The following is a 408,675-nucleotide window of genomic DNA, read 5'->3' as shown; positions in this document are numbered from 1 at the left end:
TTGATACTTGCTAGCTCCCAAAATAAATTCTTCGAGTTAACATCATCAGGGTGAAGCCAAGCACAAGCTTCCGCCAACTTCGCGTCTTAAAATTCAAGCAGTTGACAAACTTGTACTTAAATAAGGACCTTAAGTATGGACACACGGTTTTCTCTATCAGCTGATAGTTGCAGATAACTCCTACTTGCAAGAAATAATTGTACCTGTTGTTTCCTGCCCTTTGAGTCTTTTGAGAGCTACGTCGTCGCTTGACCTTAATATGTTCATTAGAATTATACAAATATCCTCTAAATTTCTTGGATAGAGTTGAATTAACCCCCATGCGGCTTCGATTATCGTTGTTTTGATCTGTTGTTTTGATACATTAAGTGGACTGCGTACGAAACTTTGCTACAATTATCGACTTCAGTGTGAATACCTTTCATGGTTTTTGCTCTTCCTCAAAGGGGGCTTCCAGTCATGGGACGTCAGCATCCGATATGCAGAAGTCGGAATTCCGTATCAACCAATTAGCTTGAATTGTCTAAGTTGTTTGTTTGAAAGTTAAAACCATTGGCTTGCTAGGGTTATGGTTTAAGGCAACTACTTTGACATTAATCCCCAATTTCAGGTTCATTAGTCTAATATTTTGATAAGCTTGCAGGCCCCAAATTTAGTTATCAAACCATGTGAATGGTCTAGCTAGCTTACAATTGGGGCAACAACCCATGTGAACGTATTATATATGACTATATATATATATATAATCTTTGAGATATGATTCACATATATATTATATATTGTTTTTACTTAATTGAAGACTAACTTCTGCAAAAATCGGCAGAATAAATTTGCCAGTAATAGTGTTTCTAAACCCATCATCTACAACACAAAAAGCTAATTAATTTAGCTCTTGCTAACTAAGTACAGGGAAATGACGAAGAAAATCCATGGTTTTTAACTCGAAAAAAAAAAAACAGTTCAAACTAGAAAAAATTGTTCCCAAAATGATGTATGCAAACCAAAAATGCACACGCAAGCCGTATGCTTTTCGAATAAGCATCCTCTTCTCTTCTGATCCTCTTTGTGTGGATCCTTAAGAATTTTTAAATCGTGTTCGTTAATCGTACATCGTGTAATCAATTTTTATCAAATACTATTTATATTTAATTTTAAATAAAAATATTTAAAATAATTATTTAATACATAATATACGATAAACGAACACGATTTAAAGATTCATGAGTTCTATGACGATCCTTATTCATAGTTTTCGACGACTCTATTATTCAGAAAAGTCTAGTGTACACAATAATAATAATAATTTACAGCATCGTGGCGTATGGTGTTGACTTGGACTTCTGGGTCCAAGTCTACTCGCATTTGTGCTGAATTTTCCACAATATTACGCGTATTTTACATGGATTTTTCTGCTGATGGGACATGTTGTAGTTGGACAGAAGAACGCTCCACCCAACTTCCAAATTCGATGGTGCCCCATGAATCAAGATTGTTCCTCACCAAAAAAAAATAAAAAAATCAAGATTGTAAGTCCCACTCACGCCTACAATTTGGGAGTGGGAGGAAGAACCAGCAAAAGCAAAGATTCATCAGTTCCATGAATCAAGATTGTTCCTCACCAAAAAAAAAAACAAAAAGAATCAAGATTGTAAGTCCCACCCACGCCTACAATTTGGGAGTGGGAGGAAGAACCATCAAAAGCAAAGATTCATGAGTTTAAAACTTCAAACGCAACTTTGCAAACTTTGCACTCCATTGAATCATTGACCATTGCAGCATTATTTTATAAAGGCACCGGTGGCTTATGAAATTAATTTTCACTCTTCATTTGTGGTTTCTGAAATTGGTTGTCGCATATCAAGTTGGTATTTGTGTTAGAATTCCCTGAAATTGGTTGTCGCATATCAAGTTGGTATTTGTGTTAGAATTCCCTCAGTTATGCTCACGTAGTATACATGTGGGTCTACAACTCTAATAATATGATGTGATCTAATTATAAATTTTTTTTTTAATTATTGCGACAACCAATTAATGGAATAACTAGCAATTGTAACGGAAGTGATCAAATTGATTTGCAACAACCAATTTCAGGGACCACATTAATTGATTTTGAAATTGATGGACTAAAATGAAGAGTTAGACCAATTTCAAAGACTAATTGTGATAAGATCCATTTTTATAAATACAAAATCTAAGTGAGTCACCGTAGATCGATAAATTTTTTACAATTCTTTAATGTAAAATAAAGTGTATATGTCTCACCTCAACATATGATTCTCCCCAAAAGTATACATTTAATTTACCAAAAAAAAATTATACATTATGCATGTATCACATTAGAAACAATTGTAGCTTATGGCAATATCATTTCTAGCTCATTTTATAATGGAAATGAGAACACAGTTAGATTCTTATAAAGAAGTCAAATTATAAAGCGGCCTAATCGAAAAGGAGGAGCATTTTTTTAATATTATTCTCATTGTGTCACTTGAGAATCAAATTTGGCAGCTTAAATATAAGTGTGGTGTGATCTCAGTGTTTAAAAGTTGAAACCTAATTAAGCAAATTAAAACGTTGATTGGTCGATGATCGATCACTAACAAAAAAGTAGACACACTATGAACCGCCACTATATACGGTGTCTATTACATATGCCGACTTCTGAGAGCGTGCAACACTTGATAAGTCTAGGGAATGAAAAGTTGAAATTTAGAAGTTGTTTGATGATTGTAGTAGATGAAATGAACCTGTTTCTGGTTATGGGAGAGAATTCTCTACATCCTTAATATCCCACTAAGATAATGGAAGAATAAGACGATGTTGAGTGGGATATCAAATTATTGGTCTGAATTAAAACACATGTTCGGTGCAGCAATAGTGTAGGTGAGTTCGGTGCAACAATTAAAACACATGTTATCACATTATTGATCCGAAATATTACACTGACTTATCAAAAGTATAGATTCTTCTCCTAATTCGGGGAATCTTTTAGTATGCATCATACATAGGGATTCTTAATCGTTTGATCTTATCCAATAGATTGTTCACTGCATATCCAACCATTCATTATTTTAGTGCATGAAATACATTAAGGGTGCGTTTACTAATCCGTAATCAGATTGAGGGAAAATGAATTGAGGAGGAATTGGATTGATGATGAATTGGAATGAGGTGGAATCAGAATTAGATTCCTGTTGAAGTTGTTTACCAAAATTGTCTGGAATCGGAGTAAGAATAACATTGATGTATATAAACTATTTACTAATTCACATGAATCGGAAAGGTAACTAATGTGATTACTAAAGTACCCCTACTTTAACTAATTTATTTTACATGCTAATTATTTTTAGTAAAACTTTTATTCTTTTATTTTATTTACTAGAGGTTTTAGGTTCAACTCTCGCCAAAGACCAATTTTGAACCAATTTATTAGCCCATTGTGAGGCTAAGTGACACATCGCAGTTCGGGCCCCCACCATATCCCGGGCTCGACTCCATCGTAGCACGATATTGTCCGCTTTGGGCCCCGACCACGTCCTCACGATTTTGTTTCTGGGAGCTCACGCAAGCAGAACTTCCCAATGGATCACCCATCTTGGAATGTTTTGGCCCCTTTCTCGCTTAACTTCGAAGTTCCTATGGAATCTGAAGCCAATGAGCTCCCAAAAAACCTTGTGCTAGGTAAAGATGGGAATATACATATAAGGCATAGAGGATCCACTCCCCTGAGTGATGTGAGATGTTACAATCCACCCCCCTTAGGGGCCCAGCGTCCTCGTCAGCACATTTCCGACTAGGGATTGGCTCTGATACCAATCTGACACATCTTGGCCCAGACCCCCACCACATCCCGGACTCGACTCGACCGCAACACGATATTGTCCGTTTTGGGCCCCGACGATGTGGGATGTTACAATCCACCCCCTTAGGGGCCCAACGTCCTCGTCAGCACATTTCCGGCCAGGGATTGGCTCTGATACTAATCTGACACATCCTGGCCCGGGTCCCGACCACACCCCTGGCTCGACTCCATCGTAGCACGATATTGTTCGCTTTGGGCCCCGACCACGCCCTCATGGTTTTGTTTCTATGAGCTCACGCAAACATAACTTCTCAGTGGGTCACCCATCATGGGAATGCTCTGGCCCCTTTCTCGCTTAACTTAGGAGTTCCTACGGAATCTGAAGCCAGTAAGCTTCCAAAAGGCATCGTGCTAGGTATAGATGAGAATATACATATAAGACATAGAGAATCCACTCCCCTGGGCGACGTGGGATGTTACACTAAGCCCACCCCTCCCCTTAGTGTAAATATCGATTGTTCAAAAAAAAAAAAAAAAACTCTTAATCCTAAACCCTATTAGAAATACCTACATAAAGTATACTAAAATAAAATTTTACTTCCTTCTCTCTCTTCCCTTTTTCTTTCCCCATTCTTTGTCTACAACCCCTTTATTTCCCCTTTCTTTCCCCAGTACGCATTATCCACACCCCACCATCCAATCTCAGGAGGAACCACAAAGCCACGACCCACCCCATCAAAAAAAAAAAAAAAAATCCAATTTTCAGGCTGAAAGTGATAAAAGTTCTTTCATTCTCTTCTGTTTGGGTCAGCAAATTGCAATTTCCCTCATGGTTTTGTTTCTATGAGCTCACACAAACATAACTTCTCAGTGGGTCACCCATCATGGGAATGCTCTGGCCCCTTTCTCGCTTAACTTAGGAGTTCCTACGGAATCTGAAGCCAGTAAGCTTCCAAAAGGCATCGTGCTAGGTATAAATGAGAATATACATATAAGGCATAGAGAATCCGCTCCCCTGGGCGACGTGGGATGTTACACTAAGCCCACCCCTCCCCTTAGTGTAAATATCGATTGTTCAAAAAAAAAAAAAAAAACTCTTAATCCTAAACCCTATTAGAAATACCTACATAAAGTATACTAAAATAAAATTTTACTTCCTTCTCTCTCTTCCCTTTTTCTTTCCCCATTCTTTGTCTACAACCCCTTTCTTTCCCCAGTACGCACTATCCACACCCCACTATCCAATCTCAGGAGGAACCACAAAGCCACGACCCACCCCATCAAAAAAAAAAAAAAAAAAATCCAATTTTCAGGCTGAAAGTGATAAAAGTTCTTTCATTCTCTTATGTTTGGGTCAGCAAATTGCAATTTCCTTGAGGATTTGGGCGTTCGTTGTTCCAGATCATGTTCGCTGTTGTGCCGTCGTTTCAAACCCCAGTCGATCGTTGTTCTAAATCGCAGGCGTTCGTCGTTTAGTGCTACTGCATTTTTTCAGATTGTGAAGATGGGGTGGTATGTGCTATGAGAGAAACAAATACAGAGGGGGTGATTGATGAAGATAAGAGTTGTTTTAGGAATATACATGGGTATTTTGGGTAGAAAACTTTGATTCGTGATGGAGCTCTCTACCCGGAATTCAATTACCACCTCTACAGAGGGAATCCAAATCCGGGGAAATCCGAAATTGAACTCCTGAAATTGGCTGGACCCCACATAAAATTTGATTCCCCAATTGCTAGTAAACGACAGAACGCTTGGGGAGGAATTCAATTCCGTTCTTCTCCATTCCATTCCCGATTGGTAAGCACACCATAAAGCATAGTATCATTTTCAAATTTTACGGTATTCCTTGAATTTGTTGAGAATAAATCTCACATTGATGAGAAGAGGGACTTTGCATGTGCTTATAAGTAGTTTGGCTACTTCCCATATTGCCAATTGGTTTTATGGTGGAACCTCAACTTTCTTCATGGTATCAAAGCAAGTTATCCCACTTGTGAAGTCCAAAGACCACACGTGCTCCACGTCACCCTAGTTGTCTTGTTTACATATTAGACTTGAAAATTCGCTACATGTGAGAGGGGGAGAATGAAACAGCAACACGCGCTCCAAGTCCCTCGAGCTGTGTTGTCTACATGTTGCGTGTTAGGCTTGAAAATTTTTCACACGTGAGAGAGCGTGTTGAGAATGAATCTCATATTGAAGAGAAGATGGATTTTACATGTGCTTATAAATAATTACACTATCTTTTATATTATCAATTAATTTTATAGTAAAATCTCAGTTTTCTTCATAATCTCTATTAGTGTCTCGAAGGTCATGAGTTAGAAAGAAGACACAAATATCCTCCATATCATCATCATCATGTGGCACCCGACTGGTCTCAACACTCTTAACTTTCTACTCAGGTTTCCAGATACTCCAGTGAATCTACATTTGGCACCATCCACTTCTACTCGATTTCCTATATAATGAATCGCATACTTGTTTGCATTTGACTTTATTTCTTCTCTCATAAATTATTATTTATCAAAATCACGATATGATTGGTCCAGCCTTGCATTCTCCTTACTCAATGCCGGCCCTAACAGTAGCCAGCAAATTCCCAGCACAAGCTGACATTATTATTTTTCTTAGTGGCGGGAAAGTTTAGAGGAGAGGAGGCTACCTATCTCAGAAACGGGGCATATTATAATCTTTTTGAAGATTTACAGAGGAGGTTTTAGTCCTTTTTTTTTAATTTTTAAACCAGATCACCTACCAAGAGACATTGTTGTTAGCGAGATTCGAACGCAACTCTTGGTTTAGCAAAGAGAACGATTATTACCAACTCAATCAACCCTAATTCGCTACACTGATATTATTATTCCCTAAAATATTATATAGAATTATACCCTTTTTTTATGGTAGAATACATTATATAGCACACTACATGTTGCAAGCTTGCACCCGCTATTTAGGGAGCAATCTTATATAAAATAACGTAAATTCCTCCCCACTTTTGTAATATTTTATCGCGTAGTTGATATCCTTTATATATATCCGTGGCAAAAATCATTATTAGTAGACTGTTTTTATTAATATATCAACTAGTTATATACAGATTCAATCGATGAGATTCCTAACTAAGATTGTGACTAGGTTTCCTGTGAGGTGGTACTTAACAACTTCCGTTTAGTATTTGCTAATACAGTATTTTAAACAACTCTTACAAGATAGGAAGTTGAATTTCGGCAAGAAAACAAGTACACTGCTCTAACTAGTTGAATTAGTTCGCGTTTGTGAAATACTTCTTGATTTGCGTTTTGTAAATGCACGCTATCATATTTCGGGTGATGTTGTCAGGTGTTAGAGTCTCTATGATGTAAAGTATGTAAAGACATGTTTCTCAGTAAATTTGGGTGCAAAAGACGTATGTACATTTTCTTAACCAACTGAACTAACTCGCATTTGTGAAATACTTTGCATATTAATTGCAAATGGACGTCATCATATTACAATGTGAGTCTCTGTAATGTAAAGTGTATTATGAGAGTTCAAATATTCTGCACGCAAAATCCTTTGAGGGCTCTTATGACCTGTCTTATTTGTTGAGACCTGACTATTCATTCAAACTCCATTTGAAAAGTAAAAGTAAATTAAGTAAAAAACATGTGCCACTCAAGTAGATAGGTCACATAAAATTTGAAGTTGTATAAGACCTATCACTTACAAGTGGAGAAGAATACCACTAGACCATAGTACTATAAGTGGCAATTTGAACGCGTGTTATGTGTATATAAACACATTCCTTAAATGAGTAGTGGCTTAACTATTGACTTTGTTGTAGACAAAACAAGAGTATATAATTAGACCTTGTGTTTGTGTCATTTTTGTGACATACTCGATATCTTAACAAGTCATGTCGTGAAACACCCGTTAAAGTAAACGGGTAATATAACCCGATCCGAAATTGACCCGTTAATATTATCAAGTAATATGACATGAACCGTTAAAGAATATATATTTTAAATCAATAAATAATGAAAATCTAAAAAATGAAACTCGGTGAGTAGAATAAAGCGTAAATGACAATCGACGGTTAACTTTAAATCTAAGGTTTATGGATTATGGTATCTGATTTTGGAGGGTTTTAAAAATCTAAACGACCATGTAACCATCGTCTAAGAGTAGAGGATGCAATCATGAACGTTTATATATGCTTTCATATTTTTCAAACTTATACATTAATATATCTTCAAAGGGTGGTAAATCAATAAATATTTATGAATTTTATTTATTTTGAACTCCCTTAAAAATACTATTCATGAGGGTTTGTATGGTTTTAAAAATTCAAACGACGATGTACCTATCATCAAAGGGTAATGGATGCAATCACGAGCGTTTTCATTTTTTTTTTCACATTTTTTGCACTTGTAAATTAATTATTATAATTTTTTGAATGTGTTCACTATTTTTAAGTTACTTGATATTTTTATTTATCATGTGCTTTTTGTTAATCTCACTCTTTGCCTATAGTATACCATGAAAAAAAATAAATAAATAAAACTTAAATCTTTTAATTTATATAGAATAATAATCTAATAATACATATTTAATATACAATATATAAATATACCTATGGCTATTGTATTTTATAGTAAGTTTTTTTTAGTAGTTTAACAAATTAAAATAATCAAAATAACTTTTTTTTTAACGTGTCAAAACAGGTTACCCGCGTATCATCCTTATGTAAACATGTTAATGACCCATTATTAACGGGTTATTATCCTGATAACGATACTACTAGTTATCGTGTTGATCCGAAACTCGTTATTTTCGTGTTGTGTTTACGATTTGTGCAAGAAATTGTCATATCTATATATAATCATCACTATCATGTAATGGAGGGATTAGATAAAATAAATTAACATTCCAATTTTGTGTCACGAATTTTGGTAGTGAGAGCAGCCCATGTCGCAATCTGAAATTATACATGCCAATGAAATTAATGAGACGGTCCATAATATGGAAAGGGCTAATGATTAAGCCTTGAAAGAATTAAAGATTCCATTGTGCTAAATTATAAAGAAATACTGGAAATATGATTTTAACCCCTAAAACTTAATTTTCTTCACATAAAACCCGACAAAAGTTTTTTTACTCAAATAAAACCTATTGACAAGATTCTACATCAGTAAATTCATTAATTATGTTTGACTTTACACGTTTAAAAAAAATTGATGCCTAAAATACCCCTATTTGAATATTTGAATGTTTAATGTACACAATTAATTCCATACGGGTTTGTAAATGAGAGTATTTTACAAAAATAATAAAATAATAAATTCATTGCCTAATATATAATAACAATAAAACTTGCCCAATATATGGAATAACACATGCTTAGTTTAGTCAATTAAATTATATTTTACATATAAATGTAGGTAAATTATTTCACACACATATATAACAAAAAAAAACATGCATGCTATATGTAAAAATTCAAGCAAAATAATTTACCTATAAAAAAATGTTATTTGATTCAGTGCATCTACTATTCAACTTTTAAAATGTTTTTTTTTAGTCGAAAAAGATGTTAGATTTCAAAATTTAAAATGTTAGATTGCTTAAAAAAAGCAAAATAATTTACCCAATAAATGTAAAGTACATGCAAAATAATTTACCTACAAAATAAAGTAAATCCCAAAATACATGAAAAATAATGTACCTACATACAAAATAATATTATTTTATTCAATATGAGTTTACCTATTATTTGTACATATAATAATAAAATGTGTACAATATATATGCTGATGCATATAAAATAAAATACCTACATAATGAAAAAAAATGTTATTTGATTCAAAATTAATTTACTTACAAATAATGCAATTTATTTTGATTCAGTTTACCTATTATTTGTACATATATCTTATAATAATAAAATGTGCCAAATATATGTAATAACACATGGAAAATATATTACCTACAAAATAAAAGAATGTTATTTGTTTCAATATTAATTTACCTACAAAATATGCTTTATTGCTCATCATAAATTTACATATAGGTAGATTTATTAGTTAATATGTTTGAAAATATAGTAGTACTATTATATATATATATATATATATATGTTAGGGTAATAATATGTGCAATAACTATTTGTTCATTGTAATTAAGGTGAGTAATTACATTTATTGATTTATTTTGAATATTGTGGTACAAGTTGTAAATATTTTGTAATAATAGGTTAATTACTTCTCTACTTGGCAATCATTTTCAAATTTGGGTTTTATTTTGATGTTTGTAACTAGTGGGTTTTTATTAGGAAATAAAAGTTGTAAGGGTCTATATTTAAAGAACCCAATATATTCAAATGGCCAAGCATATTTAATAACTGGAAACTAAATGGCTAAAAAAAGAAATCAATTATTTGAAGTTAATTGAAGATTTGGCGCAAAATTAAGCACAATGACGTTATAAGATTTATACACCTTTTAGTAACATAAGACTTTATAGTTGTAGTTTCGTTGATGTACGAAAAATATGCAAACGGTGTCGACAGATAGATCAAACCCTACGGGCAGTGGTGCAACTTGGCATGCTTACCGGCCGAAAGGGGCTGCACGAAACCTGCTCGATCAATATGCAAGTTGCAAGTGGGGTTACCCGATAGCAAATAATACAACAAATTAACTTGATCCACCTGCTATATATCTAGTAACCAAGCCATGACAGCTACTATCCGATTTACATAAGATTTTTGTGAAATGCAATTTTTATCCGATTTACATTAGATTTTTGTAAAACGTGCAATTTTTTGCGCAATTTAGTATTAAACGCGTTATCTATATAAGTCGAATATAAAATTTACTCTTCCGAAATGTGTCTCTATTATATTAATAAGTAGTGACTTGAAAATGCATATTCCGTTGTTTATGATAACACTTTTAAAAATCTAGGTACTCAGATGGTGATATTTATCTTAAGTCAAATCGATTTCTTTTCGGGCAGTATACTTATGAAATATATTAATTACACGCCTCCTCCAAATTTGTCCTGGAAATTCCTTTCCTTTTTTTCCCTTCTTTTTGTGTTTGAGTTGAGGTGGATCTGGATATCTCCAGGGAATTTCAGCAGACAATGGGGTTTGCTGATAAAAAAATTAAAAGGCTTTGGATTTTTCAAAGTCAAACAAAAAAACGTAGTCGTGGAATGTAAAAACAGATAGATGAGTGCTGAGTTTCTCTGCTGAGTTGGAAGGGTAATTTAGTCCAATCCTCACATGCGAATCTCTTCTTTGTATTATATAAATAGAAAGAGCACCCTCGTTAATTTCTGTGCTCCAGACTCGACTTGCATTTCCTGTCGGGTTCTCTCTCTCTCTCTCTCTCTCTCTCTCTCTCTCTCTATATATATATATATATATATCTGTGTTGCTGTCTTTGTTGTGTATCCTTGCAATCTTGTGCCGGCCATGGGAACCCAAGCTCCAACTGACGACAACTACAACCGTGCAGAGGTTAGTCTCTCTCTCTCTCTCTCTCTCTCTCTCTCTCTCTCTCTAAATCCTATGTCTCCGACACTTTCGAAAGTTCCAAAGATGTTGTAGTACCTGTGTTTGTTAACATATTTTGTTTTTCCTTTCTGGAATGCTTTAAGACTATCATCTTTTGTGAGTGTTTCTTGTCTGGGAAAAAAGTTGTGTTTGTTTCCTGAGAAAATGCAGCAACGGAAACGAAAATAGAAAACAGAAAATGCAGCAACATGATATATATCAAAGTACACAAAAATTAGACCTGTATTTCTAGCAAATTAGAGCATTATTATATAAATATTCATAGTTCAATTTCATATGTTAATGAGTTGGAAATATTAATAAAACCACACTAAATATTAAATACAAAAATCATATATCAATGTTATCTCGTATATGCACTCTTTTTTGTAGGGTTTTGAGTCTTCTGGTGTTTGCGTTCACTGTCAAATTTGGTTGAAAGATCAACGTTCCTATCCAAATTAATTTATGGCTTACGGCTTACGGCTTACGGCATCTTGTTAAATTTCTGTGTCATTAAACCTCCTCCTTTGAATTCCTGGACAACACAAGTTAATAATTCTATGGAGGTGACTACAGATACCTAAAACAATTTAGGACCACATGTATATAGATAATTGTCTTCGCGTTCTCTCTCATCAAGCACAAATTATGGAGCAAAATACGTTTGCTTCATCCGTCTTTTAGTCACATGCTACTCACGGAACGAGGTGATATATTGTCAAAAAGAAGTTTATGCAGACTATGTTAAACCGTATATTTTTGCATTATAAGCGATTTGAGAGTGAGAATTCGAAAGCAGACATCGTGTGTAACATCCATTTCTTTGTCTTGTCATAACTCTTTATTTGATGTATTTTGACTTTAGCTACATCATTTGTATTTTGTTTGAAGTTTTGTGCGCTTGTAATATGAACACACAAGGAGATATTATTTGCAAGCTAGGTTGTCCACTTAAGAGATCTTTTGGTGTGCTCAGTGCATAAGACGGAATATTACATATCATTATACAATTGTAGGAACACTGAAAAAAAAATTCTCTCTAATTGTATAATGTCATGTGATTCTTCACCCATATTTCGAGTACACTGAAAAATATGTCGTTGACTGTATTCTCTTTGGCAAAATGTGTAGTATATTCCACGTTGCATTTAATTTCATAGCTTATCCTAAATTACATGTGACTTGATTAATTGGCAAGATTAGCTTTCCAGTTGTCACTAGAATAGTCCACAGGATGGATTTCTATATCTTGAACAAATAAATTAATGAATAATTTGTAATTTTTGTTTGAAAATTAGTAATAAAATTACAAGATTTGGATTGAATAATATGTTAATGGGCCGTAACCAAGCTTGACCGCTGTATTGGTCGTCGACGTAAGCAAGTAGTGCTGGGCCCGTTATATGGTGGGCCCAATGTTGATAAGACAGGTTGACAACATTGGTAAAAAGGTCTTTTCAACTTTTGAGTTTTGATTCCTCCCATAGAATAATAAGATACCGGAATCCGGATGCCAAATACCAAAGGTTCATTGAATTTTTCTTCCCGAAACACCCCCTAATCCTCTGGAATACCAATTGCACACCATTGCCGTTTTTTAATTATTTTTCCCTCATTCGTCCTTGATTTACAGAAGATACTTAAGCTTCGTGCACGTAAAAAGTTAGTTTTCCTCACAATTAAATTCCAGTTTCGTACCGTATGTTAGAATGTGATTTGCAATTAAATTAGAATAACTTTTTTATGTAGAGTCAAGTTTCTAGCTAACCCACCTCCGATCATATTGATTTCATTCAAGCGAATAATAATAGGATAATACTTGTATTCCTCTCTCGACAACACAAATTTTATATCAGAACTTTTCAATTTCTTGATTTTCATTTGAAGATCATCATAACAAAGAATCATTTTAATCGGAGATTATTTAATTATTTCAAATTTATAGAACAAATCGATAAAAAAAATTATAATATAAATTGACGGTATAGTACTACATAATATATTCATGATAAACCGTCCATTATTTGATATGTTTAGATAATTAAATGATCTCCAGTTCAAATAATTTTTTGTAAAATTAATTTTTAAATGAAAATTAACAAGTTGAACTGTTCCGTTAATTTTATTGGCTTACGTGATATTAGTCATTTATTTGGGTGAAAATATTTGATTGTTTTGTTTAAGATGCTGATGAAACATGTTGTTGTGTATGATAGATTGATGAAAAATTAGCAAAGCAGAAGAAAATCGACGAGTGGCTTCCGATCACTGGTTCAAGGAATGCAAAATGGTGGTACTCAGCCTTCCACAATGTCACTGCCATGGTTGGAGCTGGTGTTCTCAGTCTCCCTTACGCCATGTCCAATCTTGGATGGTATGTTAATCCCAATCAGTTCAACCTTAATCCTCTGTCACCAGTAAATAATTATACAATTCTTCAGGTCACTTTGGAAAGTAATTTCCGCATACTCCTCTCTCTGTACACCCTTGTTTACTTCTGACATTGAAATAAACAAGGGTATGAATTAGAAGGAAAGAGCATGCGGAAAACATTCTTTTTACTTTTTACTGCGGTTAATTTGCCTTCGCATTGTGGTAATTCAGGGGTCCTGGTGTGGTAATTCTAGTGCTGTCATGGATCATCACACTGTATACACTGTGGCAAATGGTTGAAATGCATGAAATGGTTCCAGGCAAACGGTTTGATCGATACCACGAGCTCGGGCAGTATGCATTTGGTGAAAAGCTTGGCCTTTACATTGTTGTGCCTCAACAGCTCATCGTCGAGGTCGGTGTCGACATTGTATACATGGTTACCGGAGGAAAATCGCTGCAGAAGGTCCACAAGTCTCTGTGCTCAGACTGTAAAAATATCAAGTTAACTTACTTCATCATGATCTTTGCATCTGTTCACTTTGTCCTCTCCCACCTTCCCAACTTCAACTCCATCTCCGGTGTGTCTTTGGCTGCTGCAGTTATGTCCTTGAGGTATAGATTCCGAACTTGACTTGATTGAAAATATTTTTAGAATGACTAAGTACTCGTTTGAGATTTATTCTGGGAAAGCTTAAAGGCGCCTTCACAAGCAATAGTGCTTTTAGTGGCTTGGATTAGTTGAAAATGTTTTTGGGTTATTGATAGATAAACTTGTCATTTTTCATGCCAGTCTCATGAATTGCTTAAAAAAAAAACACATATGAACACAAGTGTTTTTTTTGAACCATTCCCAAAGGGGCCTTAATAGTGCTTTCAGACTAACAAAAATACTTATTTCATTATTTGACAAATAAAAGTTAAAAAGAGTTCATGGATTATAAAAGTAGTTCGAGTTTTATAACAAATTTAACTTGTTTTATTCTAAAAAGCAGTAAATCACTTTCACAAAAAGTTTAGAAAAACATTTTTTAACAGGTCGTTCATTTTGTTAGTTTTTGGACTAAATTAAAGTTTAATTAATATTCAATTGATTTTTTGATGGATGCAGTTACTCTACCATCGCTTGGGCAGCCTCTGTGGACAAGGGTGTGGTAGAGAATGTTTCATATGATTACCGATCTAAGACTACATCAGGCAATGTGCTCAACTTCTTCACTGCCTTGGGTGACGTGGCTTTTGCCTATGCTGGTCACAATGTTGTTCTTGAAATCCAAGCAACAATTCCATCTACACCTGAGAAGCCATCCAAGGGACCCATGTGGAGAGGAGTCATCGTCGCCTACATCGTAGTCGCCTTGTGCTACTTCCCAGTTGCTCTGGTCGGATACTACATTTTTGGCAAATCAGTCGATGATAACATCCTCCTGTCACTCGAAAAACCTAACTGGCTCATTGCAATGGCCAACATGTTTGTTGTCATCCATGTCATCGGAAGCTATCAGATTTACGCAATGCCGGTGTTTGACATGATCGAAACTGTACTGGTAAAGAAGTTGAATTTCAAACCTACTAGAACGCTTCGCTTCATTACGCGTAATATATATGTCGGTAAGTACCCTTTTCCCTTAATTCCATCAAGTTATAACACGAGCTTAAGGGAGCATGTTGTTACCTGGGGTGGATAAATGAGTGTTCTAAATTGACATTTTATTGCAGCATTCACCATGTTCGTCGGCATTACCTTCCCTTTCTTCAGTGGTCTCCTTGGATTCTTTGGAGGATTTGCTTTCGCCCCAACAACTTATTTTGTAAGCCCGCAGTTTTTCTCCACATCTGATCCAAAACATAGCGTAAGGTTACTTGTACATTTTGATTTAATCTTGTTATAACTATCTGCAGCTCCCTTGCATAATGTGGCTTGCCATCTACAAGCCAAGGAGGTTCAGCTTGTCTTGGTGGTGCAACTATGTACGTTCATTTGTACTCATACTTCATTGTTCATAAGTTTTCGTTTCCTTTTAATTATATATTAGTTAACCTAATAATTATTTTACTTAATCATTTTCAGATCTGCATCTTTCTTGGTGTTCTTTTGATGATTCTAGCACCTATCGGAGGATTGAGAACGATCATCATTCAAGCCAAGACCTACAAATTTTACAATTAAGTCCTTCGCCACCCTTTCCGAAAAAGGATACTAGGTTGCTGCAAGATGCATCTCAGAAACGCAAAAAAGAAAATGAAGCTGTTGATGATGATGATGGAGAGTTAATTTAATTAGGACTATGTGCCTCGAGGGTCCTGCAGTAATCGAAGATCTGAAATAAATTGGAAACACAGATTGGTTTCATGGGGAAGAATTGAAACCATATCACCAATTGAAGGAACTTCAAAGGATCCTTCTTTTGTTTCATTTTCTCAGTTTGTGGTTGTGGATATATGCATGTATTTATATGTATCATCTCAATTTCTTTTCTTTTGTGCTTGTTTTTCTGCATTTTTAATTGATCTCTCTAGAAAAGATTGATAAAATCCTAAAATACATGAGAACAAATCTAGTCTTTTGTGTAATCAGTACTCTTGATAGGGCTTAGGAAAAGAGTATTTGGAACAACATTTTCGCTTTATGTAGCTTGGTGTTGACAGTCTCTTTGGTGTGCAACATTTTCTCATATATTTATCAATGACGGTTTGAAATCTTTAATGGTTGTGCTATGGTGTTGTAATGTGACGTATGCCCAAAATACCGGCAACCAGGATGCTTCACTGAGTTATCGCTAAAACTCTATTTCATATTGAAAAGCACATAAATCATCATTTTAAAGGAAAAAAAAAATGTCTGAACCCGACTGTTATTACACCCGACTAAAAAACACTTCAAAATTTGAAGCCAGTTGACACAATAAGCACAGGAAAAGCGAAAGGGGGCGTATTGGCAGGTATATTTATGCACCGTACGAGATGGATATGCAGCTGGAACTAAAGAAAGGGAGAAACAGGCCAATTTCCCCTTCATATGCACACTCTAATTCCTCGTTGTCTTATCTGTGAAGAAGAAGGACTTACATTAAATGAAATGGCAATGTCAACTTACAGGCAAACAAACAGTGCATGAGTCATGACTCCCCAAAACATCTTGAGAATTTGCCTTCCGGACTCGTTGAAACTCTTATTGCCTTGTAACTTACATTTTGTGTTGTTTTATCAGTTGAGACATTATATCACCTGCTTTTTTTATAGTAACTTTTTTCTAATGTCGGAAATAGTTGCATTATATCATCCATCATCTTGGTATGTTGTCAACCTTGTCTTACCGTAATGATACTAAATAGTCAAGATAATCTTAATAATATGATATAATTTAATTGAAGTATCAATCTGCTTCCCACACTATAAGAAAAATGACTTACTTACAACCCTAAGACATCATTGTGACATTCTAAATCAATAGCATGACACTATGTATTTTAAATTTCTCACATATCATCACATGATAAAGTTGGAACCCTATCAATTAACGTACCTTTGTTCTGTCTTTTCAACTTGATACAATCGTGCTACGATGATTAGATGCCACATACAACTAAAAAAAAAGGTCGTACCCAGTGCACAAAGCTCCCGCTTTACGCAGGGTCTGGGAGAGGTGAATGTCGGCTAGCCTTACCCCCATTTATGGAGAGGCTGCTCCCAAGTCTCGAACCCGAGACCTACCGCTCATGGGCGAAGGCACTTGCCATCGCACCAAGTGAGACCTCTTAGATGCCACATACAACTAAATAAGCAAAATAAGTGTGATTATACCATACTTAGGGCCTCCGTATGTAATTATGTAATAAATGAAGGGGTAAATATGTAAAAAGGGGAGGAGCCCTTATTCTATAAAAGGGCCTCCTCACCCTCACAAACCCTAAGCCTCTCCTATCTAGAGTCAAGCTCTCACACTCTCTCTTGCACAAATACTCTCAGAGAAATACAATCAGTGTGGACATAGCCTAAACCTTGGGGGGTGAACCACGATACATCTTGTGTTATTTACATTTCATGCAAATTCACGGTCAGATTTACGTTGTTCCAAGACCTCCGGTTTTGTGCATCAACATTTGGCGCCGTCTGTGGGAAACGACACAAAAAACTATGTCGGTTCTTTTTCATTTTTTTTTATCAAACCTCACCACTGTGAATCTGCAAAATCACAAAAAACCCGGAAACAGAAAAGAAACCAAATCTCTCTCCTCCCCAATCTTGCATCTTTCTTTAAAACTGTTAGTTCACAAACCTTATGCGGCTCACCTTAGCCCTCCATATCATCCTTCATCTCTCTAATCTTCTCTACTTGCAACCTAAAACTTTACCCCCCAACTTTAAGATCACAGCAGAGCCATCATTTTTCGAGGCTTCGAGAGATCTCGTCAACAAATCCAAGATCAAATCCTTGCACTGCACAGTTCGTCGACAATCAAAAGATCCCATAAGAAAAAGGCGCATATACAGAAATCGCGCTGGTGCGCAGATGTCTCAAAGCCTTTAATGTCAGAATTAAAGATTCTGATGCTCTTCTCCATGTAAACTCCGATAGGTTTGTGGGTTCTAGAGCTCAGGCTCAGTTCCAATCCATTTCAGCAGAGAGAATATGAGATAGATTGAGAGAGAGATGGAGAAGGAAAAGGCGGTGAGATTGAACGTGAGAGCGAAGATGGAGAAGCTGAGCCCTGAGCAGTTGAAGGCCGTCAAAGAACAAACCGATTTGCAAGTCAATCTTCTCCAGGACTCCCTCAACAACATCCGCATTGCCACCGCCCGTCTCAGGATCGTTACCTCAACCCTTTAGGAAAGAAGATGCTCATTCCCCTTACGGCTGAAACAATCAGGAGTTTTTTCACTTCTTTATTTGAAATCAATAAATACCACTAGATCCACCCATGCAACCGCCGACGCCGCCACTTCGTCTTCATCTCGGCATTCAAACAACTGGAAGTACGAGGTGTTCCCCAGCTCATGCGATGATACACGCACCACCTCCGGCAAAAGCACCTCCGACAAAGAGCGCAAGGCCGGCCTCGTCCCCAATATCATCTTTGAGCAGGAAGACGGCCAGCACGGAGGCAATAAACGCCTCATTTCTGCATGGACCAACCAGAGCCGCAAGCTCGTCGATCCCTTTAGCTGCTCTTTCTTCCTCTCCAAGCTCTTTGACCTTGAGGTTCGCTCCGACTTCGACTCCGAAAACGACGTCGTTGAGAGGGTCTGCGTTTTGTCTCGCTTGATTCATCTGGACTCTCATGGTGGGTTCTTTCTAGTTTGGTCATGATTGACAGAGTTCATTTGATTGATAAGGAAAAGCTTGTCAAGTTCATTTTAGAATGCCACGACATTGAAAATGGAGGAATTTCTGACAGACTAGACGATGTTGTTGATGTCTACCACACATACTTTGGTGTAGTTGGACTTTCCCTTCTTGAATATCCCGGGGTGAAGGCCCTAGATCCAGCTTATGCTTTGCCAGTTGATGTTATGAACAAGATTATCTTGGGTAAATAAAGCAGCTCAGATCTGGCGGTGGTGGGCAAAGAGAAGAGCTTGCGGCACATGTCTTATCATTATGCGCATCGAATCCATACATCATTTCTTAAATCACCCGATTTGGGTGAAAGCGTGTCAGATGGTAAAGATGCTTGCAAGTTGGGGATTGAAATCTTTAAGCCAAAAGAAAGAAAAATAAAGATAGGGGAAAGCAAAAGCAAAAGAAAAGCAACCAGGCCATCCCTTCAGCATTAAAGCAGCCACATGCTCCACCGAGGCCACGAGAACCCCTACCACAATGTTTTCTATTTATGTCACGATTACCCCTGTTGCCCTTAATCATGTCATCAAGCAACATATCCAAAGCAGAAAGCAAAAGGAAAAACCAAAGCAGAAAATAAAAGAGAAAGCAAAAGCAAGGAATAAACACCCCACCAGAATGATTTGATTTACTTTTCTTGTTTTTGTATGATGTGATTTATTTTTCTTATCTTTCAGAGACATCTGTATAAACCTCATCAGAGGGTAAAAAAAATGACAAAGCCCAAAATAAATGGGTTGGAATGTTGTGTAGAGGGCGAAGGCCCATACGCCCAAAATAGCTCCAACCAGGCGATCAAAAGTACGCCTAGTACTCCACAATTATTCGACAACATGCCGCTATTACCACCAACCAGGTGATCAAAAGTACGCCCAATACTCCAAAATTATTCAACAACCTGCCGCTATTACCACCAACCAAGTGATCAAAAGTACGTCCAGTACTCCCAAATTATACATGAGCATTACTCATGTCAATCATACATAAACATTCATGAGCATTACTCATATCAATCATACATAAATATTCATGAGCATCACTCATGTCAACATTTATAAACATCAGTCATGTCAATCAACATAAACATTCATGAGCAGCACTCATGTCAATTAGCTTCAAAAGCTTCATTTACAAAAGCTCTAGCTTCAAAAGCTTCATTTACAGAGCTCTAGCTTCAAAAGCTTCATTTACAGAGCTTTAGCTTCAAAAGCTTCCTTTACAGAGCTCCAACTTCAAAAGCTTCATTTACAATAGTCTAGCTTCAAAAGCTTCATTTACAGAGCTCCAGCTTCAAAGCTTCACTTGCAAAGCTTTACCTACAAAGCTTCAGTGCAGGGTATACAAATACCACTTCCGAACCACCGCCACTTCGGCCCATACATGAATTCAATTTGAAGTTTCCAGCCAACAGACTCTATTGACCGAAGACTTGGGGGACTACATTATGTACCATATATTGGGCCTCATCTGGGCCTCATGAAAAATACTTGGGGGACTCTAGCCCATCATTCATGTATTAAGGAGCGAGCCCTTATTTTATAAAAGGGACTCCCTCACCACCATTAGAGAGCATCAACTCTAGCCCATTATCTATGTACGGAGGAGCGAGCCCTTATTCTATAAAATGGACTCCCTCACTTTCATTAGAGAGCACTCATGAAAATACTTAGGGGACTTAGCCTATTATCTATATACTGAGGAGCGAGCCCTTATTCTATAAAAGGGACTCTCTCACTTTCATTAGAGAGCACTCATGAAAATACTTAGGGGACTTAGCCCATTATCTATGTACTGAGGAGTGAGCCTTTATTCTATAAAAGGGACTCTCTCACTTTCATTAGAGAGCACTCATGAAAAATACTTGGGGGACTTAGCCCATCACTTATGTATTGAGAAGCGAGCCCTTATTTTATAAAAGGGACTCCCTCACTTCGTTAGAGAGTATTGCCGCCAGCTGAGCAACCGCCTCGCCACGAGCATCACTCATAACCCATTATTCATGTACTGAGGAGTAAGCCCTTATTTTATAAAAATGACTCATTCACCTTCGTTAGAGAACATCGCCGCCAGCTGAGCAACCGTCTCACCGCGAGCATCACTCATAACCCATCATTTTTGTATTGAAGAGCGAGCCCTTATTCTATAAAAGAGACTCCCTCACCATCATTAGAGAAGAGACTCCCTCACCATCATTAGAGAGCATTAACTCTAGCTCATCATTCATGTATTGATGAGTGAGCCCTTATTCTATAAAAGAGACTTCCTCACCTTCAAACGCCACAAAGCCGAGCCAACCAAGGCAACATAAGCCACGAGCCGAGCAGCCTCACAGCGTGTGCTACTTCTAGTTGAGCATCATTTCAGATTAAGCACTGCCTCATATCGAGCATCAGTTCAAGACAGCATCTAGTTACTTCGACCTACACATGGAATGAATTTCAAGTTTCCAGCCAAAAGACTCTTTTGACTAAAGACTTGGAGGACTACTGTTTATACCATACTTAAGGCCTCCGTATTTAGACCTTGTATAAATACTCGGGAGACTCAAATGTAATTATGTAATAAAGGAAGGGGCAAATATGTAAAAAGGGAATGAGCCCTTATTCTATAAAAGGGCATCCTCACCCTCACAAACCCTAAGCCTCTCCTATCTAAAGTAAAACTCTCACACACTCTCTCTCACAAATACTCTCAGAGAAATACAATCAGTGTGGACGTAGCCCAAACCTTAGGGTGAACCACGATACATCTTGTGTTATTTACATTTCATGCAGATTCACAGTCAGATTTACGTTGTTCCAAGACCTCCGATTTTGTGTATCAACAAAGTGCAAGTCATAAACTAACTTGTGCTACAACTAATGTACACTTCAAGTTGCAACAATAGAGGACTACTGTATGACCTGGCTGACGGATAATTTTTTGCTTGATTAACTTTCAGGGGTCCTGGTTGCGTGATTCTTGTACTATCTTGGGTGTTCACTCTATTCACTTTATGGAAAATGGTTGAGATGGTTCATGGAAAGAGGTTTGATATGTACCATGAGCTAAGGCAACATGCCTTTGGTGAAAATCTAGGGCTTTGGATTGTGGTGCCCCCGATAGCTCATATGTGAAGTTGATGTGGACATTGTATATATGGCCACCGGTGGAAAATTGCAGCAGAAAGTTTACAAGACAGTGAAGAAAGACAAGGATCCGATCAAACTCACCTATTTCATCATGATCTTTGCCTCCGCTCACTTTGTCCATCTCCCCAACTTCAACTTCATCTCTGGCGTCTCGTTAGCCGCAGCAGTCATGTCATGAAGGTACATTTCATCTTCTTTTTTTGTCAAATAGTATCCTTGGGCACGTGTGACGCTTTGGATTGCAAATCATTATTCTCAAACTTGTTGTTTGATTATGATTTCAGTTACTCAACTATTGCATGGACGACTTCCATCCACAAAGGTGTTCACCCGGACGTAGCATACGGTTATAAATCTGGTAGCATGCCGGGAACAGTCTTTAACTTCTTCACTGCCTTGGGGGACATAGCTTTTGCCTATGCAGGCCACAATGTGGTCTTGGAGATCCAAGCAACAATCCCTTCGACACCCGAAAAGCCATCAAAGAAGCCTATGTGGAGAGGAGTAGTGTTGGCCTACATCGTCGTGGCATTGTGCTAGTTTCCGGTGGCTCTCATCGGATATTACACTTTTGGGAACACAGTGGAGGACAACATCATCATCTCGTTGGAGAAACCTGAATGGCTCATCATTACAGCAAACTTGTTCGTTGTCGTCCATGTCATTGGCAGTTATCAGGTAAACATGTACTAGAAAGTAGAAGAAGATTTAGTCTTGCTAAATTTTCAATTGGATTTTAATAAAATCTTTTTGGTTTTGCTCTGGCCTTTCCAAATTACAATACAGCTATTTGTAATGCTAGTATTTGACAAGACAGAAACCTTGTCGGTGAAGAAACTACACTTCAGACCTACCTTAATTATTCGTTTCGTTTCCCGAAATAATCTATGTCGGTAAGTAGTTCAGCTCCTCATCCGGTAGAGTGACAGCAATCACTCGACCCTTTTCTCTCTATGCACACCATCGTTTATTGATTTATGTTCTTTAGATTGAATAAATCAATGAAAAATTAAGGGAAAAAGATATACATGACGTGCAAAAAGGGAAAATGGGTGTTTCATATATCGTTTCCCGAAGAATTAAATTAATGATTTGATCATGTGTGATTGATTTCAGCCTTCACAATGTTCATCACCATTACTTTCCCCTTCTTTGGTGGTCTTCTAGGATTCTTTGGAGGATTTGCTTTTTCCCCGACTACATATTTTGTAAGCCCTCAAATCTCTTTATGTGCAGTCAAATTTAAGTTCTACTTTTCCTTTGTCCAAGCAATATTTTAGTTTAATCTAAACTATTGATTCACTGATTCATGGTCTCCATTTGGTTTCATTCTTCAGCTCCCTTGCATTATGTGGCTTGCCATCAAGAAACCGTGCAAGTTTAGCCTATCATGGATTATTAACTGGGTACATACGTTTGTTCAAATTCTGTTGTTACTGTTTCCCGCACTTTGCTAATAACAAAGCCCTTTCCAAAACCATCGTCATTTCTAAATCGGCTTTCCTTAATTGCAGGTTTGCATTACGCTCGGCGTCATGCTGATGATTCTATCACCTATTGGAGGGTTGAGGAGTATTATACTTCAAGCCAGTACCTACAAAATTCTACAACTAATTAACAAACTTGGCACAAACATAAGTACTTTGCCCTGAACTTCAATGCAGTAGATATGGACAGATAAGCATATGTTACGAATAAGTACCATGATTGAACACTTACGGTTCTAGTGTTTATAACTATAACATCCCACATCGTCCAGGGGAGTGATCCTTAAATGTATATTTTCATCCCTACCTAGCACAAGGCCTTTTGGGAGCTCACTAGCTTCAAGTTCCGTAGGAACTCAAGTTAAGCGAGAAGGTGGCCAGAGCACTCACATGATGGGTGACCCACTGGGAAGTTGCTCGTGAGTTCCTAAAAACAAAACCATGAGGGCGTGGTCGGGGCCCAAAGCGGACAATATCGTGCTACAGTGGTGGAGCGGACTTGGGAAGTGATCCGCCTTGTCACATCCCGGCCCGGGGCAGACCACTTCCCGAGCCTGCTCCACCACAGTAACACGATATTATCCACTTTGGGCCCCGACCACACCCTCACGGCTTTGTTTCTGGGAACTCACGAGCAACTTCCTAGTGGGTCACCCATCATGGGAGTGCTCTGGCCACCTTCTCGCTGAACTTGAGTTCCTACGGAAATCGAAGCCAGTGAGCTCCCAAAAGGCCTCGTGCTAGGTAGGGATAAGAATATACATTTAAGGATGACTCATCTGGGCGATGTGGTTTAAGGATGACTCCCCTGGGTGATGTAGGATGTTACAATCCACCCCTTTAGGGGCCCGACGTCCTCGTCGGCACACTTCCGGCCATGGATTGGCTCTGATACCAAATTGTCGCATCCCGGCCAAGGCTGCCACCACATCCCAGGCTCAACTCCGTCGTAGCATGATATTGTCCGTTTTGGGCCCCGACCACGCCCTCACGGTTTTGTTTCTGGGAACTCACGAGCAACTTTCCAGTAGGTCACCCATCATGGGAGTGCTCTGGCCACCTTCTCGCTTAACTTGAATTCCTACGGAACTCGAAACCAGTGAACTCCCAAAAGGTCTCATGCTAGGTAGGGATGAGAATATACATTTAAGTATCACTCCCATTGGCGATGTGGGATGTTACAATAACGATGTGCCAACAGAGTTAACCAGAAGAAAACTTATGTAACACGCCTTCTCGGTGTGTATTTTTGCATTGTATGTTGGTATTGTTGAAATATACTAAATCGGCCTTCTCTTTAAGAAAAGAAGAGTTTAAATATTCATGTCTTACTTTAATTAACTAACACTAAAACATTTTGTAATAAAACCTCATACATTTCGGCTGTTGTAATTAATAAGTTAATAGATTTTGTTGAAAGTGGACTTTTAGCCCGTCACTCTGTACCTTAATTCATGTATATTCAGCATCAATGAAATAGAGTTCTCATTTTTGTGGATTGCTTACCGCTTTCGATATGCATGTTTAATCAATGCGTGTTGGTATTGAAGATTGAAAACAATTTTGTGTTGAAAAGAACAAGCTACATGTACAAACAGTCAAAGTCGTCGCAGGAAACTAGGTGTATATATATATAGAGTTGATTGTTTTAGATTTGGCCTTTGAACTTTACGAAACGTGGGGCATTGTTAGTTTGAATGTTTTGTGGATGTGGACTCATTGACTCGTTGATGTAGCCAAATTAATTAAAATAATAATAATAAAATACAAATACAAACATAAAGAAGTTTAATAAATAAAATTTATTTTTATTTATAATTTTGTAAGTCATATAACACTCACATCAACAAAATATGAAAACAACACGCAACGAGTTATCAAACTAACAAAAAAAATTACAGAATTAAGGAAAATGCAGACTATTTACCCAACCATAATTTATTCTGAAAAAATAATCATTATTAAAAGGAGATGAATGATTTGAAATTATTATAATAATTAAGAGAACGAGTAATTTTGAACCCGAAACACATTGGTAAAAATCCATCACTTTACCCCAGTGAAATATTAAATCCTGGCAACAAAGCAAACAGGAATATCGACATAAGCCCCAGTTTGGGGTTGAGGTGATTTTAAAAAAAGCTCATATGAAAAAAAAGCTGGGAGTGTTTTTGGTGTTTGGTAAACTTAAAAAAAATGGCTTATTTTGGAAGCTGCTGTGAGAATAAGCTGAAATCAAAGGAAAAAGCTGAAGCTGCAATTTGTAGCTTTGGAAAACTGGCTTTTTTTCAAAGCACATAGAACTACATTGCTCCTTTAATGAAAAGATCTACTATCAGACTGCTTTTTTTTCTAAAAGCACTTTTACAAAAAAGTTTACCAAACACTCTGCTGATTTATTTCACAGCCACTTATTCTCACAGCACAACCGCTTATTCTCACAGCAGTTTTTTTTCAAAGCACAGCAATACCAGGTCAAAGAAATCAACTTTGGTTGGCCGAATAACATTATTCCTGTGACCGAAAAATATCATCTTCAGGTGAGCTTAAGTTATACGGGTCATCGTTGTCGTTGACCAAAAAATACTTAAATATATTTCATCTTCCCATCCATAATTATATTAAATTCTGGATCCATTTCCTGCAAGACTCGAAGCCAAGCCTTAGCTACTCTCTGCAACTATGGTAGTTCAAGCTCCGACTGACGGAAATTCTTCCAACCCCGACAATGTAAGTCTCTCTCTCCTTTCTCTTTCCGTAGGTACACGCGCGCGCACGCACATACGCATATAGAAGACTGGTTTATACTGCCTTCAAGGACCGTGTTCATATGTTCTTGTTTTTTACTGGATTTTGATGCATTCGGGTTACATTTGGCTTGCGAATCGATTTGCTTTAAGAATTGTGTGCTGAACCGCAGGTGGACGAGAGACCGGAGAAGCGGTCGCAGATCATTGATGATGAAAAGGCAAGGAAGCAGAAGGAAATAAATGATTGGCTTCCAATTACTTCATCAAGGAATGCAAATTGGTGGTACGCAGCTTTCCACAATGTCAATTCCATGGTTGGAGCTGGTGTCCTAGGTCTTCCCTTTGCAATGTCCAATCTCGGATGGTATGTTTCAGCGAGCACACTGCCCTGACCAACTGGACTAAACCGCAGACAAGCTTTTAATTGTTTGTTTCATTCATTTCAGGGGTCCAGGATGTGTTGTAATGGTGCTCTCATGGGTGATCACTTTGTTCACGTTGTGGCAAATGGTTGAGATGCATGAAATGGTTCCCGGCAAGCGGTTCGATAGGTACCATGAGCTAGGGCAACACGCCTTCGGCGAAAAGCTTGGCCTCTGGATCGTGGTGCCTCAGCAGCTCGTATGCGAAGTTGGTGTTAACATTTTGTACATGGTCACAGGTGGACAATCCCTGCAGAAGATCCATAAGATAGTGAAGAAAGACAAGGATCCTATCAAGCTCACCTACTTCATCATGATCTTTGCCTCCGTGGAATTTGTCCTCTCCCATCTCCCCAACTTCAACTCCATCTCCGGCATCTCATTAGCCGCGGCGGTGATGTCACTAAGGTACATAAGAAACCGACGTCTTGCACAGAGAATTTCTACTTAAAACAAACTTGATTTTCATTGTGTTGGTCGCAGTTACTCCACTATAGCATGGACTACTTCAATCCACAAGGGTGTTCAGCCAGACGTAGAGTACGGGTACATAGCTCGAAGCACGTCAGGGACAGTCTTCAACTTCTTCAACGCCTTGGGGCAAGTAGCTTTTGCCTATGCAGGCCACAACGTGGTTTTGGAGATCCAAGCTACACTGCCCACTTCTCCAGAAAAGCCATCGAAGTATGCTATGTGGAGAGGGGTGGTGATCGCCTACATAGTGGTGGCCTTGTGCTATTTTCCGGTGGCTTTCATTGGATATTACACTTTTGGGAACACGGTGGAGGACAACATCCTAATCTCGTTAGAGAAACCCGGATGGCTCATTGTAACAGCAAACATGTTTGTCATCATCCATATCATTGGGGGTTATCAGGTAAATTTGCACCAGAGGTCTGCTCTTGGTAAACTTGGTCATTCGGTTCGATTTTGATCAAATCTTGTTGCAATGCAGCTATTTGCAATGCCAGTATTTGACATGATGGAAACTGTGTTGGTAAAGAAACTGAATTTTCGGCCCACAACGAAGCTTCGCTTCATTACCAGGAATATATACGTCGGTGAGTTTGAGAACGGACTTACCTCCGTTATGCGATTACTGAGTGTATTGCGTTGCTTGAATTGATGTTCTTCGTGTGTGATAATTTCAGCGTTCACAATGGTCGTCGGAATGACCTTTCCCTTCTTCGGTGGTATCATGGGATTCCTCGGAGGATTTGCTTATTCCCCAACATCATACTATGTAAGTCCCATGTCTGTCCGTCTCTTTGTTTGCAGTCAAATCTAAGTTTAAATCTCACTCACTCACTCTCCGTTTGATTTCGTTCTTCAAGCTCCCGTGCATTATATGGCTAGCCATCAAGAAACCGCGCAAGTTTAGCCTATCGTGGTTTATTAACTGGGTACGTACGTAACTTCTTTCGTTCAAAGGTGGTAAAACCAGACCTCCATTAACAATTGCTGTCCTCGATTTCAGATTTGCATCATACTCGGCGTCCTGCTGATGATCGTCTCGCCTATCGGAGGTCTCCGGAATATCATACTTCAGGCCAAGGAATACCACTTCTACAATTAACGAACTTGTCACGCACACGAACAAAACTAGTCTACTCTGTAAAATCAATGCATTATATTTAGCTGCAAGCTTATGTGACGAATAAGTACCACGAAAGACACACGAAAACGAGGTTTTCCATCTCTCTTGGTTTCGGTTAGGAACGACGAACTTCGACATCCTACCAAGCACAGCAAAGTTGAAAGTCCACCCAAAACCAAAGCATTTGGGAGGAAGAAGAACATTGCTGAACAAGGAAAGGTTCAAATTTTGGGTTTGCTTCAATTCTTCAACTAGATAATAGGGTATCAATTTATTTATTTCATTTGCCAATAATTGATACGTCTTTCAACAAAGACAACTTCAATTCAGGCAAACATATCCAGACGTGAGTTATGCCAGTTAGTTACAATATTGTGCCTGCTTGTTGTACCAAGTTCGAATCCCTTATTGTAAGTTAGAGCATAATAGAATATCGCTTTGTCAAGAGAATTCAAGCAATCCTACGCATAAACTAGCCAATTGCAACAACACAAGCAAACACGTCTCCCCGCTTTGCAAGGGTCAGGGGAACGGCTATCGTGCGTAGCTTACCCTTACTTTGCAAATAGATTGTTTCTACAACTGAACCCATGGTCTTTCGATCGTAAAAGAGTAACTTTTTCGTTGCGCCAAGACTTGCGGTCTGGCCAATTGTAACAACATTTGAATAAAAAAACTATGAAACTGTGATTAAGAATACATGTTGCAAATTGTTACATATATAACCACTAATAAAACAACCCAAATTGTTATTAAGCTTTGAGAAACAGCTCAAATTTTCAATTTCAAATCTCTAATTATCTAGTTTTCTTTTCCAATTCGCCGGTCCGGGCTCTAAACAATTCCACCCAGAGATTGGAAATCCACAAAATGCTGACAGAAATGGCGGCCACCACCACCACAATCCAAGAAACCCAAACCCACCGCGGAATCAATCCGTCGGCGGCGCCGCTGATGTAAAACGCCCCCATCTGGTACACGAAATACGGACCCACAAAGCCACGGACAATCGAATACAAAATGTAAAATGGAGGAGACAAAAGATCATACACTTTAGCTGCAAACTTCAAGTCGCTTCTCCTGGCGTTGGCGAGCGTCCAGACGTTCTGGCAGAGGCTGGTGACCTCGGCGAGGATCAGGAGGGAGAGAATGGCGAATGCGCCGTGGGAGGCGACGTAGCGGCAGGTGAGAAAGACGAAGAGCGTGGCAAGGTGGTGGCCGATGAAGAGGACGTCGCTGGGGAAGAAGACGAGGTAGTGGAGGAGATCGGTGAGGAAGTAGGCGACGCTGTAGTCGAGGACGGAGTTCTGGAAAAGGGTGTTGGGGGCGGCGAATCCGGTGGCGGGGTCGGAGAGGATGGCGTAAGTGGAGAGGAGTACGGCGGGGGTGCCGTGGGCGAGGGAGATTAGGCAGCTGGAGGCTTCGGGTCGGATCTTGGGGCTCCAAGTTCGTAAGACGATGAAGTAGGCAATGAGGTAGATGATGGAGAACATGAGGAAGAAGATGGGGAGGCATGGAAGGGGGAAGTGGATTGGGTTTTGGGTTTCCAATTCCATTTGAGCTGGAAATGAAATGAAAGGCCTTCCGCGAAGATTACGGAAAACGACGACTGGTGTGGTCGGTGACTCTCTATACGGACTGACTGCGTTTGAGTTGGAGAGAGTTCAAAATAATTTGGTGCCCTTTTGAACCGCTAACTCTATTTAGAGTAACTCCAGTGGAGGAGCCTCCGCCACTCTATTCATTATTTAATCCACTTAGAGCAACTCCACCCATAGAGCCCTCCCTCTGGCAATCCACTGTTCAATCCACCCTATTGAACAGTAACTGCCTTAAATGAATAGTAATTACAATTAATGAACAGTAATTGTCATTTACATCTCCACCCTTAGAACCCTCCCCTTGGCAATAAGCAATAAAAATAATAGTTTTTTATGTTTGTTTAAATAATAAAAAATTACAAAAGCTATCTCTCTCTCTCTGACACAAAAAAAATAAAAAATTACAAAACCCTCGGGCCACAGGCCCGTCGACTCCCCACCCCCCCTTCGCTCGACCTCCCACTCTCACTCGAGCCCTTCCCCGCTGGATTTGCTCCCACCGGCCCGAGGGCCCTTTCTCCTCGCCTGACGCCCGAGCAACCAGCAAGGCTGGAGTTGCTCTTAGTGAAGAGTAATTGCTCGTAATGAATAGTATATTTTCTGGCAATTATCTTTTGCATCTCTACCCTTGCACTGAATTGCCCTGGCAAATGGCTATAAAATATTATTAATTTTTTATTTATAAAATAATACATAATAATTTTATTTGTAATTTCGGATAAAATTTTTTATAGTTCTCGTTGCGCCACGTGTCATTATCCGAAAAGCCAATAGCAATAAATTTTTTGTATTTTTGTATTTATAAAATAATTCAAAAGAATTTTATTTGTCTACTTGTACAAAGCGATACTTTGCCGAAAATTTTATTCAGATCCATTTATTCTCTTTTTACGATTAATGTATTATTTTTAATCTTAAAATTTCAAATGTGGCCGGAACTCTCTTTCTATGTTCAAAATGTAAAAAGAACAAAAAAAATAAAAAAATTCCAGCACTAGAAAACACTGACCACCACCAACTCCTATCCCTCCCTAATCCCCCACCATCACCTCCCTTACCACCCACAATGAAATCCCGAAAAGATCTCAACAATCAATCCCTCTCTCGACCTTTCTCTGGCCACACTACAACTCTATCTTTCACGCAATCCTTCTAACATGTTTGAACTCCGCTGAAACTGTCGACCCTTCAAATCTAACGGTTGGACCATTGAGTGTACGATACAGGTGTAAAATCACAATTTTGATATTATCATGAATTTTGCCAAAAAAAAAATCACATAAATTTCTTTTGGGTTGAGGTTTGGGGAGATAGGGTGTCCAAAGATGCCTAATTTATTTATTTATTTTTGTTCTTGTTGGATGTAGGCAGAATTATTGAGCACATTTGGAATTTCATGATAATAAATAATAAGTTAGGTGTAGAAAAAGAATAAATAGATCCAAATAAAGTTTTCCTATTCTAAATCATTATGTCACAAAATTAACTCTCACACGATACTAGAAACACGGTCTGATACACCAAGTGTCGTTATACAATTGAAAGTTATAATTTCTTTTTTTTTACTTTAAGCTTAACTCAAATTTTCCTCAATAATTTGGAAACGTTATAATCATATATAACTTTGATGTTATCTGCAGTGTCATATTTATCTTTGAGTATGACGCTAATGCTCAAATGAGACTTTGCCTTTTTCTAAAGATACAAAAATTATGTTTAACTATGATTTGACGGTTTAATGCCTCTGCTTAAAAGATTAAAAGTCAAATTTAACTATGTTTGCTAAGTTGCACCACAAAATTTACAATCATATATGTGCTTTTAACTAGTAACTTTTGTCTTTTAGATTGGAGATGGTTTTAGGTGCAATAGACGAGCACTAGCCTTGTACTCGTGAACGGAGAAAGACTTGCATACACCGCGCGAACGATAAGTTTCCTCGTTGAAAGCATTAACAACAAAAGTGCGCAGACATTTCTTCTTTTTCAATCCTCTTATCAAAATATTATATTTTGTGCTCCCTTGGTTCGTCCATGAGTACAAAAGCAGCAAACGATTTAATCAATTTCTCCTTCTTCTATATCATTTACAGGACTTATAGAAGCACTTACAGGACTTGGAGGAACACTACTTACAGGATCCGCGTCTTCCTCCTCTTCATCGTCTTTCATGTACAGGCCAAGTTGTTCCAACGGGTTACTCCCCCCAAACTTAAAGCCGCCTAAGCATTCCTGCGAGTGATCAGGGCTCGTTTCGTCTACAGAGCTCGGTAGCTGCTCCGCAGGGGCAGTTCTAAGCATCTCCAGATCTTTAAGAAACCGAGAGTTCTCATTGATTTCAACAGTCTTTTCTATCTGTACACATACAATTTCCCAATTAAAATCCAGAGACACTCGAGGGGTATATTTAAGCAACATACGAGGAGGTGTCGTGATTTACCTGCATCAATGCCTGCCTTGCTGCTTCTCTCTCAAGCTCCCTCTTCCGTTTAGCCTCAGCTGCAGCTTCTGCTTCTGCTCGCCTTCGAGCATCCTCAGCAGCCTTAGCTTCCGCTTGTAACCGCGCTTTCTCTGCTCATATAGTGGCAACATAATAAGCTAATTTAAACCAACAGACATTTCAGTTCAATGAACTCGGGGATGTCGGTGAACATGGTGTGCAATCAAACGACTCGTTGCAAAATTTTATGCCACCAACCCAATACAACACATGCACACAACAAAGGAATTGATGCAAACAGAAAAGTAAACTTTAAACGTAAAGATCTGCACCTTTCTTCTGTTGCAATTCAAGTTCCTCCCTCTGCCTCCGCAATTTCTCAGGATCTTCTTTATCACCCTGATCTCAGCCAGATCAAATTGCACCGGATCACATCCAGGGTAGAAAATACTAGCAAAATGGATTCATACAAACGCGGTAAGTACACAAGTAGCGTGACTCTGTAACCCACCTGATTAAGTGTTTTCTCTCGTGCTCTTAGAATGGTATCAGCAAAACGATTCTTCAATAGAGCAGCCCTGTACTGCTTCTCGGGGGAGACTGACCTCTCTGGAGGAGCACTGTCTCCTACATTTTTTTAGAGATGAATTGAACTATGAGATGCTACCACAAAACCAACAGCATAGCTACTATTTTTTAAATCAAATACTGTTTTTTTCTTTCTTTATATTGGTTTAACTCTTTGGCTTACCATGCTGGCAACAATCTGACTCAACAGGACTTGGCTTCTGCTGGGAACTTTGTTCAACTTGATCCAACCCACTATCAGAATCTGTAAGATCCCATGGTTTAGAAAATTTAATGATCCACAAGTAATTCAAAATCCATAAATACAATCATATTTCAGAGAAGTCCAAACCACGTCATTAGTAGAGTACAACCAAGATGGTTACTAAAATGACTGACAATTCTTCATGCCCCATCATTAAGCTATATATGGTAATAAATGATCCGATGGCAGCATAAATGAGATCATGTTTATTATATAAACGAAAACATGTTTTATTATAAATAAGAGGTGATCAGATGTTCTGCATCTGGCAACAGAAAACATGATACACTCTTCCAAACACTTTAATCTCTATTTTAAGCAGGAAGGTGCTTCCTCTCTATTCATGATCCTGTTTAATTTCCTGCCCAAGACGTTGTCAAAAAGATTCCCTATTATTTTCTATAACTATGCACACTATTCTAGACCCACCCTGTGTTTCTCATGCAACACCTAGAGAATGGAAGGAGGAATGTAATTTTATTAAAAAGATACTCACGATTTCCTTCGAGTGGATTATCAATTGTTGTCTTTTCATCTAAATGAGTTCCAGAACCCACAGTTTCTGGTACCTGAAGAATAATTAAGTATAATGTCAGGTCCGTCAGTCAAACCACTACCCATACACTATTGTACCACACAAACTCAATAGCACACAGCATAATAGCTCATAAACCATCCATCATGAGAGGTACACAAATTGATTTGATGTGTTTAACATAAAAATTCAGACAGCTTATGCTCATTTACCGGACTTCCAGCCTTCACATCATCACATTCACTCTCAGAACTGCTAGAATCTGAATCTGTAAAGCATACACAAGATACAAAATCATTTAGTGTTTATGAAACTCAGGAAAAAATATCACATTTCTCTTTTACAAGCATGCGTAGCCTTTTTTTTTTGTTGGCCTCAATTTAAGTCCAAACTTGAACACTATATTTGCTCCAACAAGCCCTACTCTAATTTTTTTTTCTGCCTCCATTAAATAAAGCTAAAAGATGATACAATTTAATGCATGAAATTAGAGAAATAAAAAGTTGCTTCAACAAGCCCTACACAAGCTCAGAAACCTATGAAGACCCAAAACACGGACAAAAAGTCAAGAAACAGAACATATGAAGGATCTAAACAAAGAAACATGGGATAAACTCAATTTACCACTGGAGCTGCTTGAGCTGATGGCTTTACTACTTTTACGGCCAGTATCCATTTCTATCTCTACAGGAGGATAGCTTGAGACAGGAGGCTCATTTCCACCAATATCAACATCTTCATCAGCCGGGTCATTCCCTACAAATGCACATACGTGAGGTGGGGGGAACTAAAACTGAAGTCGGCACTTATATATGCAAGTAGATAAAGAAGCATATGACCTTTACATGGCTGCATGGATGAATTGCTCAACCCTGATTCATTGACAAGCTGCAATAATATTGACAACAAACTATGTTTTTATTATTCTATTTGATTCAGGAATAGGAAAAAGGTGACGTCGAGCTAATACCTCCATTGAACAAGGTTCAGCGCTTACATGGTTCTTTTGTTTCTCTTGCAAATACTCATTTAAAAGCCTCCGTAATGTGAACAAGGTATCATCACTTAGAACATCAATATCAATCTCGATCTCATCCTCACCAGAGTCCTTTCCATTTGAACTATGTTCCTTCAAGAAATCAATGATGCGTAAGGGCATTTCTCCAATCAAAGACTCCAACTCTCTGCTCAGATTGAGCTTCTCCTCCGTTGTCATTACTCGCTTAGGAGGCTCAGACTTGACTTCATTGTGCACTGACGTGATAGTCCTCTTTTTTGAGGGGGGTAATGGTTTAGGAGTTTCTATGCCTTCATGAGGACCAGATTTAGTTGGCGGTTGTTGGCAATCAGCCTTTGGCAGTTTTTTCTCAATGGTTTTCCACCTGACTTCAAAAAATTTGCTAAGAGTATCAGCCATGTTATAGACCTTATTTTGTGGTGGATTGTACGTCATAGCATTGGTGAAAGTCATCCTGACATCAGCAGCAAACTCCAGTGGGGTTGAGTAAGATCCTGAAGCTACCTTGCTCTTTATTGTACCCAAGTCCATTGGATGTTTAATAACAGTGAAATAATCAGGAATGTTCAACTTCACCACATCAACAGGTTCATTGAAAAGCCAACTGGATTGATGGGACATCAACCGTTTCAATAGTGCCTCACATTGTTTCATAAGAATCACACTAGCAGTCCTAGAGTCAAACCTCCCAGAAGTTTCCGGATTCCGTTTCTGTGCTTTTGAAGCCCCAGGATTCAGTCTTTTACCTGGCTCAGAAATCATTGTGGACGACTTTCTAAAATTATTGACATGCGGCCCATTCTGGCCATTGCTGATGATATCACTAGAAGAGGACACTGCAACACCATTGGCTCTATGCATTTCAAATTTCTTCCGAAGTATTCGTATCTGTTCAAGTTCCATATTCAACCTATGTTTCAAATCCTTCTTCTCTGATGACAGCATGTTTGACAGGGGAAGTATTTGTATGGGCACACCAAAACTGTCACGGTTACTAGAATTCAAACTAATAGATTTCCTCGTCGGAGCACTTGAATCCTCCGAGCCAGTAACTTCTGCGTCGATTCTTCCTGAGCTACCGGAGCATTCACCAGCCTGCCCAAAAGCACTGCCATAGTACCCTCCCCTTCCCGGGTTCTTGTTCTTCTTGGCCATGACCAAATATCTCAAAGAATCTCCTAGCACTATTCTTTATACCATAACAGTGATTTTCCAGTTAAACAAAAAGGGGTCAGCTAGGTTGCCTAGGAAGGAGCAATAAAATCAAGTTCTCCAATTTAACCGCCAAAATTATTACTTTTCGATACCAAAAAAACACATACGAAGAAGAAACTTAGCAGAGCTTAATTTTAAATTATCTTAAAAAAAAAAATTGAGAACCAACAATCCAACGAAGAAGAAACATTCATCACAAAGTTTAACAACAGTAACATTAAGTCCTGGGTAAGTTCCAGTGCTCAATTTTTATACAAGAAGTGAAAATTGGACAAAATTGAATTAAAACCCTAAATCTTGCACAGCAACTAATTCGACAAAATTGAACTACATAAATCACAAAAAATCCCAAAATTGAAAGTAATCCCCAACCCTAGAAAAATACCTGTAGTAATTTCTGGGCTGCCCACTTGAGTTCCAGAGCTCTCCTGCGATCAAATTACACGAAGTCTTCTGCGCGATGACAAATCGAGGTCGAGAACACTTCAGAGCAATGAGACGCAGAAACTGCGAAGGGTGGAGAGTGCAGAGTAAGTAAAACACCCTAGAATCCCCGACTTGAACAGTGACCGGATCGCTACCCGTACCCGCCTGAAGCGACGAAGAAGAAGATTAGCTTGAAGAATGCGAGGTTTCTTTCTTTCCCGCAGAGCAAAATCACGACTTCAAAAAAAAAAAAAAAAAACAGAAAAAAAAAATATCACTCCGACTGCCTTGACTGTCAAAGCCTTCTGATTTAAATATCGGTTAAAACAGGTGTCGACCATTGGATAGAATTTAACCGACTATTGACGAGGTTTCGAATTTCAGCCGTTGGATCTGATTTAGCGGTTATGCTGATGGAAGCGGATTAGCGGGTGATTTTTTTTCTTTTAGAAGGCTCTTTATCTAAAACTGTGCCTAAGATTGGTATATGGTTCGTTTGGACATGCTTTTAGTATAAATGAAAGCGTTTTTGGTGAAAATATTTTTAGAATCAATCTTTAGTAAATATGTAAGTAAATCCTATAAAAGTACTTAAATGCTTTCTGGAAGAAGCACATAATTGGTGCTTCTTGCATAAACACTTTAAGTACTTTTGAAATCTAAAAACATTTTTTTCTAAAAAAACACTTTCAATCATTTTAAAAACACATCCAAACGAGCTCATAACTTTTTATTTGGTCAATGAGATTTGAAATTGATAGAGCTAGTTTTTGAGTTTGTTCACCATCAATCACTTTGGTTGTTCTGTGAAAAATCTGTATTAAATAAAGACCAAAATGACAAATATACCAAAGTGATTAACACTGAATAAACTCAAGACCAGTTTCTATCAATTCAAATCCCAGGAATTAATATGATAAGTTATACAAATATTAGAATGGAATTTTAACGAAAAGTTCTCGGTACTGTTTACTTTAACGAAAAATCATATTTTTACTCTAAAAAGTAAATACTGATACTATTTACTTTACCCTTTATTTTGCTCTTATCGTTAAAACTCAAAAACTCGAAGTTTTCAAACTTTTTTCATTAGTTTTCTTATATTATAAACCATTTTATATAGAAAATTTAGCAAAATCATGTTCAAAATTACTCTTTAAAAAAAAAAAAAAAACCATTCGATATAAAAAAAAAATTAAAAAAAGTTTAAACCCTTAAGACCATCACTCTCACCCCTCTTGCCGCCACTCTCCTCGGCCTCACCCACCTCCCCCGCCGCCTCCCTTCCCCGCACTACGGATACCTCACTGGCCGGCGAAATCACGCAGGTCCCCAAGTTCCTACTTTAAATTCTTTGTCATTTCTGTGTGACATTTGTATAGACAATCTGATTACCCAGAAGAGCAAATCGTTCAAGGTAATCTTTCCTTTTTCTGGGTGATTTTTTATCTTTAGCCAAGATCAATTTTTGTTCACAGTTATCATATAAATTTTGGTGAATTATTTTCCTTTTTTATGTTAAATCTCCAGTTTGTAGGTTGTAGGTTGTAGGTTGTAAGGGACATGATCCATGCTTCTTTTCCTACTGCTTGCAAGGCTTTGTAAGAATTCGTAACTCTTAATCTTTACACATTATGAATTTACTTACTTCCGGAGATAATTTTTTGCTGTTTTCGATTTAAGGAAGAGAATTGTTGTAAATAGTATGTTTTTGGTTCATTTCAGTGACTGTTGAGTCGGGTTTCGATTTCTCAGCCTCCCATGTTGAAAAATGTTTAGTTGTATAGCCATTATTGAAAAATTTGAACTTGAGTAACCAAGAATGAACGTTGAATGGTAGGTTTCGGAAATTGGTCGAAATTGGTCGAAATTGGTTGAGGAGAGGTTGAGGGAGTTATCTAATAGAGTACATTTGCTTGTCTAGGAACTTTGGAGCCAGAGCAGTACGAAGGTCATTGGGTTTTCAATCATAATTTGCTCACAAGGTTTTAGTCGGGCAGATTCGGATGGAAGGTAAAAATCAGAACTGTAGCCTAAGAGGTGGAAAGGAGGATTCAAGAGGTGCCTTGGTTGTTCTTGAAGGCTTGGATCGGTGTGGGAAGACGACACAGTCTGCTAGACTAGTCACAAACTTGGAGAGGTTAGGATATTCAGCTGAGTTGTGGCGGTTTCCTGACAGAACTACTAGTGTTGGGAAAATAATATCTTCATATCTTTCCAACGAATCACAACTGGACGATCATACAATCCATCTACTCTTTAGTGCCAATCGTTGGGAGAAGAGGTTAGTTGTGTTGTTCTTTTTGTTGTGGGGTTTTGTATATTCACGAGAGAAAGAGAGAATGCACTTCTTCTGATTGTTGGTTTAGTTTTAACTGATGTCAGGGCAATACGTGATAGTTTTCAGCTTCTGTTGCGTTGAGAAACCAATGTAATATACTGATGGATAAAATATGTAATGAAATCTAAAGTAGATATGTAAGCAGCAAAAGCTACTTCCTTTGTATGGCTAATGGCGAGGAAATAAGTGGTTCAGTTTTTGTTTCTATAATGTCTCTGCAGATCGTTGATGGAAAGCAAATTGAAAAGTGGAACCACTCTTGTTGTTGACCGTTATTCTTATTCAGGGGTGGCTTTTTCGTCTGCCAAAGGACTTGATATCGAATGGTGTAAGGTGGGGAAGTGCTCTTTATTTTTGTTTTTACCCTATAGAGCTTTATATTCTCTATGATGATATTTTAAAAATTGCGGTGTTCTTTTGCAGGCTCCGGAGATTGGGCTATTGGCTCCAGATCTTGTAGTGTACCTTGACATACCCCCTGAAGTATGTAGCCATTCTAGTGTTTACAGTGAATTTTAGTGAAGAAAAACGCCCATATTCTGTAATTCTGGATCTTGCTGCGTTAGTTCAGTTAATTCCTACATGATTATATATCTAATTTTGAACATGGTTACGGTGATTTCTCGTTACCTATATGATCTGACATATCTTCCGAGATACACAAACAGCCCCTCATAAGAAGTTTAGCGGATAGGCGTTGATTTTGCACAGTCAATAGGTTCTCAAATAGAGGAACAATATAACATATTCCTGATATCTTAAGGTTCTTATCTATGCTGATAATGATTGTTGATAAAATGAGAGCTGTTACATTTATCCTGTTGTGAAGTTGGCACATGGTCCTCAGTTTTTAAATAATATTAGTTCTTGTAAATGATTAACCTGGACGGTGGATTCTGCAAATTAGATGGACGTTGTAACTTTTTTCCCATTTTTTGATGCGAAGTATGAATCTATATATTGTCAGAAAGCTGCGGAAAGAGGAGGCTATGGAGGTGAGAGATACGAGCAGCTTGAGTTTCAGAAGAAGGTTGGTCACAACTATCAGGTCCTCTGCAGTCCCACTTGGAAGGTAGTTTGTTGATTCATTCTTGAAGTTCAATACAGAACCTGGATATTTGCTTCCGGTTGTCGGTTGTGATGCTATCTTGAGCATGTCATCCTGAATGATTGTACACAAAGAGCATAGCTTGACTGTCATTATCTGACGATTGTTTACACATTTTAACTTGGAGCGATGCTGCAAGTTGGTAATTTTCGTATATTGTGGAGACTCATTGCAGTAGCGGTTCAAAAACAACTAAGCCTGCAACACTGCTAGATTGTTTGGTTCGCAACTGTTATTCTTGAAGTATACAATTCCTAGGTAAGTTGATTTACTCGGATATTATGCAGAGGTTAAAATTTTGTTTTGGCTTGATGCAGATCATAGATGCCTGTTCATCCATGGAGGACGTCGAGGAACAGTTGCAAGAGATGGTACTTGATTGTGTAAAAACATGCCGAGAAGGGAAACCCCTCTCATGTCTCTGGTCTGGTTAAATTTTCTCTTCTCCGGAAGGGGCGAAGCGCTGGTATCTTTGGAAGGTCGAATGCAGATTCCGGGCACAATGAGCAGTGAACAAGCTTGCCCTGCTATCTGTACGAGGATTTCATGTCGGATCATAGTACTACATTACTCGTGTTTCAAAAGTAGATTCGGTGTTTCGTACTCCTTTAACAGCGAAAGGGTCGGAAAAGTATCATCGGTTTCACGGATGCTGTCCGATTGTGGTACTGTGACTATTAACGTATCATTACTATTTGTTGACTGAAATAGACGAGATTCCGAACTTTTTTGAATGAATTTGATTGTAACCTCGGCATTTCAGCCTGACTATATGATATGCATGACAATTGACAGGATATTCTTACGGTTAGGGATCCGAGGCACACTTTTGACACACATTTTGAAACATGTTTTTTGTGGGACCATTCCATAATATAAAATAAATGATTCAACTGTGATTGTTTATGTTTTACCTTAAAGACCATGTTTACCAATAATACCCAGATATGAAACTATATAACCATTGGATTAAATTTAGCATTTACTTTACTGAACCGTAATCGTCAATTTTCTTCGCTACAAATGAACGCCTTAATGATTCTGGATTTGTTGAATTTTTTGCAATGATGATCTATGAATGATAGACTAAAATATAGATGTTTCGGACCGTTGAAATACATTACGAAATGAGCCATACAAAATGAGTGTCAAAGTGTATGTCAAAAGCGAGTGTACTAATATCCTAACATATATATATTAGGCCACAAGCTATATGAATAATCAATAGTAAAATGCTAGGGATATCAAATTTTTAGATCATTTTTTGTAAATTACATGATATGGTGATTGATAGTTAGACTTCCTTTTTAATAATTAAAAAAAAAGTCCAATCACATCAACCAGCACATTATATGATTTACAAAAAAATGATCATGATAAAGTGTAATTTATGCTTGCCTTGATTTTTCATTGGAAAGAAAAATGAAATCCTAGTTCAATTGAAGGTGTTGGTTTCTCATAAACTAAGTGTCTTATTTTTTAGGGAGTTTTAACGAAAAACCCACGGTACTGTTCACTTTAACGAAAAACCACATTTTTACACTAAAAAGTCAAACCTGGTACTATTCATTTTATACTTTATTTTGTCCTTATCATTAAAACTCAAAGTTTTCAAACTATTTTCATTAATTTTCCTTATTTTTTAAAGCTATCAAACATGAGAAAGCAAGTAATTTTCATTTTACGTGCAGTTGCTCTAAAGCCTATATGTTAGATTTCGTGAATTATGTTATTATAAGGAAAAATGTTAGGGAAATTATATTCTTGTACTATGTCGGTCTACTATTAGCAAAAATAAAAGTAGCGAAGATGATAATGTTTCATTGGATTTGTGGGGACACAAGAAATGACAAGATTAAAAACGAGGATATCCGAGATAAAGTAGGAGTAGCCGTAATTGAAGATAAGACGAGAGAAAACCAATTAAGGTGGTTTGAACATGTGAACCGAAGAGTCACAGATACTCCAGTTAGAATATGCGATTATGAGACAAAGACTTATGGCAAAAATGATAGATGGAGACTTAGGAAGACTTCGAAAGAGATTCTAAGAAAAGATCTGGAGTACTTGAAGTTAACAAAAGACTTGGCGCAAAACTGAGCGCAGTGAAGTTCTAGAATTCATACAGTGTACCCCACTTAATGGGATAAAAATTTGTTATTGTCGATATACATACTATCTAATGTATTAAATGATGTGTACATGTCATATTTTTAACATCCATGTAGTACAAAAATGTCGTTTTCCAAACATCAATCTATCACAAAATGTTTTGGAGATATCCGTCATCTAATTTATAGGTTAATTAGATTATTTTGTTATTATAAAATGTTTTGGAGGCATCTGTATAGACTTTTTAGATATATGCCAACTGCAAAGGTTGATAGGGCATCTGTATATTTTACAATTACCAGTGCTTAGGTGGCCTCACTTAATCGACTCACGTACGTCTTCAGTTTAAACCTAATCAAAGTGTACGAAATGTTAATACTACTAATTAAGAATTTGGAATTTTTGTACCAAATGCATGCCTCGTCCAATCAAAACACTGAGTCCACCTCTCGCTTTCTCATGTTTTATGTGTATTGTTAATGGTTGGAATACATCCCTCCCTCAAAGAAGAAATCAGTACTTAATTGAGCAAGTTTCACCAATCAACATTGGGTGAATACTGATTAATTAATTATTAAACATGGAAGTCAAACTTGTGAGCAACTGGACCTTCATGGATAATCCAGAAGACTTAAAAGTATATTGACGTTTATTTTGAAGGAATCAAATAGAGATTAGATATGAAAAGAATTAACTTATCGCTTCTTATCCATTTCAAAGAATTGGAATAGATAAGTTTCGTTAATGAGTAATCTATATTATCTTCAAGTTAGACACAATTTTATCTCTTTCTTCCACATACTGTGAATATAATGGATTATCTATTCCAATCCAGTCCTAAGACAAAAGAAACATTGAGCTAATTAAGTGGATACAGAGAAATAGTTGTCGATGTTTGATGAAAGAGTGACCGTCAGATAAAGAACCATGCAAAAGGAGAGTTGGAATCAGGCAATATCCTTGAATGAGAAAGAGTTTCAAGAGAACGATCGAGATACTGATTACAGTGCATGCAGCCTTGATGGTCAGTTATGGAGGATGATATGTTTGAAGGAATGAAGAAAATATTGAGAAGATGATCATCACTAAAAATATCAAGCAAGAAAGAATAAAGGAAAAGAAATGAGGAAGGAAGACGGGTTATTGCCTTTGTTACATTGAGATATTTAGCACATTTTTTTTGTAACCATTTCATTTGTAATTAGTTTTTAGTTTTTTTATCTTTATGCATCTGTTATGGGGAAAGCACATAAGAGAAGGAATGATGAATAAGAGTGGAGAAAGGACGGTTTGATAGATGTAGAAGAAATGTATAAGGTAACATACACAAATTGAAAACTAAAACCAAAATCTATTTTGAGTTGTGCTTTCGCCTTCGAGATTTTGTGTTCATCTTATTCATCCTCTCCCTCCCACCACGCTTCTTCATTCATCCATTATCTCCTATACTTTATATCTCAAGCATGAAAAGTGAAAACTAAAATTAAAAGACGAAATGGTTATCAAATTGGCACTTACATTTTAATCTCTGGATAAATAAGATTTATTTTTCATTAAACCAACTGTTGGATTGAATTTTGATTTTATTCCTTTGATTAATTACATTAGTTTGAATACACACACACACACACAGACAGCTAAGAGTAACACGATTAAACACTATGAGCATGTAATTACCTACGAGAGATTTCGTACCCATTCAAAATAAAGTACCTAATTAGGATGACTAAAATGAAAATCCAATTAACACCCAACTTTAATTAAGTATCTGATTTTCTATTAAGCAGAAGTTACGGGAATTTTATGTTTTGCTAGTTTTGTTAGGGTTTATTAGCTTGGAATGCATATTGCAATTAATTTAGACTGTAAATTCCTGTTTTATTTATCCAGCTAAGCAGATTGTATTATCCCTTCTTTTCAAGTCATTGCAGTGTATTTTATAATTTTCTTTCTTTTAATTACTGCATGCTGATGATGAAAATACGTACGTAACTATCCACCAAAAATGGAAAAAATTTAAGAAAAGAAACGAAACAATTCAGAGACAGATCGAAAAGCAATATATATAATTATTGGACATCGATTAATCTCTGATGATAACATGTGCATTACTGCATTAGAAAAGCATAAACATACCAGCAGTTTTTTACATAGCTTGCTTGCTCATACATTATATATATACGTACTCAAACCTTTAAGGATTTCATCAGCAGCTACTTTAATTTGCTGCTAAATCAAGAGTATACGTACAGTAGAAGTGGAGTACGTACTGCTTCGTATCCCTTCTTTTCAACTCAATGCGTTTCTTGGCATTGAAATAATTCAACATCTAATACGTACGTACTGCTTCGTGCTTACCAGTATGTACACTTTCAAGACGCTACTGTTCAATTATTCTTCAGATCCACAGAAGCTAGCCAGCCTCCTCGGGAAAGATCAAACCCTGTTACAATAATTCTAGCAACAAAAATTAAACATTAATTATTATATGCATAAAACAATAATTAACAAGAAATGAAAACAGGGTATATATATGCATAAAACAATAATTAATAAGAAATAAACATTAATTACTATCCTCACACTCTTTTTTATTTCTCACATATATTTCTAATTTTTAACCGTCGAATATGATGAATTGAAAAAATAAATGACAGAAATTAACAAGAATTTGTAACGCGTAAAAAAATATGTTGGATATCACACTTCAAAAGTTAAAAGAATTACACAGAAGATATGAGCTTCTTCTGTAGTCCACTCTATATATCTTAAACAATGTCCCGGGGCAGAGATCCAAAATTCCAAATATAGCACTAAGCAAGCTACAGTTTAAGCAGATATCTCTACTTTTGGAACTTTTTTAACTGTATGATAGAGATCACATCAAGGATACAGTACACGTTAAAATATAATAATATTATTATATATTCCAGCTGGTTCCACGAATCCAAACATTTCTGACTTTTCTTCTGAACCAATTAATTCGCTGAACATGTCATGCATGCAATATAAATTGAATGAAAAGACTGATGTTATCAGATAATACTACAACCAGCGGGAGAAGAGAAATTCAATGAGCTATAATGCAAGGTAGTTGTTTTCTTGGCTGTCATGATGTAGGGTGAAGGAATGTAAGTCTACATGGATAGGTGAACAAAGTAAGCTAAGTTCTTAGTTATATAATATTTTGATTTATATTTTTATTTAGCGATAATCAAACTTAAAATTTTTCATTTACAAATAAAGAATAATATTATTAAAACTTAATACTATGCGGCAATTTAAGTACTTATCAGACCAAAGGAATAGTAACTTAGTTACTTAGTTTAAGAATTACAACGCAGGTTCTTCATTTTTCATCAGCAAATGAATGAGGATTCGATCTTGAAAATCTTTTAACAATGGGGGAAATTCTATTTTTATAACACACCCCCAAGGAAAAAAGAGAAAAAAATAGTAGAATTCTACTAGGAACAATCAATATCCACACGGAGTAAATGACAATATACTAGTTATCTATCTGATACCGAGCAATTGTTCCAATCATCTCCTCTATTCTATGTAAAAAAATAACTTACAAGAAATAAGATCACTAAACTTACAAGGCATTAATTAATTATGTGACACCAAGTAAAAAAGTTAAAGCATATAAAAATGTGTAATATGTGTGGGACAATGCCACCATTTTTGTGTTATCGGCTCATGTAAGTCTCTCTCTTATTTCTCTTATTAATTATGTGCATATGTGTGTATAAATATATATGTGTGTGTGTGTGTGTCTATATATATATATATATAAGAACTATTTTTTCAAGTATTGATAAATAACATCATTCAGATAACCCATTGTTGATTGACCACTGGAATCTAATTAGGGTTCAAAAGTTCAATTTAGTAATTGACTTTCCCATGATTAGAGATGATATTTTCAGATAGATAAATATATATATATATATATACACAATTTGTTAATCGTTTCGTTTTGCCTATTAATTAGTATAAACATCATGTTTCTGGCAAAGACGTGCACCAAAAGCATGATGCCATGTAAGCCAACCAGCCAGATGGTTATATATAGAAGGATCAAATTAATTTAAGGGAAAGTTGATATAACTCCTATTTTTGTAGCCAATAGTAGGAATAATCCAGTTTATTAAAATAAGTCCAATTCGTTAAATTTAATTATTTTATAATCAATAATTATCTCTTAAAAGAAAAAACTTATTGTAAAAATCAAATTTCTTTCTAATTATCCCTTTGATTATTTCTTTTCTTGTTATTCCTCCTGCTTTAACCCATTTATAGATTTTTTTTTAATTTTTATAATCAACCTATATCACAAATTAATTGTATTTATCTACCTATATGACAGATTATTTTTCATAGTCAACCTGTCACAGATTAATGTGTCTTGCTTATAAGTATATTATGTTTTTTTTCTACCTTTTAGTTAGGTTTCATATCTCACTTATAGGTATAATATACATTCATATATTTGCTACTTGAGTTAGGGGTAAAATGTTTTGCAGATGGATTTATGTTAGTATATTATTATTTTTTTGTTTATAAGATATTAATTAAATATTTTGGAGTTGAAAAATGCATAATATTAAAAGATTTTAATTGATTTTTAATATTTTTAGAAAATATAAAAAGAGTATAAAAGAAATAAAAACATATAATTAGATAATTGGAGTCACTCCTAAAAACACTTTATGTTTTTAGACCTGAATCTAAAAGCCCCTTAATTTAAAGGGTTAGATGTAGATGAGATGACTGTGGCTAAAGTTGGCATTACTGGCAGGATAGAAAGAATAGGGCAGTCTCTCTTTATCTTACCTGGCAAGAAGATCAGAAAAAAAAGGGGATTAGTCTTGGCTCAAGCTTAATTAATACAATAAATATATAAGAGATATGGTCATAAATTAACCTGGTCTCTTTTTAAATTATCCTGGTGTTTAAACATTGGTTCTTGTTAATTTGAATAATTACTTAATTAGTTACTCGATGGCCACGACTCTACCAATGAATTAAAAAGCAAAAAACTAAAACGAAATGGTCATAACTTTGTCCCACCTACACCACAAATAAAGTTTTGCCAGATATAGCTTGCTCTACCACTTGTTTAGGAGTACTTCTTAATCCGTGTTTATCTTAATTTGCGCACTTAAATTAAGTTTAATTGGCGAAGTTAATGACCAAACCAACTCAAATGTTTATAATATATATGAATGCAAATTATATACCTGAGATCGTAGGCTTCCATTCCATAATCTACTGATAATCGTATCCATAAATACGATTACAAACGACTTCAAATCAACGGCCCAGAGTGAGAGCAGCGTTAACGTCGAGCCTCCATGCAAATCCTCCATCGTCCATTCTCCACAAATCACAAGGCACAGTTCGAGAGCACCTCTCCTTACCCACCGTGTACTGCAGCTTTACTTGGCATGTTATTAACGCTGAAGCATCCGCGTACGGCAGTTTCTCCTTCACCACCAACCACACCGCTATCTCCGCCCCGCGCTTCTGCTGGCTCACCATCCTCTTAAACGCCCCGTTCAACCACTGCACCCTGTTCTGACCGTCCGATATAAAACCCGGACACGTGTCCCCCTCCAGATCACTCTTCATCCTCTCGGCGTCCCTACTCCTAAAACTTCCAAACGTACCTTGCACATTCATGCATGTGCCTGTCACGCACTCCACAGTCACCCAAGACTCCACCGCCACCATCTGCCGCATCCCCTCCGTCGGATCTGATCCTCCTCCACCACCCATGTAATTCCTCAACCACATGGGAATTCCTAGGCCTAAGGCCTCATCTTCTTTACCAGTAGGATTACTATTTTTGTTATTTCTATGGTTATTATTGTCCGTCACCGTAGGATCTAACGGACGCCAAGATTCACCGTTCGATGAGCCGTTGTTATCGTTTTTCTCCGGCAAGAGCTGCAGAGTCGTCACCACGCGCTGAGGATCCTTATTCTTCGCCCTACATACATTATTCTTGGAAACCCTAACGTACTTTCTCTTTCTTCTTGCACTCGTCAAAATACTCGCAACCGAGTTTTCGTTATTACCAACCTCTCCGGCTCTGTTCGTCACCGGTTTCGGTGCAATCGGCCGAAATCTAAGCATGTTCGGGTTCACGATTGCAGGCTCATCCTGCCCCCCACCATCTCTTCTTAGCATCCGCCGCCGTTCTCCGCCCTCCATATCAACAACCTTTACACAATCTCTCTCTCTCTCTCTACTTTCTCTCTCTCGTCGGATTGGAAGCTAAGAATAGCGATGATTATATTAATAGGCGGCAGGCAGAAGTAGTAACAACGACACGCGAGAGGAAGCGCGTGTAAAGACTTGTACCACCAACGCCCCTTCCCCACCATGGGCTAGGGTTACAGCTCCGAAACAACGACGGGATCCAAGTGGTTAAATCCTTTTCACCCCTAGTGGGGCCCACTAGAACTCATGTCCCTCCCTCCCATCCAATGAGAGAGCAGTATGTGTCAGCCACTTTCAAAAGCAGACGTCGACGTGGGGCTGCCTCGAGCATAGCGTACTGCTGTTGCCCTTTGGGGAGGTTCGAGGTATCAAATACGTGGTCGTCTTCCATTCGCGAAGAACATCAAAATTCGGTTTGCGAAAGAGTAACATTAAAAGCTTTCACGCGAGACACACCGCGTGACGCGCAATCTCGCGTGGACGGGCTCTCACTCACGACAACAATTAGAAGGGTAGGTGAACGACGTGGAGTTTGTGCGAGTGAAAGAGATCAAATTGGTGCTTTTACGATATGGACGCGTGGTTGGTCGGATGGACAAGTGAATCTTTGGGCAAGATTTTTTAGGTTTATTTTGGTTTTAATTTCCGTTTATGGAATAGAACATTTTCTATTATTGGATACCTGTGAATTGTGATCGAGCGCTGCCACGTGATACCTGTGATCGACTGCTGCCACGTGTTCTTAAAATATCTGTTGTAAATCCTTAGCTTTCTATTTGTCAAAGTTGTAAATTCATAGCTAGATCTACTATTTGTGAGAGTATTATTTTTAAAGAAAAATTAATGAAAAATATTTTAAAATTTTATATTCTAATTAAAAGTTATCTAATAATTTTATGAGAGATTATATTCACACCTTAAATTACTTTTTTCATATTCTTTTAATTTTTTAATATTTTTTTATCAAGTATTAGTGGTGTTTAGAAAATATTAAAAAATTAAAAATATGTGGGAAAAGTTATTTGGGGTGTGAATATAATCTCTCTAATTTTATTTAATAATTAAAATAAAAAAACATAAAATATAAATATGTGTGCCCAGCATGTGTTAAATTTTATAAATAGTATAGTACCGTTAAGTTTTATAAATAATGTAGTAGCGTTAAGTTTCATAAATAATATAATAAATATCATAAATAGTGTAGTAAATTTCATAAATAATGTAGTAAATTTCATAAAATACAGTTAAATTTTATAAATAGCGTAGTAAGTTTTATAAATAGTATGTGTGAGGACCAGTAGTAGAACGTCGGGGAAACATCCACTCGAATCCTCCGACAGTGGGCATCTGGCCTGATTTAGGACCAGACTATCCACCCCACAACAGCAGCTAGCTAGGTCACCACCAAGTCCCTCATTAGAATCCAACATCCTCTTCCTCCAGTCTCTCTCACTATCATTATACTGCAAAATTCCAGCCAAACCATCATCCTCCTTTGATGGTTGAATCCATATGAAATCCTGGGAGGGGGGGAGGGAGGGTGGGTGGGAGGGAGCGAGGGAGGGAGGGAGAGAGAGTATAAAATCCTGGGAGACAGAGAGAGAGAGAGAGAGGAGACTTGGTCGGCGTCTATGAATATACGGAGTTGTCGTCGGCGAGGTGGGCTGGTCGTGGTTTTGGGTGATTCGGTGACTATCGGTAGAACTGAAGAATTTGGCGTTTACTCTAAGTTGGTATTTCTGGGTTTTTTGTTTTAATTTCCAATACAAAATAATAATGTTAACAGTGTTAACCTTTTATTAAGTTAGAAGACAAGTGTCAAGCTATTAGATAAGAGACACTAAAAAGATAAAATTTAGAGACAACGGATTTTAGGAGTGATATTCACACACTTATTTTTACATCTCACACATTTCTTGTTAATTTCTATCATTTAATATTTTTGAATTCATCTGATCTAACGAACTAAAATTAAAAATGTGTCGGAAGTAAAAAGTGATATTCTTCTATCGCTTGGATTGGTGGACATTCGTGATACAGGTGGAAACGATTTGCATCTAGGCCCCAAGTTTTCTAATTTTTTATTTTTTGAGTCGCAGGTCGGGCTACTCTCGTTCTTCCAGTAGATGACCCTGAGCAAGAGGAGGCAGAGCACGACACCACCAGCAAATTCAGTTTGAGGAGGTTGTGGGTGAAGGCGACGAGGCCCTTGCGGAGGCCATCGAGGCTGGGGATCGTAAGGATGGGCACTATGACGACATGACGACTCTGCGGCGGTGGGGCAGCCAAGGACAACTCACTCCAACGTCATCAAATATCTGTGCTGATTGTTTTTCTGGTTCTTGCTTTTATTGTTTTTTGTTTGGAAAATTTCAGAAGTATGCTTTGCTTTGTGATTAACTTCTATCGATTTTAATTTGCATTTTTGAAGGGAGAACGATGAACTTGGTTTTATTATTTTAGTTTCAATTGTAGGTCTAATTTTTTATTTCATTATTTTGAATAAATTACAAAAGTTAATCAATTATAAATGAGTGGGAGAACACATGATAGCCTAAAAAGTGTGTGATTAAGATACATTACAGTTAATGTGGACGAGCTAAAATGCTCCTATTATTTTTTAATCTAAGGTTCAGGGTAAGTTTACCACATTACTGCATATCCATTGAACGATACTATATCCTAATGCTTTATTTTTTTATTGTTTACATAGAATGACAAGTTTCCAAGGACAGAATATTGTATATATTTATCTGTAATTTATTTACTAAGTTTGGAGATGCCTATGTTTGGTATTCAGGGCGTATAGCATTACTTTATAAGCTGTTGGACCATCTAAAAGTTGGGCATATATACCTAAACCCCGGCCTTGGAGGGATGCCCTAGAGACCTCATTTTCCATTTTATTGAAACAGTTATATTGCCAGTGATGTTCAGTTAAGCAACATAATACATTATCTATATTATTGAACTCGTTCTTCGATATAGTTGAATATAAAATCCATTACTTATGTTTTTTATAATAGTTCAGATGAGTTTAATTTTGCTATACAAGAATTCGACACCTTGAATTTAATTTTCAATAACACTATTCATGATGTGAGGTTGGTAGAGGTTAGGGCTAGATTGGGGTTAGGCGTAAGAAGGTTTTGTAAAGCAGGAAAGTGTTTAGTAAACTATAATGTCGTGAGTACTTTTAACAAAAAATAAAATGATGGGGGTAGAATAGTGATTACGAAAGTTTCATTAATTGGTATTATTTACTTGCCTCCAAAAAAAAATTGCTTTTTAAAGAAGAATATGTAGTGCTGTTTTGGACCCATGATTTTGAAAAAAAAAAACATTTTTTTTTCATTTACCAAACACAATTAAGACAACTTTTTAAGAAACTGCTTTTAAAAAAATTTAGGCAACTTCAAACTAACCCAATTTTAACTATTGGGGCACCCATCTATTTTTTCCCTATTTTATAATTATTTATTCCCTTTTCTCTCTTACATGGTTTACCAATTATTTAATAGAAATCAAACTCATAATTTTAATATATTGAAGGCTAAATAGCTAAAATGGTCCATGAGATTTGCATAATTCATCACTTTGGTTTCTAACATTTCAAATCGATAAAAGTGTTTTATGAGATTGTCCACCATCCATCATTTTGGTCATTATGTTAAAAAATCCGTTAAGTGTCCCAGAGCTATTGCCCGGAAGTTTGGACAATTTTCAAAGCTTTGTAACTCAATCATTTCTTAACCAAACTCGATCCATAATGTATCAAAATAAAGATAGGAAAGTGTAGAATAAGATTATACCTATTTGGAACCCTAATGACTGTCGAAGATTTTCGGAAAATAACCTTAAAGTTAACTGGTCCGAAGGAAAACTCGCCGGAAATTGGGTAAACTTTAAATGATTATAATTTATTCAATACTCAATGAAATCAAGTGATTCAAAAACAAAAATCATACTTTTCGACGCGAATAAGAGAATGATACCTTTTTCGACGGCTAACTCACCATGGTTTGGCCAGAAAATGGCTGTCTTGATCTCGAATTAGCTACTTTCGAGGTGTTTTCCGGCCAAATTAGTGGTTTAGCAGCCTACAAAGGTACCATTCTCTTAGTCTCGTCGAGAAGTATGATTTTCATTTTTGAATCACTTGATTTCGTTAAGTATTAAAGAAATTATGAACGTTTAAAGTTTACCCAGTTTCCGGCGAGTTTTCTAGTTTTCCCCAGACCAGTCAACTTTGAGGTTATTTTTCGGCCATCTCCGGCAGCCATTGGGATTCTAAATAGGTATAATCTTATTCTATACTTTCCTATCTTCATTTTGATATATTATGGATCGAATTTGGTTAATAAACGATTGAGTTATGAAGCTTTGAAAATTGTCCAAACTTCCTGCCAAGAGCTCCGAGACACTTAACAGAGTTTTAACAAAATGATCAAAATGATGGATGATGGACAATATCAAAGACCACTTTTATCGATTTGAAATGTTAAGAATCAAAGTAATGAGTTATACAAATCTCAGAGATCATTTTGACTATTTACCCTATATTGAAACAAAAATTTGAAATATATCAACCACGCTGGACTCAAAATATTCGACGAATTATAAGAATTTGATTCTTATATAAAAAAAAATACTACTTAATTATACGTGGGGTTCTTGAAAACATCTCACAACAGGAGAACGTATGACACACAGCAGCCAACAAAAGATAATATTTCCATCAGCTCCTTTAATTATATATATCTTTATCTATATCTATATCAACATAGATGCTAGGTGTGGCTCAATGAGAGCAACCACGTGTTGCTTTGTTTGAACTTCTCTTCCTCTCCTCCTTTCCCTTTCCACGGTTTTAGATCGAAACAAAAGCTTTTACCTACTACCTGTAAGCTTTCATCACATATTCAGTATTTATTTGACGGATAATGTCTCCGAGACTACATTTTGATTGTGATACAAAATGTTAACCGCCGAGAGTCCCAAAAGAAAAGTAAACCAAAGCTTTTACCCCTGTACTTATATGTCTATAATTCTATGTTTTGGTAAGTTCGCCTAAGCTTCCGTCCTTCGTCCGACTAGCGTCTAACATATTTCAGAACCTTAATGATTTTACACTTACTAGTAAAAGTGACACATATAAAGACGTTATCATCAGAGATTGAGCTTTGTTCCCTGTGCGAGTTAGTCTATCGTTTAGTAGTTTGCTTTATTCAAAGGTTTATATTAAAAACCAGAATTAATAAACATATACCTGATTTTTATTAGCACCTTCTGCTCCCTCAAGCTTTGCTTCTCCTAGCTTAAAGACCCAAACTAAGCGCCGCCGTGATATCCAGCCTCCAAGCCAACCCACACTCCATCCTCCACACATCGCACGGCACCGTCTTCGAGCACTTCTCCTTCTGCAACGTGGAGTACTGGAGCCTCACCCGGCAACTGAACATCGGGTGAGCATACGGCAGGCTCTCCTTCGTATCCAGCCACACCACAACCTCCGCCGGCGGCAACTGCCCCTCTACATAGCTCACCATCCTCTTGTAGGCCTCGTTCACCCACTGCACTTTGTTAGAACCGTCCGATATAAACCCCGGACACGTGTCTTTGTCCAAACTCTTCATTTTGTCCATGTCCGTATACCCTAACCCTCGTACTTCCATGCACGTGTCTGTCACGCTTTCCACCGTCACCCACGACTCCACCGTCGTCACACGAGTCACCACCGCCGCACGATCTGTCCTGGACCGGCTGTCCTCGTTCCAGACGGACCTGTTCATCTTATGGTTTAGGTTCTTCCACGTAGGAATCTCCCTGTTACCCCAAGATCCACTACCTGAAAAACGTAGAGAGTCTGTTTTTTCCGGCATCAGTGGAAGAGTGACGACATCCGGCGGATTATCATCTGTGGAAGATCTACTGTTGATTAATTTTCTTGCGCTGTTATTATTCTTAGGGTCCTTCGCGACCCTAATGTACTTCCTCTTTACTCTCTTGCTTGCAGAAAGGACGGTTTTACCATCCGCCGAAGTCGGACCGGAGGAAGAGCCGCCAGCCGCCGGTTTCGGAGCGATCGGCCGGAATCTGAGCATTATCTGGTTGATTATCGTCTTATCCGGAGCACCAGTCTCACCGCCTGCCACGCGCCATCCATCTCCCGCGTCCATCCACTCTCCTCGTACGATGTTCCCCTCCTCTCTCCCTCGGATGCCTGATCTCTGTCTGTCTGTCTCTCTTTCCTTTCTCTCTCTATCTCTCTCTCTCTCTCTCGTCTCCGGAGGACAGAAGCGATAATCATAGCAGGAGCGTGGTGGCTGGGTGAGGAACCACCACGTGTCTAGGGCACCACTCCAGCAGTTGTGACTACCCATTGGCTGATTCGTTTGCCTGCAGGGCCCGCCTAACGTTTGGCGTATCTAGGAAGAATATATATATATATATATATATATTACACATGCTACTGAAATTAAATTTGGAGATTAAATTTTAAAAATTAAAAGACATATATGTTGATGATTGGTTTATAATTTAAGCATTGAAAGACGTGTTCATTTTTATTAGTGATATATCATTTAGTTTACAATTTTAATCTCTAAATTTTAGTCCCTAACCTTTAGCATTACTCATATTATTTTATGTGACATGATAAACGTTGACTGCGTAATTGGACCAATTGGCATGTCTTATGTATATAAGCTATACTAAAAACAAATACACAATGTTACCAACACATTTATTTTTATTCCCATATAACCTTTTTAATTTTTTACAGTGGGATCTAATAAATTAAAAAAAAATTAATATAAATAAAGTTGGAGTTTCACCGTGAAATTAAGTGACAAATTAAGAGTAGTCTAATTTTTTGTAAGTTCTCGCATGTTTGGTCATACGTGGAGAATTTTAAAGTTTAACATGTGGACAACATAAAAAGTGTGGCGTAAAGCACGTGTGACAGTTAGGCTTCACATATGAGCAAAATTTCTCTAATACCAAGAAGAAAATAGGGGGTTTCACTATAAAACTAATTGATAATTTGAGGAGTACCAAACTTCTCATAAGTCCTTGCATAATTTGGTTATTCATCAATGTATGACAGTATTTTGACGTAAACGTGTTTCATATAAGTTGTTCTCGTATATTAAAAGCGTAATCGAGTTCCATGTTCTGGAGTTGGACCCACATGTTGGCCAACCAGGCATCTGAGGGTGGGAAGCACTCTCACAAAAAGGAGGGACACGTGGAGTTAGGTTAGGGGGAAAGTATCATGTTTTCCAACCGAAGTGGAAATTGAAGTTTCCTACTTTGTGATTGAGAACGTTCGAGAATGTCCACACGTGTACCAAAGAGATTAGCCAAAACAAGTAATATGGCCTTTCAGCACAGTTGAGGAATGTGGGTGGCACGGTGGCCCGGAAGTGCGTGAGGTTTGCGGACCAAGGCGTTGGTTTGACAGTACGACTTGATTGGTGGGGTGGTCGGACTGGACCACCTGGCTTTTCCTGCAATTCATGAGCGTATCGACGCGTGGATGGTTTCAAGAGATGACAGTCAGACAAACGCATCACCTTTTGTAAGCCAATGACCTTATATATATATATATATATATATTTATGAACGGTTATTGATACTCTAAAAATCTTATTCTAAATATATAAAGTTTGAAGTGTAGAATGAGAATTTTGAAGTGTCAATAACAATTTTTTTTTGAACTTGGAAGTACTTAAGAAATGGGAGATCTTAAGATGTCGGCTATTATATAATTTTACGTGTTTATTATGCGACTGTAATGAGATCGGGTGTAGTCGAAATATCCAGAATTTCATATTTTTGTAAGAGTTTAATAGGTGTTTTACGAATGACGTAATTGAAGTATTCTCTACCCAAATATTTGTGGACCGTTCATGGCAGAGTTGGTTATTGGTTGCCTTGACTCTAACAACTTCAAAAACTCAGTGTATGATTGTTGGTGTATTGTATTTGACTCCTATAAACAATTAGGGCAAACTAAATTACAATCTCCTCCAACTTACTTGTTCCATTTTCTCCTATCATCTTTGTTTTCCTATTCCCTCTTCTTGTATGCGACTTTATTGTGTGCATTATTTGCTCAATTAAATACTTTAGTTGATAAGCCTTAGTAGCCTTCAACATTGCTCCACAATATCCTACAACTACCCTCAGCAAGCCTCCATAGATAATTGTAATTATCGACACATGTTGGCTTAAGTTTTCAGCATATGTAGGGCCAAATTAGCAGATGCCTACTAAATGTTTGACAAAATGATCTAATAACGGTTTTTTGATTTATATCATGACCTATTATTAAAGAATTACGACTCCACCCCGAGTGGTGTACATATTTCATCGCTCAAAAAAAATTTAGAAAGTAATTTTGGACACCGATTTTCTCCTCATGCAAAACCTTGGTATCTTTGACCTTTATGTTGAAGAAAGCAAAGAAGAACAAAGGAATAGGAACTGAATGTGTACCAAATGTAGACAGACATGTGCATAACTTAGGGACCACTATTTTACTTGTACGAATAAAACGGAGGTGTAAGCACTTGAGATTCATAATTTGTAGGGAACAAATGTTGCCACGTGGGTCTATGACAGATAAGGGTTATGAGTCAGCCTCGATTAGTAGGAGGCAGATTCTCTGTCCTTCCACTTTTCGTGTCCTCTTATGCCCTTTTATTTGTATGGTCACGGTTAAAGCATGTCAACATTTTATATTACTATTCATTTTTGTCTTATTATTTCTATAAAAAATTATATATATATATATAAAATATTAATGTGGTTTAACCGTGATCACATAAAACAGAAGGGCACGGAAAGTCCCGATCAGTAATCTCTTGCCGCTGATTCGCCACCAATCCATCTCACATCTCATCCTCATTCCTCACATCTTCTAGAATTTAATATTGGATTGGGGTTTATGGAGACTACGGGCCTGATATAGTTGGGCTACACTTTAGCTTCTTTCTAAATAGAGAGCCCATTTATGGACATTTCCGATTAGCTAACTAGAACATCAAACAAAGTGTCCGGATCTCTCTCACTCGAACAATCTGGATTTTCTGGTCCTTAGGCACCAAACAGTAAGGTTAGGATTAGGGATGGGCAAATACCCATTGGTTATGGATAACCGCGGTTACCCGTCCATTTAAATTAAACGGTTACGGTTATGGGTAACCGTTTAGATAAATAAACGGTTATGGGTATAACCGTTTACCCGCAAAATTTAAATTGGTGGTTATGGGTATTAACCACGGTTATAAACTGGTAACCGTTTACCCATTTATTTTATATATGTAAAACTAACACAAATCATGTTCTCGATCGAATAATACTTAGCACTCAATAAATTAGCAAGGAATTCATCGGTCATTCTCTCAATAATACTACTACAGGAATGATGATTCTCATCATCAATGAATTGGCCAAATTAATTTAAATTCCTTGCGGGTAACCGTGAAATTGACAGAAATGTCTTCTAAACAATTTTTGTAACCCAATAATACTTAGCAAATATTATATTTACCTTCATTGGTAACAGTTAAAAATATCATTCGTAAACTATTATTTCAATTATTGGAATGGTATAAGGACTTAAAAAATTAAAATATGGAAATGTATGATGAATGTACCTATAACGGTGTTTAATTGTCAAACAAAAAATTATGACAATTTTTTTTAAATTTTCAAGTTGTTAAAAAACATGTAGATGAGTGAAAAAAGGGTAATAGTAAAAAAAAAAAAGATAAACGGGTTAAAAAAAATAAATGGGTAAACGGGTATTAAACGGTTACGGTTAAATAGGAATGCGGTTATGGGTATGGTTAACCGTTTATAAACGGTTATGGGTATGGATATAACCGTTTAGGCAATTATCCAATGGGTAAACGGTTACGCGGGTATGAGCATAAACGGTCATAGGTAAATTAACCGCGGTTACCCGCCCGCATAACCATTGCCCATCCCTAGTTAGGATAGGATCCAATTTGGAAACGACAAATCCTTCGTCCAAATAATGCATTACCACATAGAGAAAAAACTCACACAAAACAACGGATTATTAGATCCAGACGCTATGTGACGGTGAACCAATTCTATGCAAGTCTTTCGCTCAACTTTTGGTATTATTTGTTACTTGGGCGTTGCACCAAAACAAAAAAATAAAAAAAATTGTCTTCAATCTAGAAAATGGAACAATATCTACCGGTACACATGAAGACTAACTGTAATCCAACGAGTAGAATTCGGCACTTGAAGAAAATTTAATCAAAATTCACATGCCCAAGCAAGGAAAAAAAAAAATTCCTTGTGTATGGAGTAGCTTATTCTCTCTTAAAACGACATTCCTAGGGTCACTCCATCACCAATTTCGGATTCGAGCCAATTTGACATGGAAGAAACGAAAGACTTTGATTACAATGTGAAAAAAAATTATTTCCAAAACAGGTCCTCCCAGAAGCAAAACATTGAAAGAAACCAAAGTAAGGCGGCTTAGTTGACAACGTCGAGAACCAGCTTGCGGGACTTGAGAACTGACCACTTCAAGCGCCGGTAGTATGCAGCTTGAAGTAGCGCCAGAGAGAGAACAAAGATCCATTTGAATCCCATCTGCATTTTCAAGGCTCATCGTGTCAGGATTTAAATAGTTTCAGGCTTTCAGCATTGACAATGAGGGAAATTGCATAATGAAACTTACGAGTTTCCTCTCTTCCATTTCTGGTTCTGCGGCCCATGTCAAGAATGACACAACATCTTTCCCCATCTGCAACATAGCAATATTCGATTAGTTTGAGCAACCATTCAGAAATAAGATTCGCACGTAATATATACAGATACTTTAACCATAAACCAACCTGAGCCTCAGTTGCAGGAGTACCATCTTCGTACTCAACAGCACCATCATTAAGCATTTTAGGCATAGCAATTGCTCCCCCAGGAAAGTACGGATTATAGTGCAGGCCATCTCGGATCTACAAAGACCAGAGAACATTTTGCAGTTGATAAGAATTAGAGGACATCACCTCCATTTCAAAGAACCACAAATTCGCAAACTCCATACACAAACATAATTCTCAGTAGGGTGGAACTAAGCACCAGATTGATGTTCACCGTTCAAATCTAATCTAATCTAATTACAACACTGATTGATGCAAACACCAGACACTCACCGCCAAACAACAAATTAGCAACGACAACAGCACAACACAACAGGGACCAGGGGCCCAACAAACATACGAAATGTTATTTCCATTTTAGTCATAACTCAGAAATAGATGGGTATTAGTTGGCTTCGTAAATAGCCATATATACATTTTGCCATAGTTCTACAAAATCAGGATAGTGCAAATTCATATAAACATGTAAGCCTTCTTTCTTTTTCACGACATCGACAATTTTTTTTTCAGAATAAATTTAAGAATAGAAGTTACCTGAACACCAGCTGGAGGATCACGGTAACCGGTGAGAAGGGCAAATACATAATTCTGACCATTGTGACGAGCCTGCAAGGATATGGGTGAGATATTTCCAGGGGAAATACCAAAATACAAATCAATAAGAATTTATTAGCAGAAGACTGAGAGCACCTTTGTAATAAGACTCAAATCAGGAGGATATGCTCCACCATTAGCAAACCTAGCTGCCTGCTCATTTGCATATGGCTGCGGGAATCGATCACTAAGTTTACCAGGGCGAGTAAACAACTCACCCTCGTCGTTCGGCCCATCCGTTACCTCAATCTCAGCTGCCATAGCCTTTGTCTCCTCTTCGGTATAAGCAACACCCACCAAATCACGGTAGGATATTAAAGACATGGAATGGCAGGATGCACAGACTTGTGTGTAAACCTGATGACCACGACGAATCCTGCAAGTAGAAAAAATTGAACTTCAACCATCAACCACCCACATCATGATATAACATTTCAGATACAATAAATATGGGATTCTTGCTTGAGGGGTACCAGAGTGTAGGGTAAAATCTGAAGGCTAGAGATATAAACCAAAATGTTTGGCAAAAACCAACGGAGCTCAAAATATTATAAGACTCGACACCTTTAAGCTTCGGTTGCATCAAGTAAAAAGCAACTTCTATTCACAAGAAATAAATAATCGAAAAGAGACACACACACACACACACAGAGCATGGATTCTGTTTTAACTCACGAAGCATGATCATATGAGCTAAGGATTCCTGCATGAGGCCAGGGGTAGTTTGGGCTCTCTAATCCATGTTCAGCCTCATCTGCAGATGCAACAGTTGCAAAACTTAACAGTCCTGAAACACCTGCTCCAAGGAGCGCAAGTGCTCTGAGGGACCTTGCCCCAGCAGAGCCAGCATCATCTTTCTTATGTATTAGAGAAGCCAACAATGGAGAGGCCTGCAATTAAGTGGCATACAAAAACCATTATTATGCTAATCTAGAACTAAGATTTACGATATTTCCACGAGAAAAAAAGGTAAAGAGAGACTTTAGTTAGAGACGGAGTTACTAACATAAATGATTGATTTCCTTCTTTCAACAAATGTAAATGGAAATGGCATTTACTTTAAAAAGCATACATAACTCACAAATGAAAGTTAAACTAACATAATCCTAACAATTTCTGGATGCTACCATAAATTTCCAATTAAGTAATGTAGAGCATCACGACTGGAAACGTTGAATGCCGAAGAAAACATAAAGGACAACGATGCGGGACGAAGATCTTACAGTAGATTGAGACTGAAGCTTCCTCCTCAATAACTGGTGGATCGCTCCTCCAGCCATTTCAGTCAATATTCCTGTCAATTACCGAAATCCCAAAACATAAATAAACTTGCACAACTCGTTTGCTCAAATTAAACCTCCAATTGAACAATGGAACTGCGCATACTAACAAAATAACGATTACAAAAAAACTGCAACAAAACGAAATATAATTCTACAGCATTTCAAAGAACATATAATTTAAAATAAAAAAAAATTGGAAGAAAACAACTGTAAGATCAATCATCGAAACAGAATCGCGGATACCATTTCTCGATTGGAACAATCAAAAAGTTCAAATTTTGACCGCAGTAACAGTTAAAATTTGGATTGGAACAATCATAAAGTTCAAATTTTGACGGCAGAAATAGTTGAAATTTGGATTGGAACGATCACAGATAAACAGACACGAACCCTAAGTCGAAAGGGGAGCACAGATCTGGTGAGGCATCAGAAAGGGAGAGGGAAAGAGAGAGAGAGGGGTTGAATAGGAACTCACAGTGGGAAAGCGACGTCGTCTGAGAGAGAACGGTCAAGGAGCTGCCGGAGCTCGGAGATCGAAATGAAGGAGGAGAAGCAGCCGAGGAGGACCCTAAGAACTGTTCCTTCGTTCGCTGTATGCGAGAGAAAATGTGGGACTACGCCTTTTACCACACGCCCCTCTCTCTCTCTCTCTCTCTCTCTCTCTCTCTCGTTGTAGCCTGATAGAATCGTGGGCCAATGGTGGGCTGAATAGCCCATGTGTGGGACCCGGAGGCTTCTGTTTATGGGCCGGGCTTTTAGGTAATCCGCGGTTAAAAACCGCGCCACGGTTTCCTGTGTTTTCGGCCGTAAGCCATGGTTTCTTTTGAGGGACCGTCGTTTTCGAATTATTATTGTGCTTTCATGGTTTGTGATTGTGATGAACAAAATCATATAATTAATTTTTAAGAAAAACAAAAACTTAAGGGTTTGTTTGGTATTCTACTTTAATCTAATTTTTTAAACTTAAAAATAATTTTCAAGTTTTAGGCCTTAAAAACTGGTTGAGTATGCCTATTTTCAAAAACAAAACTCAAAATTAACTAAAAAATATAGTCTATTATCTAAAAATATAAAAGGTGAGTTTTCAGAGTTTTTAAACTTAAACTCCCTTATTTATTTTCTCTCTCTCTTTTCTTCTTTCTCTCTTCTCTTTTTTTTTACCTTTTTTGTCTCTCGTCCAATCCGCTATCTTCATTCTCTTGATTCTTTCTCTTACTCATCTTCCTCTCTATCTTATCCTATCCTCTCTCTTCTTTCTCTTTCCTTCAATGATCTCTTACTTTCTTTCATTCTCTCTTCTCTTTCTCCCTCTCCTGCGACCCCTTCTTTTTAGATTTCTATCTCTAGTTTAAGTAAGATTTAAAAAATTTAAATCGCAAACCAATTAAGTTTTTTAGTCTTAAAGAAAATTGTTTCCAATAAATGTTTTAAGAAATGATAAAAAAAAATTCAAATAGGATTACAAGCAGGTTCTAAGATTTTCAAATATTGGGCTTGAAAGTTGGACTGGACCTATGCGTATAGTTCATAGTGGGCTTATTATGGATGGGGCTGTTAGGGCCCATGGACGTTGCTGGTAAGGAGTCAAATATGGTGTCGACAAATCATGAGATGATAAAAACTTGTGTAGATGTGCTTAGATCCGTTAGTTGGGTCATACTTCATCTCTAAATGTGAGAATTGTCTTTGATAAATAAAAATAAATAAAAAATAACAGCTAATGTCTTAGAAGTTGGCAACATGGCAACATGACAATGTGACATTAAAATTTCTCCATGTCCATCCTCGGACTGCCTCATCAAAAGATGGTCGGACCACCTGATGAGATGATGTCACATGCGCAATTTACTTTTTAGCTAGGCGCCCACTAACAACATATCGACATGTAAATAGTCGAGAGGGAAACGACTTTAACTTATGGTCGTTTCAAGAGTAATGGTAGATAAACTTTTTAAATCAAAAATTTAAATTGTATTACGTTTCATCAATAAAAAAATAAGTACGTTAATAAAAAATTAAGCATTAATTCAATAATCAGTAATCATGTTATATTATTTACAAAATTATATTTAAAATTTGATATCTTTAATATTACTGTTTTAATATTAAGACAAATAAATAAACATTCAGAAAATAATAAATAAAATAATTAAAATGTTTGTTCATCATGTATCATCCTATAAAATGTTCCCAGCTGTGAGCTGCGAGAGTGAGTCCACACAACACCACCACCAACGCCAAACAGTATCTTTTCCCTCCAATCGGATTTACGCTGCCAAATTCCGCGCTCTTATCCCTCCCAATCCCCCCTCACTCCCTCTCTCTCTCTCTCTCCCCGTGAATTTTTCAAATCCCGACCCTCCGCCATGGAGCTCACTCCTCCGCCCCACCGTTGCATTTGGTCCTCGCCGATTCGTTCGTCCTGCTCCTCGCACCGCCCTCTCCTGGTTTCAATTTCGCCTCGGAAGACCAAGCTCCTTAGGTCCGTACCTTCTTTCAGATCGATTCGCCGGAGAAATTTGTGCTCCGCCTCCAGCTCCGAGACGTTGGTTGGGTCGCGGAAGGAGGACGGCGGCAAGGAGATTCAGGTGGTGAGCAAGAAAGACGAGGAGGAAGACTTGAAATCTTGGATGCACAAGAACGGCCTGCCTCCTTGCAAGGTCGTGCTCAAGGACAAACCTTCCTACGACGAGAAGCTCCGGCCCATTCATTACGTAGCTGCCAGCGAAGATCTTGAGGTGATGAGACTCTCAATTTTCCATTTCTGTAAAGTAATTCATAAAGTTCATTGGGTTTTAGTTCTTTGAGTTTCTTGGTGATGGGTTTTGATTTTTGTGTTCTTTGAATTGTTGTGATTGCTAGGTTGGTGATGTCGCATTTTCGGTGCCGGATTCTTTAGTTGTGACTCTCAAGAGAGTGTTGGGGAACGAAACAATCGGTAATGTGCAGTTTGTTGTTCAATTTCTCGACTTTTCTAATGAATGTTCATAGTCAATGGGGATATGCAGGCATACGTTAATGTGCATTATGCGTGTTTTATTCTGCAGCTGAATTATTAACTACGAACAAATTATCGGAATTGGCATGCTTGGCATTGTATCTGATGTATGAGAAGAAACAAGGAAAGAAATCATTTTGGTATCCCTATATAAGAGAGCTCGATCGTCAGCGAGGGAGGGGTCAATTAGCGGTGGAATCGCCCCTTATATGGTCAGAAGCTGAACTGGCCTATCTTACAGGCAGCCCCACAAAGGTATCTTATGCTACGATCACTGTACATCCAAGTTTAAGTAAGTTATGAAATTCTTCAGGATTTCAAAATGTTTTTACCCTACACTCTTGTGATGATGAATCAGGCTGATGTTCGTGCAAGGGCCGAAGGAATTAAAAGAGAATATAATGAGCTTGACACTGTCTGGTTTATGGCTGGTTCCCTATTTCAGGTATTACTCAAGTGTATTTGACTGGCACTAGTGTTGTAGCCAATTATATGGACTTCAATTTTCTTCATTATTTCATTTTGCAGCAATACCCATATGATATTCCCACAGAGGCCTTCCCATTTGAGATATTCAAACAAGCTTTTGTTGCAGTTCAGTCGTGTGTTGTGCATTTGCAGGTAACTTCCTCATTCTATCGGCAATATGTTTTCTTGTTACAATTAACCAACGCAAGATAAGAAAAGGGTATACATATTTTCTCAAGTGCTCCATGTCTCCTCTTTGCACCATGCATTTCTAATCAAGCCATCAGGATTTCTTACATTTTTTTTCCCTTTCCAACACAGAAAGTTAGTTTGGCTCAAAGATTTGCATTGGTTCCTCTTGGGCCCCCATTGTTAGCTTACGGAAGCAACTGTAGAGCAATGTTGACAGCTGTTGATGGTACTGTTCAACTAGTGGTTGATCGGCCATATAAAGCAGGGGAGTCTATTGTTGTGTGGTATGTTATTTGAATTTTTCAAGATTATGTAGCTACAGCGTGGCCTTATCATGTTACTTCCATGTATAAACCATAAAAATGTAATTTTGTAAAATATTATAGGTGTGGACCACAGCCTAATTCAAAGTTGCTTATAAACTATGGTTTTGTTGATGAAGATAATCCTTATGACCGTTTGGTGGTTGAGGTAAATACTGGACAATTTCATAAGCTTGCGGGTTCTGTTCATGTCAAATGTGTATGTGTTTGAAATATCCCATATGTCCTATGTGTTCCAGGCAGCTTTGAACACTGAGGATCCACAATATCAAGATAAAAGAATGGTTGCTCAAAGAAATGGAAAATTATCAGTACAAACTTTTCAGGTGTGTACTTAAAACTATTTCCCTTAAGAAAGTTATAACACGATGTTCTACATTAGTCTTTAATCTGCCTCATTGCTTTCAGGTATATGTGGGAAAGGAAAAGGAAACGGTCTTCGATATGCTTCCCTATCTGCGACTGGGCTATGTTTCAGATCCTTCAGAGATGCAGTCTGTTATCTCTTCTCAAGGTCCAATTTGTGCAGTAAGTTAACTTTTATGTTAAGAGCAAAGTGATTTTCATCAGTAGAATTTGATGGCACTACACCATAAGAGACTGGGATGCGATCATACCAACTCACATGCACCGGATCCCATCAGAACTCCGAAGTTAAGCGAGTTTGGGCGAGAGTAGTACTAGGATGGGTGACCTCCTGGGAAGTCCTCGTGTTGCATCCCCCCCACACCATAAGAGACTGGAACGTAGAACATTTGGGGACCTTGTTAAGGTTTAATAAACATTCTAAAGGTTGTTATCGTCAAGTTATCTGGCACGTGGTTGTTGATATATAGTATGCCTATGATTGTATGGAATTCAAAATTATTCGATTAACTGGTGAATATGTCTCGTCTTTAATGAAGCCAAAAAATTAATGGTGATAAATGACGTTGACTGCTGGATGTTATAAACTTATAGGTGAGTCCTTGTATGGAACGAGCGGTGTTGGACCAACTTGCTGATTATTTTAGGACACGGCTGGCTGGCTATCCAACTACATTGAGCGAAGATGATTCTTTGGTAATCTTGGCTCTGTCAAATTAGTAGTGGTACCAGGTTATTGCTAGCTGAATGAAAATTAATATTCTCACTCTTGTGCAGTTGGCAGATGCTAATTTGAATCCAAAGAAGCGAGTTGCTACTCGGCTTGTTAGGTTAGAAAAGAAAATGCTCCATGCATGCCTGAAGGTGGTGGTTGATTTGATAGGCCAGTTACCAGACGACACTGTATCACCATGCCCAGCTCCCTATGCCCCCTCGTTGAAATAAAAAGGTGCGCGTGTTGCTTATTGGTTCAAATGGGAGAATGTAATCCAGTTAAGCTGAAGGAATTTTATGAATCTGTTGGGATATGGGAAAGAGAGAGAGTATGTAGGAACAAATGTTACTTAGAATCTTAAAAGCAGTGGTATTTTTTAAAAGATATCTGAAAAATGAATGTCTTTGGTTAAATTATTTTGGAATGAACAATCTGAATCTGCAACCAAACCTAAAACACTAAATCTTTTGTTAGAGTTGTATCTTTCCGCTGCATAACATATGATGTCTTGTTGTCTTCAGAACCAATCATTATTTGTGTTATTTCCCTTGATCTTTAATGGTAATTTCTGATTGTTAACAGAATAGAAAAGTTTCATAGTTGAACGGATGCATCCTACTAAGTTCCTTTCCAAAACTATTTATCTTTGCAGATAGATCGAAGGAAGCGGGCAACGCATAGGGCAACCAAGGAGAACTGGAAAATGTCTCTGGCTCCATCAGGCATCAAAGAGGAGAGAATCAGGCATTCTTTTTCAGTAACATGTAAATTCCTTCCCACTTGTTTGTCAGCATACAATATAATCCGTCCCGACACTCTCCATCGTATATTCTCCCGAATTCATTTTCTTCCTCCCTCAGATGAATGGGGTGCCGGAAAAAAGAAACGAAAGGAAATGAAAATGATATGAAGGATGAATGCCTTGATGATTTTGGTAGCTAATGTAATCTTTGGTCGTTCTCTGTAAATGTGAATCGGGACGACCAGACTCTTAATCCGTTTGTGTTCAATGTACATTACTTTGTTCGGAATACGCATAACCCTTCTCGTAGAAGCTTGCTCTGCCTCCACCATTTTAGTCGAATATCTGCGTTGATTGTCGAAAAACCGATATAAATCGTAGGTTGTAACTCATACATCAAAACTTGATTGTTGAGTTCTCGCAAAATCGTTCATGGATGATCAAAAGAAAAGCTAATATAAAGCATGTTCAAAACTGGTTCTATAACTAGACAGTAGCCAGAGATATCTACTTCTCATCCGGGAGAAAATGACCGAAAATTTTCCATCTCTTTGCAAAATAAGGAGCCAAAAAAACAATTCAATGCTGCAGCATGTTTGTTCATCGCCATTCTCAACTTCAAGTCGATATGTTGGGTGAACCTGCTTAATTCATATGTTAAACTTCTGAGGAACGCCATCATAATCATCGAAGTCAAATCTCTGCCGCTCTCTTCCAGTCTGAACATATATGCAGGTATTAGTTTGATTGACGAACTAGCTAGTTCAGTATCACCACGGAAGCAATTCACTCACCTTTGATAGGAACAAAGGATCAGTTGAGATGTTTTCATCAATAGCAGTCAGCTTCCTTGACAGAGCCATTATCCTGGATGACGAGGAGGGGAACCGCATTTAAAATGGAAAAAAGCACACCACCTCTCCCGCAGACAAAAGAAAAGAACAATGCGAAATTTAATTGACATTCGGGCAATTTACCTCTGTATTGATGAGTCAATGTGTTCAATCATGTGACAGGTTTTATATTGCTCAGGATCCTCAAGAAATCTAACCATTCCATCCTTCTGGTTGATTGTTGCGAATATTTGACCATCTTCAATCTATACTTTGGTAAAAGAGAACATTAGGGTACAATATAAAAGATTTGTAATACCGATACTTTATTGCTGCTAATTTTGATTTACCATTTGTAGCACATGCATTTCTGCTTCCTTAGCGCTGTTTAGTTGAACGCTGTTGGCTATATCTTGAAGGGAAAGAGTCAAGTATGTCTGAGTCAGTCTCTGAATGTTTCGCTTATACTGGGAAGATAATACCTGCTTCACCAGTCCAAGATTGTTGTCCTAGAGAAAAACACAATTCGAAAGCCAAATTAAGAAGGTTGAAGAATTCAAGTCAGAGACTTGTAGGTTACAGAGGAATCATGTTGCATCCACTTTTTCTTTGACACCATGGATACGACATACGAATAAAGGAAAAACAACAGGATGAAAACATTATAAGAACTCACATTTTCATACTTTTCCTTGTGTCTGTCAACCATTGCCTCCAAATGTACAATTTTTCCGCTGACATAGCAGTGCGCCAATTCAATGTAGGGCTGCTCGAAAGGGAGTTAAAAAAACCAAATAAAGTCATCGGAGCTGGTAAGTTTAAATGCTAGCCTACTATGGAATGCTTGATTATATCAGGATTCAAATAAAGCAATCCATTAAAGAAAATACATGCAGCAAAGAGCAGCGCTCAACTTTGCATTACCTGACAATAGTTTTTTAGATTCCTCTGACATACTGAGGAGGTGTATTTAGGAAGACTGGTGCAGAACTATCACCACGAAAAGAACAATCATCAAATTATCCTCAAACAAATTTACAGCACAAACAGATGAACTTGTCAAGTCAAAACCGAGTCAAATTAAATGTCAAGGTAGATGGATCTATAAGAAGAAAGGCATACATTCCAATTGTGAATGAGTGAAACCAATATATGCTTTTTGTACGCTTCAACAGCTATTGCATTAAAAGAAGTCATTGGTGATGTTACAACCTGGAAAATATGATTTGCAATTAGAATGGACAAGTAAATCAAACTTCATAAAGAACATAATTTGAAGAGTATAAGAAGGTAAACTGAATATAGATCACAGACATTGTGAAGAAGCTCCAATGCTTTGCGAAAACACTTTTGTCCGATGCATATCATCCCCCTACAATGATGTCAAAAGTGAAATAGTGTCAAAAATTTCATTAGCAACACAACCCCCCCCCCCCCTAAAAAAAAAAGATTAAAGAATTAAGGAGCAAAACATGTCAAATATGTCAAACGAAGCAAGGACCCTTCCAAGAAGAAAATGAAAGTAATTTCCTCAATAATTAAAAACAGCTAACTCAAGTGAAAGCAAACTGAAACAAAGATAACACTGTTGAAAGAGCAACCGACCCGTAATAGCAATAGAGAAAAAGATCCCTTGGCTGATCAACCTCAAATATGTCATCATCTAAAACGGAATATCCAACTTTATAGGATTTTGACAACAAACAAAGCAGAAGAAACTCTGGATGCAAAGAAGTCAAATGTTCTGAGGAGGTCTGAATTTTCCGAATAGCTGTCAGCATCGGTGCCACCCCCCGCAGTGGTGCTTCAAGAAGCATAACATGATCTTTGAACCTCTTGCAAACAGATATGACTGCAAACCAAACAAATCCACAGAAAGAGGAATGAAATATGCCGTTTAACGTTTACGCAAATCAAATAAAAGAGTAAACATGAATACATTTATCAGGTTGCAAACGAATCTGCTCCGCAACACAGGAGTTGATAAATCTAGCAATGGGCAGGACCAACGCACTCGCCTGCTCTTTTGAAATCGAACCAGATGAGCATGCCTCCCTGTCACCACATTCACAAACCCATGATACTGTCAATTTCCACCAAATTTTCAAATGCTGGTGACTAGCAACCAGGCGGAATCTTAAACAAATGAACCGCACACTATACATGTTTTCGACAATCAAATTTGTGAACACAATTGCAATTTTCAAGCACTGCCAGAATTCTTAATGCAAATTATGTGATATCAAATTAAAAGATGTGTCTGAATTCTTTTACTCGATCACCATCGCTCCCACATCCCCCAACAATCAAACCCTAGCACATTGCGAACGACGCCGTCTGACCACACCCTAGGGCATCCAATACTGAAAACGAAAAATACACATAAAATTCGAAAACGAGGAGTGTCAGAGTGACGAAGAGGCTCACAGGATGTAGAGGTATCCGAGAGAGTGCGTGGCGGGGTCGAGCTGGTCGAGAACGGGAAGCAACCGAGTCGACTCGGCGTAGAGCGACTCCTGCGCTTGCTTCAGAAGGACGTGGAGGTGCGAGATGTCGCCGGAGCTCGACAGCCCTTGGATGTTCGTCACCAGAGATTGCATGGCTTCCATGGCTTCCGGTCAAGTTTCCGATTTCTGAGAATCCGGGAGCGGAAACGAGAGAGAAAGCTTCGGGAGCTAGCTCTGGTTTTTGGTTGCGTGTGTGCGTGTTATACGAGTTGATAAAAAACACGATCAACTAAGCCCATTAAAATGGGCTGTAGGCCCAGTAAAGAAAACAATGTCCATTTGTTGGGCCCATAATAAAAGTTGGCCCAAAGTGAAGGATCTCTCTCTCTCTCTCTCTCTCACTCTCACTGGATCTTTCACTCTCGCCCTCGCTTCTCTTTCTCACTCCTAAATTGGACGACGCCATTGACAACCAGAGGAATCAATTTTGAGCTTTTCTTCTCTTCTTGCTGTTTGAGGCGAATACCAGAGAGAGAGAGAAATGGCGGACTATCACTTTGTGTACAAGGATGTGGAGGGAGCATCGACCCAGTGGGACGACATACAGAGAAAGCTCGGGAACCTTCCGGCGAAGCCACCGCCGTTCAAGCCGCCGAAGTTCACACCAGCTCAGGACGAAGCCTCCCTTCCCAAAGACAAGTCCTGGATCGATGAAAAATCCGAACAGGACCTCGAAGACCTCGAGGACAATCCCGATCTCGATGACGATCGCTTCCTCGAAGAATACAGGTCCTTACAGTTCAATTTTTTTACAGAATTACTGCTTAATTTACTTGCAATTGAAACCGTAAATGTGAAGAATTGGATGTTGGACAGGAAGAAGAGGCTGGCGGAGCTGAGAGAAGCAGCCAAAGTTGCGAGGTTCGGATCGGTGGTGCCGATTTCGGGATCGGATTTCGTGCGGGAGGTGTCGCAGGCGCCGCCGGATGTGTGGGTGGTGGTGATTCTGTACAAAGAAGGAATCCCCGAGTGCGGGGTTTTGATGCAGTGTTTGGAAGATTTGGCGACCAAATATCCGGCTACGAAATTCGTCAAGATAATATCGACGGACTGCATTCCGAACTACCCTGATCGGAATGTTCCGACTGTTTTAGTGTACAACAGTGGGAATGTCAAAGCTAATTACGTCGGCTTGCAGAGCTTCGGCCGCAGATGCACACCTGAAGGTATTTCATTTATGCTTTATTTATACAAAGCGATAATTATTTAAAAGGAAACTGAGAAATGGTTTGAATTTAACGATTTGAATAAAATAAAGAGACAAGTGAATACTATCAGATTGACTTTTTAGTTTTAAAATGTGATTTTTTGTCAAAGCGAACAGTACTAGAAGGTTTTCGTTAAAGTTCCCTTATTTAAAACTAATCTAAATTGCGGGGAGGGGATTCAGACTCAATTTCATAGGGAAACACATTCGCTCGAGCTAATGTAGTTACACTCATGTCTGCAATGAAATTTTAAGCTTTTTAGTTAACATATGGTTCGTTTGGAAGTGTTTTTAAAATCTAAAAGCGGTTTTAGTGTTTTTTGAGAACGAAAATCTATTTCAACAAAAACGTTTTCAGTTATTTTAAAAGCACTTGTAAACTAGCCATAACGTGTATATAGAACACAAATTATTGTGGGAAGTGGATTCAAGTTAACATGGACCGTGAGGAAGTGGAGTTTTTCATTTTGATAAAACGACATTGTAATCTACTCTGATCTACGGGGAGGGGGATTCGAACTTGGGTGATGGTGCGGGTACACCACAAGTTGTGGCCTTCTGCTGCGATATGAGATCGTTTTGGTTTGGATCCCACAGATGATTGTATGCTGAGGTCTTAATGCGAGCCACTTAAAACTCTTTTGAATAAATCTTTCTGTGCTCTGCTGAAATATCAGGTGTGGCATTACTTCTGTGCCAATCAGATCCTGTACTTAATGATGGCCTGAGCGGAAATGATCGGTCGAGGCAAGCTGTGATCGACGGAGTTCGCAAGAGGTTTATAGAGAAGGTTGTGACAGAGCATGAAGATGTTGACGATGGATCCTCGAGCGATTAGAACCTTGGTAACTTTATTTTGGGTTTCTGTAAGAGTTTGCGTTTAGATTGGAATCAGATGACTTGTTTTTTCTTCTTTTTTGTTCTAGTACGGCGGTTCTGGTTTCTCATTGCTTGTGAAAGATAATGTAGATTTGCTCATCAACACATTATACACGCCTCCATGAATTTGAGTTTTGAGATTTGTGACGCGGGGTAGATTAAATCAAACTCATCCAACAGCAGAGCAGTCGACTTGTTTGAAAACAAAATTGTGGCAAGTGATTTATATATCCGTAGAATTCAAAAACCGCAACAATACCCAAAAAGATTATTGCTGGACGAAAACAAGAACTTAAAATTATGACCCGGCGAACACCATCAAACATTGTTATAGCAAAAGTGTTACTCCAAAGAGTTTATGACCTTTTTTTTTTTGGTCGAATATGACATGTTTACTTACCTAAAATTAACAATTACTTCGTTCCTTGTGGTTCTCTAATTCCAAATCTTAGAACGCGTTTTTACTTTTTAAATAATTAAAAGCGCTTTTAGATAAAATATTTTTAGATCCAAAAGCACATTAGGTGTTTTACTTCTTGTAGAAAACATTTTAAGTATTTTTTTTTAAATTCACTTACAATTTTACCAAAAATTGATTCCAAAAATATTTTCACCAAAATGGTTGAAATGAAAACATATTCAAGCAAGTATTTCTTCTTATTCCTTCTCCGCTCATCTTTAATATTATTTGTTGTTTTTATTTATTTATTTAATTTGATGGTAAAAAATTTAATATAAAATATGCGGGAGGCTGAAAATAGTACTTAACCAAAATATTTCTAGGATCAAGCATGGTTCGAACCGGTTCAAATTATGGCTACAACCTTTCTGACTGGGCCCGGTTTGGACCGAATTGGTAAATGGGTTTACAGAATTGGAGATTCAACAAAAATAAGCTCCATGGTGGTTGCTGAGAGTCTTTGAAACTTGAATCAACAATGGCTAAACCTTTCGAAAAAACACCGAAATGTACGAAGCATGGATACGGATACGGATATAGGGATACAATACGACACGACATGGCAAATATCCTAAATGTAGGATACGCGTATCCATCGTGTCAAATTCGTGTCCATCAACCAAGATAGGTGTCGGATGAGTATCCGTGAGTATCGGGCAACTATCGTATCCGATCAAGTATCGGATACGGGCTACAGAACCAAACAGAAGTATCCGTGCATCGTAGCGTACAACTAATAAACTTGCTGCAAAGGAGACCATACGACTACGAAAACTAGCGCCGTCTACAATTTACGCAGGACGATCCGAACGCTATGCACGCACGTACATAGTTTCTGAGGTGCCTCTGTTGACCATATCGTCATCTACCCACGTTTTGTCCCGTTTCGGACGTTTTGAGATCAGTATATCACCATAGGAAACATCTTGCTTCACATTCACATACCCTTGAGTCTTCAACACCTGCAGAAAAAGAAAAGACAATGACGTGCTGCACAAGGTTTTGCATCGGCATGTTTGAAAGTTGCAATTTCGGTTCATGAATTCTAAAACAACTAAAATGAAGCTGGCTCGTGGACGTAGTTAAACGAAGATTCTACACCATATCAGCGCAGAAAGATCGTACCAGTAGCTCGTAAAACAGCCTTGCAGTTTCTTTCTTTGTTCCTCCTTTCGAAACCTCCAACAAGTTCACTTCCTCCTTTCCTCCATTTTTACAATTTGGAAAGCGTCTATGCAAGCACCTTGCGACCAGTCTGTATGCACAAAGTTTAACATGTTGAAGAAAAAATTGTACAAAGAATGAATAACCCTGACATTTATGCCAAAAAGAGTTTCAGGGGGCCGATCCACCATACCTGGTTCTCCCAGACAATCCCTCTGCAACAAAAAAAAAAAGGTTTCGAGATTCAGTTAGTGAGAAAAATATACAAGTAGAAGCTTAGCTTAATGAAAACAATTTGAGACTCCCACCCAGTTGCGGGTTGACTCCTTCGGATGAATCAATGTCCTGGGGCAAGATAGAAATAACAAAGTTAGGAAAAATAAGGAACAACGAAAGATACAAACTGGTTCAATTCTGGAACCACATGAGAAGCAACTTAATAACGTGTAGCGGCATCAACATCCTACATGCTCATTTCAGACCTTTAGTTTGGTATGTGCGAGCTTGTTACGTGCGCTAAAGATGTTTAGTACCACAAATAGAAAGGTTTAGCGAGATGGCTAGGCGGTATGCAAACGCAATCATTATTACTATACCTCATTCAACAAATTAAAATCATGTTCCTGATCCCTGTCCAGAAATGGTACTTCTTCTGCATATCCAGATGGGGCAGGTTGCTCCCTGCTGCCCAGGGGTGGCTCCTCTTTCTCTCTCTCTCCAAATGTCTCAGGTGTTAAGATATCCATGTCAACAGCGTCAGGGCTCTTTGGAGTCCCAAATGATTTCACTGATTGTGAGCGAAGAACGGGTGTTTCTGGTGCAATTTCTACTTGCTCTGACTTAACACCACTTGGAGATTCTGGCGCATGTAACTTTTCTGGAGGGGCAACTGGTTCGGCAGGTGCTGTAATCTTTAATTTCGTTTTGCAGAAGATGGATCTAAGTTCTCGCGAAACAGCAGCTGAAAATATATGGTTAGCAACGGTTCCACGAGGACCAGGACTGATGAAACATAAAGTGAATAATGATAGAAAATTACCAGGTATCAATGGCTCCGAGAAATCATGGCAAAGATTTGCAATTCGACTGGCTTTCCAGATAGCAAGGGCAGTTTGAGGAACTTTCTTTCTTTTAGAAACCAAGTCACTTGCATCATTTATGCTTTTCCTGATTACCCTGTGAAATTTTTTGTTGCAAATTTACATTCCGCGGTCAACTTATAATCCATTAAAACATAGCCAAAGCATCCTGAACGATTTTATCATGAACGATTTTATCAATACACAAAACAGAAACACTTCAACTAACACATGTAAAGGGGAAGTAAACCGTTGCGTACTCATTAGGCAGGACTATCATATCATCCATGACACATTTTCTTTTCCTAGAAAATCGAGCAAACTCCTTAGAAGCCGGTGTATGAATAACCATAAACTTTGGTGCACCTGCATTAGGAGAAATTATTTCAGACAAACTTGTTAAGAACGCGAGAAAGCTTTAATTTCGCATATATTGCAAAGCATAAGATGGAATTTAGAAAAGTGACAGGCCACGCAAAATAACGTCCAATTGTGTATGTTAGGGTGCAAAATAAGCCCTTTACCACAGACGTATAAAACTAAGGAATTGACAATGTTGTACCTGCATCGGGGATTTTGACACCAGGAGTTCCATCACATGAAACAGAGAGAGGATCTCGATCTTCTTGCATGATAATACGTTCTTTACTATCCGGTGAAATCATCTCGGGTAATTTTTTTGGCTCTCCATCGTTATGATTTGCTTGACCAGATGAACAAACAAGTTCTTGAGGTTGCTTCGCCTCATTAAATGTATCAATGTCCATGTACTCTTCTTGAGAAACTGTACAACTCTGCAACTTTTCCATGCCAGCTTCTACGGTGATTAGATTATGGTCTTGTACTATATTTGGACATGTCTGACTTTCTGGTTGTACCAACTCTGATTCCATAACCATCTCACGATCAATTTGATGATCTTCACCGGATGATTTAACATGGTGGTAAGGTCCTCTCTCAGTTCCATCAAATGTCTCAAGGTTCAAATCTTCGTGAGACAACCTAAGGTCTTGAAGTTTTTCCTCTGGGTTTGCTTCTCCTTGAATAGCAACTTCAGAGAGTGCTACATCGGGAGCCTTTAACTGTTCTCCATTAGTTTCTTGACCTTCACCAGATGGTTTAATTTGTCTTGTAGGTTCGTACACAACTGCTGCTGACTTGGCTCCACTACTTGATGCTCTTTGCTCCATGTCAAACTCCAACCAGTGAGACGAAAGTACACTGAAATAAGACATAGTTCTCAAACATAAGATTACAGGAAAATATTGCAAAACTAATCTAGAATTTAAGCATCTGGAAAGATTGTACATACTCTTTGACTGGGGTGTCACAGGCACCAAATTCCTCGTAATCATGCTGCGCAAACACAAACCCAGTCATATATGCATGTTCGCAATACAAATGAATCAAACCTATGAAAATGCTTATGATGAAATTTGGAAATCATTAAGAACTAATTGTTACACGAAAATGAACGGCTTGAAAAAGAAACGTGAATAACATCGAAGTTTAAAGACGAAGAATGATCAAGTGACGTACCATTTCTGAATAAAATTGTCCTCTTCCATTCCCCTGCGCACTATCTGTTTCATATCATGCTGAATCATGTAAAACTGTACAAATAAGACCAAGTAAAATAGTATTCGAGACCGCAGATTAATACCTTTCATTGTGATTTCTTCATCAGCCACCATATTGCCTCTGTGAATTAATCGAAAAACACATGTTAAATACGAGTACTAAATACAGGAATATCCTCACACAGTTTTATAAGTTACACAGCTTACCCACTGACATCTTCAATTTCAAGGATCCCCAGATCGAAAGCATCAAGTTCAAACCTATCAGGTAGCGTAACAGCGTAATAAGGTGCACGCAGCTTATCTGCGTCTGCATTCTTTTTTGTACTGACTACAAATTTGTTGATTTTAACCAGCACTTCACTGCAGTCATCATACAGATATTCAACTTTCTTAGAGTATATTCGAACGACGCCAAGAAGAAGGTATGCCAGTACCCTGTATGCAACAGCATCCCACTCATCCTGCAAAATTTCATCTGCGGCAACAGAATCCGGTTTCAGGACAATCCAGGCTTAATGCTGAATAACATGCATGATTTTTCCCAACACTAAACCTGATAAACTCGAAGCGAATGTCCTCAACCCTTATGAATGTAACACTTTAAAAGGACAGAATCCCATCCGAAAACTACCACTCTAAATAAACATGATCGAGTTGAAATAATACTTTTACTTAAGATTATGTAATCTGTTAGTCTTTCAAGTTCTGTTTCAAAATCCCAGATATCATATCCACTTCTCCTTGCATTACCAAAACCCGAAACGCAAGTAAGACTGTCCAAGAAGCAATTTGCAGTTTTCTTTTCGCCAATAAGTGATTCGGTTTCTTCTAGCGAAAGACTTTGCGCAAAAGCATTCTAGAATTTATACAATCGACCCCACTTAATGGGATACGGCTTTTGTTGTTGGAAAATTTTCTGGTAACTTCTGCTTCGAAATTTTCTGTAATTTCTCCAAACAACAAAAATTACTACAGCAATAAAATTTTCCCAGATGGTTGATAACAGAGGTTAGTGGAAAACCCAGAAACCAGATAACAAAACTGATCAACGTCAATGCAAATATGCATAATTAAGCACCAAAATATGAGAAGAGAGAAAGAGAAGAGAGGAAACGAACCGATGGAGGAGGAGATGTCGGTCTGGTTGACCTGCGATCTCTTGAGCTTTTTGAACGAGTAGGCGGCAACCCAAATGCCGCCCAACGGCCCTTTTCTCGACAGCAGGCGCTGCGAGTAGAACATCGTCGCCTTTGAAAAGCTTGAAGCCTTTCACTCTCTGCGATTGGTTAGTGTGCTCGCTTCTCTTCAGAGTCGGAGATCGAAGGAGAAAGAAAAAAAAACAGAGGAATGCGGTTATGTCAGCAACCTGCTAACAAATGTAAGTGCGGGCCACGGAGGGAGGGAGGGAGTTAAAAGACAAGAAACGGTCGACTGGTGGTGTAGTGTGCCTTGCAAGTCTCAGACCGAAAAGAAAAAAAACAAATTAGCAAAATCTTTTTTATTTTCAAAATTAAACGTTAAATTAGTGACAAAAAAATATTTAATCACATTTACCCATTTTGCGCAGTCACAGTGGTTAGAATAGATGTCTTCGCTCCAAAACGCGCGAGTTTAGATTCTACTTTTTGACGTTTCCGTAATCTGAATTAATTTAAAATAGAGTAGTACTTAAACAAAAGAATAAAATTAAAATGCCAATTAGTTAGGAATGCATTTTTGCTCACCACCATTTAGTGCGGTGTATGCTCATCATCATATTTATCACCGTTAGATGAGTTTGAATATTGAGATTTGTGTTTATCCACTACACAAATCTCAAAATTCATACTCATCTAACGATGATAACTAGAGTAGTGAGCATACATCATACTAAATCATGATGATGCATCGCCTAAAAACAAAAATACATAAATGATGGGCAGCCAAATTTGCATGACATACCCTTTTATTGCAAATACATAAATGATATTCCTAAAAACAAAAATACATAAATGATAAAAGGGAAAGAAATTGGTAGGGTGTAAATTGAATTACTATATTTAAAATAAAATAAAAAAGTTTAAAGAAAAATATCTGAATTTGGAAACAAAAAGTTAAAACTTTATGCTAAAATGGGAAAAGACAGAAGAACGCCAGGACCAAGAAGATAATTTGATATTTTGCTTTAAAGTGCCTACTACGTGTCATTCCACCATCCAACTTTAACCACCCGACCAATCATTGAAAAACCAAGACCTGCATTTTTTGTGCGCTGACCTCAAATTTCGAAGAGCAAACTTACTAGCTACGACTTACAACCAATGAAGAAAATATCGGTAATATCAGAAATATCGGTATTCCGAAAACACGGAAATATCGATGGAAATATCGGGATAATATCGATATCGATAAAAATTACATGGAAACCACGGAAATTGTAAGAAAAACTTGGAAATTTTTATTGAAACTTTGCAGGATGTTTATTTAGTCAATTATCTATTAGTTTATCACAAAAAATTGGAAGGAAATGCATTGCATGATGGATTTAACTGATTTAAGTTGATTATATAGCGAGCTGGCAAACATTGTAAGTGTAGAAAATATGTAGTAATTAATGAAATAAGTTTAAACACACCATAATCATTTATATATAATGAATTAGTACAATATTTTACACTTTATACATTGTATGGTAAGATACATGAGTGACTTAGTATCACATAGAGTGAACGTGGTGAGTAGTTCAAAAGTAGATACTTGAAAAGAAATTAATCAAATTTTAGTATGATGTAATTATTTGGACTTGATTTAAAATAGAAATTTATCATATATAATATATGTTACTGAAAAAAAAAATAATCAAATTTTAATATGATGTAATTATTTGGACTTGATTTAAAATAGAAATTTATCATATAGAATATATGTAACTGAAAAAAAAATAATCAAATTTTAATATGATGTAATTATTTGGACTTGATTTAAAATAGAAATTTATCATATAGAATACATGTAACTGAAAAAAAATTAATCAAATTTTAATATGATGTAATTATTTGGACTTGATTTCTCTTTATACATATATTCTTCTTCCTATTTTCTAGTATTTCAGTTTAGTAAGTGATTTTAAATTTCGGAGACGAAATTCTTTTAAGAGGGGTAGATTGTTACACCCACCCCAATTTAAATTGTATTTTCACTAAGTTTGAGTTTATCTTGCTTTTAAAATTATTTTTAGATCTTAATAGGTGTGCCCAGGGGGCCCACCTTGCTTTTGTGTCCCCGTCTCTCTTTTCTCTCAGATCTCTCTTTTCCCTCACTCTCTCATCTCTACCGTGCTCTCTCTGCACTCTCTGCACTCTCTCCTTCTCCCCGTGAACAACCCTCATTCTCCCTCTTCGCCCTCTCTGCACTCTCTGCACTCTCTGCATCTCTGCACTCTCTCCTTCTCCCCGTGAACAACCCACACCCTCACTTCCACACCACATCAACGGCGACACCACCTCATCGCCATCTCCGTCTCTACGTCTCTGTCTCTGCCTCGGTCTCTCCGTCTCCGTCTCTGCCTCGGTCTCTCCGTCTCCATCTCTGCCTCGGTCTCTCCGTCTCCGTCTCTCCCTCGGTCTCTCCGTCTTCGTCTCTCCCTCGATCTGGATCCTTCTTCTTCGATCTGGTTTCTGGATCCTTCTTCTTCGATCTGGTTTCTGGATCCATCTTCTTCGATCTGGTTTCTGGATCCCTTTCTCACCTCCCGGCGGCGGCGACGACGACGAATATCGCGATAATATCGCTAATATCGGTAATATCGCAACATTAACGATATTATCGCGATATTTTAAAGATATTTTATTTTTACTAAAAAAAATATCGCCGGGTCAAAAAAACGATATTATCGGCGATATTTCGCCGATAATATCGATATTTAATTCCTTGCTTACTGTAACACCCGCCCCCTAATTATAAAGATTTATGTTTGTAATTACCCCTAAATGTTTTAAATATATATATTTCATCCTTTTTGTCTACCAAATCAGGATCCAAAGCATTGGATCCCTTTTCTTTCTAAATCTGCCACGTGGCAGCCCCCCAAACAACTTCTCTTTCTTCTCTCTCTGTTCCCCCGTGAACCCCCCCTTCCTTCTTCTTCTTCTTTTTCTGTCTGTCATGTCTCTCTCCCTTCTCTCGGACCTCTCTCAGCCCCCTTATCTCTCTTCTCAACCGCGAACGCACGCACGCACCCATCTCCCCTGCGCGAGGAAGACCCCTCATCGTCGCCATCTCGTCCTTCTCCCCCTCTGTCCCGTGCTGCAACCCCAGGAAACCCGGAAAGGAACTCCGGCGAGTTCCTATTTTCCCGGTGAGGTAGGCCTCGAATCTCCCTTATTTCGTCCAAAACCCAATAGGTCCTAACCCTATTTAACCTAAACTCTAATCCGGATTTCAAGCCTAAAACCCGTTTGACCTAATTTGACCGTTGACCCCCGGTCAACGTTGACTTTAGGGTTGACTTTTCGGGTTTTCGTCCGGGACCCTTTTTAGGGTAATTCGACGTTCTGAATCCGTTTCTGACGTCCGTTTTCCCAAATTCAATTTCTATTATATAGTTTTATTAATTGGACCATTTATGTGCTTAGGGGCGATTATTGGTGACGTTTTCTTGTTCGTTAGTTTGCGTGGCTCTTCGGCGGCTAAGTACTGTGAGTGGACCCCTTCTAAAAATGCATGTTTTAATAGTAGAAATGCATACATGAAAGACATGATTTAATGATTACGTTTTATGAAACGCTTTGAGATAACATGCTTACTGAGGCTACTTTGAATTATTACTATTTTTCCTATAATCCATGTTCTTATAGAATATCCGATGGATGACGATATGATATTTAGAACATGTTTCGAACACCTCTTTATAGTATAGATGATGGATGACTTTATACTATGAAGTTGTTTTTCAATATATATATGTTCAATGGTTTTGTACCTACCTAGTGGTCCTTTCCGCTACGGGACGTAGGGATAGATTCCGGTCCGTCCCGGGCGACGGTTTGGTGTTGGCATAGGGCCTGAAGTATGTTTCCTCTGGCTATTTAGCACAGGGACGGGGAGCCGGCATGGGGCCTGAAGTGTATTTTCCTCTGACTGTCTGCTCAGAGACGGGGAGCCGGCATGGGGCCTGGGGGTTATCGGACAATTCACTAGTGATTATTATATATGAGTTATGATTTGAGATACTGCACATCATGCTAGGTTTCGGAAAACCTATGTTTATCATTATATATGTGTTTTCATAAACCTGGGGGTTAGTACGTTGATAACTGTTTTATTATATATATATCAACTTGGTCCACTCATGTTTGTTTTGCGCCCCCTTCAGGGCTTAGAATCGAGGCATACAATCCCGGCATCCAGGCACTTCCGCATCGGTATCTTCGAGTCCTCTCGGTGTAGGACCCACTTCTGTGTTCATTCAATTTTTATATTAATTCTTTTAATGTTCTAGATTAGATGTGTGCTCTGAACACGTTCCTTAAATACATATTCTTTATTCTCTTATATTTATAAGTCTTATCTATCCCTTGTTGTCAGCATTTGCACTCAATAATTGGCTTTCGTCACCCTTCGGGTGTCGGCCAGCACGTGACCATCCCTTTGTCCCTAGGACATCGGGATCGGGGCGTGTCAGATTGGTTGTTAAAACACTTCTAGCGGATCTGTTTGGTGCATTCTAGAAAGGCACTACAGAACGGTCGAGGCAAGAATCGGATAATCTTTGCACTTCTCTCGAAAGGTGTGTACTCTCTTTTGTTTTTAGGTTGACCATTTGCGAGTCGTTCTTCTTTCCACCAACTTTGACCTTGGTTGACTAGAAATATGCAACTAAGCAAAAATGGAGAGGTGGATTGAGCACTACAACAGTTCCCAAGAGATATTGCGTGTCGAGGAAGATGACTTCTCATTTTCTGCTTGCTTGGTTCGAGCTTTTGAGTCTACTACTAACATGGTAGCCACTTCTCTTAAATCCCAAGGTACAGTTTTCAAATGGGTTCTTTACTGGTGAAACTCTGGAGTAGTTGGTCACATTTGGAAAAACTGAGGAGGATAAGATGCTTGGTGCTGGATAGAGTTTTACAGCAACAGTTTCTGTTTTGTTCGGTTTGGGGTATGGCACTCTTTGTGACTTGGTACGAAAATTTTCTACAGGTAACACTGGTTGGCAGAGGAGTTGTGCGAGCTTGTATTCGGAGGATCGAATTTTACGACGTGTGAAATTGAGCACTCTCAGGAAATTACTGCTTGCTTATTGAGACAACAAATGTGTGATTGATATCACGGGCGGCCGACTGTGGTATCAATAACTTATCTATTGGGTTCGTTAAGCAAATGGAAAAGAAGATTCGTCTACAGCAGCTGATGCAGATTCGGAATTGATATTCTTGGGACTCGACCCAAAGACTCATCTTTTCTCGGAGTACGTGAAGTTACGAATTTTTGGGCGAGACCCACTTCCATTTTCAGTTTTGGTTTTTAGTATAAGTATTTTAACTTCCTTTAATTTAGTTAATTGTTTTTGGTCGTTATAAATGTTTTGAGGAAAGTGTTTTCCGTTTTCAATTTTAAGTTCAGCTCAAAATTTTGACCTATATGTTAGTACATATCTATTTTAATGTTATCGCATTTTATGTACTTACTTTTGACCTTAAGCTATTATATGTTTTCGACTTTATATCTTATTAAAGTATGTTTTCTACTTTTACACTGATGGGGAAGAAAGTAAGAGCTTGGAGGCATGATAGAGGATTTTGCAACCCGCTCGCGACGGTGTGGCATATTCTCTTTGATGCACCCACTCTGACTTGATTTCTCTTTATACATATATTCTTCTTACTATTTTCGAATACTTCAGTTTAGTAAATGATTTTAAATTTCGGGGACGAAATTTTTATAAGGGGGGAAGATTGTAACACCCGCCCCCTAATTATAAAGATTTATGTTTGTAATTACCCCTAAATGTTTTAAATATATATATTTCATCCTTTTTGTCTACCAAATCAGGATCCAAAGCATTGGATCCCTTTTCTTTCTAAATCTGCCACGTGGCAGCCCCCCAAACAACTTCTCTTTCTTCTCTCTCTGTTCCCCCGTGAACCCCCCCTTCCTTCTTCTTCTTCTTTTTCTGTCTGTCATGTCTCTCTCCCTTCTCTCGGACCTCTCTCAGCCCCCTTATCTCTCTTCTCAACCGCGAACGCACGCACGCACCCATCTCCCCTGCGCGAGGAAGACCCCTCATCGTCGCCATCTCGTCCTTCTCCCCCTCTGTCCCGTGCTGCAACCCCAGGAAACCCGGAAAGGAACTCCGGCGAGTTCCTATTTTCCCGGTGAGGTAGGCCTCGAATCTCCCTTATTTCGTCCAAAACCCAATAGGTCCTAACCCTATTTAACCTAAACTCTAATCCGGATTTCAAGCCTAAAACCCGTTTGACCTAATTTGACCGTTGACCCCCGGTCAACGTTGACTTTAGGGTTGACTTTTCGGGTTTTCGTCCGGGACCCTTTTTAGGGTAATTCGACGTTCTGAATCCGTTTCTGACGTCCGTTTTCCCAAATTCAATTTCTATTATATAGTTTTATTAATTGGACCATTTATGTGCTTAGGGGCGATTATTGGTGACGTTTTCTTGTTCGTTAGTTTGCGTGGCTCTTCGGCGGCTAAGTACTGTGAGTGGACCCCTTCTAAAAATGCATGTTTTAATAGTAGAAATGCATACATGAAAGACATGATTTAATGATTACGTTTTATGAAACGCTTTGAGATAACATGCTTACTGAGGCTACTTTGAATTATTACTATTTTTCCTATAATCCATGTTCTTATAGAATATCCGATGGATGACGATATGATATTTAGAACATGTTTCGAACACCTCTTTATAGTATAGATGATGGATGACTTTATACTATGAAGTTGTTTTTCAATATATATATGTTCAATGGTTTTGTACCTACCTAGTGGTCCTTTCCGCTACGGGACGTAGGGATAGATTCCGGTCCGTCCCGGGCGACGGTTTGGTGTTGGCATAGGGCCTGAAGTATGTTTCCTCTGGCTATTTAGCACAGGGACGGGGAGCCGGCATGGGGCCTGAAGTGTATTTTCCTCTGACTGTCTGCTCAGAGACGGGGAGCCGGCATGGGGCCTGGGGGTTATCGGACAATTCACTAGTGATTATTATATATGAGTTATGATTTGAGATACTGCACATCATGCTAGGTTTCGGAAAACCTATGTTTATCATTATATATGTGTTTTCATAAACCTGGGGGTTAGTACGTTGATAACTGTTTTATTATATATATATCAACTTGGTCCACTCATGTTTGTTTTGCGCCCCCTTCAGGGCTTAGAATCGAGGCATACAATCCCGGCATCCAGGCACTTCCGCATCGGTATCTTCGAGTCCTCTCGGTGTAGGACCCACTTCTGTGTTCATTCAATTTTTATATTAATTCTTTTAATGTTCTAGATTAGATGTGTGCTCTGAACACGTTCCTTAAATACATATTCTTTATTCTCTTATATTTATAAGTCTTATCTATCCCTTGTTGTCAGCATTTGCACTCAATAATTGGCTTTCGTCACCCTTCGGGTGTCGGCCAGCACGTGACCATCCCTTTGTCCCTAGGACATCGGGATCGGGGCGTGTCACTTACAACAGTGGTTTTCGGTACTAAACGCTCCGTTTGTTTCACCTCCTCGGCTAGGATTATAAGACCATCTCTAACCAAACGTTAGCTTTATAGTCTGGTAAGAAATTATATTTTAATAAACAATACTATACTATATTTTATTTCATCTCCAACCGAGGAGACCAAAAAGTTATAGACCAAACATAGTTATTTGACAAAAAACCATCTCCAACCGAAAGGGCCAAGGGGCCATAGATCAAACATAATTTATTATTTTATTTTAATTAATATGGTTAATTAAATTAAATTGCCATATTAAAATAAGGTTTTTTTTAGTATCACTTGTCGTTAAATGAATAAGCTTCGTGATTTCTTATCTTTATATAATCTCAATAATTTTTTTGGATAAGATTTCAAGTGACACGTGGCTCTAACGTTAGTAACTCTCCATATTTCTTATCTTTATGTAATCTCAATAATTTTTCGGATAAGATTTCGAGTGGCACGTGTCGCTATAGTAAGTAACTCTCCATATTTTTTATTTTTATGTAATCTTAGTAATTTAGGATTTCGTGTGCCATGTGTTGAGATGTAATTGGTTGTGCAAATTTTAGATAGGATTCTTATTTACGTGACACTTCTTATTTTTAGCTTTCAATGTTGTAAGAATGGTGTAGGTATTTATAAGAAAAAAAATTAGATTTTTTTTTAAATTCGTCCAAATAAAAAATTTTCAAATTCCAACAGTAACCTAACGGTAGCATGACATTAGCTAGCCGTTGCTAGCTGGCGTTATGCTGACACCAGGCAATTGGCATTCAAATGGGTTGAGTTGGAGGGCTGGCAAAATGTCAAGCTTGACATTCTAGCACTGGAGGGCTGACTGGTTAGGTGGAAATGGCCAGCCCGCTGGCTTGATTTGGGGGCTTAGGCCCAGTGGGGCCCATAAGCCATTTGGTCTAGCCTTCGGTTGAAGACAATTTTCATGTCATTCCAAGTTATTTTTAGCCCAATGATTCTTTGGGCCGGGTCGGTTAGAGATGGGCTAATATGGTTGCTTGGAGGCCCAAATTTGAGGCCTCGCAGCGCGCGGCGGGGTTTATTCAAAATCTAAAACCCTAGAGAGCTCCACCCATGTCGATCTTTCTGAGACGCGCGCTGTCATACCGGAACGTCTTTCTCCTCCGTAGCTCCCCGCTGCTCAGTCGCGATCTCCGTCAATGCAACCCCGAGCCACCGCACAGGGTTCTCTCTCTTCCGGCCCTTGAATTCTTCAGAGAAAGCCGCAGAGGCTTCGCCAAAGGCCGCAATCAAAGTACCTTCTATCTCCAGCTCCCTCTCATATGTAACTTCTTCACTCTTTTGATGTGATTTTCCAATTTTTCCACATTTTCAGAAAAAGAAAAGGAAGAGGAATCGGCTGCGAGTACAGTTGAAATTTTGCCAAACATGGGGCCAACGATCAAGGCGAACGCCACCTCGCATATGGAGGCGGATATTGCAGCATTAACCGCCGAATTAAGCGAACTGCGTACCGGAAGAGCAGCTCCGGGTACACTCTCAGTTCCTCCGGTGCCAAATCACTGTTCATTTACTCAGTTTTGGTTCTTACTGTTCTAAGTTGTCTGAAATGTTTATGCAGGAATGCTTGATCACATCATTGTGGAAACCGGCGGTGTGAAGTTGCCCTTGCATCAGATAGCCGCTGTTTCGGCCATTGATTCAAAAACTTTATCAATCCACCCTTTTGATTCAACGGTAATGAAGCAAATGCATGCGCGTTTCAGTAACATTTTGTTGTATTTGTATGTTGTGGCTTGTGATTTTGGTAAATCTCAAAAGTACATTTTCCCCTCAAATGTTTATATTTGGCTCTGTAGATGAAGATGCATCGCCAACTTCGAAAGAAGATACGGAAATTTTTAGGATAACTTTACACGTTTGATGTAACTTTTCTGTTCTTCGGATTGGATTAAGCGAGACCCTAAACATACCTATTGTCTACAGTGATATATCCGAAACTCCATTCGGGGAAAAAAATTCCAATAACCTGACTATCTTATGCAGGCCATATCAAGCTTGGAGACTACCATTGTTGAATCTCCATTGGGGTTAAATCCTAAGGTGGACGGGGACCGACTGGTTGGTTGCAGCTAGTCCTCCGTAAGCAGGCATCTGATTGTCACTCATGCTGTCATGAATTTTTGGTTTTCATAATTTTTCAGCCTCTTAGTTCTTAATAATAACTCGAAAATATTCGCCAAGCTAACTTGGACTCAGCCATGTGTTTGATTACTTGACTAATTTTATCTCTTCTAATTTTTGTGATGGCCAGATTGACGAAAGAGCATGTTCGGGTGACTTACAACTGCTTTTCCCGTCGTTGTTTTTGTTGTTCTTGATAATTACCATATCTTATCAGTGAACGTATCCTACCAGGCTATCTGTAAAGTGGTTACCAAGTCCTCTGAAGATGGCAAACAGAGTATTCGAAGAGCTCGCCAAAAGGTAACAGAAGTAAATTTTGTTTTTGTAATATATTGCATATTTCATTGCACGATATCCATCTAACAGATTAACTAGACGATATTCTGCACAGTTACCATCACATGCTTCAATTGCAAGTTTATACATGTTAATAACGCAAAATACTTTGTAGTAAGACATGATCCTTCGTTGCGATGAGCAATTTACCAGTACTATTGGACAATTAGTAATATCTCTAGTTTCCTGGTCTCTTGTCTGGTGGTCTCAGGAAGAAATGTATCATTAGTAGTACTGAAGACCAAAACAGTGAGGGATGTAGAACGATCACTCGTGCTTGGTATGTGAAAACGGATTCTAAAGTTTGGCCGCTTTGCAGCACAACTAAATAGCAGGGCCGGTCCTGAGATTTTGGGGTCTTGTGCGAGACTCCCCTTAATAAGTATAGAATTTTGGTTGATATGTTTTATTTTACATTTTAATTTTTATGATTATCTATAGATTGAGTTAAAGAAAAAATTTCGTACTGTGGTTAGATATCTATTTGCTATGTAAAAGAAAAAAATTCGGTGATGTGTTTTTGGGTTCGAAACTCTTTATTTTAACATACCCAATAAAAAGCCCTTAGAGGGTCTAACATTTTGTTGCTATGTTTTCTTTTACATTTAATTATGATCACATATAATTGAGATGATGTAAGGAAAACAAAAATCTTAGTATGGCGGTTAGGTACCTATTTACATCCCCTATGTTTTTGGGTTTGAAACACCGTGCTTTAAATTAAACAAAATTAAAACAGAACTCATTCTTTTAAATACCAAAACAATTAAAATAAAACACAAAAGAAATTAAAATAAAACATTAAATAAACACCACATACCCAAAAAATTTAAAAAAAAAAAAATTAAAAAAAAGGCGTCGGGTACAGTCGAACCCAGTTTCATGGACATGGATTATGGATAAGAAGCGGAAGACAATTAGGCTATGAGAAGACTTTGGCATATCATTGCAAATTTAAAAACTTATACTATATCTACAGGTAAAATAAAATCGTAATCGGGGGCCTTTCTGAATTGGGGACCCTGTGCGGTGGCATCACTTGCACACCCTCACAGCCAGCTCTGCTAAATAGGTTGTTGGTTTCTTTTACAGGCAATGGATACGGTAAAAAAGTTGACCAAAAACTACTCCAAAGACGACTTAAAAAGATGGGAGAAAGAGGTGAGTTTAACTTAAGAACAAACTGCTCCCAAATTGATATGGGGTTTGGCTACAATACACCGGAGTATGGCATACTCCGGCACCTAGAGCCGTTATATCCAATTAGGTTCAATTCAAAATTGGATCCAACGGTTATTGCAGAAAATTTAATTGATATGATGCAAGTTTTTGTTTTGCTCATTGGTTTTTCGGAATGGCTACATTTTCCAGGTTGATGAGTTGACTAAAAAGCTTGTCAAGACAGCAGAGGAGTTATGCAAGGCAAAGGAGAAGGAGATCAGTTCAGGCTAAAAGGTGGTGTTTTCGGTGTATTTTGAATCTGTTTGGCGCTCGATCCCACTCCCTTCCGAAAGAGCTCTACCCGAGTTCGTTTCAATGGTTACAAAGATTTAGTTTCGATTCAAACCAGTTAATGGCCCGCTTGGTAATCATTTTGTTTCAGTTTTAATTTTTGGTTTTCGATGTCCCTTATGACGAGAACATACAACTGCGGGATCAAAACCTTTACAATGAAAAGAAATCGACTCTACTTCTAAATACTTCAAGACGAAGTATTCCTGGAAACCTCTCTATACACCATCCTACTTCACTGGTCACCACCGTTCACAACTCCCTCTGTTTACCGAAAAGAGCCTCCCTGGTCACGAGCTTTATACCTCTCACCCAAAGCTTGGCGGTTTCAACTCCGCCTTCAGACACAAAATGCACCTCCTTGTTCTTGGTAGTCACCACCCTAAACACTCCGGGTTCATCTGCATCACTCTGGCTCCTCCTATTCCTCCTAAAGGCTGGACTAGGCCCCACCTCCGCCTCCCGGCATTTCACATTTCTCCGGTTTGACTTCCCCCAGCACAGCACCCCTACAGCTCCCACCATCCTCACCTCTTTCCCATGAGGGCTTCCTTTCCCTCCCCTTGTATGCTTCCGGAGAAGCGCCCCTCCTAGCACCAGCTTGCGAGCTAGCTCATCTAGTATCACCCGCTCCGCATCATTTTTCAAACCGCGGCTTGTCCTCGCAAGCGAAAGCGGTGTTTCGCCTTTGGCATTTTTGACATCCAAGTTTGCTCCGTAAGAGATCAAGAGTTCACACACGAGACCATAACCTTCCCTAGCCGCTAACATGAGCGGAGTGTTACCATCTCCGTCAGGGACATTCACATCATATCCCCTACTTGTTAACAATTTGACTGCATCGACATCCCCACGGCGTGCTGCGCAATGCAGAGCGTAGAACCCTCCAGCGTAAAGATTGCCCTTTTCTAGTGCATATTCGAGCATTACCTTCTCAAACAGGTCACGGTTTTGGCTTATTTCTGACAGAGTAATTGCAGTCTCACCAGACTTGTTACACAATTTTACATCAGCCCCTGCATAAACCAGAAACCTGAATGCTTCAACGTGTCCCTTCAAAGCAGTGATCATAACGGCCGTGAAACCTTTACCGTCTTGATAATCAATGTCAAATTCTCCTGAAACAACTACGGCTTTCAAGGCCTCAATATCGCCGGCTTGAGCTGCAAACATTAGGGGAGAGAAAACAGAAAAGTTGCTGGATTTGGGCATCTTTCCGTCTCTTATTACATACATCAACGCCTGCTGAAAACCAAGGGACCACCTAGCTATCCTGGCAATCGAACTAACAGACTGACCAGCCGCGTTAACCAAGCCAAAATCAGCACCGGCTGCCGCCAATACTCTGAGACATTCTTCATGCTTGTATTTTGCGCAGATCATTAGAGCTGTGTCGCCGGAATCAGTCTTGGAGTTCATATCACATCCCGATTCAATTAAACATCGAATGACTGTTGGCAAGCCAAGGCGGGCAGCCATGTGTATCGGATTAAACATGGTACTACCAGTTGTTTGAACGGGTGATTCTACATTGGCACCGCAACTCAAGAGCACGCGGATGGCTCCTGCATTACCGCATAGAATAGCGTGGTGCAGGAGAGTTCTTCCACAATGAGGGGTATCCGGAGAACGGCCCTGGAGGAGCATGTGCAAGACAGAACTGCTTGCTTCAAAATACTCTACTGCACACCAGGTAATGGGATAAGGCTCCGCCAGCCCTGCCCCAACCCGCAACTCTTCCCCCGTAGCTGGGTCCCACGACCATGCTCCCAATCTCACATTGACATCCGTCCTTACGCCGGCCTAATTTTCCAGTTTTGGAACAAAGAACAAGCGAGGGTTGTTAGTCATGTGGAGTGAATAGAAGAAGGATACAAGGACAGTAGTAATTTAGAAGATGAAACAGTAACAGTACTATTGTCCTGTCAGAAAGATAGAATCAGAATCATTTTCTGTTTAGATCTTACTGCAATCATAGAACTGTGTACCACTCTATCCCTATTGAAAGGTACAAATCCAGCTGTCCAGGTTAATGCACCTCCTTAGAGGGGGCCTACGGTTGGAATCTCAGTTGAAAATTACTTACCTACAACAATCAAGCCTTATATCATTAAGTGGGGTTGATCCTGTCGAACCCTGGACCTGGTGGGAATGTAAGGTTCATGAAACCACCAGGACACAAAGGACGGGTCAAAAAAGCGGAATTTCATTTAGGATTCATATAAGAGGGATTCGAGGTGCCAACTACTTAACGCACTCCCCCTCCTCCTTTATCCAAGCTTAAGACCCGGCAGCTGAAGATTAACTTACACTAGCCAAGTTTGAAAATTACTTCTCTACTATTGCTAAATTATGGGTTTCGGGGTCGTATCTGATCAATCTAATGATACGTTTTTAGGCTTAAGAATGAAGGGAAACTGACAGTAAAACAACCTGGCCGGCTCACCCTTAACTTGTCCATATGTCCATCATCATTGATTTAAACTAAGCAAATTGAAAGTGATGTGGGAATCACCTGTAGCAGCAAACGTACGATGGGGACCTGCCTACTCACAACTGCAGCCACAAGTGCACTACAGTCAACATTAGTGTGAAGAGCTGGCTTAGACGATTGAAGTAGCGTCCTAACAGCCGCACTTGCATCCACACCGCACTGCAATTGAGCAAGACGGACAATGTTATTGTGCTTATAAAATCTGGTTAAGTATCGTAATAGTACTAATTCATGAGAGTGTCAGCTGTATATATGAACTCTAGAACATTATTGCGCTCGGTTCAGCGCCAAGTTTTCCGAATTTACTATATGCTATCTGCTGTGGGATTCAGAAAGTTGCTGCTGAACAGCTCTTATGGGAAAATGAATACGACGCTCTACCTTCGTGAGAGTGTCCACCACATCGGCAAACCCCCTGCAGCTGGCTGTGACGATAGCATGCACAGCAACATGGGGCCGGATCAAATCAGAGGCCATAAGCCGCTCCACGAGCCTAGCATGTCCATGACAACTTGCCTCCAACAGAGCTTCCTCACAAGCTGGTTGAGATGCTCCAGCTTTCAGTAGGATCTCTAGAATCTCAAGGTGGCCCTCTCTCACTGCTGCTGTTGTCGCGAAGCCCCTAAAGAGTTTCTGATTTACGTCAGCTCCGATGCTCTGTGATTCAAGAAAACGCCAATCCTTAGTACGTTTCAAAGCCAGAAACAGTAGCAATTCCGCAGGCAGACATAATACCATTCAATCTATCACATTCTTAGTTTTGTAAACACATGAAAAATGCTTTGCAGAGAATGTGATTAAGCGGAAAACGCTTCAATCTCCTTCAATGAAGTACTAATTCAACTTCAAAATCAGTTCAAATTCTACAATCCAAACGAAAAAAAGCTTCAAATCAAACGATATAATCGTAAAAAATGCATAAATAGTTCAAAATAATTCAAATTAAACGGAAAAAGCTTTCAAATTCGGTGAGAAATCAACAATGTGAAGAAAAAACATTCAAATCTCGACTTCAAGCACAGTGATCTGGCAACACACAGTCTACAACCAAAGCTTGAATCACACATTACCAGCAGTTTCTTCACCAAAGTGACGTTTCCAGCATGAACGGCGAGGAACAGAGCCGTGACGTCGGTTTTGAACTCCTCGTAGTCGACGCGGACTTCGCTCGCCGACTCGTCGCGCAACAGCACCTCACACTTTCTCGTTTTGAGACTCACAGCGCCGACGAAGTTGACGTCCACGAACGGATCGGCGACGCACTCCAGCGCCGATTTCAGGTCGCCGGAGAGCGAGGCTTCGAGAAGTCGCTGCGAAACCTCGGCCTCGTAGTCCACCGGGAACACCTGTTTGCCGGAGAACACCGTCATTTTCCGGCGAACACGTAGCGGAGTTTGAGCTTGGAGAGTGGCGGTCTTCTTTTCTGGTGCTGCAAACTCGAGTGCGAGATAAAGAAGAGAAAACTTCAAGTGAGCGCTAGAGGGAAGGGGGAGAGGTTGCAAATTTATCGGGAGCGTTTAATTTTAAATTTTGATTTAACCACGGTTAGGAAAGACGTGGGTTAAATTATTTAACCCAAAGGTCGTGTGGTCCAAAGGCTTCTGTGGGAGAGATTCTTCATTTTGCAGAAATCACGTCCTTGTATACTAAGTTTCATAATTCAAATGATTGATAATTTGTTTTTCAAATATCTAACAATTTGTATTATGACACTTGACGTACCAGGTTGTGTTCGTAGTACATTGAAAAAATAATCATATTGCATTAATGTGAGTTGGTCACTTTGTTTGGACTTGAATTGGAGAAGGATTTTTATGGCACGCTTATAAAGTCACATTGGTGATTTATGTCAATAAAAATAACAATGTATGTTTCCTTTTACACGGTATTTTTTTTGTTAGTTATAAGTATGAGAGCGTATCCGTGTTATATAAGTTACTCTTCTTTGAGTTTTGTCAGTATCACTAGAAAAAAAAACTTCATACGTATGCCCTAACTAAGTTATTTGTAGGCCGCATCTCACAATTGTATTAACTCCTTGTATTTTGGTTCCGTTCAACCTCATATTTATTCCACTAATAGCTTGTTTACTTACCATGATTGGAATACAATGTAGGAGTATCATTGTTATTTCTCACATATAGAAGTGAATCTCACATTAAAAATATGCATTTCATTCTCAAAATTTTCAACCATGCATTGTTATCAAAAGGGGTATATTTATGTTATACATGAGATATTGTGTGTCATTTTCATATCACTTTTCATGCATTAAAATATAAGTAACGTTCATTATATTGAGTAAGTAGCTCTAATCAAACAGCCTTATCGAAGATTTACTCATGTCACCATGCTAGTAGACTAGTGACTTGACTAACATAACTCCTGAGTTGGCTTGAATCACGGACAATTTTCATCAAACACCTTCTATTTAGTTTTTTCAAGTTGCATTAGAGCAAACTGAACTGTAACATATTCTAATCTTTACCCGTTACAACACCTTCCCGCACCATTTCTTTTCTTTAGAGATTCATACTATTCTCCTAAATTTATTAGCGAACTATATACTGTGAAGAAAACAAAATTGCTGGTGTGGTAGCATGGCCTGGTATATGAGCATCCAATGCAAAATTAAACATGTAAATATATACATGCCAAAAATATGAAATATAAAATACATGTCGGTGTCATGTAATACGGGGACAAAGGCACACACAGTCCATACTAACACCGTTATGTACGGGACACGAAGAGATACATGTATATACACAATGCAGGCACCCCATGCAATGTCTAGAAGATCTTTAACAGCACCAGTACTCGACAGTTCATGGTCTTCCGAGTAGTTGTTGACGAGCTGGTGTCGGAGGTGTTAATTTGGCCTATCTGAAGCCATGTATAAAAGAGAGTGAAAGCAAAAGGGCAGAATAAAGTTATTGCCTGCATGCATGCATGGTTCTGTATGTCTACCGTGCAGTCAATTCAATACGAGTACTGAAGAAGCCACCTCTCTCTCTGTCTCTCTCTGGAAAGTCTGGAACCTTGAACGCTTGATATTTTCAATGGAGGCATCTTTGATCTGATCCATGAGGAGGAGGGTTTCTTGGTAGTTTCTTCTACTATTATATATACACACACGTGTGAAGCAATTGCAGTGTGTGTGTGTGTGTGTGTATCTTCCATGCAATGCGTGGATGGTTCAACGCCTTGTCGCATACACAACCACTCGCGAGATTAGAGACTCAGAAAATAGAAATTAGGGATAAACTGACAGTAATGTCCATATGACAACTTTGACACACTATACTTCAATTAGAGAATTGATCAAAATCCAATAACAGACGTGGCTGTCATGCAGCTGCTCGTGGACATTTCAGGATATGCAATTACGTATTAATTATTTACTACCAACAAGGTATAATCAATGTTTAAATATTAGAATCGATCGGTAAAAATATCAATGAGTATATTGATATCGGTTATCTACTTTAAACTACAATGACAATTCTCCTAATATAACTCTTTCAGATCTTAGTAAGATCCTTCTTATATTTGTTGGCAGCTTCGTGGCGGACGCAATTACAATCAGAGGACATGCTACAAAATGATTTGCAAGTTTGGTTTTATGTTTTGCCTCATGAATCTTTGTATGCCTAGCAGTTTGACTTCTCTGGTGGGGGTTGCTGTTCTGTCTCCTCCTTGTAATTTTATTCTTTCTTATTGAAAAAATTATAACTTGTTTGGACCATCACCTAGCTTGTTTTCTCTTTCTGATTTGATCTTATTTGACTCAATGAGATTAATTAACGTAGTATTTATTAATTAGTCTCGAAATATGATAAAGAGATGCTTACACGAATGAATCCAACAATGTCCTTATATAGTTGTTAGTGATAGCTCCTTGATACTGATGACAGTTACCAAACAGTTAAAGGTTGAGCTGATCTACTACTAGCTAGGATCAACTATATAAAATTTAATCATTTTCTTTGTAATTATTCTTACTTAAAAAAGGAAGAAGAAGATAAACTAGATTAAGAACATCATTCATAAATCATACTTGCATGCATATTCAAACGGTAAACTAATTATATATAGGATAATATAAATACAGGGCTGATAACATTACTTTTTTTTACACAATTTTGGGACACGTTTTGTGGGACTCATATCGTAATATAGTTTAACGATCTAAATCGTCTATCTTTTAGAACATCATTCATAAATCATAATTGCAAAAAATTAATTAGACAAATGCAAAATCATTAAGACATTCATTTGTAGTAAAGAAAATAGACAAATACAGTTTTACAAAGAAACCTTAAATCCTTAATCCCCATAATCATACGGTTTCAAATTTGATGAACTGGTATTTAGGAGAAGATCTAAAATAGAAAAGTTCGGATCGTTGAAGTATATTACGAAGTGACCCACACAAAAACACATGTCCAAAATTGTATAAAAAAATTAAGTGTCACGCATACGCAATATATGTGAGACACATTTGACTGTGGAGAGAGTAAATATAAAATCTAAATTTTTGGGTCGTGTCTCCACATACGCAACAATTCAGCCGCATGATTCGATCTGTAGGTCATTTGAATCCTCGATGAATGGTATGAAATTAAAAAATAAAAATAAATTAAAATTCATATGCCAAAATTATGAGCAAATTTTTTCAAATTAAGCGTGAACTAATTAATGTGAAACACTAATTCTCTTATTGAGATCGACACAGATATTTGACATATGTGTGCATGCATGCTAAGATTAATGTTAGTACGAAGTTTCCTATCTATATTCAAATTTTGTATATTACATTACGAGTTCAATTTTTCATAGATCCTATGGTTCAAAACTATTTTGGTCAACTATAGTTCGGTCTTATAATCTAACGATGGAAGAGAAAGTATAACCACAAAGTTAAAATTATCACTTACTGTTGGATTAAGATCAAATGGTGAGTGATTATAATTTTCTTAAATCCTAAAAGAATGGGTATGATTACATGCATATAAGCTACGATAAAGGAGTTTTTAAATTTGCGTACAAAGCATGAAGCATATTGTTTTAGTCAACTTGTTCATAAGTCTACAATTTTTTGCCAAGTCTGCAAATAAGTATTTCTTTTTAGTTTTAGGGTAAATTATTCCAAAGCGAATTTTGAGATTTAGATGTTAAGCTTTGCTAATTTGATCATTCTAATCTAAACCCCATTAACGGGAGGAAGGAGTGTTCACTTTATACAAAGGCCCTAATTACTGAGAGATTTTCAGTGTACTAGGAACATAACTTGGTACATTAAGTGTAATAATACAATTGGTTGGAAACTTTTAAAAAAAATCAACCAATTGTAATATGACGCTTAATGTACCAGACCGTGTTCTCGACATACTAAATTCAATTTTGCACTAGTTTGCTTGGGCCCTCAAAATTGACCCTGACGAGGAACTAACTAACTGGGCCCTCAGAATCTTGGGCCGGCCGGTGTGTTGGTGGTGGAGACTGGAGATCATTCAAGTTGTTTTCCACAATTGGCACAACTAATGTGTTTGCTTCTTTACCAATTCATGATCCCTAGCTTTGTTCCTTTTTAATTATTTCTTTTTTCTTCCTAATTAAGCCTAACCACTGTCCACCTGGACAAATCAGTCTTAACCTAACATTTTCTCAGTGCGGATTTCTTAATTCAAATAATTAGTTTTCCAACTTTTGGAGACCATTTTGTGTGTAAAGTATCTCGGTTGCCAAAAGGGCACAAAACCGAAGAAGTTGAGATTCCAGTATAAAATCAATTAACAATATGGGAAGTACCTTAATTACTTATATGCATATGCATGTTCCTCCTTTCCCGAACGTGGGATTCACTCTCAACATGCCCCCTCACTGTGGCAAATTTTCAAGCCTAACACGTGGATAACACAAATCGGGTGAAGTGGACCACGTGTGGTATTCACTTTCACACACGGGACAACCTACTCTGCTACCATGAAGAAATTTGGAGCTTACTATAAACATTTTGTGGACCTTTATAAGATTTCAAATGTGAATGATCATCACATTTGTTCTATATTCTATTTAATTTTGTCCATTATTTCTATTTACTTATTTGATTCAATGACTAGAATTAAACATTGAATGCGTAAGAGGAGAAGGAAAAAAATGTGCGATAATAATTTCTCATTCAAATAACTTTCATGCTCAATTTTTTTTTTACAAACGATCTTACTATACTAAAGGAGAGAGAAATGTTTAAACTTGAAATGCAGTATATCAAAGATAAAAATTCTATCACCACGGCAAGCTACCAACTGCAGTGTCTTTTTCCTTGAGTTATAATTAACCAACTCTGCATAAGTAAGAGTTGTCTTGAAGCCACATATATTTGCTTGAAGTCTCTAATTACTAATCAACCATAAATATGTAAATTATATTATAAGTTGCTTTGCTTAGCTTTGCTTGTGGTTCAATTACCACCAAATCATTCACTAATGGAATCAACATGCATGTTTATTTTCTATGCCCCACATATCGTCGTCTGTACATAATCTTAGGAGCATTAGCAAATGCTATGCTTCAAGGAGCCGAAATCCTTAATGAATGGTCCAAAAAATGAAGAAGTGATGGGCTAAAGATTGGTTTGGTGGGAAAAATGTCTGATAAAGGAGACTGATCGTCTATTGGACAAGCAGTGCACTTTTAAACACATACAAATGTTTATTAAACTATTGCGCTATTGCGACCAAAAATTGATTGTATCATTCATGTAGTAATTGTTTCCCCTAGACCAACGTAATGATATCTTCCTTGTCTTCCAAGTTTCCTTTCAACTTGTAATGATGACATTAACAACGATGGTATGCATCCAAATTAGTCTCAAAACGTGTGTTGTTGATACACTAGAGCATTAAGTGGACAACGAAAACTAAGACCTGAAAATTTGGTATGGAATTTTGGTAAGAAAGAATCATAATGTCTTATATGAGTAGCAAAATTTTACTCTTCTTTCTTGTGATTGTATTCAGGCAGTGAACTTTTATTTTTTCTGAAAGACAAAAGTCTCATGTGTTTTTCTTGCAGCATTTAATTGTTTTTTATTGCAGATTTTGCGAGACATTCTACAGATTAATTACATATTGAAAACAACTGATATTAGAGATTTTCTAGCCACACCACCATTTAACTCTTGGCACCCAAAAAATTAGTGTAAGTTTTAATTCTAGTTATGTTTTCGTCTGAAAAGACAATAAAGGACAATTAATCTCACCCACCACTCACGCCAGAACCAAAGCCCTCAAAACTCTACTCCATATGGAACCATTATTTTCAAGATTTATGTTTGGAGAAATTTTGGTTTCGAGAAAATGTTCCGACATATCAGGATCGGAAGGTTTGATGAATTTTCGGTGGTGATAAGCCGAAACAAGCAGCCGAGTTCGGTCAAGATCATGACTAACTGAGCAGTGTGCACAAACAAAAATATGTTCTCCAAACCGAACTTCAATATAAGGTTATCTCCAACCAATCCGGTCAAAGGGTCATAGGGCTAAAAACTCGTTTTGACATGAAAATCGTCTCTAACCAAGGGCTAAACCAAATGATTCGTGGTCCCTATAGGGCAAAAAATGGGAGAACCGGCCAAAGGGCTGGCCAACAGCAGCCACCCTGCTAGCCCTATAGCCGAGCCCTCCAACGCCAGAATGTTAAACTTGACATTTTGCCAACCCTCCAACGCCAGAATGTCAAGCTTGATATTTTGCCAGCCCTCCAGCTCAGCCCATTTGAATGCCAATGGTTACCTGGTGTCAGCATGACGCTAGCTAGCAACGGCTAGCTGACATCATGCTACCATTAGGATACTGTTGGATTTTTTTTTTTGACGAATTTTTTTTCAGAAAAAATCTAAATTTTTTTCCTATAAATTCCGAAGTCATTCTTACACCATTTCTCACATAATTTTCACCATTTCATACTATCTTATCTCATTTTATTTCAATTTTTCACATTCTATTCTCTAACCTCTTCCAATAATCAATCCTTTAATTTTTTTCAATAATTTTCAAATGGCTACATCTGTAATGAAAAGAAGGGCTTGGACCTGAAAAGAAGATGAAGCTCTTTGAAGGGCTTATAAATGGGTCTCAGAAAATAGTGTCAAGGGTAGTTTTCAAACAAGTGAAAGTGTTTGGAGATGTGTGAATTCTACCTCAATATCTAGCCAATTTATTAACATTGGAAGCTGAAGATAAGAAGTGTCGCATAAATAAGAATCATATCTAAAATTTGCACAACCAATTATATATCGACACGTGACACTCGAAATCTTATTCGAAAAATTATTAAGATTACATAAAGATAATAAATCTAGAGAGTTACTCACTTTGAAATCATATCCGAAAAATTATTGAGATTGCACAAAGATAAGAAATCTGGAGAGTTATTCACGTTAGCAACACATGTCACTCGAAATCTTATCCAAAAAATTACTAAGATTATATAAAGATAAGAAATCCAGAAACTTATTCATTTGGCGACAAATGACATTCAAAATATGTTCGAAAACCTTATTTTAATATGGTAGTTTAATTTAAGTATCCATATTAATTCAATTAAAATAATAAATTATGTTTTACCTATGACTCTTTGGCCCTTTCAGTTTGAGATGATTTTTTTATCAAATGACTATATTTGGCCTATAACCTCCTCGGTTGAAAATGATATAAAATATAATCTAATATTGTTCATTAAAATATAATTTATTGCAAATCTATGGGACGAAAGGAAACCTTTTGGTCGATGGCCTAACCATTCGGTCCTGTCAACCGAACGCAGTTTTTACATTTGACAGCTGAAAAAACATACTGCGGAAAGCTGCGATATTACACCCAGCTGCCCTCGGCGGATCCCAACCGCATCTCAATCAGCCGGGCATTGAACTCGCCATCACTGACCTTCAGCATCTCCCGCAGCGGCAGTGAAAAGCCGTGCTCCACCAGCAACCGGTGCCTAGGCTTAATCTTCCCCTCCAAACTAAACGAAAAGTACTGCGGAAACCTCTTCAGTTCCGCCACGTCCCTCTTCATCTCCTCCAGAAAAAAGTCAACTTTCGGCTTATAATTGTTGTTTATGCTGAAAGTCAACAGCCCCGGCGACCTTATCACCACGTTCACCACCTCCTCGTAGCTCAGCCCCAAGCTCTGCAAATACTCGATTTTGGGCAAAAGGGTAAATTCCACGCTCGAAACCAGCAGCACTGTCGTCTGGCACGTGATGGAGCTCCGACCCGAAAACCCCAATTGGGTCAGGAACTTCAATGCGGGTCGCAATTGACTGTCCAGGTCGGAGACTAGAAGCCTCGGGCACCTGATTATCGACTTCCGGATATCCGGGAAAGGGATTCGGACCTCGGTGAGGAGGAAATCGAAGATTGGGTAGAGGGCGGAGTGCGGGTCCGCGGTGAGGAGCTGCGGGTACATGTCGAGGATGCGGCCCTGGGCAGAGCGCTCGATGCCCATGGAGGAGAGGCAGCCCTCGACGGACTTGAGGGAGGAGAGAGGGCAGGAGCGGAAATCTGGGTTTTGGTGGAGGGCTTTTTCGGAGTCGACGTTGAGGTGGGTTTCTAAGTAGAGGACCTTTTCGCGGAAGAGGAGGCCGGGGTCGGCGGAGGTGTTTGGGTGGTCGGAAAGTGAGGGGTAATTTGGAGAACTGAGGGTTGGCCTAAGGGAGTTGGAGACTGATTTGGGGATAGGGTAAGGGTTTTTGAAGGGTTTTAGAGATGGAAAGAGGGAAGCTTGGGGTAGGAAGGTTTGAGGTTGGAGATGGCGAATCATGGTGGCCGACGGGGTCTGTGTGTAGGAAAAGTGAAGGTGGTGGACAGCCCTTTATCCCATTAGCCGGCCCAGTCCGGTTCAATGTTTTCACTTCCTCTAAGAATATGCATATGATTGGTTGTATAAGAAGGTAGTGACAAATTGACAAATCATTTCTCAAAAGCCACATTAATATGATTATCACGCCAAAAATGTCCAAGAATTCTACATTTATTTGTTAACATAATAATATTTTAAATTACTTTGGTTTACGTAAAGGAAATTCAAACTCGGTTATATAGTGCATTTTCTTGACTAACCGACTTAGTTCATATACATTCTAAAGGTCTCTGTATTTTGTGTTATATTCTACGGAACTTATTCATTATCTTGATTAATCATCATCTACCTTCATTTTAACAATTTTGTTATAGAAATTTATCTTATTTGCGCACGAATTTATCTTCAAACTATGAAACTGCTCACTTAATCATAATTCTTTTTTATTTGAATAATACTTGCATCTTGGTGAAAGAATTAACATATACCACCCTTACATGTAAACACAACGTCTAAAGGAATCGTCCATTAAATAAAAGGAAAACTAATGAAAAGGGCTTGAAAACTTTGAGTTTTAATGATAATGACGAAATAAAGGGTAAAATGAATAGTACCAGGTTTGACTTTTTAGTGTAAGGCCATCTCCAACCGATGGCTGGCCAGAGGTCTCGTTTTAGCCCTCTGGCCTTCCAAGATTCTCCAAGATATTAATATTTTAATGAACAGTACATGGCCATATTTGCCTCCGTCTCCAATCGAGAGCTCGTTTTAGCCCTGTTACAAAAAACCGTCTCCAACCGAGGACCAAAGGGCCATAAGGCCAAACATAATTTATTATTTTAAAACTATAACTTTAATGTTGTATAATGGCTTAGGAAGTTATAGGAAAAAAAAAATAGAATTTTAAAAAAATATGAAACAAATTTTGTGAAATAGAAGTTATAGGAAAAAAATGGAATTTAAAAAAAAATGAAAACAAATTTTGTGAAATAGAAGTTATAGGAAAAAAATGGAATTTAAAAAAAAATGAAAACAAATTTTGTGAAATAGAAGTTATAGGAAAAAAAATGGAATTTAAAAAAAATATGAAATAAATTTTGTGAAATAATAGTTATAGGAAAAAAATGGAATTTAAAAAAAATATGAACCAAATTTTGTAAAATATAAGTTATAGAAAAAAAAGGTTTAAATTCATAAAAACAAAAAATAAAATTTGAATACAACGACTAGTGATTGGCTAGCCGTTGGAATTCAAATTAGAATTCAAATTAGTGTCGGTTTTAACCGACACTGTTCAAACTGATATTACACTAACATCGCTATTAGTGTCGGTTATAACCGACACTAATAATATAGTATATATTATTTCAGTTGGCTATAACCGACAGAAATAACAAAGCATTAAAAAAAAATGGCCAGCCCTGGGTTGGCTGGCTGGCTGCATGCAGCCAGCCCTCTCCGATTCCATGGGGCCCTCCTTGATTCCAAAGCCCTCTGACCTAACCTTCGGTTAGAGATGGTTTTCAGGCTATTTTCAACTCTCTGGCCCTCTGGACTATTCGGTTGGAGATTGCCTAAAAATGTGATTTTTACACTAAAATGAACGGTACCGTGAGTTTTTCTTTAAAACTTCATTAAATAAAACCGGTCAAATGTTCAAAATTGCCTTGTTCCAAAATATACAAATTAACATACACTTGTGGATGTGGACTCTCCAAGGTGCCTTTTTTTGGGTCCCAAACAAATGGTACATAAAGTTCATAAAGCAAAAGTTCTTTTTTATTATTTTTTTAATGAAACTATAGATGATGTATTCATAACCAAAACCATTACAAGGCTAATCATGGCCAGGGACATCCTCAATGGGGGCGTCCATGATTAAACTCGGCAGGGAATCATCCCAAGTACAATCATGATTAAGCGTAAGACCAAAACGAGCAAGTCTATGAGCAACTCCGTTAGCTTGTCGGCAAACATGGGTATAGGAAACTTCAGTGATTGTCCTCAATTATCTAACTAAGAGAGAAAAGATTGGTTGAGGAGTCCTAAAGCGCTTCCACAATCTGAAGTGAATTAGATTAAAAAATGATATGATGAAAACCCCTCGATATTGCCCACAGGACTGCTGAACGAAATGCCAAAGCCTCAGCTTGCTGGGGAGAGAAGGTATCCATAAAATGGCCAGCCATGGCTTTCACAAAAGAACCAGAATCATCTCGAATAATTAGCCCAAACCCAACCCAACCAGCATGCCTTTGCCTTCCTCTGCCTCCTTGTCTGGGCAGCGATAGCATGCAACAATTAACAATCCTCCAACTTCTACGCGCCTTCTTAGGCACTCGAGTGAGATCTCCAAAGTCGAATCCTACTTTTACTGTAATCGTATCTCAAGTCAATAACACATAATATTATGTGATTTATTTAAATAACATTAATATCTAGTAAGTAAGTTTCTCTTCTCTAATAAAAGCGGAGAGAGGCATATTAACAAGTGTGTGGGAAATGAAACCTACCACCAAGACAAGTATATCCAGACTCATATATGTGACGATATCTCAATCAATTACATACAACTCTACGTTATTAACTTAAAACATCACAGTAAATAAGTTTCTCTCCACAACCACACACCACACAATGTGGTGGCAGCACAAGAAGAGGGAGGCCTGGAGGCATATTGGCTTCTTGATGGGTAAAATTTAAGGAAAACTAATGAAAAATGGTTTGAAAATTTTAAGTTTTAACGATAAAGACAAAATAAAAAGTAAAGTGAATAGTACCAAGTTTGACTTTTTAGTATAAAAATATAATTTTTCGTTAAAATAAACAGTAACACAAACTTTTCGTTAAAACCTTTTTTTTTTAATGAATATTTCATTCACACAGAGTAATAGTATCATATACCAAAAAACAGTAGAATTTACGCTGATTTGATATACTGTCATAGTAACAGTTAAAGATTACAGTAGCAGGGCCAGTCTGGTCATATCAAACACCTATCAAATGGAACCACCAAGAGAGGGAAAAACCACGTGATGCCGTTACTGCAGTAACCACCAGCGGAATGTGATGCGGTTCACGAGAATCAACGAACAACAAAACCCAGAACACCAACAATTAAAGAACCCAAAATTTTCTTTTAATTTACAGATTTGGTGTCATATTTTCCACCGTTTCTTTCACCTTCCAATCCTTTTGCATTTCTACCTGTATCTGTCTCTCTCAGTGAAAAATCAGCCCCATTTATGTCGATGTCAGTTTCCACCCCCACAGAAAACCAGAAGTAAATGCCTCGACGTCGACGCTGTCCTGTACGGCCTTTTCCAACCAACCACCCATTATATCCCACACTGACATTCGTTCACTGACCACTAACATCACTGTGGGAGCTGCTCTCTAATGGTGTTTTTTGGTTCTTTCAACTCTCAAGGTTTGTCTCCTCTTCCTCCTACCCTATCTGCATTTTATTTCTCTCTCCTTTTTTTTTTCTTCTGGGTTGTGCTTTTTTTCTCTGTTTTTTCCAGAAAATTTCTTAAAGGTGCTTCCTTTGAATGATTAACCCTTGTTTTTCGCATGGGTTTTTAACTTTTTAACCAGCTTGTTCAAGCGTCCAACATTATCCAGGAAAAAAGGAAACTTGCTCAGTAAAACTTTCATGGAGGAATCACAGGATTTTGGGCACTGAGGGAACTTTCATGAAACTTTGAGAGTATCAGAAAGCTTAGAGGTTTTAGTTGAGCTGTAAGAATTGTTACTGCAATGAGATATTTTTACTTCTTCGTTTCAGTAATTGTGGCATGGGTTTTGTTCCTTCCAAGAACCCATGAATTGCAAGCTTCTCAAAGGCAAGTGTTGTTTCAGCTGAGAAAGCATTTAGAGTACCCTCCCTCATTAGAAATTTGGGCAAATTACAGTGGAGACCTCTGCAACCTGTCTTCCACTGCTCATGTGAGCATATCATGCCAGGGCAATTCAGTCACTGAGCTCAAAATTATGGGAGATTATAAGCTTGTTAATGTGAATGGTTTCAATGGATTTGCAATTCCCAACAAGACCTTGTCTGAGAATTTTAAGGTTGATTCTTTTTTCACCACTTTGTCAAGGTTGCCTAGCTTGAAAGTTCTTAGCTTAGTGTTTTTGGGGATTTGGGGACCACTTCCTGATAAGATTCATCGGTTATCTTCGCTTGAAGTCTTAGACTTGAGCTCGAATTTCATGTTTGGTTCTGTTCCGGCGAAGATATCTAGAATGGTGAAGCTTCAAACTCTAACTCTGGAGGGCAATTATTTCAACGAAACTGTGCCTGATTGGTTGGACTCGTTGTCGAATCTCACAGTTTTGAGCTTAAAGAACAATCGGTTGAAGGGCGAGTTTCCTTCTGCGATATGCAGAATCAAGACACTCACTGTCATTGCTTTGTCTCACAATGAGCTTTCTGGAAAGTTACCTGATATGGCTACTTTAAGCGGCCTGCATCTCTTGGACTTGAGAGAAAATCATTTACATTCCGAACTACCAAGGATGCCGAAAGGGTTGGTTACAGCTCTTCTTAGCAAGAACACATTCTCTGGAGAGATTCCTGCACAATTTGGTGTTTTGGGTCAGCTTCAGCACCTTGATCTCTCATTCAATTATCTTAGCGGAGCACCGCCCTCTGCTTTGTTCTCTTTGCCAAACATCAGTTATCTGAATTTAGCATCCAATATGCTGAGTGGAGCATTTCCGGACAAGCTAAAGTGTGGTGGAAAGCTTGGGTTTGTTGATATTTCTAATAACAAGTTAATAGGTGATCTTCCGTCTTGCCTAGGAAGTACTTCAGGTGAAAGAGTTGTTCAAGTGAACGGAAATTGTCTGTCAGTTGATTCTCAACACCAGCATCAGGTTTCATATTGCAGAGAGGTTCTTGCAAGGAACAAACACTCTAGAGGAAGAGAAACTGTCGTGCTAGTTGCTGTTGTCACTGGAGCTGTTCTTGTTTTACTACTTTTGGCATTTGGGGTTCTTTCCTTTTGTAGAAGATACCGTTCTAGAAGGACAGTTGAGCACAACGTATTTCCAGAGGTCGAGCCAGATCATTCACCAAATGGTTATTGCTCTGAACTCGTCGCAAATGCAAGTAAGTTGTAATTAATCAGGTTATTTTGTTATTATTGTTGCCCCAAACCCAAGGAATGATATTTCATAATGCATAATATCAATTTTATGCTCTGAAATATGTGAATACAGACATGTTTGAGTAGCTACGAAAGCTTAACAAGGTAACATTTGTATTATACCCCTTGTAGGATTCGTATCTCAGGCAGCGAAGTTAGACACACACGGTGCCCCAGAGAGTCGTATATTTTCACTTGAACAGTTGAAGGAAGCAACAGACAACTTTGATTCATCTATGTTTTTGGGTGAAGGCTCTATGGGAAAGGTACCCTTCTGATTTAAAAATGCTAGCTAGGAGTTTAATGTGCTCGGAATTATTTAGTGATCACTTAAGCTCTCCTGATTCTTGATTTTGACCTGCTATTTTCGTTCTTTTTTGCTTTCAGCTTTACAAAGGAAAGTTGGAAAATGGGACCTCTGTTGCAATCCGCTCGCTCACTATGTCGAAGAAATATTCAATTCAAAGCCTTAAAGTTCGACTGGATTTGCTCTCCAAGCTTCATCATCCTCACTTGGCTGGCCTCTTGGGTTACTGCATTGTCAGTGGTGGACACAATGATTCCAGTTGCTACAGAATCTTCCTTATAAATGAATTTGTCTCTGGTGGGAACTACCGAACCCATCTGTCAGGTCAGTATTTGCATATGTGTGTGACAGCGTATTTTTAAAGTTTACCATAGGTTTTCATATTGAATTCTCTCAAATTCTAACCGAGCTGTGCGCATACGTGTAGAAAACTATCCGGACAAGGTTCTCAAGTGGTCTGATAGATTGGCAATTCTAATTGGAGTTGCGAAGGCTGTGCACTTTCTTCACACCGGGGCTATTCCAGGTTGCTTCAACAACCGACTGAAAACAAACAATGTGTTGTTTGATGAGCATCGGATTGCAAAGTTGAGTGACTATGGAATGTCCATCACCACAGATGAAAGTGAAACACTCGAGGCATGTTTCTTCACCCTTTTAACTTTTCGACTTTGCAATCTTAAGTACGGTTCCAAGTGGTTATTCTGATGCCGTTCTATTTGTTCTGCAGGCAAAGGAAGAAGGCCCGAAAACAAAATCTTGGTAAGAATGTAACCTATTGTCCAGAAAATAGCTCTCCAGCAGATTACTGCTGTTTTAACTATTCAAAAGTAAGTATAAATAGTTAGTTTTGTTGTTCTTTTTGCAGGAACAAAACAAACATGGAGAGTGATGTTTACAACTTCGGATTTATACTGCTCGAATCACTAGTTGGCACTATTGTAAACGGAAAAGGGGATGCATTTCTGCTAAACGAAATGGTACGCCAAAGTAAAGTTTCGAAATATTTCATGTGGAACTGTTTTTTGATGTGTACTGTGATGGACCAAAATGCAGGCATCGTTTGGCAGCCAAGATGGTCGAAGAAGAATTGTGGATCCAATTGTGTTGACGACTTGCTCGCAAGAGTCTCTGTCGATTGTGGTATCCTTAACAAAAAAATGCATAAGTCCGGAAGTGTCAGCTCGGCCCTCTTTCGAGGATGTTCTTTGGAACTTGCAGTATGCAGCTCAAGTGCAAGCCACTGCCGATGCTGATCAGAAATCCGATTCTACGTCCCAAGACTCCCCCTGGTCAGTTGTAAGCTTACAGCCTACGAGACAGCCTGATAGCTGAGAAGTGACATCACATTAACATGTAGCGGTGTGACTGTCACATTGAGAAAACATCTCTTAGCCTCCTGCTTGTAAAGATAACACTAGGTAGTAGGCCTGCACTTGGGCCATGTAAAAGTCGGTGCAAGAAAATAAGCGGATTTGTAGCTCAGCTGGCTATAAACGCTCACGATGAAAGACGAGGTTATGTTTTTAACTTCCTGTCCCTAAACATAGCTTGTATCAAAGAAAAAGAAGTTAGCATATGTGGTATATAATATGTACGCACGCTAATCACTAAAGAATGGTGATTGTTAATTGTAAGATTAAGTTAATCAGGGTGGGGAATTAAATAAAAAAAAAACAATGGTGGCTCTCACGTTACAAGGACATAGAGGAACAATTTCTCCAGACTGCTCACGTGCTTTCCTCTCTTTCTTCCTTCAAAAGTAATCTGCAGAATTGTGTGAAGAGGGAACGTGGGATACTTAAATAATAAGAGAAATAAAAGAAGATAAAAATTCGAATTTAATTTTCATGCACACTTTTGTTTATTTTTGTCTAGCGAATGCTGCAGATTTTGAAGGTATTGTTTATTTTTGTTAGTCGATTATCTTCTATTCTATACTATATATTAAGAAAATCCTCATTGTCAACTTTTTGTCACTTTTTTTTTCCAATTTTGCCCTTACTTTTGAGACACTCTTGACAAAAAGGAGGGCAAAATAGTAATTTTATACCTTTTGTGTAACATCCCACATCGTCTAGGGGAGTGGATCCTGTAAGCCTTATATGTATATTCCCATCTCTAACTAGCACGAGGCTTTTTGGGAACTCACTGGCTTTGGGTTCTATCGAAACTTCGAAGTTAAGCGAGTTCGCGCGAGAGCATTATCAAGATGGATGACCCACTGAGAAGTTCTCGTGTGAGTTCCCAGAAACAAAACCGTGAGGGTGTGAACCACAAATAGTCGATTCTCTTCTAATCTATACTATATATTAAGAAAATCCTCCTTGTCAACTTTTTGCCATTTTTTTCTAATTTTGCCCTCACTTTTGAGACACACGCTTGACAAAAAGGAGGGCAAAATGGTAATTATGTAATATTAAGAAAAATATGCATCCCATCATCATTATCTCATACTCTTTTTAAAAATTTTAAAAACTAATCATGCTTCTTAATAAAAAACAAAAAACAAAATGAAATTGTTCACACAGAAAATGTGTGCTCATCTTCTAATTTTATTTAATTCAAAAGTTAAATATAAATAGAAGTGTGCATGAATAAAAAAACGAGAGTTGCATCTGACTCAAATCATAATCCGACCCGAAAAAAAAAAAATTTATAAAGTATGAGAATCTAACCAAAGGTTGGTTGTGTTCCCCAACCTCAATTATAAATTTTGAATGCATTTTGTTAACAACCTAAGACCAAACCCCAATATCTTAACCTTGAAGTGGACAATGTTGTTTGGTGAAAGTGGACATTTTAACCTACTACTAACTTACCTCCTCCTCCACTAGAAGCTTTATGTATGCCTTGTAAGTTGTAGCAGAACATGCTTAGATTTTAAGCTCATAGATACTTGATTCCATGGCCAGGGAGGCAGTTTGGTGACAGACTGAAAGGTGAAGGGTCCAATTCCAGCTCCAATTCTATGACACTAACGTTAATGACATTAATTCTTTGTCTTCTAAGTTTCCTTTCAACTTGTAACGATGGAGGTGACAGTACGCATCAAAATCAGTCTCAAAATGCTAGCTACCTATCCACACATTCTTGTTAATTTTTAACTATTGATTTTCTTCGATCCATTTGATTCGATTGCTGAAATAAAATACATATGTTTACAAAAAAAAAAAATGACATTGCCAAATAAGCGGTAAGCCTTCGAATTTGCATTTGACATTTTTTTTTACAACGTCCTCTAACGGAAGAAGATCCTCTCCAGATACACTTTGTGGGGATCATCGTGCAGCTAGTTTTCTTCATATACTATTTGTGTTTAATTTTAAATAAAAAAAGTTAAATGATTTCTGACCACATAATGCACGATAAATAGTTAAGATGTGAGGATCCATAAGATCCCCATAATTTGTATTCGGATGGAATCCAAATCCCGCTCTAACAGCAGCATTGTGTTTGACCCATAAAAAAAAAAAAAAAAAAAAAAAAAAAAAAAAAAATCAACGGCATTGTGTCGGCGAGTATTATCCAACCATGCAACAAAAGCGAGCGCATCACCACGCTCAAAAGCCCTCGCGTGCATTTCACGCTCGGATTCAGCCATCTTTCTGCGCGACGGTTACACACGCTCTCGGATTTTCAACTGCGAGTTGTTAACTGCAATTTATTAGGTGAGAGGAGCATTTCAGCAACGGCGTCGTAATCAGGCCAACGTCAAAACGACAACGACCATCAAACACCGAACCAAATTCCAGCCAGCACGACGTCGTTTCAGCACCCCTTTCGGACAGATAAATTTCCTCGCGCTCAACAACTAGTGATATTATATTTTATTTTTCTGGAAATTCCCGAGTCGCTACTGTCAGCTTCGCTTTGTTCAACTCTCTCTCTCACCGTCCGATAAAACGAATCGTCCCTCTCGTCTCGCTCCCTCGCATTTCTCCGATTTTTGGCCACTGATTTTTCTGGTAAATTCTCTATATTTTTCTTATTTATTCAGCTAATGTTTTCACTAATCTTTTCTTTTTCTTCTTGTAATCTGCAGTTTTTGTTGCTTTTTGTTTAATTTGATTGCATGCGTTTTGATAAATCTGTTTGCTTTGAGCGAGCTTGAGTTTCAAATATGTGGATCGGATGCTTTTGGAGCAAATTTTAGGAAATGTTTTAGTAGTTGATAACTCAGCATTGCTATTTTTGTGAATTATATTTGAAGAAATATTATTATTTATGCTCTCTTGTGTTGATGAGCTCAGGTTGTGATTTTTGAGCCTTTTTTTTTTTTTTTTTTAACTAGTTTCATTCCCATTTTTCTTTAAAATTTACTAATTTTTATCTTTTGAGTGTCGGTGACCGCATTTGATGAGTGGAGTGACGTGACGAAGCCACCGACTGGTTACTTTTAAAGAAAATATCAAGCACTACCTTTTTTGGTGATGAATGCGATATTTTCGAATCCTAAGATTGACATTATTTTTCTGGTATTGTTTGCGTCTCAAGTGTTTGAAGTGTAAAGCCTTGTGAGTGTGAATACTTGAACGCATTGGAGAAGAAGTCTGCTGTGTGTTTCTGCAACCATGGGTCTAGGAGTGAAGGCCAAGAACCACCGCGGCAGCACGGTTCGAATCGATTATCTCATCCATATTCAGGACATTAAGCCTTGGCCGCCATCACAGTCGCTCAGATCACTCCGTTCTGTGTCGATTCAGTGGGAAAATGGCGACCGCAATTCGGGGGCCACCAGCCCTGTTGTCCCCTCAATTGGGTCCGTTGTTGGTGAGGGAAAAATTGAATTCAATCAGTCTTTCAGGCTACCGGTGACTCTGCTGAGAGATATGTCGGTTAAAGGTGGTGGTGGTGGTGGTGATACATTTCAAAAGAATTTGTTAGAGTTGCATTTGTATGAGCCTCGGAGGGACAACCCTAAAGGCCAGTTGTTGGCCACTGCCATTGTGGATTTAGCTGATCATGGTATCGTCAAAGAGACCATAAGTGTTTCCGCTCCAATGAACAGTACGAGGAGCTTTAGGAACACTGATCAACCAGTTTTGTATATCAAGATTCAGCCTGTTGTGAAGGGCCGCGCTAGCTCCTCATCTAGGGGTAGCTTGTCGAGAGGGGTATCACTGGACAATGCTGGTAGTGAATCCGTTTCGGCCTTGATGAATGGGGAATATGCTGAGGAAGCGGAAGTTGCCTCTTTCACTGATGATGATGTTTCCTCGCACTCATCTCAAACAATTTCTTCCGCTTTAGAAACAAATCACACTATGTCTCCTCGAAAACAAGAGGTAATGATTCCAACTTAGTTTTCATTTTTCCTGTTTTGGATGGAAACTTGTCACTGTGACTGCTAAAATGATTATCTAATACGTCATATAACATTTTGGCATTTGGATTGCAGACGGGACAAGAGACGGGGCCTCATAGCACTGAAGGTGATAATGAGAAACGTACCTTACCCTCAAAACTAGAGCTTGAAAAATCAAATTTAATGGCTCAGAATGCACTACATGAATATATGAAGGGAAATTCGTCATGCTCATCATCAATCGACCTATCTTCTGACCCTGGAAGCCCAGTAAATGGTAATGCTTCAGTAGCCAACTCTCCCAACTCAAATTCAAGGATCCTAAAAACTGTTGGTGCGGAGACTCTGCCTTCTCCATCAGCATCTTTTAATGGAAAGGCCGAAGATTCCAACTCCAGCATGAGAAGCAATGGCCATAAACACTTAGCTCACGAGGTTAATGATAAGGCTGTTGATGGCAGGGGTTGCCTGGAGGCTGCAGTTAGCGATGACAGCTATGACAGTTCTGCCAAGGACAACGAAGGAAAACAACAAGAAGAAAACAGAAATGAAAGACAAAGTTTTGATGAGGAAAAGCATTCTAGGGAAGGTGAATCATCCATTGCGCATGAGGCTAATGGAAAGCAAGTTCCTATCGGAATGAAGGAAAATACGAAGCATGTTAAATCTGTTAGGTCACTGATTGACTCGGCTAAGAATGCATTAACTGGTGTTCAGGGTGATGCACAGAACAGTGCAGGTATCGTAAGAAAAGATGCTAAAGTGTATCCTAGGGATACAAGGAGTGTGATCTTAGAAAGCAAAATCCATCAGATGGAACACAGAATTAAGTTGCTTGAGGGAGAATTGAGAGAAGCTGCGGCTGTTGAGGCTGCTCTTTATTCAGTAGTTGCTGAGCATGGAAGTTCCATGAGTAAGGTCCATGCTCCAGCTCGGCGCCTTTCTAGGCTGTATCTTCATGCTTGCAAAGAAAGTCCCCATTCTAGAAGGGCCAGTGCAGCTAAAAGTATTGTCTCAGGAATAGTTTTGGTTGCAAAAGCGTGTGGGAATGATGTCCCAAGGTACATTGCTTATTTTCCTGTGTTTTCTTTGTCTTATTTACAGTCATGTTGCCTTTGAGATTGATCCTTTTTGAAGAGAGTTTCTTGAGCCTGTTAACGTTGTGTGAATTTTTAACAAATTGGTGGAACTCTCGTGGTGGATAATAATTATATTGTTAATTGATGTGAGAATCAGGGCACTTACTACATGAGTATCTGTAGAAGAACTGCATAAATGAAATGCATGAATGAAGTTTTCATGTTCGTTTTATGGACTCATTCATTTTCCTTTTCTCCGATTACAGGCTTACATACTGGCTGTCAAATTCTATCGTGTTGAGAACAATCATAAGCCAGGTTATTGGTGAATCAGAATCACCTATGTCGGCAGGGCCTTCTATTGACAGGAATGGTGCTGGAAAAATAAAGAATAATGTATCTTCTCCAATTAAATGGAAGGCTTCATCTTCTGGGAAGAAAGAAGGATTGAAGCTCTTGAATGGAAGTTTTGGTGACTGCGAGAACCCACAAACATTTATGTCTACACTGGAGAAGATTGAATCGTGGATCTTTTCCCGGATAGTTGAATCTGTCTGGTGGCAGGTCATAGAGTAACTCTTTCCTCTGTTTTTCCGCATTGAATTTTCTTCAAATCTAACTATTTTATCGAATGAATTTCATGAGGTCTTGCATCTGAATCTTTCAATGTTATATTTTCAGACTTTGACTCCACATATGCAGCCTGTCGTTGCAAAGTCAATCAGTGAAGGTGCTGATTCTGGGTCGAGTAAAAACTATAAAAGGACATCTAGTTCAGTTGATCAAGAGCAAAGTAACATTTCATTGGAGCTTTGGAAGAAGGCTTTCAGGGATGCTTGTGAAAGACTCTGTCCAGTACGAGCTGAGGGACATGAGTGTGGCTGCTTGCCTTTGTTGGCTAGATTGGTATATCTATATATCACAGATATTTCCACATTACATATTGACATTAATAAGTATCTTCTTTTTTTCTTCGAAGTTAGATGAATCTTGTGAATAGCAATGTCACGGGATGTTTCTGTTTCATATGTTATTGATTGATGAAAATTTCTCTCTTTTAAATTTGGCATTGCAATTGCATCACATCTGTGTCACTGTCATGTGTGTAGGTAATGGAGCAATCTGTGGCTAGACTAGATGTGGCAATGTTCAATGCTATTCTTCGTGAATCGTCTGATGAGATCCCAACTGATCCTGTGTCTGATCCCATCAGTGATTTGAAGGTTCTTCCAATTCCAGCTGGGAAATCAAGTTTTGGGGTTGGTGCACAACTGAAGAGTGCGGTAAGCCATTCAAATCCCTTATGCACCATAGTTGCGTGGCTTATTCGTGAATCTCTAGTGCACTAAATCGTTGATTCAAATGAGCAACTCTTACAAATCAGATAGTTATTTGCATTGGACTGAAAGCCATATTGGACAAAACACTTCCGAGTCCCATCAAATTCAAATCCTGTATAATCCCTGAGTCTCATTATTCTTAGTGTACCATTTTCCCAAAAAAAAATTATTATTAGTGTACCCCGTCAAATTTTGCATCTCTATTATGTTATATGCAAGGAATTCTAACTTTTTTTTCTCCATTTATGGTCATGGTTATCAGATTGGGAACTGGTCAAGATGGCTAACCGACCTATTTGGTATAGACGATGATGACTCACTTGAAGATGCGAATGACGATGATGACAATGACGAAAGACAAGATAGATCATTCAAGTCATTCCATCTCCTTAATGCGTTGAGTGATCTCATGATGCTCCCGAAGGACTTGCTCTTAAGTAAATCCATCAGAAAAGAGGTTCGGTACAATTCTCAGACCCTTCTATTAGACTCTCTGAGCATTGTCCAGTTCTTATTCACGGTGCTTGGTCTTCTTTGATTTGATTTGATTTGATTTTTTTTTGAAGGTATGCCCTGCATTTTCTGCACCACTGATCAAGAAGATTCTCGACACTTTTGTCCCGGACGAATTTTGCACTGACCCAATTCCAGGCGTGGTGCTTCAAGCCCTGGAATCTGAGGTAATCAGCCATTTCAAAATGATTTCTTTAGAAGAGCTGCATGTTTTGTGGTGAAATTGAAATAGTTATAATCCTAATAAGGCTGCAGTCTACGTTAAATCAAAACCAATTTCGGTCGCTTTTGTCTTAAAATAGGACACTCTGGAGGCTGGGGAGGAGGCTGTCACAAACGTCCCGTGCACCGGAGCTGGTACAGTGTATTTGCCACCCTCAACAGCTTCCGTTGCGAGTATTATTGGAGAGGTTGGAAGCCAATCACAGCTGAGAAGAAGTGGGTCTTCAGTGCTCAGAAAATCATACACCAGTGATGATGAGCTTGATGAACTAAATTCACCCTTGGCCTCAATCTTCATCGATTCTTCCCGGTCTTCGCCAGTTTTAACAAAGCCCTGCTGGATATCGAAGAGAATTGGCAATCAAACTTCTGTCAGGTACGAACTCCTTCGGGAGGTTTGGATGAACAGCGAGTAGCTGTAATATATAGAAATACATGTCGAATAATAACACAATAAAACCAGTTGCGAGTAGAGAAATGCTTTCATTTTATACGATGTCACGGTCTTCACAGGCCAGTTTTTCATCTCTCATTCACTACATTACAAACTCTCCAGCTCTCATGCTGCACGCCACGCGACAAAAATAACACTTGGACGACCAAAATTTCAAAACTGAAGTCGGAACATTCAACACTCATGAACTCCAACCAAACTCTGTAATTCTCACATCTTATATATATATATACGTATACTCCCGGAATGCATACCAAGAAAAAAAGACGCAGATGAAGCGTAATCACGCAGTGAGCTTCTGGGAAGAATTGACAGCATTTATATGCTGAAGATGTAAAGCAGCCAACAGCCCCTGCCAGGTTTCTCCTGGTGCGGATTTGACCTGAAAATCGATGAGTTTGTGCTGTTTTCTGTAGTAATCTTTCGGCGACTTGGTCTGCGATAAGAGAGAAACGGATTACAACCCATTTTTCGATGATTTCCTACGTCTGTCGAAATCACCAAACAGATATAAACAGAGGACAATGGCCATACCTGCTCTGCATCAGCAGGGGAAGATTAAGCAGAGAAGTTTCCGGTTCCTAGATTCTTCTTCACCAAGTGCTCATTTGTGCGTTTCAAATTCACCACTAAATCAGTATCAGCAATTCGATCAACAATCTCCTGTAACAAGCAAAACAAATAAAAACATTTAGCATCCTGTTGACCCTAGAAACTACAAAGCCTACGTGGCGCGCAGGTCGAGTAATCTAAATGCTAACTACGTCCTTCGGTGATTGCGGGGCGTGCCAACTCGTCGGCCGAGCTCGGCCGAAGAGTAAATTTTGTTGATGTTGCGTTGGGTGCGCAGCTGACTTCTGCGTCTTGCGATTGCGGCCGAGAAAGGAACACGTCTCGGCCTCTTGGGCTCTCGAACCTGAAGACAAGGTTACTATTCTTACGAAGTTCAATATCAAATTCGGCTTTCAATGTGCCGAATGTAATAACTGTAACACCTCACCTCGCCGAGAAGGCTAATGAGATGACCTCGACCAATAAGGATTTAGAAACCCTTCTCGACTGAGACTTGGATAGGTAATCAACCGCTCTCGTCGCAGTGCTGTTGATGCCAACGGAAGATACTGCGAGAACGACTAATTCTACTGTGACAGAGCTATCTATGCCGACTTAAGGTATCACCGGTTGCTTCCATAGTGTTGTTGATGCCAACGGAAGATGTGTCAGCGAAAAAGAAAAAAGGAAAAAGATCTCAAGTTGTTGAGAGTTCGCGCAGGGCAATTTTGTATTGATTTGCAGGGGTCCTTCAATAATGCGCAGTCTCTTCTATTTATAGCAACGGCCCCCCAAGGTCGAGTTAAAAACCTACTCGGACTAGGTCTTCTTCTCCTGATCAGTACCAACTCGACAAGTCCTACTTTCACTAGGATTGTGAACCTAGTCCTTAACCGAGCCGGATTCGCTTTCTGAATTACTGATCCCGTCGAGACTCCTATTGTACTAGGACTCGACTTGCGTTCTGATCAAACTAACTTAGGCTTGGAAGCCCACGAGCTGAACGATCCATGGCCCTTTTGCCGCACGGCCTCTCGGGCCGAGAATGATCCTACCCTCGGCCCAAACTATTATTTTGAGCCCAAACACATCCTAATCCCACAGAAATTACAGAACTTCTCCAAAAATATGACGGTTTAGTTTCCCTCGGATTCAATTTAATTAAAAGTTTGTAACCGGTTCTATCTGTGCAAATTGCACATAGAAGTTAAAACTCACAGCTTGGGCTCTTGCTCGAGGAATCCCATCGAGGATGAACCCGTTTTCGCCGCGATAGCATCCTTCTTCCAACCTCTTCGACAACAACGCAAATATCACTTCGTCCGGGACAAGCTTCCTTTCATTCACTGCATTCGCAAGAGGGATCCCATAGAGAGAAGAGCGAGGGTTGAGCTCCTGGCGGAAGAGGGATCCCGTAGAAATGTGCGGAACTTCCAGCAGCTTCGAGAGCCTGTCGGCGTACAAGTGCTTTTTCGCGCCTCTGTCTCCGATCAGCACCCACTGCACACCTCTTCCCGGGACCCACCCGTCCGAGTCCAGCATCCGATCCGACTCGTCTTCCTCCGTTCCTCCTCTTCGTCCTGATCGTCGTAGTAATAGTCGTCGTCGTACTCCAACTGAGCCGCCGCCGATCCGTAGTCTCGGCGCTCCAGATTCCCCAGGCCGCGACGCATGATCTGGGACGGAACTACTTGGAGGCGGCTCAGAACGGGTAGGGTGGCGGCCGGCGGTGGCTAACTCACTTTCTCTAGGGTTTTAGAGGGTGGAGATAGAGAAAGTGTGAGGTTTTTGTTAATGTCAAATGTCAGAGTCAATGGATGCCAGCAAGTGTGGGCGCGGATCAGGTGTATCAGGTGCAAAAGTTATCGTGCAATAATCTAGGTGTCAGAATCTTACAAGTTGATTGCGCTGCTAAAGGTTGTAGGAAATGCATCCCGGAGAGGGGGAGACACGTGTCAAATGGATGTGATCAAGGACTCCACAGATGGTGGAGGGTCGTTGTCGGGGTGCCACGTGGGTGATAGGCTCTGGTCAATGCTTTCCATTGGAATAGAACTGCTTTCTGTTGGCCACGAGTCTCTTCCTTCTCCCAGATTCATGGGCCATTTTGATTTACTAAAAAGTTAAGCTCCGCATTTTACATCAAACGAAAACATTCCCAATTTTCATAGTGGTCTAATAACAGATGGTCGGCTGCGTCCTAATTCAAAAGGCTATTCAATAAAAAAAAAAATACACGTATTATAATTTGAGTGAAATAGCAATACAAAGTATCGGCGTCGAAATTGATCTCAAGCTAGCCAGTACCTTGTGTGTCGTCGTAGTCCAACCAATCTTGTTAAAGACATATAATTTTTTGTGAAAAATGTGAAAGATAAATTTGCTCTCAAAACTTCACCCTTCTTCTGTACGATGCCAGAAAAGGTTGAAAAGAACTCCACCCTTTTCGTGTGGTTGAATTTTTGCTTTAGAATTCAATTACATTCTTAAAGAGTGAGAATTGTTCTATACTTCTGCAACGAAAAATTAAGTTCATTGTTAAAGACAACTTTTTGCGCAAAATGTGAAAGATATATTTGATTTCAAAACTCCACCCTTCTTTGGTACGATGATAGAAAATTAAGATTGAATCAAACTCCAACCTTTTAGTGTGATTTAATTTTTGCTTTAAAATTAAATTACATTCTTAAAGAGTGAGAATTATTAGTGTACCCCTCAAATTTCCGTCTCTATTATGTTATATGCAAGGAATTCTAACTTTTTTTCTCCATTTATGGTCATGGTTATCAGATTGGGAACAGGTCAAGATGGCTAACTGACCTATTTGGTATAGACGATGATGACTCACTTGAAGATGTGAATGACGATGATGACAATGACGAGGAGGCTGTCACAAACGTCCCATGCACCGGAGCTGGTACAGTCTATTTGCCACCCTCAACAGCTTCCGTTGCGAGTATTATTGGAGAGGTTGGAAGCCAATCACAGCTGAGAAGAAGCGGGTCTTCAGTGCTCAGAAAATCATACACCAGTGAGTGATGATGAGCTTGATGAACTAAATTCACCCTTGGCCTCAATCTTCATCGATTCTTCCCGGTCTTCGCCAGTTGCAACAAAGCCCAGCTGGGTATCGAAGAGAAATGGCAATCAAACTTCTGTCAGGTACGAACTCCTTCGGGAAGTTTGGATGAACAGCGAGTAGCTGTAATATATAGAAATACATGTCGAAGATTCAGAAGTATATATAATTTGCCTCTCTTCCCCGTTGGTATTTGTAAATCTGTTCTCCGATTTTGGTCACAACATTATATCATTGATTGTCGCGTACAAAAGGAAACGGAAAACGTCGTAGCTCAAGTGGTTAAGAGTGTTATTTGTGTGTTGGATAGTGGTCAAAATTAATGGACAACTTGCAAATGCCTTTTGATTAAATAAAAAAAAAAAAGTGGACAACATCATTGTGTCCCTTCCTTGTTTTGGAGAAAAAAAGGCACCTTGTCTAAAGTTATTTGTTTGGCCATCAACACCCGTGGGTTTTGGTTCTTAACAGGGTGATGTTGCCTTTGGAGCAATTGGAGAGAAAATGGAGAGCACCACAGAGAGAAGTGAGAGCTGCCGAGAGCAGAGAGAGATGCAGAGAGCCTAAAACAAGAAAGAGCTGCTGCTCCATTTGTTAGTAATCATCCATCAAGGTAGTTGTTGTTGTATTAACTTTGAGCTTCGTATGGAGAGGAAATTATTCACAATATTTCATTCTCTATTTGTTTCTTTAGTGTGTGAGAGCTATTGGATGTATTAGGCATTTGGGTTGTGAGCTTGCCAACACTTTGTAAACTCCTATTTGGTTGATAGTGGATTATTAGCTCCAAGAACGTACTCCAGTTAAATGATGAAAAAAAACGCTGACGGAAGGGGATATTTCTTCTCGATTTCGAATAATAACACAACAAAACCAGTTGCGAGTAGAGAAATGCTTTAATTTACACAACAAAACTAAGTAGGAACATTCAACGCTCAAGAACTCCAACCAAACTCTGCAATTCTCACATCTTATATACATATACTTGTACTCCCGGAATGCATACGAAGAAAAAAAGACGCAGATGAAGCGCAATCAAGCAGTGAGCTTCTGGGAAGATTTGACAGCATTTATACGCTGAAGATGTAAAGCAGCCAACAGTCCATGCCAGGTTTCTCCGGGCGAGGTTTTGACCTGAAAATCGATGAGTTTGTTCTGTTAATCTTCCAGCGGCTTGGTCTGAGACAAGAAGAAACGGATTACTGCCCATTTTTGATGATTTCCTTCCGTTTGTACATTCAAGATTCACCACTAAATCCATATCAGCAATTTGGTCAACAATTTCCTGTAACAAACAAAACAACCATAGACACACAGCATTCGAATCTCCATGAAAACAAAATATATTCAAATTTCCCACCGAAATTAAAAAATTCTTCTAAAATATGCAACGGTTTAGTTTCCCTCGCGTTCAATTTAATTAAAAGTTCGTAATGGGTTCTATTTGTGCACATTGCACATAGAAGTTAAAACTCACAGCTTGAGTTCTTGTTCGAGGAATGCCAACGAGGATGAGTCGGTTTTCGCCCCGAAAGTATCCTTCTTCCGACCTCTTCGACAACAACGCAAATATCACTTCGTCCGGAACAAGCTTCCTTTCATTCACTGCACTCGCAATCTAAATTACCAAAAAAAGAGAAAGCATTCAATTTTCTTCCCAACAAAATTGGAAAAGATGATATTTTTACTCCAGAAAAATCCTAATTCTTGCAAAAGAAACTCAATTGAAGTTAAAGACATAATTTTTTGGGCGAAATGTGAAACATATATTTGATTCCAAAACTCCACCCTTGTTCCGTTCGATGCCAAAAAGATTGAAACAAACTCTACCCTTTTAGTGTGGTTGAATTTTTGCTTTAGAATTAAATTATATTCTTAATGAGTGAGAATTATTCTTTGCCTCTGCAACGAAAAAATTATGTTATTATTTGTTAAAGACATATTTTTGTGGGCAAAATGTGAAAGATATAGTTGATTTCAAAACTTCAACCTTCTTTTGTATGATGCTACAAAAGATTGAAACGATCTCCACCCCTTTAGTGTGGTTGAATTTTGCTTTAAAAATTAAAGTACATTCTTAAAGAGGGAGAATTGTTCTTTGCTTCTACAACGAAAAATTAAATAGTTAAAGACATATATATTTGATTTCAACACCTCACCCTTCTTCTGTACGTTGCAGGAAAAAGATTAAACTTGACCCTTTTAGTGTGGTTGAATTTTTGCTTTAAAATTAAATTACATTCTTAAAGAGTGAGTATTGTTCCTTGCTTTTGCAAAGAACAAATTATTTTCTTTGTTAAAGACATTATTTTTTGCATGAAAAGTGAAAGATATATTTGATTTCAAAACTCCACCCTTCTTTTGTTCGATGTCAGAAAACATTGAAACAATCTTTTAGTGTTGTTGAATTTTTTGCTTTAAAATTAAATTACTTTGTTAAAGAGTGAGTACTGTTCTTTGCTACTGCAACGAAAAAAATTATGTTATTTGTTAAAGACATCATTTTTTGGTCAAAATGTGAAAGATATAATTGATTTCAAAACTACCCATTTATGTACAATGCCATAAAGGATTAAAACAAACTCCGGCTTTTTCATGCAGTTGAATATTTTGCTTTAAAATTAACTTACATTCTTAAACAGTGAGAATTGTTATTTGCTCTTGTAACGAAAAAAAAATACGTTCTTTGTTAAAGACATAATTTTTTGGGGCAAAATGTGAAAGATATAACTGATTTCAAAACTCTACTTTTCTTCTGTACAGATGCCAAAAAGATTGAAACAAACTCCACCCTTAGTGTGTTTGCATTTTTGCTTTAAAAATTAAATTACATTCTTAAAGAGGGGGGATTGTTGTTTGCATCTGCAACAAAAAAATTGTTAAAGACATAATTTTTTGGGCGAAATGTGAAAGATATATTTGATTCCAAAACTATACCCTTCTTCTGTATGATGCCATAAAAGATTGAAACAAACTCCACCCTTTTAGTGTGGTTGAATTTTTTGCTTTAAAATTAAATTACATTCTTAAAGAGCGAGTATTGTTCTTTGTTTTTGCAACGAACAAATTATGTTCTTTGTTAAAGACATAATTTGTTGCTTGAAATGTGAAAGATATATTTGATTTCAAAACTTCACGCTTCTTCTGTTTGATGTCAAAAATGATTGAAACAAACTCCACCCTTTTAGTGTGGTTGAAGTTTTGCTTTAAAATTAAATTACATTCTTAAAGAGGGAGAATTGTTCTTTGCTTCTGCAATGAAAAGAAATTATGTTCTTGTTAAAAATATTTTTTTTTTGGCAAGAAATACAAAAGATATATTTGATTCCAAAACCTCACCCTTCTTCTTTACAATGCCAGAAAAAATTGAAACAAACTCCAACCTTTTAGTGTGGTTGGATTTGTGCTTTAAAATTATAGTACATTCTTTTGTTCAAAAAAAAAACATACATTCTTAAATAGTAAGAATTGTTCTTTGCTCCTGCAACGAAAAAGAACACATGTCACTACACTTTTCCTATGCATATGACGAAAGATATACGACAACCATAATAAACATGCATGTATCGTCATACGCTTAAAGAGCGGTATTAGTTTCCGTTATTGGGTTCGTTTGGATGTACTTTTAAAATGACTGAAAGCGAGTTTAGAGAAAATTTTTTTTGGTTCCAAAAGCACCTAAAGTGCTTTTCCATAATATACTTGCATTTTTACTAAGAATTAGTTCTAAAAACATTTTAAATAAAAGTGCTTTCAGTCATTTTAAAAGCACATCCAAACGAGCTCATTATCTTCTTCGGATGATGAAATTCTCCTGAGGAGAAAGAATGTACTTGTCGGTTCTTGCTTATTATTGTATGAATTATTTTGGTTGATTGTGTTTACCGTTGATTTTTTTTAGAGCAAATTGGAATTTAAATTAAACCAAGAATTTGGAGGTTTTAAATAAAAGAAGTAGGGCTTAGTAATGATTAAAGGATTATAGTTGGATAAAAGGAGAGAAAGCTTGTTACGGTTAGCAAATTATGATTAAATTAGAAGTAGGATAAAAGAAACTTTAGAGCTTTAAAGTATCCAAGAGATTTAACATGTCGAATTATGATGGTGCTTAATTTAAGATCACATTTGTAAGGGTATTGCTAGGGAAGCCAAATTTTTAGACCAAATTTGCAAACGAAATGATGTGTCACCAATAGAAATAAGCACGTTAAAAAATCACTTTTTTGTATTCTCCTTTTTCTTTTCTTAAAATTGGTGTCCTCTCTCTCCAAAAGCTCTCTCCTTCAACAAAACCCTAGCCGGCTACCTCCATCGTCGCTGGCCTTTGGCTATGGCTGGGAGGCGGTGGCAGCTTCCCTCATAGCCTTTTCTCTCTTCCTCTTCCCCATCCCAGCCTTCTTCCCCCTCTCCATACATGACCTTCTTTCCCCCCAACATCATGCTGACTTCTCATTTCTGGCCTTCACCTACCTCATCTCCCCTCTTGTGCTTCTCTCCTACCATTTTGTGTGCAGCATTCTTCAGATTTATGCCTTGTACCCTGATTTGGGTCTTGCTTTTTCAAGATTTTTTTTTTTGATTCAGTGTGGCTTTTCTTGGTGTGGGTGGATTCGGGTTGCAGGTGGGTTGGATCCACCTTCGTTACCTCATTTACAGGGTGGTGTCCCCTTCCTCACTTGGTTCCGGTGGTTGAACTGACGTGTGCACTCAGATCTGGCGGCTCAGCTTAATCTGGTGGCTAGGCTTGTGCGGCTCGGACCTAGTGGCTCCACTGCATGTTGCAGCTAGCCCTTTTGGTGCTAGATGTGTGGATACCGGTACCTTACTCCAGCAAATTTTTATGTGGTCTTGGCTTGACTGGCTCGTCCCCCTCTGTGATCATGAGCGGACTAACGGATCATTTCTCAGAGTAGTGTAGTTTTTTTCACTCGCCTTATGTGCACCATGGTGGCGTTGTTGTTTTGGCTAGATTGGTCTTCGCCTTTATGCAATGTGTTAGGTAGTCTCATTTGTCAACGATGACTTGATGTGGTCTCGCTCTATCACGATGACTTTATGTGGCCTCGTTATTCAGCAATGACCATTGTGGCTGCCTGTATTGCTCTGTTGCGGCTATTATTTATTGTGACATTTTTGTACTAGTGGCACTTGTGCGATTGGTGATTGTGTGTTCGTGCTTGTGGTAGTCTACTAGGGGTTTACTCTTATTTGTTTGTTTGCACAAATTCACTCTAGATCAATTTATTGGTCATTGGAGCTATGTACCCAATAACACCCTTGTATTTGTTTTTGTTGATTAATGAATTACCACACTATCGTTTGTTGTAAAAAAAAAGCACGTTAATCAAGATTAAAGTAATAATCAATCATCAACCACCACGCCAATTGATTTGTAAATTGGCTTTGAAAATTTGGACTCTTTAGAATTACCCCATTTCTAAAGGTAACAGAGATTAGATTATTCAATGGTATTGATAGAGTAGATTATCCAATGATATGAAAATATAAGTGTTTTGAAGAGGGACAAAAAATTGGAAATAAATGGTTATTCATATTCCAATTTCGATGGATGTATATACTTAGAAAGTCTATTTTTAGTTGGCTTTTTAGTCAAAATGGTCCGTGAGATTGTCCTCACTCCTTACTTTGGCCTTTGAGATTTCAAATCGATAGAAGTGGTCCCTCAGATTGTCCACCGTCAATCATTTTGGTTCTTCTGTAAAAAAATCTCCATTAAACTGAAGAAAAAAAACCACCAATTCAAGTGGATAAGTTGATTTGATAAAAATACTTTCAATTTTAATGGAGAGTTTTCATTGAAGAACCAAAATGATTGACGGTAAACAATTTGATGGACCACTTCTATCGATTTTAAATCTCATGGACCAAAGTGAGGAGTTATGCATATCTTAAGAACCATTTCGGCTAAAAAAACCTTTCTAGTTTTGTGTTGTATTAGAAGGGGGTGCAAAAACATGGACAAATGTTAAGCAATCAACAATCACTTATACTCTACATGTATGTATGCTTAATTCATGGGATGTTATGGATGTCTTGAGATGCTAAAGATATGTATTAGGGTTATTTTTTATGGGCAAGAAATCTAATAATCTCACTCAGTCTCACCTATAAATGTAAAGCTTCTTCACTCTCATACACAATATTCTAGCACAAAACCTACCCCATATAGGAGTGCATATTAATGGCTTTTCAAGGTTAGTACTTTTAGTGTGCTATTATAGAAGACTTACAATTTGATCTGCTGAATCTTTATCTAATTAACGTCAACCTGCATGATTGCATTTGTTTGATTTTCAGGTACATGTTTCCCATCCAATTTTATTCCATCATTCTGCACTCATGTCAAATTGTGATATCAGGAATACAAGGCTACCTGCTTCTAAGCGAATGCGCTCAGTATTATCCTTTTTAAAAAATTCTTCAGAATTTGTTTCGTTGCAATTTGGTTCAGAATTTTTAAAAATATCTAGTCATGGAAAGTAAGAGAGAAATTAACGAAGTTGATGATAGTATTTCAGTGGTTGTAGACAATGATGGTATTGTAGATGAATTGAGAAACAGCATCGAACGAAGGCTTCTCAGTGATTCACCAATGCCAGCATTCCGCTCCATCTTCAAAGTTCCCGAGAAGATACGGAGCAAAAAAGAGCCAGCATACAAACCTGACATCGTCTCAATCGGACCCTATCACAGTGGCCCCCATGACGATTCTGGCAAAAAATTCCGACTCATGGAAAATGTGAAGCACTGGTACTTGCACCGCCTTCTCTCACGCGGTAACATAACTTTGGCAGGCTTGATCAAAGATGTCATGGATTTAGACAAGCGCGCTCGCGAATGTTACGCAGACCCATTCGATCCCAATATAAACTTCGTTGGCATGATGGTACTCGACGGATGCTTCCTAATCGAACTATTTCGAAATGGACCCGATCACAACGACATGAACGACCCTGTTTACAGTGTGTCCTGCACGCGGGATTATCTTTGCCATGACCTTATCCTGCTAGAAAATCAGCTTCCATGGTTTGTTCTCCAGCGGTTATACTATTTAACTTCCGTGAAGAATTTTACTAGCGAAGAAAATGCCTCCTCCTCCCTCATCCACCTTGTCCTCAGATTCTTCGAACGCATCATCCCGAACAAGAGTACTCCAAACCCGAAACGCCCTCACCAAATCCTGCACATACTCGATCTCGTAAGAGCCGTGATCGTTGCCCCATTTAAAGCCCCCAAAGAGCAGGAGAAGAAGAAGCAGACAATTCCAAACGTGACAACTCTGTCCAAAGCCGGCATTAAATTCCAAAAAGGTTCCAGAGATTGCATACTGAACATAAATTTCAAAAACGGGGTGTTCACTATTCCACCACTACCATTCGCCGAGACGACAGAACCACTCTTCAGGAACCTCATCGCCTTCGAGCAATGCCACTGCAAACGCACCCACAAGATAACGTCTTACGCCGTCCTGATGGAGAGTTTCATTGATTCGAGCAAGGACATCGACCTTCTTTGTGAAAGACATATACTGGGGAACTGGCTGAGCGCGCAAGACGCTGCACAGTTCTTCAACTTGCTGTACAATGACGCAACGGTCGACAAATTCTTCTACAGCGGACTCTGCGCTGATGTGAATGACTATTACAACTCTAAATGGAACAAGTGGATGGGAAACCTGTGGCGCGAGTATCTTGATACACCGTGGGCGATTATTTCTTTGATTGCGGCGTTTATTCTGCTGGTTCTCACAACGTTGCAGACAGTATACACAATGCATCAGTATTATCATCCTCCTAAGTAGTTATGTTAACTTGGATGTAAGTTAACAGAAATGTTCCGTGTGTTATTGTCTTGATTTTCTTTCGTTGCCAACGCTTAAGGCTTGGACATGTAATGGGTTTTTGTGTGAGTGTTAGAAACTTGTGAGAGCTACAAGTTTCGTCATTTGAAGTTTTTTTGGACAACCCTGTTGTGACGGCTTCATCACGTATCTTGTCCGACCACCAAATAATATGTTGTCACGTTGTTATATCTTGTATTGCTTGTTGAAGGTTTTGTTTGTTATGATTGTTATCATGATTAAAGTTAGACCTTATACCCTCTTTGACAGATTGTATTTTCCTTCTCTTTTTAATAAAACTACCTCGTTGTCACTTTCTATGATGGCAATGCTAGAATGGGATCGACTTTGTGACCGAGAATTATGTAATCGAAGTAGGGGAAGCTATATGACCTTCCAATCGGACCTTCTCGTTTTGGCTCTCTTTATCTTCCATCAATAACATGTGAGTAGTTAATAACATATCGATACGTTTGTTAGTATTAAATAATTAATAATGCATTGGTATCAATATGTTTGTAGATATTGAATAATCAGACTGACCACGAGCTTAGATACTTGTATGAAATATTTAGAGCACCACTGGATATAGAGAACAATTTTAGTCATCTGAACAGATCACCACCAAACCAAAGAGCTTGAATATAAATTCAAGGAAGAAGCTGCTTGCTACTTTCGTTTATTTTTTCTGGTGGTTGAGACGGTTTTGACCGTTGGCGACAGACAGTTGGCTCATCCAAAAAAATCTGTTGCTTCAAGAAAGTTTTAAATTAAAGGTTAATTCTCACAGCTTAAATATACACTTATACTCCCGGAATGCATACGAAGAAAACAAGACGAAAAAGATACAGATGAAGCGTAATCACGCAGTGAGCTTCTGGGAAGAATTGACAGCATTTATATGCTGAAGATGTAACGCAGCCAACAGCCCCTGCCAGGTTTCTCCGGGTGCGGCTTGGACCTGAAAATCGATGAGTTTGTTCTGTTTTCTGTAGTAATCTTCCAGCGACTTGGTCTGAGGTAAGAGAGAAACGGATTACTACCCATTTTTCAATGATTTTCTACTAACATTTTTCAATGGAAATAAACTACTACCATATAAAACGGAACAAAGTCGAAATCATCAAACAGATAGAAACCGAGGACAATGGCCATACCTGCTCTGCATCGGCAGGGGAAGACTTCAGTTCTTCCTTTGACTGCAGATTTAGTTTCGAACGGAGAATTTAAGGCCATCTCCAACCGAAGGGTCCAGAGGGCCAGAGGGTCGAAAATAACCCTAAAACCGTCTCCAACCGAAGGCTAGGCCAGAGGGCTCGGGAATCTGGGAGGGCCCCACGGGATCGGAGAGGGCTGGAGGGCTGGCTATTATTTTTTTTTAATGTTTCTCATTTCTGTCGGTTATAACCGACAGAAATAATATAATATATATTATTTCTGTCGGTTATAACCGACAGAAATAACAATTTGAATTTAAACTTCCAACGGCTAGCGCCACTAGCCGTTGTAAACCTTTTTTTTTTTTTATGAATTTAAACCTTTTTTTTTCTTTTTTTTTTCTATAACTTCCTATAACTTCTATTTTACAAAATTTGTTTCAATTTTTTTAATTCTATTTTTTTCCTATAACTTATATTTTACAAAATTTAGTTCATATTTTTTTCATATAACTTCTATTTTACAAAATTTGTTTCATATTTTTTTTAAAATTCCATTTTTTTCCTATAACTTCTATTTCACAAAATTTGTTTCATATTTTTTTTAAATTCTATTTTTTTCCTATAACTTCCTAAGCCATTATACAACATTAAATTAAATTAAGTAACATGAAACAACATTAAACAATATGAAACAACATTAAATAACATTAACCAACATAAAAATTATACAACACTAACCAACATGATTTTTAAATAAAATTAAGTTGTAGTTTTTAAATAATAAATTATGTTTGGCCCTATGGCCCTTTGGCCCTCGGTTGGAGACGGTTTTTTGTGACAGGGCTAAAACGAGCCCTCTGGCCCTCTGGTCCTCGGTTGGAGACGGAGGCAAATATGGCCATGTACTGTTCATTAAAATATTAATATCTTGGAGAATCTTGGAGGGCCAGAGGGCTAAACGAGCCCTCTGGCCAGCCATCGGTTGGAGATGGCCTAAGGCCATCTCCAACCGAAGGGTCCAGAGGGCCGAAAATAGCCCTAAAACCGTCTCCAACCGAGGGCTAGGCCAGAGGGCTCTGGAATCTGGGAGGGTCCCACAGGATCGGAGAGGGCTGGAGGGCTGGCTGGCTATTTTTTTTTAATATTTCTTATTGCTGTCGGTTAAAACCGACATCATTAAAGGGTTTTTTTTTTAATAGTTCTGCTATTAGTGTCGGTTATAACCGACACTAATAGTTTGAAATGTTTTTGAATCTAACGGCTAGCTGAGTCAGCTAGCCGTTGCAACTAGCCGTTGGTTTTTTTTTTTTTTTTTATTTATTTTAAACATTTTTTTCTTCTATAAATATGGTGAAGTTCTTTCAATTCTTCACTTCATTTGCAATATTTCCTTCTTCAATATTTTTCAATATTTCCTTCAATATATTTTCTAATATTTCCTTCATCTATAATATTTGTTTTAATTTTTCAATATTTCCTTCAATATATTTTCCAATATTTCCTTCATCTATAATATTTGTTTCAATTTTTCAATATTTCCTTCATCTATAATATTTCTTCACTTCATTTGCAATATTTCCTTCTTTTTTTTTCAAAAAAAATGGCCTCATCTGCAATGAAAGGTAGGGCTTGGACCCGAAAAGAAGATGAAGCTCTTTGCAAGGCTTATAGATAGATCTCAGAAGATAGTGTGAGGGGGATTTCTCAAACAAGTGAAGGTGTTTGGACTCGTGTGTCCAAAAAATACTTAGAGTTCTACGAAGGCACCACTCCACCGAATACCCGAAACCACGAAAGTTGTTCTTCAAGATGGAAGAAACATCTTCATCCAAGTTTGAATAAATGGCATCAAGCACTATTAGCAGCAGCACGTAGACATGAAAGCGGCACCAATTACTATGACGAAGTTAGTGTTTTTACAGTTTATTTTAAATGTTTAATTATATTACATTTAATTTCGTGAATTAATTTCCTAAAATTTTTTTAATTATATTTTCTAGGTACGCCAAGCGGAGGAATTGTATATGGAGGGCAGCTCAAAACCCTTTCAGTTTCACGGTTGTTGGGAAATTTGTAAAGGGTGGGTGTTATTTGAAGATCCACCTCAACATAGAGTGGATCCTTTGGAAGCTGCATCCCCATCTGTAGATATGAATGAAGATGGATCTCCTACCATTCAACAAACAAGGGTAGAAAATCCGACTCCGTCCGAAATTTCTTTACCTAGGGCTATGGGACGAAACAAGGCCCGAAGGTTGAGGAAAAAGGGCAAGGCAAATGCTGATTACGCCGCTCAACATGAAGTGGCGGCCTTATTTCGTCCCATAGCCCTAGGTAAAGAACTTTCGAACGGAGTCGGATTTTCTACCCTTGTTTGTTGAATGGTAGGAGATCCATCTTCATTCATATCTACAGATGGGGATGCAACTTCCAAAGGATCCACTCTATGTTGAGGTGGATCTTCAAATAACACCCACCCTTTACAAATTTCCCAACAACCGTGAAACTGAAAGGGTTTTGAGCTGCCCTCCATATACAATTCCTCCGCTTGGCATACCTAGAAAATATAATTAAAAAAATTTTAGGAAATTAATTCACGAAATTAAATGTAATATAATGACATATAATTACAAAAATTAAATGTAATATAATTAAACATTTAAAATAAACTGTAAAAACACTAACTTCTTCATAGTAATTGGCGTCGCTTTCATGTCTACTTGCTGCTGCTAATAGTGCTTGATGCCATTTATTCAAACTTGGATGAAGATGTTTCTTCCATCTTGAAGAACAACTTTCGTGGTTTCGGGTATTCGGTGGAATGGTGCATTCGTAGAACTCTAAGTATTTTTTGGACACACGAGTCCAAACACCTTCACTTGTTTGAGAAATCCCCCACACACTATCTTCTGAGATCCATCTATAAGCCTTGCAAAGAGCTTCATCTTCTTTTCGGATCCAAGCCCTACCTTTCATTGCAGATGAGGCCATTTTTTTTGAAAAAAAATGAAGGAAATATTGCAAATGAAGTGAAGAAATATTATAGATGAAGGAAATATTGAAAAATTGAAACAAATATTATAGATGAAGGAAATATTGGAAAATATATTGAAAGAAATATTGAAGGAAATATTGAGAAATATATTGAAGGAAATATTGAAAAATATTGAAGAAGGAAATATTGCGAATGAAGTGAAGAATTGAATGAACTTCACCATATTTATAGAACAAAAGAAATGTTTAAAATAAAATTAAAAAGAAAAAAAAAAAACCCAACGGCTAGCTGACTCAGCTAGCCGTTATAACCGACACTAATAGTAAAACTATTAAAAAAAAAGAATCTCTTTAATGTTGTCAGTTATAACCGACAGAAATAGGAAAATATTAAAAAAAAGTAGCCAGCCCCTCCAGCCCTCTTCGATCCCGTGGGGCCCTCCCAGATTCAAGAGCCCATCTGCCCTAGTCCTCGGTTGGAGACGATTTTAGGGCTATTTTCGGCCCTCTGACCCTCTGGACCCTTCAATTAAAGATGGCCTAACCTCCTTGTAGAGAGAAGAGCGAGGGCTGAGCTCCTGGCGGATAAGGGATCCCATAGAAATGTTCGGAACTTCCAGCAGCTTCGAGAGCCTCTCGGCGTACAAGTGCTTCTTCGCGCCTCTGTCTCCGATCGGCACCCACTGCACACCTCTTCCCGGGACCTACCCGTCCCAGTCCAGCATCCTATTCCGACTCGTCTTCCTCCGTTCCTCCTCTTCGTTCTGACCGTCGTAGTAATAGTCGTCGTCGTACTGCAGCTGAGCCGCCGCCGATCCGTAGGCTCGGCGCTCCAATTCCCGAGACCGCAACGCGTTATCTGGGACGCAACTGCTTGGAGGCGGCTCAGTACGGCCATGGTGGCGGCCGGCGGTGGCTAACTCACTTTTTCTGGGGTTTTAGTGTGGGGGGGGAGAGTGCGGGGTTTTGTTAATGTCTAAATCAATGGATGCCAGGCTGCCAGCAACTCTATTTACTCTTTGATTTCAGTGTGGGGGCGGATCACGTGTGTCATGTGCAACGGTTATCCTGCAACAATCAACGTTTCAGAATCTTACGAGTTGATTGCGCTGTTGAGGGTTGTAGGAAATGCATCCCAGAGCAGGGGAGACACGTGTCAAAAGTATGTGACCAAGGACTCCACAGATGGTGGAGGGTCATTGTCTGGGTGCCACGTGGGTGATAGGCTCTGGTTAATGTTTTCCTTGGGGACGTGGATCCTCCCTCCGGATCCAATTGTCCTAATCCTAGGATCAATGAATCCGGACTATTGAAATTTGATCAAACGGTTAAAGTTATTATAATTTTTAGAGTAGGCACCTATTTGTAACCGTTAGATCAAATTTCAATGGTTCAGATTCATTGATCCCTAGAATTAGGACAATTGGATCCAGAGAGGATCCATGTCCTTCCATTGGAATAAAACTGCTTTGTGTTGGCCACAAGTCTCTTCCTACTCTCAGATTCATGGGGCATTTTGATTTACCAATAAAGTTAGGAGCCTGTCAGCGAATTAAATTTCAGGAAATCGGAAGATAATCATTTTTCAAAATTCAGTGGTCGAAATTGACCAAATTATTACTACGTCATCGGCATTTAATCGATATAATCGTAGTACTTAATTAATATTTTGTTAATATTTAATTTTTATCTGTTAACAATTAAAATTTGAGTTCTTAAGATTTTAGTGAATTTATTTGGATCACATTATATCACAAGATAGAGACTTTGTATGATGTTATTTTTTCAAGTACTATAATATTGATTGTGTTTAGTCATATAGTCCATGCCACGGCTAGTTTCATTCTAAATTTTTCATAATTTTCATGGATCTATTCAATTGTAAGTTTAGCTTCCCAGTAGACGTACATTTGCTAGAATTTCTCCTACACTAAGCTCCATATATTACATTAAGCAAAAACAGGCCTAGTTTTGCCAACAATCTAACAAATGGTTGTCTTCGATCCTGACTCAACCGTTCTTCAATAAAAACAAATACATATGTCATAATTTAAGTGAAATAGTAAATACAAAATAACGGCTCTGAAATTTCTCTCAAGTTTGCTAGTACCTTGTCTGGTGTCATATTCCAACCAATCTTGTTGGGTCATCTCTAATGAAGAGGGTTTAAGGTTCAAAAGCCAAAAAGTGGCATGATTTGTCCAAAAATTCATATCCAACAGAAGGTTGGGCTATAATTCTAAAGAGCCCACCAGGCATTATTTGGTCAAATGGGCATTAGGCTGGCCAATGTAGCCCATTTGAAAACATCCAAATGTAATTTAATTAAATTAACTAATAAATTTAAAGGGAGACTTTGGATGTGGTCCCTAATTATGAATAATCTTTGACTGAAACTTTTTTGGTTTTCAATTTTTGATCCAAGTCCCTAAAATTAATTGATAATTTATTTCTATGTACGTTACTATATTTTTTAAATTAAAAATTAAAATTTATAGTTGTTTATGGTAATGAGATTTTAAATAAAAAACATAATTTGTGGGATTAAAAATATTAAAATATAAATATACTATTGTGTGTGTGTGTGTGTGTAAACATGGGTACATTCATAAAAAATAACCAAAAAATTATTGTATCAAAACATGGGTACATTCTTCAAAATGGGTACATTTAGCAAAAATAAAAATGGGTACATTTAGCAAAAATAAAAATGGGTACAAATAAATAAAAAAATATGGGTACAATACAAATAAAACTTTAAAAAATATGGGCACAAAAAGAAATTAATATATGGGTACAAATTAAAATTGAAAGGAAAATTGGTACAAATTAAAAAAGGGTTGCAAATTAAAAATGGGTACAAACTAAAAATAAAAATATATGATAAAAAATTTAGCCATAAATATAAATATACTAATTGTAACATTTTTAATATTAAATGAATATATTTAGAAATAAAAAATATTTTATTATTGAAATAATTAATGATATTATTAATACAAAGGACCTTGATCAAAAATTGAAAAGTAATAAGGTTTTAATCAATAGAGTAGTAAAAATAAGGATGAAAACCTAATTACTCCAAATTTAAAATATAAACTTAAAACTAATAAATTATTGAGTTGGCTATTCTTAGCCTCTTTTGGTTGGAGATGGTAATGAGTATGGGCTGGGCTGTATATTTGGCTCTCTCAGTTGCAGATGGCCTTAAGGACATGAATTTTTACTCAAAATATGAGAGATATATTTGATTTCAAAACTCCACCCTTCTTCTGTATGATGCAGAGAGAAGATTGAAACAAGCTCCACCCTTTTAGTGTGGTTGAATTTTTTTACTTTAAAGTTAAATTACATTCTTAAAAAGTGAGATTTTTCTTTGCTTCTGCAACGAAAAAGAACACATGTACGTGCTGCCTTCTTTTTGTAATGTTATTGCTACACTTTTCCTTTGCGTAAGACGAAATATGACCACCAGAATGAACATGTATCATCATACGCTTGAAGAGCGGTATTAGTTTTCATGAAATCCGTTCTTATAGACAACAAAGGTATTGTGGAAGAATTGACAAACACCATCGAAGCAAAGCTTCTCAATGATTCGCCATTGCCAGCATCTTGCTGCATCTTCAGAGTTCCCAACAAGATTCGGCGAAAAAAAAGTACAAGCATACGAACCTGACATCGTCTCAATCGGACCCTTACACAGTGGCCGCCGTGGCGATCAATTCCAACTCATGGAAAATGTGAAGCGCTGGTACTTACAGTGCCTTCTCTCACACGCAAACATAACTTTGGCAAGCTTGATCAAAGGTGTGGTGGATTTTGACAAGCGCCCTCGCAATTGTTACGCAGAGCCATTTGATCATCTCAACGAGAAAGACTTTGTTGAGATGATGGTACTCGACGGATGCTTCCTGATCGAACTATTTCGAAAAAGATTTTCAGTCGATCAACGAGACGAGAACGACCCCGTCTTCAATGTGTCCTGCATGCTGGAATATCTTTACCATGACGTTCTCCTGCTAGAAAATCAGCTACCATGGTTTGTTCTCGAGCGGTTATACAATTTAACCGCCGTGAAGAATACTACTTGCGAAGGAGATGCCCCTTCCCTCACCGACCTTGTCCTCAACTTCTGCAGACAATCCGTCACGGACGATCGTATTTACAACTCCAGTACGAATCTCCCTTCCGAAATCCTGCACGTACTCGATCTCATAAGAAGCGTGATCGTTGCCCTGTTTGAAGAATTAGGCTCCCAAAAAAAGGAAGAGGATGAGCAGAGGGTTCCAAACGTGACAACACTGTCTGAAGCCGGCATCAAATTCCGAAAAAGTTCCAAAACCCCGGTTTGCATAATGCACATGAAGTTCGAAAACGGGGTGTTCACTATTCCACCACTTGCAATCGACGAGCGGACAGGGCCGCTCTTCAGGAACCTCATCGCCTTGGAGCAATGCTACCACGGCCACCTCCACAAGATAACGTCTTATGCGAGAGGGGAATACTGGTGAACTGGTTGAGCTCGGAAGACGCCGCACAGTTCTTCAACGACCTGTACAATGATGCGACGGTCAGCGAATTCTACTACGGGAGACTCTGCTATGATGTGAATCAGTATTACAACACTGACTGGAACAAGTGGATGGAAAAGCTGAGGCGCGAGCATTTAGGTACGCCGTGGGCGATTATTTCTTTCGTTGCGGCGTTTATTCTGCTGGTTCTCACAATGTTGCAGACAGTATATACAATTCATCAGTATTATCATCCATCCTCCTGAGCAGTTATATTAAGTTGGATGTAAGTAAACAGAAATGTTCGGTTTGTTATTGTCTTGATTTTATTTCGTTGCCAACGCTTAAGGCTTGGACATATAATGGGTTTTTGTGTGAGTGTTGCAAAACTTGTGAGAGCTACAATTTTCGTCATTTGAAGGTTTTTTGGACAACCCTGTACATAGAATTTACGTGTGATGCCTTGATCATGTGTCTTGTTCGACCACTAAATAAGATGTTGTCACGTTGTTATATCTTGTATTAGTTGTTGAAGGTTTTGTTTGCTATGGTTGTTATCATGGTTAAGGTTAGGTTTTATGTCCCCTTTAACAAGTTGTATTTTCCTTCTCTTTTTAATAAAAATACCTCGTTGTCATTTTCCATGATGCATGGTAATGCATGCTGGAGTGAGATTGATTTTGTAATTTTATTGAAAAAAACAAATGTTGTCACATTGTCATTTACCTTCTACCTAAACTTTTATAGACAAATCGAGAACTATGTAATCGAAGTAGGGCAGGCTATATGACCTTCCTAATCGGACCTTCTCATTTTGGCTCTGTTTATCTTCCTTCAATGCTGCTCGATGATCGGAATGTCTATTATTCGATTCATCCTATAAAGATTAATTGTGCAAAAAAGCAACCAAATTAGAAAGTATGCAACATTGCAGTTGAGAAGAAAAGTAGAGAATGTTCAAATTAGATTTAAACATAACAAGTTGATAGCAGATCTCATCAGAGTATCGACATTGTCATTAATATAAATAACATGTGAATAGTTGATAACACATCGATATGTTTGTTGGTGTTAAATAATTAATAATGTATCGATGTCAATATGTTTGTAGGTATTAAATAACCAGACTGATCACGAGCTTAGGTTCGTAGCTGACCCAAATTTTTGTAGGTGAGCTAAAGAGAAAATGAAAACAAGTTGCTCCAATGGTATCAAATATTTGGGGCACTAGTGGATGCAGAAAAGCCCGAATATAAATTCAAGGACGAAGCTGCTTGCTACTTTCGTTTATTTCTTTCTGGTGGTTGAGACGATTTTGACGGTTGGCCCATCCAAAAAAAATCTATTGCTTCGAGAAAGCTTAAATTAAAGTAGAATAATGCGAGATTGATTAAATTTATAAATCAAATTATGGATCATCAATAGAAAATACGGAATTTTACCGAAAAGCATTTGGTACTGTTCACTTTAACGAAAAACCATATTTTTACATTAAAAAGTCAATTCTGGTACTATTCACTTTACCCTTTATTTTGTCCTTATCGTTAAAACTCAAAATTTTCAAGTCATTTTCATTAGTTTTCCTTAGAAAATAAGCATTTTTATCAATACTTAACTAATAATTAAATCATCAACTTTCATATCAATTAGTTTATAAAATTTTATCTACAAATTTAGTCTATTTAACATTACTCAAATTGAATTTATGTAGAAAAACTCAATGACTCCTTTGTTTTTTGGAGTTTGTTTTAGGGTAATGCTACGAAAACTAAATATGTAAACTAAGTTTTGTAAACTAAATGACATGAATGTTAATGGTTAAATTATTACTTAAGCATTTGTGACAAAAGGCCTCTACAGATGGTGGAGGGTTGTTGTCTGGGTGCCACTTGGGTGACATGCTCTGGTTAAAGTTTTCCATTAGATTTAAAAGTGAGAATTGTTCTTTGCTTCTACAATGAAAAAAAATATGTTCTCGTTAAAGAGATTTCAAAATTCTAAGATCGAAACAAACTCCACACTTATGTACGATACCAAAAAAGATTGAACAAACTTCACCCCTTTAAGTGTAGTTGAATTTTTGCTTTAAAATTAAAATATATTTTTAAAAAGTGAGAATTGTTCTTTGCTCTTGCAACAAAAAAATTATGTTCTTTGTTGAAAACATAATTTTTTGCTTGAAATGCGAAAAATAGATTTGATTTCAAAACTACACCTTCTTTGGTGTGATGTCAAAAAAGATTGAAACAACTCCACCCTTTTAGTGTGGTTGAGTTTTTGCTTTAAAATTAAATTACATTATAAAAGAGTGAGCATTGTTCTTTGTTCTTACAATGAAAATTTTATGTTCTTTGTTAAAGACATAATTTTTTGCGTGAGATGTGAAAGATATATTTGATTTCAAAAGTGCACCCTTCTTCTGTATATCATGCCAGAAAAGATTGAAACAAACTCCACCTTTTTAGTGTGGTTTAATTTCTGCTTTAAAGAGTGAGAATTATTCTTTGGCCCTGCAACAAAAGAATTATATTCTTTGTTAAAGACAATTTTTTTGCAAAATGTAAAAGATATATTTGATTTCAATACTCCACCCTTCTTCTGTACAATGCCAAATAAGATCGAAACAAACTCCACCATTTTAGTGTGGTTGAATGTTTGCTTTAAAGTTAAATTACATTCTTAAAGAGTGAGAAGTGTTATTTGCTCCTGCAACGAAAAAATTATGTTCTTTGTTAAAGACAATTTTTTTTTTTTTTGGAGTGAAATGTGAAAGATATATTTGATTTCAAAATTCCCTTCTTCTGTACAATGCTAGAAAAGATGAAACAAACTCTACCCTTTTAGTGCAGTTGAATTTTTGCTTTAAAATTAAATTACATTCTTAAAGAGAGAGAATTGTTCTTTGCTTCTGCAACAAAAAAAATTATGTTTTTTTTGTTAAAGACAATTTTTTGTACAAAATGTTAGAGATATATTTGGTTTCAAAACTTCACCTTTCTTTTGTATGATGCCAGAAAAAATTGAAACAAACTCCACCCTTTCAATGTGGTTGAAATTTTTTTCTTTAAATTTAAATTACATTCTTAAAGAGTGATACTTGATCTTTGCTCTTGCAACAAAAAAAATTATATTTGTTAAAGATATAATTTTTTGCGTAAAATGTGAAAGATATATTTGATTTCCGAGCTCCACCCTTTTTTCGTACTACGCCTGAAAAGTTTGAAACAAATTCCACCCTTTTAGTGTGGTTGAATTTTTTGCTTTAAAATTAAATGGGTTAATCTTAGTTTACTATCCTGAAGTTTCTTGGTTTTCAACATTTAATACATGAAGTTTTTTTCATCCAAGAGTGGTACATAAAGTCATAATTTTGGGACATTTTCATACATCCGTTAAGTTTACTGTTAAATCAGCCGTTAACTGGTGACATGGCACTCACATGGACAATGACTGGGCACCACGTGTCAAAATAGGCCCACGTGGAAGAAAAAAAAAACATCATCTCCTTCCTTTTTCCCTCACCCTCCACCCCAATCCCAGCCAACCTTCCTTCATTCTCTCCTACCTTACCCCCTCCCCTCGTGAGAATCATAGCCACACATCCCTTTAGGAAATCGATGCTGTTTAACAGCCTAGCAACGACCGCCATGGAAATGCAGCGGTGTAATTCTGGGCACTGCGCAGATCGCCGACCACCGATCTCACCGCAATCCAATTCATCTTCACCGGTCCAAGAGAGTTCTAGATCCTACACATTTTACGGAGGGAGGGTTGGCTAAGCGCAGAGGAGAGAATGGAGGGAGGGTTAGGGGAAAAGGGGGCAGTGAAGACGATGAGTTTTGGGAGAGGGAATTGAGGGTGGGTGTGCGGAAAGGGTGTGCAAAGGAAAGAAGGGAGGGAGGGGGTCAGGGGTTGAGGTAGGGGACAGCCCAAAAACTTTTTTTTTAAATTTTTTTTAAAAATATTTATGCTGGCCTCTATGACACGTGGTGTCTAGTCACTGTCCACGTGAACGCCAAGTCACTAGTTACCAGTTGATTTAACAGCAAACTTAATGGATATATAAAAGTGTCCCAAAATTATGACTTTATGTACCACTCTAAAATGAAAAAAAACTTCATATATTAAATGTTGAAAACTAAGAAATTTCAGAGTAATAAACTGAGATTAACCCAAATTAAATTACGTTCTTAAGAGTGAAATTGTTCTTTGCTTCTGCACTGAAAAAGAACACATGTAGCTACACTTTTCCTTCACATATGACGAAAGATCATACGACCACTAGGATAAACATGTATCGTCATACGCTTAAAGAGCAGTATTAGTTTCCGATATTATCTTCCTCGAATGATGAAATTCTCTTAAGGGGAAATAATGTACTTTTCAGTTCTTGATTATTGTATGAATTATTTTGGTTGATTGTGTTGACGTTTAATTTTCTTTTAGAGCAAATTGGGATTTAAATTAAACCAAGAAATTTGAAGGTTTTAAATAAAGGAAAACTAATGAAAATGACTTGAAAACTTTGAATTTTAACGATAAGGACAAAATAAAGGGTAAAATGAATAGTACATGAATTGACTTTTTAGTGTAAAAATATGGTTTTTTTGTTAAAGTGAACAATAATATGAGTTTTTTTGTTAAAGTTTCATTTAAATAAAGAAATAGGGATTAGTAATGATTAAGAGAGTATATAGTAGGGGAAAAGAAGACAGAGATTATCCAATGATATGAAAAAGTAAGTTTTGTGCTGTCTGCAAGAAAACTAATCTAAGTTTTCAAAAGCGACGAAAAATTGGAAATAATGATTATTCATATTCCCATTTCGATGGATGTTCTATTTCTAGTTCTGTGTTTGTATTAGAAGGATGTGCAATAACATGGACAAATATTAAGCAATCAACGATTATTTTTAGAGCTTATTTGGAAATACTTTTAAAATGACTGAAAGCGCTTTTAAAAAAAATATTTTTGGATTCCAAAAGCACTTTAAGTTCTTTATGCAAGAAGCTGCAGTTATGCCTATCTTAGAAGAAGCACTTCAAAATACTTTTTCAAGATTCATTTGCATTTTTATTAAGGATTGGTTTCAAAAACATTTTCACCAAAAGCACTTTTAGTCATTTTCAAAACATTTCCAACCCATCCCTTGGACCCTTACTATACTATGTATACTTAATTCACGAGATGTTATGGAGCTCTAATGCATGCAGATTAGTTAAAAAAATTCTCCATATCCAAGTCCATCAAGTATTTGTTAGAAAGAGAAAAGGTGAGGCAAGGATATACAAGTGTTGATTATATTGGCACATAACATATGCGACTATATACATATTAAATAGAGTTGTTCCTCATTTAGCTTTTCCAAAACAAGTTACCAGCAAGGGAGAATTATCAAGCTTTAAAGATATCTAATATTAGTGGGAGCTATTTCGCTTTTCAATTAAAATTTTATGGATATGCATTAAGGATTGATGTGTTTAATTTCTAAATACTTACTTCATTACAGTTAGTTAATGTTTGCCATATATCAAGATTGTCTTATTAACGTAAGGGCTTATATCTAATCATTAAGGAAGATCACTTTGTGATCGTAAATTGGACCATATATGTGTTAAATACTCACTTTAAGCTCACTTATCATATATATACTTTTGTTCATGACTTGTTGGTACTTTATGTGAATTCCGATGCTTGTATGTGATTATATATAGAGGTATGTATCCACTATATTAAATATCACGGTCTATAAGCCCTATGAGCTAATGACAATATCTGACACTACATTTGAATATATATTGTTATCAAATAATGTTCTAAAGTTGCACACTTATGTATTTGATTCTTGATTTAAAGAGAACGTCTTGAATAGATGTCACTCCCAAGTGGAAGAATGTAAGACTTTTATTGACCTCACATCTATTTAGGAGTCCTAATTGATTAAAAATAAAAAATAGGATGCAATATTTGATTATCCCGAATTGCTTGACGATGAAGTAAAGCAATAATTAATGGGAATATATATCCTATTAGGTCATGAATTCTGGAGGTGTTAAAGATACATATTAGGGCTTCCTTTATATGCAAGAAACCTAATACTCTCACCTATAAATATAAGGCTTTATACACAATATTGTAGCACAAAACCCTACCCTAAATGTCATGTAGAGAGAGAAGGATCTTTGCTTATTTAATTGCTGCCTACTGTTGAATCTTGTTCATATCAGTGGCTTCTCAAGGTTAGTATTTTTAGTGTGTGTATTATAGAAGACTTACAGTTTGATCTGCTGAATTTTCTTCTAATTAACGTCCTACGTAATTGCATTTGTTTGATTTCCAGGTGCATGGTTTCCATACCATTTATTCCATCATTCTGCATCATTCTGCATCATTCTGCATCCATGTCAATCTGTGATATCAGAACTATAACTTCTAAGCGAATTTGCCAAGTATTATCCTTTTTAAAAATACTTCATAATTTGTTTCGTTTGCAATTTGTTTCAGAATTTTAAAAAATTTCTAGTCATGGAAAATGAGACAGAAATTAACGAAGCTGACGATAGTAGTTCCATGGAATCCGTTCTTGTAGACAATGATTATGATGGTACTGTAGAAGAATTGACAAACAACGTCGCACGAAAGCTTCTCAATGATTCGCCATTGCCAGCATCCTGCTGCATCTTCAGAGTTCCCCTCCAGATTCGGCAAAAAAAAATACAAGCATACAAACCTGACATCGTCTCAATCGGACCCTTTCACCGTGGCCGCCGTAGCAATCAATTCCGACTCATGGAAAATGTGAAGCGCTGGTACTCACATTGCCTTCTCTCACACGCAAACATAACTTTGGCAACCTTGATCAAAGGTGTTGTGGATTTGGACAAGCGCACTCGCGATTGTTACGCAGAGCCATCGGATCATCTCAACAAGAATGACTTCGTTGAGATGATGGTACTCGACGGATGCTTTCTAATCGAACTATTTCGAAGAGGACCTTCCGTCGATCACCAAGACCAGAACGACCCTGTTTACAATATGTCAAGCATGCGGCTATATCTTTACCATGATCTTCTTCTGCTAGAAAATCAGCTGCCATGGTTTGTTCTCGAGCGGTTATACAATTTAACCGCCGTGAAGAATACTACTTGCAAAGAAAATGCCCCCTCCCTCACCCACCTTGTCCTCAACTTCTTCAGACATTCCGTCGGGGACAACGGCATTTTAAACACGAGTGTGAATCCCCCTCCTACAATCCTGCACATACTCGACCTCATAAGATCCGTGATCGTTGACCAGTTTGAAGAGCGGAACGAGGGGAAAGAGATGCAGAGGGTTCCAAACGTGACAACTCTGTCCGAAGCTGGCATTGAATTCGAAAAGAGTTCTCCGGTTGGCATATTGAACATAAAGTTCGATAAAGGGGTGTTCACTATGCCACCACTAGTAATCGACGAGCGCACCGGGCCACTCTTCAGGAACCTCATCGCCTTCGAGCAATGCTACCGTAGATGCGAGCACCTGATAACGTGTTACGCCGTCCTGATGGATAATCTCATAAATTCCAGCAAGGACATCGAACTTCTTTGCGAGAAGGGAATACTGGAGAACTGGTTAAGCCCGGAAGATGCTGCGCAGTTCTTCAACGAACTGTACAACGAAACAACAGTCATCGGGTCCTACTACGGGGGACTCTGCGAGAAGGTGAATCAGCATTACCACACTGACTGGAACAAGTGGATGGAAAAGCTGAGGCGCGAGCATTTTGATTCGCCGTGGGCGATTATTTCTTTGGTTGCGGCGTTTATTCTGCTGGTTCTCACAGTGTTGCAGACTGTGTATACAATCCATCAGTATTATTATCCTCCTAAGTAGTTATATTAATTTTGATGTAAGTTAACAGAAATATTTGGTTTGTTAATGTCTTGATTCTGTTTCTTGGACATGAAATGGACTTTTGTGTGCGTGTGTTAGAAACTTTGAGCCACAAGTTTCGTCATTTGAAGTTTTTCTGGACAACCATGTAGATAGAACTTTGGTGTGACGGCTTGATCACATGTCTCGTCCAACCATTAAATAAGATGTTGTTACGTTGTTATATCTTGTATTAGTTGTTAAAGGTTTTGTTTATTATGGTTGTTATCATGGTCAATGTTAGGTTTTATGTCCCCCTCGACTGATTGTATTTTCCTTCTCTTTTAATAAAACTATCTCGTTGTCACTTTCCATGATAGCAATGTTGGAGTGAGATTGACTTTGTGGATTTACCAAAAAAAAGAAAAAAGTTGTTGTCACATTTTCATTTACCTTTTACCTGGACTTTTATAGACAAATCAAGAACCATGTAATCGAAGTAGGGGAGGCTATATGACCTTCCTAATCGGACCTTCTCATTTTGGCTCTTTTTATTTTTATTTTTAATGTTGCTCGATAACCGAAACATCTATTTTTTGAATCCCTCTATAAAAATCGGAAAGAGATCATCTCTAGATCTCTTCCACCTAAGCCTGCGGATCAAGTGGTCCAGGCTTTTGAAATTTGATTCAACGGCTAAAAACAAAGGTCCTTTTTAAAAATTATAATAATTTTAGCCGTTTGATCAAATTTCAAGGGTCCGGATTACTTTATTCGCGAGCTTAGGTGGAAGAGATTCGGATATGATATTTTTCCATAAAAATCAACCAAATTAGAAATTGTGCTACATTGCAAATAAGAAGAAAAGTCGAGAATATTCAAATTAGAAGGTTGATAGTATACCTCATCAGTGTATCGATTGTATCAATAATATGAATAACATGCAAATAATTGATAACATATCGATATATTTGTTTTTTTTTTATTTCATAAAAATGGTAACGTTACACGCGGGTTGTTTATCTAAGTTTTTCTGGTTAAGCCTTTAAAGAAGGAAAAAAACAAGTAGCTATTTGTATTAAATACTTAGGGCAATAGTGGATAAAGAAAACCGTTATACGAATCTGAATTGAATCGCCACCAAACCAAAGAGCTTTGAATATAAATTCAAGGAAGAAGCTGCTAGATACTTTCGTTTAATTTTTCTGGTGGTTGAGGCGGTTTTGACGGTTGGTGCCAGACAGTTGGCCCATCCAAAAAATCTGTTACTTCGAGAAAGCTTTAAATTAAGGTAAGTCGGTCACTAAAATCCAATTTGTGTAGAAAAACCCAACGACTCTCCTGTCTCCTCTGTTTCATGAGATTCCATTTATAAACAGAAAATTGTTGGAATAATGGGATTAATTTTAGTTGAAAGAGTGGAAATGTTTTCTTGTTACCAATTTATTTCATGATAAATATTTATTAGATGAGACATGATGTGATTAAGAACGATGGTATTCGAGATAAAATAAAAGTGACCGTAATTAAATATAAGATAGAAAAAATTAATTAAGGTGGTTTGTATAGTAAACCGAAAACCTACATATGACATGACTAGAAAATGCGAATATAAGCCGGAGGCATAGGACAAAAAAGTAGAAGAAGATCTAAAAAGATTTGGATAGTTTGAAAGAGACTTTAAGAAAAGATATGAGTAATTAGAGCTAACAGAGGACATAGCCTAAAACCGAGTACAATAGCGTTGTAAGATTCATATAGTCGACCCCACTAAATAGAATAAGACTTTAAAGTTGTCGTTTGACACTACTGAGATTGAGCACTATAGTCCAACAATAATTTACTATATTTGTAAATCGAAAATATTAAATTCAACTCACATGAATGTTGAATTCGATACTTAAATATTAAAGTCGTTATATCAAATGACTAGGCTAAAATATTTTTCTTAAATAGAATATTGTCTCGCACACGTATTTAAGAAAGTACCCAACACCTAGCATCCCGTCCAGCAAGTTGGTTGGTCAACCACGACACGCGGCATTGTCTCATATATGTACCACATTAAACCCAGAACCCTACGCTTACCATACACAACAAAACACAACTTCCAGAAAGAAAAAGAAAAAGGCTTCTAAATAATGGAAAAAGTAGCACAATACGAGCGCGTTTTCAAGCAATTTGATGGCAACGGAGACGGAAAGATATCAACTATGGAGCTGCAACAATGTGTCGGAACGATAGGTGGCGAGCTCTCGCTGACAGAGGCGGAGGTGGTGGTGGAGTACCTAGACTCAGACGGCGACGGGCTGCTGGGGTTGGATGATTTTGTCAAGTTTGTCGACGGAGGATGCGACGAAGAGAAGGTGTGTGTTTTGAGGGAGGCTTTTAAGATGTACGTGATGGACGGGAGTGGGTGCATTACGCCCAAGAGTCTTAAGAGGATGCTGAGTCGACTCGGCGAGTCCAAGAGCGTCGACGAGTGCAAGAACATGATCGCGAGGTTTGATCTCAACGGTGATGGGGTGCTCAATTTTGATGAATTTAAGGTCATGATGTTTTAATGGATGGTTTATGAAGTGTGATTTTTAGTTTGTTTTTGCTACTTTTGTAAATTGTTCATTCATTGTTAGTTGGCTTTATGGCTTGAGTGCTGGTTTTCAGCCATCTAACTTGAGACAGAGATTGTTACGTTCAGTCATTTGCTTCTCTACTGCATATTTGGATTAGGCTGGTTGATTAGGACATTATTTCCGAGTACAAATCGCCTACTCCTTTTTCCCTCTTTACAAGGGTTGGTATTGTTCCATGTTCATGCAGTTTAAGTTAATCATGCATTTTATGTACTAACTAGTTTATGTTACATTTTGTCATTGGTCTGGGATACGACGATCATGACATCTCATGTTCAAGAGTCTTCCCTCTTGTTCAATGTTCTGAAATATAAAGGTCTCGTTTGTAATAAAAAATGAATTAGAATAGATAATTCTCTACCTTTCTTTTGTATGACGTAAAAAAATATTGAAACAAACTCCACCCTTTTAGTGTGGTTGACTTTTTGCTTTAAAATTAAATTACATTCTAGAAGTGTGAGCATTATTCTTTGCTCCTACAACGAAAAAATTGTGTTCTTTGTTAAAGACATAATTTTTTGCGTGAGATGTGAAAGATAAATTTGATTGCTAAAGTCCACCTTCTTCTGTACAATGCTAGAAAAGAATGAAACAAACTCCACCCTTTTAGTGTGGTTGAATTTTTGCCCTAAAATTAAATTACATTCTTAAAGAGTGAGAATTGTTCTTTGCTCCTACAATGAAAAATATGTTATTTGTTAAAGATATAATTTTCTTGGTGAAATGTGAAAGATATATTTGATTTCAAAAGTTCACGTATCTTTTGTACGATGCTAGAAATTGACACACCCTGATCCCGATGTCCGGGGGACATCGGGATGGCCACGTGCTGGCCAACACCTGAGGGTGACGCAAGCTATTTAATGAATGCATATGCCAAGAACATGTGAAACATGCATATTAATTTCGCGCGTAACTACCCAATGTAATATTCAAATACCAACCTTACCAAAATAATATACTAATATTCAAACGTCAAATAAATGATAGTGATAACGCATGACATGTTCAGAGCATACATCTAATTCATAATACAAGCGGAATGTGCTATTACAATGATGTCAAAGCAAAGAGGATGGTACGATATCACTAGTAGGGGAATGCCTCGTAGCTCGGATCGTATGCCTCGTTCCTATGTCCAGAGGGGGCGCAAAACAAACATGAGTGGACCAAGTTGATATATAAGCAGTACAAACATAGTTATTCAATAACGTACTAACCCCCAAAGTTTATGAAAACTAATAGCATAATATGTGATAGGTTTTCCGAAAACCCTAGCATGCCATAAAATCTTTCATAAAACATATATCATATATAGTGTGCTAACTAGTGGTATCATAATGGCCCAAAGGCTCTCTTCACGCGCCCGTAGGCAGAACAAACGCCATGTGCCCGTAGGCAGAACTAACGCTCGTAGGCAGGACATACGCCCGTAGGCAAAACAATCGCCCGTAGGCAGAACATACACTCATAGGCAAGACAGTGACCACTAGATACGCACAAAAACATTGAATATAATCTTTCCAACATAAGTACATATATCTCAAAACATCTTCATAGTATATAGTCATCCATCATATATACTACAAATAGTGTAAAAACATGTTCATAAATAGTATATAGTCATCCATCATATATACTACAAAGAACATAAATTCGATAAAGTATGGTATTCCAAAATATTCTCAGTAAAGCATGATAATCATAAAGTGTAAATCTAATTTACTCATAAAATGTTTCATAAAACGTAACCATTAAATAATGCTTTTATGTATGCATTTCTACTATTAAAACATGCATTTTAGAATGGGTCCACTCATAGATACTCTGTTGTCGAAGAGCCGTGCGAAATAGGAAGGACAGAATCGCCGCTAATAATCGCACCTAAGTACATAAATGGTCCAATTAATAAAACTTTATCATAATGATTGAATTTCAGAAAACGAAAGTTATAAACGAATTCAGGACGTTGAAAACATAAAGGGGGACCTTGGGTACCCTCACACGCCGCCGCAAGGTGGCGGCTCCGGCGGCCACGCACCGCCATGGGTCGTGAAAAAGTTGCCAGTGTCGCTGTGGATGGCGGCACATGTGCTCCACACGTTGGCACCAGCAACCCTTCACGCTCGCCCATGCGAGACCTGGGTTCTTGGGATCTGATTGGGTTAAGCCGGATCCGGGTCTGGGCTTGGGCTTTTTGGGTTTGGGCCTAATTGTTTTAGGCTTGTAACCCGGCCCAAGGCTTGGGTTTGGGTCTCGACCTGGTTTTGCAAGGGAGAAGATTTGGCCGGGAATTTTCCCGACTCCGTTTTGAGGTTAACCCTCAACCAAAATTCATCATTCAAATGCCAAAATGAAGATAAAATAATAGGGATCCAAGTCGTACTAAGATAGGGTAGAGTTGGCGTTAGAAATGATCAGAAAATGGTTAGCAAGCCACAGGATCTCGCAGGAAAACTGGAAATATACTCTCCAAGCTTTATCTGCGTTCAAACCACTCCAAAATTGTCTCAAACTTCACCTAAACACCTTACTTAACCCTATCAAGCAATATTAAGAGGTAAGGTCGACTTACCTTGTCGGAAAAACTCATGCACCATAACTATACATAGTGCCAAGAAAGAGAGAGTGTGAGATCGAGAAGGTGAGAGAGAGATAGAAGGGGGTCCATGAGGTGATGATGGTGATGAAGATGATGAGATTGTTGTGGTTATTGTAGGTGTGAGTGTGTGTGTGTGTGTGTGTTGGGTTCGCTGGAGAGGAAATAGCACAGAGTGAGAGATAGATCTACGAGAGGGAGAAATAGTGTGAGCTGAGAAAGAGCTCGGGGGGAAGAGAAGAAAGAATGAGATAGGAGGTGGGGTGGTGCCACGTGGCAAGCAGAGAGAGAGAGAGAGAGAGGGAGAGTTATAAAATAATAACAAAAAAAATCTATAAAGGGAAGGGGAATCCGGATAGGGTAAAGAGATAAGGGGATAAAATGGTTATTTCATAACTCTGTTTATATTACAAAATATATAATTCGGGACGAGGTTTCGCAGAAACAATTGAAACAAACTCCATACCTTTAGTGTGGTTGAATTTCTACTTTAAATTAAATTACATTCTTAAAGAGTGAGAATCGTTCTTTGCTCCTGCAACGAAAAAATTATGTTCTTTGTTAAAGACTTTTTTTATTTTTTATTTTTGTGCAAAATGTGAGATATATTAGATTTCAAAACTCCACCCTTCTTTTGTAGGGCCCTTTTAGTGTGGTTGAGTTTTTGCTCTAAAATTAAATTACATTCTTAAAGAGGGAGAATTGCTCTTTGCTCCTGAGGCGAAAAAATTATGTTCTTCATTAAAGACATAATTTTTTGGGTGAAATGTGAAAGATATATTTGATTTCAAAACTCCACCCTTCTTTTGTACGATTCTAGAAAAAATTGAAACAAACTCCACCATTTAGTGTGGTTGAATTTTTGTTTTAAAATTAAATTACATTATAAAAGAGTGAGAATTGTTCTTTGCTTCAGCAACGAAAAAATTATGTTCTTTGTAAAGACATAATTTTTTGCACAAAATGTGAAAACATATTTTTGTTTCAAAACTCCACCTTCTTTTGTACAATTCAAAAAAGATTGAAACAAGAGTTAATCTCAGTTTACTACCCTGAAGTTTTTTTATTTTCAACATTTCATACGTCAAGTTTTTTTCGTCCCAGTGTGGTACCTAAAGTCATAATTCTTGACACTTCCATACATCCATTAAGTTTTTCATCAAAACTTATGTTAATTGATGACGTGGCATCACGTGGACAGTGATTGAATGCCACATATCAATATGGGCCCATGTGGATATTAAATTTTTCATCTTCAATTCTTCATAAAACCCAGCAAATATGATTTCATAAATTTTCAATATTTCTCAATATCCAGCAAACCTAACTCCATAAATTCGACATTTTTCCATAACCCTGTGAACCTAACTCGACAAAATTGCAGATTGAAATTGGCATAAAAATTTGAACCTGGATTGAAGGGTAAGAGACGACCCTTGACCCCTGCAATTCGCATGACCTTGCCCTTCGACCCCTGCATTCCGAATCGGGAATCTGGGTCGTGCAGTTGACCGTGAACCACCCAGCATTATTCGAGATTGAGCTTTCTGTCGGCCAGCCAGCCAACTGGGTTTTTCGGATTAGGCTGCGACGACGATGGGTTGTCTTTGGATTCAAAGTTGGTGACGGTAGAGGATGCCGAATAAAAGACCCGGTGCCGCTGCTGCTACTAATACACCTGCAACTTCTTGAGAAGCAGATGGACGAGATTCTTTCTCATTCTAGTTGGATGGGAGGTAAGGGAAAAGAGTTGGCTACAAATATGAGGAAAGGAAAAAAAGGGAGTGGATTCATTCTACCGCTGCCCTCATATGCAATCGGATTTGAGAGTTATGGTTTGGTTTTTTTTTTTTTTGAATTTTTAATTTATACACGGATCCCTTAATGGCACGTGGCGCCCAATCATTATCCACATGAGCATCACGTCATCAATTAACGGGAAACTTAACAACCAAACTAACAGATGTATGAGACTGTCCCAAAATTAACATTTTATGTATGACTGTGGAACGAAAAAAACTTCATGTACTAAATGTTGAAAACCATGAAACTTGAGGGTAGTAAACTGAGATTTACCCTTGAAACAAACTTCACATGTGGTTGAATTTTTGCTTTAATATTAAATTGCTTTCTTAAAGAGTGAGAATTTTTCTTTGCTTCTGCAATGAAAAAAATTATGTTCTTTAACAAAGGACATAATTTTTGTGGCAAACTGTGAAAGATTTATTTGATTTTAAAGGTCCACCCTTCTTCTGTACAATGCCAAAAAAGATTGAAACAAACTCCACCCTTTTAGTGTGGTTGAATTTATGCTTTAAAATTAAATTACATTCTGAAAGAGAGAGAATTGTTCTTTACTCCTCCAACAACAAAAAAAATTATATTCTTTGTTAAAGACAATTTTTTTGCAAAATGTAAAGGATATATTTGATTTCAAACATCACCCTTCTTTTGTATGATGCCAGAAAAGATTGAAACAAAATCCATCATTTTAGTGTAGTTGAATTTTTGCTTTAAAGTTAAATTACAATCTTAAAGAGTGAGAAGTGGTTTTTGCTCCTGTAACGAAAAAATTATGTCCTTTGTTAAAGCCTTTTTTTTTTTGGTGAAATGTGAAAGATATATTTGAATTCAAAACTCCACCCTTCTTCTATACGATGCTAGAAAAATGAAACAAACTCCACTCTTTTAGTGTGGTTGAATTTTTGCCTTAAAATTAAATTACATTCTTAAAGAGTGAGAATTGTTCTTTGCTTGTGCAACGAAAAAATTATGTTCTTTGTTAAAAATTTTGGAGGTGTTAAAGGTGCGTATTAGGGCTTCCTTATGGGCAATATATATATGTATAAAGCTTAGATCTCCATTCTCATACATAATATTCTAGCACAAAACCCTACCCCATATAGGAGTGCATAAGGCATTTAGAGAGAGAAAGATCTTTGCTTATTTAATTGCTGCTCGTGGTTGAATCTTGTTCATATCATTGGCTTCTCAAGGTTAGTATTTTTAGTGTGTGTATTATAAAAGACTTACACTTTGATCTGCTGAATCCTCTTCTAATTAACGTCCTACATAATTGCATTTGTTAAATTTTCAAGTGCATGGTTCCTATCCCATTTTAGTTCATCGTTCCACACCCGTGTCAAACTGTGATTATCAGGAATATAAGGGTTTGTCTATTTCAAAGTGAATGCACTAAGTATTATCCTTTTCTGAAAATATGACTTTAGCCCTTGAAACTCAAGTTTCTTCACATAAAACCCGACATAGTATTTTTACTTGAATAAAACCCAATGACTAGGCTTCACATTAGCAAATTCATTAATTTTGTTTGACCTTACACATTTTGCATTTTCCAGATGCCTAAAATACCCCTAATTACAATTTTAATGTATACATTTAATTCTATGCAGATTTGAAGGGAGAGATTAATGAAAAAAAACAAAATGCATTAATGTTTAAATTCATTGCATATTAATTTATCATAACAAACTGTATGTTAATGCTTCTGGCAAAATAAATAAATAAATAAACATTATGTTATATTTTCCTTAAGATTTCGTAATTGTTTTCCAAATTTGCATAAAATTAGACAATTTTAATTTAATCTTGTTAATTTCTTACCAATAGAAACTGAAAGGGAACTATGGAGTAATTTACATAAAAATATAGGTAAATTATTTGGACATATGTGTTAGTAATAAAATAATCTCAGTACATGTAAAAATACATGCAAAATAATTTACCTACAAAATAAAAGAATGTTATTTGATTGAAAATTAATTTATCTACATTTTATATGTAATAATGCACGTAAAATAATTTAGCTACAAAATAAAGGAATGTAAGTTGATTAAAAAATAATATATCTACTACTTTTTGTTTATGAATTTTAATTTACCTTTTTTTATACAAACATAATGTACCTACAATATATAATTCCGACTAAATCTAATATAAATGTGCCCAATATATGTAATGATGCATTTAAAAAAATTTACCGACAAAATAAAGGAATGTAGTTTGATTGAAAACATAATTTATCTACCACTTTTTGTTTATGAATTTCAATTTTCCTTTTTTTCTAGAAACATAATATACCTACAATATTGTTTAATTCTTATAAATAAATAATGTACTTATAATTTACCTATTGTTTAATTCTTACAAAAAAATTAATTTACTTATATTTTACATATAAATATAGATAAATTATTTTTAACACTCATATATAATAACAAATAAAATATGGCTAATGTATGTAATAATCTGTGTTAAATAATTTACCTAAAAATAAAAGAATATTAATTGATTTTTTTTATCAAACAATATTATTTTATGCAAAATAACTAATCGTACAAAGGATTCTTTTTTTTTTCATACGAAAAATGTGCCTATAATTGTTTATGAATATGGATAAATTAATATAATATATATATATATGTTAATAATATTTATGAAACAAAAAAGGTAAAATTTCCATATGGGGTTAATTGCTAATCATAATTAGCGTGATTAAGAATATTTATTAACATAATTAGGGTTTTGTGGCATAAGTTGTAAATATGTTGTAATAATTGATTATATATTTGTCTATATGGTAGTCTATTTGAAATTTGGGTTTTATTTGAATGTTTAACATTAGGTAGGTTTTTGTTTGGAAAATAGGAGTTTCAATGGTCTTTCTTTAAAGAACCCTATTATTTTTAAAAATTACTTCAGAATTTGTTTCGTTGCAATTTGATTCAGAATTTTTAAAAATATCTACAGTCATGCAGAGTGAGAGAGAAATTAGCGAAGTTGATGATCGTACTGCCATGAAGTCCGTTCCCATAGAGTGTATTGTAGAAGAATTGACAAACAAAATCAAACCAAACCTTCTCAATGACTCGCCAGTGCCAGCATCATGCAGCATCTTCAGAGTTCCCGACCAGATTCGGCGGAAAAAAGTACAAGCATACGAACCTGACGTCATCTCAATCGGACCCTTTCACCGTGGCCAAGGTGGCCGTCGATTCCGACTCATGGAAAATGTGAAGCGCTGGTACTTACAGCGCCTTCTCTTACACGCAAGCATGACTTTGCCAGACTTGATCGAAGGTGTCGTGGATTTGGACAAGCGCGCTCGCGATTGTTACGCAGAGCCATTGGATCTCAACAAGAAAGAATTTGTTGAGATGATGGTACTCGACGGATGCTTCCTAATCGAACTATTTCGAAAAGGACCTTCCGACGAACAACATGACGAGAACGACCCCGTTTACCGTATGTCCGGCATTCGGCTATATCTTTACCATGACCTTCTCCTGCTAGAAAATCAGCTACCATGGTTTGTTCTCGAGCGAATATACAGTTTAACCGCGGTGAAGAATACTACTTGCGAAGGACATGCCTCCTCCCTCACCAACCTTGTCCTCAACTTCTTCATAGAATACCTCGGGGACAATCACATTTTAAACCGGAGTGAGGAACTCCATCCCAAATTCCTGCACATACTTGATCTCATAAGAACCGTGATCGTTGCCCCGTTTGAAAACCAGAGCAAGGGGACACAGATGCCGAGGATTCCAAACGTAACAACTCTGTCCGAAGCTGGCATTAAATTCGAAAAAAGTTCCAAACCTTCGAGTTGCATATTGGACATAAAGTTCGATAAAGGGGTTATTACTATGCCACGACTAGTAATCGACGAGCGGACAGGGCCGCTCTTCAGGAACCTCATCGCCTTCGAGCAATGCTACTACAGCTGCCCTCACATGATAACAAGTTACGCCGTCCTGATGGATAATCTCATCAATTCAAGCAAGGACATCGACCTTCTTTCCGACGAGAAAATACTTGAAAACTGGTTGAGCTCGGAAGATGCTGCGCAGTTCTTCAACGATCTGTACAACGACACGACGGTCATGGGATCCTATTACGGGAATCTCTGCCAGAAAGTGAGTGATCATTATAACCGAAGGTGGAACAAGTGGATGGAAAAGCTGAGGCGCGATCATTTTAATTCGCCGTGGGCGATTATTTCTTTGGTTGCGGCGCTTATTCTGCTGGTTCTCACAGTGTTGCAGACAGTGTATACAATTCATCAGTATTATTATCCTCCTAAGTAGTTATATTAATTTGGATGTAAGTTAACAGAAATATTCGGTTTGTTATTGTCATGATCTGTTTCGCTGCCAACGCTTAGGGCTTGGACATGATATGGGTTTTTGTGTGCGTGTGTTAGAAACTTGAGAACTCCGCCTATGTCTTACATGGCCGGTCCCAAGCCCGGATAAAGGAGGAGGGGGAGGGCGTCAGGTAGTCGACAGCCGGCACTCCATGATCACGTCGAATCCTTATGAAAATGAATCCAGAACAAAATCGCGCTAAAGCTAGGGCGTCACCCGTAAGTGGCGCGCTGTGTGGCCTGAGCACAGTGATAAGTGAGCAAGGGTCGCTGTATCTCCATCGGCACCCGGATGCAGTGTTAAATGAGCAAGGGGGCCATAGAAACTTCTTTTCGAACGACTCCACTCAAAGTTGTTTGGGAGCATATGCTCCTATCAACTTTACCCGGGACACACAAAAGAAGTACTTTGATCCTATTAGACGGGGGAGGGTGAAGAAGCTAGGACAGAAGGGTAGAGTTCAAGAGAGCAAAATGCGTTTAGGAACGTGGAATATAGGAACCTTAACGGGAAAATCTATGGAAGTAGTGGAAGTTATGGTGAGGAGAAGGATAAATATTATGTGCCTACAAGAAACTAAGTGGGTTGGTAGTAAGGCAAAGGATCTAGAAAACTCAGGGTTTAAACTTTGGTATTCGGGCACAAATAGAACGAGAAACGGTGTTGGCATCATCGTGGACAAGACCTTGGTACAAGATGTTGTAGATGTCAAGAGGGTAGGAGATAGAATCATGGCAATCAAGATTGTAATAGGACAAGAACTTATCAATGTGATTAGTGCGTACGCACCTCAAGTAGGGTTGGATACGAGTTCGAAGGAGAAATTTTGGGAAGATCTTGGAGACTTGGTGCAAGGAATTGCTCAGACGGAGAAGTTATTTATAGGAGGAGATTTAAATGGACACGTGGGCAGGGAGACAGGCAACTATGGAGGTTTTCATGGTGGCCATGGTTTTGGGGAGAGAAACGAGGATGGGGAAGCTATCTTGGATTTTGCAATGGCATATGATCTCTTCTTAGCCAACACCTTCTTTAAGAAGAGAGAAGAACATGTGATCACCTACAAGAGTGGGTCGTCAAAAACACAAATAGATTTTCTTCTAATGAGGAAAGGGGATCGTATAACTTGTAAGGATTGCAAAGTTATACCAGGAGAGAGCGTGGCTAATCAACATCGCTTGTTGGTGATGGATGTACATATCAAAAGAGTAAGACAAAAGAACAAGACTTGGAAGTGCCCAAGGACTAGATGGTGGAATCTAAAAGAAGAAAAACAAGCCATTTTCAAAGAGAAGGTAATCACCCAATGTGTGTGGGATAGAGAGGGGGAAGCTAGCCAAATGTGGGATTCCATGGCTAGTTGTATCCGAAAAGTAGCAAAAGAGGTATTAGGAGAGTCCAAGGGCTTTGCCCCACACCAAAAGGAATCTTGGTGGTGGAATGAGGAGGTACAAACAAAGGTGAAGGCTAAGAAGGAATGTTGTAAAGCCTTATACAAGGAGAGGACTGATGAAAATGGTGAAAGGTATAGAAAAGCGAAGCAAGAGGCGAAGAAAGCTGTCAGAGAAGCTAAGTTAGCGGCTTACGACGATATGTATAAACGACTAGATACCAAAGAAGGAGAGTTGGATATCTATAAACTATCTAGAGCAAGGGAAAAGAAGACAAGGGACCTAAACCAAGTGAGGTGCATCAAGGATGAGGATGGAAAGGTTCTTGCTACAGAGAACGCGGTTAAAGACAGATGGAGAGGTTATTTTCATAATCTTTTCAATGAAGGACATGAAATGAGTGCTTCTTTAGGGGAGTTGAGTAACTCAGAAGAGTGTAGAAACTACTCTTTTTATCGTCGAATCCGGAAGGAAGAAGTGGTTGTAGCTTTGAAGAAGATGAAGCATAAAAAAGCAATAGGCCCAGACGATATACCAATCGAAGTGTGGAAACTTTTGGGAGAGACAGGTATAACATGGCTCACTGACCTTTTCAATAGGATTTTGAAAACGAAGAAGATGCCAAATGAGTGGCGAATGAGCACTTTGGTGCCTATCTACAAGAATAAGGGCGACGTACAAAATTGCATGAACTATAGGGGTATTAAGCTAATGAGTCATACAATGAAGCTCTGGGAGAGAGTCATTGAGCATAGATTAAGGCAAGAGACACGGGTTTCGGACAACCAATTCGGGTTCATGCCAGGGCGCTCAACCATGGAGGCAATCTATCTCTTACGAAGATTGATGGAAAGATATAGAGATGGGAAAAAGGATTTACACATGGTCTTTATAGATTTGGAAAAAGCGTATGATAGGGTCCCAAGAGACATTCTTTGGAGGATTTTAGAGAAGAAAGGAGTACGAGTAGCATATATCCAAGCTATAAAGGATATGTATGAAGGAGCAAAGACTGCCGTAAGAACTCATGAAGGACAAACCGAAAGCTTTCCCATAACTGTAGGATTACATCAAGGCTCATCCTTAAGTCCTTACCTTTTTGCGTTGGTAATGGATGAGTTAACACGACATATTCAAGATGATATTCCTTGGTGTATGCTTTTCGCAGACGATATAGTGTTGATAGATGAAACTCAGGAAGGGGTAAATGCAAAGCTTAACCTTTGGAGAGAAGTGTTGGAATCTAAAGGTCTTCGCCTAAGCCGATCAAAGACAGAATATATGGAGTGCAAGTTCAGTGCAAATGGAGGCCAAAACGAGTTAGGGGTGAGGATCGGAGATCAAGAAATACCAAAGAGCGACCGTTTTCGTTACCTAGGATCTATCTTGCAAAAGAACGGAGAATTAGATGGAGATCTCAACCATAGAATACAAGCTGGATGGATGAAGTGGAAGAGTGCATCCGGCGTGTTGTGTGACCGCCGTATGCCACTGAAGCTCAAGGGAAAATTTTATAGGACGGCAATAAGGCCGGCGATGCTGTATGGCACAGAATGTTGGGCGGTGAAACATCAACACGTACACAAAATGGGTGTAGCGGAGATGAGGATGCTTCGTTGGATGTGTGGGCACACGAGAAAGGAAAAGATTAGGAATGAGGATATCCGGGGTAAAGTAGGAGTAGCCGAAATTGAAGGAAAGATGAGAGAAAATCGGTTACGGTGGTTTGGACATGTGCAAAGAAGGCCTACTGACGTTCCGATTAGAAGATGCGACTATGGGACAGAGGTGCAGGGCCGAAGGGGTAGAGGAAGACCTAGGAAAACTTTGGAAGAGACTCTAAGAAAAGACTTAGAGTACTTGGATCTAACGAAGGACATGACACAGGATCGAGCACAATGGCGTTCTAAGATTCATATAGCCGATCCCACTCAGTGACTTGGATTTTCCAAGTCTCCAACCGAGAAGTTTTCCTCATTCGGGAAATTAAGAGAACACTACCCCAACCTACATGCTCCACTCAGAAACCTTCAACATACAAGCTTTAACAAAAGAAAATTCAAAGAACTTAGCGAAGAAGGCTTTGGTGTATTTAACACAATACGTTGAAATGAAGGAAAGCTTATTTATTGATATCCCCGATAAGCTACAAATATGTACATATACATGAGTCAAAATAAGCACACAAGAGGGAGCCTTCACAAAGGTTGCTTAGGAGAAGTCTCAGCAGTCGGTAGAGCCCCAGAAAGAGAAGGCATCGGAGGGGGATCATTTGGAGCCTCAGTACTGGACAGAACCCTAGAAGGAGGAGGCATCAGAGGTTGATCATTTGGAGCTTCATTACGCGGTACAGCCCCAGAAGACGAAGGCAATAAATGCCTTTGGAACAAACCCACAAATCTCTGATGATCAAGTAAAACCTGACCATCAGTTTCCTTCATCTGGTCAAGCTTCCTCTTCATGTTTGTAGCATAGTCATGTGCGAGCCGGTGCAACTGTTTATTCTCATGCTTGAGCCCTCTAATCTCCTGTTTGAGACTCATCACTTCAGCCGCCAATGATTCAACTTGGCGGGTTCGAGCAAATAGGCGTTGGGCCATATTAGACACAGAACCTGCACACTGAACACTGAGAGCCAGCGAATCCTTAACAGCTAACTCATCAGACCGTTTGGAAAGTAGTCTGTTATCTTTGGGAGTGAGAAGGTTCCTGGCCACCACCGCAGCGGTCATATCATTCTTCATCACGGAATCCCCAACGGTAAGAGGACCAGTAGGGGAGACGAAGGATGGGCGCCATATGTTGTCTGGAGAAGGCGGGGCTGCCTCTTCAACAAGGTTCAAGTCAAAACGACGGTCGGAGGGGCCAGACATTTTCAAAGGTGTTGAAGAGAGAAGAGGTCGGACAAATCAAGATCTTAGAAGTGCAAGAATGAAGCTTCTACTGGTGGAGATTCAAGTGTGCTTTGGAACTTAATGCCAGCCCCTATAAAAATCTGCACTCGACGAAGCTTCAGAAATCGAAGAGGCGCCTGCTCAGAAATCGAAGAGGCGTTTGCTTTCTCAAAAGCTGGGCTGCTTAGAGATCACGAGGGTTGATCTCAGAAATCGAAGAGTCGTTTGCTTTCTCAAAAGTTGGGCTGCTCAAAGACCACGAAGGCCGATCTCAAAAATCGAAGAGGCGCTCGCTTTCTCAAAAGCTGGGCTCCCCAGAGACCACGAGGGCCGATATCAGAAATCGAAGAGGCACCTACTTTTCCAGCCTTTTCCAGCCTTGTCAGCACCTGTCACACGCACACTCAGTTTTGCGGAAATTATGGGCATTCTGTCAAAGACTTCTGGGGAAGTAGAAAACACATGAATCTTACTGTTCAATCACCCACTTCCCACACGCAACAATAGCTCATGGGTACCACAGATAACTTTGCCAAAGTTCTCTGCCAAAGTTGAGCACGTGAAGCTTGCAGCTCCCACTACATCGCTCTGACCAAGAAGGGTAAAAGAATAGCAAAGAAACAGCACTAACAAAGTTTAGACCCATAAATTTTGAAGGTCTAGCTACCATATTATTACCCACAAGGGTAAAGGAACAGTACCACTGCTGGATAATTGGAAAGTCCCTGTGTGTCAACCTCTGTGCTTCGTGGCAAGGTAGACTAGCAAACATGCCCAACCTTTACTCACATTCGAGAAAACACTCCCAATAAGATTGCTTGCTCCAAAATCGAAGAGGCACCGTCCTCCGAATCTCGAGAGCCAGACTCCCAACATGACTACTTTCTTAAAAATCGAAGAGAGGGTAAAGGAACAGTACCATTGCTGGATAATTGGAAAGTTCCTGTGTGTCAACCTCTGTGCTTCGTGGCAAGGTAGACTAGCAAACATGCCCAACCTTTACTCACATTCGAGAAAACACTCCCAACAAGATTGCTTGCTCCAAAATCGAAGAGGCACCGCCCTCCGAATCTCGAGAGCCAGACTCCCAACATGATTACTTTCTCAAAAATCGAAGAGACACTGCTCCCCGAATCTCGAGAGCCAGACCCCCAGCATGATTGCTTTCTCAAAAATCGATGAGGCATCGTTCTCCGAATCAATCGAAGAGGCGCTCGCTTTCTCAAAAGCTGGGCTGCTCAGAGACCACGAGGGCCGATCTCAGAAATCGAAGAGGCCCTACTTTTCTAGCCTTGTCAACACCTGTCACACGCACACTCAGCTTTGCAGAAATTATGGGCATTCTGTCGAAGACTTCTGGTGAAGTAGAAAGCACATGAATCTTACTGTTCAATCACCCACTTCCCACACGCAACAATAGCTCATGGGTACCACAAATAACTTTGCCAAAGTTCTCTGCCAAAGTTGAGCACGTGAAGCTTGCAGCTCCCACTACATCGCTCTGACCAAGAAAGGTAAAAGAATAGCAAAGAAACAGCACTAACAAAAGTTTAGACACATAAATTTTGAAGGTCTAGCTACCATATTATTACCCACAACTGTAAAGGAACAGTACCACTGCTGGATAATTGGAAAGTCCCTGTGTGTCAACCTCTGTGCTTCGTGGCAAGGTAGACTAGCAAACATGCCCAACCTTTACTCACATTCGAGAAAACACTCCCAATAAGATTGCTTGCTCCAAAATCGAAGAGGCACCGTCCTCCGAATCTCGAGAGCCAGACTCCCAACATGACTACTTTCTCAAAATCGAAGAGAGGGTAAAGGAACAGTACCATTGCTGGATAATTGGAAAGTCCCTGTGTGTCAACCTTTGTGCTTCGTGGCAAGGTAGACTAGCAAACATGCCCAACCTTTACTCACATTCGAGACAACACTCCCAACAAGATTGCTTGCTCCAAAATCGAAGAGGCACCACCCTCCGAATCTCGAGAGCCAGACTCCCAACATGATTACTTCCTCAAAAATCGAAGAGACACTGCTCTCCGAATCTCGAGAGTCATACCCCCAGCATGATTGCTTTCTCAAAAATCGAAGAGGCATCGTTCTCCGAATCTCGAGAGCCAGATACCACAGACCACTTTTTCAAAGTGCTCTGACAGAGTTAAAACACGTGAAACTGGCAGCTCCCACTACCGTGCTATGACCAAGCAGGGTAAAGGAATAGCATTACTACTTGTTGTTAGGGAGACTCCTATATATGTCGACCTCCATCCCCAACGGACAGGCAGACCTGCAAAAATGCTCAACCCTTCATCATATCTGAGAGGGCACTCCCAACGAAGCCTTTCGAAATATTCAGCTTTCTTTCCCCCCGATAATACCTCTGCAAACAAGCTATACTAGAGCAAGAATATCTCATATCATCAGGGTTAAAAGCAAGAGTATCCCATATCATGCTTTTTTCCTGTCTTTTCTTTTGGCCTTGTTTTTACCTGCAAGACAAGGAGAAAGAGAGCAATCAGTCAGCACTTGGAATCAAGCTTCCAGCCAGGAACTGACTGCCTGGAACCCCTTACCTGATTACTTACCTGGCATTGCTCTCGAGTACTCATCTTCAACATCTTATGTTTCCAGGGAAGATTCCGCATCTGCTTGAGGAACAGATAGGGCAAGTGCGAAGGATACAAGGAAGCATGTGGAGACAAGCGTAACAGCACACGTGCCGATACATTCATTACTCTGTCAAAAGCAAAAGTATCCCATATCAGCAGGGTGGAACGTACTCTAGATTTGATGGACTTGTTTTGACCCTCAAATTCTTCAGTCGGCCTTATACTCTGGAGGAAACCAGAAAACCCTCCAGCTCAGTTCAAGAATAAGCCTGTGGAAAGTTACTTCTTCAAAAGCAAAAGTATCTCATATCATCTCTTCTCATTTTTCTTCTCTTTATCCTTCATGCTGCTGTAAGATGGGGAGAAGGTGAACAATCAGTCGGAGCTCTGATTGCTTACATTGTCTGTCACCTCTTTCAGCAGACCCCCTAGCTCGGCGACTTGGGGGACTCCTACTACATGGTTTGTATCGCGCTTGACCAAGCCTGAAACTACAAGTAAGCTTCAAGTGAAATTGATACATTACCTTGTGCATCTCCACCAGTTAAAGATACCACCCCTGGATGGAGGAAGAGTACTTCCAGAGAAGATGCCACATCTACCTATGAGACAGATAAGGCAAGTCAAGACGACACCACACTCCGATACTTAGAAGTTTCGTGATTACGAGATCATTCTCCCACAATATTTCCTAATGTCATTTGTACTAAATCATTCACTTGTACTCACTAAATGAGAGCTTGAACCTATGTACTTGTGTAAACCCTTCACAATTAATGAGAACTCTTCTATTCCGTGGACGTAGCCAATCTGGGTGAACCACGTACATCTTGTGTTTGCTTTCCTATCTCTATCCATTTATATACTTATCCACACTAATGACCGGAGCAATCTAGCGAAGATCACAAAAAGCGATCGTTTTCGCTACCTAGGATCTATCTTGCAAGAGAACGGAGAATTAGATGGAGATCTCAACCATAGAATACGAGCTGGATGGAAAGAGTGCATCCGGCGTGTTGTGTGACCGTCGTAGGCCACTGAAGCTCAAGGGAAAATTTTATAGGACGGCAATAAGGCTAGCGATGTTGTATGGCACAGAATGTTGGGTGGTGAAGCATCAACACGTACACAAAATGGGTGTAGCGGAGATGAGGATGCTTCGTGGGATGTGTGGGCACACGAGAAAGGATAAGATTGGGAATGAGGATATCCGAGGTAAAGTAGGAGTAGCCGAAATTGTAGGAAAGATGAGAGAAAATCGGCTCCGGTGATTTTGAACATGTGCAAAGAAGGCCGACTGACGCTCCGGTTCGAAGATGTGACTACGGGACAGAGGTTCAGGGCCGAAGGGGTAGAGGAAGACCTAGGACAACTTTGGAAGAGACTCTAAGAAAAGACTTAGAGTACTTGGATCTAACGGAGGACATGACACAAAACCGAGCGCAATGGCGTTCTAGGATTCATATAGCCGACCCCACTTAGTGGGAAAAGGCTTTGTTGTTGTTGTTGTTTGTTGTTGTTTGTGTTAGAAACTTGAGCTACAAGTTTCGTCATTTGAAGATTTTTTGGACAACCATGTAGTTAGAACTTACGTGTGACGCCTTGATCAGTTGTCTCGTCCGACCACCAAATAAGATATTGTCATATTGTTATATCTTGTATTAGTTGTTGAAGGTTTTGTTTATTATGATTGTTATCATGGTCAAGGTTAAGTTTTATATATCCCTCTTGACAGATTGTATTTTCCTTCTCTTTTTAATAAAACTACCTGATTGTCACTTTTCATGATAGCAATGCTGAAGTGGGATTGACTTTGTGGCTTTACCTGAAAAAATAAAATAAAATGCTGTCACATTTTCGTTTACCTTCTACCTAGACTTTTATAGACAAATCGATAACTGTGTAATCAAAGTAGGGGAGGCTATATGACCTTCCTAATCAAACCTTCTCATTTTGGCTCTCTTTATCTTTCTTTAATGTTGCTCGATGATTGAAATGTCTAGTTTTCGATTCGGACTTGGATTCTCTGCCCTCCCAATTCGGTGCCCTCCCTGTGCCCTCCTGTTTGTGTGGTCACTGTTAAGCCACGTCAATATTTTATATTACTATTTTTTTTTTGTCTTATTATTTTTATAAAAAACAATATAAAATGTTAGCATGAATTAACCGTGACCACACAAAACAGGAGGGCACGGGGAGGGCACCGAAATGGGAGGGCAGAGAATCCAAGACCTTTCGATTCACCCTATAAAAATAAACCAAAACGCAATTGTGCTACATTGTAGAAAAGTCAAGAATAACCAAATTAGAAGGTTGATAGCATACCTTATCGGAATATCGATAATATCATAATATGAATAACATGCAGATAGTTGATAACATATCAATATATTTGTTTAATTTTTTTTATAAAAATGGAACATTGCACCCCCGTTGTTTATTTAAGTTTTTCTGGTTAAGCCTTTAAAGAAGGTAAAAAAACAAGCAGCTACTTGTATCAAATACTTAGGGCACTAGTGGATAAAGAAAACAGTTTTAGAAATCTGAATAGAATTGCTACTTTCGTTTATTTTTTGGAGGCAGATTGTTTGCCCTCCTTTTCCCATACCATTCTTATCTCATCCTATTTATGCGGTCACGGTTAAGCCATGTCAACATTTTATATTAATTTTTTAATATAAATAATAAAACAAAAAGCAATAGAAATATAAAATATTAACGTAACTTAACCGTGACCGCACAAATATGAAGGACTGTGAAGGGTATGGAAAAAAGAGGGCAAACAATCAGCCTCCTTATTTTTTCTGGTGGTTGAGGCGGTTTTGGACGTTTGGCCCATCCAAAAAATCTATTGCTTCGAGAAAGCTTTAAATTAGGGGTGTGTTATCTACACATCTCATTTTACTTTTCACACATCCTTGATAATTTTTGTTCGTTGATCTTCTTCAATTCATCCGATCCGACGGTTAAAAATTAAAAAGGTGTGTGAAAAGTAAAATAGGATGTGTGGATATCACACCCCTTAAATTAAAGTAAGTCGGTCACTAAATTCCATTTTGTGTAGAAAAACCCAACGACTCTCCTCTCTCATCTGTTTTATGAGACTCCTTTTATAAACAGAAAATTGTTGGAATAATAGGATTAATTTTAGCTGAAGAAGTGGAAATGCTTTCTTGTTATCAATTTATTTCATGATAAATATTTATTAGATGAGACCGGATGTGATTAAGAACAATGATATTTAAGATAAAATAAGAATGACCGCAATTAAAAATAAGATGAGAAAAAATTAATTAAGATGGTTTGTACATGTAAACCGAAAACCTACAGATGATGCAGGTAGAAAATGCGACTATGAGCCGAAGACACATGACAAAAGAAGTAGAAGAAGACATAAAAAGACTTGGAAAGTTGGAAAGAGACTCTAAGAAAAGACATGAGAAATTAGAGCTAATGGAGGACATAGTCTAAAACCGAGTGCAGTGGCGTTGTGAGATTTATAGAATCGACCCCACTAAGCGGAATAAGACCCCACTAAGTGGAATAAGACTTTAAAGTTGTCCTTTGACACTACTGAGATTGAGCATTTTAGTCCAATAATAATTTACTCTACTGGTAAATCGAAAATATTAGTTCAATTCACATAAATATTGAATTCGATACCTAAATACTAAAGTCGTTATATCAAATTACTTACCTAAAATATTTTTCTTAAATAGAATATTGTTGTACAAAACATAGTCTTGCACACGTATTTACGAAAGTACCCAACACCCAGCATCCCGTCCAGCAAGCCACGACACGCGGCATTGTCTCATATATCATATGTAACACATTGTCTTATTGATAGGTCAAGTTGGCTATGAAGATCGTAGGTTCCACCACTCACCAATATATCAAATATTCAAGTCCTCTCCACTGATCACATCATTTTTTTTATGAAAGCTTTAATGAAAAAGGTTTTTTCAAACTTTTTATTAACCAAAAATTATTTACTAATTTTATTTAATAAAAAGAATTTAAACTTTAATGAAAAAGGACAAAAACTAGAAAGAACAACCAAAACAAGGACGCCTCACGTGCAAAATAAGAAATTCATTTTCCATCCATGCCCCTGCCTTCCGTCAGCCCACTTTTGTTAGAATTAAACTTTCATTTATTTACAAATATGCCATTTTCTAGAGGATTCGTCAAAAATAAAAATAAAATAAAAAAACTTTTGCCAGTCGATATCAATTAACCCCCAACATAATTAATTATCTCCAATTCCTTGCCTCGCCTCCCATCAAATAAATTAAAAAAAAAATTCCACAAATCACTACAAAATAATGAACCTTAGATTGGAAAATGACATAATTTCACCGAGTGTATCACATTGCACATTCACTTGTATAATTCAAACTTCTACACAAATCACTACAAAATAATGAAGGTTAAGGGAAGATTTCTTGGATCAACTTAAAATGCAAGACTCACATCAACGTTTATGATTATGTTTTTTTATTTTTTATGGAAACTAGTTTATGATTATGTTTGGTCTGAATTATGTTTGGAAGTCTCATGCAATTGCCTTGGATCTATCTCATTATAAAATTGAACTCATGTGTGTGTGTGTGTGTGTGTGTGTGTAGTGTTCCGTTTGAGAAATAATTAGTGTTTAGTTTACGAAACAATGATAGTACTAGTGTTCTGTTTAATCAATAGTCAGTGTTTAGTTTACGAAATAGTGATAGTACTAGTGTTCTGTTTGAGAAATAATCAGTGTTTAGTTTACGAAACAGTGATAATACTAGTGTTCCATTTAATAAATAGTCAGTGTTTAGTTTACGAAACAGTGATTGTACCAGTGTTCGTTTGATAAATAGTCAATGTTTAGTTTACGAAACAGTGATAGTACTAGTGTTCCGTTTCAGAAATAGTCAGTATTTAGTTTACAAAACAGTGATGGTACTAGTGTTCTGTTTGATAAATAGTCAGTGTTTAGTTTACGAAACAGTGATAGTACTATTGTTCGTTTGATAAATAGTCAATGTTTAGTTTACGAAGTAGTGATAGTACTATTGTTCGTTTGATAAATAGTCAATGTTTAGTTTATGAAATAGTGATAGTATTAGTGTTCCGTTTAAGAAATAGTCGGTGTTTAGTTTACGAAACAGTGATAGTACTAGTGTTCCGTTTAAGAAATAGTCAGTGTTTAGTTTACGAAACAGTGTTAATACTAGTGTTTCGTTTAAGAAATAGTCAATGTTTAGTTTACGAAACAGTGATAATACTAATGTTCGTTTGATAAATAGTCAGTGTTTAGTTTACGAAACAGTGACAATATTTGTGTTCAGTTTATGAAATTAGAGGCCAATACAAACCTTGTATAATCTATTAAATTAGAGGCCAATATCAGTGTGACATGAGTGGTTATCCAATTCCGTTTTGTCCTTTTAAACAATAGAAAGCTAATGCAGCTTTTCAAATTCCCATCATGCACTATAGATTCTGTATATATGTTATATGCGTTTGTTAAGAAAGATGCGTCGGTACGGTCACATACATCTCAAGAAGCCATAATCACGAGGTACCGTTTGAGAAACAGGTCTCTCTGAAGAGAAAATTTCTTGTTCCAAAGCCGTTCGTGATATGTTGTGCACAGCCGTTTCTCATTCCGAAGCTGTTCCTGATTATGCATACTCACACAACAATAATTTCTCGTTCCGAAGCCGTTTGTCGTTGCTAAAATGCACCCCCCATATAAATCCAGAACCCAATAGCCCCAAATTCCTTCATCCTCAAAGACTCCTAATATGGTGATTCGAAAAAATGGTGAATTCGAATGGAATTGAAAATGAAAACAGAGATTAGGAAGCAATGAACAATTCAATTTGTGATACGGAAGCACTCCATACTCAAGCTGTAAAGGGCTGCAAAGAAGAGACCATCGAAACAGTGGCAATATGAAAAGAAAATTTACAAAACGAAAACATAATACTAAGAATAATTGACAAGGAACAAAAACCAAAGTTGAGATGATTTGAGCTACATGGAAAGCACTTCACCCTTGCAATTTTCCAAGATAGTTAAAAGATAAAATGTGCGCATGCATCATTGAGAGGGTTCTTGGATATACTATTCTTAAACTGAACATTATATTATTACGATTTCTTAAATTGAACCTAGAACTGAGCACGAGAACTATCACTATTTCTTAAACTGAACATGCATGAAACAAAAACACAATTACAGGGCACCTACAGATACAACAATAACACCACATAAATTTTCATGCACAAATCCATGATTTTCATTCACAAACACCAAAAAAAACGTTACGATTTTAAACCCCGTGTCCAATTACTAAGTTTCGAGTTTTGACACCCCCGGATTAAACCAGCGGTTCAAACATGGTAGGGGTTTTGTACTAATATCACTAGGAATGTGTAGGAACGTGTTGGGTTTATTATGTTAATTACTGCAAAACCCAATTCATGGAGCTCAAAAGATAATTAAAAATTAGTGAAGAGCCAAACTTCTCCAATACTATCACGAGTAAAACATCATCAAATTATCATGGAAGCAACTAAAGCAATCAAATTATACTTAAAGAAAAAAAAAAATCAGCTGTGTAACCAATGAATCAAAATCAAAAGTAAAAAATGGAACAGGTTTTTACAGAATAATTCTTAAAAAATCGAAAAAAAAAACAGAGAGGAAGAAGAATTACATAATATCAATCCTAATTTAGCAACAGTTTGAGAATTTTGAGTACCTTTTTGTTGATTGATGAGGCTTCGATCGGAATCGGACTTGGAAATGGGGATTTTAGAGAGGGAAGGAGGTGAGCGGAGAGAGAGGGAGAGAGGGGGTGGACGGGAATTAGGTTGTCGAAGTGTGAAAATAGATAGCAATTGGATCAATTTGTACGGGAGTACTTGGAGAAATTTGAAATGGAGGATCAGATGTATATCTATTAAATACTTCTTTTGAATGGGCATAGTATGGAGACGACCTCCATGGGCGCAGTCGCGCAGAGCTTAGCAACGGCATTTGTCAAACCTAACGTTGGAGCAAGACTGATGTTAGGGGGTAAAACTGGTAGTTCGATAAATTATTTTGTTTGGGCCAATTTTAATGGGCTGGTTTGACATAACCATTAAATGAAACTATTAGTTGGTTTTTGGTTAAAATTCAAAATATTAAAATCCTTTTCATTAATTTACTTTTTTTTTTATCTTACGAAATGAGAGAGAATCGAATATAAGATTTGTTTTGAATTTCAAAATGAAGAAAAAAAAAAAAGTTACCATAACCTCCAAACTATATGAATTCTCTCGATAATACTCTTTGAAGAAATTTATGTGGCTGAAAATCGGACTAGATAAAAAGTTTGACCGACTCACAAAGCAGTCAGCCTCTGTACATTTAGGTCCCACTTAGATCATGGGTAGGTACAAACCCTAATATTACAGTTCACTCGCTTGTGAGTGGGTGGTCGAACATCAAAATTTATCAAATCTTTGACATCTGTACAATGGCTTTAAGTCTAACTAAGATTCAGATTAGTAAAAACTTGGTTTTGGAAAATCCAACTATAAAGTTGGAAACTCCCATATTTCTCATAATTTCAAGCACATCCCAAGAAGAGATTTTTCAGTAACACTTAAATGGCAGTATGTTACGTGTCATTATATAAATACAAGAATGTCTTTTTTAAAATGTTCCTCCACTTATATTTGGCATGTAATGTACACCCATATTTCGAATATATTAAAAATTTTCTACATTGTAAGATCAAAGTCAAAAAAGATGAATTTCTTTTCTTTTTTTTGGTCAAGATGCGCATTTCGTTCAAAGGAAAATTTTAAGTTAAGAAATCCAAGTCCCTGAGGCCAACAGTGAAGGGCACGTGATAACACATGCTGACCACTTCCCTTTTGGTCAACAATAAAAGATTTAACAAGTACCAACTTGGGATTTTTTTTTTTTTTGGAAACAAGATATACAATATCCGGGCAAAGATGCCAACAGGTTACAAGAAAGCCTACCAAAGGTGCAAACAAACAGCAGCAAGAACTACAGAAAGTAGTACAAGAAGGTACAAGGGAACCAAAACGCCGCATCTATTGCTAAAGCGTCCATTCTCAAATTACCAAAAGACAATTAAGGAGGGCAAGGAAGACCATCATTGCATAAGACATGGGCCAGGGAAGATGGGGGTCGATTGACCCAAATGTGATCACATACTTCCCTACACTTTCGCGACGCCAAAAAGTCCGCGACCGAGTTGGCCAGTCTTGGAACCCAAGACCAGTGGCAAGCTTGAAAAGCCATTCCCAATCTATAGCACTTTCTGAGAATGGGAAAAGCATCCCAACTGCCCTTCTTTGCCAAATCCCTCAGGCAAGAAATTGCATTGAAGGAGTCCGATTCAATACATATCGAGTTCCATCCGTTTCTAACCCCCAGATTACACCCATGCATTTGAGCATGCCTAAAGTTGTAACCTAATGCCTTTGCTGAGACATAACAAGTTGGGAGTCGCGATTTTCTCCTCACTGCGCATCCACAACAAAGTTCCTTTACTGTCTAGCTGCACGTGTACTATACGACAATGCTCAGGTGAGATTAAACTTGTTAATGAAAAACATAGAACTTGATTTCCCCCTTTCTAATAGGCATCGATCTGATCTCTCACTTTTCTGTTTCATTAAATATGTAATTAAGCGTTTCATTATGTTTTTTTTATAGGTCTTCCTAATGTAATTTCTTCTCTCCCATGAAATGGATAACATAACTTTGAGAAATGCTAATGTGACTCTCCCAATCATTGGTCTAGCCTGGTTGAGAAAGTTGATCTTGACACTTTTTTTCCTTGAGGGAGGCTTGATATAGGTCCACTGTGACAATCCGTCCCTAATTTTAAGAATTTTTAAAGTTTTAATAAAGGATTTTATAAAAATGCCCGTTGAGGTACGTGCATTATTCGAGGTTAATCGTTGTGTCGTGCCATCTAAGATTTGTTTTCTTGACATATCCTCGTAATACTCGCCACTACGGAAGCGTGGGCGCAGACGGTTCGTAATTTGGAGTTATAACGAAAAAGATTTTAAAATTTGAAGTTTGGGCATTTTATAAATTTTATTATTAAAATTTGGATGGCCCAGATTAAAGGAATTTGAAATGGATGGTTGGGATGAGAGAAAGAAAGTTTTGTATGTGTGTGTGCGTGAGAGGAAAAAGAAAACAGAGAGAAAGAGAGATTGGGCAAAGCTGCCCAATCGGAGAAGAAGGAGGAGAGGCCGAATGGGGAGAGGAGAGAGGAAGCTGACTGGCCAACCAGAGGAAGGAAAGGAGGAAAGGAGAGAGGGCGAGAAGCGGGGGAGAGAAGGAACAAACGAGTTTTCCCCAACCCGTGTACCCGCGCGTCCCGCCGGTGTTCTTCACCCATTTCCGTCGACATTTCGTCATTTTTCCGGTGAGTTACATCAATCCATCACTTGGAAAACCCTCTATGATCTTCCCTCTTCCTATTACACCCCAAAAATCAAGGAGTTTGGCCTTGAAATTTGATTAAAACCGTGAGGGGTGTGCGGTAGCTTAGTGTGAAATTTCTTCAAAACTTGAAACGTTTTCTTTCAATTTCTAACACCCATAGCATCCTCTTAGGACCTGGAACAAAGCCCAAGCATTGAATTGGACGGTGGAGTTGATTTGAAGGTCGAATTGAAAACACCCAATTCTAGGGTTCTTCACGGTTTTGGTGAAATTGAAGTGCTTCCAAGCCAAATTGGTCTTGGCTTAAGGTATAAAGTTTACTCTACTCATTGAGATCTTCAATTCTGTATTTTTTGAGAATTTTTGGAAATAGTTGCATTTTCCGTCGAGCCGGGGCGGCCAACCGCCACCCACGGCGGCCCGTGCGGTGGCGCGTGGCCAATGGCCCACCAATGTCATTCTTAGCATGTTTTTAAGGTTCTAGATTCAGTTTTGATAATTGATGGACGTAAATTGAGTAATTGAACCTAAGTTCGTCTCGATTCGTGGTTAGGTGAAAATGTGAATTGACGATCTGACCGTTTGATCGTCACCAAACTTTGATACATTGTAATACGTAATATTTTAGGATTATAGGAACTTACGGATCGGGAATCCGATTTACGGATCTTTCGGAATTGGAGTTGTAAGTTCATAAAATAGAATGTTATCCGTCACTTGGTTTTGGAAATTGACGGAGATCCGACCGTTGGATGGTAATGAAATTTTAGGATGATGTCCTAGAGGTATATTGTGGACCTCTGGAAGTTATGGATTTGAAATCTGAGTTGCAGATCTTCCGAATCGAACTACGTAGTGACGTGTTTTATATAAGTTATATATTCTATCGATATGATTTATGAGGTTGAATTTGATTATTGTTCTAGGCAGCGATCGTCATGACGCCTTGATGTGTTGTTCTAGGGAGTTGTAGGGCGAACTCCAGGTGAGTGGGCAGTATTTTCTGTTTATACCTATATGCTATTGAAATTCCCATAAATTGAGTTTTAATGAAAGTATGTTTCTAAAATGCCATGCATGCATGATATGAATGATATGAGTTATATGAATTGATAATTGATGCATATATATATGTGAATTGGTGCTGTGGATGCACAGGTAAGTATCAGGTGAGTTTTATATTATTCATGTGAATCATTGATGATGTATATTATGTTGATAGCTCATAACCTGCACCCTTGGTGTTAGTGCTTATATTATTCACTGCACCGCACGCTCGCCTTGGATCCAAGTAGGTGAATGTCGTACATACCATGTGAGGGTTCCAACATGCTAGTCGTATTATCGTATAGATCGCTAGAGGTGATTCCGACTAGTGGGTGACCTTAGTTTATGCGCGCCGATGATTGATGAGAGAAGCACTAGAGTGTATTATTACACCATTCATGTCGTACAGACTACTTCAGGTAGTTCCGACTTATATGCAGTGTAGTGTCGTACAGGTCACCGAGGTGACTCCGGTTGAATTGGATGTTGAGCTATAGAATTAACTGTACAAGACCAACTGTAGGGTCTCCGGTTAATTCACCATTTCACCTGTTACATTGATGGATCATTCATTCTGTTTTTGAAATTATAACATGGCATACTTTCTGGTTTTTGAGAAAAATTGATGATTTGAGATTTATGAAAAGTATTATGCTATTATGCTATTTTCTGGGAAAGTATACAGGTTTTACAGCGAGGGGTTAGAAATGTTTTAAAAGAAAAGTTTTCGAAAAACTTTGTTTTACTGACCCACTCAATTTTGTTTTGCGCCCCTCCAGGTTCTAGTTAGCAGAGCTTTGGTGGCCACGAGGAATCCAGCGGTGTTCTGACAGAATTCACAAAAGTAGGACTCATCCTCGGGTGTTTCATCTTGGTAATTGTATTTTTTTTAAAGCTTCCGAACTGTGTAAATGGTTACGTCACACTCACGTGACGCCCAGCATGCCCTCCTTCGGGATGGGGTGTGTCATCCACCATATGTTTTGGGGTACAACAGGTACACGCCCAGTGCCCATTGCCACCACACCTATGGCAGGCTCCTTCAGGGTTTCTAGGAGTGTTGTTCATATGAGTTTTTCCTTTGTGGCGATTTACATTCTTGAAGTTCGGGCTTGAATTATGCCTTGGAATCTGGTTGTGAAACTTGATACCACAATTATTGTCTTTCCAATTCCACCAGCCTCGCTTATGGTCATGTCCTTTTTTGTAATTATTGCCATGAAAGGATGTGATATTTACTTCGAGACAGCATTCACTTCTGGAAATGGTGCTGATCTAGTAGGTCGGGACTGATGATTTTTCATCAGCAGCTCATTGTTTTGTTCAGCTATAAGGAGTATAGATATCAGCTGGTTGTATTCAGTAAAACCTCGCTCTCTATATTGCCGCTGCATGAGCACGTTAGAGGCATGAAAAGAGTTGAAAGTCTTTTCTAGCATATCTTCCTTAGTGATGGTTTCCCCACATCGCTTCATCTCGGAGCTAATTCTAAACATAGCAGAATTGTACTTAGCCATTAACTTGAAATCATGAATCCTTAGGTGTGTCCACTCATAACGAGACCTTGGAAGAATCATCGTTTTCTGGTGATTGTATCTATTTTTCAATGCCTTCCAAAGGGCTAATGGATTTTCAACCGTTAGGTACTCACTCTTTAGTCCTTGGTCAAGGTGGCGACAGATAAAGATCATGGCATTTGCCTGATCTTGAGAGGATGCACTGTTTTCCTCCTTGATGGTTACTCCAAGATTCTATGCCTCCAGATGGATCTTGGCATCTACTACCTAGGTAAGGTAGTTATTCCCAGTAATATACAGGGCAACAAAATCAAGCTTCTTCAAGTTTGCCATTTTCTTTTCTGAAAGAAAAAATAAGATGTGTAAGAACTTGCAACAATATATATTTTGGAGGAATGTAGTGTTAGAACTTCTGGTTCTTACAAATTTTTCATTTTGATCTTCATGCCAAAATGATAAGCACTCGAAACTTCAAGTTCAAGATTTACATGATTAATAAGAATGGCGACTGTACCGCACCTATTCTCATTAAAGCAATAAAGCAAAGTATGGGCAATTATACCACACCACTCAAGTAGTAGGAAAATTTAAATATGCAGAGTAAGAGTGGGTGATTATACCGCATCACCTAAAATTGCAGTAAAATTAAATCTGCAGTTCAAGATGGGTGATTGTATCACACCATCTTTGATCGCAGTAAAATTAATATAAATAAACACTGGGTTAGTAGTCAGGAGCTACACCAAACAAGAAATCAAAAATATAAGTAATTGTTATATTAAGAACTAGGAGCAGGCAATGTGCTAGCAGATCTTGACGAGGGTACATCAGGCAGGTAAGGCAGATGAGGAAGAAGATCAGTAAAATCCTTGGAGGAAGACTTTTTCGGCGAAGGGAAATGAGAATTGGTTAGGGTTAGAGAGATATGCTAATAACGTGTTATAAATAGACAACAATTAGAGGGATAACCTTTGCTAGGGGCAGAGCTATGCGGGTGCAAAATATTACACTGTTTAGTTTCGTAAATATAACACAAAAGTATTACATAGGAAGTAAGGGATACTGATATTATTGTTTTGCTTCTTTTCTTAGTTGTGTATTTTTCAATTACACATGGAGTGGTCTTTATATAGAGCCATATCCGTGACAAAATAAAATATGAAGTGATCGCTTCTTTTGAAAATTTTCACATAATAACAAATTACTACTGTAGCCTTTTTTTATAACTGCAAATAATAACAAATATATTACTATTCTAAAGTCTTCTCGTCTTTTACCAGAAGCATGTGGGCATTCACCCCACTACTTTTACAAAACAACGAAAAAAACATGATATTGAATAGTTATATATATGAAGGAGATTTTTTTGAAGATCTAAGAGTGGCCCAGCATTAATCGCACAATATTGTCTCATTCTTGTATATACCACATATTAGTATTGTATGTGGGAGACTTTGTCATAAAAGATTTATATATATATCATAGATCTTTTATGACAAAGTCTCCCACATACAATACTAATATGTGGTATATACAAGAATGGTACAATATTGTGCGATTAATGCTGGGCCACTCTTAGATCTTCAAAAAAATCTCCTTTATATATATATATATATATATATATATATATATATATATATATATATATATATATCATAAATAAATAAATATATATATATATATCAAAAATCTTTTATGACAAAGTCTCCCACATACAATACTAATATGTGGTATATGCAAGAATGAGACAATATTGTGCGATTAATGTTGGGCCATTCTTAGATCTTGAAAAAAATCTCCTTCATATATATATATATATATATCATAAATCTTTTATGACAAAGTCTCCCACATACAATACTAAGAGCAAGTCCATCGGAGTGGACATTGCCCAGCACACAGTCCAAAAAACAGCCCAGCACCCTGTCCATTACCTCCAGCCCGCGCAACAGCCTGGGGCCCAGCCCATGCTGGTCTCTGGGCCAGCTCAAAATTGACCGACCAAGAAGCTGGGCAAGTGGCCACGTGGCAACTTTCTGGCTTTTGGATTTGAATATTTTTCAAATCCAACGGTCCAGATTAATTAACTATATTAAAATTTATTAAAAATTATAAAAAAAATACAGAAAAATTATAAAAAAATACAGAAAATTTTTAAAAATGTTATTTTTTTTTTCTATAAATAATAAAGTTTGTGGTTGAAGAATAAAGTGTATTTGATGAGTTTATGTAATTTCATTTTAGTGTGTTTTTTTTATAGTTTATTTGATGAGTTTATGTAATTTTATTTTAGTGTGTTTTTTTTTAAGTTTATTTGATGAGTATGTAATTTTATTTTAGTGTGTATTTTTTTTTAAGTTTATTTGAAATTTTATCCGAAATTGATTAAAAATCTTATCCGAAATAAACTTAAAAAAAAAAACACACCAAATAAATGTGCTGGGTGCTAGCGCATTTTTTTAGGGGTGGAGATGCCTTGGCCTATTACTGTTCACTCAAGTCTATTATTGTTCACTTGAGTGGATAAATGCGCTGGGTGCTGGCGCAAAGTCCTTAGACGTGGATTTGCTCTAATATGTGGTATATACAAGAATGAGACAATATTGTGCGATTAATGCTGGGCCACTCTTAGATCTTCAAAAAAATCTCCTTCATATATATATATATCATAAATCTTTTATGACAAAGTCTCCCGCATACAATACTAATATGTGGTATATACGAGACAATATTGTGCAATTAATGCTGGGCCACTCTTAGATCTTGAAAAAAATCTCCTTCACAAGTTAATTAGGTTGTGGTCAATTTTGTAGCAGCCTTGGCGTAGGGTCAATTCCATCGTTTTCTAACTTTACCCAACTGAAGTTTTTATCCACACACGTCTCTCAAATTGTCTCTTTTGATGTGATGGTGCAAGATTAGAAAAAAAAAAAAGATTTAGATACTATCAGTGGGGAGATAATACAAACTTGGAAGGACAAGACGTCGGCTAACAAGAATATGAATTGAATTAATTAAAAAGCAAATTATAGTAGTTTTCAAGTCTGCTGTCAATCAAACTCAAACCAAATACAGAGAGGAGGGGTGTTAAGGAGATGTGAAATAGGGAACGAAAAAATTATGTTCTTTGTTAACAATTTTGGAGGTGTTAAAAGAGATGCGAATTAGGGCTTCCTTTATAGGTAAGAAACTTAATACTCTCGCCTATAGATATAAGATTTAGGTTTCCATTCTCATAAATAATATTTTGGTACAAACCCTACACCATATAAGAGTGCATAAGGCGTTTAGAGAGATAAATATCTTTGCTTATTTAATTACTGATCGTGGTTGAATCTTGTTCAACCCGTGGCTTCTCAAGGTTAGTATTTTTAGTCTGCGATTATGGAGGACTTACTCTTTGATCTGCTGAATCATCTTCTCATTAACGTCCTACATAATTGCATTTGTTTAATTTTCAGGTGCATGGAGCCCATCCCATTTTATTTTATCGTTCTGCACATGTGTCAAACTGTGATTATCATAAATATAAAGGTTGCCTGCTTCTAAGCGAATGCGCTAAGTATTATCCTTTATAAATACTTCAGAGTTTGTTTGGTTGCAATTTGGTTCAGAATTTATCTGCAGTCATGGAAAGTGAGAGAAAAATTAACGAAGCCGATGATAGTATTTCCATGGAATCCATTGTTATAGACAATGACGGTATTGTAGAAAAATTGAAAAACAACATCGCAAAAAAGCTTCTCTATGATTCGCCATTGCCAGCATCCTGCTGCATCTTCAGAGTTCCCCACCAGGTTCGGCGACAAAACGTACAAGCATACGAACCTGACATCGTCTCAATCGGACCCTATCACCATGGCCGCTGTGGCGATCAATTCCGACTCATGGAAAATGTGAAGGGCTGGTACTTACAGCGCCTTCTCTCACACGCAAACCTAACTTTGGAAACCTTGATCAAAGGTGTCATGGATTTGGACAAGCCCGCTCGCAATTGTTACGCAGAGCCATTGGATCATCTCAACAAGATAGACTTTGTTGAGATGATGGTACTCGACGGATGCTTCCTAATCGAACTATTTCGAAAAGGACTTTCCATCCTTGAACAAGACGAGAACGACCCTGACGACACTGACGACCCTGTTTTCAGTGTGTCCTGCATGCTGGGATATCTTCAGCATGACATTCTCCTGCTAGAAAATCAGCTCCCATGGTTTGTTCTCGAGCGGTTATACAATATAACCGCCGTGAAGAATACTACGAGCGAAGGAAATGCTATCTTCCTCGCCGACCTTGTGGAACACTTCTTCAGACAATTCATCGGGGGCGATGGTACTGGATTCCGAGAAATTCTGCATCCCTCTCCCAATATCCTGCACATACTTGATCTCATGAGAACCCTGATCGTTGTGCCGATTGAAAATTCTGCGATTGAAAATTCTGTCTACCAACAAAATGAAGCCCAACGGCTAATCAAGCGGCAGAGGCTTCCAAACGTGACAACTCTGTCCGAAGCCGGCATTAAATTCCAAAAAAGTTCCGAAATGGACATAAAGTTCGAAAAAGGGTTGCTCACTATTCCACCACTAGAAATCCACGAGCTGACAGGACCGCTCTTCAGGAACCTCATCGCCTTCGAGCAATGCTACGACTACGACCTGATGATGACGTCTTACGCCGTCCTGATGGATAATCTCATCGATACGAGCAAGGACATCGACCTTCTTTGCGAGAAGGGAATACTGACAAACTGGTTGAGCCCGGAAGACGCTGCGCAGTTCTTCAACCATCTGCACAGTGACACGTTGGTCATCAGATTCTACTACGGGGGACTCTGCGATGCTGTGAATCAGCATTACAACACTAACTGGAACAAGTGGATGGAAAAGCTGAGGCGCGAGTATTTTGGTACGCCGTGGGCGATTATTTCTTTGGTTGCGGCGTTTATTCTGCTAGTCCTCACAATGTTGCAGACAGTATACACAATTCATCAGTATTATCATCCTCCTGAGTAGTTATATTAATTTGGATGTAAGTTAAGAGAAGTTTTCGGTTTGTTATTGTCTGGATTTGTAAGTTTTTTATGGACAACCTTGTAGATAGAATTTAGGTGTGACGGCTTGATCACATGTGACGGCTTGATCACATGTCTTGTACGACCACCAAATAAAATGTTGTCACATTGTTATATCGGTGATTAATAATTCAAAGCAAGTATGCATCTATTTATAAGCAAATTAATAAAATCACATAATCATGCTAAGGCATGTGACCTCACCCTAGCAAAAGGACTAGTTACTCATAAACATAATAAAAACTAAAGAAAACACCATTAACTAGAAAAATGATTGAAAACACCTTATAGGTAAAAAAGTCAAATTCTCCAAAGCTTTGCTAAGTTCTCTCAATGGTGCGTAAAAAACCCTAATGACTAAAAAGCCTTATTTATACTACTGCAAATTAAAATCCTTACTAAACCCTAAAAAAGTCTTCCAAAAAGTAGGAAATATAATAGCAAAAGGATAACTTAAAAACACAATCTAAATCTGACAAGGAAATCTGTCCAGCATAGAAATAGCCACATTTCTTGACTTTCATAGCTCCAAAACAAACCCAAAACAGCTAGAATTAAAGATTAAGACCTCCTCTTCAAGTTCCAAGAAGAGCCCAAGTCCAAAGTCCATTATCTTCCAGCACAAAAGTCGCAAATAAGCTCTGTAACCTAATCTGCCAGCACCGCACGATGGGCATAAATTAATTTTCTACGATCATATACTTCAAGATAAAATTATGAAATTTTGACACAACCTTCTTAACAGACTCACGAATCCGTTCCAGTTGGAATCACTAAAAAATACCACCGTTTGATTAATTTATGCTTAGAAATGATTCACATGTCCTACATTGAAAATACATGATAAAACATCAAAATCTCACCAAAATATACCAAGAATAGGGGAAAATATATAGTTGTTGACCCTAGAAACTACCAAGCCTACGTGGCGCGTAGGTCGAGTAATCTATAAGCTAACTACATCCTTCGGTGAATGCGGGGCGTGCCAACTCGTCGGCCGAGCTCGGCCGAGGAGTAAATTTTGTTGATGTTGCGTTGGGTGCGCTGCTGACTTCTGCGTCTTGCGATTGCGATCGAGAAAAGAACACGTCTCGGCCTCTTGGGCTCTTAAACCTGAAGACAAGGTTACTATTCTTACGAAGTTCACGAGTCGTCGCTGTCAGATTCGGTCACAGTGATGTTATTTGTCAAAGTAAACTCACGCCGAATCGACACCAGAGTGTAAGGGCACAAATATTCAAAGCAAATATAAGTTTTAATGGTGAACGTGGTTCGGCCGTCCGAATGCCGAACTCTAAATCCCACTTGGGAATATCCAATCATAAAATAACTCGGTGAGCAAAGCGCCGAGCTCGATATGCCGTAACACCTCACTTCGCCGAGAAGGCTAATGAGATGACCTCAATCAATAAGGATCCGGAAATCCTCCTCGACCGAGACTTGGATAGGTAATCAACCGTTCTTGCCGCAGTGCTGTTGATGCCAACAGAAGATACTGCGAGATCGACTAATTCTACGGTGACAGAGCTATCTATGCCAACTTAAGATATCACTGGTTGCTTCCACAGTGCTGTTGATGCCAACGGAAGATGTGTCAGCGAAAAAGAAAGAAAAAATCTCTTGTTGAGTTTGCGCAGGGCAGTTTTGTATTGATTTGCAGGGGGCCTGAATGATGCGCAGCCTCTTCTATTTATAGCAACGGCTCCCCCCAAGGTCGAGTTAAAAACCTACTCGGACTAGGTCTTCTTCTCCTAATCAGCACCAACTCGACCAGTCCTATTTTCACTGGATTGTGAACCTAGTCCTTAACCGAGCCGGATTCGTTTCCGGGTCCTGCCGAGACTCCTCATTGCACTAGGACTCGGCTTCTTGCGTTATGACCTAGCCGGCCTAGGTTTGGAGGCCCACGTACTAAACGATCCATGGCATTCTTGTCGCAAGGCCTTCCAGGCTAAGAATGATTCTATACTCGGCCCAAACTATTATTTTGGGCCCAAACAATAGTATAAAATAGACTCATTACACATCCAACATGCTATTCCTTGCGGGTGTGAATCACACGATGGTGGTCCGAATAGACTAAAATTGTTCTATGAGTCTTCCCGACTTTGAAATGGTGGATTACTGTGACAAAGTCATTTGCCAGTCCTTTCAAAAAATAAAAAAAAATAAAAACCGTTGACGCTCTGCGCCTATAAAGTATTGAAGCTCTGCGCCTATAAAGTAGCTAGTGCTAGCAGTACCAAAGCCGTTTATTATTTGAATTTTGAGGAAACAAAGATATTACATGCCAAGATCCTAAGACAAAAGTAGAAACATTTGTAACAGCGCCCAGAAGAACATGTCTTCTGTTTGCATCCTCCAATGCTTTATTCACAAATTGTTTGCCGCCGCTGCTGCCTTCACCAGCGGCTTACAAGAGTTCTCACTGATCAAAATATTCTCTCCCTCCATGCTTTTCGACTCCTCCACCAATCGCGACAACATCTCGACAACTTCCCCTGCACTAGGCCTCAAACTAGGGTCTTCGTCGACGCAGGCCCTCGCATGATTCGCCAATGTGACAGCTGCATCGAACGAATAGTTATCCCCCAACGCGCTGTCCATCCACTCTCTTAGCTCCTCTGCATTGTCCGACTTCAACACGGATTTGATCTTCTTCGAGAGGTAAAAGTTTTTTTCTCCCTTGGCGCCCGGCCTGCTTATTGGATTTTGTCCACACAAGACCTCTAGCAACACCACACCGTACGCAAATATGTCAATGCTCGGAGAAATCACACCCTGTTGAACATATTCGGGTGCCATGTACCCAAGGCTCTGATCCTCGGCTTCATTTTCAGCGCACTTTGCCATGCCGAAATTCCCAATCTTCGCATTGAATTCTTCATCTAGGAAAATGTTTCGGCTCTTGACATTTCGATGGACATAAGGGAGGTTCATAATGTGGTGCATGTACTGCAATGCCATGGCCACATCAAGACATATCCTCAGCCTTTGGCTCCACGTTAAGAAACAATAGCATGACGCAATGAACTGGTTTTTGATTGCCAATCCGCCGTGGAGCCAGTCCTTCAAAGATCCATTCTTCGCGTACTCAAAAACCAGAAACGATTCTTCCCCCTCCGGCCTCAAGCAAGTTCCCAACAGCCTCATTACGTTGGGGTGATGGTGAATTGCGTCATGACAAAGGCCAAACTCTATCTTCGGAATGCTGTCCGGCTGCGTGCGCTTTACTGCCAAGTTCTTCCCGCTTAGGCGGCCGTGGTACACAGATCCCTCGATATGGTTGCTCGAACTGAAGTCCTCGGTCGCTCTCCTCAGCTCCTCAATTGTATACATCTCCACCAGCGCCTTTCGTGGTGTGGTGGTCTCGACGATCTGACTGTCAAAAGTATCTTCAGATCCTTCAAACGACACTTTCTTGTCACTTGTTGTCCTCACACTTAGGCTGAGCTGTTGCAACTCCACATCACATCCTTTTGGTGAAGTCGTTTTCTTTTTCTTCATCTTAAGTAGCAAGAATGCTGCCGCGATAGCAATGCTGGCTCCAACAGTAACTCCGCTAAGCACGACATACAACTCGATCTGGTCCATCTTCGCCTTCTTCTTGTGTGGACTAATTGCTGGGATGCTAGTTACCGGAAAGCGCAAATTGGTTTCCCGGGGTTTTGCTAGGGGACCGAGTATAGGTTTTCTTTCAAGCGGAATCAGAAGAGATGTAATAGGTGTCAAACTTTCGGGTCTAAAGCTTTCGAATGATCTGTTATTTGCAGATACGATAGCTTCTTGTGTTGTATTGAACTTAACAGCCAATTCAAAAATTGTTTCGCCTTCACTCACCGGATATGAAATCAAGTGGACAAGCACATCTCAAGGGGATCACCAACTGAAGCTTATCAGCAAGCCCACCACTGCCTCACTTACAATCAATCGGTATCAACAAAAGTTCGTCTTTAGGAAGAAACTCCGTGTTAGCTGAAAATCCGTTCGCGTCTGCTATCACCAACGGATTGAGGCCCAAGTAAGCGCTCAGATTGGAGAGAGAGGAGTAGTACGCGTTAGTGCGAAGAATCGCGAAAGTTGCACACTTGTTCTCTACAGATGATGCATTTGCAGCGTTGCAGTAGCAGCCGGAAGCGTCAGGAGACGGTAAGAAGTGAGAAGAAAAATAGGAAGGAAGAAGAAGCAGCAGCTGCAGCCATGCCGATGAACCACTAGGCTGACCACTCAGTTCCACATGAGCCTACAAAAAATAAAAACAATTAAAAAACTTACTTTGTGAAAGTGAATATTTTGGATCTATACAAAATAATTTTGAAAATTGAATGGGAGAATTTTGTCAAAGTTGTTCATGAACAAGATTCTTGGGGATGGCGAAGGAGTTGTTTAATTAGTCCTTACCTTGGGCTAATCCATCCATCCTCCATTACCAAATGCTAGCTAATGGGCAGCTACTTATCCCCAAGTTCCAAATGTCGCTTACCATAAACACTTTTTCATCGGATAGGATGTTTGTTATTTAACAAGACGGATAGTTAATATCGGATTGATAAATCGTCAATAACATTAGTAGATAATATATCAAAAGAAAAAATTATCGACGTGTTATCGATACATAATTTGTCAGTTACTAGTTTGATATTGATCATAAGCCGTTATTCTCTAGACAAGATGTTATTTAGTCATTTTAAATGGTGTCGATAAATCATGAATACTATTGATAGGTAACATATCAATAACAAAAAATAATAACATGTAATTCAAACGTTATCCTCGTAAATGAAATGAAAAATGGAAGAAAGTTTAATTGGCAAGCAGGCAACATCAGTATGGATAAAAATGATGCAGGATTTGGAGAAAATTGAGGATAAAAATGAATGGAAATACAATCGAAGAGACAGTGATGTAGTTTAAAAGCGAGGCATGAAATAAAGGACTACGTTTTATTGATAGGTCAAGTTGGTTATGAAGATCTTAGGTTGGGAAGCTCCACCACTCACCAATCAATCAAATAGTCAAGTCCCCCCCCCCCCACCCGGCTGATCACATCAATTTTTTTATCTTACGGAATGGCAGAGAATCGAACATAAAACTTGTTTTGGATTTCAAAATGAAAAATAACGGTACAATGACCTCTATATTATATAAATTCTCTCGATAATACTCTTTGAAGAAATTTATATGGCTGACAATAGAACTAGATAAAAAGTTCGACACACTCACAAAGCAGTCAACCTCTCTACATTTAGGTACCACTTAGATCATAAGTAGGTAAAAACCCTAATATTACAGTTCACTCATTTGTGAGTGGGTGGTCGAACAGTCCACCTAGTCTGACTAGTCTCGAACGCCAAAATTTATCCAATCTTTGACATCTGTACAATGGCTTAAGTCTAACTAAGATTCAGATTCTTTCCAAAAAAAAAAAAAACTAAGATTCAGATTAGTAAAAATATGGTTTTGGAAACTCCCATATTTCTCAAAATTTCAAGCACATCCCAATGAGAGATTTTTCAATACCATCTGGCCAGCGGTATGCCACGTGTCATTATATAAGTATAATAATGTTTTTTTTAAGTGTCATTTCACTTATATTTCGCATGTGATGTACACCCATGTTTCAAACACACTGAAATTATCTACATCCTAAGATTAAAGTTAAAAAAGATGAATGCACATTTCGTTCAAGGCAAATATTTAAGTTAAGAAATCCGGAACCGGATCCCCTCCGGACCCAAATGAACTAAGCCCAAAGATCAAATGATCTGGACCATTGAAATTTGATCAAACGGCTACAATTATTATAACTTTAGAGATATTTTCTATTTGTAACAGTTTGATCAAATTTCAATTACCTAGATCATTTAATCCTTAGACTCAGATTTTTTGAGTCCGGATGGGATCCGGTTCCAAGAAATCCAAGTCGCAATGGACGAACGAAAGAGGCCAACAGTGGATGGCACGTGATAACACATGCTGACCACTTCCCTTTTGGTCAACAATAATAACCAAAGTATCAACTTGGGACTTCGGAGCATGCCTAAAGATGTAACCTAATGCCTTTGCCGACATAACAAGTTGGGAGTCGCGATTTTCTCCTCTCCCGCCGGCGCATCCACAACAAAGTTACGTTACTGTCCGGCCGCACGTGTACTATACGACAATGCTCAGGTGAGATTAAACTTGTTAATAAAAAAATAGAACTTGATTTCCTCCTTCCTAATAGGTAATAGGTATCGATCCGATCTCTCACTTTTCTGTTTCATTAAATATGTAATTAAGCGTTTCATTATGTTTTTTTTATAGGTCTTCCTAAAGTAATTTCTTCTCTCCTAAAAATGGATAACATAACTTGAGAAATGCTAATGATTCTCTTAAAAGTGAAACTCTTCATAAACTCTCTGCCGCATCATGTTTTTGACGTACTGTTTTATAATATTGGCATGAGAATTGACGTTACATTGTAAGATGACGGAGTCACTTTTACGAAAGTCTCTTAGCATTCCTCCACTTTTACATCTTCCTCGAATAAAAAAAATACTTGTTTTATGTAACAATTCAATAGTGGATGCCAAATGCAAACATTGTGTTCAGATCGCATATGATGTCTGGTACATGTGCTCTATACTCCACAGATCTGGAGAACAATATAATCTCGATATAAAATAAACATGTGCTAACGTCGAATACAGGATTGTCTGGATAAAATTTGCTGAGAAACGATTTTAACCAAACATTCCCAATGTAAGCAACTGAAGATTTCCCTTGTAGGGAAGAACTTCCATGCACAAAAATGCTACCAAGTCAGTAAACCCAAACCATTCACGTATCGCCATGTGAAAAAAATAAAACGGATGACTTGATTTGAGATAATGACTCGGTGGCATCCTTGTTGCATGCAAGTCTCTCTTTACAAGGCGGCCATAGTGAGGCTAAATTCACCTTATAACCTCATTCGAAAACTGACTACTAAGATGAATGATTGAGACAAATCCCTAAAGATAATGAACATATCGTCAGTACGGTTGTATTTATACAGCCTCAAGCAATCCGATGAGCGATAACAAATAAAAAAGATCGACATAAATGTATGCAATGTATCAAGGAATTGCCAGCCGAGGGATGTCATGATATTCAAGTACGACATAAGAAATGTAAGATGTAAAAAGCATCCGCAGACTCATCACATTTTTAAAACTATGTCAATTCGATCATAGAGGTACACACTGTAAATGTATGTTGATAAAATAAAAACAAATTATGATGTCTGCTTGCCCATACCAGTATCAACTTTTCTGTTGAATTCCCTCAACGCTACTTCGCAAAAGGGATATTACTGTCGCAGGCTCAGGGTCTCCAAACACGGAACTGCCTGCAACTATGCAGTTAGCTCCGGCTGAAGCTGCCACGTCAATCGTTGAAGGTCCTAAGCCACCATCTACCTGTGACATGAGAATGAAAGGAACTTTAGCACCTGTCCCCGGAAGAAACAACCCTTAAAATGTGTGTTGAGAGGAAACATATGGGATTATTGACTTACCTCTATATCTAGCGAAGGGTACCTTTGTCTTAGTGTGCGCACCTTCTCCATCATTTCTGGCATGAATTTTTGTCCCCCGAATCCAGGTTCTACCGTCATAACAAGAACCATTTCAACATGATTTTCACCTTCTATCTGTAAATAACAAAACATCATTTGAATATCTTCCGTATTAAAATGTCTCTCCGGATTAGACAGTTACTGAATACTAAACAATGGATACGATGACAAAAGATCAGATTGTCTTTCCTAGGTCACTAAATGTCATGCAAGTAAGCCTGGTCAATCAATACATATACACCAAAACTATATGGGGTGGGGGGTTTAGATACAAAGAAAGAAGCAAGACCAGAGGATAAACTTCTTCAATTGGCGTTCCGGGCTTTAATGCCACACCTGGCGTCATGCCCTTGGACTTAATTCTTTGAACAAGTTCTTGCCAATTGTCTGCACAAACAAGGATAACGAAAGATAATGAAGGAAAAGTAGGGAGTCCCTTTTGTATCAAGAAAATACCACACGAACAGGTAAAGGAAGTAAAATAGGAACATTCCAATTCGCGACCACAACCAACCTTTAGATACTTCAACATGAAATGTAAAACCTGAAGCACCGGCTTTTCCCATAGGTTCGACATAATCAAGTGGATTTGTGACCATAAGGTGACAATCAAGATACGCCCTGTAGGCGAAAAAAGGAACGATACCATCATACCAACATCCATTATACTTGATAAAAATGAACATAAAACAATGTCAAGGTAGTTACTTTGTGTGCTTTCTCAAACTCTGAATGACCGGAGCACCGAGTGTTAAATTCGGGACAAAGTGCCTGTTGGTAAGAAAGATAAATGAATACAAGACCACCCACTATTTACATTTGTGAGAAAAAACAAACGTTGCGATTACCATAAAACATCAATTAATTACAATGTCTTCAGTAAGCACATACGAAATTTTTCAAAGAAAGCAACTTCATGGATAGATTATGCAAAGATGTCGACTTGAATACGAAAAATCACACATTAATCCAATTATTAACCAGTAGCTAACAGAATTATCATAACAATACCAACAACAACAACAAAGCCTTATCCCACTAGATCAGGTCCGTCGGGCTGTATGAATCCTAGAATACCACTGCGCTCAGTTTTGCGCCAAGTCTTAACAGAATTTTCAAAATCTATTCAATCATTAACTACTCACTGTATCAAAATTTAACCAAGTAAATAAATTTGTTTAAAAAAAAAGAATTAGCAAACCCAATTCGTTGGCAGCCACTTGAGAGTCATGAGATATTGGGAATTACTAAAACAGCAACAACAACAAAAATCAAACTTACCCATCCTGCAAAACAAACACGAGGTTTTTGTCAAAAACCAGACATGGTATTAATGAAAAAACATTGAAATTCATCGGACAATAGAAGAGATGGATTGAGGGCGTACCATGATGTCCATGTGGAGCCAATCGGCGCCGCATTTGAGCATGCGCTCGGCCTCCGATGCCAAATTGGCGAAGTCCGACGACAGCATCGACGGGGCTATTTTCGCCGCCACACCCATGTTTTCAGAAGCCGCCGGTTTAGTCAACTAACTTTTCAGTTTTTGGTGGGAGAAGACAAAGACGCCACGACAAGTCCGAGAAGACAAAAGTTAGATGCGGGCGGAGGGTCGGTGGTACGAGTAGTTAACATACAGCGCGGCTCAGCTTAGGCCCAAAAATGGATCAAGAAACCTCTGAGGCCCAATAAGTAAATGGACAAACTTACAATAACAAATCAAATGGATGGTTGACTTGTTGTCGGAGTTGTGCTCGAAAAGTCAATTTGTGTGCCTCTATTGGGGAAGACATCGGATCTCTCCCATCAAAGCCATCAAGTCCACACATTCGGACTATTGAAATTTGATTTAACGGTTACAAATAGGGGCCTCTGAAAAGCTATAATAATTTTAGTCGTTTGATCAAATTTTAATAACCTAATTGAGCGGACTTGGTAGCTTTGGTGGGAGAAATCTGGAGATGATCTCTTACCCCCTCTTTTGTACCTCAAGTTATAAACTAGAGTTTGGGAAGCCCATCTCTTGTTCCTTGTCTTGGTTTTTGGTAAAAATGAGGAGTATCTACCATATTTTTACTCTTCAAGCTCAAATCTTGCTTTCGTTTATGTTTTGTTTCAATTATCTACCCGTTTCGATGATTGCAAATTTAACCGTTCATTGTTCTAGTGCATAATCAGTTTCAAAACATAGAGCAATCCTACCCAAGATTCACCCTATGTAAGGCGGTTGCAAATGAATTGGGTTTGATAATGTATAGAAGAATCAGATGCAACATTAGCACGTGTTTAATAGGAAAACTAATTAAAATGACTTGAAAATTTTAAGTTTTAACGATAATGACAAAATAAAAGGTAAAATGAATAGTACCAAGATTGACTTTTTAGTGTAAAAATATTATTTTTCGTTAAAGTGAATAGTACCGAAAACTTTTCATTAAAGTTCTTAATTCCATGAAAAATATCAGTCAGAGAGAGACAAAATAAATAGTAAAGTGAATAGTATCAAAATTAACTTTTTAGCGTAAAAATATGATTTTTCGTTAACATAAATAGTACCGAAAACTTTTTTTAAAGTTCTTAATTGTATGAAAAATATCAATCAGAGAGAGAAAATGAACAATACTAAATTTTTTTTGTTAAAGTTCTTAATTCTATGAAAAATATCCGAGAGAGAGAGAGAGAGAGAGAGCCACATGGACGGCGCGTCTCATATGAATTTGTTCTTATATTCAATAATTTGACTGATTGATTGATAATTATTCCAAGTGAAGATATCATCAAAGTATGGTGTGGATACCGTTCAAGCCACACGATAGAGACAAGGCCAGCCCAAAACAACAATTATGCTTCAATCGCTAATCAATTTCAATCTCTTTTTTATTCGTGTTTTTGGAATTAAGCATTAACTTTATACAGAGTTTTTTGTTGCTCAAAGCTCACACTGAACGAGCAATTATTTGGTATACGAAACACAATCATGAAATGTTATTTATCAATCCGAACGTCTTTATAATGCATAAATAATAAAATTTTTAGAAATCTCATTCAATTAGATAAGATAATTTAAAAATAGGACAAAAAAATATTACAGTCGGTTCGATGATGGTCAAGTGACATGACTGATTATTATTTAAATGAGATAGATCCTTGTAAGGAAAGTGCAATAAGTTCTTATTATTCCTTGTCTACAATTATCCAAATTTTGAAGCCTAATACCTTGTAGATAGTTCGAAATGCATAGGAACAATAATCAATTTTAGCTCGAATGGTTTGTAGAGAAACTCTACCTTCTTAGATCCATTCAACATGTGCAATTTCTTTTATGTTGATGTGCTTTGCAATTTGTACTTGAATCCCTTTTGTACCTGCTTGTTCAATTAATTCAATAGCTTTTGTCATTGCTTTGCTAAAATGAAACTCTATTATTTAATTGAGGAGGAGTTGATAGAAGAGGTTCGGATCGAATCTCATGTTTCCTGAACTTATAAATTTTTCTTCATATCATACAAAGTTTTAGTGAATTCACATCTTCTAAATGTGCTATGTCGACTTAAAATTAGGGCATGGGGGCCATCGACCCCGCTCAGCTATCATATGTGCCTTAATATTATCGTATGTCATGATCATGTACGTGGCGCACTGCATGACCTGTCTGTGTGTTTTCCCCCTTAAGTAAAACTTTTTTTTTGGTCGAATCCCTTAAGTGAAACTTTATCCATCTTTATGGACAGATTAATTCTTATTTAGCAGTATTTGGAAAGCGAGGAGGAAAGACAAAATCCCCTTGTTATCTTCTTTTGAAGCTCTTAAAACTATTTTATTTCTTTAATGGGGTTTTCTCTAAACATGGTAGTAAACTAATTAAGTATCCACCAACACTCGATGAAAGATTAAAAGTAAAAGTACGTTGTACTAGAGAGAGACAACTTACTTGTAAAACGTAATTTTTTATGGTTGAATTATTATTTAAATATTAATTAATATGTTATTTTTATATTAATGACATATTACATAATTTACGAATATGATTGAAAAATTGATTTACTTAGCATTATTCTAAAACAAACAGCGATTGTGAGGAACTTAATTTCATCTACCAATCACCATTGTATGAGCAGCGATCCTTGTTAGATATTTTCATTGTCATCATTCATGTCCCGCCCCTTCTCACGCCACACTCATAGCTCACTACATTCGGCGACCTCATACAAGAACCTCTTCTCATTCAAACTTCTCCCTTGCATTCTGACTCCACTGCATTTTGGTCGAACTGCCATATGGTACCGGCATCAGTTTTTTAAAACTTTCTGAAGAATACTGAATACCTAAACTGCACTTTTCACGCTTCTCTCTATTACTTTATGAAACCTAAACCTACCTAATACCTGTGCAAAGGATTCTTGGAACACAACTGTTACCATTTTTATGATTTTTTTTCTCGTCCATGTTTGCACACATATAAATTAGAATCCAAGCGTTTTTCTTTTCTTTGAGTGATGAGGTGCGATTGATCTTGCTGGACTTGTACTACACATTCCCATGAGGAGGCAAATTCTGGAGCAAAGCAGATTAAACTTCAGGTTGAATGGAGTGTTGATTGCTTGCCCACTACAATAACTAACTATGCCTCTCGTGCATGAAAGGGACGTCGTCGACGTGAGACATAGAAAATAAAATAAAAAGGTAAATAAGCACAAAAGAAGAAGAACAATCGAGATGGAAACAATACCAAACTCTTACACAAGGCAAACTAAAAGGCATTCATCGCTTTAAAAGGAAAGTATATATGAAGGTTTTTATTTCTGTTACAAGATGAAAGCCTTGTTGATTTGTGGCAGACGATACACACACATCTATATACTTACTTTTCTTAGGTGTAGGACCCTTAATCTTTATCTTCATTTATGCTCCTGCATTAACAAATGTTTAGTGTATGGGTGGACGTTTTAACAGGTTGTATTTATAATAGTTAAGCACGTTAGTGACATATGAATCACTAATTGTCCTGGATTAACTTGGAAAAATTATGAGCATCTGTTTAAGAAAATACTTTGTAAATTCATTAAAAAGGTACATAAAGTTATAAACTTCAATTATATTCATTTCACGTTCTCATCAATTCAATAAATCTGCTTCTTAGCCACGACCTATGCATCAGCAAGAAGCTTGAACGTGTGTTTAGAAATATCATTGAAAAATGAAAAAAAAATTGCAACAAAAAAAAAAAACAACATGATACCAAATAGTTCCAGACGTAATATATATTTCATAAATCTTTTAAGATAAAATCTCATACCTACAATATTAATATTTGATATATACAATACAAGTATGAGAAAATATTGTGCGGTTAATGATGGGCCACTCTTAGATCTTGAAAAAATCTCCTTCACAAGTAAATTAGGTTATGGTCAATGTTGAAGCAGCCTTGGCGGGACAAGAATTGTCTGGCCTTCATTTCTGGTGCTCTTTCAATGCCCTCCTGTTTATATGATCACGCTTAAGCCACGTTAATATTTTATATTATTATTTATTTTTATCTTATTATATCTATAAAAAAATAACATAAAATGTTGACATGATTTAACCGTAACCACACAAAATAGAAAAGCACGAAAATGATATCGGAAGTGGAGGGCAGACAATTCTTGTCCGCCTTGGCGTAGGGTGAATTCCATCGTTTTCATCTTGGTCCTTTTTCCAACTGAAGTTCTTATCCACACACGTCTCTCAATTTGTCTCTTTTGATGTGATCATGCAAGATAAGAAAAAAATTAGATTTAGATTGATTAGTGGGGAGATAATACAAAATTGAAAGGACAAGACGTCGGCCAATAAAAATATGAATTGAATTAATTAAAAAGCAAATTATAGTAATTTTCAAGTCTTCTGTCAATCAAACTCAAACCAAATACAGAGAGGAGAGGTGTCATGCTGATCTAACTAAACTACTAGTTTCAAACTAGGGTTAACTGGCTACGTTCCATCTTGTCAAAAGTATGCCACGCTCTGCAATCTGCATGATTTTATTAGGTTGGTGATATTTACAGGTACTTTTTTACTTTTTATACATTTTTTTTAAATTTGTTGTTTAATTATTTTTAATTTATTTGATTTGATAATTAAAAATTAAAAACGGTGTGTATAATGTAAAAAAGGTATGTGATATTGAAGGAATACTGTATCATAATCATTTACCAAAAATTTATTGCTTAAAAATTAAAATACAAGGCACCCCAAAATATACTATAAAATCTCAGTATTTTTGTATTCACTCATTCAAAATTTCATATAGTCTGGTGATATTATTCTTCACTTGTAAGTGAGAGGTTTTAAGTTCGTATTTCATGGATGAAAAATTCAATAACAAATTAGGTTGTTCATTATGTAATTTAAACCGACCTCTCATTCTTCTTAATGTAAAATATATTGTTGTACTAAAAAAAAATCAAATGGTATGAGTATGCAATAATAAAAAATAGATGTGGAAAAATCACTCACCCGGCCTGTTCGTTTTGTTCAGGTTTCCAATAGTTGATGGCATGGCAATAAATACCTTCAAAGCCTTGGATCGTCAGCTAATCCTGGTCAACTTTGTTAAATAGAATTCTCTTCAGATTTTTGTGTTTGAAGTTGATAAATTTAGAGATTTGAATAACTCATTTTAAATTTTATAAATATCATATTAATTCATCTCATTAGCTCATTTCACACAAACTAAAACTCTAAATTTCTTTGTGTTGAACAGCTCAATTCTTTTGACTATCCTGGCCTTGAGATGAGTTTGGTGTGCATGTATATTTGTATGTATTGCATTGCACATAATAATTCATTTAAACGTGATTATTGTAGTAAAGACATCTAATTGTGCATTTTTTCACGGACGTAGTTGAAGTCAACTTTTGACCAGTGGCCTTCATTTTTTTAGTATGGCAATTTAAAGTCCTTTTTAATCAACAATTTTATAAGTATATTTGACTGTAATTAAAGGAAAGAAAAATTCAAGCACAATTCAAGCACTAAATAGTGATTTTATTCCCTCAAATTTTGTGTTGACGATCTTGATACAAAAACAATTTAATCACCTTAAATGTTTCATCTTCGTTTCTCATCAAAAGAATTTATACATAACAAAGATGTTTTTTTTTTGGGACACTTTGGATGCGGTCCCTATCTATCAATATTCTTTGATTGAAACCTTGTTAGTTTTTAGTTTTTGATTGAGGTCCCTGATATTAATGTAATAATGTAAGTTACTATATTTTTTTAATTAAAAATTAAAAATTGAAAATTTTAATTGTTTATATTAATGAGATTTTAAATAAAACCCATAATTTATGGGATTAAAAATAATAAAATATAAATTAGTCTCTCTATTATATTGTGTGTGTGTATATATACATATATGTATGGGTACATTAACCAAAATTAACAAAAAAAGTTTGACCAAAACATGGATACGTTCTCAAATCAACGAAAAAGAATGTACCCATATAAGTTTAAACATGGATTAAAAAATTTGAATGAATTTTATATTAAAAAAGGGTACATTTTACATATAACAAATTGATGTATTTGAGAATGGGTACATTTAAGATTAAAAAAATTGAAAAATTATATGAATGGGTACATTTAAGATTAAAAAATTGAGAATCTTTTTATATATAAAAAAAAACTAATAGGTACAAACTTAATTTAATTTAATTTTTTATTATTTTGGAAATGTTTGAATTGAAAATTAATTAGAAGTTTAATAGAGGTGTGAGTATTAAACCCTAAATTAATTACTAATTTTTATATTAAAAAAATTATATAATAAACATATAAATTCATTATCACATTAATGCTAGGGACTTGAATCAAAATTTGAGAACTAATAAGGTGTTAGTCAATGAACAATAAAAACTAGGGACCGGATACTAATTTTTCCTTTTTTTTTTTATGAAAACTCGATATTTATTGAATTCAAATGCACTACACCAAATCATGACCAAGGAGGTTCTAAATGAGATCATAAGAGTCATCTAACCATACAAATTTATTGTTCATAGAAACGGCAAACTTAGCTAACGGTATTCTGAAGAAAAAAAAATAATAACACTATTACATATTATAACAAATCACCATCTCATATTAGTAAATTAATCAAATGACGATACGTGATAAACTTTAAGTACAATTACGTTGACGTTCATGTTACAGATAAGTTTTTTCCGGAGTTTGAAAAGTTTTTTTAACCCTAGAGCCAAAAATTCAGAGACTCACCGGTCAGCTTTGACTTTGAGAGGAACAGCAGGCCCCACAAATTTCCACCAAAACAAAAAAGAGGAAAAGCTCAACGGCCCCCAGTGGGGCACCACAACCCTATAAACCCACGATTCCACACAAACAGTAGAATGCACCTCCTCATATGGCCTGAACTTACCTTTCAAGTTCCTGTCTCTTTCTCCTCGCGAGAAAGGCATTTGGGCACTCAGAAGTCCGTAAGCATAACGCCAAAATAACGCCTGCCCTTCCTCTTCCTCTTCCTCTTCCTCTTCCCTCTCTCTCCCTCTGCTTTACTCTCTCTCTGTCTAAAAGGCGTGGTGTTCGGAGTGGCGCTGAGAAAATTCTTGGGTTTCCAGAGTAATATATAGAAACAGATACATATATATATATATATATATATACAGAGGGAGAGAGACAGAGATGGGTTCATGTGTTTCGGTTCATAAGGACGCAGATTCCGTCATGAAGCTCCGACTTTCAATCGGGTCCAAAACCGATAATAAGCTCGTCATCCCACCATTCCCAGTCAAGGATGATAAACTCACCGCCAATATTGACCGTCAGATCGCCGATCTTCCTCTTAAATCTCAATGGTCGCCCCCTCTCTCAGCCGCCACCGCCACCACCACCACCACCTTCCGGGACTACGGTAAAAAAACCATCCTTTTTACAAAAAGACTCAGTTTTTGGTCTTCTCTGGTCAAACCAATTAAATGTTGCCTTTTGGTTTTTTGGATATTTTCACACAATCTTAGGTAAATTATTTTGAAAGAATAAAACATGTGCTTATGCTTGGTTTTTGATCTTTTGGATTATAAGATGTTTGAAAGGTTTATGCTTTGCGTGCGAAGTGATTTTCACATACTCTTTTACTGTATATCTACGAGAATCAAATAACGGAAATATACAGAGATGCGTGCAGAACGAGAAAAAAGATTTTTCGATAATCATTTTCCTTTTTGCTCATCATTTTCTGGTTAATTATTTTTTATTTAATTTTTTTTGGGTTTAGTCTTAGCTTAATTAGATTTCTCCTCCTTATTTGTAGAAGCTATAGAAATTGCTTCCACGTTTATGACACTATCTATCTGCTTGCCTTTTTAAGCATGATTCTATTGCCTTCAAGACAGTGAAGACAACAGCCCTCATTTCTTGTAGGTGGTTGTGGATTTAATTGGTGATGTGATATTTTTTTAAATAATTTCTAAAAATGTTCACAAAATTGAGTTGTTCTTCAAGTGTTTTGGCCTAAGGAAAGTGATATCTCTCCCTCTTAATTCACTAAATTCGAGGATCCAGATGTTGAAATTTGATTAAACGGTTACAAACAGATCCACTTTAAAAGTTATAGTAACTTTAGCCGTTAAATCAAATTTTAACGGTCAGAATCCCCAAATTTGGTGGATTAGGACGAATGGATCCGGGATCACTTTCCTTGGCCTAAAACTGGGTTGATTTTTGTCGGGAGTGAAACCTTTTAATCCGTCAGGAATTCGGATGCCAGAATAAATGAGAAAGCATTTTAATCCGTCGCGTATTTTACAAATTCGACTAGAAATACGCCTAAACATTTCGATCATGCCCCTGTTTTTTGCAGGAAAAAAAAAAAACCGAGCTTGAATTTTAATTGTGTGTCACTTGAAAATTGTGAACTTTAGTACTCTAAGTTTGCCCAGATTACAAGGAAGCGGTGAAAGTCAATGTTCTCCGATGGAGCTTTCAGTAGGTATGCGGTGGTTGCTGCAAGTAGTATTAGGTTGTCTTTCATATAACTTATTGAGATTGTGGTCCCTCTGCTTTCCCTTCATTTGAAAGTGATGAATATCAATGAGATAATTGACTAGAGCCAGTTTTGGCTTAAAGCATAGTCTCTAAGCGTTGGATGGACCACGTTTGGGAATGTGTAGAGTTTAGAGACCAACTAGCGTTTGGTATAGTGGTAAGCAAAATTATTTCCGCACACTTCTCTTTTCTTACTCCTAGTCTCCGGGCTCATGTTTGTTTGCGTCCCTTGTCCCAAACGTGTAGTGTTTAGAGACCAACTAGCGTTTGGTATAGTGGTAAGCGAAATGACTTCTGCACACTTCTCTTTTCTTACTCCAAGTCTCCACGCTCATGTTTATTTGCGTCCCTTATTCTTTTTTCATTTGTTTAATAAAAGGGATACATAAACAATGTTGTGTCGAGATGTAAAGGGGTATGCGGAAATCACTTTCCTAATGGTAGTTTACTCTACCTGGTTGGAGTATATCTCAAGTCTGACTCGCACGGAAGTGAGAAAGATGTATATTTGTGATTAGTTTGATACCTAGATGTCACTATTGAGATGGTGTAAATTTGCGTCTTTCGTACCTCATTGTGTCATCCACGGTTTCGAAACGACTCATGTTGTTACTAAAAGTGGTGTACCTAATTGCTTCTGTTCCAACCTAGTTATATCTAATTAACCTGTGTTTGATTTTCTATTCGTTTGCTGGTGTTAGTCAGATAGATGTTTAGGCAAGCAGTTGGAAGCTTTCTATTAAATTGCTACAGCATTTACCCTAATTCTGTTTCAGCCTAATTTACTTGGGACTGTTTCATGGATAGAATTTTGAAGCTCCTTTTGTTCTTGAGCAGGTAGTAAAGAGGATACCTTTTTTGATACCCGGCCGTGGTTGGACTCGGACTGTGAAGATGATTTTTACAGTGTGAATGGCGGTAAGAATCTAGTCGAATTCTTCGAGCCATTTTGTCCTGCAACATTGTGATTTTCTTTAAGTTTTTCCCTTCAGTGATCGAGATGTAAAAGTTCATGAGAAAATGGATTGTTGGTTTAGCTGTGCCACAATAAACATAAAATGCAGGATTGTTGTTCGCTTTCGTATTGAACTTTTTGTGACTTTGATGGCCTCCGGTGCAGATTTTACTCCATCTCGCGGCAACACTCCCGTCCATCACAACTTACCCGCTGGTTCCCCTCTAATCAACAAAACTCCTTTCGAGAACAGAACTCCTGTTTCCATTCCTGTTCCATCTCCAACACCAATAGAAAAGAAGAAGAAATTACTTGAACTTTTTCAGGAGAGCTCCAAAGATGATGAATATCCGAACAATGAAGTAAAGCCGCCAACTGCACATAACCTCCCTCCAAAGTCAGTCAATGGAACTAATTCCGTGGGTAGTAGCGAGAGGACAATAAATGGAGACGTTCAAACTGAGATTGAGATGGAGAAACCATTTAGGACCTCGCCGTGCTGCCTTCCAAGCTTAGTTTCTTGCCGCAGCTCGAGTCACAGGAAGAAGATGAGCCCTACCATTCCTGTAGGTGATAAAGCTTGATCATTTTTCCTGATATCGTAATACAGTGTAAATTTGAGAAGTTAAAAACTCGCTCGGGTTGCAAACTTCGACCTCAATGTCTTGTAAAGTGCTAGAGATCCTAGCTGCTGCTGTTGAAATTAAGAATTTTGGGGTGGAGAGGCAGCAGCACTGAAATCTATGGGAATCTATCAACGCAACTGAAATCTTAGTAGGGAGCTTGTTACTGCATATTTAATAAAAGAGAGAAAAATCCATGTTCAGTTTTGCCCGTTCATTTTATTTTGATTTATTCAATCTACAAGTCAAAAAATAATTATGGTTTTTGGAAATCACTTTCCTGAAGAAAATAAGCAAGAGAAGCATACATGAGGACGGTTTTTATTTTCGGGCCTTGGGGCCTTACTTGAAAATCAAGGGAGATGATTGAGAACCCATTTTGGACAACATTTTGGGTTGAAGTGTTTTCTCTTGGGGTGTGATATGCACACCCTTTTTTATTTCTCACACCCCTTTAATTTTCGACCGTTGGATCAGATGAATTAAAGAAGATCAACGAACAGAAATTAACAAAAGGTGTGTGAGAAGTAAAATGGGATGTGTGGATAGCACATCCCTTTCTCTTTTGTCCATTACAGCCGGGCACGAAATTTTGTGCCTATATTTGTTTTGGTTCATTTGACTCTCATATGAACGAGAAAAATTTGTACAGAGCAGTTTTATTACATGCAACCCTTTCGCTCATAGATGTCAAGTGGTGAGGAAATTTTGATAGACAAAGCTTTTTTAGATGCAATGAACGAGAAAAACTTACACAAAACAAAACGCCTATATTTTATGTAAGCCCTTTTCTCTCGTAAATATCACGGGATGATTGAGATCGAGAGCAAAATTACATGAATGCGTGATAGACAAGTTTTTCTCTTAGTAGAGGAGATGGGAAGGAGTCCTTTGTTAAGCCATTGTGACCGGAGGCAGATTGTCTGCCCTCCTCTTTGGGTGCCCTTCCCATCCCCTCCTATTTGTGCGGTCACGGTTAAGCCACGTCAACACTTTATATTCTTATTATTTTTTGTCTTATTATATCTATAAAAAAATTAATATAAAATGCTGATGTGGCTTAACCGTGACTGTACAAAATAAAAGGGGATGAGAATGACACCCAAAGAGGAGGGCAGACAATCTGCCTCCAAAGTTATAAACTGATTCCTTGGTAGGAGTCCTCAAGACATTTTTTTGTTGCCGCTCTGACAAATAGAAAGTGGAATCTGAAGAAAGTGGCTCAATTTCTGGCTTTGATTCTTATTCACTAAGAGCAATTCCACCCCAGTGGACATTGCCCAGCACCTAGTCCAAAAAACTGCCCAGCCCCTTGTCAATTTGCTCCAGTCCACAAAAGAGCCTGGCACACAGCCCAAGCCGAGCCACAGGCCAGCCCATTTCGGACAGACCCAGAGGCCGGCCTGTTTAGCAGGCGCGTGTATCACAAGCGCGCTTGTGCGCGAGTAGCAGACCGGGTTGCAGGGGGGGCCCGCTTGTTAGCCCACTTGTGTTCACCCGGAATAGGGCTACGTGGCCCTCCTCAGTGCCGTTGGATTTCCAAAGGCTATTTTTTGTAGACCGTTGGATTTCCAACGGTAAAAAAAATTTAAATTTGACTTTTAAAATGGACCGTCCGATCATAGATCAATGGTCCACGTTTTTTTCACAAAAAGTAAATAAATAAATAAAAAACAGCCCAACGGTCATAAATATGACCGTTGGCCACGTGGCAAGTCCCTAGCTCTTGGATTTGAATATTTTTCAAATCCAACGGTCCAGATTAATTAACTATATTAAAATTCATTAAAATTCATTAAAAATTATTAAAAAATACAGAAAATTTAAAAAAAAATACAGAAAATTTTGAAAAATGTTAATTTGTTTCCTATAAATACCTAACCCTCATCTTCTACCTTTACACCACATTTCAATATTTTCTACACTTTCTATACTATCTACATTTCAATATTTTCTACACTTTAAGAGAAAAAAATGTCTTCGTGGAAGCTTATTGAAGATGTTACGTTGTGTGAATGTTGGGTTCACACTACTCATGACCCGATTACGGGTAATGAGATGGATAAGCGAGAAATGTGGAGTAAAATTACGAAAGCGTTTTGCGATGTACATGGAGAAAACGCCAGAACTAGTCAAGGTCTTCAAGGTCGTTGGAAAAAACTCAACGCATCATTTACTTGTTGGAAAAACGCCATCTCTCATGCTTCCGGTAACCTCCGTAGTGAGACAAGTTTAGCGGATCAGGTAACAATATTTTTATTTATTTATATGCATTCCACCCACATCAATATTTTGATTTATTTAATTTCGTATGTAATTTTTATGTTATTTCTTATGTAATTTTTATATGCATTCCACCCGCATCAAAATTTTAATTTCTTATGTAATTTCTATTTAATTTCTTATGTCATTTTTATGTAATTTATATGCATTCCACCCGTATCAATATTTTGAATTTATTTATTTGTGTTACACCCGCATTTTTTAACACTATGTTATCCCACTTTTTTATAGACACTACAAGCTCAAGCATTCTACAATTCAAAGAACGGGAACAAATCATTCACTAAATGGGAATGTTGGCAAATTGTCAAAGATTGCCCTAAATACAAAATTGTGGCAACTGGTCCAGAAGTTGTCATACACGGTATGGGTCTACATAGTTCTCCAGAACCAGACATGGCAGAACAAGAAGCCGACACATTTCAAGACACGGAAGGGACGCTTGAACAAGTGCCCGAGACCCAACCGACTCGTCAGTCCCTAAGGCCTCTAGGTAAAAAGGCGTCAAAGAAAAAAGGTAGTTCTTCCAAAAATGACTACACTAAATATATGGAGGAACTTGCTCGCCAAGGTGAACTAAACTTGGCACGAGAAAAGGCTAGAGATGAGGAAAAAGTTGTTGCTATGGCAGCAATATTAGCAGGGTACTGAGGCCCGTGATGCGGCGGCTGAGAGACAAAGAGAAGTAGTTAATCGAGAGAACGAGTTGGCAAATATCACTCATGATTTTGTTGAACAAATTTCGTTGCATTCTAAAACGCCGTCTAAAAATATGATCAGGGAATATGCTATTGGGAATAAAATAATCTTCCAATAGATTTTTACCTCGTTTTTCCCTTTTTCTATCGAGGTTTGCAACACGTCTTGGTTTGGCTATCTGACCCACGGCTTCCATGACACGGCGGGAATGTGAGGCCTTCTGCCTTCTATGGTGATCATCCTCATCCTCCTCCATGAAGAAAGCCTCATCTCCACCTCCACTTCCACCTTCCTCGAGATTGGCCAATTCTGCCTGTTGTGCCAACAACCTTTGTTGTTGCTCCTGCAACTGTTTATACACCATTCTTGAAGAAGACATTGTAATAAAAACTCAAGATTTGAAAACGATGAACAAGGATTCTGAGCTAAAAAGAAGGATTGAGCTTGGTGTGAGGATGGATGTAGGGATGTAGGGTTTATATGGACAAAAAAAGAAAGGATGAGGTTCTGGACAATGTCACGTGGCACTACGTGATTGGTTGAAAATCTTATTGAAATCTTGGCTAAATTATTGTAAAACGGAAGTGACACGTGGCGTGTCAGGATTGGTTGAAAATCTTAGCGGAAATCTATTCACAAAATAGTACGTTCAGATAATGACATGTGGCGTGACGAGATTGGTTAAAAATCATATCCGAAATTAAAACTATTTTATTTTTTTATTCTTTTAGACAAAATTTAAAAATATTTTAAATGGGCTGGGTGTCAGCGCATTTTGTAGGAATGGAGATAGTTTGTGCCAGCGCATTTTTTCACTAGGTGCCAGCGCATTTTTTTAGAGGTGCCTTGGCCTATTACTGTTCATTGGAGTCTGTTACTGTTCATTTGAGTGGATAAATGCGCTGGGTGCTGTCACAAAGTCCTTAGGGGTGGAATTGCTCTAATGAAGGGAAGAACTGTGCGCCAAAAAAAGCCAAAACTCCGCAATGGAAGGCACGAGGTGGAGCAATAATTCAAGTCTTTTTTCAGATGATAAGTTTGTATGGTTGTTGGAGTTTTGTTGAGGCAATGAAGCATGGGCTCATTGGGTGACACGCCCCGATCCCGATATTTCCCCGAATACTAGGATAGGCACGTGCTGGCCGACACCCGAGGGTGACGAAAGCCATTTATTGAGTGTAATTGTTGAAAATAAAGGATAGATAAAACTTATAAATGTAAAAGAATAAGGAATATGCATTTAAGGAACGTGTTCAGAGCATACAACTAACTAGAACACTAAAGAAAATAATATGAAATTAGATGAACAAAGAAATGGGTCCTACATCGAGAGGACTCGAAGATACCGAAGCGGAAGTGCCTGGATGCCGGGATTGTACGCCTCGAATCTAAGTCCTGAAGGGGGCGCAAAACAAACATGAGTGGACCAATTTGATATATATATATAATAAAACAGTTATCAACGTACTAACCCCCAGGTTTATGAAAACACATATATAATGATAAACATAGGTTTTCCGAAACCTAGCATGATGTGCAGTATCTCAAATCATAACTCATATATAATAATCACTAGTGAATTGTCCGATAACCCCCAGACCCCATGCCGGCTCCCCGTCCCTGTGCTAAATAGCCAGAGGAAACACACTCCAGGCCCTATGCCAACACCAAACCGTCGCCCGGGACGGACCGGAATCTATCACTACGTCCCGTAGCGGAAAGGACCACTAGGTAAGTACAAAACCATTGAACATATATATATTGAAAAACAACTTCATAGTATAAAGTCATCCATCATCTATACTATAAAGAGGTGTTCGAAACATGTTCTAAATATCATATCATCATCCATCGGATATTCTATAAGAACACGGGTTATAGGAAAAATAGTAATAATTCAAAGTAGCCTCAGTAAGCATGTTATCTCAAAACGTTTCATAAAACGTAATCATTAAATCATGCCTTTCATGTATGCATTTCTACTATTAAAACATGCTTTTGAAGGGGTCCACTCACAGTACTTCGCCGTCGAAAAGTCACGCAGCTAGCGAAGACAGAAACGCCACTATAATTGCCCCTAAGCACATAAAGGGTCCAATTAATAAAACTCTATTTTAACAATTGAATTTGGGAAAACAGACGTTGGAAACGGATTCAGAACGTCGAATTACCCTAAGAAGGGTCCCGGACAAAAACCCGAAAAGTCAACCTTAAAGTCAACGTTGACCGGGGTCAACGGTCAAATTAGGTCTAACGGGTTTTAGGCTTGAAATCTGGATTAAGGTTTAGGTTTAGGTTAAATAGGATTAGGATCTATTGGGTTTTGGAATTCTAAGGTTTTGGGTTAAAAGGGTTTTGGGTGAAGAAATGTGGTTTGGGCCTAAGCCCAAACACATACACACCACAAACACACATACACATGCACGGCATGCACATGCATGCATGGCATGCATATACACACACTTAAACACACACACACAAACTCACACACTCACACAGCACACACACACTAAATATACATACACACACACACGGGTACACACTCACACACCCACACAATCTAAAACACACACACACACATGGCCCAAAGGCCTCACAACCAAAAGGGTTGGGCTCAGCAGAAAGGCCCAAAGGGCTTGGTTTTGGTGGGTCGCCGGACCCAATGGGAGAGAAAGCCGGAATTCGGCCGGAAAATGCACAATCTTTAAACGACCATAACTTTGTCAAAACTCAACGAAATCAAGCGAGACAAAAACGAAAGTTGTAGCCCTTGAAGAGACGAAGAGAATGGTACCTCACACGACGTCTAACTCGCCGTGGTTTGACCGGAAATTGCCTCGAAAGCCTCGGAGGTCGCCGGAAACTGGGTAAGATTTCAAATGAGTATAACTTCTTCAATACTCAATGAAATTGAGTGAAACAAAAAGGAAAGTTATAGTACTCGACGAGACGAAGAGATTGATATCTTGCACGCCGGCCAACTCGTCGTGGTTTGGCCGGAAATTCTCTCGAAAGTCGTCGGAGATGGGTGTGCCTACACCCGGCTTCGATTTCGTCCTATAACCTCCAAAAATCACACAATAAACTCAATTCAAACTCAACCCACAAGATTCTTGGACGAAATAAGGGAGATTTGAGGCTTACCTCACCGGGAAAATAGGAACTCGCCGGAGTTCCTTTCCGGGTTTCCTGGGGTTGCAGCACGGGACAGAGAGGGAGAAGGACGAGATGGCGACGATGAGGGGTCTTCCTCGCGCAGGGGAGATGGGTGCGTGCGTGCGTTCGCGGTTGAGAAGAGAGATGAGGGAGCTGAGAGAGGTCCGAGAGAAGGGAGAGAAAGACATGACAGACAGAAAAAGAAGAAGAAGAAGAAGGAAGGGGGGGGTTCACGGGGGGACAGAGAGAGAAGAAAGAGAAATTGTTTGAGGCGCTGCCACGTGGCAGATTTAGAAAGAAAAGGGATCTAATGCTTTGGATTCTGATTTGGTAAACAAAAAGGATGAAATTGATATATTTAAAACATTTAGGGGTAATTACAAACATAAATCTTTATAATTAGGGGGGCGGGTGTTACATTGGGAGTGGACATGACACGTCACACAAGTATGTTGTTATTAGGACTTGAATGTTACGGTGTGCTGCCGTGCTATGTAAATTACTTTTTTTAATTAAGAAGAGGATTCGAGTAAGGCTGACTCATGCGACGACTCACTTATAAAAATGTGAAATCTATGAGGCGGCTACTCATATCAAAATTTGTATTAATTTCTTGATGTGAGATTTTTATTCTTTAGCAACTACTATATCCCCGACAGTAGAAGTGAGTTCACATTAGATATAACTGTGAGTTGAACATGATAATATTTGATCACCATTATTGTGATGCAATATCAGACAATTATCATGGATTTGAAACAATAAAAAATTTCTTTCAAGAGAAGTCCATGCTCAATGGCGTAGCTAGAAATTATTCGGCTGGTGGACTAAGTTAAAATTGTTACTACGAAATCAAATTTTTAATCCTATGTTGCCTACATAAAGTTATATAATAGTAAAAACTTGAATGTAGTAATTTGAAGCAAGAATTTTGTGCTATGTTTTCTAGGTTTTTTGCCTTCAAAGCTTTCAAGTGAATAAAATAAGGAACCATTTGTGGTATAGAGGTCTTAATTTATTACTATTAAATATAATATTAGTTAAAGTGATGAGTTTATTTAACATCTATTAGCTCTTATTATTCTTAAAAACAGCCTTACAAATAAAAAAATTCATCTGTTAAGTGGAATATGACAATTAAAAATCACAAACTAACCCAAAAATTAATATTTTTAAGCTTGAAGAACCAAACTCTCCCTATGCTATAGCCTAGGGGAGCCTTGTACTTGGCTCCATCCTTGTCCATGCTAATAAGATATAGTATAGAGAATGTATAGCCAACATCGCCTAAGAAACGGGTCATGTTTGTCGTTTTTGTGTCATACTCGATTATTTTAATGGGTTATGTCGTGTCAAATCCATTATCTTAACGGGTTTTTAACAGGTGACCCGATAACGACTCAATTTGTTAATGATTCGTTGCGTTTCACGTTTGATTAATGGGTAATGCAATAAATTGGCATGCGTAATGTCTAGATTTGGCAAACGATATCCTTTTGGGTTCTTAACGGTAACCCGATAACGACTCAGCTCGTTAACGGGTTGACTCGAAACCTGTTAAATGCATGTCATTTTGTGTCGAATTAACAAATCGTGCAACAAATTGCCTGATCGAGCCTTATCCTACGGGTGTGCTGAAAACATATAAAATGTTACACAGCCTAGACAACCACAAACAGATTGGTGCTTCTGCGAATCTTCCATTTCTATGACTTATAATATCCTAATTAAGCTAAGTTGTTCGACTCCAATGTGAAATGTACTTGTTCTTGGATACTGCAGTTGATTGAATTATAAAGTTGCCCAAGCCACATGCATTCACATGAATTCCCAAGCCACATGCATTCACATGAATTCCACGACGAGAACTTTGGTTTCAGTTGCAGAACGCCAACTCAAACGTATAAATATAGCCAGTACTTTGTACTTATCATGTTTCTTGACGCACGATTTGATTGAACCTCCTTGAGATTACAGACAAATTAATCTTCCGAACTTGCATGCAGTGTCGATTTCGTCTCGGGAAAACTTTAGGAGGATGGCCTAACCACATAAGTGGTATGGCAACTCTCACAATCAAATGAGACCATTCACATTAGGCTCCATCTAGCTTTACGTTTGTCCTATACTTTTGAGAGTTATGATGTAGTTATTAGACTTCACTTGATCATAGCCAAAAGACCAAGAAAGATATATGTAGTCATTAGATTTCGCTAACATGATCAACTGATCTATAATGAAGTTGTGAATGCAACTTTATTCAGTGTTACGTTCTTTCATCTATTTGTGTTAGAGAAAATCTTCAATGGAGCAGCCTAACCATATTATTTGTATGTCAATTTTACTTGGCCCTACATTATCTCCGCACTCAAAAAAAAAATTGTGAGAACTGCCATTTAAATGTCACGTAACGAAGCTGTCATACTGAATATTTTCCTTGGTCTTAATATTTGCAGTTTTGGATGGGGTCCAATTAGGTACTCACATAATCGTGTAGTGGAGCCCACATTATTGTGTTTCCCAAAGATAAAATCGGAATTGGATCCTCTCATGAGCTCAAGGGGCTAAGCCTCCTGAGCAAAACATGTGAACTGTTGGATTTTAATTTAACGGTTATGTTGATGCACAAAATCAGTGAGGACTTTGGTACAACAGAAAGTGTTAAGTTTGTGACCTTTGCTAGATTGCTCCGGTCATTAGTGTGGATAAGTATGTAAATTGATAGAGATAAGGAAGCAAACACAAGATGTACGTGGTTTACCCAGATTGGCTACGTCCACAGATTAGAGGAATTATCATTAATTGTGAAAGGTTTACACAATTACATAGGTTCAAGCTCTCCTTTAGTGAGTACAAGTGAATGATTTAGTACAAATGATATTAGGAAATATTGTGGGAGAATGATTTCCTTTTATAGAAGAGAGTTTCTAGCTTTGTTCTGACATTGACACGTGTCGTGTTGTGATTGGCTTCAAATATTGACACGTGTCACACTATGATTGGCTTCTGATGTCGACATGTGTCGCGCTATGATTGGCCTTCTGGTTGGAGAGAAACTCTTCTGGATCCTTGACGGTATAACGTTGACCGGTACTCAGTAGTTTTGGGATTTGTCAAGTATGGTACAAACAAGTTACAAACAGAAGGCCCTTCTAAAAGTTATAATAATTATAGTTGTTGGATCAAAATCCAACGGCTCACGTGCTTTGTTCAGGAGGCTCAACCCCTAAGCTCAAGAGAGGATCCAAATCTGATAAAATCCTCCATCCTAATGTCCAGTTCAGAGGTCTTTGTCCTTGAAATAACAACTGAAATAATTCTCTTTGGATCCTTTATACCAAATTCTACAAATCAACAAATCAGCGCCCTTAAAATTTAATCAAATGGTTAAAAACAAGGACCTCTTTAAAAGTTATAATAATTTTAGCTATTTGATCAAATTTCAAGAGTCCAAATTTGTTGATTGATAGGATTTGGTAGAAGGGATCCAGAGAGGATCCCTTTCCCAATATTCCAGCTAAAAATCTTTATTTACTTGGAGGGGTGGCCAATTTCAAGGGAGGCAAATTTTCTGCCCTCCCACTTCCTCTGCCCTCCTGTTTGTGTGGTCAAGGTTAAGTTACATCAACATTTTATATTACTATTTATTTTTGTCTTATTATATCTATAAAAAAAATATAAAATGTTGATATGACTTAACCGTAAACACACAAAACAGGAGAGTACGGGAAGCGGAAGGGCATAGAATCCGCCTCCAATTTCATGTCCTATGCATTTTACATGAACAGTTTCTTGATGGTAAGAAATGGAAAGTCCAGATGGGACCTACAATGCCACATCATTGAAAAGGATGTAAACACAACCCGATAAATTCAGTGTAATAACAAAGGCAGTTGGAGATTTTTTTTTTTAAATTTAGTTAATTATATTATGATATTTAATGTACCAGTTATATGCTTCTGGTACACTAAAAATTTTCTCTGCTTCAAGCCAACATCATATCTCACTACTATTCAGTCAAGCTAGAAATTAGGAAAAAAGGAAAACTAATAAAAGGGGTTTGAAAATTTTGAATTTTAACGATAATGATAAAATAAAAAGTACAATAAATAGTATTAAGATTAATTTTTTAATATAAAAATATAATTTTTCGTTAAAATAAACAGTTTTGTGGAAGTTCCCAACAGAAAAAGGTACAACTCGTTTTCCCACTCTGTTATGCTTCCCTTTTTCTTCAGCTATATAATGCCCTGAAAGCAGGCAACTTTCCTTTTAACATTTTTGAGGCGAAGCGAAAGCGATTTTATTAGAATTAGACTCTCATTTTGTTATGGCAGCAGTCTGGGTGAGCTTCTGCCTCCTAGTATCGCTTGCAGCACTTTCACCTCATCGAGCGCACGTCTCCACTTGGGGTTCACTATACGGCAGCAAACACGGTGCTGCGGCCGCCCCGACAGTTGGTATATGCGCGTCGTCGGTGGTTGTGTACGGCTACCCATGCCAGGAGTTTGATGTAAGACTTGAACTAATTAATTAAGCCAATATTGCAGATAATATATATAGTTTAGTGGCTTAACTTTAGTTAATTAATGGTGGCTGCATTTTTGTTCAGGTGACAACCCAAGATGGTTATGTATTGAGTGTGCAAAGGATTCCGGAAGGTCGCGGCAAAGGCAGCAGTGGCGGCAGCGGCGGGGGGATTAAGAAGCCACCGGTCTTAATCCAGCATGGTGTCCTTGTGGTAAGTTTTCTCCATACATCCTCGTTAATTACACATGATTTTCTCCAGTTTACGGGAATTCTTATGTATGATTAAGGTACGATCTCTCGTTAGTATCTTTCTCATCTCGCAATTAGGACGCAAAATTTTGCTCCTGTTTACGTTTAACTATGCTCTGCGTCTTTGATGAAGAATCATTATGGCATATGTTGATTAAAGTTTGCCTTTTCGTTCCACCACCACAATTTCAAATTATGAGAAATGTACCGAAAGTTGCTTTAGGCCGATCGTTACGGGCAAAAGTCAAAAAGGTAAATTAAGGTACAATGTAAGAGTGATTAACGCGTCATGTTATATTGTTATGTATGTAGACATGAGTTAAGTCAGACAATTAGCAATTTTTGTTGGTAATTTTCACACATTTTTGATAAATTTTTTTTTGTCAAATATTATAAATAGATAAGGGAAATGTTATTAGTATTTCAAAAATTTCATTCTACACTCCTCGTAAGTATATATATATATTTTTTCTAAATATAGAAAATTTGAAGTATAAAATGAGAAATTTAAAGTGTCGGTAACCATTTTCATAGATAAAGTCCTTTAGGGTGCGTTTGGTACGTGGGACGGGACGGGACGGAACGGGACGAGGCGTTCCGTCCCGCGTTTGGTGCGCCAAAAATGGGTGGAACAGTCTGTTCCACGGGACAGATTTTGGGTGTTTTTGCGTTCCACCTCCCCCTGGAACGGGTTTGTTCCACGTCTGTGGAACACAATGTTTTACCATTTTAAGACAAATATACCCCATGTCTTTTTCAAAAATTACACCTTCGTTCCGTCCCGTTCCGTCTGCGTTAAACGCACCCTTAAAATATGAAACTTCCACGTAAGTTACAAGAGGACATGTCACGTAAACAAGTTTCAATGCTTGGCAGAACTCATCGTCATATTACAAAAAATCAAATTTAAAGTTTCAAGAAGTGGCTCTGAATCTGATTGGATTCTTATGAGGAGGCAAAAAGGACCATCAGAACAGAAGCTGTCCAAAAAATCATGCACCGCCTCACGCATAAATCCAATGGTGCATAGTTCAAGATTCCTACATTTGTTTCTCTCAATATGGACTCTGTTGAAGTTGGGGTGTAACGTTTGCAGACGTAAGTTAGACAGGTTTTAACTAATAAGTGCACTACTTGTTGTATTGTACTAAGATTTTTTTGCAATAAAACATCAATATTTTCCTAAGTAGGTGAGAAGATGCAAGTTGGGGAAACTTATCAATTTCAACATGATTAAGAATCGTCTATTTGAAGTTTTAGGACATTCGAGTTTGAATCTTTCAGCCCGTTTACAATAGAATATCGTCTTTATCAAATATATCTATATTGGTGGGTTTCTATATTGTGTATGTTAATGCAGGATGGAGTCACCTGGCTCTTGAATTCTCCGGACAGAAATCTGCCATTGATTCTGGCAGACAACGGATTTGATGTGTGGATTGCCAACACCAGAGGGACCAGGTTCAGCAGGCGACATACTTCCATGGATCCCCGCGATCCGGTCCGATCTTATATGCACTTTCTTTTTTAATTCAGGATTAAATATCTGTTTTTTTATTTTTTATTTATTTTTTTATAGCAATTAGCTTAATGAGTTGTGATTTGTGACAATGGCAGAAATTTTGGAATTGGTCTTGGGATGAACTGGTGGCTTTTGATCTACCAGCAGTGTTTGATTTCGTGTATGGCAAGGCTGGACAGAAGATCAATTATGTTGGCCATTCCCTGGTGAGAATCAATATATTTGTTCTGTAAATGCACTTTTGAGAAATATAAAAACTTTTATGGAGATTGCTGGCTTATTTAGAAGTGCTTTTAAAGTGACTAAAAGTGTTTTTAAGAGAACGTGATTTTGGATTCAAATATTACTTGAAGTGTTTTTTTTTTCAGGATTCACATTCATTTTTACTAAAGATTAGTTCTAAAAATATTTGCACCAAAAATGCTTCCAACCATTTAAAAACACTTTCAACCAAGTAAATAGTATTTTAAGTTAACCATTCATTGTCAGATATGTAGGTTAAAACTCATGATAATGCGTAGTTGATTAGTATGTTTGTCACGATGGCATCCCAATAGATTTGAATTGATTTTCGCATACACATTTTCTACCAGTGCACGCTCCTGCAGCCCTGCTTATTTTTAACATTTTTTTGAGAAGAAAAACATGTGTTGATTTATTTGCCAGGGAACTTTATTTGTATTGGCATCGTTATCAGAAGGGAAACTGGTGGACCAGATGAAATCAGCAGCCTTGCTAAGCCCCATTGCTTATTTGAGCCACATGAACACTGCACTTGGTGTGGCTGCTGCCAAAGCCTTTGTTGGTGAGGTACTTCAGTTGTCAATAATTGTGTCAATGATTCCCCATACTAATTTGTAATACAATGTTTATGTCTTAATACATGTCACTAATTTTACTGAAATGCTTGATTTCCTCAACAGATCACTACGCTTTTCGGACTTGCGGAGTTCAACCCGAAAGGGTAAGAAAGACAAATTAACCACCCGTTTGTGTGTTACATTACGGAAGTATTTATGATACTACGTAAAGTGTATGATCGCTGTTCATTTATATTATACTTGTTAACTGATTATATTACGCGACGGTGTTTGGGTACTATCGACTTGGTATAATTTGAGGTTTGTCCTAATTGCAGGGACCCAGCGGCTCAATTTCTGCAAGCTCTATGTGCTTATCCAGGGGTTTACTGCTATGACTTATTACAAGCTGTTACTGGTATAATTAGTCAGTTCTTATTATCTCTAATTATTATCGTGCATCTATCATAATTATAACACAATTATGCTAATCACCTTCCTAAATTTATCTGATTTAAGGCAAAAACTGCTGTCTCAATTCTTCCACCATTGATCTCTTCTTGGAGAATGAGCCTCAGTCAACATCCACCAAGAACATGGTGCACTTGGCTCAAAGTAAGTTCTTTTACCAAACTTAAAAGAGAGATTCTCGAACAGTAAGAAGTTGTATACAACTACGTATTAATTAGTCACATGATGAAACATTGTATTCAATTGACAATAAGACAATTTAAGTAGTTATCCATTGTGACATAAATTAACTTGCAGTTGTACGAGATGGGAAGTTGGCAAAATACAACTACGGCAGACCAGACTTAAACTTGATGCATTATGGCAGATTTAACCCTCCAGTTTACAACCTCTCCAACATTCCCCATGACCTTCCTCTGTTCCTCAGCTATGGCGGCCAAGACGCGCTCTCCGATTTTCGCGACGTGGCACGCTTACTGGATAGTCTAAAACTTCACGATGTGGGCAAGCTCACTGTTCAGTACATAGAGAATTATGCACATGCAGATTTCATCATGGGGTTGAATGCTAAGGACATTGTGTATAATCAAGTGACTGCATTTTTCAAGCAGCAACACTGATGTTACTAAGACTCAGGCCCAAAGGTTAACTAATGGACATGGGTCATGAGCTCAAGTAAAATGTACCCAGAAATTTTGAATAATTTTAATGCATATTTAGCGGAATTCCGTCAACAACTGTTAATATTAGTAGGAAATACTTCTTCAATCAAACTAAAAAGCAAATCCTTGCCAATCGATTGTTAATGCCAAAGGCAACAATAATTACAGTAATAATTATGTGCAATAACAGTCGAGTACATGAGTTTTGGTTCGTCTAAAGTGATTTTGAATATTTGCCCGATTTTGCTTCTAGAAAGGCTAAAATTGTTTTACGATAGAAGCTTTTGGTGTCATAGAAACGTTTTATAGAGAAATTACGTCATGTGCTTTTCTTGAAGCACTTCCAAATGCTTTCTCAAGAAACAACTGAGTTTCTAATAAAAATTTCCATGTATTTCTAACAAAAGTGCTTTCTTCATTTTGTAGCTGTCAGTTTCTGACATTTGCGTGTAAAACTTTTAGCTCTCACGATCAGCCTTCTAGTGAATATGATGACCAACATATCTTTGTTTAAACTCCAAGCTTCCTTCCTTTGCGGACAAACCAATTAGTTTACCAAACTCTCTGAATTCTTAACCTAATCTCACTTCACAAACTCAGCCTGTTTTCTCTGCAGAATTACACAAAAGCCTTGTCTAGGTTGCAGACTTGCAGTATACTACCTCATGCTTCTTGGGGCAATTTGGTAAATTGGTCTGCCCTTGATCAAATGTTCATCTTGTGAAACTCATCAAACATTACCAAATACAGCATATATATATAGTTGTATATGCATTGGAAAGCTCAGACCGTGAAAAGGAGCTAAGAGCAAATTTAGACTAGAAAGAATTAGAAGAGAATGGGGCGTACGAACACAGTTTTGTTGGTGTTGGTTTTTGCAGCTTTGTTCACAAAGGAAACCTTGGCGGCACAACATGTTGTTGGGGGAAGCCAAGGCTGGGAGGAATCCACAGACTTGAACTCATGGGCGTCCGGCGAGAAATTTAAGGTTGGCGATCAACTTGGTAAGTTACTTTACTTGTCACTTCGTCTCTAGACAAGACATCCGCTTTTTGGTAAATAATGGCTTCTCAATAAAATATGGTCATGTCATCGATACCATTAGTAGATTGATAATATTGTCAATAACAAAATGTATCGACGTGTTATTGATACAGAATCCGTTCTTTAACAAAACGACGAATGGGATGCACAAAAAATTTACATGTTTGCAATAGTACCTCTCCTTCTAAAACTGGTTTATTATAAATACTTTTACTCATAAAAAGCTATCAAAAGTGTTTCTCCAAATAACACTTATATTACCCAAAAGCACTTTTCTACTAAGCATACAAACACGCTTTTTTTGGTTGTTAGAAAATGCTTATTTCATCCTTCCAACATAAAATTCTAATTACGTTGTGCTTGGTGTTATATTATGATAACCAATATAATTGATCTTTCTTGGCAGTTTTTAAGTACACCTCGGGGCTGCATAGTGTGGTGGAGCTACCAAACGAGAGCGCCTACAAGAGCTGCAACACCGGCAGTGCCCTAGACTCCAAGTCTAGCGGCAATGATGTGGTGAAACTGACCAAGGCCGGCACACGATATTTTGCTTGTGGCACTTTAGGCCACTGCGGCCAAGGCATGAAGATGAAGATCACTACTGTCGCCGGAAACACACCTTCTTCACCGTCGTCGCCGTCGTCTTCTGCAGCAGCTTCTTCTTCTTCTTCTTCCCTGCGTTCTGTCACTTCATTGTTTGGGATTGCTGCATTATCTGTCCCCCTTCTGCTTTCCATGTTTTAAACTTAGTGTTTTGGAGTATTTTGGGCCTGCTTAATACTACGATGGATGTATGATTTTATCTTCGATTTTGGAGATAAATTATGGTCAGTGATGGATTTGTAATTAAGCTATATTTTTGGTTTTGTTTTGTTGTTGATTGGAATTTTAAAGAATAGCATAATAAAGTGGCTGTGATTGGTTTTGTTTTTGGTTTCAAATAACTCAGAATTATTATTTGTTTACGAGAATTGATATATATTTCTTAGTGTAAACATATCGCTCTATAAAATAAATAAAAATATTACAAATTAACGATAATAAAATTATTTTATAAAAACTTAGTAACATGTAAAATGCGAGTTAAGTGATTCAATACAATAAAAGTTGAGACTGAATATCGTTAGATCAAACAGTTATTTGATAATGGATCAATGTATATCATTTATAGTTTGTTAATTATGGATATTCAACTATTGTAGAAGTTGTATATTTGCACGGAGTTAAAAGATTCTATACTTTTCTTCGCCAGAATAGGATGAAATTTATGATCTATCCTTGTTTTGTATTTGGGCGGAGTTGCCATTTAATATTACGGTTTAGTGATATTTCTCTTCACTTGTAAGTGAGAGGTCTTAGGTTTGATTATCACCAAAAGCGAATTTGAACCACATTATTGTTGGCTCATTGTGAGGCTAAGCCCACACGTGTTACTTGAAGAAGTGAAAAGTTTCAAATGCAAAGGTTGCTTGCTACTAGTTATACTTATAAGTTTTAGACTTATAAATTTAGAATCTGACAGTTCTCTTGCCTCTGTTCACCGAAGTTTTAACACCAATGAACTTGAAAGACCAACGTCTAATAGGTCTTCACGGCTAATTTAAGAATTGCTTAGAGTGTAAGTAAGGTTAGAGTTCAGTTAATTGCTATTGCTTGGACCCTAAGTAAAACTAATATTTGGTTGCTTAGGGAACAAAGGCTCCTAATACTTTCCTCGTAGGTAAGAGATTTGGTGAATCAATATTCATACAAAGGCTCCTAATACTTTCCTTGTAGGTAAGAGATTTGGTGAATCAATATTCATGGCTGACGTACACTCTAATTATCTCATAATAGAAAGATTCACTAGGGCTAAGTCTATATAAATACAAGGCTAAAGTCACTGCTCACACCACGCAAAAAGTCAGATGAACGCCTCATTTATGTCGTCATTTACACGTAACACATGAGTACAACACATATTGGGTGATGTATGTATGCACACAAGAGCCGTAGAGCTTAACACGTAGATTAACTTTCTGATATCATTAAAAAGTTAAAAGTTTCACCGTTAAACTTTATAATCATATATAAAGTCTCTTAAACGTGAAATGAGATTCACCATCTAAAAATTTGCACTTTATACCAAAGTCAAGAGGACTTCAACTTACGTAGATTTTTCCCCCCTCTTAAAAAGGTGGACAACTAATCTCGTGACAAGCCACGGTTATTCATTCATTCTGGACCTGGAGGGACTTCAAGGAATTTGAACTCTTAAAAAGGTGGACAACTAATCTCGTGACAAGCCACGGTTATCCATTCATTCTGGACTTGGAGGGACTTCAAGGAATTTGAACTCCGTAATTCAGTTTGATGCTTATTCCATGATTTTCAACTAGTGGAGCACAAATTCAGAATGGAAAACGAATTTAATTTTAACTTTCTTTTTATTTTTATTATAAAAAATAAATAGTGAGAAATGAGAATATGATAATTAACATCTAAAAGAAAAAGACTATCGGCCAAAATACTTCCACCAAATTCACCCAATCAATCAATTTCGGTTCTTGAAATTTGATCCAACGGCTACAAATAAGGAACCCCTTTAAAAGTTATAATAACTTTAGCCGTTGGATCAAATTTCAAGGACCCGAATTAAGTGATTGGATGGATTTGGTGGAATGGAAGGAAGAGGATCTCTTTCCAAAATAAAGCTACCAGGTGCCAATCTAAGATCAGAAAAATAAAAAAAAATGATGCTAGTGAAATTATTTTCCTAAACTATATTTAGTAGAATGTATAATATAGCGGATGATAGTTGAAATTATTTTTTAACTTATTAAAAAAAAGTAGTTCAATCGTAAACGTCACAGCATTTGGATTTGGATCCTCACCGGATCCCCTCCTTGGGGATCCTAGAGACCAATGCACGTGGATCGTTGATAAAAAATTGTGCGGTCACAATTTTTTCCTTTTTTATATTTTTCAGGCAAAACGAGGCCACTTTACTTTTAAAAATATAAAAAACATTTAATTGTGGCCACACGATTTTTGATCAACGGTCCACGTGCATTGATCCCTAGTATCCCTAGGAAGGGGATCCGACGAGGATCCAAATCCACAGCATTTGACTTACAAATATAATTAAAAAATTACCGTAACATTTCCTAATAATAATTATCACAAAATCATAGAATATTTTCTTGGTTTTTTTTAATCAAAATGATCTCTGAGATTGTCATAATTCATCACTTTGATCACTGAGATTTAAATCGGAAAAAATGGATTATGAGATTGTTTAGCGTCAATCATTTTGGTTTTTTTTTTTTTCAAAAACTCTCTGTTAAATTGAAGAAGCTACCAGTTCAAGTAAAGGGAATAATTGTACAAAAATATTCCTAATTTAACATAAAATTTTCACGTAAAAACTAAAATAATTGGTAATGGACAATCAAGAATAGTGAGGAGATATAAATAATTGGCAATTGGGCAATCAAGTAAGAACCACTTGGTGTTTTTTGCTTTAATTTTGTTGTTTGCCTTCGTGTAGGCTTTCTCTGTATCTTTTTGGCATCTTTGCCCTGGTATTGAAGTATCCAGCTCACCAAAAATAAAAAAAATAAAAAAATAAAAAAAGAGAAAAGAAAGAAAGCGTGAATCTTGCGCGCCTGGACTGATGGTGACGAAACGGCAGTCTCTGTCAAGCTGAAACTCTTAACATAATTTTTCACTTAAATTGCAGCGTCGAGTCGTTCTTTACCACATTCACTCCGAAACGCAAAACCAGAGAGCGAGAGAGGGAGTGTGGAAAACCATGTCGGAGAACGCGATGGCGATTGACTACGTGATGGAGAAAGCTTCTGGCCCCCACTTCTCGGGGCTCCGGTTCGACGGCATCCTTTCCTCTCCGCCACCTTCTTCGTCTCCCGGCCCTTCTACCAACCTCGCAGCCGACCCCCACGCCGCCAAACAGCCATTCGTCATCGGTAATCTCACTCCCTCGCTCTTCGTTTTCATTTCAATTCGCATTTCGTTGGCCCGTTGCACCCGATTCGGTCTCAGCTGCAACTGCATTTCAAGTTTAATTCAATTTCGTCAATTTCAATTTCAATCTCGTTGTTGTTACGATGATTGATTAGGTGTTTCGGGAGGTACGGCTTCCGGTAAGACGACAGTGTGCGACATGATCATCCAGCAGCTTCACGATCATCGTGTCGTACTTGTCAATCAGGTTAGGGCTTTGTGCAGCTCCTTCACGTTGCTTACCTTGCCTATTTATTTCTCTGCACGTACGATTTTCCGTTGTTAGTTGCTTAAGCTATATAATTAGTATAATTCTTTGATTAGTTTCATTTGGACATTCTCTAGGATTCATTTTATCGGGGTTTGACACCCGAGGAATCGGAACGAGTGCATGAGTATAATTTTGATCATCCTGGTAATCATTTTACCAATAAAGTTCGAATTTTGTTTCGTGTTGTTGATTTTAGCTAAGGAATTAGGCTGTGTGCTGTGCTATAATGTGCATATCTGACAGTTATGTAGTGACAAATCATGTTTTGTTGGGGTTCTTTTGTATGTCCTATAGGAACATTATTCATATAGTTTACTGATTACCAATTGGTTGTGTTTTTTAGACGCTTTTGACACCGAACAACTCTTGGATTGCATTCAAAAGCTAAAGAACGGGCAATCTGTCCAAGTTCCAATTTATGATTTTAAGACACATAGACGAAAATCTGATAGTTTCCGGCAGGTACTCAAATTATTTAGGTGTTTTCCTCCTTTTTCTTCCTTACGAGTAATTAGCTGGTTTTGCATGTAATAGCTTACTGATTACGCTGTACTATTTATTGTTATTATTAATATTCTTCTTCTTATATTACTTCTATTATTGTCTTTATGTTACCTTTACTGCTCATCTCAAGGTCAATTTTGACTTGTAATTGTCGTTTCTCTTCCCTTTTTAGCATCTGGTTTACTGTTTTGTCAGGTGAATGCTTCTGATGTAATAATCTTGGAAGGAATTCTGGTGTTCCATGACCAACATGTCCGCAATCTAATGAACATAAAGATTTTTGTCGATACAGGTCTGATCTCTTTTGTGCAATTCTTGTCGTATCATCATATTTACTGTCCAGTTAGGGTCCTTTGTGGTCATCACATCTTTTAGATTTCCATAGCTTTGTTTTGCATGACATGTTAGTTTGAGCGTTACTTGCGGACTTGATGTGGAAATTTGAGCGTTGTCTTGATATGGAATTTTCCTCTTCTTGGCCAGTCTCTGTATGTGTGTGAAGAGGAGGCCTTAACCTTTTCTTTTGGTTATGCTCTTTCTCTCTCTCTGAATATTTATCTTACTTTTTAACATATGTTAATAGATGCTGATGTGAGGCTTGCTCGTAGAATAAGACGAGACACGGTTGAGAGGGGCAGGGACATTAACTCTGTTCTTGAAATGGTAAGACCCAATTTGAACTTGGCTTATTGTTCTTTTCACAGGAGATGGGTTAGCCGTTATTTTGTTTAGTAGCGTTGGGTAAGACTAGAATGGCTTTTTGTAGTTTGTTTAGTAACTCTGCTGAGATTATATCATTTCCATTCCTGAAATCACACTGAGGCATTATGTATTGTGCAGTATGCCAAGTTCGTCAAACCTGCTTTTGATGATTTTGTTCACCCATCAAAGAAGTATGCTGATGTGATCATTCCCCAGGGAGGTGAGAATCATGTTGCCATTGATTTGATTGTGCAACATATTCGCACAAAGCTTGGTCAGCATGACCTCTGCAAAATATATCCTAATGTGTACATTATTCAGTCCACATTTCAGGTATGCCATCTGTGTTCGTGTGATTTGTTGTTATATAGACATACTGTTCACCATCTGTCTTTTGCCGGAATTAGGAATCTGGTATTTGGCGTATTTGGCTTTGATTGTTGATTCCACAACTCGAGTACAAAAGATTTATTGTATGCCAAATTCAGTTATGGGTCTTGACTCTTGTTTTTAGTTTAGTTGCGTATGGGTCTTGTTTTTATAATTGAGAAACTTTCTAAACCGCATTTTCTGAGCACGTTTTGTGTTCTTCTCAAGTATTTTAATTTTCAGCTCTGAAAAGCATTACGAATCAGATTTCTTGTTTGACTGACCCAAGTAATTTAAGCATATAACTTGCAATGTGATGGACTTATGGACTTGTAACCTTAAAGCTTTTCCCAACAGTCTGCAATCAGATGACTATTTGCTCATTTTCATCTCTTTACAGGCTTTAGTGCTTGTTTGGATGTGCTTTTAAAATGACTGAAAGTGCTTTTGGTGAAAATGTTTTTGGAACCGATCCTTAGTAAAAACGCAAGTAAATTTTGGAAAAGCACTTTAAGTGCTTTTGGAACCAAAAAACATTTTCTCTGAAAGTGCTTTTAGCCATTTTAAAAGCACATCCAAACGAGCTCTTAATCTAGTTGTTCTCATTTTTCAGATAAGAGGTATGCATACACTGATTCGGGACCGAGAAATATCGAAACATGATTTTATATTTTATTCAGATCGGCTTATACGTCTGGTAATTTATATTCCTTCCCTATTTAATTTTCATAAATCTACCGGAGTTCTGCTTCCATTTTCTGATACTCTGATGTGGCCTCCAGGTTGTGGAGCACGGCCTTGGCCATTTGCCATTCACAGAGAAGCAAATAATAACTCCAACAGGTGTGCTGATTACATGTCTACAATTTCTTCTTACCTCACTCATACTCATTTCATAACTTGATTGCGACCTGTTCTGTTCGGCTTGGGGATAGTTATGAATTTTCCTTTAGATGGAGGGGGTGGGGTGTATTTTGATATATGCTATTTTGAGTAAATGGATAAATCTCGCACAAACATCGATTCATATTTAATTTGCATCATCTGAACTATAGCCTGAAAATAAGGAATATTTTGCAAGTCTTTGAAAATTTTCTTTTCTTATATACCAGGATCAGTATATACTGGGGTGGATTTCTGCAAGAAACTGTGTGGGGTTTCAATCGTTCGAAGGTGAGCGTTAAGTCAGGTATTGAATTTTAGAAGTTTTATTTGTCCGGCAGTCCTTTGTCCATGCCAACAACCTTTCCTTGTTTATTATGTCAGTGGTGAGAGCATGGAAAATGCATTACCTGCATGCTGCAAAGGAATAAAGATTGGAAAGATTCTGATTCACCGCGTTGGAGACAATGGAAAGCAGGTACCGTGGTTTTAAAGGAGAAAATTGACCAATGGCTATCTCATCCCTCTCAAACCTTATAAAAGTTGTGTATAACCGAGCTATTCCAACTTAAACAGCTTATCTACGAGAAACTTCCAAAGGATATTTCAGAACGCCATGTCCTGCTTCTAGATCCAGTCCTTGCTACAGGTAATCCCTTTAATCTCTCATAAGCTTGTTAGTTGATGGTGTTGAAGGAAAATTTTCATCGCTAGTCTTTTCTTCTTCTCATTGTTATACACATCAGTGGTAGGAAGATATCATTTATTTATGTCTTATGCCATTCCCGTTGAAAGAGCATGTCGTGAGGCATAGTGTACAGTCTGAAAGTTCAGTTGGTGTGGCACGTTAGATTTTGCTACCTTAAAACTGCAGTCCAGTTTTTGTTTTATTTTTTATTTTTTGGGCATAGGAGTCTTTGTTATGTGGTATGGCGAAGAAGTGACGATCAACCTTAACGGCTTGTAGGTAACTCTGCTAACCAGGCGATTGAACTGCTCATACAGAAAGGAGTTCCTGAAGCGCATATTATTTTCCTAAACCTTATCTCTGTGAGTTTTTTCTTGATGCTGGTTGATTACGCGTATTTTGTATGCCAATAACAACACATTGACTTAAATGCCCTACTATTTTCATCTGCCTTAGGCCCCTGAAGGAATCCATTGTGTTTCCCAACGGTTCCCGTCTTTGAAGATTGTCACTTCAGAGATCGATGTTGCGCTGAATGAAGAGTTCCGTGTCATACCAGGAATGGGTGAATTTGGTGATCGGTACTTTGGCACCGATGATTGATCAGAGATAAGTGCATAATTGTAGATTGGGATCCTGTATAATGTAGGGCTACGGCCTTGGAAACCTTCTAGTGTGTATTGGCGTTTATGTCCAAACTCTATAAATGGTTCAGCTGCTTTTTCTTAAATTGTTTCAACTTTCAACCCATGAGCTAACTGATGGTGGAATTTATAAAAATTACTGTGTGATGTTAGTTTCTTGGTCCTCATGCAATTGTAAAATTTGGAAGTGTTTTAAGAAATATAGGAGCTTTTTTGTTGCATTTGATCGCGTCTACTAGTTTCTTTGAACGAAGGGACCTATAAATGAACAATGCTTGAGTGCCTACTCAAGGACGAGGAGGGATTTCTATTCAAAACTCTTCGTGTTTGAATTACAGAGCTTTTGGGTTTATAATCAGAACCGTTCATATTATAAATCACTTTGTAATGATCATCTCTGCAAAAAATGAATTAAAAATAAGGTCGTTTTGACGACTAAACAACATTAGTTTTAATTGACTTTTCGTAGAAGCAATCTTTATAGAGTAATGTGTAATATGAACGGTTCTAATTATAAACACAAGTTCTATAAATCGAGAACGAACAATTTGAGTAGGAACTTCTACTCATCCTTTGAGTAACCAAATATTATTCCTTATTAATTGGATAATTTGGATTTTGTCTGGCTTGAGTATTTTTTTTAAGGACCATGAATGCAATTGTAATAGTATCTCAAATTAATCACACGTTAATACGTTTTTTTTAACCTTTTCCGTATGAGTGCTTGATTGGCTTCGAGTACCATCACATTCTGACATTATTCTTATAGGGTTGCAGGTTGCCTTCATCAAAAGAATTTGTTTTGTTCCCGGTTATGTACAGTAATCTCTCCTTAGTATCCTATTGACTATAATTGCGAATTTCAACTTACAAAGTCATTGTCATTGATCCCACGAAACTTGGAATTCCACAGAATACAAGACTTCCAACGGATTGATACAGTGCCGTAATCATTGACTTGGAAGGGCTGTGTCAAGATTGACCCCATTTGACCCGTTCTCAATGGATTTCCAACGTATGCGATGATCTTCAAATAGTGGTTTTGCATTCTGTTTTGTGCCGATAACACAAAGTCATGTAGACAAAAATTTACACGTGCTTTTAGATATTTGTCACAGAATGAGATAATAATAGCATACTCATGCAATGTGAAGAAAGTTGGGTTTCAGATTCATTCTCAACACGCCCTCTCATGTGTAGCGAAGTTTTGAGCCTAACACGTGGACGTGGACAACACAACTTCGGTGATGTAAAGCACATGTGGCCATTTGGCTTTACACGTGGGACAACCTGCTCTGATATCATAAAGAAAATTAGAGTTCTACCATAAAACCAATTGGCAATATAGGAAGTAGTCTAATCCCGTATAAGCTCATGCAAGATCTCTCATCCCATCAATGTAGGACTCATTCTCCACATAATGGAAGTCACGCGACACTAAGAGTCAAGACCACTGACTTGGAAGTTTAGCGACTGTGAAAGGCCACCCATACACCATGCGCCTCCCCATTTTCCTTGAAGACTTAGAAAGATCTTCTTAGAAAAATGACAATGTTTATACTTTTTCGCACTTTAAATATTGCAGATATCTTGAGACCTGCAAATAGTATCTCATTGCTTGCTCACATAAGAAGTATGGTTCACAGAAGTGCTTCCGTCCAACATTCAGGATTTCTGTTCTTTGAAACCACTAAACTTGGTTTCTGCAGTGCTGATCTTAACGTGGGATGCAAGGAAACTGAGAGGAAAGCCCTTCTCGAGCTCAAAGCGGGTCTCACAGATCCTTCAGACGGGCTTTTGTCTTGGGTGGGAGAAGATTGCTGTCAATGGAGCGGCATAGGCTGCAACAACGTAACTGGACGTGTGACTAAGCTCAATCTCCGCAATGAATTTTCAGATGGTGAGGATGGAACAGTGCACGCATTTGGCGGTGAGATCAACCCTTCTTTGCTTGTTTTGAATGATTTGATTCACTTGGATTTGAGCATGAATAACTTCGAAAGTGTTCGAATTCCAAACTTCATCGGATCACTAGAGAAATTACAATATCTCAATCTCTCTAGTGCATCTTTCGGTGGAGTCATTCCCCACAATCTCGGAAACCTTTCGAGATTGCTTTCTCTAGACCTCAGCTATTATACTTCTGAACCGGTTGTGAATGAAATCCGTTGGCTTGCTCCTCTTTCTTCCTTAAAGTACCTAAACCTCGGAGTAGTAGACCTAAGCAAGGCTAACTCATATTGGCTTCCCACTGTCAATATGCTCCCTTCACTCGTTGAATTGCATTTGCCCTCTTGTGGACTTTCCGTCCTTCCTCTCACTCTTCCTTCCATGAATTTTGCATCCCTTTCGGTTCTTGATCTCTCATACGATGATTTCAACTCCACGTTACCTCCCTGGTTGTTTAGTTTGACTAAACTAGTCACCCTGGAAATGCACTCGACCAATCTCCACGGAGCACTTCCAGGAACATTTGGCAGTTTGACATCTCTTGGGATGCTTGATTTGTCGGAAAACTCAAACATTGAAGGACAGTTTCCAAGATGCTTGGGAACGCTATGCAGTTTGCAGACGGTAAATCTTCATATCAACAAATTTACTGGCGAGATTACTGATTTCGTTGATAGTTTGTCTGCATACACAAACAGCCGCTTAGAGAGGCTGGATTTGGGATATAACAGCCTGAGAGGAAAACCGCCTGATTCTTTGGGAAATCTTAAAAGCTTAAGAATCCTCAAATTGTGGCATAACTCATTTCAGGGTTCGGTCCCAAAATCTATCGGAGACTTGAACTCTTTGGAGGAGTTGTACATTTCACACAATCAAATGAGTGGGATCATCTCCGAAAGTCTTGGGCAGCTGTCGTCGCTGACTACACTAGATATCTCGGAAAACACATGGGAAGGTTCGATTACAGAAGCTCATTTCATGAAACTTGGAAGCCTAAGAGAGGTTGAAATATATAACACTTCCCCAAACATTTCCTTAGTTTTCGACATTAGTTCTGATTGGATAGCTCCCTTTAGACTGAGATACTTGAACATTAGGTCATGCCAACTAGGTCCTAAATTTCCTACATGGCTCAGAAATCAGACTGAGCTGGTCACTCTGGTACTCAACAATGCTAGGATTTCAGATACCATACCGGAGTGGTTTTGGCAGTTGGATTTCCAATTAGATCAACTAGATGTCGCTTATAATCAGCTAAGCGGCAGGGTGCCTAACTCATTACGATTTATTGAACCGGCAATGTTGATTTGAGTTCAAACCGCTTCGAGGGCCCCCTCCCACTCTGGTCATCAAACATTACCATGTTGTATCTTAGAGATAATCTGTTTTCTGGGCCAATTCCTCGTGACATTAGTGAAGTAATGCCTTCTCTGTTGGATCTAGACATTTCTCGGAACTCTTTGAATGGAAGCATTCCCCTGTCCTTGGGTAATCTAAGCCAATTAACAACCATGGTCATCTCAAAAAACCAGTTGTCTGGTGAGGTTCCTGACTTTTGGGACAATATGCCATCATTGTACATCGTAGATGTGTCGAATAACAGTCTTCCAGGTTCAATCCCAAGATCCTTAAATTCTCTTACTTCACTCAGATTCTTGATACTCTCTAGCAACAACCTTTCCGGCGAGCTTCCTTCCATGAAAAACTTCACTTACATGAGGAGTCTTGATCTTGGTGAGAACCATTTCTCTGGATCTATTCTGGCTTCCATAGGAGAAAGCATGCCCTCTTTGTTGATTTTCCGTTTGAGGCTCAACTCGTTTAGTGGAAGCATCCCTTCGCAGTTATGTGGCCCTTCAAGTCTCCACATATTGGACCTCTCACACAACTATATTTCCGGAAATGTTCCCTGCTGCATAGGTAACTTAACTGGCTTCGGACCCGAAGTCACAGATAAAGTTACAGAAGATTATCTTTACCAGGGAAGATTGAAGGTAGTGGCGAAAGGAAGAGTGCTCGAATATGATTCCATCCTCTACCTCTTCAATAGTGTCGATCTTTCGGACAATAACTTGTCAGGAGAGATGCCATTAGGCCTAACAAGCCTTACAAGGCTGGGGACTTTGAACCTGGCCATGAATCAGTTGACAGGAAATATCCCGGAAAAGATCGGAAACTTGGAGTGGATAGAAACTCTCGACCTATCGTGCAACAAACTTACGGGATTATCATGTGGTTCACCATCATGCGCAATGAGCTTTTGTCCAGAAGGAACAGGTGTAGAAATTTGTTTGGCATCCACGAATTTTGTACGTCTGAGCAAATCCAATGCATATTTGGCCTGGTTCAAATGCATTGATTGCCAAAGTACTGAACTTCCGAATCCACACCCAAGAGGTAACTGAGAGGACCCAAGTCCTTCATCGAAAACAAAGTTCGCAACTTCTTGATCAAACGAGAAATTTGTCTAGGGTTGTTTTTCTAGTCACACCACCATTTAACTCTTGGCAGCCAGAAAATTAGTGAAAGTTTTAATTCTAATTATGTTCGCTTCTGAAAAGACAATAATTGTAAATTTTGCTTTCGAGAAAATGTTCAGACATACCAAGACCGGAAAGTTTGGTGAATTTTCGGCGACGATAAGCCGAAAACAACCGGGGATAAATTTTCATCTTCACAGCACTTAGGGATATTTGGGAGCAGCCTCTCCATAAATGGGGGTAAGGCTAGCCGACATTCACCTCTCCCAGACCCTGCGTAAAGCGGGAGCCTTGTGCACTGGGTACGACAGCACTTAGGGGATATATCTCCGTAGACACAGGACTGGCTGTCATAAAACGAGGAAAATGTAGATGTTATTGGCCTTGGTTTTCAGCAGTGAGGTCTGCATCATTGACTTGCAATTCCTTTGTTTTTGTTTTCTTATCAGAGACTTGGGAACTTTTCGTAACAACAACATTATGGTTGACGACTCCATGTCCAAATCTTTCACCTCTTAATTTTTCCACGACGGCATATAATCTTTCACCTCTTAAGCGTTTTTGTCTTTGCAGCACTGACCATAACGTGGGATGCATGTATTTTGAGAGGAAAGCCCTTCTCGATCTCAAACAAGGCCTCGTGGATCCTTCCGACCGGGTTTCATCTCTGGCAGGAGAAGATTGATGCAAATGAAGTGACTTTCGTTACAAAAGTTGACTGAATAACAGATGATCATTTTTTAAAAGGAATTTCAAAAACTCATCTACTTGTTAAAAACGCCCTTAATATATTAGAATATGACCACTTTTGTCCAAGAATAGGCATTTATGCTAGAAAACGAACAAAATTAACCAAACCCAAATTGGTTGAGTCAATGTCACTACCATCTTCATTAACACGTTAAGGACTAATTTGGGACAAAAAGAGTTAGACGACCGAAATTGAACAACTGCTATAACTCTGGGGAAATTTTGTAATTAGCAGCTTTCTCGTTTTTAACCGTTGAGATATTTCCACCTAAGTCCATCAACATCTGTTTTGTCTATTATCCATTCCCGCCAGAGAGCAACGGCCGCCGGACAACATGCCTCTCTGCTTCCTCTCCGTCCGTCCTCCTCCGCCTCCACTCATCACCTGCCACGTGTCCCCAACCGCAGTGCGTCCCCCGCCGTCTGCTTCAGCACCACCACAAGTACCAGCAGCACTACCTTCTCTCTCACTGAGCCCTAGCTCAACCCCTCCTCCGCCGCCGCTAACCTGCGCCCTCCACTGCCCGCACTTCGAATCGTAACTCTCAGCTCAAATCCCTAGTAGTTTATTTTCTCATAATTATTGTTCGTCTTGATTTAAATTTTGTTTTCTGTTCGGTGTATAATTCAGGTGCTCCGGGTGTACGCACGAGTTCAATCTCCACCGTCCGGTCATCGTCGATGAGGCAACGGAGTTCTTCAAGACAGTTGGAGTCTCAGATTTCACTTTTGACAGTTGCAAATTGGTGCTTTACTTAACTTCTTTTTCCCCTTAATTTCGTAAAGTTTAGGCCTTTTCTTAAAATTTAAATAAAATGAAATATCTTTCTGGTATTGGTTAGGGTTTTGATCTTGATACTATCTGGGTTTGGTGTTAGTGGGGATGGCGGTGTCGCGCAAAGTTAGCTGTTCGTGGCTCACCGGAAAACCCCCTGATTGGGCTTTATCAGGAGGGAACTCATAATGTAGTAGATATTCCTCAATGCAAAGGTCCCAATCCTAATGACTTTATATTTGATATTTAATCCTTGGATTAGTGTTAAATTCTATATTTTTAGTTTAATTTATGTTTTCTTTTCTGTTTTTGCAGCTCATCATCCAAGTATAAATGCTGCTGTGGAGCTGCTTAAACAAGGTCCCTTTTCGGTTATTAAAACTCAATGTTACCTGCTTTCATTTCCAGTTTTTGAGTCTTGAATCATTTATTACTTCTTTGTATAACATTCAGGTATTACTGAACTACGCATTGAGCCATATGATGAAGATGAGGGGACAGGTGATTTACGATATGTGCAGGTGACTGATGTGATTCAAAATAATGAAAATGCGCATAGAAAACATGTTAGTAAGTTGTAGTGTTTTGGAATTCAATTAATAGTGGTGCTGTGTGCAGATGGCTGTGACAACACACAATACTTCCCTTCCCGCTTCCGAAAGATATAAGAATGGTTAGCAGCTGAGGTCATCAGAGTTATTCTAGAAAGAGCTTTTATGTGATACACTGATATTGATCTGAAATCTGAGTAACATATAAATTACATCTCTTTCTAGGTAAAGTGCAGGTAGCTTTAGTATGGAATTCAAGAAACGAAAATTCGCCGAGTTCGGAGAAACTGCAAGCCTTGGCCAATGTGAGCTAGCTACTTCATTTCATTGCTGTAAATATTTTCTTTTAAAGGATCTATGATCTGTATACTTGTTTCCAGTTTATGTGGAGAAATGGTGGGCCAAGGAGCAAGGTCAATCTGATTCACTCTGTATGGGCTAACTTTCAGACATCATCTAACAATGTGAGTCCAAAGGGTTAATTTTAGGAGATTTTACTAAGTTATTTTGAATTTACGTATGTTTACTCGGTGATGCAGATAATTTTTGGAAATAGATGGAGACATCTTTTAGGGGAAAGAGACTTTTGGGAACATGTTGGAGGAATTGATATTTCCTTGGCTCCGTCCAGTTTTGGCCAAGCAAACACAAGGGTATTTTAAACATATTAGTGATTAACTTATTACCCAACTATTCAAATTTGATTCAAATGCACAATTTCATTTCCAGCAACATCAACTTCCATTCAATTTATGAACGTAGAAATTAAAGCCTTGTCAACCACTTAAAATATTCTTAAAACAAGAAAAAAGAAAAAGAAAACCCTTCTTAGAATGCAGAGATATTACAGTAAGTGTATAGTTAAATCCCAAGGGCATAATAATTTGAAGGATGTAAACAGAATGAACCTTTGGGTTTTTTATCGGACCACCTATTGAACCTGTTTTCTGAAACTTGACTATGGAAATCCCTACATTTTTAGTCTTCCGTTTCTTGAAAAAGTTTCCACTCAATATCTCGTGGCCTAATGCTACTCCATCCCAGGCTTTTGATACCTTGCTTCGGAAGCTACAAAAATATGTCCCTCAGGGAGCATCTGTTGCTGATTTGTATGCAGGAGCTGGTGTAATTGGATTATCATTAGCTGTGACAAGAAAATGCAGGCAAGAATTGGGATAATTGTAAAAGCACTGGTATAAAAACTCAAAATTTCAATCTTTATGTTTAGATATGTTCTAAAATGGAGTCATAATTGTTGTCTAGGTCTGTTCGATGCATTGAGATTAACAAAGAATCAAAAGTATCCTTTGAGAAGACAGTTGACCGCCTGCCAAACTCGGTAGAGAGCAGCATCAGCTGGCATCTTGCAGACACTTCTAAAGTTAGTAACCTTTGGAAAGTTTATGATCATATATTTCTGAAGTGTTAACCCCAGAGTCTCATGCATGTGGAGATCTCAGTTTTTTTTTATCTATATTATAAGGTGTATAAAGCAATTTCTAAAACCGTTGTTATTCCATTGTGATTGTGGTGGAATAGTTGAGCACTAACTTTATAAATTTCTCACAAATAACCTAGGAACCTCTTTCTTGGATCATGGGATCAGATGTACTTGTTGTCGATCCTCCTAGAAAGGGACTGGATGCATCTCTTGTTGATGCATTGCGGGGTATAGCTTCAGCAAAGCGTAAAGCTAAGTCGTCCTCGGAGAGGTTAGGCCATTTCTGTACTCAAAATATTGAAGTCAAGGACCTCACTGGTGGTCCCTGTGGATAATTAATTCAGCTCGTTTATATGTCAACTCAGTTCAAGCTCAAGGGGTAAGGATGAGAAGAGACCATGGATGCTGCGTGCAAAAGAAGCTTCAGTTCAGATCGGAAGCGAAATTATTTCAGAAGATAGTAAATCATGGCCTCAAACCCTTATTTATATAAGTTGTGGATGGGAAAGCTTCAAAGAGGTATAAAGTGTTGCTATGATATTTCACGAAATTAGATTATTCTCTGCTCTGATTATTCCATCCCGTCTTCATCTACTTTATTGTTACCTTTTCTTCCTCTACCTAATTAGGGATTAATGTTTCAACAGGATTGCAAGGATTTGTTGTCTAGCAAGGCATGGCACTTGGAAAAAGCTCATGGCTATAATTTTTTCCCTGGAACCCAGAGGTATCTATCAGTTTCTTCTCTTTTGGCTCCTTTCTCCTTTCCAATATATGATGCATCTCGTTACATTTCAATTGGATCGAAATTCCGGATAACTGATTTTTGTGATATATTATCAAGATTGCCAACATTTCCTTCAAACACTATTTTCTTTCTGGTTCTTATCAAGGTAGACTTCTCAGAAAATCCAAGCTGTTTGAATGACTAAATTGAATGTAGCATATATTATACTTTTAATTTGATACATATTCTCATTTCCAGATTCTTTTTTACCCAATTGTGCATGATAAATGTTCTTTTGCCATGATTGCAGCATCGAGGTTTTAGCTGTGTTCAAGAGGGGCCAAGGAAGCCCAAAGAAAAAGAGAACAGGAATAAAGCAGAAGAAACGCTTGTAAACAATTCTGAAAGTAGGATTTTGCAGTGAGTTTCAGTGATGACCGTTTGAAGATTTTCTGGGTTATTAACTTATTACAGGAAGACGAGTGGGAGTATCTAGTAGAGAGAATTTAACAAAACCAAATCTTCTATCTTGCTTTCCCTTTTGTAGAAAGGGATTTTGTTCACCATCGGCTGGAACATGTGTAAAATGAATAGTTACAAATGAATGAAATTGCACTATGTTGTATATCTACCTGTCTCCTTGTGAATTGGATGAAAAGAATAAATAATTTAGAAAATTTCAAAAGATGAAGAATGCATTTTCTTCCATCAGGAAAGCTGCTAGTTTCGTTGGCTGAGGAGAAGATGTTTTCAGTTCCCCTTCTCTCTGCCTGCAGATTTTGTGAGATGTGGAAAGGCATTCAAAATGTTGTAGGCTATTAAATCCTGCCTGGTTAAGATCCCAACAAGTGGAGGCACCTACAACAGACACACATCGAGGTTAGTGGTATTGCCATCTTTACCAACTGTGCTCAGTGGACGGAATGAATATGCTCATGGGTAAGTAAGTTTTTACTCTCATTAACAAGTGCATTGTGTTTAGTAAAACGAGAATGATTGCTATACTCACCCCGGATGCTTCATACTTTGGCACAATGAGCAAATGGCGAAGTCCCACTTGCCTGAAAAGAACCATAGCTTTTGCCACAGACATGCCTTCCATAACTGTGTAAGGTGTTCTATTGGTGAGTGGATGCAGATCTACATACATCTCCATTTCATCCCTTGTCACAGCCACCTCCTCGATCTTTGCTTCCCTCTCGGCCAACTCAACTGAGGTAAATTTCTCTCTTACTTCCCACTCCTCTGTTCTTCTTTTCTCTCTTAGGAACCATTTCTTTTTCAGCACCTGAACAAGGTGAGCTCGAAGAATTAGTCCATGTACTTCTGTTGCCCCAACAGCCAATCCCATTGGTGGCACCACTTCTTCTACAACAGGGAAACCATTGTGTGTGGTGTTTCGCAGGACCTCCACAATACGATCCACCTTTTCAATTCCACGGAGGGTGACTACTGGCGGCTTGGCATCAGCGAGCTCACCTACTGTCAGATTTCTCATCCATGGTTCTGGATGTGCCTCCAAGAAAGGCAAACCTTTTAAGTGCAGTATAATCTCATAGATGCTCGGGTTGAAACTGTCTCCAACTGTTTTGGAAATCAGGAGGACAATCATTGTTATGGGCAGCAAGAGGAGGTTGTTGGTGAGCTCAAGAAATATGACACATAGTGAAATGGTCATCCTCATTGACCCTGCCATTAGGGAAGCTGCGCCAAGAACAGCGAAAAGCCCCTGGTCAATGCTCGTATATGATTGCATGGCAATTCCAAGCAGACGGCCATAAGCTGAGCCCATAAGGATGATGGGAAGGAAAAGTCCAGACGGCACAGCAATTCCAAGGGTAAACAATCCTAAGATGCAATATAGTACGAAGAAGATTAGGAGGGATAAAGGACGATACTCAGCGGAAGTGTTTGTCGAAAAGATGTTTCGAACTGCATCATCATTGGTGGCAAGGAGAAGAGTAGCTAGGTCATTGTAGTGGCCATCTGGGCAGTTAAACTTTTTGTAGTTTCCAGATCCTTCATTGGTGGGACAGACGGACTCCGAGAGAGAGGAGTTACAGGGTGTACATTCGACAAGGAAAGGGAGACCATATAGGCATGCAGAAGTAAAGAGTGATACAGTGAGACTGAGGAGCAGCTTGTGAACTTTTCCCTTCCTGCCAGAAGAGTAAACCAAGAAGTAATTAGTATCGAATTGACATCGTGGTGTGTCAGTTTTCATATTTGGTTTAGGGTTGCTTACTGATTTATGAGACTGTATAGTCTGAGGATCTTGTCGAGAAGATAGTTGTACATGCTTCCCCAAACTCCACCAATAATGCCAATTACAGCTACGGGGATGATATCCCACGCATGGTATGTTACAGTAACAGTGCTTACGTCGAACATGATAAGCCCTCCTTTCCCGAAAAGCCCACATTCCCCAGAATTGCATATTTGGATAAAAGCTCTAAGCACCACAACCACAATGGCTGTGCTGAAGAAAGTTCTCCAGAGAAGGGCACTCCTCCACCAAGTTGCCACCTCTTCAAGGGCAAACAGTACACCACCTACAGGAGCTCGGAAAGCTGCACATACCCCAGAGGCAGCACCACAGGTAATGATATCTCGCTGGTCACAGTCATTGTTGAAGTAGCGGAGCCAACCCCATTTAATACGGTAATTGTCAGGTCCCCCTTGACCTAATAAGGAAGCAATGCAGCTTCCAATGTGCACAAGAGGTCCTTCTTTTCCAAGATCTAGGCCTGCAGAGACGGCCCCAATGCTTCCGAATATCTACAAGATGAAAGTTTTTGTGCCACTTAGCTTAATAAATTATGAAATTATATGAAACCAATGTTCAATTGAAAAATGAAAATCGACCTTGACAATCATTATTGTGGCACCAAACATATTCGGTGTGTCAACTCCGTTGAGATATGCTTTGATTTCAGGTATACCGGGTCCAGCTGCAGTCGGAGCAAAACACACACAGAGAACAGAAGCACTAGCGGTCAGTAGAAGATTGACCCCGGCTATAAAGATGAACCCCATCAGGTACCTACACGGTTACACCACACAATTCCCATATTGTTTATGCGATCATAGGCATTTCTACAGACTATAATACGATATCTGGATTGCAACAAACCTTTCTTTCTCAATGAAACTAACCGCGGCAAGAAGCTTGTAGCCGGCAATATTCTCAGTAGCGAGGTTAATGAGGGTGGCAATTATACCAGTTAGGAGTCCAACAAGGAAGGCAAGGATCCATTTCAAAAATACATACTGCAAGACTTGGACTTTGGTTCTGCTTCTCCAGTCATGCATAAACAGATCGTTCTCATTGATCCTGCATCAAACCAACTTCAATTCAATGTGAAGAAGATCAACATAATAAGGATTCAGGTTCTTCTTTTCGATAATGGAAAACTAGAAACGGGTTGTTCAAGTCGTTACTCGTAGTCCAAGCTCTCGATATGGGAGACTTTGGCTCCAACCATAGCCAGTGGAGTGGAAGAAAGTGTCCGGTTTCTCTTGAGGAGGAGTGGTTGGTGGAGAGCAATGCTCTCCGGATCTCTTTCTTCTGCACCAGTTTCTTGCATGGTTTGCGGAACTGCAGCTTCGGCGTATTGGTTCGAGTGTTCCTCCATCGGGCTCATGGAAGCTGCAGAGCGAGAGAAACAGAGAGCTCTCAAACTCTGAGTCTGAAGTGATCCAGCTACACGTATTGACTAGGATATTAGATTGCCTAGAAGCTAAGAACTGCTGGTATCACGCAATCCATATTTTCTGTATAATTAAAGAAACACGTATAGATAGACACTTGTTTGATTTTGTACATACAGGATACATGGCAACAGTGGCACTGCTCTTATATATAATTATATATGCCCATGCATATCACATGTATAATTAATTATAAAAAAGTAGACGAAGTCTTTTCGACAAAAAGGGTGATCCTAAGTGAAAAAGGCTTTCCGCTTTGCGAAAGTTCAGAAAAACGACTATCGTACACAATTACGACTCGAACTCGTGATCTTTTTATCGCAAAGAAACAAAAGAAACAAAAATGTTCTGAACCTTGTTTTTGTTAAAAAGAATATGATAATTCATTTATTAACAAAAAAAGCGTAAAATCACTTTAAACTTTAAAAGCGTAAAATATAGTTAGCCCAAATACAGTTACTGGATTGATAATCTGCACAAGGGGCTTCCCTGCAAAAATGTGCACTGTCTGTGAGTTGTGTTTGGATATTCCATATTGACAAAGAAGAATTTACATAAAATGCCTTTAACGTGTGCTCCACTTTAATAATACGATTTTATATTTGAAATTTTTATTATAGCGTGCAATGATTGGATTAAAAGACTAATATAACGTCAAATTCATTTTATACAAGTCATGAATTTTTATCATAGCGTGCAATAATTGAATTAAGAAACTAATATAACGTCAAATTCATTTTATACAAGTTACTCTCGCTGACTTTGTTGATTTTAATCAAATAATAGATACACCTGACACATGATTTGTCCCACAGGCGAAGTGTGATATAATTGTTTTCATCCGTATCATTGATTTGTGATCTGAATCTTCTCTCAAAATTCTGCCGTATCTAGAAAGATAGATTGACCAAAAATGTGACCGCCAGTTAGCCACTGGAGCAGACACACGTGTCAACATCTGATCCTAGGATCATGCAGATCAACGGTGGGCATCAAAAGTGACCTTTGGGGTGATTGAAAAGGCAACTTATCAATTTCAATCATTAGAATCTGAAATTTGGATTTTGTATATTTGTTGTCGAAACTGGAAACCCATCCCCACTAAATGAAAGGATTGTACTATTCACACATCTTTTTAAACTCTTATATATTTTTGGTTATCGAATCGAATAAATTAAAAAAGATTTATAAATAAAAATTAACAAGGATGTTTAATTATCACTACCCTAAATTGTATTAGGACCTATAATTTTGAAATTTTTGTTTTCAAGTTTAAATTCGATCAAATTTGGACCGTCTCATATAAATTATTCATATTAGTACTCCAAAAACTTAATTGTACGTACAATTTATTTGCATTTAGAAAAAAAAATACTCTTATAAAAAGTGCATAATTAAACTTTTAGAGTGCCAATTATAACTCTCAAATTTTAAAACGATTAATCTTTAATTGGTCTAGACCCTAAACGGAGATTTTGACCTTAATTTAAATAAATAAATAAAACTCAAGCCTCTTATTTTCAAAGAAAAACTAATGAAAATAATTTGAAAATTTCGAGTTTTAATCAAAATGATAAAAAAGTGTTGAAGTGAATAGTAACAGGAGTGACTTTTTAGAGTAAAAATATCTTTTTCGTTAAAAGTGAACAGTACCGAAAGTATTTCGTTAAAACCTCATATTTTCAAAGGAAAACTAATGAAAAGGGCTTGAAAACTTTGAGTTTTAATGATAAGGACAAAATAAAAGGTAAAGTGAATAGTACCAGGATTGACTTTTTAGTGTAAAAATGTGGTTTTTCGTTAAAGTGAACAGTACCGGATGCTTTTCGTTAAAGTTCCCTATTTTCAAAGATATATCTATATCCATAAAGTATATTCTACGGTCTTGAAGATATAATATAGATGTGGTCAAATGACAACAACTTGTGGCTGTAGTTTAGTGGTAAGAATTCCACGTTGTGGCCGTGGAGACCTGGGCTCGAATCCCAGCAGCCACACTAACAAGTGGTTAATTTTTTTTCCTGTTCTTGTTTTTGTTTTGTAATCAGGCGAATGCTAGGGATGTTTAACGTATTCTTCTCTTTTACATATAAAACTTGTTTAACAACTTATCTAATTTTATTATTGACTCGACTTATGTCTCCACAAAAATGGAACAAAAATAGATAAATGAGGATATTGTACAAATTTGTAAAAATAATTAAAATCGTGACTTATAGCTTACCTCTTTTATGAAAAGATAAACTTTAAGGGTGCGTTTGTTGCGCCGGACTGTCTCGGACTGGACTAGCTGCAGGGACTAAGCTGGACTGGCTTAGACTAGACTAAGCTGGACTAACTTAGTGAAGCGTTTGGTGTAGTGTCGAACTAAGAAGCAGGATAATAAAAACAGTACTGTTCATCAGATTTGTGTTTGCTTAGAGTAGGACTACAAATTTTTGCCATTGTGTAATAGAGTAATGTTACAAATCTCATGATATGGGTTAATTGGAGCATATTTTTGCCATGTATATTATGAATCTTAAAAAAAGAGGACAATTGGTAGTCCAAAACGATGATTCTGCACTCTTTTTTTAGAAAAAATAAAAACACGAGACATAAAATACATGCCAACCAATAGTGCAAGACGATCTTTTCAGACCGCTAATAACAGTTTGCTCAGACAAACCTAGAACTGTCAAACACATGAACATTATTACTACAAAAACATCAAGCAAAATCACAACATACACAAAATCACAACATCAAGCAAAATCACAACATAAGCACGGGGTTCGTAACATGTATGAGGAGCCTGAAACTGCATTGAAAGACCTCAGATTGGGTTTTCTTTCTTAAGAAAAATAAGACAGCAAAGTAGCAAACGAGGGAGCCGAAGGTAACAAGGCTGAGAAGATGGGGCACCAAAAGATGAAGAACTTTGAGGAAATCTGTAATCCACTACTTTCTTACCCTAATTTTACTCTTTCGTCTGAGTAGCAGCAGGGGGTTTTATAGCAAACTTCAAATGTGTACCAAAGTTCTTTCTCATATGTACCATACCAGGCCTTCCTAGTTAACCCAAGCGGTGAAAGGCGGGCCAAAAAATTGGTTTAGGATTAAATTAGTTCAAGAGTTCGTTTTTGTGGTTTCTATATTCCTAGAAAGTTGGAAACAGAATAAGAGACTGCTGACTTGCATCATGTCCAAGTACATAGAGAACCCGGACATTGGCAGCCGATAAGTCAATAAAACTGTTTCTTGGCTATCAAACATTAGTACTGAACTAGTGCATTTAAACTAAAACGAGCCATCGACCAAAAAACAAAAAATTCTAAAACGAGCCAAACATGAACACAATCCACCACGTATACCACGCCAAGATAAATCATCTGATCCCCAATTCCATTTTCTTATAAAAGTACAACACAGTGTTCATAGAAATTAAGAAAGCAAAGTGATGGGCCTCCATCCATGTGACAAAGTGACAAAGCGCCAAAGCATGCTAAAAAATCAGAGAAGAAAAAAAGTACGAGAGTATCCTAAATCACCTTAGAACCACCCGAGTGTATGTGAAACTAAAGGATTCCCGATTACTACAAATGCAAAGCTTCAAGTATAGTCCTAATACCAATTATTCATCTGTATTGAAACTCTACATCAACATGAACGTTCAAATCCTGCACCTGAAACACGATGTAAAGCTTCAGTCTCGCATAACGTCTAATTCGAGGAATAAGATAATCAAATTGTACAACTTAAGTTGGTTCAAACTTACATACAATTCCAAATCAACAATTGACTGGTTAAGAAAAAAATCTAAAAGCTTCAGACCCTAGAAAACCAGAATCAAAAGATATACAAACTTAAAAAGCATGTATCAGCCACCAATCGAAGCCTAGAGCAATAGCAAGCTCTGCCAAGAACTCAGCATACATTTCAGCAGACTCTTTCGTCGACAGCAAAAGACCATTAACTATAGGGTTTTCCGCCCTTACAGCAGCAATTTCATGATGATTATCATCATTTTGGTACTCAAAATGGCCTAAAATGTGAAAACCCCAAATTCTAATCTCAATTTGACCCTAAAAATCAAAACCCTAATTTGTTCAAGTGCAGAGGTCTATAATTCAAAATTTCTCAAACCCAAAACACCTAAATCAAATAAAGCCCAGTAATATCACGATTTGCAAAAAAAAAATTCGAAGAAATAATGTTGGATTCGAAGTTTACCAGATAAGGGCGAGCAGGATGGAGTTGAGGGCGAGCAGGACGCAAAGATGATGATGAGGAGGACGACAATGAGGGAGCAGGGCAAGGAGGGAGCACGTCGAGGATCGAGGTTGAGCGAGGTTCTCTCTCGCAGGAGCGCATGAGCGTAGGAGGTCTTACGAGTTCGGGGGTGATCGGGGTGCTTCGCTTAGAACTCCTAGTGAGGGGTTTAATCCTAGCGAGTCAGACCTAATCCCATTAAACCTAATCCTGGTGCAGACCAAACAAGGGACTGTAGTCTAGTCTAGTCCAGTCCTCCATAATCATGTCAAACAAACGGGGCCTAAGTTGTTACATATCTTTCACGTGTTAGAAATGTAGAAGTTAGAAACGTAGAAGTGATTTATGGAGCTTGCGATGTAATGACCATGTCACACAAATAGATGTTATTATGGTATTGTATAAATTTGCAAACTAATTAAAAATGGTGATTAGCTCCGTTTTCAATTTAGTCTTTGCAAACTTTTTGAAAAAAAAAAAAACATATGATAGCTTTCATTAAACATGAAACTCAAGTAGAATTCGAGTCTTGGATGTACATCAAAGGAGGCCTTCAAACCAAACTAAAGAAGTTTCAATTGATAAACGTGTAAGTTTTTGCGAGGTTTGGAGTGTAAATCGAGGGGCATGTGTATGAGTTCTTTAGCAGCATCCTTACAGTTTATTGAGAATCAATAGCACCATGTCCTGCCCCAAGTGGGCAGGTAGCAAATCACCATGTGTAATAAAAAAGAGAATCAATAGCACCGTTGTTTGATTCCAAAAATTAACAAACCTCTCTTTGTACCAATGAGGTTGATCAACAAAATCAAAATGAAGCAATTACGAGAGCAAATAGCAATTACCCAAAACTTATTAAGCAAAATTCAATATTACTTGGCTTAAAATACAGAAAGTCGATTACAGTTGAAGTCTAAACTCTTCAAATACAATTGACAAGTCCACTCAAACCCTGACTTCTGATACATATAATTATACATATATATATGTAAAATTCCATTCAAATTCAACATTCTCCTTTAATAATTGGAGAATGGCAAACCGAATCATCAAACCCTTAATCTCCCAAATATTGGAGAATAGGGGAAAACAAAATGTTTTAGCCCATTTATTTTATGAATTGGGCATCATATAATAATAATATATATATTAATATAGCTTTGAAATTAAAACACCAAACCTAAGTAGCATGGCATTTTAATTTCATTATATTAGCTGATCACATAATAGTGCACTGGGTGTCCGGATCATAAAATGGATGGACCTGCATTGGAGGAGGCGGCTGCGGAAACCTCAGCGCCGGCGGGGTTGCCCGTGTCTCATGGTAACTAGGGTAGTACTGAGAATGATGGTGATAAGGAATTGTTGTTCCATAGCTTCCATTGTGACCATAATATCCGTAATGATGATTGTTATTGTAATAGTTCCCATAGCCTTGTCCAGTTCTGTAATTAGCAACAGGTTTGGCTTCGTAGAACTGATGCTTGTATCCTGAATCAACTCTGAGCAGCTCTGCATGCTTCCCCGATTTTGCTAATAACTTGAGAAGCATGTCCGCTTCAATTGTTCCCGAAACATAAGCAATTCCGGCTTGTGTATCGATGGTGTAAGACACTCCTTAATTATAATCAAATCAAAATTTAATTAAATTAAACAATAGAGATTCAAGAACAATGAGATTAAGATATAATCTATCGTTTTCCAGTAAAAAAGCATAAACTCAGATCTTCAAAAACAAAAAGACTCATTTTTATATACGTAATTCAAGCAATGCAAGAGATGCAATTCATTTAAGGGGTAAACTGTCTTTTTTTCCTTGAAATTTTCTCCAAACGTCAATTGGGGGCCAAGGTTTTTTTCTCATCCAATTTAATTTATGAAATGATGATTCCATCCAAATTTCCATTGAAATTAAATTTCGGATGTCTTTAGGGCAATTTTTGCGGTTTGTGGAGATAATAATAATAAATCATAAGAACTATATGATATATCTTACCCTTGATTTTGCTCAAAACTTTGGTCATGGTCTTATGCCATCCGGGGGCACCCGTATCCAGTTTCAACTCACAACTCTGCGAAATCATAAAATATAAGCAACCCATCTAGGCAAAGTTAATAAAGAAAATGAAATCACATGGAAAATAAAAAAGAGGGAGATAACTAGGGTTTGCTAAACGTCACTAACCATGAAACCAGTATCGGTTGTTTCAGCCATGATCAGAAATGGAACAGTTGCTAGGTTTCTGCAGAAAACTTGAAAGATTGTGCTGTGTTCTGTCTCGGATCTGCTTCTCGGTCAAAAATGGATTATCCGTAAACTGTATGTTACTTGGTACTCAAGGAAGTTCTTGAAACACAAAAGCTATGGTACTGTCGGGTGGTTTATATAGAGGACGTGTAGGTAAGGTTGTCTAGCAATTAAGGGTTAAGATTTGTTTGGTATTTTTGAAAATAATAATATGGGTTACTAATAACCAATCAAACAGATTTCAACCTAGTAAGGTAAGTTTTTAGGGTATATTCTTTCACACCATTCAAGCAGAGTATCTCTCAGAATACAATTTTCTATTTGAGGACCATTTTTTTCATGAACGGTAAAATATATCTAGGAGATTTCATGGCCAAAATTCTGTGGACTGTGACAAATTCACCAATCCATTTTGCTCGTGATTAATGTAGTGTTCTTGCACCTTATTCATAATTTTGTAATTACTTAAAATTACAATGAAATAAATTTCTTTAGTTCTTTACCAAAAAAAAAAAAGTTATTGAAAATTATATTGAACTGTTACATAGCTTATTATTGTGTTTTTATAATCTTTTATTTCTGTTAAAAAAAACTTTTATTAGATAGCTATAAAATGAATTTAAACATTGAGAGATTTTAGTAGGAAAATAAATTATTATTAGGTTAAATATAGCAATAAAAAATAATCAATAATATGTGGTTGAATGTTTTTTTCTTTTAAAGTATCGAAGAAATGCACAGCAAAAAAGAGGAACAAAAGTATTCTAAAAGAATTCAAGATTTTGATATGGAAATTGCTTTAAATGCTTTACTATATTTAATTTAAAATAATTCTAATCCAAACATTCGAAAACGCTTTCTAATTAATCCAAATATCCCTCCAAATTCAAATTTGAATCCCTATTCCTTGATCATTGAGAAATATGAAGGATTTGACGTTAATAAATTAATAATAACGCTTGTATGCCAAAAACTAAGTAAATTATGTAGACTTTACATAGCAATTTTTTTTCTTTCACTTATTTCCTATTATTTACTGTTTGTTGAGCACATGGCAATAGAGTGTGGAAGACCACATCTTGTATCACATACTTGACAAATTATGTGTACATGTTAGGACATGAATTTTTATGAAAAATGATTAATTATAAATTTGGAATGCAAATAAATTTCTTGACCACACATCACATTTCGGTGGAGGTTTCAGCCAAGACGAACAGTGGCGGATAAATTTTTTAATGTATCAATCTATGTCCTCATCAGACTAAAAAATTTCTCACAATAGTGAAGCTTTGCCATGCAATGCTAGCAAACTGCGGTGTTGTATAGAAGTAAGGTACATGCATGCATGAATCATATGATCTCAAACTTGTCGTAGATGATTGGAGCACATTAAACCGTTGAACAGTAGTTGATGAAAATAAATTGAAATTACTGATCAACCATAAAACTTCTATTATTTTGGTGAAAATATAAAAATAACTTGAAAATGAAACCTTTTTTTTATAAGATCGGCTAAATACATTTTAAATCACTTTAACTTATTGGTAATAAAATTCAAACTAGAATTTAAGGGCAGTAATCATACAATCTTGGATATTTTAAACCTATATCTGCAAAAGTGAGATCTTAATATTCATCAAAATTATAGCATTCAAATTTGAACGTACAATATATAAAAGATACAACTTTGAATTGATTTTGAACTAGGGTGGTGCTATCCAGTGTCCACACACCAAATCCTTACCTCTCAATACTCTCTCAATTTTTGACATTTGGATCAATGAATTGAAGAAAATAAAATACCAAAAATTAACAAAGAGTGCGTGCGAGGTACCCTTAAACTATTATAGTTCTATACATATCTTCCTCACTTGATGATTTATAATTGGTGAGTACTTGAGATAAAGTGATTAATATGAAATATGAATTTCCTAAACTAAAAAGAAAAAGAAATATGATTAGAAGAAAGAAAAGGTAGCCAAAAGGTAAAGACAGAAATCGAAATTCAAATATAAATTTCCAGTAAAGTCTGCAAGATTAAATATATATGTAGAACTCAACGAAATTCCATTCAAAATTCTACATACTCTCCTCTAATAATCGGAGAAATTGCAAACACAAACTCCCTGCTAACATCCTTTGTTTTTTTTTCTAGACAAAAGCTAACATCCCATTAAAAATTGGGAAGAAGGGAAAAGCAAATATCCCAAACTCAAATAATTGTAGCTACTAGGCACCATATATGTGTTAGGGATTAGGACATGATGTTTTTATTATTCAGTGTCATCAGCTACGTGTGATCACATAATGGAGCACTGGTCGGAGTCTCCTCCCACTGGTGGCGCCAATGGCGGCAGTCGGTGGTATTGATGTGTTTTTGTTACAAGGCTTCGATCCTGTTCGCATTGGTTAGACTTTGACACATAACCAGAACCAGAACTGCCGTCTACAAGTCTGTATTGGTTAGACTTAGTCCCATAACCATAACCGGAACCGCCATCGCCAAGTCTGTATTGATTGTCCTATGGAGGTGGTTTCACACTCCTGTTCACATTACCAGTACTACTATTACCGACGGAGTTGGAGAAGTGAGAACGGTGGTGTCCCGAATCAGAATGCACCCTGAGCAGCTGTGCATGCTTCCCTGCTTTTGCGAAACTCGTCAGAAGGATGTTGGGATCCACACTGTCCCCGCCACATAGGCCATTCCGGCTTCTGCATCAATGCTGTATGATACTCCTTCATTCATTCATTCAAGTCATAAAAATATAAACAATAGTAGTAACTTAATTAGGTAATAAAAATGAGTCTGCATAAGGAGCAAAAGAGTGCAAAAAATATTTATAATATATTTGAAAATTATAAGCATATACATACATACATACATACATACATACATATATATATATATACATATATATATATATATATATATATACAGGTACCCCGGATGCTATTCAAAATTTTGATCATGGTCTTGTGCCATCCAGACGAACGAGTATCCAGTTTAATTCACAAGTCTACAAATGAACACATACATAATTCAAACAAGTTAATAAAGATGAAATATATATGATTGATTAAGCAACCATTACAGATAATCAATTTGGTTTAAGGAGACTAACCACGAACCCAGCATTATTATTATTGGTATTGGACTCCGCCATGATCCTAATACTTGAATGAATGATTGCTCCCTTTCTGCTTCTGCTTTTGCTTCTTTAGCCGAAAATCAAAGTGTGTTTAGTTTGTAATCACTTTTCTGGTTTATATAGAAAACGAGCAGGTCGGTCTTCTAACTATGAAATCATTCCTAACTGAATTTGAATCCTCTCCGGACTTTACTATCCGGAGCCTAAGGATCAGGAAATCGGGCTCTCGGTTTGAGTGAAAGAGAGATCAGAGCTCTTGATTTGTGTGAGATGAGTCAGTGAAATGAGTTAACGAGGATTGTCAGATTCAATCTGAGTGATGTGAATTGAATGATTTTTGGGTTTCGAACAGTGAAATCTGAAAAGAATCAGTATCCTTACTAATTAACCTGCTAATCCTTCACGTGATTCAAGAAAGGATCTCTGAGAATACAGTTCTGAAGTTTCCATTTGGAGGGCCATTTCATTTCTTCGTTAGTTATATAATCTCAAGGATTAAGAGATATCATCTCATTGTCATTTCAAGGATAGAAAGAAGGTAACATTGATTTATAAGAATTAAGGATCTCAAAATTTGAAATTGTTACATTTATTTATTTAGTTGATAAACCTTATCCATGATCCGCTATATAGAATTATATCTACCTTGAAATCAGCTGCAATCATATTTTTTTATTGAATTTTGTAAGAGCTTGTGGATCATGCGGTTAATCAGTTGTTATATCTTTGACAAAAGTCTTGTATTCGATCCTTCCATGTATAATATCGCCTGTATATTATATTAGAATATCATACTCTAATTGATTTGGCTAGAGTAATGTATTTTTTCTTTCTACACGCATATTTGAATCTCCCCATCATAATTTAAATTATATAAGAATATTGTTCAAATAAAAAATCAATTTGTATAGAAAAATAAAGATAGAAAGTCAAATTTTGTGTTGAACAGTGTACCTAAACCCTCTATTCTTAGACCAAGATTTGCAAGGGATTATATGTAATCTTCCACGTCACTAACATGATTTACCCTCCATCTAATTATTTTCCAATAATCCCATTACAAATTCGAAAACCGAGTCATTTCATCGAGAGAGATGAAAAAAATATATTCCTCTAATAGCTTCTTCACCGGTGCTCCTCCTATGCTTTTGAATTTGGATCTTCTCTAGATCTTATTGTCCGGAGCATAAAGGCTAAGAATTTGAGCTGTTGATTTGTGTTAAAGAAAGATTAGAACTTTTGGTTTGTGTGAAGCTAGTCAGCGGAGTGAGTTAATGAGAATTGTCGAATTCAATTTGAATGATCCAGATTGTCTGGTGCTTAGGCTTCGGACATCTGTCCTATGCGTTTGTCTACACAATAGTTTTAAGATTGCAATTGGTACATAAAGCAAAAATGCTACTCTTACTATATTTTCTATGCTACATTTGTATTATCGTTCTAATAGAGATGAGATCCACATGTGTTGACATACCCTATCTCTTTTAGAGACGTGACACAAATGTAGTATGAAAAATATGATAAGTGTATCATTATTGTACCTAACTGGGGTAAAGCAACACAATTATGTCGGTAAAAGCATTGGAATTCACATCAGGTATCCTCACACAGAAGCAAGAAAGAAAATTTTCAATTTAATTAAATTAAGATATAGGATCGGTTTTGCTTGGAGTCGATCAAAGAATAACTGAACTGAATGTAACTCTTTGACCAAAAAAAAACCTGAATGTAACTCTTATACAACTTACATGGACCAAAGCCTCTCTAAAGGGTAGATATTCCTACAAATCAAAGGCCGGGCAGAATGTGGTCAGTAGGGTATGTCTCCTTGAGGAAGATTCCAGTTATCTCCATCGTCATCGCTCTTCTTGGTTTCGGGGACTTCCGGCTTCTGCTGAAAGGGTCTTGAAAAGGGACGCCGGCTGATAAAGGACACGAGCACCATTTTCAAGGGGGGTAACTAACCAAAAGAAATGAAAAGCAGGACACAATGTCACAAGCAGAAATTGGAACACAGACCTTCTCTTGTTTCGCTTTGTGGCGTCGCGAGTCCGGCGCTTCTTCTCGTCCTGCTTGTTCTCAAAGTACCTCCTCCTCTTAACCTCCTGAATAACGCCGGCCCTCATGACCTCCCGCCGGAACCTGCCGAGCAGCCGCTCCTCGGGCTCGTTGTCGTCGACAATCACCTGAACATTGTACGCCGACTTGAAGAAGAGGACGCTGGCGTGAGCCAGAGAGGGGCATATCACAGACTCTATCGACGAAGCAGCAGCAGCAGAGTGGGCCCCTTGGGCAGGCAGTGGGACCAACTCAATCTCTGGGCTTCTGAGTCTGTAAAATAGAGAGCTGGGTTGGTGGGATTTTGGTTTGCGATGGCTTTGTGAGGCTGAGGAAGGAGAACAAGTTGCAGAGAGCGGATGAGGCAGCCATGGATGATGACTTTAGTGAGACTTGTCGACCTTCTTATTTTGCTGTTTATCTCTGTCTAACTTTTCCGGAGCGAAGATAGGACTGGACCCACTAAGATACAATCTGTGCGATGGACTTCAAAATTGGGCCGTTGGATCTAGACAGTCATGACCTGAGAGTGAGAGCCCTGGCTAGAAACAGTGGTTCCGCATCAACTGGATCGGACCATGTTTGGGGACTTACGTGGATATTAACCATTTATAACCCGTCATGAGTACGGGTTTTATGCAATTAGACAAATAGAGACAGATTCGTGACATTTTTTTTTTGTAGAGTTCATATTGTAATGTATTTCAACGATCCGTACGAATCATTTTAATATGATTCTTATTCAAATTTCTCATATTTCAAGTAAATAATATGCTTTAAACATCAAGTGTTCAATACTTGGGGCTCTCAGTGCACCAAAATATTAATGAGGTAGATAAAGTAGTAAAAGTATATGATATATTTCTTTAAATCTCACTCATTCATTCCGAGTTACAATAAATACAACATGATATTGTAATATTTTATAAAAGGTGATGCTAAAGATATCAAAATTTTAAATCATCTTTTGTAGATTATATGTTGTAACGGTTGATGGTTGGACACATTCTTTAGATCATTAAAAAAGAGCTAAACTATCAACTGCCACATCAAATTATTTACAAAAAAATATCTAATAATGTGCCTTTTCATTTTATAACATATCAATTACGTTATCCACTTTCTGCATAATGTGACTCAAACAATGCTTTATCATCATGTTTGAAGCCATTCATGCCACGTGCTGACGTGCATACCCAATTCTTGGTAAATCCAAATTCTCCTTTATTGTTTCCTTTGATTCATGCCTTGTGTACTGGAAGATACATTTGGTGCTAAATATATATAGTTATTAGTTAAACCAATTTTCGACCAAAATAAATAAGTAAATATAATTAAACCAATTAAAAGATGAATGAGTGTGTCTGTCGAAACTGGTTTGCTTTATAGTACTAAATTGAGGGGCGGAAAACTGATTAATTAACCTCCCTCTGCTGCAGCCAATGCCATACTTTGCTTTTCTCATATTTTATTTGGAACAAAAATGCTACACGACTCTGAAACCTGATTAGAATACTAATTAGAAAATATTTTAGTGACGAAAGTGCAAATCCATGATGCTAATCACTAATCAGTGGACAGGCAGCACAAATCCTTTGATTAAAGAATGGATTAGCAGTTTACTGATGGCCATTAAACTATTCAGATAGGAATTGTTAATTAGCTTTATCGATGCTCTTGATCAGTGCAATCCAACTTGGACCGTCGTAGTTGTCCTAGAAAAATAGGTATACTATATTAACCCAAAACAATATTTATCAAATCTTAAATATTATTTGGTTTGAGAAAATAGAGAAATTTTTCAATATGCCGATGTACTAGACCATGTTCCGGCACATTAAAAATTTTCTCTAGAAGATGTGGTTGTAGCTACATTGATTAGAACGTATATGTACTCCCTCTTATGTATAATACATGAGTTAAAATCCCAATTTTGATTACCCTAATTGTAATTACGTATTATAGATGCGCATGCTAGTTACATAAGTATATTTAAACATACATATCTTATCACTTGTTGCAATCGTGAAGAAATGTATCTTCTTTGTGTTAGTTGATCTAACCCGCACCATTTTCCCGGGGCAAGATAGCATTTTTAGTGTGATTGTCACAACACTTCACTCGATAATACTCATCTACTAATGTTATAACACGCGTAGTTTACATGAAACGACTCCGGCTGCCATTCATACTCACCCAGTATACAAAAGAACCATACAATACAGTAAATACTGATCTCTCTCTCTCTCTCTCTCTCTCTAAAAATGTTGGTGATGGTGTTGTGGTGGTGATGATAACTAAAATAATATTGTTGGTGTATTATAATCCCTGCACCAAGCAAATGGGGAGTCATATTCAACTCCAAGTTGAATTCTCTCCCTTGCTGCCATCACACTGCTTCTACTTCATTTCCTCTTCCACTCTTACCATCCATTTTTTTCTCTGTGCCTTGATGGCCTCCCTCCTTCCATCCTTTCTCTCTCCTCTGATCCTTCTCTCTCCTCCTTCGCTGCTGCTTCAATCACTTGGTTTTCTTCTCGCCCGCACAAAGTTTGATCCTTAGAGATTAATTGGGCTGAGAGACCACACACCACCACTTTTCATTTTTTTCATTTCTTTCATTTTCTTTGCTTTGACTTTGAAGGTTGATTCCCTGGTATTACTTCTCTTTCTTCCCTACTTTTTTTTTTTTTTTTAATTTTCATTGGTATCATCTCTCTGCAATATTTATCTTCTGTTTATCTGCAGTCTGCTCAATTTAAGGTACTTTTCTGTATATATATGTTGCTTTCTGTTTACTGATATTGATCAAAACTTCTATTTGGGTAAATTAAATATTTGTAATATTATTTGAGGCATCTCTAGTTGTCTTCTTATATTTGTGGGTAATTTTCATATTACTTCCATTCTCTATCATTTTTTTCCGAGTATCCATGGACAAAAACAAAGAAAGGAGTGCGGAAGAAGAAAATGAGTGGGAAAATCGCAACCTGTAATTTATATGTTTGAAAGGCAGCTTTGTTTCAAGTAAAATTTTCAGCTTTTTGCCCTCGGAGAATAAGATTCTTCTTAAGAAAATGAAATTACTGCCCAGACTATTGTTTCTTCTAATCATTAATTTGAGTCGTATTGCTTTCTTATTTATTTATTTGTTTAATTATGATATGATTAGTGCACATAGTGATCTAATTTATGATCATCATTTCTTGGATTTTGTTCTCCAGTTCTCTGAAATCGCCAAGAATTCAAAGGTTTGAGGGTTTGAGGGTTTGAGGGTTTGAGGGTTTGAAGGAGTCAATGTCCAGAGAAAAAGAAATGGAGGGTACTGCAGCAGAAGAAGGAGGAGGAGAAGAAAGCAGGGGGTTGTGTAGAGATGAATGCAATAATAATGTTCTCAGTTGTAAGAAATGGGTGTTTGCTAGTAATAATGCCGGAGAAAAGCTTGGAGATCAAAGCCTGAGCCACCGTGAATTTAAATATCCACGACAGCTTAGGCTCGAAGTTGTTGGTTCCGGTTCCTTAGGAACTGTGCCACGTAAACCGCAGGATGCAGATTATACAATTCCTCCCCTCATTGATGAGGTGGAGGCTTTGATCTTAGCCAGGGTGCCGAGATCAGAGTACCGGAAGTTTTGTACCATAAACAAGCGCTTTTTCGCGCTGTTGAAGAGCGGTGAGCTATACAAGATCAGGGCCGAACTTGGGATTAAGGAGCCCTCTGTGTTTGTGTCGCAACACGGGGAAAATACGTGGTGGGAATTTGACAGGCAGTTCAGGTTTTGCAGGAAGCTCCCAATCCTACCATCGGATTCGTGCTTCACGTCAAGCGACAGGGAGTCCCTTTGTGCAGGGACTCATCTCCTGGTGTCCGGCAGAGAGATAGAGGGTGTTGTTGTTTGGAGGTATGACATGGAAGCAAACCAATGGGGCAAGGGTCCTAGCATGATCAGTCCGAGGTGTATGTTTGCTTCTGCAACATGTGGTTCCTACGCATATGTGGCCGGCGGGATGGGATTGGCAAGTGATTGGAAAGCCATGGATTCTGCTGAGAGATACAATCCTGGGACTAAATCATGGGAGCCCCTTCCAAACATGGAGCGAGAGAGGAGGAGCTGCTCCGGCTGTTTCTTGGACAACAAGTTTTTTGTGATTGGAGGGAAAGATCGGCATGGAAGCGATCTATTCTGTGCAGAAGCCTTTGATATTGAGAAACACACATGGGAACTCATCCCGGACATGCTAGAAGCTGACTGGACAACTCTAAGCAACCCATCTCCACCACTTATTGCGGTGGTGGCCAACCAGCTCTACTCTCTGGAAACTTCCACAAATGAGCTCAAGGTGTATTTGAAGCAAAGCAAGGCATGGAAGAAGTTGGGAGTCGTTCCAGTAAGAGCTGACGCTACTTCCGGATGGGGTGTAGCCTTTAAGTCGCTCAGGGACGAGCTACTTGTCATCCAATCCTCATTAGATTCATATGCAGGAGGCCCTGCCCTCATATACACTTGCCGCCCTGATCCAACTGCTGATGAATTGCAGTGGCAAGCTCTTGAGCACGGCCACAGCCGCCCTACCCGCTTCATAGTTAATTGTTCCGTCATGGCTGCTTGAATGCGGTTAACTTAAACCCTAGAAGGTGTGATTTCTGCCTAGGTAGCCGTTTGACGTGGTGCATTTAAATTCCACCCTTCTTTGGTGTCATGGTAATAACTATAATAGTCATCAACTCCCCAGAAACGGTAAAGGAATAAGAACTATCATGTTAATGGACATACATAATGCAGTGCAGGCAGATGATCAATACGCTTCAACCGGGTTATTCTATTCCACCTCTTAGAAGGCTTTCCACGAGTACAAACTAGTGTTCAATTTTCCACATGTTTTTCGGTGTTTGTTGTATTATTATTAATGTGCGCGTCTCCCTCCCAAGTCCAAACCTTGTTATCTAATGGAGCTTTCTGAGTTTTTCTTTACTTCTATCTCCTGCATAACTTGTGCACGTGTGTGTTCAACCACAGAAAACAGAGGATGTAACCTTGAACTCGTCCGTCCTTAGTTTTTTTTTTTTTCCACAGAAAACACTGTTGTCAGTTTCGACAAAACGTTGACAAATCTAGCTTTACAGAGATGCACGACTACTCTGAAAACCGAGATGGGAAACAAAATTTCCAAATAAACGAAAACCAAATTTACTCGTGACTATTATGGAAAAAAAATGAAAAAGAACACATGATTTGAGAGGAAGAGAGCGAGATGAAGACGGACAAAAGTGGGGGACAAACCCAAACTAAAAGGTAAAACGAAGAAGACGAAATCGAAGCATAGAGATAAACGATGATCGACGGGTGGCGAGCATGGGCAAAACCGCCGTTTAACTGTACAAAGCAGGCAACCAAGAAGAAATGAAGGCCATTTCAGCCACATTACACTGTTAACGAACAGTGCCGGAAAACTGAGTTTTAGTATATGTTTTTATTTTATTTTTTTGTAGGTTGAAAGAGTTTTAGTATATGTATAATATACGTTTGGCTAAATTGGATTAATGGTTCCCGTGATGAGAGGGTAATTGGAAGATAACCCACGTGGTGAAAAAAATCGGATTCAAACTCTTGTGGTGAACTCCGTTAGGATTTAAGCTCAAAATTAACATCTTCCTCATATGTCTGTTAACCCATTCAACCTTTATAACCAAAAGAGAAAAAAACTCATTCATCCAAGGCTATGAATTCGTTGATCTATGCTTCGATTTCATTCAAAGATCTTTTGTCCATTAATCAATGAATTCCCTAAATATGCCCATTTGAGAAAGAAAAAAAGATTTCAAAGAAGATCCTTCAGCTGTCAGATTACAGAAGGATTGTGATTTTCTGCTCACTAAAAGCAAAACGAAAATGAATATTACAATTATAAACAATAGGAGGAGAAAATTGGTGATGAAAATCCAAAATACCTACTGGTATTCATTTACAAGAAACGGGTTTCTTCTGTTGGATGCGTCTATGGAGATTGAAGAAACATGAAAATGGGTTTCTCTTTTGGATGGGAGATGGATTTGGATTTTTTGGTGTCATTTATTTGATGGTAAGAATGTTGCTTCTTTGGCACTCTCTATCTCAACGCTCACACAATTTTTCTTTCTTCTTTTGCTCTTCTGATCAAAAGATTGAGGTTGCAGCTATTTAAATATGATGCAGGGAGAAAAATGCAGGACAAATTGAGATTAAACGCAGCAGACTTCGTGGTTTTAAAATCCAATGAAATCTTTGGGGGAATGGTGAGATTGTTAATTTTGGATTAACGGAGAGTTCACATACATGTTAATTTTGGGCTTAAATCCTAACGGAGTTCACCACGAGGGTTTAAATTCAAATTTTTTTCACCGCTGAGGCTATCTTGCAATTACCCTCTCACCACGGGAACCATTAATCCAATTTAGCCTATATGTTTTGAGAGATAGCTTTCGTTTTGACAGTCACCCTCCTACTATAGTCTTATCATTTCACCAGAGAGTTGTTTATCTCATGTATGAACAACTAGGTATCATTCTGATATGTTTCTCATTCAAACTTCTCATACTTCAAGTTAATAATATGCTTTAAACATCAAATGTACAATAAGTGCACCAAAATATTAATAAGGTCTATAAAAGTAATAAAAGTATATGATATATTTCTTTGAATTTCATTTGTTCATTTCAAGCTACAATAAATACAATGATATTATAATATTTTATAAAGGGTGATGCTAGAAAAATCAAATTTATAAAATCATCTTTTGTATATTACATGATGTGGCGGTTCATGGTTAAACTCATTTAAATCATTAAAAAGAAGCTCAACTATCAACTGCTATACGAGATGATTTACAAAAAATGGTCTAATAATTTAGCATGCGTCGCATTTTCTTTTTATAAGATATCAACCACGTCATTCACCTTTTGCATAACTCTCACAATGCTTTATCATCATATTTGAAGCCACGTGCTGACGTGCGTCCCCAATTCTTGGTAAATGTAGGAAGAGGATCCTCTATGGATCCACTTTCCGAGAAGAGATCCTCTCCGGATCTCTCCCACCAAATTCTAGGGATTCAAGCTCTTGAAATTTGATCCAATTGTTATAAACAGGGGGCCCCTCTAAAAGTTATAATAATTGTAGCCGTTAGATCAAATTTCAAGAGTCCGGATCTCCGGATCCCTAGGACTTGGTGGGAGAGATCCGGAGGGGATCTCTTCCCCCACTTTCCTAGCCGTTCATCGTACATCGTGCGCGGCTAGTTTTCGTCAGGTACTATTTGTGTTTAATTTTAAATTAAAAAAAAAGTCAAATGATTTCTGACTACACAATGCACGATGAATGACTAATATGTGAGGATCCCTAGGATCCCCACAATTTGAATCTGGATGGGATCCAAATCCGTAAATGCAAATCCTCTTTTACTGTTTCATTTGATTAATGTCATGTGTACTAAAGATACATTTGATGCTAAATATGATAAATATTAAGCAGACTCTCTTAAAAGTGTGATTCTTTACCGACTTTCTGTCCTCTTCTATTTTTCGCACAATATTTTAGAATATTAGCATATTAATTAATTTTAAATTGTGAGGTGACATAAAGATTATAGAAAGCTGCTCAGTATATAACTGTAAACCAATTTTGGACTAAAATAAATAAATATATATAATTAAACCAATTAAAAGATGAATGAGTGTGTCTGTCGAAATTTGTTTGCTTTTTAGTACTAAATCAAGGGCCGAAAGCTGATTAATTAAGCTCCCACTACTGCAGCCAACGCCATGCTTTGCTTTTCTCATAGTTTATTTGGAACAAAAATTATATATGACTCTGAAACGTGTTTAGAATACTAATTAGAAAATATTTTGGTGACGAAAGGCAAATCCATGATACTAATCAGTGGACAGGCAGCACAAACCCTTGATTAAAGAATGGATTAGCAGAAAAAAGAATACTTAAAAAAGAGAAAAACATTGATGGTTAATTACTGATGGCCATTAAACAACTCAGATGGGAAATTATTAACTAGCTTTATCGATACTCTAGATCAGTGCAATCCGAATAGGACCGATGTCGTGGTCCTAGAAGAATCTAGATCCTTGACGGATTCTCTTTGTGAGAATCTTGGAGATCCGTAAATCAATTCATTCATCGTACATTTTGAGGTCAAAAATTATTTTAAATACAAACAGTATCTGACAAAAACTGACTACGATAAACAAACACGATTTACGGATCCCCAAGATCCTCAGCAAAAGGATCCAGAGAGGATCTTGTTGGGTCCTAGAAATATAGCTATACTATATTAATCCAAAAAAATATTTATCAAATCTTAAATATTATTTGGTTTGAGAAGATTGAGAGATTTTTCAATGTGTTGGTAACACCACCCGATACATCAAATTTCATAATACAAATGATTGAATACTTGAAAAAAAAATTCCAACCATTTCTATTATTACGCTTGATGTATTGTGCCATATTCCCGGCACATTGAATATTTTTTTGAGAGATGTGATTGTAGCTACATTGATTAGAACGTTTATGTACTCTCTCCTATGTATGGGCTCGTTTGGAAGTACTTTTAAATTACTAAAAGCACTTTTATAGAAAATATTTTTGGATTTCATAAACACTTAAAGTACTTCTTGTAATAAGCATAAGTTGTAAGAAGTACTTCAAGTTTTTTATTTATTTATAGGATTCACTTGCGTTTTTTTTACTAAAGATTAGTTTCAAAGACATTTAAAAAAAAAAAAACGTTTTCAACTATTTCAAAAGCACTTCCAAACGAGTTCAAATCACAATTATGCTTACCTTAATTGTGATAATGTAACTTTGTTGTGGGTGCCTACATTGGCGAAGCCAGGATTTGCCGAGGGAATGGGCGAAATTCAAAAGAGTGTAATGTTCAATCGAAGCGGTTGCTTTCACATTGAAGAGTGCAAAGTTTTAAATCAATATTCATAACAGAAAATAGTCTCTTTACCAATGCGGTTGTAAGCGGTAATATCAAAGCCATGTAACAAGCTTAAATTGGTTAGGATTAGATTCTTAAAGACGTTAGGCGCTAGTTAGGCAGCGGACTGGAGCCTAGCAGCTAGGCGCCTAGGCAAGATTTAGGCAGAAGTCTAGATGGATTTAAATGAATTTCTTTTATCGTAAAATAAGCATTGAACAATATTTACATTATTTTAAAAAAATTAATACAATATTTATAATAATGTGAAAGTTTATAATAAATAAGCTAGGAGTCTTAAAAAGAGGGGAAAAAAATACATACAAGAATAATAAATAAATAAAAGAGAGAAATGGGTTAACAAACCACAAAAAAAGATGGGTCAGAAGAGAAAAAAAAATAGTGGGGAAAATATAATACTTGAGTAGTCACTGGGAAGTACTCAATTTAGGACAAGGATTGTCTGCCCTCCACTTCTGGTGCCCTTCCCGTGCCCTCCTATTTTGTGTGGTCACGGTTAAGCCACGTTAACATTTTATATTTTTTTTATAGATATAATAAGACAAAAATGAATTGTAATATAAAATATTGACGTGGCTTAACCGTGACCACACAAATAGAATGGCACGAGGAGGGTACCGGAAGTTGAGGGCAGACAATCTTTATCCCTCAATTTACTGACCAAATGATATGGGCCAATAAAGTCAGCACAGCTGTCCCTTTAATTCTTTGTTACACTTTCGCTATGTTAAGAACCAAACATATCGACCAGCCTTTATCCTGTTTTCCAAACATATGCTATCATGCTATCCAAACAGGTCTTCTCCCTCACTGAAATACTACTAGCCTTCATCCCATTATCCCAAGCCATTATCCTCTCCCACCAGGGCCACCACCCAGAAGGACGACGAGGTTGGTGACTGGTCTCTGTGCGAGGAAGTAGAAAATGGACAGCTGTGAAGTTCGTGAACAGAAAACCCAGAAAAACAGAGGGCGCCGTGAAGTTCGTGAACCATTATTTTCCGGCGAGGCGCGCGAGGGGAGTGGCGAAGACCTGGGGTTCAGTGGTGTTTCCCGGCGAGGGGAGTGGCGGCCGCCACTCCTCGCTCCCACGTGGCTTCGCCACTGGGTGCCTAGACTAGTTACAAAAGTACATTTATACATGCATATCGTATCACTTGTTGCAATCGTGTAGCTAAATGTGTTAGTTGACCTAATTCACACCATTTTGCTATGATAAAATTGGTTTTTTTAGTGTGATTGTCACAACACCTCACTTAATAATACTGATCTACTAATATTATAACACACATAGCTATTTATTAAGGAAGTTTTAACGAAAAACTTACGGTACTGTTCACTTTAATGAAAAACCATATTCAATCCTGATATTATTTACTTTACCCTTTATTTTGTCCTTATCGTTAAAACTCAAAATTTTCAAACATTTTTCATTAGTTTTCCTATTTATTAATCGGTACATCAAAGGACACCGGCTGCCACTCCTACTCACCCAGTATACAAAAGAACCATACAATACAGTAAATACTCTCTCTCTCTCTCTCTCTCTCTCTCTCTCTCTCTCTCTCTCTCTCTATCTAAAAATGTTGGTGGTGGTGATGATAACTAAAATAATATTGTTGGTGTATTATAATCCCTGCAACAGGCAAGTGTGGAGCCACATTCAACTCCAAGTTGAACTGTTTCTCCATTGCTGCCATCACACTGCTTGTACTATTTCATTTCCTCCATCCTTTCTCTCTCCTCTGATCCTTTTCTCTCCTCCTTCGCTGCTGCTGATACTGCTTCAATGTCTTGGTTTTCTTCTCCCCGCACAAAGTTTGATCTTTAGAGAATAACTGAGCTGAGAGACCACACCACCCACCACCACCTTTCATTTCTTTCGTTTTCGTAGCTTTGACTTGAAGGTTGATTCCCTGGTAGGCTGGTATTACTACTCTTTCTTCCCTACTATTTTATTTGTTTATTTTTAATTAATTTTCATTGGTTATCATCTCTCTGCAATATTTATCTTCCGTTTATATGCAACTGCCCATTTTAAGGTACTTTTCTGTGTATATATATATTGCTTTCTGTTTACTGGATATTGATCAAAACTTTTATCTGTGTAAATTATATTATTTGAGGCATCCTAGTTATCTTCTTATATATGTGGGTAATTTTCATTAACCTCTGCACAAGTGTTTGATATAATTTCCTCATGTGGGTAAATATATACCCCCATTTTCTCTTCTGCCCTCTGCCGGCTTTTTTTTTCCAGTTGTACGGTTGAATAATGAAAAGAGAATCAAGGGACAAACACACAGAAATGAGTGCGAAATGAGAAAATGAGAGTGAGAAAATTACAACCCATAATTTATATGTTTGTAAGGCAGCTTTGTTTCAAGTAATATTTTGAGCTTTTTGCCCTGCCGAAGGAGAAAATGAGAGTGGAAAAATCACAACCCGTAATCTATATGTTTGTAAGGCAGCTTTGTTTCAAGTAAAATTTTAGCTTTTTGCCCTCGCAGAATCCGATTCTTCTTAAGAAAATGAAATTACTGCCAAGCTATTGTTTCTTCTAATCATTAACTTGAGTCGTATTGCTTTCCTTTTATTTATTTATTCATGATATGATTAGTGCACATAGTGACCTAATTTCTAATGATCATTTTTTGGATTTTATTCTCCAGTCTCTGAAATCGCCAAGAATTCAAAGGTTTGAGGGTTTGAAGGAATCAATGTCCAGGGAAAAAGAAATGGAGGGTACTGCAGAAGAAGAAGGAGGACGAGGAGGAGGAGAAGAAAGCAGGGAGTTGTTTAGAGATGAATGCAATAATAATGTTCTCAGTTGTAAGAAATTGGTGTTTGCTAGTAATGCCGGAGAAAAGGCTGGAAATCAAGGCCTGAGCTGCCGTGGATTTCAATATTCGCGGCAGCTTAGGCTCGAAGTTGATGGTTCCGGTTCCTTAGGAACTATGCCACGTAAACCGCAGGATGCAGACTATACAATTCCTCCCCTCACTGATGAGGTGGAGGCTTTGATCTTAGCCAGGGTGCCGAGATCAGAGTACCCGAAGTTTTGTACCATAAACAAGCGATTTTATGCGCTGTTGAAGAGCGGTGAGCTATACAAGATCAGGGCCAAACTTGGGATAAAGGAGCCCTCTGTGTTTGTGTCGCAACATGGGGAGAATACATGGTGGGAATGCTACAGGCAGTCCAGGTTTTGCAGGAAGCTCCCAATCCTACCGTCGGATTTGTGCTTCGCGTCAAGCGACAGGGAGTCCCTTTGTGCAGGGACTCATCTCCTGGTGTCCGGCAGAGAGGTAGAGGGTGTTGTTGTTTGGAGGTATGACATGGAAGCAAACCAATGGGGCAAGGGTCCTAGCATGATCAGTCCGAGGTGTATGTTTGCTTCTGCAACATGTGGTTCCTACGCATATGTGGCCGGCGGGATGGGACTGGCAAGTGATTGGAAAGCCATGGATTCTGCTGAGAGATACGATCCTGGGACTAAATCATGGGAGCCCCTTCCGAATATGAAGCAAGAGAGGAGGGGCTGCTCCGGCTGTTTCTTGGACAACAAGTTTTATGTAATTGGAGGGCAAGATCGTCATGGAAGCGATCTATTCTGTGCTGAAGCCTTTGATATTGAGAAACACACATGGGAACTCATCCCGGACATGCTAGAAGCTGACTGGACAACTGTAAGCAACCCGTCTCCGCCTCTTATTGCCGTGGTGGCCAACCAGCTCTACTCTCTTAAAACTTCCACAAATGAGCTCAAGGTGTATTTGAAGCAAAGCAAGGCATGGAAGAAGTTGGGAGTCGTTCCGGTAAGAGCTGATGCTACTTCCGGATGGGGTATAGGGTTTAAGTCGCTCGGTGACGAGCTACTTGTCGGCCAATCTTCATCAGATGGAAATGCAGGAGGCCCTGCCCTCGAGTACACTTGCTGCCCTGATCCAACCGCTGATGATTTGCAGTGGCAAGCTATTGAGCAGGGCCACAGCCACACTACCCGCTTCATCATTAATTGTTCCGTCATGGCTGCTTGAATAAGGTTAACTTCAACCCTAAAAGGTGTATTTTCTGCCTGTCTAGCCGTTTGATGTGGAGCTTTGGGTCGAACTATTCTTTGGTGTCATGGTAATAGCTATGCATAATCGACTCCTGAAAAATGGTAAAATGGAATCATAGACATACAATGCATCACAGACGGATGATCAATACGCTTCAGCCGGTTATTTTCTATTCCACCTCTTATAAGGCTTGCCACGAGTACAGCCTAGTGTGTCTGATTTTCCACTTGTTTTTCCATTGTTTGTTGTATTACTATTAATTTGCGTGTTCCTCCCACGTCCAAACCTCGTGACATAGAACTTGGGAGTATCCAATGAAGCTTTCTGGGTTTTTCTTTTCTTCTCTCTCTTGCATAACATGTGCACGCGTGTCCAACCACAGAAAACAGAGGATGTAACCTTGAACTCGTCTGTCCTCAATTTTTCCACTAAGGACGAGTCCAGGATGACTATTTTGTAGTGTCGGTAACACTTTTTGTATGGGATGATGAACTATAAGCTTGGAATTTGCCCTTTATCAATTAACAGAGTTTAAAAAATGAACCAACTTTCCTACATTAATACCATTAAGGTTCTAAAAAAATACTAAGCGTTAGTCGGACAATAAGCAAGAATCTTGTGCCGAGATGTCCAGGCAAGGCCTAGGCTTTTTTTTTAACATTTTAATTAATTTATTATATAACATATAAATAACTATCTACTTATAAAAAAATACATAATTTGTATTAAAATACATAAATTGCAAAATCGAATAACATAACATATAAATTATAAGATATTAAAATATATTGAAAACATGAAGTATAAACATATAATAAATGTTCGTTCAAGTATTCAACAAACTCTAATAATTTATTAAAAATATAAAATGCAAATATTTTTTTTTTTTTTGCCGTAAGAGTTGCGACAAAAGCGGACACCTAGGCAGATCTAAATACTATTTCTTAATTTTTAAATCCTAGGTATTAAACGGGACAATGAGGTACGTAACAAAAAAGAATAGTAACATGGAATCACTACGTCATAAAGTATTAGTAGAGATGAACTGCTTTGGACTAGTACATGCTAATTAGCTTCAAAATATGGAATCACCACAAATTTCCACTTGCAATTAGTTCACTTAGAAAGCAAAAACGCTTAAAAACTCGTCCAGACATTGAAAAGTAAAATTGCCGAACAAACATTCAGCGACACAATTCTCAACTACAAATAACAGATACCGTAAACTGAGATATTCTGGGAAAGATAATGGAGTGGATAGTCTAGGAATACGAATGACGACCACAAACTCTTTGAAGTGCACATCTCAAGAAGAAGCACCGCTCTGCAGTGCTTGACCTTTCCTCGATTTCCTGGGAGCCAACTGAGTTTCGGCCTGCAAAATAAGCACAACGAGCTGAATTCGTATTTGAAAAACAATTCAGTAGCATAATCCAACAACTATGACAAAATAGCCTATTGGAACTCGTTTGGAAACAATAACAAACTGTGAGTAACAAGATGACTTCAGTCAACCAGCTCAAAGTTTGCAGCGTCGGCTGCATGCCTTGCTAGTTAATACCAGCACAGATGAAATGAAAAAAAGTTGGGCTCCAGTACATTTGTTCTATCGTTGACTAGCAGAGGGCTTTATTGTTGATGCACAACGGTAGAGATCCACACCAGCTTTGATATGTTTAAAATGTGAAAAGGTTTCAACCAATGACCTACTGTTTCTTTTCAGAGCTATGGTGTCCATATTTTGTGCCACCAATTTATGAGTTCAAATTCAGTATGCTAACAAACATGATAAGATCTCATTCACATAAGTATTATCGCAGCACATTAATGATATAAACCTCAGCTTAAATACTTGTTGAATAAAAACAGCTTTAAGAAACTGAATGCCATACAATGCATATGTTCGATTTATAGGCTGGATTGCACTAATCTCAAATTTGGTTTTCCTTTCAAAATTCACACTTAAGTAATTTGAGAATAAGGCTGTAGATTACCTCTTTCTTTACTGCCTCTTCTTTCTCAGACAAAATCAACTCGATATGGCAGGGAGATGACATATAAGCTGCAAAAAGATAAAACTATGTTCAACCACATGAAAAAAGTAATTCCTTCCCACCACTCAAAATGGAAGGAAAAAAAAGAGAGATATAAAAGCAAACTCACGATTTATTCTCCCATGAGCACGATATGTGCGGCGTCTCTGTTTCTGAGCCTGGTTGACCTGGATGTGAGAGACGTAGAGCGAATCCACATCAAGCCCTTTTACCTACATAATACGAAAACAGCTCAGTTTGCGTTCAATGCTAATAAAAAACATCAAGCATAGCGGCGAAAGCCAGGCCAACAAACGAGAAGCATTTACCTCAGCATTGCTCTCAGCATTCTTGAGCAAATCAAGAATGAAATTAGCAGACTTAACCGGCCAACGTCCCTGACCATTGGACTGGCGGTTCTTCGCCTGAGCAGTTCGACCAACACCGCGGCAAAAGCGGCGAAAGGGAATGGCTTGCTTGTGGGCTAAAACATCTTCCAAGTACCTTTTGGCCTTTACCAAATGCATCTTCCTGATGGCATGGGCAGTCTCTCTCGTGTTCTAAAACAGATTAACAAATCCAAATTATACCAATCGAATCCAACCAGTCCAAGCATAACACTAGCAATCCAAGATAAACAGATTTTCAACCATAAATTAAAACAAAAAAACATCAAATTTGTAAAAAAAAACAAAATTTAAAAAGTACCTTGAAATGAACTCTTAGACCCTCGCCCTGGGCCTTGCAGGCTGAGGTAAAATGCATAAATTAATTATTAATAAACAAAAAAACTATTACGAAGGAGATTCAATTCGAATTTAGAACATACAATTGAGTAAATTAAAGCAAAAAATTGCTTACACTTGGTGGGATTATCGGGCTCCCTCGAGTACTTCACCTAAGCAAATCAAGTTTGAAAATTGATCAGAATTAATTAACAAAGACGCATTTTTACAACAAAAACGAGTGTTTCTGAGAGAGATCTACCATCGCTGTTGATCGGCGGCGGAAGGAGGAGTCTGGGCGGTCAGAGGTGAATTGGGGCGAAAATGGAAGACACTTTAGGGTTTTAGCACTATAAAGCGCAAACTAGTTAAAACGCGTGGGCTGGGCTTTTGGGATGTTGGGCTAAGTCCCATCTATGTCCTTTTATATTTTTCGTTTTTTTTTTAACTTCGATGATACAAAATTTTTTTATTAACATAACTGATAAAAGTTACACCTAGAAAAGTGGGAATGGAGATCCCCGAGCAAATGGTGAGGATCCTTATGACCACACAACACGTTGTTGGATTTTGATCCAAAGGTTACAAATAGGAGGATCTTTCTAAAAGTTATAATAATTATAACCGTTGGATTTTGATCCAACGGTCGTGTTATGAGGATCCCACCATTTGCACAGGAGGGTATCCAATTCCAGTAAAGTGAAACGAAAACTTTAACCATCTATATCTATTTGCTCACCTTTATGGCGTGTTTACCAAACAGGAATGTAATGGAAAAAAACGAAATCGCATTCCTTCTGAAGCATTCCAGCATTTACTAACATATAAGGAATGAAAAGGTAAGTGGGGCCCACATAAAATCCATAATCGAATTCCCCAAAATGGAGGAATCGAACTCCTTAGATGTGTGTTGTATTTGAGTTTTGGAAGAGGGAGGGAATGTGAATGCATTTTTTCTACCTATTATGCCCTCTTAAGATTTTTAAAATTTCAACTTTGCACACAACAAACCCACTGCTTTACAATTTTGGAATAAGGGTAGTATAGTAAGCACACAACAAACCCACTATTTATATTTCGATTCCAGAACATTTAAGTAAACAGCTTCAACAAGAATCTAATCCTAACTTCTTTTTCCAACTCCTTCTCAATTTAATTCCTCATATTTTCATTACGGTTACGTAAACGCGCCATTAGTTTAACTTGAAAAGAAGAGTAAAACACAGTGATTGATTGTCTTCAATCCACTCCGTTCCAAATTTGGTTTTATTTTCAATTAATTTTGTTCTGAGTTTTAATTCTCTTTTTTTGCTAGTTTAGTTTAAAGTAGTAATATCGTTTGTAAATGAGTAGATTATGTAGTAAAGTGTAAGAACTCGTAACTGAATAGTAGTAAAGTGTAAAATACCAATCATAGAGTGGTGCAAAGTGCAATTACTCAAAAGAAGAAAAAACTATTTTTCGGTAACAGCGTGCCGAAGGGAAAATAGAAGGAAAAAGAGCGAAATCAATCAAAAGCGCATAGCGTCAGTGTTGCTGCAGCAGCTCACACTCGTCAGGTGTCATCGTTGTCAGGTGGAGGAAAGCAAACCAGCTTTTGCTCTACTATAAAAGCTCGGGACTGCTTCTGCTTCTGCTTCTCTGTAAGTGCTTCTCAATCCCTTCGTTTCCTTAGGTCTCTCTTGATCTCCTCCTGAATTTCACACTATTCTCAACTGGCAATTCTCTTTCAGAGTCTCCAAATTGCTGTCGTCTTGATCTGTTTATGTCAAATTCTGTATCTTTTATTTGATATTTGCTCCTTTGGTTGTGGATTTTGTACCATATGTCAACTTTTGGGTCTGATTGCCGTTTCTTGAATTAGGGTTTTGTGAAACCAAAAGTTTACCTCCTGCGAAATTTGTGCATTTCGTGGATTTGGGTCATCTGTCTTTTGGTGTGTTGCTCGGAAATGGTTCTAGAAGGTTCGAATTTGAGCGGGTTTCGGTTTCGGTTTCGCGCATTTTCTTTTGCTGGGTTTTAAGATCTTGGTGTAAATGCTTATGCATTCATCGTTTTCTTTGTGGGTTTTTTATGTTGGGATGGATTGTTAAGGTTAGGCGTCTGGAGAAGTAATATTTTTGCTGGTTTTTTTAATCTTTATCTGGTTAGAGTCAGCTATGTCTATGAACAATAATAACCCACCTAAGAGTCTTGGAGCCCCTTCGTCGCCCTTTGGCAATGTCGGTATGGTAGGGCAATCGATGTCTGCAAACCCTGCATTTCAACAATCGCAAGCCCAAACACAGATTGGGGCTGGTTACCAAGGTCAGTTTCAGCTCTCCCAAGCCCAGGCTATTGCCCAGGCTCAGTCAAAAGCTCATGCCCAATTCCAAGCTCAGTTGCAAGCTCAGGCGATGGCCCTTAACCAGAACCAATCAGTTGGCATGGCGAATTTGGGGTCATCTTCACCTTCCTTTTCCACACCTGGGAATGCAAGTGCCAAGCGCTACCCCCAAAAACCACCAATGCGCCCTTCTGGTGTTTCTCCTATGCACACGATGTCACCTCTGAGAACCATGGAACTCAACCCTGCTGCTCGTAAAAAGAAGCAGAAGCTTCCCGATAAACAGCTACAGGACAAAGTAGCCACCATTCTGCCTGAATCTGCTCTCTACACCCAGCTTCTCGAGTTTGAGGCTCGTGTTGATTCTGCCCTTGCAAGAAAGAAGGTTGACATCCAAGAGGCCCTTAAAAGCCCGCCTTGCATTCAGAAAACGCTGCGGATTTATGTTTTTAACACTTTTGCTAATCAGGTTCGCTCGATTCCACAGAAGCCAAATGCTGATCCCCCTTCTTGGACACTTAAAATAGTTGGGAGGATCTTGGAAGATGGGGTTGATCCTGACCAGCCTGGAATGGTCCAGAAATCAAATCCCTTTTATCCAAAGTTCTCATCTTTCTTCAAAAGAGTAACAATTTCTTTGGATCAGAGACTATATCCTGAGAATCATATCATTTTGTGGGAAAATGCTAGATCGCCGGCACCTCATGAGGGCTTCGAGGTGAAGAGAAAAGGGGACAAAGAATTTACTGTGAACATACGCTTGGAAATGAATTATGCGCCTGAGAAGTATAAGCTTTCTCAACCGTTGATGGAAGTTCTTGGTATTGAGGTTGAAACCCGCCCCAGGATCATAGCTTCAATCTGGCACTATGTGAAAGCTAGGAAATTGCAGAACCAGCATGACCCCTCTTTCTTTAACTGTGATCCACCACTTCAGAAAGTATTTGGGGAAGAAAAGATGAAATTCACCATGGTATCGCAGAAGATATCTCAGCATTTGTTCCCCCCGCAACCTATACATTTGGAGCATAAGATAAAGCTTTCAGGAAATAGTCCAGCTGGAACTGCATGTTATGATGTGTTGGTTGATGTTCCTTTCCCAATCCAAAGGGAACTGTCTGCTCTTTTGGCCAACTCCGAGAAGAACAAAGAGATTGATACCTGTGATGAAGCAATATGTGCAGCTATCAAAAAAATCCATGAGCATCGTCGCAGGCGAGCTTTTTTCCTTGGGTTTAGTCAATCTCCTGTAGAATTTATCAATGCACTGATTGAATCTCAAAACAAAGATTTAAAACTTGTAGCTGGAGTAGCAAGCCGTAGTGCTGAAAAACAGAGGCGATCAGATTTCTTCCACCAGCCATGGTAAGCACATCACTTAGCGTAATTGATTTTTCCACTTTTACCTGCACTTCACAGCTTTGTTGTCGCTATTTTTAGGTGCACACATTCATCCAGATGAATAATGTCTGCTGACCATTATTTACTTACTGTTTCAATATCCACTGCTTGATTGTTCCAGATGGAATTTCATTTTGGTTAAATGATGCATTAGTTGATTCGCGTCAACATTTAGTTACATATAGGGTTTAGGACGATGAAGAACTAGTTATTGAATCTTGTGGTTGGTGATTGCAACAGGGTTGAAGATGCTGTTATCCGGTATCTGAATCGTAAGCCAGGTGCAGGAAGTGATGCTGCTCCTGGAAGCATATGATATGAGGGGACTATTGAGCTCTTGCCGGCGGTGCCACTGCCAGCCACCTTTGTATTCTTAAGCAGATGTAGGAGAGGTTGTAGGAGGAGGATATAGGATTGCCTTTTCTAGTGTAGGACGAGGAGGGAGGACGGACACTGCTCGCAGATTGTTGAACCAAGGAAAAAAATATAGATCCTGTTCTGTTTGTAACCATTAAATTTTACCATGTACTTGCTGTGCTGCTGAAATTGCTGATTTATGGTTGATGTACAAACATGTAGACAGTTTTATTTATCATCTGTGCTGGAGTTTTGTGAATTATCTGTGTGATTCCATTTCAATGCGCTCGCTCAGACGGGCCTAGAAGACCGCCATCGCTATCACCACCGCCGCATTCGCCAACTCAGCCCCAATCCTTGGGTTCAAATCGACAAATTCCTGATCCACCACCTCTCCTCCGTTCATATCTTCGGAGTTTCATCTCGGATTTCTTGACTCCCACTTTCACTCTCCGGTTGACCATGCCGTCATCCATTCCATTTGCCGTGATACCACGAATCGAAACTTGAAGACCTTAGCACTTGGCGTTTCTTGTGTGCGTACGTTTCTAGTTTTTCATATTATTTCTTCGAGAATCGAAATTTGGTAGCTGTAGTCTAAATACATTTTCAATCCATAAACATTTTAAATTTTTTATACCAAACGTTTATCAAAAGCGTTTTTAGTTATTTTATACGTTCAAGAAATTGGCAAATACCTCAATCATAAAATCTGATCCGATTTGCAAACATCTTTCACATACGACGACAGCATAGCCAGGGAAAATTTTGCGAATTCGAAAAATATAAAAAGTCATTTCTACCCTCTCGATGGCATGATAAGTAAGGGCATCTTTGACCTTGCAGGCTCTATCGATTCCTGCGCTCTAAATCATCGTCACTCTGTCACAGTTGAGCAAAGTAAAAGGAAAAGGGAAAATGGCGGGAAAGGAGGAAGGGAAGGGGCGGCGAGGAGCGACCGGCGCCGGCGGCGAAGAGGTCTGCTGGAGAAAGCAAGTGGACGATAACCTAAACAGGCTCCATTCTCTTTCCTTCGGAGCCGAGCTCGCCCTCGAGAGGCACGACTTCTCCTCCGCTCAGATTCTCGGCCTTCGTCTCCTTGGCTTCCTCGACTCCCAATCTCAGTCTTCGCTCGACCACGCCTTCATCCGCCCCATTCGTCGAGAAACCGAAGCCAAACTCCACGCCGCCCGCCGTGAGCTCATTCCTCTTTCCGATCGGTACGCCTCTCTCTCTCTTTCGCTGTCTGAGCTTGATTTTTCATTGAATCGAAGCTTTGATAACCCTAGCACTTCGCATTTCTTGTGTGCGTTTTCAGTTTCCTATTATTGTACTTTTTATTGGTCGAGACCGTGTGAAATTGCTAGAAATTAAACATTAAGTGAATTTCTTGAAGATTTTTGGAGAAGTTAAATTTTGAATTGTGACTCAAATGAATGTGTAATTTTTGCTAGATACGAAGTACGGTTTGAATTGATGAACCCTAAATCTGAATTTGATCGATTTATTCGAGTGCTGGTAAACCGGCACTGAATTTGTTAGTGGTCTTAGTGTAGATTAACTCTAATTTTGTTTTCCACAACTAGATTCAGATTTTTTGTCGTATGCTGTACAGCAAAGTCTTTGAGCAAGCAAAGAAGGCGCCGGGCTGTGTTTTTGGCACAAATGGAGATATTGACATTGAGAAGATTAAGCAGTCAAAGTACTTTCAGGCTCTTCTTCAGCAATCTAGTAGCGGAAGGGCTGTGAATGATCTGGTATCGTTTGCCTCTGATCTCACTTGTTGAAATCATTTCCTTAACTTTAACTTTGTGATTTATTACGATTGGTTGTGCTTACCGAAAATTCTGTCTGCCCTAGGGAGATCGATTGGAGAGGCAGGACAAGTTGACTAGCAAGTTTTCGAAACCTATGACACAAACAAAGTTGACATCGTTGTATAAACAGAACTCGATGGTGGAAAGTAATGGAAAATCCAAGGGTTCTTTGGCCTCTAGAAGTAACAGCTCTGAGGACTGCGTTGTTGTAGAAAAGCTTCACACTCTCCACAACCATAATGGTGGTCATAGTGCCTCTTCTTTTCAAAAAGTTGAAGAGGAAGGAGCTTATGGGAATACCTTTAGGGCTAAACGTGCACACAAGGAATTTACTAGCCCCATCATTGATATAGCTAAGTCCCCATCAGCCAACGAAGATGCTAAAGCTGATGGTTCTGGAAATAGCTTTGTTACTGCCAAAGCCAAATTGGTATCTATCTTATTTCTGACAACACTTCCTCTTATTACTGCTTTTTACCATAAGGTTTTGTAACCTGTAGTAAATAATTTTGTACTTAACCTGCTCTTACTGGAGCTCATATCTTCATTCTTTTAAGTTCGTCCTCCTTTTGTTTACACTTTTTGCACATGTGGAAATGTTGATGGGTTTGTTCCTTTGTTGTCTAGGAAATGGATGTGAGGCAAAGAAGAGGGTTAGCGCCAGCAGGATCACCAAATTCTTGTGTCTCTCCTCAAAGTGATAACAATGCTACTAATAGGGGTTATGGTATGAGATCATATGGTTATTCACGTCGGGGAGCCCGTGGTAATTTTGTCCCCCCTATTAAATCTAATGAGGGAAACGTTGGGAATGTGACTTCACGAGTCGCTGGAAAGTCAGACGATGCATTAGGTGACTCAACTAAGAGATGGTGAGCAGTATAGCTTTTATAGATTGTGTGAAATATGTATGCATGTCCTAATGTCTTCAATGTTTTCATTCAAGTTTGGAACTGCTCTGCGGTCCTGATGGAGAGCTTCCAGAAAAACTAAGGAACTTGGAACCTCGTCTTCTTGAGCATGTTAGTAATGAGATTATGGACAAGGATCCTAATGTTCGATGGAATGATATAGGTAATATGTGATGCTTTAAACTCGCTACATGTACAGTTTTCTGCAATATATCTGAAGCTGTTCTGATTTTTTCTGTTGCATGTCAATGTTTTAGCTGGTTTGGAGCATGCTAAAAAATGTGTAACCGAGATGGTCATATGGCCTCTACTACGTCCTGACATTTTTAAGGGCTGTCGTTCTCCTGGGAAAGGCCTTCTTCTCTTTGGTCCACCAGTAAGTGTTGAATCCTTTTTAAGTAGAGGGAGTAAAAGCATTTCTGATCAATAAGCTATCTTAATCCTTTACCTGGTTTAGGGAACAGGAAAAACAATGATTGGGAAAGCCATAGCTGGAGAGGCAAAAGCAACCTTTTTCTACATATCTGCCAGTTCATTAACAAGCAAATGGGTATGCAATGCATTATTTCTGTTTGCTTAGGTTCTGTGATAGTTCACTGGCATATGTTTTCTGATGTCTTTTTTCTTCTGCCTTTTCTAAAATGTCAACTTACGTGGAAACTTTTAGGATATATGATAAAAGATAATTATAATCAGTATACTTAGTAATTTTGATTCCTGCATATTTTCCCATTCTTCAGAAAATCAGTGTTTAAATTCCTTGCCCTGATTTTTACCCCTTGTTCTCGTTATATATGCTTGAAACGTACTTATATTTGAACCATTTAACTGGTGACTGTAGATTGGCGAGGGTGAAAAGCTAGTGCGAGCACTGTTTGGAGTCGCAAGTTGTCGCCAGCCAGCTGTTATTTTTGTTGATGAAATTGATTCACTTCTCTCACAGGTAAGGTTTTCTCTAGTAACTAAACTTTGAAATGGTATGATAAGCTGTTTTTATGTATGCCATACATTTCTCTCAGGGTGTTGCACTTTGCTAATACTGAATGAGCAATTCTAGCTCTTATCGTATCAGTCACTGTACATTCTTTCTGGATGTACTCAGCTGATACTAATTTTTGTTTGACTGCAGCGTAAGTCAGAAGGTGAGCACGAATCAAGTAGACGACTCAAAACGCAGTTCCTTATTGAGATGGAAGGCTTTGACAGTGGGAGTGAGCAAATTCTTCTTATAGGTGATTGTTGAACCGCCTGAATCTCAATCATCTCTAACTAGAATGCTGTTAATGAGTTTTAACACGTTGAGTTTAGACTTGATCCTTAGTTTCACTAGTTAAATGGCGAAAATTTCACAAATTGGATACAATCTTCTAGGAGCAACGAACCGACCCCAAGAACTTGATGAAGCAGCACGGAGGCGACTTACCAAGAGGCTTTACATTCCCCTCCCTTCATTAGGTATCAACTTACAAGTCACAAGTTACAACATGTTTAATTTAACTAACATTCTTAATACTCGATTCATGGTTAACCAGCTATTATTGTTTTGAAGAAGCGAGAGCCTGGATCATACGGAATCTCTTAGAAAAGGATGGACTGTTCAAACTTTCAAGGGAGGACATTGATAGCATATGCAATTTAACCCAAGGTATCCACTCCATACATTCGAGACCCTTATCCATCGTCTTCTCTATCATACTTCCACTGTCTGAAGCTTCTCGTTTTCTTTCACAGGTTACTCAGGATCGGACATGAAAAACTTGGTGAAGGATGCCTCAATGGGTCCACTGAGGGAAGCTCTGAAACAAGGCATCGAAATAACAAAGCTCAAAAAAGAGGATATGCGTCCAGTAACTGTTCAGGTTAAAATTTCAAACTCCTCACACCTCAGTATATTTGTTGTATTACTTGACATTTTTTTACCTACATAGGGTAAAACTGCATACGATAGAAGTTTCCCCCGCCCCCGCCTGGACGTTGTTGGATTTGGGTTGCCATTTTATAGTAATTAAAAACTAGTTTTTGTTTATTTGACACAGGACTTTGAGAGTGCATTGCAAGAAGTGAGGCCTTCTGTTTCCTTGAACGAGCTCGGTACGTACGAGGAATGGAACAAGCAATTTGGAAGCTTGTCACAGTAAGAATCTGTCTGTATATTTTCTGAAACAAAACACAACGGAAAAAACAAAAGCATCAACATACTATTCTATCAATGACACGTGTACGGTGGTTGCTGATTGTTTTCATGCTATTTGCTCGATCGACTATTGTTTTTTAATGGGACAAGGATTGTCTGCCCTCCCATTTCCGGTATCTTTCCGTGCCCTCCTGTTTTGTGTGGTCATGGTTAAGCCACGTCAACATTTTATATTGTTTTTTTTTATAGAGATAATAAGATAAAAATGAATAGTAATATAAAATGTTGACGTTGTTTAACCGTGACCATACAAACAGGAGGGCATCAGAAGTAGGAGGGTAGACAATCCTTGTCCTTTTTAATGAGCTGCTCGATTGACATGTGAATTTCTATCCTGAGTTTTCTATATAAACTTAATCCTCTTTTTTTCTTTTTTTTTTTTAATTCTTATTTTCTATTTGAACAGCACATGATTTTTGCACTTAATAGTTTCCTTAGGTTATTCGCATTGTCGTTTTCGTGCTTGTAGATTTTTCTTGGTAGCTTTGGTTTGCACTTTTAGGTCAATTCGTCAACTGAGTTTCACCCACATTTGTGAGCATTTCTAAAATTCATCTTCTTAGGAGTTTTGCGTACTAAAAGAATCAAACAATGACGAAAATGCAAGAAACAGAGCCTATATGGACGAACGAGAGAGGATATGCATAAGAATGAGAATATCCACGGTAAAGTAGAAGCGACCGCAATTGAAGATAAGATGAGAGAAAATTGGTTAAGGTGGTTTGAACACGTGGACGAAGACCTACAAATACTCTGCTTAGAAAATACGACTAAGGGATGGAGGTTTACGGTAAAAAATGGTAGAGGAAGACTTGGGAGAGACTAAAGTAATATATGAAGTACATGGAGCTAATTGAAGAGTTTGTGCAAAACCGAGCGCAGCGGCAGTTTAGAATTCATACAGCTCCCCTACTTAGTGAAAGAATGTTTGCTGTTTGTTGTTGAATAGGGAAGATTAGTGAAAGGAAATTGCTATTAACGCTCAAAAAATCTTATTTTGCACTTCTCATAAATGTATTTTTTTATAAATATAGAAAGTTTGGTGTGTAAAATGAAAATTCTGGCTACCAATAACAATTCGCATGGTAAAATTATAGAGTTTATACATATGCTTTATGTACATAAATAATATCCTTGTGCTACATTTGAGGCATAATGGCATGTTACACTGTCCAACAAACCTTAAATATTAAAAACCATTGACTCCTACTAATTTAAATGAATATATTCTAGGTTTTATCTGGGTCATCACTTCTCTTGCGGATTAGAACTTTCAACCCGCCGGCCATGTGAGCCGTCAGCCGCGGCACGAAAACCGGCTCACCGGAATCAACCGGTCGGATCTCGAACCGCCTGAGAATCGAAGCCACCACATATTTCATCTGAATAAAAGCCATGCCCTTCCCCAAACAAACCCTTGGACCTGCCTGGAAAATAGGCAACCTGTAAGGGCATACCTTTTTCAGAGCTGTTCTCTCCTTGTCCGGTTCAAGAAACCACCGGTCCGGCTTGAATTCCAACCGGTCCTTCCCCCACAGTGCTTCCATTCTACCCATTCCATAGGGAAAATACGTCACTCTATCTCCGGCCCGAACTCGAGTCCCGTCAGGCAACAAGTCATCAACTACGGCATGCTTCGAGTCCCAAGCAACGGGCGGATAAAGCCTCATGGACTCGTAAAGGCATGCCTTCAACAAGCTCAACTCCAACAACTCGAAATCCGACATCTTTGCTCCGGCGGATCCAATCTCCTTCACCACATCTTCCTCCACACCTGGTTGGCGGGAAAGCAACCAGAAGAGCCATGTCATTGCCGCTGAAGTTGTGTCCCGCCCCGCCATGATAAAGCTTATCACCATGTCCCTCGTCACCTCCTCCTCGTGCCCTGCCGTTATTAGCCGCGTTAGGAGGTCTTCGCGAGCTCCACTATCCGTCTCAGCTTCTTCAAGCTCGCTCTTCCTCCTCTCGATTATATCCATCACATAGGCATGAACTTCTTCAATCGCAGCTCTAAGTTTTTGCTCCGAACCGACTCCAAGCCACCTCTTAATCTTCCAAATTATGAACATGGGAGCTGCTCCACGCCTTGCGCAAATCTCCGACGCCGTGTCAAAAGCCCTTGCAAGCGGCGGATGTGGCAGAGAGGGATCCAAGCAGCACCGCTCAACTCCCAAAAACACCTTACAAATCACATTGAAAGTGAATCTCCTTAGCAACTCCTGCAAGTCCACCACTTGCGCCGTCTCCGCCAGCGACTCCATCAGTGGCAATAGACTCTTTTCCACTTCTTCCTCCAATGTCTTCGTCATGCATTCACGCAGAAACTTGGTGCCGAACTCATGACTTGCTAACTTGCGCTGGGTGCGCCAAACCTCGCCATCCACATTGAATATACCACATCCCAAAAAGTCCCCAAGAATTTCGGTGAAGGGTTTGCCTTTTGGGAAGTTGTTGAAGTTGGTTTTGAGCATGTACTCGACATTTTCCGGGTTGGCCGTGACTACTGTCCGCCGTGCGCCGAAGCGGTCCACAACGATGGTGTTGGTGGTTGATTTTGCAAGGAGGTCAGTGTACCAGTCCAGGAGGCGGTTGCGGTTGTTGTAGAAGGAAATGAAGCACCCGATGACGGGATACCTCGGCGGGCCTTGGTAGGAAAACTCATAGACTCGCCGGAATCTCGAAAAAAGCACATGCAAAACATAGAGAATGATTGCTAAGAAAACAATGAATGTAGGATGTGTGAAGAGCGACATGGATATTTCCATCTCAGACATGAACGCAATGAACTCTGACTGAGCAAAAACCAGCTTTCAGCAACCGCAATGTTTTATAGGGGCCTGATTAGTTAATTATTTATTAATTATCATTGTTTAATTTTGTTTTCCTCCGTTACAGTGTGAAATGCACATATTTATATTCAATTTTTATGCATATTATTAATAATAAAGTGCACAGTCGTCGGTGCATGTGTGTAAGCGTGAGTAGAGAAATGCTTTGGGGAATTTGACAGGCTTCGAGTGACTTCATGTTTTTGACACATGTTTAATAACGTTAGCTTGAAAATTAACGTTAAATTTTTAAATGATAAACAGTTTATGAAGAGTTTCACTTTTAAAATAATATACTAAGCATTTCTTGCGTGAGTAACTCTTTATGCATTCTTGAAAAAAGACTTACATGCATTCTTGATGAGAGATATCATGAGATGCTGATGTGAAGTCCCAAACTAATAATAATGTGTTTATAAAAATAAAATATATAATATAGTCGTATTTGACAAAAGTGATACGAAAGGTGTATGTAAGTCAAGATATAAGGGTGTATTTTTGTTTACCACCCTCAAGTTGTGGTTTCACCACCATAATTACTATCACTTGATAAGGTTTTTTTTTTTTTTAACAAACGATAGTATATATACTAAGAGAGTGGAGGAGTCAGCTAAACCTTACAATGGACTTACCATTAATAATGTGGTTAAACTTCACCTTTGACGAGAATTGAACCTAAGACGTAAGAATACCACTAGAACGTAATACCAAGTAAAAAAGAATGTTATTGAATAAGTTTAAAATTTAAAATTAATGTCTATACACTACACAAATTAACTAACGGTAAACCATCACAATCACTTAAGGGCGTGTTTACGTGTCAGTAATCAGAATCAATTTAAGGAATTGTATTCCGATTATGAAGTACTCCTTCGTTTACTTAACTTTGGGGAATTAAATTGTATGTGGGGTCCACACTAATTTGGAAATCCTGCTCCTTATTTTGGAGGAATTGGACTCCCTACATGATGGAGGTATTTCAATTCCTGGACACTTGAGGAATCCAGAGTGGATTTCTTCCACCAATTTTGCCCTCACCTGTTTCTGATTATCCTAACATTGCCCTTCATTTGACACTCATCCAACGCAACTCATTCTCCATCTCTGTCAACACCACACCCTCCGCTGTGCAGGGCTTCATCACATACCTTGCCTAATCTCCATTCGTTTCACCGAATCGCTAGACTCTTACCTGAATCTGATGGTTGCACTCTTAACCGACGTAGTGGACCAGGATTGAGATGGCAACGAGACCGCTCCGCTGGACCATGAATGGCCTAGCTATGGGGCAGTGGCTATGGAGGCGTAAGGGGGTGGAAGATAGAGAAAGGCAGTGGTGGGTGGAGGGCAGTGCAACTAGACCTTCACGATGAAATAGAGGCGTGAGAAAGATGGAGATATGGGGGATGGATGGAAATAACCATCTTTTAATAAATAAATAAATAAAACCTACTTATATATTTTTATATGGATGAATTTATTTTATAAATTTAATTTAAAATTTTAATTTAATTAATTAGTATGAAAATAATTTATTTATGTAAGGGCAATTTAGTAATCAACTTAGTTTTAATTCTGATTGAAGTGAATTAGTAAACAACTTATATGGACTCAACATCATTCCTACTCTTATTCCAGATATTTTTAGTAAATAACTTCAACAGGAATATAATTTTGATTCCTTCTTATCTAATTACTCCTCAATTTAATCGGATTAGTAAACGCGTCATAAAAGTGATGAGAAAATATTCTCCTAATATAATCGCATCCGTTTCGTTTGTGTTCGACGGTTCACCAAATATGTGCACGTTTTTGTGCATTGAAAAATCTGATTAGCTACTTAATTAACGCTGTCGACAAAGTACAAATATATACAGCGAAACCAGCTGCATGTCTGCACCTCGCACTCAAATCTACACCTCCCTCCTCCCCGATAAGACGTGTGCTATTGTTGGGGGTGTATGTATGCAGATTCACACACGTGGATTCGGACATGGACGATTCGGATCATGTGCTCTCATCCTCTACACAGTAGGTACAGAAATCCATTTGTTTGTTTCTCTTGCAGCCGGCAAGACTTTTAAGAGCTCTGGCTGCCTATCCATGCTTACACAAACGTGATCAATTTCACGAATCCAGATTCTCTTTGTGAGAATCCGTGAATTATATTCGTTCATCGTATATTATACGATCATAAATTATTTCAATTATTTTTATTTAAAATTAAATACAAACAGTACCTGACAAAAATTGATCACACGATGCATGACAAGCAATACGATTTACAGATCCTCACTAAAAGGATCTAGAGAGGATCCTGTTGGCAATTTCACTTCGTATGCACATATGCATACTAGTTTTGGTAACCTATGGCCTATACGGTCTATGGATGGTGAGTCACTAATAAAAAATGGGTTGACGTCACATAGTTTTTTGATTCAATCTGTGGATACTTACACATGATAGTGCATTATTATTTATGGACATTACATCATGATGGTGGACATTTTTCACGTAAGTTTTTCGAGCAAAATCTGGAGTCACTATGACATATCCCGTCATTAGTGTTTCTTTCATCCCGACATGGCGACTAGTTAAGGCTTATGATCGAGTAAAATTTGGAGTGTAACTAGGATATACACTCTTATCACGTGACAAAACGAAATAGGAGAATACTAATGAGGAGGTACATCCAGTGGCGGATCCACAGTGGGGTCGTCGGGGTCGCACGACCCCTTGGAAACCATGGAAACAACCTTGAAGCTCCCATATGCGACCTCTTGGAGCTGGGGTTGTCGGGGTCGGACTCGCACGCCAACTGTTCGACAAAAAGCCTGAACGAAGACTCGGCAGGAAGAGGAAGATATCACTTCGGTATCTTTCTATTTGGCATTGTGGTAATCTAACCTCTTTGCCACGTGATATGAGTTATCTTGCTACATTACACACTCTATTGATATGGAATTGTGAGCAGATTGATTTGGAGAACGGAAACTATCAACTAATTCCATTGAGGCTCCGAAGATTTTCTATTGCGGCAGCACCAAGGATGGTGGCATTGCCCGAATGGTTGCAGGGAGCTGCTAACACCCTACGAGTCTTGTGTATTTGGGATTGTGAAAACTTGGATGCATTACCTTAGTGGTTGACAAGTTTCACATCCCTTAGAATACTTCACCTTAGTGAGTGTCCAAAATTGGTTTCTCTACCAGAAGGGATGCATCCACTCGAAGTTAAAATAGAGCATTGTCCTCAATTGAAGAGGGGAATCTAGTGCGAAATCGACGAAGATTGGCAAAAGATTTCTCATGTTCAAGGGGGCTGGGTCTGCTGTCTTTCCCCATCTATCTCCAAGTTTCTTTTTTGGCAGCACATATACTTGTCTTGGGACTGCCTTGTTTTGATTGTATCATGCTTTCATTCGTTTTATGTAGTTTCGACTGCTTGTATCTCTTAACCTTTGGGTTTGTTGTATTTACCAAAAATAATAAAAACCAAAAAAAAAAAAAAAAAAACACCCTTTTGGGTGTGTAAATACCAATGTGTAATTTATTTTTTCTTTAATTTACATTTTTCAATTATGAATCTATATCGGTCAAAACTCAAAAACTCTCATGCTCTAGCTAATGCTGCACAATCGAATTCTGAAGAATCAAATCATGGCTGTTTCTATTTGTAGTATATACCACCCAAAATTATAGTTTGCATTAACACGTTAATCAGCAGTTAATCTACTATTGAGTGTTCAGCACTGAAACTACTAGTTCTTACTATAATACCATATACACTCCACTTTTATATTGAGAGAGATAGTTTGCTTGTTTATATTGAGAGAGATATTTTTGCTTGTATTGAAAATGAAGCTATAATGCTTCGTTTTCAAAATATGAAACCTCGTCGTGGACAATTATAGTTTGTAATATTGTTTCCATTATGAATTATGAATGAAAGTACTATGATTTCATTTTCAATATGTTTTTCCATCCTAAATTTTTATTTGAACTTTTACACTGCGACCCCTTGGGGTAAGATTCCTGGATCCGCCACTGGGTACATCTCACGTTATATCCAAGAAAATATTCAAAATCTCGTTTTTGTTCACTCGTTTTAAAATAGAGTAAAGCAGACATGTCATTGTATTATTAAAACAAGTATTCACGATATAGCCAAACCATGTCCTTGAGACACCATCCATTAAAGTCCAAAATAGCTCAAGCATTTTATATATTAATTGGTTCATTTCAAAGCATGTGCAATTTTACTGGTTGTTAATATGGCAGACAGACCTCGTGGATCGTGCCACGGAAGAAAGTGAAGGAACAAAAGCAGAATGCTGACAAAGAGAGAATAGGACAGGCTACACAACTGAAAGTGCGCTGGGATTGGAACCTCTTGGAAAATTTAGAGTTTTGATGGTTCGATGGAGAAAGGAACCACTAGGGGCATTATTAATGATTAATGATTTGATTAATCAAAAGGGTTAGTTATAAACTCATGATAATCTCCCTTCATCTTCAATCATTAAGATAGATTCCACGCTTGTTCACACTCGTGGCTGCAGGGGCGGATAGAAGTAGGGACCAAAGTAGTTATAGGTCATCCGAGTTTGAAAAATATACATCTAAAGATTCTGCGGATCTTTCGAATATTTGGTATGAGTTCTTTTTGTGCCTTTTAATTGTCTGATGTAGTGCATGTTGGATATATTTCGACATGTTGCGTTAATAGCACTTGACAAGTTCTCTCTATGTCACTTATCAGATTGCTTCGTCATATAACGGTATCTGTTGACATGTGCATAACAAGCCTACAAAGTGAATAAACTGATTTTTTTTTTTTTTTACACATTTATCGCTCTGTTCCTATTTAAAAACTTGTGTGTAACACTAGAACTCTCACAATTAAAATCATGAATCCGCCATTGCGTAGCTGTTGCTGTGTCGTCTATCTTTCCCACTATCATGTGTACGTACATGTGATAATATAAGACCTTAAAATTGAGACTGTGTCAAAGATTATCTTCAAACTAAGTAACTTTACGATTAGTCGAACCAGATTCGAGGATCAATGCACCACAACGCATGGACGAAACTCAGAGACAACCAACATCTAAGTGTTGAAGGCAAACCCCGCAAAGTCTAAACATCAAAGGCACGCTACACGCATTTTATCACTTCACACGTTGAAAGCCCAGATGAAGGCAAACCCCGATTCATTCAGTTACTTTCTACAGTTTTTTGTGGCTGGTTTATATACTTGAGGGAGTGACCAACCTGTAAGGACTGACATACCTTTTCCAGAGCCGATCTCTTCTTGTCCGGTTCAAGAAACGACCGGTGCGGCTTGAATTCCAACCGGTCCTTCCCCCACAGTGCTTCCCTCAACGATGGCATGCTTCGAGTCCCAAGCAAATAAAGCCTCATGGACTCGTAAAGGCGTGCCTTCAACAACTCGAAATCGAACATATTTTCTTCGGCGGATTCAATCTCTTTCACCACATTTTCCTCCACACCTGGTTGGTGGGAAAGCAGCCAGAAGAGCCATGTCATTGCCGCTGAAGTTTGTGTCCCGCCCCGCCATGATAAAGCTTCCACCTCCTCGTTCCCAGCCGTTATTAGCCGAGATAGAAGGTCCTTGTGAGCTCCACTATCCGTCCTTCTCAAGCTCTTTCTTCCTCCTCTTGATTATATCCTTTACATAGGCATGAACTTCTATAGCAGCTCTAAGTTTTTGTTCCGAACCGACTCCAAGCCACCTCTTAATCTTCCAAATTATGAACATGGGAGCTGCTCCGCGCCTTGCGCAAATCTCCAATGTAGTGTCAAAAGCCCTTGCAAGCGGTCGATTTGGCAGAGAGGGATCCAAGCAGCACCACTCAACCCCCAAAAACACCTTACAAATCACATTGAAAGCGAATCTCCTTAGCTGCAGCTGCTTGGGACAACGAATCTCCTTAAAGAAATGCCGATGGATTCTCTCAAAAGTTTTACAAAGATGCACGAAAATTAACGTTAAACTATGAGGTGACAGTGAGTTTATTAAGAGTCTCATTTTTTAAAGAATCCTCTTTATATTTCTCGCGTGAGTAAACCTTTATAATTTTTGAAAATAAGCTTACATGCATTCTCAATGAGAGATATTATGAGATACTTTCGTGATATTTCAGACTAATAATATTAATATGTTTTGTAAGCATTAAAATCACTTGAGCGGCAAAATACTCCAAAATTTGAAATCGCATGAAAGATCTGATTAGCTACGCAATCAACGGTGGCGACAAGGTACAAATATATACAGCGAAACCAGCTGCATGTCTGCATCGTGCAATCAAATCTACCCCTGCCTTTCCCCAATAAGACGTGTGCTGTTGTTGGGGGTGTATAGAGATTCACACACATGGATTTGGATATGGACGATTAGGATTGTGTGCTCTCATCCTCGACACAGTAGGAACAGAAATCCTTTTGTTTGTTTCTCTTGTGGCCGGCAAGACTTTAACAGCTCTGGCTGGCCCTCCATGCTTGCACAAAAACGTGTTCAATTTCACTTCATCCGTACGCACACATGATGTATACTAGTTTTGGTACGCTATGGCCTATGGCCTATGGTCAATGGTCTTTGGTCTATGGATGGAGAGCTACTCGCATAAAATGGGTTCCATCACCGTAGTGTTCTGGTTCAATATGTGAATATTTACATTTAACAATGCATTATTATATCTGGACGTGTTCCATGTAAGTCTTTTTAGCAAAATTTGGGATGTCACAATGATATATCCCTTCATCACGACTGGTTATGGTATGGTATAGCTTATGGCTTATGTAACCAAGATATATACTTTCCCATTACGGGACAGAACGAGATGAAAGAAATACTAATGAGGAGGTACATCTCACGTTATATCCAAGAAGAGACTTCAAATCTCGTCTTTATCCACTTCTTTTAGAGGAGAGCAACTAATATGACACACATGTCATATTTAGAACAAGCCACTACGATAACAATGTACCCACAATCCTTATAAATTCAGACCCTAACCATTTTAAAGTCCAAGAGCTCAGGCATATTATATATCAATTGGATCGTTTGAGAGCATGCGGACTTTTAGTGGTTATTAATATGGCAGACAAACCGTCGTGTCATGGAAGAAAATAAAAGACCCAAAGCAGACTGCTGACGAGAGAGAATAGGACAGACTTGACGATTGAAAGTGTGGAATTTTATGGTTTGATGGAGAAGGGAACCACTTGGGGAGTGGGGAATGATTAATTATTAATGATTTGATTAATCAAAAGGGATTAGTGATAAACTCTTGATAATCTCCCTTCATCTTCAATCATTAACGTTGATTCCACACTTTGTTCACACTCGTGGCTGTCGCTGTTGTCGTCTCTCTTTCCCACTAAGCATGTGTGCGTAGACTTTTAAATTTAGACTTAGTCAATGTAATACTTTAAAAAAACACACACAGCGAGAGAGAGTTTCAAATCCGAAATGCGTGAGTAAAAAACAACATATTATCCACTAAGATGCTGGACCGCATTGCTTTGATTAATCAAGCAATTATCTTCAAAACAAAGTAAGTTTACGATTCGTATTTCTGTCTTATGTGCCCGGATTCAACAGATTAGTCGAACCAGATTTGAGGATCGATCCATGACAACGCATGGCCGAAACTCAGAGACGAACAACAACTAAGTGTTCAAGGCAAACCCCGTAAAAGTCTAAACAACAAGAGCACGCTACACACATTTTATTACTTCACACGTCGAAATCCCTGATCGAGGTAAAACCAGATTCAGTCAGCTACTTTCTTCAGTTTCTTGAACCTGGTTTATAAACTTGAGTGACCAACTCGAACCTGTACCCGATGCCATGAAGTGTTCAGTATCCCTCTCAAGTTCCAGATGTCTTCCACTTTTTCTGGTTGGACGTTCGCAGCTGAATCCACCTGCCAAACAACGGCACGGAAGATCATGACAAGTGAAAATTGTAGGCAAGGCAACGATACAAACATAATACAGTTCCCAGAAGAGTAACGCTCTATACACAATTTTTGTTCACAGAAAAATTAGAGAAGTAATCTATTTCGCTACATCATTCATTTGATTCGGTAAAAAAGCACTATTGAGTCCAGACATGTGAACAAATAATTCTATGTTCAAATGCGTGAACAGAACTTAAGTCATGAACTCCTGAAAGTCTACCAAAAGGTCATGTTCACAGAGTATTTTAGAAACGCAGCCAAGAAGAAAATAAGGGCATGTTTGGTATCCTATAGTATTTCTGTGAGTAATGGTAGGTAGACTAACTGTTTAGACCAATTTGCAAACTATGTGATGTGTCATCAATAAAAAATAAGCACATAAATCAACACTTAAAGTAATAATCCAATCATCAACAATCACGTCATATGGTTTACAAAATATGGTTTAAATAGATGGTCTCCCTAGTATTACCCTACCGGAGACCAATGCAAAGTCATATATACCAACTTTGAAACATGTGATTGATATATGTTTATAATAAGCTTTAGATCCATATAAATTATGTAGCTTTACCGCCCATGTGATTTCTAATGTTATTCTTGTTTATATAAACATCTAAGAAACTTGTCATAAAGGACAGCTTGCTGTTGGTCTTTATAAAAAAGATTATATATGATCCTGTAGCTAGCATTCTGCTAATTATTTAAAAGAGAGTTCATTGACCTCTGAGAATTTCTCCACCAGAAACTTTATGTTCATACGTTTTAGTTGGCAATAAGGGCGATGTGGATGGATGATTTTGGAGATGACTGTCCAACCAGTGATCAAACCCATTGGCAGATTATGGTTTCCAGAAATGGGCTAGTATAAACGTCGAGACCAAAACTTAGCCAGCCTTTTAATTCATTTATGTCATTTATGATATGGGCTATTTTAGATTGTATGCATCCTATTCACAGAAAATGATTTTCAGGACTAGATATCAATGATGCATATGAGCTTTCTAGTTGAGAAAATTTCATCACGGTAAATAAAGTAATCATACTGCTTTTGCAACAATCTCGGTGTTCTGTTGGACATCAGCCATGGCCTCGAAAAGCACCCATGCCCATTTATCACTGCTTGTGTGCTCTGAAATGTATGGGATGCCCGTTCTCTGATATCGAGAAGCTTCTATCCAGGTTTTGCCACCATCAACAGACACATCTACTCTCTCAATGCCACGGCCACCTCCTGATGCCGCATACCCAGTAATTTTTACCTGTACAATACATGTTTTAAAATGATTAAAAATGTGATAAACCATTAATGGATAAAGCCCCACGATGTCAGTTATTGTGGCAGCATCTCCATGGTCGAGCTTTAGAATATGATAAAAAATAAAGAGGGAGGAATCATATCTTAATAAAAATTCACATCATTTGACAAGGTCGGAGGAAAGGAGTGCAATGCCTTAAATGGTGGAAATGAACCACATAATCATTGTGGTCACTTCATGGTGAGACAGAACAACATCCAAATCAGAACATATTTTTAATGATTGAGTGCTAGTGAACTGATTTAAATGTGGCCAACACTACAATGATGGAGATGAACGCACATACCATAATCCAAGTAAAGGGTAAAAAAGACATATTCAAATGCATCGAAGAGAAAGAAAAAAAATGAAATTAGCATATGAACTAACCTTTCCAGGCTTTATCGCATTCACATCCTCTAGAGAACAAATTGCACACTGCCAATCAGCATAGTCATAAGTTAGTAAAATAGGAATACATAGAAAAACTGTAAGACAAACTGAGTATGAATGTTGCACCTATGATATTCTAAAGGGTTATGACAATTTGTATATACACAATATAGCACAATAAGCGCATACTCCAAGTACTCTAGCAGGAGTAGCAAATGTCCCTACCTGGACGGGAAAATCCATTTGCGGCCTTCTGGTTGACCAATCAATGTTATCCCAGTTCACCGAGGGAGGAAACATTTTGTAATCTTTTTGCATAAAGAAACCCTACAAGATTGTGATGCATTCGAATCATATAAAACTGTGTGAAAGGAAGAAAGAAAAAATGAATGATCGATAAGAATTAATTGAAGAATCTATTTCTAACCTGACACTCCTCGGCAATTACATTAATAGAGTCAAGCCATTTAACCGATCGGGCACCAATGACACCAGGGACAATCACACGCAATGGATAGCCATGATCCCTGTTAAGGGTCTTTGACATGATCAAAGAATATGAACCCAACATGAGCTTTTATGAATATCATGTGCCAAAACCTGAATAGCATAACGTTAGGAAAGACGAGCAAAACATCCACTTTGCTAAACTTACGTCTCCATTCATCTCATAAGCAAGTAAAACATCTGCTTCTGGGTTTGTGGCTTGAATTAGAGGGATTGAAGCCTTGTAGGGGCCTCCATTTTCCTCCTACAATTTAAGGTCATTACTACAGCAAACAGAATGAGCATACAACAGAAAAGTCTCAGATGAAAAGTAAATAACCATGTCCGCACCTTACACTTATCAACGCTTACAAATTCGACATGTTTTCCACCTGATTTTGTGGCACCTGTCAACTTAGGTATTCCAACGAGTTCAAGAACATCAGCCAGTTTTGCACCACCCCAGACAGCTGTAATAATTTGAAAGAGTTATACCAAAAGCATATACTTTAGCTTGGTTATCTCTGACACTATATCATAGAAAAATATATGAGTTGTTATCGCTGAAGTTTATGATACTTCGTACTCAACGAGAGAGATTGAAGCTGAAATTTATACACACAAAAAAGAGCAACAAACCATTTCCTATAGCAGAAACATCCCAACCTACTCCCTTGACGGTCCGGGTTTTGCTCATAGCTGTCCTTCTATTACCTGCACACTGCAGCCAATATATACACCAATCAAACCCCATCACACCATCACATTCGATTCGAATAACAGCATAATTGCTCCAAATCCAAATGCACAAGCACGCACAACGTACCTGTAACGTGGCAGTCACAAGATACTTGGGAAGCGCCCTGCAAAATTCAATTTCTTTGTAACAAGCAAATACTGATAGGAAAACACATGTACGGGATTATATGTATCATTCCAAAGTGCCATGAACTCACCTGATATCTTTCATAAAGAGCTGTTTGGGATTTTCTACTAATCCGGTGAAGGAAACTGAGTAACTGCTTGGCAAACAGGTTGCAGAATGAGTTAGAATCACTGTTCTAAAAATCCCCGCCCCTAAGCGGCTGGCCACCGTCCCGATTTGAGGGGTTGTTTGGTGGTTAGGATTGGATTGAATATGATAACTCATAAGGTGAATGAAGAAACTTATCCCTTCTAATCCTAACACGGGATTGGAAGGGATAAGTTTCCTAGGCGAGTAATCCGTTTCTTCCTTCAACATAGTTTAAGTACAGTACGTTATCCAATCCAATCCTAGGCACCAAACAAGGTCGAAAGATATGCGATTGTGAAGGACCTGTGGATGTCGTCGATGACGGGAATAGGACCGTGATTTCGCTTGTAGAAGAAATCGACGGGAGTGACGTACGACGAAGCCAGAGCGGAACGCGGCGGCTCCGCATTGAAAGGTTCCTGCAACTCATTTTTCCACTGATTTTTTTAGTTTTCCGATCAATTAATTTTCGTAAAAAATCAAGGAAATGAAATTAAACTGGCCTTGGAATTGATTTGGAGGCTGGGATGTCGAGGTGGCTCCAGCGAGTAATCCGACGGCCCTCGAACGCCAGGCATTCTTCTTCTTCTTCTACCTATTGCTTACAGAGGAGAGGGAGACGGACACAGAAAATTCTGAATATGATTCCACTGAGCTTCTTGGGAATGGTGACGTTGTTGCCGAGGGAATAGAATTCTCCCCTCTTTTTTTTCACGGGAGATTTTTAGTGTAGCCGTAGGTAATACATCACTTGTCACTATACATTATAGTATGTTAAAAAATTAATTAACTAAAAATATAAAAAATTTACAACTTACATAAAAACAACTGATGTACTACTTATATCCTCGTCACAATAAAAAAATTTCTTCATATTTACATCTCCTCGCTTTTTTGTATTATTGTCTCAATAAAAAAAATAATATAAAATATTAACATGCTTAAACCGTAACCGTTCAAATAGAATAAAAGAAAATGAAAGAGATATTAGGAGAGAAAATTATCCTTCTCCGTTGTTGAGAGTGAGTGAGTGAGAGAGAGAGAGCATTTGTTTGGACTTGGTGGCGTTTGCTGTGTTTGGGCCCGGAGGTCCAAAATTGGACTTGTAAAACAAGGTCCGAAACCGGTTTTTTATCATTCATTTGACGTGGACCCGCCTCTAAAACCGTTGGCGCCTTTTGTTTCCCAAAAGCAATATTTGTTGGGTGATAACTTAAATCTAAAACTACAGAGTTCTGATGGTGAACCAAAAAATTAAGAAAATTATTATTATACCCCTTCAAGCATAATAATTAAAAAATAATTAAAAAAGGGGTCATTAAAGTAATTTAACACAAATAAGTTTTTGTTATGTTTTTTTCTTCTAAACTTCACAGCCATATCACCCCATCAATACTAACTCACTCTCTCTCACAAATTTGCACCCCACGTCTACTTTTCTTTCCACTTTTTCAAACTTCTCCGATCCACTAATTTTTATTCCATAATTTGACATTAATTAAGCTTTATTCTTTACTTTAAATCACACAGTGTGTGTGTACTGCATCTGGTGTTAATAAAGAGAAGGAATTAATTTGATTAAAAGGGGTGATCCTACCATTTTTGTATGTGTAGGAAATGTTCGGAATATCCTAAATTAATTTTAGGAAACATGTGGTGCGACAAGAATGACTCGAGTTTTGGATTATAATGAATATTTCAAAACTTCTCAGGATCAATTTGAAATCGTGGATTATATATATAACCCATGTTTTCAAATTGATTTTGAGAATGTTTACAAGATTCATTATAAGTCAAAATTTGAGTCATTCTCGTCATACCACTTGTTTCCTAAAATTAAGTTAGGACATTTTGGCTTATAGTGAATCTAGTAAAAATTCTCAAAATAGATTTGAAAACGTGAGTTATAACTCATAGTTTTTGTGAAAAAAAAAAAGTTTTGGAAAATATCTTGCATGCAAGCAAAGAGTAATGTTAAAAATGGGTGATTAATGGGTTGACCCGTTAATCACCAGACTGGGTTGACCCGTTAATCACCAGACCCGTTTATCACCCACCCGAATACTAATTTTAACGAGTTGGGTGAAAAATGCCAGCTCTAATGTTGCAAGACATTTGGATGTACCCCTACCATGTTTTAGTTTCCAAAACTATTTTTTATTGATTTTTAAAGTTGGAAAAGTGGGAAAATTAATATAACTAATAGTGGGCCCCCAAAAATTTTATGTGGGTCAAAAATCTTTGAAATGTCCTAAATTAATTTTAGGAAACATGTTGTGGGACGAGAATGGTTCGAATTTAAGTTTATAATTAAATTTGAAAAAAAAAATCCTCAAATTGATTTGAAAACGTGAGTTATAAGTTATAACTCACAGTTTTAATGAAAAAAAATTAAAAGTTTTAATTTTAGAAAATATTTTGTGCATGAGCTTAGGAAAATGTTGCAAAACATTTAGATATGATCCTACCATTTATTAGGTCACAAATTTTTTTATAAAGTTAAAAAAAATAGAAAAAATAATACAAACTAAAACTAGGCCTCGAAATATTTTCTTTATGTGTCAAAAATCTTTGGAATGTCCATAATTAATTTTGGTAAACAAGTGGTGCAACATAAATGACTCGAATCTTGGCTTATAATTAATCTTTCAAAAATTCTACAACCTGGCTTGAAAACGCGAGTTATAAATCATAGTTTTTATGAAGAGAAAAAATGAAATCTTTAGTTTTAGGAAATATTTTTCTTGGGAGCTTAGGAAAATGTTGCAAGACCTTTGGATGTGATCCTACTATTTATTAGGTCCCAAAACTATTTTAAACTACTAAAACTAAAAATAGAAAAAAATCATATAAACTACAATTGGGCCCCCAATTTTTTTTTAATATGTTGAAAATATTCGGAAAGTCCTAAATTAATTTTAGTTAACATATGGTGCGACATGAATGACTTGAGTTTAGGTTTATTATTAATCTTGCAAAAATTCTACAAATCGATTATAAAACTTGGGTTATAACTCACAGTTTTTGTGAAATTTTTTTATATTTTAGTTTTAGGAAATTTTTTTCGTGAGAGCTTAGGAAAATGTCGCATGACCTTTTACATGTGATCCGACCATTTATTAGGTCCCAAAACTATTTTTTATTGATTTTTAAATTTTTTTTAAGTGTCGAAAATCTTCGGAATATCCCAAATTAATTTTAAGAAATATGTGGTGCGCCAAGAATGACTTGAAATTTTAGCTTATAATTAATCTTGCAAAAATTCCCAAAAACGATCCAAGTTCAATTTTATTGCCAAAACGCTTTGAAGAAACAACTTGGGCATGGAAATGTGTATGATTTCAAGTTTTCAGCATCCAACTGCTTATTAGCTATCGAAATACAAGTCGATCAAAGTCGATTATTTAGTCGGTATTATTATTCATAGTATTAAACGGCATAAGTTCATCATTCATCTTCCATGTTAAAGTTAAACCCCAAGCTTCCGAGACGTTGGCTGTTGTTGAATAGGTGCCTCCTCGTCGCACAGAACAGGAGTCGGCGGTGTTCCCGTCAGAGGAATTCTGGCATCCGGAGCCGAGGCAGAACGCGGTGGCGGCTTAGGAGGGACGACGTGCGATGGTTGATGAGCTGAAGCACAATCAAGAGGAATGAAGGCGTTCAGAAGGAGAAGGAGAACTAGAGCAGAGTAAAATGCTGGGAAGTGGGAAATGGTGGAAGCCATGCTTGCTAAGGAAACTAACGGGAAATTTGTGTGTGTGTTTTAGTTAACTGAAAGGGCAAGGTATTTATAGGGAAGAAGCTAACTTCATGCGAATCATGCTCCCGAAATTTCGGCTTGAAACAGTGCTAGCAAACAACAAACTTTTCAAACTCTCACTCTTTTCTTGTTTTCCCCTTTCTTCAACACAAAAGTTTCAGTACATAAAAATGTTAGGAGCACATAACGGTCAAAACTGCAGCAGGTTCGACAGAGCGTGCTGAAGAGGCATGTCAAGTAATTCTACAAGTAAAAATTTGTGATACAACAAAGAAAGGAGTAGACGATGTATATACAGTTTATTTATCCGAAACAAGAAGAATCAGCGAGCCTGACTCCGTCCAGTGATTACCAAATAAAATGTTTATGATTTATAAACAACCTAACTGTATGACTTGAGAACCTATATGTATATGACTTTTGCACAAGATGGACAGGCGAAAGTACTCAGCTTACGAGTTATCGTGCATCTTCAGTCTCTAGAATTTAGTTGCAGCAAGACTTTTAAAGCAGATGAAGTCTTAGCACATCCCTGAGTTCTTTGACATGAGAAGCACACAGAGGGCTACAAAAATGAAACGGAAAGGAGAAACTTAACATATATAACAAACAAAGACGTCTTACAAAACGAAAGTAGAACACAACGTGCATGCCAAAGTTGATTGGTCGTGTCCTAAATTCCATGGTTAATTTGTAATCTGAAACTAGAAACCTAAATTTTTTTTCCCCTTTTGGACGTGTCCTAAATTCTCCGTGAGACTATATATTCAAAAGACAAGTACAGCGGAAATGAAACAGAGAAAAGAAGCGACACCTTTTCATGGTACTATGGATTTTGACTTTATCTTTCCAGGTGTTGTTAACCCTTTCTTTGCACCAGCAACTCGTGTTGCCTGGTTCAGAAGGGTTTTGTAATCTTGACTTCTTGACCATTCATCAATTTCACGAGCACGTAGAACCGGCAGAGGATGTGAAAGTTGCCTCGTTTGAGCATTTCTGGACAGCATGAGAGCTTGAGTTAAAACAGGCAAATCTAACATGTACCTAACCTAACAAAGGGTGATAAACGTATGCTGTCACTGACCTTATATACCACCCCACAGGGTTTGAAGAAGCTTTGTCGTAGGAGCGAGCTTGTTCCAAAAATGCATCCACATTTAGTTGATCAGCCAGAGATGGGCAGCCCCCAGCTAATTTCATTAGAACAGAGACGACCACCTCTTGTGGGCACATCAAAATGGATATCAGGTATCAAGATAACCAATATGAAACAACTAGTTTATTCGAAAACATGTAGCTTCCAGAGGTTGTATACCTTTGGGTCTTGTGCAACAAGAAGAGCTGCACGATCACAAGTTAGCTCGGCTGCTCGAAGCCAACGAAATAACTGTTCTTCTAACCTCTGAGCAATCATCCCACCAAGCCCTATGAATAACACAAGTATTCAAACGTATCAAACACAATGAATGAATGAAACGTAACACAAGTAACCTAAAAACGTTAACTGAGGATATTAAGTATCAAACCAGGTATTGTATAAGCTCCGAGGGTAAGAATATTTGCAAACGTAAGCCACACACCATGGTCGCATTTCAAATGACCCAACTCATGAGCCAAAACAGCCTAATTTCAAGTTAAACAGCAGAAGTTAACTGAGAACCGAGAAATGATAAGGGTAACACTTTAAAACACAAAGTAAACAATTAAAATCCAAGAGATAACTAATCACCTGCAGCTCTTCTCGTGTCAAAAGCTCCACGAGGCTAGTATGAACAACAACAAACGGCTTTTTACCACTTATTGCTAAAGTATACGCATTTGGTACAGGACTTTGACGAACATATAAATCAGGAGCATCTATGTTGAGAATCTCCGCGGCCTCCACCATCAACTGATGTAGGCCAGAAAGCTGATAAAAAGAAAGGAAATTCATAAGCTGATGACATTAACTTTAATGCAGAACCTGGACTTGCAAAAGAAGAACAAGTTTTCCGCTTATATTTTCCGCAACTGGACAACCTGATCTTTCGAAACAAGAAGGGACGTTCCGATGTTCTCAAGAAGCATGACTTGCTCTGCAACAGATCCTGCAATGCTCATAAAATAATATATGCACAAATTAGTAAACAAACACCATTTTACACAAGTTTAATCCTACCCAAATTGGATGGATATTACCTAGCAGAATCTTTCCAAACTCATTCAATCCCGGAATCGCTCTCAAAATCAGCGTGTTCTGCAGAAAAAGTTGATAAATTTACACTCAGATGCTAATCATAATATAATTAACCACCAAAAACAATCTTTTGTGCATAGCTTGCGTCCTTTCTTTTAATCTGAAGATACAAATGCAAGTATAAAAATGAACATACAATATACATGCATGTTTTTGACATCTTCTGAAAGAGAGTGTTTTTGCACAACCAAAAGCACTTTTGACTACGATTGGATGATAACTTAAAAGAGCATTAGTTCGTAGAAGCACTTTCGAGAAAAGAACCTCCAACACAATACTGTTTGGAGAAGCACTTGCAACGTTATGCTTCTTCAAAAAGAACTCCCAAGTACTTTTCCAGAAAGCACTTAAATTTTGAATGAAATTTCTACATGTTCATAGTAAAAAAGCACTTTCCAGTAAAATCGCACCTGTTTATCCAGAGGGTGCCGAAAATCATCGGCATCGAGGTTGCTAAACACAACGGAGGCAGCTCTGCACACAGGACCTCTAATTCCAACTCTCCGGTACTTCTTGACGGCGGCGAATTCGACGGTGGGCGAACCGAACCGCAAATGATCCGAAGCCACGGAGCTAAAACTAAGAGAACTAGGGTTCTGCGTCAGGCAGAGGGAAGAGATCCAGGGCGCGGCGGCGGAAGCCATGGAAGCGCAGAGACGGAGCCTCAGGAAAGCAACTGCGGAGGAGAATATTAAAATCTAAACTCCATGTTTGCTGATTAGGGAGGTCTAATTGGAGGGATTGGGCATGCGTTGTACAGACCTCCACCGATTGTACGATTGTGTCCACAGCCGTTCTTATGGTGGTCCTTCGGCGCCATTTCGCTTTCGTTGACCGGTGTTCGTGATTTTTTATCCCGGGTAGGGTTAAAGACGGTAAAAAGTCACTAAAAAAGGGGTAGAAAACCAGGCCGAAAAAGAAGAAGAGGGATGATTAACCCACCCCACTGTTTTATATTTCTCCACCCATCTTTTAATAAAAAAATTTAATACCAAATTTACTCTTTTGTAAAATGACATCTAAGACCAAAGAAAAGAAAAATCCCTACCATGTAGGTTGATAGGTTCGTTCTTCTCCATCTTCTAGAACAACCCACCTCTCTAAATCTTTAAAAAAATCAAGTCCCCAATACCTTTGGCCATTTTAATTTGATATGTTTGTTTTTGTTGTCAGTACCAACAAACAGCCTTGAAAACTGGGATAAAGGCTTGTTTGTCCACAATCCACATATCGATCGTTGTGGTAGGCGCAAATGAAGTGGAACAAGGTGTTTTTGGGGTGGGTGGCATGCTGGAGGATGGAGAAGACGTCAAGAATTGTGTAAAATGTATTGTATAGATGCGATCCTCGTTGTGCATCTTGATCAATTGAATCGTGTATTTGTAGATTTTGTTTTACTCAATAAAAATCAAAATAAAAAGAATTTCAATATAAAGTTATTTTAGGAATAATCGTTGATGGGAATATAACACTTCAAGTTTTTAACTTTTTGTGATGAATGAGATTATAAAGTGGGTGAGGAAATAAGACACTAGAGTGGGTCTAGTAGTATTCAAGAAGAAATAAATTGTGATCAGAGCCCAGCCCAATATAATTCGATAAGAAAGGGCCCATGGGCCCAATATTAAACCTGCATCACAGTTTGACTGTAGGAGACGAAATCGTTAATTTGCAGTTTAACCAGTCTGAGATGTTCGTTCGTTAACCATCATCAATAATCCTGATCAATCAATCAATCTACTTTCCTCCTTCAAGTCGCAGAGTGTTCGACGGCCGAGATTTACTTGGTCTCCGATTCCTAAGACCATGTCAGTCCCCTACCCTGAGCTCAGCTAACTAGGGCTTTTAATGCTTTCGTGGAAAAAACTTTCCCGGGAAAAAAATTAATGAATTAAAATTTTAGCAAATTTTGTGGGTTTTATACGATTTTATTATTTGTGGGGTTTTTTTTTTAATTTGTATTTTGCAATTTTTGTGTGAAAAAGAACGGATTTTTAGTGTAATTTTCTTCATATTTTGTTGGAAAATTAAGGAGGAAATCTGTGAATCGTCCACCGACGCCGGATGTTGCAGAAAATCAAGAAAAAGAGCCCACTCGTCAAGAGCTTATCAACATCGAGGTGCGGTGTTTTATTTTAATTTAATTAATTGTTATAGTTATTTATTTCTTTTTTGGAACTGGGGGGTTGATTTTAGATTATTCCGGTTTCTGGTTCGAATTTACTGCCTGGTTTTTACAGTTGATTGAGAGCGGGGAAAAGGAGAGGTTAATGGAGCTTCTGAGGGAAAGGCTGATAGAGTGCGGGTGGAAGGATGAAATGAAAGCTCTTTGCAGGTATTTCTTTGATCCATTCATAAATTACTGTATGGAAATTCAGTAAACATCAATGTTTTGTTGTTTGATTAGTAATTTCGAGGTTGATGTGGGTTAGGCGAGTTGACCTGGATAGTGTTCCCGCCCTCCTGCACCCAAGTTCGAATCACCCTCCCCCCAAACCAGTGTAGTTTAGAATATATATCGTCTTGTCATATGAACCTGAAGGTGCTGGACAATTGGAAATCTTTTAAAATGCGCCCTCACTGGATTTGTGATGCATCAAAAGTATGACATTTGTTAGAAATTCAACAAACCCGGTTACAATGTTGGTCAATTTAGGCAACACTCGTAAATTTACCCAGGCTTCATTGCCATGCACTCAGACAAGATTGTTTTGAGGTCATGGTGGTATTTACTCTACAAGGCAACCGATTTTGACTGAGTTCCGCATTCTTCCCTTTGGAGGTTGCGGCATGGTCCTAGGGGCTCGATGGTTGTGTAAGCTGAATCTTGTCTTTGGGTTTACGGCAACCTCGATATTATAATTGTATGCAAAAGCCAACTGTTCTAGCCTTGATGTCTGCAAATGGAATCGGATGCTAAGATAGCTTCGGTCATGAACTATTTGATAACTCGTACATCGAATCATCCATTACTTTCTATGTTGCAAAATCGTTTCTGTATATATACCATAATGTTTTTCAGGCACTCAACCAAGTGTTCACATATCAAGGTTGCTAATTGAGCATCTTTTAATATCTTTTTATCGTTAGGGCGTTTATAAAGAAAAAGGGGAGGAACAATGTTACAGTTGATGATCTTGTACATGTAATGACCCCAAAGGGCAGAGGTAACCCTTTCTTTCATTCATCATATTCTTCTGATTGTCTCAGACTCACAATGATTTGCATAAAAGGCCTTGTTTGTCTACATAATTTGCTAAAAATATCATCTTCGTGGAAAACTTCCACGTCTTATTTTACCAATTCTCCTATGGCATACTGTGTTTGGTGTGCGTAATGCAAAGGTAGTATTGAGAGTATAATAGATGATGGTGTCTTCATGGGAGTAGGTAGCATGATGGATGGTGTGGGAGTAGTTGGACGTCTCTGTAAAAATGGGCTGGTGGTGTTCGTGAGGGAGTATGGATTGTCTAGATGATGGTGTTTTTGAGCATTTGTAATGAAGTCGGGTGGGTGGTGCAGGTCAGAGTGGTAGTCTCGTATTCTGTAGAATAGGTGGGTTAGGAAGCTACAAGCCCGCAGTTGTGGGTTTTGTCAGAGCCAGGGAAGGTGGTTTTCTGGACCTTGTGGTCATGGTGTGGCTGTTTTCTTGTGATGCTGATCATCAGGGTCATTAAAACCCCTTCACTGTAGCTCGAGCGAGGTTTCTGTTTAGGCATTACTAATACTACACTTATCCTCCGTAGTCAAAATTAATCGGTTCCTTCATAATGTTATCCTCTCTATAAGTGAGACTGAGCTTCATCTGGGAAAATGAAATGAAACAGACCGTACGTATATTGACAATCAAGGAAAGTAGTCTTGGAATTAAAAGAGATTCAAGTTACCTGGATCTCATTGGACCTTGACATACTTTCATCCAGCTTCATGTGAACCAGATGTTAATCCCCCGTTTGCCAATTAGTACTCACTTCTTTGTACCTTCGAATCGGTTGATCTCACTGTTTAAATTTGCCATATATTTCTTTTTCCATTGTGTTGCTCTAACAATTGTAAGTTTGTCTCGGCTCTTTTCCACACAGCCTCCGTCCCCGATTCCGTGAAGGCGGAGCTTTTGCAAAGAATTCGTACATTTCTCGTGTCAGCAGCTCTTTGATGCACCGTGTGGTTCCTGATTGTGACAATCGAGGGATATGGTGATGATGGTGGTGGTGATGGAGAAGCTTTTTCTGAATGAAACTCACTAGTGAATAGCTTGGAGGGCGGCGGGAGTCAACTTTTTTTTTTTTTTTTTTTTTCCTGGGAGAATTGTATAATTAATTGATGTTATGCAAAAGCAGCTTAAACTAACATTTATATTTTCTATTAAGTTTCTACATTTATCAAGTTTATCATGGAAAATCCATCCATGGAGATGCCTCAAACTTCTAATTTGTTTGATAAACACATAAACTCTAAATTGAGCGTTCAAAAACGAAATTTGGACGTACAAAAAACCTCTTTAAATTCACAAGAGTATTTTTGACCGTTATATGGTGATTGTAAATTGAGTGTTCAGAAACGAAATTTAGGTTTACAAAAAATCTCTTTACATATGTTCACAAGAATATTTTTGATGGTCGTATGGTGATTGTATTAGATAAATGTAATAAATATTGTAGTCAACTCCTTAATTAATGGTGGATGTTAGAATAAGAAAGAATGAAGATTTGGTATCTCGAAGAATTTTTTTTGGTGATTAATCAATGATTAATGTATCAGTAAAGAAAGTAAAACAATAAAAATCAATCAGAAAGATTTTGTTACCTTTTTTTGTGATAAAAGGAAATCTCAAATCTCTTATATAAACAACCATGACCTAAAGAACCCTAAAACTCCATTTTTCTGCATCGGTTCAAAAAATAACACTAACATGGGTCGAAGCAAATCAAAGTTACCTTTGGAGTTAATTCCGAACGAACGTTCGCGTAAGGTTACTTTTCGAAAGAGAAGGAACGGATTGTTGAAGAAGGCGGTTGAATTACACACACTTTGTGATGTGAAGGTGTGTACGATCGTTTACGAGAAGAAATCCAAGGGTAAAGTGAGCAGAGCAGCAACGTTCCCTGCGGAATTTAAAGATGTCAAGGAAATAATTGATATGTACAAATCAAATTCATCAAAGGTCAAGAAGGTCCAAAGTTTGGGTGACTTCTATGCCACGCGAACGGTTCAAGTGAAGGAGGAGTTTGGGAAGCTACGCAGCAAGAGCTGTGAAGAGAAGTATCCTGCATGGGAAGATCGTCTCGATGCGTTTTCAGTAGAACAAATGCTCGACCTTTTGAAAAATTTGGAGAACAAAATTGTAGATACTCATAAGATGCATGGCATGATGAAGGAATCAAAGCAAATTGTTGTGCAAGAGACAATACCACCAAAGGTGAGTGCCTTTAATTACCAAATCTTTGTCGAATTTTTGTTTTGTAGTTTTTAGGGCCTCCTTTGACATCTAGGATTATAATTGATCAGATAACTAACCAAATTTGATGTATGTTGAAGGAGGAAATTGTTGTTAACATTCAAATTTTGTTGAAGGTATGGTATATAATTAAGATGGATTAGCCATGAACGAAATTTTTCCGTCATAACAATTTCGTGAAGATTGGACTGGTTTTGGAAGTCGGCATCTGTTTTTTAATTTAGCATGCATGACTTTAGAGAGTTATCAAATCCAATCCAATGCTTAAGACCAAGGTCTAAGCGTTATTAATTAATCAAAGCTGGCAAAACTCGAAATTAACAATAATCTACTTTTTAAAATAATGTGCAGGCCACGTTTAAAAGCAACCGAGAGTATTCTCAGATGCAATCTGCAGGCACATCCTGGGCTAATAACAACAACATTCAGTACATTTGTTCTTCAGCTACTATTTCCAACTCCAACATCAGAACATCTACGTGGGACATTCCTGCGCCATATGGAAATATGGATGGGAACGCAACTTTCTGTAATCCCATGCAGCAGCAGCCATGCATGTACGACTCAATATTTTCAAGTGCTGCATCTCAACAACAAGAGGCAGCAGTCGTTCCAAGTGTTGAAAACCCTAACCCTATTGGCATTGTTCCGTTGAGCGTTTCGTACGATCAGCCAATGCTTTCGCTAACCATGCAGCCGAGTTATCTGGAGTGTCCGATTTCAGCAAGTGCTTTTGGTTTGTCATCCGAATACGATCAACAGTTTGGTGCATTTCAATCACAGCACATGTTTTACGACAACGTATTCTTCGACAACATGGCGCATTTCGAATAAAACAACATTTGGAGGGCTCAGGATTCTCGATCGATGCATGTTTGAGGGTTTTAAAAGTAGATTAAATATTTAAACACTACCATATATCGGCGGGATTTGGTGTTCTGGTTATCTCTTATATATGCAAGTGGTTTAATGGATACTAAAATTATGGGTATTATATATCTGTTAATATATTTTGCATCTTATATATGTTGTGCATATAGAAGGCTAACTTGGTAGCAATTTTTTAAGAGGCGTTTTGATATAAGCGCCTCGTTTTTCAATTTCGTTGAAGAAAATGTAGGAGATTCTAATTACTCTGTTTTTTAATTCCTTGTTAGTGAAAGGAACAAAACTTGGATGACATCTATCGAAGTAGTACAAAAGTTAGCATATACATGATTAACGAACGTTTGATTAGGGTTTAGGGTTCAGGCAATGCTACCGTTACAGTTATTATGTGCATCCGCTTCACAAATGATTGAGCCGAAAGAAAAACTAATGAAAAATCTAAAAAAAATTTAGTTTTAATGAAAAATGATAAATAAAAATGTAATGAATAGTACCAAAAAAAGGTAAAAGTAAGATTTTTCGTTAAACATGAACAATGCTGAAAGTATTTCGTTAAAACTCCCCTGAAAGGAATCACAAAGGCAAGCAAGCATTGAACTAGCAGAAGCTACATTAGTAAACAACATGGTAGATGCTCTTTATTTTTACCAAAAACCAACACTAGGAACAAGAGATGGGCATCCCAAACTCCAGTTTATGGGTACAAATTAGAGGCACACCATCGACTAAGGACTTGACCTTAAGGATGTTTTATCATTACATTACACAGCGACAGCGCAGTCGGTTCTCTTTTACATCTTCCGACTGTTTTTCATCGTTATCAAAGCTATCAAGTGTTGTACAACTTAAAACAAGCAACTTCACGAGACGAGATCACTTATTCAGCAGCGCTCACTCACAAGAACACTATATAACTCCAGACGATAAAGGAAAAAAAGAAAAAAACCACCAGACTTAACCCCCCAAGCTTGCGCTCCATGGAAAATCTGTTGAAAGCACACAGCTGACATTGACATATTGCTGCCAACATTTAGCTTATGCTGCAGAGCCCGCTTGTTCGCATAGGTCCAATAGCTCCAGGGTCTGCAAAATCATTAAACATCAAATGAGTTTATACGAGGTAATTACAATTAAACCAAAAAAGGCAATGCAGACATTGACTTAGCCGTCATACCTCAGGAACTGACAGCTCAAGACGGAACTTGGGACCATCATAGTGGTGCAAAACTGGCCTGAAGGCATCTTCTTCCAAAGCCTTGCAGATTTTTCTAACACAGATCCTTACCTAGTAATCAATTATAACAAAGGGAGACGGTGTCCATCGATAAATTGGATACGTGCAAAAAATCAAAAGAAACAGAACTTTCCACTTTACCATTTCAAATTTACCTGAGCAGGAAATCTAGATTCGCCTTTACACTTCTTGTCTTCCCAAGCAGTTGGATCAATGTTTGAACCACCAAAGCTTGCTGCCTGCACAAAACCAATTGAAAAAGGAGGAACAATAAGCTAATAATATCACAACTACCTTACTTGAATAAGCTAATATCATAGTCCAATCTGTATACTTTCTATACTGCAAAGAATATTGGAGACAAAAGTTTGACATAAGAATATTACTATATGGTAAGTTTGAGAACAAACCTCGAAAATGCCATGCAGCTGGTGTGTCGTATAATTGTAGAGAAACAGCGGCAGGCCTGGTGTTATTGCCCGAACAGAATCCCTATACCTTGGAGGTAAACCTACCATATACATATAATGATTAATACACATGAGAATTACTTGGGAGTGTCAAAGAAGGAATATAAAATATATAATTCAAAAGCATAATCTGCATTTATTGTTAACTCAGTAATTAAGTTGCATGGCTAGAGGAATACATACTAAAATCATAAATCATTTCGTCTGATATTTCATAATCCTACTTATAACTTTTAAGAATTCAGATCCCTATGGAAATCCCTAATAAGCACTGGCATAAACTCAAGGACCCTGTACATGAACTAGCATCTCAGTAAAGATTGCAAATGCATCATGCAGGGAATGCCAGCTAGATGTCAGTCATTTATACCTGGACCTTCAGTTGTAGACTGAAATTTAAGCTTATAAAAAAAGTTTAAAACGCGAAAACAGATTCTTAAGTGAGCTAAGAATTAGTCAAACTTACCAAATAGTTGTCGCTTCAAATCTTCCTGCATTGTGTCATTGTTACATACAAAGATGTAACCTCCAAGCACCTCATTTCTTGGGAGCGTCTCAGTTGCCGGCAAGGTCTTGAACCTTTTCTCAACTGTATTTGCAGATTCGTTGTTGTTATTGTTGCTGTTGTTGATTTCTTTGTTGCTGTACTTGTTTCCAGTCATGTTTCCCACAATGCTTGCATTGTTCTTCTGGTAAACTGCATTCATGTTATAAATACCATTCCTGAAGGAACTTTTGCTCACATTTTCATTTACTTTAGAATCCAAGCTCAGCATGTTAAAGTATTGGCCTTCAAATTTGTTATCTTCCTGGAACCCAAATTTATCCCTTGCCCTTTGTTCAGCTGGGCCCTTTGAAAGATCAAGGTTATTCATACGCTCGCCCTTTACCCTTGTCTGCTCAGCCAATTTTGAAGCAGCCATTAACCATTTGTGATCTTCTGCGACTTTTGACTGCCCTCGGAGCTCATCACCCAATTGCCAAAAGCTGTTCAAGCTCTCCATCTTGCAAACTCTACTCAGATCGACAGATCCTGTAAAACAGTGTTCAAAGAAAAAGAAATGAATAGATGAGTTAGAAAACTTAAAAATGGGGTTGAGAATAGGAAACCAGTTAAACTTAAAATGTTAAAACATATAGCAAATATGTATCATAGGACAAGCTTATCTAATAAAAAAATTGCACAAAGGCAGTAATAACTATACAAATGCCAAAAGGAACTTTTATTAACGAGCACTGATGGCAGATTCAACAAATTAAGCAAGACCAAAAGAGAACATTCACAATTGGATCGCAGGCATACCGAAACATGAAATCGATTACTTTTTCTTTTTCTTGAAAAGAAACAAGAATGCTGCATTCAATTAATGCACTTAAATTGAGAAAAGAATTCAACCCACCCCTCCCCAAAACCCTAAAAAGAAAGTAAAGAGGATAAGGGAATCAATAAAACAGCTAATCTATTCACACGAGAGAGTTGTGGCACCATCATATACATGAGCAAGAGAAACAAGCTTGAAAAACTTTGAGAAGTGGATGAAAATAAGATATACGCGATAAATTGGCAGATAAGATAATAATAACCTGCACGTTGGAATCAGCATGCTATATTACCATTTATAAATGCAGACTGTTAATCAATAGAAAAAAACAAATCTTTAAACAAATTTATTTCGGTGGCTGTTTATCGCAGACACTCAATATTCAAAGTCTAACAAGATAATTTTGAGATATTGCTATCAATATACCGAAAATAACCATATACAAATCTCTGAAGCTGAGTCTGCATAACCACAGAATTGGGAAAGACTGCACACGTTTAAATGAAAATAATTTTACGAAAGGACATTTATGCCTTTAAAATTAGGAAAACAACCCAGTAACTAAGTTTAGAATTTACCCAAATTTTTGCAAGGATAGTTTTAAAAATGGTAGGTTAAAATATTAAATCTTAAAATCACATAAATAAGTTTGAAACTCTAAAATTCATTTAACAATTTCGCTTCCTAAAATATTACCAATTGGGTTTGCAGAAACACACATCCACTACAAAATCTGGCATGGGAAGCTATTTCTCAGCGTTTTCCAATTTAAAAAAAAAAAATAAAAAAATAAAAAGGGTTCTTCTCAAAATTTGAAGTATTTGAAAATAAACAGAAGCTCAAAAAACGAAGCTTTCGAATTTTGCCTTACAGACTTCTCGTGATAGAAAATTAACCTAAAAGACCCAGAAACACCATTTTCCAGCCAACCAAACAAGCAGGGAACAACAATTGCAGCTACAAAGTCAACCAAAATACATAAATATAAATAAAATTATTCCAAATCGTGAAAAAAAAATAAGCTAATCAGTTAACAAAAACCTAAATCCATACAATCAACATATAAACTCCATAATCAAAGATCCAGAACGCGCATTTGATATTAAAACAAGAAAAAGAGCAGAGCAAGAGAAATTAAAGAGAACGAGATGCAATTAGCAAAATGTAGCAAATAATTACCAACTAAACTGCGATTAAGCAAATAAAGCTTCAATTTTTAGGTTTAAAGAGGAAGCGGAGGGCTCGAGGACTTTGATTTTGTGGAGTGATGGTGAATTTTCGACTGGTCAGAAGAACCCTAGATTTGGGGATCAGAGGGGAAGGCTTTACCTTTTTTATCTGCCGTGCGATGTGAAACCGGAAGATGCGACAGAAGACAGCGCAGCAGCTGGACTTTTAATGTTGCATATATGCTGCACTTTACCGATAATGCCCTCGAGTGTTTGCTGAATTACATTTGTTGCCAATTGGGGTTTTGAATCTTTTTTTGTGGTCATGAGTGTCACGACGCATGACTCATGAGTGTCACGATCCGTGGGATGTATCGGTTACATGGAAAGGTTCACATGATTTTTCATACGATTCATAGTTTATTTTAGAAGATTAACTAGTGATTTTGTTACGGTAGTTTATTATTTTGAAGTTCGGAAAGATTTATATAGATATTTTAACCTCATTCTAAACATCATCGTGTAACTCACCAACATGAGAAATTGAATAACATGAAGAAAAAAATGTTTGAATTAATTACTTAAATTATCGAAAACTTAAATTTATATATATTTTTTATGATAAAGTTATAAAATTTCAACTATAAGTCGAATGAGGATCCTCTCCGTATCCTTTTTGTGAGGATCTTGGAAATCCTCAAATCATATCCGTTCATTGTATATTGTGCGGCCAGAAATTTTTTAAAATACTTTTATTAAAAATTAAATATTAACAGTATCTGACGAAAACTGACCATATAATATACGATAAACGGACAAAATTCTCAAGATCCTTGCAAAGAGGATCCTCGTTCGTATAAGTCAACGTGGGTTGCATGATATTTTCTTGTTTGTCTGACATAAGCAATGAACGTGTTTGGAAATAATTTTTTGAGACAAAACGATAGCAGAATTAGCATACATACATAGTGAAAGATACGGAAACAGTGAATTAGGACTGTAATACGAGGGTTTAACTCAATCTAAATGTACCAAGAAAGAAACTAGATGGGTAGACTATAAGGTATCGTTTAATATGCAAACGAGATGGGACGGAACGGAATGGAACGGGACGGGACAGAACAAGATGGGACGGAACGGAGAGGGAGCAAAGATGCCCTCGGATGGAAATAAGGAGGAAGAAGGAGACGGAGATGGAGATGTTATAATTTTATGTTTCACAGATGTGGAACGAGTCGTTTCAAGAGGTGAGGCGGAACGACAATTCACCCAAAATTCATCCCGTGAAACAACGTGTTCCACCCGTTTTAGGCGCACCAAACGTGGGACAGAACGTCTCGTCCCATTCCGTTTCGTCCCGTCCCACGTACCAAACGGTACCTAAACGATAGTGTAACGGAATGGTTTGACAATTATACCTAATCACACGTATTTGATGGATTAAAATTCAATGGGTAGACTATAAAACATGGTGTAACGAAATAGGTAAACTATAAACAAGGGTTATAATAACTTTAGCTGTTGGATTAAATTTCAATGGTTCGGATGAATGAATTTGATGGATTTGGTTCCTTTCCAACAAACAAGTCGGTGTGCTTGACAAATGGCACGGGATGAGTCCAATGGGGAAAAAGGTGACAAAAGCAGGCGGGGCCTGTGCCGGGCCGGAGTCCTTTGTCAGCAACTCCCCTGCTTCCACCTTTCATGTCTTTTACCCAACATGCTCATCCAATTGACATGACTTCTAATTTTTATTTATTTATTTATTTATTGTTTTATTTCTGGGTCAGATGAGTTCGAAATTAGATTCCACCGGTTGTTGGAATGTTCTGGCTTTTGTATCGGCAAAGACTTTCGTCATACTTGATGACAAGTATTATGAATTTGTCAAGTATTATGAATTTGTCGTCTAAGTGATTAAGTTTGTTTGTCATTATATGTGAGGTTTTGCGTTTGAATCTTCAACTTCTAAGAACGTTTGTATCAAAGAAGAATCATGTGCTATGTAATCGTTGGCGTATGGTTTGTAAATTGTAATCCAGATAATATATGTCTTTCTAGCAAATAGAATTACAATAATATTGATTTGAAATTATGAACAAGAAATCCCCCTGTTATGTCTGTTGAGCTGCAGACCAAGCCGGCTTAAATATCATCAACTTGTTACGATACTTTATATGAACAATATTCTATGTTTCAGTGTCTATTTTATAACATGGTTTGTGGGGTTGGCTGCCACGTAACGTGTGAGGTCTCGCAAATATTAAAAGAGTTTTATTTTAAAAAAATACATTGCTTTTTGCCAAAAATTAAATAAATACATTGTTCCTCAGGAAAACTAATTTTGTTAAAAAATGAGGGAATGTTTCATTAAAATTCCCTTGTTCCTAAGTGTCATATTAAAAAAAAAAAATCCTTCAAGTTTTGGGCCTTTTCAAGGTTCACGAGCATTGTAATGGACCAGCCCTTCAAATAGTTGATTTTGGGCCGAGCTTCAAAATTGGCTTGGGCTCTGGTGCCTCATTTGCACGGATGTGCCACGGTCATATTTTTCTTTGAGAAATATCAAGGAGACACTTTCAGAAGAACTATATAAGACTATTTGACATCTCATGTTTTTTCATATTATTTTATAATATTGGACGAAAATTAATGTTAAACTGTAAATTGCCAAAGAGTCCCCTTAACATTTCTCTCTTTCTTTTGAAATCGGCAATAAATATTACAAGGAGAGTGACAAACAATACGATGCTTTTGTAGCAAACTTAGCACTAACGTTTATATTTGGATTTTTTTTTACTTTCTCAAACGTTACACAAAACATAAGACATTTAATGCCTTTGAAATTTTATTTTATACTTTTCATCTTTAATCTCTAGCTAAAAGAATTAAAAGTTCTTGCCTTTTGTGTACAAAATGACCTGTGGTATTTGATAAGTGAAAATGTCTAAATGCAAAGGTTGTTGGCACTGCCCTTTTACTTTATATTTAGTAAACAATTATCAATGTCACAAATTTATAATATTATAAGTTTATTTTTAAAAGCCCCTTAGTCTATTAAAACGAGTCAAATGTAACCCTTTATTTTTTTTTTCTACTGGAGTGTGTATGATACAAAAGGGTCAAATTTATCACGTTTTTCATTAATTTTTCTTACTTAAGAACATCTACTCAAGTACACTAAAATAATCCTTAATGCAACGACATAACTATCAAATTGAAGGTAATAGACTAATGAACGCGTTTCAAATGCTTATGGAGCTTCATAACCAAATTCAAATTCGAGATAGGCGAGTGGAGAGAAGATATTAAGTTCAAGAGAAAAATTGGATATAACTTGAGTCACGTGATTAGCTAGATGATCTAACAGTTTTACAAAAGTACAAGCACAACTCTAGTTGTTTTTATTTTTAAGAAAAAGCATATTGTAATCATAATTTGTTAACACGTAGAGCTAAAAAGCTAGAAAAATATGAAGAAAAAAAAAAGAGTAAAAAGAGAAGATATGGCTTAAACCTTTTTAATCAAGCTGTAATAGGCAGTCCAATCCAATCCTATTCTCATATTGCGACTTGGTTTTATGATCGAGGTCAAAACCTTAATTTCATCATCCTTCGCTTAAAAAACGAGTGACCTCATTTCGTTTAAAAGAAAGAAAAAAAAAGAAAAAAAAAAGAGAGAAATGGCGTCACTCTCACTCTAAGCATCTCCTAAAACCCTACCATCCGTATAGAGCACGCAAAACCCCTGGCAAAATTCCAGTGCCATGGATTTGCAGCACAACGACTTCGATCGCATTCTTTTCTTCGAACACGCCCGCAAGATCTCCGAAGCCACCTACATTAAGAACCCTCTCGATGCCGATGTTCGTATATATCTCTATCTTCCTAATTTGTCACTCCCCTTTTTCTTTTTTTTCAATCTTTTCTAAGCTAATAAATTTGCTATCTTTCGAGTTTTATTTTTATTTTTAAAGAAGTTGAATTTTGATCTGGGTTTTTTGTATTTTGTAATTTGCAGAACTTGACGAGGTGGGCTGGAGCTCTGCTGGAGCTTTCCCAGTTTCAGAATGTTTTGGAATCAAAGAAGATGACTCAAGGTGCTATCTTTAAATTTCCCCAATATATCTGTGTTTATTTTGGGTTTAATTATTTTAGATGTTGGAATTCTCCATGTATTTATCTGGTAGCCTTGAAAATTTGAAATTTGGGACTTTTTCATATGGTTATTTGAGAGTTTGGAATTTGCAAATGCGGGTTTGTGTTTGTTTGCCCAGATGCTATTTCGAAGCTGGAGGAGGCACTGAAGATTAATCCTAGGAAACATGATGCTCTGTGGTGCCTGGGAAATGCTCAAACTGCTCGCGGATTTTTTACTCCGGACCAGAAAGAGGCAAGGGTTTATTTCCAAAAGGCGTCTCAGTGTTTCCAGAAGGCTCTCGATGAGGTACTTCCCCTGAAAAATCTCAAAACATACCGCATTGTTTTCAACTTTCGATGTGCAGTAAGTATCTTTTCTTCTTTTTACAGGAGCCGGGAAATGATCTGTATCGGAAGTCTTTGGAAGTGGCTGCTAAGGTGCACTGCTTTCTAACCTGATCTCTTGACAATGCTTGGTTTTGTTGTTGAAATCGTGTGTTGGCATCCATTTTGCGGTAGCAAGACGTGCATAGAAATTTCAAATTGTATCGTGTTTAATGTAGCGTCGGTTGGTTTTGTTGAGATGTCAGTTGTTCTTGATTACAATATTTCTAGAACTGTATTCTCTTATACTCTTTTATGTGCTCTACTAGTTTATGTTATGCATGTTAGACCTAAATTGCAAAGTTACTAATTACTGTGTTTATAGGCCCCGCAACTGCACTTGGATCTACACAAGCATGGTTTGGGTCAACTGGGGATGGAGGCTGCTGCTGGAGCAGGAACTGGACCTTCTACTTCAATTGGTGGAAAGGTACTTTTTTCGTCTCACAGTTCCTTTTTCCGATACCTTTGTTCTTTTATGTTCGTGTTTTCCTTGCCAAAAGTTATTACGTTTTGCCAGTTTAATTTCTTATGCATGCTTCTGTTGAGTTATCGAATTTGAACTTATGGTCCAAAACGAATGTTATTACGAAAAATAGGTCCCGGACTCTTAAATTTTGAACATTAGGCAATGAGACAGATGATGCAGTACTATTTCATCAGTGCAAGTAAAACAAGTTTCACTTGAAACAACATCACTTGGTATCCAACATTTGGGATTTATTTTCATCCATCTAGTATCTTGATATTTTTACATGTTCAATGATTTACAGCGGAGTCCTAGTATCTTTTATGATGGTTGCTTTTTATTTCTACTTGATCTGTCGACGGTTTGTTACTTTGTCTTCCTCCCCTTGCTCTGCAGACTACAAAGAAAAACAAGAACAGCGATCTCAAGTATGACATATTTGGTTGGATAATCCTTGGTGTCGGAATTTTTGCTTGGCTCAGATATGCGAAGTCCCATATGCCTCCTCCTCCGCTTCCGCAGTGAGCATAGCAGTAACTGGTCATAACTTTTGGTACTCCGGAAGGCAGTTTGGAGATCAAGTAAACTTTTACAGTAGCGATGACAACGTGACTGATATAATAGATTAACGATGTTGAATATTTTATCGAGTGAGATATAAATGATGATTTTGCAGCTAGTTTTTGTGGATGTTGGTTTGTGTTTGCAGATTCAATTCCTTGGTTTCAAATGCCGATCATGACTAAGTTTTTATGTCTTATTGTGATCGTGTATTCTCCTGAGCTCTGAATGTCAATTGGTTGTGTATGTGATGTTGTTGTTTTGGCTCTTAATACGAATTTTTTATTCCTAGCGGCCGGGATAACGCGATTAATTAAGCTAAAGTACTACATTAAGCTCATCTTAATCTGAAAATTAGTTAATTAAGCCCAAAGTCTGGGGTTGGATGTATACTTTGGGAGGTTAAACTCATAAGTTTTCCTTTTTCTAAGCTATGGAGTAATTTTCCAATATGGCAGTCACGCCTAGATTACGATCATTAATGACTACTAGAAGAGATAAAAGTCCGTTCGGACAAACAAAATAGCTTATAACTCGTTTGATAGATAAATTTTAAAAGTGTTTTTGAATCATATTAGCTCATTCAACAAGCATTTTAATTTTTCACAGAGAATGGCAAATCAAACGAATCCAATAATATGTGAATTAGTAACACCACATTAGAGGCTTGCATAAACGGATAAAGAGACTAAAGTGAAGACTTCAAAAAAAAACTAAGAATAAAGGAAAACTAATAAAAATGGCTTAAAAACTTTGAGTTTTAACGAAAGTGAAAAAATAAAAAATAAAGTAAATAGTATCATGATTGACTTTTTAGTATAAAAATATGATTTTTCGTTAAAGTAAGCCGTTCTTGAAGCTTTTAGTTAAAGTTTCTGAGAAAAACTCAGCAGAGCAGCCCACTAGCCCACTACGCATTGAGGCGAGTCGTCATCAGGTTGTCCACGTGCTATGCCACTGAGACGACGGCGTTTTCCTCTTGTGAACCTGGAAGTTTCTATACGGCGGCTGATTGTACGTAACCATTGGCGGACGTTTTCCGACCGTCGTTTCGGTGCGAGAGAAGCTCCAAAATTTGAGATAATGGCCGCGTACTGTTACGGTTGCCAGACGAAAGTGTATAACGGCGGCCACCTAGCTTCCTCCTCCAGCTTCCCGCGGTCTTCGGCGGCGCCTGCAACTTTCGGCCGCGTATACTTCGACTCTCCGAAACCCCGCCGTTTCCAAGTCTTAGCTCTCTCCGTTAAGCGCAGCCCCAAGCGCCTCAAATACGCCGCTCCTCGCTTCACCAAGGTCCTCTCTCTCTCTCTCTCTGTTGAAATGTAAATTAAACAAAACTTTGGGGTGAATTTGCGAAGATTATGAAATTGATTGAGTGATGATATGATCAGGAGGATGAGATGCTTTACGTTGAAGTTGATCCGTCGCAATCGGGAGCTGACAGCTGGAAATTGGAACCAGTTGTTGATCTTCTGAAACAAGGAGCTGTTGGTGTTGTTCCTACTGATACTGTGTAAGTTTGTAAATTTAGCATAGTTCGAATGCCCGCGGTTTAAATTAGATTAGAATATCGCTCGAATTGAAAGAAAAGTTAGTAACTTTTAACAGCAATTGCATTGTAGGTATGCATTAGTCTGTGATTTGAGAAACAACTCGGCAATTGAACGTCTTCGCCGGTAAAACCCTCTCATTTTTTTAGCTCCATTGTTCGAATTCGTTCAAAAGTATCAATTTGTTGTTAAAGATGCAGTCTTTGTTTCGTTGCAGAATCAAGAACATCGACCCTCTAAAGGTTAAGCATCATGGGTTTTATTTTGTTTTTGTTCTTTCGGATTTCGATATTTAGTTTTTAACTAGTGTGTCTTCGTGACTGAGTTGCTGGCGCAGCCCCTTGGCATCTTATGCCACTCCTTCCACGACATTGATACATATACGACAGGGTTTCCCCGCGGTGATGGCCAAGGTCACGCAAATTTGTTCCGATATGTTAAGCAATGCATACCCGGCCCTGTAAGTTTCTTCTTTGCTTCTCTTACAATCATTGTTGCCTGTAACTGTAGGAACTAGGAACAAATTTTGGACAATGTTACATTGTAAAGCATATGATATTTGTGGTCCAGTATTTTCCTCAAATTTGCCCTATGACAGAGCTTTTCATGTAACAGTATACTTTCATCTTAACTGCAACCAAACAACTACCTAAAAATTGTATAAGGTATGGGATGGCAGATGCCAAATACAAATCAAGGAAAGATGTGGGTGTTCGTATGCCTGATGATCCCATATGTCAAGCGATTCTGGAGAAGATGGGCTCACCATTGATATCCACAAGGTAACTCTAACTTGATTTGAATACGTTTGCATACTTATTCCGTTGTTAGTGAGGGTGATGGTTCGAAATAGATATGATTTATACCTACTTTTCATTAATGATTTGAATACACTGTAAGAAGATGAGAAGCTCTTTGCATACTTGCATTACAAGCGGCAACAAGAGCTTCTTCTAGAGGTTCTTCTGTTCTACTCCAAATGATGTTATACTGAATTTTTTTCCATGTTGTCAGTGTCAAGTGCCCGAAAGAGAATGAGTGGTTGTTAGATCCAGTCATTATAGCTGATACATATGGACCAGAGGTATGCTTTTGTCACTCTCATGAAGGTTGTTTAGTTTGTATTAATTCTTTCTTATTATAGCCCGTAAATTGCTTGTTCAAATTCATTACAGGGCCTTGATTTTATCGTTGATGGCGGGGTAAGAGTGGCTGAACCATCAACTGTAGTTGACATGAAAGTGATCCCTCCCAAAATCATACGACAAGGAAAGGTATTGGGCCGTCCATTAATTAAGGTTTCAGTATGCATGACTCCTTTCTCCTAATAATATGAACCTAGCACTCCTCGAATGTGATGATGTTGGGTTTTTTCCATGTTACCATCGGTTAACCTTATGTTGTAATGTTGATGCGACTAGAGAGAGCTGTTCATTTGCAATTTTGTAGCCTCTGAAATATTGTTGACTTCTAAAGTAGTGAGACTCAGCATATCTTTGTATGTATGTATGTATGTATGTATTCAGGGACCTAAATTACACTGGATGGTGACAGAAGATGACAATGAATCTGCTCAGTCGTAGGAAAGCTCCTCTCCTCTATCAGTCCGAAGATAATCATTCATCTCGATAAGTCCTTTGGAGAACCTGGATGTGGACATGTCGAATGTTGCACCGGTTTTGCCCACTTTTTCTGCTCAGTCGAGGATTTGGGCTATAAATTTACCTCCATGTGCAAGAGGAAACAAAAGAAATTTGTATGTTCTATATAGTTTTAAGAAGTGCTTCAGTAGAAAGTTTAACAGTGTGAAAGTGAAACCCAAAAGGAGAGCTAAGAGTGCATCCTATGGTCAGCACTAGCTTTCCTTTAGCAATGTGGTTTGTAAGTAGACTGCAGAACCTTTTTCACAGCAACTGCAATGAAAACAATTTGGTTCAAGCTCGATTAGGGCCAGTTTGGAAATGTTTATTTTCTAAAAGTGCTTTTATCAGAAGCATGTGAAATTTTATAACTCATACTTGGTCCTTGGTAGTGCTTTTATAATTCATGAGCATTTTTAAAGTTTCTGCCAAACACTCGAACTTGTTTGGAAGTGCTTTTCTAATGGCTAAAAGCGCTTTTGGTGAAAATATTTTTGAAACCAATATTTAGTAAAAAAAATACAAGTAAATCCTGGAAAAACATTTAAAGTGCTTTCTGGAAGAAGCACATAACTGATATTTCTTGCATAAAGCACTTGAAGTGTTTTTGCGTCTAAAATATTTTCTCAAAACCGCTTTCAGTTATTTTAAAAGCACTTTCAAACTAGTCAATTGTTTTGGTTATCTAAAAGCACTTTTAAATACTTCCAAACAAATGCCTAGTTAGTAGATTTTGACATGTTTCGAATGAAATAACTTCTAGTAAAAAATGGGTGTGAAGAAATCATTGTGTTTCGAAAATGGTTAGACTTGGGACTTTTGAAAAAAATCCACCAAAGTGGAGGCCTCTTACCTCAAAAGCAAAGGGTTGGTTGAGAGTTAGTTAATGTGAACAACATTAAAGGAGCAGTTATGAGACTGTCAAGATGGACACTGGTGTGGTTGCCCTGCCCTTTTCTGCACGTTCCCCTTCAATTTAAAGCTGTGAAATAATCAACACAATTACTCTCTCAACATTTACTTTCCCCTGCAATTAGTACCACACCCTTCTCTTAATTTTTTTCTTTTCCTCCTTCAAGATTTGAGAGCTTTAATGCGATTTACATGGCCGTCCTTGGAGGTGGTTTCCTCATGTTTCCTCAGTATGCCTTTATTGTGCTTAGTTTGCTGTATCTACAAGATGCAGCCGAGTCCACGGTCCCCGTTCGTTTCGACAGAGCTCCGCCGGCACGGTCGAGGTATTCTTCCGCTGTTTTCCGCTACTCTGTCGTCACGCCGGACGGTTCCAATGCATGCAAGCACAATGTGTGTTCCATTTTCTGTCAGGTATGTAGTTCTACGATGTTGCGTTTTCAGTTCGCTTAATTAGTTGGCTAGTTGGCTAGAACATCGTGCGCCTCTGCATTCAAGTTACAATCTCGCTTCCTGTAATTTAGATTAGATTTTATTCGAATACTGCTCAAATAAAATAAAAAAATTAGTCCATTTGTGGTGATTAAATCTGTTTAAGAACAGCTTGATGGCCAAATTTTGAGTCCATGTCCAGCTCGTGCCATTGTATTAAAAAACTTGACCGTTAACTGCCATCACGAATTTCGTCTCAACGTCACAACTCGGGATGGACGGAGAAACTCATCGGCTTATTCTTGGTTCATTGGTGAGTATCTTCCGGCAATGCCAGCCCTGAAATTTGTTTCCTTTTTCTAAATTTTTGAGCAGGAGGACTCTAAGCTGTTTTCGTCGTTTTTATGACAGATACAATACCACCAACTGCAACAATTTTCAGTGAACGGAATTACACAAGTGCTGCAAAAATAGCCATTGATGTCACATTTAGTGAAGCTTGCACCGGAAGGGGCGGCTTCACGTGTTTGAACTCATCAAGCTGTGATGTAAGTGGATTTGTTACTTCTTTTTATCATCCTTGTATGATGTTGTTCAAGAATATTCATAGTATTACCATGGAAAGTGATCGAGAAGGTAAATTTCGTGCTTCAACGATTGTCAAGGGTTAAAATTCGAAAACTTAATTGCGTTTTGTGCTTTTGTAGGTCATAGTAAATGGTCCTGGCCATGTACAAGCATCTTCGTTACGCATGATTAAACCTAGTATCAGTTACAGCCTTGATGTAATTCTCTCCAAGAAAAGTTTATACGGGCGTGTTGCCATCAGAATGGCAGATTGTTTTTGTACAGATCAGGCAGGAAACGGATTTACAAGGACAAATGGTTCCACAATCATCGTTCGCTTTGGTAATACATAAACCAAAAATTTACTTCAATTAGCCGCTTGCTGCATAAGCTTGGGGAGAATGTACTGATCACATTTGTAATGCATGTCTTAGATAGAAGGCCAGTTCTCGCAGATTTGTGGACCTCCGTTCCAGCCTATGAGTTGGCGATTAATGGGGTTCCACGAACTGTCCGTGCTACTAACAAAATGGAGGACATGGAAATATTTTTGGACTTCAGCATTCCCGTTATGAACACAACAGAGCAGGTCCAGAATGCATTGGTTGTAAATTCAGGTATCTTAGTACCTAGTCATGGTAGAAATCAAGGAAACCGCGGGTTTAAATTCCAAGTAAGCAACTATGTCTTTCACATAACTATTTTGGTGAGTATGGTGTGTTAGCATAGCGCATTTATGTTTAAACCTTTCATGTTGTAGCTCAGAAATACATCTACAACTGAAATCATCATGGTTAAATTACGAGCTGGATTTATACTCGGGAGGACAGGCACTCCTGTCACATCGGTTCCCTCGGTTACTTTTCTTTATGGTAATATATTCCACAGCTCAATACGTTCCAAAGATAGTTATGGGAGTACTTTAGTAGCCTTGTGGAGCTAACTATTTACTTTCTTTCAGATTCTGTGGAGACTGGTGTAGGGTTGAGTACTGGTTCTCAAAATTTTACAGAGGACCGCGTCATCAGTGTGGTAGTTGAGTTTACAAAGCCGGTCTTTGGCTTTCAGGCCTCCATGGTAAATGTGTTCGGGGGTAGAATAACAAGGCAGGTGCATATGGTGACTCTAAAACTTCTGATATCATAATACTATTTGTCCAATTAGTAGCTTGCTGCATACACGTATGTTTGATTAAATGTTTCTTTTAATTTTAGGTTTAGGGAACTCTCGAGAGCTCTGTACTCGTTGAAAGTTTTGGCAGCCACGGAGAATGTAGTGTCAGTTGCGATTCCAGCAGGGAAAGTATATGATATATCAGGCAATCCAAACATGGCATCCAACCAACTCGAAGTGAAATACTGTATGTATCATTCTTCGCACATCTTTTTTCCTAGATTTATCCGTGATGGTTCATATATTTTACTCTGTAGCCAGAGACTTGGAGAAAAAACTATATTAAAACAAAAAAACAGACACCTTTTCACATGGCTACTTCCCTGCTTGACCCTCTAAATCTGTGCAGACTCAACCCCTGCAATATCAATCGCATTGCACTCTTTTGTTACTGTGGGTATATTAGCGACATCATTAGCAGCTGCTATTTTCTCCGTTTCTTCTGCAAATCTTGGAGCAGTGGGAACTCTTGCTTCTGAGAGTTCCAACGCCGTTGCTTCTGACTCAATGAACCTTCATGTAAGTAAAGATTTAAACTGTCCAGCAGGTACAATATCCAAGTGGACAGATTTTGATATCTGTAATTTTGCATTTCTTCAGTTATAATATCTGTTTGTTTTTAACATAGGGTATGGTCGGACACCTTCAAGTTTTTGTTCTCTCAGACTGGCTCCCAGTCAATCAGCCAATTGAATATTTGGAGACAACGAAAGGCCTTAGGTGGCTCATACCTCGCCAAAAGCTTCCATGGAAAAGGGACAACTCTTCAGATTGGCCACACCAAGAGAAGCTTGAGACAACGACTTCAACTGAAATTGACATATGTTTTACCAACTCATCTTATATGTGGTATGATATACCAGTGCCAATTGAGGTGTACCCCAAGTCGGGTTGGCTTCATGGACAGTATAGTATGCGTATGCCACCTTATGGACAACCTCTTAATTCGAATGAATACTTCACATATTTCTTGGTGAGTACATATTTCAGCATTCAACATTTATGTTCCTCACTGATGAAAACCACTCGACTGCTAATCATTTATGTTACAGAGAGGAGAGCCGTTGTCTGCTAGCAATGTCATCAAGGGAATGGAGAATTACAGAGGGTAAGCTCCGCGTTTTACCTTTATTTTGGTGCTTTTACACTAAAATCTGAAGACTGGTTGAAAGATTATACAAAACGCGATATCTAACTAAATTGTAACAGGTGGGAAGACTTGCAGATGAACCTTTTTTGGCTTGGCATTGGAGGAGGTAGTTTAGTCGTAATCCACGTGTTGGTATTACTTTTCCTAAGGTGGAGACTAGGGACACCAGTTCACGGAATACTCTTGGTGCCCAGATTCGAGCTCTTTCTTTTGATTCTCATGCTGCCTTGTATCTCTCAGTCCTCTGCGTTTGTTATTAAAGGTAAGCAGCCAATTTTGTTCTCTCAAAACCCAATTGTTTCGATTGCCACTCAAGCGTGTTTTGAACTCAAGACTACTCTAATTTACAGGTGGTACGACAGGGGGAATAATTATTGGGGCTTTATTGCTAGCTATCCCCGCAGCCCTTATCTTATCGGTGTGTCTTTTTCAAATCATTGCAATCTTCTCCAGCAATTTTGTTCAGTACAAGGAAGTCAAGCATGTAGCTGGAAAAGATCCGTGGTATGCAAGGCTCTGGTATTTATTCACAGGGAGACCCAGAGCCGGAAAATGGTTTCATAAGGAAGGGCTTCCTTCATCTTTCCTTCCACGATTTGGGATTCTCTTCATAAGTTTGCAGGGTCCTCCATTGATCATCTCTGCTGATCAAAATGAACCAAACAGCGTATCCAAATGCACTGGAGGTGGCCATAGTGGTAATGGGAGAATGCGAACGGTCAGCTTGGATGAAAGCACAGCAGAAACAACAATTCCTATATCCAAAAGGCTCTTGGGTTGTGCTAGATCCTCCTACATTATTCTCGATCTTTTAAGACGGGTCTGTTTGGGCATCATATCCGGAGCTTACTCATCAACGAAATCAAGCCAAAGCATATTAGCATTGGCCATTACCCTGGTACAGTTCATCTATCTGTTTACCCTGAAACCCTACATCAAGAGGGCAGTCCATCTGGTGGAAAGTGTTTCTCTACTGTGTGAGGTGGGCATATTTTCGCTATTTATCGTTATTAATGGCTCAAATCCTGTTAAATCAAGAAGCTTCGGATTTATAATGCTAGCTCTCCTATTCGTTACCTTCGTTGCCCACATGATAAACGAATGGTATACTTTGGTAAAATCCACACTCAGACTCTCACAGCCTCAAAAAAATTCATTCAAGCTCGGATTGAAGTTTGTCGCTAAGGGTCTTATCCTCCCGTTCCTTCCAAGGAAACAATGGTCAAGACTCATGGCTGCATCCTCTCAGCCTAAAACAGGCCTAGCTCCACTCCTTACAAGAGCACCGCATGCTGACCCTATTAGCGCTATGACTGCAACCGTAGTCCCTGTGCTCAGTCCGGGATCACCTGGCCCTAATGTTGTTCAAATCACAGGTTCCACTAATGTGGAGACGGCCCTCAGCACGCAGACAGCAGCAGAAGCAAAACGGCAAAAGGGTCTTAAACTAGAGCCGAAAAGTGATCTGAAGAAACTGAGGGAGTTGGCAATGGCAAGCTTTTCGGGAGATTCAAATCTTGAGGAAGCCAGTACTCGCTACGGTACTAGGATGCAAACTGCTCGAGCCTCTACTTCTAGAACAAAACAGTAGTATAAAAAGTTACTAGCATCAAATTTTCTGATCTATTAATGTAGCTCCTGTGGTTTACATTCTGATAGACATTTTTATGTTGAATTAGTAGACAATTAACAGAAATAATTAACATATTCGAAACCCGAAAATTTTACTGAAGATTCAACAGAAAATAGTTTCTTCATTACAACAAAACAAGTTCATCAACCTAAGGATTACACCAAAACAAGTTCATCAACGTAACAATTACATCAAAACTTTCGAAATTTTAAGACGAAAACATACAATCAGAGAAGGAAATTAACAGTGGTTTCTTCACTGAGGTGAAAACTATTTACCCAATTCTTGATGTGAAAGGGAAACAGCACAGTAAAACAGTAAAAGGAACTGCAAAGAGCCTCCAAGAAATCTTGCTTCAGTGGTAGTCACCATAATCATGAGGCATACCCTGAGCAACATTGGCAACATACCCATCAGTGAAAACATCTTCAACCGGTTCTTGCTTCACGGCAGGTGCCGTCAGCAGCCTGTTCAGGCCGTGCACGGCCAGCCACCGGTTCAGAAACAAATCTTGAGCCTCCACCGGAACTTCATTAAGCGCGGGAACATCTCCAAACTTGACCACATTGATCATAAACCCTTCTTCAAAAGTGGGCAGCATTGTTCCATCTTCAAGCGCCACCAAATCTTGCCACATAAGCAATCTCGGAAGAGCATGCTGCCGAAATATCAGCGAGTAGTCGGTGCTGTTCCTCTGGTAATCATCAATCGCATCGTCGATGGGAGCGAAAACTGTGAGCCGGGTCTTCCGATTGAACCCCACCAGCTGCGCATCAAGAAATGCGGCGAAGATTGAGTACCCTTTGGACCTCAGCAAATCAGCTACGAAACCGAAAGATTCGGGACCAGGCCGGCGAGGTTCAGCCTCCATCACAGTCGCACTCGGAGCAGGGCTCGGCGGTTGAACACCGGAAACAGAGATCATCAATGGAGGATCTGCCGCCAGTTCTTGAGGGGCGTCGGCGGCCAAGACAGACGAATTGAAAAACTCGTCGATTGCGTAAACGATCACCGACCCATCATCCAGAACGGCGTTAGGATTAATACCCAGATCGTTGATCGACAAATAGCCCTGGAAATTTGGGGAGGCAGTGACGGTGAGGGAGTAATTGGTAAGCAAAGTCGGGATCTTTGTATTGGGGCGGAGGTACTTGAGGGTGTTGACGGAGATTCTTCTCGGGGAGATGTGGTAGAGGAGGAGGGGGAGTGAGGGTTGGCCCAGGCGCATGAAGGCGGCGTCCGGCGGAGCGAAGATGGTGGCAGTGGGGGATTCGAATTCGATGGAGTTGGAGACGAGTTGGAGGGTGAGGGACATGGAGAGGAAGCCGGAGTTCGAGAGAACCTTGGCGGCGTTCAAGAGGGTCACGGAGGTTGCGAGGGCGGAGGAAACGGAGAGCGAAAGGATGGTGAGGAAGATCAGGGGAGTAGCTGCGGAGGTCGCCATTGCAGAGTCGCAAAAACCTTTCGGTTTCGGAATCTTGAGTTTTCACAGAGAGAGAGAGAGAGAGAGAGAGAGAGAGAGTCTGGTTGTTGGAGATTTGAGCAGAGAGGAGATGAAGTGAGTGCTGAAGTATTCAGTTAAAAAGGGGCGGGAAATTTAGAACGGAGGTGGTTAGTTTGTTCAGGTGGTTAGAACTTTGACCGAACAAGAGGAATGGTTTGACTCTTCCTTCTCGAGGCTTCAACCGTCGATGATATAATCGAGTGACTAAACGCACCGTCTTGGAGTTTGTAGTAAATCCGAATTAAAGCCCACCAGCATCTTTGTCCCATGGGGCAAAAGCCCAAAATCAAAACTTGAAAGGAATACGTCAGTTAGGAAACCAAAACGGTAAACCAATTGCAAAATATCAAACAAATACTGGGAAGAATCCAGTACGGGCGATTTATAAGAGCTTGGATTGCGCCAAGATGCTTTCAATTTGGGATTGAGGTGATTAAAAAAAAAGCTTGTATGAAAAAAAACTGGGAGTTTTTTTGTGTTTGGTAAACATTCAGCTTCAGCTTTTTATCACAGTTTTTGGTGAAAAAAAGCCAAAAACAAGAAGCTGCAAAATCCAGCTTTGAAAAATTGATTTTTTTTCACATCTGTTTTACATAAAAGTTTACCAAACACTATAATACTGTTTTTTTTTTCAAAAGCATTTTTACATAAAAGTTTACCAAACATAAAAGTTTACCAAACACTATAATACTGTTTTTTTTTTTCAAAAGCATTTTTACAAAAAAATTTACCAAACACTCTACAGCTTTATTTTACAGCCGCTTATTCTCACAGCACAGCAAAAACAGTTTTATTTCAAATCACAGCAATGCCAAACCAGCTTAGGAAGATAGAAGCGGCGATCGGGTGTGTGAGTAACTAGGTAAGCCGCCAGCCATTCACTGCGGGAAATGTGGTGAGAAGTGATGGAATAAGGTGCAATTCGTTGAAGCCGGTTCTACGTGAGCTCGTCTTTCAAAGATTTTTCTGGAAAGATGACTGTTCGGATCTCCTCCTCCCGAATTGTGGGTTTGGGCAGCGGACATAGAAATTTGATCAAACGGCTACAAACAGGAATCCAGTATAAAAGTTATAATAATTAAAATCGTTGAATCAAATTTCAATGGTCAGGATTCATTAATCCCTAAGATTAGGACAATTGGATCCAGAGATGATCCATGTCCTTTTCCACATAACATTGACAATGACTAACTAGTTCCACGTGGACAACCCTAATATGTTTCTTTCCACGTGGACAACTCAAAATCTCTCTCTACTTCGAGCTAGGTACAAAGGCGGTTAGGTCATCTTCAACCGAAGGCTGGCCAGAGGACTTGTTTTAGCCTTCTGACCCTCCAAGATATTAATATTTTAATGAACAATACATGGCCATATTTGCCTCCATCTCCAATCAAGGGCCATAAGCCTCGTTTTAGCTCAGTCACAAAAAATCGTCTCTAACCGAGAGCCAAAGGATCAAACATAATTTATTATTTAAATTTAAAAACTATAACAACTTAAATTTAAAAATAACAACTTAAATTTAAAAACTACAACTTATATTTAAAAACTACAACTTAAATTTAAAAACTACAAATTAAATTTAAAATCTACATTAACTTAAAATTTTTAAATTCATAAAAACAAAATTTGGCCCAAAATAAAAAAATAAAAAGAATCCAACGGTAACTAGCCGTTGCATTTGAAAATTTGGCCTAGCATTTCTGACGAATATAACCGACAGGAATATATTAAATATAAATATATTCCTGTTGGCTATATCCCACCTAAATACTCAAATTTCTGGCCTAGTCCGGGGTTGGCTGGCTGAATTGGGCCAGCCGGTTAGCCTTTTCAGATTCCGTGGGGCCCACGAGCCCTCTGACCTTCCACTAAAAATGTCGGATTTCATTAGTTTTTCCAGTAAGAAAAACCCAGTAAAAAAATGAGTTTCGAATTCTTGAAATCCGATTCAACTAAACAAACACGCCTGTGTTTACATTACTATCAAATACAACGCCGGAAGAATTATTTTAGACGTCCCCGACGTGACCAACTTACGCATAACTTCGAAACAGATACTAGAATACAGAGTTGCAACAAGTAGAACAGTGTCAGTGGCAATACCGGAAACATTTTAGTTTTCGTTAAACACCGACTGAGGGCTTTAGTTCAATAAGTGATTTCTTAGTTCTCTCCACAGCTGCCTGTAGGGTGGGAAGGGATGCTGCATAGGAGATTCGTATGCACGTATCATCTCCAAACGCATCTCCTGGTACTAGTGCAACCTGAGGTGAACTATATGCCATATTACACTGGGATTAGCTGTGTGTCAAACTGCAAAAACAAAAACATATATGCATATGTGCATATATATTGACCTCTAAAAGCTTATTCAAGTAATTAGGGATGTCCAAATATAAACCTCCAATGTAGGTGAAATCATATTATCCCTGATTTCTTTCAACGACCTCTTTCCTACAACAATGATAACAATTATTCGTCCATCACCTTAACTTGGGTTGGAACTTGGAAACAAGAACCCTGTCCCACGAGTAATAAACTGTAAAGACTTTGGACATTTTTCAGCACAATGTCCATAATGATCAGTGGTTTTTTCAGATAAAAGAACTTTTATTGACTATACCACCCCTGAAACAGAGAAAAAGAAATTGTTGGGCTGGAAGTTGAAAAGAAAGTCCCGATGACAAGAATTATTACCATAGCAGCGATGAGCACCCACAATGTCAACCACATCAAACATGAAATCAGTTCGAAAAATTATCATTACCCTCAATATTTTTTCTGAATGTATAGCTCAGATATTATCAATTTTTCTGTGTGTGGAAAGGATCATAGATTTTTCCCCCCTTTCAGTGTGTATTCAAAGTGTTTTACGATTTATCCAACCCCATGACTGATAATGAATGCGAAATGAGGTGTCTCGTACGTTTTTTAAAATTAAAAATTGGGCCCCAAATTTTGGCTATGGTTTGAATTTTCCGCCTGGAAAAATGTGAAATTTTAGTATTTATAATTTTCATGCACATTTTATGCATGTCCCATGCACAATACATATGAGTTTTCCATGCATGTACCATGCACATAAAATGCACGTCCTAGGCACATAATATGTACATGGTATGCACATTACATGTAGATTGTCCGCGTAGAATTTCGTATATTTTCTTAAGTTCCTTAGTTTTTGTCAAAAATTTCTTAACTTTTTTAAGGATAGCTAAAAGCATGGTACACTAAATGAAGAAAAACAGAAGTGGAAGTAGTCATTAATCACATTTCACTACAACCAAGGAAGAAAATATCGGTAATATCAGAAATATCGGTAGTTTGAAAACACGGAAATATCGATGGAAATATCGGGATAATATCGATATCGATAAAAATTACATAGAAACCACGGAAATTGTAAGAAAAACTTGGAAATTTTTAATGAAACTTTGCAGGATGTTTATTTAGTCAATTATCTATTAGTTTATCACAAAAAATTGGAAGGAAATGCATTGCATGATGGATTTAACTGATTTAAGTTGATTATATAGCGAGCTGGCAAACATTGTGAGTGTAGAAAATATGTAGTAATTAATGAAAGAAGTTTAAACACACCATAATCATTTATATATAATTAATTAGTACAATATTGGGAGGTTTTATTTAGGATATTAAAAAAAAAAAAAAGGGAAGTGAATAAAGTGATGAAGAATAATGTGCCGAATTTGACACTTTAAATTTCTTACACATAAGCATGCGTCTAGGCGTTGAAGTTCCAAATTATAGTATATCAATTAACGATTGAAAATCAATACATTGAATAAGACTAAACTTTAATTTGGATGCTGATTATGTTTTTTCAAGTTTATATAAAGTAAAAGAATTGAATTTTGTAAGCCATGAGTGTGTCAATTGTTTTATAATTCGTCCGAATACATATATCAGGTTGCTACTCAACATAATTTGAAAGTATATCTAGTGCAAGCACTTGTCTTTTTTTGTTGATAAGCAAAGGGTTTGTAGTTTTTTTTGCTAATCAGTAGAACATATTATGTTTGTTTAATCTTTAGCATTTGATGGTTGTCCACAAATATAGGATAGAAGGCCCCAAATTAATTGTGGCTCTTACCTAGTTGGAGTCACAAGTTCACATGTACCAGCCATTGAGGCAAAACGTTTTGGTTTTCCGGCCAAACTACGTCGAGTTGGCCGGCGTGCAAGGTATCAATCTCTTCGTCTCGTCGAGTAGTACAACTTTCCTTTTTGTTTCACTCAATTTCGTTGAGTATTGAAAAAGTTATACTCATTTGAATCTTACCCAGTTTCCGGCGACCTCAGTGGCTTTCGAGGAAATGTCCGGCCAAACCACGACGAGTCAGATGTCGTGTGAGGTACCATTCTCTTCGCCTCTTCGAGGGCTACAACTTTCCTTTTTATTTCACTCAATTTCGTTGCGTATTGAAAACGTTATACTCATTTGAATCTTACCCAGTTTCCGGCGACCTCAGTATCTTTCGAGGCAATTTCCGGCCAAACCACGACGATTCAGACATCTTGTGAGGTACCATTCTCTTCTTCTCTTCGAGGGCTACAACGTTCCATTTTGTTTCACTCAATTTTGTTGCGTATTGAAAAAGTTATACTCATTTGAATCTTACCCAGTTTCCGGCGACCTCAGTGGCTTTCGAGGAAATTTCCGGCCACACCACGACGTTTCAGATGTCGTGTGAGGTACCATTCTCTTCGTCTCTTCGAGGGCTACAACTTTTGTTTTTTTCTTGCTTGATTTTGTTGAGTTTTGACAAAGTTATGGCCGTTTAAAGTGGGTGTGAATTTCCGGCCGAAATTCTGATTTTCTCTCCCATTGAGTCCCACATCGCCCACGCGAGGGCAGTGAGCAAGCAAGAAGCCTATAAAACCCACATTCCCCAGCTGCAGACAGCATGACTTGCTTGGCCTTTGGGCTATGATCAAGTGTAGTATGTGTCGAGATTTCTCAGCATTTTTAAGTATTTTTTGGTATTATATTGTGATATTATTGATAATTTTGAAAATATTGCGATATTATCGATAATATTACGATATATTGATGAAAACTATTTGAATAGTTAAAAAAATATCGCACCTCCAATAAAACAATAATATAGGCGAAATATTGCCTATATTATCGATTTTTTCTTCCTTGACTACAACAAGCCTTGGTTGGGGTTTGAGATTTACGTGTTCTTGATTTCTCCATCTCTCTCAATTCTCAACAGACAAGAGGAACCCAGTGATTGAGGAGGAGAAGAAAAGTTTCTTTCATTTTTTTTTTCTAGTACATTGTACAACTGCACTCCTTAATTTTTAGTTGGGTATGTGATTTCTGGAGAGGAGAGTGCTAATTTTTCTTTCGATTGCCTTTTTTCTTTCTTTATTTTCTTCTTTGATATGGAAGGCGGTGAGAAGGAATTTGACCCTCAATCCGAAGAAACGCTTCCTAAAGTTGAAGAAATGGTGAGGCCCCGTGTCTGGTAGGACTTCCTCACTTGCTTATTTACTATTATATGTGTATAAATTCAGGTTCTTGATTTCGAGAAATAACTTGACATATTTATGGGATTTTAAACCCTTTAAATTTAATTTTGCTCGCTACAACTCCATCTGTTTCCCAATCGAAGCATTATTTTGTGTGGTTTCTCAGATGCTTGATTCTGGGCTCTTGACCAAAAACTATGGCAGGAACAGTCAAAGATTTCAAAATCAATTCATGTGAAAACATTGGGTAGTACTACAATCAGAATTACAAAATAATAATAATAATAATAACAATTAAAAACAAGTAGTCGTGATTTAGTAACCCGAATGTTCCTGCCATAGTTTTTGATCAGGAGCCCAGAACCAAACATCAGAGCAACCACACAAAATAATGCTTCGATTGGGAAACAGATGAAGTTATAGCCTGCCAAATTAAAATTTAAAGGGTTTAAAATCCCATAAATATGTTGAGAAGAACCTGAATTTATACACATATAATAGTAAATAAGCAAGTGAGGGAGTCCTACCAGACACGGGGCCTTGCCATTTCTTCATCATTAGGAATTTCTTCCGATTGAGCGTCAAATTGCTTCAGCTCATTGCCTTCCATATCAAAGAAGAAAAGAAAGAAAGAAAAAAGGCATTTGAAAGAAAAATTAGCACTCTCCTCTCTATAAAAGGCAATCGAAAGAAAAATTAGCACTCTCCTCTCCAAAAATCACATACCCAACTAAAAATTTAGGAGTGCAATTGTACAATGTACTAGAAAAGAAAATGAAAGAAACCTTTCTTCTTCTCCTCAGTTGCTGGGTTCCTCTTGTCTGTTGAGAATTTAGAGAGATAGAGAAGTCAAGAACACGTAAATCTCAAACCCCAACCCTCTGAATTCTAAAAATTGTTGAGGCAAATTTGGAAAACAATATAACGGCTGGCTTCGTAGTCATCATCTTTTTTTACCACTTTTTGTTTTTCTTGTTCTGTTTTTGAAAAGATTTTTCAGTGTGACCAGTATATGAGGTGGTACACCACGTGTTATTATACAAATGATGAGATATGTGTGCTAAAAAGTTAATAAATTAAAAAATAAAAATTTCCACCACTTCTATTAAAACACGTGGTATATCACTTGTGTTCCCGTCACAATTAAAATTTTATCCTGTTTTTGTCCTTTTCAGTCTTGTTATTGATCTCAGTTGTTTTCGTTTGAATTTGAATCGGTTTTTTTTTTTTTTTTCTAGTCTGTAAACAATTATGTGGAATCGCAAAACCTGTTGCTTTAATAGTAGAGCACTTTTTTATCCTCACACGCACAGGGAGAGTTTCGCTGGATCTTCGACAATTGAAGGCATCCGAATGGAAATAATTTATAACAACAGACTAAAATCTTGAATGTAGCAACTATTTGGCAAATTTTGGAGTGGACCTTATTGGTGGGACTCTTTTCCTTCTTATGCTATTGCCGCGTATGATCAAAATCTTTTTCTTTGCCCCAATTTTTGTATGAGAATGTAGAGCATAGTAAAGTTGGATCTGTTATTATCCATTTAGTATTATAATTAACGTGGCAATATATAACGACATAAGATATTTCTTACCAATTCCAATAGCAAGCAGTTCCACAGAGAGAGAGAGGAGACTTATGCCATCTCCAACTGATCCCGCCAAAGGGTCATAGGGCTAAAAATAGCTCGCAATGTCACGAAAACCATCTCCAACCGAGGGTTACGCCAAATGGCTCGTGGGCCCCACAAGGCCAAAAATATGAAATCGGGCCAACCAACTGGCCTTCCCCAACCAGCCCTGGGCCGCCCCAAAATTTCAAACCCAATGGCTACTGGTGTCAGCCAGCTAGTAACAGCTAGCTGACACCAGGTAGCCGTTGGATTTGAATTTATTATTTTTTTTTTTTGGACAATTTTTTTTTATTTTTAAATTTCTAATTTTTTTTCCTATAAATACCTAAACTATTCTCACATCATCTTCACCATTCCATAAAGAGTACAACGTCAATGTCCGAAAACTTTATTTTAATATGGTAGCTTAATTAAGTAACCATATTAATTCAAGGGACACTTTAAATGTGGTCCCTAAATATTAATATTCTTTGACTGAAATCTTGTTGGTTTTTAATTTTTAATCGAAATCCTTGAAATTAATGTGATAATATGTTTCTATGTGGGTTACTATATTTTTTAAATTAAAAATTGAAATTTGTAGTTGTTTGTATTATTGAGATTTTAAATAAAAAAAACCCATAATTTGTGGATTAAAATTATTAAAATATAAATTATACTCTCCAATATATTGTGTGTGTATATATATATGTATATAAACATGGATACATTCATCAAAATTAACAAAAAAAAATTATTGTACCAAAATATGGGTACATTCTTCAAAACCACACAAAAAATAATAGATATTAGGCTTAATAACATTAGTACATTTCTTTGATTAAAATTGACATGAATACATTCTTAAATCAAGAAAAAGAACATACATGTATAAGTTTAAAAATGGATTAGAAAAAAAATTGAATAGATATTATAAAAAAAAGGGGGTACATTTTACATACAACAAATTGATACATTTTATGATTAAAAATTTGAAAAATTACATGAATGGGTACATATAAGATTAAAAAAAATGGAAACCTTTTTATAAAAAATTAAGGGATACAAACTTATTCTATTATTTTTTAAATGTGAAAATTAATAAGATTTCAGTTAATGAACATTAGTAACTAGGGACTGGATACTAATTTTTCCATAATTCTATTAAAATAATAAATTATGTTTGGTCTATGACCCTTTGACCCCCTTTGTTGGAAATGATATGAAACATGACATGACACAGTTCATTAAAATATAATTTCTTAAAGCTAAAAGGAGCCCTCTGTCCGTTCCGTTGGAGATGGCTTTACTTCCTCCTTGAAAAAGCATATACAACTTTTACTCATGATGAAGCCCGGGATGCTTGGTCTTTCACCTAGATTGTACAAACACGAGCATGGATAAAGCAACACACGATATATGTTTATACTGTATTTGGGTAGTGTCCAAATCGTCTTGACCATATTCAAAACGTTGACCATGTCCAAACCGTATTCAGGATGGATATGAGCAATGACTAAAATATCCATAATATTGGCAATATTTCGCCGATATTATCGTTTTTGTGAGAGTCCGATATTTCCACACATATCCACTTGATTATCGTCAATATATCGAGATAATATCGATAATATCGATATTATCTCGATATATTGGGTTGGGAGCCGGAGACTCCTCGGAGGCGCCACCCTGAGCGCAGATCCGAAGGCCAGAGCGACGACGGCGGCGGCGACGAGGGTGGATACGAACGAAGGGGAGATGGATGCGGCGAGGGAGGTTGGGATGGGAGCCGGAGACTCCTAGGAGGCGCTGATGGCGGAGAGGACGGCGAAGAGGATCGCCATGAGAGCGACGACGGAGGATGCCTTTGAGACTGCCATTGTTGATAGGGTTTGGACCTCTCTGTTCGGGAATCTAAAAGGGCAAGGAAAGTTGTTCGTTCAGGAATCTAGGGTTCTTGAAGACTCAGAGAGACTGAAAGCACAAAGTGGCGCAAGTTGGATTTGAGATCCAATTTTGAGGTTCTGAAAGTGAAAGGGCGAAGAAGAACGAAGATGAGGGAAGAGAGAGAGAGAGAGAGAGAGAGAGAGAGAGAGAGAGAGAGTAAAAGATTCAATTTTGAGTTTCTAAAAGGGCAATGAAAGAAAAAGAAACGAAGTTTTCTTCTTGGGTTTCTGAAAGGTCAAAAGTTGGTGATGGGGGTAAGGTGGACATCTATTTTCATCAGATGGGTTATTATGAAAACCACCCACTTGCATGGGCGTGGGTTTTTTATATTTTAAAAGTTTGGGAGGTATATTATATTATTATATGTATATAAATGTTATATAAATTATAAATTATTAGATATTTTTTTTCTTAGGCAAGCATATTAGATATGTACATAAAACATTCACATATGTATGTTCTTTTATAAGAAATAACATATTATTCAATAATTATTTACATATGATATAGTAAATTTAATTCATTCATATAATATATAAGAAATTTACCTAAATCCGCCTAGACCGCCTAGGCGCTAGCCCACCGCTCAACTAGCGCCTAACGTTTTTTAGAATCTTGGTATTTATAGCTGGGGTTATTTGTGGGGAGTGGCGAGCAGGTCGGGCAACTGCCCGTTAGAAAATAGGTTGGCCAATTGTTATTGGTTCGGCTCAACAGCTCATATTGCTTAATCCCTTGCTTAAATGAGTGTAAAATATTGTACTAATTCATTATATATAAATGATTATGGTGTGTTTAAACTTATTTCATTAATTACTACATATTTTCTACACTCACAATGTTTGCCAGCTCGCTATATAATCAACTTAAATCAGTTAAATCCATCATGCAATGCATTTCCTTCCAATTTTTTATGATAAACTAATAGATAATTGACTAAATAAACATCCTGCAAAGTTTCAATAAAAATTTCCAAGTTTTTCTTACAATTTCCGTAGTTTCCATATTATTTTTATCGATATCGATAATATCTCGATATTTCCATTGATATTTCCTTGTTTTTGGACTACCGATATTTCCGATATCATCTATATTTTATACCTTGGATATGAGACATGTCGAACCCTCCGATATTTCGAGATTTTGGAATGTCCTTTCAACCTAAGTCTTCACAGGCTTTGGAATTTGGAAAATAAACTAGCTTGTCAAATGCATACCAGCTTAACTGCCACCTCCTCCCCAGTTTGTACTTTACACCTAACACCAGAGGAGGTAGATTCTCTGTCCTCCTACTTTCCGTGCCCTCCTCGTTTATGTGGTCACGGTTAAGCCACGTTAATATTTTATATTATTTTTTTTAGAAATAATAAGACAAAAAGGAATAGTAATATAAAATGTTGACGTGGATTAACCGTGACCATATAAACAGAAATGCACGAGAAGTGGGAGGGCAGAGAATCTGCCTCCAACACGAGAATACCAATTTCATTACACCTGAACAATAGTTGCTCCCCAGCTTAAACTTCCTAGCAATCACATGCTCCATGATGCAGCAATGTCAAATACGATTCGACCCACAATATTATACTCTATAATAATCCTAATCTAATATATGAAGAAGGTATACAAATCTAATAAATTAAGAAGTTATGCTAATCTAATATGTGAAGAAGGTACTCGTCTTATATGAAGGCGAGCGTTGACGTAACGGAAATGTTGTTTTTTTGTGACAAAAAAATCACAGAGTTCAAGTCGTGAAAACAACATTTTTACAAAGCATGAGTAAGACTGCGTACGATAGACGTTCAAATCTACTACAATCATAAAATATGTATTAGTGTTGCATAGTGTTTGACCAAAAACAAAATTGCGTTGCATTGTGTGCTCTCCACACACAATTGCATGCAAGGCCATATTGGAGCGTGTGTGCAGATTATATGTGCCAGTCTTCAAGCGTGTGTTTGCACAATTGGTCACGTGTTTCTCTGTAACATCCCACATCGCGCAGGGAAGTGATCCTTAAATGTATATTCTCATCCCTACCTAGCATGAGGCCTTTTGGGAGCTCACTAGCTTCGGGTTCCGTAGGAACTCCGAAGTTAAGCGAGAATGGGGCCAGAGCACTCCCAGGATGGGTGACCCATTGGGAATAGGGCTGGGTTCGGTTCTTATCGGTTCGGTTTTTTGCCAAAACCGAAACTGAACTGAAATTTCGGTTCGGTTCGGTTCGGCCCAAATTTTTTTCGGTTTTTTTCGGTTCGGTTATTTTTTCGGTTCGGTTTCGGTTTTTTTCGGTTTTTTTTTTTCCTCCAAAAAATGCAAAACAACCAACCACAACATAAGATAGAAATAGAAAATATGATATGTTTCCATCTCTCCAGGACGGTTTTTCCATATTTGTTCCTCCGGATTTCTTTGACCATGAAAAACAAAAATCGAGTACAAACGTGGAGAGGGGTTTAAATTTAATAAATTTTGGGTATCACCCACCCCACTCATTCAACTTATTTTTTATATTATTTTAAAAAAAATGGTGACAAATTCTCTGACCTCCCTCCGCGTTATATAAAAATGGAGAAGAACTTACCAAAAACTGAAACGGACAAAGGGGTTGATGAGAACAGCAGCAGTGAATCAATCAACGAAAAAACAAAACAAAAATCAAAACTTTTTGCATCCGAGCATCGATGCAAAGACCAACTTACTACTCCTACTAGATCCCAAAGCAGAGAAGACGAACAGAATTTAGAAACCATGCAACCAATGGAAGCAAATTTGAAGGAAAGGAAGAGAGGAATGAGAGTTGGCAGGTTGGAGAAAGGAAGAGAGGAAGGAGAGTTGAAGGGAGGAAGAGAGGAAGGAGGGAGAGATCGACTGAGGAAGCAGAGAGGAAAAGCAGCGGATGGGAGAGAGAGAGAGAGTGTGTTTGAGAATGAAAAGGTGAAGGAGTGACGGCTGCTAGGGTTTGTAAGCTTTATAAATTTTATAAAACATTAAAGATTAAAATACCTATAAATATTATGCTGGTACAATTATAGCAATACAAAGCCCACTGTCAAGTTGGCTTGAAAGAGCTATCCTCAACCTGGACGGAAGGGGTTCGAATCTTCATTCCAGCAGGTTTTGAGTATTTTTATTTGATTTTCATATTTCGGTTCGGTTCGGTCCGGTCCGGTTTTCATACCTCAAAAACCGAAACCGAACCAATTAAATTCGGTTCGGTTCGGTTCATCAGATTCGGTTCGGTTTTTTTTTCGGTTCGGTTTTTTTCGGTCTCGGTTCGGTTCGGTTGTCGGTTTTTTTCGGTTTTCGATTTTTCCAACCCACCCCTAATTGGGAAGTTGCTCGTGAGTTCCCAGAAACAAAACCGTGAGGGCGTGGTCGATGCCCAAAGCGGACAATATCGTGCTACGGTGGTGGAGCGGGGCCGGGAAGTGATCCGCCCCGGGCCGAGATATGACGAATGGTATCAGAGCCAATCCTTGGCCGGAAGTGTGCCGACGAGGACGTCGGGCTCCTAAGGGGGGTGGATTGTAACATTCCACATCGCCTAGGGAAGTGATCCTTAAATGTATATTCTCATCCCTACCTAGCACGAGGCCTTTTGGGAGCTCACTGGCTTCGGGTTCCGTAAGAACTCTGAAGTTAAGCGAGAAGGGGGCCAGAGCACTCCCATGATGGGTGACTCATTGGGAAGTTGCTCGTGAGTTCCCAGAAACAAAACCGTGAGGGCGTGGTCGAGGCCCAAGGCGGACAATATTGTGCTACGGTGGTGGAACGGGTCCGGGAAGTGATCCGCCCTAGGCCGGGATGTGACATTCTCACTCTGACTTTAATTGACTCAATTACCATCCGAAAATTGTTAGTTAATATAAAATATAAATACAAGGTTAAGAAAAGTTAATTGGTAATCAATTATTGGCGCCGGTGGCCAAAATTTCTCACTCTCAGGCCTAGCATATTTTGGGTTTGTTTTTGGCACTGGTGACCAAAGAAATGTTGAAATGTTTCTATGGATCTTCCCGACTTCTAGAATGATTGTTGTGGCAAATCCACCTATCTGTTCTTTGGTCTTAAAAAAAAAAAAAAAAAAAAGTATGAATTTACTTTTTGTTTTATTCGTGGGGACCATGTTACTTGATAAGGACTACACATGGTATAAAAGTTTGGAAGCAATATATAGATTTAGGAGCCAAATGTTTATTGAAGCTTTTCACTTCCAAATTCCAAAACTGGCGCCAAAAAGGATTCCCGCTACAATATTAAAACTTTGAAAAATGTCCAGCCAAGGCTTCCCTCGCAACCTTCTTTCCCTTAAAACCTTCTTTCCATAAACGTCCTTCTTCATTTACCATAAAGCCCTTCACCAAACCCAAACTTCGAACCACCACTGGTCCAACACTCACCAAAAGGGTATTTTACCAACAGATATTTTCAAATGACCGTTACGCCCCTCTTCACAGTCCACACCATCCTCATCCCAAACGCAGAAATCGGATCCCCTCATGAGCATAAGATCTGGACCATTGAAATTTGATCCAACGGTTGTAATTATTATAATTTTAGAGAGGTTGCTTGTTTATAGGCGTTGTATCAAATTTTAACGGCCTAGATCCTTTACTTAGGAGGGAATTAGGTTTCCGCAAACGCAAACCACAGAAATCGGATTGCGCGCCTATTCACCCTCCTGAATTTCCCAAAGTACCCTCGTATTCGGTTCATTCTCCCGCAAGCTTCTAATAAATTTGAAATCACCCGCTCCCGAAACCCCAATTCAAAAAATTCAAAAAACCTCCGCCCTCTCTATATATATTCAGTCCAATCCCACCGTAAATAATCAACCCCAAAATACAAAATTCGATAGATCTCAAAATTCCCCATTTGATTTCGTTTCTGAAAAATCCCGAATCGAGTTTCATCACAAAAATGCCTGCCTTCCCAGAAGAGCCGCTGCTAGCTCCGAACCCGGACCGCTTCTGCATGTTCCCGATCCAGTACCCTGAAATCTGGGAAATGTACAAGAAGGCGGAAGCCTCCTTCTGGACCGCCGAGGAGGTCGACCTTTGCCAGGACGTCCGCCACTGGGAAGCTCTATCCGACGGCGAGAGGCACTTCGTCTCGCACATCCTCGCCTTCTTCGCCGCTTCCGATGGAATTGTCCTGGAGAATCTCGCCGGAAGGTTCATGAAGGAGGTCCAGGTCGCCGAGGCCCGCGCCTTCTACGGGTTCCAGATCGCAATCGAGAACATCCACTCCGAGATGTACAGCCTCCTTCTCGAGACGTACATCAAGGATTCTGACGAGAAGCACCGCCTCTTCCACGCGATCGACACCATCCCCTGCGTCGCGAAGAAGGCCCAGTGGGCCCTGAGATGGATCGACGGCTCTGAGTCTTTCGCGGAGCGAATCGTGGCCTTTGCCTGCGTGGAAGGGATTTTCTTCTCTGGGAGTTTTTGCGCGATATTTTGGCTAAAAAAGCGCGGTTTAATGCCGGGACTGACTTTCTCGAACGAGCTGATCTCACGAGACGAGGGCTTGCACTGCGACTTCGCGTGTTTGCTGTACTCGCTACTGAGGCAGAAGCTGAGCGAGGATCGGATAAAGTCGATAGTTCGGAACGCGGTGGAGATCGAGAAGGAGTTCGTGTGCGACGCGCTGCCTTGCGCCCTGGTGGGGATGAACGGTGATCTGATGAGCACCTACATCGAGTTCGTCGCAGATCGGCTGCTGGGCGCGTTGGGATACGGGAAAATGTACAACGTCCAGAACCCTTTCGATTGGATGGAGCTGATCAGCCTCCAGGGGAAGACCAACTTCTTCGAGAAACGCGTCGGCGAGTACCAGAAGGCGTCGGTGATGAACAGCATCAACGGAAACGGTGGGTCCCATGAGTTTAAGATGGACGAGGATTTCTGAGTCTGATTGAGTGATGGAAATCGCTTTTGTAATATCTTTGTTTCTTTATATAATTTTAAAATTAGGTTGTTTTTTTTGTTTGTTAAAAAAAAAAAAAGGTTTGTTTTTTTGTTGATTTCTTAGTGTCATGTTCGAAATTATAAATGGAAGATGCTTTATTCCCATAATCTTAGTTTATTTTTTCCCTAATTTAATTTTTGAATTGTGTATTTGTGTGAATAGAAAATTATTATTATTATTTTTCTTTTGTCAAAGGTAAACTTTATTAGATTTTAATTGAAATGTTTATATCTTAAGTAAAAATATTAAATAAAAACTTTGGATCAATCGCATTTTCACGGAAAATATCTTCATATGAGTTACATATGAAGCAAGACATGCGTAACGGTATTTTCACTTAGCTTAACAAATTCAAACCTCACTCTTTTTAATTGAGCACATATTCTGATTCAAAATAAAGCATTTCAAAATAGCATCGATCACATATTCCGATTCAAGCTCCACATCCGCACAACCCAACTCGATACAAACCCTCATATCTCATCCTTTTTTTTTTTATTTGTTACTTTTTGAGTGGGAAAATAATTAAGAACAAAAAAGAAATGGCTTAGGAAAAGCCAGGGTGTCTTTTTATCGACCTCATCCTTTGCGGCCATAGCCAATGCTTGACAACTGAGTTCGAAGTTGCAGAGCTCCTCCGAAATGCTGTCGAGGGAACAGCTGCTTCATCTTTTCGATCGATTCTCCTTCCTCACATCTCAGCCTGGTACATTTTTCCCCTATTGTTCTCGCGCGCACTTTCCCTTTTTTTTGGGTGAATTTTTTTCTTCCATTTCTTTATTTCGATTTTCAGAGGTGAAGAAAAGAATCGCAGATGGTGTTGAGGACAAGCAGGTGAGTGTGCCACCATTGTGTTATGAATTAGTGAACCGGGTTCTGTAATTTTGGTATAAATTTTATACATTTGTGGTTGTTTGAAATTCTTTGTGGTGCAATTGTTTTTGGTCCCAGTAACCAGTTCTTCTGGGGACCAAATCGAGGGGAATGCCGGGTTTCTTCCCCTCGCCGCGGAAACCCAACCAGCATATTGTTCCGGCAGAGCTTTTGTCAAATGGTGTTTTTGTCTTAGTTGTTGAATGTGATTATTAAGTACTGTGCAGGAAGCTGTAGCTGTAACTACTGCGATCCAGGAGGAGATATTTTTGGAGATGGGGATTGGTAAGTTTTATCTTCAAATGCCAAGCATATCTTTCATCCAAATGATGAACTGCAAGTACTCGTTTTCGTTAACTTACTTTGGTAGTAGTTTGTGATCTAAAATTGCTGCGATATTGGTATCTCTAAGCCCTATGCTGAATTTACTTACCCGTCTCTTGATACTGATACCGGTTAATTTTTAGGATATCTCTAAACCAAGAGGATCCTTCACTTGGATCTCTCTTCCTCAGTTCATCGTTGCTACGTTCAATAGTAAAAGCCTTATACCATAGTGATTCTTTAAGCGATTACTCAATACTCACTTTGGTTCACTAGTGGATTGTGTTGATGTATGTTTGGTTAAATTTCTTCTTTATGTCGATTTGAGATCCAGATCCTGTTGTACATGTGCCTGCTACTTACCGGAAAACATCGATCCAGCAATGGGGGTTTTTAAATGGATTTATGCCACTTATAAGCTTCAGACCACAATCAAGGTGCAATCTTACTGAACTTTGAAGTAAATGTTTTCTCTACCGCAGATCCAAGATTTGGCCTATCGTGCTTGGGAAAGGTGAATGTTGAATACGAGAATGATCAGGATGTGATGATTCAGTTTTATAAATTCATTGCAAGGTAACCTCTTCTGCCCATTTATGAATTTAAACTTGTAAATGGAAATAGCATTCAAATTGCCTGCTCGGATAAGTAGTTGTTTCCTTTTTAAAGTTTATATGAGGATTCAACCAAGTGATGAAGTTGTACAAGGCCAAAGTTTTTATGGCAACCTAAACCTTGTGCTTGTGTTTTTGTTTCTTGCATTTCGTTCATCGCGACTACATTTTGTTCTTAAGCAAGTAAATCTCTGTGCCATTTTTAGTATATATATAAGGTGCTGTTTTTTTTTACTCTGTAACTTCTGTTATCGATTTGAAAGTTGTCTGAGTTTAGCCGGTGAAGGATTCTAGAGTCTAGTGAGTTGTAATTTAGTAAACCTTGTGGTAGTATGCGTTACCTTAGATATTGGGTTGAAAGAGGAAATCTTGCCTTTAAAATGTGGGGAAGGACAAAAACAAGGGTTCTGATATTTATATAGTATGTTGCTGTAAGTACTCGTCTACAAAATGGCAGGGAGGAGATGGCCTGCGACGAAGCTGAGCTTGGAGCAGAGGAATTTGCTGAAAAGATGCATAGTCAAGAACAATTACAGGAACAGGTAATATCTGTCCAAATATGACAATTGTAACGTTAAAGGTTTATGTTTCTAAAGCACCAGAAGTAAATTTTCTTTTTTCAGCAACTGGAGATGCTAAAGCACATGCGTAAATTTCCCATGGATGATCAATCTGCAATCCTCGAGAAGGTATGTTGGCTGTATATAATCTCTTAGCTTCCGCTGGATAAAAAATTTGGAACGTAAATGACCGAAAGATTGGTTTCATCTGACTAAATTAGAGATTAGGAAGGCGAATGCAAACGTCTTGTCGAAATTCTAATAGCTATTTGGCATGTGATTTACAAAGAACAAAGCCAATGTATGTTGTTTTGTTATCACAGTTGCATCAGCAGATGGAAAACGCCAACTTTGATGGTGCTGCATCTGTTTTGTCGCCGGAGCAGATTCAGGAGATTGTTCGAAGGAGGGTGTCTCCTTTGTTTAACCCGAGATAGATTGGGATGTGTATCGGTGATGCAATGTAGTTTGTACTTTGTATTTCAGACTCCAGTTTAATTATCAATGCATTTTGGTTATTGAGTAACTTGGAAACCAAATTCGAGTTACGAGCTGCGGCCTTAGAGAAAGTATCTAATTCCTTTGGGATCGAAATTGAGGATGTGGTGCGTTGGATTTATGAAAAGCCTGAAAAAAGTTACCAGAGGTGTTTCTGGACAACTGCGTTTGAATACAAATGTAAAAGACCTTCCCGAGTGAAAAATAATGGGAAGAAAAAGGGAAAATGAACCCAAAAAAAGGTCCCACCGAGATTTGAACTCGGGTTACTGGATTCAGAGTCCAATGTCCTGACCACTAGACCATGGGACCAATTTGGTGAAAACTGGACTTCTTATTTATATAAACGCAGAAGTGGTAAAATAAAAGTATAAATTTTGGTAAAGTTATTGTTGAATATTTTTCTCCTGGTGTTAATCTGATCCATTTCATCATCAAACACATATACAGAGTGACTAAGTTGCATGTCGCGGATTATCTTATTTTATTTTTATTTTTTTAACAAATAATAAGATAATTTATACTAAATCATCTAGAAGAAAATTCGAACACAGAAACTCAGATGCATGAGCGAATTCTCTTGACTAATTGAGTTACAAGGCATTTACGATTATGTTGCTTATTTGAGTCATGCGAAAGAGATGTGCCTTCACATCTTGAATGAATCTCCTTCAAAATATTCCGAGTTAGTTAAGAGAGGGATATGCATGGCCTTGTTATAGGCTCCTTTCATACTCATACTATGATGAATTGCATGTGAAATAAGTGACGAAGCTATAATTTTAGCGGACGACAATCACATGATTTATGTACTAATTAATTTGTACTAGGAAAGGGAAGGAGTAAACTAAGGAGAAATTGGTGTGGAGAAAAGTTTAATTAGTTGGCCTAAGTGCAAAATGATCAATCAATCTTCACACTAATGATTTAAAAATGAAAAATGATCAATCAAATCTTTATCGTACTAACATTTTAGAATTCGTAAAAGAAAAAAATTTAGAATTCATGGAAGAAAACAACTTAGAATTCAATCAATCTTATCATACTAACAATTTAAGAAAACAAAAGACTATATAAATAATAAGTTTATTTCAACTTTGCGCATATATTACGCTTTTTGCTTGTTAATTAAGTTGAATTACATAAGCAACCAATAAGTGTTGGCACTACTAATTTACTATACTTGTGGTTACGAAGAAAGAAGGAAGCATCTGGTGGTAGAGATATGAATATGTGGCACGGTATCTGGGCTCTTACGGTGCCAAATAAGTCAAGTTCTTGACGTGGAGAGCTATTAATTAGTAACCTTTTTATTTTTTTGAGAAGGAAAATAAAATTAAGAGAGGGAAAAATCCCGGGAACATCTAAGCCCTCTAGAGTCAAACAAGGCATTGGTAGCAGCCGGAGGCGCAAAACCAACCCAAACATGAAGGCTATTTAAATCATGCCCATATGAGGTGACGACATCAGCTACAAAATTTGCTTCCCTAAAAACAGGGGTGTGCTATCCACACACCCATTTTTACTTCTCCCACACCCCTTGTTAATTTATGTCCTTTAATCTTCTTCAATTCATTCGATTCGACGATCGAAAATTAAAAGGGTATGTGAGAAGTAAAAAGGAGTGTGGATATCACATCCCCTAAAAATATGCTTCCAACTAATAGAATCAAAAGAAGAGGCCATCCATTTGATATCTTCAACAATAGCATAGATACGCCAAGGAGTGCTCATGCTTATGTATTAATTAGTAACTTTGTTCCTTGCAACATGGTTTTTTTTTTTTTTTTAAATTGAAAAAATAAAAATAAAAAATCTCAGCACCGGTGTGTTATCAGTGTTGTATGGCAATGGAGACAATGTTGCATGCCATATGGGAATGCGAGGACCTTGTTATATTTCAGGTGGCGAACCAACACGTACAATGCATCAAGGAGCAGACGTCCTGTGGAGGAGTTGATATGGAAGCATCCCCCAGAGGGGATATTCAAACTCAATGTTGATGAAGCAACCTCCTTGAAAGGTTTGTAGAGGCGTTAGGATTGTTGTTCGAGATGAAAATGGAGTGCTCATGGTAGGGTGTTCGAAACAGTTTCATGGTCGTTTCGATGCTTTAACAACAGAATTGCTGGCAGCAAAGGAGGGATAAGTTTTCACATATGATGCTGGGTTTCATGCCATCATTTGCAACTTGACGCTATAGGGACTGTGGATTTGATCAATGCAGCTGGTGTTCGTTTTGATAGGGATGACAGTGTTTTAGAAGAGATTGTCGATTTGAAAAGTCAGTTCAGTCTTTTTTCTTGTCAGTGGCAGGGAAGCGATGGCAAAATAGTGGCTCAAGAATTGGCAAAATATGGACTTAGCAATAGAGGATTAACATGGATGGAAGATGAACCACTTTGACAAAAAAAAAAAAAAAAAAATCAATTGTTAAACGGTGCGGTTTGATTTAGCTAAAAGGAGGCACTTTAGCTATTTATATCGCCGCTTGTGCAATAGGAAACTTTGTACCTTAAGTTCTTAAATCTTAATTTGATACAGAGAAAAACTTGAGTAGGGCAGCCTAATCAGTTGTATAATAAATTTTTTTTACAATTGAACAGACTTATATGTGAGTATTATCCGGCCGAAAGTAGCTACAACTTCCAACTCACACGGACCCAACCCTTATGAGTTGGCAAAGACATCTCTACTCAAATTTATCTACTTTATCAGAATGGCTAATTATAATCACTTGAACAATTATAAAAGAGAAAGCCAAAAAGGTCTTCAAATCAAATTATTCAAAGCCCAACTATAGCACACCGAAAACCTTCTCGTGGTTGAAGGCTTGTAGTTCAAGCCCAGTGGACTAGTATAAGCGGCCCAAATAAAAATTAGAACCTCCTGAGAAAAATTTTTTAGTTGGGACAGGAATACGAGTGGTACACCACTTGTTTTTACGTAAGTATTGAGAAATTTTATTTTTTAAGTTATTAACTTTTTAACACATTTATCCCACCATTTATATAACGATACATAATGTACTACTATGTGTAATGATTGAAAAATCTCTCCGGCGGGGATACCCAATCAGCAGCCTCCAGATAAGGCTGTCAAGTGTCAACAAATTCACATTCTTCTGTTTATGAAAGCTTAATAATTTCTCAGAAATGGCGGTTGCGTCCATGGCTTTCAACGTCGTCGGAGCTTTCAGAGGGCTGTCTCTCCGCCCAACCTCCACCTCCGCCTCCTGCTCGTCCTCCTCGTCCTTCCTCAGAGGCGACTTGGGTTCTCTGCAAGTGGGTCCCAAGCTATCGTTAGTGTCGTCGGGCCCTCAGCGACTGCCATTGACGATTCAAAACGCGCACAAGAAAGGAGCCGGGAGTACAAAGAACGGCCGCGATTCCAAAGGGCAGAGGCTCGGCGTCAAGATTTACGGCGACCAGGTCGCCAAGGCTGGCTCCATCATTGTCCGCCAGCGCGGCACCAAGGTAACTTCAAAACAACTTGACAAGGAAATGAACTGTGTCGAACTCGAATTTGGGTACTTGTGGCAAATGGTCGTGTTCGGATTTACTAATTTATGTGCGTGTTCATTTCGTTTAGACGCATGTTTATTTTCGGCATTTGAATTTCATAAGGCAATTTTTTCATTAAGTAGGATCGGTTATATAAATCTTAGAATGTTATTGCGTTCGGTTCTATATCGATAAATTAAAAGAGAATCAATAAACAAAAATAAAAGCGAAATCATTTTAAATGTGGTATTGTAGCTTTGTCACATGTAGAAATAGAAATATAGAATGATGTTGTGACTTGTATGTTTTCTTTGGCATCAAAATTATCAGTTCCATGCAGGGAAGAATGTGGGGCTTGGCAAGGACCACACCATCTTCTCTTTGATCGACGGCATGGTGAAGTTCGAGAAGTTTGGACCCGACAAGAAGAAGGTACGATCCGGAGTTCCGAAACCCGTCGTAGCTGGTGGTTTGATAGGCTGCGTGCTGCATACTAACACGAATCGTTGATTTGTACTATCTGCAGATTAGTGTTTACCCGCGAGAAGTACAGCCGGAGAACCCCAACAGCTACCGGGTTAAAAAGAGGGAGAACTTCAGGCTGCAGCGCGAACGTAAGAAAGCAAGGAAGGAAGGCTACATCCTTCAGAACAAACCCGAGCTAATACTTGCGTCTGCCGATGCTGCAGATGCTGATCCAGTCTGTTGATTCATGCTCATCTTTTGGTAAAAGAACTTAGAAGCGTTTCTGCATCATATAAGCACTTTCAAAAGAAGCATGTGTCAAAGAAGCGCTTTGACAACTTTTCTACCAAGTGCTTGGATTTCAGTGTACTTCAAATAAAAGCACTTATGAACACGAATGTTTCTACGTACGCAATCTCAAACGATGAAAATGAAAAGAAAAGAAAATTTTAGCGATAGCTGCTGAGTTTCAACAACACTTTCAAAAGAAGAATGTTTCTACGTAAGCTGTTTGACTCCTAACTGGTCAACTTTGGATGGATACACGGAAAATTTCTAGAGAACGATTAATAATCATCACCTACAACATTCAAAATCTTCCAAACATCCTTCCCTGAGTTCCAACTTATGTGGAGTCCGGTTTTTTCTCACGTTGAACAGCTCTTGGGACGAATGTCATGCCACGAGTGGGTCTACGACCAAAGCTGATGGCTGAAGGGGTCGAGTCTGATGTGCTTAATTTGGAGACGCCAGAAACAAGGCCATCCATGGTTTCGTTATCTACTTGCATACTAGATGACTCTGCCTTCTTCGAAGTAGCTTGTCTGCGTTGGTTCTTCTGCCTCTGTTTTTTAGAAGGAAGAGCCTTCTTGAAAAACTCAAATGAAGTGGGGAATTTATGCTTGTCCACCAGATGTTGCTGCCGACTTTTGTAGTTCTTGAACTTCAAACCACAGCCTTCCACAAGGCATTCATACTGTTAAACACAGACATCCAAACAAAATTAAAACAGCTAAACCAGTGTGTGCTCAAACACAAGATAGAGAAATCTTTCATCTTTGAACTAAGATGATCACTTCAGGATGCAAATAACAAAGCATGGGTAATTAGGTATAGACAACCATATCATCTAGCAAAAACCACGAGCATTAGTCACGGTGTAATACGAGGAATTCAAGGGAAAAAGAAAAGTATAAATTGTATTCTATGACAATGCCTGTATTTTGTGTTTGCTTCACACAGAACTCGAATATTTTAAAAAATAAAAAACATTCATAGAAACGTAAAAGCAAAACATTCTTTCAGTAATAAACCTGGAAGCGTCCCTATAGACAAGATTGTATGTTAACAAAGATATTATCTAGAAAAATCCATGAGCTTTGACAAATAGCGGATCAATTCTTCATCCTTAAGTACAATCCAAACCTGAACTTAAAGAGTTCTTTGAAACTTTGAAGGATAATGATATGCAGTTTAGGGTAAGGATTCAAGTTATTAGCCAATTCACTATCAGTAAAAATAAAACCATGAAATGACTTCTACCGTCATGTTTGTCTTCTGTTTTTGGTTCTCAGTAGTTAAAAATCAACGACATTTTGGTAAAAATGAGAGAGGAACTGTCAATATGCCATTACTTCCTCAAATTCAAAAGACAAGACAGATGTCATACAATCGTACTCAATCAGACAGTTCCAACACGGATCAAGGAGGAAGATAAAGAGTAACTACCATGAGATAGCCGCGTGCCACTTTCGCCTGAAAGAAAGAATCGTGTGCTTCAGATACATGTATGCTGAGCAACCGCGACGTTGGGTAGGCTCTATAGCACACAGAACACGACGCAGTGTGCCGTGCATTGTAGTGATCTTCAAAGTCCTCCAAGGAACTCAAGCGAGCACCGCAACCAACAATCGGACAGAAACACCCCCTGCAAAATCAAACCACACACTTCACGTTCAGGAAAAAAGCAACAGAAAACAATAGTGTCTTACAGTAGTACACAAATTTCTTATAACCAGGAAACATGAAATACCTGCCTTCCTCATCTACCATTTCTCGAAGCTGATGCTTTTCGTCTTCGGTTAAATCCAACGCAATCTACGCAATATTACAGTAAATCATTAAGCAAAAAGCAACCAAATTTAAAAATTCAAATTCATTTCAGCCGAATGTGCAAGTAAAATTTTGAAATGCTAATTCCTAATTGCGTTCGATGATTAAAAACCCCAGTTCAAATTCGGACCGAGCGACGCAAATCAAAATTCATAAAATTTACACCAAATTACAGAGAAATGTAAACCTGTTTGGCGAGCAGTTCCCTCTCGATGTTTCCAGATGCGAAGAAAGGAGATTCGGGAGCGAACTTCCGACGGAGGGGTTTCCAGTGCGGAAACCCTAATTTTGCTTCTTCTACATCCATCGACGCCATGGCCGTTGTGCTAGACCGACTGTTGGTCTTCTACTGTGAGCCCTGAGCGAAGAGACTGGTTTGAATTTTGATCGCGTATCGCCAGATTGCAATGCTTCAACCGAACGGAACGTTGAGCGGCTTCTAAGTTCTAACTGCGTACTCCTTTCGGGCTTCGTCCTCGTCAGTCCACGTCATGAGATATTTGGGCTCGATGGTTGACTATATGAACCAAAAGATAAGCCCATATATTTATGGGCCTATTTGGTTGCGTCGTCTTTGATTTTCGGCCCTCTAAATCAGGCATATTTTTAATAATTTCACTCAAAATTCACATAGAGTTCATGAAAGGCCATTAAATTTTATGGATTTATATTTATTTAAAAAAAAAAACAATGCTTGAGAGATTAAAATTTTAAATTACATGATGTGTTATGATTTTTAATTTTTTTTTTACGAAATGAGATGCTACAGAGTTAGTACCGTGTTTTAAAATATATTTTATTTTTCATATGACATTGTACGATTGATTTGGGATAAAGTCACACTTCACGTCTCAGTTACATGTAATTATTCTCCATAAAACAATTGTACTATAATTACTAGTTGGTCAGGATGTAATTCAAATTTTTTATCATACCTACTCGCTGAATGAAAAAATGCTAAGCAAACTCTCTCTAAAATAAGAATCATGATAGACTCTCTGTCACCGATTTCCACTCGTTAACTTAGTCAAAGATCCAAAATACTTAATCTTAGTTGATACAATACGCTAGCAAACAGAAACATGCCGACTTTGTTGCTAAATACTTAAGAATGACTAGCAATAATCGACTATAATTTAACCCATGCACTAACAATCTTCCTTTTCCTTTTCTTTTTTCTTTTTTTTTTGGAAACCTAACAATCTTCCTTAGAATTATAGCTCGACGATTAGTTTTTATATTAAAGGTCGGCTGCAAATCCCACTCTCCACATTTACAATGTTTTAATTTATTATTATTATTATTATTGGGTTTGTTTTGTAAAGATTCCATCATTGAAAATTACAGTTTGAATTTTGATAAAATTATTGTTGAATCTGATTTTTCTCCTGGTGTTAATGTGATCCATTTCATATACAAAGTGATTAAAGTTGCATCTTACGGATAATTAACACTAAATTATGTGGGGAAGAGAATTCGGACACGAACCTCAAGTGTACGGACGAATATTGTTTTTAATAACTAAGCTACAAGACACTTGCGATTATCTAGCTTATTTGAGTCATGAGAAAGAGATATGCCTATACATCTTGAATGAATCTCCTCCAAAATATTCCGAGTTTGTTAGAAAGGGATAGGCATTGCCTTGTTATAGGCTCTATTCATACTTATTTTATGATGAATTGCATGCATGTGGAAATAGCGACGAAGCCATAATTCTAGCATACGACAATCACATGACTTATACACTAATTAATTTGTACTAGGAAAGGGAAGGAAACAAAGGAGAAATAGGTTGAGTTGGCATGGCCTAGGTAGAAGATGATCAATCAATCTTATCTACTAACAATTTAAAATTAGAAAATGATCAATCAATCTTACATACTAACAATTAAAATATGAAAATGGTTAATCAATCTTATCATACTAACAATTTAAAATTCATAGAAGAAAAAGAAAGACTACATAAGTAATAAGTTCATTTCAACTTGCATATATATTACACCTTTTGCTTGTTAAGTTGAATTACATAAGCAACCAATAAGTGTTGGGACTACTAATTAACAAATTGGGGGTTATGGAGAAAGATGGGGCATTGAGGCCGAAAGGATACCGGTATCATATAAATTACACTCTTAACTCATAATTTTTTTTTCATGCAATTAAGATGCTATGGAGACAGTATATTAAGCATGTCTTGCATTTCAAAATATTTTTAATTTTTTTACATGACTTCTCGTGATTAATTTAGGATAACGCCACACTTCACGTCTAAGTTACATGTAATAATTCACCATGCTATGGCTACTCCTACTCATTGAATAATCCAAAGATCCTTAGCATCAAACTATCAGTTCCATGCAGGGAAGAATGTGGGGCTTGGCAAGGACCACACCATATTCTCTTTAGTTGACCGCATGGTTAATTAAGTTTGAGAAGTTTGGACCCGACAAGAAGAAGGTATGATCCGGAGTTCCACAACTCGTCATGGTTGGTGGTTTGATAGGCTGTGTGTTGTAGGCTAACACGAATTGTTAGTGTTTACCCTCAAGAAGTGCAGCCAGAGAACCCTAACAGGGGTTAAAATGAGGGGAGAACTTCGGGCTACAGCGTAAACGTAAGAAAGCCAAAAAGGAAGGCTACATCCTTCAAAACAAACCCGAGCTACTACTTGCGTCTGCCGATGCTGCAGATGCCAATCCAGTTTGTTGATTCTTTGCTGATCTTTAGAGAATGAGGTTGTCCTCGATGCTAATTTACTCAACATTGTGAGCAACCTTTGCAGATGATTCGCCTTTGCTTTTTGTTTAGCAGGCATGAGTAAAAGAACTAACAAGCGTTATCTGCATCATATAAGTACTTTCAAAAGAAACATGTGTCAAAGAAGCGCTTTGACAACTCTTTTACGAATGCTTGGATTTCAGTATACTTCAAATAAACGCACTTATGAAAATATGAAAAAAAATAATTTCAACCAATTGTATTATTACACTTAGTGTAATAGGTCGTGTTCACGGTACATAATTGAGGATCCAGTACAAAATGCAAGTTGATAGCTTGTGAGTGCTATCACAAGAGAAATTTGGGTCAAATTGCTTGACTAGCTGACTAGATTAGCCACCTAGTAAATAATGTCACGTCATTAGTTACTGCCACAAAAAATTCCACTAACAAATATATTATCATTTATGACATGTTTGTCGATAGAGTGTCAGTATACTTGTCGATTTTAAATGATCGAATTAACTAGTTGATCAGGTGACCATGGCGCCACATAATTTGGCTCCATCTAAAACATTCTCAACCTCTGCTTACATTTCAATTTGATGGGTGCAAATAATCCACAAAAGCATTAGGGTTCCTATCATTTCTTTGATTTTAAGTCATTAATCACTTTTGGAAATAATTAAAATTAGGGTAAATAAGAGTTGGTAGAGAGATAATGTCATTTACAAAAAACTCCACATAGTATTGCATAAGACTTATTTAACACATTTGCTAAGAAAATACACTTGTTTAATATGGATGAATTTGATTTCTACACGACTTTTAAAATTTGAAAATAAGAACTTAATTAATATGAAAGTCACCTTCCTATTGTCATTTTCATTTCAAGCTAGCAAGTAATGACTAAGGGAGCAAGTAGCGATTAAGAGGAGTTGTTGCCTTCCAAAATAACTATTGCCAACGAGACCCAATTCAACCAAATGGTCAAAGACATACACATGACGTTAAATAAATAAATAAATAAATAAATAAATATATATATATATATAGAGGAAACTTTTAAGGGAAGAGATTTCTATTTTTTTTTATTTTATAAAAATGGGGATTAGTTGTGGAGTTCACACCACATCGAACTTTAACGATCCGAATCGTCTATTTTTCAAGTTGTACCTCATAGATTATCCTTACAAAATATTAGCCAAATCGGAAATATTTAAGACATCTAATTGGGTTTAAAGAAATGAACGAATACTTTGTTATATAAGAAACAATGAAATTTGATTTTGATAATTAACTAGGCAAATAACTTCAGATTGAATTAAATTTTTGCAAGGAAGATCTATGAATCAAGACTAACAAAATAGACGTTTGGATCATTGAAATTCGATGGGGAGTGGGCCCCACACCTAATCCCTTTTTTTTCTTCAAAAAATGGGGATCCCATTGCATAAAGGGCATGTGTGTGTGTGTGTGTATTTATATTTATGACTTACATGGTTCAACAAAAAGGGAGAAAGCCTTTAGTACTGAAAGTCGCATGGTCACGTTATGTTACTAATTCACGTATTATGATCCACAAAAGACAACATGATTTCAATTTTATGGATATGCAACTTAAATAGTTAAACAACGTTTTATCCATACACATGAGAGCACGTGTCCAAATTCGTGTAACCATGCAAGAGTCATAGTAATTGAAATATTCACAACCAAAAAGTTTGACATCCAATGTTACTTGGATGCATAGATGGCTCTACAAGACAATGACCAATAACCAAACACTAGAAACATTAATCAAAGTGGTGGAATTTGGAGGCTTTAGAATTTTCTGACAAAATAGGTTTGAAGGGCTGTCATTGTCTCTCTCAACTCCCCTCCATCTTTTGTAACTATAAAATAAGAATCCTAAATCAATGGAGATTACACGCAGAGAGAGAGAGAGAGAGAGAGAGAGAGAGAGAGAGAGAGAGAGAGAGAGAGAGAAGAAAATGAAGTTATGGAGGAGAGGCTTGCTTTTGGTGTTGGTTATGATGTTTTCGCAGGGGAAGGAATCAGAGGGACAGTTAGTAGAAAACTTCTACAGCGCTAGATGTCCAAATGTTGAATCCATAGTGAACCAGGCAGTCTCTCGGAAAAGAGATCAAACGATTATCACACTCGCAGCGACTCTGCGATTATTTCTCCATGACTGCTTTGTTGAGGTAATGTTGCAAACTTGCATCCCAAGCATTGTGTTTAAAATGTTCCAGACAGTGATTTAAGTTCCCAACATCGTTTGATCAATTTAGGGATGCGATGCGTCGATCATTATTGCTTCGCCAAACGGGGACGCAGAGAAGAATTTTGCCGATAATCTTTCATTAGCAGGAGACGGGTTTGACACCGTGATCAAGGCAAAGCAAGCAGTGGAAGCACAATGCCCTGGCGTCGTGTCTTGCGCTGACATTCTGGCTGTCGCCGCCCGTGACTGTGTAGTCCTTGTAAGTCTTGTCATTAGACTCAATGACTAATGTTCCACAACACAGTGTACTACTTATCTCTTGTTCTGCATTCAAATTCTCTGCAGGCAGGAGGCCCTTCATTCCCCGTGGAATTGGGACGCCGCGATGGACTCATCTCGAAAGCTTCTCGTGTGGCTGGGAACTTGCCAGAACCGACCTTTAATCTCAACCAACTAACCACCATGTTTGCCAAACACAATCTTTCCCTAACCGATGTCATTGCGTTGTCCGGAGCACATACTCTTGGCTTTTCACACTGCAATCGCTTCTCAGACCGCCTCTACAACTTCTCGCCATCCTCTACTGTCGACCCTTCCCTGAATCCTGACTACGCCAAGCAGTTGATGGCAACCTGCCCCATAGCGGTAGACCCCAACATTGTCATGACCTTGGACCCTGACACTCCCTTCACATTTGACAACGCTTATTACAGAAACTTGGTTGCCGGGAAAGGGTTGTTGAGTTCAGACCAGGTTCTATTCTCTGACTCTGCATCTCGGTCTACTGTCCTCAATTTCGCTAACAACGCAGATAACTTCAACGGAGCGTTTGTCACCGCCATGAGGAAGCTCGGAAGGGTCGGCGTCAAGACTGGTAATCAAGGGGAGATCAGGAGAGACTGCACCACCTTCAATTCATGAGATAGCAGGATTCCATGTTGTACGTAGAGCTGTCAATAGATCAGATTTTGGTTCAATCCAATACGAACCCAATAATCCGATTAATAACAAGCTACATCGGTTCAATCTAAATCTAATTGTTAATGTTTATGGATTGAGAAGTTGAATTTGATAATCCGAAAACGATAGCAACCCAATAATACAATTAATAATAAATTAGATATGAGACGATACAAATTTGATTCTGTTACGTGTCTAATTGTACGCTCCAGAACGAAAAATAAAATGTTACGCTTACGCATGTAAAAAGGGTCTACCCTGAAAGGGCCGCCACGGGTTCTACCTTATTTCTGTGGGATGTTCCGAATTCAGATTCAGGCTTTATTGGACCCGTTTTGACAAGGTTTGGTTCTTGCAAAACTGCAATTTACGCTCTGAACCGGCTCAAGACTCGGTCCAAACCCAAAACCTAGCCCTTATTAAGGCCAGCCAACTCCGATCCTTTTATGTTATCTGTTGTAAGGAACCTTTAGTTCAAGTGGTTAAATAGAATTTACCCATGCATGCATTTGTAATCCTAGCTTCGATTCACCCTCCACGGTCCACACTATCTTAAAAAAACAAAAACAAAAAAAAAGAAAAAGAAAGAAGAGTATCACTTTTGAAATGATTAAAAATTAAAATTAGGGTAAATAATTAAGAGTTGTTAGAAAAATTATGGTCTTTTACAGAGCATGCTTATACACTATGCCAGACAGGGCACGACAGTAACATGCTATTGCTAATATTTAAATTAACACATTTACTAAAAAAAAAAAAAATACTTTTTTAAAACGGCAGAGTGTCCATTCCACACGACATTTAAATTTTCAAAACATGAATTATAAATGATTTATGTACTAAAAATGAATATCACCTAATTCAATCAAATCATCAAATAAATGTATAAACATATGACTTCAAGTGTGAAACACAAAGTTCGAACTTCTTAGCGTGAAAGTCATATTAAGAGTGTGCTGAATTAACATGTTATGATATAACAATAATAATAATTAAGTCTTATCTTATTAAGTGGAGTCAGCTGGATGAATCGTAGGACGCGCTTGGTTTTGTTACATATTTTTTTTCTTTCTTAAAGTTTCTGTCCAAGTCTTCCTCTACTCATTTTGTCTTGAGCATTCGTTCCATAGTCACATCTTCTAATGGACCATCAGTAGGTTATTTGCATCTTCAAATAATTATGTTATCAAGTCTTCTTTGATCTTCCTCTACCCATTTTTCCAAGATGCGTCGTGATAGGGATAGATAAATGTCATTGTCTTTCCTTGTCATCTCCCTTAAATCTTCTGTCACTATAAAATGATTCACAAGTGAATGGAGATTAGGCAGAGAGAGACAGAGACAGAAAAATAAGAACTAGAGAGAGAAAATGGAGGTATCGAGAGGGTTGCTTTTAGGCCTGACATTTTGGACCCAATTCGTTAACTTGACTCGACCCAACCCGTTAATATTTGTATTTGAGTGGATGCTTAACGGGTCGAGTCGCTAACGGATGAATCCGTTAAATAACGGGTCATTTTGGATCAACCCGTTAGCACCCGTTAGTTGAGAATATTTTAGTAATTTTAGTAACGTCTTAATAACAAAAAATAAACTTTATGCAAAAAAAATAATAATAATAATTGTTAACATGTGATCCGTTAGCTTAACGGGTCGGGTTCGGATGATCCGTTAGCTTAACGGATTGGGTTCGGATGATCCGTTAACTTAACGGGTCGGGTTCAATCCGACCCAAACCCAATAAACCTACCCGTTTACAGGTCTAGTTGCTTTTGGTCCTTGTTTTGATGATTCTGCAGGGGAGGGAATCAGAGGGACAACTAGCAGAGAACTTCTACAGCTCTAGTTGTCCAAATGTTGAATCCATCGTGAAGCAGGCAGTCGATATAAAGAGACGCCAAGCGCCTCCCACAATCGCGGGCACTCTGCGATTATTTTTCCATGACTGCAGTGGAAGCACAATGCCTTGGTATCGTCTCTTGTGCTGACATCTTGGCTATGGCTGCCCGGGATTGTGTATTCTTTGTAAGTGTTGTCTTGAGACTCCTGAGTTGTCACATCCACTGGACAATGTACTACTTCTCTGATGTTCCACATTCAAATTTTCTGCAGGCAGGAGGCCCTTCGTTCCCAGTAGAATTGGGACGCCATGAGGGACTCATCTCGAAAGCATCACGGGTTGCTGGGAACTTGCCAGAACCGTTCTTTGATCTGTTGCAACTCAATACCATGTTTGCCAAACATAATCTTTCCCTAACTGATGTCATTGCGTTGTCCGGAGCTCATACTCTAGGCGTTTCACACTGCAATCGCTTCTCAGACCGCCTCTACAACTTCTCATCGTCCTCTCCTGTCGACCCTTCTCTGAATCCCGACTATGCCAAGCGGTTGATGGTAACCTGCTCCAAAGAGGCAGACCCCGGCGCAATCAGCAACTTGGACCCTGACACCCCATTCACATTTGACAATGTTTATTACAAAAACTTGGTTGGCGGGAAAGGGTTGTTGAGCTCAGATCAGGTTCTTTTATCCGACTCTGCATCACAGCCCACTGTCCTTGATTTTGCTAAGAACCCAGGTAACTTCGATGGAGCCTTCGTCGCTGCCATGAGGAAGCTTGGAAGAGTCGGTGTTAAGACTGGTATTCAAGGGGAGGTCAGGAGAGACTGCACCACCTTCAATTCATGATCATCGAAAGCCAAGAAATATTCATCATGGTATAACCTACTGGTTCTAATTAGTAGGATTAATAAGCACCCGATAATCTCTGGAGAAGAATTTATTTCTCAGGAATTTAAGTTTTTCATTGTTAATTGTAATTGTTCCTTATTTCGACGAAAATCTGCTATCTTTTTCAATCTCTGGAAATACATATGATCCTTGCAAAACAAGTAAGTATTTGAAGCTAACGAAATAAGAAAGAGCTAGGTAGTTCCTGGGATTGATAGGAATGATATGGCTGAATATTTTGTCTATTTAGAACAGAGGGTAAGGAGCCCATATATACAAATACAAAATGAAAAAGACAAAAAAACTGATTCTAATCCTATAAAGTGTGATCCATAATTCATGGAATAGCCTTTCCTAGGTTAGACAAGAGATCCACAATTCATGGAATAGCCTTTCCTAGATTAGACAAATACAATATTATACATTAATTATAATATATTCTTAATACTCCCCCTCAAGTTGGAGAGTGAAGATTACGAACGCCCAACTTGTCTCGCAGCTTCACAAATTGATCCTTCCCTAAAGCCTTCGTAAAAATATCAGCTAACTGGAGGAATGTAGGCACATACATAGGACGAATTATACCAGCTTGTAATTTTTCTCGAACAATATGGCAATCTATCTCAATATGCTTGGTACGTTCGTGAAAAACAGGATTTGCTGCGATGTACAAAGCTGCCTGATTATCACAAAATAATGAAGCGGGAGTTTTCTGGAGAACTCGTAAATCTTGTAATATGTATCGCAACCAAGTTATTTCTAGGCAAGTATTTGCCATAGCACGGTATTCTGCCTCAGCTGATGACCTGGACACATTATCTTGCTTCTTAGACTTCCAAGAAATAAGTGAATTGCCAAGAAAAATACAATATCCCGTAACTGATCTTCTCGTGGCACGACATCTTCCCCAATCAGAATCACAAAAAGCTTTCAAGTCTAGATTATTGTTGGCTGAAAATAGTAGACCTTGACCTGGAGTGCCTTTGATATATCTAAGGATTCGCATAGCTGCATCCCAATGCGGTTTTCGTGGCTCGTGCATAAATTGGCTCAAAGTACGAACGGGATAAACGATGTCCGGTCTAGTAACAGTGAGATATATCAATCTCCCAACTAACCTTCTGTATTTAGTTGGATCATTTAACAATGCTCCATCTGTGGGTGTAAGTGCTAAGTTTTGTTCCATTGGAAAAGGATCTGGTCGTACACCAAGTAACCCTGAGTCTTGAAGAATGTCGAGTGCATATTTTCGCTGTGACATAAAAATTCCCTTTTCTGAGCGTGCGAACTCAATACCCAGAAAATACTTTAGATCGCCAAGGTCTTTGATGCGGAAGCGTTTGAGAAGAAAGGCTTTGAGTTGTTCCATCTCTTGGATATTATTTCCTGTGATAAGTATGTCATCAACATAAATAAGAACAACAGTGATTGAAGTACCTCGAACCTTGGTGAACAAGGAATAATCCGCTTTTGATTGATGATATCCGGCGTTTTGAATAGCGTCTGAGAAGGTGGTGAACCAAGTTCGAGATGCCTGTTTGAGTCCGTAAAGGGACTTTTTGAGCCGACATACAAGATTCTCCCCCTGTCGGCGAAGACCTGGAGGGGGTTCCATGTAGACCTCTTCATGAAGAGTGCCATGAAGAAAGGCATTTTGAACATCTAACTGGTGAATGAACCAAGTACGGGCAGCAGCAACGGTAATGAGACAACGCAGAGTAGTAAGTTTGGCAGTGGGTGAGAAAGTTTCCTGGTAATCAACTCCCTCAACCTGTGTGTATCCTTTTGCAACAACACGAGCCTTGTAACGATCAAGAGAACCGTCAGACTTGTACTTCCTTTTGAAAACCCATTTGGAGCCGATAGGCTTATGACCAGCAGGAAGGGGAACCAAGTCCCAAGTTTGATTACGTTGTAACGCATCTAATTCGGTATGCATAGCTTGTTGCCAGTGTGGATCAAGGATAGCTTCAGCATATGTGGTGGGCTCAGATGGACCTGTAATGTTAGCTAAAAAAGAGCAATGGGCAGAAGAGAAACGAGAGTTGGAAAGAAAATGAGAAATGGGATAACGGGTACCTGGTGCAGGACGTAGTGCCAGAGAAGAATGATTGACTTGGTGAGACATGTGGTAGTCTTTAGTCCATGTCGGTGGCTGTTTAGGACGAGTGGAATGTCGGAGAGAAGGGAGAAGAGGTGGGGAAGAGATGGGAATATCAAGGTCGGGAGGGGAGGCATGAGAGGGGGCAGAAGAAGGGGGTACGTGTAGTAATGGAGGAGAGGTGGTCACGGGTTGGGGAGGGATGTCGGTGGAGGAGGGACCATGTGAGATATGGGGAGTGGGAGTGTCGGCAAGGGATGAGTCATCGCCAGGTGTGGTTAAGGGAGGAGGTTGATCAAAGGTGGTAGGTGCATGAAGCGGTGGAGGGAAATGGGAAAGGGGAGAAAAAGAGGTGGGGTCCTGAGGGATAGGATTAAGGGCAGTGGTATGAGAATCAGGAGGGGAAAGATTAGAAAATGGGAATGAAGTCTCATGAAATATTACATCACGGCTGATCAAAAATTTTTTTAGTGTCCAAGTTGTAAAGTTTATACCCTTTGTGACCTGTGGGATAGCCAACGAAAACACACCGGTGTGCTCTAGGTTCAAATTTGTGGGTAGGGTGTACAACGGTAGCATAACTGAGACAACCAAACACGCGTAGATGCTCAAGGGATGGTGGACGTTTGTATAATAGTTCAAAGGGTGATTTGTGGGAAAGTAACGGAGAAGGTAAACGATTGATGAGGTAGACGGCAGTGAGTACGCAATCACTCCAAAATATGAGGGGGATGTTGGATTGAATGCGTAAAGCACGGGCCACTGTAAGAATATGGCGATGTTTGCGTTCAACAACCCCATTTTGTTGGGGTGTGTAAACGCAAGTGCGTTGAAGTTCGATCCCATTAGATTGAAAATAATCCTTCATAGATAAGAATTCAGACCCATTGTCTACTCTGATGGTTTTAACTGTGGCATGGAATTGAGTGTGAGCAAAGGTGAGAAAGGACTTTAAAAGATGTTGGGTCTCAGATTTGTGAGACATGAAAAACACCCAAGTGCATCGACTAAAATCGTCCACAATTGTAAGAAAGAAACGAGCCCCAGAGTGAGTGGGAATTTTGTAAGGACCCCATATGTCACAATGTAATAAAACAAATGGTGCATGAGTCGATATTGAACTTAAAGAAAACGGAAGTCGTGTTTGTTTGGCCAAAGGACAGACACTACAAGTATTGTCAATGGAAATAGCATGAGAAAGTAATAAAGACGAAGCTAATTTGAGACGAGAAGGGGATGGATGCCCAAGTCGTTGGTGCCATAAATAGGAAGGATGGGAAACTTGATGAGAGGCAGGTGTTCGGTGTATAGGTGACATGTAGTAAAGACCATCACGCATCTTACCCGAACCAATCATCTTCCCTGAAGCCAAGTCCTGCAAAACACAAAAGGTGGGAAACAAAATGGCACAACAATTGAGAGAGTTAGTGACTTTGCTAGCGGACATGAGATTGAGATTAAAAGACGGAACACACAAGACATCGGCTAAAGTGATATCAGAATTAAATGGTACTGTGCCAGTACAAGTGATTGGGATTGAAGAACCAGTGGGCAAATTAACAACGGGTATAGATGAAGGTTTGGTGGTAGTAAATAAGGTGGAATCAGAAACGATATGGTCTGTAGCTCCACTATCCAAGATCCATGGCTTACTAAACACAGAATTAATGGAAGTAACAGAAAGAGAATTCGGACCTGCGGCATTTGCATAAGCGTTCCCATTACCAGAAGAAAGCAAGGAGAGAGCATGAGTCAACTGTTGAATTTGATCCGCAGAGAGTGCACTCAACGGATTGGTACTGGTGGATGCAGAAGGATATGTTGGTTGCGGCATGAATGGCCCTTGAAGACTTGACGTGGTTTCCGTTGCATGGGCGGCATGCAAAGGACGTGAAGAAGAATTGCCTCTTTGCTTGCGACCTTTTGTATTGCCATTTCCTCCAGTGGGATGAGGCACCCACGTGCCATTCTTGATTTTGCACCTGTCCTCTGTATGTCCTCTTTTGTCACAAAAATTGCAATGGTATTTTAGAGTGCGGCAATTATCGATGGTGTGTCCCTCTCGGTTGCAATGATCACAGCGTTGATCAGAACGGGTTTGTGCTGCGGCAGCAAGGGAAAAATTATCTGATGGCAATGGTTGGCGTTGTTCCGACGTCAACTGGCGTTGTTGCTCGTGATTGCTGACAAAGGAATAAGCTTGATGAATATTAGGCAATGGCGTCATCATGAGAATGCTGGTGCGAACGGTGTCATGAACATCGTTAAGGCCCATAAGAAATTGCATAAGTCGGTATTTTTCTCGTTGCTCATGATGCTTATCCATCAGGTTGCAGATGATGGGGTCTTCATATGCATCGAGTTGAGTCCAGAGATGCTTAAGTTCTGTAAAGTACGTTGAGACGGTGAGGGAGCCTTGTGATAGAGAAGCAATCTGTTTCTGGATTTGGTAAATGGTTGGTGTGTTTTGCTGGGAAAATTGATGCTTGAAATCCTCCCAAATCGTGTATGCAGATTCGGCATGGACAACTCCGGTCGAGAGATGAGACTCTACCGAATTCGAAATCCATGATAGGATCATGCTGTTGCAGCGTGCCCATAGGGCATAATCACCTGGTTTGTCATCTTCGGGAGGGGGTGTAATGGATCCATCAATGAATCCAATTTTATTTTTGGCTCGTAAGGCATGAAGCATAGACTTGCTCCAGGAGGAATAATTGGTGCCATTCAATTTTTCAGAAACAAGTACATGGCCAGGGTGATCTGAAGGATGAACATAGTATGGATGTGATAAATCCATACTAGGGTTGTTGGCGTTGGGTGTTGGATTGTCTGTCATGGTGTTTGTAATTTTGTTAGGGTTTGATGAAGTGGATCGAAGAGCCTGTGGTGATACCAAAATAAGAAAGAGCTAGGTAGTTCCTGGGATTGATAGGAATGATATGGCTGAATATTTTGTCTATTTAGAACAGAGGGTAAGGAGCCCATATATACAAATACAAAATGAAAAAGACAAAAAAACTGATTCTAATCCTATAAAGTGTGATCCATAATTCATGGAATAGCCTTTCCTAGGTTAGACAAGAGATCCACAATTCATGGAATAGCCTTTCCTAGATTAGACAAATACAATATTATACATTAATTATAATATATTCTTAATATAACGAAACAAAACACCGGCAACGACGAAATAAGAGACAATCTTACTATCAATTAATGGGAAACTTGTGGACACAACTGATCATGAAACAAAATTTTTCAATGTCAATTGACAGGCAAAATTCAACACAACGTTCTGATACTCGAAAAGACAATCTTACACGACCAAACATAACATAACACTGAATTGGGACACTGATCCTCGAGAGTTCTGAAAAGCCGTGCACTTGCCTCCATCATCCTTGAAATGTGGTTACAGAAACACACGAAGAATCTACACAACCTCAGACAAAGTATAGAAACATCAAACAATTTGGAAGAAAAAAAATGTCGTTCGAAAAGGGCAAATCAGAAAAAAATACAGGATGTATTGAACGGAAGCCTCAGCTCATGAAATCCCAGCTGGACGTGATTTTCCATACAGGTGGGCGTATACAATCTTAGTCCGATGTACCAGAATCATGCTTAAAACAAAGGCAACAATGCATAATCCGGACATGATTAACGAAGTTAAGAAGAAGCATATAGAACCGTCACACTTTGGTGCGTCCATTCGAAGCATGCCTTGGAAAACTGATGTTCCTGGACTCATATGCGGGTGATGGTGCTGATGAGCTTGCTTCTCAGCTTCAAAGTCGTATATACTGCTAGCAATCAGGCCAGAAAAGAGCAACGAACCAGCAGGGTTTGCAATTGTGAGGAAATTGTATAAAGCCCCGAACTTTTTCAAGCCAAACAATTCAGAAGCAGCAGCTGGCACGATAGCCCAATGAGCCCCATAGCCTAGCCCAACCAAGATGGTGGCAATGTGCATTGCCCCAGGCCATCCGAAAGCAATGAAGATATGCCCAACTGCCATAAGGAGTTGTGCCACAGCCATTGCTACCGGTCTTGGATAAGCAAAGTCCCTATCGAATGCAAAGCGATGTATGAGAATTGAGAAGTCACAAAGCCAAGTTTAAATAATTTCTACAGAAACTCTAGATGAGAATGTAATCAGTTCATACCTCACGATGATCTCAGAGAAGTAACCGCCACCAACCCGACCCAGAAAGTTCCAGATGCTGATCATGGACACAAATATATGCGTATTGTCATACCCGAGAGACTGGCTCATCTGACCGAGGTTATCAATCACCGTTAAACCAGATCCAGAACCCAAGAGAAGTGAGAAAAAAATAAGCCAAAAGTCGGCTTTGATCAAAGCTTGTGTCAATGTGAAGTCCTCCCCTCTATGCGGACCTCTCCTCCTCTTAATCCTAACTGCTCCTTCGGCAGCTGCTTGGAATAGTTTCGACTGCAATTGCGCAATTCGTTTTTGCCTTTCGGATGCTGGAAGTAAGTCCATTTCCTTAGGCTTCTCGTCTTCCACCTCACTAAATATTACCTCATTTGCATCGTGCCCAGATTTCCCACGGTCTTGTGTCTGTGGCTCGGGTAGGAGTACCTCTTCTTCTAGAGATCTTGCCTCGGAGGAAATGCTCAACGAAATGGGAATCACAATGGGAATCAACAGGAGCACAAACAAAACCGATGTAAATATAACCATCACGGTGTGGCTCAAATCAATTAGATCTTCAACTAGCATGACCCCCATCAAATAAGCAGCTAATAGGAGGCACAGGCTATAAATAAACGTGAAGCTCATGGCATCGGTTGGCCGGACTTGTCTGTGACCTCCAACCGGTCTGACTATAAACATTAATGCAATAACCACCATTGCTGGACCAACCGCAACCATGAAAATCAAAGATGCATGATCTGGGGAATGGATCATCACATATATCTGTGTCAGAATTGCGCCGCTCAACCCAGCAAAGCCCTTGAGTATTCCAACCACGGGACCCCGACTTTTTGGGAAGTTTTGCACACAAGAGACCAGAGCAACTGTGTTGAAGAAGGTCTCGCCGTTTGTTCCCACAAATATAAGAATGCACATCTGCAAAATTGAAAAATGTAATTGTTAAAGATTAAACCAAGGCAAGATGATAGAAAGTAACAGGTTTAAGGCAAAAGATTACTCCTTTTTTTATGGAAAAATTAACGTTAAACTCCGTCTTATCAACTCAACGTCTCAAACCATTTATACCAAAAAACACTATCCATTTCCAGAGTTTCAATCAGTATATCCGCAAAGTGAACGAAAAGAAGTGATTTCCGCACTCCCCTCTTCTCCACCCACCCTCCTCCCTCTCTTTTAGCCTTTGGATTGGATTACCAAGGGAAATAAAGAGACATAAATAAGGTGAAGAGTGCCGAACAAGAAAACGGGAGTGCGAAAATCACCAAAAACCATCCACAATGGCAAAGCACACGATCAAGAAATAGAAAAAGTTGCTAAAGTAAAAGAAATACAAGAAAAGCAAAGTAACTTTGGTTAGATATGATACTCACAGCCCACAAGTTCAACGAAGGAGCTCGACCAGTAACAACAAGCCACACCCAACCGTACCCAACAAAATTCATCAGAGCGCCAACGAGCAGCGCCGCCCACAGAGGCAGCACCTCGCACAAACTCCCCGCCAAAAACCCAACGCTGTCCCCGAGATCTTTAGCCACGCCCAACCGCGCAATCTCCCGCTGATTGTAGTCCATGGAGCTCTTGATCACCGGTGATATGCTCCCGAACAAGTAGCCGATTCCCGCACAGGACTGCACCCACATTGCCGCCACGAAAACCAGCCATCGGTTGCTGAAGAAGGACCGCAGCTTCTCCTGCACCCGACCCATCACAGAAAAGTGATATTTTCGACGATTTTCAGTTAAAGAGATGATTTTTTTTGTTGGGTTTTTATTTATTCATAATTTATGAGAAGATTAGGAGGAAGATGAAGAAGAAGATACGTATTCGAGTGAGGAGTGCAGGTTTGGGACACCCAGTGGCAGGTTTTTATATTCTTTTTTTTTTCAATTTTAATTTAAATTCGTCCATGTGACTGAAAATTTGTCCATTTTTCATTGGTCCGTGGATATCCGTACCAGCGAATTTTGAGAAAATTAAGAAGAACGATATACAAAAAAGCCGCCTTTTGTGATGAAGTAAGTTGTCGTTTGAGCATTTATTGCATAAAGAAGTGGTGCGTAACATGCGGTCGGTGGACTAGCTTATATAAAACTGGAAAAGGAAAACGACATGGACCATGTGGTCTGCTCTTTGTTCTTCCACTTGATGAATCATGTCGTTTACTCAATAATTATGTAAGGGATGTGGGTCCTCTCCGTACCAAATTTATGTATTCGGACCATTGAAATTTGATTCAACCGTTAAAGTTATTATAACTTTTAAAGTGAGCCTCTGCTTGTAGCCGTTTAATCAAATTTCAATGAACCAGATACATGAATTCAGTGAATTAGGATACATGGATCCGAAGAGGACCCATGTCCTTATGTAAGGACCCCAGTTAATTTTGATTGATCATGACTGGTAATATACCAATATACCAATCCTGAAATAATTAGAAAATAATTTTTTCGATATCTTCTTATTAAGGAGTTGTCTTTCTCCTTGGCATCAATCCAAAATGAACGAGGAGAGTCGCATCTTCGAATAATGATCACATGACTATGTGTCTCATTACATTCAACCATCATGAACTCCTTTGTTCAAGCTTAGCTTGATGGTTTGCTTTAAAGTTTATGCGGAGTTCCGATGTATATGGGTGTAAGGAATCACTTAGATACAATGTTATAGTGGCTGAAAGGTAGTTCTCTTTTATGACAGTATTTCATATGAGCAAATAACGTTAGAAGTAAGAGAGTGAACAAGATTCTAAAATCTTCATTGATAATATTAATTTTGGGTATGAGAATCATTTTTTTTTTTTTTTTGAATTGGAAGCGATGTATTCATTAATCAAACTCATAAAGAGTTACACATGTCTTGGAATAGAAGCTTTTGAATAAGAAAGAGTTACACATGTCTTGGAATAGAAGCTCCTGAACAAGAATAGGAGGCTCCTCAAACCAAACTAAATTGTTGCTACTGGACAAAGCAAACTTCGCAAGCAGGTGTGCAACACCATTACATAAGCGAGAGACATGAATAAACCTCACCATAGGGAAAGTGGATGCCAGTTGCAGTACATCGTCCGCTATCGTACCAATCGCCGATGAGTCTGAATGAGTCCAATTAAGAGTTGCAATGGCCTTCAAGCAGTCACTCTCTACCACGACCTGTTGGAAACCTTGTTGCTGAGCCATCTGCAAGCCATACCTCGCTGAATATAGCTCCAAAATTGGTACCGATATAACGCCTGGGAATTGTTGTACCCCTTGCCACCAAGTGACCTCCCCTCCAGTCCCGTATCACCACCCCCACACCACTCAGCTTGTCTTGAACATTCAGCGCCCCATCGATATTAATTTTAACCCATCTGTGAGTGGGGGAGACCACCATGGGGTAGGGAGACCCACCATGGGTATGAGATTCTCTTAATCAATGATATTCAACGTGTGAATTTTTATTTTGAACATTTATGTTTTCATTATATTTTTTGTGAAACTAACTTTATAGCGGATATTATAAAAGTAAAAAATAATCTAAATTAATTCAAAATTTAATTGTGGCTTGTGCGTGCTCATGGATTTTTTTACTTTGTAATTTTTATAAACAAATAAAACTATCAAAAAACCAAAAAAGATGTTTAATACAAGATAAAGGAATTAAAAATACATCTATGCACTTCATAACAGGAAAGTCGATATGTCCGAGTGGTTAAGGAGACAGACTTGAAATCTGTTGGGCTTCGCCCGCGCAGGTTCGAACCCTGCTGTCGACGATTTCTTTTTCATTAATGCATATTTTAGTATTTGGGCTCGGCCCACATCCATTTGTTCAGTTGGGTTTGGATCTTTGGGCTCGGTTGAGCTAATAGTCTATTTTTTCAGTTTATTAATAGGAAATAAAAGAGAGCTAATAATCTCAGACAACGGAGTACATGGTATTTACATGTAAATATTTTGGTCTTTGTTGGGTAATATTTGGATGCAAGCGATATAGTCACGAAAATCAAACTCAAGATCTCGGGGGTGGGAAGGGAATTGGAACTTAGATTCACTTGATAAACTAGAGGTGGTCATTTTAACTCCTCCAGTTGATCTATGTCACCGAAAATTTGAACTCAGGTTACTTCGGTTGAAGCATATTGATCTTTGCCGGTATTCCGATTGTATATCCGTATGTGACCGGCCGGTAAAACCCGGCCACAAGGCAACAAAGGTCTTTTTGTTAAATACCAAAATGATTTCTTAAGCAATTGAAAAGTTTCTTTAAAATCCAAATGCTCCACCAGAATCAATATTAATTTGATTGAAAGAAAGGGAGCTAATACTTAATAGGATTTCAGAAAAGGAATAGGAAAACAACTACTTATATACATAATGCCTCAGTGACAAGAAAGCTCCCTACCATCAATCTTAGTATCTCAATTTCTAATGGTTCCTAAAAAACACTGATATTAGAAGTCAGGTTAAACTAATGAGAGATTCTTAGATGTTATTGACTGTATAATTAAGAATCTATCATTCTAATCGGGTGACACAAGAGGTATAAATACATAATAGTAAGATATGTATTTTCTGTAAATTGTTCTCGTAGGGTTTTGTTGTCATGCGGGAAGCTTCCTTTAATTAGGATGCATGTGATGTGAGGTGTAAACTACCAAAGTACTAGAAAATGTGAATGTGCAATTTTTTTTTTTTGAGGCCGGAAAATCAAACCCAGAACGTATCGCGTAAAATTCGGTTCAGGAATTCATTTCCAACCACTAAGCCACCGATGGTTGTTGTGAATGTGGAAATTGGAATAGCTTGATACTCTAACCTTACACTTAACTTTTTTTTTCTTTCTCCATAGTCATCTTAACTTTTTTTTTCTTTCTCCATAGTCATCAATCCCTTGTCTCTTCCTCCCAAATGCTCAACTTTATAATCATGCACACCTTTCATCTTTCTTTCCCTCATACCATTACCAAACAATCCTTATCCCACTCATTATACTAGCAAATCACAATCAGATCACAGCTAACACACATTTCTTAAGTTTTGGGAGAGGTCAAGAGATCAAGCGCGTAACATACCGAAGGAAGAAGATGTCGGATTGGGGCCCGGTTTTCATAGCAGTGCTTTTGTTTGTACTGCTGACACCAGGACTGCTGATTCAGATGCCGGGAAAGAGCCGGTTCGTGGAGTTCGGAAACTTTCAGACGAGTGGAGTGTCCATACTGGTTCATTCCATAATCTACTTTGCTCTCATTTGCATCTTCTTATTAGCTATTGGTGTCCACATGTATGTTGGCTCTTAATTATCACTCGGTTAAAATACCACCAGCGTATGATCCCTTAATTAGCTTGTTTGTCTCTGCATCTGGATTTGATCTTGTACTAATGTTTGGATTTTCCCTCCTTTGTTTCGGAGATTTAAATTGCTCGTTAGGATCGTTGTTCATTGTTAAATGATAGTCAAGTTGTGAAGGTTGCCGTTGATTTTTAGCTTTGCTGGGTGCTGGATCTTGACAAGAAACATCAGTACAGATGGTCAAATAATTCGTATAATTTTCAGTTTTACAACCATTTAACCACATGTGATTCAGAATCTGTGGATAGGTAATCAAAACACGCAAGCTTAATCAGTAGCTGAGCCGAGAATTATGCGAATATTTAGCGTAGAATTAACCTAAGTGGCTAAGAATTAAAGCACACAAGCTTAGTTAATTAGCCTCCATGTTCCTACTAGGTGAGTTTCTAGCTAAAGCTTTAACTGGGGAACTTCTAAATTGATTAACCAACTAAACAAAATTAATTAAACGGAAAAAATGTGAAATAATCTGCTGATCTCTCCGTTACATGTCAAGATCGTGTGTTACTGCTGCTGAGCGAGATCCTTGTTAGCGATATTTCGTCGTGAAAGAATTACATTTATGCAGATTATGGAAGGTAAATGAAAGCATAAAGATCCTTGCAAAGTAGAAAGATTGCTGTAAGTTCATTTGCTATGAGTTCTTCATTTCACATAGCAGAATTCAGGAAGGTAAAAAGGTAAATAGCAAATAGTAAATAAAAGCAAGTAAAACTACAGAATTAACTCCACCTTTCAGCTGGTGTGCCAAAACCACAGCATTTCTTGGATCCTAAGCATAGACGTGAATGTCAAGAATAACAAGAAACAGAATGATGAGCAAACCATAGATCACGGCGTGCAACAATATCGATGCGATGCTCGTTTTCATGTTCATGAGTTCGAAGGGACGTTCCCTGCCGGGCATCTGAAACACCAATCCTGGCGACAGAAACGCAAATAGCGCGGATGCTATCAGCGGAGCTGCCCAATTTTTCATTGTCAAAACAAGATGTCACAGCAGAAGAATAAGGGAGAGGAGGGGAAGAATGTAGCAAAAGTATATATAAAAAAAGGAGCTTTAGATGCTTTATAATTTGGATTTATGCCCTTGAAAGAGGGGAATAAGAATCCCTTAAAGCTAGAAAGAGCATATTTATTCCACTTTAATTAGCCTTTTTCTAATGCTTTGGCGTTGCAGTTGTTAAATTGTTTGAGTAGGAATGAGATGTTTGATTAGAGGAAATTTTAGAATGGAACGGATCATCTTATCTTTATGATTATTATTAACACAAAAATATTTCATCGAAACCATCTCCCTACATTCCAATCTCATCCACCATCCTCTCGATCCCACTTCTTAAGTTTTTAGTGAACAATTACGTAGTCTAAACTGTGTTCTCGACGCACTAAAATTTTTATCGTCCAAAAAGCTTAAAGTTTTACAACCACATTTCAATGTCCGCTAAGGATTAGTCAAAGATGTAAAGAATAATTAAAAAAAAATAAAAGCTTTGAACTAGTGGATGGTGGGTCCAGATTGCACAAATCTACTCTGTAACCCAAAGCAGAGAATCGAACCTTCATCAGTAGCCAGTGGGCTAGTAGCTTCCTTATCTCCTCCACCGCTCGCCGTGGTTGCTTAAAAATTACAATCACAAAATTACAAAATCGTTTCCCGAATTCCGAATCCCAAGTGTCACTCTCACTCACTCAAAAACCCTAATAAAATACGCAAAGCAATTCATCCCCAATTCCTCCATTTCGTCACAGCAACCGAAAGCTCGCAACTTTAACCCCCAGCTCAAAAACCCAAATCCGAAAATCCATCATTTGATCTGAAAACTGATTTTTTTTAGGACGCAACAATGGCGGACTGGGGCCCAATATTGATAGGGGTGGTGCTGTTCATCCTGCTGCAACCGGGGCTGCTCTTCGCCTTACCGGGAAACAGCAAGCAGATGGAGTTTGGGCACATGAAGACCAACGGCAAGGCCATAGCTGTCCACACTCTCATCTTCTTCGGTCTGTACGCCATTCTCATCCTGGCCGTCCACGTCCACATCTATACCGGTTGATCCGGTACCGCTACCCTCCACCGCTCTGGATCTCATATGTATGTTGATCTGTCTCTCTTCCGGGCTGGCTTGTTGTAACTTAGTACTTGTTCTGTTTGCTTTTGAGCTCCATATAAATATAAAGCACGAATCTTTTTTCTGACTCGAAGAAGAAGATGCAGCTGCTTGCTTATGAATTATGCTCTGGTTTGAGATATGAGAAACCCCATTTTTTTTAATTAAATTCTGTTTACCAACTAATTAAGGTGCAATTTAATTACTGTTCCTTTATTTGTTAAATGTTGTAGAATAGTAGTCTGAACTTGTTTACTTGATTGTTGCCAAGTTGGATTAGAATCTTTCTGCCAGTGGATTAGGTTAATTAGATTAGATTAGAATATCGCGCGAACTTTGAATGAGACATCTAAAGTGGTGTTCGGAATTTTGAATAGCTACTCGTTTAGAAGGCTATGAATGTCTAGGCTTATTGGTGTCAAAAATCCGTTTGGCAGTTGTTGATATGCAAAATTCCAGCGTCGGATCTGTTGACTCTTAGGGGATTCATTTTGTTAAGCTTCACATTGCGCGGATAGAAACGGTAGGTTTTTATCTAGAACTTTCCCCCTTAGGACGTTTAAGCGTGCTTGGATGACAATGATACTCATTAAAATTGTAAGTCAATTCCATAAAACTAGGCTTATTACAATGTTCGTGATCCTATAAAACTTAAACATAATGGACCGAAAACTTAGCATCACTACGAGCAAATTCATTGAGATGCTCCTCCTTTACAATGTCAGTGTCAAGTGTGAATGTGAACCAAACCAATCATGTAGCACTACACCGTTAAACTAGGAACACAGTATAAGCCATAAGGGAAGAAGAAAAGCCGAATAAGGAGTTCGTTTACAAAAAGATGAAAATATATCGCAATATAAGAAGAAAAGAAGGAACTACTCCAATTGTGCGTGGTGGCTGAAAACAATATGGATTAGTTGAAATGTATGTGAATACCAATTGCAATGATCAAGATGGTGATTATGCAGAAGTATATGATGGCATGAACAAGAATAGCAATCCCGCTTGTGGACATGTTTCCGAACTCCATCACCCTATGTCTTGCCGGTAATTGGAATAGCAGCCCGGGCGACAGGAGGATGAACAAAACAACTGCAACAACAACCGGCCCCCAATCAGCACTCATCTTTCTATCTCTCCTCTCTCTCTCTAGGTAAGTTGGAATGAAGAGGTATGAAAACTTTGAGGCTTCTTTCTATCGAAATAGATAAACAGAGCGTTGTGCTGTTTCCGAATATGTAGAAGGACGGAGCCTAATGTCTTAGCGAAGAAGGAGAGATGGATGCTAAACTTAGTGAGAAAGAGAGGGGGATTAAAAGAGGAGAAAGGTATTAGGAGAAGGTGATGGATTGCTTTATGGACAGCAAAACAAAGATGTTTGCTTTCATAAGCTTCCAATAATTGTTCGAATCGTGGAAGCGGGCGTTTGATTTCCTTTGGACCACGTAAGAATTCTTCGTCCGATTGAACCTATGTTTGGAATGCTTTTCTTGTTTGGTCTAACTTTCTACACGAAAAGAAAAGACATTGATTTTAGCCGGTTTCTACAGGAAAAAGCTAGAATGCATACATCAAGGAATTATCGTGCAGAAGCATGTCCGCTACTTGAGTTGACTGCGGTCAATAAAGAAAATAGACGGAATTGCATAAATTGTCCCCGTGTTGTCTCATGTTGACCCATATGTGGTAAAAATAGTGTTATCTCACGTGGATCAACCTCAATCAAAATCGATATTTTCATCCCAAAGTGCACACGTGTTTCACAATGGTAAAAAATTTCATTTCTTAATTTTGACCGAGATTGGTAACCGGCTCTACTGTATGGGTTTGATTTAACGGTTTTTGTTACCACATGGGGCTCACTTCTATGAGCATGTATTCATTAGAGTTGTCTGAATAGGGCAACTCTCAAACAAATTAAGGATTGTGAGTCGTCATGTTTTGTAAGAGGGCCACAAATTACGCGATTGAAGCATCCTTACACGAAATTTTCTTCACATCTGTAAGAGTAATGCTATTCATACAATATTTTTGTACCACATTTTCACACCACTTTAGGTGGCATTTGATGTGGACAGCTACATCATTTGAATTAATCAGATTTTTAAATTTAGTTCATTATTTAATAAATTAATAATTAAGAAAAATTAGTTAATTAAATGATGATTGTGGTATACAAAGAGTCTTTCTCCTTCATTTCCTTGGGTTTTGCAAATTTTTCAAATAATGTGGTTGTCCACATCAAATGCCACCTAAGGTGGTATAGAAATATGATATAAAAATATGGTATGAATAACATTACTCCATTTGTAATTTAGCCAAGGCAGAAGTTTTTTGGCTACAGATTAATACGATGATGTTCGAGTACTTGGTTATGTTGGCAACAAATTGGACCCACAAAGGTTAACTTATTGGGCCTACGTTTGGGCCCAAGAATAAGTGGATTTGGGCCAGAAACAAGAGCCCAAAATCAAATCACCGTAGCCCATATTTTCCAAAAGTCCAAACAAAAGTGCCACGTAATGCCATCCAATGAGTAAAACGAGGAAGCCGTCTTCGTCCGGAAGCCGTCTTTGTCCGAAGGAAAGATACCATCGGCTGTTTTCTAACTCTTTGCTTCGTCGTGGAGGCCGGAGTATTCTACCTCTTTTTGTCTCGTTGAATTCCCGTTTTGTCCCTTTCCCGCCCGGACTCACCCTTTTTATGCTCCTTCCTTCTCGTTGCCCTTTCATTTCCACTTCCACCGTACCAGTCATCGTGTTCTTTATTATTCTATCCATCGACGTTGCTCCGAGCCTCGACCTTACTGCGAAACTAGTTTGTTGAAAGCATGGCGGATTGGGGGCCAGTTGTGATAGCGGTGGTGCTGTTTGTGTTGTTGACGCCGGGGCTGCTGTTTCAGCTGCCCGGGAACAGCCGGGTGGCGGAGTTCAACAACATGCAGACCAGCGGGGTTTCCATCTTGGTTCACACCATCATTTACTTTGGCCTCGTCACCATTTTCCTCATCGCCATCGGCGTTCACATCTCCACTGGCTAGCTTATATGCACGCTATCCATCTGCAACATTTACATTTTTCCGATCCGCGCGCATGCATGCAGGGGGATGCATGAATGAATTGTTTTGTGATCTTAGTAAGAGTTGAGTGTGTTCGATTAAATTTATCAGCACCTGTTGTCTATGAATGTTATATGTTTGATCAAGCTACTTGGATCAGTCTCACTAATTAAGTGCGTGTTTGGTTCACTCGCGGAACTGGTTCTTCAAAAATGAATTAATATTAGCCAAAGCAAGATGAATAAAACGCTAACACATATTTTGTGCACCAAATGAAAAATTCAACATGATATAACCTTTTGCTGCTTGTAATATTCTCTGCAATTGTTGACTCGATTAGAGTGATGCGGTCAATTGACCAAAAAAACGAGTGATGTGGTCTCGTCAATCAACGATGGCTTTGTCATAGTCTCGATTTTTGATAATAACATTGTACGCATCTTTGTACACTTGTTGATTAATAAAATATCGTTATTCCTCTTGTCATAAAAAATCAATTCAATATGGGGAGGGCTCGGCTAGATCTTGATCTGGGCCCACATGTAGAAGATTCCATGTCTGAATTATGTTGGGCCATACAAGTCTCATCAATTTTGCCTTTAATTGTTAGCAATCCAACAGCCCAACACGGGAGAGGGGTGTATTTTGTTCCCCTTTTTTTATTGGACCGACAGTGAAGAGGTTTTATTTTCCAAGGACCAGGATCCTCTCCTGAGCAGATGGAGAGGATCCTCCTGACCAGACACATCGGACCATTCATTTTTTATCCAACGGCTACAAACAGGGAGCCCCTCTAAAAGTTATAATAATTATAGCCGTTAGATAAAAAATGAACGGTCCGATGGGCCTGGTCAGGAGGATCCTCTCCATCTACCGAGGAGAGGATCTCTTGTTGGGTTGATTTCGTATGTTTTGAACAAATGTGTAGGGTCTGATATTGTGGTCACGTTTGTTTTTGAGTGGCAAAGCAACTCCACCAACATGATGTGATCGATTTCTTAGTGGTTCATTTTCAGTCCTTATTGGTTCATTTTCAGACCATACAATGTGATGATTGATGATTAAATTCTTTCTTTAAAATCAGTAAATAAGATTTAATTACCAACCATCACATAATATAGTTACAAAATACATACCCTTTAAGGGAAGTGATCCTCATTTTATTCAAAAAATGAGAATTATGTGTGGGACACATTCTGCAACGAACTTCAACGATCTGAACTCTCTATTTTGTAAGTCTCAATTCATAGATCATACTTGCACAAGACATACTTGCTAAGATCGACATATTTCGTCCATATTTCTGACATATCAGTTAAATAGAAAAAATTGTTATATTTCATCTAAATCAGTGTTTGACATTTCCTAAATTTTCATTTTAAATTCATATCATTTACATCAAAAGCAACCGATATCAATATATCCGTCAATATTTCACAAATTTACAGATATCTTCACAGCCATCAATATTTTAAACACTACGTGTACACACGTACCCAAATACATAAATATTAAAATATAATAATAATAATAATAATAATAATAATAATAAAACATAGTGTCCTTACATTACAAAGTCAAGTGGAGCTAATACAAGTCATACACGATATCACACGACACATAATCTCAAACACAGAGCGGCGGGGTCCACTCGGCGGGACGTCTCAGTCTCGACAGATGTCACCGCAGTTGGTGGACAGGGCAACCTGAGTTATTGCCACATGTACAATATAGTACATAAGTTGCCTACACCCCTGGAAAAGTAGTTAAAACAACTGTAGTATGGTGGCCGGAACATAGTCTTCGCTGCTGCGGCTGTTGTTGGTGGTGGTGGTGGTGTTATTAGCGGCGGAAGTGCTCTGCCGATCCGCTTCCTCATCGGCAGCTCGGTCCTTGCTCTGCTGCTCCTTCAGCTTCAGTGCTGCAATCTGAAAAATTAAAGCCATCAAGTGACTGAGTACTAGGTATATATTTAACTTGCTTTTCTGTCACAATTTCTACCTTAATTTCTTCAACAACTCCACAAATATATAATTATATTTATATACCTCATTTTCCAAGCGAACCTTCTCTTCTTTCATCTGTTTTTCCTGTTCAGATTTAGAGCCATGCATAAATATTTACACCAACATATCAATTGCACCAATTACAATTCAGTGACGTAGAAAATATGGATATAAATATGGCACCAGCAGAAATTCAGTGATCAAACAACTGAGAATATAAGAAAAATATTAAGTGAACCAACATAGTCGATCTTAATGTACACACAACAAAAAAATGAAGCAACAAAAATGAGGCAGGGGAGAAAGATTAGAACCCCTTTCCCCGTTACACATAAAAGTACAGTGCCATGGATAAAACTGGCTGTGTTGGGGCCGGAAAAGTGAACTGGGGCAGGGGAGAAAGATGAGGAAGAATTGTACGTTAGCCATAAGATTGAACAGGGAGGATCGACTAGGGTGTCTGATGAGAGAGAGCCTAAATCTAAGCTGATACTGTGAAGAAAAAGGACTTTTATTTTTCATTCATTCACAAATTTACAACATACAGTGAACCTAATCTAGAAGATTACGGAGAGATTTTGGAGAGAGACAATCTCGCTAATATGGATGAATCATATATTTTGTAGTTCAAACTTTACTCAAAACCTGAAGAAACACCTGGATATCATGGAAACAACAGAACTTACTACCATCACAATTGTCCAGAAATTAATACTCTTCACAGGATTTACCACTTCCAAAACTCAAGGACAATAGCATATAACAAAAGAGAAGAGACATTTCAAACATTATTGATCATCGACGAAATCCCAGCAAGAAAAAGAAACTATATATGCAGGTTTGTATTCGAAAATAGGTACTTGAGCCATTGAAACCAGTCTGAGTGAAACCATAATGCTATTTTTAGGTTCTTTTTCCATGTTCTGTCTCAGTAAACCAGAATACGAACTAGTTAACAAACCTTTATTGATCTTGTTTGTCGTAGAACTGCATCCAATTCCTTCTCAAGCTGGGTGAGCTCTGGAACATCTAGATTATCAATGTCTTGTGTTTCCATATCGCTGCAAGAACATAATCAGATATAAGTCATCAGATATAAGTCACGTGGGTGCAATGTAATGAAGCTTCTGTACATGATACTTACCGTTTAAATATTTTCAGAGATCGGTTAGCGCCTGTGCGGAGACCACTGCTTTCTGAATTATGGTTCTGCAGCCGAGATTAGCAGGATGTGAGAAGAGACGATGTGGTAAATGATAAACCTCCATTCTTATCCAGAGAACATAGGCTGAAAGTATTGCTACTGGCTTTTGTAATTATTTTGACAGTGATACAAAACTTTAAGTCCTAACAAATACAGTAAATTGGTTGTCCGGATCTGATACAAATGTTAAGAGTGACTTCTGTTAAAAAGAATGGAAAATGATATTTTTCATATTTATTGAGGTGCAAAGTATCGCATTTAGAGTGACAAGACATACTAGAAATTAAATCAAGGAAAAAATCATGCATGATGTAGGTTAAGAAGACTAGTAGAGTTGGTTGAGACTTGACAGAGTTTACCACATTGGCTTGGCAGAGTTTAACACATTGGTGGAGTGAAATTAGGCATGATTGGGAAGCAATTGGTACTCCCCATCTAACACAAGGGCAAGGGCTTGAGAGCATCTGGAGACTAAGAAGCGACCGCAATGACGGGCCTTGAGATTCTATCAGGAAACCTAATGGCAGGGGGTAAGTAGGCCAACCTCTTATAAGCTTATGCAAGGTTTCTTAACTCTACAAAGTTTCACATCTTCACATCTTCACATGCTCCTCACCTGTAGCAAGGTTCGCACAACACATAAGAACAGTATCTGATTTGGAGCACATGTGGCCATATGGCTTCAAATGTTGGATAACTTATTCTATACTATGATGGAAGTTGAGATTACGGGAGAAGTAGTCTAACTCATTATAAGGATGTTTAGGATTTCTAAACTTTTCAATATGAGACACCTTTCTATATCTTCACATGTGCTTCACGTGTGACGACGATCAAGTAAAACATAGGAGCATCACATATTGAAATCGAAGGACTCGCTTGAGCACGTGTGGCTGGGTAAGGTCAAAAGTGGGCTAAGTTGCACTTATATCATGGAAGAAGTTGAGCTTCACCCTTAACTTTCTAAGAAATAGCTTTCGCATATCCTCACATGCCTCCAATGTCTAGAGGCAGTCAAGCTAATCATGTGGACAACACATATGAAGTAACTTGGAGCACATGTGATCATAGAGTTTTACATGTGAGCCAAGTTGGACTCCCGAAATAAGGCTACAACGACAAAGACTTTGTCTATTCCTAAATAGGTTGTGACTAGAAGGAACTCGTCTCATCCTCACACACCTTCTAACATTGATGAAACTTAAAGCACAACGCATGGACAAATTAACCGGGTGACCTAGAACAGGTATGGCCTTTGGGCTTCACATATAGACTAACCAACTCCGATACCATGAAGGAAGTGGAAGTTTAATCCTGAGATCAATTGGAAATAAGGGCAGAGGCCCCAACTTCTAATAAGCTCTGGGGAACAAATCTTCCGATTCTCACAGTTATGGAGTGAAACTACACATAATTGGGAAGCAATGGACAAGCTTACTTTTTCACCTGCACCTTACAAACAAACAGTGAAGTTGGGGAGGGGAGCTAATACAGGACACTTGCAAGGTGGGCTGTGTTACCATGTAGACAGTGACCACAAAAGCTTAAATGGATAAAAATTTGACCAACAACGTACATCAAACTTAGTTTTTCACCGAGCTCGATAACTTGGTAGATTAACATATAGGTGAATCCAATTTATGATTTCAAATTCACACACTGTTGATAAGTATGCTTATTAATCCAATCTTGCTCAGATGGTGATTGCGTGTTTGATTCCTGGCAGGTTTCTCATATACTAAGGTTTCAAAGAAGATTACATCTTACAAGTGAAAATAACAAGAATTGTTAACTACAAGGATATAATCCTGTTCATTTTACGCAGGGTTAAACGTTTGACTAACCTTGTCAGTACCATCAGCAGTCTTGGCAGCAGCAATCTCCTCATCATTATGTACCTGGTAACGCTCCAGAAGCTTTTCAAAACTGTAGATAAGGGTCACAAGAAAAAATATATATATCAGAAGCAAGATTATTTTATGCACTGATTAACATGACAGAAACAAATAATCCATGATATACTTACACGACAAAAGATGCCATTTGAACGAATATAATTCATCTAAAAGGTAGGATTAAATTGAAATAAAACATCTAGGGCTAGTGATTAACAGTGAATTAAGAAATGTGGAATTTCGTAAATAAGTCTAATTGTCAAGAAGCATGCACAAACAGACACGCCCCAACTCCAAAACCCTAGAAGAAGTTGAGGTTTCACTATAAATCCAATTAGTGATATGATGGGTAGACCAATTACTTATTAACACATGCAAGGTTTCAACTTTTTTCGATGTGGGATTGTTACTCTCAACACGCTCCATCGGGTGTTGCGGGTTTTTCAAATAGGGTGACATCAAGAGCGTGTGGCCGCTGAGCTTCACACATGAGACAACCTACTTTGATACCATGAAGAAGTTGAGGTTACACCACAAACCAATTGGTAATATGAGAGTAGGTCAATTACTTATAAGCACATGCAAAACATCTCATTTTCTGGATTTAAAATTGTTACTCTCAACACACACCCGTATAGAAAAGGAGGCCTAGGGCTGGCTATGTAATGCAAATATATGAAGCCTCAAAAGGGGTCCACTCCTTACTCATGTCAAACATTTCAATGATCTTTTAATAAATAAAAAAAAACGAAATCGGCTTACTATTCCTAATAGTGGAGTCCATGCATGTGAGATATCAAGGGATTTAGAACAAAAAAAAGAAAAAAATGTACTACGTACTATTAGTATGAGGAATTTGAAATACAGTATATGATCATTATAACGATAAACAAAGTATTAAGAAATGACTCATATGAAGTAACCATTTGTACATCTCTTTTAGTCATTACAAAAGCATGTATCGTATGCTAATGATCATTCCAAAAGTGATTTGAAAATCCTTCTCACATATATTTGTAATACCAATGAATTATATTTCTAAACCCCTACCTCTCCCATTTTGTAGTCTTTCTCTTACAATTCGGCCTCAATCCCTTAGAACTTGCAAGTTCCTCACACAAACATAACCTTAACGCATTGTATCTAACTCATTCAAAATCCTTCGTCTACTATGTTGTAGAGCATTTCTAACTTATATAACCTAAATTGCTTGACACTTGCAAATTCCTAATCCAAGCATAGCCTAAGTCACAATCTTCACATGGCGAGCTTGGAGCTATCCCAATTCAAAATGTCATTATTCGCAATTTAAATGCTAGCTCCTTCGTGGTCCAAAAGCATTAAACTCCAAAATCTAATTGCCCTCAAGTGAGTCCGGATCTCAAGCGTTGTCTTTTTGCTACGATTCCATTTGTTGCGAGCAAGCTAGTGAATGAGTTCGACCACCAATATTCACAAACTTGTGGAAAACCGAATGGACACAAGAGGTAGGTCAAAGCTTCCTTTTCTATTGTATAAAATTTCAAAACACGGACCCTTTCATGTGGGAATTAAGAATAGCAACACGGACCCTTTCAAAACACCGAATGGAAAAATGTAATGAGTGATGATTGGACTTAAGAATAGCAACTTTGATACTATATTAGATTGTGAGTATCCAACCTAAATCAATTGTCAAGAGCAAAAAGGTACAAGATAAATAAGCAATGAAGATAAAGCTTCTTTTTTTCACGGTGGGTCAACTCTCCAACACATGTCCATATTCCCTTCTAGTTTAGCCATGTTCCAAATAGATATGAAATTCTAACCTATGAACCTCGACTTTTGTGTGTGTCCTTGAGAGTATCTCACATTAGAGATGAAAGTTTGGCATTAGATATTAAAAGGTCCTTTGGACCTCGTCGCGATTGCCAATTGTATTTTAGATACTTACACTATAATATATATAGTAGGTTAAGCACATCTTAGGACAAACAAAAACACTTGCTCCTAGGTAAGTGAGAGTTGTGGCATGCTGGGAGTATCTTTTGCATTAAGTACTTAAAAGAACTTGACGTTTCCACGTATTTCCAATTGATTGTGCATTGAGCGTTTATAATCTAACTTGGTATCAGAGCTAAAATTAATAGATATCCTTGAATTGAAACATGATAGGAAACAATAGGGACCAAAACAGAATAAAATTGAAACAATAGGGATAGAAGTAGAATTTTGTTCTACAAAGAATGACATTTGGTGGATGTTAACCCATATGAGTTGGAAGAATCTCTAAAGATCGATTCTCTTTGGAAAAAGAGGAAATGAGTTTCATGACAATGTGTTTTTGTCTTTTTCATTACTTTCTCAATCCCTTATTAACTAACTAGTCTTTTCATCCATTTTCTTTATTTTTTATGGGAGCTCTTTCTTGTATCCTTGTTGTAGGTTTAAAGTTGTCCGACTAATTTATGCGACTAGTGTTTTCATAAAACCTCATGTACCCACTTAGTATTACAAGTCTAGTAATATTCCTCTTCCCTTGTAAGTGTTTTCATATTATTACTAGCCCATTGTGAGGCTAAGCACACTCCCTCTCTCTAGTATAGATAATATCATTTATTAAAAGAAAAAAGATATTAAAAACTCATGAGGGCTGCTCTCTCTCTCTCTCTCTCTCCATTATGAGACCTATATATTAGACATTTCCCTTAGTAGTATCGAAGTAAGACGGTGCCTACAAAGCCTATACATGTAACTATTAGAAGAATACGAATTTTAGGTGTTCACCATTGCATGCATTATGAGACAGATGCTCAAGGTAAAAGGGATAGAGAAAGATCTAGGAAGATTTAGAAAGAGACTTTAAGAAAAGACATGAAGTATTTGGAGCTAACCGACGACTTGGTGTAAAACCGAGCCCACTGACGTTGTAGAATTCATACAACCATCCCCGCTTAGTAGAATAAGACTTTGTTGTTGGTATTTCACCATTCCATGCATATGGTAAATCCCCCAAGAAGGTTATAAACATTACGGCAGTATAGGAATAAGACTTTGTTGTTGGTATTTCACCATTCAATGTAATGTGAATGCCATGACCATTACGGCAACACTTCAAGATAAACGGGCCAAGGATGAAAACTTGATTCAAGGGAGAACTGATGGATCAAATAGTTGGGCCTTATCCCTATACTGCTCCACTGGAGATAAACATTAAATCTAAACTTCACATTGCAGTTTAATGCATATCTTGAAAGTGTTTTAGGAATATCTAAAATCGCTTTCAGATGATAAGTGAAGTTTTAATAATGTGTGACATGAAAAGCTAATGCTTTTACATTTTAAAAGCACTTATGAAAGCCTTTATGAAAAAAACACCTACCAAGTGCTTCTTCAAGAGTTCCAACTGCATTTTTAAGAAGCACTTGAATTTGTTTGAACTTTTTAATTGCTTCTAATAAAAGTGTTTATGAGCAAAAGTATTTTCTGAAGGAATATTTTTAAACGGGCTCTAAGTTTGGGGCAAAAATAATGTAAATAGTAGACCAAGGGACGTTCACGACGTGGTATGCAATCGAGTACTTGGTTTGGAGAATATTGTCTCACATCATAAAGTTAATAAACCTTGTAAGGGCTTTAGAAGGAGTTGGACTATTCTTCAAATTTTCTTAATTGTATCGTAATACTTTGGCTCACGTGTGAAAACGGTCACACATACTATATATTACCTAATATGTGTTGTCAACAGTCACATGTGCTCATTCATTTGATGTGTTCCCACGTATTTGGTTTGAGTGTAGTCACATGTTACGGTATGTGTGACTTTGTGAACAATTATACCACATAAGGATATGTAAAAACCTTCTTGTCATGCAAAGGTTTATAAGGAGCTAAGTTGATCCCTCTAATCAGTTGTTTTAAGGTGGAACGTCAAACTTCTTTCGTAGTATTAAAGCAAGTTGACCATGTGTGAATCCTCACTATCCTCTATGCTCTATGTCATTAATTACATTGTCTATGTTTTAAGCTTGAAAATTTACGAACACATCAATAAGTGTGTGAGGAGTTGAATTATTCCTCAATTACTATTTGGTTTGGCTTTACTCTACGCCAGATGGCAGACTATGAGGTATGAGGTCAAGCTAGGACGCTAACTATGTCAGTGGATTATCATCATACACATTATTTAGATGCATGCATAACTTATCTACATATATATTGTATTTTATGAAGTATACGCTTAAAGTTCTTTCCTATAAATACTAGTTAATTTCACATTTATAGTCAGATCATATGTAATAGACGATTTTTTTTTTTTTTAAAAGGATTGGTTTTCAAAAAAAAAAAAATTAAAAGGATTTATAAAAGCATATTTTTTTATAGAAAATTAATTAGATTGTCATCTTTATAGTAGATTTTATTTTCTTGTTTTTTTTAATGATGATGCCATATCCAACATAAAAAACAAAGAAAAGAGATCCTCTCCGGATCTCTTCTACCAAGGTTACCAAATCAAGTGATCTGAACCTTTCAAATTTCATCCTACGGCCCACCTGTTTTGACCACTTAAAAGCTACAATAATTTTTTACCGTTTGATGAAGTTTGAAAGGTCCGGATCACTTGATCCGGTGGCCTTGGTGAAAGAGATTCGGAGATAATCTCTTCTCAAAAACAATGATGCCATAGATTTTGATCCTTTCTTTTAGGTATGTTGTTAATGCAAAAAATCAAATTGATTTTGGAACAACGTATAATCAATGTATATGATCTTCGAAAGGTTACTTCGGTCGCCAAGTGTTAAGTATTTTGTAAATAGAGATAGGAAAACAAACACCAAATATATGTAGTTAATCCTAAGTTGGGCTATATGTCCATGAGGGTAGAGGAGTTGTCATTAATATTCAAGCACAATCACCATTAGTGAGTTCTAATAATGAATTAAGTAGAATAATAGCATTAGGGATTAATTTATTGGACAATATTCTCCTTTCATAGCTGAGGAGAGTCACGTGTCCGCTGTTGATGTGACTCTTAAGATTTTTATTCTGATGTTGACACGTGTTGCGTTGTGGTTAGCCTTTTGGTTAGAGAGAACCTCTTGTGCTTCGGCAACAATGCTCAACACGAATCCTTCAGTGGGTCTCTGAAGGTATATAGTTGATGGATGCCGGTAATTTCGAGAGTATTGTTTGTATCATACTTCACCAATCTCGAAACTACCGAGCACCGGTCAACTTTATACATTCAGAGATCCACTGAAGGATTCATGTTGAGGGGGTGTCACCGAAGTACAAGAGTTTTTCTCCAACCAGGAGACTAATTACAATGCTTAACGTGTTAACATCAGAATAAAACTCCTAGAGTCCACACTGACCGCGGACGGAAGCATGCAACTCTCCTCAACTATAAAAGGAGATCATTATCTTACAATTAATTATAATGCTATTATTGTACTTAATTCATTATTAGAACTCACGAATGATGATTGTACTTGAACCTTGGTATCATGTAAATTCTATATTACTAGTGAAAACTGCTCTACCCTCATGGATGTAGCCCAACTTAGGGTGCACCACGTATATCTTGTGTTTGCTTCCCTATCTATCTCTTTACACACTTGGTGACCGAAGCAACCTTGCAAATATCATACCCTGATACTTTACACTGTTCCAAAGTCAACTCGATTTTGTGCATCAACATATATTATAAGAATATACAAGTAGATTTTGATCTTCGTCCTTTGTCTTAGGTATATTAGTTAGTTATATTAGTACGATATATAGAAGTAGATTTTGATCTTGGTCCTTTCTTTCCTAGGTATATATTTATAACACTACGTAAGATTTTATTGAACTTTATAAACTTATGTACCTTCGCCCTTCATAGAATTGACTACATCTTTCTTCTTTCTGCAGAAAGAGTTGATGTTTAAATTCTCGTAGTTAACATCATTATACAAATATACTTACTACAGGGCAACTTTAATATTTTTTTAAATTTTTTTATTTTTAAGTTCAAGATGGTTAACAAACCCGAGCAAGCTAATTAATTACTTCTTAGACGCAAAAGTCACCAATAATCGTGCAAATCGAACGAATAGACGGAGACCTTCACCTCCTATTAACCCTATAATACGATATCAGATATGCTTAAAAGTAGACATTGACTGCTCTGATGATCCATTCTACTACGTGCTTCGCCAACTCACGTCATGCCGCGAAACAAACTTCAACTCAGACATGCCCACGACGTGCATGCATGGCAATTTACTCTAACTTTACCATAGCACTCCTTATGCATGGAAACTTATCCTTATCATCTCAACATATCGTCCTACACTATTTCAGTGAATTATCGAATGAATTCTTTCATGCAATGAAAATACCACTTGACATGTTGACGTGGTATTATAAATTCACTCACAAACTAATTTGACTTACAGTACATACAACAATTAATACATGAGTGCGTACTATAATCTCAACATACAAAAAAATTATCACACACAACGTCCTATCGGATCAAATGTTGATTATATTGAATATTCGCTATTTTAGATACCTATGAGAGCTAGTATTACTTCCCCTTCCACACTTTGGATTCCATATCACATCGTGTTCACAAATTAGATGTGATTAGACAATCTATGAAAGGTTGAGGTACGTGATAAGTAGTCGATGATAAGATGAGGTATGTGATTGTTTTTCAAGTCAGAGAGCAATGTTCTATTGTCCTACTGGAGTCAATAATCAAAGTGTAAATTTGAATCACACATTATTTAGGTAAGAACTAGATACAAAGAAAAGGATAATATTAGCTAGATATGTATAGTACGAGTCTTCACTATCTTATTAACTATATCTATAGTACTCATATAACAGCAACTCGGGTCCTCCACAGGACAGGCCCCTTGAAGAGAGTGAAGCTATGCCCTACTCTAAGGACACCACTGTCGGTAGTATAGTGACATGCAAACATATTATAGAGAAGTGGCGGTTCTGCTAACCCATATTTTAATACTTACTTTAATTACTTTAATGATGACCATCTTTCGATCGCTTCAATCTTAATATATATATTACGTAGCTATAAAGATGTTCACGTTATCAACGGTTGACGATGGATGCTCCAGTTATTCTGTTGTATACTACATACACCATAGTGTTGTACATGCATGCATGGGATGAGGTAAGAAGATGATGATGATGATGATAATAATAATAATAATAATACAGAAAGCTAAGTCAGTGGGATATTTGGTCCAATGGCGACCATGGGAAGCGTAGGATAGGAGAAGGCTGGAAATTCAGAATCCGAAACTCTCACTTGTAACCAAAGGACAAAGCATATCTGTAAGCAAGGACAAAGAATATCGAAAGCTAAAGATATACGGGAACGATATTTGTTCTTTCAAATTTCCATCCATATCCCCAAAGGGACGAGGATATACACAAACTAAAATTATACAGAAGTTGTGAAAAGATGACACACACAACAACAGAAAATAAAAAATAAAATTAATAAATAAAAAATAAAAATAAAAAACTAAAATAAATGGATCCATTGATTGGTAAATTTTTTAATTACATAGCAGCCTAGCACTACAGAGGGATACATACAGAAGAAGGAAGAAAAGATCATTCGAGAGCCAGCTGGCCCGTTCCTATTTGCTAAAGAATTATTCGCGGTGGAAACTTGGAAGGAAGAAGAAATTAAAGGGGGCGTACCTCTCGGCGCTACAGAACTCGTAGAGCCTCCCCTTGGCGGAGAAGATGACGAGGCCGACCTCCACGCTGCAGAGCACGGACAGCTCACGTGCCTTCTTGATAAGTCCGCTCCTCCGCTTGGAAAACGTCACTTGCCGCCTGATCTTGTCGGCGATTGGCTTCAGCTGCACCTTCCCTCGCCCCATTAATTACTTGCTCTTCGCTTGATCTCAATTTCTGTCTGTCTGTCTGTCTGTCTCTCTCTTGTTTCTCTCTATGTAAAACCCTAACCCTAGAAGTAGCAGCGGATTCGAAAGAAAAGAAAAGGAAAGAGGGGTTTCTTCTAATTACACAGAAATTAGAATCCCCACCGGCTTGCTCTATCTCTGATAGTTTAGTCAGTCAGTCGGTAACTCCTCCCAGCCGTTGCTTGTTGCTTCTTTGTTGTACTTGTGTTGTTGGATACCATTTCCATTCAAGGAATTTACCGTTTTAACATGAAAACTGACCGACCCTGTCTCTCTTCTCCTTTCTGTAGCTTATTCAACTCGGGTGTGTCGACTCGGTTCGACTCGGTGAAGATATTTTGAATGGAGGATAGTACTCAAAAGAAAGAAAGAGAGAGAGTGAGAGAGTGAGAGAGTGAGAGAGATATTATATATATAGAGGGAGAAGCAGAGGATAGATACTCTTGGAGATATTGGAAGTCGTACTATATAACGTGTTTTTATTTGAAACACCAACTACAGCTGAATTAATGTAAATATTACTATTTTGGTTTCTAGGACAAAATTGGAAATGTACCCGAGCAAAATAGGAAAGTGATGTTTTTGGTGTTTGAGCGGATATTTAAAGTTGGACTTGGTGAGAGTGAAGGCCCAAGAATACAAAATCCAAAGGGAGAATTGGGCTCGGATAAGGTAACAGCCCAAGAAGAATTAAAAATTATTTTTGCCAAGAAATAGGCAACAAGCCTATGTTAGAAGTGATGTGCGACAGAGGGCAGCTCACCCCAGCAAAAAGTACTTTTCAAGGGTGTGGATGGGTAAATAAAAATGGTGACTCACCACGTTCCGGAGGACATCACTAAAAGGCAAAGCTTGGACAGTTGGGCTAAAATGTCTATAAAAGCAGCAAGAGACCTCAGAGACAAAAACACTAAACCAATCAATCAAAAGACATCGCACTTTACCCTCAGACAAGCAAGAAAACAGAAAGCTTTAGTTTGTCCAAACTTTGTTCTTTTAGTCATAGAAAGCCATCTTTTGTCAAGTTTTAGAAGCTCAGCTACTTTTCCTAACATTGTAGTATCGAATCCCTTTTTTGTAAACTCGCTTTACCTTTTATTCCCCAAATATTACAACCCTTGTAAAACACAATGAGAAGTGGCTGCAAGAGGATGAACCTTGCCTGACAATGTTATAATCATGGCCGAGTCTCTTTTGTTTGTACTTACGTAAAGTAGATCTGTTGTTTAATGCATTTGTCTTTGTGTTGTAAACCATTTTCAACTGCTTTTCCAAACTCATTTGTGATTAATCTAGCTAAACTAATTAACCTTACGTCTTTAGTGTTAACTGTAATCAAATAAATAGTTGGAAGGGCCTTAAACTCCTTTTATCTGGACATATAATATCATGAGTAAAAGTCTTTGTTTACAAGGCAAGAAAAAGAATTTTATACAGACTTAACTCATATGTAACAACCTTGTAAGATCAAGAAGTTTAAGTAACTTGTGGCACAAGTAATCAACCCAGTTAAAAAACAAAAAAGAACAATTTGTTATACAAAAGATAATAGTGGCACGCTCATATTTATATTAGTTTTGATTGTGAGTCTCAAGGCCTAACAAATGCCCCACAAGGGCACCATTCAAACTAATAGCAAACTCATATTGCATCACATCAAATAGTAAACCTTGCCCGACAGGCAAGGCCCTAGGGAGTTGTGCAAAGGACAGATCTAGCCCGAACATCACCAAGGGAACTGGCAGGTGCGAGTTGAGGAAGCCATTTTTCGGCAATTTTTAGAACAAACTAAAGTTATTTTAGGATGAGGACCCTCTCTGGATCCTCTTTATGGGGATTCTATGAATCCTCACATCCTAGACATTTATCGTATATACTATATCGTACGGTCAGTTTTCGTTAGGTACTATTTGTGTTTAATTTTAAATAATAAAATTCAAATGATTTTTACTGCTCGATGTATGATGAATGACTCAGATATAAAGATCCTTAGGATCCCTATAAATTTGGATCCGGATGGGATCCAAATCCGTTATTTTATTAAAAGGTAAACTTTCTATTTGGTTTCAGCATTGTGCAATAGAAATAAAGGTAGTTTGATCACGTGATTAGTTAAGTAGTTTTTTTTTTTTTTTTTGAATTAAGTAGTATTTGATAATGTACAATTCTTTATGTACAATGTGGATGCAAGCCGGGCGCCTTCTTCCACCTCGAGGTTTGTTGGAGCGGTTGTAAGGGATTCTGATGGTATGTTTGTGACAACAGGAAGGTATAGTCTCCATGCTTCTTTTGTGGCAGTTGCAAAGGCAATGGCTATTCTAAAGGGGTGCGAGGCTATGAGTTAGGCGTTCCCTTGGGCTTAAATTCGGTGATTATTGAGTCTGACTCACTAGAATCTATCTCTTGCCTAAGGAATGTTCTGACAAATGGTAGTTGGGAGGCCTTTCATGCTTTGATCAAGAGCAAGAAGCTTGGAGAGTCCTTTCAAGACTGTCGCTGGTCTTGGATCCCAAGATCAGCTAATATGGCGTCAAACCATCTGGCGTCGCGACAATGTTGGGAGATGTGTGATTACACCTGGGTCGATTGGCCCCCATCTTCCCTTGTTCATGTACTTAACAACGATAGGCTTCCATGCCCTCCTTAAACTTTTGTATTAGCATAGGTTGTAGCGTACTTTCAATCTGCATCCCCTTGCGTTGCCCGACTTTATTTTTCAGCTAGTAGTTGCTTGCCTCTATGTACGCCTCGTTTGTAAATTTTTGGCATCTTTACCTTGGTAATGTGATTTCCAGTTCACCAAAAAAATTTCAATCTTATGTGACTGTTGATCAATTACATGTTTAATCGGTTCTAAAAATTTATAAATATACTACTAGGATTACACCGAAGTATAAAATGTATATGCGTTTGAATAGTTAGATTATAGAATTCACAAACATCATTTGTGCATATCTAGCCGTCTAGTAAACCTTTTATATTGTGCCTTGATAAGCTCACATGACATAAAGAAATGTGTAATTTTAGTTTATTCAGGTGTTTTTTAACTCTATGTTTGATATTGGTTAAAATTAATATTTTTATAGAATGAGATGATTATGTTAAACCGGTGAGAAAATAGATTATTTGTGAACTCATTATTCTCGAAATTCATTCTAAAATCTTATACTAAATCCGATAAGTTAATATACTACATATTGCAAATTTTTATAATTTTAATCTAAAGTAACTGATATAAATATATTCATAAATTTACATATTTGTATTTTCATTTATTCGATATTTTAAACAAGCTTTTGTCGCATCAACCACGTCCTCATCCTTTTCCATATTTACGTACATCAAATTTTATCCTGTTTTGGTATTGGCCGTCGGTTTTCGTGGTGGGGGATGGGGAGTCCAGATCTGCTGTGCCCAAAGAGCCTCTGCCCACCTTGGTGTGCTCTTTCCACGACATCTTCTCTCCTTACTCTCTCTCAACTCGATCTGCACAGTGCACACCAAATTTGTTTTGCTGCTGTCCTAGTCCATCCTTAACAGAGTGGAACCCCACTTAAAATTGGCCTTGAATTCCTGAGCTTAGATTTTTTTCTATTTAGGTGGTCAAACGAGATATATTCTCACTTTCTTTAACTATTTGTAACGGATATAATATGGTGTTCGATTGACAAAATTGAGAGTATAAAATCTAATTATTTAAAATTTATCGTCTAATACAGATGTGTAAAAGTTTCAATTATAAAATTTACTTATGTAAAATTTATCGTCTGATACAGATGTGTAAAACTTTCAAAGCCTAAAATCCAATTATGTTATGGTTGTCACAGTTCATAAGTTATTTGTAAAAATATTCTTTCGCACGTCAATCGTATTACTGCGTTACTTATTTGCATAAAATACAGATAAAAATCCCCTGTACATGAGTTTTTCCATGGTGTTTCAGATAGCCAAAATATATACCGATATATAGAATATAATCCAGTTTGTGGTACGTACACTTGGCATTCGACTGGGGGTATATGTGGCATGCGTTCTTGGAATGAATCGATAAGGAAGAAAGAGAAAGGGGAAACGTATTCCTGAAGTTATCTCAAGAGAGAAGGCGGTAGGACAAAATTCCATGACGGCGGTTTTTGTTGAATTGGACTGACACCAGTGATGTCAACAGTTGCTGGTATAGTCGGCGTACGTTAGGGTTAGCCCAACATTTCGCACCGGCATACACCAAGGCATGATTGTTTTTTGGACCCCATGGCCATTTTGGGCCTATTGCCGCCGTCCATCTCAGTGGCCGGATTCACAACCCAATAGGTCATACGGGAAAAAATGTTAGGTTTAATAGAAGTTGTATCATTTTTTGCATGCAGTCTAATTGGCTGTGTGATGATTCGGATGTTATTGTGAACTTTGAGACTCTTACATGGGATATTATGTTAGTTACGTGTTGCATTGTATTGATAGAAAAACTCATCAATTTGATGATGATTAAACGTTTAAAGAGAGCAAATGTATAAATCGTATAATTTTAAAATCTTACGGTATATTTTGTGAAAATTGAAATCTCTATCACCCATTTTAAAAGCTACTTCAAACCATGTCGGAAAAGAAGTAGGTCGGACTAGGAGCCCATCCAACTCCAAGGTTGTTGCACTACTGACTCTAAGAATGTAGGGGCTTCAATTTGCTTTATCGTGCTCATATGTGTGTAATTTGTGAGGATATGAAGAGTTATCTTTCACCAAAGATTAAGGAATTTTGCAAAACTTTACACAAGAATATTGCGTTCCTTTCCATTGCTAATTAGTTTTGATGATTGTGGCTTTATTCCCTTTTAAATTAAAGGAAAACTAATGAAAAGAGCTTGAAAATTTTAAATTTTAACGATAAAGACAAAATAAAGGGTAAAGTGAATAGTATCATTAACTTTTTAGTGTAAAAATATGATTTTTGTTAAAATGAACAGTACCGAGAGCTTTTTGATAAAATTTCCTTTAATTAATCCATCCTTGGGCTAGTATAGTATGTTTGACACGAATATATGCTTTCACAGAAACGGTAAGAGAGGTAGCGCCTAGTATTTGGAAAGTGAACCAATAAGGCAATAATTTAACATCAACTTTGAGTATCAACATAGCTGCAAATTACAATAGCTTGAATCTTAATAAGTTGCATTTGACTGATAAGTATATGTTGCATGTTCTAGCAGCTTATTCGCCCACCGCGATTTTTGTGGTTCGATCGAATTTTTAACTTGAAAAATTGTCAATTTAATCCTTATGTTTTAGTGTACATATTTATGTTTTGATCGTTTGTTCAAATTCAGTAATATTAATGTGCTCATGAGCCGCACATAAATGAGCACACATTGGAATAAATAAGGTCAACTTAGGGAAAAACAATCATTATTACCAATGGAAGGTACACAATGACCAAATTAATATAAAAAATTAACCTGAAGAACAAACTGAAAACCATGTAGTACCGAAATGATTTTTTACCTAAAATTGTAAGGTAGGACCGTAAGATCCACAGCCTAAAGAGTAAAAGGAGAGGACAAAGTAGGATTCTTAATTCCACTTTAGAAAGAAAAAGCAACAGTAAACAAAATAAATCATTACGATGTTTCATTTTCACCTATTAAGTTTTCAACTAAGAATTTAAAAACTTTAATAGAAATTCTTTTGTCGAGCTCCAGATTATCACGAAATTGAATTCAAAGTTGTCCTAAATTCCAAATGGACTTGGATTGTCTGCCCTCCTCATCTCATGCCCCTCTCATCCCCTCATATTTTTTGTGGTCACGGTTAAACCACGTCAACATTTTATATTGATTTTTTTTATAAAAATAATAAGACAAAAAGTAATGGAAATATAAAATGTTGACGTGGTTTAACCGTGATCACAAAAATAAGAGGGGATGGAAAAAGCATGGGATGGGGAGAACAGACAATCCAAGTCCATTCCAAATAAGCTTTTTTTTTTTTTTTTTTTTGGTTTGAAAAAGGGGGCTAACTCCGCCTATGTCTTACATGGCCGGTCCCAAGCCCGGATAAAGGAGGAGGGGGAGGGCGTCAGGTAGTCGACAGCCGGCACTCCATGATCACGTCGAATCCTTATGAAAATGAATCCAGAACAAAATCGCGCTAAAGCTAGGGCGTCACCCGTAAGTGGCGCGCTGTGTGGCCCGAGCACAGTGATAAGTGAGCAAGGGTCGCTGTATCTCCATCGGCACCCGGATGCAGTGTTAAATGAGCAAGGGGGCCATAGAAACTTCTTTTCGAACGACTCCACTCAAAGTTGTTTGGGAGCATATGCTCCTATCAACTTTACTCGGGACACACAAAAGAAGTACTTTGATCCTATTAGACGGGGGAGGGTGAAGAAGCTAGGACAAAAGGGTAGAGTTCAAGAGAGCAAAATGCGTTTAGGAACGTGGAATATAGGAACCTTAACGGGAAAATCTATGGAAGTAGTGGAAGTTATGGTGAGGAGAAGGATAAATATTATGTGCCTACAAGAAACTAAGTGGGTTGGTAGTAAGGCAAAGGATCTAGAAAACTCAGGGTTTAAACTTTGGTATTCGGGCACAAATAGAACGAGAAACGGTGTTGGCATCATCGTGGACAAGACCTTGGTACAAGATGTTGTAGATGTCAAGAGGGTAGGAGATAGAATCATGGCAATCAAGATTGTAATAGGACAAGAACTTATCAATGTGATTAGTGCGTACGCACCTCAAGTAGGGTTGGATACGAGTTCGAAGGAGAAATTTTGGGAAGATCTTGGAGACTTGGTGCAAGGAATTGCTCAGACGGAGAAGTTATTTATAGGAGGAGATTTAAATGGACACGTGGGCAGGGAGACAGGCAACTATGGAGGTTTTCATGGTGGCCATGGTTTTGGGGAGAGAAACGAGGATGGGGAAGCTATCTTGGATTTTGCAATGGCATATGATCTCTTCTTAGCCAACACCTTCTTTAAGAAGAGAGAAGAACATGTGATCACCTACAAGAGTGGGTCGTCAAAAACACAAATAGATTTTCTTCTAATGAGGAAAGGGGATCGTATAACTTGTAAGGATTGCAAAGTTATACCAGGAGAGAGCGTGGCTAATCAACATCGCTTGTTGGTGATGGATGTACATATCAAAAGAGTAAGACAAAAGAACAAGACTTGGAAGTGCCCAAGGACTAGATGGTGGAATCTAAAAGAAGAAAAACAAGTCATTTTCAAAGAGAAGGTAATCACCCAATGTGTGTGGGATAGAGAGGGGGAAGCTAGCCAAATGTGGGATTCCATGGCTAGTTGTATCTGAAAAGTAGCAAAAGAGGTATTAGGAGAGTCCAAGGGCTTTGCCCCACACCAAAAGGAATCTTGGTGGTGGAATGAGGAGGTACAAACAAAGGTGAAGGCTAAGAAGGAATGTTGTAAAGCCTTATATAAGGAGAGGACCGATGAAAATGGTGAAAGGTATAGAAAAGCGAAGCAAGAGGCGAAGAAAGCTGTCAGAGAAGCTAAGTTAGCGGCTTACGACGATATGTATAAACGACTAGATACCAAAGAAGGAGAGTTGGATATCTATAAACTATCTAGAGCAAGGGAAAAGAAGACAAGAGACCTAAACCAAGTGAGGTGCATCAAGGATGAGGATGGAAAGGTTCTTGCTACAGAGAACGCGGTTAAAGACAGATGGAGAGGTTATTTTCATAATCTTTTCAATGAAGGACATGAAATGAGTGCTTCTTTAGGGGAGTTGAGTAACTCAGAAGAGTGTAGAAACTACTCCTTTTATCGTCGAATCCGGAAGGAAGAAGTGGTTGTAGCTTTGAAGAAGATGAAGCATAAAAAAGCAATAGGCCCAGACAATATACCAATCGAAGTGTGGAAACTTTTGGGAGAGACAGGTATAACATGGCTCACTGACCTTTTCAACAGGATTTTGAAAACGAAGAAGATGCCAAATGAGTGGCGAACGAGCACTTTGGTGCCTATCTACAAGAATAAGGGTGACGTACAAAATTGCATGAACTATAGGGGTATTAAGCTAATGAGTCATACAATGAAGCTCTGGGAGAGAGTCATTAAGCATAGATTGAGGCAAGAGACACGGGTTTCAGACAACCAATTCGGGTTCATGCCAGGGCGCTCAACCATGGAGGCAATCTATCTCTTACGAAGATTGATGGAAAGATATAGAGATGGGAAAAAGGATTTACACATGGTCTTTATAGATTTGGAAAAAGCGTATGATAGGGTCCCAAGAGACATTCTTTGGAGGATTTTAGAGAAGAAAGGAGTACGAGTAGCATATATCCAAGCTATAAAGGATATGTATGAAGGAGCAAAGACTGCCGTAAGAACTCATGAAGGACAAACCGAAAGCTTTCCCATAACTGTAGGATTACATCAAGGCTCATCCTTAAGTCCTTACCTTTTTGCGTTGGTAATGGATGAGTTAACAGGACATATTCAAGATGATATTCCTTGGTGTATGCTTTTCGCAGACGATATAGTGTTGATAGATGAAACTCAGAAAGGGGTAAATGCAAAGCTTAACCTTTGGAGAGAAGTGTTGGAATCTAAAGGTCTTCGCCTAAGCCGATCAAAGACAGAATATATGGAGTGCAAGTTCAGTGCAAATGGAGGCCAAAACGAGTTAGGGGTGAGGATCGGAGATCAAGAAATACCAAAGAGCGACCGTTTTCGTTACCTAGGATCTATCTTGCAAAAGAACGGAGAATTAGATGGAGATCTCAACCATAGAATACAAGCTGGATGGATGAAGTGGAAGAGTGCATCCGGCGTGTTGTGTGACCGTCGTATGCCACTGAAGCTCAAGGGAAAATTTTATAGGACGGCAATAAGGCCGGCGATGCTGTATGGCACAGAATGTTGGGCGGTGAAACATCAACACGTACACAAAATGGGGGTAGCGGAGATGAGGATGCTTCGTTGGATGTGTGGGCACACGAGAAAGGATAAGATTAGGAATGAGGATATCCGGGGTAAAGTAGGAGTAGCCGAAATTGAAGGAAATATGAGAGAAAATCGGTTACGGTGGTTTGGACATGTGCAAAGAAGGCCTACTGACGCTCCGATTAGAAGATGCGACTATGGGACAGAGGTTCAGGGCCGAAGGGGTAGAGGAAGACCTAGGAAAACTTTGGAAGAGACTCTAAGAAAAGACTTAGAGTACTTGGATCTAACGAAGGACATGACACAGGATCGAGCACAATGGCGTTCTAAGATTCATATAGCCGATCCTACTCAGTGACTTGGATTTTCCAAGTCTCCAACCGAGAAGTTTTCCTCACTCGGGAAATTAAGGGAACACTACCCCAACCTACATGCTCCACTCAGAAAGCTTCAACATACAAGCTTCAACAAAAGAAAATTCAAAGAACTTAGCGAAGAAGGCTTTGGTGTATTTAACACAATACGTTGAAATGAAGGAAAGCTTATTTATTGATATCCCCGATAAGCTACAAATATGTACATATACATGAGTCAAAATAAACACACAAGAGGGAGCCTTCACAAAGGTTGCTTAGGAGAAGTCTCAGCAGTCGGTAGAGCCCCAGAAAGAGAAGGCACCGGAGGGGGATCATTTGGAGCCTCAGTACTGGACAGAACCCTAGAAGGAGGAGGCATCAGAGGTTGATCATTCGGAGCTTCATTACGCGGTACAGCCCCAGAAGACGAAGGCAATAAATGCCTTTGGAACAAACCCACAAATCTCTGATGATCAAGTAAAACCTGACCATCAGTTTCCTTCATCTGGTCAAGCTTCCTCTTCATGTTTGTAGCATAGTCATGTGCGAGCCGGTGCAACTGTTTATTCTCATGCTTGAGTCCTCTAATCTCCTGTTTGAGACTCATCACTTCAGCCGCCAATGATTCAACTTGGCGGGTTAAAGCAAATAGGCGTTGGGCCATATTAGACACAGAACCTGCACACTGAACACTGAGAGCCAGCGAATCCTTAACAGCTAACTCATCAGACCGTTTGGAAAGTAGTCTGTTATCTTTGGGAGTGAGAAGGTTCCTGGCCACCACCGCAGCGGTCATATCATTCTTCATCACGGAATCCCCAACGGTAAGAGGACCAGTAGGGGAGACGAAGGATGGGCGCCATATGTTGTCTGGAGAAGGCGGGGCTGCCTCTTCAACAAGGTTCAAGTCAAAACGACGGTCGGAGGGGCCAGACATTTTCAAAGGTGTTGAAGAGAGAAGAGGTCGGACAAATCAAGATCTTAGAAGTGCAAGAATGAAGCTTCTACTGGTGGAGATTCAAGTGTGCTTTGGAACTTAATGCCAGCCCCTATAAAAATCTGCACTCGACGGAGCTTCAGAAATCGAAGAGGCGCCTGCTCAGAAATCGAAGAGGCGTTTGCTTTCTCAAAAGTTGGGCTGCTCAAAGACCACGAAGGCCGATCTCAGAAATCGAAGAGGCGCTCGCTTTCTCAAAAGCTGGGCTCCCCAGAGACCACGAGGGCCGATCTCAGAAATCGAAGAGGCACCTACTTTTCCAGCCTTGTCAGCACCTGTCACACGCACACTCAGCTTTGCGGAAATTATGGGCATTCTGTCGAAGACTTCTGGGGAAGTAGAAAACACATGAATCTTACTGTTCAATCACCCACTTCCCACACGCAACAATAGCTCATGGGTACCACAGATAACTTTGCCAAAGTTCTCTGCCAAAGTTGAGCACGTGAAGCTTGCAGCTCCCACTACATCACTCTGACCAAGAAGGGTAAAAGAATAGCAAAGAAACAGCACTAACAAAGTTCAGACCCATAAATTTTGAAGGTCTAGCTACCATATTATTACCCACAAGGGTAAAGAAACAGTACCACTGCTGGATAATTGGAAAGTCCCTGTGTGTCAACCTCTGTGCTTCGTGGCAAGGTAGACTAGCAAACATGCCCAACCTTTACTCACATTCGAGAAAACACTCCCAATAAGATTGCTTGCTCCAAAATCGAAGAGGCACCGTCCTCCGAATCTCGAGAGCCAGACTCCTAACATGACTACTTTCTTAAAAATCAAAGAGAGGGTAAAGGAACAGTACCATTGCTGGATAATTGGAAAGTCCCTGTGTATCAACCTCTGTGCTTTGTGGCAAGGTAGACTAGCAAACATGCCCAACCTTTACTCACATTCGAGAAAACACTCCCAACAAGATTGTTTGCTCCAAAATCGAAGAGGCACCGCCCTCCGAATCTCGAGAGCCAGACTCCCAACATGATTACTTTCCCAAAAATCGAAGAGACACTGCTCCCCGAATCTTCGAGAGCCAGACCCCCAGCATGATTGCTTTCTCAAAAATCGATGAGGCATCGTTCTCCGAATCAATCGAAGAGGCGCTCGCTTTCTCAAAAGCTGGGCTGCTCAGAGACCACGAGGGCCGATCTCAGAAATCGAAGAGGCACCTACTTTTCTAGCCTTGTCAGCACCTGTCACACGCACACTCAGCTTTGCAGAAATTATGGGCATTCTGTCGAAGACTTCTGGTGAAGTAGAAAGCACATGAATCTTACTGTTCAATCACCCACTTCCCACACGCAACAATAGCTCATGGGTACCACAGATAACTTTGCCAAAGTTCTCTGCCAAAGTTGAGCACGTGAAGCTTGCAGCTCCCACTACATCGCTCTGACCAAGAAAGGTAAAAGAATAGCAAAGAAACAGCACTAACAAAGTTTAGACACATAAATTTTGAAGGTCTAGCTACCATATTATTACCCACAAGGGTAAAGGAACAGTACCACTGCTGGATAATTGGAAAGTCCCTGTGTGTCAACCTCTGTGCTTCGTGGCAAGGTAGACTAGCAAACATGCCCAACCTTTACTCACATTCGAGAAAACACTCCCAACAAGATTGCTTGCTCCAAAATCGAAGAGGCACCGTCCTCCGAATCTCGAGAGCCAGACTCCCAACATGACTACTTTCTCAAAAGCGAAGAGAGGGTAAAGGAACAGTACCATTGCTGGATAATTGGAAAGTCCCTGTGTGTCAACCTTTGTGCTTCGTGGCAAGGTAGACTAGCAAACATGCCCAACCTTTACTCACATTCGAGACAACACTCCCAACAGGATTGCTTGCTCCAAAATCGAAGAGGCACCGCCCTCCGTATCTCGAGAGCCAGACTCCCAACATGATTACTTCCTCAAAAATCGAAGATACACTGCTCTCCGAATCTCGAGAGCCAGACCCCCAGCATGATTGCTTTCTCAAAAATCGAAGAGGCATCGTTCTCCGAATCTCGAGAGCCAGATACCACAGACCACTTTTTCAAAGTGCTCTGACAGAGTTAAAACATGTGAAACTGGCAGTTCCCACTACCGTGCTATGACCAAGCAGGGTAAAGGAATAGCATTACTACTTGTTGTTAGGGAGACTCCTATATATGTCGACCTCCATCCCCAACGGACAGGCAGACCTGAAAAAATGCTCAACCCTTCATCATATCTGAGAGGGCACTCCCAACGAATCCTTTCGAAATATTCAGCTTTCTTTCCCCCCGATAATACCTCTGCAAACAAGCTATACTAGAGCAAGAATATCTCATATCATCAGGGTTAAAAGCAAGAGTATCCCATATCATGCTTTTTCCCTGTCTTTTCCTTTGGCCTTGTTTTTACCTGCAAGACAAGGAGAAAGAGAGCAATCAGTCAGCACTTGGAATCAAGCTTTCAGCCAGGAACTGACTGCCTGGAACCCCTTACCTGATTACTTACCTGGCATTGCTCTCGAGTACTCATCTTCAACATCTTATGTTTCCAGGGAAGATTCCGCATCTGCTTGAGGAACAGATAGGGCAAGTGCGAAGGATACAAGGAAGCATGTGGAGACAAGCGTAACAGCACACGTGCCGATACATCCATTACTCTGTCAAAAGCAAAAGTATCCCATATCAGCAGGGTGGAACGTACTCTAGATTTGATGGACTTGTTTTGACCCTCAAATTCTTCAGTCGGCCTTATACTCTGGAGGAAACCAGAAAACCCTCCAGCTCAGTTCAAGAATAAGCCTGTGGAAAGTTACTTCTTCAAAAGCAAAAGTATCTCATATCATCTCTTCTCATTTTTCTTCTCTTTATCCTTCATGCTGCTGCAAGATGGGGAGAAGGTGAACAATCAATCGGAGCTCTGATTGCTTACCTTGTCTGTCACCTCTTTCAGCAGACCCCTTAGCTCGGCGACTTGGGGGACTCCTACTACATGGTTTGTATCGCGCTTGACCAAGCCTGAAACTACAAGTAAGCTTCAAGTGAAATTGATACATTACCTTGTGCATCTCCACCAGTTAAAGATATCACCCCTGGATGGAGGAAGAGTACTTCCAGAGAAGATGCCACATCTACCTATGAGACAGATAAGGCAAGTCAAGACGACACCACACTCCGATACTTAGAAGTTTCGTGATTACGAGATCATTCTCCCACAATATTTCCTAATGTCATTTGTACTAAATCATTCACTTGTACTCACTAAAGGAGAGCTTGAACCTATGTACTTGTGTAAACCCTTCACAATTAATGAGAACTCTTCTATTCCGTGGACGTAGCCAATCTGGGTGAACCACGTACATCTTGTGTTTGCTTTCCTATCTCTATCCATTTATATACTTATCCACACTAATGACCGGAGCAATCTAGCGAAGATTACAAAAAGCGACCGTTTTCGCTACCTAGGATCTATCTTGCAAGAGAACGGAGAATTAGATGGAGATCTCAACCATAGAATACGAGCTGGATGGATGAAGTGTAAGAGTGCATCCGACGTGTTGTGTGACCGTCGTAGGCCACTGAAGCTCAAGGGAAAATTTTATAGGATGGCAATAAGGCCAGCGATGTTGTATGGCACAAAATGTTGGGCGGTGAAGCATCAACACATACACAAAATGGGTGTAGCGAAGATGAGGATGCTTCGTGGGATGTGTGGGCACACGAGAAAGGATAAGATTGGGAATGAGGATATCCGAGGTAAAGTAGGAGTAGCCGAAATTGTAGGAAAGATGAGAGAAATTCAGCTCCGGTGATTTGGACATGTGCAAAGAAGGCCGACTGACGCTCCGGTTCGAAGATGTGACTACGGGACAGAGGTTCAGGGCCGAAGGGGTAGAGGAAGACCTAGGAAAACTTTGGAAGAGACTCTAAGAAAAGACTTAGAGTACTTGGATCTAACGGAGGACATGACACAAAACCGAGCGCAATGGCGTTCTAGGATTCATATAGCCGACCCCACTTAGTGGGAAAAGGCTTTGTTGTTGTTGTTGTTGTTGGTTTGAAAAAAGGGGCTAAATGATAATAGCTCAAACAAAGCTATTTAATAGTTAACAAAATCCCTCTCTCTTCGAGTGAGTCTTTCTCTCAGTGGTAAGAGTTCTTCTCATTTTAGTGTGAGGTTTTTAATCTGCAGAAATTCACGGTGGCGCAGACCCTAGCTTCGGCTCAGATTGGTCGCCTTACCCCCGTTTCTTTCTTTCTATTCTTTTTCTTGGTTTCTACTGTGTTGTTCCTCCTATTGCTTTACTAATATCTTCCGTTCCTCTACCTTTGTGGGCATCCCTTTTCCTAAATCATTCATATTCTGAACTTTTGCCATGCATAATGTTGAGTTCGTGTGTAGAGTTCCAATATTTACACCGGCTCGGGTGTTTCCAACACCACCACTTTCTCTATGTTGTCTGCTTTTACCGGCAGTGTCATTCGTGAGTTTCCACGGATTTATGGCAGTGCTCGAGGAGCGTATAGGAGTTGGAAGGTGCATCCAATGAGGCAATGCTTGGTGGTGGGAAAGGTATTGGATGGATCTTGTAGAGCAAGGGAGGCGGGGAATATAATAGAAGTTTCCAGACTCTGTTGTGTAGCTTTGGTTTGGGCCTATCTGTTGATTGGCTCCTGTTGTGTTTTATTTTGTTTCTGGCCCATCTTTTGTTGTTTATACGTGTACTTGGGGCTGCCTTTGTTTCTGCCTTTTGTTGTTTATATGTGTACTTTGTTTCGGTTGGTTGGTACTTGGTAATAAAGTGAAACTTTTACAAAAAAGAAAAGAATAAAAGAATAAAAACAAAGCTATTTAATAATAAATCTAGATCTGAACATTCCAAGTTGATATTCACGAACAAAACTAAATAAAAAAGAAGAAGAATTATCAAAGTAAAAGTTACCTAAATTTAAATCAAGACTATAGGTCGCTAAACTATCCGCCACAAAATTCTTTTTAAGTGGATAGGCGCCAAGATCTTGAAGACAAAACAAGGGGACCAAAGAATAATTATTGACACAACTTGCAACACCAAATGAACTTTGAGGATAGAGTCTGATTCCACTAGTAATTTATCAATTTGTAATCTCCATGCCAATTGTAATCCAAATAATGTCCTGATGACTTAGCAGTGAGAATCTCACTTGTGCCCAAATTGGCGCAAAACTCAAAAATCCATTAACCATAAGAATCTCTTAAAACGCTGCCTAATCCAATAGAATATTATTTCCCTTATTGCAACCATCAACATTAAGCTTAAACCAATGAGCTTCCCAACAGAGCAAAGATTCAATACTATAGGGTTTATTAATCTTGTGAGTCTTAGCATTCAACCATTTATGAAGGTAAGTACAAATATAAATTGTAGGCTTGTCAGTCATTCAAAATCCAGCTAAAACAAATGTATTTCTCCAACACCAAATAAATCAACAAGCAACGGAAAAAAAAAATGAATGAAAATGGCTTGAAAACTTTGACTTTTAATGATAAGGACAAAATAAAGGGTAAAGTGAATAGTACCAGGTTTGACTTTTTAATGTAAAAATGTGGTTTTCGTTAAAGTGAACAATACCGTGGGCTTTTCGTTAAAACTCCCATAAAAAAACCAGTCTATACTCTCAACCCCCAATATGAGTGATTTAGTAGTGAGATTAAAATGTAGTCAATTATGAAAATTAATGTGGTCTGGTTGTTAATTATACATTCCTAATAAGTTTTTCAATTCTAGTTCCTGGTTGACGTATATCATATTTATTTAAAGTAAACATAAATTTTCAGGTTTTTCTTGACATGCATGTGTTATAGGAAAACGTATACTGATTTAGGGTTTGAAACCCTCCAATATAAAAATGCTTACACTAATTTTCTTTTGTTCTGCAGTTGATCAACTCCAGGAAATCGATAGCAGTACACATCGATTAATCACCAAATCTGAAATTATACACGGCAGTATTCATCTAAATTTGGGCTGTGCATATCCATTGATTTCGTGCTATGTGATGAATGGCTGGTTTGGTATTGCTGTGCTTTGAAAAAAAGCTGCTGTGAGAATAAGCGGTTGTGCTGTGAGAATAAGCGGCTGTAAAATAAATCAGCAGAGTATTTGGTAAATTTTTTTGTAAAAGTGCTTTTGGAAAAAAAAAAGCAGTCTGATAGTGGGTCTTTTCATTAAAGGAGCACTGTAGCTCCCTGTGCTTTGAAAAAAAACCAGTTTTCCAAAGCTGCAAATAGCAACTTCAGCTTTTTCTTTTGATTTCAGCTTATTCTCATAGCAGCTTCCAAAATAAGCCCTTTTTTTTTTAGTTTATACCAAACACCTAAAACCCTCACAGCTTTTTTTCATGGGTGCTTTTTTTTTAAGCACCTCACTCCCAAACCACCCCGAAGACTGTGATAACTAATTAAGATCAGGTGCACAGATGAGATGAATTATTAACAATTGATCGTTGATTCGAACATCGTATTAATCATGCATGCATGCAATACTGACTCAAATGATGCCATACTTGTAACTTTTAAATTTAGTGACACACATAATTAAACAAATGAAATTCGATCTCTCTACACAAATATTAAATCATGTTTAGGGATTTTTATTACGAGATCGAACATAGTAATTATACATATTGTGTGATGGATCGTACGTGTATTGGTCACTATTTGATTATCCCTCCCTGTGATCAAGAGTTGATCCGTTCGAGCTTGAAACGTTCTTGAACCGAGGAAATATAGCTGGCAGCCTTCATATCGACATCCTCGTCACCAGCACCGCCATAATGATCAAAGTACTGCTGCTTGACGAGGCTGTTTTTGGTGTGATGATCTGCAGCGCCTGCGGGAAGTATAAACGAAACCTTCTGCTTTGGCTGAGCTGCTGCAATCACGTAATCCTGGCCGTGGACTGTATACCCAACTGAGTAAGCTGGTGAAGTAGTAGCCTGGCTCGGCTTCACCTTGCTTGTTGTTATGGCGATGCTACTATATTGCATACTTGTTTTCGAAATAGGTTTTGCAGCTCGGTAGAACGGCATCAACTTCCCCTTCATGAAACCTCCGCGTTTGCGATTTGACTCCATTTTGTAATCTGAGTCCCTTTTTTCTGTGTAGCTCTATATCAAATGTGTTAGAGCAAATATGTTGTAGTGCAACGACTGAGGAGTCTATATATATATATAGATAACATTTTTTGTTGCGGTACGTATTTTCTTTTTCTTTCGAAAAAGTTGCTGATCAAGTTGAAATGGGTGCAGCAGATGGACATGGTCGATCAGTATATATCGTGGTCCTTCTACTAAATATCTGGAAGAATCATCTTTAATTATGTACGTGTTCCATTTATCCCGATGTATGGATCATCACTATCAGCTAATTAGATAACAAATACTTTATAAGATATGAGTATTTGTTTTTTAACTATTGCCAAATTTCAGAGAAACGAACTAATTTTACAACACAATATCATTCACAACTTACCCAGCTGCTAGCTCAGTTGGAATTGATTTTTATCATAAAAGTTTCCGGTGCAATAAAAATAACACCATATATTATCTATTGCAATTAGTATTGTCAATTTTTCCATGTGGAAGTTTCAACAATTATTCTTCTAAAACCAATCATTATTGTTTGATTAATTATGTCTTTCACATTGTTTGGGGAGGTTAGGGACACTAATAAACTAATAATTAGTTGCCAGTGACAAATAAAATAAGTAAGCGTTAGAATATATAAAGAGAACAGAATCACTTGGAACACTAATTAATTAAGAACTTATAGAGAAAGGCCATATATCTTACTGCAGTTAAATGTGCCATTTTAGAGAATTAAGCAAGAATTTTATGCTTCTCCCACTATCTAAACTATTACTATTAGTCTATGTTACAATTAAGGACATGTTTTCGTGATGTATTAAATGCTTAATTTGCATATCTTGATCATGATTCCCCAAGTTTTAAAAAGTGATTTTTAATCAACTTTTTGTTGCTTGATCCATGAGGACAACCAAATAGATTATACATACGTCTCCAAAAAGAGATAAAGTGCTCGAAAGAATAACGATCGGTAGTGCATGTGTTGCAGATCAATTTTCAAGTAACTGACCATGGAAAAATATCATGCAACTGATCGTCATCGTCATCGTCATCTTTTACAAATTTACAGGGATAATTGTTGGAGTTTTGAGACTCTTAGTGTCCCATATCGGTTTCCATTGCCATTTATATAGGTCTAGTTCTTTGTTCTAGTAATTAAAACTTGGACCATTTGGAAATGGATTGAAGGCTTGGGCCTTATGGTTGTGTGAATTGCCATTTATATAGGTCTAGTCCTTTGTTCTAGTAATTAGAACTTGGACCATTTGAAAATAGATTGAAGGCTTGGGCCTTATGATTGTGTGAATTTGGTTTGTATAATATAGCCTAATGCCTTGGAAGTTAAAATTAATCCAAGTTCATTAATTTTAATTTCAGATTAAGTTTTTTAATCAACGTGTTAATTAAGAAATGTTTGATTAAGAGACATAGCTCTTAGAAAGAGTTGTGTCTTTTGAAATACGCTCAATAGGTATTTGAAAGGGTGTGGAACAACCTATATATTTGCAATCACAGTTTCCAAATAGAATCATCTTTTCTTCATCTTTCTCTTTTGTACAAAATTTTTAGAGAGTAAACACACAAAACAATTCGCTAGAATTCTATAATCTAGTGAGGGTTATATAATTAGGTAGTTGTATCCTGGTCGAGCAAACGTTGTAGAACCACAAGCACAAGGTGGGACGGAAATACTGTTCGAAGGACATAGCGTTTGCGCTAGCCTCTACCTATGGTTAATCAAGTTAGTACCAATTTAATTGTTGTATTTATTCCTGTTATTTTATTCTGTATAGCAAGTATTTTTCGTCAATAAAGTATTTCAAGTTCTGTTATTTTTTATTTATTTCTAAATTGTTCTCCAACAAGAATATATGTCTATGGTGGTACACTGGTAGCTAGCAGGCACTAGACAATACCTTATGCTTCTTGTTTGTGTGCTTGGGTCGTTGGACGAGGCATATGGTGCTAGAGACTTAGACAGCAAGCATAATTTCTTGAAAAAAAAAGAAAAAGAAAAAAAAAACCTAAACTGGCAAACTTGCAGGGGGCATATATTTGGTGGGATAAGAACGGTGTCTTTTTCAAAGTACACCAGCACTCTCGGTCGATCCACTTTCATCTTATATGAGGAGATTCAGATTGCTTTGCTTTTCATGTAGCAAATCTAGAGAGTGCAAACTCAGACACATGATATATATACTGATCAGCATGAAGTAATTACGAATTATATATATACACACAAGCCATTTCTTAACAAGAATATCGTTATACTGTAGCAAAACCGGAATAAAGATATTAGCGTTGTAGTATATATAGTAAGGATCATGTATTTACCATATACGTACAAAGAGATATACCATATCTATGTAGTAGTATTTTGGAGGTTAATGAAAGAGAGAGAGAGGAGAATATGATCTGATGATATATACTTTAGGATGATGGATCAAGCTATGGTTAAGGATACTTGCAAATTGGGATGCTTTGCTTTACTCAAGCATGTGCTATCTAGACAGTAGAAAGAAAGTGATAAAAGCTTCCACATTTCTCTAACTTTTAAATTTCGCGGATAAGATATTCTTTTTCTACCTGATTGAAAAGTCCGTATTCCTAATTCCCTCTCTATATACAAGTTGGTTTATTAGTGCTTGTTGGAATTCTTGTTTATTTTCCATGTTTGCTTTGTTTTTCTATCTTCTTTTCTCCAAAAAGAGTATCTAATGATGTAAGTTCCTTCTCCCTCCCAGCCTTTGACTCTTACTATGTTCTCAGTTTGAATTTTGAATTTTTTTATGCGGCAAGTGATCGAATATTTTCATGAACCAAACTAGCGTGGTCGCTTTGCATCCATCCACAACTTTTGTGTTTGTGCGATTTTCTAAGGGGTGAGGAGAGACTTTGAATTTGAGATGTAACAGGCTTAAAGAGAAATACTCTATCCATCAGGATAATCCACCATTTACAATACTTCTATAGTAGTTGATTTCGCTGAATAATAAGAGCAACTTTTAATTTATTATGAGCCCAAACGATGGATTCAATAATTTCTTGCCAATAACCACACCCACTGAATAGAAAGATTAAACTAAAAGGCTATACAAAATGAGCACCTAGGAAAAAAAGACCATACACAAATAATGAAGAACCATAAGACTGATTACTTTAACATGACAACAGAGATTTCTTTTCCACTTTTTGGGGGTCTCAATTGTCAAGGAATTCGACTAATCCCAATCCAAGGGCCGTGACAACATGAATTGTCCCCAAGATAGGATCTCATCTTAATTTACTCAAATTCTTCTATATTAGCATGGAAGCGAGAAAAACTTGATTTTGGGTGTCGACCGAGAAGATGTTATTCAAAAGACACCTTTCACAATAGGATGAAACTCATATGATTCCGTTTTCACTGGACCCACAATGGTCTTACCAGTGTGCGAGTTACTAAAATTAGACAACACTAGCTGACTAAAGGAGAGTCCATTTTGTCTGAGTTTTGGGCTTTCGCCCTTTTCCCATCCTGGGTTTTCTGTCTGAGTTCGTAATTAAAATTGATGAAGCCCAATGTATTCCACAGAGAAGAAAAGGCCACAACAAGAAGTTAGAACTTAGATACACACAATGGGAGGACTATCTATGTGTAGTGTGTACACATTATGTGCAGCATGTTTGTGTTTTCTAATAAAGTTGTTGGTTGATGAGGTTTTTTTTTATTGGGGAGATACGTGAAGTGCGGTGAGATTGAAGATGATATTGGCACGGTTCAATTAGATTAATGACCCGATCAATTAACCATCAAGAACTTTTGTTTGATTGAACCATGCCAGCATCATTGTCATCATTCCACCAAATCATTATATGTATGATAGAGAGGAAGATACTGAAATAATGGCTTTGGGTAAGAGAATGCTTGGAACTTTGAAATGTTGGCTTCTTTTATTGAAGAAGGGAGCGAAACCCATGCAGAAAATATTCATAAATCAGTATTAAAAGTCTAAAATGGTGATTTTCTAATTAATGTCAAACTTTGAGGCAAAATATTCAATCAGGTACATTTTAAGCACACTAATTGGCATCATGAGCTCAACTCTATATCACGACGAATTCTTGAATGTATCCAATGTTATATCTTATTTCTTTATCTTTTTCGTCACGTGATAACACATGTTAGAATTCGGCCATCATCTTAATTTGGTCATTTTATGTTGGGAATCTGGTCATTTTATGTTGGGAATCGATTCGAACAAATAATGATTAATTTTACTATAGTTGGGATTGTTTGGGAGCAATTGCCTTCAAACTTCATCCGAGTTTCAAGATGATGCCTTAGCTTAGTGTCGATAACTCTTTGAATTCCTTCCTCAACCATGGGCTTATATTGTTGTCTATTATAAGAGAGGAAACTCTAATAGAATGTATGTCATGGGAAATAATTTCGGCACTACTCTCTTATCCTTCTAGCCACTCTTGTTTATTTCTATCACTTTTTTTTTTGTCGAATTTATTTATGTCACTTGATTTTTTTCTAATTTATTCAATTCAAATACTAAAAATAAACACGGTAGTCATGTAGAAAACAAGTGGGTGTTAAAACTCCTGATATCATCCGTCTCACTCTTCAGACTTTATTTGATTATATATTGATATAATCAAGCACAAATCATACTAACTTTTCATCTCCAAGTTTGGAAATCAAATGGAAGAAACATAATTGTTCGTTTCCATAAAACACAAATACTTCAAAACATTCAAATGGTTGGGGGAGTTTTCTACGGTTGACTAGTCCCAGATTAGTTGTTCAATCAACATCAGAGAAACTAGTAAAGTATCAAAAACACAAGCTACTCCAATAAAATCGGAAGCATTTGCGCTCAGTTGTCCCAAAAGCAATCAGGGCGCATTGGAAACATCATTTCTGGATTTACAGGCCTGTCCTCCACATCATGTGAGCATGGATGAGTAGTGGTGACAGTGGACTGAGCCAAGTGGTCTGGCCCACTCACTGAATTTTGTGTTGGATGAGATGACAGAAGATAGAGGGCACAACTCTTTGTGCTTTTTGGTGAGGCAGCAGCAACGGTTGTTGGAAACGTCTGCTGCTGGCACATGGAAGCTTGAGGGGCTGCTCGGTTGCCTGCAGCGGCTTTAGGATCATTAGCTTGCAAGAAAATAAATTGTTTATCTCCTCCGCCGTTGAAGGAATTGGGATGACTTCGTTCGTCAGTTGCGGACAACCACTGGTGGTGGTGGTTAGAACGCATGGATTCTGCTCCTTTTTTGTCCTTAACAGGCCAGATACATCTCACATTAGTTGTTGCACATACTCGTGGAATACTAAATTGCAGGATCCTGGGACCTGAACGTTAAGAAATAGAGAGGCATAAATAACAATCCCATGATGTTGAAATATCTCACATCGGCCATAGAAAGAAAAAAAGAAGAGTTTAAATATTCTAACCCCACTTTATCTAACACCGAAGTTTTTTGTGATAAAATCTCACACCTGTCGGATTGTGCAGGTGATAATTAACAAGTTAAGGATAATATCGGTGTTGTTTGAAGTGGGCCGATGACCCATCTCTCTGATAATTTAACATCGAAGCTTTTTGTGATAAAATCTCACATCTGTAGGACTGTGTAGGTGGTAATTAATAAATTAAGGACAATATCAGTGTTGTTTGAAATGGGTCTCTGATAATTTTACACGCAAGACAATAATCAATATAGATGACTACCAAACGAATGAAAATATAAAAAGTCTCCATACAGGACGTCTGTCAATAGATATTGTAGGGGATATTGATAAAAATCCATCAATTCATTTCTATTTGTTTTGTTGGTGACAATGATACCAATAATTTGTTCTTTTATTAGAACGGTGTGTCAGTACTCTTAAAGACAAATGTACTCTCTCAAGTCTCAATTCCATTTTTGGTTCTAAACCAAGAGTTAATCACAATTTAGCAAAATAAATCCAGTTCGGAAAATATCTATCAAGACTGAAGACTGCAACAAAAATATAGTTACTTAGTCCTAATTAAACAATTCAAGTGATTTGGTGCATAGACTCCATACCTTGGTATGTGGAGAAGAAGAAGTGGGAACTGAAGTAGAAGGATTCCGGTTTAGGTTTCCGCCGGCGCTGGTTGTGTCCATTGAGACGTTTTCTGCAGCTTCTCTTCACCTTATCAAAGTCCACCAGAGAATGGAATCTACAATCATATCTAAATATTGTGATTCAAACTGATAAAAAAAAAAAAAAAAACTCTTTGTTAATCAATTGTCCATAAAACTCGCCGGGCAAGATACATAAAACAACGAAAACACCGGAGATTATTCATTTTAGAAAGATAATTCATCGGATGGGAAGTAGCTTTAAGCCTTGAACCAACTACATTAGGACTTGTTTGAAACTGTTTTTGTATAAAGCACTTATGCTAAAAGTGCTCTTGTTACAAACATGTAGAATTTATTATTAACATTCCAGTGCCTTTCTATGAAGTATTTATACGATAAGTTTTCAATTGTTCAAAAATACTTTGAAGTTTTAGCCTTTGCAGAAGCAATATAAAACCTACTCTTACTATCGGATTTAAATAAAACAATTAGACTATTCTTACCAAAAACTATTAATTAAGCATGGTGAACTGTTCGTATATATGTGTGTGCGCGCGTGTATATTAATCACTGTTCATATATATGTGTGTGTGTGTGTGTGTACATATATTATGCACCTGCTGCACTGCTGGCAGAATCGCTTCTGTTCGCCCCTGACGACGACAACAGGGGCCTTGGAGTGGAGCTCGCAGACTCTGTGCCGCCGATGATATTCCCGACAACGGCTGAGGTCTGCCCTGCAACCGTCGACCAGGCATAGAAATTTCAGTTGATCACCTCCATTGTTACTACCACTAAGCCTTCCGGACGATGAGAGCTTCACTGGGTCCTCCTCCAATCCTAGTGATTCAGCTGGTCGATGCTCCATCTGGGGTTGTGAGATACTGGACCCCACCAGAGCAGCAAGGTCGCTGTCCTCGAAGTCCCAGTACTCCATTGCTGCTCGGTGTAAGAATAACTCGGATCTGCTGGAAAAGAAAAACAGAGGAATTTAATTCCTTAGAAACTGGGTTGAGTTTTGAGGATAATGAGCACTATGAACTATGATAATTCTGTTCCCACTAAAACAAGGAAGGTCAAGGGATTCATTGCAAAGTGAAAAACCCAAGTTGGAAATATATAAGTTTAATCCCCTCCACTAAGAGACTCAGAGGGGAATATAAATACATAGATTTCCCCATAGTTGGTAAATTGTTTTTGTTTAAACACTAGAAAGAGAGCAGATAAATCAAGGGAGGACCACCTGAGGCCGAGAGGTTTTGGCTTAGATTTCCCCATAGTTGGTAAATTGTTTTTGTTTAAACACTAGAAAGAGAGCAGATAAATCAAGGGAGGACCACCTGAGGCCGAGAGGTTTTGGCTTGTTTTTACTTTTATTATTCTGTTTGTCCCTAGTTTATTGGCTTCTTTATAGAAAAATTAATTAAAATTGTTAGAAAATTTTGAATTTTAAACAAGCTAATAAAAAATGTTGCAAGTGAATAGTATCAAAAGTGAGTAAAAGTGTTCTCAACGTTAAAAATGAACAATACCATGAGTGTTTCATTAAGATTTCATTTTTTTATTTTAGTGCAAAATAAATAATAATTTAAAGAACAAAAGTTGTATGATATTGAAGATAGAGGTATTTATCAATTCCCCCCCTAAACTTGTGATCATTGGCCAATTTCCCCCCTCAAATTTAATTTTGGCCAATTTCCCCCTTCAACTCTCATAATTAGTCAATTTCCCCCTTCAACTTTAATTTGGCCAATTTCCCCCCTCAACTCTCATAATTAGTCAATTTGCCCCCTTCCGTTAAATTTTTTTAATTTTCCATCTATTTTTTTTTTTTTCTTTCAATCTTTCTAATAACTTCCAACAAAGTACTAAAATTAACATAAATTCACCTGCATAATATAGGGTAAAATGTACAAAAACATAATACAATTAGTATGTGATATGGGTTGATTATAAGAAAAAGTTATGAATCGGGTTTAAAGCATGTAGAAGAAGAAATAATAATCCTAAACTCATGGATCAGACCTATTTCAATAAAATTGGTTATTCTTAATAAGGAGTTGATAATTATGAATTGACTAGCCATTTTTGCACTAAAACTCAATTCTCCGCAATTTACTTGAACTTAGCTTTCACTTTTATAAAGAAAATTGTATTTACATACAAAAATGTACACATCAATCATTTTCGTTATCAAATTTGTATAGTAAAAACTCAAACAAAATTACTCCATACTGATTTATTATGACTAATAATACTATCTATGATAAATTGTAAAATTCTAAATTTTAATCTATTTGTAATAGGATAAAGACATAGGAAAATGATTAACATACATCTTATTTAGTTTCTTACACACACTTGTTTAATTATGATCAAATTAAAAAATTAACAGTAGGGTGCAAATTGACAAATTATGAGAGTTGAGGGGGAAATTGGCCAAATTAAAGTTGAGGGGGGAAATTGACTAATTATGAGAGTTGAGGGGGAAATTGGCCAAAATTAAAGTTGAGGGGGGAAATTGGCCAATAGTCACAAGTTCAGGGGGGAAATTGATGAATACCTCTTGAAGATAATTATAGGGAGAGGACTGGTAACGAAAGAGACAGGTATATTTTCAATCCAGTTGCACATTTTATAATGATCAGCATGGAGAATATAAAACTTGTAATCATGTGAATAGTAATGCTAGGAAGATCTTCTATTTAAATTATATTTTGTAAATTATATGATTTGGTTATTGATGATTGATTGAATTATTATTTAAATATTTATTAACGTGCTTATTTCTTATTTGTGACACATTACATAGTTTATAAATTTAGACTAAAAAATTAATCTACCTAGCATTATTAATGGAAAATCCCCTTCTTGAAACGAGAAAATTTGGTGTACAAATATTTGTCGCATAACATATTATTTCACATATTAGTAATTGAGTGTGCGAAATGATTGATATACGAGGGTGTGCCTGAATACATTAGAAAAGCTCTTCTCGAAAATTGGACTACTTACACACAAAATTATTCACATTACATACAAAATGCTCTTGTATTAGAGAGTGTATCACAGTGTTGCCAGTTTTGTGTCTAATTGACATTTTTGAACATATAAATGTGTGATTCTCTAAAATTAGAAATGAAACCTTTTGTGCTAAAATCTTAAACATGTAATACTAGTAAATGAAAGTTAGGTTGATATCGACGGTGATAAGTAGTGGCCTAGCAAGCCCATAAATTTCAGCATCCATATTATAATCATAAAAATTTCAGCATCTACCATGAGTATAATCATAAAAAATTCAGCACCTACCGTGAGTATGACCAGGCTCCATTTCATTCCACTTATGATCCATATGAATCCCAAAAATGGTATAAGAAATCTTAAGGTCGGCTTAAGAATTAGGTTATACAATTCATCAAGATAAGAACGACTACTTAAACACTAAATTAAAGAATAGTGTTTGGATTATAATCATAAAAAATTCAGCATCTACCATGAGTATAATCATGAAAAATTCTACCATGAGCATGACCAGGCTCCATTTCATTCCACTTATGATCCACATGAATCCCAAAAATGGTATATATAAGAAATCTTAATGTCGGCTTAAGAATTAGGTTATACAATTCATCAAGATAAGAACGACTACTTAAACACTAAATTAAAGGATAGTGTTTGGTGTTATTCAAACACTTTGTTAAATTTTAGCCATTGATATTTTTTAGTTCATTAGATCCGACGGTTGAAAATTGAGAAATGTGTGTGAAAAATAAAAATAGATATGTGGATAACACTACCCCAATTGAAATAATTAATAGTGATGAAAGTCACTACCATATCTTAGTAGATATAGTGGTGAGTTTCAATTCATGCGTTCGGGTTTGAAACTTTTTTTTTCTTAATCTTTTTTATAAGCAAACAATATTATTTACATTAAGAGAAATCAGATGAATTTAGGGAAATAATAAAATTTAAAAAAAAAATTGAAAGTCACTGCCCACTGTGCCCACGCCCATATCTTTAATTCAATTTTAATGAATGGGTCGCACCACTAGTAGTATTAGATTATTCGTACGAGTAGGACTCATTCTTCTTTCACTCATCCCTAATTTCATATTCGTGGTTTGGTGGTGACTCAATTCATTAGTTCGTGGTTTGGCATTATTTTTTCATTGGGTAATGTTAGGGAGACTTAATTTAGATACTAAATTTTGAAAATTAAAAAACATGAAAGTTTATGATTGATTTATTACTTAAGCATAAAATAAAAACCTAATGTTGGCCAATATATTGCGAGTTGTGGAGAAAACTACTTTGACACGTAAGCAAGCAAAAAATCCAAAAATCAACCCGTAAATGGAAAATGATAATGCTATGGAGACTAAATTTGCAAACTAAATTATGTGTCACCAATAGGTACGGGTTGATTTTTGGATTTTTTGCTTGCTTACGTGTCAAAGTAGTTTTCTCGACAACTCTGCAATATATTGGCCAACATTAGGATTTTATTTTATTTTTTATTAATGGCTATTTGAAAGATACGTAATAAAATAAGTTTGATAGTAAGTCTCATTCCTTTTCAAGCCTTTGTTGTTCTACTTTAGCTTGGATTAGGTAGGTTCGAATTTTCATTCCTGGTCCTGTATGTGGATAAGCAACTTATAGCTTCTTCTAGAATCTCAACTGAGTCTTGTAAAGCTCCTTCTATAGTTCCTGAGTAATGTCAAAGTGAATCAGATGGTCTTACTAAAGTTAACCCAAGCCCTACAATTTGTTGTTGGTTTTTTGAGATTCAGCAAGTTATTTTTTTGGTGGTTTCTCCCTGAGCTTGGGGCATCATACTTCTTTCTATGCGAAGTTTCATGCTTAATCCTTGTTGTGGAGTTGGCTTATGCACGTGATTCGAAAATTTTATGGCTAGAAAGTGA

The 408,675-nt window shown here is 38.2% G+C and overlaps 55 protein-coding genes, 7 long non-coding RNA genes, 4 other non-coding genes and 8 pseudogenes across 100 annotated transcripts; 42 read left to right on the top strand and 32 right to left on the bottom strand.

Annotated features, from left to right (window-relative positions):
- The first annotated feature begins 11,077 nt into the window (after positions 1-11,077).
- Positions 11,078-16,431, top strand: LOC126582658 (lysine histidine transporter 1-like; annotated as a pseudogene).
- Positions 16,432-18,378: 1,947 nt separating this feature from the next.
- LOC126582499 (lysine histidine transporter 1-like) lies at positions 18,379-23,851 on the top strand (annotated as a pseudogene).
- Positions 23,852-26,279: 2,428 nt separating this feature from the next.
- On the top strand, positions 26,280-28,905 carry LOC126582660 (lysine histidine transporter 1-like). The gene is made up of 8 exons (XM_050246820.1): positions 26,280-26,416; positions 26,607-26,800; positions 26,883-27,266; positions 27,342-27,735; positions 27,814-27,919; positions 28,010-28,101; positions 28,193-28,261; positions 28,336-28,905. Exons 1-8 carry the CDS (start codon positions 26,369-26,371, stop codon positions 28,432-28,434), a joined length of 1,386 nt encoding a protein of 461 aa, XP_050102777.1. The 5' UTR covers positions 26,280-26,368; the 3' UTR covers positions 28,435-28,905.
- A 218-nt stretch (positions 28,906-29,123) lies between these two features.
- Positions 29,124-30,189, bottom strand: LOC126582667 (TLC domain-containing protein At5g14285-like). The gene has a single exon (XM_050246829.1). The coding sequence runs from the start codon at positions 30,009-30,011 to the stop codon at positions 29,253-29,255; it is 759 nt and encodes a 252-aa protein (XP_050102786.1). The 5' UTR covers positions 30,012-30,189; the 3' UTR covers positions 29,124-29,252.
- Positions 30,190-32,030: 1,841 nt separating this feature from the next.
- LOC126582656 (transcription factor GTE8-like) lies at positions 32,031-36,807 on the bottom strand. 2 transcript variants are annotated; one of them, XM_050246815.1, is made up of 11 exons: positions 36,481-36,807; positions 34,833-36,069; positions 34,702-34,750; positions 34,487-34,618; positions 34,075-34,130; positions 33,824-33,896; positions 33,247-33,327; positions 33,007-33,122; positions 32,828-32,894; positions 32,496-32,626; positions 32,031-32,410 (listed from the first exon to the last, which is right to left on the bottom strand). In XM_050246815.1, exons 2-11 carry the CDS (start codon positions 36,033-36,035, stop codon positions 32,114-32,116), a joined length of 2,205 nt encoding a protein of 734 aa, XP_050102772.1. In that variant the 5' UTR covers positions 36,036-36,069; positions 36,481-36,807; the 3' UTR covers positions 32,031-32,113. The 2 variants fall into 2 exon arrangements, with proteins under 2 accessions (XP_050102772.1, XP_050102774.1); XM_050246817.1 differs by having other exon boundaries at positions 34,860-36,069.
- Positions 36,808-37,696: 889 nt separating this feature from the next.
- Positions 37,697-40,769, top strand: LOC126582668 (thymidylate kinase-like). Of its 8 annotated transcripts, none has more exons than XM_050246837.1 (8): positions 37,697-37,938; positions 38,066-38,122; positions 38,247-38,357; positions 38,446-38,805; positions 39,084-39,195; positions 39,286-39,345; positions 39,830-39,934; positions 40,288-40,769. In XM_050246837.1, the coding sequence occupies exons 4-8, from the start codon at positions 38,528-38,530 to the stop codon at positions 40,402-40,404; spliced, it is 672 nt and encodes a 223-aa protein (XP_050102794.1). In that variant the 5' UTR covers positions 37,697-37,938; positions 38,066-38,122; positions 38,247-38,357; positions 38,446-38,527; the 3' UTR covers positions 40,405-40,769. The 8 variants fall into 8 exon arrangements, with proteins under 8 accessions (XP_050102794.1, XP_050102793.1, XP_050102791.1 ...); XM_050246836.1 differs by having other exon boundaries at positions 38,059-38,122; XM_050246834.1 differs by having other exon boundaries at positions 38,052-38,122.
- Positions 40,770-44,165: 3,396 nt separating this feature from the next.
- On the bottom strand, positions 44,166-54,737 carry LOC126582662 (uncharacterized). 3 transcript variants are annotated; one of them, XM_050246822.1, is made up of 2 exons: positions 53,583-54,736; positions 44,166-44,539 (listed from the first exon to the last, which is right to left on the bottom strand). In XM_050246822.1, the coding sequence occupies exon 1, from the start codon at positions 54,694-54,696 to the stop codon at positions 53,632-53,634; it is 1,065 nt and encodes a 354-aa protein (XP_050102779.1). In that variant the 5' UTR covers positions 54,697-54,736; the 3' UTR covers positions 44,166-44,539; positions 53,583-53,631. The 3 variants fall into 3 exon arrangements, with proteins under 3 accessions (XP_050102779.1, XP_050102780.1, XP_050102781.1); XM_050246823.1 differs by lacking the exon at positions 44,166-44,539 and adding an exon at positions 52,931-53,214 and having other exon boundaries at positions 53,583-54,737; XM_050246824.1 differs by lacking the exon at positions 44,166-44,539 and adding an exon at positions 53,422-53,503 and having other exon boundaries at positions 53,583-54,737.
- On the bottom strand, positions 46,344-49,074 carry LOC126582665 (uncharacterized). Its single transcript, XM_050246826.1, has 2 exons — positions 47,329-49,074; positions 46,344-46,921 (listed from the first exon to the last, which is right to left on the bottom strand). The coding sequence occupies exon 1, from the start codon at positions 48,302-48,304 to the stop codon at positions 47,402-47,404; it is 903 nt and encodes a 300-aa protein (XP_050102783.1). The 5' UTR covers positions 48,305-49,074; the 3' UTR covers positions 46,344-46,921; positions 47,329-47,401.
- Positions 49,879-50,750, top strand: LOC126582670 (uncharacterized). Its single transcript, XR_007609562.1, has 2 exons — positions 49,879-50,042; positions 50,413-50,750. It is a non-coding gene; the product is annotated as an uncharacterized LOC126582670 (long non-coding RNA).
- A 3,829-nt stretch (positions 54,738-58,566) lies between the features above and the next one.
- On the bottom strand, positions 58,567-61,767 carry LOC126582664 (cytochrome c1-2, heme protein, mitochondrial). Its single transcript, XM_050246825.1, has 8 exons — positions 61,594-61,767; positions 61,059-61,129; positions 60,511-60,725; positions 59,932-60,211; positions 59,776-59,847; positions 59,200-59,316; positions 59,043-59,108; positions 58,567-58,954 (listed from the first exon to the last, which is right to left on the bottom strand). The coding sequence occupies exons 2-8, from the start codon at positions 61,113-61,115 to the stop codon at positions 58,838-58,840; spliced, it is 924 nt and encodes a 307-aa protein (XP_050102782.1). The 5' UTR covers positions 61,116-61,129; positions 61,594-61,767; the 3' UTR covers positions 58,567-58,837.
- A 1,551-nt stretch (positions 61,768-63,318) lies between these two features.
- Positions 63,319-67,213, top strand: LOC126582659 (ribulose-1,5 bisphosphate carboxylase/oxygenase large subunit N-methyltransferase, chloroplastic-like). The gene is made up of 12 exons (XM_050246819.1): positions 63,319-63,856; positions 63,981-64,056; positions 64,166-64,371; positions 64,475-64,561; positions 64,645-64,737; positions 64,906-65,060; positions 65,163-65,247; positions 65,339-65,425; positions 65,508-65,627; positions 66,060-66,161; positions 66,243-66,414; positions 66,833-67,213. The coding sequence occupies exons 1-11, from the start codon at positions 63,485-63,487 to the stop codon at positions 66,408-66,410; spliced, it is 1,551 nt and encodes a 516-aa protein (XP_050102776.1). The 5' UTR covers positions 63,319-63,484; the 3' UTR covers positions 66,411-66,414; positions 66,833-67,213.
- On the top strand, positions 65,703-65,821 carry LOC126584005 (5S ribosomal RNA). Its single transcript, XR_007609929.1, has one exon. It is a non-coding gene; the product is annotated as a 5S ribosomal RNA (ribosomal RNA).
- A 146-nt stretch (positions 67,214-67,359) lies between the features above and the next one.
- LOC126582661 (COP9 signalosome complex subunit 3-like) lies at positions 67,360-70,464 on the bottom strand. The gene is made up of 11 exons (XM_050246821.1): positions 70,183-70,464; positions 69,695-69,810; positions 69,361-69,607; positions 69,070-69,127; positions 68,878-68,967; positions 68,680-68,745; positions 68,432-68,521; positions 68,106-68,264; positions 67,900-68,021; positions 67,717-67,789; positions 67,360-67,641 (listed from the first exon to the last, which is right to left on the bottom strand). The coding sequence occupies exons 1-11, from the start codon at positions 70,362-70,364 to the stop codon at positions 67,573-67,575; spliced, it is 1,272 nt and encodes a 423-aa protein (XP_050102778.1). The 5' UTR covers positions 70,365-70,464; the 3' UTR covers positions 67,360-67,572.
- Positions 70,465-70,618: 154 nt separating this feature from the next.
- LOC126582666 (uncharacterized) lies at positions 70,619-72,490 on the top strand. The gene is made up of 3 exons (XM_050246828.1): positions 70,619-70,991; positions 71,079-71,428; positions 72,147-72,490. Exons 1-3 carry the CDS (start codon positions 70,744-70,746, stop codon positions 72,305-72,307), a joined length of 759 nt encoding a protein of 252 aa, XP_050102785.1. The 5' UTR covers positions 70,619-70,743; the 3' UTR covers positions 72,308-72,490.
- Positions 72,491-73,375: 885 nt separating this feature from the next.
- Positions 73,376-77,988, bottom strand: LOC126582657 (sister chromatid cohesion 1 protein 2-like). The gene is made up of 13 exons (XM_050246818.1): positions 77,753-77,988; positions 76,839-77,109; positions 76,715-76,752; positions 76,591-76,634; positions 76,364-76,407; positions 75,614-76,272; positions 75,312-75,417; positions 75,012-75,148; positions 74,569-74,933; positions 74,281-74,317; positions 74,166-74,187; positions 73,934-74,063; positions 73,376-73,770 (listed from the first exon to the last, which is right to left on the bottom strand). The coding sequence occupies exons 1-13, from the start codon at positions 77,874-77,876 to the stop codon at positions 73,621-73,623; spliced, it is 2,127 nt and encodes a 708-aa protein (XP_050102775.1). The 5' UTR covers positions 77,877-77,988; the 3' UTR covers positions 73,376-73,620.
- Positions 77,989-81,705: 3,717 nt separating this feature from the next.
- On the top strand, positions 81,706-85,204 carry LOC126582671 (uncharacterized). Its single transcript, XR_007609563.1, has 2 exons — positions 81,706-81,792; positions 84,757-85,204. It is a non-coding gene; the product is annotated as an uncharacterized LOC126582671 (long non-coding RNA).
- A 1,194-nt stretch (positions 85,205-86,398) lies between these two features.
- Positions 86,399-89,539, top strand: LOC126634172 (uncharacterized; annotated as a pseudogene).
- LOC126634171 (uncharacterized) lies at positions 89,377-93,334 on the bottom strand. The gene is made up of 4 exons (XM_050304665.1): positions 92,916-93,334; positions 92,227-92,502; positions 91,867-92,004; positions 89,377-91,154 (listed from the first exon to the last, which is right to left on the bottom strand). Exons 1-4 carry the CDS (start codon positions 93,213-93,215, stop codon positions 89,604-89,606), a joined length of 2,265 nt encoding a protein of 754 aa, XP_050160622.1. The 5' UTR covers positions 93,216-93,334; the 3' UTR covers positions 89,377-89,603.
- A 7,248-nt stretch (positions 93,335-100,582) lies between these two features.
- On the bottom strand, positions 100,583-101,812 carry LOC126634257 (transcription termination factor MTEF1, chloroplastic-like). The gene has a single exon (XM_050304766.1). It carries the CDS (start codon positions 101,673-101,675, stop codon positions 100,725-100,727), a length of 951 nt encoding a protein of 316 aa, XP_050160723.1. The 5' UTR covers positions 101,676-101,812; the 3' UTR covers positions 100,583-100,724.
- Positions 101,813-104,745: 2,933 nt separating this feature from the next.
- LOC126633694 (probable inactive leucine-rich repeat receptor-like protein kinase At3g03770) lies at positions 104,746-108,898 on the top strand. The gene is made up of 8 exons (XM_050304266.1): positions 104,746-105,144; positions 105,312-106,830; positions 107,000-107,133; positions 107,255-107,498; positions 107,602-107,813; positions 107,905-107,936; positions 108,043-108,154; positions 108,231-108,898. Exons 2-8 carry the CDS (start codon positions 105,474-105,476, stop codon positions 108,507-108,509), a joined length of 2,370 nt encoding a protein of 789 aa, XP_050160223.1. The 5' UTR covers positions 104,746-105,144; positions 105,312-105,473; the 3' UTR covers positions 108,510-108,898.
- Positions 108,899-110,898: 2,000 nt separating this feature from the next.
- On the top strand, positions 110,899-116,161 carry LOC126634640 (uncharacterized). The gene is made up of 9 exons (XM_050305170.1): positions 110,899-111,142; positions 111,672-112,462; positions 112,576-113,543; positions 113,828-114,125; positions 114,243-114,467; positions 114,671-114,844; positions 115,164-115,358; positions 115,468-115,581; positions 115,717-116,161. Exons 2-9 carry the CDS (start codon positions 111,749-111,751, stop codon positions 116,050-116,052), a joined length of 3,024 nt encoding a protein of 1,007 aa, XP_050161127.1. The 5' UTR covers positions 110,899-111,142; positions 111,672-111,748; the 3' UTR covers positions 116,053-116,161.
- Positions 116,107-118,741, bottom strand: LOC126582498 (probable adenylate kinase 7, mitochondrial; annotated as a pseudogene).
- A 7,149-nt stretch (positions 118,742-125,890) lies between these two features.
- Positions 125,891-136,887, top strand: LOC126634643 (UPF0481 protein At3g47200-like). Of its 3 annotated transcripts, none has more exons than XM_050305179.1 (2): positions 125,891-125,936; positions 126,261-127,846. In XM_050305179.1, exons 1-2 carry the CDS (start codon positions 125,924-125,926, stop codon positions 127,541-127,543), a joined length of 1,296 nt encoding a protein of 431 aa, XP_050161136.1. In that variant the 5' UTR covers positions 125,891-125,923; the 3' UTR covers positions 127,544-127,846. The 3 variants fall into 3 exon arrangements, 2 of the variants coding, with proteins under 2 accessions (XP_050161136.1, XP_050161135.1); XM_050305178.1 differs by having other exon boundaries at positions 126,040-127,846; XR_007627409.1 differs by lacking the exon at positions 125,891-125,936 and adding an exon at positions 136,672-136,887 and having other exon boundaries at positions 126,026-127,692.
- On the top strand, positions 135,203-179,670 carry LOC126634641 (UPF0481 protein At3g47200-like). 7 transcript variants are annotated; one of them, XM_050305177.1, is made up of 3 exons: positions 135,203-135,546; positions 154,434-155,149; positions 179,169-179,670. In XM_050305177.1, the coding sequence occupies exons 1-3, from the start codon at positions 135,330-135,332 to the stop codon at positions 179,460-179,462; spliced, it is 1,227 nt and encodes a 408-aa protein (XP_050161134.1). In that variant the 5' UTR covers positions 135,203-135,329; the 3' UTR covers positions 179,463-179,670. The 7 variants fall into 7 exon arrangements, with proteins under 7 accessions (XP_050161134.1, XP_050161132.1, XP_050161131.1 ...); XM_050305175.1 differs by lacking the exons at positions 135,203-135,546; positions 154,434-155,149 and adding exons at positions 142,387-142,489; positions 142,755-143,923 and having other exon boundaries at positions 179,264-179,670; XM_050305174.1 differs by lacking the exons at positions 135,203-135,546; positions 179,169-179,670 and adding exons at positions 142,387-142,489; positions 142,755-142,980 and having other exon boundaries at positions 154,299-155,494.
- On the bottom strand, positions 136,026-179,232 carry LOC126634647 (uncharacterized). Its single transcript, XR_007627412.1, has 3 exons — positions 179,169-179,232; positions 155,051-155,149; positions 136,026-136,175 (listed from the first exon to the last, which is right to left on the bottom strand). It is a non-coding gene; the product is annotated as an uncharacterized LOC126634647 (long non-coding RNA).
- LOC126634644 (putative calcium-binding protein CML19) lies at positions 146,190-146,798 on the top strand. The gene has a single exon (XM_050305180.1). It carries the CDS (start codon positions 146,243-146,245, stop codon positions 146,663-146,665), a length of 423 nt encoding a protein of 140 aa, XP_050161137.1. The 5' UTR covers positions 146,190-146,242; the 3' UTR covers positions 146,666-146,798.
- LOC126634645 (uncharacterized) lies at positions 147,680-149,553 on the bottom strand. The gene is made up of 3 exons (XR_007627410.1): positions 149,310-149,553; positions 149,121-149,217; positions 147,680-148,605 (listed from the first exon to the last, which is right to left on the bottom strand). It is a non-coding gene; the product is annotated as an uncharacterized LOC126634645 (long non-coding RNA).
- On the bottom strand, positions 167,813-169,410 carry LOC126634646 (uncharacterized). The gene is made up of 2 exons (XR_007627411.1): positions 169,158-169,410; positions 167,813-168,190 (listed from the first exon to the last, which is right to left on the bottom strand). It is a non-coding gene; the product is annotated as an uncharacterized LOC126634646 (long non-coding RNA).
- Positions 179,671-181,814: 2,144 nt separating the features above from the next.
- Positions 181,815-185,138, bottom strand: LOC126582497 (protein LYK2-like; annotated as a pseudogene).
- A 1,538-nt stretch (positions 185,139-186,676) lies between these two features.
- On the bottom strand, positions 186,677-188,734 carry LOC126583975 (ribulose-phosphate 3-epimerase, cytoplasmic isoform). The gene is made up of 7 exons (XM_050248540.1): positions 188,509-188,734; positions 188,403-188,407; positions 187,830-187,892; positions 187,636-187,742; positions 187,411-187,508; positions 187,062-187,196; positions 186,677-186,963 (listed from the first exon to the last, which is right to left on the bottom strand). Exons 1-7 carry the CDS (start codon positions 188,623-188,625, stop codon positions 186,808-186,810), a joined length of 681 nt encoding a protein of 226 aa, XP_050104497.1. The 5' UTR covers positions 188,626-188,734; the 3' UTR covers positions 186,677-186,807.
- A 6,782-nt stretch (positions 188,735-195,516) lies between these two features.
- Positions 195,517-198,952, top strand: LOC126583146 (uncharacterized protein At3g27210-like). The gene is made up of 3 exons (XM_050247441.1): positions 195,517-196,038; positions 198,009-198,089; positions 198,292-198,952. Exons 1-3 carry the CDS (start codon positions 195,810-195,812, stop codon positions 198,708-198,710), a joined length of 729 nt encoding a protein of 242 aa, XP_050103398.1. The 5' UTR covers positions 195,517-195,809; the 3' UTR covers positions 198,711-198,952.
- A 2,344-nt stretch (positions 198,953-201,296) lies between these two features.
- Positions 201,297-205,131, bottom strand: LOC126634176 (uncharacterized). Of its 7 annotated transcripts, XR_007627234.1 has the most exons (7): positions 204,881-205,130; positions 204,673-204,788; positions 204,526-204,594; positions 203,748-203,808; positions 203,057-203,126; positions 201,858-202,080; positions 201,297-201,700 (listed from the first exon to the last, which is right to left on the bottom strand). XR_007627234.1 is itself a non-coding variant. In XM_050304671.1 (6 exons), the coding sequence occupies exons 1-6, from the start codon at positions 205,073-205,075 to the stop codon at positions 201,998-202,000; spliced, it is 582 nt and encodes a 193-aa protein (XP_050160628.1). In that variant the 5' UTR covers positions 205,076-205,131; the 3' UTR covers positions 201,720-201,997. The 7 variants fall into 7 exon arrangements, 2 of the variants coding, with proteins under 2 accessions (XP_050160628.1, XP_050160627.1); XM_050304671.1 differs by lacking the exon at positions 201,297-201,700 and having other exon boundaries at positions 201,720-202,080; positions 203,748-203,796; positions 204,881-205,131; XM_050304670.1 differs by lacking the exon at positions 201,297-201,700 and having other exon boundaries at positions 201,722-202,080.
- Positions 205,132-209,152: 4,021 nt separating this feature from the next.
- Positions 209,153-213,196, top strand: LOC126634023 (triacylglycerol lipase 2-like). The gene is made up of 9 exons (XM_050304505.1): positions 209,153-209,400; positions 209,500-209,628; positions 211,027-211,167; positions 211,284-211,394; positions 211,855-211,998; positions 212,112-212,152; positions 212,327-212,406; positions 212,508-212,603; positions 212,757-213,196. Exons 1-9 carry the CDS (start codon positions 209,218-209,220, stop codon positions 213,077-213,079), a joined length of 1,248 nt encoding a protein of 415 aa, XP_050160462.1. The 5' UTR covers positions 209,153-209,217; the 3' UTR covers positions 213,080-213,196.
- Positions 213,197-213,889: 693 nt separating this feature from the next.
- On the top strand, positions 213,890-215,094 carry LOC126634107 (mavicyanin-like). Its single transcript, XM_050304596.1, has 2 exons — positions 213,890-214,125; positions 214,572-215,094. The coding sequence occupies exons 1-2, from the start codon at positions 213,960-213,962 to the stop codon at positions 214,910-214,912; spliced, it is 507 nt and encodes a 168-aa protein (XP_050160553.1). The 5' UTR covers positions 213,890-213,959; the 3' UTR covers positions 214,913-215,094.
- A 2,716-nt stretch (positions 215,095-217,810) lies between these two features.
- Positions 217,811-222,934, top strand: LOC126582356 (uridine/cytidine kinase UKL1, chloroplastic-like). Of its 4 annotated transcripts, XM_050246497.1 has the most exons (15): positions 217,811-218,133; positions 218,287-218,378; positions 218,516-218,585; positions 218,785-218,903; positions 219,141-219,237; positions 219,529-219,608; positions 219,786-219,980; positions 220,630-220,713; positions 220,799-220,859; positions 221,129-221,189; positions 221,283-221,376; positions 221,475-221,547; positions 221,866-221,948; positions 222,043-222,205; positions 222,453-222,934. In XM_050246497.1, exons 1-14 carry the CDS (start codon positions 217,962-217,964, stop codon positions 222,187-222,189), a joined length of 1,428 nt encoding a protein of 475 aa, XP_050102454.1. In that variant the 5' UTR covers positions 217,811-217,961; the 3' UTR covers positions 222,190-222,205; positions 222,453-222,934. The 4 variants fall into 4 exon arrangements, with proteins under 4 accessions (XP_050102454.1, XP_050102453.1, XP_050102455.1 ...); XM_050246496.1 differs by lacking the exon at positions 222,453-222,934 and having other exon boundaries at positions 222,043-222,451; XM_050246498.1 differs by lacking the exons at positions 218,287-218,378; positions 218,516-218,585; positions 222,453-222,934 and having other exon boundaries at positions 222,043-222,451.
- Positions 222,935-223,083: 149 nt separating this feature from the next.
- LOC126582353 (receptor-like protein EIX1) lies at positions 223,084-227,557 on the top strand (annotated as a pseudogene).
- A 124-nt stretch (positions 227,558-227,681) lies between these two features.
- LOC126582355 (uncharacterized) lies at positions 227,682-231,531 on the top strand. The gene is made up of 15 exons (XM_050246495.1): positions 227,682-227,948; positions 228,042-228,156; positions 228,289-228,400; positions 228,501-228,545; positions 228,639-228,706; positions 228,804-228,858; positions 228,962-229,041; positions 229,117-229,200; positions 229,276-229,389; positions 229,781-229,899; positions 230,000-230,117; positions 230,315-230,448; positions 230,543-230,696; positions 230,825-230,904; positions 231,215-231,531. The coding sequence occupies exons 1-15, from the start codon at positions 227,746-227,748 to the stop codon at positions 231,297-231,299; spliced, it is 1,566 nt and encodes a 521-aa protein (XP_050102452.1). The 5' UTR covers positions 227,682-227,745; the 3' UTR covers positions 231,300-231,531.
- LOC126582354 (chloride channel protein CLC-b-like) lies at positions 231,410-234,539 on the bottom strand. The gene is made up of 6 exons (XM_050246494.1): positions 234,346-234,539; positions 234,038-234,238; positions 233,770-233,947; positions 233,150-233,682; positions 231,914-233,063; positions 231,410-231,762 (listed from the first exon to the last, which is right to left on the bottom strand). Exons 1-6 carry the CDS (start codon positions 234,537-234,539, stop codon positions 231,655-231,657), a joined length of 2,364 nt encoding a protein of 787 aa, XP_050102451.1. The 3' UTR covers positions 231,410-231,654.
- On the top strand, positions 233,853-234,896 carry LOC126582357 (uncharacterized). The gene is made up of 2 exons (XR_007609478.1): positions 233,853-233,943; positions 234,080-234,896. It is a non-coding gene; the product is annotated as an uncharacterized LOC126582357 (long non-coding RNA).
- Positions 234,897-236,540: 1,644 nt separating this feature from the next.
- TRNAH-GUG (transfer RNA histidin (anticodon GUG)) lies at positions 236,541-236,612 on the top strand. The gene has a single exon. It is a non-coding gene; the product is annotated as a tRNA-His (tRNA).
- A 9,273-nt stretch (positions 236,613-245,885) lies between these two features.
- On the bottom strand, positions 245,886-246,760 carry LOC126582914 (30S ribosomal protein S21, chloroplastic-like; annotated as a pseudogene).
- Positions 246,761-248,616: 1,856 nt separating this feature from the next.
- Positions 248,617-251,300, top strand: LOC126634218 (F-box/kelch-repeat protein At3g27150-like). 2 transcript variants are annotated; one of them, XM_050304713.1, is made up of 2 exons: positions 248,617-248,983; positions 249,552-251,300. In XM_050304713.1, exon 2 carries the CDS (start codon positions 249,625-249,627, stop codon positions 250,936-250,938), a length of 1,314 nt encoding a protein of 437 aa, XP_050160670.1. In that variant the 5' UTR covers positions 248,617-248,983; positions 249,552-249,624; the 3' UTR covers positions 250,939-251,300. The 2 variants fall into 2 exon arrangements, with proteins under 2 accessions (XP_050160670.1, XP_050160671.1); XM_050304714.1 differs by having other exon boundaries at positions 248,617-249,090.
- Positions 251,301-256,961: 5,661 nt separating this feature from the next.
- Positions 256,962-259,592, top strand: LOC126634217 (F-box/kelch-repeat protein At3g27150-like). Of its 4 annotated transcripts, none has more exons than XM_050304712.1 (2): positions 256,962-257,243; positions 257,997-259,592. In XM_050304712.1, exon 2 carries the CDS (start codon positions 258,045-258,047, stop codon positions 259,362-259,364), a length of 1,320 nt encoding a protein of 439 aa, XP_050160669.1. In that variant the 5' UTR covers positions 256,962-257,243; positions 257,997-258,044; the 3' UTR covers positions 259,365-259,592. The 4 variants fall into 4 exon arrangements, with proteins under 4 accessions (XP_050160669.1, XP_050160668.1, XP_050160667.1 ...); XM_050304711.1 differs by having other exon boundaries at positions 256,962-257,251; XM_050304710.1 differs by having other exon boundaries at positions 256,963-257,243; positions 258,014-259,592.
- Positions 259,593-260,476: 884 nt separating this feature from the next.
- Positions 260,477-262,540, bottom strand: LOC126583418 (60S ribosomal protein L17-2-like). Its single transcript, XM_050247763.1, has 7 exons — positions 262,409-262,540; positions 262,283-262,319; positions 262,130-262,170; positions 261,751-261,981; positions 261,552-261,654; positions 261,383-261,450; positions 260,477-260,763 (listed from the first exon to the last, which is right to left on the bottom strand). Exons 1-7 carry the CDS (start codon positions 262,409-262,411, stop codon positions 260,695-260,697), a joined length of 552 nt encoding a protein of 183 aa, XP_050103720.1. The 5' UTR covers positions 262,412-262,540; the 3' UTR covers positions 260,477-260,694.
- A 1,087-nt stretch (positions 262,541-263,627) lies between these two features.
- Positions 263,628-266,489, top strand: LOC126582871 (SWI/SNF complex component SNF12 homolog). Its single transcript, XM_050247099.1, has 3 exons — positions 263,628-263,789; positions 264,011-265,837; positions 266,114-266,489. Exons 2-3 carry the CDS (start codon positions 264,306-264,308, stop codon positions 266,187-266,189), a joined length of 1,608 nt encoding a protein of 535 aa, XP_050103056.1. The 5' UTR covers positions 263,628-263,789; positions 264,011-264,305; the 3' UTR covers positions 266,190-266,489.
- A 605-nt stretch (positions 266,490-267,094) lies between these two features.
- LOC126583780 (ATPase family AAA domain-containing protein FIGL1) lies at positions 267,095-272,243 on the top strand. Of its 2 annotated transcripts, XM_050248297.1 has the most exons (14): positions 267,096-267,450; positions 267,846-267,987; positions 268,091-268,477; positions 268,675-268,919; positions 268,994-269,121; positions 269,216-269,334; positions 269,416-269,508; positions 269,800-269,901; positions 270,088-270,190; positions 270,330-270,413; positions 270,508-270,603; positions 270,690-270,817; positions 270,995-271,092; positions 271,716-272,243. In XM_050248297.1, the coding sequence occupies exons 1-14, from the start codon at positions 267,149-267,151 to the stop codon at positions 271,729-271,731; spliced, it is 2,043 nt and encodes a 680-aa protein (XP_050104254.1). In that variant the 5' UTR covers positions 267,096-267,148; the 3' UTR covers positions 271,732-272,243. The 2 variants fall into 2 exon arrangements, with proteins under 2 accessions (XP_050104255.1, XP_050104254.1); XM_050248298.1 differs by lacking the exons at positions 270,508-270,603; positions 270,690-270,817; positions 270,995-271,092; positions 271,716-272,243 and having other exon boundaries at positions 267,095-267,450; positions 270,267-270,401.
- Positions 272,230-274,003, bottom strand: LOC126583781 (cytochrome P450 94B3-like). Its single transcript, XM_050248299.1, has one exon. It carries the CDS (start codon positions 273,924-273,926, stop codon positions 272,382-272,384), a length of 1,545 nt encoding a protein of 514 aa, XP_050104256.1. The 5' UTR covers positions 273,927-274,003; the 3' UTR covers positions 272,230-272,381.
- A 7,494-nt stretch (positions 274,004-281,497) lies between these two features.
- Positions 281,498-285,876, bottom strand: LOC126583114 (sulfite oxidase). Its single transcript, XM_050247407.1, has 12 exons — positions 285,663-285,876; positions 285,463-285,578; positions 285,101-285,163; positions 284,971-285,007; positions 284,784-284,865; positions 284,496-284,614; positions 284,314-284,409; positions 284,086-284,196; positions 283,884-283,985; positions 283,656-283,703; positions 283,014-283,229; positions 281,498-281,931 (listed from the first exon to the last, which is right to left on the bottom strand). Exons 1-12 carry the CDS (start codon positions 285,735-285,737, stop codon positions 281,815-281,817), a joined length of 1,182 nt encoding a protein of 393 aa, XP_050103364.1. The 5' UTR covers positions 285,738-285,876; the 3' UTR covers positions 281,498-281,814.
- Positions 285,877-289,103: 3,227 nt separating this feature from the next.
- On the bottom strand, positions 289,104-291,952 carry LOC126583442 (plastoglobule-localized metallopeptidase 48, chloroplastic). The gene is made up of 9 exons (XM_050247793.1): positions 291,566-291,952; positions 291,098-291,155; positions 290,939-291,006; positions 290,649-290,828; positions 290,446-290,542; positions 290,235-290,344; positions 290,004-290,137; positions 289,734-289,915; positions 289,104-289,484 (listed from the first exon to the last, which is right to left on the bottom strand). The coding sequence occupies exons 1-8, from the start codon at positions 291,797-291,799 to the stop codon at positions 289,738-289,740; spliced, it is 1,059 nt and encodes a 352-aa protein (XP_050103750.1). The 5' UTR covers positions 291,800-291,952; the 3' UTR covers positions 289,104-289,484; positions 289,734-289,737.
- An 846-nt stretch (positions 291,953-292,798) lies between these two features.
- LOC126633692 (transcription and mRNA export factor ENY2) lies at positions 292,799-295,579 on the top strand. The gene is made up of 5 exons (XM_050304265.1): positions 292,799-292,963; positions 293,188-293,275; positions 293,396-293,490; positions 294,246-294,322; positions 295,238-295,579. Coding segments are annotated over exons 1-5 (336 nt in total). The 5' UTR covers positions 292,799-292,961; the 3' UTR covers positions 295,312-295,579.
- A 449-nt stretch (positions 295,580-296,028) lies between these two features.
- Positions 296,029-297,635, top strand: LOC126582613 (agamous-like MADS-box protein AGL19). Its single transcript, XM_050246772.1, has 2 exons — positions 296,029-296,574; positions 296,965-297,635. Exons 1-2 carry the CDS (start codon positions 296,068-296,070, stop codon positions 297,445-297,447), a joined length of 990 nt encoding a protein of 329 aa, XP_050102729.1. The 5' UTR covers positions 296,029-296,067; the 3' UTR covers positions 297,448-297,635.
- A 478-nt stretch (positions 297,636-298,113) lies between these two features.
- On the bottom strand, positions 298,114-302,021 carry LOC126582614 (B2 protein-like). 2 transcript variants are annotated; one of them, XM_050246773.1, is made up of 6 exons: positions 301,857-302,021; positions 299,672-300,238; positions 299,146-299,246; positions 298,891-298,974; positions 298,676-298,786; positions 298,114-298,584 (listed from the first exon to the last, which is right to left on the bottom strand). In XM_050246773.1, the coding sequence occupies exons 2-6, from the start codon at positions 300,207-300,209 to the stop codon at positions 298,537-298,539; spliced, it is 882 nt and encodes a 293-aa protein (XP_050102730.1). In that variant the 5' UTR covers positions 300,210-300,238; positions 301,857-302,021; the 3' UTR covers positions 298,114-298,536. The 2 variants fall into 2 exon arrangements, with proteins under 2 accessions (XP_050102730.1, XP_050102731.1); XM_050246774.1 differs by having other exon boundaries at positions 301,707-301,858.
- A 3,328-nt stretch (positions 302,022-305,349) lies between these two features.
- LOC126583136 (mitochondrial import receptor subunit TOM20-like) lies at positions 305,350-307,363 on the top strand. The gene is made up of 6 exons (XM_050247431.1): positions 305,350-305,561; positions 305,717-305,795; positions 305,973-306,142; positions 306,226-306,273; positions 306,545-306,649; positions 307,085-307,363. The coding sequence occupies exons 1-6, from the start codon at positions 305,463-305,465 to the stop codon at positions 307,211-307,213; spliced, it is 630 nt and encodes a 209-aa protein (XP_050103388.1). The 5' UTR covers positions 305,350-305,462; the 3' UTR covers positions 307,214-307,363.
- Positions 307,364-308,138: 775 nt separating this feature from the next.
- LOC126583135 (uncharacterized) lies at positions 308,139-310,737 on the top strand. The gene is made up of 9 exons (XM_050247430.1): positions 308,139-308,542; positions 308,641-308,762; positions 308,872-308,925; positions 309,017-309,041; positions 309,137-309,259; positions 309,415-309,581; positions 309,814-309,883; positions 309,975-310,073; positions 310,326-310,737. Exons 1-9 carry the CDS (start codon positions 308,201-308,203, stop codon positions 310,380-310,382), a joined length of 1,059 nt encoding a protein of 352 aa, XP_050103387.1. The 5' UTR covers positions 308,139-308,200; the 3' UTR covers positions 310,383-310,737.
- A 660-nt stretch (positions 310,738-311,397) lies between these two features.
- LOC126583901 (uncharacterized) lies at positions 311,398-316,395 on the top strand. The gene is made up of 13 exons (XM_050248443.1): positions 311,398-311,765; positions 311,955-312,096; positions 312,195-312,331; positions 312,491-312,692; positions 312,785-313,023; positions 313,111-313,222; positions 313,312-313,456; positions 313,565-313,710; positions 313,873-314,042; positions 314,152-314,496; positions 314,576-314,631; positions 314,733-314,935; positions 315,024-316,395. The coding sequence occupies exons 1-13, from the start codon at positions 311,544-311,546 to the stop codon at positions 316,262-316,264; spliced, it is 3,360 nt and encodes a 1,119-aa protein (XP_050104400.1). The 5' UTR covers positions 311,398-311,543; the 3' UTR covers positions 316,265-316,395.
- On the bottom strand, positions 316,379-318,148 carry LOC126583903 (putative fasciclin-like arabinogalactan protein 20). Its single transcript, XM_050248445.1, has 2 exons — positions 316,486-318,148; positions 316,379-316,454 (listed from the first exon to the last, which is right to left on the bottom strand). The coding sequence occupies exon 1, from the start codon at positions 317,748-317,750 to the stop codon at positions 316,662-316,664; it is 1,089 nt and encodes a 362-aa protein (XP_050104402.1). The 5' UTR covers positions 317,751-318,148; the 3' UTR covers positions 316,379-316,454; positions 316,486-316,661.
- Positions 318,149-331,668: 13,520 nt separating this feature from the next.
- On the top strand, positions 331,669-332,958 carry LOC126583853 (ribonucleoside-diphosphate reductase small chain). Its single transcript, XM_050248387.1, has one exon. It carries the CDS (start codon positions 331,802-331,804, stop codon positions 332,789-332,791), a length of 990 nt encoding a protein of 329 aa, XP_050104344.1. The 5' UTR covers positions 331,669-331,801; the 3' UTR covers positions 332,792-332,958.
- A 374-nt stretch (positions 332,959-333,332) lies between these two features.
- On the top strand, positions 333,333-335,748 carry LOC126583854 (uncharacterized). Its single transcript, XM_050248388.1, has 7 exons — positions 333,333-333,557; positions 333,645-333,685; positions 333,952-334,009; positions 334,531-334,624; positions 335,120-335,204; positions 335,286-335,351; positions 335,546-335,748. Exons 1-7 carry the CDS (start codon positions 333,494-333,496, stop codon positions 335,657-335,659), a joined length of 522 nt encoding a protein of 173 aa, XP_050104345.1. The 5' UTR covers positions 333,333-333,493; the 3' UTR covers positions 335,660-335,748.
- A 212-nt stretch (positions 335,749-335,960) lies between these two features.
- TRNAQ-CUG (transfer RNA glutamine (anticodon CUG)) lies at positions 335,961-336,032 on the bottom strand. Its single transcript has one exon. It is a non-coding gene; the product is annotated as a tRNA-Gln (tRNA).
- Positions 336,033-338,773: 2,741 nt separating this feature from the next.
- LOC126583793 (50S ribosomal protein L27, chloroplastic-like) lies at positions 338,774-340,146 on the top strand. Its single transcript, XM_050248315.1, has 3 exons — positions 338,774-339,196; positions 339,554-339,655; positions 339,750-340,146. The coding sequence occupies exons 1-3, from the start codon at positions 338,876-338,878 to the stop codon at positions 339,930-339,932; spliced, it is 606 nt and encodes a 201-aa protein (XP_050104272.1). The 5' UTR covers positions 338,774-338,875; the 3' UTR covers positions 339,933-340,146.
- On the bottom strand, positions 340,114-342,240 carry LOC126583792 (uncharacterized). Its single transcript, XM_050248313.1, has 4 exons — positions 341,988-342,240; positions 341,721-341,785; positions 341,417-341,615; positions 340,114-340,664 (listed from the first exon to the last, which is right to left on the bottom strand). Exons 1-4 carry the CDS (start codon positions 342,114-342,116, stop codon positions 340,314-340,316), a joined length of 744 nt encoding a protein of 247 aa, XP_050104270.1. The 5' UTR covers positions 342,117-342,240; the 3' UTR covers positions 340,114-340,313.
- Positions 342,241-346,425: 4,185 nt separating this feature from the next.
- LOC126634233 (peroxidase 55-like) lies at positions 346,426-347,780 on the top strand. The gene is made up of 3 exons (XM_050304736.1): positions 346,426-346,728; positions 346,816-347,007; positions 347,094-347,780. The coding sequence occupies exons 1-3, from the start codon at positions 346,441-346,443 to the stop codon at positions 347,667-347,669; spliced, it is 1,056 nt and encodes a 351-aa protein (XP_050160693.1). The 5' UTR covers positions 346,426-346,440; the 3' UTR covers positions 347,670-347,780.
- A 1,548-nt stretch (positions 347,781-349,328) lies between these two features.
- Positions 349,329-350,396, top strand: LOC126582495 (peroxidase 55-like; annotated as a pseudogene).
- Positions 350,397-355,733: 5,337 nt separating this feature from the next.
- On the bottom strand, positions 355,734-358,569 carry LOC126583950 (protein NUCLEAR FUSION DEFECTIVE 4-like). Its single transcript, XM_050248507.1, has 3 exons — positions 358,096-358,569; positions 356,709-357,640; positions 355,734-356,609 (listed from the first exon to the last, which is right to left on the bottom strand). The coding sequence occupies exons 1-3, from the start codon at positions 358,429-358,431 to the stop codon at positions 356,090-356,092; spliced, it is 1,788 nt and encodes a 595-aa protein (XP_050104464.1). The 5' UTR covers positions 358,432-358,569; the 3' UTR covers positions 355,734-356,089.
- A 1,828-nt stretch (positions 358,570-360,397) lies between these two features.
- On the top strand, positions 360,398-360,479 carry TRNAS-UGA (transfer RNA serine (anticodon UGA)). The gene has a single exon. It is a non-coding gene; the product is annotated as a tRNA-Ser (tRNA).
- A 1,175-nt stretch (positions 360,480-361,654) lies between these two features.
- On the top strand, positions 361,655-364,353 carry LOC126583239 (uncharacterized). The gene is made up of 3 exons (XM_050247567.1): positions 361,655-361,977; positions 362,609-362,634; positions 363,895-364,353. Exons 1-3 carry the CDS (start codon positions 361,791-361,793, stop codon positions 364,111-364,113), a joined length of 432 nt encoding a protein of 143 aa, XP_050103524.1. The 5' UTR covers positions 361,655-361,790; the 3' UTR covers positions 364,114-364,353.
- On the bottom strand, positions 362,665-363,095 carry LOC126583237 (uncharacterized). The gene has a single exon (XM_050247566.1). The coding sequence runs from the start codon at positions 363,033-363,035 to the stop codon at positions 362,829-362,831; it is 207 nt and encodes a 68-aa protein (XP_050103523.1). The 5' UTR covers positions 363,036-363,095; the 3' UTR covers positions 362,665-362,828.
- A 400-nt stretch (positions 364,354-364,753) lies between the features above and the next one.
- On the bottom strand, positions 364,754-365,647 carry LOC126583236 (uncharacterized). The gene has a single exon (XM_050247565.1). The coding sequence runs from the start codon at positions 365,294-365,296 to the stop codon at positions 365,084-365,086; it is 213 nt and encodes a 70-aa protein (XP_050103522.1). The 5' UTR covers positions 365,297-365,647; the 3' UTR covers positions 364,754-365,083.
- Positions 365,648-367,000: 1,353 nt separating this feature from the next.
- On the top strand, positions 367,001-367,378 carry LOC126583441 (uncharacterized). Its single transcript, XM_050247792.1, has one exon. It carries the CDS (start codon positions 367,001-367,003, stop codon positions 367,208-367,210), a length of 210 nt encoding a protein of 69 aa, XP_050103749.1. The 3' UTR covers positions 367,211-367,378.
- A 1,242-nt stretch (positions 367,379-368,620) lies between these two features.
- On the bottom strand, positions 368,621-380,665 carry LOC126583830 (truncated transcription factor CAULIFLOWER A-like). The gene is made up of 6 exons (XM_050248354.1): positions 380,041-380,665; positions 372,283-372,364; positions 370,379-370,443; positions 370,196-370,295; positions 369,277-369,318; positions 368,621-369,156 (listed from the first exon to the last, which is right to left on the bottom strand). Exons 1-6 carry the CDS (start codon positions 380,223-380,225, stop codon positions 368,995-368,997), a joined length of 636 nt encoding a protein of 211 aa, XP_050104311.1. The 5' UTR covers positions 380,226-380,665; the 3' UTR covers positions 368,621-368,994.
- On the top strand, positions 370,394-372,418 carry LOC126583831 (uncharacterized). The gene is made up of 3 exons (XR_007609842.1): positions 370,394-370,483; positions 370,814-370,968; positions 372,165-372,418. It is a non-coding gene; the product is annotated as an uncharacterized LOC126583831 (long non-coding RNA).
- Positions 380,666-388,633: 7,968 nt separating the features above from the next.
- LOC126582016 (uncharacterized) lies at positions 388,634-391,300 on the top strand. Its single transcript, XM_050245978.1, has one exon. The coding sequence runs from the start codon at positions 388,714-388,716 to the stop codon at positions 389,539-389,541; it is 828 nt and encodes a 275-aa protein (XP_050101935.1). The 5' UTR covers positions 388,634-388,713; the 3' UTR covers positions 389,542-391,300.
- Positions 391,301-397,114: 5,814 nt separating this feature from the next.
- Positions 397,115-397,715, bottom strand: LOC126582019 (uncharacterized). Its single transcript, XM_050245982.1, has one exon. The coding sequence runs from the start codon at positions 397,616-397,618 to the stop codon at positions 397,223-397,225; it is 396 nt and encodes a 131-aa protein (XP_050101939.1). The 5' UTR covers positions 397,619-397,715; the 3' UTR covers positions 397,115-397,222.
- Positions 397,716-402,214: 4,499 nt separating this feature from the next.
- LOC126582015 (squamosa promoter-binding-like protein 18) lies at positions 402,215-405,101 on the bottom strand. 2 transcript variants are annotated; one of them, XM_050245977.1, is made up of 4 exons: positions 405,085-405,101; positions 404,362-404,709; positions 403,703-403,839; positions 402,215-402,983 (listed from the first exon to the last, which is right to left on the bottom strand). In XM_050245977.1, the coding sequence occupies exons 2-4, from the start codon at positions 404,679-404,681 to the stop codon at positions 402,499-402,501; spliced, it is 942 nt and encodes a 313-aa protein (XP_050101934.1). In that variant the 5' UTR covers positions 404,682-404,709; positions 405,085-405,101; the 3' UTR covers positions 402,215-402,498. The 2 variants fall into 2 exon arrangements, with proteins under 2 accessions (XP_050101934.1, XP_050101933.1); XM_050245976.1 differs by lacking the exon at positions 405,085-405,101 and adding an exon at positions 404,988-405,032.
- Positions 405,102-408,675: the final 3,574 nt, after the last annotated feature.

Source organism: Malus sylvestris, chromosome 9, assembly GCF_916048215.2.
Source record: "Malus sylvestris chromosome 9, drMalSylv7.2, whole genome shotgun sequence".
In the NCBI taxonomy this organism is placed as follows: domain Eukaryota; kingdom Viridiplantae; phylum Streptophyta; class Magnoliopsida; order Rosales; family Rosaceae; genus Malus; species Malus sylvestris.
The sequence above is the reverse complement of the archived record's forward strand: the minus strand, read 5'-3'. Positions and strand labels throughout refer to the sequence as shown.

Coding starts and splice junctions, on each gene's coding strand:
- LOC126582660 (XM_050246820.1), top strand. CDS start 26,369: ATGGTAGTTCAAGCTCCGACTGACGGAAATTCTTCCAACCCCGACAAT. Junction 27,267..27,341: donor GCGGCGGTGATGTCACTAAG/GTACATAAGAAA, acceptor TGTTGGTCGCAG/TTACTCCACTATAGCATGGA. Junction 27,736..27,813: donor ATATCATTGGGGGTTATCAG/GTAAATTTGCAC, acceptor GTTGCAATGCAG/CTATTTGCAATGCCAGTATT.
- LOC126582667 (XM_050246829.1), bottom strand. CDS start 30,011: ATGGAATTGGAAACCCAAAACCCAATCCACTTCCCCCTTCCATGCCTC.
- LOC126582656 (XM_050246815.1), bottom strand. CDS start 36,035: ATGGCCAAGAAGAACAAGAACCCGGGAAGGGGAGGGTACTATGGCAGT. Junction 33,328..33,823: donor TAATCCACTCGAAGGAAATC/GTGAGTATCTTT, acceptor GGGATCTTACAG/ATTCTGATAGTGGGTTGGAT. Junction 33,123..33,246: donor GTCAGATTGTTGCCAGCATG/GTAAGCCAAAGA, acceptor AAAAAAATGTAG/GAGACAGTGCTCCTCCAGAG.
- LOC126582668 (XM_050246837.1), top strand. CDS start 38,528: ATGGAAGGTAAAAATCAGAACTGTAGCCTAAGAGGTGGAAAGGAGGAT. Junction 38,806..39,083: donor GCCAATCGTTGGGAGAAGAG/GTTAGTTGTGTT, acceptor ATGTCTCTGCAG/ATCGTTGATGGAAAGCAAAT. Junction 39,196..39,285: donor TTGATATCGAATGGTGTAAG/GTGGGGAAGTGC, acceptor GTTCTTTTGCAG/GCTCCGGAGATTGGGCTATT.
- LOC126582665 (XM_050246826.1), bottom strand. CDS start 48,304: ATGGAGGGCGGAGAACGGCGGCGGATGCTAAGAAGAGATGGTGGGGGG.
- LOC126582662 (XM_050246823.1), bottom strand. CDS start 54,696: ATGGGTAGTCACAACTGCTGGAGTGGTGCCCTAGACACGTGGTGGTTC.
- LOC126582664 (XM_050246825.1), bottom strand. CDS start 61,115: ATGGCTGGAGGAGCGATCCACCAGTTATTGAGGAGGAAGCTTCAGTCT. Junction 60,726..61,058: donor AGCTTCAGTCTCAATCTACT/GTAAGATCTTCG, acceptor ACTTAATTGCAG/GCCTCTCCATTGTTGGCTTC. Junction 59,109..59,199: donor CTCCTGCAACTGAGGCTCAG/GTTGGTTTATGG, acceptor GCTATGTTGCAG/ATGGGGAAAGATGTTGTGTC.
- LOC126582659 (XM_050246819.1), top strand. CDS start 63,485: ATGGAGCTCACTCCTCCGCCCCACCGTTGCATTTGGTCCTCGCCGATT. Junction 63,857..63,980: donor CTGCCAGCGAAGATCTTGAG/GTGATGAGACTC, acceptor TGTGATTGCTAG/GTTGGTGATGTCGCATTTTC. Junction 66,162..66,242: donor TGAGCGAAGATGATTCTTTG/GTAATCTTGGCT, acceptor ACTCTTGTGCAG/TTGGCAGATGCTAATTTGAA.
- LOC126582661 (XM_050246821.1), bottom strand. CDS start 70,364: ATGGAAGCCATGCAATCTCTGGTGACGAACATCCAAGGGCTGTCGAGC. Junction 68,022..68,105: donor AAATGCATGTGCTACAAATG/GTAAATCAAAAT, acceptor ACCAAAGTATAG/ATTGAAGATGGTCAAATATT. Junction 67,790..67,899: donor ATTGACTCATCAATACAGAG/GTAAATTGCCCG, acceptor CTCGTCATCCAG/GATAATGGCTCTGTCAAGGA.
- LOC126582666 (XM_050246828.1), top strand. CDS start 70,744: ATGGCGGACTATCACTTTGTGTACAAGGATGTGGAGGGAGCATCGACC. Junction 70,992..71,078: donor CGCTTCCTCGAAGAATACAG/GTCCTTACAGTT, acceptor GATGTTGGACAG/GAAGAAGAGGCTGGCGGAGC. Junction 71,429..72,146: donor CCGCAGATGCACACCTGAAG/GTATTTCATTTA, acceptor CTGAAATATCAG/GTGTGGCATTACTTCTGTGC.
- LOC126582657 (XM_050246818.1), bottom strand. CDS start 77,876: ATGTTCTACTCGCAGCGCCTGCTGTCGAGAAAAGGGCCGTTGGGCGGC. Junction 76,273..76,363: donor TGTGACACCCCAGTCAAAGA/GTATGTACAATC, acceptor GTCTTATTTCAG/TGTACTTTCGTCTCACTGGT. Junction 75,149..75,311: donor ATGATAGTCCTGCCTAATGA/GTACGCAACGGT, acceptor AAAATTTCACAG/GGTAATCAGGAAAAGCATAA.
- LOC126634171 (XM_050304665.1), bottom strand. CDS start 93,215: ATGACGGTGTTCTCCGGCAAACAGGTGTTCCCGGTGGACTACGAGGCC. Junction 92,503..92,915: donor CTTTGGTGAAGAAACTGCTG/GTAATGTGTGAT, acceptor CTTGAATCACAG/AGCATCGGAGCTGACGTAAA. Junction 92,005..92,226: donor TGGTGGACACTCTCACGAAG/GTAGAGCGTCGT, acceptor GCTCAATTGCAG/TGCGGTGTGGATGCAAGTGC.
- LOC126634257 (XM_050304766.1), bottom strand. CDS start 101,675: ATGATTCGCCATCTCCAACCTCAAACCTTCCTACCCCAAGCTTCCCTC.
- LOC126633694 (XM_050304266.1), top strand. CDS start 105,474: ATGAGATATTTTTACTTCTTCGTTTCAGTAATTGTGGCATGGGTTTTG. Junction 107,134..107,254: donor GTGAAGGCTCTATGGGAAAG/GTACCCTTCTGA, acceptor TTTTGCTTTCAG/CTTTACAAAGGAAAGTTGGA. Junction 107,499..107,601: donor CTACCGAACCCATCTGTCAG/GTCAGTATTTGC, acceptor GCATACGTGTAG/AAAACTATCCGGACAAGGTT.
- LOC126634640 (XM_050305170.1), top strand. CDS start 111,749: ATGGGTCTAGGAGTGAAGGCCAAGAACCACCGCGGCAGCACGGTTCGA. Junction 112,463..112,575: donor TGTCTCCTCGAAAACAAGAG/GTAATGATTCCA, acceptor TTTGGATTGCAG/ACGGGACAAGAGACGGGGCC. Junction 113,544..113,827: donor TGTGGGAATGATGTCCCAAG/GTACATTGCTTA, acceptor CTCCGATTACAG/GCTTACATACTGGCTGTCAA.
- LOC126634643 (XM_050305178.1), top strand. CDS start 126,215: ATGGAAAGTAAGAGAGAAATTAACGAAGTTGATGATAGTATTTCAGTG.
- LOC126634644 (XM_050305180.1), top strand. CDS start 146,243: ATGGAAAAAGTAGCACAATACGAGCGCGTTTTCAAGCAATTTGATGGC.
- LOC126634641 (XM_050305173.1), top strand. CDS start 178,077: ATGGAAAGTGAGAGAAAAATTAACGAAGCCGATGATAGTATTTCCATG.
- LOC126583975 (XM_050248540.1), bottom strand. CDS start 188,625: ATGGGTGTGGCGGCGAAAATAGCCCCGTCGATGCTGTCGTCGGACTTC. Junction 187,743..187,829: donor AGTTTGAGAAAGCACACAAA/GTAACTACCTTG, acceptor TTTCGCCTACAG/GGCGTATCTTGATTGTCACC. Junction 186,964..187,061: donor ACCCTTCGCTAGATATAGAG/GTAAGTCAATAA, acceptor CTCATGTCACAG/GTAGATGGTGGCTTAGGACC.
- LOC126583146 (XM_050247441.1), top strand. CDS start 195,810: ATGGGTTCATGTGTTTCGGTTCATAAGGACGCAGATTCCGTCATGAAG. Junction 196,039..198,008: donor CACCACCTTCCGGGACTACG/GTAAAAAAACCA, acceptor GTTCTTGAGCAG/GTAGTAAAGAGGATACCTTT. Junction 198,090..198,291: donor TTTTTACAGTGTGAATGGCG/GTAAGAATCTAG, acceptor CCTCCGGTGCAG/ATTTTACTCCATCTCGCGGC.
- LOC126634176 (XM_050304670.1), bottom strand. CDS start 205,075: ATGTCTTTCTCTCCCTTCTCTCGGACCTCTCTCAGCTCCCTCATCTCT. Junction 203,127..203,747: donor CTTTTCGACGGCGAAGTACT/GTGAGTGGACCC, acceptor CGCCCCCTTCAG/GACTTAGATTCGAGGCGTAC. Junction 202,081..203,056: donor TATCTTCGAGTCCTCTCGAT/GTAGGACCCATT, acceptor GTGTATAAACAG/TTGCAGGAGCAACAACAAAG.
- LOC126634023 (XM_050304505.1), top strand. CDS start 209,218: ATGGCAGCAGTCTGGGTGAGCTTCTGCCTCCTAGTATCGCTTGCAGCA. Junction 212,407..212,507: donor CTTATTACAAGCTGTTACTG/GTATAATTAGTC, acceptor ATCTGATTTAAG/GCAAAAACTGCTGTCTCAAT. Junction 212,604..212,756: donor CATGGTGCACTTGGCTCAAA/GTAAGTTCTTTT, acceptor ATTAACTTGCAG/TTGTACGAGATGGGAAGTTG.
- LOC126634107 (XM_050304596.1), top strand. CDS start 213,960: ATGGGGCGTACGAACACAGTTTTGTTGGTGTTGGTTTTTGCAGCTTTG. Junction 214,126..214,571: donor TAAGGTTGGCGATCAACTTG/GTAAGTTACTTT, acceptor CTTTCTTGGCAG/TTTTTAAGTACACCTCGGGG.
- LOC126582356 (XM_050246497.1), top strand. CDS start 217,962: ATGTCGGAGAACGCGATGGCGATTGACTACGTGATGGAGAAAGCTTCT. Junction 219,238..219,528: donor AAAGATTTTTGTCGATACAG/GTCTGATCTCTT, acceptor ATATGTTAATAG/ATGCTGATGTGAGGCTTGCT. Junction 220,714..220,798: donor CAGATCGGCTTATACGTCTG/GTAATTTATATT, acceptor TGTGGCCTCCAG/GTTGTGGAGCACGGCCTTGG.
- LOC126582355 (XM_050246495.1), top strand. CDS start 227,746: ATGCCTCTCTGCTTCCTCTCCGTCCGTCCTCCTCCGCCTCCACTCATC. Junction 228,707..228,803: donor GTGATTTACGATATGTGCAG/GTGACTGATGTG, acceptor TGCTGTGTGCAG/ATGGCTGTGACAACACACAA. Junction 230,449..230,542: donor GCTAAGTCGTCCTCGGAGAG/GTTAGGCCATTT, acceptor ATGTCAACTCAG/TTCAAGCTCAAGGGGTAAGG.
- LOC126582354 (XM_050246494.1), bottom strand. CDS start 234,539: ATGGAGGAACACTCGAACCAATACGCCGAAGCTGCAGTTCCGCAAACC. Junction 234,239..234,345: donor ATCGAGAGCTTGGACTACGA/GTAACGACTTGA, acceptor GGTTTGATGCAG/GATCAATGAGAACGATCTGT. Junction 233,948..234,037: donor AGTTTCATTGAGAAAGAAAG/GTTTGTTGCAAT, acceptor GTAACCGTGTAG/GTACCTGATGGGGTTCATCT.
- LOC126634218 (XM_050304713.1), top strand. CDS start 249,625: ATGTCCAGAGAAAAAGAAATGGAGGGTACTGCAGCAGAAGAAGGAGGA.
- LOC126634217 (XM_050304712.1), top strand. CDS start 258,045: ATGTCCAGGGAAAAAGAAATGGAGGGTACTGCAGAAGAAGAAGGAGGA.
- LOC126583418 (XM_050247763.1), bottom strand. Junction 262,171..262,282: donor GCCCGATAATCCCACCAAGT/GTAAGCAATTTT, acceptor ATTTTACCTCAG/CCTGCAAGGCCCAGGGCGAG. Junction 261,451..261,551: donor TGCTCATGGGAGAATAAATC/GTGAGTTTGCTT, acceptor ATCTTTTTGCAG/CTTATATGTCATCTCCCTGC.
- LOC126582871 (XM_050247099.1), top strand. CDS start 264,306: ATGTCTATGAACAATAATAACCCACCTAAGAGTCTTGGAGCCCCTTCG. Junction 265,838..266,113: donor GATTTCTTCCACCAGCCATG/GTAAGCACATCA, acceptor TGATTGCAACAG/GGTTGAAGATGCTGTTATCC.
- LOC126583780 (XM_050248297.1), top strand. CDS start 267,149: ATGGCGGGAAAGGAGGAAGGGAAGGGGCGGCGAGGAGCGACCGGCGCC. Junction 268,478..268,674: donor TTACTGCCAAAGCCAAATTG/GTATCTATCTTA, acceptor TTTGTTGTCTAG/GAAATGGATGTGAGGCAAAG. Junction 270,818..270,994: donor TGCGTCCAGTAACTGTTCAG/GTTAAAATTTCA, acceptor TATTTGACACAG/GACTTTGAGAGTGCATTGCA.
- LOC126583781 (XM_050248299.1), bottom strand. CDS start 273,926: ATGTCTGAGATGGAAATATCCATGTCGCTCTTCACACATCCTACATTC.
- LOC126583114 (XM_050247407.1), bottom strand. CDS start 285,737: ATGCCTGGCGTTCGAGGGCCGTCGGATTACTCGCTGGAGCCACCTCGA. Junction 285,579..285,662: donor GCCTCCAAATCAATTCCAAG/GCCAGTTTAATT, acceptor AATGAGTTGCAG/GAACCTTTCAATGCGGAGCC. Junction 285,164..285,462: donor GTCATCGACGACATCCACAG/GTCCTTCACAAT, acceptor TTTGCCAAGCAG/TTACTCAGTTTCCTTCACCG.
- LOC126583442 (XM_050247793.1), bottom strand. CDS start 291,799: ATGGCTTCCGCCGCCGCGCCCTGGATCTCTTCCCTCTGCCTGACGCAG. Junction 291,007..291,097: donor GTTTGGAAAGATTCTGCTAG/GTAATATCCATC, acceptor TGAGCATTGCAG/GATCTGTTGCAGAGCAAGTC. Junction 289,916..290,003: donor CCTGTGGGGTGGTATATAAG/GTCAGTGACAGC, acceptor CATGCTGTCCAG/AAATGCTCAAACGAGGCAAC.
- LOC126633692 (XM_050304265.1), top strand. Junction 293,491..294,245: donor GAAATGAAAGCTCTTTGCAG/GTATTTCTTTGA, acceptor TTTTATCGTTAG/GGCGTTTATAAAGAAAAAGG. Junction 294,323..295,237: donor AATGACCCCAAAGGGCAGAG/GTAACCCTTTCT, acceptor TTTTCCACACAG/CCTCCGTCCCCGATTCCGTG.
- LOC126582613 (XM_050246772.1), top strand. CDS start 296,068: ATGGGTCGAAGCAAATCAAAGTTACCTTTGGAGTTAATTCCGAACGAA. Junction 296,575..296,964: donor AAGAGACAATACCACCAAAG/GTGAGTGCCTTT, acceptor AATAATGTGCAG/GCCACGTTTAAAAGCAACCG.
- LOC126582614 (XM_050246773.1), bottom strand. CDS start 300,209: ATGGAGAGCTTGAACAGCTTTTGGCAATTGGGTGATGAGCTCCGAGGG. Junction 298,787..298,890: donor AATCTAGATTTCCTGCTCAG/GTAAATTTGAAA, acceptor ATTGATTACTAG/GTAAGGATCTGTGTTAGAAA. Junction 298,585..298,675: donor TTGAGCTGTCAGTTCCTGAG/GTATGACGGCTA, acceptor ATGATTTTGCAG/ACCCTGGAGCTATTGGACCT.
- LOC126583136 (XM_050247431.1), top strand. CDS start 305,463: ATGGATTTGCAGCACAACGACTTCGATCGCATTCTTTTCTTCGAACAC. Junction 305,562..305,716: donor AGAACCCTCTCGATGCCGAT/GTTCGTATATAT, acceptor TGTAATTTGCAG/AACTTGACGAGGTGGGCTGG. Junction 306,650..307,084: donor CTACTTCAATTGGTGGAAAG/GTACTTTTTTCG, acceptor CTTGCTCTGCAG/ACTACAAAGAAAAACAAGAA.
- LOC126583135 (XM_050247430.1), top strand. CDS start 308,201: ATGCCACTGAGACGACGGCGTTTTCCTCTTGTGAACCTGGAAGTTTCT. Junction 308,543..308,640: donor CCGCTCCTCGCTTCACCAAG/GTCCTCTCTCTC, acceptor TGATATGATCAG/GAGGATGAGATGCTTTACGT. Junction 309,042..309,136: donor AGAACATCGACCCTCTAAAG/GTTAAGCATCAT, acceptor TTGCTGGCGCAG/CCCCTTGGCATCTTATGCCA.
- LOC126583901 (XM_050248443.1), top strand. CDS start 311,544: ATGGCCGTCCTTGGAGGTGGTTTCCTCATGTTTCCTCAGTATGCCTTT. Junction 312,332..312,490: donor TGAACTCATCAAGCTGTGAT/GTAAGTGGATTT, acceptor GTGCTTTTGTAG/GTCATAGTAAATGGTCCTGG. Junction 314,632..314,732: donor GGAATGGAGAATTACAGAGG/GTAAGCTCCGCG, acceptor AAATTGTAACAG/GTGGGAAGACTTGCAGATGA.
- LOC126583903 (XM_050248445.1), bottom strand. CDS start 317,750: ATGGCGACCTCCGCAGCTACTCCCCTGATCTTCCTCACCATCCTTTCG.
- LOC126583853 (XM_050248387.1), top strand. CDS start 331,802: ATGCCTGCCTTCCCAGAAGAGCCGCTGCTAGCTCCGAACCCGGACCGC.
- LOC126583854 (XM_050248388.1), top strand. CDS start 333,494: ATGCTGTCGAGGGAACAGCTGCTTCATCTTTTCGATCGATTCTCCTTC. Junction 333,558..333,644: donor CTTCCTCACATCTCAGCCTG/GTACATTTTTCC, acceptor TTCGATTTTCAG/AGGTGAAGAAAAGAATCGCA. Junction 334,625..335,119: donor TTTTATAAATTCATTGCAAG/GTAACCTCTTCT, acceptor ACAAAATGGCAG/GGAGGAGATGGCCTGCGACG.
- LOC126583793 (XM_050248315.1), top strand. CDS start 338,876: ATGGCGGTTGCGTCCATGGCTTTCAACGTCGTCGGAGCTTTCAGAGGG. Junction 339,197..339,553: donor TCCGCCAGCGCGGCACCAAG/GTAACTTCAAAA, acceptor CAAAATTATCAG/TTCCATGCAGGGAAGAATGT. Junction 339,656..339,749: donor TTGGACCCGACAAGAAGAAG/GTACGATCCGGA, acceptor TACTATCTGCAG/ATTAGTGTTTACCCGCGAGA.
- LOC126583792 (XM_050248313.1), bottom strand. CDS start 342,116: ATGGCGTCGATGGATGTAGAAGAAGCAAAATTAGGGTTTCCGCACTGG. Junction 341,786..341,987: donor GGGAACTGCTCGCCAAACAG/GTTTACATTTCT, acceptor AATATTGCGTAG/ATTGCGTTGGATTTAACCGA. Junction 340,665..341,416: donor TGGCACGCGGCTATCTCATG/GTAGTTACTCTT, acceptor TGTGTTTAACAG/TATGAATGCCTTGTGGAAGG.
- LOC126634233 (XM_050304736.1), top strand. CDS start 346,441: ATGGAGATTACACGCAGAGAGAGAGAGAGAGAGAGAGAGAGAGAGAGA. Junction 346,729..346,815: donor TCCATGACTGCTTTGTTGAG/GTAATGTTGCAA, acceptor TGATCAATTTAG/GGATGCGATGCGTCGATCAT. Junction 347,008..347,093: donor CCCGTGACTGTGTAGTCCTT/GTAAGTCTTGTC, acceptor AATTCTCTGCAG/GCAGGAGGCCCTTCATTCCC.
- LOC126583950 (XM_050248507.1), bottom strand. CDS start 358,431: ATGGGTCGGGTGCAGGAGAAGCTGCGGTCCTTCTTCAGCAACCGATGG. Junction 357,641..358,095: donor CTTCGTTGAACTTGTGGGCT/GTGAGTATCATA, acceptor TCAATTTTGCAG/ATGTGCATTCTTATATTTGT. Junction 356,610..356,708: donor TTCTCTGAGATCATCGTGAG/GTATGAACTGAT, acceptor TGCATTCGATAG/GGACTTTGCTTATCCAAGAC.
- LOC126583239 (XM_050247567.1), top strand. CDS start 361,791: ATGTCGGATTGGGGCCCGGTTTTCATAGCAGTGCTTTTGTTTGTACTG. Junction 361,978..362,608: donor CATCTTCTTATTAGCTATTG/GTGTCCACATGT, acceptor TCGTCGTGAAAG/AATTACATTTATGCAGATTA. Junction 362,635..363,894: donor ATTTATGCAGATTATGGAAG/GTAAATGAAAGC, acceptor GATTTTTTTTAG/GACGCAACAATGGCGGACTG.
- LOC126583237 (XM_050247566.1), bottom strand. CDS start 363,035: ATGAAAAATTGGGCAGCTCCGCTGATAGCATCCGCGCTATTTGCGTTT.
- LOC126583236 (XM_050247565.1), bottom strand. CDS start 365,296: ATGAGTGCTGATTGGGGGCCGGTTGTTGTTGCAGTTGTTTTGTTCATC.
- LOC126583441 (XM_050247792.1), top strand. CDS start 367,001: ATGGCGGATTGGGGGCCAGTTGTGATAGCGGTGGTGCTGTTTGTGTTG.
- LOC126583830 (XM_050248354.1), bottom strand. CDS start 380,225: ATGGGGCGAGGGAAGGTGCAGCTGAAGCCAATCGCCGACAAGATCAGG. Junction 370,444..372,282: donor CTGCTGATGGTACTGACAAG/GTTAGTCAAACG, acceptor TCTCGGCTGCAG/AACCATAATTCAGAAAGCAG. Junction 370,296..370,378: donor TCTCTGAAAATATTTAAACG/GTAAGTATCATG, acceptor ATGTTCTTGCAG/CGATATGGAAACACAAGACA.
- LOC126582016 (XM_050245978.1), top strand. CDS start 388,714: ATGGATGAGTTAACAGGACATATTCAAGATGATATTCCTTGGTGTATG.
- LOC126582019 (XM_050245982.1), bottom strand. CDS start 397,618: ATGGAGTCAAATCGCAAACGCGGAGGTTTCATGAAGGGGAAGTTGATG.
- LOC126582015 (XM_050245976.1), bottom strand. CDS start 405,022: ATGGGGAAATCTAAGCCAAAACCTCTCGGCCTCAG. Junction 404,710..404,987: donor CCAAAACCTCTCGGCCTCAG/GTGGTCCTCCCT, acceptor CTTTTCCAGCAG/ATCCGAGTTATTCTTACACC. Junction 403,840..404,361: donor TTCTGCCAGCAGTGCAGCAG/GTGCATAATATA, acceptor ATATGATTGTAG/ATTCCATTCTCTGGTGGACT.